Source organism: Choloepus didactylus, chromosome 5 (assembly GCF_015220235.1).
Source record: "Choloepus didactylus isolate mChoDid1 chromosome 5, mChoDid1.pri, whole genome shotgun sequence".
Lineage (NCBI taxonomy): Eukaryota > Metazoa > Chordata > Mammalia > Pilosa > Megalonychidae > Choloepus > Choloepus didactylus.
The window spans coordinates 89796767-90284353 of NC_051311.1; the positions used below are offsets into that span (position 1 = coordinate 89796767).

A 487587-nucleotide genomic window follows, 5' to 3' on the forward strand; every position below is an offset into this window, starting at 1 on the left:
GGGAAGAGTGGGAAAGAGGTGGTGTTAACACTTCTGAGACTGGCCACAGGAAAAGCAGCAAAGCCACAGAGCTGAGTCTAGACTCATGGGACCCTGCTCTTGGCTTCACCTCAGTTCCTGAGCCTCCGTGTGCCCATTTGTGAAATGGAGCTGAGGATCCTGTCTGCCTCCTCTCCCTCTATGAGAAAGGAGGGGGCAGGGGAGATGAGTAGATGAAGACTTTCAGCTGGGGGAACAGAGGACTACTTCTTGACCAGCTCGGAGCTTGGAAGCCCTCAGCAGCTCCTTCCCCTCCGTGGAGTGCAAATTAGGACTGGATATGCGGTTTATGCCTTGCAGGAAGAAGGTTCTGGTGGAGAGTGGGTGAGTCCCACCCCCATCCTATGCCTGCCCAACTGAGACAAGACAAAACATGGGGGCAAAGCTAGTTTTGTTTTAGCAGAGAGAAGGTAAAGTGTCTCCTTGGTCTGAAGTTCTCAAACTGTATAAAATTGTATGGATACCACCCACCCCCCCAGACCCCCACTCTCTCCCCCACTGGGCCCTAGGATCTCATCTTCCAGGAGTAGGGAAGTAGCTGAACTTTTATTAGAGGAAGGCAGGAAATATGAGTTTGGTTTTTTAAGTTACATTTTTTAATAATATAAAAACCTTTAATAATTTCAGAAACTTGGACCGGGATAGGTAGCAGAAGAGAAAAGGGGCCCAGAGCTTTACCCTCTACTACCGACCACTTATGGGGAGTACTTGGGGGAGGAGCACTCTAACCAGCCCCATAACTTCAAGTCCCTGAGGGCTGTGGGTATAGACAACGGCAGGCTTGAAGGGGGTGGAGTCAGGAGGATGCAGAACTCAGAACCTGGGGTGAGGATGAAGGCAAATGCCCTGGGCATGGTCATGGCACTTCTTAGAGGCCAAAATCCATGTGCCCCTCCACATTGGTGCCCCCTTCCCCAAAAGGTTCTGCAGGGGCCAGGCCCAGCCCAGGGCCACTGGGGAGCAAATCTCAGCATCTGCCCTCAGCGAGTCTAGTTCCTCCCCAAAGTGGGTGGGTGGAGGCTGCCCATTTTAGATGTTCAGTCTCTTCTTTCTGTCTTCTGCTCCCTGGGGCTGCGAGGGGTGGGGCAGGCGGGCAGAGCACTGGGCGTCCATGGCAGGCTTTTACTGGAGGCCTGTGGCATGGGGTTCTCCGATTTGCTTTCTTGGCTTGACGAAGGCTTGCTGTTCAAGGCTGTTGGCACCCAGTGTGGAGGAGTTGTGAAAACTGTCCTTGTCAGCGCGTTGGCCATGTCTAACTGGGTGTTCTCCAGCTGGGTGATGAGCTTCTCGTTCTCAGCCCCCAAACCCCCTGCCCCTCAGGACGGGTCCTCGTCCCCAACACACACACACACACACCATTATCACCTCATGGCTAGGGAGGGCGAAGGTGCTGGCTGGCCTCTTCTTGCTTTTGCTGTTGTTGGTCTTATGTCCTGCCCCACCCCCACCCCAGCTCATGGTGCCGCCCCCTGACATTTTCTGTTTCTGCTATTTGCTGGGCTGCAGGTTCCTGCTGATAGTGCTACCATGTGCTGCCACTTCTGGAAAAGACAAGTCTTGAAGTAATGGTGGGGGCTGAAGTTGTAGATCTTGTGGCGGCATGTGAGCTCCTGCATGGACTCGAGTGCCACACAGAGTTGGAGGTAAGTTGAGAAGTTGAGAGTGGAATTGGACAGCCCATACAGGGTAATGGTTTTGGAGAACCGGTCCAGCGTCTGGGGGTCCTGGGCATGCATGGCAAGGGTACTGCGGGGGATGAGTTCTTGGTGCTGCAGATGCTGAAGTGCTATGTTTTTATCCCCTTCATATCGTCAAACATGAACTCCAGGTACAACTGGCCCTCGACACACACCTGGGTGAACATGGGTTTGCTGTGCTGGGTCACTGTGCTGTTCTGGACACAGTGGAGGGACAAAGTTGCTGTGTGATGCCTCCTTGGGGTGCTTAAGGACATAATCCAGCCCTATAGCACCCTCCTCAGAGATGCTTTGGAAGTATCCAATGGTGTATCTTTTTGGTCCATCCTCTAGGCAGAAAGTGATGGTTAACATGGCAATTAACAAGAACTCAGTCTTGAAAGCATTCCACCAGAGGTTGTCCCACTCCTCTGTCCAGTTCAGAAGCCGTTTGTTAAGCTCGAATATTCTGTAGCCAGTTTGCTTGCCATATGGTGTGCACCTCCCAACTCCAGACTCCAAGTATGTAAGCAGGTACGTGAGAGTTGGGCCCACATCCCAATCCAGCGGGATACCATTCAGGGGCTCCTTCAGCGAATGCAGCTTGAATGTCTTTGGGGAGCAACTAGGACAGGCACAGCCCACTGACACCTTCATATTGTCACTGCTGGTGGTCCAACCAAGTCACGGTGCCTGCCCCATGCAAGGACAGTCCAGGCATGAGCTGCTGCCACCTCCTGCTGACCTGCTGCCCCTGCAGCGTGCCCAGCCTCAGCCCGGTGCAGATGTCCCCTGCAGCAAGGGGCCTGTCAGGTGCAGAGCAGACAGGATAGTGAGTGGGTATTATTTAATATTATAAGGATAATAAACCAAAGGATTAAAACCGGAAACTATTAATAGTTGTCTTTATTTGTGGGCCTGGGAATCCAGGAGGAGAGACTGATTTTTCATCTTCTACTCTTTAGTACTACTTGTTCATTCTCCCTTTTCTTTCTTTTTACCTTGCAAGCCTAACTATAATTTTAAAATACTTTAAAAATAATATAGGAGCTGTTTTGTTCCAAAAAGCAGTTAAAGTAACTTGCAAAAATATAAACAACAATGATAATAACAGTAATATTTAGATGAATTCAGGGAGGAGAGGAAATCGTGGTAGGAAGCCTAAAGCTAGGAAACATTAATATTTAAAACCTATTTAAGATATATGTGACAAATTTTTCATGGTTTAGGCATTAGAAGATTAATGCTTTCCTGAATATTTCTGGAAATTCTTCTAACTATACAGAAAATCCTTCTCTGGAGATACTTATCCATAGGAACCGTCTGGTGGAATGAGCCAATAATTCCAGCCACAAGTCCTAAATCATACGATGTATCAGTTTTGTTTGAAATCTCTCTTGGCTATCTCGCCTGGGAACCTTGCCTTTGCACGCCCATGAATCTAAATTTAGTTTAGATGATGGGTACCTGAAGACAGAGATTTTGTTGTTACATATATATATATAAAGGACCTGGAAACATGAAGATGGCAAGCAAGATTTGCAACACAGGCCGTCTATTTTTATTAATTGTCAACAGTTTGTGTGTGGTTAATCAATTCTGAAAGATGACAACACCTACACTGAAAAGATCACAAACATTTTACTGTTACTTATGACATGTTAATCAGCCAGCAAAGGGAGACATGGATGAGCCTTTTAGTGGCTGTGCTTTTTCAGCAAGCAACAAGACAGCTGATGTTCAGCCTACATGGCATCCTTGAGCAGATCTTAGAGATCACAGAGACCAAGTTCCACATTTTTCAGATGAGGAAATGAAACCCAGAGCAGCAAAGTGACTTGGGTCAGGGCGGGCACTCCATTCCTTTTCAGCTCCCAGTTTAGTGCTCTCTCCTCTATAGCTGACTTCTCAAAGGGAGCAGTGCTGTCCTCTGAGCATTTTGGAAATGGGGTTGGGGGCAATGGGGGTGTTTTTGATTGTCATGATTGGGCAGCACTGCTGGCATTTTCATAGGTGGAGAGCAGAGAAATAAGATGTCTGCAATATGGGAACATTCATGCCTAATGAACTGCCTTCACGCCGCACAAATTTCAAATGTCCTGTCAGATATTGTGATGGTTTGAAGCTGTATGTACCCCAGAAAATCATGTTCTTTAAGCTAATCTGTTCCTGTGGGTATAGACCTGTTGTGGGTGGGATTTTGATGAGGTTATTTCAGTTGAGGTGGGTCTTAATCCTCTTACTAGAGTCCTTTGTAACTGGATGAAATTCAGAGAAATGCACAGAAGATAGAGAGAACAAGACAGAAGCTGAGCGAGAAAGCCCCTGAAACCAGAAGCTGAAGTAGCGAAACTCTGAAGAGAAGGCAGAAACCAGCAGACACTGCTATGTGCTTTGCCATGTGACAGAGGACTCCCAGATCACTGGCAGCTGGTCTTCAGGGAAAAGGTATCCTCTTGATGATGCCTTGATTTGGACATTTTCACAGTCTCAAAACTATAAGCTTGTAAATTAATAAATTCCCATTGTTAAAAGCCAGCCCATTTCTGGTACATTGCATTTCAGCAGCTTTGCCAAACTAAAACAGATATTCATATGGGTAGAAAACCTGTTTTAAAACGATCTGAGCCTAGAGTCTTAATTCATTCAACAAATGAACCCAAATATTTTTTTTGCACGTTTTAAACATATCCTTAATTTCCCAGGAATGCAATTTCCATGCATATCAAGGGAATATTTGACTCTGTTATCTTCTGTACTTTACTGAGAATTGTTTACCATTTGTTCTAGTTTGCTAATGCTGCAGAATGCAAAACACCAGAGATGGATAGGCTTTTATAAAACGGGGGTTTATTTCACTACACAGTTACAGTCTTAAGGCCACAAAGCGTCCAAGGTAACACCTCAGCAATTGGGTACCTTCACCGGAGGATGGCCAATGGCCTCCGGAAAACCATTGTTAGCTGGGAAGGCAGCTGGTGTCTGCTCCAAAGCTCTGGCCTCAAAACGGCTTTCTCCCAGGACGTTCCTCTCTAGCAAGCTTGTGCCTCTTCAAAACATCACTCCCAGCTGCACTCACTGAGTTTTCTCTCTCTGAGTCAGCTCATTTATATAGCTCCACTGATCAAGGCCCACCCCGAATGGGTGGGGCCATGCCTCCATGGGAACAGCTCATCAAAACGATCATTACCCACAGCTGAATGGGGCACATTCCAATCAAATCTAACCATCAAGAAAACATCTGCCCCACAAAACTACAAAGACAATGGCATTTGGGGGACACAATACATTCAAACCAGCACACCATTTCAGAAAACCGTGTTGTCTGTGTCAACCCAGGTTGCCAAAAATCCTAGGTTATTAGACTCACCTATACAACACACCTGTATTAGCCTGTGTTGGAACTGTGGCATTCACTGTTTTCCTAGATAAAAATGCAAATGCTTGACTGTTTCATTAAGCCTTCTTGCCTATTCATGCCTGGACATTTACATATTGAAATGCCTTTTTCCTTCATTCCTGCTTTATAACATAGTTAAGGCATTATATTGATCTTATATGAAATTTTATGTGACGGTAGATTTTATGACCAATGAATTTCATTTATGGATGGAATAGTGAAAAGGGCATTATAAAATATTTATTATAGCTTTTGGAGCTTCTCCAGGGTCAGGTGCGAGGTTAACCCTCCACTGATGGCAGCCTGTACCTGGAGGAGGGACACATGGGGCACCTTTGGGGCCCTTTAGGAGAGAAGGACATGCAGCTCTCTGGCTGGCTTAAGCCCATGACACTGTCTCTGGGAAGAGGCCCCCAAACAGGGAGCAGAAGCCTGAAGCAGAACCCAGTGGCACACAAGGTCAGGTGGTTGTGATCCACCACAGCCTGGTCTCAACCTCCAGGAAAGAAACCAAAATCCAGTCCAAGACACCACATTGTCTCTAGCTGTAGGTTTTTTGTTTTTTTTTTTTGCCTTTTGAAACTAAATATTTAATATTTTCATTAAACGTGACAATACAATTTCAAAAGCAAATGGCAACTGGAAGCCCAAGCCCAGGAATTCATAGAGGAAACAATTTTTCAAATAATGAGGAACGCCAAGGCAATCTTCTTCCACTCCAGAAGTACTATTAGTGGCCATAATGGTGCCAGTCAGCCAGTTTATCCAGATTATCGAGTGTTTACCACATCATCAATCTTCAGAATGCTCCGAACAGTTTCTGTTGCTAGGGTCAGGGCGCTGACTGATACCAACAGAGGCTGGACAACCAGTTCCTCCAAAATGTTGGAAATTCCACCCTTTCAGACATTAATGCCTGTAGTTTTTTCTCCTTGAGCATGCCGGTTTCTTAGTTCTGTTACTGTAGAAATGGGATTCAGGCCTGCATTTTCAGCTAGGGTAGACGGAATGACCTCCATAGCATCTGCAAAAGCACGAACGCAGTAGGATTCCATACCACTCAAAGTTCGTGAATATTCAGTTAACCGCAGGGCCAACTCTATTTCTGGAGCACCACCTCCTGCAATAAGAGCTCTCTTCTTCACTAAACAGCGAATAACACATAGGGCATCATGAATGGAGCGCTCAGCTTCTTCAATCACCAATTTGTTAGAACCACGAACAACAATTGTAACTGTCTTTCCAGGGCTGGCACAACCTGTAATCTTGAGCAGTTTGCCAGAACCATTTAAACTGACTTCCTCTGCTAGCTCAGCAGAACCCAGCATGTCAGTAGTGAACTGGTCAATATGAGCAACTGGCTTGGTTCCAATTGTCTTACAAATGAATTCAATGTCTTCTCTTTCGATATCTTTGACCACCATAATCTTCATTTTATTCAGGAAATGTAATGCAAGATCACTAAGTGCATCTCTGAGAATAGATTTCTGTATGAGGAGGACATTACAGCCTGTTTTTTTTATTTGCTTCACTAAATTTAGAATATAGGATCTCTCCTCTCGCAGAACTCGGTCCATCTGGGCATAGTCAGAAACTACTATTTGGTTATCCATATCTGTTTTTGGAGCAGATAAGCAAAATTGAATAAGCCCAATCTTAGCCTTCTCAACTCTGGTTATGCCAGAATTTGCCACCTTTTGGGTGAGTACCAGCCCTTCCACCAATTCACAGTCATCAATTGTCCCACCAAGTTTCTTAACTATTTTAATATCTCTAAGATCTACACTAGTAGCTGTGGCTGGGTCAATCACTTTCATCACTGCATTTACACTCATTGGAGAAAGTAGACTTGAATATTGAGAGACAACCTTTGAGTTCAATGAAGTGGTTGCGCTATTTAACAAAGTTTCTCTGTCACTCAGTTCCACAGGTCGAGACATGTCAGTTAAGATTTCAATACCCTTTTCCAAAGCCTTCTGGAATGACTCAGAAATGATGGTTGGATGAATCCCTTTATGAAGAAGCTTGGTACAGGAATCCAAAAGAGAGCCAGCAATGATGACCACTGATGTGGTGCCATCTCCTGCTTCTATATCTTGAGCCTTAGACAGCTCTACCAGCATTCTGGCTGCTGGATGTAATACTTGCATTTGTTTCAGAATTGTAGCACCATCATTTGTAATGGTCACATCACCTTTTCCATCTTGAATCATTTTATCCATTCCTTTCGGTCCAAGGCTTGTTCTAATAGCATCAGCAACAGCTTTGGCCGCGGAGATGTTGCTGAAGCATATCTGGGCCGGCTTGTCGCGGTCCTGATAGGCGCCTTTCCCGCGGCCGCCAGCAGCCCCAGCAGGAGCCCCGCTCCGGGTAGCCACGTTCTCCGGCATGGCAAGCTCGGTTCGCTCTGTGCGGGATCGGAAAGGTCGGATCTGCAGGTTTTTTAAATAATGCAAATGATTGCTTCCCAGCACCTGAAAACTCTTTCTTGGCTTGCCTGACATTGAGACCAGTCAAATCCTTAACAAGCCTTCCAGGGCCCTTGTCTGCTTCCACAGCATTGTCTCACTCTGCTCCAGGGCCATGAGTAGGAGCCACTGGGCTTTCTTGAGGCTCCAGACACCAAACTTGTCTCCTTGATCTTCACCCAAGCTGTGCCATTGCACCGAAGCTCTTCTTTTTGGTCAGCTGCTTATTTTTTTTAGGGCTCAGTTTGCATGTGCCTCTTCCTTGGGGTGGCCCACTTTGCCCTCCATCCCAGGCAGAGGTGACCCCTTGAATGTATCTGAACAGATATACTGAGTGAAAGAAGCTAGATCAAAAAAAGGTATATACTGCCTCCCCGCTACGTGGAATCTGACTCCCAGGGGTGTAAATCTCCCCAGCAACGTGGGATATGACTCCTGGGGATGAATCTGGACCTGACATTGTGGGATGAAGAACATCTTCTTGACCAAAAGGGGGATGCGAAATGAAACAAAATAAAGCTTCAGTGGCTGAGAGATTTCAAATGGAGTTAAGAGGTCACTCTGGTGGACATTCTTATGCACTATACAGATATTGCTTTTTAGGTTTTAATGTACTGGAATAGCTAGAAGTAAATATCTGAAACCATCAAACTGTAACCCAGTAGTCTTGATTCTTGAAGATGATTGTATAGAGATGTAGATTACAAGGATTGACAGTGTGATTGTGAAACCCTTGTGGATCACATTCCCTTTATCCAGTATATGGATGGATGAGTAGAAAAATGGGGACAAAAAACTAAATGAAAAATAGGGTGGGAGGGGGAGGATGATTTGGGTGTTCTTTTTTTACTTTTATTTTTTATTCTTATTTTCACTTCTTCTGGTACAAGGAAAATGTTCAAAAAATAGATTGGGGTGATGAATGCACAACTATATGATGGTACTGTGAACAACTGATTGTACACTTAGGATGATTGTATGCTATGTGAATATATGTCAATAAAATTGAATTTTTAAAAAAGGGTATATACTGTATGATTCCATTTGTATGACATTTTAGACTACACAAAGTACCTATAGCAACAGAAAGTAGATGAGTGATTGCTTAGGGATGGGGATGGTGGTGGGAAGGGTTGGGATGGGTATGGGAAACCTTTAGGGGTGATGGATGTGTTCATTATCTTAATTGTGTTGATAATCTCTCAGGTGAATAATATGTCAAAAGTTATCAATTGTATATTTTTACATGTGCAGTTTATTGCATATCAATTATATATTAATAAAGCTGAAAATTAGATAATTTTTTTTAAAAAAAGAAAACACATCAACCAAATACATGTATGGACCTTTAGTCATTACATGAACTTACCTATCTAAACCACTCCCAAGCATATAATTCAGTGGGATTAATTGCATTCACAATACTATGCTACACTAACCACCATTTGTTAACAGAACTATTCTATCACCCCAAATAGAAACCTTGCATCTGTCATGCATTTATTCCCCCAACTCCTCCACTGACTGAGTAATCTGTACTTAACTTTATTTCTTTATGAATTTGTATATTCTAGCTATTTCATAGAGGTGGAATCTTACAATATCTGTCCCTTTGTGTCTGACTTATTTCACTCAACATGATGTCTTCAATGTTCATCCATGCTGTAGCATGTTTCAGAACTTCATTTTTTCTTATGGTTGAATAATATTCCATTGTGTGTATATACCATATTTGCTTTATCCATTCATCTGTTGATGGACAGCCCAAATGAGCTGTTTCCACCTTTGGCTATTAGGAATAATGTTGCTATGAGCATTGGTGTATAAGTATCCATTTCAGTTCCTGCTTTCAATATTTTTGGACATACACTTAAAAGTAGGATTGCAGGGTCATATGGTAATTCTATGTATAACTTTTTGGGGAACCTCTAAACTGTTTTGCATGGTTGCTGCACCATTTTACAATCCCACCCAAAATCCACAGGGTTCCAGTTTCTACACATCTTCACCAACACATGTTATTTCTGTTTTTTTTTTTTTTTAATAGCCATCTTAGTAGGTATAAAGTGGTTATCTCATTGTGGTTTTGATTTGCCATCCTTGATACCTAATGATGTTGAGCATCTTTTCATGTGCTTATTGGCCATACATATATGTTTTTTGGAGAAATGTCTATTCAAATCCTTTGACCATTTTATTTGGGTTGTTTGAATTTTTGTTGTTGAGTTATTGGAGTTCTTCATTCATTTCAGCTACAACACCAAAGTGAGGCTTCTATATACATTATCAGATATATGATTTGCAGATATCTTCTCTCATTTTGTGGGTTATATTTCACATTCTTGATGGTGTCCTTTGATGCTCAAGTGTGTTTTTAATTTTGATGAAGTCCAATTTATCTACTTTTTCTTTTGTTGCTCATGCTTTTGTTGTTATATATGAAAATCAACGCCTAATCCAAGGTCATGAAGATTACTCCTATTTTTTCTTTAAAGAATTTTAAGATTTTTGATCTTATATTTTAATCATTAATCCATTTTAAGTTAAATTTTTTATATGGTGTGAATAGGGAATTAATCACATTTTGATTATAAAAGTCAGACCATGAGATCAAATTTATCAAGTGTTAGACATAGAATATGGGAGATTATCTATCATTTTTCCCTTTAAAGTAGCAAAAGAAACTTCCAAATTGTTGCTTTTTAAGGTCAAATGCAGTTTATTGATCATTTTTCACATTTGATTTATTTTAAGAGCAAGGAGGTTATTGTTATATAGAAAAGGTAGGAAGGTAAGGTAGGAATGAAGAAATGTAAGTAGCGCTGAAGTCAGGGGTTACTTTAAAATATTCTGGACATTGTTAAATACGAAATCAATCACAAAGAAGGAAACGTTATTTTAAAACTGGGAAAATTGCATACACTTTGGATTGGCACCACTTGCAGAAGACCAAATGGTGGTTGAAAAGGTGGTAAAGAGACGTAACTATAGGTGATGGAGAGGTTTCTCTATGAGGGTACAAAATTAATTAACAATGGGTGGCTTTATTTTGAAAGGATAAGCAGGGAACATATTCAAAGCCATACATTCATAAAAAGTGTGGATAAAGTGAATATGAATGTATTCATGAAGGTTCACAGTATTAGAATGAGAGAAAACTTTGTAACTTGAAAGACTTCATTTAGGGTTTAAAAAAACATGAAGTATTTCTTTACACAGTAGGTATGTTTATGGTGCATATTACTTGTAAGGATATGATAATAATCAAAAGTTCATATAACTTTATGAAGAACTCAAGAAAATTAACTAATCTAAGATCTCAAACTTAAAATGTGTAAACGTTGCTAACCTTTTGAGGTCAAGTCATGGCAAATGTTTTACACAACGTCCTTGCTGCCACAGTCAGAATAAAAACACTACCTAGTTAAGAGTCATCGTTCTCAACTTGTATGACACTTTAAGATTCCCCATCTTATCTTGTCTTTAAACTTTACTTTGTGTTGAATTATTATTTTTATTGTTGTTATCAATAGCCTTCTATCACTGACACTTGTTATGTATTCGGCACTGTGCTAGGGGGGCTGTCACATATTATCTCTATTCTTTACAAAACCACAAAATCTCCATGAGGTAGGAATGGTTATTCTCATGTTATGGAGGAGGAGACTAAGACCTAGAAAGATTAAATTACTTGTTCATAGTCATTCCTAATGGCAGAGCTGGGAAGGGAAATCAGTTGGCTTTCTACATAGCCCAGGCTTCTGCTGCAGTATTGAATTCAATGTTTGTTTAAATGATTCTTTCCTCCTAAGTATAATTTCCATGATCATTTTATTATAAATATACATATGCTATGAACTTGTTATGAATGATTAACGCAGTACAAACTTAAAAAGGAACAGAATCGCAACTATTTGCAGTAACTCAAGCTGGAATTTATTTACTCTTTTTAATTAAAAGTTGAAGCTTAACTTCACACAACAAAGTAATCAGAGATTTGGTAATTTTTTCTTAGAAACCTCTTTTGAGAAAATAATTTCAGGTCTCCAGATCTCATATGTAAAGGTAAGGGAAAGGAACAGACAATCTTCTTTGTGTTTTTAGTTCTAATAGTAATGAAATTTGTTTAAATACTTCATTTCATTAAAAACAGTTGACACTTAGATACAATATGATATATTGTAATTAAAGAAGCCTTTTAAGCCATTTTGAAGTACCCTGAGCAAAAAAATTTTTAAGTAATAGATAAAATTCTTATCATCTACAATGTACTTCTGCTCAAACTTAGCAATAAAAAGATTATATTATTGAAAACTTTCAAGCTAACACAGTCAGCATAAAGTAGAACTTCTTTTAATGGACTCTTTCTAAGCTGTGGAAACTTAAAGCCCTTTATGGCATGTATCTTCTAACAGGCCTTTCCTTTGTTCAGTTAATGAACAAACATTTACTGAGGCCTCACACTTGCAGAGTCATGCTACTCAATATTTGAAATGCACAATAAAGAATAGATTTTTGCTCTGACTGTCAAACAGCTAAGAAAGAGAAGTAGGATAAAGAAAGTAAATAGGCAATTCACAGAAACAGATGATTAATAACAATTCCTTAGATTGTGATATTGAATTAGTGTTATGCTGATAGATTGTTGAAAGATAAAACTGAAAGACAGTGCCTGAATTTTGTCTATCCCCTCCCTGTTCTCAGATCTTTTTCTCAGGGCCCCCAAAACCTCTCCAACCATGGAACCCTCTCCTGGGCTGCTCTGTTTAAGTGATGCTCCATGCACTAATTATACGGAGTGGTCTCCAAAGTGGGCTGTAGGTTCACTTGGATGTTCTAATGAGTATAACTTGTATTTTGTGTGTGTGTGTGTGTGTGTGTGTGTGTGTGAGTGTGTTAATGTCAGTGTAACATTAAGCGCAATCAACATTTAGTCTGTGGAATTTTGTTTTGACTCTGGCACTCTGTCATTCTACTCCACAATTCAGTTGGTCAAAGTCACACACTCTATCCTGAAGAAAGAATGGGAGTTCCTTAAAATGGAGATAGCAGCACCACCACACACTTTAGAGTAATGTGCCTATTGCACATTACACATGCCTAGTTACTAGATTTGTGGATTATATTACTTAGTTTAAATGAAACCAACCCTTACAAAATCAACCTGTGGCTTAAAAGGATTTCCCTAGAGCTGTGATTCTCAAAGTACAGGCTGGGGACACACGGGGGATTTTGAGGTGAAAATTATTTGCATAACACTAAGACATGATGTGCCCTTTTCCACTCATTCTCTCATGAGTATGCCACGGAGTTTTCCAGAGGCTCCGTGATGTTCCATGATGTCATCACTCTGCCAGCTAATAGAATGCGTGCATTCTTGTATTTTAGATTTTCTGTTTTAATTTCCAATACGATAAATACTGGTAGACATATAATCACACAAACAAAATCTATAATTTTTAAGACCATAAGGATGTCCTGAGACCAAAAAAGTTAGAGAAGTCACAAATTGAAGAAAAAACTAATATAAGTGGGCAGAAGCTAAAAACAAGGAAAGGACAAAGAAGCTAATCCTTGTACTTTTAGTAGCAAATCTTAAAAAACTACCTTACAAGATAGAAACAATGATGATCTATTCAGATCTGATAAGAATTTGGCCAAAAATAGAAAATTATCAAGACTATTTGAAGTAAAGATTTATATCCATTGTTGTTATTGATAGACTTTCCCTAAGCATTTATCATATATTATACTTTTGTGGTTTGCATTTCTGGCTTTGATAGCCTTTAAAATTAAGTACCAAGTGTGCCAGTTTGGATGTATTATGTCCCCCAAAATGCCATTACCTTTGATGCAATCTTGTGGGGCAGATGTATTAGTGTTGATTAGGTTAGAATCCTTTGATTGAGTGTTTCCATGGAGATGTGACTCAATCAACTGTGGGCAAGGCTTTTGATTGGATAATTTCCATGGAAGTGTTACCCCACCCATTCAGGGTGGGTCTGAATTAAATCACTGGAGCCATAGAAATGAGCTGACAAACAGAAGGAGCAGAGCAGCTGAGAGTGAAATTTTGAAGAGCAGTGGCAACTAAGAGAGGACAAAATGCTCCAAAAGCAATGCTTTGGAGAATGCCATTTTGAAACACAACCTGGGAGCAAGCAGACGCCAGCCATATGCCTTCCCAGCTAACAGAGGTTTTCTGGATGTCAATGGCCTTTCTCCAGTAAAGTTACCCTTTGTTGATGCCTTACCTTGGACACTTTATGGCCTTAAGAATGTAGCTTTGTAACCAAATTAATCCCCTTTATAAAAGCCAATCCATTTCTGGTGTTTTGCAAAATGGCAGCATTAGCAAACTAGAACAGATTTTGGTACCAGAGAGTGGGGTGCTGCTGAGCTTGCAAATACCAAACATGTTGGAATGGCTTTTTAAATGGATAAGGGGAAGATTCTGGGAAAATTGTGGTGAGCTTGATAGAAAAGTTCTAGACTGCTTTGAAGAGACTGTGGAAATATGGACTCTAAAGATACTTCTGATGAGGCCTTGGACAGAAATGTTGACTCTGTCATTGCCAACTGGAAGAACAGTGATCTTTGTTTAAAGTGGCAGAGAATTTGGCAAAATTGTGTCCTGGTGTTAGATGACAGGCAGAATTTGAAAGCAATGAGCTGGAGTACTTAGCTGAAGAGATTTCTACACTAAATATCTAAAGTGTGTCCTGGCTTCTCCTTGCAGCTTATAGTAAAATGTGACAGGACAGAGATAAGCTGAGAAATGAACTCTAGGGTACAAAGAAACCAGAAGCTGATACTTTGGAAAATTCTGGGCATCCAGAAAGTGAGACCCGAGAGACTACCACTCCATGCAAGGATTTAACCAAACATGGAACCCGACCGCCATTTCAGTACAAGCCAGGATTGGAGATGGAGTTATCCAGAAAGGATTTGTGAAAAGTCCTATTGTCTCATGGCTTTGATCCCTATGTGCTTCATGCCAAGCCAATGAGATTTTTGAGAGAACCGTGTAGCCAGAGTCACTGCTGATCTGGACTGGAGGGAATGGAGAAGGAACAAATCAAAGGAAAAATTTCTTCAAAGACAGAGCCATGGAGATTGAGGTCTGGAGTCAAGAGGTCTTGGGCTCGGAGAGTGGAGCAGCTCATGCACGTGGAAAGGGTGAGTTTGCCTCAGAGGCAGAGGGTGGGCCTTCCACCTAGATGCTCAGGAAGAGTGCTGCCACCCCAGGCCCCAGAGAGGGTGGAGCACATTCTCTGGGATTGGGGAGAGCCTGGCTGCCATCCCACTGTTTGGAGAGGGGAGAGCTTTGCCCTGGAGAGGCAGAGTCTGGATGGCACCCCTGTGTTTGAGGAGGGTGGGGCTGAGAAGAAGGTGGTCTTCCCAGTGTGTGGATATGTTGGAGCACTCACCCCAGCATTTGGAGAGAAAGGGGCTGTCACGAAGTCCCTTGGAAAGGTTTGGACTCCCGCTCTCTCAAGCCCCAAGGATAAAACATCTTTCGATAAATGACTCTCAGACTTTGAAATCTAACGGAGTTTGCTCTGCAGGTTTTAAGAACTGTTTTGGTCCCTTAAACCCTGTTTTCCTTTCAGTTTCTCCTTATGGCAATGGGAATGTTTATCCTATGACTGCCCTTCTTTTGTATATTGGAAGCAGATAACTTGTTCTAAGTTTCACAGGTCCAGAGCCAGAGAGGAATTTTGTTTTAGGACAGAACATGCCTGTATCTGATCTTGATGGGATCTTGTACTTAACTATTGCTACTGAAAGCATTTAAGTTTCTGTGATACTGTGATGGGATGAATGCAATTTGTATTTGGAAAGAATATGTCTTTTGGGGTCCAGGGGGTGGAATGTGCTAGTTTGGATATATTATGTCCTGCCAAGAGTCATATTCTTTGATGCAGTCTTGTGGAGGCAGATGTATTAGTGATGATTAGATTGGAATTCTTTGATTGAGTGTTTCCATGGAGACGTGACTCAATCAACTGTGAATGAAACATTTGATTGGATAATTACTGTGGAGGTATTACCCCTTCAGGGTGGGTGTTAATTGGATCACTGGAGTCTGTATAAAGGAGTTCACAGACAGAGGTTACTCAGAGCAACTGAGAGTGACGTTTTGGAGAGGAGCTGCAGCTAAGAAAGGACAAAATGCCCTAAGAGCAACATTTTGGAGAATGCCATTTTGAAACACAACCTGGGAGCAAGCAGATGCCAGCCACGTGCCTTCTGAGCTAACAGAGGTTTTCTGGATGCCATTGGCCATCCTTCAGTGAAGGCACCCTATTGTTGATGACTTAGCTTGGACACTATTATGGCCTTAGGACTGTAACTTTGTAACCAAATAAACCCCCTTTATAAAAGCCAATCCATTTCTGGTGTTTTGCAAAACGACAGCATTAGCAAACTGGAACACCAAGTATAAAAAAAAATTCAAATACTCAAATTAACTGAACTTAGAAGCATTTCTGTTCTTAAAGGGTTGTATGAAGATTTTTTTAAAGAACCATATTTAGTCACTTTGCACTCACTACAAAGTTATTAATGATAATTTTTTATTAAGAACAAAAGTATTTTGATTTTATGAATAATAGGCTTATTTTCAAAATTATTTTATCCTTCTAAGGTGTTTGTTTTGTACAGTTTTATAATGCAAATAATATATTGGTTCCATCATTCATCTATAAAAATAAGTAAATGTCATATTGAGGGGAGTTTTGCTTAAGTGTTGTTTAATAATGGAATGCAATAATAAAAGAAGTTTGACCACCAGTTTGTTTGTTAAAATGCAGATTACTTGGCCCCAAATTGGACCTACTGAACAAGATTGGGGTGGGACCTGATAAATTGTATTTGAAACTCATACAGCATGTGTTTCTAATATACATTTAATGTTTGAGAGTCTGACCAAGGAGTGGTAAACTCAAATATTTACAGGAGCCAAGAAGATGATTTTGATGATGATAAAATGCTGGTAACAAATACTGATACAGTTCTTACTTAAAACAGAGTGCTAAGCCCTGTTTTAAGCACTTACCATATTTTGATTCACTTAATCCTTTCAACAACCCATTGACATAGTACTATTATGAGCCCCATTTTACACATGAGGAAATTAAGACAAAAAGAGGATAGATTACTTTTCCAAGATCACAGAGTAAGTTGTGGAGCCAGGATTCAAAACTGGGCAGTCTGGTTCCACAATCTATACTGAATGTAATTGCATGAAGTGAGCTTGGTGAGGATTTTGGCAAACCAGAGAGAGTATTTTGTTTGTGGTAACAAGGTTCCAATGTGGCCAGATCTTACATGATTTTAAGAGAAAATGAAAATCTGAATTATTTTTACATAGAATCTTTTAATATTTTAATGTAGGTAACAAAATAATTGTAAGCATGCTTTACTCCACTCTGTGTGGGCCAAAGAAAAGCAAAAAAAAAAAACAAAAAAATATGTCAACATGACTGTAGCTGGATTTGTACCACATGCAGGTTCTGCATAGTCATTTCTTTCCTTCCAACGAAACTTATATTCACAGCATCTAGCCTAGTTGTGCAATAAAAAGTAATAGGGAGAGGAACCCAAGATGGCAGCTAGGTAAGACAGGGCAAAAAAACACCTCCGTGAAAAATACTAGATAAAAGCCAGAAAGTGATCTAGAACACCAGTTCCAATGATGCACCAGCCGAACAAGGCCTGCTACACCCACAGGGACCGTGCATTTGGTAAAACTGGGAGTCTGCATTCTGAAACGAGTGAGCGAGCTGGTTGAAAGTCCGGCGGCCACACTGCGGTGTGGGGAAACCATGGGTTGGTGTTTGAAGATGGACTAGTTCTTTTTAAAAAAAAAAAACAAACCTGGGATCGACTGCGGATACAATTGTGAGAACCGTGCAGTGAAGCATGGCAGGAGGGGGCTCTTCCAACGCCTTGGTGTTTGTCTCTGGGCCGGGGGGGCAGAGGGGAGCCAAAAGGAGAAAGAAACCACGCCCCTTGCAACCATCTCCCCAGCGGGCTAGGGACGCTCCCGCCGGGGCTGGACCCACAGCCCAGAGCTGGGCCAAGAAATCCAGTGTGACGGGGAGTGATTCGCACACACGCCACAATATTGGCCGTGGACAGTGGCCTTTAGGGCACCCACAGCTAATTGTCCCGGAGCTGGGGAGGCAGAGCTGTGCAAAGAGGGGGAAATTAACATGCCCCATTCAACCATCTTTACAGCAGGCTGGGAATGCCCCTGCACGGCCCGGTGGCCCAGGGCTTCCCTGGAGGGCTGGCGCACACTTGTGATGTGGCGCAGCCTTCCCTTGGCAGGGGTCCTGGAAGAACATGGCTGAGAAGGGCGACCCACTCAGAAATCCCAGGGACTCTACGCCAGTGCCAGGGACTTGTGGGTCAGCGGCAGAGACGATCTGTGGCGGGACTGAGGTGAAGGCTTGGACTCTTGCAACAGCCTTAAATCTCTGGGAACATCTAGGAGGTTTGATTATTAAAGCTGCCCTGCCTCCCTAACCACTCAGACACATGCCCCACATTCAGGGCCGACAGCACTAACAACACACCCAAACTTGGTGCACCAATTGAACCCCACAATAATCAGACCCCCACACACCACAAAGACAAAGCTGGGGAGAACTGACTTGTGGGGAATAGATGACTCATGGATGCCATCTGCTGGTTAGTTAGAGAAAGTGTACGCCACCAAGCTGTAGATCTGACAAATTAGAGATTGGTATTTTATAGACCCTTAAAGAACCCTATCAAATAAAGCAAATGCCAAGAGGCCAAAAACAACAGAAAATCTTAAAGCATATGATAAAACCAAACGATATGGAGAACCCGAACCCAAACACCAAAATCGAAAGATCAGAAGAGACACAGTACTTGGTGCAATTAATCAAAGAATTAAGGACAAACAACGAAAGCATGGCACAGGATATAAAGGACATAAAGAAGACCCTAGAAGAGCATAAAGAAGAAATTGCAAGAGTAAATAAAAAAATAGAAGATGTTATGGAAATAAAAGAAACTGCTGGCCAAATTAAAAAGACATTGGATACTTATAATATGAGATTAGAGGAAGTTGAACAATGACTCAGTGTCCTTGAGGACCACAGAACAGAAAATGAAAGAACAAATGAAAGAATGGGGAAAAAATGGAAAAAATCAAAATGGATCTCAGGGATATGATAGACAAAATAAAATGTCCAAATTTAAGACTCATTGGTGTCCCAGAAGGGGAAGAGAAGGGTAAAGGTCTAGGAAGAGTATTCAAAGAAATTGTTGGGGAAAACTTCCCAAACCTTCTACACAATGTAAATACACAAAGCATAAATGCTCAGCAAACTCCAAATAGAATAAATCCAAATAAACCCACTCCAAGACATATTCTGATCAGACTGTCAAATACCGAAGAGAAGGAGCAAGTCCTGAAAGCAGCAAGAAAAAAGCAATTCATCACATACAAAGGAAACAACATAAGACTAAGTAGTGACTACTCACCAGCCACCATGGAGGCGAGAAGGCAGTGGCATGACTTATTTAAAATTCTGAGAGAGAAAATTTTCCAACAAAGAATACTTTATCCAGCAAAACTCTCCTTCATATTTGAGGGAGAGCTTAAATTTTTCACAGACAAACAAATGCTGAGAGATTTTGCTAATAAAAGACTGGTCCTACTTCAGATACTAAAGGAGCCCTACCAACAGAGAAACAAAGAAAGGAGAGAGAGATATAGAGAAATTTAACAGACATATATGGAACATTACATCCCAAATCACCAGGACACACATTCTTCTCTAGTGATCACGGATCTTTCTCCAGAATAGACCATATGCTGGGACATAAAACAAGCCTCAATAAATTAAAAAAAAAGATGAATTTATTCAAAGCACATTCTCTGACCACAATGGAATACAAATAGAAGTCAATAGCCATCAGAGACTTGGAAAATTCACAAACACCTGAAGGGTAAAAACTAGGGGGAGATGAAAACATTCCCAGATAATCAAAAGCTGAGGACTTCATCACCAGTAGATCAGTCCTATAAGAAAAGCTAAAGGGAATTATGCAGGCTGAAAGGAAGGGATACTAAATAATTGACTGAAACCACATGAAGAAATAAAGATTTCCAGTAAACATCACATGGTAAATATAAATACCAATACTACTGTATTTTTGATTTGTAACTCCACTATTTACTTCCTACAGGATCTAAAATACATAAACTATAATGATAAATCAGTGGTTTTGGACTCAATGTAAAATATGTAATTTTTTACAAGAACTACAAAAAGGTGGGGGAATGGAGGAGTAAAGGAACATAGTTTATGTGTCCTATTGAAGTTAAGTTGGTATCAAAGAAAAACAAGATTGTTATAGACTTAGGTTAAATTTAAGACCCACGGTAATCACAAAGAAAGTATCAGAGAAATGACCATAGAGATGAGAAGTGGAGTATGGGTTTCAAGAAGTGGGAGAAGGGGAAACGGGGAGTTAAGAAATGAGTGTAGGGTTTCTGTTTGGGGTGAAGGGAAATTTCTAGTAATGGATGGTGGGAAGGTGAAGCATTGCAACATTCTAAATGTGATTAATCTTACTAATGGAATGCTGGGGAGGGGTTGGAATGGGAAGATTTAGGCTGTATATATGTTTCCACAAGTGAAAAAAAAAGTCTAAATAGACAATGACAATTAAATGCCAAGGATGATCCTGGATGGGATCTGAGGATGGAGGAGAGGAGGCTCAAAGGGACACAGTTGGGGCATAAGAAAAAAAAAAAAGGAAATGTAGAATGTCAGCTTTGTATCAGTGTTGAATTTCTTGAACTTCTTAGCTGCACTTAATGGGAATGCATAAAAGAATGTTCTTGTTCATGGGAAGTGTATATGTGAATTATATTGTTTGTTCAAGGATGTGTGCAGCCTGCTCTCATATGTTCAGAAGACAGAGCAATAGATGATGGATGATAGATAGGGAGGGAGGGAAAGAAAGAAATGGTGGTGTGACAGGATGTTAAAGCTGGTGGATCAGGGTATCGGGGGAGGGGAGTAGGAGTATGCTGGAGTTCTGTGTATGGGGTTTGTATTGTTTTTGCAACTGTTCCTGTAAGTTTGAATTTATTTCAAAATAAAATTATAAAAAAAAAGTAATAGGGACATCTAATTCTTTTTAAAATTTTAATGTTTGATAATCTCTTAATGTGTTGCCCTCAGGAAAAGTATTTGTGATTTTCAAGATGATTTCTTTTAACAGTTTGATATGAGGAATTTCAAACATTTAAAAAGAAGAAAACATTTTTTTACTGATACCCTATGTATCCATTACCTAGTTTCAACAATCTTATCCACTCATGCCAATTTTTTTTTCATTGATATCCCTACCCACTCCTCACCCCCAACCACTGAACAATTTCTAAGCAAATCACAGACAGTATATACTTCATCCAGAAATTAAAAATGATTCATCCAGAAATTAAAAATGACTTCTTGAGATAAAATACTTCAATTCAGAGAAATGACTTTCTAATGATGACATTTACATAGTCAATGGAAGGGGAGGCGGAGACATTTGAACTAGGAGTCTTTAATGGACCTCTAAAATCTTATGATTTAACTAATTGCTTCAGTTTTCTAGAAATGGGACAATCAGTTGGGGTTTTCAAGGAGAGCATACTGGAGGAGGACAGTCAATAAGACTGAAAGGACAGAAGGCAGGTCATTTATTCCAAACATATGAGAACCTTAAAGACGTTGGCTTGAAGGCGAAAGAAGGGTAAAGATGAGGAAAGGAGAGTTGGATGAAACTGCAGCTTGAAACAGTTTAAAGAATGGGGAGATTTATTATCTTACATAATAAAAAGCCTAGAGATAGGCAGTTTCAGAGTTGGTCAATTCAGTGGCTGAACCATGCTGTCAAGGACCCAGACATCCTCAGCATGTTCTTTTCTCACTAACTCCCTTCCTAACTCCCCTCATGGTTGCCAGGTATCTTGACATCCAGCAGGATGAAAAGGACCATTGCTTCTTCTGCCTCTTAGGGTGGATCCTTGGGTTCATTCTCTCAATATCCATTTTACTTGTCTTCTAGAGGCTAGAAAGCTAAAAACCATATATTCCAGATTCCTTTGCTCGAGTTCAGATCCTGCCAACTAGATGTAGGAGAGAGAGATAAAAGATGGAAGTGAGATGGAAACTGTCTTTCTATAGCTGCAGTGGCTGAAGATGGTGAGGGTTTACAGTGGAGTCGCAAATCTAATTATCAGTTTGTTGAGTGTATGGCATTTGTAGCAGCTTCCTAAGTTTTGAATCGCAGCTACAGTGTGTGGTGTTAAACCATAATCCAAGTGGCAGTTTCTGATATCTGCCAGTCCTCTCCATGACTTTGTAAGCACCTTATTTCTTGCAGTAAATCCCTTTTTGTTTGAAATATTTAGCATGGTTTCTATTCTTAAACCAGTCACTAACAGGTAAATATCTCATTTTTTTAAGCACAAGGGAAGCTTTCCCAAAAGCCTCTAGCAGAGGCTCCTTCATGTTTCATTCGAGGGTGGGGCAGGAGTGTGCAGAACTGGGTCATGTGTTCACCCCTAAACAAATCATTGGCAAACATAAGGGGTCACTGTGATTGGATTAAATTACTGGCTCTCAACATGTGATTAGGGAACTCCTGAAGCATCCTGATTTCCTTTGGGTTAAAGTTATTTTGTTAAGAATACTAAGATTTTTTTCTGTCTTGTTCACTCTTATTCTCTCATGAGTAGATGGTGGGTTCTCCAGAGGCTATGTGTTGTGAGATGGCAGTGGAGTGAATACAGAAGCAGATATGAGAATCTGTATTCTATTAATTCAGACATTAAAGAGATTTGCAAAATATGTCAAACAGTACCACTCGTTTCACTAAATAGTTTGTTTTGAAAAATGTATTTTTTCATTAAAATATGTTAAAATGTGGTGGGTGAGTTGTTATTTTTAAATGAATAATTAATATCTATTTTAAAGTTTTCTAATTTTAATTTCTAATATTTTTAAGAGTGTAAAGAGATCCTAAGGACAAAAAGCTTCAGCACCACTGGTGGGGGAGGGGGCAGGGCGTGTCACAGAAACAAGGTTAGAGCTCTGCCAGCAAGGAGGAAAAGGAAAATGGTTTCTGGTTAGACATCCAGCAGTGTCTGCTACCTGAAGAGTTGGTTTAGATCTGGTACATGAAAAAGGAGGAGAGAAAGTGTATGTCTGGCTTAAGGGAAATAAGAACAAATAAGCTTCTTCCTCCTCTAAGGCTCTGGGAAGTTTCTAGCAGGCTGTGATTAGCAGTGAGACACCTGAAGCAGGGATGAGGAACGTGCTCTGGCCATAGTGTTAGCAGCATGGGATATTTGCAATGAGGACAGGCTGGGTGTGAGGAGACTAGCTAACCAGGGAAAGAGGTGAGGAGACTAGCTAATCAGGGAAAGAGGTTACAGTGATTTTGAACCTTACATGTGAAAATATTTTACCTTTTTTCCTGGATGATATATTTACATTTCAAACACATACACACTATTTAAAGCAGTTGAACAGAAGAATATGGTATGGGGGAGAGGGTGACTATTTAGAAGACAATTTTACTCCGATGAGAAAGCAGGGGGACTTGCTCACAGACCATGCAGAATCTAAGAAAATCCTTACCAGGAGCCCCCCTTATTCTCTGTCCAAGGTACTGCAAGAAAGTGTGGCCACCCAACTGCATTAGAAGTTCAAGAGCAGGGCATTACCATAATTACAGGGATTCATTATAGCATTATAATATATTATAATATTATTATATTATATTCATTATAGAATTGGTCTGTTTTTTTACCTTTCTCAGCATAACTCATTTTCTGGACATTTCCAACATCACTGTCTCCTCTAAATTGATTTTAATGCTTGCCAGGAACTATTAGCAGACAAGTTTACTCTTGTGATTTTCAGTTTATTTGTTTTCAGACAGCTTAAATATCTCATTTCTAGTGTTGCTATATGTGCGTACATATAAATATATGACTGTCAATTCAATTTTCATCTTGGACTTTGGATTGGGTTACAAGAGTTTTGATTCCCTCCAGAAATTTCTACTGCAGCTGGAGAATCTGTCTGCTGATATGGTTGTCAAGAGAACTCTCACTCTTCATTCTTTTTCTTTTGGTTGTAGGTTTAATGGTCTCTAGTTTTTTATACACATAAAAGAGGGCATGGGTAATTGCTTATGATTCATAAAATGATGCTTCTTTTAGAGAGGTCAATGTGGAAAAAGAAATGTATGTCAAGTCCAAGGAAGTGTGAATCCTAGCTTTCCTACCTACTGCAGTAATGGGTCTAGATACCTTTACTAACATCACAGGGTGATTTTGAGAAAATATTTTTTAAAAAGGATTTGAAAACACTGTTCTCCAGAAATTACAAGGTAAATGTAATGTATATTCCTAGCATATTGCTTTGTTCCTGTGGATGCTCAAAAAATTTGTCAATGCCTGACCTTGCAGAGGCATAGGTCACTGTCAAACAAGTCACAAATGAGAGACACAGGATTATATGTACACACCTGTGGTAGATTGTTGTAAATGACCCCAGTGAAGCTCACCTTCCTGAATTCAAACCCTGTGCTCTCACAACGAAGCTGGTCTGGCCTTAGAACTTGCTTTAACCAATAGAACCCTGGCCTCATTTTTTTCTTGAGTGGATTTAAGAGTGCTAGATGTACAACACAAACAGAGAACACACCTAATATAAACTATGAACTATAGTTTATAGTACAATTAAAATAATATTCTTTCATCAATTATAACAAATGTAGTACATCAGTGTAAGGTGTTAATAATGGAGAGGGGGTGTTGGATATGGGAACTCTGCATTTTCTGCATGATTTTTCTGTAAATCTCCAACTTCTCTAATAAAACAAATTAATATCTTCTAGCAATCTGCTACTTCTCCTTATGGTCACCTCAATTGAGGAACCCTGAGTTCCTAACAGGTACTAGAAGTTCATTGGTCCTGGAGAGTGTGGCTTGTGAACGACTTGGTTTCTGAAGGTCTGCAGATGTAGGTTGTTTGCTTTGGGGCTGGTATAGGTAATTGTTAAGGCATCATAGAGGTTTGGGGCACCTTGAAGTTTGAGTCACTCTAAGAATAAATTTCAAGGGGATTCATATCAGTTTGGGATACTCACTAAAGATTCTTCAGAGAAGGTTTGAACTATGAGATTGAAGTGTCAGATGTGAGGCTGCCCCAGTCTATAAGCAGATCCTCTGTCTTTGTTGGGTCTGCTCCTGTATTGATTCATTTAAGCAGACTGTGGAGAGGAAAGTGGGTCTTGCAGAGCAGTAGAAGCAACATGTGGAAACTCAGGCCCATTTGTCTACAGTTGTCTAGTGGTTTGTATGCTGGGGTTACTGTGATCCCCTAAGTAGGATGGACCTTAATTTATATTACTGTTTCATATTTGTTCAATTGTACAAAAGAACAGATTTTAAACTCATTTTTTTTTCCTTCTTATTTATTCAACACACCTATTAATGTCAGGAACTGATATAGGCATTAAGGATACAAAGTCTGCCTTTAAGCAACAGTTTTCTTAGCATTGCAATGTGAAAATTCTGAAGGAGCAATTAAATTACAGTGGAGTCTATTGACTTTTTTTTTCTAAATTAAAATGAGTTCTGAGAATCAGATGTGAAATACTGGGAATGTCTTAAGATCAATGCCACTATTGGTACAGTCATTTTGGAAAACGTTTTGGCAGTATCTACTAAAGCTGAACCCACAGTGTTTTAGTTTCCTTGGCTGCTCAAGCAAATACCATGCAATGGGTTGGCTTAAACTTTGGGAAGGTATTGGCTCACGGTTTTGAGGTTAAGAGAATTCCAAATCAAGGTGTCATCAAGATGATGCTTTCTTTCTGAAGACTGGCATTCCGGGGCTGGCTGCCTGGTGATCCTTGTTCCCGGGCTCCTTTGTCATATGGCAATGCACATGGCGGCCTCTCCTGACCTCTCCTTCTCTTCCAGGTTCCAGTGACCTTCAGCTTCTTGCTTCCCTTGGTTTTCTCTCTCTGTCTTAATTTCATTCTATTTATAAAGGACTCCAGTAATAGGATTAAGACCCATCCTGAAAGAGCTGGGCCACACCTTAACTGAAGTAGCCACATCAAAAGGTCCTATTTACAATGGGTTCATACCCACAGGAATGGATTAAGTTTAAGAACATGTTTTTCTCTGGAGTACATACAGTATCAAACTACCACACACACATACCACATGACTCACAACTCCGTTTCCAGGTTTATACACGTATCACCAAAAGACACATAGGAGAGTGTTCATAGCAGCACCATTCATAATAGCCCAAACTGGAGACAAGCCAAGTACCCATTCCTGGTTAGAATTGTGTATCTGTCAGAGTTTTAGGAAAACTGAAATTATTTACTTTTTATCAAAGTTGAGCCCATTATTATTTTTTTAATGCAATTCCTTTGAGATATAGTAACATACCATAGAAGCATCCAAAGCACACAATCAGCTGTTCACAGCACCATCACACAGCCAAGCATTCACTACCACAATCAACCCCTGAACATTCTCACCACTCCAAGAAAAAATAAAAATAAAAATAAAAGCAAAAAAGAACCCCCAAAACATAAAAAAATAAAAAACCCAAAACACATTCCATTTGCTTTTTGTTTGTTTTTCGTCTTGGTGGTTGTTGTGGTTTTGTTATGCTATTCTTCCTATTTGTTTATTTTTTTCCCAATTCAGTTTTATTGAGATACATTCACATACCCTACAGTCATTCACAGTGCACAATCAACTGTTCACAGTATCATCACATAATTGCATTCCTCACCAAAATCAACTTCTGAACATTTTCATTACTCCAAAAAAATAAAAAAATAAAAATAAGAATAAAAATACAAGTAAAGAACACCCAAAACATCCCAACCCCCCTATCCCCCCCACTCACCTAATTTTTGTCCTCATCCCTCTACTCATCTGTCCATACACTGGACAAAGGGAGTGCGAGCCACAAGGCCTCTACATTCACACGGCCACACTGTAAGCTCCATAGTTATACAATCATTTTCAAGAATCAAAGCTACTGGGTTGCAGCCCAACAGTCCCAGTCATTTCCTTCCAGCTATTACAATACACTAGAAACCCAAAACGGATATCTATATAATGCACAAGAAAACCCTTCAGAATGACTTCTCGACTCCACCTGAAATCTCCCAGCCATCTAAACGCCACCTTGCTTAACCTCACCTCCCCTTCCTGACCAAGAAGACTCTACCAATCCCACAAGGCTGGGCCCAGGTTCATCCCCGGGAGCCATGCCCTGTGCCTGCCTCCCCTAGGAGTCACATCCCACATAGCGGGGAGGAGCCCATTATTTTTAACAAAGAAAATTTAACATAAGTAATTGTTTGGCTGAACAGATGTTGAGAAATAAAAAAAAAAAAAAAAATGGTAAAGGGAACACTGGGGTAACAGTAATGCAGGAATCATCTGGGGCTGGGGAACAAAGTAAAGAGGTTAGGGATATTAGACCTGATGGGGTTTAAAGGATGAAGCTGAGACTCAGATCTCTGAGGAGGAGATGATGACCTGTGTTGATGGTTCCCCTAAGGGGGCACAAGGAGACTGGTTTGGAGAGTACAATAAAATTTGAGACTGGAACCAACTGCTGCCGCCAAGTTAAAGGGACATCGCTGTGATAATGTTGACAGAACAGAAGCAAAGAGGAAGGAGAAAGTCCCTTCTGTCCTTTTCAGCCTTTCAGTCTCCCTCTAGTGCCCCAGCTTGTGGAACTAATGGGGAACCAGTTGGTTAGCCAAGTCACAGCTCCAGCATTACAAAGCTGAGAAGGCAAAGGTGGGTTTGGGGCTAAGAGAGAGTAGTTTGATAAATGGCACCAATGGATTTTAAAAATGTGGTGTATTCATACAATAGAATACTGTACAAGAATGAGAATGAACAAAACATGACTACATGCAATAAACAACATGGATGAGTCTCACAAGGATAACTTGAAGCAAAAGAAGCCAGATACAAAAGAGTACCTAGTGAATGATTCCATTTCTATAAACTTAGAAACAGGCAACATTAACCTGTGGTGTTAGAAGTCAAAACAGAGGTGACCTTGGTGGGGGAAGTGTTGATGGGGCCTTTTGGGTCTTCATAATGTTCTATTTTTTGAACACAGATTTTTCACTTTGTGTGCACTAGTGATTTATGCATGTTTCTGCATGTATATTATGTAGCAAAAAATTTAAAGTACAATTAAACACTGTCATAGTGAGGATTATAAAGCTGCCTTTTAATGATAAGGTATGCTGTATCTCCATACACAATGCCCTGGCCTATCTGAAAGTTACTAATATATAATTTTGAAGAACTATGAATTATGCTGGAACAGAATACATGTTTGTGAACAAAAACTTATTCCATTTATTTTTATATTATATTTTATACTGGATGTTTTCCATGGTCACAGTAAAATGGGAAGCCAAATTGTTATACTCAGAGTTCAAGTATTTGGGAACTGAGTGCTCTGTGATGGCTAGGTCCATGTCTAAATGCATGGAAAGATTGTCACCCTGGGTGGGACAGTTCAGTGTAATTTATTAGGGTGAGACCATCTGATCTATTTAGTACATGTTGATATATTTTTCAATATTCTAAAGCCATCCTAATCCAGCCTTTGGGAAATCTTCAGGAGTCATTTTTGAGCTGGTTTATGTAAGAGTCCTATATACAGTAGGCATTTTATTTATAACAGACTTATTACTGTTGATGATTTTCTCAAGTTAATCTATTTGGTCCACATTCCCTTTTCTTTAGTCTGAATGTTGAGCAGAAATTACCTTTTATTTCTACTGTTTTAATAGTAGAGTGAGTGGTTCCCAAGGATTCTCACTCAACTTGCAAATCAGAGGCCCTTAAAAGAAAGAACGAACGACCCCTTGTGGTGGTTTGAAAATATGTTCGCAGGTCCTTTGATAATCCTCTGGTTGAGATGTGGAGCTTAATTCTCCTCCTTTGAGCGAGTACTGTACTTAGTTACTTATTTCTAAGTAATAGAATGTGGCAGAAGTGATGGAATGTGACTTGGAGGGTAGGTCATAAAAGATATTACAGCTTGTGTCTGCTGGCTCTTGGGTTACTCAGTCTGGGGGAAGCAGCTGCCGTGTCATAAGGACACTGGGCAGCCCCATGGAGCCCACCAGGTGGTGAGGAACTGAGGCCATCTGCCTGCAGACACGTGAGTAAGCTGTCTTGGTAGCACATCCTCCAGCCTTGGTAAAGCCTTCACATGATGGTAGCCTCGGGTGACACTGTTTTTTTCATTTTTAAAATGAATTTTTAATTTCAGAATAGTTTCATATTTACAGAAAAGTTGTAAAAATAGTAAAGAAAGATCCCATTTACCCCACATCCAGTTTCCCCTATTATTAACATATTGCATTGGTATAGTACCTCTGTCACAATTGATGAACCAGTATTGATACATTGTTATTCTTTATTCTGATTTCTTCAATTTTGACCTAATGTCTTTTTTTTTCTGTTCCAGGACATTCAGGAGATCACATTACATTTAGTTGTCATGTCTCTTTAGGTTCTTGTTGGCTGTGAGAATTTTTCAGACTTTCCTTGTTTTTGCATAGGAGTTTTGTTTTTTAATTTTACTTTGAAATAATTTCAAATTTACAGGACAGTTGCAAAAATAATACAAAACCCATACAGAGCACTCCAACATACCCTCACCCAGACACCTAGATCCACCAACTTTTAACAATTTGCCACATTTGTCATGTTATTCTGTCTCTATCTATCCAACTAGCTAATCTATTCTCTAAACATTTGAGAGCAGGTTGTATACCCAGATGACATCTTGACTCTTCAGCTAAGCTGTTCTCAAATTCCTGACCACAGAAACTGAGACAACAAATTTTTTGTTATTTTAGGCTGCTAAATTTGGGGGTCATTTGTTAGGCAGCAATAAATAACTAATACATCCCTTAATATGTATATATATGTGTGTGTGTGTATATATATATATATGCATATAAACAGCTAATATTTATTGAAAAGTTAGTACTTATCTAAGCATTTCATGTGAAGTAACTCATTTATTCCTTGCAACAAACTTACAAGGTAGGAAATATTATTATCTGGATTTTGCAGATCAGGCAACTGAGGCACAGAGAGACTGAGTAACTTGTCCAAGTTTACCCAGCTAGCTAATGCAGTATTAGTTTGAACTCTAGCAATCAAACTTTACTACTCTCTACACTTAACTGCTGCTATTGTGATGGTGCTATAAAAACATTACTTTCTTATTTTCTTTCTTTTTTTTTTTTTGGTATTTCCTTTAAATATCTTTTAAATTATAAATTTCAGAGAAAAATTTAATTTCCAAAGGTTTACAATTAATCATTCTTTCTAAAAACATCTAACATAGTATGTCTAAAGATGTTTATTGGTGATTAATTTGATGTCTTTTAATTCAATAAATTTAAAGCACTTCAAAAATATTTGAGGTGGCAAATATATTTCTTTCCTAATTTAAAGAAGTAAAAATCTTGGCAGCAAGATTACTTTAAGGTCTTTAATTAAATGTCAACTTCTCAGCGAGGCCTTCATACAAACCCTTCCTAAATGGTCTCTATTTTATTTTTCTGCATAGAAGTTATTACCCTCTTGTAAAGATAGTATATATTTCACATATTTGTTTTGTTTATTGCCTGTCTCCTGTGAGTAGAATGTAAGCCCCATGAGAACAGGGAGACTTGGGGGTCCTTTGTCCACTAGTGTAGACTCAGTGCCTGAAATAATGCTTGCCATGAAGGAAGTGTTGGATAATTATTTGTTGAAAACATGGGTGCAAAAGATCATGCAAGCAGATTGGTGTATGCATCTCCCAACTAATGTTAATAATAACTATTATTTATTAAATATTTAATTATCTTATTTGATTATATGCTGACCTCTGAGGATTGGTATTACTATTAAGTAACTTGATCAACATGCAGAAATCAAAGAGCAGAAGCCAGTTTCAACACTGTGTTAAGTGAAAGCCAGTCACAAAAGGCCACATATTGTATAATACCATTTATGTGAAGTGTCCAGAATAGGCAAGTCCATAGAGACTGAAAGTAGATTAGTGCTTGCCTAGGGCTGGGCAGGGAGTTGGGAGGAAATGATGAGCTACTGCTAATGGGTATGAGGTTTCTTATAGGAGGGACAAAAATATTTTAAAATTAGATTGTGGTGATGGTTGCACAATTTTGTGAATATAATAAAAGAACTGATTGTATACTACAAATATGGGTGAATTGCATGGTATGTGAATTATATCTCAATAAAGTTGCTAAAAGATATTAAATCAGTTTCAAACTCATCTCTTTGGCTTCAAAACTTCTAATCAAGATGCAAGGCAAAAGACTGGGCAAAAGACTTGGGAGTCAGTGGTCCTTAAAACCAGATGAGATTACATAGGCAGACTGTGGTTGGATAAGAGAGAGATGAGGATCAAGCCATGTGATGCTCCAACACCCCTGAATTTGAACAGAGAAGGAGGCATCAGCTGTGGACACTGAGATGCAGTGAGGACCAGGAAAATGGTGGCTGGGAAGCCAAGACATCATCCAGTCATTTAAAATGATGGTTCAAAGAATATTTAATGCTGTGGGAAAATGCTCATCATAGGTTAAGGGCGGGGGTAGGGTGGGGGTGGGGAGGACAGCAGCATGTGAAACACAAGGCTAACAATTATTTTCTCTAGTGGCGCTGGCTGAAGGTCATTTTTCTTTTCTTCTTTACAATTTTCTGTATTTTCTTCATTTTTGGCATTGAACATGTATTATTACTCTTGTAAAAATTCTTAGACAAGGAGATTTGAAAATAAACATTAAAAGGTGGGGGAAAAAAACAAAACAAGACTTCTCATCAAGAAAGAGCCATGACTGGAGAAATGGCTGGTTTTGAGACTAGCTTAGGGAACGCACAAAGTTTCCTGGAACATCTTGTTGTGTTAGAAAGTAAAGAGGTGATCAAAAACTGGTAGGGAGGGCAGATTTAAACCCCCTTTGCCTGAGGCAGTCCCAGTTCCCTGAGCTTCTTCCAGGTGAACATCTCTCTTTGTCTCTGGTTACTGGCCTTTCCTAACAGGATGGCCCCCAAATGCCAGTCTTCACTCCTGCCTCAAAGCAAGAAAAGTAAAGTTGTTTCCTATCCCCAGGCCAGAGAAGACATTGGCCTCTCTGGACTTGTTGAAAGGAGAAAAGGAACAGCAGGAAGCAACTGAACATATTGATGAAGTACAAAATGAAACAGACTTAATGAACAAGCCAGTAAACTCCGTCAGCCATTCCTTCTGAAGAGGTCAGAGTCGATCACCAAAATCCCAGATTTCTGGATAACAACATCTGCAAACCATCCACAAGTATCTTCATGTCTTGGGGAAGAAGAAGAGGAGCTGCATTATTTGACCAGAGTTGAAGAAACAGAATATGAAGATATTAAGTCAGATTACAGAATAGATTTTTATTTTGTTGAACATCCTTACTATGAAAATAAAGTTCTCTCCAAAGAATTTCATCTGAATGAAGAGTGGTGGGACATCCTCGAAGTCAACTGACATCAAATGGAAATCTGAAAGGACTTCACAAAACGTTCAAGTCAAACACAGAATAAAGCCAGGGGGAAAGAGGCAGCATGAAGAAACAGAGAGCTTCTTTACCTGGTTGACTGACCATTATGATGCAGATGCAGTTGAGGTAGGAAAGGTCATCAAAGATGATACTTGGCCAAATCCAATAAAGTACTATTTGCTTCCTGATATGGATGATGAAGAAGGGAAATTCCATTTAATTAACATAGCTGGAAAGATAGGATAATAAAATCATTGCTCTATAACTACTATAGTAATAATTGGTTCAGACAAGCATCATCAATGGATGCTCAACCACTGAGTTGAAGATTACTGGGGAAACACAGGCTCAAAGTATTATCCCATACATAATCTTTTAATTGAGGAGAAATTCATGTGACATAAAATTAACCATTTTAAAGTGAACAATTCAGTGGCATTTAGTGCCTTCCCAATGTTGTACATCCACCATCTGTATCTAGTTCCAGAACACTTTCATCACTCCAAAAATAAAACTCCATATTCATTAAGCAGTCACTGGCTTCTTTCACTTAACGTAATGTTTTTGCAGTTTATTGAAGTTGTAGCATGTATCAGTGTTTCATTCTTTTTTATGGCTGAATAATACTTCCATTGTATGTATAGAACACATTTTGTTTATCCATTCATCTGTTGATGGACTTTTGGGCAGTTTCTACCTTTTGACTACTGTGAATAGTGCTGTGGAACATTCATGTACAAGCTTCTGTTAGAGTCCCTGTTATCAGTTCTTTTGGGTATACACACAGAAGTGGAATTCCAAGGTCATATAGTAATTCTATGTTTAACTTGTTGAGGAAACAAACCAAACTGTTTTCCACAGCAGCTGCACCATTTTACATTCACACCAGCAGTGTACAAGGGGTCCAATTTCTCCACATCCTTACTAACACTAATTTTCCTTTTCAAATTTTTTTCTGTTTTATTCTAGCCACCCCAGTGGGTGTGACATGGTATATCATTGTGATTTTGATTGCATTACCCTTATGACTAAGGATGTTGGGCATCTTTTCATGTGCTTGTTGGCCATTTATGTATCTTCCTTGGAGAAAAGGCTAAGTCTTCTTCCCTTTTTTTTTTTTTTTTTCTTTCTCAGATTACTTTCTAAATAAAGAAGGAAAAAGGTACTTTTGCCATGAAGACATGATTAAATGTAACATCACCAATAATGGAACAAACTGACTTCATATCCTTCCTGACATGATGCACTTGAGATATATCACCTATATAGTGCAACTGACGAAATGATTTAACTTTAATCAGACACTTCAAACTTAACAACATTCTGCAAAACAAGACTGAATTCTTAAAAAAAGTAAATGTTACAAAAGAAAAAAACAACAACAGGGATTATTGTAGCCTAAAGGAGCTTAAAAAGACATGACAACTAAATGCAATGCATGATCCTTGATTATATCCTGGATTGGAAAAAAAAATTGAGACATGTTCAAAATTTGAATACAGCTTATATAGTACAGATAATACTATTTTATTACCATTAAATTTTCTTTGTGTGATAACGGAATTCTGGTTATGCAGAAGGGTATCTTTGTTCTTAGGAGATACATATTGAAATATTTAGGGGTGAAGGGTAACAATGTCTACAAAAACTCAAATGATTCAGCAAAAAAAGCAAACCCAATGAAGTGTTAAAAATTGGTGAATATGGGTGTTCATTTTATTTTTCTCATAACTTCTGTAGGTTTGATATTTTTGAAAATAAAAAGTTGAGGTTAAAAAATCCAAATACTTCCTGTTCCTTTGGAATTACTATCTTTAAAATAGGATTACCAGTTCTTTCAGTTAAGGATCAAATTGGATAACCAAGGAGGGACTAAATGGTCAGGATGTATATCTTTCAAAACTACTGTAATTACTTAAACCGTAGTTACCATTTGTTCCACCATCAACTTGATGCACATCTTTATCAGGCAGCCTGGCATGATGGCAAGAATTTGGGAGCCAGGCCTGAATTCTGATCCTGGCTTGGGTAAACTAACCTCTTTAGGTCTCAGTTTCTTCATTGTGAGATGGAGAAAATAACCCCTTGGTGGGTTTGTTGTATTAGATTGTTATACACGTAGCAGTTATTGAACTGGGCTTCAATTCATGTACAAAAGCTTTATCCTACTTTCAATGCTATCTTCATCTTTTCCTTCACTAAACTCACGCAATCCTGAAGGGGTAGGTAAAGGTGAGCGGCAAAAGTGACTTCTCCAAGGTCACACAACTAGCCAGTATCCAGATTTCCCAGTTCTTGGTCCTGTGCCCTTTCCACGCCCGCTGGAGAGGAGGAAGCTACGCTCATGGGGATGCAAGGATGTAGAGGAGCAAAGGGAGAGAAAAGGCCGCGGGAAGAGAGGTGGTGTGAGACCCGTGGCAGCGCTGGTCAAGGAAGGGGTCATGGAGATGCGGGCGGAGCGACCGGCCGGGGTACGGAAAGGAGAGGTGGTAGCTTGTGAGGGAGGGTCGCAAGGACCCGGTGCCGGGCAGAGGAGGGCGGTCTGGGCCAGAGGCGGGGGCGCAGGAGGCGGAGGCCCCGCCGCGGAGTGCGGAGGGGTAGGCCGTGGGCGGGAGAGACTTCTGCACAGGTGGGCGGGTGGGTGTGGGGTGCGCGGGAGGGGCGCGGCGCAGGGGTCTCGACCCCATAGGGCCGGTGTGGTGGGGGCGGGGCGGGGGCGGAGCGGGGCGGGGGCGGGTCTTGTTGGGCCCCCTGCGGGAGCGGTGGCAACGGCGGCGGCGCAGGCGCGGTTCCCGCCTCCTCCTGGGTGGCGGAGCGACTGGAGGCTGCAGCCGGGCTCTGGTCCCGCGTCGCCGCCGCCGCAGCCGCCGAAGCCCCCCGCCCCCTCTTCTGCCGCGTCAGGATGAGCTCCCGGAAAGGTGAGTGGCCCGCGCCCTCCCCTTCTCCCGGCCGCGCGGCCCCGTAGGCCGGCCGCCGACCGTTAATGTGTGTCTTCTCTTTCCCCAGTGCTGGCCATTCAGGCCCGAAAACGGAGGCCGAAAAGAGAGAAACATCCGAAAAAGTGAGTCCACGCTGCGTTCGCCTCTGGGCCTCCGCACCCGCCCCGTCGGAGGGAGCCCGCGGCCGCGCAGGGGAAAGTTGCCCAGGTCCCCCGGGCCGGCGGGCAGGCTGATCCCCCGGGACTTCGGCGCTCGGCTCCTGCGCGCTCCGCGGACGGCCTGGGGGGAGGGGCGGGCAGGCGGGGGCGGGGCTCGCGGGAGCCTGTAGCCGGCCCGCCGAGCATCTCCGGGCCCCTGGGCCCCGCGGCGGCGTGGGCCGGAGGGGGACGGCCGAGGAGCGCCCGGCGTGTGCACCCTTCCCTTGAGCGCCGGGTGGGCCCGGGGGTCGGGGGCGCGGGCCCTGCTCCGGAGGGGCGGTGGCGTCCTCCTGTTACGGTGCGCCCCGTGCGGGCGTGAGGCTGCTGAGAGGCGCCCACCTGGTGGTTGTGGCAAAAGAGGAAGAGGCGCCGAGTGTGCAAGCGAGTGTGTATCGCCTCCTCTTCCTCTCCAGCCCCCGCCTCTCGGCCTTTCTGCTGAAAACCCGAACTGGCTGTCAAGTGGCTTGCCTCGGGCGTGTTCCTGGCGCGAGTTCAACTCCGAGACCTGTGCGTTTCAAGCGCTCAGGTTTTGGTTCGAAAGTTTTTGCTCGAGTCAAGTCTGACTTCGCTGCGCTGCGGCTGCGCGCAGCTTGCGGGCTGCGCGGGGCCGGTAGGCGTGTGCGCAGGCGGGTGGGCCGTCCCCGGCGCGCCTTCTAGCCCTTCATTGTGCCGAGGAGTTGATGAATAGGGTGGTGATATTTAAAACGTGCCAGCCAGCCACCTCCAGCTTGGCGGCGGACTGGAGTTGCAGCGTCCGGTACCGAGAAGCCTTTCCTGGAGAACTGTTAGGAGACCACAGAGCGCCGCCTCTCTTTTCTTTTTTTCTCTTCTTTTCTTTTCTTTCTCATTCTTCTTCCTCTAATTTTGTTACTTCGTTCTTTTGAGCAAAAAATACTCTGAGTGGCTTTTTTGGTGCTGTGGGGAATGATAATTGATCTTTGCGGAGCCATCCCGCAGCACTTCTAGGCTGTTTTTTTTCCCCTTCCTGTTAGCCTTGGTCTCTGCCTAGTGAATTTCATACCCATTGCTGACGTTTAAGAAAACTGGCTAAGTCGTTTTTAATGTGGTATACCATGACAGGATTTTGTTCATTTGAAACAGAACATAATTCGAAAGTGGTGTTACATTTTCGCGAAATGTGGATGTCGAAATAAAAATGCATTTCTAAAACTATTAAAGGAAAAGGAGTTGTTAAGGGCTTGAAGAACTGGTGGATATTGGGTCTTGGATTCTTAAGATGTTAAAAATGAATTTTTGGTAGTTTATGGTTTAAAAAATTAGTGCTAGCTTTCAAGTAAAAAAGTTTAAATATGGGATTTTCTTTGGTGAATAACAGAAGCTTAGCCCGGAAGTAAGGAGGACTGTAATGTTTAGGATTCTGAATGATTACTGGGTTTTAGTCACAGCTTTCAATTCAAAGCATTGATTTCTTTCCACATACCTCATTATATTCAGAAATGTAAAAAGGAGTTGAAAAAAGCATGGTCTCAGTTTGTGGATGGTTTTGTGTGTATGTATATTGTGAGTGTGTGTATTATACATGCATACATACATGTAGAAAAGATTTTAGTTAAATAAGTCAAGATGTGTTGCATATTTTCACATTTCAGGGTATGACTTTCCTAATGGCCAAGAGCCTTTTTTGGTGTGCTGCAGTTTGGATTTATGTGGTATGTTTATAAAGAATTAGAGTATATCCACATTATTCACCTTTTTACTCTCACAGATTAATTTACCAGTTTCTTCTGTGTATTGTATAAATGTGATAAGATTTGAGGTGGGACAAGCCCAGCTAATGAGTAAATGAACTGGCAGGTCTGCAAGTTAATTGGCAAGAGGAGACCAGCCCAATTATATAACTGATTGAGGCTAATGCTGTTTTTCACTTAATTCTTTGAATCAAGACGTTAGTATTTTAAAGAAATGATTGATATGATTTATTTATTCATGTGCTCAACACGTATTTCAATGTCTTTTCTTGGAGGTGGTGATACAGTTTTGAACAAGACAAGGTCCTCATGAAACCTGCATTTGGTGGGGGTTGGGGGAGAACTACAAAAAGAACAAGAAATACAGAAGATAGTTTCAGAGTGATGAGGAATAGGGAGAAAAAATAAGATGGAACACCTTAGTGATAATGGTAGATAACATTTGAACCCTGTGGCAGACTCTCTGCCGATTGCTTTATGTACTTATTCTTTGTGACAACAATATGAGATAGGCACTGTTGTTATCACCATTGTACAGATGAGGAAATGGACACAGCATGAATAAGTAACATGCCCAGTTATTAGGTGGAGTCTAGGCAGTCTGGGACCAGAGTCCATGCTCTTAACTCCCTGAGGAGATGAATTCTGAGCAGAAAGTAAAATGAGGAGGTGATGGGAGCGTGGCAAAGCCCCTGGGAGTAATGGGCAGGAATGTTTGCGGAACCAAAAGCCAGGATGTCTGGAGTGGTCCAGAGCGGTTGCTGAGAGGTAGGAGTCAGATTATGTAGGTTTTGTAGGCCATTGGAAACTTTTACATGTGGATGGAGAGGGTCTGATTCCTGTTGTAAAAACAGCACTAGTCATAATGTGGGGAATGGCTTGTGGAGGCAGGAGCAAGTGTGGGATCTGGAGCCAGCTTTCTCTAGGAGTAAATGGGAAATGGTTGTGACTTGCTGGAGGGTGGAAGGAGTGGCTCTGGAGAGAAGTGGTGATAAAAGGACTGTAGGAGATTGATAGTCTCAGAGGTATTTCTCTTTCACAGAAACAGAGGTTAAGGTCACACAGCTTAGGTTGGAACAGAATTCATTGGTTTGCTTTCTGATTAATTCTCCAGAGAAGGAAAAGGAGTGATAGGTCTAATGGGATAACTGGAAAACATATGGGACTATGTGGGCCTGGCTTGAGGTAATACAATCTTTTTTTGTCATTATGTACTTATTTATGCAAGCCAGCTCTTCATTTTATTTCAGTTCAATTCTGTGAGCTATTATGAAATGAGCCAGACCTTAGTACAACAGAATTTGTAGTTGTCAGGAATAAGATTAAGATTTCTTTACTCAGCTGAGTCAAAATTTTAGCCTCATCGGATTGTTCCAGTGAGTTTAGTTCGCTAATTATTAATTATGCTTTGTAGGTAACAGGCAGCAGGGAAGAACTACAATGTCATTCAGTCATGAATCATATGGATTAGCTAAATCAGCTTGGGATAGATTTTTTTTTTTGCCTTGGATCATGTGTATATATGTAGGTCATTTTTTTTAATGTTTAATTTTCTTTTTGCATACAGTTTTTTTATCAAGACAATTCACATGCCATAAAATTTACTCTTTTAAAGTGTACAGTTCACTGGTTTTTACTTTATTAACAAAGTTGTACAACCCTCACTACTATATAATTCCAGAACATTTTCATCACTCAGAAGCTCCGTACCTCTTAGCAGTCACTTCCCATTCTTCCCTTCCCCCAGCCCCTGACAACTGCTAATCTACTTTCTGTCTCTATGGACTTGCGTCTTCTGGACATTACGTATAAATGAAATCTTACAATATGTAGACTTTTGTGACTGGCTTCTTAGTGTAATGTTTTCAGGGTTCATTCATGTTGTAGGATGAATCAGTACTTCATTCCTTTTAATTGCTAAATAATGTTCCATGGAGTGAATATACCACATTTTATTTAGCCATAATAAATAAATTGATGGACATTTGGGTTGTTTCCGCTTTTTGGCTATAAATATATTTTTTAATTCCTTGTTTTTTAAAATTCAATTTTAAATTTGGAAATAGTTTAAGACTGACAAGAAGTTGCAAAAAGAGTTCAGCATTCCATGTGCCCTTTACCTAGCTTTTCCCAATGGTACTATCTTGCATAAGCATAGAACATTGTCAGAAGCAGGAATTGACATAGGTACAGTACTGTTAACGCAAGTAAGGCCTTATTCGGATTTTTTCAGTCTTTACATGCATTCTTCACATATTTGCCATCTAGTTCTGCTAGATTTTATTGCATGTGTAAATTAGTGTAATCATCACCACAGTCAGGGTACAGAGCTGTTTCATCACCATAAAGAAACTCTCCTCTTAGCTCTTCATACCTTTCAGTGGTCACATATCCCCCCAACCCTAACCCCCGGCAAGCGCTAATCTGCTCTCCATCACTATACTTTTAACACTTTGAGAGTTTTATATAAATGGAATTATACAGTATGTAGCCTTTTGAGATTTACTTCTTTTCTACTCAGCATAAGGTTCTTGTGATTCCTCCATGTTGTTTTATGTATCATATACTGTTGGGTTGTATCCCATGTTATGGATGCACTGCTGCTTGTCTGTCCATTCACTTGTTGAAGAACATTGAGTAGTTCCTAGTTTTGGGCTCTTACAAATAAAGCTAGTGAACATTCAATATAGGTTCTGTGTGTACGTAAATTTTCATTTCTGTAGGATAAATACCCAGGAATACAATTGTCAGAGCACTCTTTTTTTTTTTTTTTTTTTTTTAATTTCTAACAAGTTGGTACATGGGTCTTTTTGTGTTTCTGTTTGTCTTTCTCTCTTTTTCCTCTGCATGATATCTTTGATATGTGTGGGCATTGTTGCTGATGCATTTTTCGATGGTGATGACTCCTTTGGGGTCTTGGCTTTTCTGTTAGTATGTGGGTCCTTTTATTGCTTTCCTGTAAGGGTTTTGACTGTTGCAGAAAATGATAGGCATGCGGTTGATGTTATTGGCACTGGGTCAGTAAATCATAGGTAACACAATTTTGGAATGCAGTTATACAAGTTCTGTCCTTGTCAGATGAGCCTCATCCCTTCCTTCCCTGTAGTATAAACTCAAGCTCACAAGCCTGTGATTTTGGAATACTCCCCTTGGAAGCGGATCACTTTTTTTTGTTCTACATTTGTTTATTAAACAAACATTTTTACTTAACACCTATACAATTCAATACAACAAACACATATGAAGCAGACACCGCTTATTTGTTAGGCATTTTGTACATGTTAGGAAAGTTAAATAAAGCCCAGTATTGGCTGGCAAGTAGGAGAGACTGCCTTGTAGATGGACCGTTGCAGGACAGTGTGATGAGCACCGTAACACGTAAAATTTAGGTACAGTGATGCTTAGATCAGTAAGGGAAGGCTCAGGAAGAGACCTTTTTTTGAGATTAACATTGTTTTCTAAAATGAGATACTTATTTTTTTTCTTTAACATTTTGTTCTGAAATAATTTCAAACTTATAGGACAGTTGAAGAAATAATACAACTCTTAACATACCCTCATCCCCCCATATACCCAGATCTACCATTTTAACATTTTGCCAACTTTGCCATATTATTCTCTCGCTCTGTTTATCTGTCTGTCTGCCTATCTATTTTCTGAACATCTGACAGCAGGTTGCACACATTATAATCCTTGAACACGTAACACCTCCATGGACATTTCCTATGAACAAGGATATTCAGTTACATAATCACCTTAAGTCCAGTTATCAAGTTCAATAAATTTAACATTGACATAAAGCTTGCATTCTGTATTCCAGTTTTTTCTTATTTTCTAATAGCCTTTTGAGCCTTTTCTCCTCTCTCCTTAGAGCCCACCCAGAATCATGTATTGCATTTATTTTTTTAATTGCGTTTTTATTGAGATATATTCGCATAACATACAGTCCTTCACAGTGTACAATCAGTTGTTCATAGTTGTGCATTGATCACCATAATCAATCTTTGAACATTTTTAATTCTAATTTTTATTTTATTTTTTGGAGTAATGAGAATGTATTGCATTTAATTGTTATTATCTCTTTAGTTTCTATTTCTTTCTCTTTTTTTTTTTTTTCATTGTGGGAACATATATACAACATAAATCTTCCCATCTCAGCCCCACCCAAGCATACCAGTCAGTGGGATTAATCACATTCACGATGTTGCAGCACCCTCACCACCATACATTATTAGCACTCTTCCTTCACCTCAAGCAGAAACCCTAATTTTGCATTAATGAATTTGTTTTGCATAAAATCCCCTTTTCTCCTGCCCCCCCACTCCTGATAACCTGTACTCTACTTTCTCTGTGAGTTTGCATATTCTGATATTTTCTTTGTGGTTAACTGTTCCAGTTTGCTAATACTGTTGTTATGTAAAATACCAGAAATGGATTGGCTGTTATAAAGGGGACTTACTGGGTTACAAATTTACAGTTCTAAGGCCATAAAAGTGTCTGAACTAAGCTATCAACAAGAGGATACCTTTACGGAAGAAAGGCCGATGGCATCCAAAACACCTCTGTCAGCTGAGAAGGCACGTGGCTGGCATCTGCTGGTCCTTTGCTCCCAGGTTCTGGTTTCAAAATGGCTTTCTCCAAAATGTCTCTGGGCTTCTGTCTCTCTTAGCTTTTCTCTCTCAGCTCCTGTGCATCCTTGCTTGTTCTCCCAGGGAGTTTCTCTCTAAGTGTCTGGGGGTCCTCTCGTAGCTTCTCTGGGGCAAAGTCTGGGCTTCATCTCTTAGCTTAGCATCTCCAAATGTCTTTTTGTCTGCATTTCCAAGTGTCTGGGTCTGTGACAGCTCTTAGCTTCATCTGGGGGCAAACTCTGGATTATGTATCTTAGCTTCTCTCCAAAAGGTCTCTCTCGGCTTCTGTGAGCTGTCTATCTCTGTGAGCTCTCTTAAAGAACTCCAGTAAACTAATCAAGACCCATTTTGAATGTGCGGGGTCACATCTCCGTAAAAATAATCTAAGAAGAATAATGTAATCTCCATGGAAACAACCTAATCAGAAGGTCCCACCCATAATAAGTCTGCCCCCATAAGATTGCATTAAAGAACTTAGTCTTTCCTGGGGTATATAACAGTTTCAAGCTGGTATAGTTACCATGGGCTTAAGTTTAACATCTTAAATCTGTAACAATCCTGTTTGATTTGATACCGACTTTACTACAATAGCGTACATAAACTATGTTCCTATACTTCTCTGTCCTCCATCTTTATGTAGTTCTTGTCACAAATGACATTTATACATTATGAGTCCAAAACCATTGACTTTTTTTTTTGTATTTTTTTAATCTTCATTTTATTGACATATATTCACATACCACGCAGTCATACAAAACAAATCGCACTTTCGATTGTTCACAGTACCGTTACATAGTTGTACATTCATCACCTAACTCAATCCCTGACACCTTCATTAGCACACACACAAAAATAACAAGAATAATAATTAGAGTGAAAAAGAGCAATTGAAGTGAAAAAGAACACTGGGTACCTTTGTCTGTTTGTTTCCTTCCCCTATTTTTCTACTCATCCATCCATAAACTAGACAAAGTGGAGTGTGGTCCTTATGGCTTTCCCAATCCCATTGTCACCCCTCATAAGCTACATTTTTATACAACTGTCTTCAAGATTCATGGGTTCTGGGTTGTAGTTTAATAGTTTCAGGTATCCACCACCAGCTACCCCAATTCTTTAGAACCTAAAAAGGGTTGTCTAAAGTGTGCGTAAGAGTGCCCACCAGAGTGACCTCTCGGCTCCTTTTGGAATCTCTCTGCCACTGAAGCTTATTTCATTTCCTTTCACATCCCCCTTTTGGTCAAGAAGATGTTCTCCGTCCCATGATGCCAGGTCTACATTCCTCCCCGGGAGTCATATTCCACGTTGCCAGGGAGATTCACTCCCCTGGGTGTCTGATCCCACGTAGGGGGGAGGGCAGTGATTTCACCTTTCAAGTTGGCTTAGCCAGAGAGAGAGGGCCACATCTGAGCAACAAAGAGGCATTCGGGAGGAGGCTCTTAGGCACAATTATAGGGAGGCCTAGCCTCTCCTTTGCAGCAACCGTCTTCCCAAGGGTAAAACCTATGGTAGAGGGCTCAACCCATCAAACCACCAGTCCCCTATGTCTGTGGTCATGTTAGCAACCATCGAGGTGGGGTAGGCAAATACCCCTGCATTCTCCACAGGCTCCTCAAGGGGGCACTACATCTTTTTTTCCTTGTTTTTCTTTTTTTTTTTTTTTTAACTTTCCCTTCTTTTTTAAATGAACTGTATGAAAAAAAAGTTAAAAAGAAAATAAACATACAATAAAAGAACATTTCAAAGAGACCATAATAAGGGAGTAAGAAAAAGACAACTAACCTAAGATAATTGCTTAACTTCCAACATGTTCCTACTTTACCCCAAGAAAGTTACCTAATATAGCAACATTTCTGTGAACTTGTTCCTACTATATCCATCAGAAATTAACAGACCATAGTCATTCCTGGGCATCCCCAGAATGTTAAATAGCTTATCTGTTCTTCTTGGATTATTGTTCCCTCTTCCTTAATTGCTCTCTATTGCTAGTTCCCCTACATTCTACATTATAAACCATTTGTTTTACATTTTTCAAAGTTCACATTAGTGGTAATGTCCTGTATATGTCTGTTAAATCTAATTCATTTATCAGATTGTTTAGGTTTTCAATTTCCTTATTGGTCTTCTGTCTGGTTGATCTATCTATAGGAGAGAGTGATGTGTTGAAGTCTCCCACAATTATTGTGGAAACATCAATTGCTTCCTTTAGTTTTGCCAGTGTTTCTGTCATGTATTTTGTGGCACCTTGATTGGGTGCATAGACATTTACGATTGTTATTTCTTCTTGTTGAATTGCCCCTTTTATTAGTATGTAGTGGCCTTCTTTGTCTCTCAAAACATCCCTGCATTTAAAGTCTATTTTATCTGAGATTAATATTGCTACACCTGCTTTCTTTTGGCTGTAGCTTGCATGAAATATTTTTTTCCATCCTTTCACTTTCAGTTTCTTTGTGTCCCTGTGTCTAAGATGAGTCTCTTGTATGCAACATATTGATGGTTCATTTTTTTTGATCCATTCTGTGAATCTATATCTTTTAATTGGGGAGTTTAATCCATTTACATTCAACGTTATAACCGTGAAGGCATCCCTTGAATCAGCCATCTTATCCTTTGGTTTATGTTTGTCATATTTTTCCCCTCGGTCTATTAATATCCTTTATTGTACCCATACCGAATCTCTTTAGTACTGAACCTTTCTCCAAGTCTCTCTGTCCTTTCTTTGTTTCTCTGTCTGTAGGGCTCCTTTTAGTATCTCCAGTAGGGCAGGTCTCTTGTTAGCAGATTCTCTCAGCATTTGTTTGTCTGTGAAAAATTTAAGCTCTCCCTCAAATTTGAAGGAGAGCTTTGCTGGATAAAGTATTCTTGGTTGGCAGTTTTTCTCACTCAGAATTTTAAATATATCGTGCCACTGCCTTCTTGCCTCCATGGTGGCTGCTGAGTAGTCACTACTTAGTCTTATGCTGTTTCCTTTGTATGTGGTGAATTGCTTTTCTCTTGCTGCTTTCAGAACTTGCTCCTTCTCTTCTGTGTTTGACAGTGTGATCAGAATATGTCTCGGAGTGGGTTTATTTGGATTTATTCTATTTGGAGTTCGCTGAGCATTTATGATTTGTGTATTTATGTTGTTTAGAAGATTTGGGAAGTTTTCCCCAACAATTTCTTTGAATACTTTTCCTAGACCTTTACCCTTTTCTTCCCCTTTTGGAACACCAATGAGTCTTATATTTGGACGTTTCATATTATCTATCATATCCCTGAAGTCCATTTCGATTTTTTCAATTTTTTTCCCCATTCTTTCTTTTATGCTTTCATTTTCCATTCTGTCATCTTCCAGGTCACTGATTCGTTGTTCAACTTCCTCTAGTCTTGTACTATGAGTGTCCAGAATCTTTTTAATTTGGTCAACAGTTTCTTTAATTTCCATAAGATCATCCATTTTTTTATTTAGTCTTGCAATGTCTTCTTTATGCTCTTCTAGGGTCTTCTTGATCTCCTTTGTATCCCGTACTATGGTCTCATTGTTCATCTTTAGTTCTTTGAGTAGCTGCTCTAGGTGCTGTGTCTCTTCTGGTCTTTTGATTTGGGTGCTTGGGCTTGGGTTATCCATATCGTCTGGTTTTTTCATATGCTTTATAATTTTCTGTTGTTTTTGGCCTCATGGCATTTGCTGAACTTGATAGGGTTCTTTTAGGATTTGTAGACCAATTGAAGTCCTTATCTCTAATTTATCAGATCTACAGCTTCGTGGAGTACACTTTCTCTAACTAACCAGCAGGTGGCGTCCACGAGCCACCTGTTCTCCACAAGCCAGTTCTCCCCTGCTTAGCCTTTTTGGTGAGTGGGGGAGTGAGTCTTGTGGGGTCCAATTGGTGTACCAAGCTTGCGTGTGTAGTTGGTGTTGCCTGCCCTGTATATGGGGCGTGTTTCTGGGCAGTCAGGGATGGGGGGTGGCTCTAACAATCAGATCTCCCTGGTGATCCTGGAGTTTTAAAGCTGCTGCAATAGTCTAATCCTTCAGTTCAGTCCTGCCACAGTTTGTCTCTGCCACTGACCCACAAGTCCTTGGTATTGGTGTGTGGCTCCTGAGACTTGCAAGTGGGCCCCTCTTCCAGGCTGTGCACCCTGGGTCCTCTGTTGAGGGATGACTGTGCTATGTCACAGGTGAGTGCCGTCCCCCCAGGGCGGTTCTGGGCTGCTGGGCTGTGTAGGGAGGCTCCCAGTCTGCTGAAATGATGGCTGAATGGGGCTTTGTTAATTCACACTGCTCCTCCTTCCCAACTCTGGGACAATCAGCTGAGGTTGCAGGGAAGGCTAATGTCCACACCCAGTTTTGTGGTGTGTGCCTGTTATTTGAAGCGCTTCCGTCACACTGGGTTGTCTGGGGCAGCTCTGGGCTATGGGCCTGGTGACGGGCAGGAGTGTTTCCTGTCCACCAGGATGATGGCTGTGAGCAGATACCCCCTTTTCTTGGGAAGTTGTGGTGTTTAGTGAATTTTCTCAGCCACTGGATTATTGCCTTTTGTCTCAGAGCTCTCTTAGTTCTGCTCTTGTCTTGACCTGCCCAAATTGCAAGTCTTTGAAGCTTTCTGTATTGGGCTTCTTAGAGTAATTGTTTTAGAAAAAGAAAAAAGGATTAAAAAAAAGGCCCTCCTTAGAGATCTAATGGGTCATTGAAATGCTAAGAGACAAAGCAATTAGGGCCATCAAGGAAAGGTCCACAGGGCAGAGAGATCAGCTTTTCTTCGGGGTTTGCATATGAGCCTGAGGGCCTGAGCTCTGCCCTTCCCCTTTCTGTGTTCACCAGAACTCCAAAAATCCTCTGCTTTTATTTTGGAGTTTTTTGTGTTGTTTTTTTCTATGCCTGTCTCCTCTCTGCTGGGCTGGCTGCTCTCAGATTCTCTGGTGTCTGGTCTCAGTCTATCTATATGGTTGGAGTTTGGATCAGTAGAATGAGTTTCCGATAAGGGCTGCCACTGCAGTTCTCCCTTCTCCTTCCCGGAGCTGACAGCCCCTCCTCCCATGGGACTGAGCCTGGCAGGGAGGGGTTTGGGTCCCCTGGCCGCAAAAACTTACAGATTTCGCTGATCTCAGCAGTTCCACGTTTTCATGAGTGTTGTATGAAGTATGCCCAAAGTCAGATTGCTCTGTGGTGTCCAGTACACGCAGTTCCTGGCTTTCTACCTACTTTCCTGGAGGAGTAACTAAAACATACAGCTCACCAGTCCGCCATCTTGCTCCACCCAAAACCATTGACTTTTATCATTACATTTTATGCATTTGCATTTTAGAGCCTGTAGGAATTAAAAAGTGGAGTTACAGATAAAAAAATGCAACAGTACTGGCATTTATGTTGACCCATGTTGTTGTTTTTACTGGAGATCTTTATTTTTTCATGTGGCCTCAGTCAGTTGTCTATTATTCTTTCCTTGCAACCTGTAGAACTCCCTTTAGCATTTCTTGTAGGGCCAGTCTAGTGGTGACAGTCTCTCTCAGTTTTTGTTTACCTGGGAATGTCCTAATACCTCTCTATTTTTTGAAAGACAGTTTTGCCAGGTACAGAATTTTTGGTTGGAAATTTTTTGTTTTTGGCTCTTTAAATTTTGCAATGATGACTTCTTGCATCCATGGTTTCTGTTCAGAAATCAGTACTTAATCTTATTGAGGCTCCCTTGTATTTGACATACTGATTCTCTCATGTGGCTTTCAGAATTCTTTGTTTTTCGCATTCAGTAGTTTGATCATAACATGTTCTATTTGGGTTTATCCTCTTTGGAGTTTATTAGGCATCTTGGATGTGGATATTCATGTCTTCCATGAAATTTGGGATATTTTCAGCTATTGTTTCTTTGAATATTCTCTATGTCCTCTTTCTTCTTCTTCTGGGACTCTCAGTGCATATGTTGGTATGCTTGATGGTGTCCAACAGGTTCCTAAGGCTCTGTTCACTTTTCTTCTTTCTTTCTTTCTTCCGTTTCCCAGACTGGATGATTTCAATTGTTGTATCTTCAGGTTCATTAATTCTTTCTACTGCCACCTCCAATGTGCTGTTGAACGCCTCTAGGGAATTTTAAATTTCTGTTACCATGGTGTTCAGCTCTTCATAATTTCCATTCTTCTATTATATTCTCTTTGTTTTCATTTCTGTTTTTCCTCATTTCCTTTACTTATTTGACCACGTTTTCCTTTAGCTCTTGTAGCATATTTAGGACCATTTTGTTAAAAGTCTATCTGGAATGTCCATGGTTGGTCTGGTCATCCTCATTGATGGTTTCTAATCTTTTGGTGAAACCTGGTTATTTTGATATTTTAAGGTGTTATCACTGAGATTTAGGCTGTGGCATCTGTTCCTTAAGCTTGTATCCAACTAGTGTTAAGACCGAGTTTTCCTTAAATGGCAGGAACTAACAACAATAATAAAAAAGGGAAGATGAAGAAAAAGAAAACACCTGTCTCAGTCTTTGCAGGTTGACCTGTGCAAGTGCTCTTTTTTAGGGCTTATCTATGCAATGGGTTGTAGGCCAAAGTGTAGAGGCCTCCGTGGTCCTTTTTGTGCATGCCTCTTGTCTTGAGCATGTGTGTGTGTGGCCCTAGGAATTCCCCATTTATACAGATATGAGTGTTCCCACTTCCCTATGAAACAGTTTCTTAGAGACAGCAGTCCCTTGCCCCAGGTAGCACAACTTGAGTGCTTTCCCACAGAGGTCTGTAGGAGAGCTCTGTGAGCCTCCTACACACAGGCCAAGTTCTGGGAAAGTGAGTCCTTCATGCCACCAACAGTCAGATTGGGCCAGACATACATGCTCCCAGCATGTGCTGAGGGTTATTCTGCTCCCTCTGGAACTGGAACCAGGAATCCACACTGGTAGCGCAGGCCTTGTGGAGCCAGTGAGGGGATGGGGATGGGACCAAAGTGTCAGGAGACCCTACTGCTTTTAAATGAACTGATTCAGCACTTGTCCTGTTACTACAATCTGTTGTTTTCTTGAGCTTTTAGAAGTTTTTGCTAGTCCCTGCTGATTGTACAAAGCTTCTGTAGGGGACGGAGCCCTGAATTGTCTTACTCTGCCATCTTGATTGGAGCCAGCTGTTATTTTTTTTTTAATATTTTTATTTTGTTTTTTTATTTTTTAATTTTTCTTGTAAATGATAAAAGCAATGTGGTCTTGACAGAAAATTCATTTATTTTGGAGTACTATCTTTTAGACTGTTTTTGTTAGTTTTCTTTTAATTTTATAGCATGCATATATATTTATGTATGTAGAATATACTAATCTTAAGTGTTCAGCTTGATGTTTTTTTAATGTGTATTTATACCCATATAATCACCACCCAAATCAAGAAGCAGAATCCTTCCTATACTCTGTAAAGTTCCTCATGCCTCTCTGCAGTCTATCCCCTGCCACCCAGAGGTGACTACTATCCTGATGTCTATCTGTTGATTACTTCTGCCTGTTCTTGAACTTCAAATACATGAAATCATACAGAATATACTTTTGTTTCTGGGTTCTTCCACTCATCTTAATATCTGTGAAACTTACCCATGTCATCGCATGTATCAGTAATACCAAGAATTCATTCTTTGTTAACTGCTCTGTATTATTCATTGAATGACTATACTACAATTTACTTATTCATCCTTCTGTTGATGGGTATTTTTTTGTTGTTCTTCAGTTCTTGGCCATTGAGAATAAAGCAGCTGTAAACATTCTTGTACATGTTCTTTTGTAGACATTTACATTCATTTCTCTTGAGGATATTCCATAGCCGTGGTATACCATAGGGTGTATGTAAACATAGGAGTATGTTTAGCTTTAGTAGTAATTGCAAAGCAGTTTTTTTCTCCTTCAGGCTTTATTGTAAAGCAGTTCTCATTGAACTACTTTATACTCCTACCAGCAATGTGACAGATTCAGTTGCTCCACATCTTTGCCCATACTAGGGAATATCGCTTAAAAAATTTGTTTTATTAAAGAAGTTGTAGGATTACAGAAAAATCATGCACAAGATAAAGTTCCTATATATGTCTCCTAGTAATAACGCTTTGTATTAGTGTGGTACTTTTGTTACATTTGGTGAAAGAATAGTATAATTTTACTATTAACTACAGTCAATAGTTCACATTAGGGTGTTGTGCCAGTTTGAATGTATTATGTCACCCTAAACACCATGTTCTTTGGTGCAGTCTTGTGGGGGCAGATATATTAGTGTTGATTAGGTTGGAATCCTTTGATTGAGTGTTTCCATGGAGATGTGACTCAATCAACTGTGGGCGAGACCTTTGATTAGATAATTTCCATGGAGGTGTTACCCCATTCAGGGTGGGTCTTAATTGAATCACTAGAGTCCTATAAAAGTGTTCACAGACAGAAGGAGGAGCTGAAGCCAAGTGAGACACTTTGAAGAATGCACAGGAGCTGAGAGTAGAGCTGGAATACAACCTGGTATCAGCAGACGCCAGCCATATGCCTTCCTAGCTAACAGAGGTTTTCTGGATGCCATTGGCCTGCCTTCCTTCAAGTATACTTGTGTTGATGCCTTCATGTCGACATTTTCATGGGCTTCAGACTATAACTTTGTAACCAAATAAACTCCCTTTATAAATGCCAATCCTGTGGCAGCATGTTAAAGTTGGTGGACTTGGGTATCAGGGAAGAGGGGGGTCAGGGCATGCTGGAGTTCTGTGTATGGGGTTTGTATTGTTTTTGCAACTGTTCCTATAACTTTGAATTTATTTAAAAAAAAAAAAAAGCCAATCCATTTTTGTTGTTTTGCATAGGCAGCTTTAGCAAACTGGAACAGGTGTATTATTTTTTCCCCACATAACACCCTACTATTAGCACCTTGCATTAGTGTGGTACATTTGTTACAAATTCAAGAAAGAACATTTGTGTAATTGTACTATAGTCCATCATTTACAGTAGGGTTCAGTGTATTGTACAGGCCTGTTTTTTCTTTTACCTTTTGTTCTAGTAACATTTATATGACCTAAAATTTCCCCTTTTACTCATATTCACATACATAATTCGGTGCTCTTAATTATATTCACAGTGTTGTGCTACCATGACCACCATCCATTTCCAAAACTTTACAATAGACCCAAATAGAAGTTCTGTACAATTTAATCATTAACTCCCCATTCGCTATCCCCAATCTAGCCCCTGGTAACCAGTATTTAGATTCTGATTCTGAGTTTGCTTATTCTAATTGTTTCATGTCGGTGAGGACATAAGATATTTGTCCTTTTTGTGTACCTTATTTCAGTCAACATAATGTTCTCCAGGTTCATCTATGCTGTTGTGTATATCAGAACTTCATTCCTTTTTATGGCTGAATAATATTCCATTGTATATATATATACAATGTATATATATACATGTATATATATATATATACACCACATTTTGTCTATCCATTCATTGGTTGATGGACACTTGGGTGGCTTCCATCTTTTGGCAATTGTGAATAATGCTGCTCTGGATATCGTTGTGAAAATATCTGTTGGAGTCCCTGTTTTTAGTTCTTTTGGGTATATACCTAGTAGAGGAATTGATGGGTCATATGATAATTTTATACTTAGCTTCCTGAGGAAACTCCAGACCATCCTCCTCATCAGCTGTACCATTTTACATCCCCACCAGCAGTGAATAAGTGTTTCAATTCTCCACATCCTCTCCGACACCTGTAATTTTCTGTTTTTTTTTTTTTAATGGTAGCCATTCCTAGGGGGTGTGAAATGGTATCTCACTGTGGTTTTGATTGGCATTTCTCTTATAGCTAATGATGTGGAGCACCTTTTTCATGTGCTTTTTTGGCCATTTGTATATCTTCTTTGAAGGAGAAGTGTCGATTCAGCTCTTTTGCCTAATTTTTAATTGGATTGTTTTCTCTTTATTGTTGAGTTTTAGGATTTCTTTATGTATTCTGGGTGTTAAACCCTTATTGGATATGTGATTTGCAAATACTTTCTCCCATTCTTTAGGTTGTGTTTTCACTTTCATGATAAAGTCCTTTGAGGCATAAAAGTTTTTAATTTTGATGAGTCTTATTTATCTTTTTTCTTTTGTTGCTTGTGCTTTGGGTATAAAGTTTCATAAACCATTGCCTAACACAAGATCCTGAAGATGCTTGCCTATGTTTCCTTATAGGAATGTTACAGTCCTTTTTCTTATTTAGGTCTTTGATCCATTTTGAGTTAATTTTTGTGTATGGTATGAGTTAGGGGTCTTCCTTCTTTCTTTTGCATATGTATATCCAGTTCTTCCATCACCATTTGTTGAAGATAATTCTATCCGGGTTGAGTGGATTTGGTAACCTTGTCAAAAATCAATTGGCTAAAGATGGGAGGATCTATTTCTGAACTCTCAATTTGATTTCATTGGTCTGTATAACCACTTGTGCCAATACCATGCTATTTGACCACTGTGGTTTTATACTAGGTTTTAAAGTCAGGAAGTGTGATTCCTCCAACTCTTTTTTTCTTTTTCAAGATGTTTTTGGCTGTTTGGGACCCCAACCCTTCCAAATAAATTTGATGATTGGCTTTTCCATTTCTGGAAAGTAGGCTGTTGGAATTTTGATTGGGTTTGCATTGAATCTGTAAGTCATTTTGGTTAAAATTGGTGTCTTGATAATAGTAAGTCTTCTAATCCATGACCATGGAATGTCCTATTTATTTAGATCTTCTTTGATTTCTTTTAAGCAAAGTTTTGTAGTGTTCCATGTATAAATCCTTCATATCCTTGGTTAATTTTATTCCTTGATATTTGATTCTTTTAGTTGTTGTAAAAAGGAATATTTTTCTTGATTTCCTCCTCTGATTGCCCATTTCTGGTTATGCTAGTTTGCTTAGCTGCTCAAAGCAGATACCATGAAATGCATTGGGTTTTACAATGGAAAAGATTATAGTGGGACCATGAAAACATCCAAATCAAGGCATCATCACAACAATAACTTCTTCCTGAAAACCGGCTGCCAGTGATTCTGGACTCCTCTGTCACATGGCAAGGCACATGGTGGCATTTGCTAGTCTCTACCTTCTCCTCCAGTTTTCATTGCTTCCAGTTTCTGGCTTCTGAATTTCATTCTCTTAAAAAAAGGACTCAAGAGAATTAAGACCCACCCTGAATGAGGTGGGTCACATCTTAATTTGAGATTCTGTTCACCAAAAGATCCTACTTACAATGGGTCCTCACCCACAAGAATGGATTAACTTCAAGAATATAACTTGTCTGGGGTACATCGAGCTTTAAACCATCACACTAGTCTATGCAAACACTACTGACTTTTGATTGTTGATCTTCTACCCCACCACTTTGCTGAATTTATTAGCTTTAGTAGGTTTGTTGTAGATTTTTTGGGACTTTCCATATATAGAATCATGTCATCTGCATATAGTAAAAGTTTTACTTCTTCCTTTCCAATTTGGGTGGCTCTTTTATTTGTTTTTCTTGCCTAATTGCTCTGGCCAGAACTTGTAGTACACTGTTGACAGTGGGCATCCTTGTCTTGTTTCTGATCCTAGAGGGAAAGCTTTCAGTTTTTCACCATTGAGTGTGCTGTTACCTGTGGGTTTTTCATATATATGTTTTAGAGTCTTGAGGAAGTTTTTTGCTTTTTCTAGATTTCTAAGTGTTTTTAGTAAGAAAGGATGCTGGATTTTGCCAAATGCCATTTTTGTATCTAGATGATCATGTAGTTTTTCCCCTTTGTCCTGTAAATGTGGTGTGTTATGTTAATTGATTTTCTTAGGTTGAGCCACTCTTTCATACCTGAGATAAAATCCACTGGATCATGTTGTATAATTCTTTCTTTTCTGATTCAGTTTTATTGAGATATGTTCACATACCATACAGTCATCCACAGTGTACAATTGTTCACAGTAACATTATATAGTTGAGAATTCGTCACCACAGTCAGTTTTTGAACATTTTCATTACCACACACAAAAAAGAAGAATAATAAAAGTTAAAGTAAAAAAGAACACCTGAAACTTTGCATACCCCCGTTCGTTCCTATTAGGCATTTACTTTTTGTCCTCATTTTTCTATTCATCTGCCTGTACACTGTATAAAGGGAGTGGGAGCCACAAGTATTCACAATCACACGGTCATACAGTGTAAGTTACATAATTATACAATTGTCTTCAAGAATAAAGCCTGCTGGGTTGCAATTCAACAGTTTCAGGTATTTCCTTCTAGCTATTCCAATATACTAAAAACTAAAAACAGATATTTGTATGATATATAAGAATAGCCTCCAGAATGACCTCTCAACTCTGTTGGACATCTCTCAGCCATGGAAACTTAATTTTGTTTCATTTCTCTTCCCCTTTTTGGTCAAGAAGGCTTTCTCAAACCCGCAAATCCAGGTCCAGGCTCATTCCTGGGAGTCAGGTCCCACGTTACCAAGGGAGATTTACATAACTGGGAGTCCTGTCCCACGTAGAGGGGAGGTCAGTGAGTTTACCTGCAGAGTTGGCTTAGAGAAGAGGCCATATTCTAAGCAACAAAAGAGGTTCTCTGGGGGTGACTCTTAGGCACAGTTTTAAGTAGGCTTAGCCTCTCCTTTGCAGTAACGGACTTCTTAAGGGCAAGCTCCAAGATCAAAGCTTAGGTCTTCTAAATTGGTAGCCCTCAATGCTTGTGAGAATATCATTAATTCCTCAGGTGGGGAAATTTTTAATATATCCATATTTCCCCCCGTCTCTCAAGGAGGCTTTGCAAATACGTTTTTATTTTCTGCCCAGATACTCTGGGATGTATTGGGACTTCACACTAACCTGTGCAAACCAACCAGATTTATTCCCTGTTCCATGTAGTTATGTTGTTTGAATAAACTGACCATACAAGTTAAATTATATAATGTTAGAAAAAATATAGATTTTGCACCTAATAAACGTCTCTTCCTTTGGTCTCACACAGAAGTTGAAGTTTTAATGTCAATATCATCCTTTACCCTTTAGTCTGATTTACCTTAGACCTAACCAAGTCCATTTTGTTCATGTCTCTAATTGAAGTCTGATCTCTTTTTTCAAACTCTTTAGCATTTGCTGTATGGGGTAATGCTGGTATTCACAGCTGCCGGACTCTGGCTCTGAGTCTCAGGTGTCATACAGATACCCAACATATGCCAGTTTGGATGTATTATGTCCCCTTAAATACCATTATCTTTGATACAGTTTTGTGGGGGCAGACGTAAAAGTGTTGATTGGGTTGGAACCTTTTGATTAGATGTTTCCATGGAGATATGACTCACTGAATTGTGGGTGATGACTTTGATTGGATAATTTCCGTGCAAGTGTTAACCCACCCATTCAAGGTGGGTCTGAATTGGATCACTGGAGTTGTATAAAGGAGTTCACAGACAGAACGATCTCAGAGCAACTGAGAGTGACATTTTAGAGAGCAGCTGCAGCTAACAGAGGACAGAACGCCCCAAGAGCAACACTTTGGAGAATGCCATTTTGTAACGCAACCGGGGAGCAAGCAGACACTAGCCATGTGCCTTCCCAGCTAACAGAGGTTTTCCAGTTACCAATGGCTTTTCTCCAGTGAAGATACCCTATTGTTGATGCCTTACCTTGTACACTTTATGGCCTTAAGACTGTAACTTTATAACTAAATAAATCCTCTTTATAAAAGCCAATCCATTTCTGGTGTTTTACAGAAGGGCAGCATTAGCAAACTGGAACACCTGAAGTCCCAGGGACTGACCAGGTTATATGGAAAGAGCTCAGCATCTCAGAATTTAGAAATAACCATTACAGGAATAGATATTATTGCTGTAAGGCTTATAATAAGCCTTCCCCTGATAACCTGTGCTCTCAGACTCAATTCTCAGAGTTTTCACATTATAATTAGCCCATATTAGTAAGGCATTATAAGGTTTTTCTTTTCTTTTTGGTTTATTTCACTCAACATACTGTCCTCAATGTCCATTCGCCTCACTGTTTCACTCCTTCTTGCAGCAGCTCAATATTCCATTGTATGTATATACCACAGTTTGCCATTCTGTTCTTCAGTCATTGTATGCATAGGCCACCTCCATCCACTGCAGATCGAGAATACTGACACCATAAACCCCACTGTGCAAATGCCCACTTGTGTCCCTCTTTTCAGTTCTTCCAAGTATATACCCAGTAACCAAGTTGCAGGTCCATGTGGCAACCCCATGCTTAGTGTCCTGTGGAACCACCACGCTACCCTTTAGATGGGCTGCACCATTCTGCTTCCCCACCAACGGTGATTAGGTACATCCCTTTCTCCACATTTTTTCCAGCACTTGTATCCCTCTGTTTATTTTTTGGATGATTTTATTCACACACATTGCATTCCATCCTAAGTAAACAATCAGTGGTTCCCTGTATAATCACATAGTTCTGCATTCACTACCACTGTCTATATAAGGACATTTCCATTTCTTCCACAAAGAAAGAGGAAGAGGCGAAAGAAGAAAAAGAGAGATAAAAATGATAATTAAAAAGTAACAAAAAATAAAATTAAATAAATACAAGAAAAAGACACCACCACCAATCCAATGCCCTTCACTTATATCCCCCTCTGAAAGGCATTTACCTCTGGTATATTACCTTCGTTACAATTAATGGAAGCATATTACCGTGTTACTGTTAACTATAGACTCTAGTTTGCATTGATTGTATTTTTCCCCAGTAGCACCCCATTTTTAACACCTTGCAAAGTTGACATTCATTTGTTCTCCCTCATGTAAAAACCACATTTGGACATTTAATCACAATCATTGACCACTCTAGGTTTTACTAAGTTATTCAGTCCCAGTCTTTATCTTCAGTCTTTCCTTCTAGTGTTCTACATGCCCCTAACCTACCTCTTTTGACTGTACTCACAGTCATCTTTGTTCAGTGTACATACATTATTGTGCTACCATCACCCAAAATTGTGCACCACACCTCTTTTTCCTGTCTTTTCCTGTCTGTCTGTAGTGCCCCCTTTAGTGTATCCTGTAGAGCAGGTATCTTGTTCACAAACTCTCTTAGTGTCTGTTTGAGAATATTTTGTATTCTCCCTCATTTTTGATGGACAGTTTTGCCAGATAAAGAATTCTTGGTTGGCACTTTTTCTCTTTTAGTATCTTAAATGTCATACCACTGCCTTCTTGCCTCCATAGTTTCTACTGAGAAATCCACACATAGTCTTATATTGAGCTTCCCCTTGTATATGATGGATTGTTTTTCTCTTGTTGCTTTCAGAATTCTCTTTGTCTTTGATGTTTGGTAATCTGATTATTAAGTGTCTTGATGTAGGTCTAGTACGATCTATTCTGTTTGGGGTATGCTGCGCTTCCTGGATCTGTAATTTATGTCTTTCATGAGATGGGAGATTTTCAGTGATTATTTTCTTCATTATTGTTTCTGCCTCTTTCCCCCTTCTCTTCTTCTGGGACACCCATGACACATATATTCATGTGTTTCATATTGTCATTCAGTTCCCTGAGCTGTTGCTCTTAGTTTTCCATTTTTCCCCCTATCTGTTATTTTGTGTGTAGGATTTCAGCTGTTTTGTCCTCCAGTTCACACATCTTTTCTTCTGCCTTTTCAAATCTGCTGTTGTATGTTTCCATTGTGTTTTACATTTCTTGTATTGTGCCTTTCGTTCCCATAAGTTCTGCCAATTGCTTTTTTCAAACTTTCGAGTTCTTCCTTATGTTTGCCCATCTCTTTTGCCCTATTTTTCCACAACTTGATTTGATTTCTGGATTGATTTAGGAGATTTGTCTTATTAATAGTTGTTTCAATTCCTGTATCTCAGTTGAAGTGTAAGTTTGTTCCTTTGACTGGGCCAAATCTTTGTTTTTCCTGGTGTGATTTGTAATTTTTGTTGTTAAGCATCTGGTTTCCTTGATTACCCCAATCAGATTTTCTCAGAGCAGGTGGGCCCAGGTCTTAGGAGGAGGTTGTATTCAGTATCAGGTTTCCCTGGGGGTGAGATCTAGCAGGTTGTCAGACTTTCCTGACACCTCTAGACTCTTGCTTTTCCTATCCTTCCCAGCAGGTGGCGCTTACAGCCCACAGCTCTTCACTGGTGTAAAGAGATGCAGCCCCTTTAATTCTCAGTGGACCCTGTCCTGGTCAGGAGAGGAGGGTGTCAGAAGCCAAGCTTAAGTTGTTTCTGTTTTTTTATTCTACTCATGCCTGGGGGTCTGAGTTCTTTGAGGGAGAGCAGCCACTTGAGCTGGGTCCCACCCTACTTTCCTTAGGGGAAGATATACCCTTTAGGGAGCTGTCTTCTATAAATTCCTCCTTTGTCTCTCTGACCCGGTTAACTCCACCCTTTCTTGGGTCAGCACTGACAATTGAAAATGCCTGAGACTTTCTCTAATGAGCTAGTTAGAATGGAAGTAAAATAAAAGGAAAAAGAGACAAAGCCCCTTTTGGGAACCAGTCCCAAGTTCCCTGTTTTGCTAGTCAGCTGGTATTGGTACCTGGTTCTCTGTGCCCCTTTTCTTGGGACACTGCTGTTTTCATTTTCTGAGCTCAGCCGTCTCTAAAAGCCTTTGTTTTTATTTATTTATGTATTCTTTTTCCTGTCAACCCTGCCTCCTCTCTGCGGGGAGGAACCTCAAGTTCCTTTCCTGCTTTCCCGTGGTTTATCTGTGCTTATAGCTTGTTTTCAGTAGTCCAAATTTGTTAGTTAAAACCAAAATTGGAGCTTGGTTGAGTTACTTTCCCTCGTTCCAGGTAATCTTTTTTTCCACAGGGAAGTGTTTTGGCTCAAACTGCCATGTTGGTGGGGGCAGGGCACCAGCTCTGCAGTTTGGGGAGCTTTACTTACAGTTCTATGCTGCCATCTCAGCCATTCCACCCTTCCAGGCTGGTGTGCATATTATGTGTGTCCAGTCATGGATGTCCCCCAACAGTTGTTCCTGACTATTGACTAGTTGTTCCTGGTTGTTTACTAGCTGGTCTAGAGTACTAACTAAATTCCACACCTGTCTATGCCACCATCTTGCCCCGCCTCTCTGTATAATTCTTTTAATGTGCTGATGGATTTGATTTGTTGGTATTTTGTTGTTGATTTTTGCATCTATGTTCATAAAAGAAATTGGTCTGTATTTTTCTTTCTTCGTAGTATCTTTATCTGAGATTGGTATTAGGTTGATGTTGGCTTCATAGAATGAGTTTGTAGTATTCCCTCCTTTTTGAATTTTGGGAAGGGTTTAAATAGGATTGGTGTTAGTTTTTCTTGGAATGTTTGGTGGAATTCTCCTGTGAAGCCATCTGGTTCTGGGCTTTTCTTTTTTGGGAAGTTTTTGATGACTGGGGCAATGTCTTTACTTGTGATTGTTCTGTTGAAATTTTCTGTTTCTTCTAAAGTCAGTGTAGGTTGTGTGTTTTTAGGAATTTGTCCATTACGTGTAGGTTGTCTAATTCATTGCCATACAGTTGTTCTACTATCCTCTTATGATCCTTTTCATTTGCTTGGGGTCAGTAGTAATGTTCCCCTCTCATTTCTGACTATTTTATTAGCATCTTTCTCTTTTTCCTTGTCAGTCTAGCTAAAGGTTTGTAAATTTTATTGATCATTTGAAAGAACCAAATTTTGATTTTGCTAATAATCCTCTCTTGTTTTTTAAATTCTTTATTTCATCTTTCTCTGCTCTAGTCTTTGTTATTTCTTTCCTCTGCTTGCTTTAGGTTTAGTTTGCTGCTGTTTTTGTTGTTCCACCAGGTGTGCTGTTAGATCTTTGATTTTTAGCTCACTCTTAAAAATTTCCCTTTCAGCACTACTTTTGCTGCACCTCCTGAGTTTTGATATATTATGTTCTCATTGTCTCAAGATACTTCCTGATTTCCCTTGTAATTTCTTTGTCTTATTTGTTGTTTGTGTGTATTTAACTTCCATGTATTTGTGGATTTTCCAGTTAGATTTCTATCTTCATTGTGGTCAGAGAACATGCTTTGCGTAATTACAGTCTTTCCTGGCTAATGATCCACATGCACTGGAGAAGAATGTATACCCTGCTGTTTGGGGGTGCCATGTTCTGTATATGTCTTTTTCTCTGTTTTCTTATCGATATTTTGTCTAGGTGTTCTATTTATTGATGGATGTGATGTATTAAAGTCTCCAACTATTATTTAAGAGATATTTATTTCTCCCTTCAGTTTTTCCAGTGTTTGGCCTCAATATTTTGTGGTACCTTGATTAGGTGCATAAACATTTATGATTGTTATTTCTTCCTGGTGGATTGTCAGTTTTATTAAAATATAGTGTCTTTTTTTTGTCTCATAACAACTTTCAACTTAGTCTGTTTTGTCTTACATTATTATAGCTACCTCAGCTCTTTTTTTGCATGGTTTATCGTTTTCTGTCTTCTCACTAGCTACCTATTTGTGTCTTTGGGTCTAAAGTCATCTCCTGTGGAAAGTATATAGTTGGATCATGTTTTTTTTGTTGTTTGTTTGTTTCTTTGTTTTTTTAATCCATTCTGCTAACCTGTTTTTGTTGATTAGGGTATTTAATCCACTAACATTCAGTGTTATTACTGTAAGGACAGTACTGCAGCTATTTTGTCCTTTGTTTTTATGTCATATCTTTGCTTTATCTTTCTTTTCCTTTCTGTATGTTTGATCTTTTGTCATGTATCTGATTGACCCCTTTCTCATTTGTTTCTGTATATATTTTTAAATCCTTTCTTTGTGGGTACCCTGGGGTTTGTGTTACGCAACCTAAGTCTATTACCTAGTGTTCTGGTTTGCTAATGTGGCTATTTTGCAAAATACCAGAAATGGATTGGCTTTTATAAAAGGAGTTTATTTGGTTACAAAGTTACAGTCTTAAGGCCATAAAGCGTCCAAGGTAAGGCCTCAACAATAGGGTACCTTCACTGAAGGATGGCCATTGGCATCTGGAAAACTTCTGTTAGCTTGGAAGGCATGTGGCTGGCGTACACTTGCTCCCAGGTTGCGTTTTAAAATGGTGTTCTCCAAATTGTTGCTCTTGGGGCGTTTTGTCCTCTGTTAGCTGCAGCTTCTCTTCAAGATGTCACTCTCAGTTGCTCTGAGGTCCTTCTGTCCTTTATCCGACTCCAGTGATCCAATTAACTCTCACCTAAATGGACAGGGTAATACCTCCATGGAAATTATCCAATCAGATGTTTCACTTACAGTTGATTGAGTGACATCTCCAAGGAAACAACCAATCAGAGGATTCCAGTCTAGTCAACACTAATATGTCTGCCTCCACAATATTGCATTAAAGAATATGGCTTTTACTGGGGGACATAATATATACAAACCAACACACCTAGTAATTTTAAAAGATACCAGCTTAGCTTCGGTAACACACATGTTCTCTGTTCCCATATCTCTCCTTCCTCCCTCTATGTTGTTTTTATCCCCCATTACCTCTCTATAATTTGCCTGTCCATTATCAGGTAATACGACTTTTTCTTTTTCAATTGTATTCTGATTTCTATAGGAATTAAAAGTAGTGTTGTGTAGTGAGGATACAGTACTATTGGGTTTTGCATTTTCCCTTTTTAGGTACCTTTACTGAAGGTCTTGACTTTTTCACACTACTCCAAGCTGCTGTCTCCTGCCTTTTCCTTTCAACCTGGGAATTCCCCGTAACACTTCTTGTATGGCACATCTTTTGTTGACAAAGCTCAGTTTCTGTTTATCTGTGAGTATATTAAACTTTCCCTCTTTTTTAAATGCTATTTTATTGAGTTATATTTCCATACTATAGTCATCCAAAGTGTACAGTGTTTCATGATATCATCATATGGTTGTGCATTCATCACCACAGTAAATTTTTGAACATTTTCATTACTCCAATAAAAAATAAATAAGAATAAAAAGAACACCCTAACCGTCCCATACCTTTTATCCCCCCTATTATTTGTTTATTTTTGTCTTTATTTTCTTACTCATCTTTCCATAGACTGGATAAAGGGAGTGTTAATTACAAGATTTTCAGTTACACAGTCACACCATAAAAGCTGTATAGTTATACAATCATCAAGAAACAAGGTTACTGGATTACAGTTCCCAAGTTTCATGTATTTCCATATAGCTATTCTAATAAACTAAAAACTAAAAATGGGATATCTATATATCATTCATAAGATTAGCCTCCAGAATAACCTCTCGACTTTATCTGAAATCTTTTAGCCAATGAAACTTTATTTTGTTTTATTTCTCTTCCCCCTTTTGGTCCAAGAAGGCTTTGACGATTCCATGATGCTGGTTCCAGGCTCATCCCTGGGAGTCATGTCCCATGTTGCAAAGGAGATTTACACCCGTCTCCCTCATTTTTGAAGGACAGTTGTGCCAGATGAAGTTTTGCCTGGCAATTTTTCAGAACCTTGCATTTATCATACCACTGCTTTCTTCTGTCCATGGTTTCAGATGTCACATTAGCACTTAGTCTTATCATGAATTTTGTATATTTGATGAATCACTTTTCTCTGGCTGCTTTCAGAATTCTTTCTTTGGCATTTGACGTTCTGACTAGTATATGTCTTGAAGTTGATCCTTTTAGAGACTATTGCACTTCTTGGACCTATATATTTATGTCTTTCACAAGAGTTGGGAAATTTTTGGCCATTATTTCCTCATATATTCTTTCTGCCCCCTTTCCCTTCTCTTTTCCTTCTGAGACACCACTTATGCATATATTTGTACTCTTCATGCTGTCTCTCAAGTACCTGAGACAGTGCTCAAATTTTTGTATTATTTTGTCTATCTTTTCTTCTGACTGTATGATTTTGATTGTCTTGTCTTCTAGTTCACTGATTCTTTCTTCTGCCTGTTTAAGACGCTGTTGTAGGAATTTAGTATTTTAACTCTCCAGTATTGTACTTTTCTTTCCCATAATACCTGTTTTTTTTTTTTTTGCATTGAAATTCTTGTTGCTCACACATTGTCTTCTTAATATCCTTTAGCTCTGTATTCACCATTAGTTTATATTTATCCACTTTTTCTTTGATCTCCTTAAATCAATTTAGGAGGTTTATTTGAACTTCTTTGATTACTTGTTCCAGTGTCTCACTTTTTAATTTTTGCTATTCTGGGTATATATTGATACCTCATTGTGGTTTTGAGTTGCCTTTTCCTGAGGAGTGATGATGTTACACACTTTTTGATATGTTAAGTGCTTATTCAGATTTCCAGGTTGGTGAAGTGCCTGTTTAAGTCTTTATCCCTTTTTCAAATATTGAGTTTTATGTGTTTTTCTTTGATTTATGGGAATTTTTAATTTATATTTGATATGAGTTCTTTGTCACATACAGTATTGCTGTTCATATCATTCTGTGTACTCACATTTTGTAACCTAAATGTAAACTGGCAATCAGGAGTGGACTCAGAACTGGATCTTGAACAGCCTGTGATAATTCTTCAAGTAAGAGTGGGCAGAGTAAGTAAGAGTGGTTGGTTTAGATATGTGGGGTGTAAAATGACCTGCTGTATTCCTGGAATGTCGAGTAGGATACTAACCTGGAGTTTAGGGTGTGGTATGTGATGAAGTGGGGCTCTGAGGAAGATTCAACTGGGGAACTGTTAGGAAGCACAGTTGAGATTGAGATTTTTAGCATTGTTACTCTAACTTTTGTGTGGAAAATGGTTGAAAGGCCAGAAGACCCATTAGGAGGCCACTGCATGAAGAGTGGGGATTGATAGGTATTAACAGGGTAGAATTAACTGGACTTAGTGTCCAGTTTTGTCTTGGAGGACAATGAGAAGGATCTTGGATGAATCCCAGGTTTCTGAAGTGGCCGAATTTGAGGATGTTGTTGTCATTTCTCAAGATAGGGGATGCAGAGCAGGTTTTGGGAAACATTAGTGATGGCTTTTGCCAGGCTATTTGAGGTTACTGCATTACTTCCAGTTAGAGGTATGTGGTTTTACACCTGGATCACTGAGAAGAGCTCTGATTAGAAGATGGAAATTGACAGTTGTTAGGTAGGGCTGATGGTAGCAACTGGATTGAAGGTTCTATGAGAAGAAGTCACAGGGTAGGGTAGGTAAATGTGTAGCCAGAGATAGAGTCTGTAGAAGGATGTTTCACAGACACCAAAGGAATAAAGCATTTTAAAAAAGGAATGATCAGCAGTGTCCGAGTTTGCAAAAGAATTCCAGTGGTGTGAGCCCTAACCCTGGCCTTTATTTTTTGGTAGTTTGAAAGTCATTAGAGACCACAGCTGGAACAGTCTCAGTGCAGTACTTTTAGAAGGAAACTTGAAATAGTATGATTCTTTGAATTAGGTTTTCTGTTTTAAGGAGAATAGATGGAGGGAGGGGGTGGTTCCTGAGAAGTGTTTAATCTTCAGTTTTTAGAATATAGGCTTTTATATGTGGGTGGCAAGGAGCCAGTAAAAAGGGAAAGGTTGAAAATACAAGTGGGAAGGGATGGTTGGAGCAAGTGCCCTGAGTTGACAAGAAGTGATGGGGTCAGAGCATAAGTTTGCTTTGGACAGGAGGAGGGTGACTTCTTCCTCTGACATGAGGTAAGGCTCTAGGTTGTATTATTAAAAACTTGTTCCAAAACTTTATTTGGGGATAATTATAGATTTACAGGAATGTACTAAGATGGTACCCAGAGGTTCCTTATACCCTTCATTCACTTTTCCCAATCATTACATCTTACATAATTATAGTACTGTATCAAAACTGGGAATTTGACATTGGTACAGCGTGTCTGAATAGTTCTATGTCTTTTTTTTAATTTTTAGAGTGGCGCAAGGGAAGCTATCCTGGGTCCCACCCTGCCCCTTCCATTAAACCATTTTTTTTTTTAATCCATTTAACAGTGGATGAACACTTGGGTTACTTCCACCTTTTGAATAATGCTGCTGGTTGTATGTTTTTAATTATTATGGTGTGCTTTCCCAGGCCTTATTGGAGTGTTATATAATACATGGTATAGCTACCATACTATCTTTGGAAAATCAAAAAAACTTGAACTTGGAAATATCTGGCACCAAGGGTTTTGAGTAAGGCCTGTGGACCTGTGGTAGGTGTTCAGTAAAGGTTGGGTATACTTGGTGTTGTCAGGATTCTGCTACTTTCTTATTTTTTTCTGAATGGTCATGCAGTTGTCCCAACTCTATTGTATTTTCACATGTAATTTGAGGGTGTTGACTTCTCTGTTCCTGTTCTAGTAATATATTGTTTTAATTTCTGTAGCTTCTACTTGTTAAATTGCAGTTGGAAAGTTGTCACTTTATATATATATATATGAATTATATTCAGTAAAAATACAAAAATAAAAAAGTTTCTGTAGCTTTAAATACATTTAAATGTTTGATGGGGCAAGAACTTGCATATTTCTTCATTAAAGATCATAGTATCAAGTCTCTCTCCCAATTTTTGGCCATTTGATTTGGGATGATTTTGTATTTATAGATGAATTCAGGGAGAACTGATTAAGTCTTTAATTGGAAACAATTTTAACAAGTCAGTTTTGTTTATTATAAAATATATACCATGTTTAAAATTATGCAGAAATATAAAGAAGAAAACAAAAATGAGACATGTATTATTGCCAGGCAATGAGATGTCCACAGACCAATCATTAATATTTTGCTATTTTACCTTCTTGCCTTTTTTTTCCTATCCTTATGTTTTTGCTATTTATTTACATCTTTTTAATATAATTTTGTCTCCTGCTTTCCTTATTTTACATTTTGTCAAATATTTTCTCATGTCCTTAAAGCCTTTTTATGACCACTTATTAATGTCTATCTAACATTCCAATTTACTTAACTATTTAACTTATTTAAACATTTTCCTGTTGTTAGACTAATACTTCCAGTTTTTTGACATTGTAATACTTCAGTGAATGACTTTGCACTGAAGATTTTCTGAGAAATGGCAATATTGGGGAAAAGACAGTAAATCTTTTTAAAGCTCCTGATCTTGTTAATTCCAGTCAAATTTTGAAAAACTGTTTTAAAGAAGAATCAACAGGACTAGAGCTAACTAATTATGGGACATGAAGAGGAAAAACAATAAAAAAGACAAAATTAAAATTTGACCAAGAATGTTACAGTTAATGAAGAAGAAGCAAATTGGAAATGGTTTGGAATTGAGAAGAGGCTGTCCTAGATACATTGAATTTGAAGTGACAGATACCTAAAAGGAGGTAGATTATAGGTTTGTGATATATCAGTGGGAAGCTGGGGCTTAGAAATACATACACTTCAGAAGAATTAGCACAGCAGGATCAACTTACTGAAGGGAAGAGGGTGGTTAGGAGCGGGTTGAGGCCTGAAACTTGGAAAATGCCTCTTGGGGAATAATAGAGGAAAGGAAGCTAAGAACAGTCAGTTTAAAGAGGCTATAATCAAATGGGGAAGAGAAGTCCAAGGAGAATGAGATTTGACAAAAACTCTTTAGATGTTTAAAATTGCTTCACTGATGGCTTTTATATTTCAGGGATTAATATTTCTGCTACATATATATAAACTGTCAAGATCAATATAAATATATAAATAACTGTAAGTAATTATATATATTTATAATTGTATAAATAAATTATTAAATTATAAATAATTATCACACTGTCTAGCGTAGGTAGATAGTATGTTTTGGAGACTAAGGATTAGAGAGATTTTTGTCTTTTTTCAAGGTGTGTATTAGAAGTCTGAATGGACCTCCAGATTAAAAAAAAATTTTTTTTTTTAAATTTTATCAGAAAATTAAAACCTCCAGATTTTTGGCACCAAGTCTTGTGCTGTTCTCAAAAAAATAAAAGTTATCACTCATAGTTGGCCATGTTTTTAAGCATGTAGACTTCCTTGATTCCATTAGCTGAATTAGCCTAGATTAAAGCTGGAGGAAGGAATCATGGTGGCAGCATTAGAGTAATTTGTGTGCACAGTTATTAACCAGAGAGATCCCTCCTCTCCCTTGCTTTCTGCCTGTCTCCCTCTCTCCCTTCCTTACTTTTATAATTATTTCTTTTTAGTTGTGGTGAAGTATATATAACATAAAAATCATTTTAACCATTTTAAGTGGCCAGTTCTTTAAAATTAAATACATTGACTGTACTGTGTAGCTTTCACCACTATGTATTTCCAGACTATTTTCATCATTCCAAATGAAAACTCGTACTCATTTAGCAGTAATTCCTCATTCTCCCCGCCCCCTCCCCATAACCACTATTCTGTTTTCTGTCTTTATGAATTTGCTTATTCTAAGAAGTTCATGTAAATGAAATAATAAAATATTTGTCCTCCTGTGTCTGGTTTATTTCACTCAACATGATGTCTTCATGGGTGATCCATATTTTTTTTTTTTACTGCAATTTTATTGAGATATATTCACATAACATACAATCCTTCAAAGTGTACAATCATTTGTTTGTAGTTGTGCATTGATCACCACAATCTTTGAACATTTCATTACTCCAAAAAATAAAATAAAAATTAGAATAAAAAAGAACATCCAAAACATTCCATTCCCCTCCTCCCCCCATTGTTCATTTGCTTTTTTTCACACTCATTTGTATTTTTAACTTCATCAAAAAATTAAAAAACAAATAAAAAAAACATTTCAAACAAAACCAAAACAATGGAATAAGAAAAAACAAATAACCTAAAATAACTACATTGCTTCCAACTTGTTCCTACCCTACCCCAAGAAAATAAACAGACTATAAGGGGTGATCCATGTTGTAGCATGTACCAGCATTTGTTTTTATGGCTAAATAATATTGCATTATGTGGGTATACTTCATTTTGTTTATCCATTGACCTGTTGAAAGACACTTTGGTTGCTTCCACCTTTTCACTATTGTAAATAATGCTGTGGTGAACATTGATGTACAAATATCTGTTCTAGTATTAGCTTTCAGTTCTTTTGGATATATATTGAAGAGTAGAATTTACAGGTCATATGATAATTCTGTGTTTAACTTTCTGAGGACCTACTGGACTGTTTTCCACAACAGCTGCACCATTTTACGTTCCTGTGAACAATGATTGAGAGGTTATTATTTCTCTTCATCCATGCCAACACTTGTTATTTTCAGTTTTTAAAATAAGTGAAGTGGTATATCATTGTGGTTTAATTTGCATTTCCTTAATGGCTAGTGATGTTGAACATGGTTTCATATACTTATTGCCCATTTTGAATATCTTCTTTGGGGAAAAGTCTATTCAAATCCTTGACCCATTTTTTTTTTCATGTAATTTTACCGAAATATATTCACACACCATACAGTCATCTAAAGTGTACAACAGTTGTTCACAGTTTCATCATATAGTTGTGTATTTAACACCACATCAGTTTTTAAACATTTTCTTTATTCCAAAAAATAAAAATTAAAATAAGAATAAAAATAATAGAGAGCACTCAAAACATCCCATACCCCTCCTACCCCCATTTACTTTTTTTTTTGTTTTGAAATAAATTCAAAGTTATAAACAGTTGCAAAAACAATACTAGCCCCATAAACAGAATTCTTCATACCCTGACCCCCTTCCCCCGATAGCTCAATCCACCAACTTTAACATGCTGTCACATCGCTATTTCTTTCCCTCCCTCCCTATCATCCATCATCTATTGCTCTGTCTTCTGAACATATGAGAGTTAGCTGCACACATCCTTGAAGATACACTATAATTCACGTATACACTTCCCATGAACAAGAACATTCTTTTATGCAATTCCATTAAGCACAGCTAAGAAGTACAAGACATTCAACAATGATACAAAGCTATATTTCCTTTTCCTTATGTCTCAACTGTGTCCCTTAGAGCCACCTGTCCTCTATCCTCCAATCCCATGCAAGTTCATCCTTAGCATTCAGTTGTCATCTAGTTAGACTGTCTTTTTTTTTTTTTTTTTTTCAGTTGTGGATACATACATACAGCCTAAATCTTCCCATTCCACCCCCTCCCTAGCCTTCCATTAGTGGGATTAATCATGTTTAGAATGTTGTAATGCTCTTTCCCACCATCCATTACTAGAAATTTCCGTTCACCTCAAACAGCAACCCTACACTCATTTCTTAACTCCCCATTGCCCCTTCCCCCATTTCTCTTAACCCAAGCTCTACTTTTCATCTCTGTGGTTATATTCTCTGATAATTTGTTTGTGTTTACTGTGGGGCTTAAAATTAACCTCTTAAATCCATAACAATCTTGTTTTTCTTTGATACCACCTTCACTTCAATAGGACACATAAACTATGTTCCTATACTCCTTCATTCCCCCACCTTTATATAGTTGTCTAAAATTACATATTTTACATTGAGTTCAAAACAGCTGATTTGTCATTAGAGTTTGTGTATTTTATATCATGTAGGAAGTAAATAGTGGAATTACAGTTCAAAAATTATTGACTTCTGTTTGTATTCCATTGTGGTTGGGGAATGTGCTTTGAGTATATTCAATTTTTTTTTTTTTAATTTCTTGAGGCTTGTTTTATGTCCCAGCTTATGGTCCCTTGTGGAGAAAGATCTGTGATCACTAGAGAAAAATGAGTGTCCTGGTGGTTTGGGATGTAAGGTACTATATATGTCTGTTAAAATTCTCTATATCTCTTTCTCCTTTCTGTTGTTTCTCTGTTGGTGGGTGTGATGGTTGGGTTCATGTGTCAACTTGGCTAGGTGGCCTAGCTGTCTGGTCAAGCGGGCACTGGCCTGATGATTGCTGTGAGGATATTTGAGGCTGGTTAATAAACCAACGGGCTGGTTTGTTGGATCATCAGTCAGTTGACTGCAGCTGACTGATGACTCATCAAGGGGCATGCTTCCACAGTGAGAGAATGCAGTTGGCTGGATTTGGTCTCGGTGATCAGTTGGAGGCTTATAAGCTGGACGGTTAGAGAACCTTCACTTCTTCTTCAGCTGCTCAGTGAAGCATTTCCTGGGGAGCTCGTCGAAGTTGCCAGTTCGTTTCCTGAGGAGTTCGTCAAAGTTGTCGGTTCGTTTCCTGAGGAGTTCGTCAAAGTTGGCGGTTCGTTTCCCGAGGAGTTCGTCGGACGTCTTCCTTGGAGTTGACAGCTTGTTGACGGCTCTGCAGAATTTGGACTCGTGCGCTCCCGCAGTTGCGTGAGTCACTTTTACAATTTGATAATCAGAGACATCTCTCATTGATTCTGTTTCCAAGGAGAACCCTAACTAATACAGTGGGGCTCCTTTTAGAATCTGAAGTAGGGCAGGTCTTTTATTGGCAAAGTGTCTCAGCATTTGTCTGTGAAAAATTTAAGCTGTCCCTGAAATTTGAAGGAGAGTTTTGCTGGATAAAGTATTCTTGGTTGGAAATTTTTCTCTCTCAGAATTTTAAATATGCCATGCCACTGCCTTCTTGCCTCCATGGTGGCCGCTGAGTAGTCACAACTTAGTCTTATGTTGTTTCCTTTGTATGTGGTGAATTGCTTTTCTCTTGCTGTTTTCAGAACTTGCTCCTTCTCTTCGGTATTTTGACAGTCTGACCAGAATATGTCTTGGAGTGGGTTTATTTGTATTTATTCTATTTGAAGTTCGCTGGGCATTTATGCTTTGTGTATTTATATTGTGTAGAAGGTTTGGGAAGTTTTCCCCAACAATTTCTTTGAATACCCTTTCTGGACCCTTACCTTTCTCTTCCCCTTCTGGTACACCAGTGAGTCTTAAGTTTGGACGTTTTATTTTATCTATCGTATCCCTGAGATCCATTTCGATTTTTTAAATTTTTTTCTCCATTCTTTCTTTTGTTCTTTCATTTTTGGTTCTGTGGGCTTCTAGGACACTAAGATGTTGTTCAGCTTCCTCTAGTCTTGTATTGTGAATATCCAGAGTCTTTTTAATTTGTCCAACAGTTTCTTTTATTTCCGTAAGATCTTCTATTTTTTTATTTACTCTTGCAATGTCTTTATGCTCTTCTAGGGTCTTCTTTATTGTACTTATATCCTGGGCCATTGTCTTCTTGATGTCCTTTAAATCCTTTGCCATGTTTTCGTTCCTCGATTGTAGTTCTTTGATTAATTTTGCGAGGAACTGTGTCTCTTCCGATATCTTGATTTGTGTGTTTGGAGTTGGATTCTCCGTATCTTCTGGTTTTACCATATGCAGTAAGATTTTCTGTTGTTTTTGGCCTCTTGACATTTGTTTTGCTTGATAGGGTTCTTTCAAGTTGTTGGAATAAAAGGGATATTGATCTAATTTTTCAGAAACACAGTTTGGTGACGTACACTTTCTCTAACTAACCAGCAGATGGCATCTGTGAGTCACCTATATCCCTCAAGTCAGTTCTCTGCCTTGTTCCCGCAGTGTGTGGGGAAATGTTTCTTGTGGGTTCAGTTGGAGAACTCAGTTTGGGTGTGTTACTGGAGCCGTCTGCCCTGAGTGTGGGGCGTGTGTACGGGTGGCCAGGGAGGAAGGGGAGTTTTAATGTTCAAGTCCCCCCAGTTCCCAGAAATTCAAGGCCACCGCAAGAGTCTAAGCCTTCATTTCAGTTCAGCCCCAGACCCTCTCTCTCGCTGATCCACAAACCACCGGACTTGGCATAACGTCCCTGGGTTCTCCGAGTGGGGCCCCCCTCCCAGGCGCGATCCTCCAGGAGCTCAACCAAGGGAATGCCGTGCTACGTCACCAGTGCGCACCGTCCCTCAGGGGAAGCCCCGGGCAGTGCGGCGGCGCACTCTCAGCCTGAAGCAAAAATGGCCGAACGGGGCGTCTCAGCCCCCTCCTCCTCGCACAGTTCCTCCTTCCCAGCTCCGGGACAACTGGTGGGGCTCTGGGCTGTGGGCCCGGCCCCGGGCAGGAGTTTATCCAGCCCTCCAGGGGGCCAGCTGCTAGCCGTGGGGTTTCTTTCTGCTTCCGGCTCTCCCCTCCATTCCTCCGGACCCAAGGGTATCTGCAGCGGGCTATCTTCCCGGCCGGACACCGAGAGGCCGGCCCAGCCCCCTCTTGCTGTGTTTTACTGCGTGGTTCCCACAATCGCGGCTGCAGCCGCTCCTGGGTTTTTCCCTTTTTTTTTTTTTTCTTAAAAGATCCAGCCGGTCTCTAAACGCCGAACCTTGGCTTCCCCAGACCGCTGCGCGGTTGCGGGTCTTCCAGCCGGCTTACTCACTCGTTTCGGAATGCTGACTCCGGGTTTCACCAAGTATATGGCCCCTCTGGAGCTAGGAGCCCTCGTCAGCTGGCGCATTGCTGTAACCGGTATTCTGGGTCACTTTCTGGTTTTTAGCTAGTGTTTTTCATGGAGGTGTTTTTTCGCCCAGTCTCAGCTAGCCGCCATCGTTTGAAAACTCCCCGTTTATTTATTTATTTATTTTTTGATTTTTTTGGATCATCATTTATTAGTATAATTTCTCCCCACTGATTGGCTACCATTCTCATAACATCTGAAACACCCCATATAAAATATTCCTCTGATATATAAAGGCATTTTAGGCTTTGCGTGTTTTCATATTGGTCTATTCAACTAAGACAGTATCCTGAAAGCTACTTTTTCTTGGTATACTGTTGCCTTGCTTCAATTTTCATACTTATATCCCCAAATCATCCTTCCTTCCTGGGAATGAAAGGAACTTGGGAGGTATTTTTTTTTTTTTTCCCATTGGTCCATTATCTTCATAATGAATCTACAACTTTTTGAAACAGAGCAATGGGAAACATAAATTAAAATAATGAACAAAACCTTTCACTCAAACATTTTCCAGTTGTGAGATTCCTCTTCGTGTATGTGCTCTCTTCCCCTTGCTACCCTTATCTCTTTCCTGACTATGGTGAATTTGGTCTTTAGGCTCATAACAGTCTCCCCGAGACATTCTGCAGTCATTATCACCTTTCTGGGTGGATTTTATTTTGTTTTTGTTTTAATTTTTTTTTTAAATAGCTTAACATTGATGCGTATTTGCTTGGGATAGAGCTTATGTAATTTACCAATCGTATTGATTGTATGTGATTGTGCCCTGCAGAGGTGTATTTAACAAAACAAAAATAATCTAGATTAATAAAGGAGCCCATGAGATTTGAGTCAGGTTATAAGTGACTTCATGAAATTACTTACAGTTTTGGATAGTGAGAATTTATATCTCCTGTTCTTATAAATCAGTGCTAACAAATGTCATTTTTAAAAAGTCTTCTTGCATTCCTGTTTTTATTTTTCTTGCCTCAGCTCTCTCTTTCTTGCCTTCCTCCACTCACCTGTTTGGAAATAAAAATATTGAGCCTTATATTGACAGCTAATACTTAACTTGCTGAATGTTGTAAAATTTTACATTTTCCAAGTGTTTCCAACTTTTAAAAAAGTGAAGACAAAAAAATAATGGGTTGGAATTTCACAAGTTGTGAATAATTTTGTAGCATCTGGCAAAGTGTGACATCTTATTTGAAGACTTAATCTCCTGAAAGTTGTTTTGGAATAAAAAAAAAAAACCTCTCTTTTTAAAACAGACCATTTCCTCTCTTTTTAAAATTCTTGAAAAAAATATTTCCAACCTTTAAGCAGCCTTCAAAACAAGTGAAGTGAAAAAAAATACTAGGAATTTGTTCAGGGCAGCAGTAACTCTGGATCTCAGTAAGGACATGTTCCACTTACTACAGATTTTGAGAGGAATAGGGCCATCTTTTTCAATTTTGTGTTATTTGTGTGCATGTTGTTTGTATCAAAGATGCCACATTTTGTTAAGATGCTGTTCCCTTTCTTCATTGCCTTGGAAACTGACTCAGCACTCATGTTGCTCCTGCTTAGTGTTTAAGGCTCCTATGAGTTGCAGATAAAATGATTATTTTAACAAATGGAAGGAGGTGATTCACCTTTTGGTTTGTAAATATATGAAAGTGTCTTTAAGGTCTTTATCTGCTTTCTGTCAGCATTTATATTAAATGATTACTTAATGAGGTGAAATGTGTAGTCTTTTTTGTAAATGAGTCTGTGCCTTTTTTTTTTTATTTAAGAGAAATTCTGGGTTTACAGAAAAATGATGCATAAAATATGTGGTTCCCGTATACCGCCCTATTAGTAACACCTTGCAATTGATGTGGTACATTTGTTACAATTCATGAAAGCACATTTTATATATATTTATATATTCTTAACTATAGTCCATGATTTAATTTTGAGTTCACTGTATTGTGCAGTTACATGGGTTTTTTTTTAAATTTTTATTCTGGTAACAAATAATGCAATCTAAAATTTCTCCCTTTTAACCACATTCAAATATATTTCAGTGCTATTAATTACATTCACAGTGTTGTTCTACCATTACCACCATCCATTACCAAAAATTTCATCATCCCAAATAAAAACACTGTACATTGTAAGCCTTATCTCGCCTATTCCCTTCTCCCACCCCATCCCCTGGTAACCTATATTCTAGATTCTGACTCTGAGTTTTCTTATTCTAATTACTTCATCTCAGTCAGGTTATATAATATTTGCCCTTTTGTGCATGTTTTGTTTCATTCAACATGATGTCCACAAGGTTCATCCATGTTGTCACATGTATCAGAATTTCATTCCTATTTATGACTGAATAATATTCCATTGTGTGTCTATATCACATTTTGTTTAGCCATTCCTGAGTTGATGGACACTTGGGTTCCTTCCACCTTTTGGCAGTTGTGAATAATGCCACTATGAACATTGGTGTGCATATATCTGTTCAAGTCCCTGTTTCAGTTCTTGTGGGTATATACCTAGAAGTGGGATTGCCAGCTTATATAGTACTTACATATTTTCTGAGGAATTGCCAGTCTTCTACAGTGGCTGTACCATTTTACATTCCCACCAGCAATGGATGAGTGTTCCTATTTTTCTCCACTTCCTCTCCAACGCTTACAAGTTTCCATGTTTTAATAGAAGCTATTCTGGTGAACTTGTGAAATGGTATTTCATTGTGGTTTTGATTTGCATTTCCTTAATGGCTCATAATGTTGAACATCTTTTCATGTGCTTTTTGGCCATTTGTATATCTTTGGAGATTGTCGTTTCACTCATTTTTTAAAATTGGATTGTTTGTCCTTTTGGTTAAGTAGAAGGATTTTTTTTTTTATGTTCTGTATATTAAACCCTTGTGCCTAACACAGGGTTCTGAAGATGCTTCCCTATGTTTTCTTCTAGGAGTTTTAGAGTTTGGACCATTATATTTAGCGCTTTGATCCATTTTGAGTTGATTTTTGTGTATGTTGTGGAGTAGGGGTCTACTTTCATTCTTTTGTATATAGAAATCCAGTTTTCTCAGCACCGTTTGTTGAAGAAACTATCCTTTTCCCATTGAGTGGTCTTTGTCACCTTGTCAAAAATCAGTTGGCCAAAATTGTGAGTGTTGATTTCTGATCTCTTAATTTGTTTCCATGGATCTATGTCCTTATGCCAGTGTCGTGCTATTTTTATTATGGTTGTTTTTAATAAGTTTTAAGATTTGGAATGTGAGCCCTCCAACTTCATTCTAATTCAGAATGACTTTGGCTATTCAAGGGCCCTTCTTGTCCATATAAATTTGATAATTGGCTTTTCCATTTCTGCAAAAAAGTTTGTTGGCATTTTGATTGTGATTTCACTGAATCTGTAAGTTGCTTTGGGTAGAATTGACATCTTAACAATATTTATTCTTTCAGACTATGAACACAGAATGTCTTCCCATTTATTTAGGTCTCCCCAGTACAACCACTTCTAGCCCTAGTATCAGAACACATTATCTGGATTGGCTCAGAATTTTCCAAAAAAGGAAATTGGTGGTTTCCAAACCACCAGTTTCTGGTTTCTTTGTGCCAAGGACTTCAGTTCTCACCTTTTCCCTTTCCTCTCTCAATTCACTATAAGCTGCAAGGAGAAACCAGGCTGCACTTTTCACATTTAGCTTGGAAATCTCAGCTAAATATCCAAGTTCATTGCTTCTAAGTTCTGCCTTCATTCTGACATGAGAATTCAATTTTACCAAGTTCTCTGCCATTTTTCCCCATTTACTTTTTAAAAAAATTTTTTTAAATTGAAATTATTCATATGCCATACATTCATCCAAAGTTTAGAACAGTTGTTCACAGTATCATCATGTAGTTGTGCATTGAACACCACAATCAACTTTTGAACATTTTTGCTACTGTAAAAAATAAAAATGAGAATAAAATAAGAGTAAAAAGAACACCCAGAATGTCCCATACCCCCATCCTCCATATTATTTATTTACTTTTTGTCTCCATTTTTCTACTTATTTGTCCATATCCTGGGTAAAGGGAGTGTGGGCCATAAGGTTGTCACATTCACACGGTCACATCATGTAAGCTATATAGTTATATGATCGCCTTCGAGAATCAAGGATACTAGATTGCAGTTCAACAGATTCAGATGTTTCTTTCTAGCTACTCCAATATACTAAAAACTAAAAATGGGTTTCTATATGATGCATAAGAATAGCCCCCAGAATGACCTCTCAACTCCATTTGAAATCTCTCAGCCACTGAAACTCTTATTTTGTTTAAATTGTCTTCCCCCTTTTAGTCCAGAAAGCTTTCTGAATCATACAATGCAGATTCCAGCTCATCTACGGGAGTCACATTCCACATTGCCAGTGAGATTTGCACCCTGGAAATCAGGTCCCACATAGGGGGGGAGGGCAATGAGTTCACCTGTCGAATTGGCTTAGAGAGAGAGGCCACATTAGAACAACAAAAGAGATTCTCTGGGGGTGACTCTTAGGCAAAATGTTAACTAGGCTTAGCCTCTCCTTTGCAGTAACAAATTCTTAAGGGCAAGCCCCAAGATTGAGGGCTCAGTCTCTAAGCTGGTGGTCCCCAATGCTTGTGAGAATATCAGGAATTCCTCAGCCGGGGAAGTTAAGTATTTTCACATTTTTCCACAGTCCCTCAAGGGGGCTTTGTAAATATTTTTTATTCTCTGCCCAAATTACTCTGGGTTGTATCGGGTCTTCATGCTAACCTGTACCAACCAACAAGGTCTCATTCCTAGTCAAGTTTCCATGTAATTATGGCATTTGAGTAAACTGACCATACAAGTTAAATTATATAATGTGCTACAGAAAATACAGATTTTGCATCATATAACCATCTCTTCCTTTGGTCCCACACAGAAATCAGAGTTTCAAAACATAGTTAGTATCCTCCTGTACCCTTTAGTTAGATCTACCCCAGTCCCAACCAAGTCCATTTCGTTCGTATCTCCAATTGAAGTCTGATCTTTTCAGCCTCTTTAACAGTTGATTCATGGGGCAGTGCTGACCCTCACAGCTGCTGAACTCTGGCTCTGAGTCCCAAGTGCCACACAGACACCCAGAACTCCAGGGACCAACTGTGTCACACACAAATGGCTCAGAATCTCAAAATTTAGAAATCACTGTTACAGCTCAGGAATAGATGTGACTGCTGTAAGGGCTTACAATCTAGAAACCTTTACATAAGCCTTACCCTGATAGCCCATGCTCCCCGATTCAATTCTCAGAGTTCACACATAGTAATTAGTTTGTATTAGTGAGACATTGTAATGTTTGTCTTTCCATTTCTGGCTTATTTCACTCAATCTACTGTCCTCACCGTCCATTCAATTCATTGCATACCTCACAACTACATTCCTTCTTGCTGCTCCCTCATGCAAAAACATTCTTATATTTGTATATTTAATCACACTTATTGGCCACTCTCTTTTTCAGTAAGTTTTACAGCCCCAGTCTTTATCGTCTACCTTTCCTTTTGATGTCTTACAGACCTCTAACATTCCTCTTTCAACCATATTCAGTCATCTTTTTTCGGTGTACTTATACTGTTGTGCTTCCATCACATAGTATTGTGCTGTCCATCTCTAGATCTACACAATTCTCTAGAACATTCTATACTCTATCAACATCAAATGCTTGATCTCTACCCTGTTTCTATCTCCTGGTATCTCCATTTCTACTCTTCTCTAAACCTCTTTCTCCTGTCTTTTACTGTCTGTGCTTAGCACTCCCTTTAGTATTTCCTGTAGAGGAGGTTTCCATTCATGAACTCTCTCCGTGTCTGTTTATTTGTAAATGTTTTAGACTCTCCCTCATTTTTGAAGGGCAGTTTTGTCAGATATTGGATTCTTGGTTGGCAATTTTTCTCTTTCAGTATCTTGAATATGTCGTACCACTGCCTTCTCGCCTCCAAGGTTTCTGCTGGGAGTTTGGCACTTAGTCTTATTGAGTTTCCCTTGTATGTGATGGATTGCTTTTCTCTTGCTGCTTTCAGAATTCTGTCTTTGACATTTGAAAATCTGATTAGTAAGTGTCTTGGAGTGGGTCTGTTTGGATCAGTTCTGTTTGGGAAATGCTGTCCTTGTATCTGTAGTTTTCTGTCTTTCTTAAGAGTTGGGAAATTTTCATTGATTATTTCTTCTGCCGCTTTTCCCTTCTCTTCTCCTTCTGGTACACCTATAACATGTGTATTCACATACTTCATGTTGTCCTTCAGTTCTCTGAGACCCTGCTCATATTTTTCCATTCTTCTCCCTATTCCTTTGTGTGCAAGATTTCAGATGTTCTTTCCTCCATCTCACTGATTTTTTTCTTCTGCCTCTTGAATTCTGCTGATATATGTCTCCATTGTGTTTTCCATCTCTATCGTGCCTTTCATTCCCATAAGTTCTGCCTTTTATTCAAGCCTATGAATTCTTCCTTACGATCACACAGTGTCTTCTTTATATCCTTCATCTCTTTTGTCACATTCTCTTTCACCTTGTTGATTTGATTTAAAAGATTTTTTTGAACATCTATAATTAGTTGTTTAAACTCCTGAATCTCAGTTGAAATGGCAGTTTCTTCGTTTTGACTGGGCCATATCTTCCCGTTTCCTAATGTAGCTTGTGATTTTTTTGCTGGCATCTTGGCATCTGATTTTCTTGACTGGTTTATTTTGGAGGTTGTTTTCTCTCTTTTGCCCAAGTTTTTCTTGTTGGTTGACTTTGATCTCTATCTTTTTTCTTTTTTCTCTCCCTGGCCAGTTGTCAGATTGGCTCTGCTCCCCAGTCTTCCACCTAAAATCAGGTGTCCACCGTGGCCTGCCACAGGGATTGGGAGGTAGGCACTGGGGACTCCAGCATGTTCACTGTTTGTGGTGATACAAATCTGCTGGCTTCCAGTGGTGCTCTATTTTCCACTGGCTATAAAGACCTAGGTTTGTTTTTGGGCCCTGCTTTAATAGTTGGGTCTTCCCTATTTCTCAGCCAAAACAGGGCTGGGTTTCCGAACAGGGCGTGTAGACTGTCCAGAAGATGGCGCTGTTTGGTAGCTTAATTGTCTTCAGAGTCTGTTTTGCCTCCGAGGACGGGCTTTGTCTGACCCAGCTGGGTGAAACTGCAAGATTCCCATACCTCACTTTTTTTCCCCCCAGGCCCTGGGGTCTAAGTCTCTGAGGGAGGGCAGCCACTTGAGCTGGGCCCCACTCCCCCCCCTTTATAGGTAAGATACACCCCCAAGGGAGTTATCTTCTACACTTGAATTCCTCCTTTGTCTCTCTGACTCTGTTAACTCCACCCTTGCCTGGGTCAGTGCTTACAAATGAAAATGGCTACAGCTTTCTCTATTGAGCTGCTTAGAATGAGAGTAAAATAAAAGGAAATTTTGTATGACTGTGTGGTATGTGAATATATCTCAATAAAATGATATATTAAAAAAAAAAAAAAAAAAAAGGAAAGAGAGCAAAAGTCCTTCTTCAGAGCCAGTCACCAGCCCCTCAGTTTTGCCGGTTGTCCAGTGTTTGTACACAGTTCTCTGTGCCCCTATCTTGCGACACAGCCATTTTCTGGTATTCTGAGCTCAACTGTCTACAAAGCCCCTGTTTTTATTTAGTTACGTATTTTTTTTCCTTCTTCCCTGCCTCCTCTCTGCAGGAATGAACCTCAGACTCCTACTTGCTCATGGCTTATCTGTGCTTGTAGCTTGCATTCAGTAGTCCAAATATGTTAAATTAAAACCACAGTTGGAATTTGGTTGAGCTACTTTCCCTTACTCCCAATAGGGACTGCTTCTTTCTCCCACTGTGAAGTTTTGCAGCTCAGCCTGCTGTGCCAGGGAGAGGGCGTCAGCTCCGAGTCTTTCTTACAGTTTTTATGCTGTGTGATGGTTGGGTTCATGTGTCAACTTGGCTAGGTGACCCAGCTGTCTGGTCAAGAGGGCACTGGGCTGACAATTGCTGTGAGGCTATTTGAGGCTGGTTAATAAACCAACGGGCTGGTTTGTTGGATCATCAGTCAGTTGCCTGCAGCTGACTGATGACTCATCAAGGGGCATGACTTCCATAATGAGAGAATGCAATTGGCTGGATTTGGTCCGGGTGATCAGTTGAAGGCTTATAAGCGGGACGGTTAGAGAGCCTTCACTTCTTCTTCGGCTGCCCAGTGAAGCATTTCCTGGGGAGTTCGTCGAAGTTGCCGGTTCGTTTCCTGAGGAGTTCGTCGAAGTTGTCAGTTTGTTTCCCGAGGAGTTCATCGGACGTCTTCCTTGGAGTTGACAGTTTGTTACATCTCTCATTGATTCTGTTTCCCTAGAGAACCCTAACTAATAAATGCTGCGATCTCAGCCGTTCCATCCATTCCTGACTGGTGTACGATGTGTGAACAGTGACAGATGTTCCCCAACTGTTGTTTCACACTGTTTACTAGTTGTTCCTGGCTATCTACTAGTTGCTCTAGAGGACTAACTAAATTCCACACCTCACTATGCCACCATCTTGCCCCGCCTTCAACCCATTTTTTTTTAATTGAGTTTTTTGTTGTTGAGTTGTAGGTGTCATTTCTATATTCTAGATATTAAACCCTTATCATGTATATGAGTCAATATTTTCTCCCATTTTGTAGATTATCTTTTCAATTTCTTATTGATGTCTTTTGATATACGGAAGTGTTTATTCTTGATGGAAGTTCCTTTTATCTGTTTTTTATCTGTTTTTGCTTTTGGTGTAAGATCTAAAAATCCATTGCCTACTACAAGGTCCTGAAGATATTTCCCTATGTTTTCTTATAAGAATTTTACAGTATTAGCTCTTATACTTAAGTCTTTGTCCCATTTTGAATTAATTTTTGTTTATGGTGAGAGGTAGGGGCGCATTTTCATTCCTTTGTGTGTGGATTTCCAGTTGTCCTAGCAACATTTGTGAACAGAGTGTTTTTTTTCCTCATCAAATGGACTTGGCACCCTTCTTGAAAATGAACTGGCCATAGATGTGTTGATTTAACTCTGGGCTCTGAATTCTCTTCCATTGGTCTATATGTATACCTTTACGCCAGTACTACACTACTGCAAGGTAGCTTGGTGGTAAGATTTGAAATCGGGACGTGTGGGTCCTCCAAGTTTGTTCTTTTTCAAGATTGTTTTGGCTATTTGGGGCTCCTTTGAATTCCATATGAATTTGAAGATCAGCTTTTTCCATTTCTGCAGGAAGGCTGCTAGAATTTTCATAGGACTTTCATTGAATTTGTAGATTGCTTTAGGCAGAATTAACATCTTAACAATATTAAGACTTCCAATCCATGAACATGGGAAGTTTTCCCATTTACTTAGATCTTCTAAATTCTTTCAGCAGTGTTTTTTAGTTTCCAGTCTACAAGTCTTTCACCTCTTTGGTTGAATTTATTCCTAGGTTCTTTATTCTTTTTGATGCTATTGTAAATGGAATTGTTTTGTTGATTTCCTTTTCAGGTTGTTCATTACTGGTGTATAGAAACCCAAATGACTTCTGCATGTTTATATTGTATCCTGCAACTTTGCTGGATTTGTTTATTAGTTCTAGTAGCTTTCTTGTGGATTCTTTGAGATTTTCTTTATATAGGAGCATGTTACCTGCAAATAGGGATAATTTGACTTCTTCCTTTCCAATTTGGATGCCTTTTATTTCTTCCTCCTGCCTAATTGCTCTGGCTATAATTTCTAATACAATTTTAAATAGTGGTGACAGCAGGAATCGTAGTCTTTTTCCTCATGTTGCTGGCAAAGCTTTCAGACTTTCACCATTGAGTATATTTGCTCAGTGGTGGATTTTTCGTAATTGCTCTTTATTATATTGAGAAAGTTCCCTTATATACCTTGTATTCTGAGTGTTTTTTTTTTTTTTTTATCATGAAAGGATATTGGATTTTGACAGATGCCTTTTTACATCATTTGAGATAATTGTTTTTTTTTTTTTAACCCCTGTTCATTCTATTATGGTGTTTTATACTCATTGATTTTCTTAGGTTCAATTCTTTTTGCATTCCTGGAAAAAATCCCACTTGGTCTTGGTGTATGATCCTTTTAATTTACTATTGGAGTTGCTTTGCCAATATCATTATGGAATTTTGCATCTATATTCATAAGTTATATTGGTCTTTAATTTTGTTTTCTTGTGCTGTTTTTATTGTGCTTTTGTATCATGGAACTATGGGCCTCATAGAATGCTTATAGAAGTAATCCCTCCTCTTCTAGTTTTTTGAAGAGTTTGAGAAGGATTGGTGTTAAATCTTCTTTATATGGTTGGTAGAAACCTTCTGGTCTAGGAGCTTTTTTTTCTCTTGGGAGGTTTTTAATTACTGATTCAATCTATTTACTTGTTACATGTCTGTTGAGATTTTTTACTTCTGCATCTGTTTAGGTAATTTGTATGCTTCTAGGGATTTGTCTTTTTCACATGTTTTCTAATTTGTTGGCATATATTTGTTCATAGTGCTGTAATATGTCTTATATATCTCTTTCAATCTATTTTCTTGGAGTTTATTGAACTTCCTGGATGTGTATATTCATGTCTTTTATTGGATTGGGCACGTTTTCAGACTTTCTTCAAATACGTGTTCTACCTTTTTCTTTGTCTCTTGTCATTTGGGACTCAATGTGTATGTTGATTCACTTGATGTTCTTCCCACAGATCCCTCAGGCTCTGTTCATTTTTCTTCATTATTTTTTGTTTCTGCTCCTCATACTAGATAATTTCAACTGTCTTGTCTTCAAGGTCACTGATCCTTTGTTCTTCCTGATCAGATCTGCTGTTGAATCTATCTGGTGAGTTTTTCGTTTCAGTTATTACACTGCAGCTCCAAAATTTCTGTTTGGTTTCTTTTTAAAATTTCTTCTCTTTATTTTGTTGAGACAGTGTTTTCCTACATTTCTTCAGCTCTTTGTGTATGGATTTCTTTAGCTCACTGAACACATTTAAGATGGTTGATATAAAATTTTTTACTTTAATGGTCAGTGTAAGGGCTTCCTCATGGATGGTTTCTGGCAGCTTTTTTTTTTTTCTTGTTAAAATGGTTATAATTTACCCTTATTGTATGTTTGTAATTTTCTGTTGAGAACTGGACATTCTGAGTATTGTGTTGTTAATAACTCTGGAAATCTAGTTTTCCTATTCCTCATTGATTCCTGTTTGTTGTTGTTGTTTTTGAGACTTGGAGTCATAAATTTGTGGTATTTGCAAACTATTTTTTGCTCCCAAATAGGGAAATGAAAGAGACATGAAATGATAAATAGGTACTGCCACTATAAGATTCATTTCTCATTATTACTGAGGGGGTTTCGAATAATGGCTGTTGTGCTGGTTTGGATATATTAAGTCCTCCACAAAATCGGGATCTTTTAACCCAGTTTTGTTGAGTGGAGCATTTTGATTGTTTCCATGGAGACATGGCACACCCAACTGTGGGTGATACCTTTGATTAAATTATTTCCTTGGAGGAATTACCCCACCCATTCAGGGTAAGTCTAAATTAGGTCACTGGAGTCCTATAAGAGGGTTCACAGACACAAGGAACTCAGCAGCTGAGAGAGTTTTGGCGAGATGCTTGCTGATGCTTGGTGATGCTTGGAGATGTTTGGAGATGCTGGCCCAGAGTTTGCTCTGGAGAAGCTAAGAGAGGCAGAAAAAGAGCAGCTGAGAGAGACTTTTGGAGAGATGCTTGGGAGCTGACAGAGATGTTTGGTTGGAGATGCAGACAGAAGGATGTTTGGAGATGGCTAAGCTAAGAGAAACCCAGAGACCTTTTGGAGAAAGCCATTTTGAAACGCAACCTGGGTGCAAAGGACCCGCAGATACCAGCCATGTGCCTTGCCAGCTGACAGAGGTGTTCCAGATGCCATCAGCTGTTCTTCAGTGAAGGTATTCTTGTTGATGCCTTGGTCTGGACACTTTTATGGCCTTGGAACTATAAACTTGTAGCCTAATAAATCCCCTTTGTAAATGCCAGTTCATTTCTAGTATTTTGCATATTGACAGGTGTAGCAAACTGAAACAGCTGCCCTCAGAGCTGGCTGCCAGTGATATGAAGTAGCTGATCAGCGGCACTGATCAATGATCAGACCACATACCCCTGGAGTTTGGACATCTAGTTGTATTGTGTATTTGGTTGCTGGTTTTAGTCTGTTATTTACTCCAGAAAAGACTATGTTCTTTTAATCCATTCTTGTTGGGGCGCACCTGTTGTGGGTGGGAATTTTTGATTAGGATATTCCAATTGAGATGTGATCCAGTCCAATCAAGGTGGCTTTTAATCCTTTACTGGAGTCCTTTATGAGAAAATAAAAGGCAGCGACATTTTGCAGAGAGCTTAGAGAGAAACACCCAGAGACATTTGGAGGTAGCCACTGAAACCAGAACCAAGAAAGAAGGACCAGCACACATTGCCATGTGCCTTCCCATGTGACAGAGGAACCCCAGATGCCAGCAGCCTTTCCCCAGAGAAGGTATCTTCCTCTTGATGCCTTAATTTAGACATTTCATGGCCTTAGACCTATAAATTTGTAACCTAATAAATTCCCATTGAAAAAGCCACCCCATGTCTGGTATATTGCATTCTAGTAGCTTTAGCAAACTGAAACATATGGTAATAGCATAAAATTTTTTTTTTTTTTTAATCTGGGGAACTGCACTAAACACACAGTGACCGCTAAGGTAAACCATGGACTATAGTTAATAGTACAGTTATAAAAATGTGCTTTCATCAGTTGTAACAAATGTACCACACCAAAGCAAGGTGTTAGTAATAGGGTGGTATATGAGACTCCTATATTTTATTCATGATTGTTTTGTGAACCCATAATTTCTGCAGTTAAGAAAAAAAACCCTAAATCCCAATTGGCTAGGTTCATATTTTAGTCTTTTTCTCAAGTAGAATGTTTTCACATGTTTTTTAATATATTAAACTTTTCCAGAGGAGAAACAATATCACTATTTTAAAATTCAGTGAGCACCAAAAGCCAGTTCTTCCCATAAAATGATCTGTTTTAGAACTTAAGGTGATAAAGTAAAAAGGGGCCTTATATGACATAAAATAATTATAATCACTAAGCAGAAAAAATTTTAAAACAAATTTACATTTATTGAAAGTTATCATTTTTATATAATGATTATTTGAGTTAAAATTTGTCATACCAACTATCATACTTGTTCTAGTTTGCTAATGCTGTGGAATGCAAAACACCAGAGATGGATTGGCTTTTATAAAAAGGGGGTTTATTTGGCTACACAGTTACAGTCTTAAGGCCACAAAGTGTCCAAGATAACACATCAGTAATCTGGTACCTTCACTGGAGGATGGCCAATGGCGTCCGGAAAACCTCTGTTAGCTGGGAAGGCACGTGGCTGGCGTCTGCTCCAAAGTTCTGGTTTCAAAATGGCTTTCTCCCAGGACGCTCCTCTCTAGCAAGCTTGCTCCTCTTCAAAACGTCACTCACAGCTGCAGTCCGTTCCATCTCTTTGAGTCAGCACGTTTATATGGCTCCACTGATCAAGGCCCACCCTGAATGGGTGGGGCCACGCCTCCATGGAAATATCCCATCAGTTATCATCTACAGTTGGGTGGGGCGCATCTCCATGCAAACAACCGAATCCAAACGTTCCAACTTAATCCTCACTATTATGTCTGCTGCCACAAGATTGCATCAAAGAATGTGGCTTTTTCTGGGGGACATAATACATTCAAACCGGCACAATACTTAAGATGAATTCATTTAAAAAATGATCAATAAACCATAATATTCATGGGTTGGGGGTTCTTTAGCCCTGGCCCGCTGCCTCTGACAGCAACATCACCCTTAGTAGAGTACATTTATAGAAACAGCCTTTGCAAAAATGGGAAATTATCACAGCTCCTCTGTTAAATGGGGAAGTGAGATAGTCTTTGCCTACACAAGTGAAGAATACATTTTCCAGTATCTGGATTCAAAATTTTAGGAGGGTAAAGTTACAAAGCCTAGGATCCTCTGAAAGGTAAACTTATCTCTAAGTGTATTTAATTTGATCACAAAGACATACAGGTAGTAAAACTAAGGGAAAGAGGACAGCAGTTTTGCTGTTACAGCATATTCATGCAGGGTGCTGGTTACTATGTAAAGGATAGTTAAAGACTTAGCCTTGTATTTACTAAAGAGCAACAACAAAAATATTTCAAGCTAAGGTTGAAAAAGTTACATACTTTTTCTGAAAACTGTCTTACTATATACGAAAATCTTCTACATAAAGCAACTTTTCTCCCACTCAAACCACACAGCCATGTGATCAACATCGTTCAGGCCTATGTAATGTCTTAAGATATGCTGCATTCAGAGAAAGAAGGTATGCTTTCACTTATTTATTTATTTATTTATTGACAACAAAAGAAGAGTTAAAGAATAAGGTTCTTGCAATAATCCGTCTTTAGGTGCTAGAAACACTATTTATCTTCTATATCAGTTCTAGAACAGTTTGTCTTCCTGTAGACTAATGGTTGTTTCACAGGTCACTGGATGACAACCCAGGACTCGAAGCCAGTACTCTTAAGTTGGCCCTGGCCCTGAGAAGATGGGTGACCTCAATTAACTAACTTCACCTCTTCGGGCCTTTGTTTCTCCTTCAGTTAAATAAGGAATGGTTTAGGGCAGTGGATTTTAAACTCTGTTCCAACAAGCTGTCTTAGGGTGCACTGCAGTGGATAGGGGGAAAGCCCAGTAGGCAGGGCGAAGCTCCCATCTGCCAATTTTCCCAGAGCAGAACCACTCTTTCCATGTTTTATATCATAGTGTTCTATGTAAGGTTTTGTTTTAAAAGCATTCTGCTACTACAAAGTAAGACTGAAAACCACTGATGAGGTATCTCTAAAGTCCTTGCTGTCCCATGCATTCTCAGATCCACATCCTGATGGCTGTTTCATCTGTGAAAGATGTAGTCAATTTTACATTAATTCTGTAGTTAACATAGTTACATACTACCTTAGGATAAAGCACATCACATCACCCCTCCCCGAATAAAAACCAAACTTTCAATGGGATATTCTACAAATAAAAATAATCAATAGGATCAGAATCTGAACAGTAGCTGCAACCTTTGAAACCCTAGATGTCAGGATCAGTGATCCTACGTGGTGACCAAAGGAAGCAACCCAGCCATAGAAGTAAGGATTGTTGATCTTATCTCTACTACATCTCAGATTTATGCTTCCTGGGGACATAAAGGAATATAACACTTGGGTTGACATATTTTATTCCTTGCCCTTTCTCCCACCCAGTCTACCAAACCTGTCCAGCACACACAGTCCATTCAGAGGTACATCTTACAAACTTTCAATAGTATAGGGAATATAGGTGCCCACAGTGTGTGTTTAGCAAAGGTGATTAACCATTTTCTGTGTCACAACATGCCTGAGTATAAAGTATTTACAGTCCCACCCAGGTATTCCCTCTTGTCTCTCTCCTTTGGGACCCAAATTCTAAGACCCTGACTTCTGAGTATTATAATGCCTAAGAATATTTGTATCAGTAATTTGTCCAAAAGGTATCTGAAACAAATGCATTTTGGGCTTGATAAACCAATTTTTAATTTTAAATACTTATTAGCAAAGTAGTTTGGCTACAGAGGTATTCAACATGGAATTTAACTCAAATGCTGGGGGTAAAACATTTAAATCCATGCTTTGTAGAATTTATCTAGGAATGCTAAAAAAGGACAAAGTATCATAAATGCCCAACTGTAAAACAAGATCTTTTCCCAAAAATTACCTCTCAAAAAAAGAGATAGTTTCATTATATTCTAGTCCTCACAAAGACTTTCTTACCATAGGGTGCTCTCTCAATGATCTATTTTAACATAAAAGGCAAAAAACATCTTCAAGATGAGAGGAAATGAACAATTAAGGAATATGGTAACACTGGACTTGATGGCAGATATGTGACTTGAAAGAGAAAGATCATTTCTAGAGGACTATGGCTCGGCTTGAGAAAAGGGGGAAGGAGCAATGAGATTTTCTTCACTGTATGGCAGAGAACTGTTTGGGAAAATCATTTTAATCGATGCTAATTTGTGATGCTTCAGTCATCCATCCAATAATATCTATTAAAAAGTATGTATATAAATATAACAAAAATTTGGAATTAATCCTCGTGGTATGACTCATTAATACACAATATTTTTTAAAGAATTAGTTTTAAAAGAAAAACAGTTGGCCAAGGATTTGAATAGGAATTTCTCTAAAGATATTCAAATGGCAAGAAAAGCTACTCAGCATCATTATTCAGGAGGGAAATGCAAATTAAAAATATGATGTGTCACCTCATATGCACTAGGATGGATACTATTTTAAAAACTGAAAATAACAAGTATTGGCAAAGATGTGGAGAAATAGGAACCCTCCTGCATTGTTCTAGGAACAGAAAATGGTGCAGACACTGGAAAAGAGTTTGACAGTTCAAAAGAAAGATAAACACAATTACTACAGGACTTGACAATTTTACTATATATATACCTAAGAGAACTGAGAACAGGGATTCAGACAGTTATTTGTACAGTGTTCATCACAGGATTATTCACAATTGCTGAAAGATACAAGCAACCCAGGTCTCCATCAACAGATGAATGGATAAACAAAATATGGTATATCCAAACAATGAAATACTATTCAGCCATAAAAAGAAATGAAGTGCTGGTACATGCTATGTCATGGATGAACCCTGAAGATATCATGTTGAGAGAAATAAGTCAGACACTAAAGGAAGACCACTGTATGATTTGTCTTATTTGAAATACTTGGAATAAGCATATCCATAGAAACAAAAATTACAACAGTGGTTGGGGAAGGAGGGAATTTGTTACCAAATAATGGTGAGTTTTGGTTTATGGTGATGAAAAGAGTCTGTGAATAGATAATGGTGAAAGTTACACAGTATTGTCAGGGTACTTAATGTCAAAGAATTGTCCACTTAAATTAAAATGATTTTTATGTTATGTTAATTTTATCACAATTAAGAACAAATAAACTTTTTAAAACATGATAGAAAAGCAAAAGCAGCAACAGAGAAAAGTCAATAAATGGGAACTCTTCAAAATCAAGCTTCTGTGCTTCAAAAAACTTTGTCAAAAAGGTGAAGAGGCAGCCAACTCAATGGAAGAAAATATTTGGAAACCATATATCTGATAAGAGACTGTTATTATGAATATATAAAGAAATCCTACAACTCAACAATAGTACTGACAGTCCAATTATAAAATGGGCAGAAGATATGAAAATGTATTTTTCTGAAGAGGAAATACAAATGGCTAAAAAAACACATGAAAAAATGTTCATCTTCACTAGCTATTAGGGAGATACAAATCAAGATCACAATGGGATATCATATCACACCAATAAGTATGGCTGCCATCAAACAAACAGGAAACTAACAATGCTGGAGAGGATGTGGAGAAATTGGAACACTTATTTATTGCTGGTGAACTGTATAATGGTACAGCCACTCTGGAAGACAGTATGGTGGTTTTGGAGAAAACTAGATATTGAATTACCCTATGGTCTGGCAGTTCCACACTTCTCAGTATATACCCAGAAGATTTGAAAGCAGTGACACAAACAGACATTTGTACAAAGATGTTCATAGCAGCACTGTTCACAATTGCCAAGAGATGGAAACAATCCAAGTGTCCTTCAACAGATGAGTGGATAAACAAAATGTAGTGTAGGCATAAGATGGAATACTCTGCAGCAGTAAGAAGAAACTAGGTCCTGAGACATACGGCAACATGGATGAACCTTGAAGATACAATGCCGAGTGAAATAAATCAGACACAAAAGAAGAGATATTGTATGTTAACACTTCTATGAACTCCTTGAACAATGTAAAATCAGTGTCTTATAATGTAGAATATTGTGGACTAGTGATAGAAGTTAATGGAGGGGGAATAATAATATAATATGTTCAGATATGTTAATAATGGTGAATTCAAAGTTATAGGAATGGATGGGGTGATGATTTTTTTTTTTTTTTTTTGCTTTTGTACAAGGGATTTGTTAGGTTACAAATTTACAGTTCTAAGTCCATAAAAATGTCCAGATTAAGGCATCAACATGACTATACCTTCACTGAAGAAAGATCTTTGGCGTCTGGAAAACCTGTTAGCTGGGAAGGCATGTGGCTGGCATCTGCTGATCCCGGATTGTACTCCAGCTCCTCTCTCAGCTCTTGTGTGTTCTTGGTTCTCTGTCCCAGAATGTTTCTCTCTAAGCGCCTGGGGGTACTGTCCTAGCATATGCTGGGGCAAACTCTGGACTTCATCTCCTAGCTAAACGTCTTTCTGTCTGCATCTCCAAGCATGTCTGAGCATCAGTATCAGAGTCAGCAAGTGTCTGGTCCTGCGTGGCTCTTTTTTTTTTTTTTTTTTTTTTTTAAATTCAGTTTTATTGAGATATATTCAGGTACCATACAGTCATCCATAGCGTACAATCAACTGTTCATAGTACCATCATATAATTGTGCATTCATCACCCAAATCTATTTTTCAATATTTTCCTTACACCAGAAAGAATAAGAATAAGAATAAAAAATAAAAGTAAAAAAGAACACCCAAATCATGTCCCCCATCCCACCCTATTTTTCATTTAGTTTTTGCCCCCATTTTTCTGCTCATCCATCTATACACTGGGTAAATGGAGTGTGATCCACAAGGTTTTCATAATCACGCTTTTACCCTCTTGTAAGCTACATTGTTATACAATCGTCTTAAAGAGTCAAGGCTACTAGGTTGGATTTTGAGTTTCAGGTATTTACTTCTAGCCATTCCCATACATGAAAACCCAAAAAGGGTTATCTATACAGTATGTAAGACTGTTCACCAGAGTGACCCCTCCACTCCATTTGAAATTCTTTCAGCCAGTGAAACTTTGTTTCATTTCGCATCCCCCTTTTGGTTAAGAAGATGCTCTCGATTCCACGATGCTGGGGACAGATTCATCCCTGGGAGTCATATCCTGCATTGTCAGGGAGATTTACACCCCTGGGAGTCAAGTGCCACGTAGGGTGGAGGGCAGTGAGTTCATCTGTCGAGATGGCTTAGCTAGAGAGAGGGAGGGCCACATCTGAGCAACAAAGAGGTACTCAGGGGGAGACTCTGAGGCACAATTATAAGCAGGTTTAGCCTCTCCTTTGCAGTAAAGAGCTTTATAAGGGCAAGCCCCAAGAAAGAGGGCTTGGCATACCAAACTGCCAATCCTCAATGTTTGTGAGAACATCAGCAACAATCCAGGTGAGGAAGCCCAACACTTCCACATTCCTGCATATATACTTTTATTCTCTGCCCAAATGACTTTGGGATGTGTCGCTATTTTACACTAACCTATACAAACCTACCAGATCTCACTTCCTATTCAAAGTTCCATGTAATTATGGTGTTTGAACAAACTGACTGTAGAAGTTATATTGTTTAGAAAATATAGATCCTGCACCAAATAAACATCTCGTCCTTTGGTCTCACATGGAAGTTGAAGTTTTAAAGCACAGTCAGTTTAGACCGTTACCCTTTGGCCCAGTTTACCCTAGTCCTAACTAGATCTGCTTCATTCATGTCTCTAATTGAAGTCTAGGCTCTTCTTCAGCATTTTTTTTCTTTTCAAACTTTTGCTAATACTGACATTCATATCTGCCAAGCTCTGGCTCTGAGTTTCAGGTGTCACACAGATACCCAGGGACTGATCAGGTTATACACAAAGGGATCAGCATCTCAGAGTTTGGAGATAGCCATTACAATTCAGGAAAAGATTTGACTGCTGTAAGAGCTTATAATCTAGGGACCTTTACAATAATTGTCCCCCAGTAAGCTGTGCTCTAAGATTCAATTTTGAGTTTACACATTGTAGTTAGTCCATATTGGTGAGGCATTATACTGTTTATATTTTTGTTTCTGGTATTGTTCACTGAAAGTGCTGTGTACAGGATCTATTCACCTCACTGTGCTTCTCACAGCTTTACTCCTTCTGGTAGTTGCTCAATATTCCATTGTATGCATCCAGCACAGTTCACTATTCTGTTCCTGATTCAGTGTACCCTTAAGCCACCTCCACCTGTTGCAAATCATGAATACTTCCTCCATAAACACCAGTGTGCAAATGTCCATTCATGTCTCTGCTCTCAGATCTTCCAAGTACATACCCCAAAATGAGGTTACAAGACGTTATGGAACACACATACCTAACTTCTTGTGGAACCACCACGCTGACCTCCAGAAAGGCTACACCATTCTGCCTCCTCATCAACAGTAAATAGGTACATCCCTCTCTCCATGATTTCTCCAGCACTTCTATCTGTATTTATATTTTTTCTACAATTTTATAGTGATATATTCACATACCATATAATTATCCACAGTGTATGATCAGTTGTTCAGGGTATCATCATATAGTTGTGCATTTATCACCACAGTCAGCACTTGAACATACTGATTACTACGAAAAAAGTTTTTTTTTAGGAAATAATAAAAAAGATAAAAGAAATAAAATATCATACTATACAATATAATAGTAAGGTCAGCGAAACACCACCACTATGAAGAATCCCCTATCCCTCCCTTATATCCCCCTCTCATGCATTTAGCTTTGGTATTTTGCCTTTGTTACATTTAATGGAAGCATATTACAATGTTACTGTTGACCATAGACTCCAGTTTGCTTTAATTATATTTTTTCCCCAATACTATACCTTTTTTTAAATCTTTTTTTTAATAATTCAGGTTTATTGAGATATATTCACATACCATGCATTCATACAAAGCGTCCAATCAATTGTTCACAGTACTACCATATAGTTGTGCGTCCATCACCAAAATTAATTTTTGAACATTTTCATTACCACACACACAAAAGTAATAAGAATAAAAATTAAAGTGAGAAAGAACAGTTAAAGTAAAAAAGATCACTGGGTGTTTTTTTTTTTTCCCCCCAGTTTTTTCTACTCAATCATTCATACACTGGACAAAGGGGAGTGTGATCCACATGGCTTTCCCAATCACATTGTCACCCCTCATAAGCTACATTTTTATACAGTCGTCTTCAAGATTCAAGGGTTCTGGGTTGTAGTTTGATAGTTTCAGGTATTTACTGCTAGCTGTTCCAATTCATTAGAACCTAAAAAGGGTTGTCTGTATTGTGCGTAAGAGTGCCCACCAGCGTGACCTCTTGGCTCCTTTTGTAGTCTCTCAGCCACTGAAACTTACTTCATTTCCTTTCACATCCCCCTTTTGGTCAAGAAGATGTTCTCCATCCCACGATACTGGGTCCAGATTCCTCCCCAGGAGTCTTATTCCACGTTGCCAGGGGTATTTACACCCCTGGGTGTCAGATCCCACATAGTGGGGAGGGCAGTGATTTCACCTGCCAAGTTGGCTTAGCTAGAGAGAGAGGGCCACATCTGAGCAGCAGAGAGGCATTCAGGAGGAGGCACTTAGGCACAAGTATATCCGTCATCTCTTTTGCCATATCTTCCCCCAGCTCACTGATTTGATTTTTGAATTGATTTAGGAGATGTATTTATTAATTATTTGTTTCAATTTCTGTTTCTCAGTTGAAGTGTTAGTTTGTTCCTTTGGCTGATCCGTATTTTTGCATTTCCTAGTATGGCTCGTTATCTTAAGCTGTCATGGCGTCTGATTTGAGTAGTTTATCATGGAGCAGGTTTTCACTCTTTTACCTAGGGTTTTCTTGTTGGTTGACTTTGTTCTCTAACCTTTGTTCAGTTCAGCTTACTCTAGATCTCTAACTTCGGTTCTATTTAGTTTATCAGAATTTTTCACCTCGTGTTTTTCTGTTTCTTGCCTGCCTCTGTGTAGCCTTCTTGTGAGAGGGTCTCCTCAGATATGGTCAACCCCAATCAGATTTTCCCAGTCCAGAGATGCCCAAGTCTTGGGAGGAGGATGTGGAGTTTCCCTGAGAATGAGACCTTCCCATGAGTCTTCTAGACTCTGTGCTTTTCTTTCCGTCCAGCAGGTGGTGCTTGGCATCCCGCAGCTCCCTCACCAGTGTAAGAAGGTGCAGTGCCTTTAGTTCTTTGCAGACTCTGAGCCTGTCAGGGGCATAGCTGACTGAAGCTGGTTTGTCATTTCCAGCCTCTGGGGTCTGAGCTCCTTGCGGGAGGGCTGCCAGTTGAGCTGGACCACACCCCCTTCTTCTTGGGTAACTTATGCCCTTTAGGAAAATGTCTCCCCCACTAGGCTCACTGCTTTGTCAGATATAACTCAGCTCTCCCTTACCTGGGTTCAGAGGCTAGTTGTAGATATCTGAAAAGTTCTACTTCTAATACTTGTTTAAGAAAGAAAAAAGAAGAAAAAAGAAAAAGAAGTCCCTTTTTAAATTATTTCCCCAGCCTGGAAGTTTTGTCAGTTCAGAATAGAGTATTTTAAAACATGCTGTGGGCTAGTATCTGGATAATTACTCTCCAACAGCTTTAATTCTGCATTCGCGCCAAGGGGTTAAAGTGTAAAAAGGTAAGGAGTCAGAGAGCAAGAAAGGAGGAGGGGCAAAATGTATGGGAAAATAACAAACCCAGCCTTTTTGAGCCAGGGAATGCATGCCTGCTTTTATGTGACACCCCTCCCCTTCCTGGAGCCCAGCCCTTCTTTAGCGCCCCCAGCTCCAAAAGTTAATTAATTAATTTGTTAACTAATTCTGCAGTTGAGGGTGTGTTGAGCCCCCTTCTTGCTCCCAGTAGATTGTTGTTTTTTTTTCTTTCAGGGAGCTAGCAGTGAGATAGACCATGGGTTCTGGGCAGGAAGGGGTGACAGACCCCTGGTTGGGGGAACTTACAAATTTTGCTGCAATCTCAGCTTTTCCACCCCATCTAGACTTGTGTATGATGTCTGACTGGTCACTGGAGACCCTGAGAACAGTGTTTCATACAGTTCCTGGCTAACTACCAGCTGCCCTAGGGGAGAGACTAAATTTCACACCTCAACACTCCGCCCTCTTGCCCCAACATCCCTCTATACATTTTCGAAGGACAGCTGCATCCAATATAGAATTCTTGGTTGGTTGTTCCTCTCCTTTGGTATCTTAAATATATCATACTACTGCCTTGTCGCCTCCATGGTTTCTACTAAGAAATCCTCACATAGTCTTACCAAGCTTCCCTTGTATGTGATGGATCACTTTTCTCTTGCTGCTTTCAGAATTCTCTCTTTGCCTTTGACATTTGATAATCTGATTATTAAATGTCTTGGCAAACCTCTGTTTGGATCTGCCCTGTTTGGGGCACACTATGCTTCTTGGATGTGTAATTTTATGGAAATTTTCTGTGATTATTTCCTCCATTATTGTTTCTGCCCCTTTTCCCTTCTCTTCTCCTTCTGGGACACCTATGACATGCATATTCATATGTTTCTTGTTTTCATTCAGTTCCCTAAGACGCTGCTCATATTTCTCCATTCTTTTCCTGATCTGTTCTTTTCTGTGTAGGATTTCAGATGTCCTGGCCTCCAGTTCATGAATCTTTTCTTCTGCCTCTTTAAATCTGCTGTTGTATGTCTCCATTGTGTTTTTTATCTGTTGTGTTTTGCCTTTCATTCCCATAATTTCTCCCAATTGTTTTTTCACAGTTTCGATTTCTTCCTTATATTTGCCCAGTGTCGTCTTTACATCCTTCATCTCTTTTGTCATATCTTCCCTTAACTTGTTGATTTGATTTTTGGATTGATTTAGGGGATTTGTTTGATTAATAATTAGTTGCTTCAATTCCTGTATCTCAGTTGAAGTGTAAATTTGTTCCTTTGGGCCATATCTTTGTTTTTCCTAAGGTTACTCAAAATCTTTTGTTGTCTAAGCATCTGGTTTCCTTGGTTACCCGAATCAGATTTTTCCAGACCAGATGGGCCCACGTCTCAGGAGGAAGATGTAATTAGTATCATGTTTCCCTGAGGAACAGGTTGTCTGACTTTCCCTTGAGGCCTCTAAGTTTGGTGCTTTTCTTATCTTGCCCATCAGGTGCAGCTCCCCACCAGTGGAAAGAGATGCAGTCCCTTTAATTCACAGTGGACCCAGTCCTGGCCAGGGGCTGAGGGTGTCAGAAACCAAGTTTAAGTTGTTTCTGGTTTGTTTGTATTCCTCCATGTGCTGGGGTCTAAGTTCTCTGAGGTAGGGCCGCCACTGGAGCTGGGTCATGCACCCCTTTTCTTAGGGAGGATTACATCCCCCTGGGAGTTCTCTTATGCACTTGAATTCTTTGTCTGAGTCTCTTAGCTCCACCCTTTCCTAGGTCAGCTGTTGAAAATTGAAAATTCCAGAGGCTTTCTCTAATGAGCTGCTTAGAATGAGAGAAAAAGAAAAGGAAAAAAAGCAAAAGCTCCTTTTAGAGCCAGTCTCTAGCCCCTCATTTTCACCATTGATTGGAGTTTATACCAAGTTCTCTGTGCCCCCTTTTTGGGGACACAGCCATTTTCCAGTATTTTGAGCTCAGCTGTCTCCAAAAGTCTCTGTTTTTATTTAGTTATGTGTGTGTGCATCTATGTATATCTATATATATATTTATATAGATAGACATATCTATATATATATTTATATAGATAGACATATCTATATATATCTATCTATATACGTATTTTTTTCCTTCAGCTCTGCATCCTCTCTGCCACAGATTCCTGTTTGCTCAGAGCTTATCTGTGCTTGTAGGTTGTATTCAGTAGTCCAAAATCGTTAAATTAAAACTGCAGTTGAGCTTGGTTGAGCTACAATCACTTGCTCCCGGCAGGGACAGCTTCTTTCTCCCACAGCGAAGTTTTGCAGCTCAGCCTGCTGTGCTTGGGGGAGGGGGTCCAGTCTTCAGTTTTTACTTACAGTGTTTATGGTGTGATCTCAGCCATTCCACCCATTCCTGACTGGTGTGTGATATGTGAACGGTCACAGATGTCCCCCAACAGTTGTTTCAGTCTATTTGTTAGTTGTTCCTGGCTATTTATTAGTTGTTCTAGATGACTAACCAAATTTCACACTTCTCTATGCCACCATCTTGCCCTGCCTCCTGTATTAAGTTTTGAGATTGTGCAGAGTAAGTTCTCCAACTTTATTTTTCTATTTTTTGATGGCTTCGGCTATTCAGGGCCCCTTACACTTCCAAATAAAGTTGGTAATTAGGTTTCCCATTTCTGTATAGAAGATTGTTGGAATTTTGATTGCGACTGCATGGAATTTACAAATCACTTCTGGTAGGATTTATATCTTTATAAATTTAGTCTTCCAATCCATGAACATGAAACGTCCTTTTATTTATTTAGATCACCTTTGATTTCTTTTATCAGTGTTTTATAGTTTTCTGTGTGCAAGTCCTTTACATTCTTGAGAATGTACATCCAGATATGATGGCAGTGTTGTGAACTCCAGGACTCACTCCTCAAAAAATCAGTTAGTGGACAGGCAGAAACTGTCTCAGTAAACTGTTGTGGAGTTCTGGATGCCATGGGAGCACCATTCAGCATCCAGGGATAAGCAGGACAAAGAGGGTGAGAAATGTGGCAAACAGCTCTGAATAACTCCCTCTGTGGCAGCTGCTGGCTTCCATCACCTGCTCTTGAGATTAGTGCCTTGTATCTGCTCCCTGGTTGGCTGTTGCGGTTGGAGAGTGATGTGGAAGTCCACTTCCTCAAGTACAGGGAGATGCATGCTTTAGTACTGATCATGACTTTTGATGGGCAAAATAGGTTGCTGGGTGCTGTTTTAGTGAGCTCCGGACAGGGACTGCTACATCCATTGTTTCAATCCTGCCCCTGATAGTCGAATGTGGTTGAGGTTTAAAGACGCACAGCCTCCTCTGGGCTGTGGGGAACAGTTTTCTGAAGAGCGCCATCTGCTTAGTATGCCAGGAAATCACAATTTCAGTGAGCTGTCAAAAAGACTCTTGGGTGTCTTTCCTGATCCTCTTCCCAGGACTCTTTGGAAGTGGTCTGCGCTCTGTTCGTGGGTCCCTGGCCCTATTCTGGCTGAGAAATACTGACTTTGGGAAGTTCCCTCTGGGGTAATCTTCATCCCAGAATTTGTCCTCCATACACAGGCAGCTAGTGGCAACAAAAAGGGAGTAAATAAAAGGTATAGAGGCAAAAGAAAAACAGAACAGGTGGAGATTCCTGGAGAAGGAATAGATGAAAGGAAGCTTTTTCCTGGGGGTGAAAAAATTGCACAAGTAATTCAATCTCAAAAATTTTACCTAGGGAAGGAATCAGACAAAGCAGCACTGAGAAAATCTGATCAGTTAAGCATGGGCAGTTCTAAAGGTCTAGAATAAGTTGAATCAAGTGTCAAAAGAAGAGCCTTAACAAAAAGCTAATCAACAGTAAAACCTAAGGAAAGAGAAACTGACCTTCAGAGAAAAGTTATCAAAATAATCAGATGCCTAAACATCAGCAAAAAAAGTGTAAGCCATACCAGGAAATGGGAAAATATTGTCTAGTCAGAGGGACAAGTTACAACTTTAGGGTAGAAACAGACTTTGGAACAACTAATTAAAAATGCTCAAACTATTCTCCTAAATCAATTCAAGGACATTAAGAAAAATATGGCAAAAGAGAGAAAGTCTAGAAAGAAGACACTGAGTGAGCATAAAGAAGAATTTGAAGGGATGAAAAGAAACATAACAGAACTTATGGGAATGAAAAGCACAATTGAAGAAATTAAAAATGCACGAGAGGCCCACAATAGATTTGAACTGGTAGAAAAAATAATCAGCAGCCTAGAAGACAGGACAAGTGATATCTTAGAGACAGAAGAAGAGATAGAAAGAAGAATGGGAAAAATTTAGCAGGGTCTCAGTGACTTGAGTGACTGGATGAAGCATACAAACATGCGTCATGGTGTCTCAGAAGAAGGGAAGGGAAAAGAGGGAGAAAATGTTTGAGGAAATAATGCCCTAAAATTCCCAACTCTGTTACAGACATACATATAAATGTACAAGAAGCACAGTGTACTCCAATCAGAATAAATCCTAATAGACCTACTCCAAGACACATACTAATCAGTATGTCAAATGCCTAAGATAAAGAGAGAATCCTGAAAGCAGCAAGAGAAAAGTGATTTGTCATATACAAAGAATGCATGATAAGACTATGTGCTGATGATATCTCATCAGAAACCATGGGGGTGGGAAGACAGTGGTATGATATATTTAAGGTAGTGAAAAGGAAAAACTGCCAGCCAAGAATTCTTTATTTGACAGAACTGTTTATCATAAAAGAACTAGAGTTTTAAATATTCTTAGATAAACAGAAATTGACAGTTTGTCAACAAGAGACCTGCCATACAAGACATACTAAAGGGAGTTCTGAAGGCTGAAAGGAAAAAACAGGAGAGAGAGGCTTGTAGGAGAGTATACAAATGAAAATTACCGGTAATGATAACTATGTGGTAAAAAGAGAGACAAAATAAGATATGACATATAAAAACCAAAGGATAAAATGGTTGAAGTAACTACTGCCTTTACAGGTAATCACATTGAATGTTAATGCATTAAACTCTCCAATCAAAAGCCATAGGTTGGCAGAATGGATTAAAAAGTATGATTTGTCTGTATGCTGTCTACAAGAGACTCACCTTAGATCCATAGACACAAACAGGTTTAAAACAAAAGGTTGATAAAGGATATTCCAGGTAAAGTGTAGCCAAAAAGGAGCTGAGGAAGCTATACTAACATCAGACAAAGTAGACTTTAAATGTAAAGCTGTTACAAAAGAATTTGAGTAATATGCTAAATGAACTAGACCTAACAGACATACTGATGTTTGTACCCCAAAACAGCAGGTTATATATTCTTCTCATGTGCCCATGGATCATTCTCCAAGATAGACCACTTGTTGGGTCACAAAACAAGTCTCAATAAATTTAAAAAGATTAAAAGTATACAAAACACTTTGTCTGACCGTAATGAAATGAAGCTAGAAATCAGCAACAGGGAGATAAGTGGAAAATTCACAAATATATGGAAGTTAAACAACACATTTAAACAATAGTGGGTCAAAGAAGATGTTGCAAGAGAAATCAGACAAATGAAAACGAGATCACAACGTATCAAAACTTATGGGATTCAGCGAAGGCAGTGCTGAGAGGAAAATTTATAGCCCTAAACGTATACATTAAAAAACACTTATTGGTGGTTGTTATGTTGTCTTGTTGAATTGATTCCTTTATCAGTATATAATTACCATCTTTTTCTCATGTAACAGTTTTTTACCCAAAGTCTGTTTTATCTGATACTAGTATAGGTACCCTAGTTCTTCTTTTGTTACTACTTGCATGATATTTATTTTTTCTATTCTTTCACCTTCAAATTCCTTGTGTGCTTAAATTTGGCATGAGTCTCTTGGAGACAACTACCATTTTGCTATTTGGCCCTTGTAAATCTCATTCCTTTTTTCCTTCAGTTCCTCCATTAATGCCTACTTTCGTATTTATTTTATTGTTTTGTGTTGTAGTATATTGAGTGTTGTTCTGGTTTGCTAATGCTGCCGGAATGCAAAATACCAGAAATGGATTGGCCTTTATAAAGAGAGTTTATTTGGTTACAGAGTTACAGTCTCAGGGCCATAAAGTGTCCAAGGTGTGGCATCAGCAATTGGGTACCTTCACTGGAGGATGGCCATTGGTGACCGGAAAACCTCTGTTAGCTTGGAAGGTACGTGGCTGGTGCCTGCTTGCTCCTAGGTGGTATTTCAAAGTGGTGTTCTCCAAAATATCTGCATCAGCTTCCAACAGCAGTCTTCAAAATGTCTGTCTCAGCTACAGCAAGGTGTGAGCTCCTTCTGTCTGAGCTTATATAGTGCTCTAGTAAACTAATCAAGGCCCATGCTGAATGGGCGGGACCATGCCTCCATGGAAATTATCTAATCAGAGTTACCACCTACAGTTGAATGGGTCACATCTCCAAGGACACAACCTAATCCAAAGGTTCCAACTTAATCAGTACTAATATGTCTGCCCCTACAAGACTGCATTAAAGAATATGGCTTTTTCTGGGGGACCTAATATATACAAACCGGTATAGGGGGTTTATTTGGTTAATAGAGTTACAGTCTTAAGGCCATAAAGCATCCAAGGTAAGGCATCAACTGTAGGGTATCTTCACTGGAAGAAGGCCATTGGCATCCAGAAAACCTCTGTTATCTGGGAAGGCACATGGTTGGCATTTGCTTGCTCCCAGGTTGTATTTCAAAATGGCATTCTCCAAAATGTCTATCTCGGCTGCACCTCCTCTCCAAAATGTCACTCTTAGCTGCTCTCTAGGATCCCTCTGTTTGTGAGCTCATTTTATGGGACTCTAGTGAACTAATGAAGTGTCTTCTCTTTTCTATCTGGTTATATTTTTCATATATTTTCCTTGTGGTTCCCATGGGGTTAAAATGTAAAATCGTACGTATATAACAGTTATATTTGGTTTTATACCAAATCTACTTCAATAGCATACAGATATACTTTCCTTATATCCCTCCAGACCATCATTTTTTTTTTTGTACTTGTTACCACTTATATCTTTGTAGTTTGTATGTCCAAAACTACGGATTTATCATTCCTTTTTATGCATTTGCATGTTAGCACCCGTAGGAAGTAAGCAGAGGTGTTATATACCAAAAGAAATTACCATCACTTTTAGAAATCATGAAGAGATGTTCATTCTTCATAGCAAGTGATCTCTATCTAGGTTTATAATTCCAGACTAGAATTAGGGGGTCAGAAAGCTGATTGAGAAGTGATAAAAGAAATGAATGATAAAGATGATATACAACTGGCTAATAAGCACATCAAAAGATGCTCAACATCACTACCATTACGGAAATGCATACCACAATGAGATACTCCTTTATACCCATTAGGATGGCTGTTTAAAAAATGGAAAATAATAAATGTTGGTGAGGATTCGGAGAAATAAGAACCCTCTTACATTGTTGGTGGGAATGTAAATTGGTGCAGCTGCTGTTGAAAATAATTTGGATATTCCTCTGAAGGTTAAAGAAATAAGACCTGTCAATTTCACTTCTAGGTGTATACCCAAAAAAGTTGAAAGCAGGAATTCAGATAGGTGTTTGTACACCCAGGTTCATGACAGCATTATTCATAATTGCCAAAACATGGAAGCAACCCAGGTGCCAATTAGTGATTGCATCGTTAAAATGTGTCAGATATACACAATGGAATATTATTCTGCTATAAAAAATGATGTGATGTTACATGCTACAACACCGTTGAACCTTGTAGATACCATGTTCAGTGAAATAAGGTTGACACAAAAGGGCAGATACTATGATTCTTTCATGTGACATCTCTGGAATATGCAAAATCAGGGAGACAAAGTAGAATATATATTACCGGAGGGCAGGAGTAAGGCTAAAATGCTACTGCTAAATGGGTACAGAGTTTCTGTTTTTCTCATGGATAGTGGTGATGGTGGAATACTGTTGTGAATTTAATATCACTGAATGGTACATGCAGGTGGTTCAAATGGGAAATTTTATATTGGATATATGCTACCACAAAAATTCTAAAAATCATATATAGAAAAGGGAAAGAAGGAATGGATGATCCCCAGCAGTAGTTTATTTTTAAAAATCATGTTTAGGCAAGGGGCCAAGATGGAAATGAGCATTTTGTCTTCTTTCTTCTATGTTGGTTTCCTTTGCTTTATGGAATAAACCTAATGTATTTTGGAAAAAAATGAAAAACCAGTTTTTGTGAAGGAAGTCTTTGTTTCTTTTTAGCTTACATTAAGAAATCAAAGTGATGTTTTCCCTTGGAAAGAATTCTTTATTGTTTGGGTTGGGAACTTGGCTAATAAATGATTAGTGTGGAATTCAGTTCTGTCCCGTAGGTTGTTAGAGCAGGAAATGCTTTCCCAGTGCTACTGGTCTCAGGATCTTTGCTTTCCTATAGTTTTTCTCTGTTATATTTTCCAAAGAGAGGGAAAAAAAATGTAGAGACCCTTGATCTTATAATCTGAAGTTCTGAAAATTTTGAGGATGTCGCTTTCCTTCTTTTGGGTATTCAAAAATGTGATACAGATGTAATCTTATCTTTCACTATGAAAAATCAGATATGGGTTGAACATGCCTTAATATTAATGTGATTATATATTAGATTGAACTATATGAAATTGACTTTTTTTTTCTTAAAAGGTCAGATAAAAGCAAATTTCCTATGGTTCATCCTAATACAAATAATAGCTAATAACAGCAGTTAACATGTATTGAGCATTTACTGTGTGTTGGGCATTCTACTAAATGCTTAATGTGTATTTATCATGTTTCATTCTCACAACAGTCCTAAATTGGACTTCAGAAAATCTTGGCTGTCCAAAATCCATGTATCATCCTGGAAGGAGGGCCTAGTTTTGGTTCACCTTGTTTGGGTCCCTCACCTTTTTTCCTTCACATGTCAGTGAGGGAGCATGGTCTGTTTCAGGTAGTGGCCATTTCCTTGGCCACAGCCCACAGTAGGTAGAGCTTTCACTTGGGAATCTGGAAGGCTCTTGTTTTTTTTTTTTTTCTCTTGTCTTGAATATGAGAGGATGTGAAATGGGAGTTATCGAAGTCATTTTGTCACCAGACAAATCCTGAAAAATGAGTAGAGAACAGAGCCTAAACGAGAGGTGGAGAGAAACTCAGTCCTGACAATGATATTTGAACCCTAATTTCTGGTTGTGTATGAAGCAGGGGCTACCTGCTGGACTTTTAGTTATTCATTTCATCCAGACTGAGTTGGAATTTCTATTACTTAAAACTGAAAGAGCAGCATTATTCATGGTAACCAAGTGGAAACGACCCAAATGGCCACTAACTCATGGCTAGGTAAACAAGATGTCGTCTTATTGATTCAATGGAACATTATTTGGCAATAGAAAGGAATAAAGTACTGAAATATGCTACAACATGGCTTAATCTTGAAAAAGTTATGCTAAGTGAAAGGAGCCAGACTGCATATGTATGATTCCTTTTATATGAAATGTCCAGAATAGGCAAATCCATAGACAGAAACTAGATTAGTTATTGCCTAGGCCTGGATTTGGAAGGAATTGTGTGTGTGTGTGTGTGTGTGTGTGTGAGAGAGAGAGAGAGAGAGAGAGAGAGAGAGAGAGAGAGAGAGAGAGAGAGACTGCTTATGGATATGGGGTTTCTTTTTGTGATGATGAAAATGTCCTAAAATTAATTGTGGTAATGGTTGAACCACTCTGTAAATATACTAAAAGCTGCTGAACTGTACCTTCTTAAGTGGGTGACTTGTATGGTAAGTGAATTATATCTGAATAAAGTTATTAGTTAAAAACAAAAACAAAAGATTGAAAATTCTAATGGATAACACTGTTATTCTCATTTTACAGATGAGCAACTGAGGCACAGAAATGTTAAGCAGCAAGCCCAGTGTTGAGAGCTGGTAGGTTGTAGAGATGGGATTCAAACTCACCTGTCTGACTACCAAGTCCAAGCTTAAAACAATGCTGTACTGCCTTTTTTCAAAGATAAATATAAACTGTCCTTATGGAACTTTGGAGTTGGAAGGACTTTAGTAATTACTTAATCCAACCCTTTCGTTTTGCTGTTGAGAAAATTGGACCTCAGATAATACAATGACTTACTCAAGATAGCCAGGCTAATTTATAACAGTCAGGATTTATGACCTATGAAGAGTCAGGCAGTAAACAAGGAGCAATGGTATGAAGTAGAATCAAGTGATAGCAAATAGAGGTACTTGACTATGCTGTTTAAAATCCAGGGAAAATCACTTAATTCCAATGACTAACCAAGAGGATTCTTGTAGAGGAGGCAGTATTCTGAGGGAATAGGAGGTGAACAGAGGCAGGAGTGTTAGGGAAAGAGTGTTATGTCTTGAATGTCTTAACATACATATAGAGTGTTTTGTAGGCTGCAGAAGGTGATGCGAGTAGAAGCAGCATGAAGTGCTGTCAAGATACCATTGGGGAATTCTGACTTAGTTTGTTAAGCAGTAGGAACCATTGCAGGTTTTTTGGGAGCTTAGTGGCATGATCAGCTGTTTGAGAAAGATACATGACAACAGTGTGAAAGTTGGATTGAGGTAGAGACAGATATTGAAGATATGGAGAGAAAGTTTTGGCAGTTATTGCAGTAGTCCATGTAGAGAGCATGGGTGGTTGTGGTAGGGATGGAAAGGAGGAGACCGATATGTGAGTTTCTGTGATGGTGGAATCACTAGGTCTTGACATTTGATTAGAAGTGTGTTGCACTGTGGGTTCCTGGGGGGCAACTGTGTCCTGATAACCGTATATCCCTGGTGCACAGCATGGTGCCTAATACCTTTGTTGAATGCAGAAGGGGGAGGATTTTAATTTAAGATTTTGGACAGCGCATCCTTGATGACTTTGAAGATTTTGGGCTGTTAATGAATATAGGAGGAGAAGTGGGGTTGGGTATGGAAAGACAGGCAAAAAGGAAGGAGGAGAGGTTTGAAGCACTTGTGGGGCATTCATGTGGGTATAATGAGCTGGAGACATGGGGATCTATAACTCAGATTAGAGGTAGAGGCTGTGTGATAGATTTGGGAGTCAGGGAGCTACCCATAAAAAGGATGTGGGAATTAATAAGAAGAAAAGATGACCAAGGAGTAAACCTTGAGAACAACCTGTGTTTTGAAGGGGCAGGGGCAGGAGGTTCTAGTTCAAGGTTGTGTCATTTGAAGGCTTGGCTGGGGCTGGGGCATTTGTTTTCAAGACAGCTTACTTACATGGCAGCTGGCAGGTGGCCTTCCTCCCTTGGCATATGGACTTCTCTGTGTCTTCACACGTTAGCTGACTTCATCTAGAGTGAGTGATCAAAGAAGAGCAAGGAGGAAGCTGCAGGGCTTTTATGACCTACCTTGAAAGTCTCACACCTGTCACTTCTGCCACATTTTATTAGTTAGAACTGAGTGCAACCACACTCAAGTACAAACCACACTCAAGGGAAGGGGAATTAGGCTCAACCCTCTGAAGGGAGACAAAAATAATTTGTGAACATACTTTCAGAATCACCACAGCAGCTAAGTTTATTGAAGGTGTTGCAGGATACTATTTCTTTTTTTTTTTTTTTTTTTTTTTTTTTAAATCATCATTTTATTGAGATATATTCACATACCACGCAGTCATACAAAACAAATTGTACTTTCGATTGTTTACAGTACCATTACATAGTTGTACATTCATCACCTAAATCAATCCCTGACACCTTCATTAGCACACACACAAAAATAACAAGAATAATAATTAGAGTGAAAAAGAGCAATTGAAGTAAAAAAGAACACTGGGTACCTTTGTCTGTCTGTTTCCCTCCCCTACTTTTCTACACATCCATCCATAAAGCAGGATACTATTTCTACTGAGGATAATGAGGACCCTGACTCCTCCTTTCTGTGCTGCTCTCATATACCACCTAATGTTTTCTGTTCTGATAGTGAAGAGCCAATTATTCCTTCTGATATAGAAGCATATTTAACAGAACTTTTACCTAAAAACACTCAAGTACAATTTCCAAATGATAAAAAGTGGAAAGACCTTACTATAATAACTAGGAAAGATGATTCATATCCTTCGAGTCCTATATTAGAAGATTATATGAAGGTGAAGCTAAACAGTTAAAGTTGTGAATATTTTCAAGAAAGCAGAAAGCCCTTCTCAACCTTCTTAGATATAGGTAACATGTAATTAATGGTCTGTTCCTCTGTGAAAACAGGATGGGGCTGCAGCTGTTACTTTAATCTTAGATAAGTCATAAGTAATCAAGCAAGTTTGAATATAGTCCTAATCAAATGTATGTTTATTAATATGATGTAATGGCTAAACTAATTGCAGAATAAAATAAAACTGTATTAACAAGTTAGAGACAAGTAATGGTAATCTCTTTTCTACTCTTTAGACTATCTAAGTAAAAGTATGTTATATTGCTCTTACAGAAATCATAGCTTAATTAGTAGAAATATCAGTAGAGTTTTGCAGATTCAAGGCTAAGTCTTAGATAACTCTTGTGGATCCTTTGATCTTGAACCACTTGTGGATCAGAACGCTTTGTGAGTCACTCGTGGTTCACGGTGCATCATTTACCACTCATGGTTTAAATGTAAAAATAGAGTATGACTTAATTAAATATACTCTGAATAAAAATGCTTAATTAAAAATACTCTAATAAAAATGCTGTAACTGAGACAAGGGGAAGCTCTCTGATCTCTTGTCCAGCTGCGTCTGGAAGAGTGGGGGCTCCCAGGCTTGGTAGTGTATCAGTTAATATTTATATTGTACACTTGTTCCTTTTACCTTAAATGCTGCTTTAGTAAAAATGTGTTGAAGTTGAATTCTTGTCTTGATTGCTGTTTACTTGTGAACTGTTGTCTGTCCGTATTCTCTTAATTTAGTGGGAGGTTACTTGATGAAGCCCAAACCAATTGAATCATTACCTGATAAGGCCTTTTCTAGCAGAGATCATAGGTTTAAGGTGTAAAGAGACAAACCCGTGACAAAGGAAGAGCCCTGGGTGATGAGTCGAAGACTTGGGTTGCAGATTCAGCTCTGGCAATGTTCCCTATAAGACTTTAAAGAAGGGATTTATTATCCCCTGACCTTATTTCCTCTAGGAAAATAGGGATCATAAAACTGGACAGTCCACAGTGGGGTTATGAAGGTGATATCAAATAAATAACACATTTGATATGCTCTGTAAATTTCAAAGTGGTATGAACTTTGGTGGCAGATTGCGGCTTCTTATCCCATCCCAATCCTACTGCATAGGAGCTGTGTAATCTTTAACACTTTGTTTAAACCCTCTGTGCCTCAGTTTCCTTATTTGTAAAATGGGATTAATAATACTACCTCATTGGTTATTGTGAGAATTAAATAATTGATGTGATAATTTCAGCTTAATGCCTGCACATATTAAGCCAGGCATTACTTAATAAATACGACTCTCTTCTTTCTGCTTGTGTCCATTCTGTTATCTCTGTTTCCTGGGCTTTACCCAGTGTTTGCCCCATGGCTCACACATGGGTATTTATGAGCGATCTGTGACTGTATATTTTGAGTGTTAGCATATGGTTGTAGTTTAATGCTGCTATTTTATTATATTTTACCTACCCCCCTGAGTTGTTGCATATATTTTTGGCAAGCTTTGATATATTTCTTAAATAAAATTTTTTCTTTTTTTCTTTCTTTTTGTAAACATATCACCTGATAGTATAAAAGTAGTTTGGTTAGAAAGTATTTCAAAGGTTTTCTGTACCAAAGTGACTTAATAAGTTTGCCAGTGAGTTATATTCTCATTTATATTAATTTGTTGTATGTTATTTGTATGGACTAATCGGAAATTTTTTGTGTTTTTTTCCTAAGTTTCTATTTTCTGGGAAAATCTTCAATATTAATGAAACTGTATTTTTCATGAATAATTGAGAACTTTGAGATGTCTTTGTTAGTGATAGTTTAGAATTTGTACAAATTACCACACATGACTTTTCTTAATAGTGATTTATAAATGATTGTAGATGACCTACATAAAATCCCTTCTTGATTTAGATAGCAGTTTGAAATGAGACATGTTTTCACCAGGTGTACTATTCTGAAAACTATTTGATATTGTAAATGACTGAGACAAGGTGTATTGCACTGCTGTATACATATATAGAGTAGTTAATGTATTACCTATGTAGAATATTTTAAAAATATATTTGTAGCAAAATATTTTTGTGAAGGTTTCCAGGTAGTTTATTTTACGCAGTACTTAGGAGAAAGTTTTAATAACAACAAAATGTTACATATAGCTCTTTGGAGATAATTATAAATATTTTGGTATGAATGTTTGGTTTTAAATTATCTGTTGAAAACCTTTATCATTAAAAAGTTTTTGTTTGGAATCAGTTTTCTGTAATTGATAAGAAATAGTTTACATAATTCATTTAAAAACCAGTCCATCTCATAGCTAAGTTACAGAAAACTAGGTTAACTTCACAGTTTTGGGGCAATGTGCAATACTTTTCTTCTCCTGTAAACTGTTTACCTTTTTTTTTTAAGTTCAACTTTATTGAGGTTATTTACATACCATCCAGTTATCCAAAATGTACAATCAGTTGTTCACAGTACCATTTATATTAATTTTTTTCAATTTTAGAACATTTTCATTACTCGAAATAAAAATAAAAAAGAAACCTCATATCCTCCCATACCCCTAACCAGTCCTCCACCATTATTGACTTGTAGTATTGGTATAGTACTGGTATAGTATTTGTTACTGTTGATGAAAGAATATTAAAATATTACTAACTGTAGTACATTTTTTCACCATATACCCCTCTCTTATTAACTTCTAGTTATAGTCATACATTTATTCTAGTTCATAAAAAAAATTTAATATTTGTACAGTAAGCACAGACATTGCCCACCACAAGGTTCACTGTGTTATACATTTCCATATTTTAACCTCCAACTTCCTTCTGGTGACATACATGACTCTAAATTTCCCTTTCTGCCACATTCATACACCATTCAACACTTTTAGTTATTCTCACAATAACATGCTACCATCACTTCTGTCCATTTCCAAACGCTTAAGTTCAACGTAGTTAAGCATTCTGCACATATTAAGCAACAGCTCCTAGTTGTTTGGCCTCATTCTATATCCTGGTAACCTATATTTTATGTTTATGAGTTTACATATTATAATTAGTTTGTATCAGTGAGATCACACAGTATTTGTCCTTTTGTCTCCAACTTATTTCACTCAACACAACATCCTCGAGGTTCTTCCATCAACCCGTTTTTTATTTTAAACGGTTTTATACCTGCACCATACATTCCATCCTAAGTAAACAATCAATAGTTTCCTGTATAATCATGTAGTTATGCATTTACCACCACCACCACCACTATCTATATAAGGACATTTCCATTTCTTCTACAAAGAAAGAGGAAGAGTCCAAAAGTATAGAAAGACAAAAGAAAAAGAAAAAGGAAGAAAAAAAAAGACAGCTAAAAGGAAACAAAAGAAAAGATAAAATTAAACTAATGTACAATAAAAAAATCAGGCAACACCAAGGCCAAGAATCCCATACCCCTCCCTTGTGTCCCTCTCTTATAGGCATTTGGCTTTGGTATATTGCCTTTGTTACATTAAAGGAAGCATAATACAAGGTTTCTGTTAACTGTAGATTCTAGTTTGCACTGCTTGTATTTTTCCCCAATACCACCTCATTTTTAACACCTTGGAAGGTTGACATTCATTTGTTCTCCCTCATGCAAAAACATATTTGTACATTTTATCACAGTTGTTGAGCACTCTAGGTTTCTTTACCTTCTCTTTTTCCTTCTGGTGTCCCACATGTCCCTAACCTTCCTCTTCTAACCATACTCACAGTCATCTTTGTCCAGGGTACTTACATTATTGTGCTACCATCACCCAAAATTGTGCTCCAAATCTCTCACTCCTGACTTTTCCTATCTGTCTATAGTGATCCCTTTAGCATTTCCTGTAGAGCAGGTATCTTGTTCACAGACTCTTTCATTGTCTGTCAGTGAATATTTTAAACTCTCCCTCATATTTGAGGAACAGTTTTGCTGGGTATAGAATTCTTGGTGGTTTTTCTCTTTCAGTATCTTAAATATATCATACCACTGCCTTCTTGCCTCCATGGTTTCTACTGAGAAATCCACATATAGTCTTATTGAGCTTCCCTTGTATGTGATGGATCGCTTTTCTGTTGCTGCTTTCAGGATTCTCTCTTTGTCTTTGACGTTTGATGATCTGATTACTAAGTGTCTTGGTGTAGGTCTATTCGGATCTATTCTGTTTGGGGTATGCTGCACTGCTTGGATCTGTAATTTTATGTCTTTCATAAGAGATGGGGAATTTTCAGTGATTATTTCCTCCATTATTGTTTCTGCCCCTTTTCTCTCCTCTTCTCCCTATGGGACACCCATGACACATACATTCATGCACTTCATGTTGTCATTCAGTTTCCTGAGATGTTGCTCATATTTTTCCATTCTTTTCCCTGTCCTTTTTTTTTTAAATTCAATTTTATTGAGATATAGTCACATGCCATGCAGTCATACAAAATGTACAATCACTTGTTCACAGTACCATTATATAGTTGTGCGTTCATCACCAAAATTCATTTTTCTTTTTTTGGCTCTTTTAAAGGGGGTTTATTTGGTTACAGAGTTACAGTCTTAAGGCCATAAAACTGTCCAAGCTAAGGCATCAACAGTAGGGTACCTTCACAGAAGAACACCGATGGCATCTGGAAAACCTCGGTTATCTGGGAAGGTACATGGTTGGTGTCTGCCTGCTCCCAGCTTCTGTTTCTTTTTTCTTTTTTTTTTTTAATTCATTTTTATTGAAATATATTTACATGCCATGCAGTCATACAAAGCTTACAATTAGTTGTTCACAGTACCATTATATAGTTATGTGTCCATCACTAGAATTAATTTTGAACATTTTCATTACCACACACACAAAAAATAATAAGAATAAAAATTAAAGTGAAAAAAGAACAAAGTAAAAAACACTGGGTACCCCCCCCCATTTTTCTACTCATCCATCCATTCACTGGACAAAGGAGAGTGTGATCCACATGGCTTTCCCAATCACATTGTCACCCCTCATAAACTATATTGTTACACAATCGTCTTCAAGATTCAAGAGTTCTGGGTTGTAGTTTGATAGTTTCAGTAATTTACTGCTAGCTGTTCCAATTCATTAGAACCTAAAAAGGGTTATCTATATTGTAAGTAAGAGTGCCCACCGGAGTGACCTCGTGGCTCCTTTTGGAATCTCTCAGCCACTGAAATTTACTTCATTTCATTTCACATACCCCTTTTGGTCAAGATGTTCTCCGTCCCGTGATGCTCAGTCTAGATTCCTCCCCCAGAGTCATATTGCATGTTGCCAGGGAGATTTACACCCCTGGATATCAGATCCCTTGTAGGGGGAGGGCAGTGATTTCACCTGCCAAGTTGGCGTAGCTAGAGAGATCGAGCCACATCTGAGCAACAGAGAGGCATTCAGGAGGAGACACTTAGGCACAATTATAAGCAGGCCTACCCTCTCCTTTGCAGTAACAGTCTTCCCAAGGGCAAGTCCCGTGATAGAGGGCTCAGCCCATCAAACCACCAGTCCCCAATGTCTGTGAGCACATCAGCAGCCATCGAGGTGGGGAAGCCCAACACCCCTGCATTCTCCGCCAGCTCCTCAAGGGAGCTCTGCATAATTTTTTCATTGTTTTTCTTTTTTTTTAAATTATTAACTATATCAAAAAATTTTTTTAAAAAATATAATAACATTTCAAACAAACCAAAACAAGAGAATAAGAAAAACAGCTAACCTAAAATAACTACTATCTGTTCTTTTTATTGTAGGATTTCAGGTGTCCTGTTCTCCAGTTCATGAATCTTTTCTTCTGCCTCTTGAGATCTTCTGCTGTATGTCTTGTGTTTTTTTATCTTGTGTTGTGCCTTTCATTTCCATAGGTTCTGACAATTGTTTTTTCAAACTTTTGAGCTCTTCCTCATGTTTGCCCAATATTTTCTTTATATACTTCATCTCTTTTGCCATGTCTTCCTTCAGCTCATTGAATTGGTTTTTGAATTGATTTAGCATATATATTTGAAGATCTTTAATTAGTTGTTTCAGTTCCTGTATCTCACTTGAAGTGTAAGTTCGTTCCTTTGACTGGGCCGTATCTTTGTTTTTTCCTAGTGTGATTTGTAGATTTCTGTTGACTAGGCATCTGGTTTCCTTGATTACCGCAATCAGGTTTTCCCAGACCAGAACTGACTCAGCTCTCAGGAGAAAGCTTATTCAGTATCAGGTTTCCCTAAGGGTGTGTCCTAGAAGGTTGACAGACTTTCGTCTGAGGTTTCTAAACTCGAGGCTTTTCCTTTCCTGCCCAGCAGGTGCTGCTTGTCAGCCTGTCTCTCCCCACTGGTGTAAAGAAGTGTGGTTCCTTTAGTTCTCAGCAGACTCTGACCTGACTAGAGACCAAGGGTGTCAGAAGCGAAGCTTAAGTTGTTTCTGGTTTGTTTTCCCTCAAGCTCTGGGGTCTGAGTTCTGAAGGGAGGGCAGCCACTTGAGCTTGGCCCCGCCCCCCTCCTCTTAGGGAAGATACAACCCCCAGGGAGTTATCTTCTACACATGAATTACTCCTTTGTATCTCTGACTCTTTTAACTCCACCCCTACCTGGGTCAGCTCACCAAGAACTTAAAATGCCTGAGGCTTTCTCCAATGAGCTGCTCAGATTGAGAGAAAAAAAAGGAGAAAGAGCAAAATCCCCTTTTCAGAGCCAGTCCCCAGCCCTCCAGTTTTGCTGTAGGCCAGAGATAGTATCCGGTCCTCTGTACTCCTTTTTTTGGTACACAGCCGTTTTCCAGTATTCTAAGTTCAGCTGTCTCCAAAAGCCTCTGTTATTTTTTTCTGTCAGCGTCAACTCCTCTCCACTGGGAGTAACCTCAGAGTACTTGTTAGTGTCACTGCTTGTTAGGGGTTTATCTGTGTTTGTAGCTTGTATTTAGCAGTGGACATTTGTTAATTAAAACCGCAGTTGGAGCTTGGTTGAGCTGTATTCGCTTGCTCCTGGCAGAGACTGCTTCTCTCCGCCAGGGAAGTTTTGCAGCTCAGCCTGCCGGTGGTGGGAGGGGTGCCAGTCCGCAGTTTTTACTTAACAGCTTTTATGCTGCAGTCTCAGCCATTCCACCCATTCCAGGCTGGTGTACGGTGTGTTAACAGTCACCGTTGTCCTCCAGCAGTTGTTCCAAACTATTTACTAGTTGTTCCTGGCTATTTACTAGTTGCTCTAGAGGACTAACTAAATTCCACACCTCTCTATGCCATCTTGCCCTGCTCCCCAACTCTTTACTTTTAAGTATATTAAAGTTCTTTTACTATACTTTTAAGTATTTTCAGGGACCTAGAAAACTTGTCTCCACAAATGCTTGGAGCCATTTAAATCCTGTGCTTAACAAGGTGCCTTAAAAATAAGAAGCAGCAAAGATTTGAAGCCCAGTAATAACTATGGTTGTTAAGTGGGATTTGGCTTTTGTCTTGTTTTTGGCAGTGCTAGACACGGTTCATTGGCTTTTCACACAACGCTTATTTGCATACCTTCTCTGTAGGTACCTTCCAGGCCCTGGGGGAGGCGACAAAGAGGAGCTGTTTTCCGTATAAAAAGAGTTGTGTGATAATCAGATTCTTCTCTTTCCGGGACAGGGAAATACTGCAGTTGAGAATATTGATGTTGAGAGTGAGCTTGGTTTGAAGCTAATGAGATTGAAATAGTTATTGATGATGAAATACTCATTTCCGGAATGTTGTAAATATTTTTAAATCATGGTAAAAGCATCCAACATGATTGTTTTGCTGTAGAGTCAACCTAGGAAAAAGTCTTTCAGTCTTTAGTGCAATAAATAAATCTATAGAAAGGCAGTTACTTGGTATTTCCTCAGGAGGTAAGTGATAAACATTTTACACTCTTCTTTTAAAGAAAGAAACAAGTTAAGTTTCATTTTTATGTTTGGTCAACTGAGACAGGGAAATGTATAACATATTTTTGACCAGTGCCGTCCAATGGAGCATTCTGTAGTGATGTAAATATTTTATATCAGCTCTGTCCAATATGGTAGCCATGAACCAAATGCTACTCTTGAACACTTGAAGTGTGGTTGTTGTGATTTAGGAACTGAAGTTTTAATTTAACTTAGTTTAATTTGAGTTTAAATGAATACTTGTGGCTAGTGAGTACTTCTTGAACAACTTAATTTTAGACCATGGGCCCGTGAGATCAGAGACCATGTTTGTTTTGGACAGTTGTTTTTCCTCTCGCTCAACTTTGTATTCCAAACACTTGTCTTTTTCGTGCATGAAATAAATATTTAGGAATTAATGAGTGAATTTGAGAAAATTTTTCATACTTCAGAGAATATGGTCTTTTAGCTGTCTTTCACCTTCTTCCATATCATAACTGTTGCATAACATAATATCTTTTCTTTTTTTTTTGTTTTTTATCTTCATTTTATTGAGATATATTCACATACTACGCAGTCATACAAAACAAATCGTACTTTCGATTGTTCACAGTACCGTTACATAGTTGTACATTCATCACCTAAATCAATCCCTGACACCTTCATTAGCACACACACAAAAATAACAAGAATAATAATTAGAGTGAAAAAGAGCAATTGAAGTAAAAAAGAACACTAGGTACCTTTGTCTGTTTGTTTCCTTCCCCTATTTTTCTACTCATCCATCCATAAACTAGACAAAGTGGAGTGTGGTCCTTATGGCTTTCCCAATCCCATTGTCACCCCTCATAAGCTACATTTTTATACAACTGTCTTCGAGATTCATGGGTTCTGGGTTGTAGTTTGATAGTTTCAGGTATCCACCACCAGCTACCCCAATTCTTTTTTTTTTATTTTTTTTATTTTTTTTAATTTTTTTTTTAATTCAGTTTTATTGAAATATATTCACAAACCATACAGTCATCCATGGTATACAATCAACTGTTCACAGTATGATCATATAGTTATGCGTTCATCACCACAATCTATTTCTGAACATTTTCCTTACATCAGAAAGAATCAGAATAAGAATAAAAAATAAAAGTGAAAAGAGAATACCCAAACCATCCCCCCATCCCACCCTATTTGTCATTTAGTTTTTACTCCCATTTTTCTACTGATTTTTTTCAATTTTTTAACTTTGTTTATCAAAAAATTAAAAACAAACAGGCAAACAACAACCAAAAAAACCACACAACATTTCAAACAAAGCAATGGATTAAGGAAAACAAATAACCTAAAATAACTACTTTGCTTCCAATATGTTCCTACCATACCCCAAGAAAATTAATAAACCATGTCCAAACAGAGGAGTAAGAAAAACAAATAATCTAAAATAACTACATTGCTTCCAACATGTTCCTACCATACCCCAAGAAAATTAAAAAACCCCTAAGAAAACAAACGAATGAAGAGAAAAAAAAACCTAAAATAACTCTATTGCTTCCAACATGATCTTACTATATCCAAGAAAGTTTACAAACCATAATCATTCCTGAGCATTCCCATAACATTGAGATTACCCTCCATAGTTTATCTGTTCTTATTAGATTATCATTCCCCCTCCACTAATTGGTATCTCTAGGTCCCCTACATTCTACAGTATAAAACATTGTACATTTTTCACAGAATTCACATTAGTGGTAACATACAATATCTCTCTTTTTGTGCCTGGCTTATTTTGCTCAGCATTATGTCTTTTTTTTTTTTTTTTTTTTTTTTTTTAATCTTAATTTTATTGAGATATATTCAATACCACGCAGTCATACAAAACAAATCGTACTTTCGATTGTTCACAGTACCATTACATAGTTGTACATTCATCACCCAAATCAATCCCTGACACCTTCATTAGCACACACACAAGAATAACAAGAATAATAATTAGAGTGAAAAAGAGCAATTGAAGTAAAAAAGAACACTGGGTACCTTTGTCTGTTTGTTTCCTTCCTCTATTTTTCTACTCATCCATCCATAAACTAGACAAAGTGGAGTGTGGTCCTTATGGCTTTCTCAATCCCCTTGTCACCCCTCATAAGCTACATTTTTATACAACTGTCTTCGAGATTCATGGGTTCTGGGTTGTAGTTTGATAGTTTCAGGTATCCACCACCAGCTACCCCAATTCTTTAGAACCTAAAAAGGGTTGTCTAAAGTGTGCGTAAGAGTGCCCACCAGAGTGACCTCTCGGCTCCTTTTGGAATCTCTCCGCTACTGAAGCTTATTTCATTTCCTTTCACATCCCCCTTTTGGTCAAGAAGATGTTCTCCGTCCCACGATGCCAGGTCTACATTCCTCCCCGGGAGTCATATTCCACGTTGCCAGGGAGATTCACTCCCCTGGGTGTCTGATCCCACGTAGAGGGGAGGGCAGTGATTTCACCTTTCAAGTTGGCTTAGCCAGAGAGAGAGGGCCACATCTGAGCAACAAAGAGGCATTCGGGAGGAGGCTCTTAGGCACAACCATAGGGAGGCCTAGCCTCTCCTTTGCAGCAACCGTCTTCCCAAGGGTAAAACCTATGGTAGAGGGCTCAACCCATCAAACCACCAGTCCCCTATGTCTGTGGTAATGTTAGCAACCATCGAGGTGGGGTAGGTAAATACCCCTGCATTCTCCACAGGCTCCTCAAGGGGGCACTGCATCTTTTTTTCCTTGTTTTTCTTTTTTTTTTTTTAACTTTCCCTTTTTTAAATGAACTGTATGAAAAAAAAGTTAAAAAGAAAACAAACATACAATAAAAGAACATTTCAAAGAGACCATAACAAGGGAGTAAGAAAAAGACAACTAACCTAAGATAATTGCTTAACTTCCAACATGTTCCTACTTTACCCCAAGAAAGTTACCTAATATAGCAACATTTCTGTGAACTTGTTCCTACTATATCCATCAGAAATTAACAGACCATAGTCATTCCTGGGCATCCCCAGAATGTTAAATAGCTTATCTGTTCTTCTTGGATTATTGTTCCCTCTTCCTTAATTGCTCTCTATTGCTAGTTCCCCTACATTCTACATTATAAACCATTTGTTTTACATTTTTCAAAGTTCACATTAGTGGTAGCATATGATATTTCTCTTTTTGTGCCTGGCTTATTTCGCTCAGCATTATGTCTTCAAGGTTCATCCATGTTGTCATATGTTTCACGAGATCGTTCCTTCTTACTGCCGCGTAGTATTCCATCGTGTGTATATGCCACATTTTATTTATCCACTCATCTGTTGAAGGACATTTGGGTTGTTTCCATCTCTTGGCAATTGTGAATAATGCTGCTATGAACATTGGCGTGTAGATATCTGTTCGTGTCACTGCTTTCCGATCTTCCGGGTATATACTGAGAAGTGCAATCGCTGGATCGAATGGTAGCTCTATATCTAGTTTTCTAAGGAACTGCCAGACTGACTTCCAGAGTGGCTGAACCATTATACAGTCCCACCAACAATGAATAAGAGTTCCAATTTCTCCACATCCCCTCCAGCATTTGTAGTTTCCTGTTTGTTTAATGGCAGCCATTCTAACCGGTGTTAGATGGTATCTCATTGTGGTCTTAATTTGCATCTCTCTAATAGCTAGTGAAGCTGAACATTTTTTCATGTGTTTCTTGGCCATTTGTATTTCCTCTTCAGAGAACTGTCTTTTCATATCTTTTGCCCATTTTATAATTGGGCCGACTGTACTATTGTCATTGAGTTGGCTGCCTCTTTACCTTTTTGAGAAATTCCTTTGAGGTGCAGAAACTTCTAAGCTTGAGGAGTTCCCATTTATCTATTTTCTCTTTTGTTGCTTGTGCTTTGGGTGTAAAGTCTAGGAAGTGGCCGCCTGATACAAGGTCTTGAAGATGTTTTCCTACATTATCTTCTAGGTGTTTTATGGTACTTTCTTTTATATTGAGATCTTTGGTCCATTTTGAGTTAATTTTTGTAGGGGGTGAGGTAGGGGTCCTCTTTCATTCTTTTGGATATGGATATCCAACTCTCCCAGCCCCATTTGTTGAAAAGACCATTATGACTCAGTTCAGTGACTTTGGGGGCCTTATCAAAGATCAGTCGGCCATAGATCTGAGGGTCTATCTCTGAATTCTCAATTCGATTCCATTGATCTATATGTCTATCTTTGTGCCAGTACCATGCTGTTTTGGCAACTGTGGCTTTATAATAAGCTTCAAAGTCAGGGAGTGTAAGTCCTCCCACTTCGTTTTTCTTTTTTAGAGTGTTTTAGCAATTCGAAGGCATCTTCCCTTTCCAAATAAATTTGATAACTAGCTTTTCCAAGTCTGCAAAGTAGGTTGTTGGAATTTTGATTGGGATTGCATTGAATCTGTAGATGAGTTTGGGTAGAATTGACATCTTAATGACATTTAGTCTTCCTATCCATGAACATGGAATATTTTTCCATCTTTTAAGGTCCCCTTCTATTTCTTTTAGTAGAGTTATGTAGTTTTCTTTGTATAGGTCTTTTACATCTTTGGTTAAGTTTATTCCTAGGTACTTGATTTTTTTAGCTGCTATTGAAAATGGTATCTTTTTCTTGAGTGTCTCTTCAGTTTGTTCATTTCTAGCATAAAGAAACATTACTGACTTATGTGCATTAACCTTGTATCCCGCTACTTTGCTAAATTTGTTTATTAGCTCTCGTAGCTGTATCGTCGATTTCTCAGGGTTTTCTAGATGTAAGATCATATCATCTGCAAACAATGACAGTTTTACTTCTTCTTTTCCAATTTGGATGCCTTTTATTTCTTTGTCTTGCCAGATTGCCCTGGCTAGCACTTCCAGCACAATGTTGAATAACAGTGGTGACAGCGGGCATCCTTGTCTTGTTCCTGATCTTAGAGGGAAGGCTTTCAGTCTCTCACCATCAAGTACTGTGCTGGCTGTGGGTTTTTCATATATGCTCTTTATCATGTTGAGGAAGTTTCCTTCAATTCCTACCTTTTGAAGTGTTTTTATCAAAAACGGATGTTGGATTTTGTCAAATGCTTTTTCAGCGTCTATTGAGATGATCAATTGATTTTTCCCTTTTGACTTGTTAATGTGTTGTAATACATTGATTGATTTTCTTATGTGGGACCATCCTTGCATGCCTGGAATGAACCCCACTTGGTCATGGTGTATGATTTTTTTAATGTGTCTTTGGATTCGATTTGCAAGTATTTTGTTGAGGATTTTTGCATCTATATTCATTAGGGAGATTGGCCGGTAGTTTTCCTTTTTTGTAGCATCTTTGCCTGGTTTTGGTATTAGATTGATGTTAGCTTCATAAAATGAGTTAGGTAGTGTTCCATTTTCTTCAATGTTTTGAAAGAGTTTGAGTAAGATTGGTGTCAGTTCTTTCTGGAAAGTTTGGTAGAATTCCCTTGTGAAGCCATCTGGCCCTGGACATTTATTTGTGGGAAGATTTTTGATGGCTGATTGGATCTCTTTGCTTGTGATGGGTTGGCTGAGGTCTTCTATTTCTTCTCTGGTCAGTCTAGGTTGTTCATATGTTTCCAGGAAATTGTCCATTTCCTCTACATTATCCAGTTTGTTGCCATACAGTTGTTCATAGTATCCTCTTATAATGTTTTTAATTTCTTCAGGATCTGCAGTTATGTCACCTTTTTCATTCATTATTTTGTTTATATGGGTCTTCTCTCTTTTTGATTTTGTCAGTCTAGCTAGGGGCTTGTCAATCTTGTTGATCTTCTCAAAGAACCAACTTTTGGTGATATTTATCCTCTTTTGTTTTTTTGTTCTCTGTGTCATTTATTTCTGCTTTAATCCTTGTTATTTCTTTTCTTCTACTTGGTTTAGGATTGGTTTGCTGTTCATTTTCTAGCTTCTTCAGTTGATCCATTAGTTCTTTGATTTTGGCGCTTTCTTCCTTTTTAATATATGCGTTTAGTGCTATAAATTTCCCCCTCAGTACTGCTTTTGCTGTGTCCCATAGGTTTTGGTATGTTGTGTTCTCATTTTCATTCGTCTCTATATATTTAACAATTTCTCTTGCTATTTCTCCGTTAACCCACTGATTGTTTAGGAGTGTTTTATTTAACCTCCAGGTATTTGTGAATTTTCTAAGTCTCTGATGGTTATTGACTTCTAATTGTATTCCATTGTGGTCAGAGAATGTGCTTTGAATAATTTCAATCTTTTTAAATTTATTGAGGCTTGTTTTATGTCCCAGCATATGATCTATTCTGGAGAAAGTTCCATGAGCACTAGAAAAGTATGTGTATCCTGGTGATTTGGGATGTAATGTCCTGTATACGTCTGTTAAATCTAATTCATTTATCAGATTGTTTAGGTTTTCAGTTTCCTTGTTGGTCTTCTGTCTGGTTGATCTATCTATAGGAGAGAGTGATGTAATATCTTTTCTTTATGATATTTCTTGCCATATACTTGTTTGTTTCATTCGTTTCTTTGACCTTGTCTTGTACATTTCTTAGAAATATGAGAATGAGTTTAGAGTATCTCATCATCAGACTTAAAAGCTACTGTCTCATTTTTAGTTGGTTTTTGAATCTTTGGGGGAGAAATTAAAAACTGAGAATTGTGATGTTTTATAATGGACTCTAGACATTTGACATTGGTATGACAGTTGTCATTGTTCATTGTTCCGTTTACACAACTACTTAAATTCCCCTTTTCCTTCCTTCAGTATTTTAAATCAGAAACTAGATAGACAAATTTTTTCTTTTCTTTCCTTTTTTTTAAAAGTGTGAGTGTGGGTGGAACTGAGGGGATTTAAGTCAAAAGAATGCCTATGTTGTTCATTTGCTAGAGGCTGTCACACGTTTGGGGCTTAGCAAAAAGACTTGCAAATAAAGTTAGTTGCAGTGTTACGGGAAGTATGGAAGAGTGGAAGGGTTGTACAGTTCAACCTTTCAATTAGAAATTATGACTAGCTGGTCAAATATAGACTGTGCCTGTTTTTTTTATTATGGCCCATGAACTAAGAATAGTTATTATATTTTTAAATGACTGAAAAAATCAAAATAAAAATTTCATGACAGAAGAAATTATATAAAATTCAAATTTCAGTGTCTCTAAGTAATGTTTTATTAAAATATAGCCACACTAATTTGTTTACTTTTTGTCTGCGGCTACTTTTGTGCTACAGCAGCAGTGTTGATTAGTCGTAACAGAGACCATATGGCTTGCAAAGCCTAAAACATTTACTGTCTGCCTCTTTTCAGAAAAAGTTTGCCAAACTCTGGTGTAGAAAGTTACTGAAAAATATAATGACACTGTAAACTAAGAAGTATTGGGTTTGTGAAAATGGGGACTCTTAGCCAACATTTGATGTCCTGTTTAATCGAATAGGGTAGGAAATGCAGTGTTAAAATGGAAATGCAGTCATTATAGTGAGTCAACAAATGTGGATACGAAATTAAAGATGAGCCTAAGTTCTTGTAGGGAGCTAGACAGCTGAACACACAAATTCCTACAGGTTTCCTAACCTTCACTGTCTCCTGGTTTTAAGATCCTGTTGCAGGTAAAATAATGCATTCATCTTGTCATGAATTTTACATACTTTTGTCATTTTGTAGCTTTGCATAACACCTGGCACTCAAGTTTTCTTCACAGGCTTCTACTCACCTTCTTTAACCATCTTTCTCACTACTTCTTTATAGACATTTATTTACTGTGAACTCACCCTACTCTCAGGACTGCTTTAGTATAGGTTTGGGTTTGGGGAAATTATTTTTTTTCTCAGGCCCTTAGCAAAGGCCAACTGGCTAAATATACATATATATATTATGTTGTTTGTATTTGAGCTCCAGGCCAGGAGTTTATTCTTGTTGGGTCTCCCTATTCTTTTCCCATTCTGTACCATTATATAATCCATTTCATGATCCTGTCTCCCTTCTCCCTTTGTTTATTTGAAGCTTACTTGCTTTTCCATTTCCAGGTCAAATCCATAGTTGGGAAAAGTGGGACTGCATGGGAGGAAAATAACAGAATTGGGGAGAGTATCTGACTTTCCAGTGAGAGAAAAGCAGCATATATAAAGAGGCACGGAGTCAAGAAAGAAAAGTTCCACAAATTTTGGTATGTGTGTAATTTAATGTCTTTATGGGAGAGTGTTAAGGACATGAGACCAAGGAGTTAGACAAAGGTCGTATCATGGAAGTTCTTTTCTTATCCTGGTAGGTTTTCAAATCTTAGTGATTAACCTGGGCTAAAAATGTTTTTGACCTACCACCAGAGATTCTGAGTCCAAATTGCAAGAAATCCAGGGCATATGATGCAGAAGGTGGGATTCAGGAGTGGCTGGGTTCAGGTTATGGAAGGTCTTGGTGTCTTGTTTTAGTTGCAGCTTTTGTTGATAAGGTAGCTATTTGTAAGGTTTGTCAGCAAGAGAGTGACCCAGGGAAAGCTGCTTTATACATGGGAAAGGGGGAAAATATGAGGTAATCAGGTAAGCTCGGAGGCTGTTGTAACAATTAGTTTACATTTAGCCTCATTCTAGAAACGATTTGACTTGATGAGCCTTAAGACTTAGGGCAGTAGTAGTAGGAAAAGAAAGAACTGAAAAGGAATTTGAAAATGAAAACAAAACTCCTGAGAGACAGTCAAGAGGGTGAAAAGTGAGGGAACATAAAATAAATTGTGTTAAATTATAGAAAATGCAAGTGATTAGCAGACATTTTGATGAACAAAAATTAGTTTTGCCTTAAGGAAAGCGGTAAATTTTACAGATGATGTTCTTATGTTTTTTAAAATTATCTCTTGCAAATCTTACTTTCAAATTCTAAATGGTTACTTTTTACTGTCTTGTTTAATGTTTTTATTACTCTACTTTTATTATATACTACCACAAATCCTTTTAGAATTAGATGAGACATAAAATAAGTGATGCACATTATTTTAATTGAAACTTTGGTTGGCATATGAAAAAAAATGAGGATGTTGATAATTAACCTACATTATTAGTACTATTTTCATTTTTATAAGTAGTGTTTTCTAGAACATTAGCATAATTTTTTGCTTTGGATTTTTACCAGCTTTCTTGAGGTAGAATTGACATACAATAATAAACTGCATAATTTGACAGCTTTTTGACATGTGAATATAGATGTGAAACATCACTACAATCTTGATAATGAGCACATTGTTTATCCCCAAAAGCTGCTTCCTGCCACTTTGTAATCCTTCCCTGCTGTCCCTCCCTGCTCCTCCCTCCTCAGTTTGTTAGACAACCACTAATCTGTTGTCTGTAGTTTGCATTTTCTAAAATTTATGTAAATGGAGCCTTACAGTGTTGGCACCTTTTTTTGTCTGGCTGCTTTTGTTACTGGAGCTCCCTTTCTGTCGAGAAAGATGTTACTGGAGCTCCCTTCCGGGCTTGCCACCCTCGTCACAAGAAGGAATTCAAGGATGAGACAAGCAGGTAAAGCAGGTGAGAAAAGTTTATTGTAGACGAAGTAAGTATACACTCGAGAGTTGAGTGCTGGCGTGCTCAAGGGAGAGATGCGCCGCACGTTGTTTTTATTAGATCAAACAAAGGGAGGTGGAGTTTGAGATGTTAGTACATTGTAATTGATTAGTAATCATTCAGTTTAAGGGTTGCAAATAGGCTGTTGTGATTGGCTGTCTGTAGGTTCTTGTGATTTGTTAGTAAACCTATAAATTAAGGTTTGTAGGTAAGCTATTGCGATAGGCTGACTAAACATTCATATTAAGGATTACAAACAGGTTATTGTGATTGGTCCATGCCCTGTGGTTGAACAGTATATCTTTCTTTACTTCTGGTTTCAGGAACCTGGTTGTTCTCATCAGATATCCCTCCCTGCACTGTGTTTGAAGGCACCTCCAGGCCTGCAAGATGTTTTTCCTATATCAAACCTACCTCACTTTCACTCAGCATAATTATTTTGAGATTCATCTATGATACTGAGTAGGATTCTGTTGTATGGATATACCACAATTTGCTTTACCTGTTGATGGACATTTGAGTTTTTCCCAGTTTTTGACAATTAAAATGAAGTTGCTGTGAACATTTGTGTGCAGGTCTTTATATGGACATACGCTTTGATTCATTCTGTTGGGTAGATATCTAGGAGTAGAATGATTGGATCAGATACTAGGAGTAGGTTTAAGTTCTTAAGAAACTGCCAAACTGTTTTCCAAAGTGGCTATACCATTTTATATTCCCCTGTTTGAGATTTCTAGTTCCTCCACAGTGTTACCAACACTGGGCATGTGTAGTGGCATCTCATTGTGGCTTTAATTGGCATTTCCTTAATGACCTAAAGAGCTTGAGCATCTCTTTTGTGTGCTTATTTGCTGTCTCTAAATCTTCTTTGGTGCGTGTATGTTCAAATCTTTTGACATATATTTTTTTAAATTGGATTGTTTTCTCATTTTGTTGAACTTTGAGAGTTTTTTCTTTGTTCTGGACCAAGTCCTTTATCAGTTGTTATTTGCAGGTATTTTCTACTTTTCAATGGCTTGTCTATTTTTTGTCTTCACAGTCTGTTGAAGAGCGGAAGTTTTAAATTTTGATGGAGTCCAAAACAGTTTATTCTTCTATGGATTTGCTTTTAGAATTGATTTTAAGAAATATTTCCCTAATCCAAGCTCATAGAGATAGTCTTCTAAGTTTTCTTCTAGACATTTTATAGTTGGACGTTTTACATTTATGCCTTTGATATATTTTGAGTTAATTTTTGTGTATGCTATGAATGAACTGTGGATCAAAATTCATTTTTTTACTAATGGGTATCCAATTATTCCTGCCTCCTTTGTAGAAAACACTGTCCTTTCTCCACTGAATTGCCTTTGTACCTTTGTTAGTAATTAATTGACCATATATGTGTGGTTTGTTTCTGGACTCTATTATGTTCTATGTCTTGATGCCACTACCACCCTGTCTTGATTACTTTATCTTCATAGTAACTTATGAAGTCAGGTAGTATAAGTCCTCTAAATATGTTCTTGTTCAAAGTTGTTTTGGTTATTCTAGGTGTTTTATATTTCCATGCAAATTTTAGGTCAGTTTGTCAATTTTGATAGAAAAGCCTGCTTGGATGTTGATTGGGACTGCATTAGAATCTATAGTTCAATTTGGGAAGAACTGACATCCTAACAATATTGAATCTTTGCTCTATGAACATGATATTTCTCTGTTTTTATTTAGGTCCTCTTTAGTTTCTCTAAACAGTGTTTTTTAGTTTTCAGTGTTTAGGTCTTGCTCATCTTTTCTCAGACTTACTCTAAGTATTTATTATTTTGACATTTATTATAAATGGAATATACTTTTTAATTTCAATTTTTATTTAAATTACGTCTTACATAATTCATGCTTATGATTTTGGATTCTAAAATTACATCTGGGTTTAAATTCCAGCTTTGCCACTTGCTGTGTGATATGGATTGGGGAAATCACTCAATCTCTCTTAACCTTTTTCTTCATCAGTAAAATAGATAATGAATATAGTCAATTTCTCAAACTTCACACTATTTCTCAACCTTGGCTAATCCTTTCTGGTGGGGGGCTATCCTGCACACTATAGAATATTTAGTAGCATCTCTGACCTCAACTCACAAGATCCTAGTTGTAGCCCCACCCCCTCCTCAGTCTGATAATCAGAAATGTCTCTAGATATTGCCAAATGTTCCCTGGGGGTCAAAATCATCCCTGATTGAGAAGCACTGTCATAGATTGTACTTCATTAGATTGCTATGGGGGTTAATTTGATAATGTATGGAAAGAGCTTATAGTACTTGTCCATAGCAGTCAATAACTGAGCGATTGCTATTATATTACACATTCTTCACATTGAGGTTTGGAATCTTAAGTTATTTTGTTTACTCTAAGCATTATTGCTGTAAACTTAGAAAGTATAGCTTTTGAAAAGAAATCATTTAGTTAAAATGTCTCAGAGTCCAGGGAAAGTTTGATAAAGAAATAATTTAATGTGGGTGCTTTATATTAATTTCAGAAGGTATGTCTGATTCCATCTCTGCATAGTGACCAGAAAGAATTGAAGAAGTGGAGGAATATTAAGAAATTGGACTGCTGTCTAGTTTATCTTGTGTCACATCTTCTTGGTATGGTTTTATTGTTTTAGGTCAAAGGTTGTGGATTTCGAGATTATCAATTACAAAAGCCAAGTGTGTTTTGAAAACAAAGTACCTTTTCGTTCCTCTCTGGGCATGTGTTGTTTCTTTGCTGTTCATCATTCATTTCATCATCTTTTGAAAAGAGCACTGTAATTTCATTTTGTGGAATTACTTTTTCTCTATGGAAATTCAGCGTTGTTGGGAGTGATAGTGGAAGCAGGGTGGGACGGTATGCCAGTTTGAATGTATTATTGTCTCCCAAAACGCCATTATCTTTGATGTAATCTTGTGTGGGCAGACATATCAGCGTTGATTAGTTTGTAATTCTTTGAGCATTTCCATGAAGATGTGTGTGGGTGATGACTCTAACTGGATAATTTCCATGGAGGTGTGGCCCTGCCCATTCAGCATGGGCCTTGGTTAGTTTACTGGAGCACTATGTAAGCTCAGACAGAAGGAGTGAGCTTGCTACAGCCAAGAGGGACACTTTGAGGAATGCACAGGAGCTGAGAGAGGAACTGCAGTTTACAGAGACATTTTGGAGATGGCCTTTGAAAGCAGACTTTTGCTCCAGAGAAGCTAAGAGAGGACAAACGCCCCAAGAGCAACTGAGAGTGACGTTTTGGAGAGAAGCTGAAGCCTAGAGAGGAATGTCCTGGGAGAAAGCCATTTTGAAACCAGAAATTTGGGGCAGACGCCAGCCATGTGCCTTCCCAGCTAACAGAGGTTTTCTGGACACCATTGGCCATCCTCCAGTGAAGGTACCTGATTGTTGATATGTTACCTTGGACACTTTTTGGCTTTAAGACTGTAACTGTATAACCAAATAAACCCCCTTTATAAAAGCCAGTCCATTTCTGGTGTTTTGCATTCCGGCAGCATTAGCAAACTATAACAGAGGGTATAGGGTATCATCTGCCAAGAAGCAGGCACATGACCATCTACATTTTGAATTTCCTCCCTGGAATTTGAATCTTGTGACTGGAGACACCACCCTCCAGCAGCAGGGTCCAAATGAGGCAGTTAAGATTATCTCAGGCTGCCTGCATCCTGACCTTTCTTCTCCTTTGCTCCTGTGAGCCCCTCCATGGCTTCCTAAAAACCATCCCACCTTTTCTTTTCTGCATGGAGTTGGCTGTAAAAAGTTGATGTTTAACCTTTCTCTCAAATAGCTTAGGTGAAATTTGCAGAGGGCTCAGAAATTGTTACATTTTGAGCACTGGTACATAAATATATACTTTTCATACATATTATTTTGGCTGATTTTAACATTACATTTCTTCTGATTATTTGATTCTCTTTCCAGTGGAGGGCTGTTCTGTCAGTATAAATCTGTTCTACAAAAAGCTCATCTCAGTGGCAGCCCTTTTGGAGGAAATTTTCATATGACTGTATTTTGTGCTATTGTCTTTTCTAGTTGACACAGAGTAGTAATTTTAATACTTAAGCACATAGAATAGGAAATATGTTAAAAGACTATTATCACCTCTTAGGCTAGAATAGTTTTAGAATAATTAGTTGTATTGATGAACATTTTATCTTTAGTCTAATGCATGCAGATGTTAGAGAATTCAGTGATTCACCCTGTAATGAAAAAGTTTGGTGTGAAGGTGATGGGGCCATTTTTCTTTCTCTTGTACTGGACTTGGTAGCCTTTCTGGATATTTAGATGGAGATTCATTAGAACCTGGTTAGTCTTGTGGTTGCCTGATTTGTGTTAGACCAAGGGATGATTTGAGGACTCGCAGTCTTGGAAAGTAGATGTGGTCAGTTGGAAGCTGTTCGACCCAGGGTGGGACTAACAAATAGGAAGATGGCCTGTGGTAGGTTCCTGGGCATATGTTTCCATGTCCTTCGATATTTCTTAGGAAATTAAAGTAGAAGCTATTTGTCAGGCTTCCTTTATTATCTTTTTTATATTAGAACTAAATTATTGTGCATAAAGGATCCTGTTGAAAAAGATAGACTCCTTTTTAGGAGCCCCATGGTTGTTAGATATTTAAAGTGTTAGTATTTAGTCTATTGTGAGTATATATTATACAGTTTAACTTTGTTCTTTTGGGTGTAACTGTTTTTGTATGTTTTTAATATATTAGTATGTATTTAATACATTATTATATATTCCTAAGAAATTCTTAACTAGGATCAAGGTTTTTTGTCTCTTTTTTTTTAATTAGCATTGAGAATATGCCAGATACCCAGGTCCACCAACTTTACATTCCATTTTTCTGTCTTATCTATCTCATCTATCCATCCATCCATCTTTTTAATCTATTTATTTATGATTTTTCTAAACATTTGAGAGTAGGGTATATAATGCTCCTTAAACACATAATATTTCCATGTACGTTTTCTAAGAACAAGGATATTTACTTAAGGACATTCATTTATGTATCCACTTTTAGTACAGGTATCAAGTTCAAGAACTTTAGCATTGATATGAGGCTTTCAATCTATATTCCAATTTTTTATATAATTAATGTCCTCTTTGGCCTTTTCTCCTCCATTGTTAGATCCATTCTAAGATAAGATATTGCATGTATTTATTGTTGTCTTTTTTTTTTTTTTTTTTTTTAATTGTGGAAACACATATACGGCATGGAATTCCTCATCTCAGCCATTCCCAAGCATACAATTCAGTGGCATTAATCGTAGTCACAATGTTCTGCTAACCTCAGCACCATCCATTACCAGAATTTTCCTTCACCCCAAACAGAAATCATATATCCGTTATGCTTTAAATCCCATTTCCCCTCTCCTGTTGATGTTAAGTTGTTCTCTACTTTGTCTCTGTGTGTTTGCATATTCTAGCTATTTTATAAGTGAAATCATACCATACCTGTCTCTTTGTGTCTGATTTACCTCTGTCAATACTCAGGATTCATTAATGTTTCGCATGTATTATAACATCAGTCCTTTTTAAGGCTAATACTCACTGTATGTGTATATCACATTTTGTTTATCCATTCATCTGCTGATGGACATTTGGGTTGCTTCTACTTTTTGGCTATTATGAATAACTCTACTTTGATTTGTACATATTTTACTAATATAACCTGCCCTCTCCCAGTTCTCTCAATTATTAACATTTTTGCTTTAGTGTGGTACTTTTATTACAATTGAAACAATATTATTATAATTCTATTATTAAGTATAGTCCGTAATTTACATTAGGTTCACTCTTGTACAGTTCTATGGTTGTTGTTTTTGTTTTTGTTTTTTTAATTTTTTATTCTGGTTAACAGATATAAAACCAAAAATTTCCCATTTATCAACTTTCAATTACACAATTCAGTGGTGTTAATTATATTTACAATGTTGTGCCACCATCACCACCATTCATTACCAGAATTTTTCATATCACTCAAAACAAACTGTGCTACTTAAGCATTAACTTTAGATTTCCTATCCCTACCTGGCTCCTTGTAACCTGAATTCTAGTTTTGAACTTTGTGAATTTACATTTTCTAGTTATTTCATATTAGTGAGATCATACAATATTTGTCCTTTTGTGCCTGGCTTATTGTACTCAAAATGAAGGTTCATCCATGTTGTAGCACATATCAGAACTTCATTCCTTTTTTACGGCTGAATAATATTCCACCATATGTATATAATACATTTTGTTTAATCTGTTCATCTGTTAGTGAACAGTTTGGTTGCTTCCAATTTTGGCAGTTGTGAAAAAGGTCGTTATGAACATCAGTATAATAAATACCTGTTTCAAGTCCCATACTTTCAGTTCTAGAAGTGAATTGCTGGGTCATATGAAAATTCTATACTTAACTTTCTAAGAGCTTCCGCACCGGTTTCAACAGCAGCTGCCCCATTTACCATTCCCACCAACAATGAATGAGTGTTCCTGTTTCTCCACAACTTCTCCAATACTTGCAATTTTCTTTCTTTTTTTTTTTTTTTTTTTTAATTATACTATTAGCCATTCTAGTGAATGTGACGTGGTATCCCATTGTGGTTTTTGATTTGCATTTTCCCTAATAGCTAGTGATGTTTGAACAGCTTTTCATGTGCTTATTGGCTGTTTTGTATAGCTTCTGTGGAGAAATGTCTGTCAAATCTTTGCACATTCTTAATTGGATTATTTGTCTATTTGTTATTGACCTGTAGGGTATCTTTATATATTCTGGATATTAAACACTAATCAGATAAATGGACTCCAAATATTTTTTCTCATTTTGTGGGTTTTCTTTTCACTTTTTTGATAAAGTCTTTTGCATAAAAGTTTTAAATTTTGAACTAAGTGCTTACTAATCTAATTTTATTTTGTTGCGTGTGCTTTGGTGTGAAGTCTTAAGAGAGACCACTGCCTAACACAGGTCCTGAAGATGGTTTCCTATGTTTTTCTCGAGGACTTTGATAGTTCTTGGCTCTTAAAAATTAATGTCTTTGATCCATTTTGAGTTAGTTTTTTATTTTTTTAGGGGTGTGTGTGAAAAATTGTTATTGAAACTCAACTCAAAAAATATAAGATGCACAATATATTACACAAAACCCCGTCAGGTGCATATTCTAGTCAAATAAGAACTCCGTATCCCCTTCCCTAGCCCTCCCATCTTGGGACCTTAGTAATTGTTCCCTATACAGTCATGCACACTTAATTTGAAAAAGGAAGCCCCAGAATATTTTGATGTATTAATTAGCACCAAACAAGAGTACAGTTCCGTTTCTTTTTTAGTAACACAAAAGAACCCAATCAGTAAACCATCTGGAGAGCCAGTGACTCAGTCAGTACTGCTGACATAGATATTATACATTCATTTAAATACACAGCCTATTCTACCCTAAACAATGGTGTGGCTGGTTCTCAGCCTTTGTTCGAGTTGGCAGTTGTCCCCCATGTTGCAGGTTGGAGCCAGTCTGTTTCTAAAACAAAATTGCTATTTCAGAACTTCCTACACAAAGCTCATCTGTCTTTTTTGTTGGAAACAATCTAAAATTGGTGTGGAAAACTTAGAGCTTTCAAGGACAACTACTGGCCGAAGATAATGAAGCTGTTTTACGGCAAGCTCTCCACAGTCTGTTAATGCTTTGTCCAAAACAACCCTCAGGTTTTCCAAGGAAGGAAACCGTTGTTGTCTCAGTTACTGTTAAGGGTGGGATTGCAGTCATGTTCTCATGAGTTTCAGAGTTACTAGTTACTGGAAGAATGAGGTATGTCAACTTCAGGGTTGTTGTCATTCACCATATTTTTGCCATAACACTCGCTGGTAAGTCACTACTGAGTTGTGAAGAGTTACTTAATGTTAAGTGCTCTGAAGGCTCCCAATCATCTTCTTTATCTTCATTTTCCTGAATAGATTTCAGAAATGAAGATTCAAATTCTATAGGTTTGTAAGTCTTCAAATCGAATGACTTGGGCTGTGAATGCTTCCTAAAATTCTCTTTGGGGATATTGGTTGAATTTTTTACAGTGTTTTCCTGTCCTGAGCTATGCTGCCTAGTTTCTGAGTCTTTGATCCTTGGTAAAGGCAGCTGGAAACTCATGAAGTAAGTCCCACTTTCAGTCCCATCAGGATTAGGTATGGAATTTTCTATTTTACAAGGAGGAGGCTGAACTATATTATGTTGTTCCAAAGAAGTGGTTTCTGAACTATAGTTACATTTTAAAGTTCCTCTGTAGAGCAGGATATCTGCATCAAATACTGGGTTGCTTTCTGTACATCCTTTCTGACCTTCCTTCCTTTCACTTGGATGAGAGGGCTCAGTATTCTGCACAGGTGAGCTACTGTCTCGCAGAGAATGGCTGTGCTTTGTGTGCTCCCACAGCTTCTGTTTTCTTCTTTCTTTATACAGGGTTCCACTTCAGAAGAGGGCTCCTCCTTAATTTTGGTACCATTCTTTAACACAAATGACAAGGTTTTCCATCTGTTGCTCTAAATAGGTACTACTCATCTGATGGCATGTTTTTAATGCCTCACTATGCTGCTTTCCAACTTCACCACAGATAAGCCTCCTTGAAATATACAGGGGTACTGTGTATGCTCAGACTGCTCCATGCACGTATGGAGGGCTTCAGCTCTTGTTTTAAAACGAATTGGAGCTTTCTTTTCTTTGATTAAGCCACATTTTAGCCTTAGCACTAAATGATCTCCTGGTGCTCTGATGTTCATGCCCCTGCATGTGAGTTCTTTGATACACCTTTTCATTCCTTAGTAGTCTTTCATTTGCCACTTTCTGGCTTCTAAACAGATCATCATAATAGTCCTTATGTCAGTAATATATGTGTTGAGAGTAATTACTGCGATGAGTGAAAATCTGGCCACATCCATTAAGATCACAATGAATTTCATAATCTGAATGTATTTCTCCTTTAATGTTTTGTTGCTCCAAGAAATGGTGCTTCAGTTTGTTGAACGTATTAAGAACAGCAGAGCACTGAGGCTTGAGTTGATTTTTTTAATATGGTGTGAGGAAGGGGTCCTCCTTTATTTTTTTTGCAAATGGTGTTCCAGTTTTCCCAGTGCCATTTGTTGAAAACTCTATTCTTTCCCAGTTGACTGGACTTGGCGCCCTTGTCAAAAATCACTTTGCCGTAAATGTGTGGGTTTATTTCTTAATTCTCAGCTCATTTCCATTGGTCTATATGTTCTTATACTAGTATCATTCTGTTTTGATTACTGTAGGTTTGTAATAAGTTTTAAAATAGGAAAGTGTGAATCCTCCAACTTTGTTCATTTTTTTTTAAAGATGGTTTTGACTTCTAGGCCCCTTACCCTTCCATATAAATTTAATGATTGGCTTTTCCATTTCTGCAAAGAGGGCTGTTGGAGTTTTGATTTGGATTGTGTTGAACGTGTAAATCGCTTTGTGTAGAGTTGACATCTTAACAATATATAATCTTCCAATCCATGAAGATGGAATGTCCTTCCATTTATTTGGTTCTTCTTAAATTTGTTTCAGCATTGTTTTGTATTTTCCATGTATAAGTCCTTTACATTCTTGGTTAAATTTATTCCCAGATACTTAATGATTTTAGTTTGTTATTGTAAATGTAGTTGTTTTCTAGATTTTTTCCTCAGATTGTTGGTTACCACTGTATAGAAACACGACTGATTTTTGCTTGTTGATTTTGTTTCTTCTACTTTGCTGAATTCATTTCACAGCTCTTGTAGCTTTGTTTTTGATTTTTCAGGATTTTCTCTATATAGGATTATGTCATCAGTGAATATGGATAATTTGCTTCTTGCTTTCCAATTGGATGCCTTTTATTTCTTTCTCTTTCCTGATTGTTCTGTCTAAGCCTTCCTGTACAATGTTGAATACAGTGGGACAGCAGACATCCTTGTCTTGTTCCTGATTTTATGGGGAAGCTTTCAGTCTTTCATCATGAGTATGATATTTGCTGTGGGTTATTCATAAATGCCCTTTATCTTATTGAGAAAATTCCCTCTATTCCTAGTGTTCTGAGTGTTTTTTAACATGAAAAGAATGTTGAATTTCATCAAATGCCTTTTCAGTGTCAGCTGAGATTGATCATGTTTTTTTTTCCCCTTCAGTCTATTAATGTGTATTGTTACACTTGATTGATTTTCTTATGTTGAACTATTCTTGAATTCCTGGAATAAATCTCACTTGGTCATAATGTATAATCTTCTAAATATACTGTTGGATTCAGTTTAGCAGTGTTTTGTTACATCTATATTTGTAAGGGATATTGCTCAGATTTTTTCTTGTGTTGTCATTATCAGGCCTTGGTATCATGGTAGTGTTGGACTCATAGAATGACAGGAATTTCTCCCTCTTCTATTTTTTTTTTTTTTTTTAAAGTGTTTGAGAAGGATTGGTGTTAAATCTTCCTTAAATATTTAGTAGAATTCAGAAGTGAAACCATCTGGTCCTAGATGTTTTTGGAGATGTTAAATTACAGATTCAATACCTATATTTGTTATAGGTGCGTTGAGATTTTCTGTTTCTTCTTGCATCAGATTAGGTAATTTGTATGTTTCAGTGAACTTCTGCATTTCCTATAGGTTTTATAATTGCATATAATCTTTCACAGTACTTCTTATAATTCTTGTTATTTCTGTAAGTTTGGTAGAATTGTACCTGTCTTCATTCTTGATTTTTGTTATTTGTATCCGCTCACCCCTTTTCCTTGTCAGTCTGCCTAAAGGTTTGTCAATTTGAATGAACTTTTCAAAAAACCACCTTCGGTTTTGTTGATACTGTTATTTTCTATTCTTTAATTCCTTCCTTCCTTGAGCTTTGACTTGTTTTGCTCTTGTTCTAGTTTCTTAAGGCTGACGTTATTCATTTGTGGTCTTTTCTTTGTTAATATAGGGCATTTAGAGCTATAATTTTCCCTCTGCCTTCACTACATACTGTAAGTTTGGTATATTGTGTTTTCATTTCATTTGTCTCAAGATATTTCTTGATTTCCCTGTTCTTCTTGTTTGGGGCCCATTGGCTAAATAGTGTGTCATTTAATTTCCACATATTTGTAAATTTCCAGTTTTTTTGCCTTTGTTCTATTGTGGCCCAAGAAGATACTTTTGTCTGATTTCATATTTTTAATTATTAAGATTTGATTTGTGACCTGATGTATCATGTATCCTGCAGATGTGCCATGTGCACTTGAGGAGAATGTGTATTTTGCTGTTATTGGATGGAGTGTTTTATATATGTCCATTATGTCTAATCGGTTAATATGTTGTTCAAGGTCCTTTCTCTCCTTATTGATCTTCTGTATGTTTTACCCATTATTGAAAGTGCTGTGTTGAAATCTCCAGCTGTTATTGTAGGGCCTATGTATTTCTCCTTTAAAGTCACTCAATTTTTGCTTCAATATATTTTTGGGCTCTTTTGTCAGGTGCATAATATATTATATACCTTCTTGCTGGATTGAACCTTTTATCAACCTATAATATCCTTCTTTGGTCTTATGATCTTTTTTGACTTAAAGTCTATTTGTCAGACATCAGAGTCTATTTGTCTGACATCATATTGCCACTCTGGCTCTCTTTTGATTACTGTTTGCATTGGATATCCTTTTCCATCCTTTTACTTCCAGCATCTTTTTTTTTTAATGCTTTTTTTTTATTGTGAACTTTAACATGTCTACACAACAGTGATAACTTTCCAAGTATGATTTAACAAGTAAGTAGTTAGAAAGCAGATTTCAAACATGTCGAGATATGATAATGAAGGTGAACTGAACGGTATGGGAATGGTCAGGTGTGACTCGGGCTCGTTAATGTGATTATAAATATCAGTGACACATTGAAGTTGAACATGTTCATAAATGGTTATTTAAAGGCATATAACCCAGAGAGTAGTACCACAAACCTAATAAGTGATAGTATGATATACTTACGAGGTATGACACCGGTGCAGAGGGTTAACAACAGAGTGGTATATGGAAAAACTACCCATTACATATTAAAGACTATGTTTAATAGAAATATCTTACCAACACTGCACCAATACTAGGAATGAATAATTAGCAGTTGATAAGAGCTCTGGGATGTATTATATTATGATAATTGTTTAAAGTTGAGAGTGATAAGGACTGTACAATGAAGTGAAGATGATGTAAGAAACTGACCTTTTAGCTTGGGATAGAATATATATTAAGGGAAATTAGGAAGCCACTTTAGGTTTTTGACTGGAAGAGAAAGAGACCAAAGCTCAGTTAGAGAAAGTTTTTTTACGTGCAGCCGGTCTAAAGCCAAGAATGGCCAAAGCCCTGAACAAAGGTGGGAGTACAGTTTTACAGCTTTTTGGGTGGGGGATTGGGGCAATAATTGTTGGTGGGTAAGATAGAGAAGTTAGGAGTTGAGGTCACGGGATTGGTTTGCTCAGGGTAAGATAAGGGGTTAGTGTTAGGAGATTGGTTTGTTTGGGATAAGGTAAGGAGTTGACCTTAGGGGATTGGTTTGCTTAGGGTAAGATAAGGAGCTGATGTTAGGCTAAGTTAAGGAGTTAACATCAGGTGGGTTATGTTGGGAGCAGGGAGTTCTGTCTAACACCCACTACTTATTAAGTCAAGCCCTCGACTTGAGGCTTGCTCTTGTGAAACTTAGGGTTGTAAATGGGAGGCTGAGCCCTCCTATAATTATGCCTAAGAAGCACCTCCAAGGAACCTCTTCTGTTGCTCAGATGTGGCCTTTCTCTGTCTAAGCCCACCTTTTTTCCGAAAGTGAGTCTCTTGAAGACAGCAGATAGATGGATCATGCTTTTTCATCCAGTCGGCCAATTGCTGTCTTTTAAGGGGGAATCTAATCCATTGACAATCAAGGTAATAACTGAGAAGGGATGATTTACTTCTGTTATGTAGGTATTCTATTTCTGTATGTCTCATATGTCTTTTGGTCATCAGTTACTCCATTATTGCCTTTTTTTTTGTATTTAGTTGCTTTTTGGTTAGGGTACCATCCATTTTGATTCCGTTCTTTCCTTCTCTGTATAGTTTTTGGTAATTTTTGCAATGGTACAGTTTGTAATTACTGTTAAACCTTAAAGTAACAACAGCCTAGTCTGATTGGTACCAACCTAGTTACGGTGGTATACGAACTCTCTATTCCAATGTATCTTCCTATCTTATTGTGTCAGGTTACATCTTCATACATTGTATGTCCATTAACATAGATTTTAAACACATTTGTCTGTTAAGCCATTTTGAGGGTGGGGAGAAGGCAGTTACAAACCAAAAGTACAGTAACACAGGATTTTATGTTTAGCTATGTAGTTACCTTTACCAGTGTTCGTTCGTTCTTCTTATGGCTTCAAGTTTCTGTCTGGTGTCCTTTTATTTCATTCTAAAGGACTTCCTTTAGTATTTCTTGTAGTGAAGGTGTTCTGATAAGAAACTCTTCAGCTTTTGTTTTCTTGTGAATGTCTTAATTTCTCCTTCGTTTTTGAAAGATAATTTTGCAATATATAGAATTCTTGGTTGCTGTTTTTTTTCTAGGACCTTAAAAATGCTATCCCAATGTCTTCTGACCTCCATGGTTTCTGATGAGAAAGTTGCTGTTAAATCTTACTGGGGATCCCTTGTATGTGATAAGTTCTCCCTGGTTTCAAAATCCTCTGTCTTTGGATTTTGACAATTTTCCTGCAGTGTGTCTTGGTGTAGATCTTTTGAGTTTATCCTGTTTGGTGTTCATTGAGCTTCCTAGATGTATATATTCATGCCTTTCATCATGTTGGGCAAATTTTCCACTATTATTTATTTAAGTATTTTTTTCTGCCCCTTTATCTCTCTTTTGTCCTGGGATTCCAATGATCTGTATGTTGGCTCACTTGATGGTGTCCCACAGGTCATCAGTTTCTGTTTGATTTGTCATCATTGTCTGCTCCTCAGAATGGGTCCTTTCTCTTTTCTTGTGTTTAAGTCTTTTTTTCTTTCTCTTCAGTTCTGCTCTTGAATCTGTCTGATGAGTTTTCAATTCAGTTACTGTACTTCATAGCTGCAAAATTTCTGTTTGAATTCCTTTTTTAACTTCCATCTATTTAGTTTTATTCAGACAGTGTTTTCCTGATTTCCTTTGGTTCTTTGTAAATGGATTCCTTTAGCTCATTGAACATACTTTAGGTGGTTGATTTAAAGTTGTTGACTAATAGTTCCAGTATATGAGCTTCCTTATGTATGGTATCTGGCAAATTCTTTTCTCCCTCTTAATGGTCCCTACCTTCTTGTTTCTTTGTGTCTTTTATAATTTTTTGTTGAGAATCGGACATATTGAGTATCATGTTGTTATAACTCTGGAAATCTAGTTCTCCCACTCTTCAAGGATTGCTAGTTTGTTGTTGTTATTGAGGGCTGGAGATGTCAGTTTGTGACTATTTGAAAATATTTTTGACTCCAAATGGGGAGTGGAAAGAGACAAGAGAAAAATAGAGGTACTGCCTCTATGACTCTTCTCTCACTTTTGTCTGAGGGCATTTAGCACAATGGCTGCCCTCAGAGCAGGCCTCCGGCAATCTGAAGTAGCTGATCAGAAGCAGTAATCAGTGATCAGAACGCACAACTTCTGGATTTTGACATACTGTGTCCCCACTGCTGTCTGTCTTATGGTTGGGGGACAGGGATGGTGGCTGCTGCTCAGAGAAGAGTGTGAAATTCACCAACACTAACCACATTTTACCAGCCTGCTCCTCCAGCTCTTTCCTGGATATGAAAAAGTGTTCCACTTGACCCCAAAGTTTCAAAATAATTGATTCAGACAGTTATTGCCTGTTTAAAAGCTGTTTTTTTTTTCTTGGAGGGACTGATTTCCTGGAGCTTCCTACTTCACTATATTCCCATAATACCATGTTTATTTTAACCTTGTAATATTATCAGATTGGTGCTTTGTTTATCCTGATACAGAACCTTTATTTTCCAGGGTCTTGTCACAGGAATTATGTTGAAAAGTATTTTCTCACATTCTTTGTGTTTTAAGTTTTTTTATTAGGAGTTTTTAACTTAGAAATGAACACATAGCTTATTAGTCCCTGAAGTACCTGTCACCTAAGTTCAGCAATTATTATGATTTTGCTCAGTTTCTTGTGTATATTTTTTCCTTTTTTGCTAAGGTATTTTAAAGCAAATCTCTGATGTATTATTTCACACTTAGGATCTTTAGTATGCTTATCTAAATTATTTGGACTGTGTATTTTTTACATAATCAGACTGCATTATCACACATAACAATATTAACAAAATCCTTGGTATAGTCTAAAATGCACTCCATAGTCACAATTCCCTAAGTCGTAAGAAAGATTTTTTTTTTTACAGTTTGATGTACTAGAATAACAATCCAAAATAAATCCATGTTATGTTTGTGTTGTTGTTGTTTTTTTTTTAATGCTTTGTAAATCTGGGAAATAAAAGTATCCTTTTTTATTTCCATTTGTTTTTAAATGCAATGCAATAGAGCAACTGATCGATTCTCTTCAACCAGCCAATGGGATGAAAAAAGAGTAGGGAGGAGACAGGGAAGAACTGCTCTATAGTAAAAGAGGCATAAAGTACTTAACAGTCTAATATAATGTGGGCCTACTTTGAGAGCCTATTCAAACAAATGAACTGTAAAAAATGCTAAATATCTTAAATTATACATACATACCTCCAGTATTTGGGGGAAAATGAAGTATATAAACTTCGGAGTTGCAAAGGAAAAAAGGGATAACATTTTGAAATTACTTTCATTAACGAAGGATTGTATATTTGTTACAAATTCTAATGTAGTTTAGTTTGAAAACAATCCAAATACACTAAAATTTTTTAAAATAAAAAATGCATTAAAAAACTTTAACATGTATACATAACAGTGATAACTTTCAAGGTGCGATTTAACAAGTAGTTAGAGAACAAACTGCAAAGAATGTCATGGGTCACAACTTAAGCTATTTCCATTATTCCACAGAAAGGTGTTGACTTTTGATGTACAGCTCAGTAAGCAGTTATATAGATAATTTCAAAAATTGTCATTGGTTACAATTCCACAGTTTCAGTTTTTACCTTATTATGCAATATAGTGTATATATAGAAAGGTGAAGACTTTCAAAGCATAATTCAACAAGTAGCTAGCTATAGAGCAAATTTCAAAGGATGTTATAGGGTACAATTCCACCATGTCATTTACCTCCTTCCAGCTATTCCAACACCCCAGCATCTAAAAAAAGGTATATGTTTGTATGATGTTTCAGTATTCATAGACCTTTGTTAAATCTTATCTTGTTTGTTACTACCTACCCCGAATACACTAAAATTTGAATGAGAATATTGTCAAACATCAAGATATCATTATTCCCTTATTTTAGATAGCTTTAAAAACGCTAAAGCTGAATTTACTGTTATTTAGTGAAATTGTATAAAGAGCATTAACAAGATAAGTTTTGATTCTGTGTTTTATACTAAGTGTAGTGAATATTTGATGTGGGATGACTTTATTCAAATACAAATTTAACCAGTAGGTGGCAACAAAATAACAAAGTTATTTTTAAGAAAATTTCCAGAAAAATAATAGAAGTCATAAATAAGATACATTTTTCCCATAAACAAACATTTTATGTTTATGGCCTTAATATATGTTTTTATTGGAAAAATCCGTGTAGATTTTATTTTAATATTATATGAATAGTTCATTTTAAAACTGTGATTTGTTTTTGATAGCTTGATGATTAGTTTTTGGTTATATTAGAAAACTGAGTAATGTAATTGGTTTGTTAGTTGATAGTTACAAAGAGCAATACTGGAATTGTGAATTTTTTTTGCCTTTATTAAAGTTCTTTAATTGTTGATAAAGTAGTAGTGTTATTTAAATTAATAAAAATACAGTAGCACTGTCTTATAGAAAAAATTGGAGAAAACAGTGTTTATCAATGGGGGGTATAGTCACAATATAATATTATAAACTAGGTCTTTTGATATTTATGTCCACAATATAGCATTGAGTCTCAGGATGTTTGGTCAATGAGACGTAAAGTATAATACTGTTTTGTAAAAGTTTTCCAACAATTTTTAATACTATATATTGTTGATGGATATGTGTGTATATGCATTCTCTTTTGTCTTGCTCTTCTCGTCTTTGTCCCTCATAAAACTATAACAATGGACTGGCAGGGTTACAGCTAAAAGTAGCTGCCAGAGGGAAGTAGAAGAAGGGATTGGGACTTAGTGTTTTTAAAAAATTTTATTATTCCTTTTAATATTATGTTAGATTAGAGAAATAAGAGAGTTACAATTAAATGATGGAGAAATATAGTAACAAAAATTCACCTGTAATCCTACTGCCCTAATATGCAACTGGTATTTGTTTGTGTCTTATTTTCTAGTATTTTCATATACATAGTCTTTTTTTTTGTGATAACATATATACCACATACAGTTCTCCATTTTAACTACTTTTAAGCATACATTTCAGTGACATTGATTACCTTCACCAAATTTTGCTACCGTCTCCACCATCCATTAACAAAAGTTTTCCATCACCCCAAACAGAAACTTGACCTATTAAATAGTGATTCCCTGTAACTCCAAGTCCAGTCCCATGCCTGTTAACCTATAATCTACTTGTTGTCTCTGTAAATTTGTATATCTTAGTTATTTCATATAAGCAAAGTCACACATTATTTGTCCTTTTGTGTCTGGCTTATTTCAATTAATATGATGTCTTCAGTGTTCACCGTTGTTGTAACATGTATCAAAACTTCATTCCTTTTTACAGCTAAAAATATTCTATTTTAAGTATATACTACATTTTGTTTATCTGTTTATCTTTTGATGGATCCTTAGGTTGCTTCCACCTTTTAGCTATTGTAAATGAGGCTGCTGTGAATATTGGTGTACAAATATCTGTTTGAGTCCCTGATTTTGGGTGTATACCTAAAGGATTGCTGGGTGACAGTGGTAAATTGTATGCTTAAGTTTCTGAAGAACTTCCACATTGGTTTCCACAGTAGTTGCATCATTTTACTTTCCCACTGACAACGTACGAAGGTTCCTACTTGTCCACATCCTCACCAAAACTTATTTTGTTTTTAAAGTAATAGCCATCCCAGAGGGTGTGAAGTGATATTTCACTGGGGCTTTGATTTGCATTTCCCTAATGGCTGAAGAGGTTCAGCATCTTTTCATGTCTGTTCATGTCTTTTCCCCACTTTTTAATTTGGTTGGTTGTTTATTGTTGAATTGTAGGAATTTTTTGTATAATCTGAGTATCAAACCCTTATCATATATGTGGTTTCTAAATATTTTCTCCCATTGAGTCGATTGCCTTTTTACCCTTTCGACAAAGTCCTTGAAGCACAGAAGTATTCAGTGTTGTGGAGGTCCCGTTTATCTATTTCTTCTTTGTTGCTTATGCTTTGGATGTAAGGTCTAGGAAACTACTGCCTAGCACTAGATCTTGAAGATATTTACCTATATTTTCTTACAGGAGTTTCGTTGTACTGTCTCTTATATTTAGGTCTTTGATCCATTTTGAGTTAATTTTTGAATAGGTTGTGAGATGGGGTCCTCTTTCATTCTTTTGGATATGGATATCCAGTTCTCCAGCACCATTTATTGAAGAAACTGTTCTATCCGAGTTGAGTGGACTTGGGAGCCGTATAAAAAATCAATTTCTTCTTTTTTAATGTAAGCATTTAGAGCTCTGAATTTAACTCTTAGCACTCCCTTTGCTGCATCTGTAAGTCTTGATTTTAATTCACCTCAAGGTATTTCCTAATTTCCCCCAAGGTTTCCTCTTTAACCCATTGTTGTTTAAGAATACTTTTTTTTTTTTTAACTTTCTGCATGTTTGAGAATTTTCCATTTCTCTTTCTGTTATTGATTTCTGTCTGTATTCCATCATGGATGGCAAAGATACATTAGGATTTCAATGTTTTTTGTCTGCTGAAACTTGTTTTGTGACCTAAGGTATGATCTATCGTGTAGAATGAACCACGTATACCTGAGAAGAATGTGTATTCTGTTGTTGGGTGAAGTGTTCTACGTGTACCTGTTAGGTCTAGTTGGTTTAGCGTATCATTCAACTTGTTTCTTTCCTTATGGGACTTTTGTGTAGATGCTCTATCCAAAGTGGTGTATTAATGGCTCCAATATTAATGTAGAGTTGTCAATTTCTCCTTCAAATCTATTAATATTTTGCTTCATATATGTTGGCACTCTGCTATTTGGGGCATATATTGTTAGGTTCATGTATATTTATAATTGTTGTGTCGTATTAGTTGGGGTCGTCCAGGGAAACAGAATTGTTCCAGTTTGCTAATGTTGTCATTATGCAAAATACTAGAAATGGATTGACTTTTATAAAGGGAATTTGTTAGGTTAGATAGTTACAGTTGTAAGGCCGTAGAAGAGTCCAGAGTAAGGCGTCAACAAGAGGATACTTTCACTGAAGAATGGTCGATGACATTCAGAACACCTCTGTCAACTGGGAAGGCACGTGGCTGGTGTCTGCTGGTCCTTTGCTCCTGGATGCTGGTTTCTAAATGGCTTTCTGCAGAACGTCTGTGGGCTTCTGTCTTCACTCTTTTCTCTCAGCTCCTGTGCTTCCTTGCTTCTTTCTCCCTGGGTTTTTCTCTCTAAGCATCTCGGGGGTCTTCTCTTAGCTTCTTCAGGGCAAACTCTGGGCTTCATCTCTTAGCATCTCCAGATGACCTCCTGTCTGCATCTCCAAGTGTCAGCATCTGTGTCAGTTCTTGAGCACTCTTAAATACTCCAGTGAACTAATCAAGACCCACCTTGAATGGGTGGGGCCCACACCTCCATGGAAATAATTCAATTAAAGGTCTTACCCACAGCTGGGTGAATCACATCTCCATGGAGACACTCAGTCAAAAGATCCCACCCTAATCAAAAGACTAATAAGTCTGCTCCCACAAAGTTGCATTAAAGAACATGGCTTTTGTGGGAGACATAGTAGATTCAAACCAGCACAAGAACCAACAGGAGATAATCTGTAAATATTATGAGATTTTATAAAAGCGTGTCACACAATTGTGGGGATGCACAAGTCCCAATTCTGTAGGGCAGGCTGCAAGCTTTCAACTCCAGTGAAGGTTTTAGATGAATTCCCCAGGAATAACAGACAATTATATGTTTCAAAATGGGATGCAAAGTGACGGGAGAAGTTTAGGGTACTGTGAGAAAACCTCACCCAAACTTGGCAGGGAGTGGGTCATAGAAAACTTCTTGGCGGTGAAGATGTTGGGGAGAGGTGCAAGCCAAGAGTCCATGGCAGTAGTTGGCAAAGGTTTCCTGTAAAGGGCCAGATAGTAAATATCTTACACTTTGTGGGGCATATGGTATCTGTTGCAACTACTTAACTCTGTCATCATAGTTCAAAAGCAGCTATAGATAATGAGTAAACAAAGGAGCATGACTATGTTCCATAAAGCTTTATTTATGGACACTGTACTTTGAAGAATTTATTATTTTTAGGTGTCATGAAATACTATTCTGTCCATTTTTGTCAACCATTTAAAAACATAAAACCCATTTTTAGCTCAGGGGCGTTATAACAAACAGATGGCGAGCTATGATTTGCAGACTCTTGGAATATGGTGCTAAGCTACCCATTGTTGGGGTCTTTTGCTTATAATATGAATTCTTTAAAAACAAAACAAAACAAAGCTGGCGTGTCATAGACTTGTAGTCAGTGCATATATTATGCTTTTAGTGAGATACAAATTTGTAGGTAGGGTTGAAAATTATATTTCTGTACCTCTAGTTCTTTTGAAACATTCCAGTAATTCTGGATGTTGAAAGGATGTTAGAGATTATGAAGATGATTGACAAGTGACATCCATAGCGAAGGGCTGGCCTGGCATTTTTAACAGTATTCAGAAAGCTAGAATTCTAGTCTTGATCCTGCCAATTTTTGGCTGTATAATGTTGGGCAAATCATTGCACTTCTCTGAGCCTTTGTTTGTCTGTGAAAAAGATCAAGTAATACCACAGTTACTGCTCAGGATAACCTTAAGCAGTGGTGTGCCAGTTTGAATGTATTGTGTCCCCCAGATGCCGTTATCTTTGATGTAGTCTTGTGGGGCAGACGTTTTGGTGCTGATTGGATTTGCTTGGAATGTGCCCCACCCAGCTGTGGGTGTTGACTCTGGTGGGATGTTCCCATGGAGGCATGGCCCCGCCCATTCGGGGTGGGCCTTGATCAGTGGAGCCATATAAATGAGCTGACTCAAAGAGAGGGAACTCAGTGCAGCTGTGAGTGATGTTTTGAAGAGGAGCAAGCTTGCTAGAGAGGAACATCCTGGGAGAAAGCCATTTTGAAACCAGAACTTTGGAGCAGACACCAGCCACGTGCCCTCCCAGCTAACAGAAGTTTTCTGGACGCCATTGACCATCCTCCAGTGAAGGTACCTGATTATTGATGTGTTACCTTGGACACTTTATGGCCTTAAGACTGTAACTGTGTAGCCAAATAAACCCCCTTTTTATAAAAGCCAATCCATCTCTGGTGTTTTGCATTCCACAGCTTTAGCAAACTAGAACAAATGGGAAGACAGTGTACTTTAAAGCACCATGTAAACTGTTTATGTTAATATCTTAGAATTATACAGCCATTTTTACCGTCTTTACATATATCATGTAGATGTATAACCTGAATTGAATCATGAGGAAACATGACACTCATGTTGAGGGACATCATACCAAACAATAGTCGTCTTCAGAAATTTAAGCAATGAATCCCAAGGAAGGACTGAGCAACCATTCTAGACTGAAGGAGACTAAAAGAGACATGACAGATAAATACAGTGTGTTTCTGAGCTGGGTTCGTTTGCTGTGAAATTCATTATTGGGACAATTGGTGAAACTTGAAAAGGGTATGTTACAGATTGAGTCATGACACCTACAAAGATATGTTCCAGTCCTAAATCCTGGTTTTCTGAATGTGAACTCACTGTTCAATAGGATCTTTGAAGATCTTTTTACCATGAGGCCAGACTGAATCAGGGTGAGTCTTAATCTGATTGAGTTCTCATAAGCCATGGCAATTTGATCACAGTGATGCCGCCTAAATGGACTCATTGCCCGATGTTCACAGAAGTCAATGCCGTGACACCAGGATTTTGAGAAGAGTTTATTGCAAAGTTGACCAGCAAAGAGACAGGAGGCAAACCTCAGCTCTGTCTACCCAAGCTGAAAAGGTTTGGGACATTTATGCAGTTTGGGTAGATGGTTCTAAGGGAGTGGTTTAAGATCAGGTGAGGCGATGTGGGTTAAGAGGTAGGCTTAAGTAGAGCATGCACAGTCCGAAATCATGCTGCTTACATGGGTCATATGTTCAAAAATGGTGGCTCAGCATGATTGGTGGGTGTGATTTTTATTATTATAATTTGGCAAAGATGACTTTTTAGGTCAGGGCTTCTCCTGACTGTGTATGCCCTGTGGCTAGAACCGGCCAGGACTGGCTTTAGCAGGTGATGCAAAGGAAGAGGAAATAGTAACTTATCTTGCAGTGAGGCAAGCTTCTTATGAATAAGCATGAGCTCAAAAAAAGGAAGTGGGAACTTCGGCAAGCCAGTATTGGAGAGGCTGCTTTAGTGGAAAAGTGGAAGAAGGAGACAGCTGACCATGTAATGGAGGCAGAGATTGATTTATGGATTGCCCACAAACCAGCACTGGAATGCTGCAGACTTCTAAGAAAGCAGATAGATGCTCTTTGGTTTCACTGATATGAAATAATTAGAATAAGCAAACCCAGAGAGTCAGAATCTAGAATCTATGTTGTCAGGGACAGGTGGGGATAGAGAATAGAGAGTTAAGGCTTAAAATGTGCAGTGTTCCTATTGGGAACGATAGAAATGTTTTGGCAGTGGATGGTGGTGATCACAGCACAACATTGTGAGCTTAATTAATGGCACGGAACTGTATTTCTGAATGTGATTTAAAGGGAAATGTTAGGTATATATATGGTAATAGAACAAAAATTTTTGTAAAAAATCCATGAAATTGCACTACACAAAAAGTGAACCCTAAGTTACACCGTGGGCTATAGTTAATAGTACAGTTATAAAAACATGCTTTCATCAGTTGTAACAAATTTGCCACACCAATGCAAGGTGATAATGCGGGGGTATATAGGAATCCTGTATTTTGTGCCTGATTGTTCTGTAAACCCTCAATGTCTCTAATAAATTTTTTTTTTTAATTTAAAAAAAGAAAGAAAGAAAGCATGGCCTGCCTTTATCTTGATTTTGGACTTCTAGCTTCCAAAACTGTGAAACAGGACATTCCTGTTGTTTAAGCCAGCCAGTCTATGGTATTTGTTATAGCTTCATTGTCAAACCAAGACAAGGTGTGAGAATTAAATCATAGTAATCTATCAATATTATTTTCCTGATCTTGATGATTTTACTGTGATTATATGGAAGACTTTTGTAGCATTTGGAGATGTTGAACCATCAGGTTAGCAATTTAATTCTAAGATGGTTTGGGAAAAAAGTTCTTTGAACTGTGCTTCCAACTTTTCTGCAATTTTGATTGTTTCCACATTTGGAGAAAGTCATTCTGGCTATGTATGGAGAATGGGATTGTAGAGTGGCCAGAATGGAAGCATGGAGAGCAGGGAGACTACTGTAGTAATCTATAGTCCAGGTGGGTTGTGATTGTGGCTTGTCCAAGTGGTCTAAATACAGGAGGTGAAAAGGGTCAGATTGGGGATGTATTTTGAAGGTAGAATTGACTGCATTTACTGAGGGATGAGAGAAGAGTCAGGGATACTTGCTCGTGTTTTAAGGTTTGAGGAACTAGGTGAAGATGATGCCATTAAATAACGTCATGAATTTTTATATGTATACATTTTTTATAGGGTTTGTCTAAACAGTTCAACATCTTTTCTCTAAAAGTTTTAATGAATTAATCTGTCTTCAAAGGAGTGCTTTAGTGGTGAGGTGAAATATTTTGTCTTTGGTTGTATTTTGTTAAATGTTTTTATCCGGGATGACTACATGGATTATCAAATTTTAGTATGTGTCAGGATGTTGAGAGCTGCCCTTTTGTGGAGGGTGCAGTTAGGATTCATACAAGTGTTGTTTGAATGTAACTCGGTTGCAGTCGGCTCTCTTGTCTGTATTTCAGCATGCCTGGTGAGCTTTACCGCAGTTGTGACGGGGGTCTACAGCTGGGAGCCCCAGGCTGGGCTGATGGACACACCTGTTGTCTGTCAGCAGTACTCCCCCTGCCTTCTCTCTGCAGACCAGCCAGTTTTCCAGTGATGAGTCATCTGGTCACAGTGCTTTTAAGAAAAGAAAGTTCAAATTCTTCCAAACATTTATTTCTATTGAATGTTCTTGGCATCTGTTACCCTGAAAAATCTTTCCTAGGTGAAGTTCTTCAGCTGGTTAGCTGAACATAAGCTCTTCTGTCCACTGCAGGAAAGGATATGAGCAGTGCACTCCCCAGTCATTACTGTAGTGTGGGAGATAAAGTATCTTACACTTTTGGAAATGAATAGATTATTTCCATTTTATTTTTCTTAAAATAGTCACTCTAAAAGCAAGAAACATTGTTTCTCCTGTGTTCTGTTTTAGTATGTAGCATCTGGTACACTTTGGCTGAGTAAGTATGCAGTAGGTAGCTCAGAAGAAAGACTTTACTGTTTATAAAATTCTGAACAGTGCCAGTATTTTAATTTTATTTGCATCAAGATTCAGCCCTTGAAAAAGTAGTAGACTGCCTGCAGTGTCTCAAATATGAAAGATGGGTAGGTGTTTTAGAGAAATTTCCTGCTGTTCTGCCTTGTAGTTTGAAGCTTGAAATTTAGGTGGAAGTCATTTTCTGCCTGACATTTTCTAAGGGCAGTGGTAATGAACTTGCCACTGTTCGAGTACACAGAAGGCTCCATCTTCACTTGTTTTTTTAATTTTGTTGAGGAAGTTTTAGTATATACTTTTCTCAAGTGTTTTTTTTTTTTCTTTTCTTAGCATAAAATTTCAGTGTTACTGTAAATGTGCATTCTTACATTTCTTTTTATAGGACATTTTTACCCATTGATATCTCTCCAGCTGCACCCAGGCCGTGAGCCCGGTAGATCTTGGTGGTTGAGATGGGACTGAGCTGGGAAGAGTGTTTGCTGACTGAGGTGGAGATACAGACTAGCAAATGAGACATCTGTACAAACTTTTATTACTGTGTATGTGTGTATGCGTTTAGGAGGAATTTACTCCTAATTTAAAAGGGAAATGTATATGATGCTTTTGGGTCCGTAGTCTGACTTTAGGTGGTAGATACAGTTTAGTCAATTGAATGCAAAATTAGCTTTGTAAATATAAGATTATTTATTTTTAGACTAGATGGTTATGATATTAGTGATTTTGTTTTAGCTTTTCGGTCCTTTTTAAAGATATATTTAGTTTGCCTGTTGTAGTTCAGTACTATGGAAATGGGCCAACTGATTGGCTTTCTGGAAATTTATAAAGGATCTTTTTATGTAGTTTAGTATCAAGGTAATTATTAATGTGTTGTAAAAATAGATACTAAAGGAATTATATTGATAAATTTGCTTTATAGGTTAAGAAAAATTGGGTCCATTTTGGGTACGTAACTCCTCTTTTTCCCTCTTCCAAATTACTAAGATGATAAAATTTTTGTGTGAGAGGAATTAAGGTGAGAGATGCTGAGCAAAATATGAATGTTAGTTCCCAAGGTTTATTCTTACACTTTTTTAGAGATATTTGTGGGTGTTTGTGTGATTGTGAATGAGAGAGAGGGAGAGAGTGTGTTTATATTTGTGTCTGTGTTTTTTAAAAGCACTGATTTTACTTTACTCTTGAAAATTAATTTTCCTTACATATCCAGCGAAACCAACCTATAGACAACACTGCAACTAAGGAAAAGAGATAGTTATCTACACATTTGAGCTGTATTACTAGAGAGACCACTTAATTATGTGGAAAAGTAACCGGGAAAAATTATTAAAAATAGCTATTTTTTTAGCCTTGATAATGCTAGCGAATGATTTTTAAAAATGCTCATAAAACCTTGAATGCATAGAGACCATTATATGTAAACTAACCCTCTTCTGAGTGACTATTAGGTAATTCCATTTTGATTATAACTCTTTGGCTATATCGAAAAGAACATTTGTAGTGATGAAAAATTATGGAGTCCTTGATTAGCATGTGCAGAATTTTAAAATAGTGTGTGTTCCATTTTCACAGGAATTAGAGATGTGAAAGACAATATTGTAAATGTGTTTTCTAGTCAGTTTTGAAATATTAGGTAAATTATGCAGTTTTAATATGTGACAGTTTATTTTCATTCTTTGATTTGTGATTATTTTATTTGATATGTGACTTCTTGGTTTACTTGAAATGTTATTTTATAAATAGAATTGTAACTGATTTGTGACTCTGTATTTATAGTAGTTAAATATATAGTAGTTAAAAACTGGACGCATGAAATACTGACACCTTGTCTCTAGTCCCATGGTGTTGTTATACTGGGTCCAGTGGCATAGACTTAGGGGCAGTGTCTTTGAACCCCAGATACTGCATGAATTCTTTAGTGCTGAGTTCTGTTTTCTGAAATTTAGAGCTTTACTTACATTCTGAAAGAGCCAGGAGCTTGTCTCAAAAAAAGAAGGTTATTTGTCTACCACTGATATTATTTACAACTGAAGGATGAACAAAAGGTAAGGTTAGGAAAGTTCTTTGCTGTTAACTGACAACAAGGACATAAAAGGCTCAAGTACTAAGTGACATGTTTGTTTTTTCACTTAGGCTGAATTAAGGAATTTTGTAATTCTATAGACAGTAATTCTTAAATGTTTTGCTTTCAGGCCTGTTTTAGACTGTTAAAATTGTTGAGTGCTTCTTTAATGTGGTTTCAATCTATTGATATTTACTGTATTAGAAAGTAAATGGAGAAACTTAAAATGCTTATTAATTCATTTAAAATAACAATAATCAACCCATTGCAATTTGACAAAAATAGTGTATATATTTTTTATGAAAAATAACTTTTTCAAAGCAAAACAATTAGTGAGAAGAATGGCACTGTTTTACATTTTTGCAAATGTCTTTGACGTCCGTGCTATTAGAAGCTGGATTCTCATATGTGCCTCAATGTGTTGTGAAGTGTTATTTTGGTTGAAATACAAGAAGAAAATCCTTCAAACAGATGTACAGTTAGAAAAGAAAGGAGTATTTTAATAATCTTTTAAGATAATTGTGGGTATTCTTTTTTGACACTACACTACAACTTGATAAGTGCTAGTCTTAGAGGTAGAATCTGAAACCACATTGGTGAACTTCTAATGCTTATTACACTTCAAAATAATCCTTTACCCACACGTGATTTTGTAACATGATGCAATGGTCATTTAGAAAATGACTCAGTGAGTTATGCAGATCTTCCAGATGTTGAATTATTTCATTATGCAGTGTCTTCACAAATTAAATTTATCAGTATCACTACAGATCTCATTAGAAGAGTATTGGGAAGCTGTCAAACTCATGGTAGTATTCAATGAAAATTAGATTTTTGGAAAACTTAAATGCTGGAATTTTATCATTGGCAGCAAATCCTGTCAGCTGTTTTCTTTAAAGTGACAGGCTCATTTTGTTCATTTTTGAAATGTCTGTCTGGTACTCAGATAACTAAGGTTTGTTTGTCAAAACCGTGTTCCTTGGGGAAAAAGTGGTTAGTTCAGCTCGTTGCTGTTAAGAGCTGCACAAGTGTTTTTCCTTGAGACATATTTGGTTTGCAGCAGAAGGGCTTTTATGTGCACTTCTCATTTTATCACACAGAAAATTAAAAAGACATACTCAGAGCTGAGATTTAATAAATTTAATTATTTTACTGCTTCATCAAGAGCAATCTTAAGTGAGATTGGCATTGTTTTAACTGCGAGTCCTTAGCAGTGAAGAACAGTGGTTGCTGGTACAGTTTGGGGTCACTGCTTTGGTTCTGGGTAAGGCTTCAGCCATTTTCCCCACCATTGCTTTCATGCTGTCAGTGCAAATATCAGCACAGTAAAAAAAGGCAGATCATTTCTTGGGGTCGTTATGAAAATAGTTTCAACCTCATGGATTTCTGGGGGTTTGTGAACCACACTTTGAGAACTGCTGGGAGGGATGAACACTCCCACTGTTGTATTGCGTGGCAGCTCTTCCTCCCCCAAGAAAGAGAAAGAGAGAGAGAGACAGAATCGAACTAGAGCCTAATTTTCTAGTTATGAAGAAGGGGGGAGAGCACACATATTTACCTCATTTAAGCCTCATAACTACCCTGTGCACTAGCCCTTGTGTCCTTTATTTTGTAGATGAGGTAAACAGGCCCTGGGGGTTAAATCACTGGCATAGGGGCAGAGGACCGGTCAGTAGTGGATGGCAGACTGGAATCAAAGCAAAGTCCATATGCTCTTCTGTGAGCCATACTTGCCTCCAGATGGATGTAATTGATTCTGGAATGACAAGAGTCTAATTCAAAGGTCAGGCTAACTGTTACTCTATCCTTGGCTCTCCTGTGTCCTTGCATCAGTGTCTTCCTTATCTTGTCATTGACCTTTTGCTATTAAGAATAATGGGAATCTTGATTAGAAAGATGCATATGGAAACAACTGATGTTTAGTTTATCTTTGATCACACTCGTAAAATTGGAATAAGGTCATGGAATAAATTATCGTCAAAGCTAGAATTCAGGAATATGTTTATCTAGTGGACTCTTTGATTTTTAGAAGTAAGCTGTTGAAGTGCTTACTTAACATGGAGGGAGAATACTATAAAACGAATAAACAATGTTCTTTACCAAGTCCTCAATAATAGCTTGGTAGTTAGTGGATAGGTTACCCAAGTTAATGCTTCTTTCTAGTCTGCTCTGAACAGTAATTTGAGAGCTAACTTCCACTGCTTTCAGAACCTTTCCCTTTCACATTAAAAGACAAAATGTTAAGGATACCTAAAAGATGTCTTTTCGTTTAGTGTACTTTTCTGCTTTGTAAATAAAAAGTCTGGGAGTCTCATGATACCAACCACAAAGTTAATAATTAACAGAAAATCTTTAGTGACTAACATTTATAATTTCAAAGAGGGGTTAGAAGGGAAACAATCATAGAATTTCAAAATTAACAAAATTTATTGTGCAGTATTTTAGAATCATGCCAAATATAACTTATCTGGATTTTTTGTTATTTGTGTGCATGTATTTCTGAGAATTTGTGAGAATATTTCTAGACTTGCCAAAGGGATGGAGAATACTGGTGTGTAATATTTGGAATACTGCAGGGGACTTTGGGATTATGTTAAGTGGTTTTAAAACATTAAAACAGTAGGATGTTATTTTTAAATGAAATCGTATCCAGCAGTCCATTATTTAAATCATAAAAAGCCCATATGGTTGAGAGTCGTGGGTCCGGAATTCTCCTGCAGGTTCTGTGTGTGCTGCTGTGCTGCTGTGAGCCTTTGGTTAACACTGACAGAGTTAATATGTATTGTTGACCGTGCCAGGTACCGCACTACAGCACGCTACATGCCTGATTTCACAGTGTGAAGACCACTCACCTACTCTCGTGTCTGAATTTTATCTCTGAAGAAGCTGGCTCAGAGAGCTTAAATGAGTTGCCCGGAGTCTCAAATGGTTATTTTAGAAGAGTTAGTTAGTAAAATCCTTTTAGTTAGTTGAACTAGTTGTATGTGTGTGGTGTGTTGTTTTTCCAAATATAAAAGTAGTAGTGTTAATTGCAAAAAATGTGGAATTTTAGAAGAATATAATCGGGAAAAATACTTGACTCTTATTTTCTAGAAATTGGTAATATTTTGGTGTTAATCACTTTCATCTTCTTTATGTACATTGTTTCATTTTTAGAAAGTTGATATACCTACTGTTCCATTTTGTGACTTTTTTTTTGTTTAATGATATATTCTAAGCATATTCCATTTTCCCTATTCTTTATGAGAGTGAGGACTTCATGAAATTTTATTAAATTTGAACAATTTATTTAATCAGTCCTCCATTGTTGGTTGGACATTTAGGATGTTTACAGGTTTTTGTGTGTTTGCTGTTATAGCTAATGCACATCATGAGCACAGAATTTCTGGAACTTAAATTTCTAGATTTCAAATTACTGGGTCAATAGGCATTTAAAAAATATATATTATTGAAACATTTTCAAATTGATCTTCTGGAAGGTTGCACCAGTTTATACTTTCACAAGTCTTGTTAGTGAATTCCTGTGCACTCTGGGCAATGCAATTAAAGCAAATAGATGCCATTATTTTAGTTCACATTTCTTTGATAATAAATAAGGTCAGATTCCCCCTCCTCCCCTTATATTTATTAGCTATTTCTGTTATTTCATTTGTAAATTCCCAGTTACATTATTTTGCCAGTTTTTCTATTTGGATGTTATTTTCTTTTTTTAAAAAAATAATTCAAGATACACGTATCTACCCCTCTCCATTCCCCCACCTCCCATCGTCCATCCCCCACCATTCTTTGTCATATCTCTTGCAGTTTTTCCTCAGGTTTAAAAAAAAAATTCATTTACGTTTGGCAAATAGACTTTCTTTTAGTATTATTAAGTTCAGTTCATTGAGATACATTCACACGCCATACAAACCAACTGAAACATACAATCTCTGGCTCACAGTATCATTACTTAGCTGTGCATACAACCCCGTGATCAATTTTTAGAACATTTTCACTCCACCAGAAAGGAAATACAAATAAAAAAGAAAACCCAAATCCTCCTGTACCCTTCATCCCCCCTATAACTAACCCATAGTATTGGTGTAGTACATTGTTACTGTTGATGAAAGAATATTAAAATATTACTGTTAACTAAATGTACAACTCTATTAAAAGAAGTTAATAATAGAGAGGTATATGGGAAATAATGTACCTGGTGCAAACTGTGGGCTATAGTTACCAGCAAATAGAGGTTTTAACTTTTTATGTAGTTTACTCTGAATTTTTAATTTACTTCTTACTAGCTATATGTTCTTGGGCAGGCTATTTAACTTTAGTGTGTCCCACTTTTCTCATCTTTAACATGGTGATATAATAGTATCCATCTCTAGAGTTATTTTGAGGACTGTAAAGGAGTTAATGCTTGTAAATTGCTTAGAAGAGTGCCTGGCACCTAGAAATTACCCAATAAATGTCAGTATTGTTAGGTGTTTATTGACTTTTTCCTGATGACTTTTGCCTTTTGTGTCTTTTTTAAAAAAGTCATTTTGTACTCCTATGTTAGTAGTTACTTACATGTATTTTCTCTAATATTTACATGGACTTCGAAGTTTTAGAAAGTAATGTGACTTGCTTATTGACAGTAGTAGCTCTGACTTCCAAGTGATGACTATAAAAACACTACCTAAGCTTTGTTTTAAAACATTTATTTTACTCCTTCATATAAATTGACCTTTACCCCCCATTTTTTAACATAGTGGAAACTTGCATATACATATAAAATTAGAGAGAATAGGGTAATAAACCTTTATATTAACATGTCCATTTTGTTTTGAAGTAAATGTCAGCTATTTTAGCATCATACCTTTTTAGTGCGTGTCTAAATGATAAGAAGCCCTTCCCCTTTAATGTTTAAACATAACTTGGCACATTACCGTTACCATGTCTAAAAATTAACAACAATCCTTCATAGAATCAAATTAACTACAGGATTCAATTGTCCTCTGTTGTAATTGGTGTGTGTGTGTGTTTGTGTTTGTATTTATTTGTATGTATGCATTTATGTGTGTGTTTACACACCTTATTGTTTTGAATCAGGGTATGGAGCCATATAAAGTTGATACATTGGCTGAATATCTCTTTGAAGTCTCTTTCTTTTTTCATCTTTTATTTTGGCAGAGATATTGTAAGAACAAAATAAAGAACTTTTTTCCTGAGCTGTTTGAGAGTGAGTTGCCAACAAGGTGCCCTACCACCCTAGAATGCTTTTGTGTGTATTTTCTACAAACAAGGATATTTTTCTGTATAATCCCAACAGAGCCAGCCATCAAGACCATTAACTTAGATAAATTACTGCTATCTAAGCCTCAGACCCCCATTCAGGTTTTCCCAGTTATACCACTAATGTCCTTTATAAAAATCAAAAGGATTCAGTTTAGAATCAGGTGTTTTGTTTAATTGTTAACAGCCTTTTACTCTCCTCATTGTGGAGAATTTTTCCTTGACTTTCATGATCTTGGCACTTTGGAAGATTACAGGCCAGTTATTTTGTATGAAGTCCTTCAATCTGAGTTTGTCTGATGTTCCCTCATCGTTAGATTCAGTTTTATGTGTCTTTTTCAGTAGCACAGAAGTTGCATCCTTTCATTTAGCACCCAACTTAGATGTGATGTTCACTTTAATTACTTACTTAAGGTAGTATCCGCCTGGTCTCTTCACTGTTAAGTTACTCTTTTCCCCTTTTTTAGTTAATAAGTATTTTTGGGGGATGAACTTTGAGACTGTAAATATCCCATTCCTCATCAAACTTCAGTTTAGTCATTTATTTATATCAGTAGGGACCTATGGCTTCCTAATGTATTTAATGGGGTAAAATCTTTTACTCATAATACTGATTTTGATGCTCATGTTACGTCTTATTTGGCTGTTGTAAGTCCATCCAGGCCAGCTTTTATGTATTTTCATTTTTATTTCACTTTTTATTTTAAAATACTTTCAAACTTATGGGTCAGTTACAAAAATATTTCAACTGCCATACAGAGAACTCTAACAAATCCCTAGTCCCCCAGAAACCCAGATTCACCAATTTTAACATTTTGCCACATTGGCCATATCATTCTGTCTGTCCATCTAGGTATCCTTCTGTCTGTCTATTTATCAGTCCATTTACTGGACACTTGAGTGTTGGTTGTATACTTCATGCTCTTTGAATACTTAATAATGCCATGTAAATTTCCAGAGAACAAGGGTATTCACTTATGTAACCACTTGTAAGTACAATTTTCAAGACATTTAGCATTGATATAAAGTTTATGGTCTATATTCCATTTTTTTTTTTTGTATGTTTTAATAATACCCTTTTGAGCTGTTTCTCCTCTCTTGCTAGATCTCATCCAGGATCATGTATCGCAATTAATTGTCATTGTCTCTTTAGGTGTTCTTTTTTCCTTTTAATTTGGAAACATATATATAACATAAACTTTACATAAACTTTCTCATCTCAACCACATCCAAGCTTACCATTCAGTGGGAGTAATCACATTCACAACATTCACCACCTTCCATTACTAAAACTTTCCCATTGCCTCATTATGTGTTAACTCCCCATGGCCCCTCCCAACCTGTATTTTAATTTATGTCTCTGTGAGTTTGTGTGTTTTCTGGTATTTTCTTTGTAGCTACCATGGGGCTTAAATTTAAAATCCACAATCTTTAACAGTCTCATTTGCTTTGATACCAGCTTAACTTCAATAATATACACAAACTATGTTCCTATATCATTGTCCCTCCACCTTTACATAGTTCTTGCCACAAATTACAAGTTTATACATTATGAATACAAAACCACTGATTTTTCATTACATTTTTTACATTTGCCTTTTAAGTCCTGTACTAAGTAAAAAGTAGAGTAACAAACTGAAAACATAATAGTACTAGCGTTTATATTTATCCCTGTTGTTACCCTCACCAGAGATCTTTTATTTCTTCATGTGGCTTTGATCTATTGTCTAGTGTCTTTCCCTTTTATACTGCAGAGCTCTTGTAGGGTTGGTCTAATGGTGACAAACTTCCTCAGCTTTTATTATCTGGGAATGTCTTAATTCTTCCCTCATTTTTGAAAGGGAGTTTTGCTGGATATAGGAAACTTGATTGGTAGTTTTTTGCCTTCAGCATTTTAAAGCTTCTTGCTGTCTTGGTTTCTAATGAGAAATTGACATGTAATATATTATTGAGGCTCCCTACTGTGTGACATGTTGCTCCTTATTGGTCTTTTGGCTTTCAGAATTTTCACTTTATCCTTGACATTTGACTGTCTGATTAAAGTAAGTCGTGACTTGGGTCTCTTTGGACTTAACTCTATTTGGAATCTGTTGAGTGCCTTGTGTATATTCATATCTTTTGTTAAATTTGAGAAGTTTTCAGCCGTTATTTCTTTGCATATTCTCTTTGCCCCTTTCTCTCTTTCTTCTCCTTTCGGGACCCCCACACAGCTTATATTGTTATGTTTAACGGTGTATAGGTTCTTCAGGCTCTGTTCACTTTTCTTCATTCTTCTTTCTGTTCCTGAAACCGAATGATTTCAGTTGTCTTATCTTCAAGTCCACTGATTGTTCTTCCAGCTCCAATCTGCTGTTGAATGCCTCTACAGAGTTTTTAATATGTTACTGTGATTTTCAGCTCTGTTTGGTTCCTTTTCATAATTTCTGTCTCTCTATTGATATTCTCTTTGTGAACATCTCTTATTTTCCTGATTTCCTTTCCTTCTTTGTTCATGTTTTCCTTTAATTCTTTAAACATATTTAGGACTATATTTTAAAAGTCTTCGTCTGGTATGTCCCAGGTCTGGTCCTTCTTGTTTATGGTTTCTAATACTTTAATCTTCTTTGCCTGAGCCATCACTTCCTGTTTCTTTGTATATTTTGGAACTTTTTATTGAGTCCTGGGTATTTTGATGTTATAGTGTGTTAACACTGTAATTGAGGCTCTATGGTTTCTGTTCCTTAAGTTTGTATCCAGACAGTGTTAGGTCAGCACTTGTCTTGAATGCCAGGAGCTAACCAAAACCAAAACAAACAAAAAAGGGAAAACACCTTCCCAGTCATTGCAGACTGACCTATGGTAGTACTCTCCTTCAGGGCTTATCCATACAATGAGTTTGGAGAACAGCCACAGGCCTGAGCACTGGGGTTGCCCCGAGCCTTTCTGCTCATGTATCTTTTCTTGGGCATGCACATGTGGCGCTAGGAATTCTCCCATTTATACAGATATGAATGTTCCCTCCTCCCTAGGAAACAGATTCCTAATGGTCTGGGCACTTCACTGTATGTCCTACAACCAGCAATCCCATGCTGCAGGCAGCATGACTTGATGCTATCCCACAGCATTCTGCCAGAGAGGTCTTTGAACTGTCTTAAATGTGCAGGGCAAATCTGGGACTATGAGCTCCTCAGGCCACTACCAGACGTGGTTACTCTGCTCCCTCTGGAACTAGACCAGGAATCCACACTGGGAGCACAGACTGACTCTGCATCAAGCTTGTGAGAAATAGGAGATGGCCAGCTAGGGTGCCACGAGATCCTACTGTTTTAAGTAGCCATTTCCTTGGTTTGGTGTTTGCCCTATTACTACAGTCTATTAACTGTTTGCTGGTGCTTTGAGAACGATGTATCTGCCAGTTCTTGCTGGTTGTTCACAGCATCTGTTGGAGGACAGAGTCCTGAAGCTTCTTACTCTGCCTTCTTATCCTTCTGTGTTGTTCTGACATGTCCCCATCAGTCTTTAAACACTTTTTTTTTTTTTTTTTAACTTTCTGGCACAATAAAATATTCCAGTCTCATCTTATACTTTCCCTATCCCAGCTCTGGAATTAGACAGATTCCAGAATCGAATGAGTTCTGGTTCCTTTTAGTGTGGAATGGTGTTTAGAAACCAAGATTTGGGTGCTGGTGTGCTCTTTGATTTTGGAGTGTCACTGCTTCTAGGTCCTCACAATGGTCAGAACTAGGTGGTATATATGGGTGTATACATATATTTTATTCACATCCATATTTATTTCTCTATATCTATTGAAAAGCTTTCATTCACACTAATATCTTCAGTTCCAACCCAGCATGGAGGTCTTATTTACAAGTAACTCCTTTCTGTTATTTATTTGGTCATTTTCTCTGTACGTAGGCAATCTTCTGTCTTCATGGCTGCAACCACCTCCCCTCTCACAGAGATGACCCCTCTCAGCCAGGGCACCAACGCTGTGCCAGGTGGCTATATCTGCTTGCTCCCTGTCCCCTTCTTTACACTTGGGCATCTGCTCAGCCCCACCTAACAGTTTGGGACTGAATTGTTTAGGAAGGGAAGGTGTTCTTTAAGTATCACCTAATATCTTTCATATTAATGTATAGATTCCTTTTTTCCCCTCCTTTCCTACTTGTTGAAGAAAGAGAGCCATTTTATCCTGTAGATTTTCCTGTGGTCTGGGTTTTACTTGACCTGTTCGGATAGTGCTGTATAGCCTGCTCTTCTGCTTCTGTGTTTCCTGTGAATTGTTTACTGTTAGAGATTTAGCCTCAAGCATTTAGTTTCAGTATGTGGGGGGTGGGGTGGGGGGGTGGGTAGCAAGAATCCTTTGAGGCATATGATGTCTGATTGTCCCTTTTGTGATGTCAGCTTTTGATGATCATTGCCTGTATCTATACATTGATAAGTTGTTTCAAAATAGTGATATTGCGATTTTATCATTTCTTCTTTATTCATTTCCTGAAATACTTTGTAAAGAGAAACTTCTCCATATCAACTGGATACTTTGAGTACAGTTCATATAGAAAAGCTAGGATACATGCTCGATTCTTTCCTTTTATTTAGCAATTTCAAAATAGTTGATGCACTGTTTTCCCCAAAGATGACTAAAAAATTTCAAATAACTTGATTTGGACATATTTGTTTATTATTATACTTATCAGTGTGTAAATTACTCCATTTGTGTCCAGAAGGAGCCTCAATTCAGTAAGTGACATGACTGAGATTCATCCTATTCTGACCTCGGCACTCCTGCTTTCGAAGACCACATATACTCTGTAGAATTGAGAAGCATATTCTGAGATGACCTGGAGAAAGAGGAGGCTTGCTGAGGATTTCTGAAGAGTAGAGTTAACGAATTCGCTTATTGATCAGCACAGCAAATATTTGAGTGTTTATTCAGGGTGCTAGGGGTACAATGGTGAATATATGAATAAATGACTTCAGAGAAATGCTCTGGAGAAAGTAAAGAAGTGTAATGTGATGGTAAGTGAATGTACTGGTTTAGGCTCAGTGAAGAGAATTCTTTGCAACTGTTGTGCACCTCGAGTCCATATAAGAATCTTCACTTTTATGGACCAACAAGAAGGCATGGAGGCATCCGGTGGGGCTGAGTTACTGAGTTTGTGGGTGGAAAAGGAAACTTCTTCTAACAGAGTAGTTGAAATGGGGCTCAGAAATGTCGAATGCTTTAAAACAGACGTTGTGTGGGTGACTGTGTACTTCTAACCCTTTAAATTACATGTGATAAAATAATTCTGTGGTTAAAATGGCCCTTCATCGTATAGTGAAACCTGCGGGAAAGAAGTCTCTTTGCTGTGAAGTAAGAGGCACTAAGTTATTAATTTCAGGGGTTTGTGGTCTTTGAAGAAGCAATTCCTAGCTTTCTTCCCTGAGGTGACGGTTCTTTGAATTTATCGGGTGGGGGTGCCTTCTTTTAGTAAAGAAAAGAACTTCTTTCACAAATTTGGACATTTTATCATTTTGGTGGAAGCATCACTCAGTGAGCTTTTACACATCTATACCATAATTCATGTTGTGGCATCTTTGTCCATACTAATTCTAACAAGGTTTTCAAAAAGGCTGGTGAGACAATAACATGGTCATCTTTAGTTTCTGATCGAATGGGCAAATGATGAATAAATATTTTAAAAGAAACTACCTTTGCCAGAGTGAAAGTTAAAGTCCATAGTTTGTCTTTACCTTTTCACATCTTTCCCTATTTTAAAGGAAAACAAAGTCCAAAGACCTTTCTTGCCTTTTTGAGGTATCCTTTAGCATCCATTCTCTTTCCCATCATTATCTTGGAGACAGGGTAATCTGATGGACAACTTTTACACTATTAATAGTATTTACGTTTAATATTGGGTGATGAGGTCAGTAGTATTTGCTTTATTATGCTGTTTAACTTGAAGATTTGTAGTTTACGTATTCTTTTAAGTGTATCAGATATTACATATTTTTTAGAGAGCAGTCTGATTACTCACATTCTCCACTTTCTCAAGTCTCATTTGGCTCTTCTCCCATTGCAGGATGAATCCTGTCTCTACTCTTCAACTCCAGTTTTTCTCTATTTGTTAATAGTATGTAGAGATTTCTACCTGACGTCAGTCCAGGAAAGAGTCACAGTATTATGTAGTGGAAGATTAGAGAAGTCTGGAGACTGACCATTTGCAAAGTGAGGATGTATATATTCTCTCTGCCTGCCTGGGGTAATCATGAGGCTCCTAATAGATGTATTTTGTATACTGTAAAGGGCAATACAAACCTAACATGCCTTTTTTTAAAAAATGAATTTTATTGAGATATATTCACACGCTATACAGTCATCCAAAGTGTATAATCAGTTATCCATTTAAAAAGCCGTTTCAACGTGTTTGGTATTTGCAAACTCAGCAGTACCGCATTCCTTGTGCCAAAATCTGTTCCGGTTTGCCAATGCTGCCATTATGCAAAATACAAGAAATGGATTGGCTTTCATAAAGGGGGGTTTATTTGGTTACACAGTTACAGTCTTAAGGCCATGAAGTGTCCAAGGTAAGTCATCAACAATTGGGTACCTTCACTGGAGGATGGCCAATGGTGACCGGAAAACCTCCATTAGCTGGAAAGGCACATGGCTGGTGTCTGCTCCTGAGTTCTGGTTTCAAAATGGCTTTCTCCCACGACATTCCTCTCTAGGCTGCAGCCGCTCTTCACATTGTCACTCTTAGTTGTTTTGGGGGTGTTTGTCCTCTCTTAGCTTCTCAGGAGCAAAAGACTGCTTTCAAAGACCATCTCCAAGATTTTCACAATCATACCATCACACCATGTAAGCTACATAGTTGTGTAATCATCTTTAAGAATCAGGGTTACTGGATTGCAGCTTGACAGTTTCAGGTATTTTTTTCTAGCTATTCCAATACATTAAAACCTAAAAAGGGATAGCTATATAGAGCGTAAGAATGCCCTCCAGAGTGACCTTTCAGCTCCATTTGAAATCTCTTAGCCACTGAAACTTTATTTTGTTTCATTTCGCATCCCCTTTTTGGTCAAGAAGATTTTCTCAGTCCCACAGTACCGGGTCCTGAGAGTCATGTCCTGTGTTGCCAGGGAGATTTGCACCCCTGGGAGTCATGTCCCATGTAAGGGGGAGGGCAGGGAATCCACCTGCAGAGTCAGCTTAGAAAGAGAGGCCCACATCTGAGCCACAAAGAGGTTCTCTGGGGGAGACTCTTAGGCACAATTATAGGTAGGCTCAGCCTCTGCTTTGCAGTGACAAGCTTCATAACAGCAAGCCACAAGATGGAGGGGATGGCCTACTAAATTGTTATTCCTCAGTGTTTGTGAGAGTGTTAGTAATAACCCAGGTGGGGACATCCAGCATTTCCACATTTTCCTCCAGTTCCTCAGGGGGGCCCTGCAAATATATTTTTATTCTCTGCCCAAGTGACTTTGGGATGTAGCAATATTTCACACTAACCTGTACAAAGCTACCAGAACTCACTTCCTATTCAAAGTTGCATGTAATTATGGTGTTTGAATAAATTGACTGTACAAGTTAAATTATTTAGTGTGCTGCAGAAAGTGTATATCCTGCACCAAATAAACATCTCTTTCCTTGGTAGCACACAGAAGTGGAAGTTTTAAAACACACTCACTATCGTCCTTTATGCTTTGCCCTGGTTTGCCTGAGTCCTAACCAGATCTGTTTCATTCGTATATCTAATTGAAATCTGGACTCTTTTTCAGCTTTTTAAACAGTTGCTGTATCTGGTAATACTGACATTCATAGCTGCCGATCTCTTGCTCTGAGTTTCAGGTGTCATTCAGATACCCAAAGTTCCAGAGATGAATGGAGTTATACAGAAAGAGCTCAGCATTTCAGAATTTGGAGATAGCCATTACTACTCAGGAATAGATGTGACTGCTGTAAGAGCTTACAATGTAGCGACCACTACAGTAAGCATTCCCCTGATAAGCTGTGCTCTAGGATTCAATTCTCAGTTTACACGTTGTAGTTAGTCCATATTGGTGAGGCATTATGATGTTTGTCTTTTCGTTTCTGGTGTGCTTCACTCAAAATGTTGTCCACAAGATCCATTCACCATATTGTGTGTCTCGCAGCTTCACTCCTTCTCGCAGGTGGTCTATTCCATTGTATGCATACAACACAGTTCACCGTTCTGTTCATCAGTCAGTGTACCCTTAGGCCTCCACCATCCATTGCAAATGGTGAATATTGCCTCCATAAACACTATAGTGTTCGAATGTCCATTCATGTCCCTGCTCTCAGATCTTCCAAGTATAAACCCCATAATGAGGTTGCAGGTCCTTATGGCACCCACATGCTTAGCTTCTTGTGGAACCACCACACTGTCCTCCAGATAGGCTGTACCTTTTTACTTCCCCACCAACAGTAAATAGGTATATCCCTCTTTCCCTGTTTTCTCCAACATTTGTATCCCTGTTTATATTTTTCCCTGCAATTTTATAGAGATATATTCACATATCATACAGTCATCCGTGGTGTATAATCCGTTGATCACAGTATCATCATATAGTTGTACATTCATCACCACAATTGGTGCTCGAACATATTCATTAGTATGAAAAAAAATTTTTTAAAGAATAATAAAAAAGATAATTAAAAAATACCACAGAATACAATATAAGAAGAAGGTCGGACAAGACCACCACTACCAAGAATCCCGCATCCCTCCCTTATATCCCCCTCTCAAAGACATTTAGCTTTGTTATATTGCCTTTGTTACATTTGGTGGAAGTATATTACAATGCTACTGTTAACCATAGCCTCTAGTTTGCTTTGATTATACTTTTTCCCCAATACCATCCCTTTTTCAACACCTTGCAAGATTGACATTCATTTGTTCTCCCACATGTAAAAACATTTTTATATTTGTACATTTAGTCACCATCTTTGACCACTTCATGTTTCACTAAGTTAAACAGTCTCAGTCTTTATCGTCTATCTTTCCTTCTGATGTCATACATACCCCTAGCACTCCTCTTTCAGCTTTATTCACAGACATCTTTGTTCATTGTACTTTCAATATTGTGCTACCATCACACAATATTGTGCTATCCATTTCTGGATCTATACATTCCATCTTCTTGACCATTCTGTATTCCTTCAGCATCAAATGCCTGATCTCTGCCATCTTTCTATCTCCTGATTATCTGTGTTCTCAGCTTTTAACTCTCAAAGTTTGCTCATTAATGTTAGTTCATATTAGTGAGACTGTACAGTATTTGTTCTTTTGTTTCTGACTAATTTCGCTCAGCATAACTTCCTCAGTGTTCATCCACATTATTATATGTTCCATGACTTTGTCTTATAGCTGCATAATATTATAGCATGTGTATATACCACAGTTTGTTTGTCCACTCGTCCACTGATGGACATTTGTGCTGTTACCATCTCATGGCAATCGTGAATAATGCTGCTATAGACATTGGTTTACAAATGTCCATGTCTTAGCTTTCAGTTCTTCTGGGTATATAACTAGGAATAGAATTGCTCGATCATATGGCAATTCTATACTTAGCTTCCTGAGGAACTGCCACACTGTCTTCTAGAGTGGCTGCACCCATCTACATTCCCACCAGCAATGAATTAAGTATGCCTCTTTCTCCACATCCTCTCGGTCACATTTTCTTTTAACTTGTTTATTTGATTTAGAAGAATGTTTGAATATCTTTAATTAGTTGTTTTAACTCCTGAATCTCAGTTGCTGAGTTGTTAGTTTGTTCCTTTGATTGGGCCATATCTTCCTGGTCTGGCTTATGATTTTTTGCTTCTATGTATCTGATTTTCTTGATTAGTTTATTCTGGAGGTGGTTTTCTCTCTTTTGCCTAGGGTTTTCATATTGGTTGTCTTTGATTTCTATCTTTTCTTCGTTTCTCTCACTGACCATTTGTCAGATTTGCTCTGCCCCCGTTTTCCCCCCAAATCAGGTGCTCACCATGGCCTGCAAGGATGGGGTGGTAGTGCACCTCAGGGACTTCACTGTGTGTGGTAATACAAATCTTCTGGCTTCCAGTGGTGCTCTGTTTTCTGCTGGCCAGCGAGATCTGGGATAGTTTGTGGGCTCTGCTTCAACACTTGGGGCTTCCATTTTTCTCAGCCAAAATAGGGCTGGGTTTTCGTACAGCACTTGTAGACCATCTCCTGTGGTCATAAGAAAGGGTCTGGAGCATCTTTTTAGAAGTGTTTCAATTCCTACGTATTTTCTGGACTGTCCAGTAGATGGTGCTGCACGGTAACTTAATTGTCCTCAGACGGTGCTTTGCCTCCCCAGCACAGCGTGTGGCTACACAGGTGAGCTGAAACTGTGGGATTCCCATGCCCTCACTTTTCCGGCCAAAATCTGGCTTGATATGGTGCTCCACCTGTGGCAGAGGGTTCCCCCACCTAATCCAGTAGTCTGGCCATCCCCAAGGCAAGGAATCGGTCGCTGGCTGCTGCTTCCCTTAATGGTGAAGGAAGGGCTTTCAGACCCAGGGCTGGAAACACAGTCTTTGTCCATGTTTTCTCAGCCTCTTTGTCCCTCATTGACTTGGGCCTTGAAATATCCTCCCTTGTCCCCGGAGTCTTCAGATGGTGGGGATATGTATCACTGCTGTGAGAGAATTTAAAATCTGTGTCCCTGGTGGGAGAGGATCTGTCTGCTGATTCTGACCTTTCCCACACTGAGCCCGAGTAAGGGGGAGGAGAGAGGACTGGCTGGTCTGGGATGGAAGATTCCTACCTGATATAGTTTCTCTTTGTTCAACTTGGCATTTGCAGGGTCCTTCTCCAGTCCATATCCTTCTCCAGAGATTCACACAATTCAGAATTGTCCTTTTTTTTGTTGATTCTTGAAATCTGTGATTTTTTATAATCACAGAGATAATAATTGCAGCAAGGATTTAATTCGTCTGTAGTGATGAAAGAAAAACTTTTCATGCAATTGAGGATCCCACAGCTTTGTTGATTGATTCATGTATTGGGCAGCATCCCATTCAAAGAGTAGAAGGAAGCTCCCCCAGGAGGCAGAAAGGGGAAACTCATATAGGTCAAATGCAGAAGCCAGTGAGGAAATGTTCTGATTGGCTGACATTAAGTTTCCATTTTATTAGGTCCAGGTCTTACAAAGTGGGAACATGTGGTTGCTTAGGAATAAGGAAGTTAGCTAGCTTTAGAATGAGGAAGTTTGATCAGCTGTATTTAAATTTGTTTTTCGGGGGGAGTTCAGCATTTACAGAAAATAGAAAATAGGTTTTTGGTTTTGCTAACCATGGGTGCCTCTGTCTTAGGCCTACTACATTTTATTTATCAAGAGTACACAAATGTTAGTACCTGAAACATCAGAATGTTGTATTTCCAGTTATTTGAAGTTTTCTAAAATATACTGAGTACTTCTCTGGCACTTTAGATTTTTCTGTGTGACTCCTTGCTTGTCTTTGGTTATATTCGCTTCCTTCTGCCTTATTATTGTAACTAGATGCTGGAGTATGGCGCACAGGGGGAACTTGCTTCCTAGGTGTTAGCATTTTGCTATCTTACCTCTTGGAGACACCGTAGCGATGTGCTTCTCTTCTCCCTCCCCGTGTAGCAGTGCATCTCTAGCATTCCTGGGAAGTTGTAGGGGCTCGTGTGGTTGAGTCCTTTGGACTTGCTGAACCATCCCTCCACCGCCTGCTTCTACCACTCCAGTTACTTTCCCTGGGCCCCTTTCACTTTCCCCACCCCTTTTTCTGTTTCTTGTTGCTTCTCTTTGAGCTTCTTGACTCTCACACACAGTAGCTGGCCTTTTATATTCGTTAGTCAGAGTATTCTTCTGACCTGGCTGGCTGAAGAGTGTCCCCTAAGCTTTGGGCCTTTGATCTTGTTTTTGTGGTAACTTGAAACAGTTTCTTCTTCATCTCTCTCCCCTCCTTTGTCTTCAGAGCCTTTTTTTTTTTCTCTTTAACCTACTTCTTCTAGGATCAGAGGTCATAAAACTTGCCAGTATCCAGAAGCAGCTCCAGAGCACAAGCAACCATAGAAACAGCCAAAACAACAGATGTTCCAGAGCTGTACTGTTGTTAGGGTACAAATTTGTCCAGTCCTGGCTGACAGCATAGAAGGAAAAATGGGCTGAATATAAAGGGGATAGAGACAGTAGAGAGAAGAAATGTGGTGGAAGCTAGAAGCAGTAGCAAGTAAGAAGTACACACCGTAGAAGAGACAGGTAGAGCAGCTCTGCAGTCTGTGAGGGCAGGTCCCAGGGCCCAGGCCTATGTGTGTGTGTGTGTGTATGTGTGTGTGTGTGTGTATGTGTGTGTGTGTGTACGCACTTCTCAGTAGTTCTCGGGAGCCCCAGGGCACACACACAGCAGAGCTAGTGATACACAAACCCTGCCTATTGCTGTTTTCTCTAGAAACAGTAAAGAAAATTGTGTTAACTTGAAAAAAGAATGCTGGTATCAGCCTATTACTTGCAAAGGATGAATGTGGGAAAGTATCATGTGATCAGTAGAGTTTTGGTTTAGTTGTTTTGTATGGCTCTGTAGCCCCAAAGAGCAGCTGCTCACTTTTTTAGAAAATTATTTTTATTAAGATGTAGTTCACTGCCATAGAATGCACCCATTTAAAGTATACCAGTCAGTGGTTTTTAGTAAATTCAAAAAGTTACACAACCATCACCGGTGTGTAATTCCAGAACATTTTCACTTCCCACAGAGAAACCCCATACCCATTATAGCAGTCATTTCCTATTTATTCCCTAATCCCCTAGCCCCCAGCAACCACTTTCTCTCTTTGGATTTGCCTGTTTTGGACATTTTACAAAAATGGAATGAAACAATATGTCTTCTGTGACAAGGTTCTCTCACTTAGCATAATGTTTTTGTGGTTCATGTTGTTGTAGCATGTATCAGAACCTCATTCCTATTTTAAAAAAATTGAGGGGAAATTCATGTAACATAAAATTAGCCATTTAAAAATGTACAATTCAGCGGCATTTAGTACATTCATGGTGTTGTGCAACCACCACCTTTAACAAATTCTGAAATATTTTCATCACCCTAAAAGAAAATTCCATACTCAATAAGCAGTCTCTCCCCATTCGCTGTTGGCCCCAGCCCCCACCAGCCACTAAACTACTTTTTTGTCTCTATGGATTTACCTATTCTGGATAATTTATATAAATGGAATCATACAATATGTGGTCTTTTGTAACTGGCTTCTTTCACTTAGCATAATGTTTTCAAGGTGCACCTGTGTTGTAGCATATGTCAATATTTCATTCCTTTTTTATGGTTGAATAATACTCCATTGTCTGAGTGTACCGCATTTTGTTTATACATTCATCAATTCATAGACATTTGGATTGTTTCCAACTTTCGGCTCTTGCGAGTAGTGCTGCCACGAATATTCTATGTACAGTATCTTTTTGAGTCTGTCTTCTCAGTTCTTTTGGATATGTACCTAGGAGTGTAGTTATTAGACCATATGGTAATTCTGTGTCTAACTTTCTGAGGAATCACCGAACTGTTTTCCGCAGCAGCTACAGCATTTACAGTTCTACACCATTTACTGTCCCACTAGCAATGCACAAGGGTTCCAGTTTCTTCATGTCTGCACCAGCAATTGTTATTTATTTATTTATTAAATTATAGCCCTCCTTATGGGTGTGAAGTAGTGTCTCATTGCGGCTTTGATTTGCATTTCCCTAATGACCAGTGATGTTCTGGTTTGTTAATACTGCCGGAATGCAGAACACCAGAGATGGGTAGAATCGGCTAATATGGCAGCATAGAGAGGAGTGGAAGCTAAGTAGTCCCCCGGAACAACTGAAAAAAACCAGAAACAACTAGTAAATAATCTGAAATAACTGCAGGGGGACAAACGTGACCATCCACTCATCATATACCAACCTGAATTGGGAGGAATGCCTGAGGTCACAGTATAAAATCTGTAAGTAAAAACTGGGGATCCAAATCTGGAGACCTCTCTCCCACAGCCTGAGCTGCAAAGCCTTGTGGTGCCAGAGAGAAGCTTTCTCCCAGCAGGTGAATATAGCTCAGCTAAGCTGCAACTGGGGTTTTAATTAGCAAGTGTGAACTGCTCACTATGGGGTACGAATCCCCAACGAGAAGACAGAGGCTTTGGATGACGACTGACCTTGGAGAGCCGGAAGATTGCCTTGGACTAGGTCTAAAGGGGACTATCTGTTCCTTTTTTGACTCAGTGGAGAAAGCCTCAGCCATTTTCAGTTCCCAGTTCTGTGACCCGGACAAGGGTATAGCACTGGCAGAGAGAGACCATTGAAATGCTAATGACCTCCGTGTAGGGGGTCTGTCTTCTCTAAGAGGGAAGGAGTGGGGCCCAGCTCTACTATCTGTCTGCTTTTCATTCAGAACTTGGGGAAAAAGAGCCACACCTCGTTACACCAGTCAAGAATTATAGGCTAACAGGCGCCACCTACTGGGCAGAAAAGCCCAGTGACCGGAGACATCAGAGGATGTACCAATTTTCTAAGACACACCCTCAGGGAAACCGGATACCGAATATTTCTTCCTTCTGGGACCTTAGCCCATTCTGGTCTGGGGAGGTCTGATTGGGATAACCAAGGAAACCATGCCTAGACAACAGAAAACTACAACCTACACCAAGAAAAATGAGGTTATGGCCCGGTCACTGGAACAAACTTGCACTTCAACTGTGATGCAGCAGTTGAAACAACTAATAATAAGTCAGTTCAAAAAGTTTAGGGAAGATAATGGCGAAAGAGCTGAACCGTATAATGAAAATGCAGAACGTACATAAGGTAGAAATTGAAAGTTCGAAAAAACCAACTGGCAGAATCTATGGAAATGAAAGGCACAACATAAGAAATGGAAGACACAATGGAAGCATACAACAGCAGATCTCAAGAGGCAGAAAACACTCAGGAACTGGAGAACAAGGCACCTGAAAGCCTACACATAAAAGAACAGATAGAGAAAAGAGTGGAAAAATACGAGCATCGTCTCCAGGAACTTAAAGACAAAACGAAAAGCAAGAATTTACGTGTCGTTGGTGTCCCAGAAGGAGAAGAGAAGGGAAAAGGGGCAGAAGCAATAATAGAGGAAATGGTCAATGAAAATTTCCCATCTCTTACGAAAGACATAAAATTATGGATCCAAGAAGCACAGCGTACCCCAAACACAATAGATCTGAATAGGCCTACACCAAGACACTTAATAATCAGATCATCAAACATCAAAGATAAAGAGAAAATCCTGAAAGCAGCAAGAGAGAAGCGATCTATCACATACAAAGGAAGCTTGGTAAGACTACGTGTGGATTTTTCAATAGAAACCATGAAGGCAAGAAGGAAGTGGGGTGATATATTTAAGATACTGAAAGAGAAAAACCACCAACCAAGATTCCTATATCCTGCAAAACTGTCCTTCAGATATGAGGGAAAGCTTAAAGTATTCTCTGATGAACAGACAATGACAGAGTTTGTGAACAAGATACCTGCTCTACAGGAAACACTAAAGGAAGCTCTGCAAACAGAAAGGAAAAGACAGGAGTGAGAGGTTTGGAAAACAATTTTGGGAGATAGTAGCACAGCAATGTAAGTACACTGAACAAAGATAACTGTCAATATGGTTGAAAGAGGAAGGCTGGGATCATGTGGGACACCAGAACAAAAGACCAACGATAGAGACTGGGACTGTATAACTCGTTGAAGCCTAGGATGCTCAGTGATTGTAATAAAAGGTACAAATATGTTTTTACATGAGGTAGAACAAATGAATGTCAACATGCAAGGTGTTAAAAATAGTGTGGGATTGGGGGGAAAGTACAATGAATGCAAACTAGAGGCTAGAATTAACAGAAACATTGTATTATGCTTCCTTTAATGTAACAAAAACAATATACCAAAGCTAAATGCATATGTGGGGGTGGGGAATAGGGTAAGGGTATGGGACTCCTGGCATTGGTGATGTTGTCTGACTCTATTCTACTTTAGGTTAATGCTATCTTTTCTTTTGTCACTTTCCAGCTATCAAGTTTGTTTGTTTTTTTCTCTTTCTCTTGCCTTTTTCTTTTGCCTCTCTGCCGCCTTTGACTCTTTCTTCATCTTTGTGGAAGAAATGTCCTTATATAGAGAATGGCGATGGTGCTCAACACATAAACGTGTGAATATATGGGGAACCAATGATTGTTTACTTAGGACGGAATATATAGTGTTTGAACAAAACCATCTTAAAAGAAATGGGTTGATGAAGAAACCTTGAGGGCACTACATTGAGTGAAATAAGACAGACACATAAAGGCAAATATTGCAGGGTCTCACTGATATGAACTAATTACAGTATGTAAACTCATAGACATGAAATATAAGTTACCAGGATACAGAATGAGGCTAAAGAATTGGGAGCGGTTGCTTATTATGAGCAGAATGTTCAACTAGGGTGAACTTAAATATTTGGAAATGGACAGGGGTGATGGTAGCATGTAATGAGAATAAGTAACAGTGCTAAAAGGTGTGTGAATATGGTGGAAAGAATAAGCTCAGAGTCACGCATGTCACCAGAAGGAAAGCTGGAGGTTAAAAGATGGGAATGTATGAAACAGTGAATCTTGTGGTGGACAATGTCCATGATTAAGTGTACAAATAATAGAAATCTCTCTCACGAACTAGAACAAATGTATGTCATTATAACTAGACGTTAATAATAGAGAGGCATATAGGGAAAAAATATATACCTATTGCAAACTATATATTACAGTTAGTAGTATTTTAACATTCTTTCAACAGTAACAAAGGTACTATACCAAACTATGAATCAGTATTGGGGGGGGGCGTGGTTAGGGGTATGGGAGGATCTGAGTTTCCATTTTTTTTGGTCTTTATTTATTTTCTGGAGTAGTGAAAATGTCCTAAAAATTGAAAGAAAAAAAATTGTGTTGATGGATACACAGCTGAATGGTGGTGCTGTGGGCAATTAATTGTACACTTTGGATCTTTGGGTAGTTGTATGGTATCTGAACAATCTCAGTTTAAAAAAAAAATATATATATATATATATATAAATAGATTGGGGTGATGAATGCACAACTGTATGATGGTACTGTGAACAGTTGACTGTACACCATGGATGATTGTATGGTATATAAATATATCTCAATAAAACTGAATTTAAAAAAAAACCCACCAGAGATAGATTGGCTTTTATAAAAGGGGGTTTATTTGGTTGCACAGTTACAGTCTTAAGGCCATAAAGTGTCCAAGGTAACACATCAGCAATCAAGTACCTTCACTGGAGGATGGCCAATGGTGTCTGGAAAATCGCTGTTAGCTGGGAAGGCATGTGGCTGGCGTCTGCTCCAAAGTTCTGGTTTCAAAATGATTTTCTCCCAGGATGTTCCTCTCTAGGCCACAGCTCCTCTTCAAAGTGTCATTCTCGGTTGCTCTTGGGGCATTTGTCCTCTCTTAGCTTCTCCAGAGCAAGAGTCTGCTTTCAATGGCCATCTTCAAAATGTCTCTCATCTGCAGCAACTGTGCTTTCTTCAAAGTGTCCCTCTTGGCTGTAGCTCCTCTTCATACTGTCACTGTCAGTTGCACTGAGTTCCTTCTGTTTGTCAGCTCGTTTATATGGCTCCAATGATTTAATTTAGACCCACCCTCAATGGTTGGGGTAACACCTCCATGGAAATTATCCAATTAGAGTCATTACCCACTGCTGGGTGGGGTGCATTTCCATGCAAACAACCTAATCCAAACATTCCAACTTAATCCCCACTAATATGTCTGCCCCACAAGATTGCATCAAAGAATATGGCTTTTTCTGGGGGACATAATACATTCAGACCAGCACAGAAGTTGAGTATCTTTTCATGTGCTTATTGGCCATTCATAAGTCTTCTTTGGAGAAATTACTATTTAAGTCCTTTGTCCATTTTTAAAAGTGGATTATCTTTTGTTGTTGAGTTGTAGGAGTTCTTTATATATTCTGGATGTCAGACCCTTTTCAGACATATGATTTATAGCTTTTTTCTCTGATTTTGTAGGTTGTGTTTTCACTTTTATTGATAATGTCCTTTGATGGACAAAACAGCTGTTCACTTCTTTTATAGCTTCTAGTAAACTAAAGCAGTTAAGCTGTGTTATAACCATGTACAGAGTGAAGCCATCTTAGAATGTGGGTTCTCTGATGGTAAAGAACAGAGGGTAGCTCTCTCTTTATGGCTTGTGCTATGCGAAAAAGTTGAAGGAGCTGATTTAAGTATTGCCTCTGCTGAAAGATGGATTTGGCTTTTTAAAGTGAGACATAACTTTGTTTTTATGCTCTGTTTCATTCCATAGAAGGTTTGAGGAGGCTTATAATACATGAGCCAAAATGGAGAAGTCTAAGTAGATAAAAGTTAGAATCAAGAGAAAAATAAGTAGAATAAAGATGGGAGTAAAGAATGTTACTGGATATTTCTTTAGAATAGATGGAAAGGAAATATATAGCAGTTGTATAATATTATGGGTGATATAAAATTATCTTCTTTGTATATGACTGTTTTCCTTATTTTCTACATTTAACATTTATTTAAGTGAAGAGCAAATTTTACTAAAACATTATTGAAATTCTGATTGTAACTTGCCAAACTTTCTGCTTTCTCCACACTGATATAAGATTCATTCTCATGGTTGTATCTCCTACCTGCTTTTTGTGTTCTGTCCATCCCTCTTCCTTGAACCTCATTTTGTCCAGCTGCCAACCACTCCTGTGGGATACTCTTTCTGCATCTTGGAACTCAGCAGGGCACCTTCAAGTCTCATCTACCTAGCCTGACACCTTTACATTACATGTTTTCATAACTGCAGCTTGACCTCTTTGCCTTTTCTTTTCTGTTTGGCTCACTCTTTGTAAAACTCATTCCAGATAATCACCTCCAGTAGGAAGACTTCCCTGATTTCTTGCACTCTTTCTCTGCTGAGTTGGATCCTCTCTTCCTCGCTTTTCATTGGCCTCTGCATAGCTCTGACCATGATGTTTATGGTGTTAACGTCTACTTTTCTCTTCCACTAGATTATTAGTCCCTTGAAGACATGGACTGAGACTTCTTTATTGTTTGTCCCATGCCTAGTACATGGGTGGTATAGGGTGGTACCACTACATGTCTGTTAAATGAATAAATAAGATCTGAGTTATCTTGGAGTGCAAACTGGTGGGATATGGGCTGAATCATACCTGTGAATGTGATCATGGCTCACAGTACTTTAAAACTTGGGATATTTCACATCAAAGTCCATATTTCTGTATTCTGAAAAAAATGAGACCGGGGTGGTTGCTGCCTTTTTTTGCATGGTTTTACACAGTCCCACCCTTCTTATTTTATAGTGGGTCTGCTTTACTCATGATTGTTTCCTGCTGTGCGAAAGGAACTTGAGATTTTTATCCCTGATCTAGAGGAAGGATGGACTGCATGCCTTCCAATAAGATCTTTGCAAATCTCTCTTCAGTTGGTCTTTTGGTAGAAGGTGGGTAGCAGACAGCTTTGAGGTTTTGGTCTCTGGCATGGTTCTGCAGTTCTGGCCTTCTGTGAGACTAGCTGATTAAGGATAGAGCCTTACACTTACACACGTTCAACTTGTGTGCTATTGAATTGAATTTTCAATGACTTTAGCAGAGTGACTCTTCTAGGGTACCTTAATGATGCAAGCTCACGTAAAATGAAATATTCACTTGATGGGAAAGTTTATAGTTTTAAAGTTCCCAGATTCCTTTTGTTTATTTTTGACTTACAGTCTATGGTTTTTTTTAGTTAAAATACATTTTCTTACTTTCAGCAAATATTTACTGGCTTGCCTGAAGAAATCTTTAATTCCTTTATGAAACTAAAGATGGAGTTTTGGTACTTATATTTAGAATTTTAAGAACATTAAATAAATTTTGTCCATATTTCATGTCTGAATTGTCATAAACCCTTTCTTTTTCATTCAGGATTAACTGTTTAATCCCCACAGCTATGCCATGCAAGTAAGAACAGTTGTCACCCTATTTTCTAGACGAGGACACGAAGGTCCTGGGACGTTAAGAATCTTGCCCAAGGTCAGAATGTTCATATACTGAGCAGCTGGGATATGAACCCAGACAGTGTCCTGACCTTTTAATGTTGATGTACATTATACCTCAAACACCCTATTGAAGTGGAGAAGGGGTAGGCTGGTCTTACAGATCTCTTGAGAAAGGTTGTGGGCTGGGTGGCTTTGACTGCACCTGAGCAAAGTAGTGCGGTAGCAAGTTGACATATAACCTGAAGTCCTGAGCTGCCTCTCACTGGTCTGTATTGGAGCTTGTTCTTATTCCAGAACTAAATGTTGTGACCTTGATAAAGGTAGTAAAGAGCATGGCTTCTGAAGTACCCTAGGTCCCTTTCCTAACTTTGCCACTTAGAAGTGATGAAATTTAACCTCTTTTTGCCTCTTTATCCTCAGTTCCCATATCTGTAAAAGGGGGTTATTAATAGAGTTTGTTAGGATTAAATGGGTTTTGAGGTATAAAGGGCATAGAACACTGCTCAGTAAGTGGCAGCTGCTGTCATTATTGCCATCATCAATCAATCATTCTCACCATCTGGGATCAAGGTCCCTACTCTATAGCACAAATTATTTGTACTTAAAGAGGAGGGAGGAAGTTCTCCAAAGGAAATTTGAGGGACACAAAAGGGTGTGAATGGATGCTGCACTGCCCAAGCAATGGATGACAATTTTAAAAGGGAAATGTGAACGTAACAGCTTGTGGCAGGACTTGGATGTGTAGTACAGCATCCGGTATTGGGGTAACTCAAACGTTGTTGGGATTAACTTGCAAGGGGTTTCTCAAGAGGTAGGTAGGGGTTCATGCCAGGCTACAAGGCTTTATCCTGTTGTTCTGCGCCTTGTTCTTAATGGGGACTTGATACATAGATAGGCTTCAGGGGGTTGTGAGTACATGCAAAATTTTCTGTGCAGTTTTTTGGAGGAGAGGGGCATGGTCTATAATTCGATATTTTCAGAGGACACTGATCACGAGTGCCCAATGAAAAGAACTTTGGCCATAGAGAATGGGGCAGCACTGAAGGGCTTTCAGCTAGGGCAATGGTGGGATCAGTTTTCTATTCTAGAAACTTGACTCAGCAGTATTGTGTTCAGGGCTAAGAAAGGTGTGAGATGCTAGGGGTGGGGTTTCTAGTGGTGCCCAGAAATGGAGGGCTTGAACCTAGGACCCATGACTGTGGAAAGAGAAGTTCTACCTTTTTATTTTTTATGAAGTTTTAAGTTATCTAAGTACTTAGGTTAATTGTAAACCTTTTCATAAAAAAGTGAGTGCTGTAAGAACAGTGGCTATAGAGAAAGGGTACGGTAGTCTCATGGGTCTTTGTAGGAAAGAACCTTTTAGCTGAGTAAGCAGAAACTCGTGATTACCCTTTTCTGCCCTCTGATACGTTAAAGGTTTAGGTGCTAGGTGCTTCAGGAACTACTGAAGTGGCTCTGCCAAGAGGAAGTAGTTACATGGGCCACCAAACTAAGGATAATCTAGTGGATAAGAGTAAGGGGGTTAGAGCCAGACCGAATTGGTTTCAGTCATGTATTCATCGCTTTACCTCTCTGTGCTTCAGTATCCTCAGCTGTACCTGGGAATCCTAACAGTATCTTCCTCAAAGGGTTGTTGCAAAGATTAAATAAATTAAAATATGTAAAATGTTTACAGTAGTGTCTGGCTTCTAGTAAGTACTCAGTACACAATGCTACTACTGCTACTACTATTTTTAGTAATGGAGAGATTCACAAATAATTTCTATTATATTGTGTGTAATTATTATAGGTAGAAATGTTATAGTAGGAAGCTTCAAAAACAGAAGAATACTACTTGACTTTAAATCACTATAAGAATTTTCCCTTATAGTTTTCGAGGTGGTCATCAGAATGGAAGGTTGTATTAAAGTCCATACAATTAAATGAGAATACATACATGTTCCCCTTTCCTTTAAGGTAATCCCATCCCCTGGTTGGTTGCCCTAAATGGATGTTCTAATAAACAAAGCTTTCCCATTTTTATAAATATCAACTATATGAACATTTCTGCATATAAAAATGGCTAGCTTGCTCTGGAGTGGGTTTTCTAGCAATCTCAGAGAACAGACCTGTGAATGGCTGGGAGGAGAAATAGGACAAAGGAGAGAAAAAAAGTCTTTTTCACTGAGGTCACAGTTGGTTGCTGGTGAGAGGAGGACAGGGTTTGCTTCCAGAGTGTTTTCGTTCCTTTTGGTACAGAATTAATTTCTCATGAAAACAGTGTCATAAACTGCTATGACCTCCAGGTGGAGCAATGAAAGCTCTAACCACAAACTTCCAGCTTTGGGGCATCTTATGGTGATGAGCCTACAACTATAATAGTAAAGCTGTTAGCTAATACTTGTTAGGTCCTTCAAGTGTGCCAGGCACTTTGCAAAGCACTTTTCCGTGTGTTATCATATGTAATCCTCACCCCAATCTTATGGGGTATGTACTCCTATTATATTCCAGTTTTGTAGATAAGGAAACCCAGGAATAGGGACAGTAAGTAATTTGAATGTTAGGAGCCATCATTTGAGTCCAGGCTACCTGTCAGAGCCCATACTTTTAATCATCATGGTCTGTCCTTCTTCATAATTAAATTATTATTACAATGATAGAAATTAGATATAATTTCTGATTATAAAATGTATATTTATAGTCAATCTTAGAAAATTCAGAAATGTGGAAAAAGAAAAAATCACCTATAGTCAATCCTACCTCTCATATAACCATTTAGAGCACAAATTCTTTTGGTATTAAAGCATATTTACTGATACTTACTAAAGACTGCTCCATGACATTGTGCTGAGGCTTTCATAGAGGTATGCCTTTGCTACTTTTCTCAAGGAGTCTTTTTCTGTCTGAAAGTATAATATTAAAAGTACGATTTAAATCACGCTGTAAAGGTGAGTACTGTAGGGGTGGCAGGAGGCTCTCTTCACCAGCTTGCTGTCATTTCTATTAAGATCGGAGTTAGAAATTTATTCATTGTGTATGACCTTTTTTGATTTTGTCATTTGTTTATACTTTTTAAAAGATTGTAGAATTTTTCTATTTTTAACAAGGCTTTCTTGTGTGGAGAAAAAGCCTTTTTGTATCCACTGCAGCAGATGGAATGACATTTGTACTTGTAAATTTTTCAGTAATAAGACTACTAAAATAGCACTGAAAATTAATTACTTTAATTGATCTCCCCCTTCCCAGCTCTATTGGGGAAAGTTGTGGTTAAGTCTCCCTCCAACATGGTTCATTATGTTTTTGCATTATAAAGTGTGACCCTTAAGCTAAAACTTCCTTTTTGTCTGAGGCCTCTGTGTTTCCAGGACATGTTCAGCTACACCTGCCTGGTGTTCAGTTTCTTTCCCCACTAAGCAGGTAAAGTTGTAAGAGTTTTAAAAAGATGTTTTCCCTTTTCAGACTAGTGTTGCTTGATGATTTGACATCTGACCTATAAATGTGTCTCTGTTTTCATTATCAAGTTGTAAGTTTGTATTCAAACATTTTTTTCCCCTAGGATTGCAGCCCTATCTCCCCCCCTTCTTGGTATTATTTTCTTTTACGTAAATGCTCCTGTGATGGTGTCTTAGTTCTAATTCTTGGAAATGTATGATGTTCCTCATTTTCTTCTCCTTAGAAGGTATTTTCTTACTTAAGGTACAGAAGCATACAACATTAAAATGGACTGTAGATAAAGACATTTGTAAATGAGTGTTTTAGTTAAATGCTTTTCCAACTGAAGGTGGCATCTTGCCAATGAGAGGGCGGCAGTTAGCCAACATGTTTTTCTATATGAATGTTTTATTCTTTGTTAAGTCAGAGTAACATCCTGCTACTTCAAGGGAGAAAACTCTTTTCCCCTTTCCTTTGTGAGATTTCAAAAGAATGTTGTTTGCCTAGTTTAAGTGACCAGAAGATGACTTTGGTGTGGTTTAAAAATTTCTAATTAAACAGTTTGGATCTAGTGATCTGTCCTTTGCAATAATAATCTGTTTTTATTATTCTGAAACTGCTTGTTTGTGGTATCTTGGGTAAATATATTTAAAGGCATAAAATGAGACTACAGAGAAAGATGACCTTCCAGGGCCTAAGTCCTTTGAAAACCCTAAGCAATGGTGGTGTTCCATTTCTCTGCCTGCAACACGAAAAATGACAATACCTAAATGTAAACTAGTGTAAAGAAGTCCAGCAAAATCCTCATTGTTACTCATGGCTTTAAAAAGCATATCACATGTCAATCTTAAAACCAAAAAAAGTGTTTTCCTAGTTTTTTGGTACCGCTCTTTTGTTGGCTTCCTAAGCATGTACTTCATCTTCTTGTTGGGTAATTCAGCACTGACTTTCCCCTAAATTATACAGTTATACAAAAGACAATTTAGATAACACATGAATGTGAAAGAGAGTGAGTATAGGTCTATCTAGCAGAAGCTTTTTTTTTTTTTTAATTCTGTAGAATAAACTAAATATTAATTCCACTGGGTAGTCTTTCGTGTGCTGCTATGATGTTAAACATCCTGTATTCTCCCCAACCAAGGTTTTAGGAACTTCAGAGAACTTAGAAATCCAGAAAACTTCGTACTTAATCTAAAGTATTTTGGGCAGTAGTTATTTATTGCCAAGTTTCTTACTTTTCTAGAATCTAGTCTGGAGTATTAGCTTACATCTTTTAATTGAGACAGGGATCTCCTTTGGTTTAGTTTGGTTTTTAAAACTGAATACTTTCTTACTTATCTCTTGTCTAGGAAGCCTTTTTAGTCTTTCTTTTACCTAGGAGGGTGTCCCTAGTCTGAAGGGATTTGTTGACACCATGGCATTTCTAAGAGTCCAGGGTGGATTGCTCTGTATCTCATGAGTCTGTGGATTCCTAGAGGAACAATACTAAAGTGAAAAATTGGACAAAATATTTTGATTTTTCAGTCTGTCAGTTTTTCATGACATTAGTCTTTTCGTTGAGGCTTAGGATATTATCTAATGGGAAATGAAGGGTTAAGACAAAATCAGACCAAGTCTTTGGTCAAGGCATCACTGTTTTCTTGAGTATGCATACACCCATATCCTGTCTTGTTCCGGGAAGGATTTAAGGTGGCACTGCTCTGCAGTTTTTTATGGTTTGAAGTGAGACTTATTTATAAATATATTTACCAATCTCATGTTGAAATGAATCTAGCTTCCAAATGCTCTATCTTTACTCCAATAATGCTGCCATTGTACCTCAAATTCTTGCTATACCTTTAGGGTTTGAATTTGTTCATTGGTCATAAATCTTTGTCCTTTGATGTTAGACTCAGTCTGTGGAATCAGTGAAAAGTCACTGAGTGCCAAGTCTGGTGAATAACCTGGATAGGCAATTTGGGTTGTTAGAGCTTTTGGTTTATTGTTTTTGACTCATGGACTATGAGCCAAAACATTTTCAGGATGATGAAACCAGTTACTGAGACACAGTTAACTCCTTGTTACATCCAGAAGATTCGAACAATGGGTCCAATTGACTCTAGGTCTTTATGTGGTGCTGCTAGTTAGCAGTGCCATTGAGATCTAATAAACAACATTGTCTGCATTTGTGATTTTGATATGGATGCGTTCTTTCTTGGGTTTGGACTATAGCAAGGTCTTCCACTGCAGATTTCATGTTTTTTAGGTCATAATAAAAACTTTTATCATTAGCTATTTATTTTCTGTGTTATTTTTATTTTTTTTCAGCTATTCTTGGAAGATCTGAAACAGAGAACAGGTTCTAACTGCTATTTAATCACTTATGTAACTACTCTTTAATCACTCTTTAATCAAAATGTTTGGAACAGTTGTCATCAGTTTTCCATACATTTAGTTGTCCTCCTTTCCTCCCAATTTATCTTGTTGTGATTTGGTTTTCCTGTAAAAACATTCATTTGGATGGATCAAATTAGTACTGTGATAGCATTCTATTGATGAGGAAACAGGCTTATGGAAGATGAGACTTAATTGAAGGGATCAGAGATACTAAGGAATCAAGATTCAAATCCAAAATATAAAACCCTTATATTTTGAGGCTCTTTTTAGTACATGATGCTGTCATTATGGACATCTTTAATTTTCTTAAAATGTGAAAATTAAGAGCCTTTCCCTGTTATTTCCACATGTCTCACTGGTGGGTTTGTTTTATTGCCACCCAAAATTAACTGTTAATTCTTTACCAAATGAGGTCATTTTCATTTTTTATCAACATGAAATTTATATATTTACCTCAACTAGTTGGGCAAGATGATCTGTCTGGCTTGTAAATAGTTGTTGTATATGAGAATATTGCAGTACATTCCTCCTGTGGCTATTCTTTTGTTTCTCTAATCATGGTAGAAAATCAGTTTTATTGTATAGTCATAGTTATGTTTGTATTGAAACATTAGTTTATTTTTGTCCTAGTCGTGATATAAGATACATAGCTATAAAAGTCAAAAAGTTTAGTATGCGAAAGTATTTAGTTTGTGTTCTAATATTGTCTCTTAAATTAAGTTGTACGTTTACATTAGGTTGAAGAGTTTATTTGTTAAATATTCATTGTATTTCATCTGTAATGTGACCCTTATATACTTGTGACTTAAGTGATATTTTTTATTTTGAAAATATTTTAGACATGTCTAATGTTTGTATTGTGTTCTAAAGTTTACTTGGATTGGATCAGCTTAGGTCACCTGTCACTGAATTCAGTCCCTGGCAAGTGTGATATGGGGATTTGTCTTTAGTCATGTGCTTTTGACTGGTTGCAACTTCACTGGAAATGTGAGTGTTGGAGAGCGGTGCCCCACAAGTAAAAACCAGAATGCTGTTTTTACAAGGAAGAGGAGTGGATGAGATTTTGTGCAAGAACCAACAATGTTCACTGACTTTGCTTCTTATTTCTCCTTTGTATAGATTACAAAGGCACTCAGCTGATGTCTACTAACCTCTAGTTTTTCACATCTCTTGTAGATATTTTAAAAATTTCCTCCTGTTTTGAGCTAGGCATTTCTCTTATGATTCTAGAGCAAACCTAAACTGTCCTCCAAGGAGAGCTTCAGGGTTGTTTGGTCTAGTGGGAAAGGGAGATGATCTGCTACCGTCAGTCTTCACTAGGAGTCCCATTGGCCTGCTGCTGCCTGCTTAGAGGTATTTAATAATCGTGCTCCAAATTCTTGTCAGGAATTGGCACATTAAACTGTCTGCTACACACAGACTTCAAAAGCTCAGTGGAAAGAAATAATCATATAAAGAGTATTATATGAAGAGTGGACTGCATGATATTCTCTCCTGTGCCAGTGGAACAAGAAAAGAAAAGGTTTCATATCTGCTTTCTTAAAATTACTCTTCAAGGTAATCAAAATACCCTAATATTCCTCTAACAGAAATAGATGTGATAGGCTGTTGTGTTCTTTGAGGTTCAGATTTTTGGGGGAGGGCATTAAGAAATGAGCAGATAGTGAGATACTAGAAAGAAGCATTAAATTTCAGGGCGTTATAGTTAACATAGAAAGAATTATAGACTATTATAGCATCTAATCTCATATTTTAAAGATCAGGAAAGTGAGCCTTAAGAAGTTTCAGCTTCTTTCCCTAGTTTACGAAACTAGCAAGGACTTGGGATTTGGTCCTAGGTTTTATGACTTTAAGTGTAGCGATCTTCGCAATGTATCTCACATTCTCCTCAAGGTTTTTAGGCTGACTGAGATTATTGAGAGAAGATGCCCTGATATTTAGGTTGTAGAAGGAGGAAAAAGAGCCAAATATGAAGAGTGTTCTCTATTTGCCAAATATTACCAAGAGTGGAAAGAAGGAAAACTGAGAATTACCCGTTAATTTGTTAACTTTTATCAGCAACTTTTATTGAATGCCCAGTTCATCCAGGGCATTGTGTTTGGCTTCTTAGGGGTATAGACAGGCAGGGGCTTGCCATCAAGGGCTTGGATACAGATGTGGGATAAGGGAAGACACACTTTTGTGTCATCAAACATGACAAATGATGGACTTGATCAGATGACCTCTAAGATCTTTTAACTCTAAGAATCTGTGATTCTTTAGAACAAACTATCAGTCACTGGAGTACCGTGTATTGAGTGTGTTTTGGGATATGGGGTATGTGCTATAGGTGAGGAGGTTTTCTTTAAAGGTGATAGAAGAAAGTATTCGTGTTCATTTACGTAAGATACAAAGTAAGCTTCTTTGTTATGGATATAAAGATAATTTTATCTGAATCCCAACATCAATTTATGTTTACAAGTTTCATTATTCTCCTTTATTTTTAATTTCTGAAAAGTCAGTTCACTGGTATTTTTTTCAGAAAGGTTAGTGTGAAATTCTTAAACTAAAAGTTTTATCCTTCAGCTTACCTATGGGCTACATGGCAAATGCTATTTTATTAAAAAATAGGTTGATATAAAAATGGTGTTCAAAATGTTGAGATGGGGTGAAGCCTTTAGTTGAGAAAGTAGACCTTGAACCTTACTTGGAAGGGCTGCCTCACGAGAGCTCACTAATCAGTGTTAGAGTGGTACGTGAGACTGGGGACGAGGAGAATAGTGGCCCACCTCTTTCTAGGCCCGGCAGAACACAGGCCATTAGAGGAACAAGGCCTCCACTGCCAGGGCCTGCTGGAGAAGTGTGTCCCCAGCTAGCAGTGAGTCCAGTTTTAGGGCAAGAGGTCTTCATTTTGGAGACATAGTAGAGGATGTAGGGACTTGCTGATGCTAGATCCTAAGTTGTTCCAGTGGGCATAGGGAGGGATTTAGGAGAATGGGGGGAATCAGGTGAGAAAATAGAGCATACTAATGGTGGTGAAAGTTGGATGCAAAAGATTCTTGTGCTGATGGATAACCTGGCTCTGCCTTGGCCTACCTGAACAGGGTGTGAGGTGTTAGCCCCGTCACCTCTGGAGGAAGATGGGCAAGTTTTCTTAGTGGCGATATGATCAAGGGACTAGTTAGTGAGGGCCCCTTCAGGGCAGGCAGGCCCTGTTGGGGGTGGGCCAGGAGCCTGTGGCCTTGGGCCTCCTCTCTCTCCTGCTGAGTGGTGTGTGGTCACTGGAGGAGGGGCAGGGGCGACCTTCTGGGCAGGGGGTTTGGCAGCATATTCAGAGCAACACTATCCTGAAGGGCCTTTTTATTGGATAATTTTGTTTCTTTTTATAGACACAGAACACTGTTATCCCATAGTAGTGATTTTGGATTGAATTTTATTGCTTTCTTGTTTAGTGGGGTTTTTAGCTTTTCAGTTCCTGCAAACATTCTGCCCAAAATGCTGGCCTGCGAAAGTGTGCCATGAATACAAAGTGGTTGAGAAGAATTTCCCCCTGCTCAAGCTTATTTCCTGAACAGCCTTATATTTTCACGTCTTTGTGTGTTGCTTGCGGTATTTCTTCTTTCTAGATTGCCATTCTTCACCTGGTGAACTGTTGCTTATCCTTCACTGCCCAGCTCAACCATCACCCTTAACACCTGCTAGCTATTAGTTGCTAAGTCCCCTCTCCTGCCAGTATACTTGGATTTATCCGTCCCTGTCTTCGCATCGCTCTCCTTGTATGTCAGTGAGTTGATTATGTCACTGTTTCCTGTCTTAGCGTATGCACTCTTATTTACTCTTATATCTCTATGTTAAGTATAGGTGCTGAGAAACCATTTTTCAAGTAAGTACTGTGATGAGGGCCAGAAATTTGGATCAAGCAGTAAAAATGAAGAAGTAATTGATACCTTGCTCAATATACAAAAATGAACTCAAAATGGATCATGGACTTAAATGTAAAACCTAAAATTATAAACCTCTGAAAAACAGAGAATTTTTGTAATTAGGCAAAGATATCTTTTCTTTTTTTTTTTTTTTTTACTGTGAAATATGACCTATATACAGAAAAGTGTTAACTTTCCAAGTATGATTTAACAAGTAGTTTAGAACAAATTTCAAAGAATGTTATGGGTTACAGTTCCACAATTTCAGTTATTTCCTTGTTGTGAAATATAACATGTACAGAAAAGTGATAAGTTTTGAACTATGATTTAACAAGTAGCTACGGAGCAGATTTCAAAGAATGTTATGGGTTACAGTTCCACTGTTTCACTTAATTCCTTCAGCTGTTCTAAAAGATTTCTTAGATTTGATTCCAAAGGTGGGTATAGCATGTTGATAGATCTTAGGGATAAGATGGTTACTGTATCAGGAAAAGGTAGGATGTTTTGAAAAACATGTAAACCTTTAGAGCAGTTTATACAGGAAAATGTGGTAAGATGTGTTCATGCTGCATCCTACCTTGCATTTCCATCATTTATATGACTACTGCATTTAAAAAAAAAATTCAGTTTTGTTGAGATACATTCCCATACCATACAGTCATTTGTGGTGTACAGTCAACTGTTTTCTAGTACCATCACATAGTTGCACATTCATCACTCCAATCTAGTTTTTGAACATTTTCCTTATACCAGAAAGAATAAAAATAAGAATAAAAAATAAAAGTAAAAAAGAACACCAAATCATTCCATTCCCCACATCCCACCCTATTTTTTATTTAGTTTTTGTCCCCATTTTCCTACTTATCCATCCATACACTGGATAAAGGGAGTGTGAGCCACAAGGTTTTCACAATCACACTGTCACCCCTTGTAAGCTACACTGTTATACAGTCGTCTTCAAGAGTCAAGGTTATTGGGTTGCAGTTTGATAGTTTCAGGTATTTACTTCAAGCTATTCTAATGCATTAAAACCTAAAAAGGATTATCTACGTAGGGCATAAGAGTGCCCACCAGAGTGACCTCTCGACTCCATTTGGAATCTCTCAGGCACTGAAGCTTTATTTTGTTTCATTTCGCTTCCCCCTTTTGGTCAAGAAGATGTTCTCAATCCCACGATGCCCCCAGATTCATCCCTGGGAGTCTCATCCTGCATTGACAGGGAGATTTATACCCCTGGCAGTCAGGTCACACGTAGGGGGGAGGGCATGACTACTGCGTTTTATGGACCAGCAGTCTGTCACTTTTTTCTGTGCCAGTATATTATTGAACTCCATATAAAACTAAGGGTCTATGATTGGCAATTATTTTAGCATTTCTAATAGTTTGTTTTTAGTTTTTTTTTTTCCATTTCTAAAATTGGGCCATATTTATTTCATTTTGAAAATTTTATGACATGCCTGAGTTGTTGTTACTGAAGATTCTGTGGAGTATTGCATGGTGAGTGGTGGAGGGCTCACCAAGTATCCTTATTCTTCCCATTATTATAAGGTTGTAAGATTTGAACCCCATCATGAATGTTGTTCCAAACCTGTTGTAAACATTATGAGAGGCAATATACAGTAGCGACCTCCAGAACCAGGTTGCTTGGGTTCGTCTCCTAGTTTAGCTGTCAGACCAGGGGACAGTTATTCAACCTTTCTGAGCCTTAGTTTTGTCATCCTTAAAAGAGGGTGGGTAATTATAGCACTGACTCCATGGAGAATTTGTGTGGATTAAATGAGCTAAAAATATAAAGCCCCCACAACAGTGCTTGGCACATAATGAGTTTAATATCAGTGTTTGTGCTGTACCCCCCCCACTACCACCACTACCCACCACCACCATTCTTCAGTGGATCGTCACATAAGCCTCCCTTAATGTTTAAATACGAAAATGGCTTGGCTTTCCAAGACTAGTTTTTTTAAAAATCAGTGGACTTCCATCATATTTTCTTTCCTCTTTTAAGTTACTTCCTTAAAATTCCTCTGTCTTACATTTCATTGTATAGTTGGTTCTTCGGTAAATATGGTTGGTACACTTGGAATCTGTCTACTAATGACTTACATCATATAAACTTGCTGTGGAAATCATTTGTTACAAAATATTCTCTTTGTTCAGAGATGCAAAACTATTTTATTGCCTTGAGAAATATGAGACAAAACATAAATGTATTTCTTAAGTTAGAAGCCAGAGAATATGATTATAAGCTGAAATTCAGAAACCTTAGTAAACTAGGAAGATTGACTACTATAAATCAAAAGAACATCAACTTGTTTGCTCCTCTGTGTACTCTATTACTTTTGTTAAATTGTGTGTCTTTTATACAGACAAGTGCTCTCAACACAAAGCTGATGTGTTTGTTAGCATATTTTGAAGATACTTGTTAAAAAGCACTTGTGGAAGGGTTTGTGGAAATGTCTTTTAAGCTTGATGGTAGCAAAGCAGTTTACTAGACTTTTTGCTTGTGGGATTAAACTGGGAAATGTTCATTAAATACTTAAGAAAACCATGAACTGATTCGTTAATAGTGTATGTATCTTCTGTATTGAGGATTTGAGGTAACTTTTGCAGTCTCTCACTACCTGAGTGAGGTCCTTCACTGTTGGACCTTAAAACTCTGTATCTAGAACAGTGCTATGCAATAGAAATACAATGTGAGCCACATATGTATTAAAACTTTCTAGTAGCCCCATTAAACAGTTGAAATTTATTTTAATAATATATTTAATCCCCTATATCCAAAACAGTGTCATATCAATGTGTAGTCAGTATAAAAATATTAATGAGATACTTTTCAGTCTTTTTGTACTAAGCACTTCTCTGTGGTCAGTAGCTTAAATGTGGCCACTGTGTTGGACAGTATAGATCTAGAATAAAGGAAGGATTACTTAAGATTATTAAGCAGCACAAAAAGTATGTATTTTTTAAAAGACAATGTTAGAAAAGATTTTTATTCTTAAGGCTTAGAAAAAAGTATTTTAAAAATGACAGAGGTCATGTGTAGCTTTTCCTTAGTTTCACATCTCACGATGGATTGGGTGGCCTTTATACGAAATACTTCACTGTGAAGTTCCTTTCACCAGAGCCTCTGATGAGAAGGCCTAAGGAACTCTTGATAGGATTTTTTTTTAAACTTACACTGTCCTAAATACTGTGCTGGCACACTGTAGGTAAAACAACATTTTGAGTAGAAAAATTTGAGTAATGAATAGAACTAGAACACAGATTTACAGTGGCTTCTGTGGGGTTCAGTGAAAAATTTTCAGCAAACTGAAATTTCCCATTCCAACTTCATTCCGTTAATTTTGGGGATTGTACCTGATTTATGTCAGACACTCTCCTAACCCCTTGGACTGTCAGGAACCAGGAGCACATGGATGTGTGTGTAGACTAGAGGTGTCCGCTGTAGACCTTTCGTTTGTGGCTGTGTTCTGTGCTGTTCCAGCCTAAGGGATTGGATTAGGCATATACCCTGGATTACAGGTGGTTCATGTCTCATGAATGGTATAGCATGGCTAGAAAAGGTGAGCTGCAATAATGCATTTGGAATTTGAACTTCTGCAACTGAGAGATTAGGTCAGTTGGGTGAGTCCAGTATATTATTGTAGATAATATCATGGATTTTAGATTTGAATAGACCTGGGTTCGTTCTGGATCTGCCACCTGGGAGATTTTGGACACATTACTTTACCTTTTGAAGTTTAGTGGGTTGTTTTTTTTTCCCCCTTTATTCATTTATCAAATGGAGACAATAATTGTGTCAACCTCATAGAGTTTTTATGAAGATGAAGATAAGGTATAATTACTTGGCACAGTAATCACCGATTTCAATGGTTGTTGTTGTCACCATAATATAAAGGGGGTTAGTATCCTTTTATGGTCCATGAGCATACTGCAGTTATAAACTGAGCTAGTCAGTTGGGAAAGAATTGCACAGATGCTCAAAGAGAAGCAGATGTACTGTGGCAGTGGAATCCTCGAAAGCGAGTGTGACCAGAACTCTCTTTATATGAACCTGATGTGGAACTCATAAACCTTCAAGTACCATAGATAGTTTAAGGAAAACATTATGCACCATGTGGAGAACTACTTATTTGTAGTTTTCTCAGCAGATTAGAAGCAGACAATTAGAGGTGCTCATGGATAGTGGCGTAAGACAATAGTCTGACTGTAAGGGGCAAAACAGAAAAGCAGTAACAAGAAAAAGCACTGCACTCATCTGGGGCCACTGGTGCAGGAGCAGACCTGCGGTACATTTCAGAGGCACTAGAACATCTGAGTAATGCTAATAATGGAACGCCTTGAGTTAGCCATGAACTTTCTTTTATGTTCAGTTTACTGTTTAATCAAATGTGAATGTCTTTGTCCATAATGGTTTAAATGTTAAAATAGATAATCTTTCAACTATCATATGCACATGGCCATCCAGAATAAATCACTCCTTAAAGTCTTGGTAGCTGAGGTTACTGTTATTTCAGAGGAGGAAATAAGGAAGAGACCATGTTCTGAGACCATTGTAAAAAGGAGGAGGTTGATAAGGCAGTAATTTTAGGATAAACACTTTTCCACTTTTGTCTTGGAACATTTTTTAAATTATTCTTCTGATTAAAATATTTTAAAATTATGAACTCTTTCAAAAATATAACAATACTTATGTATGTAGGTACAAAGAATAATATGTACCTGTGTACCCACTCCTAACTCAAGAAATAGAATGTTACTGATATAAATATTCTTCCTTTTAATTTTTCCTACTACCTTATTTCTGTAGAATTTCTCTCTCTCTCTCTCTCGGAAGTTGTTAATCTAAATTTCAGAGTTAGACCTTAGAAAAAGAAAAAAGTTGGGTGCATCAGATGAGTTAAAATACATTGACTAGTATATTTAACTATAAATTGAAGAACTACTTTCTTCATAAAAGATGATGATGTGACTGGAAGGAAGTTTTATTTATTTATTTTTTTTTTAAAGAAGGCCAGAATATCTTAAAGCTCTGTTCTTGAGCCATTTACCCCTTTTATTGTGCTCTTTTATGTGGCTGTTTCTTCCTGGGTTAAGTGCCTGCTTCTTGAACACATACCTTCCTCCTCTGCATGGTGTAACAAAAGAACCGTAATGATCTGAGGGCTCTACTTACAGAATTCAGTTTTCATTCTGAAATGACATCTATGGGATCCTCTGTATATAAAAATAGTGTATCTTTTATAAGTACACTCTACCCATTCCATAGTTGAGACTTGATACATTTTGACCACTAAATTAATACCTATATGTTTAGATAGTTTTTTTTTTTTTTTTAGTTCACCAATTTATTTGGGCAATTTTATTTCGTTGTAGTAGCCTGTTCATAGTGGAATTAGAAGAGATAGACTGAATTTAATTTTTAAGACTAGTGGGTTTTTTTTTTTCAAACACCAATTGTATACCCTCCGTAATACTCCCTTTTTTAATTCCAGGACAGTGTCAGAAGAATTTAGCTGTTCTTTTTTTCTTCAGTATAACACTCGCAAAAATTCCAACAGAACAGTCATTTGACCTTTATTAAACTGTGAATTTTATTTGAAAGTGAAAATTGGCATTTTGGAGGCTATTAATAATCGTGTGATGGCAGTCTTTTTGCAGAGTGCCCATTTGACAGCTCTGTAACCACAAAAGGGGTTTATTTTAAATGACGTATCCTTTGGCAAGACTAAATATTATGTTTCAAAAAATCTTTTTTAATTGCACAAATAATATCTGTAAAAAATTCAGATGCAGATAAGCACCCCACCTCTTCCTCCCCTGACCAACTTTTTCTCCTTCCCAAGACCCATCCCCAAGAGTAAGGCAAAACTTTTTCTAATTATTTGGGAATATGGCCTTACCCAACTTTATCCTTCATTTATATACATGCATATATATATATTCAAATCTATGATAATATATATCTGTAAGAAAAGTCACATCACAGTGTGTATTTGGCAAGTTGCCATTTTCCCTTAGTAAGAATTACGTTTTAGAGGTCTGTCAGCCATGTAGATGGATAAGCCTCATTATTTTCAAATACTTTATATTATGAATGTTCCATAATTCATTTAATCATTGGATTGTTATCCATTACTTGTTGCATACAGCATTATGAACATCTTTGTGTGAGTCTCCTAGGATACATGTGAATGTTTTACAAGGGTAGAGGTGGAAGAAGTGGCATTGCAGGATTATAAGAATCTAAGATTCCCAGTATTGAAGTCAGTAAATAGACTATTGTTTGTTGTGACTGGCTGATTGTGTTTGGTTATATCTGTAACATCATCATTTTAATTAGTCAGGATGGGTGGTGCCATCTTTCAGAATTACTTCTAGGACCCTCTAGGCATCACTGTGCCACGACAGTAGTTTAGTAGGTTTGAGAGTCAGTACAAATAACCCTTGGCATGAAGAGAAGAATTAAATACGAGAGATAAATCCTGAGGTTTTCATAGACTGCGCCCATTACCCAAAATACTATTCCAATACTTAACTTACTTGATAAGATGCAGTCAAGAATAAAAGAAAAACTTGATTTTCTTTAGACTCTTGATGAAAGTCAATGCCTTTTTATCCTTCCAAGCACCCAGAACAGTGTAAATGTCTAATAAATGATGACAGAGCGGACAAAGAGATTATGCTGAAATGCTATTTTTGAGGGTGGTGCAATAGAATTATAAATTATACATGAAGACTGGTGGGATCATGATACAGTTTTTAGAAATACTGTGAATGTGAATGAGTGTTTAAGCTCTTTTTATGGAAAATTTTGAGGCTATATGAAAGCAGAGAAGAGTATAATAAGCTTTCAGTCAGTTTCAGTTTTGGAGTAAATTCCAGACGTCATATGATTTCATCCACAAATACTTCAGTGTAAAAGAGATTTAATAATATTTGGGATATGAGGAGATAGGATATCTGAAGTGACTACCTGAAGAGCTCATGTGAAACTTGGTGCTCCTAGGAAGGCTTCCTCAGAAATCAAGCTAGAAATCACAGTATCCCCTTTCTCTTAGTGGTGCCTGCAAATTCAGAATGATCACTTTGTGCTACCTATGTGAGGTAAGCTTTTTACTTTTTCTCATCTGAAAAACTGGAAGTATAATACCACGTATCTCATGGGATTGCAGTTTGGATTGGATGAGATAGATGAAGATATATTGAAGCCTAGGCTCATTTAATTTAGGCAAATATGAGTTATACCTGCCCTGCACTCTGCAACACCCTTCTTTGTTGGGGGGTGTGAGATAATTAAAAATAGGGTTTGTACAACATGTGTATCAAACACACACCATCTGATAATCTGGTATTTAGTTAAAGAAACTGTTCTTTCCTAATGCTGGAGGAGAAACTGTTTATATGTACCTTGAGAGAAATACTGCTCTATTGTATTTCATGATTGACCTTAGGGAATATCAAGGGTACTTTTGACTGTCTCCAGTTTTGCCTTCTGTGCTGACTTAGAACCTATCCCTAAATAAGAAGCATCTCTGTTGTACTCTTGCTTGCATAATCCAAAGGACAAAGGAAGTCTTTAAAATTATTTGCTTAAAGGAAGATTGGAACCATTATTTAGAACATTGGTTTTTGCAGTAATAATGGTAAGTTCTAGCCCACCTTTCCAAGTTTGTCGTGAATCATTTTTCTCACTGTGTTCTTTCAAAGGTTGCAAATGGCCTAAATCTGTTCTGTGGTTATTTGGCCCACATACGTGTTAACTTGAAAAAAAAAAAAGGGTCATTGAAGTAGTGGGAGAATTTATGTCACATTGTAGGTGGCCTTTGGGAATATGCAAGGTTATAAGACAAGGGTTTACCCTTAGAACGATAAAAGGTGAGCGGGAACAGGAGTAGGCAGGGGAAGACATAGATGGCAATGCAGGTCTGACACTTGTGAAAGGAGAGGGGGGAGGATTGAGGTAGGAAGAACTTCAAACTGTGGTGCAGCTAGGGGACAAAATGTCATCTGACCCCAAGGGGATGGCCTGCAGAGGAGTCTCAAGAGAGGCAGAAATGGCCAGGCTCTGGTACACCTGGGCTACCCGGAAAGAGCTTGCCCTTGGCTCAAACCCTCCTGAGGGTGTGACAGCCGGAGGCCGTCAGCTAACTGCATTGCTTGCAGAGGATTGGCGAGTTCTCCCTTGAAGGGAGATCTGAGCTGTGCACCTCCAAGGCTGCCACTTAAGAATTTTGGCTTATCTTAAGGTTAAACTGGCAACAGCAGACCCCCCCATTCCCACCCTGGCAGAAATTAGTGGATTCAGAGAAGCCTGTGCTTTCCACTTTGCCAAGGTTTCCTCACTGGCATTGGACTGAGTGGCAGTTGCCATTTATCACTGCACATGCATCATCATTTTTCTTACACTAGAGATGTTTCTCTTTACCTATACCCCTATCAAAAGTGGGGAATGAGAAGATAAATTGGATGTGCTACGTGATTCAAGAAATGTGGGAGAAAGTATATTGATTTGTGGAAGGTGTTTAATACGGAAAAACATGTCCCTGTGTCTTTGTTTTGTTTACCTACCTGGCCTTTTGTGGGCATTTGCATTTGCATAGTGATGAAGATGATGGTGGCTAAATTACATTGAGCACTTAGACCCTGAAAGTTAATGCTGTACATGTATTTTCTCGTTAATCCTTACCTGCCTACATCCCTCTATTGAAGGCTGTAAATCTCTAATGGCACTTAACCTTATATTTTCTCTCATTGCACTCATTTATCTAGTCCTTCTATTAGATATTAAGATTCTTGAAGCCAAAACCTATTTTTTATATCATGTGCAATAATTTATTTAGCTTTTCTGTACCTCAGATTCTCTATCTGTAAAACGGGGACAATGACGGTATTTATTTTATAGGTTATGAGGGTTACGAGAATTATTATGTGTAGGCGAACAGGAGTGCTTGGCACATTGTGACTGGTATAAAATGCTAGCTATATTGTTATTGTTTTTGTTATTCATTACTAACATGGGTATTATTAATCCTAATGTCTTAATCTTCAGGCACTCTTTCGTGCTTAAAATACTGTTTTTAAAAAAGACTAAAAACCAGCAGCTCGATACATGGCTGCAGTTGATAAAATGAAAGCCTGTTCTCTGGAGTATTGATTCTAGGTCACCTTGATAAGACAAAGCTAAGGCTGTTTGTGCCCTTCATAGGTTTAGGGTCCTGTATGATGACTCCTGCTTATTAAAATGTAAAACTAGTTTGGATTTCATGGTCATATAATTGGTAGGAAACCCCACAACTGGCATGAGAAGAATAAAATAGACTCAGTCTATTTTGCTTAACTGTTTGTTGTTACTTCCTAACATTTTGAAAAGCAACAAAGCCTTGGAAGTAGACTTTACTATTGCTCACTGCTGTGAAAGATTTTTATAGAAATGAGGGACAACTTGCTTGAGGTGAGAATTTTAGGATTTACAAATGAGAGAAGTGATAATTGGCAAAGTTCCTGAGGGGGAACTGTGTGGGCGTAAAGACACAAAATGAATTGCAGTAAATTGACAAATCATATAAATAGCTCCATGAGAAGTTTAATATTTTCCCCCAGCATGACATAAGCTTTTTAAAATTTGATTTTCAATCTCTTTCACCTGTTGAATTTCTTATTTTAGTTTTGTCTGTGTGGTTGGTTATATTCCTACCCTATGTAAAATTGAGACTTCTTTGTGTGGCGTTTAAGATGCGCTCAGGACAGCCCCCTTCCAGCTGCAATCACAACTCAGAGTGTCCACATGATAGGCTCTCAGTTGTTTTGCTTGTGCAGTTTTTCTGCTCGGAGGGGCTCTGTGCTGGTTTGAATGTATTATGTCCCCCAGAAAAAGCCATGTTCTTTGATGCAATCTTGTGGGGCAGACATATTAGTGGGGATTAAGGTGGGATGTTTGGATTAGGTTGTTTGCATGGAAATACGCCCCACCCAACTGTAGGTGATAACTCTGATGAGATAATTTCCATGGAGGCATGGCCCCACCCCTTGTGGGTGGGCCTTGATCAGCGGAGCCATATAAATGAGCTGACAAACAGAAGGAATTCAGTGCAGCTGAGAGTGACATTTTGAAGAGGAGCCACAGCCAAGAGGGACACTCTGAAGAACGCCCAGGAGCTGAGAGAGTTGCTGCAGATGAGAGACATTTTGAAGACAGCCATTGAAAGCAGACTCTTGCTCCAGAGAAGCTAATAGAGGAAAAATCCCACAAGAGCAACTAAGAGCGACATTTTTGAGAAACTGCAGCCTAGAGAGGAACGTCCTGGGAGAAAGCCATTTTGAAACCAGAACTTTGGAGCAGACGCCAGCCACGTGCCTTCCCAGCTAACAGAGGTTTTCCAGACACCATTGGCCATCCTCCAGTGAAGGTACCTGATTGCTGATGTGTTACCTTGGACACTTTATGGCCTTAAGACTGTAACTGTGTAACCAAATAAACCCCCTTTATAAAAGCCAATCCATTTCTGGTGTTTTGCATTCCAATAGCATTAGCAAACTAGAACAGGCTCCATCCTTTCTTCTTCACCAAGCCAAAAGCCCTTGTGACCACCCTCAAGCCCTAAATAGAGCATCGTTTCATCCCTGCAGGCTATGCAGCACAAGCTGTAGAGCTAGGCTTTGTCACCAAGACTGCCTGGGTTCTCATCCTGGCTTTGCCGTAGACTAGCTCTGGAATCTTAAAACAGTAATTTTTTTTTTTATTGAGATAAAATTCATATAACATAAAAGTCACCATTTTAACTATTTTAAATTGAACAATTCAGTGGTTTTTATATTTTTACAATGTTGTACAAACATCACCGCTATCTAATTCCAGAACATTTCCATCCTCCCGAAAAGAAGCCCTGTACCCGTTAGCATACACTCCCCATTCTCTCCTCCTTCCTTCCCCAGCCACCACTTATCTACTTTCTGTCTCTCTGGATTTGCATGTTCTGGACATTTTGTACAGATGGAATAATAGAATATGTGGCTTTTGTTTGTGGCTCCTTTCACTTAGTACAGTGCTTTTAAGCTTTATCTATGTGGTGGTAACTTGTATCAATGCTCCATTCCTTTTATATATGGATGTATTATATTTCTTTGATCTGTTCATCAGTTGGTGGACATTTGGGTTGTTCCAAGTTTTGGCTATATGAATAATGTGCACAAATTTTTGTGTAAGCATATGTTTTCAGTTCTCTTGGGTATATACCTAGGAGTGGAATTGCAGGGTCATACAGAAACTTAATTTTTTTGAGAAACGGTCATCCTGTTTTCCAAAGCAACTGCACCATTTTACATTCCCACTAGAGGGTTCCAGATTCTCCACATCCTCACCAACACTTGTTATTCTGTCTTTTTTGATTAAAGCCATCGTAGTAGGTGTGAAGTGGTATATCATTGTGGTTTTGATTTGAATTTCATTAGTTCCTTAATGATGTTAAGCATCTTTTCTTGTGCTTATTGGCATTTGTAGATCTTTGTATGTCTATTCAAATCCTTTGCCCATTTTTATATTGAGTTGTCTTTTTGTTGTTGAGTTGTAAGTTTTTTATTTGTTCTGTGTAGTAGACCCTTATCAGATATATGATTTGCAAATATTTCATCCAATCTGTGGATTGTTGTTTTACTTTCTTGGTAGTGTTCTTTAATGCACAAAAGTTTCTAATTTTGATGAAGTTAAATTTATTGTTTTTTTCTTTTGTTATGTGTACTTTTGGTATCACCCTAGGAAACACTTGCCTAATCCAAGGTCATGAAGGTTTAGATCTATTTTTCCTTCTAATAGTTTTATAGTTTTAGTTCTTACATTTAAGTCTTTGATTCATTTGTAGGTAATTTTTGTATAGGGAGTGAGATACGGATCCACTTCATTCTTTTGATTGTGGGATATCTAGTTTTCCCAGCATCATTTGTAGAAGAGACTATCTTTCTTCATTGAATGGTGTTGGCACCCTTGTTGAAAATCAGTTGGCCATAGATGTGTGGGTTTATTTCTGGATTCTCAATTTGATTCTATTAATTTATTAATTCTATGAATTTATATTTCTGTCCTTAGGGTGGTACTGCACTCTCTTAATTATCATAGCTTTGTTTTGAAGTTGAGAAGTGTGAGTTCTTCCTTCTTCCCACTTTGATTTTCTTTTTCAAAATTGTTTTGGCTATTCAGGGCTCTTTCTTTTTCTATATTAATTTTAAGAGCATCTTGTCCATGTTTGTAAAATTGTTGGACTCTTGATAGGGATTGTGTTGAATCGGTAGAACATTTTGGATAGCAATGATTTTTTTTTTTCAATTTTTTCAATTGGATATATTCACATCTATTCAACCATCCAAAGTGTACAATCTGTTGTTCACAATATCATCATATAGTTGTGCATTCATCACCACAATATTTGAGCATTTTCGTTACGCCAAAAAAAAAAAGAATAAGAATTAAAGTAAAAAAGAAAAACTTCCCATGTCCCAATCTCCCCCATTATTCATTTAATTTTTGTCCCCATTTTTCTATCTTCTGTCCATACATTGGATAAAAGGAGTGTGAGCCTCAAGGTTTTCACAACCACACAGGCACACTGAGTAAGCTACATAGTTATACAATTGTCTTCAAGAATCAAGGCTTCTGGGTTGCAGTTTGACAGTTTCATGTATTTCCTTCTAGCTATTCCAATACACTAAAGACCAGAAATGGATATCTATATATCACATAAGAATAACCTCCAGAATGACTTCTTGACTCCATTTGAATTCTCTCAGCCACTGAGACTTTATTTTGTTTTATGTCTCTTCCCCCTTTTGGTCAAGAAGGCTTTCTAGCATTGATATTTTAAAATATGAAGTTTTCCAGTCCATGAACATGGGATGTCTTTCCGCTTATTTAGGTCTTCTTTAATTTCTTCCAGCAGTGTTTTGTAGTTTTCAGTGTGTTAAGTCTTTTACCTTGTTGGTGAAATTCTTAAAGATTTTGTTCACTTTTATATGATTGTAGATAGACTTGTTTAGCTCTGGATACTTGAGCAATTTCTTAAACTTCCTAGACTTCAGTTTCCATATCTTTCCCCCTTCACTTGTTATGAGGTTTAAATGAGTTCATTTACATAAGGGACTTAAATAAGCCTGGCATTTTAAACTAAATAGTGTGAACTCTCTGAAGGAAGGGATTTTGCTTAGGCATTTTTGTGTCCACCTTCCCCCCTTAGCTTGGTACCTGTTATTGCTCAGGGAATGCAAAAGGATAGAAAAGTTAAAACTATACTTCATTAACTCGTTTTCTAAGATTTGCAAGTTAATGTGATCTGGGAGTCAGGACACTAATTTTCCTTGAACCTGCATATTTTGATACTGCTTTTTTCCTTATATATGTAAATAAGCCTTGCACAATAATTTTACCACGTTAATATGGTGAAGGTTCTTTTTGAGATGGTTTCTTGGGTCCTTGGCTTACCAAAGGAGTTTGAAAGCAGGCATTGCACTGTTGAACTCCCGGTCCTTTGCATTCAAAAATTCTAAGTGAAATGAAAATGTTTTTATTTTTAATCCTGCAAGCCACAGTATTAGAGAACTGATAGTTCCAGTTGTATGTTAATGTCTAATATTGAAAAAACTACCTTTTTAGGTTACAGTTGTAAAAAAAAAATAATCTTTATGAGTATTGTTCCATGATGTAGTTTCTAAAATCCATATATTGTATCAGAAAAATATACAAATGTTTATTTTTAAAATGTGAAACAGAGAAGCTTTTATACTTGCTTCATATTGAACAGAGCATTGAATCTCACTCTGAGTGTAACAACTCACAGTTATCTAAGAACTTGTGTTACTTCTTCTGTTGTCCCCAACAGGGTCAGTGTAAAAGCATCTTTGTTCTGTTTAGAGGCTGGATTAACTATTAATGATACTTTGCTATGGTGAAAAACCTGTATACAGTTTTCAGGGATTAGTTTTATTATATTTCATTGCTAATGGAGGGCAGTGATGGTGAGGCTATTAAAATTAGGAATTTATTTAAATATTCATATTTTCGTGCTTTAATACATTTTTGCATTTAGTTCCTGAAATCCCAGCAACACCAAAATAACATTAACAAATACTATGAGATGAACTGTAAGGTTTTAATTTATTCCATACAGTACTTAAACTGGGCGGTCTGGGATCTTGGATTGGTGTAGATATAGCCTGAGCAGCTTTCTCTTGAATTCTGGCTTTCTGTCACACATTCCTGGGGGTGAAGGTGAGTGAGGAAAGAGACCACAGTTTGGGGTATTTAGTCACTTTTCTTGCTAGAATTTTGAAATCAGCCGCAAACCTTTCCCTTAACACTAGTATGTATCCGGCTAACAAGTTGCATTCGTAATAAAATTTAAAAATTGACAAAAAAAATTTCTTGTAGTTAGTGTGGTTTCTGATTAGTGGCAACAGTTGCAGCTACTTTGGAAGTTCTAAATCAGAAACTTACTCACCGTGAGACCACCTCCTTCTCTTCCTTCAATCTTCCCCTCCCAATTGTAGAGTTTGGAGTAAACACATTGTAGTTGGTTGGCACTGTATCATATTCAGCAACACGAGTTATCTTTTTTTGGAATTACGGCAGGAGGAAAATTGATACTGGAAAAGAGTACTTTTAATGAAGGGTGGGGATGAAATTGGGTCTTTATCTTGAAAATAAAATCAAATTCTGAAAGTTAGCAACTTTAAGTTGTAGTTGCAAAATATGTACTGATTCTTACTTTAGAATAAACGAAGACTGTTTTAAGTGTTGATTGTTTTCTGCATGCTTGTTCACACTACTTTGCATGATAACATGATTGGATATCTTTTTTTTTAATTAAAATTTATTCACACAACATACAGTCATCCAAAGTATACAATCAATTGATCATATTACCGTCATATTGTTGTTCATTCATCACCCCAGTCTATTTTTTTGAACATTTTCCTTGTACCAGAAAACGAGAAAATTAGAATAAAAAAATAAGAGTAAAAAAAGAACACCCAAATTGTCTCCGCCTCCCCGCCCGATTTTTCCTTTAGGTTTTTGCCCCCATTTTTCTACTCATCCATCCATACACTGGGTAGAGGGGAAGTGTGATCCATAGGCTTTCCCAGTCACATTGTCACCCCTTGTAAGCTACATTGTTATACAATTGTCTTCAAGAGTCAAGACAACTGGATTGTAGTTTGATAGTTTCAGGTATTTAGTACTAGCTGTTCCAGTTCATTAAAACCTGAAAAGAGTTAACCATATAGTGCATAAGAATGCCCACCAGAGTGACCTCTTGGCTCCATTTGGAATCTCAGCCACTGAAACTTTATTTCATTTCACATCCCCCCTTTTTTGGTCAGGATGTTCTCCATCCCATGATGCTGGGTCCAGATTCCTCCCCAGGAGTCATATTGCACTTTGCCAGGGAGATTTACACTCCTGGGTGTCAGATCCCATGTAGGGGGGATGGCAGTGATTTCACCTGCCAAATTGGCTTAGCTAGAGAGAGAGGGCCACATATGAGCAACAAAGTGGGATTGAGGGGTGGGGTGGCTCTTAGGCACAGTTATAAGCAGGCCTAGCCTCTCCTTTGCAGTAACAGGCTTCTTAAGGGCAAGTCCCATGATAGAGGATTCGGCATATCAGTCTGCCAGTCCTCAATGTTTGTGAGAACGTTGGATATCCTTTAAGTTAATATTTTGGCAATGCAATCCTAATGAACGGTATTTTTGTAACCTAAGGGTTTTATTTTTTTTTTCAGTCTCTGATAATCAAATGATTATTCTTGTGGCACTTAACATATTATCATCCTTGTTGATTTTTCAATTACTAACCTTCTAACTTACTGTATCCTCATTTGTCAGTTATTTTGCCTGAGATTCTAGCATTTCTTTGGTGTCTTCCACTGACTTTGTGAAATGTTGAATCTTTTGCAGATTTTTAGTTTCACTTTACTCCAGATTTTACATTTTACTTGAATTGTTGGACCACATGAGCATCAGACAGAGACACATAGAAGGGGTTTGATGAGTGGGAATAGAGGCCAGTGATAATTCGGGACAGTTGCGTGAGTGGTCAGTTAATTCATGAATATTTCTGTCTTTGTACAATTTTTCTTTTCTGTGAATTCCCATAACAGAGAGGACTTGCATAATGAATACTGAAATAATAAAGACTCCCTCTTTTAGGCTAGACTGTCCTTTCAAGATGGTAGTCAATCATCTAACTTCCTAGATGTCTCAAGGGGCTTTCTTTCCTCCTGCACCTTTACGAGAGGTCCCATGTGTGCCCTTTTCTTGAGTTTCGGATCGGGACCTGAATACTTGATCCCAGATTGGTAGGATTAGTGATTGACACCTGTTCCAGAAAAGCCTCTGTAGGCCCTCTTTACATTTTAGTGGAAGACTGTTAAGGCTACTAAATAGCCTAAGTGGAAGACCCCTATAAAGACCCCTTAAGCATACATCCCAAGGCAATGGAATATGTGAATGTATGAAATATAGGAGAGCTGTTAATTGGTAGTGATAAGGGAAATGGTATTAGGGACAGAAATGTTGAAAAACCAGAATGGTGGAACGTTAAGGTGGAAAACAGTCCCTCTGAGGTGTTACCATTAACTAAGTTTTCAGGACTGCCCTGTCTTTTGAACAAGCTTTGGTTCTGAGGCCTGCTGAGGCAGCTGCTGCTGTTTAACTTCTAGAGGTATTCTTGCAATCTGACCCTGTCACCCGAGGTAACCTGTTTCTTGTACCCTATAATGGCTCCAAATAAATATAAGGCAGTAACTAAAAAAAATCCAGCTTACGTGCACCCCAAATAAAATCAAGTTTATGAATGATCATGTAAAGAATTTATTTGGCAAGTGGAAGAAAGTGTAGTAAATTTATCTGAATAACTCCAATGGAAAGAAGATGTAGGTCTAACAATTTAGGCAAAACTATCTGTGGTATTATTTTGTCTTACTTAATTTCTGTTTTGTTAAAGTAAGTATCCTGTCTGAGCTCATCCTTGGTGTTTAGTGATGAAAAGGACACAAGAGCATATCACATCCATGGCATCCCTGTGTTACTCTGAGGCTGCTCTAGCTCATAGGGTTCTAGATGGATTCAGGGCTTCGCAGTTTCCCTCTTGAGATGTCCTAACCTTTGAATCATCTCTCCTTTTTCAGACTTTGTTTTCACAGTCTTTATTGGTAATCTGCTCCTGGTTAGGGTTCCCAAAGAGTGGCTCAGTTCTGGACTCACAGCCCTAGGCGTTCCTGGAGTCTTGAAACTGAGTGGTTAATGGAGTGGAAAATATTAGGCATATTAGATATATTAGAGACATATTAGACATATGGCATATTAGGGACAGTAGGCTATTAACTGAAGAGAGTTAAGCTATTGATCTTTACAAAGAATTTGAGTTTCTTTTAAGTTACAAATGGAAATGAGAATAAAAGTGTATCATGAGGAAGGTCTTTAGGTTGGGTAGAAGAGTGTAGGTAGGAAAACATCAGTGAATTGGTTTTCTCTTTTGGAGTATAAGGTGATGAATAAGAAGAGTATGATGTCACAGACCAACCAGTTGTTTCAATCAAAAAAGCTGACTAAGCGTGGTGAATTTAATTCATTGAAGATACAAGAAAATAGCCTTTAAAAAGCTGATATAAAAGAAAGCTGGAGTGTCCTCCTAAGGTCCTTGGAAATTTACCTATTGGTTTTAGAGGCAGAAATCTTTTGGAGAAAATGTGGAATTTGCACCAGTTGTTTCTCTTTTCCCTACTCAGATTTTTCTTAATCCATGTGGTTTAGCTAGGTAGTGATTGCTAAGGTTCCTTTGAGCTCTAAAAATTGTTTGAATTTTCAACTGGATAATTGTATCTGGAAATATATTTTTACCAGTAGGGAAACTTTTGATTAACTTTTATATATTTTAGTAATTCTGTAATGCAAGTGTATGCAATATACAGTGGGGCAATGAGGAGTATTTAATTATGTCTGCGAAGACTTCAAGCAGGAGGAAACATTTGTGCTAAGATTAGAAAAGTGAGTTGGGTGTGCAAGGGAGACAAACTAGACAGTGATATTCCAGGGAGAGGAAACTGTAAGAAAAGATTTGGTGGTATGAGAAAGCACTTGTGTTTGGGGTACCACACAGAATCACTATTTCCGTAGCATAAGATACAAAGAAAGGGGAATGGTGGGAGTGATATCCCAAATGAGACAGGGAGACTAGTCTGGGATCTCTTCAAAAGATTCTGGCATGGAGGGGCAATGGTGCTCCTGCTTTTCACTGAGATAAAGACTATAGAAGGGAACGTTAGACTATGAAATTGATGAGCTCAATTTTGGACATTATGTTTGAAGTATCTAGGGACAATCTAGATGAAAAATTATTTTAGAGGGGTAGAAAGATACATGGATCTGAGTTGCAGGAGAGTATTAGGCTGGAGATTCTGATACGGTAGTCATCAGTGCCCTGATGGTTGTTGATGTCAAGGGTGCTGAAAGACGTAGGTAGAGTGAGAAGAGAAAGGGGTCAAATAGGTATCACCAACTTAAGGACTGTGTTAAAGATGATTTGGCAAAGGACCTAGAGTTGGGAGGATCATAAAACACAAAGGCCTTAACAAAACAAAAACACCTTTTTTTTTTTGCCATCCTTTAATGATTTTTTGCAAGTTAAACAAAATCATATCAAGAAACAATTCATATTAACTATAATTTTAAATCTGTTTAATCAAATTACATAGGAACCACTCCTGTTTATTTTCTGCAACAAATAAGGCAGGGTGGTCTTCAGGTGGGAGTAGGAGCGGGATCATGAGGGCACTTGGTAAAAGATTGATTAAAGGCTGAGAGATTGAGAAGAAGCTGATCAGTGACATTTAGTAGTACTGTCGGACATTTTAAGAGGGCTGGTGAGGTGTAGAGGTGTGGAGGACAGATTCCACAGGGAATACAGATGAAACTTGAAAAGAAACCATTAAATAATCAGGCTTGTGGCCCTTTTTTTTTTTTTTTTTTTTTTTTTTTTTTTTTTTTTTTTTTCTTTTCAAATGCTTGTTGGCCAGAGTGTATAAATGGAAGCAGTGGATGGTTGAATTCTTATGTAATTACAAGACTGCAAGACTAGCTGCTTTGGAAGAACAAGGGATGGGAAAAAAGAGAATAATTTTGACCTGTGTGTGGGCGGGAAGAGGGGCTGCAAGTCTTTAAAGTGTGACCTATAAAAGTAGACTATATCTCTACATCAATTCTTACACCAAAATAAATTCTTCAAAGGTCCAAAATTTATAAATCCTATTAGAGGAAAACATGGTGAAGATTTTAAAAATTTTGGAATGGGGGAAGGGCCTTCTAACTTTAGCAGGTAAACCAGAAGCCAAAAGAAAAGATTGGTTTGCTCGTTTGCATAAAAATAAAGGGTATGGTCCCAGATACTGTGAATAAAGTTGAAAAAAAAAAACCCCACTAATAAAGGAAAATTTTTTTCAAAATTTATAGGAGAGTGTCCTAAGTGTTGTCATGGAGATAGATGATTCAGGTGGTACAGAGGTTCAAGACTGTGAATTGAGGCTGCAGTCCTGAGCCTGGGGTTTTAGGAAGTCATATCAACATGGATGTCAAAGGCCCCCAGTATTATGGTGTAATGGAAGTTAATGAAAGTGCTGCCAGAGATGTTAATGAATGTGGGGAATAACTGGATTCATGGATGGAGTTGATAAGGAGTAGACAGTAGCATAGATGGAATACATGGACCCCAAAGGATGCAGTAGTAATATAGTACTAGTGAGCATTCCTGGACCATTTAGTCTTTCTGGAGCTATATTAAACAGATCTGAAGGTTTGAAGAAAATGTGAATTGATGCTGGAAACCCTTTGATGTATCATTAGAATCCTCTTTGATTTGGTACTTCCAAGGTCACCAGGCAGCAAATGATTTATAGCTGGAACTTTTTTTTTCCTATTGTCTGCAAGATTGACATAAACTTCATTAGACCCATGTTTGCTTAATCTTGGCTTCTTTCAGCCTTAGAATTGCTTTTATATAGATATACTGAAGCACCTTTTTGTCTTTTTGGAATAAAATATTGCCAGATAAAGATGGATTAAAAAGTGACCTCACTTCCGAGGCTAGTTAATAAACTGAGAATAATTCTCTCAAAGGAGAGACTGGGAAACAGATTAATGCTTAATTTCCACTATGGTAATAATACAGAGGTGGCTGTTGAAGTTGGTTAGAGAGAGAAGGTAGATTTAAACTATGGGAAAACTATTTAAAATTGGACAGACGTAGTATACCTCATTAACTCATTCAAGAAATACTTATTGAGGGGTTACTATCATTTGCTAGGCACTACATAATAAAAGGCAGGGAGGGCTTACTACATGCCTTTCATGGGTTATTTCATGAAATCTTCATAGCAGCCCTTCAAGAAGGAATGGTTCTTACTCCCATTTTACCAGAGAGGAGTATTAGAAAGTTTAAGTAATTACCCCAAGGTCATACCGCTATTAAAAATGATGGAGGATCCTGCTTTCAAACCTAGGGCTGTTTGAGAGAGCCTGAGCTTTTAAACACCTGGCTTTTTTTTTTTTTTTTTTTTTTAAATAAAAAGGGAGCGTCATTCCCAAGCACTGGCTGTGTTGCATGGTCCAGGCTCTGTAACGCGGGTAAGAATCCTCCCGGTAAATTTCATTATCACTCCCATTATCACTCCCATTTCTAACCACTGGGGAGAGCACTGCCCTGTGCTCTCCCCAGTGGTTAGATAGTTTGGCTATAGCCTGTGGTAGATTCTCTGATCAGACATAGAAGCCAGTTTTATAATGTCCATTGGATGAAGCTGTAAGCTTAAAATGAACAATTTGGAAAAACCCTTATTTTAACATTAAAAGGATACTTCCATACTGATCCATTTTATTTTATGCAACTGATTTTTACCCCCTTTTTCTTTACATTTTCTCATATTCCACTCTAATTTCTATAGTCAACATTCTTAAAAACAAAAAATTTGTTTTACCCTTAAAAAACAAAAAAACATTGAGGTTTACTTTGAAATCGTGAAACTGCTTATAGCATTTTAGTAGCTCTGTTTTATTTTTAGTATGTGAACTTTTTTTATGAAAGCATACTTTAATGTTTTAAATTCAGTTGGAAATACTTCTAAGGAATGAGAAAACTGCTTTACAAGTGAAATAGTCTGGGGAATAGGACCATGTGAATTTTATTCACTTAAAATTTTGTGCTTTAGGTCGCTCATTTAGTATTTTAAGAAAACGTGTTAGATTTTTTTATTCTTCTCCTTTCCTTCTCCCTCTTTATTTTCACCTTTCCTTCCCTTTTAATCTCCTATCTCCTTCTAAATCAGTTTCAGCAGTCATCTTTTAATTAAATTGAACTGGCACTTACATTTTTGTTGAAGATGGTATTGTCAGTCCTTCCTAAGTGGACAAGTAGATTTTCTCAGCTCGGTAACTGGGTGTTGCTGTTCACTTGTATTGTACTGCGAAGGAGGAGGGGAAAATTAAGCTATAAAATAGACCTTCTTCTGAAGGAGTTAGGGACTAGATATTAAATATATATGTACCTTTAAAAACTACCAAGAAATTATAACACAGGTTTTAAAACATTTAATCTGTAAATTGGGGTTCTGGTTTAATGTTTCATTCTTAAGTGACAAAAATGATTCTCTGAGCCATATTTTTCAGGGCTAATGAAACGGAAGCAGCCAAGGGTTGCGTATTTGTTTGTTATAGCCTGTAACTTTATCACACAGACTTCTTGTATTATCTAGCACATTGAATTCAGATGTCAGCATTTCTTGTTTGAGTTTTAATTTGCGGAATTAAAAATCTTCCTGTAAAGCCATGCTTGTTCTACCTTAAAAAAGAAAACACCCCTCTGGTTAAAAGAAATGGTACTTCCTGCTTTCATAAACAGTCATGTGCATAGTTTAGCAAGGCCTGATGCCTCCGGAGCTTTTTCCCTTTATAGCACCATTGAATCCCAGTCCTAACAGAAGTACTGCGAATCTTGTGGCCTCATTCTGAACAAAAGGGATTAGAGAAGAAAGATCTCTTGATATAAGGCTTGAAAGCAAGGGCAGGCAATCTTGGTTGTGAATATTTTCTGATTTTTCCAGAAATCAAGCAGAAGATTGAGCTGCTGATGTCAGTTAACTCTGAGAAGTCGTCCTCTTCAGAAAGGTACAGCTACATCTCTTGCATGAACAATTAATGGTGTAGCATTGCTAAGAAACAAACCAGGACATATTTTTTTTCCTTGTCGAGTTTGCTGTAACGTATTGTACTGCATGCTGGTCATTGTGCTGTATTGAAGCTGTACATTTGGGCAAGCTGTTCTGCTTTTGCATAGGGTAATTTATATTTTAAAAAATAGTGAAGCCTAATCAGCTGCTGCATGCACACCGTAACAGCAGACCGCTGGTTTTCATGTGTGACAGCTGTTGAAGGCTTTAAAAAATAATTTATTTAGCCAGAAAACAAAGAGAGAAAGAAAATCTTGCTTTCTTTAAGGAATGCTATTAGATTTTCTTCCTATATTTTGAGGTTGCTGCTCCACAAAATTACCAAGGTTATTTGTAAGATCTAGGGTAAACATATTTGATTATTGGTTGTAATAAATATTATCTTATGTGGAAAGGGAGTGCCATTTGTAAATAGCTTGGGAATGGCAAACCCACATATTAGTCACATTTTGGAGGAGAGATGATGCTTCTTCAAGTCTGTGCTAGGAAATGAAACAGTCACTGCATGCAGTAATGGTTCATGCCTGCAGGTAAGGACAAAATGACTCAGAAGTATTTTTAAAGCAATTATTCTATCTGCCAATCAAATGATTATACCTGTGAGGAGATATTTCATTAAAATGACTATTTTGCCTTATTAAATAAAATTAGGGTTTTTAATCAGAAGCCAGAAATGAAGCTATAGTTGTCTATTTTGACATAGTAAATATTGTGTTCACTTCTGTTTATCAAAATTGTGTATACTGCATGATATTTTAAATTGAGCTCCTTGGGCAGACAGTTGATGCCTACCTTTCTCTTGGTTACCTAGTAATTTATGCTTAATGTTGATATTTGTATTCCAGGTGTGTGTTTATTTAATTTTCTAAGGTTACTCTTCAGGGTTATCTTTTTTGATCATCAATTTAATATCTAGAAAGATATGAAGAAGAAACAATTTAGTAGTTAAGGAATGATATAGGAAAAACATTGAAGAAAATGTGAGGTGAAGTACTTAGCCTAGTAAAATGGATTTAAAATTACAGTACACTAGTGTATGGAGGACATGGTCTGATGGCAAACTGATCACGGTAAATTGATTTATTAGTATAATCAGGTGAAAGGCTTCTGGCTATAACTTAGGGCCTTACAAATAAAGATGTTACTGCTTTCTTTAGAAATTAGTAATAGAATAAATTAGAAAGGTTTGTGTTTATTTTTATGTAGCTTTTAACTTCTGGTTTGTGGCTAGCCCTATAAATTTAAGGATTCTGTTGCTGAGATGAAAAACAGTCTTCAGCCTTGTGAATGTTCTGCCAGTAAAATGGTGGTGGTGGGAAGGGGAGAAGGTTGAGAAGGCTGGGAGGCTGGTGATTTAAACCATGCATGTCCAGGTGCCCATTATAGCATTAGACTTTGGTTACTAGGAAGTGCATTCTTAGTGGAATGACAGAAACAATTATCTTTTCGTAGTAGCATGATTCTCTATTGATAAACTGACTGTTAATCAGAGTGTATGAATATTATCGAGAGACAAGTTAGGAATGGGTGAGGTTTTCCTGGTTGAATTACATACTTTTGAGGAAATACATTCTAAAATGTTTTGGTGGTTACATTTATGTATTTGGTTTATTTTTACCTAAGCTCTTGTGGTTATTTGAAGGAAAGGGACGATGCATGTGGTCATGATCTTTTTAAGTTTAGGCATCAGCTACTATGTTAACAAAAACTTTATACACAGCTTTAGCACAGCTAGTTTGCTTTATTTATTATTATTTTAGGGGGTGCCTAGACATAAATTTGGCAGTTGTGATATGCTAACTTAATGGGCGATTAAAGTAGCTTATGGATCAGTCAACACATTGCAAATGTAGAAGTTGTTTTATTGTAAATATATTAAAAATAGAAGTTATTTTTCTATCTTTATTAAAAACCATCAATAGTCAAATCATTTGTCTTTTTAATGAGTTTGGAAGAACTTGAAAAATAAGAATCTGAAGTTTAAAAAAAAAAGGGCATGGCCTAGTAACACTACATCTTGACCAGGAATTTAATAGTTGTCAAGAAGCATTACCCATAGGAAATACTTTACCATCACTTTCTACCATTCTTGTTCACTATTCACCTAGATATTAGTAGTCTTTGCATTGACTTTTTTTTTTAAATTTGAAGTTAGCAGTTTGAGGTATGGCCTGAATAGTCAAGATATTTTGCATTTACATATGCTGTGGTCAGTTTTCAAATATATCTATTATTAGAAGCATAAAGAAACCCTGGCTTCTTTCTTTAAAGAGAAGAGAAGCTAATTAATTGTATGAAGCCAAAGTTATTCACCATAATTGATTTCGTTCCTGCAGTATTGATATTTCAGGGAAACAAATAGAGGAAACCATCTTTCTAAATACAAAATATAATGAAAGAAACCCTGAAGTAATGTTCCTAATACTTTTCCATTTTATATTTTTAACCTGCTTAACTGGTATTGGCTGAATTATTTTTGTCTAGGCAATTTTGTAAAATGGTAAAAGCAAGGCAAAAAGTAAACCCAACTTTTTTTTTGTAGACTTCTGCTTCTTTAAAAAATACAAATAATAATGTGATTTGAAATAATAGTAGATATGGAATTTTGAAGATTGTTTTGGGAGCCAAATTTGAAAAGGTGTTATTTTGAATCTTAATGACCTCTTGAAACTTAAAGTTTTGTTTTTACCTCTAACAGAACGTTGGCAGTTTATAGAAGGTCATTTTGTAGAGGAGTAGTGGGGTACTTCTGTTCAGAATGGCTGACTCAAAGGACAAAAATTAATATGGTTAAAGAAAGTTATACTTTTCTGGGGGAGGGTTGTATTTTGGAGAGAGAGAAACTTCAACTTAACTTTTTTCAACTAAGGACAGAGAACATTATTGAATGAATAAAAATATGATGCTTGAGTTGTATATTATGGCCAGTTAAGAGGAAGAAATATTTATTGGCAAGACAGTTCCCTTCTGGAGATACTAAGAGTAAATCCCACACGTATTTTCTTTTTAATCAAGTGCCTGTGGAATGAATTTGTTCATCTTAAACTTGGTAATGACAGTGCAGGCACTATTTTACTTCCTTGTATTGCCCATTTAATGTAATAAAATACCCAGTGGTATTTATTTGATGCCAAACTAGATTTCATGCCTGTTTTTCCTTCTTGCCCTCATCTCATAAGGTGCTCCTGGGATGGGGGCATTTGTGGGCTGGAGCAGGTGGGGAAGAGGAGTCATTGTGGTGATTGTGATAGCCAGCAATAAAGCAGTAGGATGCTATAGCCATCACTTATTAACCAAGTGCTCTCCTGGGAGGGAAGGAGAGAGGGAGAAAGAGTGCGTACCGTATGTAGAAGGACTGGCTGTTGGGAGGATTCATCCAGTCCCAGAAATATCCTGTCAACAGAAGAGCCCTTACACTGTGCTAAAATGTTTGTCAAAATACACTGCTGTTTCCCTAGTGAACTCATGTAACAAAATTGTACAATTCTTAGTCTACAAGAATCGATCCCAGAGTGCTCAGAGAAATGATTTCCAATCCACGTAAGCTGAGGAGTTTGCGAGGCGAGGGGGTCTGAGAAACTGAGAATCTACATTCCCATGTGTGTAACGTAGCCATGTAAATGGATGTTGTTGTCATCAATAAAATTCATGATCAGTTAAAAGTTAACCAAATAGTAGTGTCTTATTGGTTTGTATTTTCTCAGTGAACAGATGCTAAAAGGATCATTTGTATTTTTTTTGGAGGGGGGAGCTTTGACATCTTTTTGGTGTTGAAAAGGAGTCCTCATACTCGTACTTGGATAAGAACTACTAATCGAAATCCTGAGCATCCCAGGTAGCTAGCACATACTTGAATTCATAACCTGGTAACTGCCTTGTTCAGGAGAAGAGAGAAAGGGAGAGGGAGAAAGTGTCATAAAAATATTTATACTGTGGCCTGTATTCTTCCAGTGCTGAGGGGGTTGATACAGAGAGGAACAGTCCCTGATCCTTAAAGTTCTCATATTTTAATGAGGATGGCCCCCCTTCCCCTAATAGAAAGGCCTTTCAAATACATAAAGAACTGATGCTTTGGGGACGGAGGGTATTTTAATTCCTTTCTTATTTTGCAGCCTCTTAAAGAGTGAAGAGTAAAAGGGCACATAATGGTGGATGCAGAAAGCAAAAAAGAGAAGCCTGGAAGAATAAGAATGAAAAGGAGAAAATAAAAAAATAAGGAAGGGACCAAATGAATAAGAGAAAAATGAAGGAAGTATAGGGTATTCAGTGGAAAAGGATTCAGGATGCAGGTGTCTTTTATTTACTTGATGTTGATTATATTTTCTTCCGTGTCTGTGTGGTGGGGACTAAGAGTCATTATGGGAGGAGAGCAAGTTTTAAAAGATTCTCTCTCCAGTGTGCCTCTGCCCTACCCCTATCCTCCATTCCAACCAAAAGACTAGGACAGACAGTTGATGACAATTCTTCATTGTCTTTTCCAACCCTCACTCTACCACGGTGAGCTTTGCTTTCTTGCTGAATTTGAGATCAGTTTTTTTTCTGAGTGGAAGGATGTGATGACAGAGGGGCTAGATTCCCTCCACTTAGTTCTTATACTTTTGTTTTATTTAATTTCAGCAATGTTTACATTATTTATAATTAATAATATATAAATAATATTATGTTAAATATTATGTAGATGTATTCAGGAAAGCACATAGATAATAGGTGAACAGCTTGAAAATTTTCCGTACATTTCTGTAACCAGCACCCAGATTAAGAAATGTTGACTTTGTTAGTAGCACCCCAGAAGCAATCCTGGAGGACATTGTTAGTTACTAGTACCCCCAGCTTCTCCAAGGGTAACAGCTACCACCCTACTTCTAACATCAAGACGACTTGCCTCTGTTCTTTTCCTCCTTCACAGCTTCATTGAGGATAATTTACGTACAGTTAACTACACGTGTTTAAGAAGTAAAATTTGATGAATTTTGACATATATACATACCTGTGAAACCATAAACAAGATCAAGGTAATGGACATATCCATTCCCCCCCTCCCCAAAGTTTCCTTGTTCACCTTTGTAATCCCTCCTACACTTCACTATCCCCAGGCAAACACTGATCTGGTTTCTGTCAGTACAGTTAATTTGCATTTTCTAGAATTTTATATAAGTGAAGCCATACAGTATGTACCCCTTTTTGGTTTGGCTTCTTTCACTCAGCATTATTTTTTTGAAATTCATCCATGTTCTTGTATACTTCAATGTTTCTTTCATTTTTATTGCTGAGTAGTATTCCACTATATAGTATACCAATTCTTTTTAATCCATTCAGTTTGTCCAGTGGTGTTTTTTTTTTGTTTGTTTGTTTGTTTGTTTGTTTTTATCCTTTTGATGGACCTCTGGGTTATTATCAGTTTTGAGATATAGAAATAAAGCTGCTATGAACATCCATGTACAAGTTTCTGTGTGTGCACTTGCTTTCATTTCTCTTGAGTAAATACCTAGAAATGGAAAAGGCTGGATCATGCAGTATGTTTAACTTTTTAAGAAATTGCTGAACTGGTTTTCCGAAGTTGGTTGTACCATTATACATTCCCACAAGCAATGTATAAGAGTTCTAGTTGCTCCACATCCTTGTCAATACTTAATATGCTTAGTATTTTTTTTAATTTTAGCCATTTTAATGAGATACGTGGTGGTATGTCACTGTGGTTTCAATTTTCATTTTGCTATTGACTACTGATGTGCATCCTTTCATGTGCTTGTCATCCAGTATACCTTCTTTGATTAATCTTTTGCCCATTTGAAAAAAAATTGAGCTGTTCATCTTCTTGTTATTGACTGTAAGAATTCCTTTTATATTCTAGTTACAGGACCTCTGGTGGCTTTTCTTTCATCATTCCTCTGTCTTTGTACAGTATATATATATATACATATATATATATATATATATATATATATATATATATATATATACACATATATATATATATATATTTTTTTTTTGGCTTTTACAATGGGGGTTTAATAGTACACAGATTTACAATTGTAAGGCCGTGAAAATGTCCCAACTAAGACATCAACAGAATGATACCCTCCCTGAAGAAAGGCTGATGGCATCTGTGGTTCCTTTGTCACCTGGGAAGGCACATGGCCAGAGTCTGCAGGTCCTCTCCTGGGTTTAGCTTCTGGTTTCCATTGCTTTCTCCAAAACATCTCTGGCCCTTGTACAGTATATTTTTAAGTGCAAGGTTTTTTTTTTTTTAATTTTATGACACCTGGTTTATGAAAGCTTTACCAAACCCGTTTATTAAGATTTTCCTTTCAGTTTTCTCCTAATATTAGCTCTTAATATTTAAATATGTGATCTGTTTTGAGTTTGTTGTACTATAAGTTTAAGGTAAGGATTGGGACTCCTTTTTTCACAAATGGCTATCCAATTATTACACCTGATTTTGGACATTATATAAACTGCAACCCTCTGTATACTCTTTTGAGTCTTTGTATACTTTTTCTCCCAACATTAACTATGTGAAGTTTGTTCACGGTGTTGCATGCAATTGCAACTTCATTCAGTCTCATTACTGTATGGTGTTCATTGTAGGCGTATACCTCAATTTATTTATCCATTCTATTGATGGGCAATTGGGATGTTTGCAGTTTTTGGCTATTAGGAATAGTTTGCTATGAGCATTTGTATATCTATCTTTTGTAAATGAACCTGTGTATGAATTTCTGTGGGTATTTTCCTAAGGTTGCAGTTGCCTAACTTTAGTGGATTTTGCCAGTGGGTATTTCCAAAGTGAATATGGCAGCCCACATTCCTACCAGCTGTGTTCCTCATCCTAACCAGCTTTGTGCTGTGTAGTCCTTCTCCCTCCCTCCCTCTTCCTTCTCCCCTTTTTTGTCCCTTCCCCTCCTTCTTTCCTTTCTTCCTTTCTTTTTCTTCCTGCCTGCCTGCATTACTTCCTTTCATCCTGTCCTTCCATCCTTTCCTTCTGCCCCCCTTCCTTTAATATTCTGGTGGGTGTGTCAGTGTCACTTAGAGTTTGGACATTTTTGAGGAGGATTAGAAGCAGATGGGACTATTGGTTAAGTATTGACTTTCATGAAGGAGATCAGAATTAGAAGCTTAGACCAAATAGGGACCATAGGGGGCAGTCCAGCAACTGGTGCTCAGTTTCCCCACCCTTGGAGGCCCCTCCGTAGACCACCAGTCCTTTTTATTTTGAGACTCTTGAGGTAGGTTGTTACCTTATGTCTGACCAATAAATTGTGACATTTATAGTACGTTTTAAAGTGCCACATTTTAGATTGTTCCTGGTTTCTAAAATTTCTCTATCACATACCTAAAGAAAATAAAAGTGTGGTGTTATTTACTTTCTGCTAATAAACTGGACAGTTATCGGAGTGTCCTTTCTGTTGGTTATTATATATCTGGTCTTGATGCAGTAGTTTCTAAATTGTTTCATTTGTTTGTTACCAATTTAAACTTAAGTTTAAAAATTCTGCCTGTTTCCTGATCCCTCTCTGGAGGGTAGCCCACATTACAGCTAGAGCAAACCTTGCAGAGCACAATCTCATCAGGTAGGTCATTCCACTTCTACAACCCTTCAGCTGTCTTCCCACTGTTTTCATTGTGAAGGTAAACTCCGTAACTCAGCCAGCGATGCCTTTGCACTGTCTTGGTCCTTGATATTTGGGAAATATCTGGCCTGATAAAGACTTCAAGCCTGAGCCATATGCTCCCTCTTTGTTTACAAGGGAAATTAAATCAGCAAGTGTCATAAAAAATAGCTTAAATATGTGCTAATACCTAAGTGAGACTTGCTCTTTGATACACTCAGAAAAATTCAAAGTACCTTGGAAAAAGAGGAACTTTCTAGTATGTGATTCAAAGTAATTTAATATCTGGGTCCCAAGAATCATCTTAAATCATTTTTCTTACCAGCAGTAATGCTTCCTTCTCACTTTGGGACCCCTTCCCCCAAGTTAGTAGATTATGATGAGTTGACCAAGGAAGTTCAGAACAAATGTGAACAGTGATTAATACTAACAATGGCAATAATAATAAAGAACTCTGCTTTTAACAGTCATGCTGCAGATTCCCTTTTGTAACTGAATTCTTTAGTGCCAGGGGCTGGGAGAAATTAGACTAATTTTAGAAGACTACAGTTGTTAGATCTGTCTGTCCATCCCACATCCACTGTTTATCAGCAGGTACTCTGCAGTAACCACTCAGTAATTTGGAAAACAAGGAGTGGCAAACCCAGCACAAAAGACTGTGATCTGTCCAGAGAAGGCGTTGGCAGGTGGCTTGCCCCTGTCATAACTTGGCACATTCCTTGGGTGGGCCACAGCACTACGGTAGGTGACCCTTGGTACTCCTTAAAGGAATTGCAAATGACCATAACTTCATCTCTGGGGAACTTATGAAAGACCAGAGTTGTGGTGAAGGGGTTATAAGCACAGTTGCCTACCAAGGCATATACGAGTTAGGAGTGCCAAGTGGGGACAGTGGAAAACTGGAGACCAAAAGTGTTGCCAGCTTCTCTGATTTTATTAAGAGGAGTTGAAAATTGGGATTTTTGTGTCATATCTCTCAATTTTAAATGATGGCTCAAATTAAAAACCAAAACAACACAAGAACTCTTTCCAGGATTTGAAAGAGAGTATCTATCAACCAGATACCTCTCATGGTAAATATTTTTCTTCTCTGCAATAGTGCAGTGAGTCACAGTTTGTTAGCCACAGACTTGTGCAGACTATTGGAAGGGATTTTCAAATTGTAATGAGTACCAAGCATTATCTGTAGATTGAACACATACAAGTGAAATTATTGTCATGTTGAGGGGTAAGTCTCTGGATTTCTGACATTTCAGAAATGCGAAAACACCGGTGATCACTGTTCTGATGAACACACAGTAAAATAGCAAAATTAATAAGATGTCACTTGTTTGGAGTAGGAAGGCTGTAGAAGGCAGACTACCCAAACTGGGTGGTCATAGTCATTAATTTATTCCACATATATTTATTAATCACACAGTATGGTGGAACTTAACTTTTTATAAATAATCTGAAATTTATACAGGTAGAACATTATTTTGTTTGCATGACTGTCACTCTCATTCTTGTTCTCCTTTTCCCTTTTTCTTCTTTTTCCATCTTTCTCTCTTTGTTCCCTTCATCCATTCCCTTTTTCCCCCCAAAAAGATTTTCGAGGCTAATGAGAAGAGTACCAACAAGGCAGTGGATAAGGGGCTAGAGAAAATGTAGGTCAGTCTAGAAGGTTACGATATGGAGATTAGTAGGATGCAAACCCAGATATATGGGCGGAATTTGTTATGCCACTATTAAAGTTGACTGACAGACAGATTTGGTTTTAAGTTTCCTGGCAGCCAAACCAAAGGAAAAAAGTAACATTGTTCTTATTACCTATCAGGAGAAAATACACTAGTTTCCCTGGGAGAACCAAACCTTTCCCTCTAAATTTAATTATTATTACTTTAGAAGATAACCTTTCCTACATATCTCAAAAGAAATGTTTTTTTCATTTTAGAAAATTCAGATTAAAAGGAATACAAAAAAGCACTGCTTTTTTTTTTTATCATTAAGAGATTGGTCACCATGATTAATTTTTTGTTCTAGGTTTCTACCTTTTCTGTAAAAATCAAAAAGATTTAACAATAACACCACCACCAAGAAAGCTCAGTATCATACTGACAGTTACTTTGGAATTGACATTTTGCACTTAACATGTGATTTTCCCTCTGTTATTAAATAATCTTCTACAGCTTCATTTTTTATAGTGTCATTTTTAATGAGTACATAAAACTAAGTCCATTGTATGGATGGATGGTGCAATGTATGGGTGTACCATAATTTATCTGTTGAGCCTTAGACAGAAGTGGAATGATGTGGTCAAATGGTGCAAACTTGTCAGAATCTTGATAAGGAGTGTTAAATTGCAGTATATAAGAGGACCTTGTTGCTTACACCCATATTTGGAATTCTCAGAGTTGTCTCTTTTTCAGGTGTCGTATAGAGGACATTGAACAATATGTTGGACAGTGCTGACTTAGTCCATCTGTTCCTTAGCTCTCTCAAGTGTAGTAAAGCCAAAGATTACTGTGGTGTCTCCTGTTTTTCAGCAGTGTGAGCGCAAGTGAATGCAAAGTCAGTTCAGTCAACTTTTACAAGATTTAAGGCTTGCAGTAGACTCTTGAATTCAATCAAGCATTTATGAAATGCCTAACGTGTACTTAGTATCCCATTGATTAGAGGTTACAGTTAATGGTATAATCAATTAGTGGGAAACACATTTGGGTGTTTTGTTTATGTTAATGAATCATTATTTTTGTAAGGGATCTTAAGAAGATATGTGATCCAAACTTCTCACTCCAGACATACGAGAAAATATTCAACACAGATGGTTGATCTTTCTGGTTTTATTTTTTTAGAGATTTACAGAAATAAAAATTCTCCAACCTTCTTTGTTAAATTGGAGCCTTGTGGATGTTCAGTAGGTACTCACTGATTATATTTTGTTGCAAAATTTAATTACCTTTGAAGTCAGGGTCTTCCTTTGGGAAAAACACATTTTTTTTCTTGCTGAAATTTGAATCCAGTTTTCTTGTTTGGTGTCTATTTGGTGTCCCAAGACAGCTGGTATCCGAAGTCCAAACTCCTCAGGTTAGCGTTCCAGGCTGAAGAAACAGCCTGTGGGAAGTCGTGGTAAAATGAAACGCCATGATGCCATATGGGAACTATAAATAATTCCATAAGGCTAGGAAAGAGGAGAATGGAGGGAAGGATGGGAACAAGGTTAGAGAGGACTCTGGTGGCAAAAAATCTATGCAGTGGTAAGCTATAGATTGCATTGAACTTTATGTTGAAGTTTATCAAGTGCCATTGAAAGGTTTTAGCAAGGGAGATGTTCCTTTTCATTGTTTAAAACATGCACATACTCCTTAAAGTCTTTTAAGAAAGACAAGGAAATTTATTTTCGTCTAAAGTAGAAGGTCACAAAATATTTTATTTTATTTTATATATATATATATATATATATATATATATATATATATTATAGACTTGGTGGCAAGATGTCATTCATCTGCTCTGAAAATGGATGGGAGAGTCATGACATTATTTACCATTTGAGTGTGCTTACATAATTTCACAATAGGGTAGATGAATTCCTTGACATTGGGTAGTATTAAACATTGAAATGGATTGCCAAGAGAGGCTGTGGAATTATTTCTCTCCAAATAATTGGATGGGTAGAGGTGCTCCTTTACAAAGAGCTTGTTGAACCTCATGTGTTTTTTTCTATGTTATTTATGGTTTAATTGTGACTACTGGATTCCTGGCTTAAAGATTGTAATTTTAAATTTGTCTCATTATATACTATTAACAATGTATGACAAAAGTCTTTGCTCAGTGGATATATAAAGTATCATTTCTGTAAATTGTTTGAAATATTTTAGATCAGTGCTGTCCAGTAGACTTTCTGCAGTGTTGAAAAGTTCTGTAACGTAGACATGGCTTTTGAGCATTTGAAATGTGACTAAAATGACAGAGAAGCTAGAATTTTGACTATATTAAGTAATTTATTTTCAGATGAGAAACCCCAATGAACTCTTTCATTTAGAAAGAAAATTCTTCTCTTTCCCTAATCTCCACACTCTTACCTTTTATTTTTCTTTTGCCTTTTCTATCCTGACAATATTATACTGTATGAGTAAAAAGGTTTATTTCCTTTATTCTAATTCACATTAGGAATTTAAAAGAAATTGGATTCACTGGTTAATTTATTCTTAGATAAGATTATTTTGAGTTGATTTCTTAGTTAGGAGATGCTTAGTCCCCCTCTTTTTTATTAAATTTTTATTGTGGTAACATACATGTGATGTAAAATTTCCCATTTTAACCACTCTTTTAAGGGAGAAAAGTATTGTTTAATTATCTGCCATCACACTACTTGCCAAATCTTAAATCCTCTAAAACGAGGAGAACATACTAACATAAAAACAGTCTATTAAGGCAAAAGCAGTTTAGTTTCTTAAATGCTTGGCTCTGAAGGGAGAGATAAAATGATACAAATTTCCAAGTCTGTGTAATGTCTGATAAAAGAGATAAAGATAAATTATAGTTCATGATACATGTAACACACATACATACATACACATTTTAGACCGAGTTTGTTATTCTTGCCATTCAATTTTACCCAGAGCTTTAAAAAAAAAAATCAAAATTTTCATTTGAAATTCAGTTCTTTTCTCCTTCCCCAGACTTTTTTTCTTGGTGGCATTTACTAATGAGCATTAAAGTATTCGTTGTCCCAGAATCAAAAAAGACATCCTTTTCCTGGGGCCAGGATAGTCCTTAGCCTGCAGGAGGAGCCTGTGTCTAATGGAGGGCTGGAAAAGGTTTACATTTAAGTTATGTTCACTATTATATTCATTTATATTAAAGAAAGTTTGTAAAAGGAAATTTTTTTTGTTCATCCAAATACTTAATTAGCCCAAATCTTTTTCATGTTCCTTTAAGAGATTAAAAGAAAAGGAAAAAAAAAAAAAGCCTGCCCTCTTTCTCGCAGGGTATTTATGAAGCCATAATTTGAAAGTCAGTGTTTGAATAAGTGAAAAGACTTAGATGTCTCAGCTGTCTCTGACATGAACAACTTGGTCTGTAACACATGACTTTCCCCTCCCTTTAGGATTGTCCATTTTTTTCTAGGTTTTTGTAACTGACAGAAAAGTCCTGACGGATATATTGCTTTGGTGGTATCCTGGGAATCTTACATCAGTTTAAGCACAGGTTCAGGTATTTATTTCAAGGTAAACAGGTAAAGAAACTGTTTGGGTGTAATGAGTTGTATAGTGTCCATTTCATACTTATTTCATTCCTCCCCTGCCACATGACCTGAGTCTAGTTTCTGTTGCTGCCCTAAGATCAGTCATGTTCCCAGTGGCAGTCTAGATCCTACTTGGAAGTCCATCTGGCTTTTGGAGAAAAATACAGTTATTATTCCCTGCCTCACCCAGAGTTGCTATAAAAAATTTAATGGCTAGTGACAAAAATGGAGCTGATTGTCCTTACAGGAAAACTGTGCTGCTCACCCACCTGACTGTTAAATGGAATCACAGATTTTATGGGGAGCACTAAAGGCTTTCTGATTCTTAGGAGCAGATATTCATGGTGGATTTGTTTGTAGAAATGTATTTTGGATGATTGCAAATCAAGCATTTTCCAAGAAAGGTCTTTAAGTTTAATGTTTTAGTAGTAGATCTACTGAAGTTAACTTTTTTAAAGAGAAGACTGCCTAGTCCCATGACGTGATTTGGTACCTTTTGTAGTTTTGAACTTAAAAAAAAATTCACATTAAGGTTCAGTGGCATCCCACCCTGCACGTGTCTGAGTGAAAAACTGTATTTTGCCAAATGTGTAACTGACAGAGTGTTCCAGTAAGTTCAACATAGCGAGCTTTTTCTCCAGTGATGAGTGTTTCTTCTCTTGCAGCTTTTGCATTTAAGTACTTATACATAAAATAAGGTGTTTTTCAACACAAGAATAACACTTAGCTCAGTAAGATTCTTGTGCTTTGGGAGGTACATGGGCAAAAAAAGCTCATTTGAGGAAATTGAAAATGTGTACATCGTATTTCATGTTCATTTCAGATCATACACTAATTAAAATTATTATTTTCCCTCTAAGTGTAATATAGTTACATTTGTGAAAGCTTAAAGTGCATTTATGATTCGTAGAAATACCTTGATTATGCAAATCACCTCAAAAAGAAATAGAAAAAAAAAATAAAGTGCATTTATGAATGATGCAACTCAGTTATAATAATTCATTTTTATTAACTAATCAAAAGCATTTAACTCTCGCTTAAGTTTGCTTAAGTACAGGGTGATAAATGGGAAGAAAAAAATAGCAAGAAAGGACCTTGTAGATCCACCTCATCCTTCATTCTTGTTTTATACATGAGGAAAATCATGGTGAAATGATTTCTGATTCATCTAAGATTACAGATAGGATTCTGGTAAGCCGTTAACGTTCAGTATTTGAAATTAAGAAATTTCGTCTTGGAACATTGTACAAAAGGAATTGGTTTAACCGGTTCCTTTCTCTAGGAAACCAAAAATGGTTAGTTTTAATTACACTAGTACAGTTCTTTTGGCTCTACTCCAGCCAAAGCATGGAAATAAAACTTAACTGCCTTTCATTTTACTGAGTATTCACTTGTCCATTATTAAATTCTTTAAAAAAAAAAAAATCCCCCTAGGCGTGTAGTGTAAATAGTTTTACTATAGGTGAGGAAACCACTTAGCAAATATATGGCTTAACAATGTTACAGTGCTACCAGGTAGTGGTAGGAGTACTCTCGAATTCAGGTTTTGCAGCTTTAAAACCTTGAGCTGCCTCAGTACGATGTCTGAATAACAAAGATATTGAGTCTTTTTATGTACAAGGTATCCTGAGTTAGGTTGCACATATTTAATAAGAGCAAGTGTTCTTCATGTGTGTATTTCTCTACTTGCATCAATGTATACACACCAAGAAGGCAGAAGAAGGTTAGGAGTGCCATCCTTGGTTGTAAAACAGAGCGAGTGTAACTGGTGTCCTTTTCTTACCCATGCTAGTTTGACAAATGGGTTTTTCAATGCCAGATCTTTTCTCTTTGAAGAGAACCATGCAGTTTCTTCTAAAAGAAAATTGGCATTGATATACAAATGAAACTGCCCATTTAGGACCACAGAATCTGCTTCCTTTAAATAATAGCATTTTCAAGTGATGGTCAAAAAGATAATCACTCCAGTCAATTGAAATACCAAGAATTAAGTTTCATTTTAATTAGTTTGATACCTACTATTAGGCATTGTTAAATTGTCATGCTCTTATATTTTGTTCAGTTAACAGAGGAACTTTGAACAATGAAATGGGAAGCCAACAAAGATACAGCTTTGTAGACATTATAGGCACTTTGGTGATCAGTGAGGCTCTTAGAGAAATATTTTAAGATCATCATCATCTGTTCCTTTTCATTCTCCTCCTTGTCCTTCATTATGCCTAACAGCTTCTGAGTGCTAACCCCTTTTTGGGCACTCTCAGTTATTCCTCACAGTACCATCACCACATCTATTTTGCAGATGAAGAAAAACTAAGGCTTAGAAATAACTTAAAGTCACAGAGCTGATCAGTAAAAAGTGCCTCCTTTTACAACACAATTTATTTGCACCTCATCTATAGAGAAAAGTGGTTAATGGTAGGAGAAAAGATTTTGGAGGTATTAAAATAATACAAGAAAAGTTTGCTAACATGTAGCATTGTATAGTAGTGAGTATATGGTTTTGATTCCCAATTCCTATGATACTTCATTTTTCTCTACAAAACATTGATTTGTATATTCTTTGGAGGGTCAGGCCCACTTAGAGTGCCAGGAGCCACCATTTACTGTCATCTAGTTTAGTGCTTCACACTCGCCTGCCTGTTTCATGAAGGCATTTGAGCTGTGACATTTTCACATAAAGGTAAAAACTTCCTTTATCTGGTAATCAGGAAATGTAACTCATGTAGAATCCCTCTTTGCCTGACAGTTCCAGGCAAATGAAAGATTACTGTCACTGGCAATCTTTTGAAATTGGTAAAATTTATGGTTGATTGTTTTCCATACCCAAAATTTCTAGCACCAGTATGCTTTAATACCAAAGGATTCTGTCTTTGATTAGTGAAAAAGTTGAGTTTGAACATTGAGAATTAACTGATCTTGCTTAATTTCGTTTGTTCATTCCTTCTTTACTCAAAAGATAGCTGTTCAGGGTCTCTGTCTAAGGCATATATCTTGTCTCATCTGCATTTTCTCTGAAAATGATTGAAATTATTCCCCATGGTATTGAATATCATCTGCATGCTGGTAGCTCCCAACTTTATATCTTCAGCTCTCCTTTCTGAGCTACAGACATACATAACCAACTGCTTACTTTATATCACTACCTAAATAAATGTCTCCTTGAAATCTCAAATATAGCCAGCCCTAAACCAAATTCTTTGTTTAATCCTTCTTGACTTTGCTGAAATGTTATATGGCCAATCTGTGCTTCGTTAACATTTCTGTCTTGTAAAATGTGGTTGTAGGTGGGAGGGAGAGAGAATAAATAATCCTTTTGGTTTATGGCTGCCCTGAAGGACTTTGGGGTCAGGGACCATAATTACCCTCTGTGTAACATGCCTCCATGGTTTTAAATGAACATCATAAATATTTTTGAAAGAAAGCAGAATTCAACAGGCAACTTTGTGAGGTCTATACAAGGATAGAGGGAGGTTCCCCAGTCTTAGCCTAGTGAGGATTTTTGCTGAGGTATATATGTAAGTTTTCAGCTTTTCTTTAGCAGCAGCTACTGGAGCCTCTGTCAGGGTCTTGCTCATGTTACTTCTTAATTGCCAGGCTCTACAACAGTGGGGCCATTATGCCTTTGGGATAGCCTTTTTGCCTCTAAAATTTTATCACACTTCTCATTTTAATTTATTTTTTAAAAGTGAACGTTTGTGGCTTTCTCTAGACATGAAAGCCTCACAGTTACCTTATTTGCTCATTTTCCTGTACACTCCACATCTAGTTGAACAGTAAGTCCTGTTGATTCCTTTGCAGAAACCCCTCCCAAATCCATCTGCTCTCTTCCAACCTATATATACTGCACTGCATATATTCATGGCCTCCTAGCCTCTGGCCTCAGATGCTTCTCAGTCTCTTTTCCTGATGCCCCCTAGCCTCTTCCTTTCCTTGTGGTCTCTGTGTACCATCTCCAGGATTACATTCCTAAGGGACTCATTTGCGTAGCTTAGGAAGGCTTTTCACAATCGGCTGCTGCTCATCTTCTGTTCTCTTTACTTGTTACTCAAGCCATGCGGAAGTTCTTACTGACCTGCCATCTTACTGACTTTGCCAACCTTGGTCCTTTCACCCTTTCTTATCTTTATAGCGTGGTCTTCCCTCTGCTTGCACCTCACTGATCAGATGCCATATCCTTTTTTTTTTTTAATTAATTCAATTTTATTGAAATACATTCGCATACCATACAATCATCCATGGTATACAATCAACTGTGCACAGTACCATTATATAGTTGTGCATTCATCATCCCAATCTATTTTTTGAACATTTTCCTTTTACCAGAAAAAGTAAAAATAAGAATAAAAAATAAAATTAAAAAAGAACACCAAAACCATTCTATCCCACCCTATCTTTCATTTAGTTTTTGTCTCCATTTTTCTGCTCATCCATCCATACACTGGATAAAGGGAGTGTGATCCACAAGGCTTTCACAATCACACTGTCACCCCTTGTAAGCTGCATTGCTATGCAGTTGTCTTCAAGAGTCAAGGCTACTGGATTGCAGTTTGATAGTTTCAGGTATTTACTTCTAGCTATTCCAGTACATTAAAACCTAAAAAGAGTTATCTATGTAGCACGTAAGAATGTCCACTAGAGTGACCTCTCTACTCCATTTGGAATCTCTCAGCCACTGAAGCTTTATTTCGTTTCATTTCGTATCCCACTTTTGGTCAAGAAGATGTTCTCAATCCCACGATGCCGGGTCCACATTCATCCCTGGGAGTCATATCCTGCATTGCCAGGAGATTTATACCCCTGGGAGTCAGGTCCTCATGTGGTTTTGAATGGATTAAAAGAACATGGCCTTTTCTGGGGTACATAACAGCTTCAAACTTCCACAGTCACAAAGCTTTCTCTAAGGAAAAAAAGTGATGATTTATTTTGTCTTTTTTTTTTTTTCAATCATGAAGTTCTGGGTATATATTCTTGTTTTACTCCCTTCTAAACAGCTTTGCTAATTGTTTCTTTCTGTAGCTGTTTTACCCAATCTCCCTGTATCTAAAATCCTTTAAAAACTTCCATTGCTTGCATTGTGGTGGCTTTTGTCTTAGTCTTCAGAGAGTGAGGATTCCTGGAAAAGTCTGTGTACCAAATGACTGGTCTTGGACCTGCCACCACTTCGGCCCCAATGGCTTCTTTCTGGTAGTACTCTTTCCTTTTAGAAATATCCACCTGTCACTTGAATTGCCTATGGGCCATGAGCCTTGAAGGCCCACGGCACTGAAGGGTTGTCCATGGCATACTCAGTGAATGGGACTTGAGTTCATGTTGCCTACTTATTTACTGTCCTTTGACTCCATCTTAATGATGCCAGCAGCCAAAATATTCCCTGGATTGGATTAATAAACTTTTGTTTATACCTTCTCTCACATTTAAATTTAGGTAGTCTGCTGAACTGCAAATATTTAATTAATATACTGTAATTTAGAGATACATTGTCTTTATAACTGCTATTTTTAGTTTTGCACTTTTCCTCAAGTTCAGAGTTTATTAAAATTCTTAACTTTGTTTACAAACCTAAATTCATTTAAAATTTCTTTTTCATTTAGGGTATTTTTCAGATGACATAAGGATTTTAATTTTAACCTTGCCACCTTTGTTCCTGTCTCAGGTTCCTCAACTGTAAAATGATTCATCTAGACTTAGAGAATTCAGACTAGAATGAAAAGATATCCAGGCTGTTTGAGCCTTAGCCACACCTTCTACCAAAATAAATACAATGTGAAAGTACAATCATGTTTGAAATATTACCTCCTTGACAGTCTTTAGGCCTTCATAGCCTTCTGTTCTCATATTCAACTTAAAGCTGTAATGAACCAAAGATCACTCTTGAGCATTGGCGATTCATCTGGCTTGCTTTAAAACTCACTGGTGAGCCCAGCTGGCTGTTCACTTGGCTGCTGTGGACCAGCTAGACCTTCTCTTGAGTGGATGTGAGTTAAAAATAGAAGATTGATTGTGGATTACTGAGGCACAAGCAGTGGCTTGTTTTCTGTTGCTTGTTTCAGATTGATCATTTTGTGTGTGTATGAGGGCAGGTCTTTTGTATACATAGGACCTAATATTGGTTACTTTACTTACTCTGGGTATTTGTGGTCCCTTCCCACCCCACTCTCACCCCTACCAATAAATTCCAGCCTCTTCCTCAAAAGCGGAGAGAGGGAAGAGGGGGTGTACATCAGAGAATTTAGAGCTTTACAGTGGAAGCGTCCTCTGGACCATGCCTAAATGTTTTCATTTCATAGATGAGGTAGAAGACCTAGAATAGTTGCCCATCATCAATTGGATGATAATGAAACAAGGTGGATGTGACAGTGGGAAATATTTAATTGTTATTTTTACAACATACCAAACTTCGTCTGGTACTTGGGCTTCGAGCATGTCTGTCAAGTCTAGATCATTTATCGTACAATTCAGTATCTCTGTTTCCTTATGTATCATCTTTCTAGATGTTTTACCCATTGGTGAGAGTGGTGTATTGAAGTCCCCAACTATTACTGTAGAAGTATCTACTTCTCTCTTCAGTGTTGTCAGTGTTTCCCTCATGTATTTCATGGCACTCTGACTCTGGGATTATTAGGCAGAGTATGAGACTCTGATAATGGCCCAATTAAGTTTTCATGGGGCAAGGGAGGTATTTACTTATAATATCTTTCAGCTTTCATGATTATCTGTTGAAAGGGAGTGGTAAAGAGAGTGACTAGTAATAATATAAATCCATGAGCATGCAGATGAGTGGGTGGTAACTTGTGTCAGGTCTTTTTGTCAGGTAGATATGTAGGTGTGTGGGGAAAAGAAGAGGAGAGTTGCAGGGCTAATGAGAGATCCTGTCTGGCTTGATATCCTTTCTGCACAGAATCATTGTTTCCTGTAAAGAAAAGGATCATCTTGAGATGACAGAGTTACAGAATTTTAGAGCTGGAGGCAGCATGATACATTGGAAAGTGTATTAGGGCTTTGGATGAGAAGTTAATTCTGGGGAAGCTCCTTAGCCTCTTGAGCCTTAGTTTTTGTAATCTTTAAAATAAGATAATGACCACCTCATGGGTGTTGTGAGGATTTAAGGAGGTAATGCATATAAAGTGGGTACTCTGGAGTGAGAGGTACCCTGGCACAGAGAAAGAATCAGGACTGAATAGCTTTGTTTACGTGGGGCAATTAGCCAACTTTTCCCTGGCCTGAGTTTCCCTGTTTTGTAAAACGGACATAATAATGCAGACCAATTGAGTTATCAGGAGATTTAACTGAGATTAAGTAAATAAAGCATTTATTGTAAGACAAGCAGTCAGTAAATGGTCTAGGAGCTCCTGGATGGACATTTAAATTTAGCCAAATAGTCCTCTGATTTACCTCACCTATGTCACCATCAAATTTTGGTATTAAAAATTAGAGTTCTTTAAAAGCAAAAGTATGTATTTAAAAAGTTTATCTCTTCCTTTACCTACAATTTGTTCTGACACCATTTCTGTGCTTTCTTTTAGAGATCTTGCATCTTTTTGCCTTTAAACCCTTCCCCTAAATTAGCAAAAATAATTCTTGAACATTTTTTAAAAAGCAAACAAGCAAAATCGATGATAAAAATAAGTCACTTTAGGCTGTGAACTGGAATAGTGCTGCCAAAGGTTACTTTAAGCATCTTAACCAAGAGTATTGCATAAATATTTTCATGTGTGGAATAAAGAGCCTACGATAAACAAGAGCATATTTAAAATACAACATATGGAGGAAAAATGTATTTTAAAGATTGCAGTTGAAAACTGTATTCATTCTCCTTGTCTAGAAATCTTTCCATTCTTAGAAACAAGTGAGGAGCAAAGATCAGTTGTCAGTTCACTCCATACCTTCTGAAACTACAATCTGTGTTGAGATTTTTGAAATTTAAAAAAAAGTTTTAATTTTTGTCTGTGGTTTGCATGGAGAGGACATTATAAGTGCATTAATGGGTAGCGCCACATGATTTCTATACCTTTTCAACATTCTTAGGTCTTAGTTTAAAGAAATGTTTTCTTTACTCTCCAGCTCCAAAATGCATGCTTATTTAATAATTATAAATAAAATGATTATTTGACCAATGATCCATAAAAGGATAAAAATAAAAATAGAAAATTTTGCTTTTAACATTTTAGGCTGTGCCCAATGTATTTGATCTAGAGTTTGAAATTCTTCTACAGATAAAATAAGATCAGTGGAGATGGAGGATTTGAGCAGGATTCATGTTCAAAAAAGAATAGTTTAAGAAAGTAGCCTGTAGGTAGAAGCAGTTGTTGAGTAAAGCAGAAAGTCACAGTCAAGGACCTTCAAAAGTTCCTGGTTTAAAAAGGCAGGGGGAAATAAGCTCAGAGGACTCTGGCTTTCTTGTTTTTAATCAAGCTTGTATCACTGTCCTTAAATCTGGACTCTGATTTTCCACTCTTGAATGGTTTTCTGATGCTGCTTCATATTATAAAGTACTATTCCTGCATGTGGTGCTACTAGATTTTATTACTTACACTTTTATGTTTTCCTCTCATCCCATTTCATTTTGTCAACACCTAAGGGTATGTCTGAAACAATATATTTTGATGTTCAGGGTATTTTCCCCTTCCAGCTTTCTTATGGTCTCTGACCCACTTACAGGGAGTTTAAAAAAAAACCAAAGACACATTATTTTGGGTGGGAAGAACTGGATGTACTACTTCAGTAGGGCCCTCATAATTCAGGGAAAATAAGTCCTTTGTTCTCTGTATGTTTTTTTTATTGAATGAGTTCCTGTGCAAGGACAAATTGTATCAATATTTTTTCTGACTTAAGGAAGGAATGATATCTGTATTTTGTACTTTGTGGTCTTCAATTTTATTGTTTGGTTTTGTTTGAGAAATTTTCCATAAAATTTTAGTTAGGACTTAGAAAGGGTTATCTTCTTGTTCCCATTTTCATCAACTGATAGAGTAAATCATATTAGATAAGAAGATGTATAATTTATCACCATTTCTGATGATCCAGGGCAGTTTCTAAAGAAGGGGTTCCTAATCAACCAGCTGGACTATTCAGGTCTGTAGCACAACTGTACACTTGGGTTTGCTAGGAACAGCCTTGATTTATGGTCTGTTTTCTTTGTTTACTTCTTAATAGGGAAGAAGGCCCTTTACCTCTCTGAAGTGTATTGGATGATAAATTACATGGTCGCTCTATCTTAATGACTTCATAGATCTTGAGTCTGTCTTCTGCCTCTGCACTTGCCACACCTGCATCAAAATGTCTGTTTGGGAAGAAAGCTTGGGGTGGTGTGCCCCATTATGGTCATGGCTATTTTTGTCTAGGTGGTGGGATTATAAATAATTTTACTTTCTTTGTTGTGCTTATTTCTGCTTTCTAATTTTCTACAAGATGGATTCATTTTTTTACTTAAAACCGGAATAAAGCAACTAAACAGTAAATTTTAAAAAATTGTTTAATTTTAATGAAAATAAAATATAGAACCTCAGACTTCTGGGTTCCAAATAATAGAAACTCATGTTGGCTATTTTAATTAGAGATACAGTTTATTGCTATTACTGAAGCAGCTTATGGGCTCAACAGAAAGCTGGTGCACTGGGCTTCTACAGGGTGGAGAGGCAGCGGCCAACGCCATGCCTTCTGGGTCAGTCTTGGGACATCCTGGCTACTGGGCACTCCCTACTGCTGTAGCTGGACCCGTGTCTTCACCGTAAATCTCCTCTAGGATTTTGCTGCCTGTGACCATGAGTTACTTCTTCAGGGATTCATCTATCAGTGGGAATGTTCTAAGCTGAATCTAGGTCATGGGCCTGGCTTTGGCTGCCAGGGAGCAGGGAGGGACAGACCAGGTCTCCTGTGGCTCCTGGAGTGGAAGCTTTGTAGGGACTCTCTTTGAACTTGTCTTAGCACCTGTTCACACACAAGGGATGTGAATAATAGTAATTGTCTAGTTGTCTTGAATATTGATCTATCAGGAATTTGAATGAAGCAAGCAGCACCACTGAAGGGACTCTGTCTTAGCTTGAAAATGATTGTTAATTGCCGCTACTTGGAGTCCCAAGTAATGTTGCTTTGTGGTTACTTACACTGCATGATTCAACTCTTAGACCCTCTTGTCATTTGTCTTGTTGGGGGAGTAAGGAATAGTTATTTTGACAGAGATGCTGATTTCAATATATGCCTTGCCTTTAACTCTGGATTGTTTTGCTTGTGAGTTGTGTCAACTTAATAATACTGTAGCTTTTTTAGTGCTTTAATTATCCTGATGTACCGCTGCTCTTATTGACTGTTTATAAACATTTAAATGCTTTCCCCTAAATCACTCGAAAACTTCAGTGTTTTTAATGAACCTAAAATCAAGCAGGAAGAATAGAAATATCTTGATTTAATTTGCTGTGGACAGTGCTTCCTTAAGTTCTTAAAGTGTTCACCGGAACCTTAAGGAGAGCACCCAGCTGTGTCATGTCTGGTGACAGACACCACCCCCATTCAATTTTTGTGATAATGCTCCCCCCACTGGAGGAAAGGTTTTCAAGTTTTATACATAATGGTGACAGCAAAAGCCTTGTTAGTTCTGCTTTGCTTTTTGTCTAGTCAGAGATTGAATGTGAGACAAGTTGTAGAGTTCCTTTCAGAGATGAAAACTACCTGGCTGCCCACAGATTTAACCACTAAGTTGGTTATTCCTCTGAGCTTTTAGTTGGTATAGTCAGGAAGACTTATTTGACAAACAAGAATATTTGCACATTCTTCTCCTAGGAATTAGAACATCTAATTGAGCCAAATAAAGGTGTAAGTATACTTTCTAGAGGATGTAGAGTAGATTGCATAATTTGGTGGATCTTTTATTAACTAGGCTTGCAGTAGGCAGTGGGAATTTACAGGATGTTACGACAAACAAGATTGATTAGGTTTTCTTTTCTATTTATTCTATTTCTATTCTAATTTTCCCTTCGATTTGTAGAATTTATCAGAATACAGAATGAATTTTCAGAAACCACACCTTTTCAAACCCCATTTGATCAAAAGTTGAAAGTTTGTGTTTTTTTGAGGAATGTCTTGGTTTTCTGATACTCTGAGGAAGCTGATTGGCCATGATGTTCTGGAGGCTCTCCAGACCCAGTGCCTGTCTTGGCACAAATCTGACTTCAGTGATATCACTAACTGTAATTTAAAGGGAATCCTTAACCAGTGTCTGTCTTTTTAGAGGCATTATGCCATATTCTACACCTGGCAGCACTGTGTGAAACATTGTTCCCAAACTGCTGTTCTGATTCTGTCTCAACATTTGTGGAGGTGGGTTTCTTTGGCTATTTTTATTTATTTATGGTTTCTTAATAAAAATCTTGAAGGGATTCATCTTAATTGCTTAAATTTGGTATTTTACATCCAGTGCCTATGAAATTCTTGCTCTTGTGGTTTGTGTGTTATGGGGCATTGGTTTGCTCTTATCTTCTTTTCTCTGGCAAGCAAACTTATTGTAATATAAGTCAATATTGTAAGCAACATCATAGAGAGGAAAACCGCTTTATATGTCAAAAAACCTGTATTTTCTAGTCTTGGACTTGTCATTTACTAGCTGTATGGTTTTGAATGGGCCTTTGATACTAAAATCTGTTTCTTCATCTGTAAAATGAAAATAAAACCAGCTTTTCCCCTTCACAGCACCACTGTTTCAGAAGAGATAATATTGTATTTCAATGAATCAGCCACCTGTAAATTACAATACATACCATTATTTTATGTGCTGCCAAGAAAGATCACTGCCAATTAAACTATGATACACCATTTATTGTAAGATGCTCCCTGATATTAGAGATTCAAATGTGAAAATTTGTCTTAGAATAAATGAAATGGGTTATACATAAAAGCCCCGTTCTCCATGTTGCTACCAGAGTGATATTTTAGAACCTACAAATCTTGTAATGTCATTTGTCTGCTTTAAATTCCTCAGAGGCTCCCCTATGGATAAAATCCAAACTCCTTAATATGATGAACAAGTTCTAGCATAGTTCTAGCATAATCTAGATTCAAGTGTGGTCTAAAGACCAACAAACAGCATCAGCATCACTTGGGAACGTATGCAGCTTTTCAGACCCCACCCCATTTCTGCTGAATCAGAAACTCCAGGATATGGGTCCCAGCAAACCTATGCTTGAAGCAGCCCTTTAGGAGATTTTGATACATGCCAAAATTTGAGAACCACTGATCTAGGTCAAATGTATCTCAAGTTCCACTTTTTTTTGCCCTTCCCCTAATCTACATATAGAAGTTTATTGAGATACACTGTAACTGATAGAATGTAAGGTTTTTCCACTGCCCAGCCCCCCAAGAAATTATCCCTTTGAGAAGAGCATGGTACGATATCTCTCATATTATGGGGAACTATCTCAGTGATTTATTTTGATTATCAAAGAATTCTTTGTGATGACATTATAAATTAAAATTATTTCAATCATTGCTAGTTTTAGATATTTTTGGAATTCACTAGTAGAATTATTTAAAAAGTAGCAAAGGCATGTTAACACTGATTTTGTAATTATTCCTCACAGTTGCAAGTGTTGAATGTCTTTCTGACGCCTTTCACACATCACATTAAAAAGCAAAACAAATGATTGTGGTGTGGCGATCATACGTGTATGTATAAGTGTGGGCAGCTGTGCATGTGTGTGTATCTAATGGAGAAACTGACCTGAATAAATGGTTATTTTTGACTTGGGATAATAGTTCCAGTGGCAGTATCACATGTACTTAAAAAGAGGAAAAAAAAAAACTTAGAAAGAAATGAAGATGATGTGTCTTGCCAAACTGACTTTAGATTAGACTGAAGAATTTAAATATTTTAAGTATAAATATGACTATTTCATCTTTTTTCCTAAATGCTCACCAAGAATTTTGGGAGGCAATCTAATTTGGAAAATGAAGACTTACCAAATAAAATTTGTGGTTCCCTAAAAACGACATAGTCCCCCATGCCTGGGATGGTCTCCCATATCTTTCTCCTTCTTGTGGGATCCTGGTGTTCTTTGGGACTGTGGTGTCCTTTTCTCCCATGTTTGTGATGCCTTCTTTTCCTTCCAAACCTCAAGTACCTTTTTTTTCTACATCCCATTGCTTCTGGCACATGCTGTATTAGTGCACTTATGTTCGTCGCTTTGATGCTTTTCCTTTGCCTTTTTGTTTGTTTCACTAATTTGTGAGTTATTTTAAGTATGCCTCCTTAGGGCAATGCATAGCTTCGTGGTTAAGAGCACCGACTTTAGAGGCAATCTTGGTTTGAGGGATGGCTGTTGAGTTTAGAACCTTGGAAATGTTAATCTTTCTCAGTGTCCAGAAATTGAAAATTATAGTGTAGTTTGTTGGATTATTTTGGGAGTTGAATGAAGTTGCACATAGTAAGCATCAGTAGATCCTATTATTCAATTTTGTCTTCACCCAATTTAGCTCATCATTGGTAATTGTCGTTAATTTACACACCATTATCTATATGTACATTGAAAAGCGATGGTAATCCATAGATGAAGTATTAGCCTGTGTTTCAAATCTTACTTACCAATATATTTGCATTATTTCAAATGGTTTGTATTTAATTCTCTTTTAATTTAGAAAACATTTCTAAAATCTCACTTTTCATTAGGAACTAGTGGTATAAATCTTTGCAGTCTTTTTTTCCTGTCTGTTTTTTCTTTTTACATGACTGGTATTACTAAAACACAGGTGATCTCATTTACCTGAATTTAACTGATGGAGGAAAAGCCCTCTTCATGTGAATCTATTTAAAATGGGGACCTAAATTTCATAAAAATAGTGAAAAAAGGTTTCATTAGACTATCTTGATGTAACAAAACTATCAATTGTTAAAATTAAATCTGTTCCATGTTATATTTAACAGCATTTATTGTCATTGCATCTGTGAGCCAGTTATTAGAATGAATTTAAAAGTGACTTGATGTTGTTTCTGATGTAACATTTTTCAACAAAATATATTTTCACTTCTTGTTTTATTTTTTTTTATGGGAAGCATAAAAAGGGTCTTATTTGTGACAGTAATTGAGCGCTTTATTTCTTTCTAAACCTTCCTTAATTCTTTTATATTTAAGTTGCTTTCTCCCTTTGAAGAGCCTGTTAATGCATTATCTTTGTTGATCTTGTCATTTACAGTTAGTTGATGTATCTGCAAGGTTTTCATTTGTCAGGACCTTTGCCTGTTACTAAGGTCAGCATCAATTTTATTGATGCGGTGAAGTCTTGCATATTTTGCAAGGTGTTCTGTTTTATTGAATTGTATCCGCAACGTGTTGTCAGATACTTAGTTTCCATGAAAGACAGTTAATTGATCTGTGCCTCCATTAAACAAATCCAAGTCCTTTGGTGGTGGTGGTGGTGGGGTTGTAGGGTATCTGAATGTGAATTAATTTTATGAATGGTAGGTTCATTTGTTAATATTTTCTGTAATAGTTATTTTTACTTGGTTTTGCCACTGTCATCACAGTTGTACTACAAAATCTTTATAAATTCCATTTAAAAAATAAATTTCATTTTTAATGATTTCAAGAATGTTGGATTATATATAGGTTTTTCTAATATGTTTGCTACTATAAACAGTGATTCTTAATAACCCTCATACATTTTGTGTAAGTGAAAAATTTTTAGATCGTCTTCCATGAATAAATTCCTAAGAAAGGGTCACAAAGTATGACCATTTTCAAGGCTTTTGATACATATATCCCTGTAATTTTAGCAGTTTACATTCATCAGCAGCTTATGGGTGTCCGTTTCAGTGCACCTTTGTCTTACACGTATCGTTGCTTTTAAAAACTGAGGCAGATGTGAATGGTAAAGCAAGGGTATTTCATCGGTGTATATGCCTATTATAGGAAAATAAACCCACATTCTGGGTAAATATTTTTAGCTTCCTCTATTTCCCCTATTCATTTTCTATAATGCTTCTAAAGTACATGTGTGGTTCTATCATTTCCCTACTCCCCATTTACTGTCTGCTTACTTTTCTGTAGACTTCAGAGCTGGCAATAATGATCTCTATCACCAGTCTCCACCATCTTTGTCACTGAGTTTGTATGCTCTTCCCCTCAAGCTTTAGGCAACCAGTCATCTACTTTCTCTATAAATTTGCCTCTGCTTGATATTTCATATAAAAGGAATCATACAGTATTTGCCCTTTTGTATCTGGCTTATTTCATTTATCGTAATATTTTCAAGGTTCATCCATGTTGTAGCACGTATCAGAATGTCATTCCTTTTTATGGCTGAATAATATTCCATTCTATGTAGGTAACACTTGGTTTATCCATTCATCTGTTGATGGACACTTTGGACGTTTCCACCTTTTGGCTATTGTGAATAAAGCTGCAATGAACATTGCTGTTTGAATATCTGAGTGGAATTGCCAGGTCATATGGTTAACCTTTTTTAACTGCCAAACTGTTTTCCCCAGTGGCTGCATCATTTTACATTTCCGCCCAATATGTACTAGGGTTACAGCAGTTTCTCCACAACTCACCAACCCTTTTGTTGTCCATCTTTTAGATTCTCATCATCCCAGTGGATGTGAGGAGGTATCTCATTGTGGTTTTGCTTCGCATTTCCTTGAGGGCTAATGAACCTGAACATCTTTTCATGTGCATATTGACAATGTATCTTTTTTGGAGGAAGTGTATGCAGATCCTTTGATCATGTTTTTTTAATTTGTTTCATTTGCCTTTTTTATTACTGAGTTGTAAGAGGTTTTTTGTTTTTTTGTTTTTTTTTTTGGCTTTCACTTAATGCTTTGGAAATTTGATGTGTTTGGTTCTAGGAGGAGAAAGTACCAAAGAGCCGTTAATAGATCCAGTTCTGCTAAGGTGTTGCCAATAATATAACAGAGGGGTAAAAGGGAGCCAGAAAGGAAAGGTGATTTCTTGCTCGGTATGGATGAAAAGAATCACTGCTCTCTTATCCTTATATCTCAATCAATATATTCTTTTGGAAAGAAGAATACTACATTTTCAAAAGAGAGGGGAAAAAAAAAGCCTCCTTCTTAGGAAGGTCGTAGATAACTTTTTGAAGCATGAATTTTTGTTTCCTCCTGAACACTTACGCAATAGTTTTTCAAAAGTCGAAAAGAAATATTTTCTTCTGTTTTTATATTGGGAAGTATATGTTCCCAAGGGCTTCACAGACAAATATAATTTTATATTTATTTGATTGAAAAGTAGATTTATTATTTGACATAGCTATTAACTTGTCTTGGGGGTCTTTAAATTCTGAGACTTTACTTGTACTTGGTAGTAACATGCTGTATTTTAGGTATAATTTCATCAACACAGTTCACAACATTTAAATTCTCTGTCAGCAGTGTTCAGTGGAAGCTTCTGTGAGGATGGACTGTTCTGTCCAGTATGGTAGCCTTTCCCCACACGTGGCTGCTGAATGCTTGAAATGTGTTCTGTGAGATGAAGTACTGAATTTTTAAGTTTAATTCATTTTAATTAATTAAAATTTTAAATAGCCACCACGGCACAGCAGTAGAACTTCACTAACCTATTGTTGATGATTTTTAAAGTTTAAGTTTGGTTGTAATTTTATTTTTGACAATTGTTTTTACCCAATGTATTTCCCATTTTTCCCTGGGTTTTAAGAGTGCTTGTTTTCTAGATAGGACCTATTAAACATTTTATAAATAAAATAAGATTTCTGTGTCTGTAATTATATAATGTAAAAAGAGCTGGAAAGATTTCCACCAAACTGATAAGGTTTGTTTGGGATATTCTGACTGAAAATGAAGTCCACGTGTCATTGATAAAAGTGGCTTTGGGGAGTATGGTGGCTGTCATCTGTTGAAGAGACTGGCTGATGATGGGGTGCCCTGCTTTATTTTAGCTAGGAGAGACACAGATGGAAGAAACAACCAACCATTGGTTTCAAATATGGGTCCTAAATAGAAAGTTACTGGAGCAGAGGATCCTAATTTCAGGTTGCAGCTCCTCGGTAGCCTGCTCCAGGGTTTGAAGCAGCAGTTGTGGTCTAGTACAAAAGGAGGAAGGCTAGCTACTATTCTTAAATAAAATCGGTTTCATATAAAGTCAGGAAAGCAAGCCAAGTTTTATTGACAGCTTGGTCAATAAAATAAATAAAAAGATTAGTTCCAGTCTTTTAGGAAAATTTAACTTTAATTCACATCATTATGGAAGTGTCAGAAAGGAAAGGGAATCAGTGAATTTAATATTTTAGCACCCATGTGTCAGGAGAATAGGACTTTTTTCTCATGAAAAGTTTCTGTTTTAGCAAACATACATTTGAAACTTTGTAGTCAGGAAGGATGTTTAGTTCCCCTTGAAGACTACCTCAACATATCAAATTCATAAAATAAAATAGGGAAAAAAATTGTAGGATGTGCTTTGACTGGCAGTTTGGAGTTTGGTTTAGAATTCTCAGTGTTTCAAAATGAAAGAGCATGGCAAGCTGAATCATGAGACAACATTAACCAAATGATAAGTGTTGGGTTATATTCTCTGTATAAGAGTACATTTGAGTCATTTTTGAGCAAAGGATAGAGATTCTGAATTCCTGGGAGTAGCAAACAAGGTAAAAAATAGGCATGGCCTTTATGAAGGAAATTACAAAACATTATTGAAGGACCTGAAATCACTCTTGAATAGAGAGCTATCTAGAATAAATAGTGAGAATGGGACTGTTGAATATTGTACATGTCATTTCTTCTGAAAAAGAATCTGTAAATTCAGTGTATGTGTGTAACCTGATAATCTGATCTAAAATAAATAGTTGCAGGGACAATTGGTTATCCATATGGAATAAACCAAAACTAGAGTTCTACCTCTCACTCTGAAGACAAATAAAATCCAGATGGATAATCTAAATTTGCAAAGCAAAACAAAAACTTGATTTAAAGAAAAAAATAGGTGAATATTTTTATAACATTGGTTAGGGAAAGTTTTCTTAAGCAGGATACAGACATACTGTCAGAAGATACTCGAAACCCTGTAATTCACATAGAGTTGTTAATCTGAAATTAAAAGCGAGCAAATACTACTAATCAGTAAGAAAAACGACAGCTTATTAGAAAACCTGGTAGAGGATATGAAGAACAGTTTAGTTCATCAAACACAATTGGCCAATAAGCATATGAAAAAGCACTCAGCTCTGTGATGTTGACCGTCAGATTGGCAAAAAATATCTCAGGTAATACCATGTATTGGAGAGGATACAGGGTCCTAAGAATTTATATTTGCTGCTGGGAGTAAAAATTAGAGAGGAAATTTGGTTGTATATTTATTAGAGTTAAAGATGTGCATTATCTGCTCCTTAAGATTTTTTGTTTCTACATGTATACCTTTGAACACTGTCTTTCATATTATATTTTCTTTGACCCCATACGTACGCAGATCTATCCTTGTGTAACTAAAATATATTTTAAGAGACATATCCTCTTACTTTTTGAAACACACTTAGATATTTTGTACTTTATTTCATTTTTTTAAAAAATTGCTGGCTCTGACTGACCCAATACATTGATTTCAGGTGTTGCAGTGGATAGTTTAAAAAGACTGCCTTAGAGAAACTCTTATACATGTGCACAAGGAGATGTGTGTGGGAAATTTTAATGTTTGTAATGGTGAGAAGTGAGACAGCCGGATATTCATTGAGAAAAGGTTTAATATGCTGGTGAATATTCAGATAATGTAATATCATGTAACAGTTAAAATAGAACTTGGAGTTACTTGTATCAAAATGGAAAAATCTCAATGAGCAATTTGGCGCTGAAAAAACCAAATCATGGAATGACACATGACATGGCACAATACAAAGTTTTAAAGTTTACTGGCACAAACTATATAGTAAAAGAGTAAAAATATGCATAGGAATGATGAGGAGCAAAGAGTCTGGGGGAAGATCTGAAACAAATATAATGAAATGTTAAGATTTGTCAATGTTGCCAGTGAATATGCTATTATTAACCCAGTTTTGTATGTTCCAAATATAATAAATGAGGGAGAAGAAAGGAGCAAAGGGTTGAGATCAGGCTAGAGCTTGGCAAGCAGGGCCCAGAACTTTACAGTTGTATTTGTCAAGTCAAGATTAATTTGCTTTATTTTGGGCTGAAGTATTTAAGAAAGGAATGATCAGAGTAGGTTTGTTTTTCAAGGGTCACTGTCACTACAGTGTGGGAAATGAGTTGGGGGGAGTGGAGGACGATGGTGCCCTCAAGAGCAGGGCGGTGAGCGAGTGGAAAGGGGAAGGGTCTGAGAGACATCAAGGGGGAGCCCAGGAGCTTGGTAAACAATCAGATCTAGGGGCAGGAGCACACGTTGAGGATAACTCCCAGGCTTCCCTGTTTGCCATCAAGCTGGATAAATGGTGCTGCTGTTCACTGGAAGAGAAAACAGAAGAGCTGGATTCGGTTATGGATGATAAATGCAGAGAAATGGTAAGTCAGATTTTTCTATAGGAAGATGATAATATGACAGTAAAATTTCAATTTAACTTTTGGAAGAATTAAAACAGTAAAACAGAGGAGGCTTTTGGTTTGGGTGGTTGGTTTTGATTTTTAAAAATGATTTTTTGTTAAAAGATGGAGCAAAAAATGGTGCTAAGATTGTCCAACAAAACAGTTGTATGAATAGTAATGGAGATAATTGAAATGATGATAATAGAGAATGGGTTTTATCTCATGGTACAATCTATATATGTTTATAGAACTTTTAGGGATACAGTTGGGTACAGGGTGAATCCGTTGTTTTTTGTTGTTGTTGTCTGTTTTTCCATCAGTTAGCTGTCTCAAACATTACAGTTATTTTAAAACTAACGCTACTATTTCTTTGGTCTATAATTTTAATTTCTGTTTCAGTTGCAGCTGGTTTCAGGAAGCCAGCTTTTCATACATTATTTTATTACTTTATTGTCTTCCCTTCTGCATGAAAGAAATTTGATAAAAACCAAAGTTGACAATTCCAGCTGACATCATGAATAGAAACCATTTTTCTGTAGGAACATGCTGGAGATGTACCAGTGGTATAATTGTGGTACAGTGGGAACCTACTTTGCTTCCCTGGGACTGACTGTGTGTGTTGGAGCTGGTGCCTAGGCATCTTCAGAAAGATGACATGTTCATGATCATTAATGCAAAGAAGCATGGCTATTGTGTGTTTCATCATCAGGAATTCCCCCCCCACCCCACTTCCCACCCCCTATTTGTACATCAGTCTAGTACCTGGCATGTTTCTTGGCATAGTTGGCCTTCAATAAGTACTTGTTGAATCAAAGTCCAACACGATCAACACATTTAGTATTTAAATCTTTTATAGTTTTTATATATAAAACTATATACACCCTGTACCCAACTGTATCCCTAAAAGTTCTATAAACACATATAGATTGTACCATGAGATAAAACCCATTCTCTATTATCATCATTTCAATTATCTCCATTACTATTCATACAACTGTTTTGTTGGACAATCTTAGCACCATTTTTTGCTCCATCTTTTAACAAAAAATCATTTTTAAAAATCAAAACCAACCACCCAAACCAAAAGCTTTTATATATACATATGAGCATTCATGTGTTACTTTCTGAAGATAAAACATCATTCCTAGAAGTATATTTTTATGTAGAAGAAAATAGACTGATTTTTCAGTAAGCAGGATTAAATGACGAGGTTCGGAATACTCCCGTAATTTACTGTAGCGGAAGGGTACTCTGTGTCCAATTAGGCAGTTACATAAAATGGTGGTATAAAGTACTGATGGGATTTTCAGATCAATATTTTTTGTTTGTTTAAATTCACATGTATATTAATCCAGAACTATAAGATAGTTTCATTGTGTCAGGAAATTAATTAATTAATTTATATTTGAGAAGTTGTAGGTTTACAGAACAATCATGCATAAAATACAGAATTCCCATATACCACCCTACCCCCAACACCTTGTGTTGGTGGGGAACATTTGTTATAATTAATGATACCTTATTTTTATAATTGTGCTATTAATTAAAGCCCATGGTTTAACTTAGGGTTCCCTGTTTATGTATAATTCCATGGTTTTTTTGTTGTTATTCTGTTACCATATTACATTCTAAGATTTCCTTTTAATCATATTCAGATACATATTTCAGTGCTATTAATTGCATTCACAATGTTGTGTTACCATCACCACCATCAGGGAGGTGAAGTAATTTGCTCAGGCCACATGGCTCATAAGTGATGGAGCTGGAACTTAAAACCAAGGTCTGTGAACTTTCAAGACCATGCTTTTAACAATGTACTTTCTCCAGATTTTAATGCAAGAGTTAAAATATTATTTACTGTATGAAGACAAGTATATAAGGGAAATAGTATATGTTTTATAGGTTTTTGTCAATAAATGATTGCTAAACCTCTGTTTTCTTAGAACAATTCACACACGTGAAATTCATTTCTGACGCTATAAAATATATACTGCTAATATTTTTGACAGTTTTTTAATTACTTTCTACTCTTATTCCCCCCTGAGTACCAACAAATTGTTCAACACATGCTGTTTTTTTTTGTTTTTAAATTAGATTTTAATTTTCCTTTAAAACATTTTAAACAATTTAAGACACGCTTTTTGAAACAAATTAGACACATCCTGGATGTCATAAAATTAAGGCCAGGATTCCACATATCTTGATGAACAAAAATGGTTAGGGTGAATTATAGTGAAAACTATTAAAATTCTACTAGAATGGCATGTTAGTTTTGGATTCTTTTGACGGTGTGTATCACATAATATCAAAGACAAATTATTGAAAGAGTTTTTTAGCTAGATACCACAGTCTGGATTGTCAGAACTAAAAGAATTAGGAGAAAGAAAAATCACTTACAGCATGCAATATAGAAAACATTAATTTTACAGCCGTATGTAAAAATCTACCTCTTTTTTTTTGCTGTTTTTATTTTTTTTCTGCTGATTTAAAAGCAATTATTTAATTAGGACCTTATGTCATTTTCAGTATTTGAGTCATATATTATTTGAGTTCTTAAAATTCTCCCTAATGAATTAGTAGTGACTTACAGACCATTTAGTTGGCATGTTCTTAGGTCAGTTGTACACTGGTTGGGGACTTTTGCCTGTTCTTACCACCAGTTTTTGACTGAGCCATTAGTAAGATTCTTCACTTATGAACACCTAAAATAAAGACATAGTATCTCTTATATTAACAGAATTTGATATGTGTTCAAATGTTACCTCATCATTTACTGCATAATTGGGGGAAAGAAAGGATTGGGAAATATATTCTTCAATACAGAAAATTCTGGGGACTCCATTGAAGTTTAGAATCAGTATAAGATTATGAAATCAAAAGTATTAGATTATAGACTCTTGATGGTTTAGAAAGTAGGCATAAACTTTTTCGATTTTCCTTGGAACAATATTATTTAATATCTATCTTAGTAAGGACCTGTACCTAGTGAAGTGGGATCAATATCCTGCACTGGGAGGCCTGAAAGCATCCAGGGTATAGGAGCCGTTTTGGCATTTGTCAAGGCATAGGGAAAATTTAGTGGGTAATATGGTATGTAAGTGTTCTTACAGTTCATTGGTTTTTAAGGGAAGGATTGGAGGAAAAAAAAAAAAAAGAATTCCGTTGAATTACATTTGGACCTGGCCTTAGCAGGGCTATATTCTCCAAAGAAGTCTCCAATCTTCCATCCAGGCTGGTTAAGTGGAGCTGGGTATATACTGTATTCTGGGAGTCTTAAAGAGTCTCACGATTCATCATTGAAACTGCTTCTTAGCCTAAGTTCCTCACCCTACCCGCTTGTGCCTGGTGTCTCCAAAATGTCCAGGTTTCTGCCTTGAGAATGTTTGTAATCTGGCTGCACTGGTGGTGGGGGTGTGTGGACAGGGAGCCAGTGGTTCCATGAAACAAGCCCCTGGTATTGAGCAGCAGCACCTCCATCCTGTGATTCCAGGAGGACTGAATTAATTTCTGCTCAGCATCTGTTTCTGCAGTCCCTTTTTGTTGTAGCTGATTGTGTTCTTCATGGTTAATTATCTCTTCTCCCTCCTCCACTCTGTTTACTAAAAAATTTGTTGGATGTCTTGATATTTATTTACTTTGCTGTTACCTTTGTGCTTTTGGGTTTTCTTGTTCCTTTATTATGGGAAGGAGAGGAGAAAATGAATGGGGCTAATCAGCCATGTTTAAATCAAAAGTCCCTTAGGCATGATTTTCTGAGTTGTAATCCTAATACATTATGATATAATTATATTTTAGTGGAATTAGCTAAAAATTGGTTTTACTTGAAGTAGCTAATGTAAAACTGAGTGTGATTAGTATATGACTCTTTAAAAGAAACATACATTTATTTGAAGTGGAAGTCCTATTCCTGAAATCTTTTGGACCATCAGACTTTCTTTTTTGTGTGTGCCTTTATTTGCCTATATTTATTTGTATCTGCTTTCCTTGCTTGCATGTGAATCATAACCAAACTTTAGTGTATTACTGGTAAACATCTGTGAGAGGTAGTAATGACTGGTTAGAATAGTGATTCTTCACCATGGATAAATAGCAGTTTCCTAGTGACCTGTGCCCAGGCCACATTCCAGACCTGCTGAGTCAGAATCTCCTGGTTCTAGCTTTTGTGTTTTGAAAGAGATTCCACATGATTGTGGTGTATAGTCCTATGTAAGAGTTTTAGTGAATAGCTTCTGTAACCGAGAAGTTGGGATTTAAGAAATGATCATGATTACCGAATCATTTTATAAATATTTCTTTTTACTTTTTAGTGTATTAGCATGGCCAGAGGGAAATACCTGAAATTGCTGAGCTGTTATCCAGCTGCCTTGATCTTTGGATAATGATTGTATAACTATGTAACCTTTATCTTGTGATTGTAAAAACTTTGTGACTGACCCTCACTTATACCCACCCCATCCTGTTTTTCAACTTTAGAGTCCTGTGATCACTAAAGACTGCCCCTAATATTTATTAATGAAGGGCTTCAAGTCAGCCCAGAAGTAACCCACCCCAGTTCCAAAGCTATCTTGATAGATGGAGCTGGATCTAAGCAAAATCACCTTCCTGACATGTGCAGAAGCTTAAACTTCAGCCAACAGGTGACCTGTAAATCACACACATCATCATATTAAGGCTACTGTTTTCTGTGACTAAGCTTGTAACCAGTCTGTGCATGCTCAATAATTAGATCATCTCTCACATTGTCTAGAGCCATTGTGCTCATTATCCTAAAACCTGCCCATCTTTTGGTACTATAAAACCATCAGAGTTACTGCAGTTCGGGGAGACATTTTTAGACTTATAGGACATTTGATCTCCTGCTTTGAGCTTAGCAATAAACTCTTCCTTTCCTTGAAATCCCAGTGTTTCTGGATTTGTTCGTTTGAGCACATCGGGCAAAGAACCCCCCTCTTCTTATAGATATCAGTTTGGCGACCCAGATGAAACCAAGGTTCCTAAGAAGTTCACTGTCTGAAGTTCTGGAGCCCCAGCAGGGACAGGTAAACAGGTAATAACATCTCTTGTGGCCACCAGACTCTCTTCGTCTAGAGGCTCAGTAAGTATGTTTTTCTCTGTTCTGCTGGCACTCCAGACCCTCAGTGCCTTAAAAACCTTCAAAGAGAGCAATAGTTTCCAGTTCCAAGTCCAGACATCTGACTGGGTGAGTAGGTCATCAAGGTAAAAGTGGGTTGGGAAGTCAGTATGTGGTTCGATTCCCCTGGACCTGGCTTTGAGGCCGAGGTCGTGCTTCCATAATTATGCCCCTTCGCTTGGACCTCTATGTCTGTTTTTTGCATACCATCCTGGATAGGGTTCGAGGCCCTGCCCTGAGTTTGTCTGTTGAGTATACTCCTGGAAAATAAGTAATCCAACAATTAATTAGTAGTTAATGAAATTAAGTATGCCTGTTTAACTGTTAACTGGTGTGTTAGGTATAGTAAGTAAGTAATGCTGTTAATTGTTAATTAGTATGTTTGGTCTGGTTATTAACTGATGTATTACTTAAATATATAGTAAATGTTAAGTGTCTGTTTAAATTTGTTAGTTGTTATGTTACTGCATTTCTTTTGTTCAGGTGTTCCTAATTGGTTACTGTTTGCAGAAATTCTTTAAAATGGGAAATTTTAATTCTAATAGCATTCCTGAGTATAGCCCTTTGTGCTATATTTTGAAAAATTGGAAAGATTTTAGTTACAAGCCTGTGAAGAAAACAGTAGGAAATAATTTGTTTCTGTAACACAGTCTAGCCTCAGTATGGTTTAGAATCAGGAAAGAAATGGCCTGAAAATGGTTCTGTAGAAAAGGACACTGGAGTACAGTTAAGAATTGTTCTGCAAAAAAGAGTAGAAATGGGGTGAGATGATGTATATTCAATCCTTTATTTGTCCCTCTCAAAAGTGTGTTTCTGTGTTTCTGGTATTTTGTGTGTATCTTAACTTCCTATTTGTGTCTGTCTGCTTATTCAGTGTGTACTTTCATACCTCCAGATAGTAATAGCAGATTAACAAAAAATTCTTAAAGAGCTCTATTTGAATTGCTTAAAGATAAGTGCATATTTATATATAGAAAATATTACCCCTGGAGTCCCAGAGAAAAAGGAAAAGAAAACCCTCTAGGCACCAGGGTTCAAAACCTTAGCTTTTGTAAACGAACCCTGGACATTGGAAAGAAACCACCCTCTGAAATTTCCCTAAGGCAGCAGAAGGCTTCTTTCTGAAAGGGCAAAGATTTTCCAATTGTGCAGTTCACAGGTTTAGGCAAAATAGAGCTAATAATTGGAAACAGTTAAAAGAAGAGCATAGGAACTCCCATCAACACTGAGGACACCTTAGGGGTCTTAAATCCCACTGCCCTCATTTAAAACTTTTAAAGCTAAGTTCAACTGACCAGGCCTCATTCTTTCTGTCTTATCTATCCGTGCCCTCAGGACCTAACCAGCTAAGGCAGCCGTGGGGGAAGAGTTGGTGCAGAAAGAAAGGGGAGGGTGGGCTTGGTTTGGAATTCTTTCTGGTGGGCCTGGAGATTAGAACTCACAGAAGAAATGCTGTGGAGTAGGCCATGTTTGTTCTGAAAGAATTCCCCAATTAAAAATTATTTTTTTCTGATAATACCTTTGCAGTGGTAACCGTAATAAATCATTATTTAAATATAAATAGCCTTGTGGTAGAAGTAATTGAATAAGATCTAATTGCCATATTTCAGTAAGTAAAAGAAAATGTCCTTGAGAACTATGGAAAAGTTTTCCTGGATTTACGCTTGGGACAAATTGAACAATTGTGGCATATTTTCCAGAGCCTGGTAGTCAATATACTTTTGAGATTGTTCGTAATTTTAGGATATTATGAAAACAAAGAGATTTAACCTCCAATAGAAGGAATAAAAAAGCAAATACAGCTACAAAAAATGCAGTGACAAAATCTAGTCCCATTCCTGTTTTTATGATGACTTTTTGAATCAAACAAATAAATTTTATTCTTCTTTAGGTATGTTCTCCCTAAATTTATACAAGTTTACTGATAAAATAAGCTAGTATTATGTCTATTAGATCTTTATTATGGTAAAAAAATGTTAAGTTTGTGTTTAATGAAATTAAGTTATATTGAAATTTAATTTTTAACAATAATTATATTTTACGAGTTGTTTGAAGACAATATTAGAGATCTTTTTGATAACTTAAAGCATGTGGGAATGTAAAATATACAAGATATTCTTTGTTAAATGAAAGTATGTAGTTTTATCCTCAGAAATTACTGGATAAAGCTTGAGTGAATATGGAAAATTATAGAAGGTTTGTGAAAGTAAATTTTGTTTGTTGTCGTCATTGCTGGCTATAAGACCTGAATGAATATGGGAAGCTGTAGGTGGTTTGTGAAAGTGAATTTTGTTTATGCTGACTGAAATTTGATGAGGTTGTCTAGAGGAGTATGGTTTGGTCCTAAAGTACAATGGCTAGTTTTAATAGGTAAGACAAGAACTGAATGGATATGGAAAGTTGTAGAAGGTTTGTGAAAGTGAATTCTGTCTATTGTAGTCAGTGCCGACCAAAAATTTGATAAGCCTGTTCATATTATTTTTTTGAGAGCTTTTGAGTCAAACCATGTATTCATACAAAACTGAGTTTAGTTTTCTCTCTGTTAAAATAATGTAATTACTGGTCTGCTTTTTTTTAATGCAGTTTTATTTAGATATATTCACATACTCTACAGTCATCCATAGTGTACAATCATTTGTTCACAGTACCATCATCTAGTTGTGCATTCATCACCAGAATCAATTTTTGAACATTTTCTAAATAAATAAATAAATAAATAAATAAATAAATAAATAAATGTAAAGAAAGAACACCTAAAACATTCCACTCCCCCATCCCACCCTATTTTTCATTTAGTTTTTGTCCCATTTTTGTACTCATGTGTCCATACAGTGGATAAAGGGTGTGTGAACCACCAGCTTTTCACAATAACACAGTCACACCATGTAAGCTACATGGTTATGCAGTTGTCTTCAAGAATAAGGCTACTGGGTTGCTGTTCGAGTTTCAGGTATTTCCTTCTGTCTATTCCAGTACACTAAAAACTAAAAAGGGATATCTATATAGCACATAAGACTGCCCTCCAGAGTGAGCTCTTGACTTCATTTGAAATCTCTCAGCCACTGAAACTTTCTTTTGCTTCATTTCTCTTCCCTCTTTTGGTCAAGAAGCCTTTTATCAATACCATGATGCCAGGTCCAGGCTCATCCCTGGGAGTCATGTCCCACATTGCCAGGGAGATGTACACCCCTGGGAGTCAGGTCCCACGTAGATGGGAGGGCAGTGAGTTCATCTGCTGCATGGGCTTAGAGAGAGAGAGAGCGGGGGGGGGGGGGGGGGGGGGCACGTCTGAGCAACAAAGAGGTTCCCTGGGGGAGACTCTTAGGCACAATTATAAGTAGGCCTGGCCTCTCCTTTTCAGTAACAGGCTTCATAAGGGCAAGCCCCAAGATTGAGGGCTCATCCTACTAAATTGTTAGTCCTCAGTGTTTTTGAGAATATCAGTAATAAACCAGATAGGGAAGTCCAACATTTCCTCATTTTCCCCCTGTTCCTCAGGGGGACCCTGCAAATATATTTTTAGTCTCTGTCCAAGTGACTTTGGGATATAGCAGTATTTCACACTAACCAGTACAAACCTACTAGATCTCACTTTCCTATTCAAAGTTCCATGTAATTATGGTTTTTGAATAAGCTCACCATACAAGTTAAATTATTTACTGTGCTGCAGAAAATGTAAATGTTGCACCAAATAAACATCTCTTCCCTTGGTCTCACACAGAAGTTGGAAATTTTAAAACACAGTTAATATCGTCTGTTACCCTTTGGCCTGATTTGCCTTAGTTCTAACCAGACCTGCTTCATTCATATTTCTAATTGAAGTCTCAACTCTTTTTCAGCTTTTTTGACATTTACTGTATGAGGTAATACTGTCATTCATAGCTGCCGAGCTCTCGCTCTGAGTTTCAGGTGTCCCACAGATAACCAGGGTTCCAGAGACCGACCAGGTTATACACAAAGAGCTCAGCATTTCAGTATTTAGAGATACCCATTACAACTCAGGAATAGATGTGCCTGCTCTAAGAGCTTACAATCTAGGGACCATTACATACAATAAGCTTTCCCCTGATAAGCTGTGCTCTGATTCAATTCTCAGAGTTTACAGATTATAGTTAGCTAATATTAGTGACACATTACAATGTTTGTCGTCAGTTCTGGCATACTTCCCTCAAAATGCTGCCCTCAAGATCCATTTACCTTATTGGTCTGCTCTTAATGAAAGGTTATAAAGTTTTTCTTAACCATCTGAGTACTCTAGAGAACACAGATTTTATGTCAGAATAATATACTTGTTGATATTTATGTTAACCTTACCATCCTTTATTTCAGAAGACAAGTCTTCTTACTTTTAAAGAAAAACTTGTAAAAGATTTGTTCTTTCACCTTGTAAAAGTGAGGCACTAAAATAGTTTAGCATATTGCGCAGGAAGTGTTTGGGAAGTATTACAGTGATCAAAAGGGATTTTCTATCCTTCCGTTAGGTAAATTTTTATTAGTGAAATGTTATTCATATATTTAGAGATTGTATAAAATTCCTAACTAGTTGACAGTGTTCTCACTGTCTATGTTATAGCCTTATACTGGTACACATGATGTTAGACAACAGCATGATGTTGTTAGTCATGGTTTTATATTCTTAGAAAACGGTTTCACCTCATGGAAACAACCAAATTTACTTGTCAGTTATACTCCTTTTCTCTAATGCTTCTCTAAAGCATATGTGTGGTTAACTATAAGTCAGAACTTTATCTTCAACAAAAAGGGACTTTAAAAGAGAAGCAAAGCAAGTATATAAATTATGTTCTATCTGTTAACGAACATAACCCTGGTAAATGTGTAAAGGTAAGACAAGACAAAACTTCTGCTCTCATTTATGGTTGATGATTCCAATATAAGTCATCTGTCAAGTGTTTCTATTTATGAAAATAGCTTCTTTTAGAAAATGCTTATAAGAAAATTGGGGCCTAGATTGTAAATTCTTACAGCAGTCACATTTACTCCTGAGCTTTAACTGTTATGTCTAAATTCTGAAATCCTTTACTCTTTGTGTATAACGTAGTAGTTCCCTGGAACTTTAGGTATCTGTGTGACATCTGAGACTCTGAAAAGTCAGCTTCTTTAACAGCTTCCGTTAAAGAAACTGAAAAAGAGGTCAGACTTCGATTAGAGATGTGAATGAAAGTGATCTGATTAGGACTACGGTAATTCCGAATACAGGGTTAAAGGTGATACTGTCTGTATTTTAAAACTTTCTGTGTGAGACCAAAGGACGCGATGCTTATTTTGTCCAAAATTACAGTTTTCTGTAGCACACTATCTAATTTAAATAATGTAATTATGTGGAACCTTGAATAGGGAATGAGATCTTGAAATTCTCTACAGATTAATGTAATACCCTGATGCATTTCAGAGTATTTTGGGCAGAAAATGAAAAAGTATTTGCAAAGTTTTCCCTTGAGGGACTGGAGAAAACTGTGAAACTATTAAATGTCCCCACCTGGGGGTTTCCTGCTATTCTCTTAAGCAATAGGAGCTCCCAATTTAATAAGCCAAGCCTTTGATCTTGAGTCTTGTCCTTATGAAACTTGTTTCTGCAATGGCACAGCTAAGCTTATTTATAATTAATGCCTAATTGTCACCCCCAGAGAACCTCTTTTCTTGCTCAGAAGTGTTTTCTTTCTCTAAGCCAAATTCTGCAGATAAACTCACTATCTTCTCCCCTATATGGGTCATGACTTCCTGAGTTGTTAAATTTCCCTGGTATTGTGGGATTGGCAAATGCTTTCTTGACCAAAAGGGGGAAAAGAAATAAAACAAAATAAAGTTTCAGTGGCTAAGAGATTTCAAATAAAACCAATAAGTCATTTTGGAGGTTAGTCTTATGCAGGTTTAGGCAGATATTACAAACTGCCAAACTATGCCAAACCCCAACCAAAGTGTTCCCGAAAACTCTAAAGAACACCCTGGGCTCTATCTAAGATTCTATGAAAGCTTTACTTATTAAGTTTGTTTTTCAGAGACTTAAAGCCTCTGGATTTTTCCTATGCCAGATAAGCCCTGAAACCCAGGGGTACCGGTTTCTCTAAGAAAAACAACTAGTTTAATTTATCCCATAATGTCAGCCTCACTTTTCATCATGAAGAAGTGACAACGGTCATCGCCAGGAAATCCAGGATTGAGAGAATGATCAAATGAGAGGGAATAGTTGTAACTGAGAAGTTAGGATTTCAGAAATGATTATGATTACTGAATCATTTTATAAATATTTCTTTTTACTTTCTAGTATATTAGCATGGCCAGAGGGAAATACCTGAAATTGCTGCACTGTACTCCAACTGCCTTGATCTTTGATAATGACTGTGTAACTAGGTAACCTTTATCTTGTAACTTGTAAAAGCCTTGTAACTTGACCCTCACTTATACCCACCCCATCCTGTTTTTCAACTTTTGAGTCTTGTGATTACTAAAGATAGCCTGACATGCGCACAAGCTTAAATTTCAACTTATAAGTGTCCTGTAAATCACACCCATCATATTAAGGACCATTTTCTGTGACTAAGCATGTAACCAGTCTGCGCATGCTCAATAATTAGGTCATCTCTCACCTCATCATCTTGGGCCATAGTGCTCATTATCCTAAAACCTGCCCATCTTTGGTACTATAAAGCCATCAGAGTTACTGCCATTTGGGGAGACAGATTTTTAGGCCAGTAGGCCGTCTGATTTCCTGCTTCACACCTAGCAATAAACTCTTTCTTTCCTTGAAACCCTGGTATGTCAGAAATTGGTCATTTCAGCACATCAGGCAGAGAATCCATCACTTTTGATTGGTATCACTTCCAAATAGATAGATTAAATTTTGCATGACATGTTATTTCCTACCAATAAACTCCATATTCTTCATTCAGTGGTGTCAAAATCTGGCCCCAACCTTTCTGTTAGTATTCTTTTGTTGGTACCCTTTCTGCTGCCATACCTTAGCTCATACTCTGCCTGGACAGCCCTTTCCCTAGAGAGACCTGTTGACATCTTCCTCCTAGGCCTACCTCAGTTGTTACTCCTTTCTCTAACCGTTCCTTGAGACTCAACCGTCCAGAAGAGAATATTGCTGCATTTTCAGTGTTTTGTTTTTGTCTTTGTATCCCCTGGACCTTACCAGATACTATAAACCTTGAATGTGTGTTGAGCTAATTAATTAAGGAGGTAATATTATCAGGTCACATGTTGTTATTTTATACCTGTCTGGCCTAATCTGCTAGACTCCCTTTCCATGAGAGATGACATGTATTTTTACTAATGTTAGCACTAAAGTAATTGAATTTAATAAATACTTCTTGAACATACAAGTGAGTTATCTTTCCTGTATCTGGATAGTCTAGCAGAATTTGTACCTGTAGAGTACAGCAGAATTTGGAACTGTTGGGTGGAATTACAAGATTTATGACACAAGGAACGGGAGAATATCAGTCTCTGAGTTCTCTCTCATCTTAGTGGGTGAGATGCATCAACTGGTGAAGTCCCTTAGTGTCTGCCTTCTCAGATATATGGATTTGATATTTTCAAGCCAGTTCACTGAGACAGTACTGTGTCTTCTGTGGATGCAAGAAAGAGTAATTTGTAATATTTGGTTTCATGGGTACTAGTCTCAGCACTATGCAATGTTTTGAATTTGTTCCACCTTATGTAAGTCTTTTTGCATTCAACTTTAAATCTTGTGTTTTCTCATCTGGCAAATACTGTCCTTGCAATGTAGCGAAAGATTTAAAATCAGGCACTGGTCAGGGGTAGGTTTCTCATGTGTTAATGTCAACGACTGTGAGAGGTTTGCAGGGTCTATAGTTTGGCACTGAATAGTTTAACCAACTGAAGTGTCATTGGGGGCATGTCTAAGAGCAGCTTGCGGGAGAACTCATTGGTGGCTATGGTGGTCTGTTTTGGTCAGCTCTATTAATGTATAATTCACATTTAATAAAATTCACCAACTTTAGATGCACAGTTCAATGAATTGTGACAAATATGCATACATGGTGTAACCGCCACCATAATCATGAGGTTACCTGTCATCAGCACCAGAATTTCCCTGGAGCCCTTTTGCAGTAGGTACCCCACCCCCACTCCTGGCCCCTGGCAGCCATTCATCTGTTGTCCATAGTTTTACGTGTTTTTTTTTTTTTTTAATTCAATTTTATTGAGATGTATTCACATACCATGCAGTCATACAAAGCATACATTCAGTTGTTCACAGTACCATTATATGGTTGTGTGTTCATCACCAAAATTTATTTTTGAACATTTTCGTTACCACACACACAAAAATAAGAATAAAAATTAAAGTGAAAAAGAACAATTAGAGTAAAAAAGAATACTGGGTGCCTTTTTTTTTTTTTTTTTTTTTTTTGCCCCCATTTTTCTACTCATCCATCCATACACTGGACAAAGGGGAGTGTGGTCCACATGTCTCTCTCCACGTCACCCCTCATAAGCTACATTTTATACAATCGTCTTCAAGATTCAGGGGTTCTGGGTTGTAGTTTGATAGTTTCAGGTATTTACTGCTAGCTATTCCAGTTCATTAGAGCCTAAAAAGGGTTGTCTATATCGTGCATAAGGGTGCCCACCAGAGTGTCTCCTTTTGGAATCTCTCTGCCGCTGAAGCTTATTTCATTTCCTTTCACATCCCCCTTTTGGTCAAGAAGATGTTCTCCATCCCACGATGCCGGGTCCAGATTCCTCCCCGGGAGTCATATTCCACGTTGCCAGGGAGATTCACTCCCCTGGGTGTCAGATCCCATGTAGGGGGGAGGGCAGTGATTTCACCTGCCAAGTTGGCTTAGCTAGAGAGAGAGGGCCACATCTGAGCAACAAAGAGGCATTCGGCAGGAGGCTCTTGGGCACAATTATAGGGAGGCCTAGCCTCTCCTTTGCAGCAATAGTCTTCCCAAGGCAAGTCCTGTGGTAGAGGGCTCAGCCCATCAAACCACCAGACCCCTGTCTATGAGCACATCAGCAACCATTGAGGTGGGGAAGCCCAGCACCCCTGCATTCTCCACTAGCTCCTCAGGGGGGGCTCTGCATATTTTTTTCGTTTTTTTTTTTTTTTTTTTTAATTAACTTTTTTTTAAAAATCAACTATTAACTATATAAAAACAATTTTTTTAAAACATACAGTAAAGAAAACATTTCAAACAAACCATAACAAGGGAGTAAGAAAAAGACAACTATCCTAGAAGAACTACTTTACTTCCAACGTGTTCTTACTCTACTCCAAGAAAATAACCTAATATAGCAACATTTCTGTGAACTTGTTCTACCATACCCACCAGAAATTAACGGGAATCGTACAGTAGGGAGTCGTTTGTGCTTGGCTTCTTTCATTTAGCATAATGCTTTTGAGTTTGTTTATGTTGTTATATTATTGTTATTAATGAATAGTGTATTCCATGTTTATCCAATTTGTTTATCCTTTCAGTGATCTTTTGAAGATCTTGAAACTGGTACATTATTTATCTAAAGATTTACTTTGACACTTAATATCCAAACTGCATGGCAGCATTTTTTCTTGTTCAAAAACACATCACAGTCAAATAGAAAATTAGACTAAAGGACTTCTGTAGAGTAACTATAATGGTTAAATTTGCATGTAGTAATGTTTCTTAAAGCATGGCCCGTGTACTGCCTATTTCAGAATCTCTTGGGGTACTTATCAAACATGCAGATTCCTGGGCCCCTTCTCGGTCTCAGTAAATTACACTCTCATTGGGAAAATCGGAATGCCTTAAGGAGGTATCAGTACTACAGGTGATTCGTCTCACCTTAGTGGTTGTGCATCCTAGTTCACAAACCCAGCTCAAGCATTAGCCATCTACCATCTGTTGTTCTCTCCACAGTGTCTACTGGTACCACAGGAGATTCAGTCCCACTAGAAGGTTGGCTCTTCCAATTTATCCAGTGGAGCAAGCTTAGATCTTCCTTGAGCAAGTTGTTTAACCCCTGTGCCTCAATATCTCATTTGTAAAATTGAGTGATTAATAGTACTTATAAAGTTGTTTCGGGATTAGGTTATTTAATATGAATATAGTGCTAAAAATAGTGCCATGCTATTTAAAGTACTTGATTTTAAAGATATTTTTAATCATGTATTTTTTTGCCAGCCTTTTGTTATACATTTACTGTTTTGATTTACCCACATGTTTACCAATTTATTAAAAATCACTATTTTTTCTTGCAGTTCATACCTTCATGAAAATTTCCTGTTATCTTGATATATATATTCTTTAGAAGTTCCTTTAGAAGAGTGTTTGTGGTTGATATATATATTCTTCAGAAGTTCCTTTAGAATAGTGCTTGTGGCTGTAAACTGAGTTTTTGTTGATTTGAAAATATTTGTATTTGCTTTATTTGTATATCTTGATTTTCTTTAGCCTGGTATACACTGAGGATGACATTGGTGGCTCTTAGCACTTCAGTGATAGATATTACTCTACTGTTTGACTTCCATTGTTTCTTTTGAGAGGTCTGATAACAGTGTCGTTGTCATTCCTATGTAGAATTTTTTTCTTTCTTTTTCTCTTTGCTTTCTTTACTTTCACTATACTGGGGTGGATTTCTCTGTATCCATCACACTTTGTGCTTTCTAAATCTGAGAAGTTACGTCCTTTATCAATTCTGGACGTTTTTCAATATTATTCTTCTAATAGTGTCTCTGCCCTATTTTCTGTCTTCTTCAAGAACCCCAAATAATAAATAGGTTAGACTTTTTCATTCTCTACTCCAGCTTTTAACCTTTCTTTCATATTTCATCCTCTTAATTTTTCTGTGATACATTCTTCAGATCTATCTTGAGTCTTTTGTCTAATCAACAGAATGAGTTTTTACAGTCTTTCTCCTGCTCATGCTTTAATTTCTCTCCTTTATTTCTGTAAACATTATGCACATGCTTCCTTTGTATTCTGTCTTTCATAATTACTCTCTGAAATATAAATTTGCTGTTTATTATTTCTTTTGGCTTCCTCCTATTATTTCCTTGTTTATTTAGTGACTTTAAAAAGTTATGTCACATTTGCCTCATTGTAATTGCTGGGAATCCTACGTTTCCAGGGCTGGGTGAGTAGTATAAATTTAAATGCTAACTCTGCACGAAGCAAAGCTTAAGACTGCAAATTCTTAGGGGAGACCCCAGCCCCTCTGCGTCTGAACAGGTACAATTGTGGTATCCCAAGTCCATCTCACTGACTAGCCCCAGGTGCCTGGTTTTTCTTTCTCCAGTTCTACCTCTTTCTAGAGCCTAGCCCTGGACACATTAAGTCACTTAACTGGAGCCCCAACCTGCTTTCATCTTGTTCTTGGCCTTTCCCTTTGGGCCTGTTCAGAATCCCTCTTGTTTCCTTGGAAAGTGTTTTTCTGATGGGTTCCTCAGATAGCCACCGATCTCTGAAATTTGCCGCTGCTACCGGAAGAAAATGTGCTTCAGCATCTTCGAAGAACTATATTCACAATTACCTGTAATAAGATTGGCATTAGTGCTAATTGAAAGAACAGTTTTCAAAAATAGAGCTGTTTTCTGAGATTTAAGAATAAATCATACTTTGACAGCTGTCACTGTTCTGTATAGATTTCACAATAAAAAATATAAAAATAAAAAAGAGAACATGGATGAATGAAGTTATAAAGCTTTATAGAGACAGCATGTATCACAGAGAACTAGTAATCAAATCTCTCTGGGTGACCACAGTTCTGTGCCAACAATTTTAAATTTTGTTTTCCTTCAAGGACTTAAGATGGAAGCAATTTGGCTTTGGAGAGCTCATCATGTAGAACAATCATTCATGAGACAGTGCTTTGAAGACTAGGCTTGACTTTATATTTGTCAAACAATGCCTAGTTAAGAACAAGTCATGTGTTAATAGAGGGTATCTGTTAGGCAGTTTGTTTAATAGTTAATTGTAAAAAATGCATTTTACGCATATGTTTTTCAAGGATGATTATAACAGTGGTATAAAACCCATTCTGTAATATTGCCTTGTAGAAATATATGATAATAATATAGATGCTTGTGAAGCTTTGTTGAGAAGTCTATTAACTAAACGTGATTTAATAATATGAGGGTTATGGGGTGTTTTGGGTTTTTTTTGGTCTGATAGTTTTCTTTTTGGAGCAATGAAAATGGTCTAAAATGGAGTGTGATGATGATTACATGACTAGGTGATGATACTATTGAGACATTGATTGTGTACTTTGGATGGAACATATGGTATGTGCATATATCTCAATAAAATCTGCAGATTCAAAACAGATTAAAAAAACATATAAGAGTTAGAAGAAGAGGTGGTTACTTGGAAATACTTTAGGAGGTGGAGCTGGTGCTGCCCTTTGAAGTTAGGATAGTCGCAGATGAGCAGAGGGATGGGAGGATCTCAAGACAGGGCCAAAGGTCTAGTGGCAGTATTATGCATCGTGTATCAGGGTATATTTATTTGAGGCCTTAGGAAACAGGTTCATTGTGACTTCATACGAGAACGTTGGGTTAGTGAGAATTAAACTTTATTCACTGCTTACCATGTTCATAGTCACCATGCAAGGGGATTTATGTGTTGTCTCCTTTAATTTTCGTAATACTCTGCGGCTTTCATTAGAGGCCCAGAGAAGTTGCCACTGGTTTGCATTTTCCTGGATTTTTAAGTGATGGGACAAATATTCAGAGCTATTCCACAACCCTTTTACTAGAAGATTGTTCATCATTTGGGCTTTGACTTTTATCCTGATTCTCTAACCCTGAAATCGTTAAGTGTAACTTGCTGATGTCCTAGACAGTTTCCTTTATTATTATTTAGTAAATTCACCCTAGATGCTGGGGAGTCATGAACTCTACTCTCTCAGCATGTACTTTCTTTTTGCCTTTATTAAAAAAAAATATTTCCATAGGCATACACATAGTACCAAATTGACATAGTATGAAAAGAATATACAGAATGGAAAATTAACTCATGTGCCTAATCACTAGGCATTGGTATTTTTATTTTGTTTTGTTTTGTTTTTTTGACAAATTCTAGTTGCGCCACCTAGATATATTCTTTGAACATGTGGTGGAATGTTATGTGCGTGTATGCATCTATGTAAAACAAATGATATATGCCATACACAATGCTCGCCCCTTTATTCGTCAGTGGTTATCCTTAATTTTAGTATGTATAGAGTTGCCTCACTCTTTTTTTGTAACAACTTTATTGAGAGATAGTTCACATACCATACAATTTACCCATTTAAAATGTACAATTCACTGGTGTTTTACTGTATTGAGTTGTGCAGTTATCACCATCTACCTACTTTCAGAACATTTTCATCTTGCTATAAAGTAAAGCAACCCTAGGTAATTTAGTAACCACTTCCCATTTACTCCACCCTCTCAGCTCTAGGCAGCCACTAATACACTTTCTGTCTCTATAAATTTGCCTATTCTGGACATTATATATAAATGTGACTGGCTTCTTTGACTTACCATAATGTTTTCAAGCATCCTCAATGCTATAGTATGTATCAGTACTTCATTCTTTTTATTGCCTAAATATATTCCATTATATGGAGAGACCACATTTTATTTATCCATTTATCAGTCTTCCAATCCATAAACATGATATGTCTATTTATTTAGGTCTACTTTAATTACTTTCAGCAAAGTTTTGTAGTTTTCAATATATAAGTTTTAAATGTCTTTTGTTAAACTTATTCCTCAGTATTTTATTCTTTTTGATGCTATTGTGAATGGAATTGTTTTTCTAATTTCATTTGCCTCATTCTTTTTGGCAGAGTTGCATTATATGGATGTACCATAATCTATCACAATGTTTTTCACAAGTCCCCTATTGATGGAAATTTAGGTCCCAATATATTGCTGTTTACAAACATTGCCCCAGGGGTATATCTGTCAGATGAATTCCATTAAGGATTTGTGCTAGGTAAAGGGTGTTCAGGTAATTTGGAGTCATGTGTCAAATTTAAAAGCATATACTTTGCCTATTTATCATTTTACTGTTTATTTTAAAACTTCCAATAGAGGACTGTAGAGAAGAGTGTTCCAAAGTCTTTTTCAGGCAGTCTTATTACTTATTAAAAATGACTATATGCTGAAAGAAGTTTATGCTGCTAAAAAATTGCCTAGAGCATCACCGTTCAATGGAACTTTCTGTGAAGGAGATGTTCTATACCTGTGCCACCCCTGTACTGCATCCACCAGCCATGTGTGGCTATTGAGCACTTGAAATGAGGCCAGCATTACTGAAGAACTAATTTTAAATCCTATTCAGTTTTTTTTATTTTTTTTTATTTTTTTTTATTTTTTTTACTTTTTTTTTCCTTGTTCTCCTTAACTTTTTTTTTTTTTTTAAATTCAGTTTTATTGAAATATATTCACAAACCATACAGTCATCCATGGTATACAATCAACTGTTCACAGTATGATCATATAGTTATGCGTTCATCACCACAATCTATTTCTGAACATTTTCCTTACATCAGAAAGAATCAGAATAAGAATAAAAAATAAAAGTGAAAAGAGAATACCCAAACCATCCCCCCATCCCACCCTATTTGTCATTTAGTTTTTACTCCCATTTTTCTACTGATTTTTTTTCAATTTTTTAACTTTGTTTATCAAAAAATTAAAAACAAACAGGCAAACAACAACCAAAAAAAACCACACAACATTTCAAACAAAGCAATGGATTAAGGAAAACAAATAACCTAAAATAATTACTTTGCTTCCAATATGTTCCTACCATACCCCAAGAAAATTAATAAACCATGTCCAAACAGAGGAGTAAGAAAAACAAATAATCTAAAATAACTACATTGCTTCCAACATGTTCCTACCATACCCCAAGAAAATTAACAACCCCTAAGAAAACAAAGGAATAAGAGAAAAAAAAAACCTAAAATAACTCTATTGCTTCCAACATGATCTTACTATATCCAAGAAAGTTTACAAACCATAATCATTCCTGAGCATTCCCATAACATTGAGATTACCCTCCATAGTTTATCTGTTCTTATTAGATTATCATTCCCCCTCCACTAATTGGTATCTCTAGGTCCCCTACATTCTACAGTATAAAACATTGTACATTTTTCACAGAATTCACATTAGTGGTAACATGCAATATGTCTCTTTTTGTGCCTGGCTTATTTTGCTCAGCATTATGTCTTTTTTTTTTTTTTTTTTTTTTAATCTTCATTTTACTGAGATATATTCATATACCACGCAGTCATACAAAACAAATCGTACTTTTGATTGTTCACAGTACCATTACATAGTTGTACATTCATCACCCAAATCAATCCCTGACACCTTCATTAGCACACACATAAGAATAACAAGAATAATAATTAGAGTGAAAAAGAGCAATTGAAGTAAAAAAGAACACTGGGTACCTTTGTCTGTCTGTTTGTTTGTTTCCTTCCCCTATTTTTCTACTCATCCATCCATAAACTAGACAAAGTGGAGTGTGGTCCTTATGGCTTTCCCAGTCCCCTTGTCACCCCTCATAAGCTGCATTTTTATACAACTGTCTTCAAGATTCATGGGTTCTGGGTTGTAGTTTGATAGTTTCAGGTATCCACCACCAGCTAAAGAACCTAAAAAGGGTTGTCTAAAGTGTGCGTAAGAGTGCCCACCAGAGTGACCCCTCGGCTCCCCTTGGATTCTCTCTGCCACCGAAGCCCATCTCATTTCCCTTCACATCCCCCTTCTGGCCAAGAAGATGCCCCCCGTCCCACGACGCCAGGTCTACATTCCTCCCTGGGAGCCACACTCCACGCTGCCAGGGAGATCCACTCCCCCGGGCGTCCGATCCCACGCAGGGGGGAGGGCAGCGACCCCACCCCCCAAGTTGGCCTAGCCAGAGAGACAGGGCCACATCCGAGCAACAAAGAGGCATTCGGGAGGAGGCTCTTAGGCACAACCAGAGGGAGGCCTAGCCTCTCCTTTGCAGCAACCGTCTTCCCAAGGGTAAAACCTGTGGTAGAGGGCTCAGCCCACCAAACCACCAGTCCCCTATGTCTGTGGTCATGTTAGCAACCATGGAGGTGGGGTAGGCGAATACCCCTGCATTCTCCACAGGCTCTTCAAGGGGGCACTGCATCTTTTTTTTTTTCCTTGTTTTTTTTTTTTTTAACTTTCCCTTCTTTTTTAAATCAACTGTATGAAAAAAAAGTTAAAAAGAAAACAAACATACAATAAAAGAACATTTTAAAGAGACCATAACAAGGGAGTAAGAAAAAGACAACTAACCTAAGATAACTGCTTAACTTCCAACATGTTCCTACTTTACCCCAAGAAAGTTACCTAATATAGCAACATTTCTGTGAACTTGCTCCTACTATATCCATCAGAAATTAACAGACCATAGTCATTCCTGGGCATCCCCAGAACGATAAATAGCTTATCTGTTCTTCTAGGATTATTGTTCCCCCTTCCTTAATTGCTCTCTATTGCTAGTTCCCCTACATTCTACATTATAAGCCATTTGTTTTATATTTTTCAAAGTTCACATTAGTGGTAGCATATAATATTTCTCTTTTTGTGCCTGGCTTATTTCGCTTAGCATTATGTCTTCAAGGTTCATCCATGTTGTCATATGTTTGACGAGATCGTTCCTTCTTACTGCCGCGTAGTATTCCATCGTGTGTATATACCACATTTTATTTATCCACTCATCTGTTGAAGGACATTTGGGTTGTTTCCATCTCTTGGCAATTGTGAATAATGCTGCTATGAACATTGGCGTGCAGATATCTGTTCGTGTCACTGCTTTCCGATCTTCCGGGTATATACCGAGAAGTGCAATCGCTGGGTCGAATGGTAACTCTATATCTAGTTTTCTAAGGAACTGCCAGACTGACTTCCAGAGTGGCTGAACCATTATACAGTCCCACCAACAGTGAATAAGAGTTCCAATTTCTCCACATCCCCTCCAGCATTTGTAGTTTCCTGTTTGTTTAATGGCAGCCATTCTAACTGGTGTTAGATGGTATCTCATTGTGGTCTTAATTTGCATCTCTCTAATAGCTAGTGAAGCTGAACATTTTTTCATGTGTTTCTTGGCCATTTGTATTTCCTCTTCAGAGAACTGTCTTTTCATATCTTTTGCCCATTTTATAATTGGGCCGACTGTACTATTGTCATTGAGTTGTAGGATTTCTTTATATATGCAAGATATCAGTCTTTTGTCAGATACATGGTTTCCAAAAATTTTTTCCCATTGAGTTGGCTGCCTCTTTACCTTTTTGAGAAATTCCTTTGAGGTGCAGAAACTTCTAAGCTTGAGGAGTTCCCATTTATCTATTTTTTCTTTTGTTGCTTGTGCTTTGGGTGTAAAGTCTAGGAAGTGGCCTCCTAATACAAGGTCTTGAAGATGTTTTCCTACATTATCTTCTAGTAGTTTTATGGTACTTTCTTTTCTATTGAGATCTTTGATCCATTTTGAGTTAATTTTTGTGTAGGGGGTGAGGTAGGGGTCCTCTTTCATTCTTTTGGATATGGATATCCAACTCTCCCAGCCCCATTTGTTGAAAAGACCATTATGACTCAGTTCAGTGACTTTGGGGGCCTTATCAAAGATCAGTCGGCCATAGATCTGAGGGTCTATCTCCGAATTCTCAATTCGATTCCATTGATCTATATGTCTATCTTTGTGCCAGTACCATGCTGTTTTGGTAACTGTGGCTTTATAATAAGCTTCAAAGTCAGGGAGTGTAAGTCCTCCCACTTCGTTTTTCTTTTTTAGAGTGTCTTTAGCAATTTGAGGCATCTTCCCTTTCCAAATAAATTTGATAACTAGCTTTTCCAAGTCTGCAAAGTAGGTTGTTGGAATTTTGATTGGGATTGCATTGAATCTGTAGATGAGTTTGGGTAGAATTGACATCTTAATGACATTTAGCCTTCCTATCCATGAACATGGAATATTTTTCCATCTTTTAAGGTCCCCTTCTATTTCTTTTAGTAGAGTTATGTAGTTTTCTTTGTATAGGTCTTTTACATCTTTGGTTAAGTTTATTCCTAGGTACTTGATTTTTTTAGTTGCTATTGAAAATGGTATCTTTTTCTTGAGTGTCTCTTCAGTTTGTTCATTTCTAGCATATAGAAACATTACTGACTTATGTGCATTAACCTTGTATCCTGCTACTTTGCTAAATTTGTTTATTAGCTCTAGTAGCTGTATCGTCGATTTCTCAGGGTTTTCTAGATGTAAGATCATATCATCTGCAAACAATGACAGTTTTACTTCTTCTTTTCCAATTTGGATGCCTTTTATTTCTTTGTCTTGCCGGATTGCCCTGGCTAGCACTTCCAGCACAATGTTGAATAACAGTGGTGATAGCGGGCATCCTTGTCTTGTTCCTGATCTTAGAGGGAAGGCTTTCAGTCTCTCTCCATTCAGTACTATGCTGGCTGTGGGTTTTTCATATATGCTCTTTATCATGTTGAGGAAGTTTCCTTCAATTCCTACCTTTTGAAGTGTTTTTATCAAAAAGGGATGTTGGATTTTGTCAAATGCTTTTTCAGCATCTATTGAGATGATCAATTGATTTTTCCGTTTTGACTTGTTAATGTGTTGTAATACATTGATTGATTTTCTTATGTTGAACCATCCTTGCATGCCTGGAATAAACCCCATTTGGTCATGGTGTATGATTTTTTTAATGTGTCTTTGGATTCGATTTGCAAGTATTTTGTTGAGGATTTTTGCATCTATATTCATTAGGGAGATTGGCCGGTAGTTTTCCTTTTTTGTAACATCTTTGCCTGGTTTTGGTATTAGATTGATGTTAGCTTCATAAAATGCGTTAGGTAGTGTTCCATTTTCTTCAATGTTTTGAAAGAGTTTGAGTAAGATTGGTGTCAGTTCTTTCTGGAAAGTTTGGTAGAATTCCCCTGTGAAGCCATCTGGCCCTGGGCATTTATTTGTGGGAAGATTTTTGATGACTCATTGGATCTCTTTGCTTGTGATGGGTTGGTTGAGGTCTTCTATTTCTTCTCTGGTCAGTCTAGGTTGTTCATATGTTTCCAGGAAATTGTCCATTTCCTCTACATTATCCAGTTTGTTGCCATACAGTTGTTCATAGTATCCTCTTATAATTTTTTTAATTTCTTCAGGATCTGCAGTTATGTCACCTTTTTCATTCATTATTTTGTTTATATGGGTCTTCTCTCTTTTTGATTTTGTCAGTCTAGCTAGGGGCTTGTCAATCTTGTTGATCTTCTCAAAGAACCAACTTTTGGTGATATTTATCCTCTCTATTGTTTTTTTGTTCTCTATGTCATTTATTTCTGCTTTAATCCTTGTTATTTCTTTTCTTCTACTTGGTTTAGGATTGGTTTGCTGCTCATTTTCTAGCTTCTTCAGTTGATCCATTAGTTCTTTGATTTTGGCTCTTTCTTCCTTTTTAATATATGCGTTTAGTGCTATAAATTTCCCCCTCAGCACTGCTTTTGCTGCATCCCATAGGTTTTGGTATGTTGTGTTCTCATTTTCATTCGTCTCTATATATTTAGCAATTTCTCTTGCTATTTCTTCTTTAACCCACTGATTGTTTAGGAGTGTGTTGTTTAACCTCCAGGTATTTGTGAATTTTCTAAGTCTCTGATGGTTATTGACTTCTAATTGTATTCCATTGTGGTCAGAGAATGTGCTTTGAATAATTTCAATCTTTTTAAATTTCTTGAGGCTTGTTTTATGTCCCAGCATATGATCTATTCTGGAGAAAGTTCCATGAGCACTAGAAAAGTATGTGTATCTTGGTGATTTGGGATGTAATGTCCTGTATATGTCTGTTAAATCTAATTCATTTATCAGATTGTTTAGGTTTTCAGTTTCCTTATTGGTCTTCTGTCTGGTTGATCTATCTATAGGAGAGAGTGATGTGTTGAAGTCTCCCACAATTATTGTGGAAACATCAATTGCTTCCTTTAGTTTTGCCAGTGTTTCTCTCATGTATTTTGTGGCACCTTGGTTGGGTGCATAGACATTTACGATTGTTATTTCTTCTTGCTGAATTGCCCCTTTTATTAGTACGTAGTGGCCTTCTTTGTCTCTCAAAACATCCCTGCATTTGAAGTCTATTTTATCTGAGATTAATATTGCTACACCTGCTTTCTTTTGGCTGTAGCTTGCATGAAATATTTTTTTCCATCCTTTCACTTTCAGTTTCTTTGTGTCCCTGTGTCTAAGATGAGTCTGTTGTATGCAACATATTGATGGTTCATTTTTTTTGATCCATTCTGCGAATCTATATCTTTTAATTGGGGAGTTTAATCCATTTACATTCAACGTTATAACTGTGAAGGCATTTCTTGAATCAGCCATCTTATCCTTTGGTTTATGTTTGTCATATTTTCCCCCTCTGTCTATTAATATCCTTTATTGTACCCATACCGAATCTCTTTAGTACTGAACCTTTCTCCAAGTCTCTCTGTCCTTTCTTTGTTTCTCTGTCTGTAAGGCTCCCTTGAGTATCTCCAGTAGGGCAGGTCTCTTGTTAGCAAATTCTCTCAGCATTTGTTTGTCTGTGAAAAATTTAAGCTCTCCCTCAAATTTGAAGGAGAGCTTTGCTGGATAAAGTATTCTTGTCTGGAAATTTTTCTCACTCAGAATTTTAAATATATCGTGCCACTGCCTTCTCGCCTCCATGGTGGCTGCTGAGTAGTCACTACTTAGTCTTATGCTGTTTCCTTTGTATGTGGTGAATTGCTTTTCTCTTGCTGCTTTCAGAACTTGCTCCTTCTCTTCTGTGTTTGATAGTGTGATCAGTTTATGTCTCGGAGTGGGTTTATTTGGATTTATTCTATTTGGAGTTCGCTGAGCATTTATGATTTGTGTATTTATGTTGTTTAGAAGATTTGGGAAGTTTTCCCCAACAATTTCTTTGAATACTCTTCCTAGACCTTTACCCTTTTCTTCCCCTTCTGGGACACCAATGAGTCTTATATTTGGACGTTTCATATTATCTATCATATCCCTGAGGTCCATTTCGATTTTTTCAATTTTTTTCCCCATTCTTTCTTTTATGCTTTCATTTTCCATTCTGTCATCTTCGAGGTCACTGATTCGTTGTTCAACTTCTTCTAGTCTTGTACTATGAGTGTCTAGAATCTTTTTAATTTGGTCAACAGTTTCTTTAATTTCCATAAGATCATCCATTTTTTTATTTAGTCTTGCAATGTCTTCTTTATGCTCTTCTAGGGTCTTCTTGATTTCCCTTATCTCCCGTACTATGGTCTCATTGTTCATCTTTAATTCTTTGAGTAGCTGCTCTAGGTGCTGTGTCTCTTCTGGTCTTTTGATTTGGGTGCTTGGGCTTGGGTTATCCATATCGTCTGGTTTTTTCATATGCTTTATAATTTTCTGTTGTTTTTGGCCTCGTGGCATTTGCTGAACTTGATAGGGTTCTTTTAGGATTTGTAGACCAATTGAAGTCCTTATCTCTAATTTATCAGATCTACAGCTTCGGGGAGTACACTTTCTCTAAGTAACCAGCAGGTGGCGTCCACGAACCACCTGTTCTCCAGAAGCCAGTTCTCCCCTGCTTAGCCTTTTTGGTGAGTGGGGGAGTGAGTCTTGTGGGGTCCAATTGGTGTACCAAGCTTGCTTGTGTAGTTGGTGTTGCCTGCCCTTTGTATGGGGCGTGTTTCTGGGCAGTCAGGGAGGGGGGAGGTGGCTCTAACAATCAAATCTCCCTGGTGATCCTGGAGTTTTAAAGCTGCTGCAATAGTCTAATCCTTCAGTTCAGTCCTGCCACAGTTTGTCTCTGCCACTGACCCACAAGTCCTTGGTATTGGCGTATGGCTCCTGAGACTTGCAAGTGGGCCCCTCTTCCAGGCTGTGCACCCCGGGTCCTCTGTTGAGGGATAGCTGTGCTATGTCACAGGTGAATGCCATCCCCCCAGGGCAGTTCTGGGCTTCTGGGCTGTGTAGGGAGGCTCCCAGTCTGCTGAAATGATGGCTGAATGGGGCTTTGTTAATTCACACTGCTCTACCTTCCCAACTCTGGGACAATCAGCTGAGGTTGCAGGGAAGGCTAATGTCCACGCCCAGTTTTGTGGTGTGTGCCTGTTATTTGAAGCACTTCCGTCACACTGGGTTGTCTGGGGCAGTTCTGGGCTATGGGGCTGGCGATGGGCAGGAGTGTTTCCTGTCCACCAGGATGATGGCTGTGAGCGGACACCCCCCTTTTCTTGGGAAGTTGTGGTGTTTAGTGAATTTTCTCAGCCACTGGATTATTGCGTTTTGTCTCAGAGCTCTCCTAGTTCTGCTCTTGACTTGACCTGCCCAAATAGCAAGTCTTTGAAGCTTTCTGTATTGGGCTTCTTAGAGCAATTGTTTTAGAAAATGAAAAAAGGATTAAAAAAACAAAACAAAACAAAACAAAAAAACGGGCCCTCCTCAGAGATCTAATGGGTTATTGAAATGCTAAGAGACAAAGCAACCAGGGCCATTAAGGAAAGGTCCACAGGGCAGAGAGATCAGCTTTTCTTTGGGATTTGCATATGCGCCTCAGGGCCCTTCCCCTTTCTATGTTCACCAGAACTCCGAAAATCCTCCGCTTTTATTTTGGAGTTTTTCGTGTTGTTTTTTTTCTATGCCTGTCTCCTCTCTGTTGGGCTGGCTGCTCTCAGATTCTCTGGTGTCTGGTCTCAGTTTATCTATGGTTGGAGTTTGAATCAGTAGAATGAGTTTCCGATAAGGGCAGCCACTGCAGTTCTCCCTTCTCCTTCCGGGAGCTGACAGCCCCTCCTCCCCCGGGACTGAGCCTGGCAGGGAGCGGCGCGGGTCCCCTGGCCGCAAAAACTTACAGATTTCGCTGATCTCAGCAGTTCAACGTTTTCATGAGTGTTGTATGAAGTATGCCCAAAGTCAGATTGCTCTGTGGTGTCCAGTCCACGCAGTTCCTGGCTTTCTACCTACTTTCCTGGAGGAGTAACTAAAACATACAGCTCACCAGTCTGCCATCTTGCCCCGCCTTCCTATTCAGTTTTAATTAATTCGGGTAGTGACTATTGTATTATACAACACAGATCTAGGGATTTCATATATTTCCTGTCTTTGTTCTAAATTACCTTTGAGATCATAAAGTTGACTACAGTTTAATTTTGTTGATTCATTTTAAGTTAGTAATTGTAGACATCTTTAAAACTTAAAACTTGTAGAGGTTTGCAGAGACCTTGACCAAAGTGTTTATCTTGCATTATTTCCTGAGTAGCATGAGATAATGATTAGTGGTTATAGCCAGTTTCATCAGAATAGGGCTCAACAATTATTTTCTTTGTAGTAGTTTACCCTGCTTCACATTGCCTGCAGACAGAGCTTTCAGATAGAAAAGCATGAGGTTCTTAGCTTGCTATTTTTTATTATATGTATATTTCATCCTAAATTAAAAGGTTGGCTTACGTGAGATTTTTATGATATGTATGTTCTCTGAAATCTGTATACAAAATTTATAAATTTATATTGGTATTGTAATATGGGGTCATTGGCCATAGATTATGATTCAGGAAATTTAGCCTCAGTTGGTGGCTTGAGTAACCTTGGTCTTTGGCTCTGAACTGGGCTCTGCCCTTGGTCCTTTCTTTATTCCTCAGTTTCTCTGTTGCACTTTCACCTGCTTGGAAGGCTTCGGCGACCAGCTGCATGCACATACCTCTGCTTCTGTTTGCAGCTCAAAACTTTTATTTTTTAGCTGTAGATTCTGTATACCAGTGTTCGGTTTGCTAATGCTGCTGAAATGCCAGTAATGGATTGGCTTTTATAAAGGGGGTTTATTTGAATACAAAGTTACAGTCTGAAGGCCATAAAAGTGTATAAGCTATGGTATCAACCAGTATACCTTCACTGAAGGAAGGCCAATAGTATCCAGAAAACATCTGTTAGCTGGGGAGGCATGTGGTTGGTGTCTGCTGATCTCAGGTTGTGTTCCAGCTCCTGTCTCAGCTCCTGTGCATTCTTCAAAGTGTTCCTCTTGGCTGCAGCTGCTGCTCCTCTTCAGATTGTCACTCTCAGTTGCTCTGCATCTGGGCTTATGTGGCTCTTTTTAAAATACTGCAGTGATCCAATAAAGACCCACCCTGAATGGGTCAGGCAACACCTCCATAGAAATAATCCAATGAAAAGTCTTGCTCACAGTTGATTGAGTCACATCTCCATGGAAACATTGAACCAATAAGTTCCAACCTAATCAACAATAATACATCTGCCCCCACAATATTGCTTTAAAGAATATGGCTTTTTCTGGGGGGCGTAATATATACACACCTGCACAACCAGCCATCTACTGTGTTTGCACACTGTTGGATGTTCCTCTTGCCCTTCAGAATTCAGATGAGGTAAAAAGAAGTTATTTTTCTTTAAAAACTCTTCCTTCTCCTCTATCCTGTGTCCAAATGAATGGTAACACTTTCTTACTGTCAGAAATGTAGGAGACAATCACCAGTCTCCAGAAATGATGAATGCCAAGTTCTGAATTCAAGGTTTTATCTTCTCTTTCCTGAACTAAAAATTGCAGTGTTAACCTTATTAATTCCCTTGCTTCTTGCTTTTATACTTTCTACCCATTCTATACGCTGATTAAGTAATGTCCTTTGCAGAAAGCAAATCTTTGGTCCTTAAGTCATGTTTCACTGGCTCCTGATTACCACAGGGATAGAGCCCAAACTCCGTAGAATTGTGTTATTCCTCTGTGACCTGACCACTGCCTAACCTCTTGGCTGTCTCCAGCCATACCAGGCTATTTTAGGCCTTTGTGCTCTTGGTCACGCTGTTCCCTGGGTCTTGGACTTCCCCACACTCTGCCCCATTTGGCTTCTTAAGACTCAGCTCATAGATTACCTCCTGCTTGTAGTTGTTTCATACCCTGTCCTCTGCCACTTACTCTTCCATAACAATATCTGGACCAGCTGATTATGTTTATGTGTTTACCCACTTTTCTCTTTCCCTTCCTGACTGTAAATCCCTCAGTGGGGGTTTCCTTTGTCCTTCTGGCACACTTCCTGGTATGTGGTAGCCACTTTCTGGGCATTTGTGGAATCAGTGCCTTTGAAGTCATAAGTTATAATAATTCTTTCCAGGCCCCACAAAGCTTTATCAACTATTAATGGTACTAGTGGTATAAGAAGTATGTAGCCCTGTCATTTATATGTGGTAAGTGATAAAGGAATGACATTTTTAAAGCGACAACTCATTTGTTGTCCAAAATGTGAATTAGTTAGGAAGCAGGCGTTATTTACTTAAATCTTCACTAACTTCTAATGGGCTATGTTCTGTATTCTAGTAAACAGTATGGGCTTAGAAAATAAGAAAAATCTAAAGCCTCTTGTTTGGAAGTATGATTGTTTGAATTTGGGGAATAAGAGATTTTTTGTTGTTTGTTTTGTTTTGTTTGTTTAAGTAAGTCAATTACTTAAAAACAGTTCTTACTTTTCAGGCCCACATCTGATAATTTAATGTGAAATACTCTAATAATATCTAGAGCTTTGTCATCTGTACTAGTTTTCTATTTCTGTGTATCCAGCTACCACACACTTAGCTTAAAACAAAAGCTATTTATTAACTCAGTTTTGTAGGTTATGGTGTCGGGGCACTGGAATGAAATCAAGGTGTTGACTGAGGTTGCAGTTCTCATCTGGGGCTTGGGTCCTTTTCCAAACATACCAACTTTTGGCAGAATTCATTTTCATGCAGTCACAGGACTGAGGTCCTTGTTTCCTTGCTAGGTGTTGGCTGGTGTTCTCAACTCCTGGTTGCCATGCAGTTTCCTTGGTATGTGGCCCTAATAGGCAGCTCATTACATGGATGTTTGTCTTCTTCCAGGTCAGCTAGAATGCGACTCTGTGACTCCCTCTTCTATGACCAACTACAGAAAATTTGCAGGACTCGCCTGATTAGGTCAGGCCCACCCAGTATAGCCTCCCCTTTGCCATATAATGTAACAAAATTATGGACGTGGTGTCTCATCATATTCATAGGATCTACACACAGTCAGAGAGGGAAGGGATTATACAAGAGTGGGGGTAACTGGGGCTCATCTTAGACTTCTACCTACCACAGTATAAATATTTCACATTTAGGTTTAATTTTCACAAACCTTTGAATTTATCATTTCATTAGAAATGAATACATGAAATTGTTATGGCTTTTTCCTCCCTGGTAGTGTGGCTTTACCCAGCATTAAAGCTCCTTTAGATAAGCTATTTGGGAGAATATATACACTGATTGAGCCTGTCCTTAAGTCAGAATGCCAGATTGCATGTTTCACAGGCTGATGACAGAGAGGAAAGGAGGAGAGTGAGAGCGAGGGAGGAAGGGAAGAAAAAGAAGGAGAATTCTAGACCTGGAGGTGGGCAAAGGGAAGAACGGAAAGGAAATTTGACTTCATGTGAACTCCCCTAAAATACTACATGAGCAAATTCATTTGGAGCTCCTTTTCTTTATGTTGTGGTTAAAGATTAATTGAACATTTCTGAAATTGTGTCAGTTGCCATCTAGCCTGATAACGAAGGAAAGGACTTCTTTTTCTACTAAATATGTGCTTTTCCTTTTCTCTGCTCAAAAGAAATATCCAGTAGCAGCTGGAAGACAATCAGAGCTTCCATCTGGTTGCTATGGCAATTTAGAAGATGATGCATTCATTTTGCTAGGGTTGTTCAGTATTTCCGCCCTAATCTGATAGAGCAAGTGTGCATGCAAAATATAATATGATGTGCATAGGAAACTTAAATTTTAAAGCATGCTAAGTTTAATTAGTATAATGAGTGATATATAGTATTGTTTAAAGAAAAATATGTCTTTTTAAAGTACATTTTTCTTGATAGCCCTTTTTGGAGTAATGATTAGAATGTTGCATTGTATGTAGGGCAAAACAAACATAATTCTTTGTGAAAAAGATAAGTGGCTAGTTGGCATTTTGCTTTCTAAATTTTGTTTCAGGTGCTGAAATGGTACATTTATTTATATTATATGAGAATACATTTTTAAATTAGCACCTTGTGTAAACTTTAGACAATTAGACAAAATTTCAGTCTACTTTTTAAAGAATTATGTATTACTTTTCACTTCTAACGTGGCTGGCCTGTTATAAAATTAAGAGACCAATATATATTGCATAAATCTAAATATAGGTGTTTCAGATTCTTCTTGGAGGCCTATAACTAATAAAGGTATAAAGTTGGGCATTAAAAGATTAAATAGATTTATGGGTTTTTAAAATTTTTTAAACAGCTTTTTGAGAGATCATTCATATACTATGCAATTCACCCATTTAAAGTGTATAATACAGTGTTTTTAGCATATTCACAGGGTTTTGCAACTGTCACCACAATCTAATTTCGGAACATTTTCATACCTCCTAAAAGAAACACTGTACTCATTAGCAGTCAGCTCTCCTCTGCCTCCCAAGCTCTAAGCAACCACTAATGTATTCTTTGTCTCTGTAAATGTGCCTTATCTGGATATTTGGCCCTTAGCATATTTTCACAGTTCTTCCTTTTTGTAGCATGTTTCAGTAACTTCATTTCTTTTTATTGCTGAGTAATATTCCATTGTAAGGATATAACCACATTTTATTTATCCATTAATCAGCTGATGGACATTTGGGTTATTTCTACTTTTTGACTGTTAGTCTGCTATGAACATTCATGCACAGGATTTTGCCCAGACAGATGTTTTCATTTCTCTGGGTCATATGGTAACTCTATGTTTAACTTTTTGAAGAACTGCTGAATTGCTTTCTGGAGTGGCTACAACATTTTATATTCCCACCAGTAGTGGATGAGGGTTCCAATTTCTCCACATCCTTGCTAACTTGATATCATCTGTCTTTTTGATTATAGCCATCCTTGTGGGTATGAATTTGGTATCTTATTGTGGTTTTGATTTTCATTTCCCTAATGGCTAATAGTGTTGAAGATATTTTCATTTGCTTAGTGGTCATTTTTTAATATCTTTTTGGAGAAATGTCTATTCAAGTCCTTTGCCCATTTTTAAATTAGGTTACTTTTCTCTTTATTGTTGAGTTATAACAGTTCTTTATATAAAGAAAATAATTGTATACATGTCCCTTGTGAGCTATATGATTTTTCTCCTATTTGGTGTGTTCTCTTTTTCCTTTCTTAATAATGTCCTTTGAATCACAAAAGCTTTTGAGGAAGTTCAGTTTGTTTATTCTTTGTCCTTTTGGTGTCATATCTAAGAAAACATTGCCTCATTCATGGTCTTGAAGAGATACGCCTATGTTTTTTTCTGCGAGTTTTATAGATTATAGCTCTAACATATCCATCTTGAGTTGATTTTTATGTGTGATATAGGGGTCCAACCTTACTTTGCGCATGGAAATCTAGTTTTCCCAGCATCATTTTGAAAAGAGTATTCTTTTCCCCATTTAATTGTCTTGGCATCCTTGTTGAAAATATTTATGGTTTCTCTGCCCCACTCCCCATCTCATGACTTCTTATGTGCTTCCAATAATTATTACCTAAAATATCCTCTTGATGGTTTTCAATGCAGTTTTTATGTTTTTGGTGTTTTTTTAATCTGTTGATATACTTCGTGAATATGTACTTGGTGAAATAACTTGTTGCCTCTTTGTCTTTTAGCCAATTGAGATTTAACCAGGCTTGGAAGTACTATAGAATCAACCAGAAACCAGTTTAGAAGATGCCAACCTTAGGTGGTGTGGCATTGTTCTTTCTTCCATACTCTGCCCTAGAAAAAATTTACCTGTGTTCTTTATATGCACTCAGCAGGAAAAAGGATAGATGGGATGAAGAAGAATCAGTGATGGGAGCTACAAGCTTTGGCTGTTACATTGTACTCAGAGATATTTACTATGATGAATTGAATGAATTGAGAGTGGGTGATAATTGATGTGAAAGATTTCACTATGAGAAATACTTAAAAGTGATAATCAATGGTGTGACCAGACATCTCTGAATGTGAAGCCTTGCTGCCCTTCTGATATAAAAGTGGATCTGAAGGGTATAGAGCAGTGCTGCCCAGTAGAAATACAATGTGAGCCATATTTATCATTTAAAATGTTCTAGTAGTTACATTTAGAGAAAACAAAAAGAAGCAGTAAAATTAATTTTAGTAGTATGTTTTATTTAATTTGGTATGCCCAAAAGTTACCATTTTTTTATTATCATTTTTACATGCAATAAATATGAAAAATATTAAATCTTAGAAATCCAGTGTGTATTTTACACTTAAAACACATCTCGGTTCACACTTGCTTCGAGTGTTCAATATCCACATGTAGCCAGGGGCTACTGAATTGGACAGCACAGTTCTAGATTTTCTAATATTACAGACAATTGAAGTATTAAATCAACATTAGTAAACTTCTTCTGTACTTTAGGGTACCCTGTTTTAGGATAGCTGGCTTTTGGGGAGTTTTCTGCCTGCCTGTTCATTGTAGCACTCACTGATGGAATGGGAAGTGCCCTGGTCTTTTAGACCAGAAGGGTTAAGAATTTTGAAAGAAATGCGGACAGCTCACCAAGTGGGTAAAGAATTAGTGGGAGACACATGTTACAATAAAGATATCTGAGCCTCTCAAGTGAGAGAAAGTGGGGTCCTGAAAATGAGAATCGTTTCCATTATATTGTCACAGGTTCTGTCTACTCCATGGAGATAAAGCTATATAGAGAGAATGCCCTAGGGCTGCAGTGTTTCTCACCCAGGACGATTTTGCCTCCAAACGAATGTTAGTCATAGTCTGGAGACATTTTGGTGGTCAAATGGGAGAGGTGCTCCAGTGGATCAAGGGCAGGGATGTGGCAAACAGCTACAGTTCACGGGGCAGCCCCCCCCCCAACAAAAAATTTCTAGCCCAAATATCAGTACTGCTGAGGTTGAGTCACTCTGCAGTAGCAAGTACAACAGTATGTATCTCCTCGTCTTTCCATATATAACATTTAAATTAGGAAAACACAGAAAGCTTTCAAGGTATTTCTGATGGAATGAATTTGTCAAATAGATTCTGCCCACATCTCTGAAGAGTGGGTGGCTCATGCCTTTCCCCACGTCATCTCTAACCTTCTCTTCCCTTGGGGGAAGTGATGAAACAATTGTATTTCCTTTCCTGCCTCTGAGCTCATGAGCTCTTTTGCCTAGGACCATTCTACTTTCAGTGATGGGAAGGCTGTTGAAAAGAAAATGAGCATTGCTGCCAGAAAGCCAGAAATGATTATGAGGTCTGTTGGGACTTTGGGATGTATTTTGGAAGTGATGTGGATGTTTGGTTGTGATTATTCCCCTTCCGTGTCCCATCATGAGGAATGGTTAACTCTCCCGGTGTCTGTCACCCAGGGAGCTATAGCTTTGAGTTTTCTACTTGTTAGAAATCAATACAAGTAATTTTCAGCTCATAACCATGCTTTAATTGTCCTGTGAAAGGTAGTCATAATTGCCAGCATTTGCCATTCAGATTACTCACCACATGTGATCCCCATCCCTTACTCTCAACTTCAGGTATTTTTGCTGCCTTTTTATTTTTGGTTTGTGGCAGTTTGGATTTTTAGCAGCAAGGCATATAAATGAGTTGTGGCTAACTTGTGCTAAAGGGAATGTTTTGGAAGGCTATGTGGGGGCTTACAATTAGCAGGAATTTAGAAGTCCAGCTTTTAAATGGCAGTTTTCAGATCACCAGCACCCCTGGGCCTCTCTCTTAATGCCTTCTCTGGTGAGCCTGCATCTCTGTGACAGCTGACCTCCGGATTCCAGGGCTCAAGAGTGAGCTTTGGCTATGGACCCTGTGCTGTACTAGGGTAAGGGGAGAAGGAATTTGGAACCAGCCTTCCACAGTGGAGGGAGTAGAAGTGCCACTGCCCCCCGCCTCCACCAGAGGAAATCCAGGTGTTATTAGAAACTGAGAAAGTTCAAAAAATGACACCTGTCCACTATAGCAGTACACTTGGATTCCTCTCACTCCCCACAACTGGAGACCCCCACTTCATACTACTGGTACTGTTTCTAGGGAATACCTCCATCACCCTAAACCCCCTTACCCCTGCTGCTCGATGTTTGTGGCCAGTTCAGGGAATACCAGGGTGGTTCTTTGACAGGGGCTTAGGGGGGAGGTATGTTTCTTGCATCCATGTTGAAACTTTAGATTCAGGTTTCCACTTTGGGACATGTTTAGAAATAATAGTTAAGTTTTGTAGTAAATGAAACCTTGGTTTTATAGAATCCCATTATGAATACTTTAAGCAAATGTAAACTTTTGCTAGATAACCAAATGAAGAATACATCTTTTAAGTTCTCAAAGCTATTTCCTTTTGTATTACATGTTTTCCTAGCTTTTTTATTTTTTTAAGTTATCTTAACATCATTTAACCTTTTTGTGACAATTAGAAATGACCATTGCAAACATTGCATTAGTGTATGGGCTATATTTATATTTGGCTGACAGTGAGTTTTTGTCTAATTTCCAGTTTGGGACAGTGTTCTTGATAAGCAGATTGATAAGGTACCTGAATTTCTTAATGAAAATCATACAGTTCAGCTATATTAGTGAGCTTTTATAAGTTATCCTACATAGGTATACTAACCTGTTTCTATGGAAAAAAGAATTATGACTTTCAAATAATGGAAAGCAATCCCCTTTATAAGTTGAGGGCTCCTTGCACCTGTCCTTCTATAATCTCTGTGGGACCTTTTCTAACTAACAGGGCTGTATGGATACGTTAGTTTCCTAGCTGCTAAAACAACTTCCATACAGTACATTGGCTCAACAACAGGAACATTGATTCACAATTTCAGAGGCTAGAAGGTTTGCTTCCTCCCGGTGTCTGTATCTTCTGGCTGGCCAGCAATTTCTAGGGTTCCTTGACTTTTCCTTCACATGGCAATGCACATGGCAGCATCTTCTCTTTTCTCTTCTAAGTTCTGCTGATTTCCAGCTTCTGGCTGCTCCTCGTGGCGTCTTTGTGTGTTCAATTTCCTTTGCTTATAAGGATTTCAGCTGTATTGGAATAAGGCCCACCCTCATTCAGTTGGGCACACTTTAGTAACATCTTCAAAGGTCCTAGTTACAAATGGAGTCACACCCACAGGACCAGGGTTTGGGATCTGAACATGCGTTTTGTGGGGTTCATGATACAATCCCCAACAGTGCATTTCATGGTATACTCCTTCGTTTCACTTACCTTTCATATCATTGGCAGGGCTTAAGAAACACTGAAATGTTAAGCAAAAACATGCCTCATAATTACCTCTTGGCTAATAGAGGAAGACTTCTACCCCCCTGCCCTGTACATTGAAGCATTGCTTGAATTCTGCTAAATTGGGTGAAGTGTCATCAATAGGTATTTCTTCTTAATGTGTGAGAACTTTTATTTTTTCCCATATTTAGAAACTCTCAAGTGTATCCATAATGCAAGATTTACTTCTGAGTAAATAGGAATTTTTTCCCTACTGTTTCAGGCCGGAGCCTCAACAGAAAGCTCCTCTAGTTCCTCCTCCACCACCACCACCACCACCACCACCACCACCACCACCACCCCTGCCAGACCCCGCTCCCCCAGAGCCGGAGGAGGAGATCCTGGGATCAGACGATGAGGAGCAAGAGGACCCTGCAGACTACTGCAAAGGTGAGGTGCCGAGCATAGCTGTGCAGGGCCCGCCTTCCCCTGAGTGGGTCACTCAGTAAATTGTTGGGGGCATGGAGGGGACTTATTGACAGAAACTTGGTCTTTATTAAATTAGCATCCTTGTATCAATATCAGTTCAAATTCTTACATCATTAAATATAGAATGATACCTGAAAATGTAAGAGAGATAATGACCAGAAAAATAAAGGCTAGAAAAATACGTTGGGTAGAGAAAATATGTACATATCTTTGAAAAGGTTTTCAGTATCCTAACAGAATTAAGGATAGTATGAAACAGGACAATTAAGGTTAAAAACATGATAAACCATCTAAGAAGAGCATAGGGAGTAGAAGGTACCAGGCTCTTGAGGGAGCTAATTATAGCTGTCTGGATAGTATTTGGCTTTAAGATTCCTGACTGCTAAGGCTAAAGAGGAACTGTTCTTTGTGTAGTATTGAATTACATTCATTGTTTGTGGGAAGAAAGCAGTCAAATTTGTTTACAGAGACAGAATTTTTCCTGGGATTGTACTGACGTTCTTTGGATGCTGATACTGTGTGGCATAGTGAGTTACATTTTCAGCTGTGATTTCATAGAAGACATAGAAACTATTCAAGTAGAGAGTTCTCATATTGATGCTCTGTAAAGACCAAGAGTGTATATTAGGTTTTAACTCCTAAAGTACAGCATGTTGTTTGAGGAGTATTGAGAAGAATATGATCCAGATACTATGCTTTGTTTGGACTGGGCTCCAAAGGTCTAGGAGAAAGGGTGGGCAGCTGCTGAGTCCTTTGGCTGCCTCTTTGTTACTTTGGACTTCCCTCAGAAAGAAATTCTCATAGCCTGGAATCCTGAGCTTCTGAATGGTTGATGAAACAGTTTATTTGCTGTAGTTTAAAGAAAATGTAAATCAGATTCTATAAAACTTAAGAATGGATGGGAGAAGATGTACTCATGTTTGGGCCATAACGATAAAATGCTAAAATGAAATCTTTGGCTCTGCAGTGTCTTAGTCATTCAGCATTATGTAGTGGACAGATGCCTTTTGTGTGTTAAGGAACAACGCATTTTTTTGCCACCAACTAAGATGAAAAGAAAGTTACCCTGCTATGAAAGTGTAAGAACTAATACTCTACTCTAGCGCTGTTTATTTTAATAGTTGTAGATACACATAGAATTAATATTTTCCTTAGAAAAGGGGTTGCAGATATTTTTAGCATTTGTATGATGGTTCAGACTTGGCAGATATTTGTATTTTAGTACAGTAATTTAACCGCTTTTCCTGGGACTTAAATTCATCTCATATTTATTTCATCTGACATAGATTATAAGCTTTAGACCTGAAGTCCACTAACTGTATCTGTTTACATTGCTGCGGTCAGTGTCTAACATAGGAGTGTGCACAAGTTGGTACATGGCTTAAGCATTCTGATGATTAAACTCAAAAGCATTAATTTTACTTGGATTATGAAACTAGGTGGGGTTCTAGAATGAAAAGCAAAAATGAGCTTTGTTTTCTAAATTTATCGGAGACCTTTATTTCATTTCTAAATCGTACATCTTCTAACCCTTTGTTTTCATTTTCTGAATTTCTTTAGGATAACCTGAGACTGAATTATTCACCAAATATAATGTCTCGTTTTTAGAAAAGATTGTAGCATACACCTGGGGACATGTCTGGAGTTGTGCTGAGTCAGGCAGGGCTATGTGCTGTGATACACCTTTGCATCCTCATGATCAGTAGAGGCCTGAAAATGATGAAATGTCTTAACTTCTTGAAGGAATTTAATCTTTTGTATTTTGATGTCTGAGTTTATATAATCATGGCCATAGTTTCAAGTAGCCAGGAAGCTGCTTTCTGAGTTCTTTTTACTGTCAAAGTTTTTGTAATAAAAAGTGTTTAGTTACTAAAAGAAATCTTAGTGTTTCTCAAGTGGATTTCTGAACTTGACTTTCCCCCAGTTACAGTTTTTCCATTAATGATTCCCAGTTCCTAATTCAGATATACTGTACCTTTATTTTTCCAGAACATAATTAAGGACAAAGAAGTGAGCCACTGGGTCAATGAGTAGATCTGAAAGATGGTTCGAGGTCATGTCCTGAAGTTCATGTTTTTTACTATGGAGAGAGCCTCTCACTGGATGCCTATTTTACTCCTTTGTCCCCAAATCAGATAGAAGGCTAAGAACAAGAAAGAAGACAGGAAAACTATTAAAATCAGCACCAAGTCCCAATAAACATTGCAGCCTGGGCCTGCTTCATATAGTGACAAAATTCCTAGGTAAAAAAGAACACATGAATTATCAGGGGAAAAGCTCAGATTATTTTCAGATTATATCCAACACTTTAGGCCAAAAGAATAGAATAATACATTTACAATATTCAGGGAAAGAAAATGTGACCCAAAGATTTTATATCCAGCCAAGGTGACCTTCAGCTATAAAGGTCACATATAAATTGTTATGTACATGCAAGAACCAAGGGAATATTGTTCTTATGAGCATTCTGAGCAATCTGTAAGAAAATGAGCTTCAGGCAACCAAAAGTTAATGATGAGACATAGGCATAAGGACTGAATTCATAAGCAGACAAAACAAAACCTGAAAAATTAAACTTGTAGCATTTCTCTTGTACTTAATTACAAAATCATATGTCTTAACCAGATATTCAAATTGACTAATGAATCTCTGTTTAGCTTTCAGTTTAAACTGTTATTTAACTGTATTTAGTTTTTCAATTCAAGGGAAAATTTTGTAGTGACATATTTAATAGAGCAATGATTTAGATGCGTCTATGACGATATTCCCAAGAGAGAAATAGCTGTGTCTGGTACTGTGTATTTAAGAAACAACAGGGAATGTTGGTAATGGATATAAAATAGATCCATTAACTCTCTGTAGTTGTGGAATCTGATATGCTCAAAATACTTTCAGTAAAATTGAACACCTAATCTAATATGTATGTATGATAAAAAGCTTGTGACCCACATTACCAAGTCAGTAAATCTCTAGATAGACATGGCCTCTTGAAAGATTCCCTTAGCCTTTTATGATCTGATGGTAACTCCTATGCATTTCAAGGACTCTTACCTCTCCCCAAGGTGCATTTAGAAGGCTGTGTTTGCAAGCAGTTCCCTGGATTGAGAAATTATTCAAGAGTGTTCTGGACTAGAGGTTAGGATTTTAGATTCTGGCTTGTTCCAGAATGGACTTGTATTTTCATTGTGGGCTCTTTCATTATTGAGGGTGCTTTCTTGTCCCGGCCCGCGGGACGATCAACGGAGGCTCCAAATCCTGTGAGGGAGGAATGGTATGGGACAAGAGACGCGAAGAACGACAGCAAGACAGGTTTCTGATCAAGCTGCAAAACTTTATTGAAGAGGCAGAGCATATATACTCTAGGAGAAGGGGAAGTGGCTAGCAAGGGCTCGTGGCGGTCTAGGATTGGTGGCTGCTGTTGCTAGGGCGGATGGCAGATGTAGGGTTAGCATTTTTGGCGCGAACTAGCACTTTTGGCGCGAACTACTTCCGTAAAGAAGGCTGAGGGTAACTTAAGCTATTGTTGTATCAGCCCTGGCGGCCATGTTGCACATCTCCGGCATAGCTGAAGGTGGGCTTCATGCATGCTACCTTAATCGCCCTCTACACTTTCTAGAAAAGTAGAAATGTCAGTATCACTATTCTTTAGAAAAAGATTTCTGCAGCTACAAAATTACAGCACTAAAATGACAAGCAGAAAAATTCTTTATTGTTTTTGTTTAATTTTCTTTGCCTAGAATATGATCGCAACTCTGCTAGCATATGGAGCTTTTTGTGTATTTTGACCTCTTAAATGTTTGTGGACTCATGATAGCTTTGTTCAGAATCTCATAAATACTATCACTGCTTGAAGTCCTTCTTGCCAGATTAGCTTAAGTACTACACATTTTAATTTTGGAGTGTAATAAAAATAAAAATTTTCCACTAAGCAATTATCTTTGCAGTATTTTTATACAGTATTACTTGGGATACATTTAGAATATTAGTTTATTTTTTCCCCATCTGATCATAAGAGAAATATTGGAAATAGTTTCATAAGAGAAATCTTCTAAGGGTACACTTTATTTTTTTTATTTATTTTTCACAGTTGGCACAACTCTCTAGGCTGTTCAGTCTGGTCCCAATCTACCATCCTTGTTTTCTTTCTTAGCATCAAATAAAACTATCTATTTTGCCTTAAACCTACCTTTTTTGCCTTGTTGATTTTCTCATGGTATCTCTTCTTTCTTCAGGGCCGCCTTTTTTTTTTTTTTTTTTTTTCTTTTTTCATGGTATAATAATAACTCACAATTTAATACTAACCCACATCTTAAACTGGAGAAGACTTTCCCAGTTCTTCCTCACCTAATTGCAAGGAACAGAAAATCGAACTTCCCTACCATCCATATCCATCTCTCTTGTGTGCACGTTCTATCTCCCTCGTATGTTTGTCCATGCCTCTTGAGACCTAGACTCTATGTGCTGGGTTTTCTCTAAGGAAAACCCTGTCCTAGTCCTCATGGAGTTTACAATCTCCTGGGAAAGACAAGTGAGAAAAATGAATAAAGTACAGTGTAGTATGTTTTATGATAGACCTGTAACAGAATACAGTGAGCCATCATGGAGATGCATAACGAGAAACACAAACAGGGGCACCTCCTCAGCTGTGAAAGTCAGGAAGTACTTCTTAGGACGGGTCCTTGCTTGAGTTTATCTTGAAGGATAAGTAGCCAATATTTGTATCCCAACACTTTACATACCTACTTAAGGAACTTCACAAATAAATGTGTACATATAATAGACAGATAGTTGAAGAAATTAAAGCAAACACTAAATAGATTACAAATAACAAAGTCAGGTAAGGTTAAGACATAAAGATTTATTAGTAGGGATCTGCGCAATTTGAGAGAATGTTGCAGGCTTGATTCTGAGTTTCTTAGTCATCAAAGCAGGGAAGGAAATGCAGTGGTTCTAAGATTGACAATGTCCTAAGACAAAAAAAAAAAAGTGTTCTTTACTGGTGCCAAAGATTAATTTGTGAAGAGCCATGTAGAGTCTGAGATTTAACCCTCCTTGCAAGCTAGCAGTTTAGCTTGCCATAGTTGAATGGATGCTTTCAAAAGACATGAAACTTCTGGGTCTGAGACTAAGGACTTTATTACTTACAACACAGCATGCCACATGAGCTTCATGTTCACATGTTCATCCCCCAGTCCAGTGAGGGAGATGTGGAGTCAGGGCAGGTAGGTGCTGTTCAGAGTGGGTGAGGAACTCCATGCTTAGGAAACCTGAGTCTTTCATAAGGACCTGAAAGCAAACCTGTTCAACTTTTACTCTGGAGGGAAACAATATCTTTATTATACTGGACAGCAAATCAACCTGTTCTCTTCTCCAGAGGGAGATAATATCTCTATTTACCAAGGTTGTTCACTGTAGAAACCTTTAAAAGACAGTCTGGAACAAAGGTCATGAGTATCAGGTTTTGTGCAGATATGCAAGAAACCCAGGAAAATTATCTCCCAACAAAATGTCTGTCATGGGTCCCTTTTATAAAAGGATGGTAAAGTGGTTAGTGTCTTAAACGTAATAGTCCTACAGTATGTTTCGCTGTTTAAGAAATTACCTGGTCCCAAATTCAGCAGCTTAAAACAAGTGTTGGGTGTCAGGAGTTGAGGAGAGCCTGGATCAGATTCTCTTGTGAGGGTGCAGTCATGTGAAGGCTTGACTGGGCCTCAAGTATGTGCTCCGTGCTCACTCATGTGGTCCTCCGCATGCCTGAGTTCCACACTGCTCCTTACCAGATGCCTGGTAGGGGCCTTTGGTCAAGTTTGGTCACAACTTAGCAGCTACCTTACTTGAATAAGAGACAGGCACACACCCAAGACAGAAGCCTCAGTCTTTCATCATCTGATCTTGGAAAGTGACATTAAACTTATGTTTTGAAGGTCTCGATTCTATTATAAGAGTATTTTAATGTTTGAATAAACCATTAATAAAAAGATGAATTAATCTCTTTTATTTTTGACATTTGATGGCTTTTAAATTATTATATCTGGAGTGGCAGAAACATTTTGCTAATTCGGCTATCCTCATGACTTAGAATTCACTTGGTGCCAGTGAATTTTACTGTCTTAAATAACTGGGGGCATTACCCCTTACCCTGGCCTGCAGACTTACTAAGGTGTCATTAGTCACAATGGGTTTGGGTAGTAGCAGAGTAACAGTAAACACTATGTGGTACTTCATAGGGCCTAGGTATAGTTCCAAGGGAGTTTGATAGGGACAAGTACCCAGAGAGATTAAGAAACTTCCTCAGAGTCACATAGCTAGTAAAGTACAATGGTATCAGCATTGCTGAATCCAGGCACAACTCAGTATAAATAATTGACAGTGGGCAGGGGCTTGGCGTTATTTATCAGCCTTAATGTTTCAAATATTGAGTGTTGCTCACTCTATGGAGTCTAATCTCGGTAGCTCCACTGCAAAAATTATTGTTTCTGCACCTATGATAATAACTGACCCTCAAGTGATACTCATTATTTCCTCTTTATGCCATTGATAAATGGAACTCCTTGGTCTTTTGAGATATTACCTCTTTGCTCTGATCTTCCCTCTCAAGATGGCTACCATTCATTTGTGTTACAGGGAGTATTTGTCTATAATAATATTAATTTGCATTCAAGAATATTTAAATAACAGTGATTTCTCTGATTGCTTTTGAATATCCCCAGTCTGAAGGGCATTTAATAGTTATGTTAGAATCTTTGTTATTGCTTATTTTTTGGTGGCTACTAGGACTCTCTTTAGTCCCTTAGTCTTGCTGCCTGTTGATACTTAGGGGTAGTATTAACATTTCTACCGGTGTGTTTGATAGACAATTTCCAATTCAGTCAGTAATTTTTTTATCTTGAAAAAATAGTCATCATTTAAAATGGCAGGCATTTAAATAATTTTTAAAGTTAGTGATCAGTAGTAAATACCCTGCTCAAAAAATCTCATGCACAGAAACACTACTTTTGAGTGACAAAATGATGTAAATGAGACAAAATTAATTCTGCTTTATCTGTAATGCACTAATAGTTAAGCACACAATGGATTTATATTTTATTTCAGACTTTTTCTCTGTTCATTCATAGCACCATACATTTAGTTCGTATTAGCAGTCTTATCCATTGAGGGAAGCTGAAGGGTGAATACTAAAACATGGTAGAGAAGAAAGACCACAGTTGCTAGAATCTGGCAGATACCTGTTCTAATCCTAAATCTAAGGCTTACTTCATTGGTTAACACTGGACTAGAGTACATAACCTCTGTAGGTTTCTTTCTCTCCTTATATGTTCAGTAGGAATGATCATTTATCACAGTATTTGCTTTGAATGCCAGGAATCTAGAGTGGGCTTTGAGCAGGCTTTTAATTTTTTTCCCCTCTTAACCTTTTTTCAGAGTTGGCTTTTGAATACTTGGAGTTCCCAACCCCATACATTATCTGGCCATGTTGCAGTCTCTCTCCTCTGTACTTCCCAGTAGTTGGAATTAGTCTTTGTCTCCTCTGCCCTGCCTAATTGGTCGAGTGAAAACTCCTCTCACCAGCTTGCCTTTGGGAGGAGGAAATGAGCAAGGGAATGGCCAAAATGACCTTCTTCTTAGAAAAATTCTGAAACATTCAGAAAGCTTGAAGGAATAGTATAATGGATACCTGCATTTCCTTCATTTAGGTTGAAGAATTACTAGCATTTATCTTATCTTATTTAAATAAAAATACATTTATTTATGATATGTATACATTTTTTTCTTTTGTTGTATCATTTAAAGGGAAGTTGTAGACATACGACGTTTTACTCCTAAAATCTTCAGCCAGCATCTCAGAACAAAGGGATTCTGATATAGTCACCATATCAATATTACATCCTAGGAAAATTAATTCCATAATGTCATCTAAAATACCTAATTGTCTCAAGAATTTCTTTTACATCTCTAGATTTTTTCTTTTTAAATCTAGGAGCCAATCAAGGTTTGCTCTTACAGTTTGTTAATACATTTCTACGAACATTTGCTCTAGGTGCCATCCATCCTCCCCTACCTCCTCTCTTCAGCTCCATGGTATGGACCAGTTATCTTTTTAGATGGTTTCATATTCTGGATGGATTGATTTTTCTTGGTGTCAGTTTCCTTTATCTTCTGTACTTCCTGTAACCTGGAAACTACGTCTTGAGGTTTGATTAAATTCACGTTAAATATTTTTGGCATTAAAACTTTATAGGTGATGCTGTGTATTTCAAATTTCATCAAAAGGCACAAAATGTCAGGTTGTCTCACTGTTAGTGTGTTAATCAGTTTAAAGTGGTGACTGCCAGATCTCTTCATTGTGATGTCCGTTTGCTCCTTGGCAATTGCCAAGTACTCTGTAGGGCTGTTACTTTGGCTCCATGGAAACTGTGTGTTCCCTATAAGAATTTGACCCAAAAGTTTTATCATCCACTGGTGATCCTTGGCCAAGTCAGTTATATTTTGAGTTGTAAAAATGGTAATTTTTCTAATTCTGTCATTTCTCCATTTGTTAGTTGGTGTTCTTCTAGGAAGAAGAGCTCCATGGTTTCAGTGTGGACTTGGGGATTTTTATTTATTCAATGTGTTATAACCTATTTCAGGTATTATTCTTTGAATGCTCAGATTGCCCCAAATATGGTCAGTGGAAGCCCTTAAAGCTTTTACTTTTGGTCTGAATGACCAATTTATCTTAGCACTTTGTTGCTTTCTGGTACATTCTGGTGTCCCAGGCTCACCTTAAGCTTTTCCAGTGTCAGTCCATTGTTCTAAGGAGAACTGATTCACTTTGTTAGGGAATACCAGAGATAGATATAGATATAGATATATAGATGTATCTCCAATAAGTGCACTTATCACTTCAAAGGTATCATAAATAATGAGGCCTTGTCAGAAGACAGTGCACAGAAATAAATATTTTAAATGAGTTCATAATGGTATTTCCAGTTCATATCGAACAGTTTTTTAGAAGTCTTATATTTTTACTCTTTTGTACTGAAAATCATTAATATTTATTTTATATTAACACTAGTATTAGTAAATATATTTACTTAATTTCTCTCTCGTAATATAAATGAAATATTTCAAGTTAATAATAATTAATATTATTATTAACAGTAAGCCTACTGGGTAAAGTTTAAGATTTCTTTGCAGTTCTTTGTGTCCTTAGAATATATCCCAAAACTTAATAATCTACCTCATGTTATCCTTTTGTAGAAATAGAAAGATTATTTATATATCCTAAAATGATTTTTTTAAATGAAGAGAAGTGATGGTTAATACATATATATTGGCAAACCATCAAAATATTCTAATCAATTTCCCTGTATATCATGTTTCTATTTTCACTTCATCAGGTCTTATTTCAAAGCAGTCAGTATTAACTAAGTTGTAGCACATCTTATCAAGAAGGAATTAGTATTTAGAATATATAAGGAGTGCCAACAGAGTAATAATAAAATGATCAAAAACCCCATTAGAAAAATGGTCAAAAGCATTCATTGAACAGGTATTTCACATAAAAGAAAATACGACTAGCCACAGCAAACATAGAAAAAGATACTCAGCCTCATTGGTAATTAAAGAATGCAAAGTAAAACTGGGTGGAAGGTCTTTGTAACTATTTTCTCCCAGTCTGTGGCTTGTTTTCTCATTATTCTAACTGTTCTTTCATAGAGCAGAAGACTTTCATTTTGATTCGATTAAGTCCATTTTTTTCACTTGATTCTTTTTATGGTTTATGCTTTTGGTGTCCTAAGAAATCCCTAACTCAAAGTTATAAAAGTTATATCTGATCCATTTTGAGTTAATTGTTATACATGTCGCAAGGTATGGAGCAAAGTCCCCTTCCCCCCTTTTTGTAGCATATGGATATCCAGTTGTTTCACCACCATTTGTTGAAAAGTCTATTCTTTCTCCACTGAATTGCCTCTACACCTTTGTTGAAGATCGATGCTTAGCATTTCCATATTAACTTTAAAATCAGTTGTCAATTTCTATTAAAAAAAAAGGATCTAAATTTTCTAAACGGTACAACTCTATAGTCGATTTGTTCAAACACCACAATTGCATGGAACTTTGAATAGAAAGTGAGATAACTGTAGGTTAGTATAGGCTGGAGTGAAATAGTGACACATCCCAGAGTAATTTGGGCAGATAATAAAAAATATATTTTCCCCTAAACATTAGCACCAAGACCATAAAACTCTTAGAAGAAAATGTAGGGCAATATCTTAAAGATCTTGTGATAGGAGGTGGTTTCTTAGACCTCACACCCAAGGCACGAGCAACCAAAGAACAAATAGACAAATGGGATCTCCTCAAAATTAAACACTTTTGTACATCAAAGGACTTTGTTAGAAAAGTAAAAAGGCAACCTACACAATGGGAGATGATATTTGGAAACCACATATCAGATAAGGGTTTAATATCCCGAATATATAAAGGAATCCTGCATCTCAATAACAGAAAGACAAACAATCCAATTAAAAAATGGGCAAAAGACATGGACAGACATTTTTCTGAACAGGAAATACAAATGGCTCAAAAACATATGAAAAAATGCTCAACTTCACTGGCTACTAAGGAAATGCAAATCAAAACCAAAATGAGATATCATCTCACACCTACCAGAATGGCCATTATCCAAAAAAAACAGAAAATGACAAGTGCTGGAGAGGATGTGGAGAAAGAGGCACACTTATTCATTGTTGTTGGGAATGTAGAATGGTGCAACCACTCTGGAAGACAGTGTGGAGGTTCCTCAGGAAGCTAAATATAGATTTGCCATATGACCCAGCTATTCCATTGCTAGGTATATACCCAGAGGAACTGAAACTTAAGATACAAACAGACATTTGTAAACTTATGTTTATTGCAGCATTGTTCACAATTGCCAAGAGATGGAAACAGCCCAAATGTCCATCAAAGGACAAGTGGATAAACACACTGTGGTATATACACATGATGGAATATTATGCAGCTGTAAGACAGAACAAAGACATGGATCATGTAATAATGTGGATGAACCTTGAGGACATTATGTTGAGTGAAGTTAGACAGAAACAAAAGGACAGATTCTGTATGGTCTCACTAATATGAACAGACATTAATGAACAAACTTTGGCAGTTAAAAGCTGACAACACAGGTGACCAGGAGATAGAAAGAGGGCAGAGACCAGCCATTTGATGCTGAAGGACTACAGAATGTTTAGGATTGACTGCATAGATCCAGAAATAGATAGCATAATACTGTGTGATGGTAGCACAGTATTGTAAGTACACTGAACAAAGATGTCTGTGAGTAAAGCTGAAAGAGGTGGGATAGGAGAATGTATGACACCAGAGGTAAAGATAGATGATAAAGACCGGGACTGTATAACGTGGCAAAAACTGGAGTGGCCAATGACTGTTACTAAATATACAAATATAAAAATGTTTTTGCATGTGGGAAAGCAAATGCATGTCAGCCATGTAGAGAGTTGAAAAGGGGATGGTATTCAGGAAAAAACATAATCAAAGCAAACTGGAGTCTATGGTCAACAGTAACATTGTAATATACCTCCATTAAATGTAACAAAGGCAATATGCCAATGCTAAATGTATATGAGAGGGGGATATAGGGGAGGAATATGGGATTCTTGGTAGTGGTGTTATTTGCTGTCCTTACTAGTATATTGTATGACATGTTATTTTTCTTTTTATCATTTTTTTCTTATTGTTAAAAAAAAACACAATTTTTCTTGTAGTAATCAATATGTTCAAGTGCTGATTGTGGTGATAAATGTACAACTTTATGATGATACTATGAACAACTGATTGTACACTGTGGATAAATGTATGGTATGTGAATATAACTCTATAAAATTGTAGGAAAATATATATATAGGAGTAAAAGTGTTGGAGAAAACATGGTGAGAGGGATGATGCCTCACCAATATGGACTAACTACAATGTGTAAACTCAGAATTGAATCTTAGAACATAGCCTAACGTGGACATAATAATTATAATAGTCCCTAGATTGTAAGCTCTTAGAGCAGTTAACTCTATCCCTGAATTGTAATGCCTGTCTCTAAACTTTGAGATGCTGATCGTCTAGCGTATAACCTGATTGGTGTCTGGAACAATGCATATCTCCAAGACACCTGAAACTCAGAGCTAGAGCTCGGCAGATATGAATTTCAGGATTAGTGCATACAGCCACTGTCAAAAAAAAAAAAAAAAAAAAAAAAAAGCTGAAAAAGAGCCCAGACTTCAATTAGTGATATGAATGAAGCAGGTCTGGTTAAGACCAGGGCAAGCCAGGCCAAAGGGTAAACGTTGAAACTGATTGTGTTTTAAAACTTCAACTTCCATATGAGACCAAGGGAAGAGATATCTATTTGGTACAGGATCTAAATTTTCTAAACGGTACAACTCTACAGTCGGTTTGTTCAAACACCACAACTGCATGGAACTTTGAATAGGAAGTGAGATATGGTAGGTTAGTATAGGCTGGAGTGAAATAGTGACATATCCCAGAGTAATTTGGGCAGATAATAAAAAATATATTTACAGCCTCCCCCTCCCCAGCCCCGAGGATCTGGGGGAAGGTGCGGATGTGTTGGACATCCTCACCTGGACTGGTGTTGATGTTGTCACAAACATTGGGACTGGCGGTTTGATGTGCTGAGCCCTCGATCATGGTACTTGCCTTTATGAAGCTCATTACCGCAAAGGAGAGTCTAAACTTGCATGTAATGGTGCCTAAGAGTCTCCCCCTGAGTACCTCTTTGTTGCTCAGATGTGGCCCTCTCTCTCTCTAACTGAGCCATCTCGACAGGTGAACTCGCTGCCCTCCCCGCTACATGGGACCCGACTCCCAGGGGTGTAAATCTCCCTGGCAATGCAGAATATGACTCCTGGGGATGAATGTGGACCCGGCATCGTGGGACTGAGAGTATCTTCTTGACCAAAAGGGGGATGCAAAATGAGATGAAATAGTTTCAGTGGCTGAGAGATTTCAAATGGAGTCGAGAGGTCACTCTGGTGGACATTCTTATGCACTATACAGATAACACCTCTTAGGTTTTAATGTGTTGAAATAGCTAGAAGTAAATACCTGAAACTATCAAACTCCAACCCAGCAGTCTGGACTCCTGAAGACAATTATATAATAATGTAGATTACAAGGGGTGACAGTGTGATTGTGAAGACCTTGTGGATCACACCCCCTTTATCTAGTGTATGGATGAGTAGAAAAATGGGGATAAAAACTAAATGACAAATGGGGTGGGATGGGGGGATGGTTTGGGTGTTCCTTTTCACTTTTATTTTTTATTCTTGTTCTGGTTCTTTCTGATGTAAGGAAGATGTTCAGAGATAGATAGTGGTGATGAACGCATAACTATGTTATCATACTGTGGACAGTGTATTGTATACCATGGATGATTGTATGGTGTGTGAATGTATTTCAATAAAACTGAATTTAATAAATAAAAAAAAAAACCCTCTATTCCTTGACAGCATCTTAAAAATACTTCTGAATTTAAGAAAAAAGATTATGAAAAATAATAAACATTTTGAAATTGTAAAAAAAAAAAAAAAAAAAAAAAGCCTAATGAGGCTTTGACTGATTTGGGTAGAGTTGGGAGATGGTCCAGATAGCATTTTGTTACCGATTTCTAATTTAATTCCACTGTGTTCTGAGGACTTGGCTTTGAATCAGTTGAATTCTTTTATATCTGTTGAGACTTTATGGGCCAGTATATCATCGGTCTTGGGTAAACATCCTGTGTGTGATTCAAAAGAATAGTAGTTGGTTGATATTGGTGTTTCAGTCATTTATATTCTTGAAGCAAATGCCTGGGAAAACCAAGAAGGACCCACAGAAACTGAGAGAGCCATTTTGAAACCAGAACCAGAAGAGAAGGACCAGCAGATGTCCCATGTGCCTTCCCACATGGCTGCTTCCTGGATGCCAGGAACTTTTCCTCAGAGAAGTTGCTGATTTCTTGTCACCAGTTTACATGTTGTGAGTGGCCCATATGGCAAGGAACTGTGGCTGTTCTCCAGCTAACAGTCAATGATGAACTTAGGTCCCCAGTTTAACAACCCAGAGGAAACTGAGTCCTGTCACAGCACGTGAGTGAGCTTGGAAGAGGATCTGCCACAGGTGAAAAGTGGCGTGACTGCAGCCTCAGGTGACACCTTGGTCATAGCCTGTGAGAGACCCAGAGGTGGAGGATCCAGCTTAGCCGTGCCCTGAATCTCTACTCACAGAAATGGTAAGATAATAAATGTGTGCTATTTTAAGCAGCTAAATTTGGGGACAATTTGTTGAGCAACAATAGATAACTAATATATTCCATAGGAAAAAACAAACAAACCAACCCCCTAAGGGTGGAGGCTGACTGGCATCTAGTAGCTCTAACAGCAATGAATTGGAGTAATTTCTTAAAATTTTAATCTTCATGATGACAGTGGTAAACCTCATAAGGACTCGACTCTACCTGCTGTTTCATGAAGTTATTGTGTGTAAGAGTATGAGGACTTATGAAAGCAGCATACACACGTGTTCATACTCCTGGATTTTAACCATCACTCTGAAGTCTACTTTTTAAAAGCTGTGTTACCTTTTATAATGTAGCTTCAACTCTTAATTGAAAAATTCAGGTAAAGATACAATGCAGTCAAGATTTATTGAGTTCTTACTATATGCCAAGTTCTTAATAAAACTATTTTTAAATAATTCTCAAAACATGCATGGTAGCCTAAGTTACCCACATTTTACCTTATGAGGACTTAGAGATTCAGAAAAGTCACATGAATTGTCTAGAGACATGCAACTGGGGGCTGTAGAAGCTGTATTCAGTCCTGGGTTTCTGTGATGCCTAAGACCACACCATGCTTCTAAGGGAAAACCAAAATAAACTTAAACTTCCAGGTTCAAGCATAACAGATACCAGTACTTTAAGTGTTGAAGAAAGGACTGTTAGATCCTCAGAGTTTTGCTGGAGCAAGAACCCAAAACCTATCCTTACTCCCAACTGGCCTCCAGTGAACTCACTGAGCAGTTCCAGCTCAAGCTCCATGGAAGCACCAATGATAATAGCATCTAGGTCCTGAGATCACCTCCATGGAATTACCTTTGACTGTGTGTGATGGACAAAGCCCACCATGTGGGTGACCCGCACGACTCTTACCCCCGCCTGTTCACCTCCTGTATGATACCCTCCCCTTCAGTGTGGATGGGACCTGTGTCTTGCTTCTCTAACCAACAGAATATCACAAAAGTGAAGAGATTTTGAAGATAGAATTAAGGTGCCAAATCAATAGATTTTGAGTTAATCCAAAGGGAGATGATCTTCGATGAGCCTCACTTGATTGGCTGAAAGTATTTTAAAGAAGATCTGGTCCCTCTTTGACGTCAGAGACTCTAAGGAGGAGAGACACCCCTTGTGGGCATGCTGAGGTGAGCAGCCATGTTGCAGAAGCCACATGCAAGGAACTGTGGGCAGCCTCCAGCTGACAGCCTGCAAAATGTTGAAGCCCTCAGCCCTACAGCCACAAGAATGTGAATACTGCCGACAAGCTGAATGGACTTGAAATGGATTCTCCCCCAGCCAAGCCTCCAGATGGAGATGCAGCCCAGCTGTCACCTTGATGGCAGCTTTCTGAGACCCTGATCAGAGCATCCAGCTAAGTCATGTCTGGATTCCTGACCCAAAGAAACTGAGATTTTAAGTGTTGTTTTAAGCCACTGACTTTGCAGTGATTTGCCACACAGCAATAGAAAACTAATACACTGTACCATGTTCATTTTCCCCTTCTCTAAGAAAGCAATTGTCTACTGCTAGGACACAGTTCTTGCTTCCCAGAGCCAGCTGTGTGAAAAAGAGCCCAGGAGCTCTCTGGACTCGTTTGCAGAGACTTTCTTCAGCAGCCAGCTTAGAAACTGCTAGAGCACCTGATACCTTAGTGGGGACTAAGAATGGAGCCTGATGTGCCTTCACCCTCAATCCCTGCCTGCCACCCATGACCACAGAAATGTAAAAGGGCAGTGGGAGACGAGTGTATGGGTATTGGTGACCAGCATGAAAAGAGCACACATTATTTTACACGTGTATATGTCTGGAAAAAATTTGTTCCCGGCAAGCATGCCACCAATAAAATAGAAAAGGAAAAGCGTGATGTTTGGTATCTGTACATTTAGGTGTTTCAAGACTGTGCTCTGCCACTTACTATATAATTAAGGCCTTGCGGTGTGAGGTTTCTGTCTTATATTCCTCACCTGTAAAATGTGTAATAGCTAAAGCATTTGCCACAAAATATTTATTGTGACTTGCCACTGTATATTTTTTTTAATCATCATTTTATTGAGATATATTCACATACCATGCAGTCATACAAAACAAATCGTACTTTCGATTGTTTACAGTACCATTACATAGTTGTACATTCATCACCTAAATCAATCCCTGACACCTTCATTAGCACACACACAAAAATAACAAGAATAATAATTAGAGTGAAAAAGAGCAATTGAAGTAAAAAAGAACACTGGGTACCTTTGTCTGTCTGTTTGTTTGTTTCCTTCCCCTATTTTTCTACTCATCCATCCATAAACTAGACAAAGTGGAGTGTGGTCCTTATGGCTTTCCCAATCCCATTGTCACCCCTCATAAGCTACATTTTTATACAACTGTCTTCGAGATTCATGGGTTCTGGGTTGTAGTTTGATAGTTTCAGGTATCCACCACCAGCTACCCCAATTCTTTAGAACCTAAAAAGGGTTTTCTAAAGTGTGCGTAAGAGTGCCCTCCAGAGTGACCTCTCGGCTCGTTTTGGAATCTCTCTGCCACTGAAGCTTATTTCATTTCCTTTCACATCCCCCTTTTGGTCAAGAAGATGTTCTCCGTCCCACGATGCCGGGTCTACATTCCTCCCCGGGAGTCATATTCTACGTTGCCAGGGAGATTCACTCCCCTGGGTGTCTGATCCCACGTAGGGGGGAGGGCAGTGATTTCACCTTTCAAGTTGGCTTAGCCAGAGAGAGAGGGCCACATCTGAGCAACAAAGAGGCATTCAGGAGGAGACTCTTAGGAACAGATATAGGGAGGCCTAGCCTCTCCTTTGCAGCAGCCGTCTTCCCAAGGGTAAAACTTATGGTAGAGGGCTCAACCCATCAAACGCCACTGTATATTAAGCATGAATCTAAAATATTGAAATGCAAAAAATGAAATGTGGCACTTGCCCTTGATTGCTGAAAGGGGTGGTTATGTAAAAAACTAAACTGTTAAACCAGAAAAAAAATTATCTATGTTCTTTGATTTTCTGTCTTTTTATTCTATTTTTGAGAGTGAATTGAAATCTTAACTTACCCAGAATGTGTCTGGGTTATCTTAATATGAACAAATGTCTTTTTACCACCCTGTCCCTTTCTAAGACTGTGTGTGTTGTGAGGTGATTCTCAGATATTTGCTTCGGCCTTAGAAATCCTTGATTGGTTAAGGAGAGAGACATCTGAGGGCTGAGAAATTCAAGTCGGTAAAAAAAGTAAATACTACTATCTTTAGCAGACGATACAGGGACTGTGCTGAAAATCCTTCCAGACTCTTGTTTATCATGGTATCCTGAACTTTTGATTTGTTCTTTTAAATAGAACCTATTTTTCTTGGCAAGAAAGAGGGAGTCTTCTTTATCTTTGGCCAAAAATTCCCCCAGAACGGTTTAAAAAGATCGTTGTAGAATTGTCTTCTTTGAAGCAATATTAAAAGTTTAGGTCTACAGTTTAATAACTAGAACTTTAGTTACAGTTTTCTTGGGTATATTGGAGGGAGAGAAGTAGAAGAAACAAAAACAATGAACTTAATGGTTACTTCTTGTTGTCTTTGTATTCCAATCTGAGATTTGTTTTTTAAAAAGAAAAGCTTTTAGGTAATAAATGTGGGATATTTATATTAAACAGTACAAATACTAAAGTTACAGTGCACTTTCTCCACCCTCCCTCTGCCTGTTGATGAAGCAGGGAAAGAAGCTGAGGAGCGGCTGGGCCCTTGTCTATTCCTTGACTGTGCTCAGGATTCCTTGCGGGCTTGACAGTGTGGCAGACTGAGGGGTGTCCACCGCTAACAGCTGCTAGGATGCACATAGTTAGGGAGCCAGGGAATTGGAGACATTTCTGGTAGACTGACAGGAGTGTCTATTTTCTTTAATTCCCTGGGTGCTGAATTTGCGGGTCTGGCCTGTGGGTGGGACTCACTCCTGGTGGCGTGAGTGCTGGTTAGAGGAGATGCCCTATGAGTAAACTACCTTTCTGTGAGAAGGGGAAGAAAAATGTCAGAAGAGATTGTTGTTTTTTGAAGAAATCTGGGAATTAGGTATGAGAATATAGAGAATGGTGTGCGTCACATTTCCAAAAAGAAAAAAAAAGTTAGGATGCCGGGTGTTTGATTTTTGCTTTCAATTATTTTTATATTCAGCACCTATTGTTTTTAAAAAATATTTTTATGTCCCTCTAATTTGGTTGATGTTTGGAGGCCATATTCTTAGCTAGCCTGTGAATCCAGAGATAACTGGTCTCAGCTGTTAATTTTTTTGTTCAGCTTTCAGATACATTGAGAAAAGGAGCTACTGTACTCATATACTGTGAATACATTGCTTGTATTTTTGCTCACGTGTACCCATGCCTGGCTGTTTGAGAATTTGAATCTAAAACATAATATACCAGCAATATCTGTCTTCTTCATTTGCATTATTAAATTTTTTTTTACAAATCCAGATACTTTCATGTTAGCAATAATGTATAAAGTGGTAAACAGCTTTTAATTAAGCCATGCAAGGTTCCCTGTGTACTGAACACTGGAATTTGTAAACTGAGAGTGCATTAATATAGAAGGGCTAAGATGGGCATAATAATTGCCTTTTTTTGTAAGACTAGGAAACAGCCATCCAGTTATTAAAAATGGAGCACATTTCTTCAATAGTGGCTTTGCAGCCAGACCTAGTTTCCAGGGGCAAACCTACTATTTAATCTCTCTGAGCCTTTGCCCTTCATCAACAGTGTAGAAATAACACCATCTACTTTTCAGAGTGGTTGTAAGAATTAGTGACATAGCATGTCAGTGTTGCCTAAATACTTGGTGTAATAAAATGTGACTAGTTCCTAGTACAGATAGTTTGATGATGAAATATGTCTGGAACATGCAGTGTGCTCTTGCTTTAACTTCGCGTTTTCAGAACAGGAAGAACTCCTCCTTTCCCTCTCCTTCCCTCATTCCTCCAGAACACCTGTGATAATATTATAGCTTACCTTGCTTCATGGAATAGGGTTTGAAAATAAAGTGCCTAGCACGGTGTTCTCGTGCATGCTTGAAAAATGTTTGTTTTCTTCCTTTTCATTGTTAATTTTAATAGTTTAAAAACTATACTGTAAATTCAGAGTCCATTTCTTTGATTAATTTTACTTTAACCTTGTAAGTAAGTATGAATAATATTTATAGTATTTCTTAAAGTGTTACTCTTAACCCTCTGGATGTTGTTTAGATACTTTCTGCACCTGCTTTGAGCCTCCTCCCACACTAGGAACGATTGTTTTTTTCTTGAGTGATTCTAAGACTTTTGCACATTTAAAAAATGAGAGAGAACATTTTTGCAATAAAAAGCAGTACATGTGAAATTAAAAGAATAAAAAGTCTGTTCACAAAGTAAAAAAGTAGAAAAGCATTATGTTTTGGAAAAAAATGAAACTATAGATAAACTGAATAAAAAGATAAAAATAGATAAAAAGTATAAGAGGCTAATTTTTTATCTAGAGATGTCTGTTGTTAATATCTTATCCTTCTGGAGTTTTTCTTGGTGTTTCACAAAAATGGGATCATATTGTACATGCTGATTTGTAGCCTGCTTATTTTACTTAAGAATGTGAGTGAACATCTTTTAATGCCAGATACCATCTGGACACCCTTTTACCCCTCCCTGTCTACACCTTACCATGGTACTCTCTCTACCCCCTCAACTGGTTTCCTCATTTCCAAGCAGTATTTCCAGGCAGGACCTTGGGCTTGGGGGAAGTGGGGTGAGAAGGCATAAGCTCTTTTGGAGGGTAAATTAAGACATGCATTATACAAATCCTTTTCAGTTATGCATAAACTGTTAATGTATGCAGAATTATGCAGAGTAAAAATCTCTTCTTTTGGTTGGTTGTCCTGTACAGATCCAAAAAGATCTTAGTTTGACTTCTAACTGAGAGGAAAGGAAAGGTTGTTTGGAGATAACAAGAGCTTAGTGCACTCCTAGATAAACACCTAGACTTAAATAAAAAACGTAAAATCATTATTATGGAGTGCTGGATGTTTTGTTGCCATTTTAAATTAAAATGAACAAAATATCTAATAAGAAGGCATAGAATACTTTTCTCCTAATGAAAGCTATTCCTGGAAAATATGTTATAATATGTTTTAATATGGTTGTATTATTTAGAGTGTATTTAGGCCTGACATCAGAAATCGATGAAGAGAGATAGGAAATGCTATTACTATTTTTTCTGAAAATTCAAATCTTTTTTTTTCCTTAATGAAAGGTGGCTATCATCCAGTGAAAATTGGAGACCTCTTCAATGGCCGGTATCATGTTATTAGGAAACTAGGATGGGGACACTTCTCTACTGTCTGGCTGTGCTGGGATATGCAGTAAGTGTTCTTTGTCATTTGTGCAATTGTGGTTACTGGTCTATTTCAACATCTTAATTTGCTAAGAAAGCATGGCTGAGCAACACACCTACTTCTGTTATTATATGTCAAATGCTTAGCACAGGCCTGCCCCACTTAACCAGACTATTGTTTTTAGTTCTCAGTTTGAAATTCATTTGCCTGGTATCTTAAATGTTAACTTCTTTCTAACTTTGATTTTAAAGCTTATTCATTGGAGTTATTTTACAGTGCAGTCGTATTGTTTTTCTTGTAACTCATCTGTATCAGAAAAACATTCAAATAGGAAATAATAATGCAAAGTCTTTTCAAAGCAGAGGTTTCTGGCTTTTTTTTTTCTTCTTTAAACCGTGTCTCAGAGCAAGAAACTGCATTGCCACCCAGTACACATGTACGTGTGTATTATGTATTTGTGTATGAACTGAAACAAAAAGTGTTAGAAGATAATACTTACCCTTCTATGTGACTAACTCTGGTATTTTTCCAGTGTACTTAATTTTTATTAGGAAAAAAATAAAGGAGCAAAGCAAAACAATAGCTCAACTTGACCTATGGACCGCTTGTTAGTTGTGGCCCCACAGTTTGAATAGTACTATTTCAATGAAAGCTTATTAAAAGTTCCTATCTATTGGATAGATCTCATTATAATGATCACTTCTTCGATGATGATATTTAAAGTAATGTATTTTTTTTAAAGGGGGAAAAGATTTGTTGCAATGAAAGTTGTAAAAAGTGCCCAGCATTATACAGAGACAGCTTTGGATGAAATAAAATTGCTCAAATGTGTAAGTACTGAAAAATATATATGACAGAGAAGTTAATGACTTAAAATCTTACTGGGAGATTTTCCTGGGTAGTATTAATTCAACTTGATTTATTTTTCATAAGTTCAAATGCTGAGTCTTTTATTTTAAAGATTTTTTATGTTTATGATCCTGGACTGAATCTAATAATGGAGAAAGTGCCCAAAAGGACATTATTGGGACATTTGAAAAAATTGGAATATGGACTGTATGCATTAAATCAATGTTAAATTTCTTGAACTTGGTAACTGTACTTAAGGTGGTTACATAAGTGAATATCCTTGCTCATAGGAAATATACATGGGTAAAGGATATATAATATATATATATCTGTTATGATATCACTTTATAAATTTATTATAAAGACTCAAATAAATGTAAAGACAACCTGTGTTCATGAATTGGAGGGGTTAATATTAAGATATCTATTCTGCCCAAAGAAATCTGTAGATTCAGTGCAGTCTCTATCAAAATTCCAACAATCATTTTTACAAAAGTAGAAAATCCTTGTCTCACAATCATATGGAATGGCAAGGGGCCCAAATAGCCAAAACATTCTTGAAAAAGAACAGCAAAGTTGGGGGACTCACACTTCCCCATTTTAAAACTTTGTATAAAACTACATTAATGAAAACAGTACGGTAGACTTACTCTATTAGTCTGTATGTCTATGTCAGACTTGAAAGTCCAGAAATAAAACCCATAGTATATGGCCAGTTGATTTTTGACAAGGGTGCCAACACCATTCAGTGGGGAAAGAAGAGTCTCTTCAACAAATGGTTCTGCAACAACTGGTTTTCCACATGCAAAAAAACAAAGTTAGACTTCTACCTCATACCATATATAAAAATTAACTCAAAATGGATAAATGACCTAAATATAAATGCTAAAACCATATATCTCTTAGAAGAAAATTTACGGGTACATTTTCATGACCTTGGATTTGACATTGGATGCTTAGGTATGACACCAAAAGCACAAACATCAAAAGAGAAAAAAAAGATAAATTGGACCTCTTCAAATTAAAAACTTTTGTGTATCAAAGGACTTTATCAAGAGTGTGAAAAGACAATCTACAAAATGGGACAAAATAATTTAAACCATTTACCTGGTAAGAGTTGAATATTCAGAATTTATAAAGAACTTCTATAGCTCAACAACAAAAAAGACAACCATTTAAAAACTGAGCAAAGGACTTTATTAGACATTTCTCCCAAAAAGATGTACAAATGGCCAATAAACTCATAAAAAGTTGTTCAGCATCTTTAATCATTATGGAAATAACACAAATCAAAACCACAATGAAATACCACTTCACACCCACTTGGAAGACTACTATGAAAAAAATATGGAAAATAAGAAATGTGGGTGAGGATGTAGAGAAATTGGATCCCTTGTACATTGCTGGTAGAGATGTAAAATGGTGCAGCATCTGTGAAAAAATGGTTTGGTGGTTCCTTAGAAAGTTAAATATGGAATTACTATATGGCCCAGTAGCTCCACTCCTAGGTTTATACCCATAGAATTGAAAAGATGGAATCAAACAGAAATGCTTGTACACAGTAGTCAAAAAGTGGAAACAGCCCAGGTGTCCATCAGTTGATGAATGGATTAACAAAATGTGGGATATACCTTCAGTGGAGTATTAGCCACTGAAAGGCATGAAGTACATGCTATAACACGAATGAACCTTCAAAACATGCTAAATGAAATAAACTAGATGAAAAAGACAACAAATACTGTGTGCTTACCCTTACATGAGGTATCTAGAATAAGCAAATTCATAGAGACAGAAAATAGATTAGAGGTTATTATCAGGGACTGAGAGGAAGGGTGTGGGGAGATATTGCTTAATGTGTCCAGAGTTTCTGTTTGCAATGATGAAAAAGTCTTAGAAATGGTTAGTTGTGATAGTCCCATGGCATCATGAATGCAATTAATGCTGCTGAATTGAATAGTTAAAATGGCAAATTGTATGTTATATATATTTACCACAAAAAAATTTTAAAAAGTAAAACCAGAAGGCACCATCAATTTTATTATAAATAATTTTGCTTTATATAATGGGAATGATTTTCAGTTTCAAACTTTTCTGTTTTTGCATTCATCTTTCTTTGTACAGGTTCGAGAAAGTGATCCCAGTGACCCAAATAAAGACATGGTGGTACAGCTAATTGATGATTTCAAGATTTCAGGCATGAATGGAATACGTATCCTTTCTGAGAAATCTGTTACTACCTGATGGATAAATTATAAAATATTTTTTCTTTATAATTCAAAAACTGGAAATATGTCTAGCCTTGTAGACACTTCTGGAATGGTCTGTAAGGGCCTTGTGGAGTTTTGGGTGTAGTAGCATCAACAATTTTTTATTTCAGCATGGAAGTTAATCTTTGTAAGTAGAAGCGTAGGTCAGGACTTCTTTTTGCTTTAAACATTTTAAAATCAGTGTACAAGAGTGATGTATGCCCAAATAGCTACAAAACACCACGTGAGGTTGAAGCTTTTGTTGAGGCAGCAAAAGGAAAAATGCTCTGCTAATGTCTATGTAGCAGAATTGCATTTGAGTACTATTAGTACTGTGCAGTACTAGTTCTGTTTCCAAATGATACGCCATCATATAATTGCTCCTGCAGAGGATCACCATTCTGCCAGGTGAATATGGAAATATTTTGGTTTCATTTCTTTTACTCCCAGTTTCTCTACTTTGAAACAAAAGCCTGATTAAAGTAAAATGAAACATTTTCTGTACTAGTTTGTAAATACAACATAAACCAGTGCTTTTGGAAGAGACCTCCCTTATTTTTCTTTTAAAATTCTGATATTATGAACATTTTCAAACATACATTAGAGAATAGTGCAGTGACTTTATAAACCCATCACCCAAATTCAATCAGTTGCTTTATCTAACCTTTCTCTCTTGCTGAATTATTTTTAATGCAATTTTATTGAGATACATTCATGTAATATACCATCCTTCAAAGTTGAGTTATTCTTAAATCAAATTCTAGACATCATGTCCTGTCATCTCTACAAATGTCAGTTTGCATCTTTTAAAATACATGGACTTTTTTTACATGACCATAAAGCCATTAATTCACCATATAACATTAATAATAATTCCTTGGTACCTTGATTATGGAAAAATAACTTTTTAAAGACTCATTTGAATCACGTTTCAACAAAGTTGTTTTCTCCTAAATATCTCTTCATCTAGAGCATTTTCCCCTCTATCCTGTAAGTTTGTATCAGCTAACTTTAGTTGTTTAGTTGAAGATTTAGTTACTTGTTTTATATTTTTCTCTTTTTCATTAAGATGTGAAGCAGAGTGTTTGCTTTCTCAAAAAGAAATTGTCCTGATGGGAATTAATGATTTTTGAAAGTGAAATAATTTCTTGGTTAGTTGTAAAAATTAGGTATTCCTCCTGCTTTTTAAAGGGAGGCCTTAGTCCTAATTACAGGTCCTGTCAGGAAAGAATTGTGTCTTATAAAGAGGAAAAGCAAGAGCATCTCATGATTTTCCCTTCTTTTGGGAGAAGTTTGATTTTGATTGGGCAGCTGTTAATTTGTTTGGGTACCTGTTAGTTTTTAGGCTCTCAGGAAGAAGTGATTGGTAGTTTTGGAAAGGAGCTTCTGTTTTTTTCTTATTCTCCTTCTGCCTGGGGAATTGTTATGGGTAGCCCCAGAGGGAATAACAGAGAGCAGAATAGTTAAGACCTGTAACTCAGAGCTGACACACTGCACAGGTAGGGAGAAGAGATCAGTGTCTTTATTTTTTTTTCCAGCAAAATTAAATTTCATGCAGTCTTTGGGTGACTCTCTTTTTTCTTTTTACATTTTTTTAAATTGTGAACTTTATATACATAACAGTGATAACTTTCAAAGTACAGTTTCACAAGTAGTTAGAGAGCAAATTTCAAAGAATGTCACGGGTCACAGTTCCACAACGTCAGTCATTTGCATTATTGTAAAATATAACATACATACAGAAAGGTGTTAATTTTTGATATACAGCTCAACAAGCAGTTATATAAGTAATTTCAAAAATTGTTTTGGATTACAGTTCCACAGTCTCAGTTCCTTCCCTATTATGCAATACAAGGTATATACAGAAAGGTGAAGACCTTCAAGACACAATTCAATGAGCAGCTATAGAGCATATCCCAGAGGATGCTGTAGGCTACAGTTCCACCAGTTGGAATGGCTGGAAGGAGGTAAATGACAAGGTGGAACTGAGATTAGTGTCTTTAGTTTACAGAATGCTCTCCTATATTTTCGTATTGGATCCTCTGAGAGGACCCATTATGTGCTTGGGGTAGGCAATGCCTTCATTTTCCAAGGTTCAAGAATATTGGACTGCTCAGTTGGAACCATGCAAATCACGAGTGCCAAGGGTATGTCATGAGCCAAGGTCTTCTGGCTTCTTCCTGATCTGTTGCTGTTTCCTTCATATCCTGTTGGGACAGAGTGGGCATTTTGAAATTTGACCTTCTCAAACTCCAGCAGCCTGAGTACAGGATCTTCTCCCAGTTTCAACTCCAGAAAGATATCTAGTTTTGCAACTACTAAGTCATGATCCCTTAAGGAAGCACTCCGCTCATAACCTTCCCTAGGCTTTTTGGGGGTTGGGTGGGTTATATTTCTTCTAGAAATTGGGCTCAGGGATACTAGAAAGCACCAGTTGCTTGATGTCACCTAACCCTTTGCCTCAAGATCATTTCTATTAACCACTGAGTGTTTTTCTGTCTTGACAGATGAATAGGGAGATAGTCAGCCTTTCTCTACCCTGGCTTCTTACAAGTGAGTCAGTTTGTTTGGATAGAAGGTAGCCCCTTCTCTTGCCACAGCTCTGCAGGTGCAGTTCCTGGGACAACTGACAGGGAGAAGGTTAATTTGTAGATAGTTTTCTGTTTGTTTGTTTTGATGTGGATTCTAGTGCTGTTTTTTTTGCTGTTAAGTAAAATGCTCAGAAAGTATCATAGTCCAGACTTGTCAGTGGTTTCAGAAGACACGTCATATTTTAGAAACCTTGGGCTTTGACAATATGTCTTTTATTAACCCTTGTCCTTAAGCTGTTTGCCATTTTTCTAATAAGCCTGTGAAATAGAAACTTCTGGCTTTAGAATATCTATGCACACTTCTGTAGTGCATAAGTGCTTCTACAATATTTTTATTTTTATTAAGAATAATTAAACAGTTATTTCGATGATGTGGAAAATCCAGATATTGTAAAAGAAAATATTAAATGTACTAACCTTCTTTCATTCTGAAGCCCCAGTATAAGTCCCTGGGGATGAAGGAAGTATTTCCAAAATGTTCTAGATCCATTTTATATCTTCGTGAATTCATGACATGAATGTATTTGTATGATGAACTTTGGTGGGCCATAGTGCTAGAGGGTCTGTGGATGACAAGAATTCCTATTTTAAAAAAAATTCATGTTCCTGAGATTTCATTATTACAAATTGGTCGTAATGCCATGTCTTAAATTGTAATCATACATTCCTAAAACCTGTCTGTAATTTAAAAATTGATCTAGTTATACAATGAAAGATTAATGTCTTGACTACAAAGATTAAATAAGTCTTCACTGTTGTTGGCAAATTTTTATTTTATAATGTGGTTGTTACAACCTGTCAAATAGAAATTTAAGCAGGCAGTTCAGACACTTAGACACTGGTGGTTGTGAGCATTCAGTGGATTGAAATATGCAAAATACTTACAGCTGTGCCTGGCACAAAGAAAGTATCAAATAAATATTTGCTGTTATCAGTAGTAGTATCTCTTTACACCTTCACAGTAATCTAATAAGATACAATTACTATTTCTATTTTATTGATGATGGAACTGTAGTTTAAGAAGGTTAAGTTAACTTGGCCGAAGTCCTTTAACTAAAGTGGTATGTATGTGACTCTAAAACCCAGGCTTTTAACCACGTTGTACTTTGCTTCATGAAGACCAAGAATTAATCAGTTCCTATGAGGTTTCCATCTTGCTCATTGTCCTTAAGGCTGATTATGAAGGAGGAGGGTTGAGAAGTGGGTGAGAGTGTGAATGTGGGATTGGGTCCTGGCTAGGCCACTTTTGTACTGTGTAATTTTGGTGAGTTCTTTAAATTCTCTGAGCCTTACTCTACTTGTTTCCACAGTGGGGATATTTATATTATTTTCCAAGTTGTTAGAACTACACATTAAATAATATATGATATATGAGAAGAACTTAGTAAATATTAGTTCTTTTTGTTTAGGTGAAACACAGCATATGGCCGTTTTTAGTATTGTCGCTATTATTCATACTGCATTTTATAAAGAAATACAATGTTTTGCAAGTGGAGACAATGATGTTGCTTTCCGTAACTGCATCACTCCAATAAATGTATCCAAAAAATGAAACTTAACAATGTCCCAGATGTCTGCATGGTCTTTGAAGTGCTTGGTCACCATCTCCTGAAGTGGATCATTAAGTCCAACTACCAGGGCCTCCCAGTGCGTTGTGTGAAGAGTATCATTCGTCAGGTGAGGCTTGTGATGGCAAGTCCTCCCACCCCCAGACCTAACTGGCTGTCCTTTCAGCATGGATTTCTGTTTTGCTTTAAATTGTTATATTGTGTAACATTTTTACCTCTCATTAAATCAATCTCATATTGATTCCATGATTTGCTCTTCTGTGTTATAAAGGGAGCAAATATATAAATACCAGACATATTTTGGCGTATTGTTCTTCTTAAAGGTAAGTAATGTGGTACAATCAGAAATTGTTTTGGTAAATATCAGCACTGCAAAAATCCCACTTATTTCCTCAGAAAATAATTCAGAAGAAATGGGCAATATATTATGTGTTTATTTACTATTTCTAAGTATCCTTGGACAGAGAGTAAAGCAAAGATGATTTAAGAGATGTTTAAGTTATATAGGAAGGTTTGCATTAGATTTGTACTTTGTTTAATTGCCTTGCCGAAAGAAAACCTTTGGCTAGGGCCTGGCTCAGTGATGATGCTCCAGCAAATATTTGCAGAATCAGAATATACATACACAGAAGATCTCTTTCTAATTAGAAATGTTTACTAGATGTAGTTTTCGGCATGGAATGCATCAATCTGTATTCCACTCATTGCCCATACCATCTAAATTAGGAAAGTTGCAAATATGATCTATTCTGGATTACTTACTCTAATAAAATAGATAATTCTGCAGAGTAGGTAATATATGAAGAAGGTTACTTGGTTTGCTTAAGAAGAGGGCTAGGTAGTTTGAAGTCTTATCCTTCCCTTGGTCTTAGAGCTTGAGCTACACCCACCCAGCAGTTACAGACTTGAAATATACGCCTTGCTCCAGAATTCTTAAAACAGGATTGATTCACAGTTAAGGAATTGTGTCTTTCAAGAGATGGGTGCCTTCCTAACAAGTATAGATTGTATATGTTTATATGCATGAACAGGAGTGGGTTTTTTAACCCATTTTATAAAAATTTTGAATTTTAAATTTGCATGGTAAAAGCATCCTAGATTTTGCTTTTGAAATTGCATGTAGATAACTGTTTAGCTAGCCTTTTATCTTTGTCATTTTGTGCTGCAAATTGGGAACGTGTCTTCTGATACTGTAGATGTTACTTGAGATGAGGGGCTGGGGAAAGAAGGGCCCCCTGTACTGGCTTACACATTAACATTCTGTTCATCTCATACATAGTGTTATATTAGGTGTAAATGCATTCTAACAGAGATATATTTGTGACTAGTTAAAGGGGCTTTTGTTTAATAGTGTATCTGTTCCCTTTTAGATTTAGATGGAAGCATTTTCATTCATTATTATAACACAGACTAAGATCTCAAATGAAAGAAAAAAAACAGTAATAGTTTTCCTTTAATGTAGAAGATGTGTGGTGAAGGGAAAACTTAATATGTTGAGCTTTTCTATCCCCAAATGACCCTTGAATCTTTGTAACTATTGATGGCAATTTAAACTCTCAAAATATCATCTTGTTAAAACTTGGAAGGAATCTCCTAATTATCTCTGATAAATCCTGAAAATATTAAAGGATTTACATATTTTTACAAAAAGTAGATAAATTCAGAAATGCCAACTTGCAAGTGTCTCACACAGCTTCCGTCACTCTCTGGAGCACTTCAGAGACGCCCCCTGTTGCTATAGAAATTGACCACATCACCCAAATTCAAGCTTGACAGTTTTAGAAGGTGAATTAGCAGATGAACCATCAATATTTATTTCACATTCTCGAATGGGAAAACAAAATCGAGCCTTTCTTAGCAAGTGAAACTTTAATACATACTTGTTGAATGTATAGGTATTTAATAAACATTATCCTAACTAATTCACGTACCCTGTACTTTGGAGACTGAGAAAGAGCTCTTGTAGGATTTTACTGGCTCAGAAAAATTGCCAAGTTAAATTTTGATTGTGTTATGTGGTCTGTATTTAGTTTTTATATGCAATGTTAATAGAAGTATCATGGAATCTTGTCTTTTTCCCCCCGAAATTTACTTCAAATTTTCAATGTGGTACATTGTTTAAGAAGTTATATAGCTCAATTAATCATCTGTACATCTGAATTTCCCTTCATTCCCTTTGATTCTGCTTACACTGAACGTTCCTCTGTCATGCTGGGCAAGAGGTCCTTTATCAATGGACTTACACAGTTACATCGTTTCCCAGAATAAGACAGGGTAGGCCAACTTTATCATTGTTTCCCTGTTCTAGTTTGCTAATGCTGCCGGAATGCAAAACACCAGAAATGGATTGGCTTTTATAAAAGGGGGTTTATTTGGTTACATAGTTACAGTCTTAAGGCCATAAAGTGTCCAAGGTAATGCATCAACAATTGGGTACCTTCACTAGAGGATGGCCAATGGTGTCCAGAAAACCTCTGTTAGCTGGGAAGGCACGTGGCCAGCGTCTGCTCCAAGTTCTGGTTTCAAAATGGCTTTCTCCCAGGACATTCCTCTCTAGGCTTTAGCTCCTCAAATATGTCACTGTTAGTAGCTCTTGGGGCGTTTGTCCTCTCTTAGCTTCTCCGGAACAAAAGTCTGCTTTCAAAGGCCATCTCCAAAATGTCTCTGTAAGCTGAAGCTCCTCTCTCAGTTCCAGTGTGTTCTTCAAAGTGTCCCTCTTGGCTGTAGCAAGCTGGCTCCTTCTGTCTGAGCTTAAATACTGCTCCAGCAATCAAGGCCCATGCTGAATGGGTGGGGCCATGTCTCCATGGAAATTATCTCATCAGAGCTACTACAGTTGGGTGCGTCACATCTCCATGGAAATACTCAAAGGATTCCAATCTAATCAGCACCGAAACATCTGCCCCACAAGACTGCTTCAAAGATTATGGCTTTTTCTGGGGGACACAATACATTCAAACTGGCACATTCCCTATAAGGCCTCCTTTGCCTTAGAAGTCGTCTTTGTTGCTTTATCAACTTGCCATTCTTCACCAGTCACCCAGCCATTCATCTCGGTGTCTTGTACTTTTGATGTTCTTTCCATTTCCAGCTCTATCATCCTTAGTTCAGACATTCATCACCTCCAGCAGTTCCTTTTCACTGGCTTCTCTCTACTTACCTTGCCTCTAGCCCATCCTATTCCACTCTTTATTCCAGTTTGTTCTCCTTTCCCTTAATTGTTACTTTCATAGTAAAACCGTACTTTATTAATCCATATTCTCTATTTGTAGAAACCTTTAGTGGCTCCACATTGCCTGTTGGCTAAACCTTAAAGTTCTTGGCCTTAATGAAGCAAAATACAGATTGGTCAAGAACTTGGCTTTTGGAGTCAGATATATCCCACTTCAGTTAAAGGACATTGGCCAACTTACTTAACCTCCTTAAGCTATAGTTTCATTATAAGTAAAATGGAAATAATAACAGTACCTTCCTCATTAGAGTATTGTGAAGATGTAAAGAGATAATAGTAAATATTTATTCAGAACTTACATGTGCCAGGCACAGTTATAAATACTTTGCAGATTTTAATTCATTGAATCCTCACAGTAACCTGATAAAATCTGTATTGTTACTCCCTTGATTTTATGGAAGAGGAAACTGAGGTACAGAGAGATTGATTTACTGCTAATCAGGAAGTGACTTAAAGTAGTTTTACCATTTTGCCTAGCAGCATGTAATGTTTGGAATTGTACTAGGCCTATCTCCGATAAGATTTAAACATTTAAAACACTCTTTTTCTATGAGCCTGTTTAGGGTCTTCTACTATTGATGTCAGTTCATATTTCCTCTTAAAACCTCAGGTTTAGCTCTTATCACCAGGCAGGTAAATTTTTTTCCCACTAATTAATTTCTTAAATAGGTAATATACTTAAGTATTCTAAAATGTATGCTTTTAGGGTACCTAGTTTCCCTCCTGAAGGCAACCAAGTTAACCAATTTCTTATGAATATTCAAAGATGTCCAAAACATTTATAAACATATTCATATTTTCTAGAATTTTTCTTAATAAATTTTTCATAAATTCTTCATAAATACCTACAAAATAAAGTAAGTCAGTTTTGGAGAAAATCTTGACCCTAAATACAACTTGCCATTTTGCATCTCTGCATCTTTAATCATTTCTTTTATCCTAGGCTGCTGAGAATGCCATTCTTTCTTTTCTTCCCACTTTTTTTTGGAGGGAAGTGGGGGTAGAACTTTTTTTAATATTAATTTTATTTACAAACACTCCATATCCACCAAACATACATTTCCCCCTTCCCTACCTCCCACCTACATATAACCTCTAATCTATTTTCTGTCTCTGCAGATTTGCAATTTCTAGATGTCTCTTAGTTGACATTGTACAATGTTTGTTCTTATGTGTCTTAATTATTTCACTGAGCATAATGTTTTCAAGGTTATTCCATGTTGCAGCGTGTCTCAGAATTTCATTCTTTCATATGACCAAATAATGTTCTATTGTAGGTATGTACCACATTTTGTTTATCCATTCATTTGTAAATGGGCACTTGGTTTGTTTTCACCTTTTGGTTATTGTGCATAATGCTGCTGTGAACATTGATGTGCATGTATCTATAAGATACTGTTTTTACTTTCTTTGGTTACATACCTAGAAGTGGAATTTCCAGGTCAGTGGTAATTCTGTGCTTAACTTTTTGAGTAATTTCCATGTTACTTCTACAATGGTTGTACCATTTTACTTTCCCACCAATAATTCACTAGAATTCCAATTTTTCCGCATCCTCTCTGACATTTATTTTCCATTTTTAAAATAATAGCCTTTCTTATGTGTGTGTGAAATGGTATATTATGGCGGTTTTGATGTGTATTTTCTTAAGCGCTGATGATGTTGAGCATCTTTTTGTATACTTACTGGCCGTTTGTATGTCTTCCTTGGAAAAATGTCTATTCAAGTCCTTTGCCCATTTTTAAATTGCATTATTTGCCTTGTTACATTGTAAAAGTGTAAAAGTACTTTATATATTCTGAATATTAAGCCCTTATCCAGTGAATGGTTTGTAACTATTTTCTCCCATTTTGTAAGTTTTCTTTTCACTTTCTTGATAATGTCCTTTGGTGTTCTGAAGTTTTTAATTTTGATGAAGTCAGATTTATCTATTTCTTTTGTTGCTTGTCCTTTCAGCATAATATCGAAGAATCCATTGCTGAATTTCAGGTCATGACAGTTTGCCCGTATGCTATCTTTTAGGTTGTCTAGTTTGTTAGCATATAGTTGTTCATAGTATCTTCTCATTATCTCTTTTATTTCTGCAGGGCCAGTAGTTATGTCCCCCCTCCCATTTCTGACTTTATTTATTTGCATCCTCTCTTTTTTTCTTTGTCAGCCTAGCTAAAGGTCCATAGATTTTATGATTTTCTCAAATAACCAACTTCTGGTTTTGTTGGTTGTGTTGTTTTCACGTTTTCAATTTCATTTATTTCTGCTAATTTTTGTGATTTCTTTCCTTCTCTTTGCTTTGGGGTTAGTTTGCTCTTCTTTCTCTAGTTCCTCCAGGTAAGCATTTAAGTCCTTGGTTTTTGCCCTTCTTTTTTAATATAGGCATTTAGGGCAATAAGTTTCCCTCTCAGCACTGCCTTGGCAAGGTCTCTACGTGTGGTGCAAATCTACTGGCTTCCAGTGGTGCTCTGATTTTTGCTGGCCAACAAGACCTGGGTTTGATTTAGGGCCCTGCTTTAACAGTTGGGTAATCATATTTCCCAGCCAAAACAGGACATGTAGACCAGCTCCGGTGGTCCTAAGGTAGGGTCTGGAGAGTCTTTTAAAAGCCCTTCCATTCTCTTGCATTTTCCAGTCTGTCCAGCAGAGGGCACTGTTTGGTGACCTAATTGTCCTCGGAAGCTGTTTTGCCTTTGATCACAGGCTGTGTCTGAATAGGTGGGGCCGAAACTGCAGGAATCCTGTGCCCTCATTTTGCTAGCCAAAATCTGGCACCATGTGGGGCTGTGTCCCCCACTTTACTTGTGGCAGAGGACTCATCCTGCTGTCCCAGTTTTTCAGCCTTCCCACAGGCAAGGAAATGGCCGTCTACAGCTGTTTCCTTCAGGGCTGACAGAAGGGCTTTCGGACCCAGGTCTGCAAAGACAATCTCTGTCCATGTTTTCTCAGACTCTTTGTCCCTCACTGAGCTGGACCTTCGAAATGTCCTCCCCTGTCTCCTGGATCTCCAGATAGTGGGGATCTGTCTCACTGCTGTCAGAGATTTTAGTCTGTGTCCCCGGTGGGAGGGATCCTGACTGCTGTTTTTGTGCCTTTCCGGCGCCATGTGAGACCGAGTGAGGGGGAGGGGAGAGGGCCAGCTGGTCCAGGATGGAAGATCCCTACCTGATATTTTTTCTCTTTTTTCAGTTTGGCATTTGTAGGGTCCTTCTCCAGTCTATATCTTCCTCCAGAGTTGTGAAGAATTCAGAATTTTTTTTTTTTTTTTTTTTTTGTTTTTTTTTTTTTGTTTTCATTGAATCTCTGGAGAGAGGTTTTCAGTAGCTGTTTATGTCACCATGTTGATGATGTCACACTCCTTATGTTATCTTCTAAGTGTTTTATGGTTAAAGCTCTTGTATTTAGGTCTTACATTTAGGCTGTTAGGTCCTTTCCACATTTTTAAGGTTCACCCAAAATCTCATCTGTGTGACGTGTGATAGACTTCTCATAGTGCCCTTGTTAGGGTCAATACGTCTTCCCTCCTTGGAATGCCTGCGGCCTGTATTTGGTTCTTTATTAATGATTACAAGGCTTGGCAGTATAGGTCAGAGTTTCTTAAGCTCAGCACTAATGACATTTTATATGGGATAATTCTTTGTTGTAGGAGCTGTCCTACACATTTTAGGACTATAGCGCATCCCTGGTCTCTACCTACTAGGTGCTAATACTACCCTCTTCCCCTAGTTTTGAAAATTAAAAATGTCCCCTAGGGACAAAAGTGCTTTTGAGAACCACCATATGTGCAGTGGGCATATGCTTTGACAGCAGACTTAATTTCAAATCCTAGCTTTGGCAGTTACCACTTTGTGAATCTGAGCAAGAAACTTTGCCTCTGTGAGACTATTTTCTCATTTGTAAAATAGGGATAATAATACCTAATTGGTGGGTTTATTGTGGAGATTGGTAATGAGAGACAACTTATGACACATCCAGCATAGAGACTAGCACAGACTAGCCATCGTTTCTCCTCAACTTGATTATGAGTACCTCTCAGAGTTAAGAAATCATGCGTTGTAAATTACACATCTCTTCGTCTTTTTCATTCATGTAGTAGGTAGTCAAAAAACATTTGGTTCATTCATTTCCTTAAATGAAAGAAGAAATGTATGTTCTCTGTATTCTTTCTTTACAAAATGGCTGATCTTTCTGTGATTAGAAGGGCTGGTAGATAAATGGGACCACTTGATTGTTTTCCAAAGGTAACAAATAGCATAATTACATCAGTTGTTTTTTGGGGGTTTCCTAAACACTGTGATTAATCCTTTGATCAGTTCTCATTTAGCCATGGTCACCTTGTGCTGAGTCAGATATGAACCATCTTGGCGGGCTATGTCCGGCTTTGACTTCTAAAACCAAAAAAAGGAAAAGTTTGTGGTAACATTGCTGGTCACCACAGGTGTTAGCTTCCTTTAAAGCCATGGGCTACTTATTAAAAGTGGTTCTGACTTCCTTCTATAATTGAAAGGCTGTTTCTGGCCTGGTATTTTAATTTTTAAAACTTTATGGTTTAATCCCCATTGCCCTTTCTGGAAACCTTGTAAGGAGTGACTACTTCTCATTAGTTAAATAAAGTTTTCTGTGGCAAGGCTCCAAGTTTGGTGACGTGGCTATAGTACTGGAAAATCTAGCAGTTGGAATTTGCAGCCTGGATTTTAAAATTATTATTATTCTTCCAGTTACCATTATCGTAACTAACATTTATGATGTTCTCTTAGGGCACTCACTGTTTTGAGTGCTTTATGTGTGTTTTGCCATCTTGTCCTCACCACACTTTCTGAGGCCAGGAGTATTATCTCTATTTTACAGAAGTGTTGCGAAGAGAAGATAAACTTCTCAGAGTTGCACAGCTAATGTGGTGGTACCAAGATTTGATTCCAGGTGGTTTAACTCCATAATCCATGCTCTGAACTGCAAGGTAGTATGAAATTCCATCAAATCAGGGGCGTTATAAATTATAGACGGTCTTTGTGAAAAGTATGCATTCATGTCTATATCTGTGGTAAGTAGTTTTCTTGTGCCTTTCTTGTGCTGGCAATCAGATTCTTTAAAAGTACAACCATTAGGTTTTATAAAAAAGGTAATTTGTATTATGTGCTGTAATATGTAAGCAAATAGGATCTTTAAAACCCAGTGCTTTTCCAAACTCACCCTCTTCGGAACGGGAGACCCTGTGGGTGCACCAGAAGCATGGGGATCCCCTAGGGGCTGGCGCAGCTGTTGTCACTGATTGATTTCCTTCTACATTTGGTATTAGTATTTATTTACCATTTTGATTTTTTCAATGATTCTATTTATCAGTAAATCCATTTAATCAATTTTGTTCAACTTTTATTGCAGAAGATTAAATTGTTAAACATTTTTATTATTGGGTTTTTTTCAGCCTGGTTATGCTTATTAGTCTGTGCTAACTTGGGGTTATCCTCCTCAGTGTGCTGGGTTCTCAACTTGGAAATATGATGACGTGGCTCCTGCATGAATTTTCAGGAGAATTAACCTCTTTTCCAGCTCATTATTTTGTGCAGTCTCAGTGCTGGGCATGACTTCCTGACTACAATCAGAAATATAGCTGCTGCGTTGTCTCATTAATTCCCACTAGTTAGTGAGAGAAAGAACAAGGAGCAGGAGGATATTTCAGGACAATTTAGATTAGGACAAGATGTACTGAGAATTTTTTTCTGAGGTTGTATCTAGTTCTTGTCCTTTTTTATTGTAACAGGTGTCCCATACTTTTCCATTCAGTTTAACATCATAGTTTTCAGAAACAGTTTATAATGTTTTACTCATGTCTGTTCAGAGAGGTAGAGAAATCCAGAGGGCGCTTTAGCTTTTCTAGTAGGAAATTCATCTGCCGAGGCTTGAGGAGAAACCCTCTGGTGTTTTCCCCACACCCACAAGTAATTAATATCTAAAGTAAGGACTCCTGCTTGGGGCAGCCTCCGTTCCTCTGCCAGCGCATCCGGCTGCTGATTTGGGTTTCCCTTGGTGCTCCTAATTTAGCAAGGCGTTACCAACAAAATAAGAGACAGGCACAACTCTCATCATGTTGAGTTGTGGAAGGAAGAGGTCCCCACACTGTGACTGGGATTAGACCATAATTGGGAAAGTTGCTCTCTTCTGTTTCTCTTTGCAGTTTAGAATTTTTAGGGAAGCTTGGCGCTAGGGTGGTGAGCAGGGTCAGGGAGGCGGCCTTTTGTAGATATCTCGGCATTATTCCTGACTTATTCCTCCTTTTATCTGCAAGATGACAGAAAACTATTTTGAGCAAGTTGTGGTGTAGAGGAGCAGGCTTACGTTAACATTAGTATTAGATGTTACTAGCACAGTTCATAGGTCTATAGAAAAACCTTAGAGATCATCTTGAGCAAGCTCCATATTTTTTAGATGAATTTGAGGTTTAGGGAAGGAACCAGAACTGGGGGCTCCTAAGTCCGAGCCCTGGACTCCAGGTGTTCACTTCTGCCTTGCTGCTGAAATCTGTCTGATTTCACACACGTAAGACTGGCGTCTGCTCCTAGGTATGTGATCTGTCTCCTCTGAGTGGAATCCTTGACAGCGCTGGCCCGTCTGTGGTCAGATTGAGCTCCGTTTTCTTGGCAGCTGTAGTTTGAGCAAGTGGCAGCCAAAAGATATGTGCAGCCTCTGCTGCCTCCTGCTGCTGAGGTCAAGTATGGTTTTTAGGCAAGAGAGACAAACATACTATGATTTGGCAAATGAAGGCAAGGTAAGAGAAGATTACTAAAGGCTCCTTTTTAATTCAGCTTTCCAGATTTTGCAAGGAGATCTTTCCTTGGGCATGAAGTTTGATATGTTGGTTTTTTATATCATCACAGTTGTGCATAAATGGTCATAAGATTGTTCATCCATGTTAGTTGATTCTGGGGTGCTCTATTGCTGTCAACTTCACTGGCTGAGAACAGAAATTCTATTTATAAAAATAAAAACATTTCCCTTCAAAATAAAACCATTCATTTTAGCTATAGCTAAAGATTATTGTTTTTAATAGTTTAGAATTAAAAGAAATTGTGGAATCAGTCTTATTGCTAGGATGTACCACAGAACTGATCAAGTACAGCCCATTCATATTAGAAATGGGAAAACTGAGACTAGAGAAGTTTAATTTGTAATTTAACAAAATTATAGTTTTTTAGACTATTTCAATCCATGTCATCTGACTTACTTCAAGTCTGCCATTTATTTCAAGCCTACTGTGTGCCAGACCTTGTTTTTGTGATTTTTGCCACCGATTACTCTAAATTTTTACCATGTATCTATTTTTACCATATATCTAGCTATGTTTCCCCCTTTATATACATGAAAATGGGAAGTCAGATAGCTTAAGTAACTTGACCAGGGGTAACACAGTCAGTGAATTGTTGAGCAGGAATTTGAGAGGTCTGTTTGAGGGGTGCACCATGCTGCACCTCTTGACTGTTTTTTTTCCTTGAATGATTTGCGTTAGCTTGGTTAACTTACTTATGTAATTTGTTCCAATGGTAAAGCCTTTTCCTAGGGCACATTGTAAGCAGTGCTTCATAAGGAAAGTTAGCTCAGTATAAGTACAATGACCAGTGTTTTTAAAATCTAGAATCTTAAGTTCTTACTGCGAACATCCAGTTGAATAGATAAACAAAATGTGGCATATCCATACCATGGGATATTATATGACAACCAAAAGAACTGAAGTACTGATATATATACTACAACATGGATGAACCTTGAAAACATTATGTACATTGTATGATTCCATTTATATAATTAATGTCCAGAATAGAGAGATCTGTAGAGACACAAAGTAGATCATTGGTTCCTTAGGGCTCAGAGAATTGGGGGGAAATGAGGAATGACTGCTAATGGACATGGGGTATCTTCTGGGGGTGATGAAAATGTACTAAAATTAGATCGTGGTGATGGTTGCATAAACCATCGAATTATACACTTTTAAAGGGGTTTATTGTATGGTATGTGAATTATATCTCAAAGTTGTTATTAAAAAAGTATTATAGAGATGCATTTGCTTCCACAAGCATAAAGTATCTCCAGAATGATATACATTGGTTACTTGTGAGAATCAGAGCTGGATTCCTTTGGGAGCAGGGGTGGTAGGAAGATTTTTATCAAATACCCTCTTGAATTTTATGCAGTGTGACTGTTTTATCTATTTTATAAATAAATAAACATTGAATTACAGTAAAGGTATCAATAACTCATCTCCTCTCTTGATTTTACTGTGACCAGGTTCTTCAAGGTTTAGATTATCTACATAGTAAGTGTAAGATCATTCATACAGACATAAAGCCAGAAAACATCCTGATGTGTGTGGACGATGCATATGTGAGAAGAATGGCAGCAGAGGCCACTGAGTGGCAGAAAGCAGGTGCTCCTCCTCCTTCTGGGTCTGCAGGTGAGGAAACTGAGCCAGGTTTGTTTCAGTCTGCTTGGGAAGCATTGAGAAATTGCAGAGCTGCATGTTGAAAGCAATTGAATTAAAAGTGTACATATTAGGAACTTTATAAAGAGCCTAGTTGATAGAAATAATTGGAGTTCTCTTTTGAGAAGAAAGATGCCCCACTTAAATTATAATTTTTAATTCCTTGACTCTGTCCTCCCTTCGAATGCCACTAAAATCCTTGCTGCCGCTTCATCTGCATTTGAACATTTTGATGTTTTGCTCACTTCTCTGCAGAAGAGAATATAGTAACAGGTTTTATGTAGTGGCCTCTTGTCATCAATTTATTTCTAGTTTCAATTTTGTTTAAATGCTTCTTAGTCTCCAGTTAGTATAGCTACATTAATCTGAGTTTTACTGGTGGATTTGGAATTTGTTGCAAAGACCCAGGGGTGGGGAAAGATGACCAAGTGACTGGAGTATTGTCATATACTGAGTTTTATTTCTGGCTTTCACAGAATATAGTAATGGTAGAGTTGGCTGTGATTTCATCCTCTTTTCACATGTTATCCATGCCCTAGTTTGTTGTCAGGAAAGCATATAGATGAAAGGGCTACAACTGTCCTGTGACTGAGTGAGACTCTTGGGAGATATGTGATCTCCTTATCTCCTTTATTATCATCAGGGTGTTATTTAGATCATGGAACCATAGTCTATTAAGCTTTCAATGCTAGCAGCTTCTGGTCACGTGATTTCCAGAATATTTGCTGCAGAATTTGATTTACTTTATTTGTATAAAGATTCCCAAATAGAAAGCATAGATGTGTATCTCTAAAACAAGTCTGATTGGATGATGATGTGACATTGTGAGCTGTTTTCCATTTTCTTAAGTTAAATAAGACAAATGGCTCAGTAAGAAAAAGTTTTGCTTATGTGTTTTAAGAGTTGGTCATTTGTTTGAGTTGGATAAACTGTCTTTAGATTCCTGTGATTATAACCTCTGACATTTAACAGTATTTGAAGTTGGATAGCCATTAAAAGACAGTAATTATTCCATTTTAAAATTCAGATTACTTACATAAAGATATATGTCTGTTTTCCTCTAAACTTATTCTGTTTTGTTTTGTTTTGTTTTAGTGAGTACGGCTCCACAGCAAAAACCTGTAAGTACTTAGACTTATATTCACCTTCAAGTCAAGAGAGACTATTCATTATTGAACTTTTCAGATTGTAACATTAAATAGTTTCTGTTTGTTCTGGAACAGTTTTTCATTTAATGGTTTGATTGGGAGAGTTGGTTGTACATTTTTTGGTTCCTTCCTTAGTCTTCTACAGAAGTTCTAATGTATATAAATTTAGAAGTAGACATGTTTATAAATGTGGTGTTTCCTTGAATGTGTGAGACTTCCTTTTTTGTTTAGTTGAGATGTTTTCTACAGAGTTGGAATAGTTAAAATTGTTCCAAGATAGGTCATTTTCCTCACTCACTTTATGGAGTGCTATTGGCCAAGTCTAGTGACACATCAGGTGTTAGAAATAGATTTGAAGTGTGATTATTCCAAAACCATTTTGCATTATTTCTCGTTCACTTCCAGGTGACCTATTTTTCGGAAGCTGTTGGTCTAACTCATTTTTTTCCTGGCCACTAGTTAAGTACGAAATAATGTTGTCTATTTTGAGGTTCTTTCAAAACACTAAGTCCAATCAGATGGAACAGGCTGCTTGGAAATAAATCCTACCCCAACAGAACAAAACCTGACTTGGTTCCAGTAGAGGACAAAGCATGTGTATCTTGAGTTGAGGGGTTACCTACAAGGTTTGAAAGAAAATATGTAGAAATTTAGAGTGCTTCAAACACATCCCAGTTTGAATTGGAAGTCCCAGCATGCTGAGGACCCATGCCATTGCCCTAGTCCTGTCTTGTCGTGAGCAGCATGTTTTGGTTACTAATTCGGTGAAAGATTAGAGGCTCTCATTGCCAGCACCCCTCAGATCAGATGGCCACAGGTAGAGGCAGACTGAAACTGTGACTTTTCCTCCTTTCTCTTCACTTCATATGCACATTTGTTAATAGTTCGTGTAATTTTGGCTGCTGGTAACAGCTTGTGATACTGTTGGCTGCAGACCAACAATGAAATATGCCTGTTTTGTCAGGCATTTCTATTTTGGCAGTTTGCTAATACACCAAGAGAAGACTTTACTTTATATACAGGCAGCAGCAAAGAAAACTTGGAAGGGGTTCCTTCTTGTTTAAAGCCAAGAGTGTTTTAGCATATTCGATTCTTCTTGTAGTTTAAATGCAAAAGACATATTGGAATTAAGCTGTAGCGCTCTGAGGACAAGACCTGGTGGTAGACCCAGTTCTTGATATTAGCCCTAAGCCCTTGTTTCTTTTTTCTGGTTTTGCCATAATCCTAACCTCGAGGTGGAACTTATGTCTGGGGAAGTGATTTTAATTGCTATGACTTGAAAAACAGAGTTTGTTGGTATTTGCAATCCTGTCAGCACTTGTACTAATGTGCTATGTTTTAAAAAGAAGCAAGCTGACCTGTAGTATTTTCTTAACATATTCTAGATAGGAAAAATATCTAAAAACAAAAAGAAAAAACTGAAAAAGAAACAGAAGAGGCAGGCTGAGTTATTGGAAAAACGCCTGCAGGAAATAGAAGAATTAGAGCGAGAAGCTGAAAGGAAAATCATAGAAGAAAACATCACGTCAGCTGTACCTTCCAATGAGCAAGATGAAGACTACTGCTCAGGGTTGAAACTAAAAACAGCAGAATTGGAGGAGTCTGCTGAGGGAGAGACTGAGAATGACAACGGTCAGTGAGATCCAGGGCCAGGGCTGCATGGGGCCTGAGGGGTTCATTAATAGGGACCTGCCATGTCACCAGATAGACTGCTTGGCTCTGCTTCTTCCTTAGATACTAAGACAGTTCTCTCCAGCACTTTATTGGGGAAGTGAGAAACAGTGTGGTACTTCATTTGTAAAATATATACCAGAGATATGTAAATATTTCAAAATAGCTTTTAAAACATAGAAAATGTCTGAGAAACACCATGTCTTTATCATACCAGTGATTATCTTTTATTTTGTAATTAACCTTTGGCGTAACAGTAATGCATCCTTTTTTGGAGATTGCAGAGGGGAGGGTAGAAAGGGTAGAAATGGAAGTGCAGCTATATTTGTAAATCATCATCCCCCCCAAGCTAGTTTTTCTTATAAAAGTAGAATTATTAAATAAATAAAAAATAATTTAGAAAACATAATTTACCTTGAGAGCCAAGAGGTATTTGCTGTGTAGCATGTATGTTAAGCATGTTGAAAAATGTATCTTGTTGAAGGAGAGGAGTCCTAGTGCCCCTAGTGTTAAGGAGAGGAACAAACAAAAGTTCTGATTCTTAATTCATCGTCTTTTTAAAGGTCAAGCTGAGGATCAGGAAGAGAAGGAAGATGCTGAGAAAGAAAACATTGAGAAAGATGAAGATGATGTTGAACAGGAACTTGCGAACATAGACCCTACGTGGATAGAATCACCTAAAACCAACGGCCATATTGAGAATGGACCCTTCTTACTGGAACAGCAGCTAGATGATGAAGATGAGGATGAAGAAGATTGCCCAAATCCTGAGGAATATAACCTTGATGAGCCAAATGCAGAAAGTGATTATACATATAGCAGCTCCTATGAACAATTCAATGGTGAATTGCCAAATGGACAACATAAAATTCCAGAGTCACAGTTTCCAGAGTTTTCCACTTCATTGTTCTCTGGGCCCTTAGATCCTGTGGCCTGTGGCTCTGCACTTTCTGAGGGATCCCCCCTTACCGAGCAAGAGGAAGGCAGTCCATCCCATGACAGAAGCAGGACGGTTTCAGCCTCCAGTACTGGGGATTTGCCAAAAAGTAAGTGTTGTTTCCCATCGGTTGTCTGCATTCAGTGGGCTCAAGGTCATGCGCTTTACAAAGGCTGGGAAGGGAATTACTGGAGGTGGTATGCCATGTATGTGGATATTTATCATTCTAATTTTATTTGTGCTTGTGAACAGGTAAAGTGATTTGAAATACATTCTGTGCCACTAGGCTTTCTCTTGCTTTCTGCACATCAATTCCCATTTCTAGACTTTTTATGCCTCTCATTTTTTCTGTAGTTAATCAGTGACATTTATATTTGCCAAAACCTTCCAGGTTCTAACCATAGATACCTTCTAGCTCTCTGGAACATCTAATCTTCTTCCATCTGTTTTGTCTTGTGTTTTTTTGTTTGTTTTTTTCTATTAAAGGAGAAAAATGTGCCTGCTCTGGTTGGTGACATTTTTGGAGATGTTGAGGAAGGAGTGTCTTACTTTGGTAGTTCCTGATTATAGGACTCTGTTATTGCTAAGTGGCCAATGGTAGTGATTTTAAAAGAAGTGGCATGGAGTTAAATGTGATGCCAGATTTTAGATTGGATCATGTGTTCTTGTCTGCCTAGGGCCCTGACTTATTTCATACCCTTTTGTGGACAAATGCCATGTGGCATATTTCTGCATGTAATATGCTTAGTGACTTTAGTAAGCCAAAACTTTGGGCATTGCAGTCGGTTTCTGTGCCGGTTTGAATGTATTATGTCTCCCAGAAAAAGCCGTATTCTTTGATGCAATCTTGTGGGGCAGACATAATAGTGGGGATTAAGTTGGAACGTTTGGATTAGGTTGTTTGCATGGAGATGCACCCCACCCAACTGTAGATGATAACTGATGGGATATTTCCATGGAGGCGTGGCCCCACCCATTCAGGGTGGGCTTTGATCAGTGGAGGCATATAAATGAGCTGACTCAAAGAGAAGGAACTGAGTGCAGCTGTGAGTAATGTTTTGAAGAGGAGCAAGCTTGCTAGAGAGGAATGTCCTAGGAAAAAGCCATTTTGAAACCAGAACTTTGGAGCAGACGCCAGCCACATGCCTTCCAAGCTAACAGAGGTTTTCTGGATGCCATTGGCCATCCTCCAGTGAAGGTACCCGATTACTGATGTGTTACCTTGGACACTTTATGGCCTTAAGACTGTAACTGTGTAGCCAAATAAACCCTCTTTTTATAAAAGCCAATCCATCTCTGGTGTTTTGCATTCCGCAGCATTAGCAAACTAGAACAGTTTCCATTCTGGTCCAGAATGGAAAATCTCAGAAACCACCTTGCTCCCTCTATTGACAAGAGTGGTTAACTCACGGTGAGTAAGTTGACTGAGCTAATCTTGAAAACAGCCCAAAAGTTTCTGCAGCCCCTTTCATTCAGGCAGGCTGGCCACAAAGTGAGCTGTCTTTGTTACTCACTAGCTATAACTAATTGTCCTAAGAAAGTGTCCTCTTTTTTTTTTTTAATTTAGCTAAACATGTTTAGCTCCCATTGATCTTAACTGTGAAGTATCTTTTTATCCATAGGCAGTGGCAGGTTGGGCCAATATATCTCCAAGATTTAATCCCAATTCAGAGTTTACCTAGTTATGAGATTTTGATTTCTTAACATCCCTAATCTCAGTTTTTTCCTCTATCAAAGAAAAGGAGAGATTGTTACTAGCATTGAATCAAATATTATAGATAATATAGTGAAATAAAATGTAATGTGATAACAGTAACACATGAAGAGAAGTCTGTCCGTGAGTATGAGTTGCCTTGGTCATCACACACCCTAGGCAGAGGGCCTGCTTGGTGCTGCTCCTGCTGTGTTGTGATAACTGAGGCCCATGGCTCATTCTCCCTGGGCTAGTGGCTTGTAGAATTGGATCCTGAATCCGGAACTCCTGGTTCCTGGTCACACTCGCTCTATTATCATATATTTTGAGAAGGGGGAGGACATACAGGTTTAGATCTGGAAAGGAAAACATTTTCCATGTGAAATAGAGGGAAATTTCAAATGGAGTGAATGAATGAATGGGTAACGAAAGAAAAATTTCTAATTTAGGCAAACTGGAAAATCCCATTGAAGTCAGGTTGTGAAACAAAGAGCATGTTGATTAAATTTTAAGAATTATTGGGTATTTGATCATAGAGCTCTTCATATCCCTTTATTGGCATGAAGCCATTCTGATGTCCTAACCCAAATTACCTCACTGGGAAAGGTTTTTTTTTTTTCCCTGCAATTTTATTGAGAGATATTCACATACCATACAGTCATCTGAAGTGTACACTTGTTAACAGTACCATCATATAGTTGTGCATTCATTACCACAATTTTTGAACATTTTCATTACTCCAAAAAAATTAATAAAATAAAAACAAAAATAGAAGTAAAAGAGAACACCCATAATAACCCATCCCCCCAGTATTCATTTACTTTTTGTCCCCATTTTTCTACTTGTCTTTCCATACACTGCATAAAGGGAATATTGACTCACAAGGTTTTCACAATCACACGGTCACACCGTATAAGCTATATAGTTATACGATCACCTTTAAGAATCAAGGATAATGGATTGCAGTTCAACAGTTTTAGGTATTTCCTTCTAGCAGTTCCAATATACTAAAAACTAAAAAGGGATGTCTGTATAATGCATAAGAATAACCTCCAGAATGACCTCTTAACTCCATTTGAAATCTCTCAGCCACTAATACTTTATTTTCTTTCATTTCTCTTCCCCCTTTTGGTCAAGAAGGCTTTCTCAATCCCACGATACTGGGTCAAGACTCATCCCTGGGTGGGAAGGAGGTTTTGACTCACACGTCGGCCCTGGCTCTACTGACCCTGACCACTTCTTCCACTTTCAGACTCATTCTTCCCTCAGCTTCTCTGGCTCTGCTCTGTCCTCCTGTTCCTTTTGGCAGTTTCTTAGCCTTTTTCAAAAAGCCTTCTTAAATATTGATGTAACCCTGCCTTCTTTTCCTCCCCCTTTTTTCACTCCATGGTCTTTCCCTAGCAGACCTTAGACCGCTCATGTTTTCTATCAGCACCAGTGGCCAGATCCATATTCATTCATTCATTCATTCAACAACTATTGAGTGCCAGCAGTATGCTAGACCTTGTTATGGATACTGAGGATAAAACAGGAGACGAGGTCAATAGTGCTTGCCCCTTGGAGCTTAATTCTGGCAGAATTAGGCAGGCATTGAACAAAATAACTTAGATAAATGTCAGAAGGTTATAACAGCTAAGGAGGAAAAAACTGTACCTGGCAAGGATGGTGTAATAGGGAGTGGTGTGGCAGGGGCTGCTGTGGATCCTGTCTGGAAAGTGGGTGAGCCTCACTGACTAGGTCACATTTAGTCGGAGACATGAAGGACGGGAGGAAGCAGGCAAGTCATGGCAGTCTCCGAGGACAGCTCATTCATGGCAGAGCCATCTGTCGCTCATCTCTCCTGTGCCCTAGGTCTGTTTATCCCACTGCCTACTGACAGCTTCATCTCTATGTCACAAGGGAACTTCAAACTTAACATATCCAAATATCTTCTATTCCCCAGCCTTGCTACCACCATCTCCCATTGCTCAAGTGAGACACTTGACCATCCTCGGGACCTCCCTGTTTTTCCTCCTCACAACCTATAAATCACTAAGTTCTGCCATTTGCACTCCTAAGTGGGGGTCCTCCTTGGTGTGGTCCCCAAGTGGATACTGTCTTCTCTTACCTCAGCCACTCCCAAGGCTCCTTTCTCGTCACTGCTTTTTGTTGTCCAGCTTTCAATTCCACCTCCCTTTCAAACTGATCTTCCACATTCCTGCTAGAATGTTTTTGTAATTACCAATCTCATCAGTTCTTTCCTCTGCTCAAAATTTTTCCTTTGCTCCCTGTAATCCACAGCACTGGTCTCCACCATGGAGATCTGCATCCACCCGGGACCAGCACCATCCACTTGAGGTGCACAGTTACTAGAATATCTCAGGTTTTTTTCCCCAAAGAATGCTACAAAAAACACATATACCTACACCTGGATTCAACAGTTATTGTTTTGTCACATTACATTTATTTATTTTATATACACACTTTTATCCCTGAACCATTTGGAAGGATGCCGTCGACAGAGGATATGTCACTGCTCAATACTTGGCATTCATCTCCTAAAAATAAGGACATTCTTCTACATCTTATATAAGAATATTAATAATTCTATAATATTTAGTATTAATTCCATATTCAGATTTCCTCAATTGCCCTAAAAATTTTTCCCTTTTTCTCTCCGTTTCCAGTATATGGTGATTCATACCTTACATTTGGTTGTTATAGCTCATTAGTCCTTTTAGTCTAATAGACTTCCCTGCTTTTTTTTGTCCATTGCTTAGACTTTTTGAAAAGTCCAGGCCAGTTGTTTTGCAGATTCTCTCACATTTTGGATTTGTTGATCGTTTCCTTAAAGTGTGATTTAACGTCCCTCTATGCCCTATATATCCTGTTCACTAGACGGTCGGAGCCTTGACTAGAGTCACATGACAATGTAAACTTCTTATTACAGAGTATCAGGATATAGATAATGTCAGGATGTCTCACTCTCAGTGATGCTAAGTTTGATTTCTTGGTTAAGATAGAATCAGCCACCTCTTTCCCATGTAAAGCTACATTTTTCCCCCTATGCAATTAGAAAACATGGGGAGTTAATTTGACATGACCTTAATAACCTGTTTCTTCACCAGCCTTTCACTCAAGGGTTTTAACATCTGTTTATGATCCTTGCCTGAATCAGTCATTATACTGGGTGTTGCAAAATGTTGGTTTTCTGATTCCTGTCATTTCTTTTGTTAGCCGTTCTCCTTCAAAGGAGAGCCTTCCATTTCCCTCTTTTTCTCAACTTCAGTCTCTCACATTCAATCATATCACGGACTCATGGATTTTTTTTTCTTTTGGATTAACACACTGAATTATGTGTTATATTATGTCTCTATTCTTTTTGATGCCAGAATTGTCCCAAATTTGGCCTTTGTGATCCTTTTCAGATTGGCTCATATATCCTTTTTTGTTTGTTTGTTTGTTTTTGGTTTTCTTTTAATTCAATTTTATTGAGATATATTCACATACCATACAATCATCCCCAGTGTACAGTTGTTCACAACACCATTATATAGTTGTGCATTCATCACCACAATCAATTTTTGAACATTTTCATTATCATACACAAAAAATAATAAGAATAAATATTAAAGTGGAAAAGAACACCCAAAACATCTCATCCCCACCATCTCTCCCTATTACTCGTTTACATTTTGTCCTCATTTTTCTGTTCATCTGTCCATACATTGTATAAAGGGAGTGGGAGCCACAAAGTTTTCACAATCACACAGTCACACAGTATAAGCTATATAGTTATACAGTCTTCTTCAAGAATCAAGGCTACTGGGTTTCAGTTCAACAGTTTCAGGTATTTCCTTCTAACTATTCCAACACACCAAAAACTAAAAAGGGATATCTATAAAATGCATATGAATAACCTCCTGAATGACCTCTCGATTCTATTTGAGATCTCTCAGCCACTGAAAGTTCACCTTGCTTCATTTTGCTTCCCCATTTTGGTCTAAGAAGGCTTTCTCAATCCTACCATGCCAGGTCCAGGCTCATCCCTGCGAGTCATGTCCCACGTTGCCAGAGTGATCTACACCCCTGGGAGTCGCGTCCCAGATAGTGGGGTGGGCAGTGAGTTTATCTGCAGAGTTGGCTTACAGAGAGAGGCCACATCTGAGCAACAAAAGAGGTTCTCTGGGGGTGACTTCTAGGCACAATTTTAAGTAGACTTAGCCTCTCCCTTGCAGTAACACACTTCATAATGGCAAGCCCCAAGATCGAGGGCTCATCCTTCTAATTTGGTAGCCCCCAGTGCTTGTGAGAATATCATTAATTCCCCAGGTGGGGAAGTTTAATATTTCCACATTTTCCCCCAGACCCTCAAGGGGGACTTTGCAAATACATCTTCATTCCCTGCTAGAATTGTTCTGGGATATGTTGGGACTTCACACTAACCTGCACAAACCAACTAGACCTCACTCCCCAGTCAGTGCTTCCATGTAATTATATTGTTTGAATAAACTGACCATACAAGTCAAATTATATAATGTGTTACAAAAAATATAAATTTTGCTTCTAATAAACATCTCTTCCTTTGATCCCACACAGAAGCTGAAGCTTCAAAAACCCTTCGGTCTGATTTACCTTAATCCTAACCAGGTCCATTTTGTTCATCTCTCTAACTGAAGTGTGATCTCTTTTTTCAGACTCTTTAACATTTGCTGTATGGGGTTATGTTGACATTCATAGTGCCAGACTCTGACTCTGAGTCTCAAGTGTCATGCAGATAACCCAAAGTTCCAGGGACCAACCAGGTTATACACAAACAGCTCAGTATCTCAGTTTAGAAATAACCATTTTAGCTCAGGTATAGATGTAACTGCTATAAGATCTTACAATCTAGGAATCTTTACAATAAGCCTTCCCCTGATAAACCTATGGTCTCAGACTCAGTTGTCAGTTTGCACATTTTTTTTTTAGCCCATATTAATGAGCATTGTAATATTTTTCTTTTCCTTTGTGTTTTATTTCACTCAACATACTGTCCTCAATTTCCATTCATCTCACAACTTCACTCCTTTTAGCAGCTCAATATTCCATTGTATGTATACACCACAGTTCGCCATCCTGTTAATCAGTTGATGTGCCCTTAGGCCACCTCCATCCACTACGAATCATGAATACTGCCACAATAAACCCCACTGTGCAAATGTCCATTTGTGTCCCTCTTTTCAGTTCTTCCAAGTATATATCCAATAACAGGGTTGCACGACCATTTGGAAAGAGAACCACTACACTGCCTTCCAGATGGTCTGCACCATTCTACTTCCCCACCAATAGTGATTAGGTACATCCCTTTCTCCACATTTTCTCTAGCACTTGTATCCTTCTGTTGATTTTTTAGATTGTTTTATTCATACACCATGCAGCCCATCCTAAGTAAGCAGTCGGTGGTTCCCTGTATAATCACATAGTTATGCATTCACCACCATTATCTGTATGAGGACATTTCCATTTCTTCCACAAAGAGAGAGGAAGAGGCGAAAAAAGTAAAAAGAAAAAAAAGGAGAAAAATGTGACAACTAAACAGAAGCAACAGAAGAAGAAATAAAATTAAAATAAAGCACAACAAAAATGTCAGACAACTACACCAACATCAAGAATCCCATATCCCTCCTTATATCCCCCTTACAGATATTTAGCTTTGGTATATTACTTTTGTTACAGTTAGTGGAAGCATGTGATAATGTTATTGTTAACTATAAACTCTAGTTTGCATTGTTTGTATTTTTTTCTCCAATACCACCCCATTTTTAACACCTTGCAAAGTTGACATTCATTTGTTCTCCCTCTTGTAAAAACATATTTGTACATTTAATCACAGTCATTAACCACTCTAGGTTTCATGAAGTTATACAGCCGTAGTCTTTATCTTCTGTCTTTTCTTCTGGTGTGCTACCTGTCCCTAACCTTCCCTTTTCAACTGTACTCAGTCATCTTTGTTCAGTGTACTTACATTATTGTGCTACCATCACCCACTACTGTGCTCCATACTTCTCTCTCCTGTCTTTTCCTGTCTGTCTGTAGTGCTTCCTTTAGTATTTCCTGTAGAGCAAGTATCTTGTTCACAAACTCTGAGAATATTTTAAACTCTCCTTCATTTTTGAAGGACAGTTTTGCCGGAAATAGGATTCTTGGTTGGCAGTTTTTCTCTTTCGGTATGTTGAATATATCATACCACTGCCTTCTCACCACCATGCTTTCTACTGAGAAATCCGCACATAATCTTATTGAGCTTCCCTTGTATGTGATGGATTGCTTTTCTCTTGCTGCTTTCATAATTCTCTCTTTGTTTTTGACATTTGATAATCTGATTATTAAGTGTCTTGTCATAGGTCTATTCAGATTTGTTCTATTTGGGGTGTGCTCTGCTTCTTGGACCTGTAATATTATGTCTTTCATAAAAGATGGGAAATTTTCAGTGATTATTTCCTCCATTATTGTTTCTGCCTCTTTTCCCTTCTCTTCTCCTTCTGGGATGCCTATGACATGTACATTCATGCACTTCAGGTTGTCATTCAATCCTCTTAAGACGCTGCTCTTATTTTTCCATTCTTCTCCCATCTGTTCTTTTGTCTGTAGGATTTCAGGTGCCTGTCGTCCAGTTCATGAATCTTTTCTTCTCTCTCTTCAAATCTGCTGTTGTGTGTCTCCATTGTGTTTTTCATCTCTTGTATTGTGCCTTTCATTCCCATAGTTCTGCCAATTGCTTTTCACACTTTCAAGTTCTTCCTTATGTTCACCCAGTGTCTTCTTTTATATCCTTCATCTCTTTTACCATATCTTCCCTTAACTCCTTGATTTGATTTTTGAATTGATTTAGCATATTTGTTTGAAGATATGTAATTAGTTGTTTCAATTCCTGTATCTCAGCTGAAGCGTTTGTTCCTTTGACTGTGCCATATCTTTGTTTTTCCTCAGGTGACTTGAAATCTTTTGTTGTCTGGTTTCCTTGATTACTCCAATCAGATTTTCCCAGACTAGAGCAGCCCAGGTTTCAGGAGAAAGCTGTAATCAATATCAAGTTTCCCTAAGGAATAGGTTGTCCGACTTTCCTGTGACAAAATACAAAAACTCTGTTTTTCCTATCCTGTGCAACAGCTGACGCTTGTCAGTCCGCAGCTCCCTGCCAGCGTTAAGAGGTGCAGTCCCTTTAATTCACAGTGGACCCTGCGCTAGTCAGGGGCTGAGGGTGTCAGAAGCCAAGCTTAAATTGTTTCTGGGGTATTTTTTTTTCCCCTCTAGGCCCTGGAGTCATGGAGGGCAGCCACTTGTGCTGGGCCCTGCCCCCTTTTTCTTAGGGAAGATACACCCTCCAGGAGTTAGCTTCTACATTTTGTCTGTCTGACTCTCTTAACTCCACCTTTGCCTGGGTCAGGGCTGCCAACTGAAAATGCCTGAGGCTTTCTCTAATGAGCTGCCTTAGAATGAGAGGAAAAAAAAAAAAAAGGAAAAAGAGCAAAAGCCCCTTTCAGAGCCAGTCCCCAACTCCTCAGCTTCGTAGGTCAACCAGTGTTTGTACCCAGTTCTCTGTGCTTTTCTTGGAACACAGCTGTTTTCCAGTACTCTGAGCTCAGCCAGCTCCAAAAGCCTCTGTTTTTATTTAGTCATGTGTTTTATTGTTCTTCAGCCCTTCCTCCTCTTTGCTGGGAGGAACTTCAGATTTCCACTTGCTTAGGGCTTATCAGCGTTTGTAGTTTGTATTCAGTAGTCCAAATTTGTTAAATTAAAACTGCAGTTGGAGCTTGGTTGAGCTACAATCCCTTGCTCCCTGCAGGGACTGCTTCTTTCTCCCACAGTGAAATCCTGCAGCTCAGCCTGCTGTGCCGGGTGGAAGGTGCTGATCCGCATTTTCACTTACAGTTTTTATGCTGCGATCTCAGCCATTCCACCCATTCCTGACAGGTGTACGATGTGTGAACAGTCACGGATGTCCCCCAAAGTTGTTCTAGACTATTTTCTAGTTGTTCCTGGCTATTTACTAGTTGCGCTTGAGGACTAACTAAATTGCACACCTCTCTATGCCACCATCTTGCCCCCCTCAGGCTCTTATATATCCTTTTGACACAACCCCATTAGTCTTTGAATGCTTCCCCGATTTCTAGAGCATGTCCCAGATTTATACTTTCCCTGTCCCAGGTTGGAGTCAGCCATTTCTCCTGGTAGTTTTTAGTTGTTATTTATACTATTATTTTTGTTTGTGTTTTATAATGTTCATAATGCATAGGACCAGTAGTAGTAGTATTTAGGCAGTCTAGAAATAGGTATATATTAGGATGAATGGTCAAACATTTTTTACTGATGGGGTAAACAGTGAAAAAGGTTAACAACCACAAGTATATCATCCCTCCCCAGTTTATGTTCTGGACATAATAAAGAGCATCTGTCTGAAAATGACTTGTCCCCTCAAGCTTCTGTGCCTTCGCATGTACCTTTCTTCCTTCTTGGAATGTTTTCTCCTGTTTATCCATCGTCCATCCTTTTGGCGGACTTTCGTTTTGTCTAGCAGCTCAGTATGCCTCCCGGGTCAAGTCCTTCCTGTATCTCCAGCAGGTCTTAGTTCTCCTTCCCCTCTTCCTGCTGATCCAACTTTTTTTTTCTTAGTTGTGTGATCATTACTGGTTTACGTTATCTTTTTCCTCATGAGGATGTGAACTCGGAGAATTCAGTGTGTTTTTATCTTTGTATCCTAGGCATCTACTCACTGCTCTGATAGATGTTTATTGAATAATGAATAAACAGATGAGTGATAGCTAGTTATATTCTGTTCTTCCCTTTCTCCCAACTTCTTCCATTCACAATCGAAATCTTGCTCTGACACACATACCCTCCTCCCCGACAGCCCTGTGTGTTGCATCGGAGACAAGTAAGTCTTTTTTTCACTGATCCCAGCCCTGTATCAAGCATACCTTTTCAGTATTGTTAAATTCTAGGAATGTACCAGGGACAGGATCTCCTTATCCAGTCATTTGCTGGGAGGCCTTCAGTTTTAGTTTCTGGCCTGGTCATTTGATAACCAAGGGAGGTATTTTGTGTCCTGCATGGAAGGGGTGTGGCCTACAGGCTTGTACACATGAGCAAGAGGCAAGAGGAACAGGGTTTATTCAGTCTTTTGGTGTAGATTCTTGGGGTTAGAGCAGAGCATATATGTTAGGGAGTAGTAGTAGGAAAGATCTGGGCCAGGCTGATAGAGAACTTCATTGCCAGGATAAAATGAGGACTTTTTCCTGGAATAATTTGGTAGCCTCCGAAGGCTGGAAAGAGTGGGCAGGAATTCTGTTGGTTGGTTAGCCACTCAGGCCACAGCACAGATCTTGGCTTGTTACCTGGGGAGGACAAGGCCCTGGGGTGGGCTGGTCTTCCCGGCTGTCCCTGCAGGGTGTATTTCGAGTCCTTTCACGCTCACCTTGTGATGGCCCAAGTCCTTTCGAGTCTGCGCTGAGGCTGCTGTGCTCCCACCTCTGTACTCATCTTGCTGCCTCGTCTTGTCTCTCCCAGTCCAGAGAGATCTTTTTAAAGCACGTCCCGTCGTCTGCCCCTTTGCCTCCCCAGTGATCTCCCATGTCTTTCCCACGTGGAACAACACCCAGAGGCCTCACTCACTGACACTTGCAAGCTCTACATAGTCTGTTCCCTGCAGCTCTCCATCCTGTCCTTCACCCTCTTTCTCAGTTTCCCCTGCTCATCCTGCACCAGTCACACCAACTGCTTTCTCTTTTGCAAAATCAAGAGCTGATTTCTGCCTCAGGGCCTTTACACTTGCTTTTGCCTCTGCTTGGAACTTCTCCCTCAACATTGCTCCTTTCTTTAGGCCTCTCCTCACATATCACCTTCTCAGAAAAGATCTCCCCTGCTCCCCTGAACACTTCATCATTATCCATCTTCTTACTTTGCAAACCTGGCACAGTGTGTGAATCATTCACTTATTTACTTTATTGCTTGTATTTCCAATTGGTACATGAGTTTCCTAACTAGGGTGTAGTGGGCGGCCCCTCTGTGTCTTGTTTATGCTGTATTCTCAGTGCCAAGGCAGGCCTGGCACATAGAAGGGACTCAGTAAATGTTTGTTGAATGAGTGGGTCAGGCTTTGGCATTAAATTTCCTATTTCTGCTACTTCCTTAGGCCTGATGAAAGATGTCCATGCCTTCCTTATAAGGATGTTTTAAGATAGAGTTAATGGTGTCATTAATGGCTGCCGTCATACCAGTTGCCAGGATAGCTTCAGATGGTGTAGCTTACCACAGTGACACCAGGAGCTGGTTTATCAGAAAATGGCTTGTGGACCCCCACCTTCCTGAAGTGAGATGTGAGATCTTCCCACTTCTTTCTTCCCACTCTTAATCCCTCCTTGGTAGAAGCAGAGTGCAATTACAGGCTTTTCATCTTGGAAGGAAGGCGTCTCTGGTTTGGCCTTTCTCCGTTGTCAGTGAGAGGGAAAGCTGTGACAGATCGTGTTCTGGGTGTTGCAGATAGCACAGGCAGCCATCATGCTGAGAAAGAACGCCAGAAACACAAGCCGATTCTCTTTTACTTCCTGTTTTTATTCATGTACATATTGTTCAATCATATTATTGAGATAAGCTAGTTAGAATCATTTGGGATACACTGGGAACCAGGTAACTTTTTGGTTATGAACCTGAACCCAGAGGATAACAGCATGTCACCAAAGAGGTTTTGTTTAGTAATCATAAATGAGGGATATTAAATACAAACTGTATTTAAGATGTGTACTGATGTCTTTTTTTGAAAGTAGCAGTGCCTTTTAAAATATATTTCCTCTAGCTTAATTATTATACAACCTGAGTTTTCTTTAAAAAAAAAAAAACAAGCTCTAGAAGTGGATGACATTGATTACTACTGATCCCTCAGGTATCCAGCTAACTCACAGCTATCTGCTCTCATGGAGAAAAATAAATCATCCTGTGGTCTGGGGGGGACCACAGTATGTCATAAACCTGTAGCCTCATCCTTTTCTTTCCTTAAACCTGTGATCTACATTGTTTGGAGAGATAGTACCTTCCAGTTGGCACCCCCTGCTCTCCGCTCCTCCCTAATGGTGGAGCTTGCTAGTATCCCACTGACCAGATGGAGCCCGCAGGCTCCTGAGGGCAGTTCAGCTGATGGTAGGTAGTGACCCCAGGCCGTCAGTCGGGTGCTGCAGCAGCTTTCCAGTTTGGGGACTTTTTTTTGTTGTTGTTGGGGAAAAGTTGCTTCAGAAGGCGGAATGGTCCCCTTCTGTTCTAGTTTGCTAATGCTGCCAGAATGCAAAATACCAGAGATGGATTGGCTTTTATAAAAGGGGGTTTATTTGGTTACACAGTTACAGTCTTAAGGCCATAAAGTGTCCAAGGCAACACATCAACAATCAGGTACCTTCACTGAAGGATGGCCCATGGCATCCAGAAAACCTCTGTTAGCTGGGAAGGCACGTGGCTGGCATCTGCTCCAAAGTTCTGGGTTCAAAATGGCTTTCTCCCAGGACGTTCCTCTCTAGGCTGCAGTTCCTCAAAAATGTTACTCTTAGTTGCTCTTGGGGCCTTTGTCCTTTCTTAGCTTCTCTGGGGCAAGAGTCTACTTTCAGCAACCGTCTTCAAACTGTCATTTGCAGCTCCTGTGCTTTCTTCCAAGTGTCCCTCTTGGCTGTGGCTCCTCTTCAAAACATCACTCACAGCTGCACTGAGTTCCTTGTGCTATGTCAGCTCATTTACATGGCTCCGCTGATCAACTTAGACCCACCCTGAATGGGCGGAGCAACACCTCCATGGAAATTATCCAGAGTCATCACCCACAGCTGGGTGGGGCACATCTCCGAAGAAACACTCAAAGAAATCTAATCAACACTGATAACATCTGCTCACACAAGATTACATCAAAGATAATGGCATTTGGGGGACACAATACATTCAAACTGGCACACCTTCTCTTACTCCTTTTCTGAGACCTCAGCATCTAAGAGTAGGTGTTGAAGTGTTTGAACCACGCACGGTCTGCAAACCTCGAATTTCATTTTCTTTCCTAACGACTCCTTGGTTAAATATTCAGGGATTTGTCTAGTCGTCTCTAGTGTTGCCCATGTATGCATTGGTCAGTGTTTTTCTTTATGCTGGAACCCTGTTCTCAGCCCTGTTCTCAGTGTAGACACTTTGCCACCTTTTGTGGATTGCGGTGCTGCTTTCTTTATCATCAGTTCTGAGCTCCTGTGTTTCTTTTCTTCAGCTCATTCCTGGCCAGTGGTGCGGCCCCACAGTAGATCTCTATCCTTACAAGAGAAGCTGGCCTAAAGCAGGGACCAGGGGAGAAATACTGAGCCTCAGTGGTCCAGGTTGATCCACAAGCCCAGGGACCAGGTCCTGAGGGTCAAGACATGAGCCAGCAGTCTCTCCACATCTTGCAGCCTTCCCGGGGAGCTCTGGGTGGCTCTCGACGCCTTGGCCTTCCTGCCTGTGTGGCACCTGCCAAGGAATCAGGGCCTCCTTGAGCATATACCCAAAGGGAAGTTGAATTTGTTTTACCAATGTCCAGGGCTCTCTGAGGTGGGTGCTTAATGTTTAAAATGCTTAATGAGCAGGCTTTTCTGTTCAGTCTGTAAATAGCATTTCAAAATTACCTTATAAAATTCATGGTTACATTTCATCCTTTCCAGAAATCTGAGCTTGTAGGTCCATTGAGGTTTGATGATGAAGGTGGTGACTCACTTCAGGGTTTTCTATCTGGGCCTCACCAGGATATTTTTCTTTGTCACTTGCGCCCTGATACAGTCATGGTCTGGACTTGTCAGAGCAGGTGATCTGGCCCTAGGAGGCCTGAGGAGCCTGGCCCCCTGCCTGCTGTTGGGGTTCCCTAAGGGTCGGCCTGGGTATTTGACGTGGACAAGAAACCTTGGAAGTTTGCCTGTAGGGCACAGGCCATCCCAGGAGACCTCTGTTCCAATCCTGCTCTTCCAAAGCTGAACCAGAATAGTTCGGGCCCTGCCTTTAATCTGTATCTGTTAATCAACCACCATTAATCCCTGGGTTAAATGAAAGGACATGTGTGCTCAGCCCGTAGGCTGTGACGTGACGATGTGGGAGGTGAGATGTGGGTTCCAGGGCCCTCGCAGTGTGGGCCTCTTTGGGAGGGACTGGCCAGCCCTGGCAGTGCTCTGTCTGCCTTTACATCCCGTGCAACAAGGCGCCTGCGAGCGAGATGGGGGCACCAGAGAATGGGCTCTGAGGAGCAGCTGGGAAGATACAGACAGGGAGCACAACAAGGCTGGCTGTTTCCAGGGCTGGCCTAGAGGGGAGGGAACCTGGGATGGAAAGGTAAGGGGGGTAGGGTAGTATCCATGGGTTCTTTTGGGTGCCAAATGCTTTCTTTTGTGGAATATTTTCCTGGGATAGCAACCAAGAATTTTTAATTGCATTGAGTTAAACAGGATTCCAGACCTTAATGATTATCCTGTCACTTTTCTAGAAAAGGAGACTCTGTACCTGCCAAACACTGTTTACACATGCAAACTGCTTATCCAAATCACTAACTATCCTGTGTTTGCTCATGCCAGCAAAAACCCGGGCAGCTGACTTGTTGGTGAACCCCCTCGATCCACGGAATGCAGATAAAATTAGAGTTAAAATTGCTGACCTGGGAAATGCTTGTTGGGTGGTAAGTAGAGTTTTTTTTCTGAAACATTTTGGTCTTGATTTTGTACTAGAAGACGTCTTTGCTTTGTCATGTCTGTGTTCCTCTGTGGTAATGCAGTCTGTTCCTTTCCAGCATAAACACTTCACAGAAGACATCCAGACGCGTCAGTATAGATCCATAGAGGTTTTAATAGGAGCAGGTTACAGTACGCCTGCTGACATTTGGAGCACGGCGTGTATGGTAAGAACAGCCTTGCCATTTTCTCTCATTGTGGGTCATCCTTTCAGTGCCGACAAAGGGGCAGAGTCGCTACGGCTGTGCCTTTCTGACTGGGAGGCTGGCCGCTGTGGGATGGGTGAGGAGAAGTTGCCTCCTCGGGTGTCCTGAGAATTCTAAGAATTCTTCTCAGGCATGTCCTGTTTTTGTTTTTTTTTCCTTGTGTTTTTGTGTTTTGGGGGGTTTTGTTTTAGTGTGGTTTTGTGCAAGACGTTCTCTTTGTAAGGCCCTGCACAGCCCATGGTCCAAGAATTACACTCATACCCTCAGCTGTGGTGACCAGGCGACTTCAAATAATTCCGTTTGGTTTCTGAAAGCTTGCAGGTTGTGCGGAGCCTTACCCTTGACTCAGGCTGTGGAGAAAGATGAGGTCGTGGTTCCCTAGTGGGAGGTTGGCTGAGGCGCACAGTCGGACCCGTTCCCACTGGCTTCCGGCACATCAGCCAGAGGCGCAGCATTCCTCATCTCCTCAGGGGAGGTGAAAGGATCTCCCTGTACACACCAGTGTCTAAGCTAGAGAATGCTCTGCTGCATGCTTACGAGCTGTCAGTCACTTAGGAGGCACCAGCAGCTGCACATAATATGTCCCTTTCACCGAGTTTATTCCCACAGAGAAAGAACACGGTGGCGTTTCTCTCTAGGTCATTAGGTACCTCTCCTTTTGCCCGTGTGGCATATGAGTTTCTGCTGCCAGTTTTGTGTGTCCCAAGTTTAGTTCTGTCTAAACTCTCCCCCTGCCCCCCAGCAGCACACTTTTTGTTTTGTTGACTCATACTGTGGAGTGATGAACACTAAAGGGCTCTCTTCCGTAAGCTATTGTCAGCAGCACTTTTTAGATTTGTAGTGGGCCTTACTTAGTAGCTCCTGTGCTGGAAAGGGTGGGGGTGTGTGTGTTGCTTAGGGTGATTTTTCATGCTTTTCCTACTTTGTATTATTTTTGCCCAAATTCACCTCTAATATATAAAATGAAAGAGCATGTGTGTAAAGCTGGGCACTTGTCTTCTCACTATAAGGATGCAGAATAGATAAGATAATTACTTTCTCTTATTCAAAGTTGAATGTAACAATTTTCTTGAGTTCGCTGTATTTTGTGTCTTTTAATGCTAATGTAGAAGCATTGCATTAAATAGTGCCAGATAGGATATGAAAAAAAGTGTTTCCTGTCTTTGAAGCTGGCATGATCTGAGGCAACAGAGAGGCCAGATAGATCTGTCACACTGTGCCTTTCTATTCCCTTGTTGCTCTGACGGATAATACTTGATAATCATAATTTTTAAAAATGCTTAGCTTTTTCAGTGAATATCAACACAAGTCCCTGCTTTGGCTAGGTACAGAAAAGAATGGTTAAAAGGTTGGCTGGACATGTGGTCATTACTTTGAATTTAGAGGCTGTGTGGAGGAGGAAAGTTGACTCCCTCTGTGTGACTCCAGAGGGCAGAATGAGGTGGAGGGGCTGGCAGGCATTGGGAGGCCCAGTGCAGGTCAGTAGAAAAGGAACGCTTTCAACAACTGGCTCTGCAGGGGAGAGTCCTGCCATTTGAGGATGTGATGAGGCCAGGCCTTACTTGTCCCTGGCAACACAGAAGGGGATGTATTGCAGCTGCCCCGATTTAGACACTAAGAACTCTTTCAACTCTGAAACCCTCTGCTTCTAATTTGGGGTGTTAAATTTTGATGATATAATTGGAAAAATAGGACAGGATCAGAGAAGTAACAGTACAGCTGCCACATCATCTCCTTGTCCTGCCAGCGTGTTGAAACGCTGCTGTTGCAAATGGTGGTGTGAGTGTCAGTTATAGACTCCTAAGGAAGGGGCTTGGCACTGTCCCCTTTTAGCCCACTGCCTCCCCGCCCCTGCTCTGGGGTTTGGTGTAAGCCCCACAGTGCTCTAGGCCATTCCCTCCCCAAAGCCCTGAGGCCATGGCCGAGGTCCTTTGGTCTCCCTAGAGAGCCTGGTAAAGACGAGGTAGCGTTTCCCCACCCTACCCTTTTGTCAAAGTGTAAAACACTAACGGTGTGTGAAACTCTACCTCATAGAATTTAGCTGTGCTAAACCTACAGATTGTTCTTGGTGGTAAAACCCAGAGTCCTTTGAGTTTTATTAATGGCCTCAAATCTTGGCAAGACTCGGATGGCAGTGGAGCCCATGTGTGCTGCTTGGGTATCGTGTTCACTCATCAGTGCCCTCACTGTTGTGGGGGAGGAGAACTGCCAGTTCTGTAGCTGAAGAAGGAACACAGAATTAGGCACAGTTGTTGAGATGTGTCAGTTGAACCTATTTTCCTTATTTTGACCTTTGAGTCCCCTCCAGATATGTGTATGATCTAAAAATTCTGGGCGGCCTGAGCCTTCGGTCCCTCTGCAGTTGTGTCAGAGTCCCTGGCTCGGTAAATTTTTATGGACACCTTGATGATTCTTGGCCAGTGCCATGGAAACAAGAATAGCCAGTCTGACACATTTAACAGATTTCAGCACCAGACACATCACAGAAGAGACAGGTGACCTTACTTCTTGAACTGGGGTTCTTGGGCATGGGTTGCAGGAGAGAATTATCTGGTCTCCCAAGAACCAAAGAACAGAGTTGGGTTCAGGGGAAGGCCCTCTGAGGTGATCAGGCCAAGTGCGGAGGGAAGAGGGCACACACTTAGAATACAGATTCTCAGGTATTACAAATAAATAAAAATAAAGATTGTATTGGGAGTGAACCAAAGGAAATAGTCTTTCATGTTTTCATAGATGACAGCATAAAAACATGTTGTAAAGTACAAAGGCAAAAGTGTTTTCATCATAATGTGCATTTGCATGGTTGTGCATAGCATACTTGTTAAGAAAGGCCAGTCACTTTCCAGAGAACCAGAACTAGATGACATTACAAGGGAGCCTCCATCTTTCCTCTTCCCTTTTTTTTTTTTTTTTTTTTAATTTTTTAAATCATTTCATTGATAGGATACTTTGAATCAAGTGTTCCATTGGAAATACATGAGTGCTAATCAGAATGATACTTTAAACAACATTCATGTGAAATGTTGTAGTGTTAGGTGGCAAGAAATATATACAACCAGACTGGAATATTTTTGAAAATTAAGAAGAGTGTGCATAGAGTCCAAGGACTGAGTTCTAGGTCATTTCTTGACCAAAGCCATCCAAAGCATGTGCTGCCTGTTTGCCCCTCTGAAATCAAAGATCCTTTCTGGCCATCTCTTAGGAATGCTCTTTTACAGCCTTCAGAGCTGTGGCAGTGTGAGAGCTACAGGTCAGCTTGCCTTTGGATTTCTGAGGATATCTGTCTGTTCCTTTCTCCTTGGTCTCTGACAGGCAGTTCCCCTCTGATGGCTGGGCCTCCCTGGGCCACTGTAGGGAAACCCACAGTGCTGTAGCTCCTCCCCAGCTCCCTGGGTGATTTAGGGGTTTAAAGAGTAGCTGGAGCTCTGGTTGCAACTTCTTTACAAGTGGCTTCTCAAGTCATCTTTTCTCATTAGGGTTTTCATATTTTTCTCTTGGGTCTTAAGGTATTGGACTGATCATTTCCTAGGCGAGAAAGACTCAGTCGTCTGGTCATTGAGTCTATAAGCCAGTCATTCCCCTTGTATTGGGACCATATGTGAGGTTTTTTCTACCCTGATCTGATGGGATTGGCCCAGCTGTCTTCCTGGAAGGGTTCAGGTGTGTCTTCCTGCACCTGCAGCATGTGCACTGCTCGCTCTCCACAGGTCTGAGTCTGAGATTTAACCCTCAGTTCTTGTGCTCAGGCTGAGGTCTGTTTCAGGCAAGAATCCTGCATTGGGGACTAGTGCTCATTGCAGCGGCAGCGGGCAGCAGTCTTACCTCCCTGCTTCCAGCTGGTTCACAACTTAAAAGAACAAGATGAGGACATGTGGTCCCAGGCTGACTGAACCCACTCTTAGTTTGTTAGAGGCAGCGCCAGGAGATGGACATGTACCCAAGCAGGTGCATATTCTCCTAGGCTGTTTCTTGGCGCTCTGGTCATTGAAACAAAGAAAAGATAGGCTGACACAGGACTTTCCTCATGGGGGCTCATGAGGGCAGGAGTGGGGAGGGCATTCCCTGGAGAGAATGGGTGCTGCAGTAGGCCCTGATCCACAGACAACCTGCGAAGGGGGTCTGGGCCCGAGCTCCTCTCAGAACAGCCACATCTGATGCAGGGTTGAATTGGGCATGGGAGAAACTGTAGATGGGATTTGGTTTCTCCATGTTTTTTTGTTTGTTTTTTTCTTTAATGGGTTTGATCCACAGAGCAATAGCAGTTGCTATATTTGTATATTGTTACCAAATTAAACTCATGGTCCTTGGCTTTTCTTGTGAACAAGGGAAGTAAACTACCTGGCAGAAATGGAAACAAGTGGCCTGCTCCCAACCTGGCCGAGGGCTGGACAAGGGTGACACAAGAAGCCAACGCTCCTTGACTGTCCACCTTTGCAAGGTGATCTGGTCCATCGGGGACCCGGGGAAGAGGGCCTTTTATTTTTTGGCTCTAGGATTTCCCTTGGTTGAATCAGAGATGAATTAAATGATGATGAAAAAAGCCCTTGATTACTGAGTGCCTGAGAAGTTCTTTGCTTAAATACAGCAGCAGCATCAGCCCAGTAGGGGCCAGGTCAGCATGGGGGCTGCAGGCCGGCTCTGGAGTCAGACAGACCTGGGCTGAGTCCTGCTTCCACCACGCATGGTGTGTGGAAGGAGCCGAGGCCAGGCTGCCCACACCTGCTGCTGACTCACCAATGTGTCAGTCTTGCTTCCTGCGAAATGAAGGGAACATGTAGCCCTCACATCCCCTGTTACAGAGGAGCTAGAAAAATATTTTTGAAGCTTCTTTGATCTTTTTGGAAGAAAGAAAAAAGTAGGTATTGAGTCCTTTAAGAGGTTTTTTGGTTAGATTCAGAACCTCATAAAATGCAGGTCTCTTCCACAAGGAGAAAAAGTTGCTGCCTGGGGGGCCAGTCTCTGAGAAGTACTTAGCATGTCATTTGTTGTGTCCTAGGCATTTGAGCTGGCAACGGGAGATTATTTGTTTGAACCGCATTCTGGGGAAGACTATTCCAGGGATGAAGGTGAGTATTGCTGTCTGCTAAAGACCTCAGTCTGGGTCTCCTGTGAGCTTTGGACTCCTGGAGAGTGCTTTTGTACCGAAATAGAGCCATATTTTGATTTTCAAACACCAAATTCAGAAGTTTTTCCTTTGTGTTTGAACCCCCCTCGGTCACAGTGAATGGGCAGAGCCTGCCTGGCACAGGCTGCACTCGTGGGGCCTCCACAGGGCCTGTGCTGGGTCTGTCCCTCTGGGTCCCCACAGGGCAGGATGCTTACCCACACCTGCCCGAGAGCAGACAGACTGTACAAGTCCCGAGGGCTCTCCACGGTCCTTTTGTCCATGGGTCTGCTGCCCACTTCTCTGTGATATTTGGGAACTGAGTTGAAAACACAGGAATTCCAGCTTGAATTCCGTCTGTAAACCTGACCATCTCCGTGCTCATTTGCTTGGGTGCTGGGTGGCCTCGGTGTGCAGGCCTCAGTCACTGGTGCCTCATGCTGCAGATGTGCCTGAGGCCCGCCAGCCCCAGAGCCTCTGCATGGATGTGCTGCAGACATTGTTGATTTGAATCTATTTCTGATTTTTTTACTAATTTCGATTTTCCCCCCTCTTCTTTTATCCCATCCTTCCCCTTGCCCCTCCCATTCCCGTATCCTTTTTTTTCTCTCCTCCATAGACCACATAGCCCACATCATAGAGCTTCTAGGCAGTATCCCAAGGCATTTTGCTCTGTCTGGAAAATATTCTCGGGAATTCTTCAATCGCAGAGGTAGTACCTCTTCTTTTTGAAAAGCGCCACGATGCAGACAGAAACGGAGTAGCATCAGTTGATCGTAGCATTAATGGTGACAAAGGCATTTCTCCTAAATTCACAGAGCAACCCCAGCAGAATTCCTGTGCTGATTTAAAAGTTGACAGGGGAGGACCGCCTTTGGCCCTGTCCTTGCCGGCCCCTCCTCAGTGCCTTGACGGCTGGTGCCCTCCCAGCTCTGTCCAGACTCCGGCTGGCCTGGAGAGAGCCTGTGCTTTGGCCATCCCCATGCACTCTCTGTTTCTGTCTGCGCGGGCAGTGGCAGTGTCTGCATGCAGTGTACTGATTAAACTGTCGTGTGTTTCTGTTTTGCTGGCAATGTTTTCCAATGCAGATCACATAGCATTGATCATTGAACTGCTGGGGAAAATCCCTCGAAAATACGCTATGTTGGGGAAATATTCCAAGGAGTTTTTCACCAGAAAAGGTAACGGTATTTATGCAACACTAATTTTCAGCATAGTCCTCTCCTAAGAGGAGAAATTGTGCATTCATGATTGGGCAATGGAGAAAGATCTGGACTTTTACAGCTGGGAATTTCTGCTGAAGAAAACTGTCAAGAAATAAACCTGAACCATCTGGTATCTGTGGAATAAGAATTTTGTAAGAGAACAACTTTCCTAACATCATTTCCCTCCCCTTCCACTCTCCTGTCCTACCCGAGGCACCAATCTGTGTGTTCAAGTCTTCAAAAAAGGAGTTTAAGTGATTTTTTAGAAACCGGTTAGACTTATCTTCCCATTTTCTGTGTTGCTCACGGAGCAGAGGTGGCCTAGAGACTGGGCTTAATAGAAGACCTTGGGTGTCCTCTTCGGTCTGAGCTGTTTGTTGGGCCTTGGGGGTGGGGGGCTCCTGCAGTGGGTGTCAGCCTGGGGAGCCCTGTGCACATCACATGCTCATGAATCAAGTTCTGCTTTCCCACTGAGTTACCCCACATTGTATCACGCGTGACCTTTTTAGATGCTGTAGTTCTTGTCAGTCTTCCCTTGGCATGACCTTGATGAACTCTTTCTCTGTCCTGTGTAGTCCCCTGTTAGTGACTGATTAAAAAAGAAAAAACAAAAAAACCTCAAAAACCCCACAGAAAAATTTTTTTAAAAGAACCTTTCTCCAATGCCGTATCCTTTTGTGATGAGTATAGTTGTTCCTGTTATTCCAGTTTAGAGTCTTTAAGTTGCAGTACCCCTAAATAATGTACGTTTATGTGAGCTGAACATGAAGTTTCTAGAAATTTCTGAAAGTCCCAGATACTCTTCCTGTCTCCCCTTCTTGAGCCAAATTTGGAGACTCCATTTGACTTGTTATTTTTCTATGACATAAGGAATTCTCAGAGTAATAATCCTTTTATTATATACACTTTGGTAATGTTCAGCTGACCAGTCCTCGTTTTATCTCTTAAATTACATTTCCCAGTTAAATGCACGAGGCCTGAGAGCTGAGCACACGAAGTTCCAGGCTTCTGCTCCACTTACCAGGGCACGTTGAGCACACCTCTTGGCTCTCTGGGACCACCCAGTGAAGGGACTTGTGAAATACGTAACTACATGCTATTACTTTTCTTACTACCTTTTGAAGACTCATCTCTGGAAAAGAAATTGTTGGGAAACCTGGTGGCCACACAGCCTGCTTTAATTTTTGGTTCTGAGACTTGGTCCCCGATTCTGGGTCATGCAAACAAAGTGCAGAGTTCCCTCCCCTGTGCTCACACGTGGGCCCAGGCGGCGGTGAGGGTGCTCACTTTGCTGTTAACACTTTGTTCGGGGATAGACCCAGGTCTGACCCTGTCAGCCAGGAGACGGGGTGCATTGTGCTCGTCCAGCCTAGGAAGATGGTTTCAGGTCGCGTTACTGTTGTAAGGAAGCGAAAGAGGATGCCTGTGTGGCACTCGGCCAATAGTAGCTGCTGTTACTATTGCTAAGGCAAAAGTTATGAACAGGAGTACGTTGCAGACGTCACAGCCTTCCAAACAGCAATATCACCAAGAGAGCAGACCAGGGTCCACTAGAAAATTTCCAGAAAATGCTATGTTAAAATGGTGAAACTCGGGGATTTGTTGTGGCTGGGGAAACTGTTTATTTTCATCATGGCAGACCCCTTCTTCCAGTTCAGAATATTTTGAGCTTGTGGCCAGTGGCCTGGCTCCCAGGAGGGCTTGGCTGGATGCTGATTTTGAGCGAGCATCCCATCCATACCCCTTACCATGGCCTCTGGGGGTCGCTGGGGCGGGCGACCTGAGAGCCCACAACCTCATCTTTCCGGAGATGAAGAACGTAACTGACATGATGATGCTCCAGAGGGGAAGTGGGCAGATGGGAGAGGGCCCTGGACCAAGTAAAGAGTCTGCAAGGACAGTGGCACAGATCCCAGTGGCACCCTCGTTTTCTCCCCCAGGAATCTGGATGCTGAGAACCTGTAGCCAACAAAGACAGGTAGGAGCTGTTCCCTTTGTTGTGGCTCTTCTTACCTTTCCTTAGAGCTAACAGGAGCCCCTAGGGTGACTGGGCGTGCATTTCTCTCTCTGCCTGTTGTCATTGTCTGTTGCTGGGGGTGGGGGTTGGGGACCAGCTAACTACTGTGCCCACGGGAAGAGGAGGAAGAGGGACAGAAGGAAGGGCCTAGACGATGAGAACATGAAGTCATGGGAGTTACTTGAGGGTGTTGCCCAAGCACCCAGTGGCCAAGTTTGGTCATGGAGGCGGCTGCTCTTAGACTTATGGCTGTTAGACTTTGCCACTGGCCTGGAGCTGAGAGCCACCAGGGACAGCAAATGCTGCATGACCCAGAGTGAGCAGTGGGGATGGAACCTTCTCCTGCAGCACCCCCCACCTGGCAGGGGCTCTCTTCAAAGGAGAGGTGGATGGGAGAGGCCTGGTGATGTTGGGTGCTTGGTTTCAGCTGAGAGCTACCGGTGGCTGGAAGACGTTCCCCCTTGCCTTTCTGTCAGCACCCTCCCCTCCCAGGACAGCTCAAGGTCTGTCCATCTGGACTCGGCCCTGCCCAAGCACCGAGCACCGGAACTGGGGTGCAGGCCGGGGTGCAGGCCATACTCCCGTTTTGTCATTAACGTCATTATTACCCCAGGGTGCTTTAGCACTTTTGTGGTTGAGTTCTTTTTGTGGAACTTGTTTGAAGGTGACCTTATAGTTAACATTCATTTGGAATCCTTGCTAATGATAGGTCAAAAACATTTAGACTTGGGGTTACAGTCATAACCAGAGTCCTTTTTTCTTTCCTTTGGATGTAAGGAAGGCTTTGTGGCTAGGCAAGAAATCCCCTAAAAAGCAAAAATGAAAACTGTAGTGAATTTGCTTAAATCACGGTTGAAAGCAGTTTTGTACAGAGAGAGAGTAACTCAACAGAGCTTTCCCGCCTCTTTGTCCCCAGCCCTCCACAGAGCCCTGCTCGGCCCCTAAGAGAAGACTAGTGGGCCCGGTGGTGAAGCTACACAGCAGCTGATCGGCATCTTAACTTCCTGCTTATAATCCAGCACAAAACAGTTGTTACTAATTTGAATCATTCCTTGGGCAGGAATTAAAAATTGAGCTGGATTTTTGGCAGGAAATGTAATTACTGCTCTCACCCTATTAGCATGAACTTGCCAGTTATTCCTTTGGGCATGAATGTTAGCCATCAAGGATCTTTAAGAAACCAGCGGGACCCCCTGGTCCAGAGGGAATCTGCACAGCTCCTCTGTGGATTTTGTCCCTGTTCTGTCCCAGGACGTGGGTGGCTCCTCCCCAAGTGTCACAGCTGACAGGCGAAGGTAGGAAAAACAGCAGAGCCAGGAGCAGACCTTAGAGGCTGCTAAATAAAACTTTCCTTTGACTCATCGTTTTAGTGAAAATTGCTGTGTTGAGAATGGAAGTGTCAAAGGAGACAGTTGGCTTTTTTGTTAAATTGTATGTTTCCTAGATGAGGGCATCAAGTGTATTGGGATATATGTGTGGTTGTGTGCACAGGTATGTGTGTCAGACTAAAGACCTTAAAAACAGTTGAAATTGTCCGAGTAGGCAGGAGACTTCAGTGTAGCTGAAGGACTGTATTTGCAGCATAAAATTCACATTTCCTTTCATGTCAGTAGACAGATGTCAGGTGTGGGCAGCAGAGCAGTTTATGAGCTTGTGGGCTGTCCTCTGAGGGTGATAACCTTGGGTTGCCCTGGGTTGGGGAAGGACGTCGAGATGGGCCCTGGAGTGTCAAGCCCAGGCCTGTTCTCAGCCCGAGCTGGACTCCTTATGGAAAGATCTAAGAAAAGTTTCATGCTAGGGAAGCTGAAGTATTTTACAATATAAACTACCTTAACCACAATTTAATCTTAAACATTAATTCTAAGTTCTAAAAGGTCTGTTGTTTTCTTCTCTTTGATGGGGCCTTTAAAGGTCAGCGCTGTGAGAGCAAGGATGTGGTCCTTGTTCACTGCTGAATCCCCAATGCCAAGATCAGGGCCTGGCAAAGAGTAGGCTCAGTAAAGACTTACTAAATTCAGAATATTGGCATGTATCCAATCTGTGTTTCGGCCTGACGATTAGTGGCACCCGCTTGGTTTTCACGGGTGTCCCTGCCTGGAGAACTTACCTAATGGCCTCCCTAGCTGGAGGCGAAGCAGAGAGCAGAGGCTGAGAGCAGCAGTGCTGGGCCCTGGAGACAGAGCGCAGCGACACAGCTGAGCATAGGTTGAGTCTGTGCTGCTGTTTTAGTAATTTAATTTTAAGTTGAGCATATGATGCAAAAGCATTCGAAATCAGTGTTGTAACAGGTTCAAGTTAATTTCCATTAGAATTCATCCCATTTGTTCATATTATTTACTGTGAGCCTACTGTGTGAAATGTTTGTTTTTACTGTATGCATTAATGCTAGATTGGAATTCTTTTGAAGTTATTATTTTGTTTTATGCTTTTTAGCAGTTTTTTTTTTTACCACAGCTTTATTGAAGTATAATTTACATACCTTATAAATCGCCCTTTTAAAGTGTATGAGTCAGTGGTTTTTAGTATATTCAGTTGTGCAACCATTAATACTGTCTAATCTTAAGACATTTCCATCACTCCAAAAAGAAACTTCATACCCATTGGCACTCACTCCCCATTTTCTTCTCCCCTTAGCCTCTGGCAATCACTTACCTACTTTCTGTCATGATAGATTCCCCTGTTCTAGACATTTGTGATTAGCTTATTTCACTCAGCATTGTGTTTTCAGGGCTCATCCCTGTTGTAGCATGATCAGTGCTTCATTCCTTTGTATGGCTCAGTAATATTCCATTATATATTTTGTTTATCTGTTTACCAGTTGATGGCCATTTGAGTTGTTTCCGCTTTTTCACTGTTATGAATAATACTGCGATGAATTCGTGTACAAGTTTTTGGGTGGACATAAGTTTTCATTTCTCTAGAGTGCTTGTGTTTGAGAGTTGAAGCACAAAAGCTTTACATTTTGATCAAGTCCAATTTATCTTTTTCTTCTTTTGTCATTTTTGGTGTCCTATTTAAAAAACCATTGCATACTCCCAAGGTTGTGAAGATTTACTCTTCTGTTTTCTTCTAAGAGGTTTGTAGTTTTAGCTCTTACATTTAGGTTTATGACCCATTTTGAGTTAATTTTTGTACATGGTGTGAGGTAGGATTTGTACCAGTTTAACTCAAAGATTTGCCTACATGTACTGTGTGTACCTGCATAGGGATTTGTTCCCGTTTCCTTCATTCCTGCCTCTGCTGTGTATCTGTTTACTTGCTACATGCACTCTGTTGACAGGTGTCTTTGTCTGTTTGTATCATGGTTTGCTCTGTAATTCCCAGGACTCCCTGAAGTCCAATACCAGCGTGCCTGTATGTGCCCCTCCCCTGCTGCGTGCTGGGAGACTTCATGTGCTAGTACAATTTCCTGGACAAAATAATGTATTTTCCTTCACAAACCAACCACTTAAAAGGACATTCAAGAGAAGTATAGTAGAAGTGCTTAATTTTTCCCCTTAAAATGCACTCCAGTAATCTTAGGGCATCCTGTACACTGGTGACAGGGTCACGGTCCCACAGTCTCTATCCCAGGAGAGGAGCCTTCCCTCCCCACTGTTTGTGGTCAGCTGTCCTCGGAGCAGGTGGGAAGGAGGCACCCGAGGGCAGAGGAACCCACCTGGCGTGGCTGAAGCTCTGTGAGTCTCCCTGCGATGGGCAGCTTCAGTTGCAGGAAAGGCCAGGTGATATTCAGCATTCTTCAAAACAGGTTGGAAACGGTTTAAAAAGGTAAAAGCTGTGACAGTGTAATTATCTGCAAAATAGGCTTCAGTGAAACATACTTGTTTTTTTTTTTTTTTCCTAAGAGAAAAAATTGTCAAGGTAAAAACCTTTAAGTTTGGGAGCAACCTTTACAATAGAAATAAATAGTAAAGGAGTACTTTGAAAATGGTTTATCATCTTATTTTACTTACTCGTGTAAGTGGTGGTGCTGGACTGTATTTCCCGTGTGTTCCTCTTGGGGCTGCAGCGGGTGCGTGGACTGGAGGCCCCACTCCTCGGACGAGAGCCCACTCTTGCCCTTCATGCTAGCAGTCGTTGCACAGCTTGGGGGTTGAGAGTTAAGTAACTTTTACCAACAATTTATTCACAGGACTGCATTTCTTCTTATTGTACTGACCATCAAGATTTGTACATATAGTCATAGGGCCCAGACAATTTTCAGTTTTACCTGACGAAAAATTTTCAGTTTTTACTTGACATTATAGAGTGTTCCCACATATCTCCATAACCCACATATTATTTTTAGAGGCAATTCTGTATTCTGTTCTATTGCAGTACTGTTATGTATTGTTCAGTGCCTATTGGTGTTTAGGATTATCTTGTATTTTGCCTATTTTGCTGTTATAGACAGCATATTTTCAGTTTTTATTGCATGTGATTACCTGGTCAAAAGTATGGTAGGTACATTAGGCTACTCTTTGGAAGTATTTTTATCAGTTTATAGTGCTGGTATTTATTTTTCATAGCCTTCCAGTACTGTATAGTTTTCATCAGTATTGATATGCAGAGTTCAAGGTATCTTTAGTGGTAAAGCTTATCTCTTTCTATCAAAGGTTGTACCTAATTTTGATGCCGGTTGATAAATCTTAGCTTAAAAATTGGCACCCAAAGGAAGTAAATTCCTTTGCTATTCTCAGCAGAAAGTGCTTCTCTAGAGTATTTATTCCAAGTCGGAGTAGATGATGTCAGTGAAGCTCTCTCCCATTCCCAGAGGGAAGCAAGTTTTAGCATGTTGTGTGTGACCTTTGCTAGTTTGCTTTAACTGCTCCTCTGGTGAGTCTCTGTAAAACCAGTATAGCCACTTTACAGCCAATTCAGAAAACACAGAAATAGACACAGCCATCCCAACAAAGCCATTAATGTTTTGGTGCCCCTGTTTTCCACCTTTGTGGGCATTTTAGGAATCATTCTTGCGATCTCATAGTAGAACATAGTATGGACTTTTGTGCCTTTACTACCAAACATTGAACCATATAATTTTCTCCCATGTTATTAAATAATGTTAAATATTATTCATCAGTTGGATATACCATGGTTTTTTTTTTTTGCAACTACCATTCTATTTTTAAGCATTTTACTTTTTGCAAGTGTATATCACTTTTTTCCTGTTTTTTTTTGTTATTGTTATGATTAGAGAAGTTGTAGGTTTACAGAAAAATCACGCATAAAATAGCATTCCCATATCCCACCTTATTATTAACATTTTGCATTAGTGTCGTATATTTGTTACAATTGATGAACATTTTTATAATTGGACTATAGCTACAGTCCATGGTTCACCTTAGGGTTCACAGTTTGTGTTGTACAGGCCTATGGATTTTTGTTTGTTTTTATTCTAGTTAACGTATATACAACCCAAAATTTCTTCTTTTAACTATATTCAAATATATAATTCGGGCTGTTAATTGGGTCCACAATGTTGGGCTAGCATCACCACCATCCATCACCAAAACTTTTTCATCATCCCAAATACAAACTGTACCATTAAGGATTAAGCATATAATTTTACAGTGAGCATATTTTGGGGGTGGGTTGGAGGGCATCCAGGTTTATTTCTCTAGGTTGTATTCCTTTTACTGGGATTTCTCGGTTAAAGGGGATGAACACTCAGTGATTGCCCACACATTGTTCTTGCTGAGACTCCGTTTTCTTCCTTCAGAGGTAACCCTTTCCACTTCTAAGAGAGTGGGTTCCTTTCCCTCCCAAAACTAGTCCTGACCTCCGGTATGGAAGGGATGCTTAACCCTACCCTAGTCCTCATATTGGAGCCATACACTTATTTTACAAACCATGCCCTTTATTAAAGAAACATTTTTAAAAGATTTCTTTATACAGAATTCTGTGCACATCATGGTTGCAACTCTATAAATATACAAATTCCTAAGAATGTACATCGAAAGGATACGGGCAAAAAGAAGAAAAAGGTCATTCCGTCTGTGGAGTGGGATTATGGGTCATTTCTACCTTTTGTTTTCCTAATTTTGTTACATTCTTTTGTATTCATGATTAATAAAGGGAGGGGGTATTCTACGTTGACCTGAATAAATGGGCGAAACAGACAAGACCTCTTCCGAAGACCTTGATGAGCAGAGAACTGATTCTCTATTAATGCATATCATGAAAAAAAAAAAAAAAGTCACCTTGTTGGTAAAATTTTAGCAGACAAAAGGGGAGACAGAAGTCACCCCTTGCATGCAGTGCAGCTCAGGTGTGGAGAGCCTCCGCCCTTAACGGCTCAGCCGTCTGTGGCCTGCAGGCACGTAGAGGGAGGCTCTTGGGGTGCAGGAGGCTGCGATTGCTCTGGCTCAAGGGCTTTTTGGGTGTGGGGTGCAGTGCAGTGCTTCATCTCCATCTGCAGGGGCTGCTGAGGGGCATGAAAGGAGTCCTCTCTGTGGACAGGGGTGGGATGTCCTGTGACAGAGAAAATGACCTAATTCAGTGAAAGTTATTCTAACCTTTTAGCAGTTTGACTTAAAAATAACCTTTGTTTGGTTGTTGTTGTTGTTTTCTGTTATGAGAAACTCCCGTTACTAGGTTGTTAGCCATTTAGTTACGTCAGTCAAGGATGCTTCTAACCCACACTTGCTATACTGTAGCTAGCACATTGAAGAGTGCTAACTTCAAGGTTTACAGATTTATAAGAAATGTGTGGACCTGACACAGTATTTGATTTGGGTTGGCTTTTAGGTAAGCTGCAATGCCCAATGCAGTAGCTACATGTGACTATTTACATTTAAACAAATTAAAATTAAGTAAAAGTAAAATGCCAGTCACACTAGCCACATTTCAAGTGCTCAGTAGCCGTATGTGGCTAGTGACAACTACATTGGATAGCACAGATCTAGAACATCTCTCTCATCACAGGGGAGTTCTACCACACCTGCGCTGTTCTAGAGGAGAAGACTCATTTATCTTTGTGTGTTAACAGGCAGAAATAGTGATACAAGGGGTTTATTGTATATCTTCCTTCTAAGCTAGTTGGCGAGTTGCAAAAGAATCTCAGTTGGAGTTTGAGAGTGGCTCCCTCAGCCTTTGCAAATGAAAACATTCTGGCTGTGCTCAGCACACCCTCCTTATTTAAAGAAATGTGAAACTGATGTTAACAAGCCCCTGAACCATTTTAAAATTATTCTCTATTTACATCTGTTCTGTTACTTGAAATAGGACACAATTATATATGTATTCAATGATAACTTAGCAGAGAAAGCTGGCCTTTGTGGTTGTATTAATTATTGATCAAGTAGATTGTCTGTGTTATTGAAAAGATCCTGGTGGACCAACAATGGGAAATGCATACTTGGAGCTTTCTTGACATCGGTGTGTTTTTCCCCTGTAGGTGAACTGCGGCACATCACCAAGCTGAAGCCCTGGAGCCTCTTTGATGTACTTGTGGAAAAGTATGGTTGGCCCCATGAAGATGCTGCACAGTTTACAGATTTTCTGATCCCCATGTTAGAAATGGTTCCAGAAAAACGAGCCTCTGCTGGCGAATGCCTTCGGCATCCTTGGTTGAATTCTTAGCAGATTCTACAAATACAGCCTTCTGAGCTAGCAGATGTTTTCCAGTACTTGGACCTAAACGGTGACTCTCATTCTTTAACAGGATTACAAGTGAGCTGGCTTCATCCTCAGATCTTTATTTTGCTTTGAGGTACTGTTGTTTGACATTTTGCTTTTTGTGCACTGTGATCCTGGGGAAGGGTAGGTAGTCTTTTGTCTTCGGCTAAGTAGTTTACTGATCCACTTTCTTCTGGAAACAATAACATGTCTCTAAGCATTGTTTCTTGTGTTGTGTGACATACAAATGTCTTCTTTTTTTTTTGAACAAAAAATTCTTCACTCTTTGTGTTTTGGCAGGTTTTGTAACTATTTATGAAGAAATATTTTAGCTGAGTACTATATAATTTACAATCTTAAGAAATTATCAAGGTGGAACCAAGAAATAGCAAGGAAATGTACTATTTTATCTTCTGGCAAAGGGACATCATTCCTGTATTATAGTGTATGTAAATGCACCCTGTAAATGTTAATTTCATTAAATATGGGATGGGGACTCAAATTTCAGAAAAGCTCCCAAGTCTTAGTGCTCTGTAGCCTAAGTTGCATGTAGCAGACAAGGAGTTGTGCAAACTTTTCATTCCATAACAGTCCTTTTACATTGGATTTTAAACAAAGTGGCTCTGGTTTCCAAGATTTCATTCCCTGTATGGCACTTTAAAGGAAGAAAACACATGCTTCTCGTTCTAAAATATGCATTATAGTTAAAACTTCCATTCGTATTTTTGCATATTTTTTAAAGTACTTTTAAAGAAAGAGTGATGTCCCTTTAAAAATGTGATAACCTGGTACCATGTGGTGTTGCCTCCTCCAAGCACTGTAAGTTAAACTATACATAGATTAAATTGGACAACAGAAAATATGTTCAGTGTGTGGAATGAAAGTACCTTTTTTTTTTTTTTTTTTTTTGGGAAAAACATTAGTGTTTGTCTAAAACACACAGTATGGTGTAACAATTTGCAGTGCAGTGGGCAGAATGACTCGAAGATAACAGTGATCACATTCATTCCATAGGCATGTGTTGCTACAACAAATTTTACTACCTTTTTCATTGCCTTTCCATGAATTGAAGTAGAGAAAATGATTTTCCCTTTGCAAATTTCACAGTTTTGTTTATGCATTTCCTTAAAATTAAGTGTAGAATCCAGGACACAACCATAGTAGGCAATACTATTTTAGAATGTAATATACAGAGGTATATTTAGCCTTTTAGAAGTCAGTGGGATGAATGTCAGGTCTTTTTAATTTTACATTCATTAAGGTGCCTCGTTTTTCTTGACTTCGTCCATTACAATTTATCCATATGCCTTTGCAATAACTAGATTGTGACAGAATACCAAGCATTGTAATAATCCATTGTTTGAGGTGCTTGTAGTTGTCTGAAACTTAAATACAAAGTTTTTTTTTGTTGTCCCCCCACCCCCAGACATTTCCTTGGTCATTAGCCTATATTTGAAGTGACAGAATCAGCAAACATCTGCTATGATTTTTAGTGCAGTGAAACCAGAACTAAAGGAAATATCTGCATTCCTTTTGCTGGAAATGTAGTTGTATAACATTAAGGTTTATTAAAAGGAAGTCAATTATTATTTTGTAAGGGCAGAATAATCATTTAGAAAAGATGCTGCAGTATAGAGTCATTATGTAGAATTTCTACAATCCATTCTTACCTATGTTTCATCAAAAACTTTTTTTTTTTTTTTAACAGTATTCACTGTCAGGGAATAAGACACACAATCCTTTTAGGAATTAGCATTATGTCACCTACCACCGTGAGGTAGAACATACCATTCATTTAAGAATGTTAACTTTTTCTAATAGGACTATGGGTTACCATGTAGCTTTCTATGACAGATGGCAGCTGTAAGTGATGTAGTGATGCTGTCCACAGTCTCCACAGGAAACTTTCTTATGAGAACCACAGAGTACATTTGTGTCTTCCCTAAGTCTATAAGGATTTTTACCAGGGTGGCCACACACGAATGAAATCTGTCTAGTGCAAGTTTGGCCCCTGTTGGAAAACCAGATGGTGCGTTTTTTTTTTTAAGGGTGTGTCTCATAAGATAAAATAGCCTAACTAGTTAACAATATAGAAACAGATTGTCCTAGGAGTATACATTTTGTGACTTGTTGATAAAGGAGGCATGTACGCTAAATGGGAACAACTGATTACGCAGCTTAGGGTTGAATTGTCCTTTTCTATCTTTAGTCCAAGTGAAGTCTTCATGGAAAATGATAAGCAGTGGAAGCATGTATGTGCTTATATCAAATTCAGAAACTGATTGTCTGGAAACTGGTAGGCAGAACTGCCCAAAGGCAGAGAATTTTGGAGCTTTAAAAAAAAAAAAAAAAGGCATAACTGAGGTGAAACAGCTTTACTAACTTGCTTCTTATTATGTTATTATACCTGGTATACATGGACCATACATAACTGGTAAAAAAGATAAAGTAAGATCACTGTTTCTACTGGGGTAGAGAATTTCAGTCTGTGTCTATAATTGAAATTATTTCTTAAATTTCACTTTTGTCTCCCATTTGTTTTGAAAATAACTAATTAAATTTTAGTAAAGCACAGTATTTGAGAGTGCAGTGTCCCTCATAACGGAGTCAAAAGAATTATGTAAGATTCTGCAGTTTAGAAAAAAGCTTCTATACACATTATTTGTATAGTAGGCAAATTTAAAACTGAGTTACTAAAAATTTTTAGAAGGACAGTTCATTTAAAGGGCTGAGTGCTGATATTTTACCATAACTAGTTAACTGTTCCATGCTGAAACTATCAGGGGATGGATGCTGTAAAGCCAGTTCTTCTTTAGTGAATGTTTTTTTAATGAATACCATAGGTAGAATTTTGTTTGACAAGTCAAGGATGGCAAAGTTGACCTAAGTTCGCCTAAAACCTAAAGCTGGTTAAGAAAGATTGAGTGAGTTCTAAAAGCATATGCGTTAAAGTCACTATCAATCATTAGCTAGTTTTCAAAAGGAAATGGAAATTAAAAGAATGAAATATGACAAATTACTACCAAATCTTTAGTCTGTTTCCTTTTTTCTCTAATGCACAAAAAAATTTGTATACTATGCTAAATCATGTCAAAAAACTGGATGACAAAAATGTATTGACAAATAGTGTCATTACTGTTGAATATGTTTCCTAAGCCTCCTGGGAGGTAGAAGACAAAGGATAGGAATTTTTTATTTTTCCAATATAATATTAGCATTTTATATTTTAGCAATAAAATGTTCACTTGAGGCCATTTTCATTTCACTTGAGAGACCTAAGAATGCCTTTTTCCTTTAGTTTTGTACACCCAGAACAAATTAAAAAAAAGATAACTCTATTATTTTTAATACTATAGCTATATAGTAAATGTTAAGGTTTTCAAATCATCTTCAATGGGACATTTCAGTGATGTTCTAATATGTACAAATTAGATATTCCTGTTTTTAAGCAAATACTCCATATTTTCAAGCAGTTGTAAATTGTGGTCAATAACATATGTAATACATTAATGGTAAGGGTTTATTTTGTATGATGTGAGATACTTAAGTAAATTTGCATAACATGAATATTTAAGTAGTTTCCTATGGCCCCTGCTCCTGCAAAAAACGGTTAAGTAGGAACAACATGGTAACACCTTACTGCCTCCTTATACTTGCTACCATCAAACTGAGGTAGTAGTTGGTCAGGAAAATTGAAGGCTCCTCACAAACTAAATTTAAAAACTGTAACTTTTGTAAGAACACTTAAACAGTAGACCCCCATCTCAGAAGTTGTACAGGACAATGTGGTAAAACTGACATAATTGTGATTTATTAACATGAATTAAAATGCCCAACCAGTGCTTCAATGTGACAGTATATTTAAAATAAAAAAGAAATTAAAGGTCATATACTGGACTACTTTCACAAGGGTCACACAGTTTTGCAAAAGACTTGTCATATGTACATTTCTATATTATCAGTGAGAAAAGCCGTAAGCAATTATATATGCAAAAGAAATGCAGTATTTACAGTTTGACAGGAGACATTAGAAATCATCTATACATTAAATTACATTTTGCTTGCAAATAAGCAATAAAACAAAATGAACTATGTCCATACCAAACTATAAAAATCTGTATTGCATTTTTTACCTAAGATGCACTCACAGAACTGCTGACAGAAAAAAATGAAAATCCTCATAGTGCCATTACTTAGCTGTGTACTTTAGTGCTTATGTATAAAATAATATAGAAAATATCCACTAAGTGAATTTAACTGCAACAATAAAATGTTAAGTTCATGTAGCATCAACTCTACTGCCAGAAAAACAGCTGGAATGTTCACTTACTTACAAAATAAAGATACCTAATACTGTAATAACAGCACTTTTTTTTTTAAAAGGCATTTTAAAAAGCAAAAATGGAAAAAAAACAATGAAATAGCACTGGTGTTTTGTTTTGTTTTTTATACAAAGTTTCATGTACAAGCTTTAAAAAGTACCTTAATAGGTACATATGAAATATACAGTTTATCTTACAGAACATTTAAAAAAATGTTTTTGAAGTCCATCTTAATGCCACCCTGAACCATGGTAATTGTTCTGAAATGTTGGTGGCACCTGTGCTCTGTGAATTGGAATCTGTCCAGGCACTGGAGATGCCTGCTGAGGTCCTTGAACCCCATGTGGCAGAGCCACAGAGCCAGGATGAGGACAGAACCCTGAAGCAGTGGGTGTTGGAATACTGTTTGGTCCTTGGGGCTGGAGATGAGGACCTGTGACTGGTAATGGACAATGTGGCACTGTTCCAGAAGGCTGGTGTTGGGGTCCCGGTCCCAAAGTGGTATGATGTGTAGCTTGTGACGGATATGGTGGTAGTGCTGGATGAGCACTTGAAGGAAAAATTGGAGGTCCTTGATGAGGTGGATGGTGTAAGGCTTGAGCTGAGGTGGTATGATGCCCAGAAGCCAAAACACTGGATGGTGGAGGAGGAGGAGGTGGTGGGGGTGCTGCATTTACAACATGCTGGTGCTGTGCTTGTAGACCTTGGTGTCCTGTGGAGGGATGGGGCGGTGGATGATGATGAGGGGCAGGGCCAGGAGGTGGAGGGGGTGGTGGTAAATGGTGTCCAGCTGTTTGAGAATGAATATGTGATCCAGGGGTGACAGCATGAACAGGCCCTACTACATGTGCTACAGAGTGTTGCTGATGGGAGTTTGGCTGTTGTACAAGGTGTGGTCCTGGAGCAGGTGGTGGTGGAGGAGGTGGTGGGACTACAACAGCAGAAGTTTGATGATGAATAGTAGGGTTCTGAGAGGGCAAAAAATGCCCTGGAGTAACATGGTGTCCTGGAACTGTTTGCTGGCTCGTGGTGCCAGGAAGTGCTTGATTTGGTCCTGATGTAAACACAGTTTGTTGGGAAAGACTACTTTTGAGCTGACTATAATTCTGAAAGTTTGCAGAGGACTGCTGGTTTTGATAATAAGATGAAGAAGGCGGGGGTGGAGGGGGTGGAGGGGGTGGTGCGGTGCTGTTTAGACTTTGTTGGTTAAATTGACTGTATGCTGCAGAAGACTGTCCTGAGGGTGTCTGGGTAAATAATGCTCCAGGAGTTGCCTGCTGAGTATTGGCTTGAAGGTTCTGTGCCGCTGGATAAAAATTTCTCTGAGGCTCTCGCTGAGGTGTTCCAACTTGAGGTGACTGTGAGTGATGAGGCCTGTAGGGAGATCCTAACTGCTGGGAAGGAGGCTTTGGTGAAAGATAACCATGCTGTACAGGTGTGTGCGGCGTAGATGACTTCGGAGGATTTTCTATGTGAGGTGATAGAGGACAGTGCAACTTCATTGGTGCAGAAGGCAGCTTTTGGGAGAGTTGCTCGGATGAACTGCGAACATGTGGCTGTTGAGGATGATTCTTTGAAAGTGCTTGTGTATTATTTGATAGCTGTTTTTGTTGGAGCTCTGTTTTGAGGTGAGCGGTCTCAGCTTCTAATACAATAACTGTTGCCTCCCAGTGGGCATCTGGTTTTGAGAGTGTTTTCCCATGTGGCTGAGCAGGAACAACTACAGGTCCTGGTGAAACAGGCTAAGAAAAGAAAATCATATAAAACTTTACATTATAAGGATGTAGGAAACATCAATAAAGTACTTTGAGGTTAAGTACTTTGAGGTTTATTCTTCTTGATATTTAATGCTCTTTTAGTATTTTAGAAAGAAGCAAAGAATGGACCGATTTAAGAAGTCAGTTACAGAGGCTTGGGATACTGACAGGTCAGTTTTTCAGTACTTCCAAGTTATGCTAGCACGCTTAAACTGAATTTCCTGAATTAATTTTTATTGAAGACAAGTTACTGGTCTTTGAAATTTAATCTGCCTAAGTGATGACACCTGGTTTTGAGCCTTACTCTAAATGAACCCTGGTAACGTTGAAACACTTAGCCATTTATAGTTGTATAAATGAAATCTCTCTACCCATCCTAATGATAAATCAGTTTGGGTAAATAAATTTGCTCCCCCAAAACTTTTTGATTAATACTTTTTCAGTATCCTCATACATTGTTCAAATGTAAGTAGCCCAATCATAAAATGATTTAAATGTATATATTCTTTTTCTTAAAACAAAGAAAATCAATCTCAGATTCCTCATCTTTAGTTTCCCAAGATCTTCAAGACTCAGGATAGATACCATAAATGAATGTCACCTAGCTTTTTGTTTTTAGAGAATCAATTAGGCAGTCAATTATTTCTTGAAAAGGATATGAATTTCCTAAAACAGAACAGAGGTGCAACTTTTGGAGAAAATGTAAGGTAATAACATGTGCCTAGCGTACTTGAATTGTTTGTCATAGTTGTGAGTGAGAGAAGGAATATGTAGTACATAAAGTAGTAAACACATGTAAAATCCAACAAGAAAAGCATCCAGAAGTCACAAATTGGTACTTGTTACAGCAAGAAATCTGACTGCATGTTAACATCAACTTTTTCTGAATGGCCACATTCAAAGGTGCAATGTTTATTACCTTGCTCATCTTTGAAGGACTCCTGCAAGTCTTTTGAGAAGTATCTGGGGATGGGCATTCATTTGTAGTTGTGGGCTCTGGATTTTCAGGGTCAGGGTCTGTAAAACAGAAGAAACCTATGGTAAATGTGAAATGACCAGTCTTTTATTAACACCACCAAGCCCTAATTTTATAATACCTACTATCCAACTTTTATAAAGGCTTTCTTCTTTTGATTTAAAAGGTTATTGAAAACTATAATAACCATGATAGGTCATCTGCTTACTGACCTTCCATAAGTTCACTGAAAGAAGGGACTGGACCCTTGGGTTGCAACTGGGGAATGTGATTTGAATGAGATGAAGGTGAAGACTGAACATGACTCGGTGAACATGAGATACATGGTGATTCTCCCCCTAGAGATGAAGCAGAAGTAGACCCAAAGAGAACATTAGAACTGCAAAGAACAAGGATGCAGGTTGATTAGCTGACACCACTTTTTTGGTGAAGGAACAAAACAAGCCCACTTACCAGTATCTTTATCTTTTCGGTGATCACTGAGAAGTAAAGCTCTCTGATAACTCCTTTCTCTCACTTGCTCCACTGAAGTTGAGGCAGTCCTTTAACACAAAACCACAAAATAAAATCAACACTAAAGAAGCTACTGCCAGGTAGATTATTCTTTGTCCCTTGGGGACAAGTCCTTTCAGACCAAGGCTCTTACTCTATTGGGAAAATACTTTGGTATTAAGCTTCCAAAATAGCACCAATCATTTTTTTTGGCCACAAGCTCCCAAAACAGATTCTTATCGCCATTTATTTGAATAGCTCAATCATCTCAATACTTTTGTCTTAAGGAATTTCTTGGTGGAAAGTGGGGGCTTAAAGGATAGTGTATTTGCACTCAAAATGTAACTTCAGGTATCAAAGGCATCAAAATAGGCCCCTAACAAATTACTATGTCAGGATTGTAAGGCTACTAGGACTCTCTCAGGGACAAGGAGAAAAAGAGCAAAGTGAATAAAGTCCTCCTGCCCTTTGCCAGGACCCATACTACATTCATCCTTTTTTATTCCTACTCAAGAGAGAGAAAACCTGGTTATGTCAACGTAACTGGTAGGACTGTAAAGAAATTGCAGAATGCTGACTGTGACGATGTCTCTTTGGAGAAGAATATTTGTGTGAGACGTGAATAAATTATCAAGGAGTAAACACAATGGACCTTTAACAACACAGGAAAATATATAGCTAGCTGGTTTAAAACCCTATTGGCAATAAGGATCTTTTCAGAAATTACGGCCACAAACCTCTATCTGCTTATCCTTGGGAGAAGAACAACAAATAGGAAGACAGTTCATTAACCAAAGCTTGGTCAAACCTTTAACAATATAGCTCTATTCAAAATCAAGCTACATTAAAAAGTTAACTTAAGAGCCTGACTTATGTTAAAGAAAATATGAAAAACATTTTAATTTATATGAGATAAATAATTGGTAGCTTTAGAACTATGTTTTTCAAACAGGCTTACCATTGAACTTCTGGTTCATTCTTCTCACTGACAGAAGTTTCCTTAACAGGACAGTTATTGCTGGTTTCTTCAGAAGTAGCATTATAAACAGCAGCTGGTGTTGGTAAAGGTAGGCTAGCAGTGTTTTCTACCTTCTCCCCATTTTCACTACTGTTGGCATACCCATCACCATTGTTGTTGCTCAGGTTTCCACTTGCGTGAGGTGATACACTAACCAGTGGAAAGTTTTCTGCCTTAGAGCCACTTTTCCTAGCTTCACGTTGTCTCTTACGGTATTCTAATAGAGAAACCTTAAGCAAAAAAAGATAAGGAAAAGCAAATCTTTTATTCTTGTTTTATATGTCCAACTCAAGCTATTCTTTTTCTAAAAAGAATTACTATAGTTACATTAGGAAAATTATGTTAAAAGAAACAAAAAAACTTGATTCTGAATAAAAACAAATAATTACCAAATGCCTACTGTATATGCCAGGCATTGTACTATATGATTTACATACATTATCTCATTTAATCCTCACAACAACCCTAGGAAATAGGTATATTATCATCCCCATTTTACAGATGAGGAAATTGAGTAACTCACTCACTCAAGGTCACACAGCTGGTGAGTGTTGGAGCCGGGATTCGAACCTAGGTCTTACTTGAAAGCCCGTGCTCTTTCCACTATACTACATTGCTTCCCACAAAGTTGCCAACTGGACTCTGTTATAAAAATTAAAAGCACACATCACTAAAATTCTTTGCAAAGCAACAGCTATTAACAAAATAAGTGTTGTAGTTTCTCTGCTTCCTCTGAAATAAGGCATTCTGTCTTAATAAATCTGCCAACCAAATAAGGGTGCTAAATCAGAGGATTTAAACTGCTCATAATACTATACTTGTTTATCATTTATATAATACTTATATTAGTATAATAATTTTCAAAATACATTTACGTCCATGGTCTAAATACTGTAGATGTTATGGATAAGGATTAAGAGGCTTTCTTCTATACAAAGCTGCCTGTTCTGTGTAAAGTAAGGGGGATAAGGACACAAATATTATTCAACTCTGTTTATTTGGTTAGGGAGTGGTTATTAAGTTTTTAAAGTTACTCGGGTAGAATTAATCATCTTGAGCTTTTGGTCATGGTCTTTACAAGGGTTTTTCATATCAATAAAATTGTTTACTTTTTCTATGAACATTTTCTAATTAAATAACTAAATTAAGAATGCCTTACATACATAATATAGCTACTAATTACTCTCAGAAGTATATAAAAGACACTACTAAAATAAATATAAATTTTTAAATTTGTAACCTTTTTCTTTTGTGGTGGATTCTGGGGTGTGCAACTCCCATCGATCAAACTGTCATTAACAGTCCGTCCGAAACCAGATACAAGCCCGTCTTCTGAAGTACAAAACACAGTTGTTTCCATAAACATGCCTCTAGTATCATCCTGCATCAGGCACTTTGACTCACTTATTCGGAAGCCTCCTCCAACCTCCAGTTGATGTGAGGGTGTCAGGTCCCTCAGGTTAGAGTTTACTGAGAAGTTAACTCCTGTTCTGTCGGGACTCTTTACCCAGGAAGAATATATTGTGCCTCGTCCAGAGTGAGTAGATTCCAGTTGGCTGTTAGAATCAGTCCTGTCATGTGTAGGTGTTTCCATGGTTTTATGTAAGGCAGTTTGCTCAATTGCATCGAGTCCCATTGGAAGGTCTGACACAGGTTCCTTTTCTCCAGGACACTGCCTGTTGACTTCAGTCCTACTCCTTGGGCTGGTATAACCAATAGTCTTTATTTCTTGCAGACCGAGTTCAGGTAAATTAGAATTTCTAAAAGGCCCCAACGTTAACATGGTTGAAGATCTGTCATATCCCTGGTTTAAAGAAGTTTAAAAAAAAAAAAAATTACACAAATAAACAATTCCAAGATGTGGTTATTTTAAAATCTACCAATAATTTAAGCAAAATAATGATGCTAGGAAGAACTCACCAATTCAGAAAATCTTTTTTATAATTCCTTACCTCTTGACTATAAGTGCGTCTCTTAATTTCTGGAGAACTTTCTGGGGAAGAAATATTCTATATAAAAAAAAATTAGAATTGAAAATTAAACTATGTTGCCAAATGATATTTATAGAAATGAAAACTAAGAAACTAGTACACAGACTTTGGTTTTAGATTTTCTTTTTAGATATTCTTGTGTTTTATTTCTATTCCCCAAATAAGATATTTGTTTTAAAGTCAATTTGATACATGAAAAGTCACTTTTGTCTGGCTATGTGTATCAATAAGATGAAAGCTAGGCTCACTTTAGTAAAAAGAAAACAGTTTAAATTCACATAAATGCATATTCCCAATTTTCTCTTTTAGTTTAAGACTTTTTTTTCTACTTTCCGCATAATCATTGTTAAAAAAAAAAATAAAAGCTATTAAAGAAGCCCCATCCCCAGAGGTTCAAATTTTTTTTTTTTTTTTTTTTTTTCCTATTTACATTTCTCACCTCAAAGTGCATGGTATTTCCTGGTGTGCCAGGAGTTACTGGGGTGACTGGTGAATATATGGGTTTATAACCATTTCTACAAGTTTCATCATCTGATTTTATCCGTGGAGGAGTGGCAAATGATGGGTCTGTAGGAGTAATGTCTGTGTGAGTTGGTGTAGCATACGGTGAAGGAGTAGGTGTGGAGGTCTCTGAGTAAGCAGAATCTAGTAACTGATAAAGTCTTCGTTTTTTTAGTGGTGTAGTTAAATCTGTAGGTGAAATAATTTGTAAGATTATAAGAAATTATACTGCTGGCATTTGCTACAATCTATAATATATTACATTCTGGAAAAGATCAAAACATAACACAAATTATGATGACTTTCTTCCCAAAACAAATTTCATGGTTTTTTAAAGATAATACTAACATAAAGCAATCTGCCCCCAAATTAGTTAATTTCACTATGAGCAAGTATTATCTTGTCTGAAAGCACACAAAGGCCTAGGGATCTCAAAGATATGTTACAAGTACTGATGTTATTTTAATTGATTTCTAAGAGTCCTTTTGAATCTGTTTGAAAGCAGCCAGCCCAAAAGCCAAAACAAGTACAAAAATTCAACCATACAACCTCTACATACATCTTATTACAAATGAATGGTCTTATGTCTATCTTCATCCAAAAGGTTGGAGGACAGGAAAAGAGAAAATACATGTAACAATGTGTACCTTTTCTGAAATATGTAACAATTATGAAGCTATACATTCTGTCACATTCATCACACAAAAACAATACTTACCTGAAAGGGAACAACTATCATTTAACAGTAGTGGGCTTTTATTTGCACCATTGACTGTAGGACTTCTGGATCTTTCTTGACAGGGTGAATTAAATCTATGTAAAATTGCTGAATTTTCTTCTTCCAGAGCTTGTTTCAACCATCGCTGAAATACATAAAACAATACCTGAATAGAAATTGGTTTATAGCTGTTATACACATAGCCAATATAAGATCAGATTCCAAAAGCTTTTTACTACCAAGAATGGTTGTGAGGAATGAGACTGACATTTGGTTCATCCTAGGTTTTATATATACCAAGAAAAGTTTACCTTTTTGCAAGAGCCAGAAATGTTGTCAGTAGGTTCTTTTCTCCTCCTTTTTTCAGAAAGGAATGGTGAAGTAAATCGAATATAATGCTTAGGCGTAGAGTACACATGGGGACTGTAAGTGAGACCTGGTAAAGAATTGAGCTGTGTAGCCAACACTTCAGGATCTGTAGTTATGCGCAGAGGCCTTTCTGAAAGGCTATCTGAAGGTTTTCCTGTCTTCTCATTCTTCTCACTTAACCACTCATTGACCAAGTGCTGAAGAAAAGAAAAAAACTGGGTCATTATATATATAATTACACAAATTCTCCTATAGAACATTTTAATAACTTTGAATAATATATGTATATTTAAAGTGATACATTAATATGATGTCCAGATAATTAAATGTAAGTCGTTCAACATTTCCTTCATCTAATCGTTATTCCTAAAAACTTTTTATGCAATATTTTGAAGGCACAAAACACATGGGTACTTTTGTAAAATGTGTATTATGTAAAGACACTAATGCTTTCTAATATAGTAAAATCTTAAGGAGACTTCAGTACCATTTTATAAACAAACACTACAATTAGATTTGTTGCTGCTTCTAATTAGAGGTATAAAATGTTCAGTTTGTTAGAAAGATCTGCTTTTAGACAGTGCTTTCCAGCCCTGCTATACATCAGAGTCTCCAGGAGATAAGGCCTGTGCACATAAAGTTTTTTTAAAAAGCTGACTCCACAGTGATTCCAGTGTGCTACCAACATTGAGAAAATTTAAGGGGTTTAAAATCTCCCAAGTTCCTATGCTTTGAAAATTTTCTTAATTTAATTCTGTTGATTCTTTGATTTACAGGGTACAATAATTCAGTAAAATAAGGGTCATAATAGAAGCTAGCTCTACAAATAAGCTAGCTCTACAAATAAGGTTGTTATGAGGATTAAAAGAGTTAACATATAACAGCGCCTGGCACTGAATAAGTGCTATGTATTATTAAACTAAGTGAAGCCTTTACTTTAGGGAAAATCATGATACTATGTCAAACAGTATGTAAGATAACAAAGCAAAACCTGTGGCCAAAAGGCTTTTTAGAGAATCTCTTAGGATGTAGGAGTCCATATCTCAGACCAGGGATTTAAATATATTATACCACCCACCACAACAGTCATTTAATAAAAGGGTAGGGATCATGTCATATGTTTGTATTCAAGAAAGTAAGTTCTTTTCTTTTACACCTGATTTTTTTCTCTTTTCATTGAAGAAAATTACAAAGAAAAACTGCAATTACTTTTTGTCCTTCCTGGGTGGGCCAAAATAACTGCTCACTGTTGAAGTCAAGTATTGGATGCTTTCTCAAGATATGCCGCGGTGGAGAGAATAAGACTCCGCAGCAAATTACTTAACTTACTTATACTTAATAGTATAAGTTACTGTAAGTAAATCCCAGGTTCATACTAGATGTTTATTAAACATATTTCTCATGGTTTAGCAACAAGCCTACAAACTCTACTAAATTAGAAAAGAACAAAGACAAAGGCAGTTTCAAAGTATTTTGTTACAGAAATGTGTGAAAGGGGTAAGTTATGATCCATTCCCTTCCTCAAACAGCCTAATGATCACCATTTTGGTATTGCTGCTCCAATCTGCTGTATTCTACACTTCAGAGCGGAAGAAAACCAGAAGCTTCATAAGGATGTTGTTTTGTTGCTGAGCTGTAAAACTCAGGTTGGTTTAACTCAGTGAATAGTCTCCCATAATTGGTTCATTAAATCTTGACAGATTTTCAAAGATTTTATTAGTGAATTGATCTAAAACTACTCTCTTCCTTACAAATTTTCACATTCTTAGTGAAGTCTATTGAAATCAACAGTTTCTTCACATTTAATTCTTGTAAATCTACCTATACAATGGAATTTATTTTTAAAATGTCAATAGGATATTACACATCTATAACCAATTCCAGAGAAGGATAAACTTTGTATATAAGGTAGGCAGAATAACTTAAGGAAATCATGAATTGTGATGCTAAAAGGAAGTCTTGATATATGGAATTTCATAACTGTCTTCATAATAATATAAACATATTGACTGATTTCATTCTTAGTTAAAACATCATTAGACACTTCTTGTTAAAACTGAGTTCTTAACATTCATTAGGAATCATACCTTCTTTGTTTTGGGGTACTTTGTAGGACATTTATTAAGCGCTGGAACTTCCGTTTCAGTAATTATTTCTGCTAGTGTAGTTTCAGTTTCAGGTTCTATTGCAAGTACAGTATTTTCAATGTCATTTTGTTGTGAAGTAACCTCTATATCAGGAGAAGATGGTTGGATATCTGAGCACATGCTGACAGTTCGGTGTCTCCGACGCTGCTGTCCAATGTGAGTCCTACTCCGAGAAAAACTTTTTCTCTGTTTAGTTCTGTTCACTTTGGCAGGAGTTGGCTTGTTAGCAGTTTCTTCTTTTGCTTGCTCCTTATTCAAAATACAACAGAATGGAACTACTGACACCATGTTTATATAAGAAGTGGCCAATAGCATTAATCTACTTCAGAAGCTACCTTTCCAAAATTTCTTTATGAATTGATATATACTAAATTGGCATAAAATTTTTCTTACTCTCAATAACAAATCAAGTATGTAAATAGGCTTATATCTCAAGTCTAAATTCTCATAGGATTTAAAAAATGCTATTATTGAAAGACTATCAGTAGACATCAAAACATCTTTGTAGATGTTATGAAATCATGTGTGGAAATTTTACTGGACAGTGCTTAAATGGAAAAGTGAAACTATACCTGAATGATTTCAGCATCGCTGATAATCTGTGCATCCTTACATTCAGTTTTCACTTCAGTTTTGGCTGTGCTGATCCTTTCCAAAGCTTGTTCTCTTCTTTTCTCCCGTTTTTCAAGTCTCGCAAAAGCTTGCAGAATTGCTTCCATCTTCCTTTCTTCTCTTGTCTGGGAAATTCAAATTTTAAGTGATATAATAAATATCATTGCTCTGAAGTAAAAGTCCAAAGTCCAAGCATTAGAGAACAAATACATTGTTGGTAGGTATGGGGAGAAAAGGTTTAGATGCAGTAACTAAACATCATCTTGGTAAGCCCTATCTTTACAAATACAACATTTTATGAAAGAGGAGTACTTGGATGACTGTCAATGATAAGAGCACACAACAAAACAAAAAATAAGCCTTAAGTACTACCTTGATTTACCAAACTGAGGTAAACCAATTCAGACTTTTTGAAAGATTTAGAGTTACTAAGGTAATGAATGAATATATTATTGAAATGCTGTAGTAGGATGTAGTAGGATTAAGTTGTCCTGGGTTAAAATTTTCACTTCACCAGTAGTTACTATCTCTGAAACGAGACAAGTTAGTTAACCTCTGTGAGAAGAAAAAATGTACCTAATAATATTCAAACTTCACTGGTTTGTTGTTGAGTTCAAATAGAAAATGTCTGTGATGTTTTCAAACAATAGTTGGAAAATGGTAGGCATTCCGTAAGTGGTGATTATTATTTCTACTTTTGCCCACTTGCCTTCTATAATTCTTATAAGGCATTCCTCTACCTTTTGCTATTCCTGTATTACACTGACAGTTCAAGACAGGGACTGAGAAACAGCAAGGTTTCCTTTGAGTGTCAGTTCTCCTTGGATAGAAAACATTAAAAGTAAAACCCAGAGCCTTGGACTAATGGGCCTGGCAAACGCTTCAGCTTTCAAGCAGAAACAGGAAGCACATCCAGTTCTCCAAATGAAAAGAACCAGGTTCTGAGGCTCAGATCCATTTGTCTTCCCTTCTTAATTGTCATCAGTGTGGGGAAGAAAGTTCTGGCCGCCATGGTCTTGTCAACAATGGAGCTTCAGTTTCAGTAATTATCAGCAGAGATTAAAGCATCAAGACATCTGCACTCTAGAAACTACTGCTTACTTTCCTGTATTGTTTGTTTCTTTCATTACACAAAGCAGTATGTCAACAAAACTTTTACTTCCAAGTTTCTAATTTGTTACAGTAAATTCCCATTCTGCAGACACTGCACTCCTAGAAAACGTGTTAGCCTCACCCTCTTTATTTTACAGGTGAGGAAACAGGTTCAAAGAGGTAAGATTATTTATTCATGGATACACATCTGCTTCTTGGCTGCCATAGTCTGGGATAGGTAGACACTAAAGTAAATAGTATAGACAAAAGATGCTTTTATTTGTGTACTGGGACTGAAATTTTTGTTGTTGTTTTAATTCAGTTTTATTGAGATGTATTCACGTACCATACAATCATCCACAGTGTATAATCAACTGTTCACAGGGAACTGAAGTTTTAGAGCTGAAAATTTTTTAGACAGTTCCATGTCTCCAGTCTTCTAAGTTTCCCTACTACTCTCTTGACCCTTTTTGTCTTAATGCTCTCCTTAAAAGCCCTCTTTATTAGAGCTTTTCCAAAACCTTAAATTTAGAAGTCTGGATTAACTAAAAAAGAAGTTATTCATAATTGCTTTACCTGGTTCCCCTGGTTATTGCTCTTCAAAAAAACTAAAATAAATCTGGGAAAAGTGTATTTTTTCCAGAAGAAATAAACTTGTCTAGAAGTAGCAGGAATCATCTTACATGTAAAAGAAAGAAAATTTCCAAAAGCCTGGCATCCAAGGAAGATATTTTCTGTATCATGATGATCCAGGATTTTCTAATATAAATATGAATTTATGCCAAAGGAAGTTTCTTTGACATAGTCCAGTGTTCACTTGTTTTGGATGGTGGGAGTGAATGTCGAGATAAAATTCTATAATGTTAAGACCCAAACTCATCCAATTAAAAAACAGAACTCCCTGGTAAACAACACAACTAATTGAGAGGGAAAGTAAAAACCTTTTAGAGAGAGGATTCATAATCTTTTAGAGCTGGTTAAGAAGAGCTTTAAAAATTCCAGCCCTATATTGCTGAAGAAACCGAAGGTCATATACATTAAGTGACTCACCCAAAAGGCAGAGCCGTGATCATTATCCAGGTTTCCCTACTTCCAGTTTCCTCCTTTCTAGTTAAAAGCCACTGATACACTACATAAAGCAAGATAAAGTATAATTCTTTTCTACACTTACTACAACTTTTAACTGAAAGAATAAAGCTGAGCGCACTGAACAGATTTCCTAATAGCGTTAACTCAGCTTCATCTTAAAACAGTTTGGGAATGTAAACGTGCCTTTTATTTTCTACATGAAAAAAATCCCACCAATTTAAAATTCCTTGAGGTTCATATATCATTCAAATTTATTTTTGCCACTACATCTAATACATTCTTTGACACATAACCAGGTATACAGTATCTGTTTTCTGACTAAAAATTTACCACCCATTTTATGGATGTAACTGAAAAACAACACTTGCATATATAGCTTGAAGAAGTCCTAAGTAACCTCGGCAGACTTGTCGGAGACCCTAATACCTGTGTTTGATGCAGTTTAGATTATACTTGTCACATAACGCTACTGCTATAACCTATATGTTCTATAGCCATGACTCGTTCCAAACCAATGATTCTGTCCAGAACTCAGTCATTTTATTAACTAAGAGCTTGGCAATAGATTAGTGTGCCGAACACTGCAAATAGCTTTTGACACACTGTTAATGCTGGAGAGGTGGGTGTTAAACTATCTGGGATATCTTATGAGATCTACCTACGGATTGCTTTTATGACAGATTCTCAATTAATGGTTTCACAACAGCAAATTATATAGAGAGTATTATAATTTTCTATAAGCATAAGAAAAAGCCTGCTTAATAACATCCCTTTATAGGATCTTATCACTTAAGGGGTGGGTATTTTGACAATTTTTATTCCAACTGTGTGCTTCAAGGTATAAACAAACTGGTGCAAAAATTTAACCTGAAATCATGTAACTTGATAGTTGGAGTAGACTGTAAAGTTCTTGTGTAAGCCTCCTGCTCAACGGATGGAGAAAACCTAAGGTCCATACAGTTCAAGTGTTACATAATGAAGAACAAGAATTCATGTTTCTGTTAAGTTTCAATGTAATTTATAAACTACATTTATAATATATATACTTCTATTTATACAACATTGCAGCTGAAAAAATAAACTTCAATGAGTAAACAGTTATAGCTCATTGCAATTAGTTAGAGAAATGTATCTGGTTATTTGAAACTGAGTAAAAATAAGCTTATGAATGTATGGACCACCATGGTAGATTTAGAGGGAAATTTGCTAATAGTGGGGTCTAGAATTGAGAAGGAAACAAATGGAGGAGGGCATCTAAGGACTTCTGCCTTGCTCTACCTGCTAAAAAGAAGGCTTTCTTTTAATAATAATAATAATAATCATAGGTGTCTTTCAAAGGAATGGGGGAAACATCAGAGCCCATTTGTCAAATTACCCTATCCTACAGTCTTGAAATAGAAAAGACTTTAAAAGAAAGGTGGCCTGTTAAAAAATGCTTTCCTTGCCCTCTTTCTTAATTTGAGATTTAAAAGATTTCTAAAAGGGTGATTATTGGTTACCAAGGAAAAGTATTTCAAAGTTGACTATTATTTTATCTTGACAGTACTGTTTACAGTTTGATATCCATCTAGTATTTTCTCACCCCATCTTCCACAAAAGCTTCTTAGAGCAGGGAGGGAATCCTCCCTTCTTTGTTTACCACTATGTATTGATACCCAGTGCCTCAAATGGTGCTTAGCATATACGAAACACTAAAATTTTTGTTGAATGAGTAATAATTAAGCATAATTATATACAGCATGTATCACTGTTATTTGAAGCCATATAACTGAAAGCATTTAGACAAGGATTTTGGAAATCTTGAGTTTGTTACAAGGCAGCTAAAGCAGAATATCTTCTTTTTAACAGGATACCTGTAAAAACATGGGTTTCCCTTTGCTATTTGATACCACGCTATTAATTATTTATCTCTAGAAATACAATTCCTAAACGCTGATGAGAGAAAACCATATCTTAGAAAAATAAAGATTATTAATCATCAACTTAATCATGCTATAAAAGAGAGCAAAGTGAGAAGGATGATATTTATCACATCCTGTCATCAGATGACTTTTCTGTAAAATTTCTTTGCATTTCTAAAATGATCTAGTCACCTTCAGGAGGCACTGGTAACAGCATGAAGTCTGATTAGTAGTGTTTTCCCTAAATTTATTCCATGGAATTAAGATTGGGATGTCAAAGGTGTCACCCAAAAAGAAACAGGCTGCAAAGTTGTATAAGGTTTAGGGAACTGCTGACAAGATTTTTCAAGAGTTTTTAAACACACAATAAGTACCAGGAATCTCAAAGATGAGCATATGGTATTTACGAAACTCACCTGGCCACCATATTTAAACTTTTTCATAGAACATCTTTAGATAAAGAATACTTTTTGGCGCGAAGGATGGAAACTAGGGAGCCCTGCATCATGGCATGGTCTCCAGACCCTACCAGGGCTCTAAGGAAGCTTCATTTAGTTTACACTCATGGGCCTATCTGTATCTTTCCTCAAATGGTTTCCATGAATATTAAGCCAGCTCATTTAGTCCGTCTACTTTTGTAAAAACGAGGCACTTTTTTCCTAGGAGTTGAGGCTACCTATGATGGTAAAACTAAAAATTCTTGCCCTTGTGGAGGTCATATTCTAGTGACAGATATTCTAGATTATCCTCACTGCTAGAAAAGTCCAGGAATATCACAACTAGGTGACTATTCTTTCATATCCTTTTCATTGTTTCCCAAATTTCTAATGTGCTAAATGTGAAGAGCTGAACTACCTCCACGGACTACAGATTAACTAGTCTGACTATATAATAGGCTATTAAATATGAACCAAGACTGCATACCCAAAGTACTCATATTAATAAAGTTATAGAAAACTACTTTGAAAACATAAAAAATACTATGACTAAGGTTCTTTTCATGCCATTATAAATGCAGGAGGGGGGAGCAAACACATTTTTCATTTAAATCTTTGAAAAGTTTTCTATTTTTAAGTGATTGCTTGTTTAACAAACTGTGGTGGTCTTCACAATATCTAACCTCTTTCCACACACTCTCTTTACCCCCAACAAGGCTACAGCCACCTCAACTACCATGTTACCTGGGGGAGTCCACTCAGTGATGCCCTAGTTTTGGGATCGGGTGAGTATAAACAGCCTGTTGTGTCTGCTATAGCTTAACAGGCTCCCTGTAAGATTCACCCAAGCAAAATCTAACCCACTGCTAAAGAAGTATCTTCTACTAGCTAAAGAGAATATGTACAATAGCCATCGACTGAGTTCCATATACAAGTTTGCTTCTATAAGGAGGCAGCACTTCCTAAAGGGGAGGGGGACAGGAGAGGAACAAAATGTAGTAACAGGAGAGTGTTAAGAAATCCAAAGGTCAAAGGAAATTTTTCTTAAAAAATAGAATGAGAAAGGCTTGACTTCTTGGCCCCATAGTGATTTGAATATTCTTACATGTAAATCATCATTCAACATTTCTTGTAATCTGTAACTTTCTCTTCCTACAGCCCCCCTCCTCCCCCAATAAAAAAAACTAGGCTATAATCCCAGCCAAAAAGGATTATCCTATTTCTCATAATTATCTCCAGAAATTTCAACTCCATCCAATTAGCTACATATTTGCTTCTGTAAACAGGTACTCTATATTTGTTAAAACCCTACTCATAAGACCCATCATGTTAATTCATGACAGGGTCTCTGATCCCTCATAGAATAAACAGTATGTCTTATTTCCTTTACCACTTTTTGCTGCATCATAATTGTTTTTGTAAATGCTCCTGAAGACAGAGACATTGTCTTATCTTCCATTCTCATTAAAAAACAACAACAAAGCCAGCAACCAAAGTATATAAATCCACCGGTACAACTTTTGGAAACTGAGCAAGATGCTAAATATTAGATTATATGTGAATTTACCATTTGTGTGGGTAACAACAGTCAAATAGTAATGTCATAAAATACAAGTATGAACAAAAGGACAGGCTGAAGTACATTTGAATTTGGAGATTATATATTTTTCACATTCCCTTTATAAAAGGAATTATGGGAATTTATCCGGCAAGAGGGCATGTCTGACTCCTTTTATCACAATCTGGTAAATATACATGACACCTAATATCTGCTGATATAATCCATAATGGTTTAAAAGTCTGTCCTTTTATAGGAGAAAATTTAAATGCATTTGACAAATAACTCCAGAATAGTGTTATGGCTACCATCTTTATTTGTCTAGTTTTAGTCATACCCTTTTTGTTGTTGCCACTTTTTGATTTGACATGTTTCCAACTACTGTTAATCTAACCACTATGAAAAGCAAGATATAAAATGATTCATTTTTAAACCAAGTATTTTGGCCCTCAAAGATAAAAACTAAGACTTTGGGGTGAAGAGGAAATACCAGTATCTTAGGACTCCTAGGATGCATGTTTTTGCATTCTGCTTATTTTAATATACCCAAGAATTCAATAATTCAAACATCAAAGCAGATTTATCAATTAGAAATAGTAAGATTAAATGACTTGACAGGCTACAAGTCCAGAGCCAAAGATTTTTTAAATTTTTATTTGACATTATTTCAAAATATCAAATTATAAATATACTTCTCAAGATTTCCACATTTTATTCCCATAAAAAAATACCCAGCTTCACTGCCACATTAGTGGCAAATATCAGAATTAATATACTAAAATGGATATAAAACTTAGAAGTCTTTTATATTAACATAGCATGCTAACAACAGGACCAAAAATGGGTTCCCAAATAAGCCTTTACATATATAAATAAATTTTTCCCCCTAAGTTCCATGAAGTTCAACATCAACAAAAGGGTACAATTTGCTCTGGAACCTGGGAATGAGTATGTTCTAAATTCCACTAATTTTTTTCAGCAATGATAGGATATATTTAAAAGAAGCTCCATAAGTCATGTGAACTTTAAAATTAAAAATAAAAAAAAAAAAAAATCCGGAGGTTTGCCCTATTCCCTGTAGTGAGTTTGAATTCAAGGTTATTCAGATTGCTTTCTACTTCAACATTTTTTTTTAAAGCCCTTAAAGCCAGTTGTAAATTAGGTTCGTCTTCCAAGACACATGACTCATACAGAAATCAGTGATACTCTACACTGGTTTCCTCTAAGTTTCTGCAGGAATAGTACAAATACAAGACTGTTAACAAGTGTGGAATGAACATGACTGTACTACTTCTTGAAAAAAGGTTCAAGATAATTCTTTTAGGTTCAAGGTAATTCTTTTTTTGTAGCCAATCTCCAATTATTTCCTCTCTACCTGCTTTTCCTCTGCTTTACCCTGTCCCAACAGAGCAGTATTCCTGAAATCCTGAGACTGTGAAACAGTTCTGCATTGCTTTCACAATGTTTGCTTTAATAGCAACACTGACTGAATCAGTATGAGAAGGAAGACCATCAAGGTGACACAACAGATTCACATTAGGTAGGCCTACAATGACCAAACTTTCAAAGAACACTCCTAAGTATCTGACACTTGGGATTCCATGGAATACAGCATGGGAACCACAAAACAAAGGAAACAGGGAGCATGGGGGATGAAAACCCTATACTAAGGTCATTAGTTGGTTTATAAGGTCATTTTCAAATCTTGGGGACACTAAAATCTTACTCTATGAAAGCAGGATGAAAATACAGGAACTGTAGCTATTAAACAGTGTTTTTTTTTTTTTTTGTATAAGCCATTTATTTGGTGCTATCATAAATGTTGAAGTTTCCATTCTTGTTTTACATTAAATCATGAAAAGGATAAATTTAGCTAATGAAAGACATTTTGAACAATAATTGTAACATTAAAATTTATTAACAGTTCCCAGCTTCAATTTAAAAAAATTATTTCTTAAATGTCATACATTCTTAAATTCTAACACAAAGTAAAAATACAAAAAATTAGTGAAAGTTACTTGAATGGTAATGATAAGGCCAAATATAAATGCTCAATGATATCAAGCACCCCAAGTTTGCTTGCTTCAAACTAGAGTATAAAAGCTCATACAAAGGCGGAAAAACTATTGGAAGAGCAGCTGTCAATAAGACCAAGTGACAGCATTAAGCAGCTACTGGCTTCCCAACTTACCATCTTTCTTTTCCTTTCTGCAATCTGCTCCTCTGATTCCATTTCTACTTCATTGCTAATAGGAGTTTTTTCTTCTATATCATCAATTAAATCTGGTTCCTGGAAGATAGAAATGGCTGCTTAATAGCAACTACTCCTCCAAGTACAAACTAAGGACATCGAGCTATTTAAATGTCTTTCAACTGGTACAAACAACTATTTCAACATATGAAAATTACAAGCCTACTTAAATCCATTTAAGAAATTTAACACTGGTCTTCTAATTCAAGAAACTTGTCAAAATCAAATATTTCCACTTTCTAAAATTCTAACAAAGTTCTTATCAACAAAGAGCCACAAGATCAAACATGATCTTGTGTTTATGTTCTTCCCAAAACCTAAACATAATAAATTATTTCACAAAACACAGTATTTACAAATACCAGCCAAGTGCTCAATAAATATTTGCTCCACTTAAAACTTAAGATTTTTCTTAGTCAAGATACTGTACTAGACATAAGTAAAACCTTACTTAATTTGTATATTTTAATGGTTTCCTCTGACTTCTGTTTGATTAGAGGGCATATAACTTTGTAAGTATATACCAAACTCTACCCCCAAAATTATATGTAATGATTTTTTCACTCAAAAATCTTATTTGTTGTTGATTGTGGCACCCTTACAAAATCGATGTAATTACTTATCTCCCAAATATTTAAGAAAGGGAAATTTTATGACTTATGAGTTTAAACGAGTTTAAATAATTATGAACATAAGGAAAGTGACATCTAGAAGACTTTTTTTTTAATTACTCAGTCTTAGAAAAATCTTGCATTCAATTCTATAAGGATTTGCCTGCTGAGCTGTTTAATAAGTTTAACAAATATTGTACAAATTTTAGCAGAACCTGTATTTCAAATAACAGAATGGGCTTAACTTGTTAGGTGCAACAAGCAATTTTACATAAAAGAAAAAAGAGGTTAAAATATGTAAATTAGTCTAATTCATTTTCTCTCATTGAGCTAGAGCATAGTTCAGTACCTGATTATTTGATACTGATAGTCTAAGTGGAGAAAGCTTTCTCTGTTTAGTTTCTGGGCTCTTCATTTTGTTGGTTGTTCCTTCACAATCCAAAGTTATATTCTGATTCTGAGTATCTTTTTCTTTTGAAATATCCTTGTCTTTTCTTCCTTTTTTCCTTCTGGTCTCATAACCGCTATTGATGTTTTCCATAGAATCAGAACTACGTTTAAGTACAGGGCACTCTGGATTTTCTTTCAGGCATGCACAATCCACTTTATACTTACTGGAAAGATAATCAGTTAAATATTTATTCAAAACTTTAAAATCTTAATGCATTTTAAACTGCAATTCCACAAAATTATATTCTACAACTAATTACAAGCAATCCTTAAATTTTACTACTTTGCATTCCTGGTGACCACCAGAAAAGAAATTGTATTTTCTCATAAAAATAATGTTATAATTAGAAGTTGATTCCAGACCAGAAATTGGGCCTTCAATCATAGGTGTTAACTAGTGAAGTGTTACAGAAGAAAAGTTGTTAAAATCTCTAGTCTTTCTAACTAAAACAATATGGTAGCTTACAGAAAATAATATTAAGGCAAAAACCATAATTATTTCAGTAGTTCCAGGTTGTTTTAAGAAAAAATATTGACCTGAATAAAAAATGCTAGGCATACTAATTACCGAACCTTAACTAGTCTGTCTTACACTTTAGTGAATGATTTCAATAACCAGGATTCTTTAAAAAGCTGCCTTGAAAAAATTTAAGGTTACATTTCCTTTTGCCCCTCCTTAGGTATTTCCTCTTTAAAATGGAAGCTTGAAATATAACTGTACTCTCATCTTCACAGTAATGATGACAATTATTTCCATTTTACAGGGAAATTAAACATCACAGAGGTCAGTATCTTATCCAAAGTTACAGAGTTAATAAGTGGTATGGATGGCATTCAGATACAGGTCTATATGACTCCAAAACCCACACATTTCATCTTTTCAGTGTTTCTCAATTCTCTGCTCTGTACTGCCAAAGTTAGTTCATCTCCAGGATACAGGCTAAATGCCCAAAACAATAGGTCTCCCACTTTCCATGTTTTAATGCATGCAGTTAAAGTTTTTGTTTACAATAAAAACAATTTACTTCTCCCAGTCTCTAATACTCCTACTGATTCACTTAACACTGCTAAAAAGAAATGAATACTGCCTAAATCTGTGAATCAAGGGCAGAACTCAAACATTTATGATCCCTCCCTTCCACCAATCTGGTATTGCTAGAAACTAGCTTGAAACTCTTTATAGATTCCTAGGAATTTTAGGATAACAGAACAGCAAATAATAATTATGGCAACAGGTAATGTTTATTAAGCATTTTGTGCTAGGAACTGTTTTAAACACTTTACGTGTGTTAACACTCTGAATCTTCAAAACATCCTTGGTTAAGTGAGTAGCAGTAGTATCTCATTTTATATTTGAGGTAATGAGGCACAAAGAAGTAAAAAAAAAAATTGGTACAAAGTTTTGTAACTAGTAAATGACCAAGCTAGGATTTGAAACCAGGCAGATTATAAAAAGGTTATAGTCTTAACCATTATGGGATATACAGTCTCAACGCAATGAGCAAACTGTTGTTATGCTGTATTTTCTACTTTGGAGGGGGGAGAGCTAAAAAGGAAAAGCTTAAGTTATCAGCGATAAATATGACTCCAACAATCAGGTAGAGGTGCAAACTGAAGGAAGAGGGAATTCACTTAGAGAAAACATAATGGACACTAAACACATCATTTTAAAAGGATGCCATACAAAGTTTAAAAGAAAAATACAGTATAGGAGCACTTCTTTACTGTAAAGAAGTGGAACAAAGAACTAAGTTGTTATGGGAATGTAAACTGGTATAAGCTTCTTTAAGAATTAATTCACCAATGTCTAGTAAAATCTGAGACTGTGCACATACTACAACCCAATTACTCCATTCCTACCATGCAGAGACCATGTCCACAAGCAAACATAGTCAAAAAGCTACAGGAGGGACCTGGAAGGCACCATGCTATGGAGCTTATGGCATTAATGTGACCACCATGTCCATGGAGACAGGCTGAGGTGACTGAGCTCTGGCCAGAGGCGCTGGGACAGCCAAGATGTTGGCTTTGTTATTCCGGGCACTGTCTGGGCTGTAAGCAAGTGGAAGCTGCAGCCCACCCTGACACCTTCAGCAGTAAAAAGATAAGCCTAAACGTGTACGTGTGAAACCTGGTGTCCAAACCAGGGTTGTAATGGCCTTTCTTATACTCTAGAATATACAAAGACAAAAGGAGATTCTGATGAAGTTGTTCCAGATGGATTCAGAGTATTCATTGAAAAGGAAGCACAACTAGCACTTTTAGGAACAGAAATGGACTATGTAGAAGACAAATTACCCAGTGAGTTTCTGTTCAATAACCCAAACATCAAAGGAACTTCTGGCTCTGGAGAAATCTTTAATATTTGATACCTAAGGACTGTTCCTTCAGCTGTAAGCTCCAGGAATGCTCCTGGAAGATGTGAGGCTTACTAAAGAAACAACGTGACTGTCACGTTCTTAAGGTTTATAATGTATGGCTGCCTTATGAGGAAAGTAAAAAGTAATACATTTTGAAAATGAAAAAAAAAAAGTTACGGGCATTTTCGGAAATCTAAAGTTCCATCAACAGTGGAATGGACAGATAAATGCCATCAGTGGTGGAAAAAAAATGAACTAGAGCAACACATAAGAACATGGCTGAATCTCGCAAAAGTAATGAATGAGAAAAGATGAATGCAGAAGAATACAGTATTGTTACTGTTTATATAAAGTTTTAAAATATACAAAATAAATACATACTATTCTTGGACACACACATACATTAAAAAAAATAGACCAACTTATAGATAGTGGTTCTTTTTCTCAGGCAAAGGAGGGAAGGGAGATGCGGTCTGTTTGCTCAACACAAAGTGCTTCAAATGGATAATGTTTTATTTCTTAACTTGGGAAGTAGGTACATGGGTGTTGGTATTATTATTTATATCTTTTATATATTAAAATATTTTATTTAAAGCGTCTCTACTCATAATCAGCATTTGTTTCTTGAACTTACCAGTTCCCGTAGTCAAAATCAAAGGCAATAGTAATTTCAGTTCCCTTTGGAATACTCTGTATAGAATAAATGTAAAGATGTATGGTGCCATCTTCAATTTCATGTCTCACCTGTTGGTCAAAAGCATAATTTTACATTTCTATAAATTATTTTCCACCTTAGAAGCATCTCATCCTAGAATTTAAAAACTGTTCTTTTCAAAGAATTTAATAAACACAACTTGGAAAGTATGCCATTAATTACAAGACTTATAATTATAAATCATTGGTTATCAACTGTGAAGCAGGGGTATCATTCCAAGCTTTTTTCCTGCCTATTGTCAACCCCATTCCTACAGCTCAGTGTGGCATTAAAAAATATGTATTTCATCAATTCTAAGATGCATATTTTTTCACATTTTAGCATGTCTGAAATTGGGAGTCTTAAAAGTGATGACACCTTAGATTTAATGAAATGATGTAATGGTACAGCTAACACTGAGTATTTACTGTAGACCAGATACTGTTCTAGGTGCTTTAAATGTGTTATCTCCTTTAGTTCCCAAACCATCTTTGTATAGATAAGACTGAGGCATAGATATGTCAAATAATCTTCCTAAGGTGACAAAGCTAGTAAGTCACAAAGTAGACATATAAATTTAGTAAGCCCATCTCCAAAACCCATACTTTCAGCTCAACACTGTATTATACAATTTAAGAATACTCTGGCATGTTAAAAAAAAAAGTCATTATACTCAACACTAAAATACAATTTTATAAATACCCCACATTAAAATACAATTTTATAAAATTTCTTAGAATGGCACACGTAAAATCTGCTTTAGTTTCAGTTTTGTCACCTAACTTAATCAAATCAAATCATTTGACCCATGGTCGTTTATAATAGACCTTCCAGGATAAAAAGAAATCCAATATTTCTGCTTACAAGGAACAATATAATTTCTTAAAGGTACGAAGACCTCACAGCCAGTATTACCTAAATTTTCACAATAAAAAGATGAACAATATAAAATGTATCAATAATTAAAGTATTTTAAGCTACCAAACTTCTGTGTTTAATGATCAGATTCCCTACCCACTCCCCACTCCCCTACCCAGCCTCCAAAAGGATTTCTATAAGCTTACCTCTGCATTGGGTGTACAAGAACGCCTAATGAACCGAGCCTCATTCCCAAAAGTCCTTGCATCAACACACATTTCTAGCCCATGCAATTTAGAATAGAATAAAACAAAAGGGTATGGTCTACAAAGAAAGAAATGCATTATAAGCAATTCCCATTTTAATACAGCAATCTCCTGTTGTTCTTCAGAGGCAAAATGATGAGTAAACTTAGGCACAGAGGGTTTAAATAATTTCTAAAAGACTCACAGTAAGTAGTGAAGTCAACATCTGAATACAGGCAATAGGACTCCAGAACCCACTCTTAACCACTAGGCTACTCATGCTAATAAGTTTTTTACCTGCCTCCATACCCTTACCTTAATCAAATGTGATTAATCAAAGGCAGAAATTCAAATTTACAGAGAAATAAAAAGGTAGTGAATATTGCTTTTACAGAAGGATTTGTAGTTGTATGCTTTAAAGTCCATATTTTCTGGTACAAAGTTATAAACAAGAAATGTTTTTAATAATTTGAGAACATACACTGGGAATGTTATCCCCCTAAAGATATGAACACACTGCTAGAACTTAGGGAAGCAATGGCTATCAAAAGATCCTATCAATTCTCCACAAAAATCCTAAACCATAGAAAAGGCTTCCAATGCCATTCCAATACCAAGAAAGTGGGATTGAAAGTGGTGACAGCAAGGCAGGACCAAATCTAAACACTGTCTAATAAAGAAAGGGGCAGGGGTTTTGCCTGTAGACACCATGGTCTTTTCATGTTCTAGCAATGAAATGCACAGGGCTCCTTATAATGTCAGGTAATCAGAGTTCCTAGTGAACATGCACCATATATTGATGTCAGTGTATTTTTGAAGTAGGTTGTTTTAGAATTTTCAGCAAGACAGAGGTGGGCAAGAAACCAAGGAATCTATCTCTAACACTTTGCTACGTCATTTTTTATGTTATATGTTTTATATTTCAAAAATATTCATTAGTCACTGTTCAGCCACACTGTTAAATATTCAAATGATCACTGATGAAAACAAAATACAATCACAGCACTTTAGCAAAATAACCAAAAATTCCATTTACTACAGAAAAGTAATATGGAAAAATAAATGAACATACCTCTTAAAGAAATAACCATTGGCTTCAAACTGTTCTCTTAGCATAAACTTCCCTCTGTATTCAATGATAAGTGCATCAGGAGGCAAATCTTTCGCAGACTTGAGAATTTTCTTATTCTTTTGTATATGGCTCTAAAATGAGAGCAAATACTGAGATGAATTAAACCTGGCTGCTTGAACCTATTTAAAATAAACATTGTAAAAAGATTTTTTTTTAAAATCTGACAAACCATATATTTACCTCTACGGGAGGTTTGAAGAGCAAACTGTTGGTATGCAAATCTGATTTATTCATTTCTTTTTTGTCATTTCCATTGCCTAATTTCAGAGCTATTCTTTGGGCCTCCCTCTGAACACCCTCACTATACTGGTTATTATTTGCCTCTTCATATCGGTCCATCCATGCTTTGATTTTTGTCTCCCATCCAAAATTTGAACCGTCAGATGAAGTATCAATCTCTGGAGCTGAACCCTAAAATCATAGCAAGCTCAGCATTACTATGTGGACACTGAGTATTTATATATATACATAAATTATAAATGACAGTCTATATGAAAAGAAGACCATAAATTAGCAGACAACTAAAGTTTTATACCAGATAGCAGACAAATACAAGTTGAAAAACTCAAGAAAGCTAAGAATCGCACAAATTCAAGCTTCATGAACACTCCTGCAGCCAAGTAGAAAGATATCAAGAAAACTGCAAATACCCAAAACTTCATGCCAATGTCAGCAAATGGTTAAAATAAAGCCTATAATATTTCTGATATTACAGACTGCCAATATCTACTATATAATTACAAACCAAGAGCTCTTATGTAGTCACGGTTCTACTTATGAAAAGTAAATTTGCTATTATTATGTGAGCTACACATGCTGTATATTGAGGATAAATTTATTTTCTGATTCAATACTATAATTTTAACATTATTTTATAACAAAACAATACTTTATCTTAATTTAGTGTAATTCTAAGATCTACCATCCATTGTTCACATGATAAATTTGAGATCAGAATCAAAATGACTCACATAATATGAAAAGACCTAAAATGGTCCCTGACCTAAATTCATGGTCCATAATGAAGCAAAGAACCTTTAAGCTTAAATTACAACTTATAAGATAAAGATGCTAAATGACAGGTAATAAAAAGTTACAACTTTTCTTCTTAATGTTTCAATACAAAAGACAACCCTTTTCTCAGTGGAATGCAATTTACTGAAAGCAGAATTACCAAACATGTTAAAAATATATTAAAATGTGGACTACCAAAATGATAATTAATTATTGGCAATCTTATAAGGGAAAACCAACTACTGCAGATAACAAGATGATATATTATGCCTTACGGGTAACATAATTAAATTTATAATAGATTTATCTGAAATTTCAAATTAGTTATAAATTCTATTTATCAATTTATTTCTACAATACTGAATACCTTAAGAAAACAAATTTCTCTAATATGCACAGCCTAACATAACTGAAATTTAAAAATCACATATAGATTTCATAAAAATCCTTACATAAATTCTTAGACACACACATACGCATAGTAACACACTTAACTAAAATTTATCAAGCCCACCCTCCATGTGAGTGACCAATCTTTATTACAAAGCTTATCACTTTTTTTTCTACAAAGAAATATAAACTATAGCAATTTGCTCAACTACTTGATGGGGGTGGGCCTATTTTACCAATTGATATTCTATGTATATACACATTCTACAATATAGTGATTACTTGATAAAGAACAGATTTTCATATAAATATGAAATGCTACTGGTTTAGCCTTATTCCTACTTGGCTTTCCCCTGCTTCATTAAAGAAATCTATTCAGTTTTTAAAATTTCCTTTCTTTTTTGACCCCCCCCCCCCCAAAGAACCTCTACTGAGCTATTACATCTTTAATACTGTTATAACTTCTATATATCCGGAACCTTAAAAAATTACCACAGGATTATTTACTGGAATTGTAATGATCTTAAAGAGATATATTTACATTAAGGAAAAGTTACTTTTTAAGATGCACAGGCATTTTTAAAACTTCTTCCTCATTCACTTCTTTATGTACTAAAAGAAAATATTTCATTAAGCCTCCTATTGAGGAGATTAGATAAATTGGAAAGAAAGGAGGAACACTGACACAGGAGTGCCAAAATCTACAACAGTGTAATCCAAAAACTTTTTCAATCCTCTTTACTCTGTATCAGGTTCTATAAATCTAAATTTAACGTAAGTACAAAATCTCTAATTTTCATGTATAAAGAAAATTTTATGAAACTTTGGACTTGCAGTAAGCTGCATGACACCATGTATTAACATTCCTGAGAAAGAATTACAAAGCTATACAAGAATATTCATTGTACAGCTATTTAATTGTTTTCTAGCAATGTGGAATAATAATTATTGCATGCTTACACCTCAGGGACAACAGATACTGTGACACACTGTCCAGATCCTACTTAATATATGACAACTTAAGAAAGCTGTTATCCTTTACTACCTAAACTAGAAAGCTATAGTAACACCATATAGCTGACTTCTGTGACCCAACACAAACCTATCACTGTTGGGGAAGTTGGGGAGCCTTGCTTTCTCTCAGCAATTTTAGCATCTACAAAATTGATGACTTATTCTAATTAATTCTGCACCAGAAAACAAGGTACAAATGACTAATACACTTTAGCACATATGGTGGCTCTACAGTGATTTTATGGTGTATTTTGACAACTGACTAAGTTACTAGAATCCTAACTATGAGAAAACACAAACTTTCAAGTTCCAAATGTGATTCTGCATTTGTATGCATAGTACACTAATACAAAATGATTTTGGAGGCATGGAATGCAAAGATAATTGATATTCAGATGACCCAATATATTAATATTAGAAATTGCTTGTATACGTCCCCTTTTGCTTAATATCTGAACAGTGCTACTCAACTGCAAGACTACTTTAATAACCCAATTCGAATTCTCTATGGTCCTACTTCTGGTTAAGATACTAATAAGCAATGAAATGACACACAAGGAAGAGAGTAAAAAGTAAAGATTGTAGACAAGCAACCACTTAGTAAGCTCCTGAATAAATGACAGTTGAAAATAATGACCATGAAATTCTATGTATTTACCTTAACTCTTGAGGATTTCCTAGATCCTTCACGAAAGGCCTAAAATAAACAATGGAATTCAGTTAGTTTTTTTAACAGTGGACATAACGAATATTTAATAATCGATCTGCTCACTGAAGCTGTTTACTGAAGTTGTATAATAACAAAAAATTTGGTGTCAATAAATCCAGTACCAGGATGGAATGTTTAAGTAAAAAAAAAAGGCATCTACTAGAATACTACCCTACTATTAAAAACAGAAAGCAGACTAGATGAAAACACAAAATTATATGTATATGATACAAGGTGAAGACAGAAACTTCCAAACTTGTTGTGTGCTCTAATATTACAATTATGAAAAAATTTTATAAAAATTGGAAGAGTATTAAAAATATAGTAATTTTATTGAAATGATGCGACAAGTTTGGGGGGTATAAAATAATGTCATTAACTTAATTCTCTAAGTCATTCAGCAAATAGTATATGAGCACTTAATGAGGCAAGTAATAAGCACCACGGTAAACAAAGCTGTATTTATCCAATAAATATTTACTGAGAGCTCAATCTGCTATGCCCTGCTAAAAAGTATTCAAGACTTAGTTCCTACCCCCAACACCCTTCCCTCTGACCAAGTGCAAACTCTGTTTAGTAAAACTAACAAACATAAACCTAGAGCAAGCAACATCGATCCAAATATACTTCAGTAACAAATGGGAAAGCGCACAATTTTTTTTTTAAAGGCAAAGACCCTTCATGTAAAAAGGTGAAATAAGAGCTAGAGGGACCATGGAAAACAGATATATTTAGATAGATGGTCAAAGAAAAGGAATATAATCCAGGTAGTAGGAAGAACTATGAAAGAAGGCATGAAACATGAAGAAATATGTCACATTCAAGGAAAAACTAGTCTATCATACTTTTACCTACTGAAAAGTAGTAGTACATAAGATTGAGTAAATACTATAAAATTAGATCATGGAATCCTTATTTAAAAAGTCAGATTTTATAATCCCAACTTAAATGCTGTATGTTTCTCACTATGAAAGAGGAATCCACAGACCATTTCTGAGCAGAAAAAGGATATAAAAACAATATTTACAGAAAATCTGAGGGAAAAGGATAAAAGTTAGAGAAATCAAAGTGGTAAAATATTACTGCACCATTATAAGGTAATGAGAGATTAGGCAGGGATTGAGGCAGCAAAAAGTAAAAACAATATATCTAACAGAAAAAAGGAAAAAGCAGTAGCACTTTTGATAATAAATGTGGATATCAAAGACTAAAGATGAAAAAGATTTTTGAGATCAGGTAATATGTAACTAAAAAAATTTAATGGATGGTCAGGTAATATACAAGTTTGATTCAGAGAGGAAACACTGAAGAAAAATAGTAATAAAAATTTGCTGGATTGGTTTTATAAGTGATAATAACAAAATCAAGTTTGAAAAACTATTTTCACATTAAAATTATAAAATAAAGCTAAAAAATCCTAATTACTTTATGAGCCACACTACACAATTCATGTCTGTTAATACTTCATTATGCATTATTAATAGTGTTCATATCAAAGTCCCAAATTGGTGAAACTCCTACCTTAATAGTTTTATGAATATTTTAAAACTGTCTTCTGCCCAGAATATTTATCACCTACTAGCTCCATTCATATTTTCAACTATTAGCCATAAGTGTAGGCTGATAAAACTATAGCCTTTTGCTATATTTTTCATTACATATTGCCCCCAATAACAATAAACTTAACAGAAGAGTAAACTAGATATCTTTCATGCCTAGTTTTTGAATTTTTTTAAAATCCCTATCTATTAATAACTTAAAACCAGAGAAAATATTTTCCTTTCAAAAAACACATTAACATTCTGAAATAAATGACATAATCCAAGACCCAGGTTTTATTTAATAAATAAATTTATGCTTTATTGAAAGAATAGATTTAAATCAAATGACCCAGAAACAGAAATATACAATAAAATTGCCAAGTAACTTTTATACAGTAGACAAAGAGGGAAGCATAATTTGAAAGCAGCAGACAAAAGGTGTCAATCCTTATATGCGAGTTCCTAAACTGTAAAATGCACTTAATCTCTCTGTGTAATGACAATCTATGAGAAATGAGAAAAATAACAATGAAATAAGGCAAAATGTGGTTAAGTGCAGTAATAAAAGGTTCAAGTGCCATGATGGGATGCAAAGAAAGATCATATGTGGTAGGAGAAAAGCAAATTTCATGGAGGAAGTAGTACTGAGATAGGCTTCAAAGTATGATAGGAGTTTAAAAGCTAAAAGATGGAAAGGAGAATATTCCAAATGGTGAAAGGAACATATGTCCAGAAAATATAGGTAGACACTGGTAACAGTAAGTTGTCCAGATTGGATAAAATATAAGTAGAAGAGTAACAAAAAAAAGAAAGGGACATATACAGGAAGTCAAGGCTTATTTAAACCAAAGAGGTGAAATAAGGAATAGGAAAACATACTTAAAGTACATGCTGCCTATTAAAATTAAATATATCATGAGGAATTACTCCAAAGAAATGCATTTTTATAAAGCCTAGATTTTATATGCAGGAATAATTTCAGTCTATAACAGCAATATAATCATTGTGAGAGTTTTTTAAATTTATGTAACAAAAATTTTTATTTTATTTTTATTAGCTATTGTAACACATTTAAAGAAAAAGTGGCTTGTAAATACTTTTCTGCCATCCAATCTTAGGGATAATTTAGCGTATGAAATTTCAGTGAAAAAATCTACATGGTAAGAAATTCAGCATTATTCAACATAATTCAACATTATTAGTCATTAAAATGATTTAAAATGATTCAGATAGAGAAGAACAGCTATAAACAAACATCCACAATCATTAGATATAAATCTGCTTTTTAACCTGTTCCTAAGTTATTAAAAATTTGGGACTGTTATCTCTGCTTTCAAAAACAGCAGCCTTTTTTTAGCTTTTCTAGGTTTTGCATTTCTATGACTAGCCTTATTAAAACAATGACTTCAGAGCAGTCTGCAAAAGTTTCTTCTCTATTCAACCTCAATCTTTAAAACATTAAAAAATTTATTAAGTACACTGCTTAAAAAATTTTTTAAGACTTTTATTAGATTCTGTCACCTTTTATAACTAATGCTTTTTCTATAAAACATCCTGAAAAATTCAGCTGCTCCACTTCCTATCCACTAATTTTTTTAAAAAGCAAAAACTTACTTTTTTACATTTTGAAATGTTTTGTTCTTTCTCCCCACTTTTTTTCCTTCTTTTATCATTAACCTTGGAAACTCTTGAAGCAGTTAAAGTAATTGATGTTGGAGTATGCTGAAATGCAGTATATAATTCTACAGGGACTTCATCACCACTCTCAGTTGCACTGGTATCACCATCTTTAAAAGCAAAATAAAAATTCTTGCATATGTAATACTCTATTTCAAACAATAGAATAAAAAAGCATTCCGCATGACAAACTGAAGAATAAACTATACATCTTTTCACTTTTTCACTCTCCTCACTCATAAGATAAATTCAAATGCAAACTACTCTGGTGGTGAGACTGTGGGAAACAGGCACTCTCATATAATGCCAGTGGAAATTCAAAATTCCCTACGAAGGGGAATTTAGCAATACCTATCAAAATTATAATATATACTTACCCTTTGTAATCCCATTTCTAGAGATCTACCCAAAGAGAAAATGGCAAAAGGATCAAAAAAAAAAACTTTCTTGCACTAAGGTTTTGTTGATGGTACCATTTGTAATAGGAACAGAAGTAAAAAAAACTGGAAACAACCCAAATGTCCATCAAAGAAGAAAGGTGGAATAAACTATGATTATACAAAATTAGTTATGTTGGTATACAACAGGTTTTAAGCCAAAATGGAAAGTATGGTGACTGTTATACTTTTAAATTCTGTTCCTAAAGATGGAAGAAATACTATTCCACATAATAAACTAATGGAACACCAACTTTCTGAAGAACAAACATTTTATTTTTTCTTTAAACACATGTGTAGGGAAAATTATGGATGATTTTAAAAATTGTTTACTTTTCTCCTTTAATTTCCATGTTTCCTAAAATAAGTACATCCTAATTCTGTAATTAAAATATTTTAAGTTCTATAGCCTACTATAAATTATGTAACTATCAACATTCATCAGTAAGGTTTTTATATCTAACTAGAAAATACAGGCCACTTATTCTCTCAATGAGAGAAAATATAGGCACGTATTCTCTCAATCTTAATTTAGCAGTGCTCCTTTTTACCCACCTGACATATTTTCCCTTTTCCGGCGTTGTAGTAGCACTGCCCTCTCTTTATCCAAATTCCTACATTAAAATATTAAAGTGATTATTTACCAAACTTTCATGAATTTACATTATTAAGCAGATCTGTTTTTAATGTGATAAACTTTACGTCTTTACATTTCTTAATGAGAAACCAACAGCATAAAATGTATACACTGTTCCTTGCCTTATAGTTTAGATATGATCTAGTATAATTAGAAGTAGATGCCAGTGAAGTGACTCCTTTTCACTCTATTAAGACAATTTTTTACTTAGGTAACAAGAACAATTTTTTTCCCAAACAGAGTATTTAAAGCAAAAAAGCCTGAAATAAAACTTATAATAATGTACACAATGTAATCAAAATTGCAACTTAAATTTCTTGAAGTAAATGAATAATACTGAATTAGAATCTATGGCATTATTAACATTTACCTCAAATTATTTCCACTTTTAAAATAATAAACACTAAACATTTAGCAATTAAGTGAAATACTTCTTTAAGCTCCTCCAATTTTTTTCTATGAACTATATTATCCATAGTAATTGTTTTACTTTTTTTTTTTTTTTTTTTTTTTTTTTGCAGCTTTTCCATCATATAAACTTATTAGACTAGGGGCCAAATAATACTAGACTTTATTTCTAGATGGGAGACTAAGAGCCCCCCACTAAAATTTCTACTACAATTCAGTGACAGATTTGCCTTAATGTCTACTAGCACATATAAACTATCCTAGCATCAAAGTTAAATATCCTAGTTTGCTAGCACATATAAACTATCCTAGCATCAAAGTTAAATATCCTAGTTTGGAGAATGATAAGCAGATATTTCTTGACTGACTTTCCTTCCCATTTGTTAGTTTTTAACAAACTCTTAACTGAAATCATGATTCAAAACCCCATAAAAAACTATCTTGCAAGAGGCTAATAACTATCATAAAATGAAACAAAACCACTCATAATAAAAGAAATGCAAAGTATAACTACCCTGAGATTACCACTGCTCACTTAAACTGGCAAAAATCCAAGTCCATCAAACACTATTATGAGGATTGGGAAAACAGATAGGTTTATCCATTATTAGAGGGAATTCAAAATTGTACAGCTCTTTCTGAAGGGGAATTTGGTAATATCTGGCAAAATTACATATGCATTTGCCCTTTTACTAACAATCCTACTTCTATTTGCAATAACAAAAGATTGGAAACAACTCAGTTGAACAACCTACAGTACATCAAAAAGACACAGTATCTTGAAGCTGTAGAAAGAAATGTGGCGTATCTCTATTAACTACTATGAAGTGATCTTTTTAAAAACTTTTCATTGTAGTAATATATATATACAGCTCAAAATTTCTCATTTTAACCACTTTCAAGTATACAATCCAGTGCTGTTATAATTACATTCAAAATATTGTGCTACCATCACCAATATTCATTATCCCAACTTTTTCATAAAGTCAATCAGAAACTCTGTACCCATTAAGCAATAACTCCCCATTTTCTTCCCACGCCCCTGGTAAGCTTAATCTACTATCTGTCCCTACAAAATTTGCTTATTCTAGGTATTTCATAAGTGGGATCATATAATATTTGTCTTTTTGAGTCTAGTTTCACTCAACGTGATATCAATCAAGGTTCATCCATGGTGTAGTAGCATGTATCAGAACTTCATTTATTTTTACAGCCAAGTAATACTCCATCGTGTATATTACTACATTTTGTTGATTCATTTACCTGTTGATAGACACTTGGGTTTCTTCTACCTTTTGGCTATTGTAAATAATGCTCTTATAAACATTGGTACAGAAATACCTATTTGAGTCTCAGCTTTCAGTTCTTTGAGTATACAGCTAGAAGTGGAATTGCTAGATCATATGATAATTCTATGTTCACCTTTCTGAGGAACTGCCAAACTGATTTCCATGGTGGCTGCACCACTTTACAATACCCCCAAAAATGTATAAGTATTCCAATTTCCCTGCATCCTTGTCAACACTTGTTATTTTGTTTTTTTTTTTTTTTAATAATTTCATCAAAATTTAAAACTTTTATTCATCAAAGGACACTATCAAAGTGAAAAGGACAAACTACGAATGAAAAGAAAGTAATTGCCCACCACGTATCTGATAAGGGTTTAATATCCAGAATATTTAAAAAAACTGCTATAACTCAATAAAAAGACAACACAGTTTAAAAAAAAAAAAAAAACAGGAAAAGGACTTGAGTATACATTTCTTCAAAGATGATATACAGATGGCCAATAAGCACATGAAAAGATGCTCAAAATCACTGGTCCTCAGGGAAATGTAAATCAAAACCAGAATGAGGTACCACTTAAGCATATGTTTTTAAGAGAATAAAGAAATGTGGTGAAAGCTGTATAAGTATGTTACTGTTATACCTAAGTAAGGAGGGAATATAAATATATAAATACATATTTGCCTATAAGAAAACAAACAAGGCAAGGAAAAATAAATTTTTAAAAATTGTTATTTCTAGGGGGATAAGGTGAAACGGGCAAACACAGAAGCTAGACTTATTTGAATATACCTTTTATACATTTGACTTTAGCATGATGAGACTACTTAATTACAAAAGTAAATAAAATTTTTAAAGTCATTAGAAATAAAAAGTAACTGAATCACTCATACATTGTTAGTGGAAATGTAAAACTGTACAGCCAGCTTTGAAAAATAATTTGGCAATTTCTTATATTCAATTACCATAAGGAAGAGCACTTACACTAAGCATTTAGAGAAATGAAAACTTATGTTCACAAAAAAAGCTGTACACAAATGTTAACAGCAGCTTCATTTGTAATAGTCATAAAGTGGAAACAGCCCAAAGGTCCTTCAACAGGCTAATGGTTAATAAAACTGTTATACATACATCTACAGACTGCTGGTAATGGCTGAAGCAGGATGGTGGAAACATGCAGGTTCATTATAATTTACTTTTACATAGATTTGAGTGGTCCATTGTATAAAAATAAAAGACAAAAATAAAAAAGGAAAAAAAAATGCATAAAGCAAGATACTGCAAAACACTGGGATGATAGTAGGGATCTACCGAATTTCACAACCAAGGACACATTTTTCTAGTAATTCTTTAACGTAGTATATTCCAATGAAAAGAGATGCCATCAATTAGAAGATGCACTGTTCTGTTATACATTATTAATGAAGTAAAAACCCCTAACAAGTAAATTATGACACATTATTAATGGAAAGATTCTTCCTGATTTGAAAGATGTCAATATAAAAATAATAATAAACATAAAAATGAAAAAGTATATCTTAGACTCAATGAAATGGAGTAATTCATCAATTCTTTAATCCAGAATTCATAAACAAACCTTTTCTTAATTCCATGTTACCTCAGTATAATTACCAGCAACTTACCTAGGTTGACAACGTTCACATAGATATGTATCAGGAATGTGCTGCCTGTCAATCCCCATGCAGTCAATATGTTGCCAAACACTTAAAACAGAAAAAAAGCAGAACATATAAAATAGTATTGAAATCATCCTCAAACTAAGATTCTGTATTCCATTTTACTATCATTTAAAAAGTGCTTACTTTGAGCTTTGAAGTCTAATACTCTAAAAGGGGCTGCAGGGAATTCATAAATACATGACCTCAGGTAGATAAAACCAAAAAAGATGTAAAAACAGTTGAAGAAATATAGAATATTATATATGAAGCAATTTTAAAATGTGAAAGGTATGGGTTGCAAATATCATTAGAAATCATAAAGTGGAGAAATTGTCCACTTTATGCTTGGAGTTATGGAAAAAACACCCTGGAGAATACTGGACTTCAACAGAACTTTTTTGGGAAATTAGGAAGAAAAGATGTCATTGTAGCAATGTTTTCTCAGTTAGACAGATATGATGAGCAAAAGCCAGCAAGCAGTTAAGATACATATGAGGAGGAACATTCACTTGGAGAAATAGAGAGAGGTTAGACTGGATAAGTGAAATGCAGCCAGATTATACAGGACTTTGAATGTCAGGATGTGTGTAGATTTCCTCTAACCAGCAACAGGTAACAGCTGACGTGCTCTGGTGACATACACTATTAATTCAAGAAGTCAAGAAACTGGAGACAGAAAAACCAACTAAGAGGCTTTTCCAACATTCCAGACCTGAGTTAATAAAGGACAGAACTAGAACAAAGACAGAAAAAATGAAGTTAAAGAATCTAAAAGGCATTCCATGAGGACACAGATTAAACCTATTCTGTCTTCTACAAGAACCAGCGTAAGGCAAACTCCTCAATTTGTTAATACTGTATTATACTGCCAAGACTTTTATTTGTCTAAAGTCAATATACATGCCTGTTTCCAAAGACAGTCTTAGCTTTTCTTCACATAATAATTAGCCATTTTGAATGTATAACTAAGCTTAATGCAGTTGTGCTGCTTTTCACTTCTTAAATAAAACTTTGCAGTTAGGAATCTATTGAAGTAATCCAGGTATTTAACAACAAAGAACAAAATAGTAATACTGAAAAAGTAGAGAGGAAGAGGTAAATCTTGGAATGTTTGGGCAAGAAATGGTAGGATGTGGAGGGTAATGGAATACACAGCCAAGTTAAAAAAGAAGTGAAAAGAACAGCAATGCAACTGAAAAGGAGAGTTAAATTAAATTTGTGGAGAAAGTGATAATGTCACACAGATAACAGAAGAAACAAGCTAGAAAATGAAGAAAAAAGATTAAGCCTTGAGTATACTACAGGTTAAGCAGCAGAAAACTAGAATGGTAACATTCATAGCAAAGCGAACAGTCGCTAAGAAGCAAATACCGTTAATAATTCAGAAACTGAACTGGTCCCTCAAAAATTTATAACTGGTTATAAAATCCTAAAGACTATTTTACTATTCTCAAATAGAGATAATTCTATATTATATTTAGATCACCGTAATTAAATCAAAAGAAAAACACTGTTTAAATTATGCATTTCTATATATTGCCAAATGGTATATAATTTGGCACTAGATAAGATCAGCTCAGCTCAGAGAAAGCTATTTTAAAAAAGATTGATTACAATATGAATCAATGTTTTCTAATAACTAAGTAAAAAATGTGGAAAGCAAGGTGTCATGGAGTGTTTTTTTAGTTTTAAATTTACCTTCTGAGTAAATTTACACAGATACTACTTATAATAATGAGGTGTGTCACAGGTAATTAGTTTATTTTTAATTTGAAAAGCTGCCATATTATTATTAACCTGAAAATATTAATATTAATATTATAACTGTGTGTAAAACTAATATCAAATTTCACATTTCATTTAACACTAAACCCCCTCCCCCTTTTTGGCAAAAGTAAATCTGCTTTTAAAAATATAATCCTACCTCCATGTTTAGATCAATAATATCCAACTCCTAATCTCCAACAAACAGGAATAATATCACAAATAACACAAAGTAATTAATATTTGGCTTTAGTATGCACTTTAATACTCACTCACATTTAAATATGTGTATATGCCATACTACTTCAAATCAAATAATGAAGCAGTGCCACAGGACCAAATCCAGGAAATTCTGTAAAGGCTCCAAACTTTCTTATACTCTATAATGCATGGCTTAGATACTCTCTGCTCCCCACCCCATGCAGGGAATGGACTCAATAACTTGCAGGTTGAAATCCTACTGATCCCTTTTCATCCTCCCCAACTCCCTCCCACCAAAAAAAAAAAAAAAAAAAAAAAAAGGAAAAAGAAAGAAAGAAAAAAGAAAGCAAAACCCCACTTTCTGTCCCAACCACACCTTCTCTAGGGGAAGAGGCCTTTCTTGGTGGTTGAACCAGGGTTGGGGGAGGGGAGACTGTGGTTCTGGTTCAAGGAGACTCCAGAGTGCTGCAAGGTTCAAGTCAAAAGGAGGTCAGAGAGTCAGGTCAAACAAACATCAATCAAAATGTATAATTCCCCCAAATTGGAAAATCAGTTGACTATACAGCACAAATAATTCCTCAAATATATACACAGGACTCAATTCCCCTCTCATTCTATCTTGTCTACTACTACACATACTTGTATTACTACTGAACTGAGTGAAGAGAGAGGTGTGATCCTACATGAATTAAGTTCAGAACTGATTTCCTATCACTCAATTAACAATGGAAATTTCCAATAAGCTCTAAGACAGCTTTTATTCTCACAGGAGTTTTTCTAAGAGCAAAATTAAGACTCCATCGATAGTAACAGATGTCCCACTTAAAAAAAGTATTAATTTTTTAAGTGATTTTAATGATCTTTCCCAACATTAACAATCAAAGGTTAGCAGCATCCAAGAAAAATAAACTAATGGTGTGAAATATTTTACCTGCATTTGTCACAACAGATCATGTATCCATCATCATGTGTAAAACCACAAATGCACCTGGTTACATCGGTACCATAACTTCCATCCTCAGATGTGCTGATTGTAGTAGCACTGGAAGTTTCATCAAAATTAGGAGTGGTAAATATGCCTACTTCATTTTTGCTAATAAGAACTGATGGAGGAGGGGAAGCTGGAGGTGTTGGAGGAGGACGAGCACCATAATTATGGTCCTGGATAATTAAACATAAATACAACACAATATTATTTAATTTGAGCAATATGAACTGAGCAACTTAAACGAAATTCAACCCTTAATTTGAATACTGAGATATGAAATTGGTCCATTTCTTCCTTAATACTTTTAAAAATAATGACTTTATGAAGCCAGATATTAAACCACAGTAGTAAGTAAAGGTCTACCTACAACCCTGGTCATCTTTATACCCAACTCCAACCCCCCCAAAAAGAGAACACATCTTCAAAGACCTATGGTTACATATTTCCACCTTCAAGATGAGAATTGAAGATTTAAAATTTGAGAATTGAGATTTTAAAATTTGAGGAATACAGAGGTTAAGTATAACAAAAAACAGTAACAACAAAAGATATTGCTATAAAGAAAAACACTTTCTTACATATAATATAGGATTTTTTAATGGCAATTTTTATTCTGGTCCAAGTAGGAAAAAACCATCATAGTAATCTGTCATAATTGTACCTCCATTATATCACAGATGTGTCTAGTTCTGTATTCAAACATATCTGTGTTTGAATCTAAGCTCTGCCTCTTGCTAGCTATGCAATATGGAGCAAGTTTCCTTTTCTAAGCTATGAAACGGGGATGATAACTGTACCCTATCTCATGAGGTTGTTTCTGAGCACTAAATGAGATAATGTATGTAAAAAAGATCAGCACAGAGCCTGGAAAATAATAAGCACTCAATAAATGGCAACTATATAATTCCGAATTAATAGCCGATAGGACAATACAAATCTACCTACATACATTCTTCTTATAGAATGAGCAGGTAAAGAGTTCTAACACCAAACCATCAACAGCATAAAATGCAAAATAATAATAATTAAACTTATAGGTAGTTTTCAATTACAGAATCTTAATCCCTTGAATAAGAAGAGTATGGTTAGATTAATGAAAAATTAAATATGAAAGATTTACTTAATCATTTAGATAGTGTGAAAAAATTGTTCTTTTTTAATACACAGTTTTAAGCATAATGTCATACACACCTATTCTCAACCTCTAGATCTTAAAAATAAAACTCTTCCAGAGAAATGTTTGACACTTACCGCATAGGGCAAACCAATGTAACTGTGTGAATGATGCGAGCTGCTGGTATATAACTGGTGGGGATAACTGTTGGATTTCTCAACTACCACAGGACTAGCTTCTACAGATTCTGGTCTGGAGGGAAAAAAGTTGCATCAGAGAGAATTCTATTCATTTTTTCCTTTTAATTAATTAAAAATTTTAAGTACGTATACTAAAATATGTAGCCATACAAAATGCAATGCCTTTTTATAGTAAATGAAAACCCAATGGATGAGAATATATTTGATCTAGATTCTATGTCATAAAAAACAAACAACAAAAAACTTTTGTTTAAGTAAAATAAATGTCCCACCCTAAGATCAAATATAGTGTTTCCCGATTATAGAAAATTATTAGAGATCAAACACTATTTAATAAACCCAGTGGCACTATGCTGAGAGATGGAGAAAAGAAGTGGAAATAATTTAGTCATGATGAAAGGCACACAAATCTACATGGTCTCCAACTTGAATGTGAAGTATTATGCATTTCAATGATCCAAACTTCATGTATGTGGTACTGTGCCAAGTGGAAGACAAGCATATATCAAAGAGCCTTGGAAATGTCAGTAAAGTTAGAGCATAGGAAACCGCATGATGAACCAATGCTTGTACCTGAAAAAACACAAGGAGCAACCTGTGGCAGAGTGAGATCAGCAGTTCTATAGCCTACAAAGGGATAAGTGATGGTAACTTGACCAACTACTGAAACAACTGGGAGTTAACAACTCACCCACTGTGTTTGACCTATAAGCTGCCTGGTCTAGCATTTTACATCAACTTCTTGACTCATTCAACCCTCCTGAGCCCTACTCTGGCTAATTCCTATTGATTAAGATAGTAGGAAGCCTACTTCTGAGACCAATTCACACTGAAATTAATCTCTCCCTTGCACATACACAACATGATTTGTTTCTGTGCCTTCACTCTTAATATATCCACTACTTGAAAAGATTTTTTTTCATAACCACTTATCCTACTGTTCATTCAAAATTGTCCCTTAGAACTTACTACTATTCAAGGTTCAAGATTTCTTAATGCAATTACACTCTACCATAAGACCAGAAGCACAAAACACAATTTCTAGAGTCAACTGCTTCTTGATTTACTTCCCTCCCACACTCCATCTCCATCCATTCCCTCCGTAAAGTCTCAATTTAACTTTAATAACTTCTGTGGGACCCAATGTGCCAGAATTAACAGAGGGAAGAAGTACAAACTTAATAAATGGTTCAAAAGGAGAAAGGTTCTGAATATTATGAAAACCAATACTTTGCCACATGTCCATGTTGTATTAATAATTCACTTCTTCATTCCCTTAAAACAAATGTTTCTTAATTTCAAAATACATGCTGTTTTACTATAACCCCTACATGTCTGTGTCTTCAATTTGACAGAACTCCTTGAAAGCAGGGAATGTCTTACTCATTTTTTCGTTTCCCATTTAAAAGTCCAGTAAATATTTGTGGAATTACAAAAGGTCAGTGAATGAATAAGCAAGAACTATAGAGAAAATTTAGGTGAGAGAGTGTACATGCTTATGTGCCAGCATGTTCACCTATTTGAAGGATTTACTCATTTATAAAAGAACTGACCCTCTGTTAAAACTGATTGAAAGCAGAAGCTATTAAAGCATATTGACAATGTGCAAGAAGTAGATCAAAATCTGTCTAAATCTAAAATGATTAGAACTATGTAATCATGCAAAAAAAAGTAATACATGCTCACTGTATAAAATTCAAATACAAAAGTACACAAGAAAGCAAAAGACCATGTCTCCATCCAACTCCCAGACATACCTAATGTCAAGATTTTTGTGTATGCCTTTTAAGATTTTTCTAAGCATAAATAAATAAGTATATATATAGTTTTTGTTTTTTAAAAAATGAAAATATACACTATATGTATTCACAATTTGGTCATCTTTCGATGTCATTACCTATCTACCTTATTCTGGGAACAGCTGCTTATTATGTTAATGTACCATAACTTATTAACAATTTCCCTACTGGTGGATATATAAATAGTTTCCGTTTTCCACTATTAAAAATATCACTGTAGTCATACATCTTCCATCTCCATACACAGTATTTCTACAACATGGATTCCTAGAAGAAGGAATGCTGAACAAAAGAAAATATGCACATGTGCCAGTTTGAATGTACTATGTCCCCCAGAAAAAGCCATATTCTTTGATGCAATCTTGTGGGGCAGACGTTTTGGTGCTGATTAGACTTGCATGGAAATGCGCCCCACCCAACTGTAGGTGACAACTGATGAGATCTTTCCATGGAGGTGTGGCCCCACCCATTCAGGGTGGGCCTTGATCAGTGGAGCCATATAAATGAGCTGACAAACAGAAGGAACTCAGTGCAGCTGAGAGAGAACCTCTGAAGAGGAGCTACAGCCAAGAGGGACACTTTCAAGAAAGCACAGGAGCTGCAGATGAGAGACAGTTGGAAGACAGCTGCTGAAAGCAGACTCTTGCTCCAGAGAAGCTGAGAGAAGACAAATATCCCAAGTGCAACTAAGAGTGACATTTTTGAGGAGCTGCAGCCTAGAGAGGAACATCCTGGGAGAAAGCCATTTTGAAACCAGAACTTTGGAACAGACGCCAGCCACGTGCCTTCCCAGCTAACCGAGGTTTTCCGGACACCATTGGCCATCCTCCAGTGAAGGTACCCAATTGCTGAAGTGTTACCTTGGACATTTTATGGCCTTAAGACTGTAACTGTGTAACCAAATAAACCCCCTTTTATAAAAGCCAATCCATCTCTGGTGTTTTGCATTCCGGCAGCATTAGCAAACTAGAACAGCACATAAAACTGCTGCCTGTGATCACCAATTTACAATATTGATTTCTTCAAAATTCTCAACTCTTTAAAACTGACGCTGAAGGAAGAAATAGAATTTCACCATTGCATTTTTGAAGCAACATGCAGGAATTGAACCAAAGTAGCAAGATTTACTTTAAGGATTTAGATCAAACTCTGCGAAGTGTTACTTTATTAAAGAGTGTGGCCAATCTTTAGCTATTTCAGAGCAGCTGATGTTTAGTAAGGAACAGATAAAAATTTCAGTGCAATGTAGGTTCAAGCATGTTAAACAAATCACGAATGCTTTGAATAACTTCATCATTCAAATTCAAGCACTAGCACTGACAAACCAGCAAGGTATGAAAAGCAAAAATAGCTGATCAAGATCCTCATCTTTAATGCCTATACTTACTAAAAGTAAATTTAAAAAGATAAGAGGACAACATATATCCTTAGAAAGGTTCTTTTTTTTTTTTTTTTTTTTCTGTAATTATATTAATTCATTTACACTTTAGCCAACAACAATAACACAAACCCTGAAAATTTCAGGGGCCATACAGTATATTGTAAAAGCATCAGTTAGATAAATTTTACATTTAATAACTCTTTAAATAAAATGTCTTTTTCTATATCCACATATGAAAAAGAAATAAAAGTTCATCTTGAATAATTGCAAAGTTGATAATCAAATATTTTTGAAAAGAGAATATACCACAAAAATGTTCTGTCTCCACCAAAAACAAGTTACCCAAACTTTAAACAAAATTCACATTTTATTTAGATTGAAATAAACTGTACAAAATTGATTTTCTTCACCAAAAATAATAGCAATATTTTCTGTATTATTCCTAGATAAACCACAAAACACTTATTTTTGTAGGCTTTCCAGGTTCTGCTGATAATCAAGATGAGGCAGTAGACATAGTCATGGAAATAGATAGAAGAAATCAGACAAATCAGTGGTCAGTATCCATGGCCTCTGATTCTATCTTGACCATGAAACAGAAATGTTCAACACATACCTGCTAAACAGCTTATGAAAGCATGGGCTCAATAAAGGAATGTAAACAGCAATAACCAGATGTAGAAAAAGGCATTCGAACTGTAACTTGTTCCTTTAGGTTCATTTGATAAAGACAAAATCTACGCTGAAATCCTTGCTTGGCGAGCTCAGTTTCTCTCACTCTCTGGTAATTCCCTTAACTGTCCAACATAAATTTTAACAACATACTTTAAAGTCTTTCTAGTTAAAGGTCAATAGTGAACCTCATTGTAACACTTTACAAAATGCATTCCTTCCTTCCATACCTCGTCAAAATTTATTTCTTCAAAGTACTGATAACTGGACTGGTAACTTGACAATTGGAGCCACAGTGATGATTAATGTCGTGTCTAAAATGACTTAACTAAAATAATTCCAGAGTGCCACTAATGGAGAGCACACAGAAATGAAACGTGGCACTTTCAATGCTACCTTCTGCAAGAACAGACAGGTCTTCAAAGCATGAGAGTTCAAATGGGGGCCCTTTAAATAGGTAGATTATTAATAACAAATGTATTCAATGGGAGACCTATAGGCAAAGATAGTCAGTGATTAAGCAGCCTACATACACCTCACAGCTCTTCCTCCAAATATAAGAGAAAACCTATTTTAAAAGTCTCAAGTATTTTCAATGGTTTCTGAATTACCTGTGGGAAGCTCTGACTTAGTTGTATAGAGTTTGATATATGTGTCCACCATCAAATCCAGATCATGTTTTATATCAAAATTTATGTTAAGCAAAGCCAAGTTACTTGACCTTTGGTCTGTCAAAGTGTTCCTCAGGTATGCTTTGAGACGCTTTCGTCCATTTTCATAGCGTTCATTCTCAACCTTCATCACAGGAAGAATGCATAAGACCTTCAACAAAGCATAAACATTAGGAAAAAACTTGATGTCAGGCAGATGGAGGGCTTCATAAATGGTGGATGGAAGCTCTATATCTTTCCCTCTGTGTTTCCACTTGATTCTCCAACAATGAAGCTCGGCTGAGAGTGTGTCAGGATTGGGTAAGTCACTTCTGTACATGTCAGCATGGTGTTCCTCCGACGTATTGAATTTGAGCTGTCCCATGACAGAGGGTACCAGAGATAAGCATTTAAGAGCTTTGAGGTGCTGTTCTGAGAATATATCTTTAAGTTCCTGAATAATGTGCTCCACTGTTGGAACACTTAGGGTTTCTTTATAGTAACTCTCAGAGGTTAACTGAGACTCCAGGTTACCTTGCTGAGCTCTGCGGAATTTGCCAGGGAGTTTCATGTGAATATCAAGTTTGGTTGCCAAATTTGTGGCTTCCTCAAACCAAAATTCATGATAAACTTCAATGTTTTCCATCACTTCATTTAGTGAATGTAGCACTGCAGTCAAGCTGCTGGCTGCAAAGAAGACATCAGAGGTTTGCCCCTGGAGATTTTTCCCAAAGGCTCTTGTAAAAGATAGGACATTCTTAAGAACAACAATGGTAACAATGAAATCAAAATCTGTTACTGCACTACAGAGTACAAATGCTCAGCCAGCTATGCAGTTATTCCATCTAATATTTGTGTCACTATTTATACCATCTAAACATAAAACAAGTGCTTGCAGGAGTTCCACTAAAATTTCAAAAGCATCATGCCTTCCTGTCCATTGAGAATGGCAAATTTCCTTCAGTTCATTACCCCTTTCTTCATTACTCTGAAAAAGGACTGAAATTACACGGTCAAGTTCTAAAAGTAGTTGTGGTGATCGATGGAAAAAAGCAGAAACTTCCTCAATCGTTCCCAATGCAACAGATACTCCCGTAACAGGCACCGATTTTGCTAACCACATATTTAAGGCACAGGAAGAGCAGAGTGTATAGATAGCTTGGGGATATTTCTCTAGAAGTCTCGAAGCAACAACTTTCATCTTGGAAGAAAATCCACTGGACACAATGTAAGCCTGTCCACGACAGTACTCCATGTTCAGCCCCCACTTCTCAGTTATTGTAGTGTGAAATTTCACAGCCAAAATTTCTGCATCAGCTTCATAAGGCAGGAAGCCCACAAATTCCTCTCAGGTTATGTGATTCATCCACAAACCTCACCAACACTGGCAGGTGCTCTTCCCCTGCTATGTCCACCACATCATCAGTGATAATGGAAAAGAAGTGTGAGTCTCTCACTTCCCTGAGAGTTTCCTCCCGAATGCAGCTCTCACATATCTCTAGCATCTGTTTCTGCTGTGTTTTCGAACAGAACAACGTGTTAACTGCTGTTGTCTCAAAGCGCTTTCTCAGAACCTCTTCACCAGAATTTATTCGGCACTCCAGCAATGCTTGAAAGTTATCAGGCGTAAAGAGACCTTCTGGGAGTTCATCAGCCTCATGCCCATCCAAAGGTATGTTTTGTTTTCCCATAAGAATCAAAATTTCAAATAAAGATTTTAGGTATTCTTTGTTTTCCTTTTCTTCAAGGGTTAAAGGTAAAATATCTTCATCCTGTTCTTCACCCCCTTCTTCTATATTTGGGTTCTGAGCACTGCTGTTGTTTGTTTCTTTATGTTTTTGTTCCTGTTCAGAAGTTTCATCAATTTTTTTCTGTTTCAATGTCCTGATTTCATCTTCACTCAATTCTTTTATTCGTTTTCTGTGTCTACTATGTGGATTGTTCAAATGACTGGTAAGATCAAATATTGTTGGTATAGCATTATCTCGAAGAACTGTCCTATAAGGACTAGTTCTACAGATCATAGAGGTCTCAAAGTGTTTGGCACATAACCGATAATGTTTATTTAGCTGATCAGGTGTTTTATCTTCTAAGTCTGCTCTCCTACAATTCTCCACCCACTTCCGGCATCTGGCCGGGTCCCGCGGAAACCTGAAGAAGGCCAGGTCGGACTGCGTGCTCTTCCGCGTGCAGTTGGGGGCAGCGCAGAAGTTCGGCATCGTCGCCCACCCGCCGGCCGGCCCAGTCCTCCCCTCCCCGCCTCCTCAGGGCAGCCCGCCAGCCCGTCGGGGCCGGGGAGGGGCAGAAAGGTTCTTAAAAGGGCCCGGGGAATAGCTAGAAGGAAATACCTGAAACTGTTGAACTGCAGCCCAGTAGCCTTGATTCTTGAAGATGATTGTGTAAATATGTAGCTTATACGGTGTGACCATATGATTGTGAAAACCTTGTGGTTCACACTCCCTTTATCCAGTGTATGGACAATTGAGTAGAAAAATGGGGACAAAAATTAAATGGGGGTGGCGGTGGTGGTAATGGAATGTTTTGGGTTTTCTTTTTTACTTTAATTTTTATTCTTATTTTTATTATTTTTTGTAGTAATGAAAATGTTAAAAAATTGGTGATGAATGCACGGTCATGTGACATATCTTAATAAAATCTGAATAAAATTGAATTTTTTTTAAAAAAAAAAGGCCCTATGGACATAAATCTCCTTAAAGTTCTACATTTCCAGAGTACAGCAGATTTAAAAATAAATTAGTGAAAAATACCAAAAGTCAAACAGCCTTTGATCCAGTAACTCCATTTTGGGGTATTTATCCTAAGGAAATAATTTCCCACTAAAGACAGAACTACAGAATTGAATGCTGATTATAATATTATTCATAGAAATGAGATATAAAAGCAAAAAAATTTAAATATCCAATCAATAGAAAATGATTGATTAAATCCAAGCAAACTTACTATAATTACATATGGACAAAGGCTGACAAGAACTCATAGTAACAAAAATTGCTATATTGGGTAATAGGTATATAGGTATGTTCCTCTAAAATCTCATGGAACATTATCATAAAGCTTTAATAAATTTTTAATGTCAGAGTTAAAGAGATAATATGCAATAATTACATTTTTTTTTTTGTAAATAGTTGCTATAGTGCTCTGTTTAGCCAATTTAGATACTTTCACATAAATACCTAGATAATATATAGGTATAACATTTCTCACCAATTCTGAACCTATATTCATGAGCAACAAAAGAATTAGATAAACTGGACTTAAACAAAACTAAAAATTTTTTGGTGCAAAGGGTATTACCAGGAAAGTGGAAAGACAGCTTACAAAATGGGAAAAAATATTTGGAAAACATGTATCTGATAAAGGTTTAATATCCAAAATATATAAAGAACTCCCACAACTCAATAACAAAAAAACAAACAATCCAATTAGAAAATGGGCAAAGTACTTGAATAGACATTTTTCCAAAGACAATATACAAATGGCCCAGAAGACAAGGAAAGATGTTCAACATCATTAGCCATTAGGAAAATGCAAATAAAAACCACAATGAAGTACCACCTTACAACCACAAGAATGGCTATTATTTAAAAAATGAAAAATAACCAGTACGGATGAGGATGTGGAGAAACAGGAACCCTTCTGCAATGTTTTTGGGAATGTAAAATGGTACAGCCGCTGTGGAAATAGTTTGGTGGTTCCTCAAAAAGTTAAACATAAAACCACCATATGGAAACTTCCCTTGACTTCCACCAAAAAAATTAAAAGCAGGGACTTTAACAGATATTTGTACACCACTGTTAACAGCAGCATTATGAACAATACTCAAAATGTGGGAGCAACACGAGTGCTTGTCAACAGATGAATGGATAAACAAAACGTGATATATAAATACAATGGAATACATTCAGCCTTAAAAAGGAATGGAATTCTCATACATGCAACAAAATGGATGAACCTTGAAGTCATCAGGTTGAATGAAGTAAGGTACACACAAAAGGACAGATATTGTATGTTTCCATTTATAAAATAACTAGAATATGCAAATTCATAGAGCCAGAAAGCAGAGTACGGGTTACCAGGGCCAGAGAGGAAGGGGAATGAGGAGCTAATAAGTAATGGGTGCAGGGTTTCTACTTGAGATGATAAAAAAGGATTTCAATAATAGATGGGGATGATGGTAGCACAACACTGTAAATGTGATTAATGCCAGTGAATTATATGCTTAGGAGTGGTTGAGATGGGAAATTTTATGTTGTACATGTTATCACAGTTGGAAAAAGAGAGACAGAGAGAGAGAGAGGTTAAAGAGACTATGACAATTAAACATACTAGGTGATCCTGGAATGGATCTAATAATGGAGAAGAAAATATCCAAAACATTATTGGGACGAGTGAAAAATCTGGAATATAGACTATATGTTTATGTCAATTTTAAATTTCTTCAACTTGATAATTGTACTTAATGTGGTCACATAAGTGAATATCCTTTTTCTTAGGAAATATACATGGGAGTATTAAGTGGTAAAGGAGCATAATGTATGCTACCTACTCTCTCATATTTAGAAGATGGGTAGATGGATAGATAGAATGATATGGCAAATGTGGTCAGATGTTAATAGTTCATGGATGTGGGTGGACTGTATGCTGGAGTTCTCTGCGTGGATTTTGTATTATTTTTGCAGCTGTCCTGTAAATTTGAAATTATTTCAAAATAAAAAGTTAAAAAATGTAATCTATAATGATGAGCCTGTTATTTGATATAATGAGGTTTTAAAATTCTAGGTGGTGATTCAGAAAATCCTAAATTTTATTGCTACATTGTAGATGTATGTATCATTAATCTGACAGGAACACAGAGCAACGTACATACATCACTTTTCTATACTTTTTTCCTTTAATGGTATCATAAATCGAGGAGGCAGGACCTATTACTGTAGTAAAGGTTATTTACTACAAACAATATAGGAAATAGAGACATAATGGTCCTAATGACAGACCAGGATTAATATACCAGTTTTGTTACAATTACTACTTAAATCACTCATAATTTCAACACAAAAAGCTAAGTAACCAAGGGACTGCTGGGACATTTTTAATTAATTTCCTGCTTTGGAAGGATTTCAAAAAGGACTATACATGGGTATGTTATGCCTTCAACATGTCAATGAAAAATCTTAATACAATATACTAATGCAGGGTTAATGTAGAGTAACACAAAATCTGATACAATGCATTAGACTTATTATTTACATAATCTAATATCCAATATATTGAACCAAAAAACAGTATGTGAGCTCCTTGGAGAGAAGTGACAGTATTCAAAACCTTTGAAGGAATACTTCTTCGCCTTTATCTCTTACAAACTCCAAAGGTGCTCCCTAGTTTTCATGTTTCAATGCCATGTGAATAGCTAAGAACCTATCAACATAGATGGGTTCACTCATACCTCCAACTCAGCTACCACTGTTCCAAATACATAGGTCCTAACCTTATTGGACTATCTTCATAAAACAGCCCCTTAAGCCCTGGTAACTATCTTTCTTCAGATCCATTTATTTCTTCAATAAGATGTGTCAGACAGAAAAGCAGGGTACTCCAGCCATGAGTATAATATACTTCTATACAAAATGATGATGATGATATCATGACCTTCATCACTTTGTTGCATTCTCTGGACGTAACAGCTTACTATATCAAAGCCAACAGATGAGCTTAGCTTTTAGTAGTTCTGTCCCTGTCCATAGTGAAACATTTGCCATTTTCTGCTGACCCACAGTCTTCTCAAATCTATTATTTCCATTAAGATAAGCTTTCAGTGAATGGAAGAATGACGCTAGAAATGTTCTTATACAGTCACTATTCCAAAGAAACATAAAGGCTTTAAAATAAGAGCAGAGACTTCCAATCTACAAAGATGGCATGTGAGACGGTCCAAAGTTCTGTTTCCCCACAGAATCATTAAACAACTAGCAAAAGCTGGCAGAGCCATCTTCCTCAGAGCTCCAGAAAAGAGTTAAAGGACTGTTCTTGATTCAACTGCTGAATCAAGAAAAAGACAACTTAAAAATGGTAGGGAAATCTCCTACTGCACTTGCTGGCCCCTCCCAAATCCCCTCCCCTGCTCAGTGTGGAGCCAGCCTGCACTCTCAGGCCTCCCTCCTATTCTGGAGGGAGCAGAGTAACCCCTGTGCCCAAAGGTGTATGTATATCTGTGCCAATCTATCTGGTGGCATTCTGAGGAACTGAACCAGGAAAATATGTCTGGCAATCTTATCCAGAACTTGCCTTGCCCACAGAAGAAGTTTGTGGACAGGTAAATCAGTATAAGAAACAATCAAATAAAAGTGGCTTAGGGCAAGAATTACTGGCTTTAGGGGTGAGGGGAATCTATTTCAAAGGCAAAGAGGAAAGGAGGCATTCAGATCCCTGTAAAAAGGTTAATTCCTAAGGCCACAAGTGCATGCGTAGGATAGGACGCATGCTCAGAAAAGACAGAAGACCCTGCGCTTTTGCCTTTGGCTCATCCTGGTAGGAGAAATAAGTTCTGAGGAACTTAAATAACTTAAGAACAGCTCAGGGACTAAAAGCCAGAGTTAACACACTAAAATATTAAAATACACAGTGTGCAACAAAAGATCACAAGACGAAGCAGGAAATGAAGGCACATCCAAAGGAACAAAATAAAACATCAGAAACCATCAAGAAAGATCAGACTTTGGACATACCAAAGACTTTAAAATTAGAGTGATCCTAACACTGCTGGAGGAGTATCCCACCGTTTATACTACTTCATCCAGACAGTTATTTCTATACTTTGTTTCCATCTATAACTCCCACTCATACAAGTTTTTCTAAATTTGTGGTGGATTTATCTTATAGTCAAAGGAGTATATAAACTATAATTCAACAAACAGTTCTATAGTGATGTTCCCTATTTTAGGTAACTGGCTAGATCCTAGACATGATAAAAAGATATATAGAACACGTACTTCTCAGAGCTTCTGATCCTGGAAAGGGAAGCAAAAAGAAACAGGTACATAAAAACTACCATGCAAAGCAAAAAATAAGGTAAGTGCCCTAAGAAAGGTATGGGTAAATATTTAACAAATCCCTTTACCCTTCTACATCAAAACTTGATCTTATTTAACTTTCTAGCTCTGTTCTGTTAAAAACTTGATAAGCTCATTTGTCAACTACATTGCTGGGCTCATTAATAAAAATGACCACTCAATGTTAAATTAACTGCATCAGGACCAGGAGAACTATAAGTACTTGATGAGGATGCTATACTTTTGAATTTCCCCAAGATGTTATAATTCCTAAAACTGGTATGTCCCTTGGAAAGAACCAGAAAGCTCTGCCTATAGAATTGTTGACAAGAAATACTGACTTCCAAGAGGCATGAGGCTTCTAAATCAGGAAAACTCTCACACCCAAATGTGGATCTTGTCTTTCTGCAGAAGAGTGGACACCTGAGAAGCCAAAGGAAATAGTTCTGAATGGCTAACTGTACTACTACATGGACTACTACACGGACTGATCTCCCACACAAAAGGAACATCTGATGCTAACCTCTGGCAAACTCTGACTCCTGTTCTATATCCTATGCAATCTGGTGCCAAGGATGATCTATGATATGATACTCTTGTGAGTCTAAAAGTTTAATTAAATCTAAAAAGATCCCATAGGAGTTGCAAATCGTCACAATTCTAGGCTCTAGACTCCAGGGAGAAATAGGTAGACTACATGGGAAAAGGTATTCCAAACAGAAAGCACATATGTAAGTCAGAGATAACAGCATGAATCATTTAAGCATGTCATATAGAGACCCCTGGCATCACAGTCACCTACAGTGTACGTTATAGTTTTTAAAGCTCTACTTAAACCCCATTAATCAGAATTCCTAAAGCTCAAGCATGGAAATCTACATTTTAATAAGCACCTTTAATCTTTTGTTCACTGAAGTTTAAGAAGCACGAAATTAGAAAGAACTGCTAAAATTCAGAGCAAACGGAGCTACAAGTATGGAGGAAGGATCAGAGACGAGAGCAGAAAGGCAAGGACCAGTTCAAGAAGGAACCCGGGTACCAAGCTATGGAAAATGATCTACATCGTGAAAAACTATACAGAGTCACTTAAAGCTTATTCCTTCCCCCCAAGAAAGGTAATGATGTGATTCGAGTAGCAGCAGAGCAAGATAAAGCTGAGAGCTTCAAATGGAAGCCTAAATAATCTGTGAATAATTCTCCTAGATTCATTAAGTTCAGAAGCCCTGACTGATCAAAGCGTGTAAAGAGTGCTACCTCTCTAAGACTTCTTTCTGCATACCCACTTACAAATAAGTTACTTTTGCTTGATCCAACACTTCACTGAAAAGCATTTATCACCCTGTCTAGTTTCAAAGTGATCCTCATGAATGGGTGTCCAGGGTTCAACTTGGTATCCTGTTTTATGGGAAGAGTATTAAAATGTGTAACATACATTTATAATTTTAAAATTTTTACAATTTTATCCTTGAGTTTCTTCAACTCTCAAGTGGAGGATCAACTCTTACGTGGAGGATCAACCAGCCTTAGTGATTCACCAAATTCACTTTTTGTTAGGTATAGAACACATAGGTACACATTCATCTGATACTTCATAGCCTCAACTGATACTTAATTGCTTTCAATGACAATGTAGAAATAAATGACTTTCAAGTATTTTGTTACCATAAGGAGATTTAACTCTTGGTAACCTCTGAATCTATCAATTACACTGCCAAACAGTATTTTGTTACCATAAGGAGATTTAACTCTTGGTAACCTCTGAATCTATCAATTACACTGCCAAACAGAGGTTCCCATTATTTTTTAGCAGTCTTCCTTCTTATAATGTTTTTAAAGCCTTACCAAACTGGGTATCCTTTGCAGATACACTTCAATTATCCTTTTATATTCTTAACTTCTACTTATTACATGAAATAATAAATACGAACTTCTTTGAGTCTCCTTTTCCCCTGAATAGACTGTTTGGTGTTCTCGAGGAAACCTTCTCTCTTTCATTTGGATATTTCGCCAAACAAAACTTGAATCAACTTCAAGTGCCTATTTTTGATCTGTATAACATTACTGTGCAGCTTCAAAAAGAGGTGTTTACAAAGACCCTAGAGTTGAGAAAGTAAAATTATATTTTAAGTTTTCACTTAAAAAATTTATTAGAGAAGTTGTGGGTTTACAGAACAAGCATGCAAATACTAAAAAAAAAAAAAACAAAAAACAAAAAACCAAGATTCCCATATACCACCCCATCACCAATGCTTACATTGGTGTGGAAAATTTGTTACAATTGATGATAACACTTTATTTGTAATTCTACCATTTTTTAAACAGTATTTATATTTGTTTCAATTGATGAAAGATTATCAAAGTAGTACTATTACAAAGATTTTACTTTTGACTAAACATATGATCTGGGAAATTTCATCAATTAAAAAGAATGTGATTAAAAATATTCCAGTCAGAATACTATCATTTGTTAAAATTCTTATACTGGAGATATGTCCCTCCTCCTTCTACATTCTGCTCTAATGTATTCCAGGGTGGTCAGTTCAGTTACTCAGATAATTATGTAGTAAATTTCAATCTCCCTCTAGTTGCTTTTTTAATTCTGCTAGTTTCCTAATGCCTTTTTAATACTTCCTAGCCTCCAAATATAGGTAAACTGCTACTTTAAAGAACTATAGCATTTAACTCATTGAACTCAAACAAAAAAAAAAAGAGAGAGAGAGAGAGAGAGAGAAAGAAAAAAAAAAACCAGTTAGGTAAGGTTTTTTGCATACAAGTACATTTCATTCCTTTCTATAGCCCCTTACAGTGAAGAGCCTGTAAAATACTTCAAGTTTTAGTCTGCTCCTTCTTAATAACTTAAACAGTTACCTAGGATAGTCATTCAACAAGCATTCCTATATAATAAACTTCAGAGCAAACCATGAGACCTTAAAGCAGTATGATTCATGATTTAATATTTACTATATGCCAGACCCTGTGGTGGGTGATGTAGATACACTGATACATAATAAAATATAAGGTGTCTACTGTCATGACCCTTAAATTTTAGTAAAAGATAAACTACAAGTAATGAAATAAAACAAGACAATTTCAGGGAGCTATTTTGGATAGGGTGAACAGAGAAGGTTTCACAAGAAGGTGATATCTGAACTAAGCTACCACTGTGCCAAAAACAAAAGAATGGTCCAGGCAGAGGGAACAGCAAGCATAGAGGCCCAAAGGCAAAAGTTTAGAATGTTCAAAAGAACAGGGAAAAATATCAGTGTGGGAGTAATAGTAAGCCACGGGGAGAATATTAAGAGATTAGAAAAGTAAGGCTTGATGAGCCTCTAAAAATTAGGATTTTATTTTAAGTGAAACAGGAAGTTACTGAATGGTTTTTATTGTTTTGTTTTAAATTATCTGATCTGGTTTATGCTTCAGAAGAATCCCTTTAGCTTCTGCACTGGGAATGAATGGTAGAAAGCAAAAGAAAAACATGAAGACTGCTGCAGTGGCCCAGTCAAAGACTTACTGATAAAGGCTTGAACTAAGACAGCAGTATAGATGGAGAGAAGTATAATGATTCAAAATGTATACTGACTCCTTTTTGACCCGAAGATACATAGGTTGTAAGTGAAAGGATGGAAAAAGATATTCCACACAAGCAGAAACAAAAAAAAAGCTGGGGTAGCTATACTAATATCAGACAAAATAGAGTGCAAGAATGTTAAGAGATAAAGAAGGACACTATGTATTAAAAATGGGCAATAAACCAAGAAGAAAAAACAATCATAAATATTTATGCACTTCATCAAGGTGCTCCAAAGTACATAAGGCAAACACTAGCAAAACTGAAGGGAGAACTAGACATCTCTAGAATGGGAGACATCAACACACCACTCTCTTCAATAGATAGAACATCTAACAGAGGATCAATAAGGAAACAGAAAACTTAAAAAACAGAATAAGTAAATTAGATCTTGTACTGGTTTAAATCTGTTATGTACCCCATGAAAGACTATGTTCTTTTAATCCCCTCTTGTGGGGGCAGACCTATTGTAGGTGGGATCTTTTGATTAGGTTGTTTCCATAGAAATAAGATGCACCAAATTATGGGTGGGACATTTGGATTAGATTATTTTCATGGAGAAGTGACCTCTCCCATTCAAAGTAGCTCTTAACTAGTTTACTGGAATGCTTAAGAGAGCTCAAGAAAAGAGAGAGAGCTCAGAGCTGACACAGACCCAGTCACTTGGAGATACAGACAGAGAGACATTTAGACATGCTAAGCTAAAAGATGAATCCCAGAGTTTGCCCTGGAGAAGTTAAGTAAAAACCCACAGACACTGGAATAAGAAGCTGAAAGCAATGCAACCCAGGACCAAAGGACCAGCAGAGGCCAGTCACATGCCTTCCCAGCTGACAGAAGTGTTCCGGACGCCATCAGCCTTTCTAACCTCTTGTTGATGCCTTAGTTTGGACACTTTTATGGCCTTAAAACTGTAAATTTGTAACCTAATAAATCCCATTTATAAAAGCCAATCCATTTCTGGTATATTGCATTTTGGCAGCTTTAGCAAAATGAACAGACCTAAAGCACATATATAGAAAAATGTTCCCCAAAACAACAGATTATGCATGCTTCTGCAGTGCTCATGGAACATTATCTAGGACAGACCACACGCAGGACAAAAAACAGGTCACACTTTCTCTGATCATAATGGCAGGAAGTTGGAAATCAATAACAACTGGAGAACCAGAAAATTCACAAATATATGGAGGCAAGACAACATGCTCTTAAACAATCAGTGGGTCAAACAACAAATTGCAAGAGAAATCAGTAAATATCTCGAGACAAATGACAACAAGAATACAACATATCAAATCTTACAGTATGCAGCAAAGGCAGTGCTGAGTGGGAAATTTACAGCCCTAAACACCTACATTACAAAGGAACAAAGAGCTAAAAGCAAAGACTTAACTGAACAACTGAGTAACTAGAGAAAGAATAGCAAACTAATCCCAAAGCAAGCAAAGGGAAAGAAATAAAGACTAGAGTAGAAATAAATGAAATGGAGAAGTAAAAAAAAAAGAGAGAAAATCAATAAAACCAAAAGTAGGTTCTTTGAGAAGATCAATAAAATCCACAAACCCTTAGCTAGACTGACAAAGACAGAGAGAAGATGCAAATAAATAAACCCAGAAATGAAAAGGGGGTCATTACCTCAGATCCCAAAAAATAAAAAAAGATAACAAGAGGACACTCTGAACAACTGTATGCCAAAAGACTAGACAACTTAGATAAAATGGACAACTTCCCAGAAACATACAAACAACTTACGCTGACTCAAGAAGAAGAAACAGAAGACCTCAACAAACCAATCACAAGGAAAAAGATTAAATCAAGTCATCAAAAACTTCCCAGAAAAGAAAAAGCCCAGGACCAGGTGTTCACAGGCAATTTTTACCAAGAATTCCAAGAAGAATTAATACCATTCCTGCTCAAACTCTTCCAAAAAAATTGAAGAGGAGGGAAGGCTACTTAACTCATTCTATGAAGCCAACAGCACCCTAATACCAAAGCCTCATAAAGATGCTACAAGAAAAGAAAATACAGACCAATCTCTTTTATGATTATAGATATAAAAATCCTCAACAAAATACTTACAAATAGAATCTGTTAGTAATTAAAAGAATTATACACCATGATCAAGTGGGTTTTATTCCTTTATGAAAGGGTGGTTCAACACAAGAATATCAATTAATGTAAAAAACTACATTAACAAAGCAAAAGGGCAAAACCACAGTATCATCTCGACTGATGTGGAAAAGGCGTTTGACAAAATCCAGTATCCTTTCTTGATAAGAACATGTTGAAAGGTAGATCTTGAAGTAAACGTCCTCAACATGATAAAGGGCATATGTGAACAACCCATAGCTAACATCACACTCAATGGCAACAGAGAGCTTTCCCTCTAAGACTGGGAACACAACAAGGATGCCCACTGTCACCACTGTGCTAGAATTTCCAGCTAGAGCAATTAGGCAAGAAAAAGAAATAAAAGGCATCCAAATTGGAAAGGAAGAAGTAAAACTTTCACTATTTGCAGACATGACCCCATATTTAGAAAATCCCGCCAAAAACCATAACAAGCTACTTGAGCTAATAAACAAGTTCAGCAAAGTGGTGGGATACAAGATCAACACGTAAAAATAAGTTGTGTTTCTATACACCAGTAATGAGCTATCTGAGGAGGTATTCAAGAAAAAAAATTCCATTTACAATAGCAACTAAAAGAATCAAATATTTAGGAATAAACTTAACCAAGGATGTAAAGGACCTGTACAAAGAAAGCTATAAAACATTGCTAAAAGAAATCAAAGAAGACCTAAATAAATGGAAAGACATTCCTTGTTCATGGACTGGAAGGCTAAATGCCATTAACATGTCAAGTCTACCCAAATTGATCTACAGACTCAATGCAATACCAATCAAAATTCCAACAGACTACTTTGCAGAAATGGAGAAGCTAATTATCAATTTTATTTGGAAGGATAAGGAGCCTCAAATAGCCAAAAACATCTTGAAAAAGAAGAACGAAGTGGGAGATATCACACTTCCTGACTTGAAAGCATATCATAAAACCACAGTGACCTAAACAGCATGGTACAGGCATACAGACAGAAATATCAATCAATGGAATCGAACTGAAAGGTCAGAAACAGACCCTCAGATCTATGGTCAATTGATTTTTTTTTTGGGGGGGGGGTACCAAATTACTTTATTTGAAGGAATGGTACAAATGAAAGAACTTGGTGGATGTTGGTACAGCTTACAGAAAAGGTAAAGGTAAGCCCAACATGCATACAACTGCCGTGATGACCACAAAAGTCACCCTGTGGCTCTGGGGAAGACGGTATAAGGCTTAGCTCTCATCACCACTGTTTCCCAGAGGGTGCCTGTCAATGAGATACTCTGCCAACCCAGAATCCATGGGCCCCCATCTTGTGCAAGTTGGTTACGTAGACACCAAATTCTTTGATGGACTTCACCTGCTCATTCAGGTAATAGGTCTCAATGAAGTCACACAAGTGGGGGTCATTTTTCTCAGTGCCCAGTTTGTACAGTTCCAGTAGTGACTGATTCACCCTTTTTTCCAAGTGTAATGCACACTCCATTGCATTCAGCCCGCTCTCCCAGTAGTCTCAATCTGCTTTCTTGATATCCTGAAGGAAGATTCGGCCACTGTGTTGGTTTTGTAGCTTCATAAGTTTCTCAGCACGCTCCCTCTCATCAAGAGATTGGTGAAGAAAATATTTGGCAAAGTTCTTCAAAGCCACATCATCATGGTCAAAGCAGTAGGACATCGACAGGTAGACCTAAGAGGCGTAGAGGTCCAGGGTGATCTGGCAGTTGATGGCAGCCTCTGAGTCCTGGTTGAAGTTCTGGCACACCTGCGACAGGGATGTAGTCATCATGGCTGGCAGTTAAGGAGAGGAGGTGGCAGCAGCTGTGCTGCGCTGGAATGGTGGCAGAGGGCTGCTCAGAGTGGTGGGCCGACAGAGGGGAAGCACTGGGTTCCATTCAAGCACTGTTGAAGCAGGAACCCATGGCGACTCTCTGCAAAGACATCTAGCCAGTCAACTGATTTTCTGACAAGGCTCTCAAGTCCACTTAACTGGGAGAGAACAGTCTCTTCAATAAATGATGTTGGAAAAACTGGATATCCACATCCAAAATAAAGAAAGAGGCTGTCTATCTAACACCCTATTCAAAAATTAACTCAAAATGGATCAAATACCTAAATAAAAGAATTAGTAGTATTAAACGTGTAGAAAAAAAATGTAGGGAAACATCTTCAAGCTCCAATGATAGGCAGTAGATTCTTCAGTTTTACACCAAAGCACAAGCAAGGAAAGGAAACAAAATAAGACCTCCTCAAAATTGAGTACTTCCGTGCTGCAAATTCTTTGTCAAAAGGGTGAAAAGGCAGCCAACTCAATGAAAGAAAGTATTTGGAAAACAAGTATCTGATAAGGGTTTGATATCCAGAATACAGAAAGAAATCCTACAACTCAACAATAAAAAGACAAACACCCCAATTTAAAAATGGGCAAAAGACAAGAATAGACATTTTTCCAAAGACAAAATACAAATGGCTAAAAAGCACATGAAAAGATGCCCATCTTCACTAGCTATTAGGGAAATGGAAATTAAAACCATGAGGTGATACTGCACACCTAAACTACAAGTGTTGGAGAAGATGTGGAGAAATAGGAACACTTATTCACTACTGGTGGGAAGGTAAAATGGTACAGCACTGTGGAAGAATGTTTGGCGGTTCCTCCGGAAGCTAAGTGTAAGAGTTGCCTTAAGACCCGGAAATCCTGCTACTTGGTATATACCCTAAAGATCTGAAAGCAGGAATGCAAACAGGCATTTAAACACTGATGTTCATAGTGGCATTATTTCCAATTGCCAAACAATGGAAACAACCCAAGTGTCCATCAACTGATGAATGGATAAACAAAATGTGGTATATACATTTGATGGAATATTATTCAGCAATAAGAAGGAATTAAATCCTGAAGCATATAACATGGATGAGCCTTAAGGATGAAAAAAGTCAGACACAAAGGGACAAATATTGTATGATCTCACTAATATGAACTAATAATAATATGTAAACTCACAGGCTTAAATCCAGAATATAGGTTATCAGGATACAGAATGAAGTTGGAGAATGAGGAGCTTAATATTCTTAATATGTGCAGAATGTTTAACTAGGTCAAACTTAAATGTTTGGAAATGGATAGAGCTGACAGTAGGATGTTACTGTGAGTATAATTAACAGCGCTGAATTGTGGGTGAATGTGGTGGAAAGGGAAAGTTTAGAGTAATGTATGTAACCAGAAGGAAAGCTGGAGGTTAAAACATGGAATGCATAACACAGTGAATCTTGTGGTGGATGACGACTGTGATTAACTCTACAAATATAAATAAGTCTTTTCATCAACTAGAACAAATGTATGACGTTATTACAAGGAGTTAAAAATAGAGCAGTATAAGGGGGAAAATGTACCTATTCCAAACTATGGACTATATTTAACAGTAAAATCTTAATATTCTTTCATCAACAGTAACAAATGTACCACACAAATACTAAGGGTCAACAATAGGCTGGGGTCAAGGGGTATAGGATGTTTTGGGTTTTCTGTTTTATTTTTATTTCTTTTTCTGGAGTACTGAAAATGTTCTAAAATTGACCATGGAGATGAATGCATAACTATGTGATGATTCTGAGCCACTGACTATATACCTCAGATGGATTGTATGGTGTGTAAATATGTCTCAATAAAATGGCATTTTTAAAAAAAGAGCAATTAAATAGTCTTAACAAACAAATGTTTTATATATATATATATAAAAAAGGGAGACACAGGCCTGTCCAAGGAATTGGATGTGGAAGGAAAAAGAGCAATCAAGAATGACACTTAGGGTTTTAGCTTAAGCATGTGGACAGTGATAATGTTAAAGAAATAGATAAATGTAGGAGGGGAAAAAAAAAACAAATTCTGGGGCAGAAGATGATCAAAAAATTCAAATGAACAAGTCAATTAGTATACAAGTCTTGAGCTCAGAAATATTATGGCTCGAGATAAAAATTAGGGAGTATTCCACAGAGATGGTATTTCAAGTCAGATGATTAAAAAAAAAAAGTATTAAAAAAGGCGACAGTGATGAAATTAAGCTCTAGACACTCCAACATTTACAAACTGGGCATTAACAGAATAAGCCAGAAAAAGATAAGAACAACTGACCAGATAAGTGTGGTAATGACAAAGCCAATGCTAAATCTGTGTAAGAGGAGGGAATAGGCACTTAAATCCAATTTTGAGAAGTCTGTAGAAATTATAGACAACTGCACATTCATTTGACAACATGGGTAGTTACAGTTGTATTGTGCAGCCTGACAATGAGTGCAAACAACTTTTTCATGGAGTTTTCCTGTAAGGAGGAACAAAGAAATGATCTAATAAATAAAAGGGATAACAATTTTGTTTAAAATGTTTTTTATGCTGATGGGAATGAATTAATAGAGAAACTGAGGATACAGGAAAGAGAGGATAACTATAGGCAAGAGTAAAAAGTAAAGATCTTGAAAAGGTGAGGAGGGATGAAATCCAGAAGGCAAGTGGAGGAATAGGCCTCTAATAAGAAAAGGGACTTTTTTTCCATTTTACGAGAGGAAAAAACAGAATTTGAATACAAATACAAGGTTTTAAATTTGGAGCTGTGTCCCTAGTACCTAAAACAGAATCTGTTATATACATTAAGTCCTCTATAAACATTTTATTAATGAAAGAGAAAATTCCTACCCAGTTATTGAGTTTCAAAGAAAGTCACACGATTGAACTAGCAGTACTTCCTTAAACCAAACAAATCAGAGAGAAATGATACTCTTTATTAGAAACAGTATGTTCTCAAGATTCACCTTCTCTAAACAAGAGGTAGGCATACTAGGGACTGATCAAAACACAACCTGCTGCCTGATACTGCAAATAAAGTTTTACCAAACACAGTCAAGCCCATTCATTTATACATATTGTCTGCTTTAGAGCTACAAGAGCAAAGTTGAGTAGGTGAAACATAAACCATATAGTTGTGAGTCTAAAATATATTTACTATCTAGTCCTTTACAGGAAAAGATTGCTGACCCTTACTCTAAATTAATATAATTTTAAATTCCAAAATAATTTGGGAACTAAAAAAAGGATGTTATACAAACATGCACTTCTTTCATAATTAGAAAATAAGTTAAAATTTTTAAAAGGCAAAGAAAATGTTTGAAGGGAGAAATGGAGCTAGCTATAAAACCAGTATTAAATGTCATGTGTTAGCCTAGGTTAAATTTTTAAAACCTGTGTAATTAAATGATCAAACTTTAACTGTCACAATCAGGGTTTTTAAATAAAATCAATATTTAATCTTATTTTGGTAAAATAAAATTATCACTGGATTTTCAGGCAATAAAAATTGAGGATGTCACACAACTGGCTACCATAGCTTCTAAAACAGAAGGTATGAAAAAGGTAATTCCTTTCCCTTTTATTTAAGTTAGTGATTACCAAGTTATTTTCTTCGAATTCTCTAGAGTATCTATGGAGGGAGTAGGAGGTAAAAGTTCTCTAAGCCAGAGGCAGGGAAAGATGGCAGCATAGAGAGGTGTGAAATTCAGTTAGTCCTCAAGTGCAACTGGTAAATACCCAGGAACAACTAGTAAAGAATCTGGAACAACTGCTGGGGGACATCCTTGACAGGACACACATCGTACACCAGCCTGGAATGGGTGGAACGGCTGAAATTGCAGCATAGAACTGGAAGTAAAACTCCCAAAACTGTGGAGCTGGTGCACCTCCCCCACCAGCACAGCAGGCTGAGTTGAAACATCTCCCTGTGGGGATAAGAAGATCACTGGAGCGAGGGTAAGTAACTCAACCAAGCTCCAATTTAGCTTTAAACAACAAATCTGGACTATGGAATACAAGCTACAAGCACAAATAAACACAGAAAAAACAAGAAATCAAAATAAGCTTCCACCTGCAGAGAGGAAGCAGGGCTGACGGGGAAAAAAAAAACCCATAAACAAATAAAAACAGAGGCTTTTGGAGAAGGCTGAGCTAACAATAATGGGAATATGGCTGTGTCCCAAGAAAAGGGGCACAGAGAACTGAGTACAAACATCGGCTGACCAGCGTAACTGGGGGGCTGGGGAATGGCCCTGAAAAGGTGCTTTCTCTTTTTTTCCTTTTTTTTCCCCACTCATTCAAAGTAGCTCATTAGAGAAAGCCTCAGGCATTTTCAATTGTCAGCACTGAACTAGACAAGGATGGAGTTAACAGAGTCAGAGAGACACAGGAGGAATTCAAGTGTAGAAGGTAACTCCCTAAAGGATGAATCTTCCCTTAGAAAAGGGGGGCGGGGCCAAGCTCAAGTGGCTGCCCTCCCTCACAGGCCCTAGGGGAGGGTGGGGGTGGAACCAGAAACAACTTAAGCTTGGCCTCTGACACCCCTGGCCCCTAGCCAGGACAGGGTACCCTGAGAATTAAAGGGACCACACCACTTTACACCAGTGAGGAGCTGAGGGCTGAAAAGGACCACTTGCTGGGGAAGACAGGAAAAGCACAGTCTAGAAGCCTCACAGGAAAGTCTGACAATCTTCTTGGTCTCATTCTCAGGAAAACCTGATACTGAATACAGCCTCCTCCCGAGACCTTGGCCTGTCTGGTCTGGGAAAATCTGATTGGTGGAATCAAGGAAACCAGATGCCTACACAACAAAAAACTACAAATCACACTAGGAAAACAAAAATATGGCCCAGTCAAAGGAACAAACTTACACTTCAACTGATAACAGGAATTAAAACAACTAATTAATAATCAAACAAATCTCCTAAATCAATTCAAAATCAAATAAACAAGTTGAGGGAAGATACGGCAAAACAGATGAAGGAAATAAAGATGATATTGGGTGAACATAAGGAAGAAATCGAAATTTTGAAAAAGCAAATGATAGGTACATGTTGGAAGCAAAGTAGTATTTTAGGATTTGTTGTTCTTAATCCTTTGCTTTATTTTGTTTGAAATGTTGTGGGGTTTTTTTGTTGTTTGCTTTAATTTTTCAATAAAGTTAAAAATATAAAAAAATAAAAATAAGACACTGGGGGAACATAAGGAAGAACTCAAAAGTTTGAAAAATCAAGTGGCAGAACTTACAGGAATGAAAGGCATAATACAAGAGATGAAAAACACAATGGAGACATACAACAGCAGATCTGCAGAGGCAGAACTAGAGAACATGACATCTGAAATCCTACACACAAAAGAATAGATAGGGAAAATAATGGAAAAACATGGGCAGCAGCTCATGGAATTGAATGACAACATGAAGGGCATTAATACACGTGTCATGGATGTCCCAGGAGGAAGAGAGATGGGGAAAAGGTCAGACACAATAATGGAGGAAATAATCACTGAAAATTTCCCATTTCTTATGAAAGATGTAAAATTACAGATCCAAGAAGTGCAGCATACCCAAAACAGAATAGATCCAAATAAACCTATGCCAAGACACTTAATAATTAGATATTTAAATGTCAAACAAAAAGAGAGAATGCTGAAAGCAACATGAGAAAAGCAATCCATCACATAGAAGGGAAGCTCAATAAGAATATATGGAGAATTCTCAGTAGAAACCACAGAGGTGAGAAGGCAGTGGTATGATATATTTCAGATACTGAAAGAGAGAACCTGCCAACCAAGAATCCTATACCTGGCAAAGCTGATCTTCAGAAATGAGGGAGAGTTTAAAATATTCTCGGACAGACACTGAGGCAGTTTGTGAACAAGATACCTGCTCTACAGGAAATACTAAAAGGAACACTACAGACAGATAGGAAAAGACAGGAGAGAGAGGTCTGGAGCACAGTATTAGGTAATGCTAGCATAATAACGTAAGTACACTGAACAAAGATGACTGGGAGTATGGTTGAAAGAGGAAGGTCAGGGGCACGTACGACAGCAGAAGGAAAGACAGAAGATAAAGACTGAGATTTTATAACTTAGTGAAACCCAGAGTGGTCAATGATTGTGATTAAATGTACAAATATGTTTTTACACAAGGGAGAACAAATGAAAATCAATTTTGCAAGGTGTTAAAAATGGGGTGGTATTGGGGAAAAATACAATCAATGCAACCCAGAGTCTATCGTTAACAGTAACATTGTAATATGCTTCTACTAATTGTGACAAAGGCAATATATACCAAAGCTAAATGTCTATAAGGGGGGGGATATAAGGTAGAGGTATGGGATTATTGGCGTTGGTGTTCTTGTCTGTTTTTTATTGTATTTTATTTTTAGTTTTTTTGTTGCTTTTCAGTTGTCATTTTTTTCTTTCTATTTCTTTTTACTTTCTTCACCTCTTCCTCTTTCTTTGTGGAAGATATGGAAATGTCCTTATATGAACAGCGGTGGAGAATGCATAACTATGTGATTATACATGGAGCCACTGATTGTTTACTTAGGATGCTGTGTGAATGAAAACATCTAAAATATAGATGGATACAAGGTGCTGGAGAAAACGTGGAGAAAGGGATGCACCTAATCACCGTTGGGGAAGGAGAATGGTATAGCCCACCTGGAGAGCAGTGTGGTGGTTGCACAGCAAGCTAAGCATGGCTTTGCCTTACCATACTACAACTCGGTTACTGAGTATATACTTTTGAAGAACTGAAAAGAGGGACACGAATGGACATTTGCACAGTGGGGTTTATGGTGTCAGTATTCACGATTTGCAGTGGATGGGGGTGGCCTAAGGGTACATCAAGTGAAGAATGGAATGGCGAACTGTAGTGTATACAAACAACAGAATACTGAGCTGCTTCAAGAAGGAAGGAAGTTTTGAGGTGAATGGACATTGAGTACAGTATGTTGAGTGAAAAGAAAAAGATAATGCCTCATTAATATGGACTAACTATAATGTGCAAACTCTGAGAACTAAGTCTGAGAGCACAGGTTATCAGGGAAAGGCTTATGGTAAAGGTTCCTGGATTGTAAGCTCTTACAGCAGTTACATCTATTCCTGAGTTGTAATGGTTATTTCTAAATTCTGAGATGCTGAGCTCCTTGTGTATAACCTGGAACTTTGGGTATCAGGAACTCTGGGTATCTGTGTGACACCTGAGACTCAGAGCCAGAGTTCAGCAGCTATGAATGTCAGCATTACTACATACAGCAAATGCTAAGGAGTCTGAAAAAAGAGATCAGACTTCAATTAGAGGTCCGAACGAAATGGACCTGGTTAGGACTAAAGTAAATCAGACTAAAGGGTAAAGGTTGATATTTATGGTATTTTTTAAAACTTCAACTTCCATGTTAGACCAAAGGAAGAAATGTTTATTAGGTATAAAATCTATAAATTTTGTAACACACAATATAATTTAACTTCTATGGTCAGTTTATTCAAAGAACATAACTACATGGAACACTGACTAGGGAGTGAGATCTGGATGGTTTGTACAGGTTAGTGTGAAGCCCCAGTATATCCCAGAGTAATCTGGGCAGAGAATAAAACTGTATTTGCAAAGCCCCCTTGAGGGACTGGGGGAAAATGTGGAAATATTAAATTTCCCCACCTGGGAAATTAATGCTATTCTCACAAGCACTGGGGACTACCATTTCAGAAGGCCAAACCCTCGATCTTGGGGCTTGCCCCTAAGAAATTTGTTATTGCAAAAGAGAGGCTAACCCTACCTATATTTGTGCCTAAGAGCAACCACCAGATAACTTCTTTTGTTGCTCACATGTGGTCTCTCTCCCTCAGCCAAATATGAAGGTAAACTCACTGCCCTCCCCTCTGTGTGGGACATGACTCCCAGGGGTGTAAACTTCCTGGCAACATGGAACATATTTGCAGGCAGGAGATTGGTCCCAGCATCATGGGATTGAGAAAGCCTTCTTAGACCAAAAGGGGGAGGTGAAATGAAACAAAATGAAGTTCCAGTGGCTGAGAGATCTCAAAGGGAGTTGAGAGGTCATTCTGGAGGTTATTTTTATGCATTATATAGATATCCCTTTTTACTTTTTAGTGTATTGGAATAGCTAGAAGCAAATACCTGAAACTGTTGAACTGAAACCCAGTAGCCTTGATTCTTGAAGACAACTGCATAACTATATAGCTTACACTGTGTGACAGTCTGATTGTGAAAACTTTGTGGCTCCCACTCCCTTTATACAGTATATGGACAAACAAATAGAAAAATGAGGACAAAAAGTAAATGAATAATAAGGAGGGATGGTGAGTATTGGATGTTTTGGGTGCTCTTTTTACTTTAACTTTTATTCTAATTCTTTTGTGTGTGTGGTAATGAAAAAGTTCAAAAATTGATTGTGGTGATGAATATAGAACTATATAATAGTACTGCAAACAACTGTTTGTACCCATGGATGGCTGTATGGTATGTGAATATATCTCAATAAAACTGAATTTAAAAAAAATTTCTCCAAGGCCCTCACTTCCACTTCAACCAGAGTTGTACTTTTGTGTGTTTTACATAATTTGTTTCTGCAAAAGCATTTTAAAATTACAGACAATAGTGAATTCAACCCCCAAGTAAGCCTTTCCACTATTACAGTGAGAAAAAACATGACAAAGATCCAAAATAGATTGGGGGTTGAATCCCTGTTCTGATACTTTGCCAAACTGTGACTTTAAGGTAATTATTTAACCTTTTCAAGCCTTTGTTTTCACATCTGTAAAATGAAGTAATATTTGCTTCACAATGTAAAAATTTAATGAAATTATATATGTAAAAGATTTACCTGGCACAGGTATTCAACAAATGGCCAAGCATACCTCAATCCCTTACCTTACTGATTGAACAAATAAAATTGAACAATACAAAATATGAAATTGCTGATACTAGACCAATTTTGACCTATTGAAAACAGCATTTGTACAGTTCAACTTAATACTTTAAAAGTCAACTGTTGGGGGTGGGGATCCAAGATGGTGGATTAGGAGAGACAGAGCAAAATTCTCCTCCGTGAAACACTAAATAAAAGACAGAAGTGCTCCAGAATAGCGGTTTCAGGGTTCCACTGGCTGGGCAAAGTCTTCTACAGTCACTGTGACTATGCACTTGGAAAACTGAGAGACTACATTCGGATTGATGTGAGTGTTTGAAGCTGCTGGGGAAACAGCAGCTGAGCTGCGCCACAGTGGGGAGAAACCTAGAGACAGTGCTTGCAGGCAAGTTAGTTCAAAAACCTGAAAAGTGGCTGGGGAGTCAGCAGTGAGAGCCACAGTCAAGCACGGTGAGGAGTGTCTTCCATGCCACAGGCACCTGCCTCAGTATCTGGCATGGGTGATAGGCCTTCGCACACCCACAGCTAGTGGTCCCCAAGCCAGGAATGAGCTGCTGCAGCAGGCGAAGAACTGCAGAAGTGGGCAGTTTCCACAACCTGCACAGCCACATTTGCAACAGGCTGGGAGATACCCCTTTGCAGCACCGTGGACACAAGCTTCCTTAGGGATTCTGCCCACTTGTGACGGCTCACAATCACCCTCTGCGGAAGCACGCAGCATGCACAGCTTAGAGGTAGGGGTGCTGCATGGAAATGCTAAGAGCCCTACACCAATCCCAGGGACTTGTGGGCCCATGGCAGATAGGGACTGTAGGGAACCAGGGCTTAAGGGTTAGACACATGCTAAAGCCCCAAGAATGGCTGGGAGTACTGGGTCTTAAAGCCGTCTTCCCTGCGAAACCACACATGGCATGGCCCCCACCCTCAGGGCGGAAAATTGGTACACTGACTGAACATCCACAAGGTTTGGACCCTGACTTGCTACATAGATGAAGTTGGGGAGAACTGGCTTGAGGGTAGGAGGTGGCTTCAGAGCGCCATCTGCTGGTAGGTCACGGAAAGTGCACTCCACCAAGCTGTGGCTCTGTCAAATTATAGATAATTATTTAAATAAGATTGCATATCCTAAAAGAACCCCATCAAGATAAGACAATGCCAAGAAGCCAAAAACAACAGACAGTTTTAAAGCATATGAAGAAACGAGAATATATGGATAGTCCAAAGACTCAAATCAAAAAAAACCACAGGAGACAGAATTTGGAGCAATTAATCAAAGAAGTAATCGCAAACACCAATATCATGGCTCAGCATATAAACGACATCAAGAAGACCCTAGAAGAGCATAAAAAAGGATTTCCAAGAGAAAATAAAAAAACAGAGGCGCTTATGGAAATAAAAGAAACCGCTGATCAAATTAAAAAGATTTTGGAAATACATACCAGCAGATTAGATGAAGTGGAGGAGCAAATAAGCAAACTTGAAGAAAGTGTTATGAAGAGTGAAACCATAAAAGAACGAATGGGGAAAAAAACAAAAAAAATTTGAAATGGATCTCAGGGATATGATGGACAACATGAAGCACATTAATATCAGAATCATAGGTGTTACAGAAGGGGAAGGGAAGGGTAAAGGTCTAGGAAGAGTATTCAAAGACATTGTTTGAAACACTTTCCAATCCTTCTAAACGACATAAATACGCAAATCACAGATGCCCAACGAACTCCAAACAGAATAAATTCAAATAAACCCACTCCAAGACATATTCTGATCAGATTGTCAAATGTAGATGAGAAAGAGCAAGTCTGGAAAGCAGCAAGAGAAAAGCAATTCATCACATACAAGGGAAACAACATAAGACTAAGTAGTGACTACTCAGTGGCAACCATGGAGGCGAGAAGGCAATGGTATAACATATTTAAATTTCTGAAACAGAAAAATCGTCAACCAAGAATTCGTTATCCAGCAAAGCTCTCCTTCAAATTTGAGGGAGAGCTTAAAATCTTCACAGACAAATGCTGAGAGAATTTGCTACCAAGCGACCTGCCCTACAAGAAATACTAAAGGGAGTCCTACCAGCAGAGGAAAAAATAACGAGAGACAGGTCTGGAGAAGAGAGCAGAACTAAAGAGCTTTAGTGAGGGTACATTAAAGGAAATAAAGAGAGGGAAAAAAATACAATAAACAAATAAAAACCAAAGGATTTGATGACTGATTCAAGACCTGCCTTCACAGTAATGACACTGAATGTGAATGAATTAAACTCCCCAATTAAAAGATACAGATTGGCAGAATGGATTAAAAAACATGAACCATCAATATATTGCTTACAAGAAACTCACCTTAGACCCAGAAAACAAAGAAACAGAAAGATGGAAAAAAATATTCCATGCAAGCTACAGCCAAAAAAAAGCAGAAGTAGCAATATTAATCTCAGATAAAATAGACTTTAAGTGCAAGGATGTCATAAAAGACAAAGAAGGCCACTATATTCTAATAAAAGTAACAATTCAACAAGAAGAAATAACAATCATAAATGACTATGCACCCAATCAAGGTGCACCAAAGTATATGAGATAAACATAGGCAAAACTGAAGGAAGCAATAGAGGTTTCCACAATTGTGGGAGACTTCACTACATCACTCTTTCCTACAGACAGATCAGCCAGACAGAGGACAAAAAGGAAATTAAAAACCTAAACAATGTGATAAATGGATTTGACTTAGCAGACATATATAGAGCATTACATCCCAAATCACCAGGATACACATTCTTCTCTAGTGCTCAGGGAACTCTCTCCAGAAGAAATCATATTCTGGGCCATAAAACAAGCCTCTATAAATTAAAAAAGATTGATATTATTCAAAGCACATTCTCTGATCATAATGGAATACAATTAGAAGTCAATAACCATCAAAGATTTAGAACATTCACAAATATCTGGAGGTTAAAACAACACACTCCCAAACAATCAGTGGGTGTGCCAGTTTGAATGTATTATGTCCCCCAAAATGCCATTATCTTTGATGTAATTTTGTGGGGCAGACTGATTAATCTTTTTGTTTAGGGTGTGGACTTTTGATTGAGCATTTCCATGGAGATGTGACCCATGCTACTGTAGGTGATAACTCTGATTAGATAATGTCCATGGAGGCGCGGCCCCACCCATTCAGCATGGGCCTTGATTAGCTCACTGGAGCATTATATAAGCTCAGACAGAAGAAGTGAGCTTGGTACAGCCGAGAGGGACACTTTGAAGAATGCACAGAAGCTGAGAGAAGAGCTGCAGATGAGAGACAGTTGGAAGACAGCCACTGAAAGAACTCTTCCTCCGGAGAAGCTAAGAGAGGACAAACACCCCAAGAGCAATTAAGAGGGACATTTTTGAGGAACTGCATCTTAGAGAGGAATGTCCTGGGAGAAATCCATTTTATAACAAGAACTTTGGAGCAGACACCAGCCATGTGCCTTCCCAGATAACAGAGGTTTTCCAGACACCACTGGCCATCTTTCGGTGAAGGTACCCAATTGCTGATATGTTACCTTGGACCCTTTATAGCCTTAAGAATATTAACTGTGTAACCAAATAAACCCCCTTTTATAAAAGCCCATCTATCACTGGTGTTTTGCATTCTGGCAGCATCAGCAAACTAGAACAGTGGGTTAAGGAAGAAATAGCAAAAGAAATTGCTAAGTATCTAGAGACGAATGAAAATAAGAGTACAACATATCAAAACTTATGGGATACAGCGAAGGCAATCTTGAGGGGGAAATTTACAGCCCTAAATGCATACATTAAAAAGGAAGAAAGAATTAAAATCAAAGAACTAATGGAACAACTGAAGAAGCTAGAAAATGAACAGCAAACTAATCCTAAACCAAGTAGAAGAAAAGAAACAAGTATTAAAGCAGAAATAAATGATAAAGAGAAAAAAATTATAATAGAGACAATAAATAAAACAAAACTTGGTTCTTTGAGAATATGAACAAGATTGACATGCCCCTAGCTAGACTGACAAAATAAAAAAGAGAGAAGACCCAAATAAATTAGTAATTGAAAGAGGTGACATTATTACAGATCCAAAGTAATTTCAAAAATTTTAAGAGGATATTATGAACAACTGTACGCCAACAAACTATCAGCAATTGGGTACCTTCACCGGAAGATGGCCAATGGTGTCTTGAAAACCTCTGTTATCTAGAGGAAAAGGACAATTTCCTAGAAACACATGTACAACCTAGACTGACCACAGAAGAAACAGAAGACCTCAACCAACCAACCACAAGCAGAGACCTAATCAGTCATCATAAAGCTTTCCACAAATAAATGCCCACAGAGGGCCAGATGGCTTCACAGGGGAATTCTACCAAACTTTCCAAAAAGAACTGACACCAATCTTACTTGAATTCTTTCAAAACATTGAAGAAAATGGAACACTGCCTAACACATTTTATGAAGCTAACATCACTCAAATACCAAAACCAAGTAAAGATGCTATAGGAAAGGAAAACTACAGGCCAATCTCCCTCATGAATATAGATGCAAAAATTCTCAACAAAAATACTTGCAAATGGAATCGAAAGACACCTTAAAAAAAAAATCATACACAATGACCAAGTGGGGTTAATTCCAGACATGCAAGGGTGGTTCAACTTAAGAAAATCAATCAATGTAATAAAACACACTAACAAATCAAAAGAGAAAAATCAAATGATTATCTTAATAGATGCTGAAAAAGCATTCAACAAAATCCAGCATCCTTTCTTGATAAAAACACTTCAAAAGGTAGGAACTGAAGAAAACTTCCTCAATATGATAAAGGCCATATATGAAAAACCCACAGCCAGCACAGTACTCAGTAGCAAAAGGCTGAAAACCTTCCTTCTAAGATCAGGAACCAGACCAGGATGCCCACCGTCACCACTGTTATTCAACACTGTGCTAGAATTTCTAGCCAGAGCAATCCAGCAAGACAAAGTAATAAAAAGGATCCAAATTGGAAAGGAAGAAGTAAAACTGTCATTATTTGCAGATGATACGATCTTATATTTGGAAAACCCTGAGCAATTGATGACACAGCTACTTGAGCTAATAAATTCAGCAAAATGGCAGGATACAAGATAAATGCACATAAGTCGGTAATGTCCCTATACACTAAAATGACCTAACCAAAGAGACCATCAATAAAAAGATTTCATTCTCAATAGCAACTAAAAAAAATCAATTACCTAGGAATAAACTTAACCAAGGATATAAAGGACCTCTACACAGAAAATTATATAACTTTACTAAAAGAAATACAAGGGGACCTAAACAGATGGAAAAATATTTCAGGTTCATGGATAGGAAAGCTAAATATCATTAAGATGTAAATTCTACCCAAAATCATCTATAGATCCAGTGCAATTCCAATCAAAATACCAACAACCTACTATGCAGACTTAGAATAGCTAGTAATCATATTTATTTGGAAAGAGAAGATGCCTTGAATTGCTAAAAACATTCTGGAAAAAAAAAAAAAAAAACGAAGTGGGAGGACTTACACTTCCTGATTTTGAAGCTTACTATAAAGCCACAGTAGTCAGAACAACATGGTATTGGCACAAAGATAGACATATCAATAAACAGAATTGAATTGAGAATTCGGAAACAGTCCCCCAGAGCTACGGTCAACTAATCTTTGATAAGGCCCCCAAACCCACTAAACTGGGACATAACAGTCTCTTCAACAAATCAGGCAGGGAAAACTGGATATCCATATCCAAAAGAATGAAAGAGGACCCATATCTCACACCCTACACAAAAATTAACTCAAAGTGGATCAAAGACCTCAATATAATTGACAGTACCATAAAACTCCTAGAAGATCACGTAGGAAAACATCTTCAAGACCTTGCATTAGGAGTTGCTTCTTAGAACTTACACCCAAAGCACAAGCAACGAAAGAAAAAATAGTTAAATGGGAACTCCTGAATTTATTTAAAAGCTTCTATACCACAAAGGAATTTGTCAAAAAGGTGAAGAGGCAGCCAACTCAATGGGAAAAAATATTTGGAAACCATGTATCTGATAAAAGACTGATATTTCACATATATAAAGTACAACAATAATAGTACAAACAACCCAATTTTAACATGGGCAAAAGATATGAACAGACATTTCTCTGAAGAAGAAATACAAATGATTAAAAAACACATGAAGAAATGTTCACATTCACTAGCTATTAGGGAGATGCAAATTAAGACCACAATGAGATATCATTTTACACCAGTTAGAATGGCTGCCATTAAACAAAGAGGAAACTACAAATGCTGGAGAGAATGTGGAGAAATTGGAATTCTTATTCATTGTTGATGGGACTTTATTATGGTACAGACACTCTAAAAGACAGTGTGGCAGTTCCTCAGAAAACTAGATATAGAGTTTCCCTTCAATCCAGCAATTTCACTTCTGGGTATATACCTGGAAGATCTGCACAGATATTTGCATACCAATGTTCATAACAGCATTATTCACAGTTGCCAAAAGATGGAAACAATCCAAATGTCCTTCAACAGATGAGTGGATTAAGAAAATGTGGTATATATACACAATGTAATACAATGCGGCAGTAAGAAGGAACGAGGTCATGAAACATATGACAACATGGAAGAACCTTGAAGACATAATGCTGAATGAAATAAGCCAGACACAAAAAGAGAGATATTGTATGTTACCACTAATGTGAACTCTGTGAAAAACGTAAAATAAATTTTTTATATTGTAGATTGTAGGGGACCTAGTGATAAGACAGCAACTAGTGAAGAGGGAACAATAATCTAATAAGAACAGATAAGTTATGGAGGGTAATCTTAATGTTATGGGAATGCTCAGGAACGACTATGGTTTGTTAATTTTGGGGGGGAATGGTAGGAACATGTTGGAAGCAATGTAATTATTTTAGGTTATTTGTTTTGGTTTTGTTTGAAATGTTTTGTTTGTTAATTTTTTAATAAAGTTTAAAAAAAGAATGCAATATAGCTTGCATCCTTTTTAACTTATTCAGATATTTCAGAATAAAATAAGTTACAATATTACAAATAAACTGACTCAGACTAGACTTTTGATTAATGTTTTTGCATTTTGTCCCTAATGTGTTTTGAGCTCCTTACAAGAAATAACTATTAAAAAATGTATCATCAAGAAAAAAAAAAGAGATGCTTAGAATGTGGCATCTCTCTCTCTCTAGGCCCACTTGGTGGGTGGACTCTCTGTCCTTCCCCCTGCATTGGACATGGCTCCCGGGGGGTGTGATTCTCCCTGGCAATGTGAGACATGGCTCTCAGGGATGGCCTGGACCCAGCATTGTGGGATTGAGATGGTCTTCTTGACCAGGAGAGGGAGGAGAAACAGGGCAAGGTAAAGTTTCAGTGGCTGAGAGATTTCGGGTGGAGTCAAAAGGTCATTCTGGAGGTTGTTCTGGTGCATTTTATAGATATCCCTTTTTAGTTTTTAGTGTATTGGAATGGCTGGAGGGGAATACCTGGAATTGCAGGACTGCAACCCAGTGGCCTTGATTCTTGGGAACGTTTGTATAACTGTGTAACTTACACAGTGGGACTATGTGATTGTGAGGACCTTGTGGCTCAATATTCCATCTATCCGGTGTCCACTGGGAACTGGAATTAAATGAATAGTTGGGGGGGAAAGGGAGGGGGCAGAGCATATGGGATGTTTGGGTGTTCTTCTTTACTTGTATTTCTTATTCTTATTTTATCTTTTTGGAGTGATGAAGGTGTTTGGGGATTGATTTTGGTGGTGAATGCAAGGCTATGTGATGATATTGTTGATAATTGATTGTACACCATGGATGGTTGTGGGGTGTGTGGATGTATCTCAATAAAACTGAACCGAAAGAAAAAAAGTCAAATGTGCAGTAAAGAGTTATCATAAGAGGTCTGAACACTGCTATCCATAGAAAGGCCAGCTTGCAAGATTAGCCCATGGCTGGCATTTGGGAACTTGGCTGGTAAACAGTTCCCTACGCTGATAAGAAACTTTCCCCAAATGATACAAGGCTACCATACCTGAAGTGTTTATATAAATAATGTGGTTTATGTTGCATAACTGGAATTTTGCTATGTCCTAAACAGATGGTGCCTATGTAACCAGTTCCTGACAAAAGCCTTGGATGCTGAGTTTCTAATGAGCCTCCCTGGTAGACATTTCATAGGTGTTGTCACAACTTATTGCCATTGAATTAGTAAGTCCTGTGTGACTCCATGGGGTAAAAGATTCTTGGAAGTTTGCACTTGGTTTCCTCTGGACTTTACCCCATGTAGTTTTTTCACTTTGCTGATTTTACTTCATAACCTTTTGTTGTAATAAATCTTGGCCGTGAGTATACTATATGCTATATCTGAGTCCGTCCAGCGAATCACTTGGCCTGGGGGTTGTCTTGTGGACACCCAAGACATCAACTTTTAACATATTACCATATTTGTGGCAGTTTAACTGTTTTAATATGGCCCTAACTTCACAGAATATATTAAACATAATTAGATGACAAGGTCAGTTTTGAACATTTTATGCTGTATGTAATACTCTAAAGGGTTGAATTATATAGCAGTACTTCTTCCTAGACTAGATATCCCAGACTGACAGTGTACTGTTTTATTTTGAGTAGACAAAAACTTTCAGGAATGCAATTTGGCAACATAAAAGATTCTATCCTTCATTTGACCTAGCAATTCTGTATCTCATTAATTCTAAGTAAATCATTAAAGATATGTACAAAAATTAGGCCAAAATACTATACCCACTGCAATTTTTGGCTCAAACAACTCACATGTTCAATAAGGGATTAATTAAACCTTAATTTTGTTGTATCCTTAGACTGGAATACCATGAAGTCATTAAAATAGGAGTCTAAATGTAATGACATAAAAGATTATTCAAAATTTGTTGTTAAAGGCAGATTACAAGATAATAGTCAATATGAACTGATTTATCTTATTAATCTGTGTACCTGTATATACAAAGAAAAAAAAAAAACTATCATGTGTATACCAGATGTCATCAGTGACTATCTCTGGACAGTTGGATTTTGCTTTTAGATAGGTATTTTTCAGAAATTTCTATGGTGAATATGATCTACTTATTTTTAAAAAGTAAATTTTTATATAGATACATATATATATAGATAGATGTATATACTTTATGTAAACCTTTGAAAGGTATACCAAAGCTTGACATGAGAGACAGGTGAAGAAAACTTATTATCTTCTTCCCATTTATACGGAAAAACAAGGAACTCTAAAGGACTTCTAGCTCTTTCAACCAGGAAAACATAATAATTATGTTCTCTCTAAAGAAGGTGGTACTACCTATAAAAGATGTCTTTTTCTATGATCACTCACTTTCCCTTTCTGAAAAGAACATGCATATGTAAGTCAGTAGGTATAGCTAGTATAATTTTTTCTGACAAACAGGCCCAATCTATATGGCCCCCTAATATGCTCCACTTCATTGCTTTCACTATAGAATACATTTTTCTTTCTTGGGGAGCACTATAGAATAGATCTATCTTTCTTTCAAAGAAATCCCCCTTTGAAATACTATACACCGAGAAAAAAAAAGAATAAGTAGATTCTATCCAACAACTTTGCCACTTGGGTTAGAACAAGAAAACACTTTATTAATATCAGTATTTAATACTGTCATCACTCCAACCTCTATGCCTAGAACACAGTCAATGTAATTAAACACTTACTGAGCCTATATGTATACAGATTTCATTCTAGGCACTGAGGATAGAGACAAATTATGATTAATTCCTGCCCTCAAAAAGCTCAGTCTTGGTATATAGACAGGAACTGTGTGGAACGGACATCACAGAGGAATCTGAGCTTGGACACGTTATACAACACTCACAAGCACTTGGAGCAGCTGAGATCAGTGAAATTTGTTAAGTTTCCATGGCGAGGGGGCCTGCGCCCCTCCCTGCCAGGCACAATAACAAGGGAGGAGGGGCCATGCTGGGAACCAGGAGGGAGAAATGCAGTTGCAGAACTGATTAACAAACTCACACTGCTGAACAAAAATTCCAACCATAGATAAACTGAGGCCAGACACTAGAGAATCTGGGAGCAGTCAGCCTGGCCAACCAAGAATTCTATATCTAGAAAAACTGCACTTCAAAAATGAGGGAGAGATTAAAATATTTTCAGACAAAGAGACACTGAGAGAATCTGAATAAGAGACCAGCACTACAAGAAATACTAAAGGGAGTACTACAGGCTGATAGCAAAAGACAGAAGAGAGGGGTTTGGAGAATAGTGTAGAAATGAAAATTATCAGGAAGGGTAAAAGGAAAAAGAGGGAAAAAATAAGGCATTACATAAAATCCAAAAGACAAAATGGTAGAAAACAGTACTGCCCTTAAAGTAATAATACTAAATGTTAATGGATTAAACACCCCAATAAAAAGACACAAACAGGCAGAATGGATTAAAAAACAGGACCCATCTACATGCTGTCTACAAGAAACTCACTTTAGACACAAGGACAAAAATAGACTGGAAGTGAAAGGTTAGAAAAAGATTTTTCATGCAAATAGCAACCAGAAAAAAGTGGGAGTAGCTATATTAATATCAGACAAATTAGACTTCAAAAGTAAAACAATTAAAAGAGACAAAGAAGGACACTATCTATTAATAAAAGGGACAATTCATCAAGAAAACATATCAAAAACATTTATGCACCAAGTCAAAGCGCCCCAAAATTCATGAGGCAAACACTAAGAACATTGAATGGATAAGTAGATACCTCTACAGTAACAGCTGGGAAATTTCAATACACTGCTCTCATCAATGGATAGAACATGTAGACAAAGGATCAATAAGAAAACGGAGATGTTGAATTGCACAATAAATGAACTAGACTTGACAGACATTTAGACAACACTACACCCCACAACAGCAGAATACACTTTTTTCTCAAGTGCTCACGGAACATTCTCTAGGACAGACCACATGTTGGGTCACAAAGCAAATCTCAACAAATTGAAAAATATTGATAATATAAAAAACACTTTCTCGAATCATAACAGAATGAAGTTGGAAATAAATAACGGGAAAGATTGCAAAATTCACAAATATATGGAAACTAAACAACACATTCTTAGAAAACCAATGGGTAAAGGAAGAAATTACAAGAGAAATTAGTAAATACCTCAAGTAAAATGACAATGAAAACACAACATATCAAAACTTACAGGATGCAGCAAAAGCAGTGCTGAAAGGGAAATTTACTGACCTGAACACCTACATTAAAAGAGAAAAGACAGCAGAAACTGAGGAATTAACTGTCTACCTGGAAGAACTAGAGAAAGAACAGCAAACTAACCCAAAAGCAAACAGAAAGAAAGAAATAATAAAGATTAGAGTAAAATAAATGAAACTGAGAACAGGAAAACAATAGAGAGAATCAACAAACCAGAAGTTGGTTCTTCAAGAAAAACAAAATTGATAGATCCCTAGCTAGGCTAACAAAAAAACAAAACAAACAAAAAGAGTGCAGATGCCAATAAATACAATCAGAAACGGGGAAAGAAACATAACTAGTGACCCTGCAGAAACAAAGGAGATAATGAAAAGATACTGAGCAAATATATGCTAATAAACTAGACAACTTATACAAAATGGACAACTTCCCAGAAAAGCATAAACAATCAACATTGACCCAAGAAGAAATAGAGGACCTCAAGAAACCAATCACAAGTAAAGAGATTGAGTCAGTCATCAAAAACCTCCCAAAAAAGAAAGCCCAGGACCAGATGGCTTCACATGTGAATTCTACCAAGCATTCAAGAAAGAATTAATACCACCCTGCTCAAACTCCTCCAAAAAATTGAGGAGGGAAAGCTACCCAACTCATTCTATGAAGCCAACATCATCCTAATACCAAAATCAGACAAAGATACTACAAAAAAAGAAAATTACAGACCAATCTCTTTAATGAATATAGATGCAAAAATCCTCAACAAAATACTGGCAAATCAAATCCAGCAGCACATTAAAAGAATTATACACCACAACCAGGTGGAGTTTATTCCAGGTATGCAAGGCTGGTAAGAAAATCAATTAATGTAATACATCACATCAGTAAATCAAAGCAGAAGAACCACATGATCATCTTGATCAATGCAGAAAAGGGATTTGACAAAATTCAACATCCTTTCTTGATGAAAATACTTCAAAGGATAGGAATAGAAGGGAATTTTCTCAGTATGATAAAGGCAATATACGAAAACTCACAGTTAACATTGCATTCAATGGGGAGAGACTGAAAGCTTTCCCTCTAAGATCAGGAACAAGACAGGGATGCCCAATGTCACCATTCTTATTCAACACTGTTCTGAAGTTCTAGCTAGAGCAATTAGGCAAGAAAAAGAAATAAAAGGTATCCAAATTGGAGAGAAAGAAGTAAAACTTTCACTCTGCAGATGACACAATTCTATATGTAGAAAATCTAGAAAAATCTACAGCAAAGCTATTAGAACTAATGAATGAATACAGCAAAGTGGCAGGCTACAAGATCAACACACAAAAATCTGTAGTACTCTTACACACAACTAATGTGCAACAAGAGGAAGAAATCAAGAAAAAACTTCCATTTACAATGGAAACCAAAAGAATCAAGTATTTAGAAATAAACTTAACGAAGGCCAGAAAAGACCTACACAAAGAAACTACAAGAAACTGCTAAAAGGAGAGAGAACCTAAGATGGCAGCTAGGTGAGAGAGGTCAAAAAAACACCTCTGTGAAAAATACTAGATAAAAGCCAGAAAGTGACCCAGAACACCAATTCCAGCGATGCATCAGCCTGACAAGGTCTGCTAAATCCACAGGGACAGTGCATTTGGTGAAACCAGGAGTCTGCGTTCTGAAATGAGTGAGTGAGCCAGCTGAAAGTCCGGCAGCCATGCTGCAGTGTGGGGAACCCATGCGTTGGTGTTTGGAGACGGACTAGTTCTTTTTTAAAAAAAAAAACAAAACCCTGGGAGTAGCTGCAGATATGGCGGCAAGAACTGCGCAGTGAAGCACAGCAGGAACGGACTGTGCCAACGCCTCAATACCTGGCATGGAAGACAGCCTTTCCCACACCCACTGCTAATTGTCTCGGAACCAGGAGGGCAGGGGAGAGCCAAAAGGAGAAAGAAACCACGCCCCTTGCAGCCATCTACCCGGTGGGCTGGGGACGCTCCTGCCCGGGGTCAGAGCCACAGCCCAGAGCCACGCCAAGGATCCCAGCATGACGGGGAGTGTTTCCCACAGCACCGCGTGCGTGCCGCAATATCAGCCATGGACTGTGGCCTTTAGTGTACCCACAGCTAATTGTCCCGAAGCAGGCAAGACAGAGCTGTGTGAAAAGGGGGAAATTAACACACCCCATTCAGCCATCTTTACAGCAGGCTGGGAACGCCCCTGCATGGCCCAGCGGTCCAGGGCTTCCCTGGAGGGCCAGCATGCACTTGTGATGTGGCACAGCCAGAGGTCCTGGAAGAGCACAGCTGAGAAGGGTGACCCACTCGTAAATCCCAGGGACCCTACACCAATACCAAGGACTTGGGGGTCAGCAGCAGAGACAATCTGTGGCAAGACTGAAATGAAGGCTTAGACTCTTGCAACAGCCTTAAATCTCTGGGAACACCTGGAAGGCTTGATCATTAAAGCTGCCCTGCCTCCCTAACCACTCAGACACATGCCCCACATTCAGGGCAGACAGCACCAACAGCACACCCAAACGTAGTACACTAACTGAACCCCACAAGAATCAGACCCCCACACACCATAAAGACAAAGTTGGGGAGAACTGACTTGAGGGGAATAGGTGACTCGCAGATGCCATCTGCTGGTTGGAGAAAACACCACCAAGCTGTAGATCTGACAAATTTGAGATTACTATTTTTCATATCCTGAAAGGACCCTATCAAATAAAGCAAATGCCAAGAGGCCAAAAACAACAGAAAATTTTAAAGCATATGATAAAACCAGATGATATGGAGAACCTAAACCCAAACACCCAAATCAGTAGATCAGAGGAGACACAGTACTTGGAGCAATTAATCAAAGAACTAAAGACAAACAACGAGAGCATGGCACAGGATATAAAGGACATAAATAAGACCCTAGAAGAGCATAAAGAAGAAATTGCTAGAGTAAATAAAAAAATAAAAGATCTTATGGAAATAAAAGAAACTGTTGACCAAATTAAAAATACTCTGGATACTCACAGTACAAGACTAGAGGAAGCTGAACAACTCAGAGTCCTCAAGGACTACAGAACGGAAAAGAAAGAACAAAAGAAAGAATGGGAGAAAAAAAAAAAGGACCTCAGGGATATGACAGAGAAAATAAAACATCCAAATTTAAGACTCATTGGTGTCCCAGAAGGGGAAGAGAAGGGTAAAGGTCTAGAAAGAGTATTCAAAGAAATTGTTGGGGAAAACTTCCCAAACCTTCTACACAATATAAACAGACAAAGCATAAATGCCCAGCGAACTCCAAATAGAATAAATCCAAATAAACCCACTCCAAGACATATTCTGATCAGACTCTCAAATACTGAAGAGAAGGAGCAAGTTCTAAAAGCAGCAAGAGAAAAGCAATTCACCACATACAAAGGAAACAACATAAGACTAAGTAGCGACTACTCAGAGGCCACCATGGAGGCGAGAAGGTGTGGCATGACATATTTAAAATTCTGAGAGAGAAAAATTTCCAACCAAGAATACTTTATCCAGCAAAAGTCTCCTTCAAATTTGAGGGAGAGTTTAAATTTTTCACGGACAAACAAATGCTGAGAGATTTTGCTACCAAAAGACCTGCCCTACTTCAGATACTAAAGGGAGCCCTACCCACAGAGAAACAAAGAAAGGAGAGAGAGATATAGAGAAATTTAACAGACATATATAGAACATTACATCCCAAAGCACCAGGACACACTTCTTCTCTAGTGATCACGAATCTTTTCCAGAATAGACCATATGCTGGGACAAAAAACAAGCCTCAATGAATTTAAAAAAATTGAATTTATTCAAAGCACATTCTCTGACCACAATGGAATACAAATAGAAGTCCATAACCATCAGAGACTTAGAAAATTCACAAACACCTGGAGGTTAAAAATGAGGGGGAGATGAAAACATTCCCGGATAATCAAAAGCTGAGGGACTTCATCACCAGTAGATCAGTTCTATAAGAAAAGCTAAAGGGAATTATGCAGGCTGAAAGGAAGGGATACTAAATAACTGACTGAAACCACATGAAGAAATAAAGATGGTAAATATAAATGGTAAACATAAATACCAATACTACTGTATTTTTGATTTGTGACTCCACTATTTACTTCCTACAGGATCTAAAATACATAAACTGTAATGATAAATCAGTGGTTTGGGACTCAACGTAAAATATGTAATTTTTGACAAGAACTACATAAAGGTGGGGGAATGGAGGAGTATAGGAACATAGTTTACATGTCCTATTGAAGTTAAGTTGTTATCAAAGAAAAACAAGATTGTTATGGATTTAAGAGGTTAAATTTAAGCCCCACAGTAAACACAAAGAAAGTATCAGAGAATATGACCATAAAGATGAAAAGTAGAGTATGAGTTACGAGAAGTGGGGGAAGGGGCAATGGGGAGTTAAGAAATGAGTGTAGGGTTTCTGTTTGGGGTGAAGGGAAATTTCTAATAATGGATGGTGGGAAGGTGATGGCATTGCAACATTCTAAATGTGATTAATCCCACTAATGGAATGCTAGGGAGGGGGTGGAATGGGAAGATTTAGGCTTTATATATGTTTCCACAAGTGGGGGGGGAAGACAGTCTAAATAGATAATGACAATTAAATGACAAGGATGATCCTGGATGGGATCTGAGGATGGAGGAGAGGAGGCTCAAAGGGACACAGATGGGACGTAAGACAAAAAAAAAGGAAATACAGAATGTAACCTTTGTATCTATGTTGAATTTCTTGAACTTCTTAGCTTCGCTTAATGGGATTGCATAAAAGAATGTCCTTGTTCATGGGAAATGTATATGTGAATTATATTGTTTGTCCAAGGATGTGTGCAGCTTGCTCTCATATGTTCAGAAGACAGAGCAATAGATGATGGATGATAGATAGGGAGGAAGAGAGGAGGGAAAGAAAGAAATGGTGGTGTGATAGGATGTTAAAGCTGCTGGATCGGGATATCGGGCGAGGGGGGTTGGGGTATGCTGGAGTTCTGTGTATGGGGTTTGTATTGTTTTTGCAACTGTTCCTGTAAGTATGAATTTATTTCAAAATACTATTTAAAAAAAGAAAAAAGAAACTGCTAAAAGAAATTGAACAGGACCTAAAAAAATGGAAGAACATACTGTCTTCATGGATTAGAAGACTAAATATAATTAAGATGTCAATTTTACCTAAACTGATTTATAGATTCAATGCAATACCAATTAAAATCCCAACAAATTACTCTGCAGAAATAGAAAAACCAATAACCAAATTTATTTGGAAGGGTAAGGTGCCCTGAATAGCCAAAAATATCTTGAGAAAGAGGAATGAAGTGGGAGGTCTCACACTACCTGACTTTTGAAGCATATTACAAAGTTACAGTGCTCAAAACAGCATGGTACTGGCACAAGGACAGATATACTGACCAATGGAATCAAACTGAGTGTTCAGAAAAAGACTTTCGTATCTATGGACAACTGATCTTTGATAAGGCAGTCAAGCCAAAGCAACTGGGACAGAGCAGCCTCTTCCATAAATGGTGTTTGGAGAACTGGATATCCATTTCCAAAAGAATGAAATAGTACATCTCACACCTTATACAAACATTAATTCAAAATGGACCAATGACCTAAACATTAGCACTAAGACCATAAGACTCTTAGAAGAAAATGTAGGGCAATTTCTTAATGATCATGTGATAGGAGGTGGTTTCCTAGACCTTACACCCAAAGCACCAGCAACCAAAGAATAAACAGACAACTGGGATCTCCTCAAAATTAAACATTTTTGTACATCAAAGGACTTTGTCAGAAAGGTACAAAGGCAGCCTACACAATTGGAGACCATATTTGGAAACCACATATCAGATAAGGGTTTAATATCCCGAATATATAAAAGTATCATATATCTCAACAACAGAAAGACAAACAACCCAATTAAAAATGGGCAAAAGACATGGAAAGACACTTTTCTGAAGAGGAAATACAAATGGCTCAAAAACATATGAAAAAATGCTCAACTTCATGGGCTATTAGGGAAATGCAAATCAAAATCACAATGAGATATCATCTCACACCTACCAGAATGGCCATTATCCAAAAAACAGAAAATTACAAGTGCTGGAGAGGATGCAGAGAAAGAGGCACACTTATTCACTGTTGGTGGGAATGCAGAATGGTGCAACCATTCTGGAAGACAGTGTGGCGGTTCCTCAGGAAGGTAAGTATAGATTTGCCATATGACCCAACGATTCCATAACTAGGTATATACTCAGAGGAACTGAAAGTTAAGACACGAAAAGACATTTGTAAACCAATGTTTATCGCGGCATTATTCACAATAGCCAAGAGATGGAAACAGCCCAATGGACGAGTGGATAAACAAACTGTGGTACCTACACATGATGGAATATTACACAGCTGCAAGACAGAACAAAGACACAGAACATATAATGATCCTTGAGGACATTATGTTGAGCAAAGTTAGCCAGAAACAAAAGGACAAATACTGTATGGTCTCAATAATATGAAATAACATTAACAAGCAAACTTTGAGAGTTAAAAGCTGATTAACACAGACTACCAGGAGACAGAGAGTAGAGATCAGGCATTTGATGCTAAAGGACTACAGAATGTTCAGTAGGCTTGATTGTACAGACACAGAAATAGATAGCATAATACTGTGTGATGGTAGCACAATATTGTAACTACACTGAACAAAGATGTCCATGAGTAATGCTGAAAGAGGTGGGCTAGGAGAATGTATGACACCTGAGGTAAAGAAAGAAGGCGAAGACTGGGACTGTTTAACTTAGCAAAAACTGGAGTGGTCAAGGATTGTGACTAAAAGTACAAATATAAAACTGTTCTTGCATGTGGGAGAACAAATGAATGTCAACCATGCAGAGTGTTGGAAAGGGGATGGTACTGGGGAAAAAATATAATCAAAGCAAACTGGAGTCTGTGGTCAACCATAACATTGTAATATGCTTCCATCAAATGTAACAAAGAAAATATACCAAAGATAAATGAGCATGAGAAGGGGATATAAGGGAGGGATATGGGATGCTTGGTAGTGGTGTTGTTGTCTGACCCTACTATTATATTGCATTGTATGATATTTTATTTTTCTTTTTATTACCTTTTTTATTATTTGTTATAAAAAAACCTTTTTTTTCCGTAGTAATCAATATGTTCAAGTGCTGAAACTGTGGTGATAAATGCACAACTGTATGATGATACCATGAACAACTGATTGTATACTGTGGTGTATGGTATGTGAATATAGCTCTATAAAACGTATGTAAAAATATAAACAGGGATAAAAGTGCTGGAGAAAACATGGAGAGAGGGATGTACACATTTACTGTTGGTTAGGAGGCAGATGGTATACCCTTTCTGGAGGACAGTGGGGTGGTTCCATACAAAGCTAAGTATGTGGGTGCCATAAGGCCCTGCAACCTCATTAGGGGGCATTTACTTGGAGGATCTGAGAGCAGGGACATGAATGGACATCTGCACACTGGTGCTTATGGATAGAGTATACATGATTTGCAATGGGTGGAGGTGGCCTAAGGATACATTGACTAAGGAACAGAATGGTGAACTGTTGTGAGTGCATAGAATGAAATACTGAATCACTGTGAGAAGGAGTGAAGCTGTGAGATACAGAACAAGGTATATGCAACCTGTAGACAGTGTTTTCAGTGAACTGCACCAGAAACAAAGGCAAACATTAGACTGCCTCACCAATATGGACTAACTACAATGTGTGAACTCAGAATTGAACTGTAGAGCACAGCTTATCAGGGGAACACTTATTTTAACGGTCCCTAGATTGTAAGCTCTTACAGCAGTCACATCTATTCCTGAATTGTAATGGCTATCTCCAGATTCCAAGATGCTGATCCCTTTGTGTATAACCTGATCAATCCCTGGAATTCTGGGTATCTGTGTGACACCTGAAACTCAGCTAGAACTCAGCAGATATGAATGTTAGTATTAGCACATACAGCAACTGTTAAGCTGAAAAAGAATCCAGACTTCAACTAGAGAAGCAGATGTGGTTAGGACTGGGGCAAATCAGGACAAAGGGTAAAGGACAATACTGACTGCGTTTTAAAACTTCAATTTCCATGTGAGACCAAGAGAAGAGATGTTTAGTTGGTGCAACAGCTGTATTTCCTAAACAATTTAACTCACACAGTTTGTTCAAATACCATAATTACATAGAACTTTTAATAGGAAGTGAGACCTGGTAGGTTTGCATAGGTTAGTTTGAAATAGTGACACATCCCAAAGTAATTTGGACAGAGAATAAAAATATATATGCAGGGCCTTCCTGAGGAACTGAGAGAAAATGGTGTTGGGCTTCCTCACATGGATTGTTACTGATGTTCTTGCAAACACTGAGGACTGGCAGTTTGATGTGCCGAGCCCTCTATCACGGGACTTGCCCTTATGAAGCTGGTTACTGCCAAGGAGAAGCTAAACCTGCTTATAATTGTGCCTAAGAATTTCCTCCTGAGTACTTCTTTTTTGCTCAGATGTGGCCCTCTCTCTCTACCTAAGCTACCTCGGTGGGTGAACTCACTGCCCTCCTCCCTACATGGGATCTGACTTCCAGGAATGTAAATCTCCCTGGCAATGTGGGATATGACTCCCAGGGATGAATCTGGACCCGACATCATGGGATTGAGAACATCTTCTTGACCAAAAGGGGGATGTGAAATGAAACGAAATAAAGTTTCAGTGGCTGAGATTCCAAATGGAGTCAAGAGGTCACTCTGGTGGACAGAAAACCCATTTTAGGTTTTAATGCATTAGAATAGCTAGATGTCAATACCTGAAACTATCAAACACCAACCCAGTAGCCTTGACTCTTGAAGACAATTGTATAGCAATGTAGTTTACAAGAGGTGACACTGCGATTGTGAAAGGCTTAAGAATCACACTCCCTTTATCCAGTGTATGGATAGATGAGTAGAAAAATGGAGACAAAAAAACTAAATGAAAAATACGGTGTGTGGGGGGGGGGTGATTTGCGTGTTCTTTACTTTTATTTTTTATTCTTATTTTCACTTTTTCTGGTACCAGGAAAATGTTCAAAAAGTAGATTGGGGTGATTAATGTACAACTATATGATGGTACTGTGAACAATGGTGCACTTTGGATGATTGTGTGATATGTGAATATATCTCAATGAAATTGAATTAAAAGAAAATCAGCAGAGAAAAGGAATTGTTTCAACTGATAAGAAAAAAAAAGCTCAGTCTTCAAAGGACAAGATGTTTATTTGATGGAAAATCTATATTTTCTGTAGCACGTTATATAATTTAACTTATATGGCCAGTTTATTCAAACACCATAATTACATGGTACCTTCAACAGGCAGCAAGATCTGGTTTGTTCATACAGCTTAGTGTGAATCCCCAATACATTACAGAGTAATCTGGGAAGAGAATAAAAAAGTATTTGAAAAGTCCCCATGAGGGACTGGGGGAAAATGTGGAAATATTAAATTTATGCACCTGGGGAATTCCTTATATTCTCCCTGGTGCTGGATACTACCAATTTATTAGGCTAAGCCCTTGATCTTGGGGCTTCCCATTATGAAGCTTCGACTAAATTGGACTACCAATTTAGAAGGCCAAGCCCTCTATCTTGGGGTTTGCTCTTATGAAGCTTGCTACAACAAAGGAAAGGCTAAGCCTACTTATAACTGTGCCTAAGAGTCACCCCCAGAGAACCTCCTTTGTTGCTCAGATGTGACCTTTCTTTCTAAGCCAACTTGGCAGGTGGACTGGCTGCCCTCCCCACTATGTGGAACAAGACTCCCAGGGGTGTAAATCTCCCTGACAACGTGGGACATGACTCCCAAGAATGAGTCTGGACCCAGCTTTGTGAGATTCAGAAAGTCTTCTTGATCAAAAAGGGGAAGAGAAATGAAACAAAATAAAGTTTCAGTAGCTGAGAGATTTCAAATGGAGTCAAGAGGTCATTCTAGAGGTTATTGCTATGCATTATATGACTATCCCTATTTAGTTTTTAGTTTATTAGAATAGCTAGAGGTAAATACCTGAAACTATTGAACTGCAATCCATAGCCTTGGTTCTTATCGACAACTGTATAACTATATAGCTTATACAGTGGGACCATGTGATTGTGTAAACCTTGTGGCTCACACTCCCTTTATCCAGTGTATAGACAGATGAGTAGAAAAATGGGGACTAAAAAAATTAAATGAATAATAGAGGGGGGTAAATGGGATGTTTGGGCTATTCTTTTTTACTTTTATTTTTATTCTTACTTTTATTTTTTACTATTTTTTTTAGAGTAATGAAGATGTTCAAAAACTGAGGTGATGAATGCACAACTGTATATGATGATACTGTGAACAACTGATTGTACACTTCGGGTGATTGTAAGGTATGTGACTATATCTCAATAAAATTACAGGGAAAAAAAGAAGCTCAGTCTTACAGTAAACTCACAGTACAAGAGAGAAACATATCAAGTTATACGTCACTGTTCGAAAGAGATTCAGATTTTGAAGGAAGAATGGGAGAAAGAGACAGTCTAGCTAGACAAAATGGCACATACAAAAGCAGAGATGGAAGAGTTTACTAAAGGACCCATACGTGTTTCAAAATGGCTTGAGTCTAAACTGGACCTATGGATACTTACACACACTTAAATGAAGGTAGAGGAGTAGGGAGGCAGAAAAGGTTGGTTGCAGCATATGCAAAAAACCTTTACACAACATTAGAAGGAATTTAGATTTAGACCTAAAGTCAGCAGACATTCTGTGATGGATTAAGTAGGAAAATTAAATGATCTATTTGTTTTTAGAAAGAGCAAGGCTTTGATATGGTGTTAACACTGGGTGAAATACAGGATATGAGAATAAGGGGGCTTTTTTTTGGTGTGAATTTTTTGGAGAGGGAAATAAAGGAAAGAAGAGCGCAAACGACAATGTTAAATATAGTACTGATTTTACCAAAGTTCGAATTACAAATTACCCATGATACAGCTAAGTTAAGAGGTCCAGTAATGCACAGGGATATATGGGTGGAGTTCATGGCATAGAATTAGGTTAAGGATTTCCTCCTCAGCATGGAGGAATGGTAAAAGCTAAAGAACTGGATGAAATTTCCAGGATAGTTTACAAAATAAGATAAGCATAATCCTAAAAAACATTAACATTTAAGAAAAAGAAGTAACATTTAAAAAGGATATTAAGGCATAAAAAGAAAATCATTGAGGAATAATTTCAGTAAAGCCAAAGGTAAAAGAGTCAATAGTATCAAATTCTGCTGAGAGATAAAGCAATAAAGACTGAAAACTGCATTAGCTCTAATGTGACAGTGACATGGTCAAAATAAAAGCCAAATGTACTTACCAGGTGGAAAAATTAATAAAAAGGGATAAAAATGTGAGAATCAGTATATTTGGATAGGCCTATACTTTAGACAGTGCCCAAGAAACTGTAGGAATCAAACGCACAGAAAACTGACAAGCGGAAAAATTAATAAAAAGGGATAAAAATGCAAGAATCAGTATATGTGGATAGGCCTATACTTCAGACAGTGCCCAGGAAACAGATGCACAGAAAACTGACAGATGGTTTAAGGTTTAATCCAGAATGATTCACTCCTAGGTGACCCCTTGAGGTGATGTTGGTGGCCTGAAAAAGATAAAATGCTGCTGCTGAGTCTTGGTAAGTAGAGCAGGTAGAACAAAGAGTCTGGTTTATATCTGGCCCCAAGGGAGTGCCAGGGTGTGATTTTTTTTTTTCCCCCTCAGAGATACTAGAGATTAAAAGCAGCATCGGCCTACCTAGAACTGGTGGTAACAGATCTGCTCCTAATGAGTCCAGATAGCTATAGTACAGAGGACAGTTCCTGGACCACCAGACAATGCTGTTATGAATCTAGTATTGGGGGATAAGCTTCTGGGTCCTGCTTGTTGTGGGACAGAACGCAGTGGGACAGGAATTGTTGAGAGAAATAGGGTCTCTGCTGTTTCAAATTGGTTTTCAGGCACTGTCCCAGGAAGAATCTGAAGATCATATAGTCCAACCTTCAGTTTTACAGACCAGGAGGTAACTAATTTAAGGTCACAAACTCTAGATTCAAGTCCCAACTCTATCACTAAGTCACTATATCTTTGGGGGATGTCACATAACCCACAACTCTGGGCTCAGTTTCCAATTTGGAAAATGAACTCTTAACTCTAAGTCACACTGTACTAAAATAGCAAAGAAAGTACTAAAACCCCAGATCTCTTAAATTAATCTAGCACTTTTCCCATATACTGTCCCTACAATTCCTATGAAATTTACTAGAGCAAATGTTATTTATGCCTGTGGTTTATTGACTTAATGATGTAAAAGGCCTGTATTATGAAATGGTCCTATGTGACTTACTTTAGACTCGGGTTGCACAAAGCCTAAATTCTGGTAATCCCCAATCTATACCATGCTGATTTTAATTATCATGCTAATTTTACATATATGGTAAGCATTTTAGGTCACTATAAAATTATTTCTTTATGTAATATTTTCCATTCTTAAAAAGTAAAAATAGGCTATTTTCAAATATGTTGTAGTTCTAAATTATCATCAAAAACTCAGAAGACAGAACAAATACCATTTAGTTGCAGTAATCTACCTGATCTTGCCACATATTTCTGAAACCACTTTATAAAACTAAAATTTTATTTGTTTATATCAAAATGTCCTTATCCTTTAAAAAGTCATTAACAATTACTCTATCCAAGCCACAATACTCTTTGTGTATACATTTAAATAAGTTAGGTGAACTGAACTTAAAGTTTAAAAAAGAGAAAAGCACTAATCATTAAATGAAAAGAGGCATTCAGTGAAAGAAAACAATTTATAATGACCGAATAAATAAACTCTGATTCCTGGGAAACTGGAATTTTACAATTTCCTTTTCCTCATCAAAATTTTAATTTTTTTCCTAAATAAACCTTCAAAATACAGTTGGTTTTTGATGAGCTCTTATCTGTGTTTTACATGAAATCTCTAATTTTCCTTTCAGTGCTGAAAGGTTCAATACTCTAGAGATCAGTAATGGCAGATGGATAGACTGACTCCCTAAATGATGGACTAATGGACGTAAAAGGACTCCAAGAGTTCTCAACATACTCCTTTAGATCTGTGATCAAAACTTGTCCATTTCTTTCATCCCTCTTATTACCAGCTATTATTTTTAAAAGACATTAAAATTATACACACTACAATCACAATAAAAGAAATTTTTAAAATAGAGACCAGGTTTAGTGTGACAACATCATCAGTTTACCATGTGACATCTAATTTCATTTAATTCATCCATTAACAAAATCCAGCTCTTCTGACCTATGGTGGCAGCAGGGATCTGGAGCCACAACACACCCTCGGTTCAAATCTCAACACTACTTTTTACTAATTATGTGGCCTTTAGATAAGTTTGTTAATCTCCTTGAGCTGCATTTTCCCTGTAAAATGGCAATAATACCTACCTACCTGAGTTTTTGCTGGGATGATTAATAAATATTATACACAGAATACTTTGCTCAACAAAGGAAAGCTGTTTAACTGATAGTATGTTACAGATAGTTGAATGGATACAGAGAGCTCTGTATGCAGTACCACAAGCAAAATAAATTAAAAGAAAAAAAATTTATGATTTAGAAGAAAACAAATGAAAAAAAAACCCAGCATTCTAAGAACATTCCTAAACACTAGACAGTTCTTTAAAATAGGCCTTTTAATATTAAAACAAGATTGCATTTAAATGAAAGCACTTTCAGATTAGGACACAATGCTCACTTTGACGGCAGCAGAAAGTATTAGTTTCTTCATAGTGGATTAAGAGTAAAAAAGTCATAAGCATAAATGTTCAGCACTACTGAAAACTTAACAAGTAAAAAGCTGCCGAGAAAATTTCATTAAACATAAAACATTTTAGCATCTTCAATCATACAAATTCAGACTTTAAAAGTACCATGAACTCAACAAATCTGATGAATTCTGTCATCAGGTGGCTCTAGTGACAATGAAATAACTTAATATCAAATACCATAGCAAAAAAAAAAAAAATACTATAGCAAAATAAAGGTGGCAAAAATATACTGAATCTCAGAAATCTGGAGTTGAAAAGGGTCAAATCAATATTTAATCCAAGCTCCCTTTTTCAAATTAAGATACTGAAACCTAAAATAACTAAGTGACTTGGTTAACGGATCACTAGCACGTTAGTGGCAGAACAAAACTGAAATAACCCAAATGTCTATCTTCAGTACTCTCAGTCAACAGTACTTACTAAGCATTACTACATGCCAAGTATGGGTGCTAGGAGCCCTTCTCCAAAATAATTCACCTCTGATTTACACCTGTCACATTTACTAATTTGTCCACCTCATCCAAAAACACACACCTCTAGAAGCGAATTATGATTATTAATAGTACTGAGGAATATTTGATAGTAATGATAATATTAAAAGGAATACACTGTTAGCAATCATATTCCCAGACTCTAAGAAAGGAAAGTGTTTAACTTGGCTTTTCTTTTTTAAAAAGCCAAGAAAAGAAGAAATTTAACATTCTACATTTATTCCACTTCCCAGCTCCAGAAGGGTTTTCTATCTCTTTTTGCTTATGTAACCAATTTAGGAATTTAGATGGTTGGGATGTCAGAGGCAGAAGAAGCAAAAAGGAAAAAAAGAGCTAAGTTCTGTTAGGATAAAACACATCATTGTAAAACAACTGAACTCTGGATCAACTTTCCTGTCTACTGAAAATAGAGTCTAGGTTCCTTTCTCTTATAATTCCTTATCCTTGAAGCAAAGACCTAGAATACCTTTATTGTATACAGTCATTTATTATACTAAATTTACTATGGCTAGGACTGAAAAGGACCACATATCAAAACAAAAGTAGTTATATGAATCATAACTCTGAAATATCAGTAAAGGTACTTTGACAGAAAGGGCCTAGCCCCTATTCTTATTAAAGCACACTTCCTAACTTATAGTCTATCAATCCTCACTAACAAGTCATTCATAAAGTACCTTAAAAAAGGGAGCGCCAACTCTACACAAGGTAACAGAGAACAGGAATAAGTAAAATTCAAAATCTCTACCCTGGAGGAAAGGCAAAACACACCCAAGACTTGGAGATGAGAAGAAACAAATACATAACAAAGAAGACAGGAATAATGAATTTTATTTTAAAGATATGATAATCCAGGATCAGATGTTACTGGGAATGAATATACCGGACTAGAATTAAGCAAACCCTTTCTTCGTAGATCCTGAATTAGACCTTCAACTTCCTCTCTGTATAATGCTACAGGTAAACTAAAGGAACTAAGTAATTAAAAAGTTCTCTTTTATAGCCTTAGAAGTGAGTATAAGTTTGGTGTAGTATATTCATTCATTCAATAAAAATAACTGAATACCTAAATAATTTCTTAGTGACATACTGTGCTCTGGCAGAATAATCTTTTTTTAAGTAACAAATATATAATTAATAACATGATATATCCACATGAGTACAATAAAATGTAGGGTTTTTTTTAACTTTTTGTTTTGAAATAATTACAGATCCATAGGAGGTTGCAATGAAATGTACAGGGAAGTCCGTGCACCCTTCCCCCAGCCTCCTGCATCTCATACAACTATAGCATCTTTTGACTATGCATTTGAAATAAAAACGAAGCAAACATTAATTATAAATATCAATATTTCTTGTGAAAACAGCTCCAAAAGTTTTACACTTCTATAGGAAGGGAAAATAAAGTTTTTTTAAGGTTTTATGTAAAAAAGGAGAATTTAAAAGTTTGAAAAATTAAAGTACAAAAATTCTGATGTTTGTCCCAAAATTTAAAAAATACTGGCACCACCTAAACTTTCTGTGTTCACTGAATGAGAGAACTATGCTTGAGGGACTTACACCTGTATGTGGAATAGAAAAAAAATATCATATCCTGAAACAGGAAGGTTTCTTAAAAGATAGTCATTCTGTAATTACCTACAACTTCTCCCATAATAAAAATGGTCATATACCAAGAAAGATTTCTGTACATTATGAAATCATAGTCTACAAATGCAATTAATAAGGAAGACAGGCAGGTAGCTATCCCCTCCACTGCCCTCTTTCAATACATTATTCATTCTCTTTAACTATCCAATCAATATGTGGCTTTAGTTTTGTTTATGAGCTGCCTTACAGTACACATAGCACAAATAAGGCACAGGTGTATCTCACTTTTGTATACTAGACGTTCCTATTGGTATATATATATAAAATCTTCATAAATTAAATCCTGTATTAATTATTTAAAAATCTAATTTTTAAAAAAGACTGCCAATGTGAGTGTTTTTAGGAAGCAAAGAATCTTTGATTACTACCAATAAATGCAAATTCCTGTAACCATCATCAAATCTGGATTCACATCTATCAGAGTTATCACATTAAGAAACACTAGGAGAACCTAAGATGGCAGCTAGGTGAGACAGGACCATAAAAACATCTCCGTGAGGAATACCAAAAAAAAAACCAGAGGGAGACCCAGAGTACCGATTTCAGTGATGTGCCAGCTGGATGAGGCCTCCTAGCACCACAGGGGCCGTACACTTGGTGTAACCAGGAGTCTGCATTCCGGAACAAGTGAGTAAGCCAGCTGGAAGACCCATGGCTGTGCTGCGGTGTGGGGAGGCTGGGGGTTGGCAGCTGCAGACAAACTGGTTCTTTAAAAAAAAAAAAAGAGAAAAACCTGGGAGCGGCCGCGGCTGCCGATGGTGGAAGCGCAGCAAAACACGACAGGAGCGAGCTGAGCCTGCTTCTCGGTGTCGGCTGTGGAGGATACCTCACAGCAGATACCCTCGGGACCGGGGAGTGCAGGGGAGAGCCGGAGGGAGGGAGAAGCCCCGCCGCCTGTAGCTGGATCCCTAGAGGGCTGGATAAACTCCTGCCTGGGGCCGTGCCCACAGCACAGAGCCCCGCCAGTTGTCCCACAGCTGGGAAGGAGGAACTGTGTGAAGAGAGGGGTTATGGAGACGCCCGGTTCAACCATTTTTGCGTCAGGCTGAGAGCACCCCAGCACGGCAGGGTGGCCCGGAGCTTCCCTTGAGGGACGGCGCACAGTTGTGACGTAGCACAGCCCTCCCTCAGCAGAGGTCCTGGAAGATCACAGCTGAGAAAGCGGGCCCACTTGGAAAACCCAGGGACGCTACGCCAAGTCCGGTGGTTTGTGGGTCAGCGAGACAGAGGGTCTGGGACAGATCCTAAGTAAAGGCTTAGACTCTTGTGATAGCCTTGAATCTCCAGGAACACCTGGGGGGATTGAATATTAAAACTGCCCTGCCTCCCTGGCCACCCAGACACACACCCCACATTCAGGGTGGACGGCTCTAGCAACACACCCAAACTGAGTTCACCAACTGAACCCCCACAAGAATCATTTCCCCACACACTGCGGGGACAAGGTTGGGGAGAGCTGACTTGAGGGGTATAGGTGACTCACAGACGCCACCTGCTGGTTAGCTAGAGAAAGTGTACGCCACCAACCTGTGTTTCTGAAAAATTAGATTGGCTTTTTTTCTTTTTTTTTTAACAACTCAAAAGAACCCTATCAAGCAAAGCAAATGCCAAGAGGCCAAAAACAACAGAAAATCTCAATGCATATGATAAAACCAGACGATATGGAGAACCCAAGTCCAAACACCCATATCAAAATATCAGAAGACACCCAGTTCTTGGCTCAATTAATCAAAGAACTACAATCAAGGAACGAAAACGTGGCAAAGGATTTAAAGAACATCAAGAAGACCATGGCCCAGGATATAAGTGACATAAAGAAGAACCTAGAAGAGCATAAAGAAGACACTGCAAGAGTAAATAAAAAAATAGAAGATCTTATGGAAATAAAAGAAACTTGGCCGAATTAAAAAGATTCTAGATATTCACAATACAAGATTAGAGGAAGCTGAACAAAGACTCAAAGTCCTAGAAGTCCACAGAACAGAAAATGAAAAAATAAAAGAAAGGAGAAAAAAATCGAAATGGATCCCAGGGATACGATAGATAAAATAAAACGTCCAAATTTAAGACTCATTGGTGTCCCAGATGGGGAAGAGAAGGGTAAAGGTCTAGAAAGAGTATTCAAAGAAATTGTTGGGGAAAACTTCCCAAACCTTCTACACAATATAAATACACAAAGCATAAATGCCCAGCGAACTCCAAATAGAATAAATCCAAATAAACCCACTCCGAGACATATTCTGATCAGACTCTCAAATACTGAAGAGAAGGAGCAAGTTCTGAAAGCAGCAAGAGAAAAGCAATTCACCACATACAAAGGAAACAACATAAGACTAAGTTGTGACTACTCAGTGGCCACCATGGAGGCAAGAAGGCAGTGGCATGACATATTTAAAATCCTGAGAGAGAAAAATTTCCAACCAAGAATACTTTATATAGCAAAACTCTCCTTTAAATTTGAGGGAGAGCTTAAATTTTTCACAGACAAAAAAATGCTGAGAGAGTTTGCCAATAAAAGACCTGCCCTACTCCAGATACTAAAGAGAGCCCTACCGACAGAGAAACAAAGAAAGTAAAAAGAGATATAGAGAATTTTAACAGAGATATGTAGAACCTTACATCCCAAATCACCAGGACACTCATTTTTCTCTAGGGATCATGGATCTTTCTCCAGAAGGGACCACAGGCTGGGACATAAAACAAGCCTCAATAAATTCAAGAAGAAAAAAGAAAACTGAATATATTCAAAGCACATACTCCAACCACAATGGAATACAAATAGAAGTCAATAATTTTTTGAACTGTAACTCCACTATTTACTTCCTACATGATATAAAATACACAAACTCTAAGGACAAATCAGTGGTTTTGAACTCAACATAAAATATGTAATTTTTGACAACAACTATATAAAGGTGGGGTAATGGAGGAGTATAGGAACATAGCCTATGTGTCCTAGAGAAGTTAAGCTGGTATCAAAGAGAAATGGGGGAAGGGGCAATGGGAAGTTAAGAAATGAGTGTAAGGTTGCTGTTTGAGGTGAAGGGAAATTTGCAGCAATGGAGGGTGGGAAGGTGATAACATTCTAAATGTGATTAATCCCACTAATGGAATGCTAGGGAGGGGGTGGAATGGGAAGATTTAGGCTGTATATATATTTCCACAATTGAGGAAAAAAAAAAAAAAACAGTCTAAATAGACAATTGAATGCCAAGGATGACCCTGGATAGGATCGGACGATGGAGGACAGGAGGCTCAAAGGGACATAGTTGAGACATAAGGAAAAGGAAATATAGAATGTAAGCTTCGTATCATTGTTGAATCTCTTGTACTTCTTAGCTGCGCTTAATGGGATTGCATAAAAGAATGTTCTTGTTCATGGGAATTGTATATGAGAATTATAGTGTTTGTTCAAGGAGGTGTGCAGCTAGCTCTCATATGTTCAGAAGACAGAGCAATAGATGACGGATGACAGGGAGACAGGGAGGGAGGGGGGGAAGAAATAGCAGTGGGACAACATGTTAAAGTTTGTGGATCAGGGGGTATCGGGAGGGGGGTCAGGGAATGCTGGAGTTCTGTGTATGGGGTTTGTATGGTTTTTCCAACTGTTCCTATAACTTTGAATTTATTCCAAAATAAAACGTTAAAAAAAAAAAAAAAAAGAAAGAAACACTAATACTTTAGACTTAGAACCAACACACTGCCTCCCAAACCTTCCTTAGCAGCACCCCTATTTGGGCAGGATGAGTGGCAATCAAGTCAACTGTCACAAAAGTGCTTTGCTTGGGAATCTATTATTTTACAACAAAAGCAACTTACAACTAGAGTAAAATACAAAATAGCTTCTTAAAACTATATTACAGAAATTTTGGTGTATTTGGAAATTCCTTTCCAGATTCAATGAAAGAATTTCCAAAAGTCAGCCTGTCTTTGATATTAGCATTAGCTGTATCCCCCATGGTTCCACAGTGGCCACTGTAATTTGGTTTGGAGTAGTGGCTGGAGATGCTGGGGTTATATTTGGAAGTGTTAACACTGTAAATGTGGTGTAGCATCCGAAGTCCTTGGTCATTACCCAGCTCCGAAGCACTGTAGGAAATAAGGGCTTTATCTAATTTTTTCAGCTGGTATTTTCAATAAATTGAAATAGAAAATGAAAAAAAAAACAAAAACAAAAACTATATTACAGGGAGAACTGGATAGCCATAACCAAAAGAATGAAAGAAGACCCCTACCTCATATCCTATATAAAAATTAACTCAAAGTGGATCAAAGACTTCAATAGAAGAGAGTACCATAAAATTCCTAGAAGATAATGTAAGGAAACATCTTCAAGACTCAGAATTAGGAGGTCGCTTCTTAGACCTTACACTCAAAGCACAAGCAACCAAAAAAAAAAAAAAATAGATAAATGGGAACTCCTCAAAATCAAAAGCTCTGTGCCTCAAAAAACTTTGTCAAAAAGGTGAAGAGGCAGCCAACTCAATGGGAGAAAATATTTGGAAACTATATATCTGATAAGAGACTAATATCCTGCATATATAAAGAAATCTTACAACTCAACATTAGTACAAACAGCCCAATTATAAAACAGGCAAAAGATATGAAAAGGTATTTTTCCAAAGAGAAAATACAAATGTCTAAAAAACACATGAAAAATGTTCATCTTCACTATTAGGGAAATGCAGATCAAAACCACAATGAGATACCACCTCACACCAATAAAATGGCTGCCATTAAACAAAGAGGAAACAATAAATGCCGGAGAGGATGTAGAAAAATTAGAACTCTTATTCATTGCTGGTGGGAATGTATAATGGTATAGCTGCTGTGGAAGACAGTTTGGCAGTTTCTCAGAAAACTAGGTATTGAATTACCCTATGATCCGGCAATTTCACTTCTCAGTACATACCCAGAAGATTTGAAAGCAGTGACACAAACAGACATTTGTACACTGATGTTCATAGCAGCATTGCTCACAACTGCCAATAGATGGAAACAATCCAAGTGTCCTTCAACAGACAAGTGGATAAACAAAATGTGGTATATACATACGATGGAATACTATGCAGCAGTAAGAAGGAACAAGGTTCTGAAACATATGGCAACATGATGAACCTTGAAGATATAATGCTTAATGAAATGAATCAGACACAAAAAAGAGACACTGTATGTTACCAGTTCTATGAACTCCCTGAACAATGTAAAATCAATGTCTTATAATGTAGAATATTGGTGATCTAGTGATAGACAGTAGCTAGTGAGGGGGAATGATGAGCTAAAATGTTTAGATATGTTAATGATGATGATGGGGGTGACGACTGTCTGTTAATGGGATTATAAGTATCAGAGCTGTACTGAAGGTGAATAGGATTAAAAGGGGTTGTTTAAAGGCATGTTTCCCACAGATCAGCACCACAAATATAGATAGGGGCTTGCATGATATACTTCTAAGGTATGACACTAGCACAGAGAGTTAACAACAAAAGGCTATATGGGGAAAATCTACATATTGCATAATAGAAACTATAATTAATAGGAATACCATACTAGTACCACACAAACGTAAGAGACAAATAATTAAGGGTTGACAAGAGCTACAAGATGTCATGAGAATTGTCTATAACAGAGTGAGGAGGATTGTACAACTCAGTGATGATAATGTGAGATATGGATGGATTATCGTGGACATAACATATGCTATGTGAACTTAGGAACACCCTACTTTATAAGTCAAGCCCTCGATCTAGAGGTTTGCTTGGGTGAAACTTAAAGTTGTAAAGGGGAGGCTAAGCCCACCTATAATTATGCCTAGGTGTCACCTCCAAAGAACATCTTTTGTTGCTCAAATGTGGACTCTCTCTCTCTAAGCCTAACTCTGCAAATGAATTCATCATCCTCCCCCTGACATGAGACAGGAACCCCAAGATGAATGAATCTTCCTGGCAATGTGGGACACAGATTCTGCGAATGAGCCTGAACCCGGTATTGAGGGATTGAGAATGCCTTTTTTGACCAAAGCAGGGAAAAGAAGGCAACAAAATAAGGTTTCAGCAGCTAAGAGAATTCAAATAGAGTCTTTATATAATTTTCTTTTTCTTAGTTGCCAGGGTATTAGAATAGTTAGAAGGAAAGAACTGAAATGGTGGAACTGTAACACATAGCATTCTTCGAAATTTGTTCTAAAGCTATTTGTTAAATTCCAATTTGAAAGCTATCACCTTTTTGTATATATATTTCATAATAAGGAAATCACTGAAACTATGGTACTATAACTCATAACAACTTTGGAAATTTCCTATATAATTATTTGTTAAAGCATATTTTGAAAGATATTACCTTTTTTGTATGTATGTTATATTTCACAGTAAGGAAATAACTGAAACTGTGGAACTGTAACCTATGATATTCTGTGAAATTTGTTCTTTAACTACTTGTTAAATTTCACTTGGAAAGATATCACTTGTATGTACATATGTTATATACTTCAATAAAAAATGATAAAAAAAGGAAAAATATATTACAGCAGTGATATAGTTAAAACGAACTATGTAGTACATTACAGGAGAATTATAGTGCATCTCTGGGTCTTTCCCAATGGCAAAAGCAGGAATTGAAAACTCTTCTAATCCACTTGAAATGGCAGCAGAAGGAGGAACAAAAACAGCATTTTACTGCTTTCCATATGACAGTATTTTAGGATATCTAAATAAATCAATTTCCCCCTCTTTTTTTCTTAAACTTAAATCTTATTAAGTTCAGCTTTCTGGCTGGTAAGAGCCCCATTAAACATGATACACCTATATACTGAACCAAAGAACAAACATATGCATATTTCCATCCATCAGCTTCCAACACTGTCACTTGAATGCCTTCCAATTTCTAAAAAGAAACTATCTTCACAGCAATAACTTAGTATTAAGTGGCTGGTCATTCAAAAACAAAAGATAATAAAATCTAACCAGACAATCCCCTGAACCAAATAGTCTGTAGGCAAGATAAGAATCTTTCACTGAATCCATCAGAAATAGCTACTATAAGGGTATTGTACAGGTAACTATCAGCACTGAATTATAAGTGTGATTATGGTTGAAAGGGGAGTTTAGGGTTGTATATGTCACTAGAAGGAAAGCTAGAGGATAAAACATGGGACTGTATAACATAGTGAAGCCTGTTGTGGATGATAACTGTGGCTAACCGTACCAATATAAGAATATTCTTACATAAACTAGAACAAACACATCACTATTACAAGGTGTTAATGATAGAGTGGTATACAGAGAAAAAATACAACTAATGCAAACTATGGACTACAGTTAATAGTAATATTCTTGCATCAGTTGTAACAAAGGCATTATACTAATGGTAAGTATGGGTTGTTTTGTTTTGTGAGTTGTGTGTGTGTATTCGTGTGTAGCAATGATAATGTTCTCAAATTGACTGTGGTGATAAATGCATACCTCTGTGATTATACCAAGAGCCACTGATAGTACACTTTGGATGGATTGTACCATATGTGCATAAAACTGTTTCTAAAAAAAAAAATAGGCAATAGTTGCTATGGCAGTTTGAATGTATTATGTCCCCCAAAACACCATGTTCTCTGATGCAATCTTGTGGGGCCAGTCATATTAGTGTTGATTAGATTTTGGGATTCACTGATTGAGTGTTTCCACGGAGATGTGACTCAATCAACTGTGGACAAAACCTTGACTGGATAATTTCCATGAAGGTGTTACCCCACCCATTCAGGGTGGGTCTGAATTAAATCACTGGAGCCATATAAAAAGCTCAAACAGAAGCTCACTGCTTGCTACAGCCAGGAGGGACACTTTGAAGAACACACAGAGAGCTGAGAGCAACTGAAAGTGACATTTTGAAGAGGAACTGCTGCTAAGAGAGGAAAAACGCCCCAAGAGCAACATTTTGGAGAACGCCATTTTGAAATGTAACCTGAGAGCAAGCGGACACCAGCCACGAGCCTTCCAAGCTAACAGAGGTTTTCCAGACACCAATGGTCATCCTTCAGTGAAGGTACCCGCCTACCCTGGACACTTTATTGCCTTAAGACTTTATAATCAAATAAACCCACGGGCAGCATTAGCAAACTGTAACAGTTGCCAAAATAATCTTCTAGCAAGATATACTCCTTTTGCTTATTTAAAAATGACTTGAATTATGCTTTTTTTGTTTGTTTTTATTTATTTATAAAGAAAAAAGAAAAAAAAAACCACTGCTCTGGACTCTAGAGAGCAAGGACTGCTTCCCTTATATGGTAGAGTGAAGAGAACTTAGACTTTCCAGCCAGACATTCTTGAGCTTCAGTTTTGATTCTATCACTTAGGAGCCTTGTCATCCTAAGCAAGATATTTGGCCTCACTAAGCACTGCTTTCTTCAACTATAAAATAGTGTATAATAATTGTATCTACCTCATGGGTAAAAGACTTGAATTATGTTTTTCAACTCAAAACTTTTATTTCAAAAAACAAAAAACAAAAACAAATGCCATGTTTAAATAGACATTACAATATCAATAAGATAGTCAAGATCTAAGCTTAAAATCAAATTACTTCTCTAATATAAACAAGACAGATCTTAGAATTAAAAATAAAACTAAACAGAAAACCCTATTATCTTGATTCTTAATACCAACAATTAACAAACAGAAAAGATAAAAAGAACCAGAAAACCATATAGCATTTTGCTTCAAAACCATTATAAAAGCAATTTCAGTTAACGAAATTTTTGCCTTTAAGTTTCTGATATTTTATTTTAGACAAAAATCTAAAATAAGGAAAAACATAAATGTAAATTAAGCACTGCATGTTTATGCTGAAATAATTGTATGAAATATTTTCTTTTTGCCTGTCTGAAATACTTGTAATTCAAACACTTACTCTGAGCCTGCAGCCATTTCCAAGTATGACGTTTCTGCTGTATCAACCCCCAGTGGGATCACTATGCTCATGACGTTCGCCTCTGGTAAATTCGATTACTATGGAGTCCTATGCATTGGTATCCAAAACACTGGGGCATGCCAGCCACAGTGCTCATTGCAAACATCTAAGTGCATCCACAAACCCTGTTTAAAGAAAAGGGGACAAAAAAGTTAAGAACCATCTTCATATTTCTAGCAACATCCATACTATAACATTTAACAATAAATAAATTACATGAAGAAAGCACTCTTTATTATAGTCTCAATATAAATAAGAATTTGCTCAGGTAGTCTTCTCTTCCATTTATTTTTCTAGAATTAAGTTACAAGATCATGATCAAAAGAAAAGTTTCTGAACCATAATTCTCCTTAAGCAATTAATTTAGGATGCCACAAGAAGGATTATTTATTAAAGCATACTGCTTAGTACATTTTATTTTGAAAGATAAAATAGAACATCTTACAACTGTAGTACCCCAAAATAAACTTTCTTGGTTCAGTCAGTGATCTAACAATAATAATAAATGAGCAGTCCTATGGACTAAGAACCACACCAAGTTTTACCTGGATGATCTATTTAATACTGACAACAACTCGGAGATAGGTATCTCCATTTTACCACTAAGGAACACAAAACCAAGAAAGGTAAATAACTTAACCAATATTAACCTGTTTAAGATGAAACCAGGATTTGATCCAAATTCCACTCTACTGTTTATATATGTATACAAGGAAAACCATTTTATCTGTAATAAAATCAATTATTTTACAGTGTCATTTTCCATTACACATAAAATCTATACAGACTAAGGGAATTCTCGATTTCTTCCCTTAGTATTAACTCCCTAAAGTTAACATAGCCTAATACAAATAACTAATTAGTAGAGAAAACTAATACATAAGTGAATTTTAAACAAATCTGCCATAGTAACTAGAAGATACTTAGTTTCCACATCAATTTTTCTCATCTAAACTATCTACTCAAAATCTTTTCAGTAATGTGCCAGTTTGAATGTATTATGTCCCCCAAAACTCCGTTATCTTTGATGCAATCTTGTGTGGGCAGATATAGTGGTGTTGATTAGATTGTAATTCTTTGAATGTTTCCATGGAGATGCAACTCACACAACTGTAGGTGATAACTCTGATTAGATAATTTTCCTGGAGGTGTGTGGCCGTGCCCATTCACCGTGGGCTTTGCTTAGTTTACTATAGCACTATATAAAATCAGACAGAAGGAGCGAGCTTGCTACAGCCAAAAGGGACACTTTGAAGAATGCACAGGAGCTGAGCGAGGAGCTGCAGCTTACAGAGACATTTTGGTGACGGCCTTTGAAAGCAGATTTTTGCTCCGGAGAAGCTAAGAGAGGACAACACCCCAAGAGCAACTAAGAGTGAAATTTTTGAGGAGCTGCAGCCTAGAGAGGAATGTCCTGGGAGAAAGCCATTTTGAAACCAGAACTCGGGAGCAGATGCCAGCCACATGCCTTCCCAGCTAACAGAGGTTTTCCAGATGCCATTGGCCATCCTCCAGTGAAGGTACCCAATTGTTAATGCCTTACCTTGGACACTTTATGGTCTTAAGACTGTAACTGTGTAACCAAATAAACCCCCTTTATAAAAGCCAATTCATTTCTGGTATTTTGCTTAACGGCAGCATTAGCAAACCAGAACAAGTAACGATACAGAACTCAGGAACAACATAGACACAGCTAATTCTATAAACCGGAATAGAGCAACAGTCAAAATTGTCCCTGTCCCTGTATCTGTAAAGTTGAAAGAGCAGTATTTCTTCAAATAGCTCTTGTATTTATCTTTAATTTTTACAAGCTTGAGACTATCTACTCACTTATAATTGTGTTAATTCTGATTTGTCTCACTGATAATACAGATTATAAAACCATACAATTATGGGGGGAGAATACCAAAATGGGAAAAAAAAAAAACTTGTCTTTACTTTTAAACCATCTGTACCTCAAGGAAAGCTACTTACAGTACAAAGTATTAAAATAAAAATATACTATAAAATAGACAATCGCAACTAACAGTTAAAAACACACACATTTTGGAATTTGCTTCTACTAGTTATTAGACAAGTTACTTAACCCGAGTACCAGTTTCCTTGTTTATAAAAAGTAGATTTATCCTCATACAGTTTCTGAGAAGAAAATGAACTAATGAATGCAAAGCATTTTGTACACTGCCATACACATATTTAGCCATAAGAAAGTGGTAGCCACATTACAAAAAGAGTTACTCTTATTTCATCATACAAAAATGTGCAGACAGGAAATCTCTCTAGCTCTGAATTAAAAAGAATCATCTAACAGCTTTCAAAAATAAATTAACTGTGGTTCTCCACTTGCCACATTTTTACACTGTTTACGCCACCAAAGCCTCCCTCGAAGACAATTAGAGCAATGTGAGAAACAGGAAAAGTTGTCCTATCTTCTTTTCTTACTTCACAAAAGCCTTTATTAATCTGCACAAAATTATGGAAATTTTATTATAAAATTTCCGAACAAACAAAATGCAAAGTACAAAAACTAAGTTTGTTCTACTCAAATTTTACAGCATTTTGTATTTCCTCAAAATGCTGAAGACTTGGACCTAACAACAGGTTAACAACTACAATTTTAAAAAAATTCTCTTCCTTGTAGGTAGCATCTAAACAGAAGTTTTCTTCAGCTTAGTTTATTTTTAGGTTACACCGTTGGAAGTCTTATATTTTAGGCACATGTTAACCAATATTTAGTTGTGCATTTGTTTACCAGAGGCAGAAACTGGAAAACAGAAATCAAGTCATTATATATTCCTTGGAGTAACTGAGTAATATTTGCAATCTAAAAGAATATACGTGGGTATATATCCAATAATGTGCCTCTTTTTATGCTAATATATAATCATCAATAAACACTACACTGAAGCTTTTTTTAAATAGTAGTGAAAAGGTTGCCATAAGCCTATTTTGGACTTACAACTGTATGATTACTACCTGTCTCCCAAACTCTGCACAGTGCCTGGAACACAAGAGGCACTCTAAGAATGACTGGTGAATGAATTAAAGCAGCTGGGATAAAACTGCAACCCTGGCCTCATTAACCAAATGAATTGTCAATCTGTACAATATAAACGCTTCAAAAACAACTACATGACACCTTCTCCAGAAACACACCTTTCTAAAAACACAGAATCTTATCATCAGGATAAAGACAGATCATCACATCTGAAAAAGAATCACAGATTCCAAGTTTGAGTCAATAAGGAAAAAGATACCTGTAATTTATTTTCCAGAGATCAGAAAACAAGAGGTCATATCTATTTAGACGATAAAATGGCAAATACTTCACTATATTCATTAATACCAAAAAACTCTACAGCCAGAAAACTCACCATGCTTAAAAGTCCAGTCAGTATTTAATAAAATCATAAATTTGTTAGAGTCAAGTCATTGTGTCTTTAAAAATAAGAAAAGGAAGAAAAAAAGGACAGCCAATATAGTAAGTGGAAAAGATGTGAGCTTACAACCCAGGCATAAGAAAAGGGAAAAAAAATTCAACACAACCCGTGAGTGCTCCGCAATAATTACATGTGAATCAAAAAACTGCATCCAACAGGTAAGTAAATACATACATACAGCATACATTGAGAATAAATGGCAGTCATTAAAAAAAATAATATAAAAGGAAATACCATGAGATGTCTGGTAAATCTGAGGTCCAAGAAAGAATAACTGTCTTCACAAAACCTGCTATCCAGAATAGACCTAGAAACCAAGTGAACATAGGAGTATTGAGCTGTTTTTCAAATGACATAAAATTAGAGGTACTTCTTACTAATATTGTACCTAAAACCAAAGGAATTTCAAAGACAGCAGCTAATTCTTCAAAGGATAAATTTATTCTTCATTCTTAAACAAAAATGAATGCAAACAGAAGTAAAGCTAAAATCAAAGCTAAATACCAAATCAAACTGGAAAGAAACTGGGAAAATATATTACTTTTGGCAAAGTAAGGGCAACAACTAAAAAAAACCCAAAACACCGTAAAACACAAAAAAAAACAAGATAAAAGGAAAAGCAATTAAAGTAGAAATTAATCAGTCAGAAAATCTGGAAGATGGAGGCTGCTTTTAAAACCATGTTACAAAGTACAGAAAATAAAAAATACCACTGAGAAGACAAGTGTGATATCCAAAAGGCAGAAGGAATGAAAATAATTTTTTTTCCTAAAAATACAAATAAACACACCCAATCTCTTTGAAAAAAGGGACATTTATTGATATCTTTCAGTCCTTTATAAGTACCTTAAACAGTACGCAATAAATATCTAAAATTAAATTAATCTGTGTATTTCTGACAGTAAATCACTAAAGGACTAGGTAAGTGAATATTTGGTTAAATTACTAATGGAAATGAAAAAAAAGAAACTTGAAAAAAATTGTGACAGACCATGTACCCAAGATTTTCTTAAAACTTAGAAATCAAACTGCCTTCATAATACATTTAAGATTTTTTAATTTCTAGGAGTTGACTAAAGCATAATAAAAAGAACACTGGTTGATCAGGATCCATTACTACCTATGAAACCTTGGGCAAGTCATTTCATTGCTCTGAGTTTCAACTGTAAATGGAAGCTGGTTAGGTTGATAACCTTACAATTTATATTTTATAACCACAAGTATATTAACAGTTAAGTATATTATTTATTATATAATATAGTAATCTATTAAATAGTTTATTCCTGGATGTCAGAATAGAATACCAGATTTTAAAAAGCTACAAAACATTGGAGAACAGAATGAGTTATGTATTTCTCCAATTAGGTTAATATTATTATCAGATAGTGTTACACAAACATTTACCTGATACTCAAACCTCCCCAACTTGTGGATCTAATAATAATGAATGCAAATATTTAACGAGTGCTTACAATGTTTAATTGTAGGTACAATTATTATCCCCATTTTACAGAGGAGGCAGAGAGACTAACTTGTCCTAAGTTCCACAGATAATAAATAACAGAGGTGGGATTTAAAACCTAACAGTATGATTCCAGAGCCTACACCTTAGTTTGTCTGAAATTAAAATTTGTCAGACAATCAGTAAAATAATCTAGAATTTACAGTTAAGCAAAAAAACTGACAAATGCTTCTCTCAAAAAGGGAAATAAAATAAATACATCTCACTGGACTGCATTTACTCTGAGACACTAAATGAAAGCACAGTCAGAAAACCTACATAGTTCCTCCCTTGAACTTGATATCTAGTTAATGAATGAACTTATATCCATTCAACAATAATGCACTGAAACTACCATAAAAGTAGAGGTACATGGGCTCAAACTTTAAAATTTGTGTTTAAAATATTTCAGGTATACTACAAAGCACATAATCCAAAGATAAAGATATTCAAATTCCCTGTTATTTTCAGGAACAAACACATGCCTCAATAGTGAGTTCAAAGCAACCCCAAAACTAAGGAACCATGCTCCAAATCTGAAATTAGTAATACACGCCGCCTAGGTACACTCAGTTCCTATAGAGAACTATTTGTTAAACAAAGACCATCTCCTAACTGGTTAAATTTTAATTTGAATAACCATTTGAATTCTATAGGCAAAAAAGGATTTCACCAATTCAACTTACATTATAATACTTTTATAGCAAATAAAATCTCTATTTAGAAAAGTCTACCGTTTTGATTTCAAGATTATTGTTGGTGGACTTACTTGAAAAACAGAAATCTATATAAAAAATTCAATGTTCAAAAGGCACATTTTCTTGTTCAATAAGTTTCAAAAGTTTCACTTTACCATATCTAGTACAATATAAACCAATTATTACTAAATTAAATATCAATGTAGCCATGCTTTAGCTTTCACACTGTCACTTATTAATGAAGACTACTTTCTTAAAGCCTTAGTTTCCTCATCCTTAAATGAGAATAATGATAGAATATATTTCTGAATTGTTTCAAGGATTGTGTGGTTAAGTTGAACTCAGTTAAGTTCAGTTATTATCAGTTAAAATTCTTGAGAGTTAAATATTTAGGAAAAATTCTTAAATGGTAATTATTGGAGAACAATTCCATTATTATTCCTGTAAAATCCAAGTAGGCTAGTTAGAGTTTCTTATGTATTCCAGAGTCCATTCTTGTCAGTAAAGGAGAAAGTGATGTTTATGTTTGTACTACTGCAAGTCCAAATAATGTGTTAGAAATAGTTTCACTTAAAAATTGAACAGCCAAGACCTTTTACTACAAATTCCAAACATACCTTTTCAAATCATTCCTTAAGCAGAAATTTTGCATACAGATTGTAAAATAAATCAGCCTCCTGGACCCTGAAATCCTTTTAACAGAACTTTTGTCTAAACAAAATCAGCTCTCCCAAGATTAGAGTTCTTAAAGACTAAACCAAAGGCAACCCTCATGATATTATCCCCCAATGAGCATCAAACCATCCATATAATCAAGGATGAGGCACTTTCCCAAATAAGCCAGTATTTTTTATAACTCCATACTGGCTTAACTTCCAACCAAGTTTATCTCTGGGTTCAACAGTGATTTGATGTTGGAATCAAAGTGAATTAAAATATCAAGAAAAGTAACATTTAAAACTTTTAAAACCCATGTTTTGAAAAATGCATGCATGAATATGATACAGTGAACTATTCATCCTTACATGGTGGGGTACCATTCCTCCTACCAGGGCTTTGGAGAAGTTATTCTCAACACAATTTTGCAATCAGATAAAATACTGCTATACTCCTCTACCATCAACACAAAACCTCTCAAATTTAAATAAATTTCAACACTACCCAGTTTTTAAAATGCACCATGCTATTATTTTTGAATTGTATTTGTCAGCCTCCAAGTATTGGGAATCAGAGAACTATAGTGTAAAAATCTACTGAAACATGGACTTTATGCAAATAGTAATTCCGGGATTGATTTCTAGTTAGAGTCCCTGGGTAAAAATGTACAATCTGCATTTCCTACACAAGTAAAACAGTTCTTTGAATGACTTCACTCCTTGTTCATATTGTGAGAATGTAGCTAGCAAAAGTGATTTCATTCTAAAAGTTATCTCTTCCCAATTTTTACTGGCCAAATGATTCATGACTGTATACCTTAGAATGCAATGCTTAATATACAAATGCAAAAGAAAAAGAATCTTCAAACTTAAGAATAATCACCTCCCCAAATTCCTCAAAATCTTACTTTTATTTACAAAAGCACTAAGTGAGTACTATAAAGCATGATATAAATAACATCACATACATCAAAGACTATAAAATTTTCTTCCATTTAAAAAAAAGAAATGTAATTGTTCTCTACATGAGTAATTCTTTAAGCTCTCAGTAGTCCTTATGGAAGTTATGGATTAAAGATGGTAGGATAAACAGAGTCACAGAAACTAAACTAACAAAAGTGAGAGACAACATGTATCTGCAGATTTTAACAGAAATATCTGAAACTTCACGTTCTATGTGGTAGCTACCAAATGTTAAAATAAGACTAAATGGAGCACTACTCAGTAGTAAGAAGGAACCAACTATTAATACATTCACCAACTTGTATGAATGTCAAGGGAATAACGCTGAGTGGAAAACACCAATCCCAAAAGGTTACATATTGTATAATTCCATTTATATAAAATTCTTGAAACAACAAATTATAGATTTGGAGAACTGGGGGAGGGGTTGAGGGAGGTGGGTGTGGTTATAAGAGAGCAACACCAGAGATCCTTGTGGTGATAGAACTATTCTGGTGCTCTGTATCCTGACTGTGTTGGTGGATACAGGAAACTACATGTGATAAAATGGCATAGAATTAAATATACACAAACAGAAATAAGTATAAGTAAAACTGGGGGAAATCTGGATAAGATGGGTGGACTGCATCAACATCTATACCCTGGTCATGATATTATACTACAGTTTTGCAAGATGTTACCACTGAGGAATACTTGGGTAAAGGATACACAAAATCTTTGTATTATTTCTTACAACTGCAGGTCCATCTATAAATATCTCAAAATTAAAAAAAAATATATTTTTTAAAAAAGGCATTATAAGTGTGGACTTCAAACTTTTTTTAAACACTGGTAGAACCATTCCTACAAATGAAATCTTACACATTAACATAATTATCTATTATGGTTCTAGGCTGAAAAATCATTTTAATCTCCTATGCTTTTTCCAATGATTGCTAGTGACATTTTGAAGAACTGTGTTAGGGAGGTCACAGCTAGATATAATGGGAGAATACCACAACTAATTAATGATGTCTGCCAATGGGTACAGCAGGCATTTGTACCTCATATTTGCTATGCCTATGGTTAAGCAGGATGGCAGGAGAATGTCCCTGGCTGTACATCCTCCCATTGACCAGTTAAATTCCATGAAAAGCCTAACACTTCCTGAAGAACAGCTTCAAAACCACAGGCTAAAAGAAAATAATTAATACTTGACTCAAGACATAACATGAAAAAGTTGTTTCACTGGTAAATTGCACTTGTCCAAAGGGCAGAAAAATACTCTTCCAAAAGTAGTATTAGTCTGTTTTAATTAAAAATCAAACAAAAAATCTGTAAACACGTCCATCTTATTCACTCAAATCTATATAGACTATTAGTTTGGTTCGTTATTACTACTTTTTAGCCTTTAAATAAAAATAAGCATGCCACCACATAAGGGTAGTTGGCAAAATTTCTTTCATTCTTTAATTTCAAGTTTCTAAAAATTGCCCACTCCTGGGTTAACCAAATATTCCTTCTACCATTATTTTGAATCAATTTCTTTCAGACTAGAGAAACTGAGTCCCATTTTTCCCTCTCTAAAAACAATGTACTTCCAAATCTAATGAAAAAACTCTTTCTAATCCTACAGTCTATATTTTATTATCTCAGACTTGGACTACCAGAATAATTTTCGAAGTGGATTCTCTCCTTCTTCTAACTTGACCTTTAAAGCAGTGCTTCCAAACATAAATCCATAGTGCTACATTTTGTATACTTGGGGAAGGGGTTTGAAAAAGGACAGATTCCTCGGCCTCACTCCTACTCCTATTGATTCAATAAGCCTGGGAGGTAGCCTGGTTTTCCTACTTCACTTAAAAAAAATAATAAAAAGCATTCTCTTCAGTGCTCCATTTAAGAACGACTATTTCCAACATTGGTTAAAATATACATCAAAAGACAGTAGTTTCCTCATGACTTTGCCCTGTTCAACAAAAGCATAATAGTTCACAGTAATTACTTTGAACTAGGTTCAAGGTTACTTTGTTCCATAGTAATATTCCAATATGTAATTCTTTTGATTATGAAAGTCTCTTCACTACTATTGGCATATTCTTGCTCATTTATCTTCAACTTTTCTAAAGTAATTTTTCTGTCCTTACATCCATCCCACCCAATAAAAATCTTATTAAAACTGCAAAGATCCTTTAAATAACACTGCTTCCTTGAAGCCTTCCAACTTAAAGACATTTCTGCCACAAAATTAGCTTTGAGATTTTTAGTAGATCAACCTCCTGAAGATTGTTTCCTCACCTGTAATCTAAAATTCAGCTAGGTCATCTCAAAAGACTGTTCCAGCTATAAAACCTATTCCACACTAATCTCTTCCCTTCTTAACCTTTCAAAGAATGTATTACTTATACTTTTTTATCACTGGTTTATAATTTGACACATATTATTTTGAAACAGCTCTTAGATGTGTATCTTCCACAACTAGATCATCCACCTCATAGCAAGAATTGAAATATTTATGTATTAGCTCTCAAAACCTGTAATTGGGTGGCTCCTAAAATACTACCTAAATTATTCTTGATTAAATCATACTTTCCCTCTGTATCACACCCAAATCTCTCCTTCTCCCTCCCTTCAGAGGAACATGAACAGATCTTTTCTTTTAAAAATGCCACTGAAGAATGCTAATGATTGATTTCCTTCTGGAATATTTTTTATTTTTCTAATTACTTCTCTTCCCCTTATTATCCTAAAATATGGTTGCCCCCAAAGATGCAGTCCTCCCCATTATTTGTGTCTCAATCTTGGATTCAACCATTCTTTCCTGTTTGATTTCCTATTCCTAGCCACTTATAGGATACGTATCTACTCAAATATCTGCCACGACTTCAAAAATCAAACCTTCAAACCATATCTTTTCCACATACCTTCTTCCATTCCATTCTTATTAGTACCCCATTCTCCCAGTTCTCCCTTTTATCATTATTTCCTCTAGCCTCCTATTATATTGTCATCCAGTCTTTTGTGCCTCCTCAGTGTTTCAGATTCATTCTTCTTCAATCTCCATGGTCCTATTCAAGTCCTAATCATCATCATCATCTCCTGAATAACTTCCAGTCAGCAACCCTTCTAGCTTATCACTTGAGTACCTTGTCTCTAAACAGAGAAATCCCCATCTATTTAAGCATGTTCCCCCAGATTTTGGTAGCTTTTCTAATATTTCAAAATATAATAAAATCAATTCAAATTCATTCATTTAACATATTTATTGAGCATATATTACATTATGGATACTGCTCTAGGTACTGGGGAATCAGCAGTGAACAAAACTGACTTGTTTTCCACTGAACTGTATACTTTAAAATGGTTAAAATGGCAAATTTTACAGTATATGTATGTATTTGTGTGAATGTATGTGTGTGTGTATATTACAATAAGAAACAAACTTAATTAAGTTGCTCTTAAGGCATTTGAAATGAGCTAGAGCAATCCAATATAATCAAGGGTAATTAAGAGTAGTCTTCTTAAGCAACTCCCATTGATTAACGACTTGTACATTTTCATGACCTTCTCAAGAACTGCCCTTTATAAATAGGGATCAGAAGAAAGCTAAGATTTTCCAATGGCTTAATTTACATAAGATACACTAAAAAATAATCTATTTTGGAGCCAAAGTCTTGAATTCAAATTCTTGAATAGGCACTCTTTAGCTATGTGACTCTAAAAAAAACCTCAGTCTCTCAGGCCTTTCTTGGAAAATGGGTAAAATATCTACCTTGCAGAGTTAATAATATAAGCAAAATATATTCATTTATTAATGTCAGTTTTCTTGCCTGTTAGAAGATATGAAGATTATATAATTCATTCCAATGGTAATTTAATCAATTGATCACTGAATCAATTAATCACTTAATCAACTGACCACCGAGGCCATAAAAATGCAAAGAACAGCAGCTCTATCACTGTATCATTCTGATAAGTTACCTTAATAATCGACATTTAAAATACTTACTATAACATCTTAAGTTTAAAGTGTAATCAGCATGATAAAGTAGCTTAATTTCTAAGTATTTAACAACCTATAAAATCAACAAGTGACCAACTGAAAAAAGAACAGAAAGGAAAAACAAGTAAATTCCATATTTAAGCCATTTATTTCAACAGTATTTTCCCACAGTATTCAAAGATTAAATTCTTCCTCTTCATACAGCAATATAAATAGATAAACAAAAACAAACAAAAACCTAGAAACAGAAGGAATAGTGTATTACAACTAGGCAGCTGAAGCCTAGGGAAAAAAAAAATCTATGCACTTTACCGTCAGAAATGAATTATGACAAAGAAAAATGAATTATGGAATGAAAAGATCTAAGTCTCTTTTAGGAAAAATACTTACATATGCAAACTTCATTAACCTATTATATGTCTTGTTCAAGACAGGGTTTTAGAATAGCCTGTCTAGAACAAGGTACATAATCACTAAGAAATTTTACAATAAAGGGGAAAATGATAAGAAAATGTCAGGAATGAGGTTGGGTAGATATGAATGTTATAAGAGACCAATACATTTGCTAAGAGATAGGCTACACCTATTTTCACTTTCCAACTTTATTGTAAAGACCTTTCTGTGAAGAAATAGCCCACATGTGCTAAGCTGATTAGCCACTCATATAAAAACCATCTGAACATGGAGAAAGAAGCTGCTGTGTGAAGTTGAGGACTGAGTCAGGAATACTTTTCCTAAAATCCTTAATAAATCATTTACTTTAGGAGATAAAAGAGGCATAAATGGTAAACCCTGTAAGTGATAATTTAGCCTATACCAGCAGAATCTCTTTATAGATACAACTTCCACCATCACTATAGGTCAAATTTAAGCGATAAATATCAGCTTCCCAGTTATTCTCAATGTAATTACACAATATTGTATCCTTTTGGCTATAATACCCTAAGATCTGACAGTTTTACCTTGAAATTCAAAGATCAAGCAATTATTAATGTATAGTTAATAGCTTACTACTAATATAGAGCAAGACCACACAAACTGATACCCGTGATATTAGCCAACACAATCATTACTCTCTTACTTAATTAAGAAAGCATGTATGAGACCAGCAAACCAAAATTAGGAGCTATCAAAATGCCTTCACATAAAGGAGACTCTCACTATTTGACACCCAATGAATCTAGGCAACAATATTATCAGTTAAAAAAAAATTCCTTAAGGAGAGTAGAATTTAAACATTACAAGATAAAAGTTAGCCTGGTTAAGCCATTCTATCTGTTAAGCTCCAAGCATCAGGAATTTGTCATTTTAGGTAGGGTCCTATAAATTCCACTGAACAAACCAGAGTCAGATTCTAAAATAGCATTTTTGGATTTCCAAAATATTAAATGAAAAAAGAATATTACAGAATGGTAGGATAGATTCCCATTTGGATTTTTTTTTAAATTGGGGTTTACATATGCACAGTAGGGATCGGAAGTTTGTAGGTTTCTCAAAATCAGTTCACATGAAGAATCATAAAAAATAATATATACTGAACATTTTATTTTTCATTTAAAACATTATTCATCAATCTTTTGGTGTCAAGCCAAAGTGTTTTCTCTGAGTATGGCTCCTGTGACTAGAATTCTGGGTTCTCTTCCTTGCATAAACTATATCTAAAATGTATTTGTTTTCAGTTTAGTTTTAGTTTCTTTCAAGATAAGAAATCACGTAGACACTTGTAGAGCAATCCAAATGCAGACTTACTTCTAGATTTTTAGAATCATTCCCCATAATCTTTTAGTTAATTTACCCAGACCTAACTTGACAATTTTCTTAACAATTCGCTTGCCTTTCCTAGGTTCTCCAAAGCACTTAACTTAGTTTTCATTAAATAATTCTCTCTTCGCATTCACATCAGTGGTTTGTAACAGTTAATAATATAAACACAATACAAGTACAATGGAATTAGTCAATTTGGAAACAAACATATGACTCTTCAGAGCATTCAGCTTAACTGGTGAAAGCAGCTCAGAGCTTGTTTCATCCAACATGCAATGGGCATTAGTAATGTTTAAAGAAGGAAAGGAGGGCTTCTGTTAATCCTGCAGGTTCGTTAAATTAAAGTTAAAATTTCTACAGTATCTACATAAAACACAAGAGAAATACATAAAATATGAACAGTGATCATCTCGGCATATGAGAAACCCTAGAGATGGGAGTCAGACTCACTTTTTTCCAGAAGCAACTACAACCTAACAGCCATAGAGCTTACCAAGAATTTTACACATACTCATTCATTTCTCAAAACAACCCTATGCAATAAAGCACTATTATCTCCATTTTGCAGATCTAGAAACTAAGAAAGGCATCAAAAAGTTAGATAATTTATCCAAGTCACACAACTACTATGACCCAGTTTGAGCACAAACAAAAGCTGTTTGGGGCCAAAGTCGCCGCTCTTAAATCCTGTACAGAGTTCTTTTAATAAGCATACATCACCCTCATAATCTTAAGATTCAGAAGGAGGAAATTAGAGCATTCCATTATGTCACTCCACAAAGCAAACTTTTCAGTAGCCCTCCCATAAAGTCCATATGCTTATACCGGCATTCAAGACTCACTACAACTTGATCCCAATCTAGTATCACTATAGTTCTAATCCAAGACCCTTGTGCAAATAACACATGGGTTCTGGAAATGAACAGATTATCTTGAGTTCAGATGTACAGAAGCAGGGAACATAAAGAGTCTGTTAGATGACAATGCACAAAGACCAGCTTTCCCTTATTCAGAGGCTCCAATATTAGTGGCCTGGCTTCTCAAGAAACGAATGAGCACTGTATCTTGAAAAAGTATAAAGCACTCACCAAACACCAGGACCTCAGTTTTTGTCCCTGATCAACCTGACTGTATGACTTTAAGAAAATTATTTAACATCTCTGGGGCTCAGTCTTCTTAAGAGATAAAAGGTAAGGGTCAGAATCGAAAAAAAATCATCTGGGACTAGTACTAAGATGCAGACTCAAGGCCCCACTCTAAATGTGTGATCCTGGGATGGGGCCCGGGATTGTTAATTTTAATAAGCACTCCATGAAATTGATGTAAGTGGTCTCTGGGCCATAATGAGAAATATTTAACGAAAAGATACCACAAATCAATTCTAACACTAGTTTATTAACCTATCTTCTCTTCAATCCACTAACGTGTTATTTTACACTACTTTACATGACCAGGTTGGGGTTTCTGGCTTGAAAAGAACATCTTCTAGCTCATCATGGGGCTTATTTTTGCATGTTTACCCTATACTTGCTTTAAACAATGAGATCAGATTTGTTAGTACTACAAATTGAACTTTCATTCACCCCACAAAACAGCTGGATACAGTCAATTTCAAAAGAGTTTTTTTTTTTTAACCTCAATCAATTAAGCACCTACAAGATGCTCAGTATCCACAATACCATCTCATTAATTCCACTGTTCTGAAATAAGATTATGTCCATCTCTTCAGAAGGGAATTTTAAGTTTTAGGAAAAATATGCACACTGAATGTATTCAAAGGTCTCAAAAACATTTCCAAAGATATGAATCATTTTTATTCAAAAAGTTACCTGATGCCTGAATCAGAATAACATTCAAATTGTCATCCAAATTAGTTATCAAAATTTGCTATCACTGAAAGGAAATATGCCAAAATGATAAGAGTGGTACACCTCTGTGTAGTCAACGTCTAAGTACTTTCCCCCATTTCTTTTCCCTTTCTTGTCCTTCTAAACTCTTCTGCAGTGAGTACAGATTTCTATGATTACAAGGTTCCAAATATCATACACTGCTTTACTAAGATTTATAGATGTTTGATGCTCTGCTGAATTGAACATACCATCTCACCAACCCTTTTTAAAAATATATTAACTTGTATATACATACAGAATAATGTCTCAATTATTACAGAAAAAATATTTTACTTCAAAAAATTGCCTGAAGACTTTTTTTAAAAGAAGGGAGGAGAATATCACAATTAAAATAGATCTTTCAGCCTTGTCTTAGAAATCAAACTGCTAGCATTAGTGGGAAATCATAAACCTAGACAACACAAATGTAACTCAATACTCCAGCAATAATTCTAAAAACACAATGAATGGGAACCACATCATTTTTAAAAAGTAATTTAACACCTTTAGTACTTAATTTCTGTGTTCTGGATTTCAAATTAGACTGGTATCCAAGAAACTTTTAAATCCCATATATGTGGGACACTGCTGGATTACTATCTTGATACTATCTAAATTATCTACACTTTTCTTCCTTAAAATGTCTTACTTGTTGTGATTACAAAATCAATCTGCATTAGAGAAAATGCATTAGAGAAAAATTGTGATTAAAAAATCAAATGCATTAGAGAAAAATTTAAAAAGCAGGAAAATAAAACTCCCACAGTCCCAACTATCTGGAAAGAAACCACTGTTTAAAAACTTAAGGTGTTAGCAACCTTCAAAGTAAAAACTTATTCAGGCAAAAATCATCAATAAATGACCAATCTAGAAAGGAAAGTGGGTGTAATGAGGAACAGAATATTTATTCACTCTCAAAGTATCTCCCCACAAATTACTTAGTAATCACAAAAGGAAAAATTGTAACTACACTGTGAAGAAACTATTCAACACCTTAACCAATCAAAATTAACATACTGGTGAAGTGCAAAGATTTTGTGCTTCCATATGATAAAAGGACACATCATTTATCTAGTATTACAGCCAAAAATGCATAATCTGAATCTAATCATAAACCTTAAGACAAACTTAAATTGAGAGACATTGTATAAATAACCGGCCTGTCAATGTCATAAAAGACTGAGGAACTATTCCAGGTTAGAGCCTAAAGAGACATGAGAACTAAATGCAATCTATGATCTTAAATTGGCTATTATATCAGGAAAGAAAAAGTTATAAAGGACATAATTGGGGCAACTGATGAAACTAGTCTGTGGCCCACAGACTAGATTAAAAGTATTTCCTAAAGGAAATGCATACTAAAGTATTAAGACTTGTAAAGGGGTGTGATGTATGCAATCTACTCTCAAACAATACAGAAAAAGAATCATATGTATAAAGAGAATAATAAAGCAAAGATAGCAAACTATTAAAAGTAAGAGAATCTGGGTAAAGGGTGTAAGGGAGTTATTTATACTATTCAAACAATTTTTCTGTAAATTTGAAATTATTTCAAAATTAAAAGTAAAAAAAAAAAAAAAAAGCCTTAGTGTATATACAGCATTCCTCAATTTATGTGTATAGATAGCTAGATAGATAAATTTGTATTTTTAAATTACAAAATAGGATCAGTTTAACAACCAAATGTTTAGTTTTGGAGGTTCTCCCAAGTACATTTGAACATCTATGAATTCCCTGAAAAAGGCAATTGTTTCCAGGATTCCTTCTGTTGCTTCTCATCCTAGGAAACTCCACACATACACCATAAACACCCACTCCACCAATATCTCCTTAACCAGTAATAGCTAATTAGAGATCAAGATGGAGAATACTGGCTGTCTGACATTTTGCCAATTCCTGAGGCCCATCTGTACTTTCTCCAGGTAAGTTCTGTGAGATTTAGCCTTATAATAAATCTTTTATTTAAGCTCTCTGGGGCTAATTTCTGTTCCCCGCTTCCAAACAAACCATAAAACAGCAGGTTTTTAAGAGGCAGAAATACACTGTGAGCTCACTCAAGGCAGGAACAATCTTATTATGTCTCTAGGTATCCTTGGTGCCAAGGAAATAGTAGCTATGCAAATTCACCTTTTTTTTTTTTTTATTCAGTAACATACATATCTTTTGTCTATGTTTCAAAAATACTGTTTTGGTGGGAGCTTAAAGATTTAAGATGTAACAAGGCTATGTCAATTCAACCAATTACGCAGCTTCACTTAAAGAGAAGCAGTAAAGTAAGTAATTCAATAATCTTATTTTCTGAAAAAGAACTATGTATCAAAGCAACCACACAGACTCCATCAATTTATGGCTATTGGAGCACAGTCTTAACCATTTAAATCAGTCACATCAAGAATCTCCCCATCTTCTGCCACATCATTAGAGAGGAAATCGGTTTTCAAAACCCTGAAACGTGTCTTTCTTTAAATAACATATAAAACAAGAAGAATTCAAGAGGTCACTTTGTGAAATCAAAAACAAACTATTATATTTCATTATTAGTCTATGAAATAAGAAAACAAAAATATTAGAAGATTCTTTCTTACATATATTCATTCTCTTATGTGAAAGTGAAAAACCAAAACTGTGTGACGATAACCTGAGCGGTGATGGGTAATTATTTTCATCATATTTTTTGCTATAATACTATTGACACTAAGCTTGACTTTTTTTTTTTTTTTTTTTTTAGGGTCAGTGAGGAAAATGAGAAAACATTTAATCTTTAAACTTATTTAAATCAAATAAGGAAAAAATAACTTAGGGTATTGCTACTTAAGTCTTTAAATAGAAAACTTTTAAATACCCTTTGAAAACAAGTCAATATAAATTTTAAAAATTTAATTTTTTGTATGCAGATAAAATGTTAGATTACATACTTAAGTTAACTTTTAAATCATTTTATAAATACCACAAACCAAAACTTACTCAATCCCACTGTTACATCTTAGCTTTCTGCCATAGGGTCAGACAAATACTGCAACCAAGCAGGCTATAACACAGGTGTGATTACTCAATATTATCTTTCTCAATAATAAACTTCAGGACTAAGAACGTTTCTTTCTTTGGATTAACTCTAAATTAGGCAATCATCTAACAGTTGTTAGGAAATAACCTCTCTTCTCCAATTGCTGTATAAAAAGAATAAAGAAAGCTACGCAAATCATTTTGTTTATCATGTTGGCCATGTATAGAGGTCTTTTCTTAAACCCAGATTTCTCATTTGAGACAATTTTAAAATGCAAAATTAAATATTTTTCTTAAAAATGTTGATGGATAAGTAGTTGATTACTCAATAAAATGCATAATGCCTGTTTTGGTGGTGTCATAATACAATGCATCGAAAAAGAATTCTGTGATTGACTTGTTGCATTGAAAATGACCAACATCCCAAAAAAGCTAAACAAATAGTCTTGGTAAATAATCAAATCAAGATTTCTGATAAAGCTATAATACACCTAACAATAGAAAAATGACTTTCTTATGTTCACAAGGGAAAAAAAGCCTTAATTTCTTATCAAATAAAAATGTGGATCAAGTGAAATGTACAACCAACTTGTTTTTCTGACTATGATTTAAATAAAAAGTGCCCTAGTTATTCAACAGCTAGTAAAAATTTCTCAACCCTCTTAAAAATACAAGATTTAATTAATTTAGCCTGGGTCACCACCATTTGATTTTTGATGTAGCACTTAGCATAGGTGCTCACAAAATCAAAAAACAATTTCTTTGCATCATTACAGGGTTAATTCCTACCTCTGAATAAAATACCATTGTTTAACTGCAATAGCAAGATTTTTACAGTTAAACACTGTCCACTTCAAATTTAGTACAGTAAACAATTCTGAACTAAAAATATTTCTCTTCCATGGTAAACAAAATTTAGGTAACAGAAATAATTATTCTTCCCATACTAAGGGAAAAAACTAGGGTCCTCCCACCATTTGTACATTACAAAATAGTAATTCTGAACAACTCCAATTTTAAACCCAGCCTAAAACCTAGCTAACATTTGTACAGCAATATTTCAAATAGTATTCTTACATTATTTTTATTACAAAAAATTTAACAAAGAAATACAGTAAAAATTCTATACTCAATAATAAAAAGCCTCAGGTGTGTGTATACATATATATATATATATATATATGTATACACACACACACACACACACACAATGAAATATTACTCAGCCATAAAAAGGAATGAATTTCCAATATGTGCTACGACATAGATGAACCTTGAAGACATCATGTTGAGTGAAATAAGCCAGACATAAAAAGATAAATATTGTATGCTCTCACTTATAAGAAATATCAAGAATAAGCAAATTCATAGATAACAGATTACTTGGGGTGGGGGGAGTGGGGGGAGTGGTGGTAAGGAGAAAGGAGAGTTGTTGCTCAATGGGTACAGTTTCTGTTTGAGGTGATCAGAAAGTTTGGTTGGTAGAATGTAATTATGAATGTAATTAATACCACTTAATTGCATACTTGAAAGTGTGTGTTAAAATGAGAAAGTTTAAGCTGCATATATATTTCTACAAGAAAAATTTTTTTTAAAAAAGTAAGCCTCATAGAACACAAGTATTTTAACTTACATTCTAAATTTAACGTATCAAGGAACAGTCCCTTATCACCCTGAATATCTGAGATGTATGTTTGTTTAAATGAAAGTTTTATATTCAAATAACTGAGTACCTACTATCTGCTAAAAATATATCTTTTAGAGAGAAAAGCTATCATACATAATTAAAATATTTTTAATAAATTTAGCATATTTTAAGAAAACTATATATAAGATTTCCTAAGCATTTTTGATAGCTTTTCAAAGTTCTGTTGGCTTTATACAACATTTTAAACAAACTATGCTACCACACATTTAAGTGCCAGTAGTAAGTTCCATAAAAACAGAAATCTGTTCAAATTTACATAATATACCTTTAAAAATAAAACCATAGGTTTCTTTAAGATTCATGCATGTAAATGGATACATTCATCTTAGAAATTAAGAAGCCAATTTAAGAAGTTATAATTTCCATTAGACCACTATAGTCTCACTAATGTACTTATTGAGGGGAAGAATTTCTAATTTATTAAACAACTTTTCTCCTGACTTCCGCATTTATAGATGCAAGAAGCCCTAGAGCTTATTGTGGTATATATGGCAAAGATTCTCTGGCTGGAAGCCGTGAGCGAGAAAAACAATCCAAAACTGTAGGAGAATTATCAAAGTCCTACAGGGTGAAAGAAAGTAGAGAAGACCTGTAAATGTTCTAAACTTAAACTGGGATCAAAGGGATTCTCTAATTCACACTAATAACAAAAGAGAAGTCTGACTGAAACTGAGTCTCTACAATTGCTTTACAGTTTCTACAAATCCACTTAAACAACTAATCCCAACTCAGCTATCCTAAGAACAAAGACCATTTGACTAGTTTTCCCCCAAGGAAACCAATGTTTCAAAACTCTCTGGGAACGAAAATGATGCCTTATCTTTTATCAAATTTGCCTGGACAATTCTAACTTAAAACACAGATAGTTGGGGTATACACTGATCACAGCAAATATATATAGCCATGTTATTGATAAAGTAACCATTCAAAATAAAGTACAAATTAAAAAAAAAACTAAAAGGTTCATTGTACAGGAACCAAAACACATCAAAACAAACAAAAATCCCAAGGAATGAAGCAAGTCAGTATGAAGAAAGCAAGTAAACTGAAGGCAGCTTTGATATAACTCCTTGTAATTTCTAATTTTTTGTCTGAAGTTGAATAAGGCCAACTGCTTTACCTGTCTAGACCTGAGCAAGGTCACTACCAAGAAAACATGGGCATAGAGAGTGTTCACTCCTATGACTACATAAACCAAATTTCCAATAGAGTATACTAATTTCATATATTAGATAGTAAGTTTAAAGTACTAATCTTATGAGAACTACAGATCTTAACTACGTAGCCTATAAAATAATATACAATATTTATACAGCAGTGAAGGATTTGGACTTCAGAGTTCACGCAGGACATGAATATTGACCCCAAATCCTTATACAAACTCCCTCACTACCCACCACTATTTTTTTTTCCATTTTATTATAATGTATTTCAAAGCTCCTAAGCAAGGTTGTGTGCACAGACTTGAGTCTTCCATGATGAAACTCACTTATATGTAGAAAATCCCTACACCAGTTAGTAATCTCTGTAATTATTTTGTAGAATAGAACACTATCATAAATCTAGCTCACATATTCACTATATGAAGTAAACTCTGTTCTAAAATATTCACAATGGAATAGGAGAGTCACGAAAGGGTATATACTCTGGAGTCTTTGTAAGAACTACTGGATCAAAAGGCAGTCATCTTTCAGTTGCTCCACAATCAGAATGGTCATTGAATGCCATTAATGGCCCACTCATATCTCACTGCTTTGTTCAAGCCAAAAAGATAACTGACCTCCCACTACAAAAATGAATTCTAATCATTCACTCGTTTTAAAAATACTGTTAAATGACACCATTTAATTTTCTATCTCAACCTGTAAGACTCTGAAAGCAGCATAAAATGGATTCAAGACCTGTTACGGCATGGCTTTTATTTAAAGTATGAAAAAAGACTGAATTGCACAATCCCATAAAAAGTAAACAGGTATGGTTGAAGGGGGAAAATCACAAACTAAATAAAGCCTTACTTTTTTACTTATATAATTATGGTAATATGCTGTAAAACAATTTAAAAAGGCAGGAAAGAATGGAGCTTCACACTATCAAATAACACAATCAACTTTGAAAATTCTTAGGAAATACTTAATACATAGGGAAAAATAGATGCAAAATATAATCGTTGTGAAGAGCAGCATCTCTGCACCCAATGAAGTAACAGGTTTAGGCTTGTTTGTACAGCTCCCTAAAAATCTGAAACAGAGTACAACAACTAAAATTCACAAAATTGGTGAAAAGTTGGATGGGAAACGTTTCAGTTTAGATTAAAACGTCTCTCTAGTCGTACAAATAGGTTGCATTTAAACACTTATTAATCATTTCAATTTACTTTGGCATACTGAATAAAAGATGCTTCAATTAAATCGAACAAATGCTATTATCTGTTCCCAAATAAGTTTTTTTTTTTTTTTTTTTTTTTTTTTTTTTTTATGTTTAAGAGCACCTATTCCTACCACTGAAATTTCCAAGGCTACCTGAGTGTTTTGTTTTTGTTTTTTTTCAAAAGTGGTGTCACTTTATTTCCCTCTCAGGAAAAACCAATAAAATTGATCAACTAAAACACTGCATTGTAATTTGCAGTAAAATCGACACATTTCTGTAAACGATTTGGGCGGGGGAGGGGAGGCGGGGAGACCAGTCTTTTCATGTAAACATAATAAGACTGTAATATGCTGCAGACAAACGCACTGCATGGGGTGTGGAGGACCCGAGCTGATTAGATTACCACAACATCAGCCTGGGGCCGCCATTTTTAGAATCTGTAAAGGACAAAAGAGGGAATTTTCAGTTTTTACTCCCCATCTCAGAAACTAAATTAAAAAACGGAATGTTTTCCAATTAGGTATCGATGCCTCCAGTCTCGAGTTGAATGCACCTCACTCTAATTCTCTCCCAAGGTCTCCAGAACTCCAAACACCTTACATTACTACATCTCTAAAAAGGGACTAAAAAGGCAAACTGAAGCTTACTCTGGAGCTAACTGCAGAGGCTTCTCTTTGACTTTAAAATGTATCATTCTTAAGAGTCTAGTAAGAATGGATCTTTAAGGAACTAACGCCAGTGAAGAGAGCACTCTGGATCGTTTTTTCTTTCACCCCCCTCCCCCCGTTTAGCACAGTAAAGGGTTTGTTTCTCATTTGTGCTGCCAGTGTCTGTGCCAATCCCTTGGTCAAAATAAGCTTTTCTTAAATGTGCGATATTGTGGATTATAAGCCTCCAGTGCAGTAAAGGACGACGGTAATGCAAGAGGGGTGGGGGAGGAGACTGAGAAGGCTGGGTACAGGGGTGACCACCTCAGGGGCGGGTTTACCCTCTCTCGGAGAGAATAAGAGCTGTCTCGTTCTCCCACAAAGAAAGAAACCCAGGCCGTACTCTTTACCCTCCTTCGCATTTACAAGAAAACTACAAATTTCCTTCTGCCACTTAAGAAATGGAAGGAGAAAATGGGGCCTATACGGCTTTTCAGCACCTGAACAAGATGCGATTAAGAAAAGGGAGAACTGGCAGCTCCTGGGACCTCTCCGACATAAACCCTACCAACAGTCACAAGCCTCCCTCCTCATCCAAGCGGCCTTAACCCGCTGCCAATGAGGAGGGCGCCCCCTCCCTAACTCCCACTCTCAAGGGGGTTTAACTGCCGGTTCCCCTTCCCCAACCCTAAAACCCGCCATAATGCTCCCTTTCTAGGGGCAGGCAAGAGAAGGGGTAAATTCTATCTAAACAGGCAACGTCTTGCCGGAGCAAAGACACCAGAGAGTCAGCGTTGACCCACCCCCACCCCCCGTAAAGATAAAGATGAGAAACCCCCTCCCTTTTGAAACATAAGTCCCCCACCCTGTAAACCCCATGAACTCCCACGGAGACGACAGGCACTGACCTGTGATGTTCACACACCAGACACCCGAACCCCGTTATTAGCTCGACCCCCAAGGAGTCTCTCCACACTTCCGCGGTCAGGCGACCCCCCGACGGCAGCCACTGCGGACTCAATACCGGGGTCCACACACCCCCTCCCCAAACAGCAGCGCGCAGCCTCTTCACCAGCAAGAGGAGTAGGGGAGGGAAAACCCAGACAGTCAACAGGAACGTAGAGGCGACGGCAAGGCTGCTTAGTATGTCTTATGCCCCCTCTGTTGTCGCTCCCGAACTCAAGCACGGTCTCCGACTCGGCCCCCTGCGCCCGCACAGTGTCACTGCCTCTCACTCTGGGAAAATGGCGGCGGCGGCGGCCGCGGCGGCCGCGGCGGCGGCGGCGACGGCGGCAAGTGCACGGGGCCCGCCCTCCCCGCTCCGCAGGGGCAGAGGGGGAGGGGGCGAAGCCGTCCGCCGCCATTTTGCTTGTGGGCGGCCGCCCGCCTTTGCCTCTCCACGGAAGGTTGTAGATCGAAAACTGAAGCCAGTTAAGTGGAATCTTTTTAAAAAATTGGGGGAAATTTCGGCTTTGGGGGGATTGGTTTTTTTATCCCCTTTTCCTGAGTAGCCCTCGAGTTCTGGATATAGGTGAGTTTGGACATGCAGCTTCTGGGTGGGCATGACAGTAGACGCTAGGAACGACTCTCCTCCCATCACCCTCTTAAAGCAATGCACTTTTCCTCCTTCACCCCAAAACAATTTCAGTCCCGGCTTCCCCCCGCCCCCAGTCTGGCCTCAAGCACTGGGTGAACCCGGTTGGGGTGTCACTTGACGCCCACTAGGGGCTGAGGCGACTCCAGTGCGCAGGCTCCGAGCACCGGATAAAAGCGGAGCTGGCGAGTCCACTGCCGTCTCGATGGAGGAGCAAGAAACGGAAGAGGTCGGGGGGAGACGCAGCAGGAAAAATACAGCCACCGTCAACGCCGCCTCCCTTCCACCGTGTTTCGGGGTAAAAAGCTGCTGTTGCCGTCGGTGCTGTTGCCGTCGTTACCTCCTACTTCTCTTGACCCTGGGGAAGGATTTCCCCGCCGGCGGGACAGTGTGCGGGGAAGGGAACGGGAATTCCTTTATGTGGCGGTGATTAAACTAGGGAAGGACAGAGAGAGGGTTATCTCAAAGTAAAAAAGGGGGAGGCCGAAGAATAAAACAAGGGTTTCCCCACTAAAATGATACTGTCATTCAGCTCTTGTTTTCGGGGCCTCCCCGAAATGGCGGTTTCCGTCTTGTCCTTGCCCCACAGCGACCCGGAGCGCTTGGTGGGGAGAGACAGAAGCGGAATCTACAGCCAATCAAAGCCAGATGTGTTTTGTTGGGCGAATTGTGATTGGCTAGCGATGACCTCATGCTGCAGCAGTGGGTGGGGCCAAAGCCGGCGGGGGAGGCTGTTGCAAAGACAGAGAGAGAGAAGTGATGGTGATCGTTGCTGCTGCTGCCGATGTGGAACCCACGTAGTCGTGAAGGGAATCTCAAGGCTCTTCCCTATTTTCTCCTGTCCCTGCGCGAGGTGAGGGCCCCGGCTCGGCCTCTGCGAAACTTGGGGGAGCTGGCGCGAACGAGGAGACAGGACAGGATTTCTCCTGTGACTTTTCTAACTGCGTCAGGGCAAGATGGCGCCGGTTCTTCTTGGGGCGCGGGGGGAGTGGCACGTCCACCGCCGCCGCAGTGCATGTGACCGGGCTGCATTCCTGTGGGGTTTGGCTCAGACCCAGGTTGGGGCGGGGGAGGGGAAAGGGTTTGGGCGGAGGACACGGTGGTGCGGTCGGCGTTGGCGGCTTGAAGGGGAAGAGATGACTGTTTGAAAGAGCTTCCGCTCCCCTGTACGGCATAACAGCTGCGGTTCCCGGGGGAAAGCCCCGGGAGGGACACTCCTTATGAGGTATGACGGCTTTTGGAGGTGAAGTGTGGCGCACTTATGTGCCTTTCTCCTTGCGAAGTATACTTAAGTAAGGTGGCTAATGCCTGATGTGGGAATCTGAGTCAGCTGAGTCCCTGAGGGCCACTGGAATGCGCTGCAAGGAGGTACTACCTTCTGAGGCACAACGTCAAGGAGTATCAGTTATTTTCTGAAGAGACGTAGGTTTTCAGATTTGAATAGAAAAATATTTCGTAAGGCTGGAAGTAAGCGTTAAGGTGTAAGAACACCCAGGAACCTTAAAGTTTCCAAGAAACCAAGGATACACAATTTGAGTTTAAGGCCCTTTTCAACCTTTCTCTTCCTCTGTACTTTCTAAT

General features: G+C 37.6%; 3 protein-coding genes, 1 long non-coding RNA gene and 5 pseudogenes across 17 annotated transcripts; 3 read left to right on the plus strand and 6 right to left on the minus strand.

The window, feature by feature from the left end:
* Nucleotides 1–1076: 1076 nt before the first annotated feature.
* On the minus strand, nt 1077–2372 carry LOC119535376 (annotated as a pseudogene).
* A 3317-nt stretch (nt 2373–5689) lies between these two features.
* On the minus strand, nt 5690–7531 carry LOC119534915 (T-complex protein 1 subunit delta-like). Its single transcript, XM_037837464.1, is given in 1 exon segment — nt 5690–7531. A coding segment is annotated over 1 exon segment (1620 nt). The 5' UTR covers nt 7506–7531; the 3' UTR covers nt 5690–5885.
* A 24258-nt stretch (nt 7532–31789) lies between these two features.
* LOC119535377 lies at nt 31790–32516 on the plus strand (annotated as a pseudogene).
* Nucleotides 32517–34611: 2095 nt separating this feature from the next.
* SRPK2 (SRSF protein kinase 2) lies at nt 34612–355930 on the plus strand. 10 transcript variants are annotated; one of them, XM_037836452.1, is made up of 18 exons: nt 34697–34741; nt 35277–35331; nt 207737–207800; nt 277779–277945; nt 298571–298679; nt 299395–299482; nt 301623–301710; nt 305909–306015; nt 317407–317572; nt 318695–318720; nt 320133–320379; nt 320982–321464; nt 336620–336720; nt 336832–336939; nt 341975–342044; nt 342702–342794; nt 343171–343263; nt 352683–352867. In XM_037836452.1, exons 1-18 carry the CDS (start codon nt 34712–34714, stop codon nt 352865–352867), a joined length of 2280 nt encoding a protein of 759 aa, XP_037692380.1. In that variant the 5' UTR covers nt 34697–34711. The 10 variants fall into 10 exon arrangements, with proteins under 10 accessions (XP_037692379.1, XP_037692383.1, XP_037692381.1 ...); XM_037836459.1 differs by lacking the exon at nt 34697–34741 and adding an exon at nt 35151–35188; XM_037836451.1 differs by lacking the exon at nt 207737–207800 and having other exon boundaries at nt 34612–34741; nt 352683–355930.
* Nucleotides 304788–355239, minus strand: LOC119534281. The gene is made up of 3 exons (XR_005217001.1): nt 351487–355239; nt 348963–349389; nt 304788–304901 (listed from the first exon to the last, which is right to left on the minus strand). It is a non-coding gene; the product is annotated as an uncharacterized LOC119534281 (long non-coding RNA).
* Nucleotides 355931–356692: 762 nt separating the features above from the next.
* Nucleotides 356693–485706, minus strand: KMT2E (lysine methyltransferase 2E (inactive)). Of its 5 annotated transcripts, XM_037836446.1 has the most exons (27): nt 485321–485702; nt 465469–465541; nt 461735–461919; nt 397482–397596; nt 396174–396403; nt 393242–393322; nt 389822–389880; nt 388767–388939; nt 385561–385599; nt 382665–382895; nt 382425–382555; nt 381314–381431; nt 380190–380299; nt 377095–377359; nt 376075–376173; nt 367767–367931; nt 367135–367443; nt 364990–365244; nt 364679–364823; nt 363899–364149; nt 363421–363477; nt 362709–363272; nt 361409–361698; nt 360412–360500; nt 360171–360296; nt 359902–359999; nt 356693–358967 (listed from the first exon to the last, which is right to left on the minus strand). In XM_037836446.1, the coding sequence occupies exons 3-27, from the start codon at nt 461803–461805 to the stop codon at nt 357456–357458; spliced, it is 5583 nt and encodes a 1860-aa protein (XP_037692374.1). In that variant the 5' UTR covers nt 461806–461919; nt 465469–465541; nt 485321–485702; the 3' UTR covers nt 356693–357455. The 5 variants fall into 5 exon arrangements, with proteins under 5 accessions (XP_037692374.1, XP_037692376.1, XP_037692375.1 ...); XM_037836448.1 differs by lacking the exon at nt 360171–360296 and having other exon boundaries at nt 485321–485706; XM_037836447.1 differs by lacking the exon at nt 465469–465541.
* Nucleotides 378019–379757, plus strand: LOC119534759 (annotated as a pseudogene).
* Nucleotides 400833–404342, minus strand: LOC119534274 (annotated as a pseudogene).
* Nucleotides 415610–417114, minus strand: LOC119534279 (annotated as a pseudogene).
* Nucleotides 485707–487587: the final 1881 nt, after the last annotated feature.

Coding starts and splice junctions, on each gene's coding strand:
- SRPK2 (XM_037836451.1), top strand. CDS start 34,615: ATGGGGATGCAAGGATGTAGAGGAGCAAAGGGAGAGAAAAGGCCGCGG. Junction 35,332..277,778: donor AGAGAGAAACATCCGAAAAA/GTGAGTCCACGC, acceptor CTACTGTTTCAG/GCCGGAGCCTCAACAGAAAG. Junction 321,465..336,619: donor TACTGGGGATTTGCCAAAAA/GTAAGTGTTGTT, acceptor TGCTCATGCCAG/CAAAAACCCGGGCAGCTGAC.
- KMT2E (XM_037836447.1), bottom strand. CDS start 461,805: ATGAGCATAGTGATCCCACTGGGGGTTGATACAGCAGAAACGTCATAC. Junction 389,881..393,241: donor TGTGAACGTTGTCAACCTAG/GTAAGTTGCTGG, acceptor ATTTTAATGTAG/GAATTTGGATAAAGAGAGGG. Junction 364,824..364,989: donor TTTCTGGCTCTTGCAAAAAG/GTAAACTTTTCT, acceptor TATGTATTTCAG/CGATGGTTGAAACAAGCTCT.